This window comes from Erithacus rubecula, assembly GCF_903797595.1.
Source record: "Erithacus rubecula genome assembly, chromosome: 25".
NCBI lineage: Eukaryota > Metazoa > Chordata > Aves > Passeriformes > Muscicapidae > Erithacus > Erithacus rubecula.
The window spans coordinates 795739-1290238 of record NC_136677.1 but is presented as its reverse complement, the minus strand read 5'-3'; the positions used below and the strand labels follow the sequence as shown (position 1 = coordinate 1290238).

Sequence of the window (494500 nt, the reverse complement as noted above, 5' to 3'; positions counted from 1 at the left end):
AGCTGGTGCTTAAAGAACAAAGTCCACAATTTATTTTTATACTTTTCAGTCGAGTTTGAAATATGTAAAGCCTCATAAATAAGTTATAACTTCTGTTCACCTTGTATCTGGTCAGTATGCAAAGTGTCTGGAGCTCTTTGTGACTGAATCCTGCTCGCCACGTTAGACCTTTATTTGGGGTTTATTATTATCTGGTTTTTAGGAAGAATGCCAAAATTGCAGCTTCGGGGGATGTATTTCAATTTGCAGTATTCAGACTCTACGTTTCTTTTTCAATCCTACGTTCAAATTTTTTTTTTTTTTTTTTTTGCCAACTTCGGTTCTTTCCAGTGTTTACAATTGACAGATATTTTTTTAACTTTTGTTGTGTTGAAATGGATGTGTAAAATAGCTGCCTTTTTCTTTCTTTTATTTTTTTTTTTTTGTTTTGTTTTGTTTTGTTTTTTCAGTCCATCCAGTCCTGTAGACACTAGGGTAGCAGCATGCTTGCTTTGCAAAGGGAGACATTTTCAACCATGGATGTTTACAGTAGTCGTTTCCCCTTTTCTCTTTTCTTAATTATTGTTATTATTATTATTATTGTTATTATTATTATTATTATTTCTTACTGGAGTAAGAAGAAAAGCGATGCTGGGGTTCGGTTTGGGGTTTTTTTTGGGGGGGTGGGGGGTGCTCAAACCACTCACCACCAGTTCAAGGGTTTTGTCCAGCAAATCCCCAAATCTGCTTGGGGTGAGGGAATTGCTGGAGAAAATCCTTCTGTGCTTAAATTTAGTTTGAAGTCCCTTGCTGGACCTGGGCCTGACTGCATAAGAGAAATATCATCTCTGCTTTTTTAGGACATTCTCCCCTTTCCTTCACAGACCCTCCCTGGGCTCTGGGGAGCTCGAGGGAGGTTGGGCAGGTTGGGCTGGTCTGGGCTCAGGTGTGTGACCAAATGGATCCCTCCTGATTAGGGCAGGAAATTCCAGCTGCAGAAAATCCCAATTTCAGTAAATACCAATTTCAGCAAATTCCAGTATTGGAAAATACCAGTTGCAGAAAACACCAATTTCAGCAAATTTCAGTTTTGGGAAAATAGTTTCAGAAAATGACAGTTTTAATAAATTTCAATTTCAGCAAATAGCAATTTCAGCAAATTTCAGTTTGGGAAATAGCAGTTTTGGTAAATACCAATTTCAGAAAATATCAATTTCAGTAAACACCAATTTCAGAAAACTCCAACTTCAGAAAATTCCCGTTTCAGAAAACTCCAATTTCAGAAAAAAAACCAATTTCAGTAAATACCAATTTCAATAAATTCCAATTTCAGTAAATATCAATTTCGGTAAACACCAATTTCAGTAAATACCAATTTCAGTAAATACCATGTTCTATGACCCTTAAAATAAAAACCCCAAAAGCAAAGATTTTTTTTTCCAAAGGTGCTGGGCAGATTCCAGACCCTTCCTGCAGGTCCAGCTGCAGATCCTGGTCCATCCCAAACCTCTGGAACTGGGAGCAGGGGCTGGAATTCTGTGCCAGGGACATCCCTGGGCAGAGCTGGGGCAGCACCAGAGTTTAATTAAATTATGGATTGGGGAGCTGAGGAATGGGGTTTATTATCAGGAATCATGGAGCAACACTGAGATTTGGGGTAATGGGGTTTATTATCAGGAAACATGGAGCAACACTGAGATTTGGGGTGGGAGAGTTGATTAATGGGATTTTTTGTCAGGAATCATGGAGCAACACTGAGATTTGGGGGTGAAAAGGAGCTTTGAGCAGAAGGAAGGCAGAGGAGTGTAGGGAGAGACCAGCCCATTGTATAGAGATGTTCCTCCTGTTGGGGTTTTGGATATTATTTCTTTTTATTTTTTATTTTAATTTTATTTTCCCTTTTATTTTCTTTTTTGTTTTTTGTTTTGTTTTTTTATTTTAATTCTACTTTAGATCTGCAAGCTTGTGCACTGTGGGTGCGTGACTATTTTAGTGTGAACCGTGTTTTTTGTCATAGTATTGAAATAATAAAAGCTTCAACATAGTTTGGATGTGGAAGGTGTAGCGCTAGTTCAGACTTGAGAAACAAACAAACAGCAAATAAATAATTCAGGAACTGAAATAATTTAAAAAGAGAAAGAGAACAACTCTTACAAAGAGCAGAAGCCTTTAAATGGGAAGAGGTGACTGTGAAGGGTGAGGGGGGTGGGGCTGTGTCCGTGCATTCCTTGGGAATGTGCAGGTGGCCGTGGCATCACCCCGTGTCCAGCTGTGACAAACAATGGCCTTGGCATTTGTAACCCGTGGGGTTTCTTGCATTTTGTTGTCCTCAGCTCCTGGGGTGCAGGGGAGGGGGTGGGTGCAGGCTGAGGCTGCCCTGCCCATCCCGGGGGGTTTGGGGCAGGATGGGGTTTGTCCCCAAGCCCAGGGGGTGCCAAACCCGTCACAGAGCCCTGGGGGCCTCAGGCTCCTGGTCCCGTTTCTTTTTCCCAAAAAAGCAGCTGTGGCTGCAGCTGGGCAGCAGTGCTGCCTCCACCCCTCTGGGTGAGCAGTTTGTCCCTTTTTGTGCCCAATTCTGGCTGGTTTTGTCACCTGTGTGTGCTGTGACCCCAGAGCAGTAGGAAACATCATCCCCAAAAACCTGCCCAGGGAGCTCCACCAGCACCTGGAGCTGGGGGGGCTGCCCCACCTGGATTGGTTTTTGTCCCAAAAGGTGCCGAGCTCAGAGCCCAGCCCAGCACCCAGGGACACTCTGGGGTGGCACTGCCTGGGCTTTAAGGTCCTTCTGTCCCCAGCTCAGGTTTGGGGTGGATGGAGCAGGAGGGACCCTGAGCTCTGCCCAGCAGCTGCTCCAGTGACCCCTCCCCACACCTGGGGTGGCTTTACAGTGAATATTTAATATTGGATTTCCAACGCCCTGTTCCCAGCCAGCTGCAGCCTCACAGCTCCCTTCTGTCCCTGGGGGAGGGACCAGCCTGGGTTGGTGGCACTGCCATGGCTCTGTGTGTCCATCCCTGGGCTGGTGACACTGCTGTGGTTATTCCATGTGTCCATCCCAGGGTTGGTGACACTGCCATGGCTCTATGTGCCCATCCCAGGGCTGGTGGCACTGCCATGGCTCTGTGTGTCCATCCCAGGGTTGGTGGCACTGCCATGGCTCTGTGTGTCCATCCCAGGGCTGGTGGCACTGCCATGGCTCTGTGTGTCCATCCCAGGGTTGGTGGCACTGCCATGGCTCTGTGTGTCCATCCCTGGGCTTGGTGGCACTGCCATGGCTCTGTGTGTCCATCCCAGGGTTGGTGACACTGCCATGGCTCTGTGTGTCCATCCCTGGGTTGGTGACACTGCTGTGGCTGTTCCATGTGTCCATCCCTGGGTTGGTGACACTGCCATGGCTCTGTGTGTCCATCCCTGGGCTTGGTGGCACTGCCATGGCTCTGTGTGCCCATCCCAGGGTTGGTGGCACTGCCATGGCTCTGTGTGTCCATCCCTGGGCTTGGTGGCACTGCCATGGCTCTGTGTGTCCATCCCTGGGCTGGTGACACTGCCATGGCTCTGTGTGTCCATCCCAGGGTTGGTGGCACTGCCATGGCTCTGTGTGTCCATCCCTGGGTTGGCTGTGGCTGTTCCACGTGCCCATCCCAGGGCTGGTGGCCCTGCCATGGCCGTCCCACCTGTCCATGGCCCTGCCATGTCCCCAGCTGTCCCCAGTGCCACAGGAGTGCTGCCATCCCGTGCTGCACCATCCGTACAGTGACAGTTGTGCATCAGCCCGTCGGCCTCCCGAGAGCTTTTCTGTTCACACTTTTCTATGGAGCCTTCAAACCCCACGATTTTCACCACCAGGCTGTTTTGATAGTTGTTCTCAGCCCCTCCATGGCCATCCTTCCCCAGCATTCCCTACTTTTGGGGGCCTTCTATCTTGTTAAAAAAACAAAAAAACAAAAAATCTTTTTACCGAGTGAAACATCGACTCCACCTTTATCCCCATTCTCACTGGTGTAAATACTGATACTAACTGAGGATTTTGACTTTGCATTCTGTCAGAATACTGTGTTCAAATAAAAACTACAAAAAAAAAAAAAAAAAAAAAAGCTGATGCCTGCAGTCTGCCCTTCTTTAGCTGCTCTCATCCCCACTGAGTGGCACTAAAAGCCCTTTAAAGTTTCTTTCTTTGTCCCTCTGTATTTATTTACTTATTTCCTGGAGATAGCAAACACCAAAATGCAGTTTCACAGCTACTGTGAAACTTTTCTCCCCCCAAAAAGGCACTTTTGTGTTGCCAGGCTGTGGAAAGTGGGGCTGGAGTGTTGGGTTTAAGAGGTGACTTCTGCCCAGCCTGAATTGGGTGCCTGAACTTAATGAGGTTAGAATGGAATTAATTTTTTCAATTAATTAATTTTAAAACCTTGATCTTTTTTTCCCTAAATTCTAGCTAAAAATTGACCAATTGCCCAACTTTAATTTTTTTTACTCTGGGGATTACGGGCAGGGGAGGGTTATTTTATCTTCACGAATTCTGCTAAAACACAATTGATTTTCACACCGAAGTTTCCATTTAGCTGAAAAGGAGTTTTTTAAGTCACTCCCCGACCTTGTGATGTAAAAACCACCAGGTGCTTTCAGGGAAGCATCAGCTGGCCCAAATCCCTGGGGTTGAAGGGGGTGCTGGGGTTGCCCGTTCTGGGTTCAGAGGTGCCTCAATCCCCCAGTCCCTGTGCCAGCTGTGCCAGCTGTGCCAGCTGTGCCCTGTTCCTCTGCCTGGCTCCTGCTGCACCCCTGGGCTTCTCCCTTTTCTCCCAGAGGAGTGCAAAGGGATTTTCCTGCCCCTGGAGCCGGGCTGTGCTCGGTGACAAAACCACTGACGGATCCTCTGTTGGACTTTAGAGCTTCTTCAGCCCTTTTCTCACCCCTCAGACCTTTTAATTTCCGTTTAATTTTAATTGTCCCTCGTCTCTCCCTCTGTTAAGGCCATGGCACCCGACTGGCAGTGTCACCTTGGCTGAGTGTGGCTCCTTTTCCCCCGGGCTGAATTTGGGGTAAGTCTGAGTGGGGCAGGGGGACTGGAGGGAGGTGGAGGAAGATTTTTGTGCTGCCTCTTTCTCCCATCCCTTCTAGAAACCATAATTATCTTTTATCAGGTATCAGTATATGAATATCGTGCACGAGCTTCAGAGCATCACTTTAAGCGCTTTTTGAATTTTTCAGGTACTAAAGTTGTCTCTCCCCTCTGCACTTTATTGCCCAGGTTTTGTGGGATAACAAATAAACCCCAAATTTCTGAGCATCCCACTGCCCCAGTGGGTGTTTTTAATTGGACACTGGGCAGGGAACATCTTCATTAGAGCAAAAAAAAAAATCCCTTTGGGATGGAGGGAAGGGAAATGTTCGGGTTTGTGCCTGAAGGGGGAAAAGGGATTTCCTGGCTGTTCCTAGAGCCAAGGGGTGGAAGGGATGGCGCGGAGTTCGGGGCTCGGGATGTGCCGGGAATGGCAATTCCCGCATCCCTGGCGGCTCCGCGATGCTCTGGCTCCCTGCGGTGGCCGCCGGGCTCCATCGCCGCCGCCTCTGCCAGACCCGCAAAGCCTCTCAGAGGCTGTTAAATTAAACAAAAACAACCCGAATCTGGCATGACAATCAGCACAAGCTTCCCGTCGGAATTTCCCCGCGGAAAGGTTTAGAGGTTTGGAGTGCCCGTCCCCGGAGGTGGCCCGGGAAGGGCGGGCGTGGCTCGCAGAGCTGGGGACGGTCACACGCTGGGCTCGGGGGTACCCGAGCTCTTTTCCAGCCGGGATAACCCCGGGATGCTGTACCGGTTTCCCGCCAAATTTCCGCCTCTTTTTGCATAGCCCCGCCCATTCATTTACACACAACACACACCCTCCTTTTATTTGCATAGCCCCACCCATTCATTTGCACATTGCACACCCTCCTCATTTATGCAAATAAATATTATGCAACACCTCCCATTTTACACACCGCACCCTCCTTTATTTGCATAACCCCGCCCATTTTACACACGGTACCCTCCTCTATTTGCATAACCCCGCCCGTTTTGCACACTGCACTCTTATTTGCATAATCCCGCCCATTTTACACACCGCACCCTCCTTTATTTGCATAACCCCGCCTGTCTTGCACACCACAGTCTCCTTTATTTGCATAACCCCGCCCGTCTTGCACACCACACTCTCCTTTATTTGCATAACCCCGCCCGTCGTTTGCATAACCACGCCCGCCCCCGCTCGCCGCGTCAGGCGTGTCCCCTCGGCAACGGGGCCGCGGGTTCGAGTCCGGCCCTGGCGGGTCCCGCTGTCCCCTCACTGTCCCCTCATTGTCCCCTCATTGTCCCTCATTGTCCCCCCACTGTCCCCCGCTGTCCCCCGGCCATGCTGCGTGACCAGGACACCGAGGCGGATTTCCAGCGCTTCCTGCGCCGTGTGGACGATGTCAGTGAGTGGCCGGAGGGGCCCGGTGGCCGCGGAGGCCTCGCCCGGGGACAGCGGGGGGGTTGACTGAGGTCAAGGCAGCCAGAAAATGGAAAATCCCCTGTGTGCCCCTCTCCGGTTGGGTTTATTCCGAGTTTCCCTGTGGGGAGGCTCTGAGGGCCTCTTGTTTTTATTTGGGATGCTGAGAGCCGCTGGTTCCTGTTTGTTTTGGTGATACTGACAGAAGCTGCAGGTGGCTCCTGAAAGGGACAGCAGATCCAGCCTGTGAAAGTCCATTTCTGTTCATTTCCATTTATTTCTGTCCATTTCTGTTTTTTTCCTTTATTTATGTTCATTTCTATCCATTTCTGCCCGTTTCCATTTATTTCTGTTTATCTCCATTTATTTCTGTTCATTTCTGTTTATTTCAAGTGCCCAAGGCCGTGCTGGAGCATCCTGGTCCGTGGGAGAGGTCCCTTCCCATAGGGCTGGGTGGATTTTAAGTTTTTTTCCAACCCAAACCATTCTGGGATTTTATGGCAAAAACCATCCTGGTCACAGAGCCTTCAGAGCACTGAACTCCTGGTTGCTTTCACTTTTGAAATTCTGTATGTATGGATATATGGGGTTTTTTTGGTTTTTTTTTTTTCTTTGTGCCTTTTTAGCCAATTTGCTGCAAGGGCTGAGTTCCCCAGACTCAGCTGGCAGGGAAAAAGCAATTGCTGAGACAGAGAAAAAGCTGCAGGAGCAAGGAGGCAGCAGGGAGGATGAGGAGGAGGAGAGCAGGACCACGCTGAACAGAACCCTCATCAACACTTCTGTAAGGGCTTTTCCCTCTGAAATCAAAGCTGGGCTCAGTTCAGCTCTGGCCTCGCTAAAGACACAAATTGAAACTTTCCAGGAATGTCAGAGTTTATCAAACCTTTGTTTAACTGTCAAACTGCTGCTCCTTCTGTGTGTCAGTCTGGATATTTTGGATGCACCCAGCTATTCCCTGGTGCTTTGTGCAGCCAGGTCAAGTGTTGCTGTGCTGCTGTGGCTTTTCCCAAAATATTTGTGTTCTGTTTCTGCAGGGCTCAGCGAGGGCAGAGGCAGTGGATGCAGGTAGGATAGTGCTCCTCACAGTCTGTCACACCTCTAAAACCAGTTCTAGCAAGGACAGAGTTCATGCCAGAGCTGATTCCACCCCTGCCAGAGTCCAAGCTGACTTTTTCTGATGTCTTTAACCAAAATTCAGTCAGATCTAGGACCACACTCAAGGTCTTACCAGCATGGCTGTGTTTTTCACTTGTTCCATTCTGGCTCCTCACACTTTTTATTGTGAATTTAAAAGAAAACCTGTTTGCTTGCCCCTGGAGAGGAGCTGCAGCAAGGCAGGTGTGCAGATCCTCAGGGGTGGCATCATCACTGTCTGGGACACTGTCAGCCACTTTCCACTTTCATTGCTGAAATGTCCCCTTAGTATTTGCTTTTATTAAGAAATTACTCAGGAATACCCTAGGAACTATTGGTTTTTTCTGTATTTTAATGAAGTTTGCTCTATTTTTCCATCTCTCCTGGCTGGCAGGTGGCTTCCTGGCAGCTTTGGAAAAGGATGCCAAGGAGCGAGCCCAGCGCAGGAGGAGCAATGAGCAGCTGGCAAACGGTGATGGCTGAAAGCCCTGCAGGCTGCTGCCTTCAAAAACGACCTGTCAGGGGCTGAGGGGGCACAGCTGGGCTTGGCTGAGCCCTCAAATGTCCCCAGCACTGGGACAGGGTCAGGGTTTCCACAGATCCTGGGTTTCTCCATCATCTCCTCATGGTTTGGGAGGCAGGGAGGGAGTTTGGGCTGGGCAGAGAGGAAATCTCAGTTTTCCCTCTGGGAGAGGAATGATTGCACTGAAAGCCTTGGAAGTCACAGCTGGGCTGGAATTGTGGTGGCTGTTCCAGCAGGAGAGGTGGCTCTGTGTGCTCAGTCACATCTGGGGGAATGGAAGGGAAATGGATGTTTTCAATGCTCTGCAGCCCTGAAGGAGCAGGGGAACGAAGCCTTCAGGGCAGGAGACTTTGCCCTGGCCATCCAGAGATACTCCCAGGGGCTGGAGAAGCTGAGGGACAAGCAGGAGCTGTACACAAACAGGGCACAGGTCAGTGCCAGGGAAGGAGCCACCTGTGCCTGTGCCAGGATAAAACCCCAGAACATTGCTCTGGTGAACCCCTCCAGAACAAGTGGGGAAAAATCATTCCAATTCCCAGTTTTATTTAAATACTCTTATTTTTTATTAATGCTTTTTCAGGAATCACTTCTATAACTGTAGAGTGAAATATTTGCATTCTCTGTTTGCCTTGTTCACTCTGTGTGTCTGTGTAGAATTCCATTCAATTGATTCTAAATTAGAAAACCCAGGGAGATGACAAACAAGTTGAGAATGGAAATTACCCTGCAAAAATCAATGGCCAGAACAATCAGCAGCCTGAAATTATTCTTTTTAATTAGCCAGTGTTTGTACAATGGTGAGCAGAAATTGTTTGAAGGATTCTAATTCTTCTGCCTGGGGTTTTTTTTTGGGTTTATTTCAGGCCTACCTGAAGCTCCATGAGTATGAGAAAGCCATCAGTGACTGTGAGTGGGCATTAAAGGTACTTCCAGAATTGTCAGGTTGAAAAAAGCCTCTAAAATCAGCATTATTTACAGAAATCCATGTTTTTTACTCAAATGAGCAGGAAAATAATCACCTTTTGGAAGCCCTGCTTTCCACCCTCACCTCAAGCCTGTGTTTCCTGGGTCCCTGGGGGCAATAATTCAGCATAAAAACTTTATAGACACTTTTAAGAAATGGTTTAAATTCCCTAATCTTTGCTTTGGGCAGCTCTAATTACTAATCAGAATGCTGGGAAAAATATTAAAAGGCTGAAATTTTCTAAACACATAACTCATAATAATTTCTTTTTTTTAATCCAGTGCAATAAAAACTGCCTTAAAGCCTATTTCCTCATGGGGAAAGCTCACCTGGCACTGCAGCACTTCCCTGAGGTAAGCTGGCTGAATTTTGGGGCTTTGGGACAATGTTTTGTTCTGCTTTAATGGGTGAGAGGAAGAAAGTTTCATGCCAGGTCTCAGTTCCTGTTTTCTCACTGGAACTCGTTTTTGCTCCTTGGGTTTTACTGGAAAATTTCCTTTTAATTTGCAACCCAGTAGGGACTGAGGATATTTGATTTTTTGGTGAGTTTTGACACCTGTGTTTCCATAAATTTTGCTTTTCTTTACTTTATTAAGGACTGTGGCCCCAAAAACTTTTGAGGTCTGATATGGATATCATTGATACCATCTTCCTATTTCCAGCTGAAACTGAGAGCCCTTCTCTTCCCTCCCTTAAGTGCAGGCAGTGCTATGAGAAGATGCTGCAGATTGATCCCCAGAAGGAAAACCTGTTTAAAGGTAAGAAATGGAGATTTCCACACTGATTTTTCTGATAGAGGTGGAACAGAATTTCCCTGCCATGCTTGGTTTCCTTGTGATCTCCCAGATTGTGTGAACGAGGCCAGGCTGGAGGAGAAGAGGGTGAGAGATGAGGAGAGAGCAGAGAAGGAAGCCCAGGCTGGGAGTGTTGCTGCTTCATCCATCCAGGAATTGCTGCAGAGGATCAGCAGCCCTGGCCAGGACATCCTCTACTACACAGGGGGCATCAGGCTGCTGGCTGAAGCTGTGCACAGTTGTGAGTGTTTGCTGCCAACTTGTTCATTTTGGGAGCTGTAACCCAGGCAGAGGAGAGCGAGGGAGCACTTGTGAAAGGACCAGAATAACTGTTCTTCTATTTAAAACATAAAACTGGCAATGTTGGGTATTTCAGCATGGCCATGAGGTGTTTACAGCAGGGTTTAGAATCAGACTGATGTTGTGGCTGAGCTGCTGAGAGATCTGAGGGATTTGAGTCTCATTTGTTTATAAATATTTGTAATTCTCTGTTAAAGCCCATTGAGTTACAAAGTTTTGTGTTTCAGCCTTCAATTGTTTAACTTGAAGCCAACACCACAAGGCATGAATTAGAACAATTTTCAGCTTCAAAACCACTCCTCCCTCATTCATTCTTGATTTCCCCCCATTTTCAATGATGTTTTTCCCCAGAGCTGCTGCTGCAGTGACCTTTTCTTTTAGCACTGTGCAGGAAGAGCAGGAGCCTGCCTGGCTGTCACACACCTGAGCTGTTTGTCTCTTCCAGGCTCTGGGCAAACGTTCTTCAGGACAAACAATGGCTTCAGTATCCTCAGGAACGAGACTGTCAGAGGGTAAGAGCTCTCCAGAGGGGGATTCCAGCCTGGGGAAATGGGAATATTGTTTTCAAGAAACAGAATCACCTCTTGAAATGCAGATGAACTGATCAGAGGAGGATGTAATCCCAGATTTTAGTGAATGGAGGGACCTGTACCTGACTCTGACAGAAACAGTGCTCCCTTAGATGCAGGGAGGAGAATTCATGCTCTTTCTGGGCAGTTATCCTATCCCTCGTGCTGAGAGCAGCTTTGCAGAAAAGAATCTGAATGTGAAAGAACATCTGAAGGCTCTGGCTGCACCCCCTGGTGCTGTGATTGGGCACCAGTGAAGATTTGGGTCCTGCAGCACTGAGACTTTTTAGGCTTCATCCATATTTTAGTGGTGGCTGCAAACAGACCTGAGGCGTGAAGCACACAAAAATTTTCATTCCCTGGATGTTTCTCACTGGTTTGATCCATCCTTTGCTCTGCTCACAAGCTAATTTTCTCATTCAGGGCCTTCTGTGCAGAGAGCAAAGCCCTGCTGAGGTGGAGCTGTGTGTTTCCCTTCTCCTGCTGTTTCAAGCTGCCTGTGCTGGGAATGGTAAAGGCCTGGAATCCACACCCATCCCTGTCCATGTGTGATTCATGTGTGTCCTGGTTTGAAGGGCAGGTGTCTGCCAATAAAGGCAGAAGCTTCCCCTTGAAATGGAGAATGTAAATCCCCTCCCTCCGAATTATTATTATAATTTTGGAATTAAGGGGCTCTCAGGCAAAGATATGGGAATTAGGAATAACAGTTCTTTACTAGGAAAATTAAAATAGAAATACAGCATTACAAAAAAACAATCCCAACCCTGCCAGAGTCAGAATCCAAGCTGGCACAGTCAGTCAGTCAGGGTGGTGGCAGCAGTGCCATTCCATGGTGGCTGCATCCTCCTGCAGTGGCAGATGTGGTTCAGCTGGAGCAGTGCTCCTGGAGAAGGTGCAGGGATGATGTGGAAGGGTCTGGTTTTCCTCTGGAATCCAGTGGAAAAAAGGTTCCTTGCTGTTCAAAATGTCAGTTTTTATCTGGGTAGGAAAGGCTTGGCTCCTGCCCTGGCTGGAGCATCTCCCAGTGGGATGATGGAATTTTATCAGTCATGCACTGGGACTCAATGGCCATGAACAGGAGATATCTCCTGGAGGGAGGACGGGCTGTGGGAAGATAAAGATGATTGCCCAGCTGGATTAAAGATGGCCCATTAGCAGATAATGTGTGCCAGGAGATCAGGGTCACTGCCACACCCAGTTTTAAACAATGGCCCATTAACAGGTGATACCTCCTGGATGAAGGGTGGGGCATGGGAAAGGTAAAGTTGACTGCCCCACCTGGTTTTTAACACCTGACCCATTAACAGGTGATATCTCCTGGATGAAGGGTGGGGCATGGGAAAGATAAAGATGATTTCCCCAGCTGGTTTAAAGATGGCCCATTAGCAGAGAATATGTGCCAGGAGATCAGGAATCACTACCCTGCCCGGTTTTAACAGATGGGGCAGAATTCACATTTCTGTTCACATCAACCCAACACAATGTGCCATTGCTGGGGCTGCCACTGGCTCCATGCAGATGTGGTTGTCACCCAAGTTTTGCAGGTCTCAGGAGGGGTTGGATGCAGCCATGACTTCAGAAAATGAAATTTCCACTCTCTGAGCATTTCAAACCCAACCAAGGGGTGGGAAGTAAATTCCCTGTGATTATTGCTGCTCTTAAAATAATACCACTTGCACAATTTTCTCTGTTTTAAGCAGTTATACCTGCAAAAAGCAGGGTTTTATAGAAGAGAAGGCTGAATTATTTTAGAATTAACAATCAAGGGTGCTTGGGCAGGCACCTCCCTCTGTTTTTAGGGAATACCCACATGGATGAGCAATGGGCTGGGGTGGGTGCTAAAGTGGAAATGCAGAATATTGGTGTCTGTGTTCACTTGGGGGGGTTCAGCAAATAAAATATTCATGCTGGAAAAAAAAAAAAATAAAATGAGGATGCCAATGAGTGACCCTGCAGTGAGATTTCCTCTCCCTCTGCAGAAGAAAATCAGCGTCTGCTGCTGGCCCAGCCCCAAGTGAGTGCCCAGCTGGCAGAGCTGCTCTCCTCTGGCACAGCCCAGCTCCAGAGGGAGACCCTGGCACTGATCTCTCTCTACTCAGAGCACGAGAGTGGCCGGAGGCTCCTGCTCAGGCAGGACCTGAGCAGGTGAGCAGCACCTGCAAAATGTCCTGGAAGGGTGAGCTCAGTGCTCAGAGCTGCCCCAGCTCCAGGGAAACCTCCTGAGGGGACACAGGGACAGTGACAGGCCTGGCCTGGCAGGGGTCACACCTGGGTGTGTGGGGTGGAGCTGCAGGAAGTTTTGCTGCCTGAAACAAAGCAGGAGGGTGTTGCTGTGATTTGGAACCAGTGTTGAGCTCACCCAGGTGCTTCTAAAATCTCCTGAGTTCCAGCTCAGCGTCTCTCCTCATTTAAAAATTGGGATTGATGGTTATTCAGTGTTGCCATGGCTCACTGAGTGGGGAGAGTCACCATCCCATTGCCTTTGTCCCATTTTCCTGCTGCTTCCTCCCAGAGTTCTGCTGAGAAATGTCCATTGAGTAATCGTGGATGATCAGGAGAGATTGTTCATTTTTCCTGGGGAGGAAAGGTTAAAGGAATGAGACACATCTCAGAGGGTGCTTAAAAAAGGCAGATTTAATATGGCTTGAAATACCAACAACCTGAAAAACCAGAATTTTGATCTTTAATGATTAAACCAAAGCTGACACCAATTTTTGTTTGTGTTTTATTATTATTTTAACTCCAGATGGCTGCAGATTTTGATGGCATTTGTCAAGAGCACTGATGCAAGAGCTGACAGTGCCATGAACATCCTGTCTGACTTAATTGGGGAGGAAAGGTAATTTAAATTCCTCATTCATTTCTGTCAAATTGTGCTTTGAGTTGTATGAAACGAGCCAGGGTCAGGCTGTTGGCCACCTTTGCTGTGAGTTTAGTGATGATTCTCTTGCTCTTGTCTTGCCTTTAGCTCTGGGTTTTGACTCAAACTTTGGGGTTTTGACTCAAAGTTTGTTTTTTTGACTCAAACTTTGGGTTTTTATCCCCCAACAGGTTCCAAACCCAGTGTCGGGCAACGTTTTCCACAGGTGTTTTACCTTTATTCACCCAGCTGCTGGTAGGGAAGATCTGATTTTGTATTTCCAGTTTATTTTTGTCTAACATGTCCTGAGTCTGCTCTATGGGTGTAAGAGATTGACTTTTGTCAGGAAAATGTTCTTTTCCTCCAGTATTTTGTCCTACAAATCTCTGTTTTAATATTCAGTACAGACTCTGGCCTTAGTTGCAGATTCCCACTGATAATTTCACCTTCAGCTTTGAGTTTTGCTCTTCTTGATGTCATTTAATCCCCTGTCAAAAACCTGTTTTGTCTTGGATGGTGATTTTTGCCTTCTAATCTGAGGGATCAGGGTGAGGAGATAACATTGGGTCCCTTTCCTGAGTATCCTTTATTCCAACAGCAAATTGAAAATGTGTTGGCTTAAACAGCAAGTTGGAATGTGCAGAAACCTGTCCAGAGGGAGGGGAAAGATTGGTTCTGCTGCAGAGTGGGAGCTGGGCTGTAAAATCCTCCCATTTCTCCCAAAGAGCAGCAAGACAAAGATTTTAGCACTTCCCCATTGTTTGTGACTCTTGTCTGTGAACATTCCCTGCTGGAATTCCAGCTGCAGCAGCTGTTCTGTGCCCCCAGGGAATGACTGCAGGAAACAGGGATTAGGCAGCACAAAATCCAGAGCTCATAAAGCAGAGGAGCCACTGTGGAAATGAGAAATGTGCAAACCTGGGGCAGCTGGGGTGGAGCAGAGGGACCCTGGGGGGCTGTTGGCAGGGGTGACACACAGGGGTGTCACATAGGGGTGGCACACAGGGGGCTGTTGGCAGGGGTGACACACAGGGGTGGCACACAGGGGTGACACACAGGGGTGACACACAGGGGTGGCACACAGGGGTGGCACACAGGGGTGACACACAGGGGTGGCACACAGGGGTGACACACAGGGGTGACACACAGGGGTGGCACACAGGGGTGACACACAGGGGGCTGTTTGCAGGGGTGTCACACAGGGGTGGCACACAGGGGCTGTTTGCAGGGGTGTCACACAGGGGTCTCTGCTCTTTGCTGCTGACTTTGCCTTGCTGTGTTGCCAGGGGTGTGCCAGGCAGGTGGAGCAGGCAGCCCTGGCCCGTGCTGTGGGGGTGCTGGGCAGCCTGTGTGCAGATGTGGGGCTGAGGGCACAGCTGGCTCAGAGCAGGGAGTGCTGGCAGGCCTGCCTGCAGCTGCTGGTGAGGGAACCCCCAATTCCCAACCCTCTCCCCTGCTTGTCTGCTCCCCTTACAGCCGTTTGGGATTTTGGGGGCAGCCCCCCCCTCAGGTGTGTCCCTTAAGGTGACCCCTTCAGGTGAGGCTGCTGTGAGCACAGTCCCCAAAATCTGAAGGGTCAGGGGGGTGGGAAGGGATTTTTGTAACACCTCCAACATCCCAAATTTGGGGTGTGCAGCTCTGGGTACCAAACACATTTGGATTTGTGTCCCAAAGGTGTCCTCAGCTCTGCTTCTCCCAGAACTTCTCCTCCCCCTGGAAGAAGGGAAAGTTCTTCATCCTGGCCCTGGCAGCTGATTTGTTTGCCCTGCTCCCCCACAGGATGGGTGCCCTGATGCCAGCAGCCCTGGGTACCAGCTGTGTGTGTTTGCAGTGCTGGGGCTGATGATGAACCTGCTGCTGGAATCCAATGGCACCATCCAGGTGGGCAACAGATGGGAATTAAAAAAAAAAAAAAAAAAAAAATTACAGTGTTATAGGTTATTTTTAAAGGTAGTTGACAATTTAAGTAGGCTGGAAAGTAAAAACTCCCTGAGTTTCTCCCTGAGTTTCTCCCTGAGTTTCTCCCTGAGTTTCCCCCATGTTTTCCCTTTATTTTCCCTGAGTTTTCCCTGTGTTTTCCAGGATTTAGCTGTGCCCATCAGTGGCAGGTGCCTGGCTCTGCTCAGCCATCAGGATGGAAAGATTGTCACAGTGAGTCACCAACAAAAGCTGGGCTTGGCTCTCCTGAGCTCTTCAGAGCAAACTTCTGCCTTGTGCAGGAGGCTTTGAAGCCTGAAACATTCCTAATAGCAATAAAGAAATAATAAACCACTTTTAGATTCATTTTATGTGGTTTGATGCAAGAGGTTTTCAAGGTTCTCTTGAAATCTGCTTAACAGATGCTCTTACAAACCATTTCAATATGAAACCTTTTAAAAATCCGTGGAGAAGCAAAGGAGGAAAAGCAAAGGAATTGTTCTGAGCTGTTCTCCCTCTCTCAGTGCCAGCACTGCTGGGCTGGTCTCTACCAGCAATTTGTATTTTTATTTTTTTTAATGAATGAACACCCAGGGAGAAGTGCTGGTCCCAGTTTGGGCTCATGTCTCCCTGTGCTCAGTTTCCAAAAAACACCAAAAATGCCACATCCTAAAGATGTTCTTTGTTAGATTCTGTAATTCTGGGATTTCCTTATTTTCTGTGAATTTCTCCTTTTAGCACTTTAATTACTTCAGTCTTACTGTGCAAGAAACAGGATAATGAAGCTGCCTGGACCAATAAACATTTGTTTTTGCTTCTCTCTCCTTTTCCCCTCAGAGAGCCATTGGAGTGCTGAGCCGTGTCCTGCCAGCCTCTCCCTCTGCAGTGGAGGAGGTGGTGAAAGGAGGAGTGGTGAAGAAAATGGTCAAATTCTTGAAAGTAAATCCAAATTTCTTTATTTCTGCCTGCATTGTCCCCTGAGCAAATCCAGCTCCCCCTGTGTTTCTCCTCCTTTCCCTGTGTCTGCATCCTTGTCCACTGTAACAGCACTGCCAGGTTTCATTTTAAGCCTTTTGAATTTCTTTTTAAATTCTTATTCTAATTTTGGCTTTATCTCTGTGTCCAGCAGATGTGGATTATGTTAGTCTGGAAAAAAATCTGTGGCACTGGGTTCTTGTCAAGGGGAATTGATTTGAGAAGGGTTGGGCTGCAGAGATCCAGGGAATTTTGTGTGTTCATTACTGGAATTAAAAGAGTTTTGTGTGATTCTCAGCCTCTGTTCACCCTAAGTAAATGCCCTTTGATAAAGGTATTCATTTGATATTTGGGCTCAGGCCTGAGGAGCACCTGGGTGTCCCCATGGTCCCTGACAGTTGTTTGTTCATTCTGCTTTAATCCCCCAGGCTGGGGGACAGCTCACGTGCAGCTATGCCATAAAAACCCTTTCCATCTGCACCAAGAGCAGCAGGAGAGCTCAGGAGGAGCTGCTGAAGTGGGATAAAAGTAAGTGAAACTTGGATTTCCAGGGGTTGGGGCTGTTCATGGGGATATTGGGCTGGCACTAAAACCAGAGCAGGTTTTGGGTGTTCCTGCTCTGTTTGCTCTGCTCTGTGCTGCAGCCCTGCTTGGATTGCTTTAAAAACCAGTCCCAAATCAAAGAGAATACTGAGGTTTTATTGAAATGGCTGAACCTGTCAGGAAGCTGTCAGTGCCTGCAGTTCAGCTGCACCCCAAGGATTTCCTCTCCTGGAAAACCTCTCAGAGCATCTCCTCCCTTTTGTGCAGCCCAGATTCCTCCCCATCAGCTGCAGACAGAGCTGCCTCTCCTCAGCAGCCACACTTCCCCCCTGTTCTCTGCACCAAAACTCTGGGTGTTCACCTGGGAGAAGTCACTAATTCTTATTTTGTCAGCTCAGTTTGCCAGGGGGAACCTCATGGGGAGGAAGCCACAGCTGTGTGTCAGTGATCTCCAATTGTTCAGCATTCTGTGGCCTGAGATGCTGCTGCTGCTTTCAGGTGTCAGAGCCAAAACTCTGCTGTGCTTAGGGGCAGCTCCCAGATGAGCTGAGCTGCTTTGGAAGCTCTGGATGTACAAAAAGCTTTTTTTTTTTTTTTTTTTTCATGTTCCTTTTTCCAGCTGTTCTTTCCACAACAGCATTTCAGTTTTCAGGTATTTAACGTGGCACATGCAGCTCTTTGTGACAGAGACATCTGGGCACGTGGAGCTGAAATTGCCACAAAATTCCTTAGAAATTCCCATTTTTTTTAGGGGAACAGCACCTAGCTCCCATCTGAGCGTTCCTAACAGAGCTTTCCCCCTCCCAGGGCTGCAGGTGCTGCTGAAGCTGCTGCAGGCAGGGGATGAGCTGCTGGTGGGCAATGCAGCTTTCTGCCTCAGCCAGTGCCTGCTGCTGCCCGGGGCAGCCTCAGCCCTGCTGGGCTCCAGCGTGGTGCAGCTGCTGCTCAGGCAGGCAGGAGGGGATGCCCAGAGAACCTCAGTGCAGCAGAACTCAGCCATTGCCCTGGGCAGGCTCTGCGTGGCTGAGCCAAGGTAGGCACTAAAAATGCCTTTTTTTATGTTTTTTTTTTTTTTTTGTTACTAGGTGATAATCCCTGGAAAAAACTGACCAGCGTGAGTCAAATTTAGAATTATCAGGTTAATGTATAGAAATACTCCAGGAATTGTATTTCCTTCCTCCAAGCAGAATTGCCTGTTGAGATCCTGTCCCCAAATCCTGCTTTAGGGCTCCTGGGGTGTCAGTTCTGCCTCCACATCTTTCTAAGAGTTCACTGTCCTGCACTGGGAGAGCAGAAGTGATGGTAGGAGTCTGTAGATCCCAGAGGAGCAGCAGAAAAAGTATCAGCCCTGAGATAGAAGGAAAAATCTTGATTTTTCTTAATTTAGTTAATCTGAAATGCCACCTATTCAAAGAATATTATTTATGTGCCTTTCTGAGGGCAATAATAATCTAGAAACTGTATGAAGAACATCTGTATTAACTCTGTGTTATTATCTAGAAACTATTTTAACTATTACTTTATTTATTTCTTAAATATGGCATTAAACACCCCTGAAAGTTTGAGCAGAGCAGTGAAAGCTTAAAACTTTGATTTTGAGTCCCCCCCTGGTGCCCCTGTTGTCTCTGCAGGCACATTCAGCAGCTGAGGAAGCTCAATGGCTTGGCCATCCTGAACTCCTGCATGAAATACGTGCACAGCAGCTGAACTCTCCAGGAACTTCCACAAGTGCCCTGCATCTCACTTGCTGTTGAGTTTTCTTTGTTTTAATAAAGTTAATTCAAAGCACATCATTTTTTCAGTGGCTTTTTGGAGTGGTTTTGGTCCCCCACGAAAGGTTAATTTATTACCTCAGCCACCAACCAAAATCCCACCTTGCATCAGGCTGGCTTTGCTTTAGTAATTGACATAAATTTGATAAATGGCCATAAATACAGCTTGGCTTTTTTTTCCTTGGTTTTGACCACAGGAAGCAGAGGGATTTATTCCATTTCTGTGAGGAATAAGCAGAGGTCAGTCCAGTTTGGCTTTAAATGGTTCCTCAGCTCCTCTCTTTGACACTTGGGCTGTCAGTTCTGGGGGAACCTTTGTCCCCTCTGAGCAGGGGATGACTAATTTTTCCAAAGAGCTGAATCAGCTTCTCACTGGAGATTCTCTTGTTTTTGGGATGGAAAGCATGCAGTGAATCATTTCAGTTTGATAATTTGGGGGGGTTTGGGTCACAAATCCCACCTGGAGGGTTCAGGTGCTCCAGGAATTTCCCTTCCCAGGGAGGGGAGAAGCTGCAGTGCCCTGACCTTGGTTCTGCAGGGAGGTTCTGCCCTGGGCTCTGCCAGCCCCTGGTGCTGCTGGATCCTTCTCAGCCTGCAGAATGGGTGATTGTTGTCCCCAGGAGCCACCCTGGCTGTCCCTCTGTCCCCAGCTGTCACTCAGGGTTTTATCTGCCTCTTGCTCAGGTGTTCAGTGCCCTCACACAGGCAGGGCTGTTCTCTCCTGCAGCTTTGGCTCAGTGTTTGTGTGCCTGGCACTGAGAGATCCCTGCTGGCTGCTGGGGCAATATTTACAGTTATTTGGGGGCTTAATGGCTAAAAAAAAAAATATTAATAAAAAAAATAGCTGTGATTGTGCCCAAGAAGCCTCTGGGCTCTTCCTGGGCTCTTAGGAAGGTTTGAGCTCTGTGCTTGTTTCACTGTGGTTTCCATTCCATCCAGGCTGATCCCTGTGGATGTTTTTACTGGCACAAACTGGTAAAAATATCAGATTTATAGAATAGTTCAGTTAAAAAGGACCTGCAACATCAGCCTGAACAGAAGTTCAGGTGTGTTCAGGACACTGGACATCATCTCCAGGGTTTGACCACCTTGGCTAAAGGAGTCTCTTAACACCCAGATTGAGCCCAGCACCTCCCCTGGCACACCCTGCACCTCTCCCTGCCCCTGGGGAAGCTGCAGAGAGCCAGCAGGTCTCCCCTGAGCCTCCTTTGCCCCAAAGTGGGGACCCCCAGCCCTGTTCCCCTCCTCTGGGTGCATCCAAGCCCCTCCACATCCTCACCCAGCCCTCCTGGGAGGGTTTGGGCTGCACAAACACCTCTCATCTTCACAGTCCCATTTTGCACCTTTAGGACACAAAACCCACCTGACCACACTCCCTGTTCTTTTGTTAAATCCCATTGATTCCAATTGGTGCAGGGCTTTTTTTCCTGGGACAGGTTATTGGTTGGTGTCTGGCCTAAGCTCTTATAAAGTAACCCAATCCCAGTGCTGGAGGCAGCAGTGGCTCCTCAGGGAGCTGCTTCCAGCCAGGAATTCCTCACTGGGATGGCTCAGGAGCTGCTCCACCAGATGCAGGAGAAATTCCCCATCTTTGTCCTGCTGGCAGCAGCACTGTTGGATTTATCTGGTGAGTGATGGATTTTGTTCTGGTCTCAAAAATCTCTGTTCTCAGTGTTGGGCAGCTCTGGGATGAAGGAGCAGCTTCCCCCTGTTTGTGCAGCTCAGGGTTTGGGTGAAATGGTTTCATTTGGGGGATTGGCAAAAAAAAATTGGGGGAAATGGCAAAGAATTTTCGATCTGATTCTTTTTGTGAAGCTGCTGAATCTCTGGTTTGCCTTTGTCAAAAGCCACAATTTAAATTGATAACACTTGAGCTTTTAGATGGGTGTCTTTCCTGGCAGGTGCCTAAGGAAAAATGCCCAAAGTTTTTTGGGGAGGGAAAATCCATTTTAACCTGTGTTTTGGAAAGTGTAATTTGGAATATCAGCCTTCTGTTGTGAAGACAAAAAAAGTGAAACGTGTGGAGAAAAGCATAACCCTTTACAGCAAAGGTTGAGAAAGTGGCTGCTGTGGGTTTGAGGAGTTGCTGTGTCAGAACAAACCTGCCTGACACCCTGCAGGGACCAGGAGCCTCCGAGGGCACTGGGATGCAGGAAAGGGCTGAAGGGGAGCCAGGGCAGGGAGGGTGGTTGTTACCACTCAGGTTTATTTTAATCTTTGCTGGGGAAGAGCTCCCAGCCTGTCCCTGGCCAGCTGAGAGGTTCCCTGTCCCTGATCCTCAGGGGAGATCAGGGGCTCCTCCCTGGCCTTGGGTCCTTTGTGTCAGCAGAGGGGAATGGGATTGGGAATGTGGGAATATGGGGATGGGAATGGGATTGGGAATGTGGGAATATGGGGATGGGAATGGGAGTGGGAATATGGGAAGGGGATTGGGGATGGGGATGGGAATATGGGAATGGGAATATGAAATGGAACTGGGACTGGGACTGGCAGTGCCAGGGCTCCCTGGCTCTGCTGCAGGCAGTGCCTGCCCAGCTCTGCACTGTTCAGCTCAGGCTCCAGCTGAGCCCAGGCTGTTGTCCCCAGGTGTCCCCAGGAGTGGCTGTGCTGGCAGTGGGACGCTGGCCCTGAGCCCCGTGCCCGTCCCCCAGGGCCACTGGGGCCAGGGGACCCCTGCCCAGAGCCCAGGAGCTGGAAGTGCCTCTGTCCCCGTGTCCCCCAGCAGCAGAGCTGCCACCAGAGCAGCCTGGAGAGCCCAGCACGGACACACAACCCCTGGCAGCGCCCCTGGGGCTGCCCCCAGCCCTGGGCTGCCCCAGCCCCTTGCCAGGGCAGGGACACTGCAGGGCTCTGCCCAGCCCACGGCTCCCTCCTCCCCTGCTGCCACCAAGCACAGCGAGGTGACAGCTCCCAAAGCTTCTCTCCTGACTCCAGCGCTCGGATTTCCAACTCCAAGAAGAGAAATGGCAGCGTCTGCATCTCCCCCCCGAGCTGGGATTTCCATGGGAAAAGCAGGAATGCTTCCCACGGGGAAAAGGAGCCCTCTAGGGCTGACGCCTGCCCACCTGAGGAGCACTCACAGCCCGGATGCTGCAGCTCCAACCTCTGCAACCCCACCAGAGGCAGCTCCAGGGGACCTTGGCTCAGTCTATCCCAGAGCCACACAGGCCAGGCCCCTCCAGCTGTCCCCTCTTCCATCTCTGCAGCAGGAAAGCACAGGCAGGAATTCAGCCTCAGTTATAACAAACAGCTCTGAGCTGCCAGCCCAGCTGCCTGCTCCTCACACCCTCCCCCCTGGCAGCAGAAATTCTTCATTCCTGATGGAAGCTCCAGCTGCTGAAGGATTCCCTCCCTCTCCATTGCAGGCTGGCACAGCTGATGGGCAGCAGCCCCTCTCCCTGCACAGGGGTCTCAGCTGCACCAAGCCCCTTCCCCCAGAGAACAACAGGAGCTCCCAGGAAATGGCTCTGCAAGGAGATGCTGCTCCCTGGGCAGTGACAGGGACACCTGGAAAATCTCCCTCCCCTGAGAGCCCCCACCCTGCCCTGAGCCCACCCTCATCCATCCAGCTGGGCATTTCCACATTAAAACCCTCCCCAACTACCAAAGAGCTCAAAGCAGCAGCACCTGCCCTCTCTCCAGCCATGCCCACCCTTGGGAATGGTGATCTGCAGCCCTGGGATTCTGTCCCTGCAGGGCTCCAGCCTCCTGCTGCTGCTGCTGGGGTGCAGCCCATGGGCCCCCACACCCCAACCTCCTCCTCCCCAGCTCCTGCCTCTGGGTCCCAGCTCCAAGGGGCTTCTGCCCCTCCTGTGCCTCGGGGAGCTTTGCCTGGGATGCTGCAGGTGAGCACAGGGAGAAGAAGCAAACCTGGTTCTCCTCCCCTGTCCCCAGCAGCCAGCCCTGTCCCCAGCCCTGTCCCCAGCCCTGTCCCCAGCCCCTCTGGAGCACACAGCCACAGGGACCTTCCCCTTCCCAGCCCCACCACGCTGGGAGCTGCTGCTCCTCTCCTGCCCCCAGCCCCAGCCCAGGGGAGCCTCCCCAGCCCCAGCACAGCCCACCCTGCTCTGGGGGTGCCCAGCGAGCTCCCAGCACCCCTGGCCCAGGCTCTGGGCCCCCAGCTCAGGATGTCCCTGGATGCAGCTGCCAGGACCCTCAGCACAGCCACAGGCGACCCCCTGACCCTGCTGCCCTCGTCCCCACACTTGTCCTTTCTGCTGAAGAGCACTGATGGCATGATCTGCCTGCAGCCCATGCAGGATTCCCCTCTCCCCACAGAATTCCCAAATTCCAGCCTCGGGGGGCTGCTTTCCATCCAGCAAATCCTGGCAGCCCCCAATTCCTCAGCAAGCTTCCCCCTGAGCCCTCCCAGCCTGGTGCTGGTCAGGCCTGTGTTTGTGCTGCTGCCCAGTGCCAGGGACCTGCCCCAGCCCCTGTCCCCTCCCCAGGGCCACCACAGCAAGGTCACAGCTGTGGGGACCCCTGGGAGCAGCCAGGGTGTCCCAGAGAGAGCCAGACCCTCTGACCCCACTGGCAGCTCTGTGGCACCCCAAGCTGCTCCGTCCACTGCGCCCAAGCAGCAAGCAGAGGCAGAGCCAGCTCCTCCTGCTCCTCCAGCCCTCAGGGGACTGTCCCCAGCTGCCACCTCAGCCCCAGCTCCTGTGCTGGAGCCCAGGCTGAGCCCCACAGTGCATTCCCTGCCCAGGCTGCCCGGGGAGATGCAGGTTCCTGCTGCCCATCCCCAGCAGGCCACGGGCACTGCTTTGCTTTCCCAGCCTGGCACCTCCCCTGCGCCCACTCTGAGCCTCCAACCTTCCCCCAAGGTGCATTCCACCCCTGCAAGGCCACAGTCCCCCTCTGGAGCTCCTTCCCTGCCAGCCCAGAGCTCCCCAGAGCCCGGCAGCAGGGGCTCAGTGCCCACCCCGAGACCCCTGCCCAGGGCTCTGCCCAGCACCCAGCCCCTGCAGCCCGGCCCTCAGAGGCTGCCAGGCACCCCAGCTGTTCCCAGAGCATCCTCATCCTCATCCTCATCCTCATCCTCATCCTCATCCTCATCCTCATCCTCATCCTCATCCTCCTCCTCCTCCGTGCTTCCAGCCAGGACTGAGCCCAGCACAGCCAGCCTGGGGCTCCTTGTGCCTGCCACAGCTCAGACCCCCATCCCTGCTGCTCATCCTGGCCCCCCTGTGCCTGCCACAGCTCAGACCCCCATCCCTGCTGCTCATCCTGGCCCCCCTGTGCCTGCCACAGCTCAGACCCCCCTCCCTGCTGCTCATCCTGGCCCCCCTGTGCTTGCCACAGCTCAGACCCCCATCCCTGCAGGACATCCTGGCCCCCCTGTGCCTGCCACAGCTCAGACCCCCATCCCTGCTGCTCATCCTGGCCCCCCTGTGCCTGCCACAGCTCAGACCCCCATCCCTGCTGCTCATCCTGGATCCCCTGTGCCTGCCACAGCTCAGACCCCCATCCCTGCTGCTCATCCTGGATCCCCTGTGCCTGCCACAGCTCAGACCCCCATCCCTGCTGCTCATCCTGGATCCCCTGTGCCTGCCACAGCTCAGACCCCCATCCCTGCTGCTCATCCTGGATCCCCTGTGCCTGCCACAGCTCAGACCCCCATCCCTGCTGCTCATCCTGGATCCCCTGTGCCTGCCACAGCTCAGACCCCCATCACCACTGGAAATCCTCCTCTCCCCCAAGGTCTGGAGCTGGAGCTCAGCCCCACTGTGCCTCAGCCCTTCAGAGCCACACACAGACCAGCACCAGCACCAGCACCAGCACCAGCACCAGCACCAGCACCAGCACCAGCACCAGCTCTGTTTCCCACAGAGCTCCAAAGGGAAAAAGGGATTTTTGGGGAGGCTGTGGCTGTGCTGAGCCCTGCAGGGGTGGCTGCCAGCTCTGCCCCAGCTCCTGCTGAGCTGCTCTCCCAGCCCAGCACGGCACAAAGCACCAGCCCAAGCAAACCCAGCCCCAGTGCAGGACAAACAGCAGCTGGGGCATCCCTGGGGAGCAGCACAGCTCCATCAGCAACATCCAGCTCAAGGACACCACAGCCCCCCTCAGCAGCCCTGGGCAGCGAGCTGGGCTTCACTCCAGCCCAGCCAGCAGTGCCCACAGCCCCTGGCACTGCCCTGGGGCATCCCAAACCCACCCAGAGCACCACAGGCACTGCCCTGGGGCATCCCAAACCCACCCAGGGCACCACAGGCACTGCCCTGGGGCATCCCAAACACACCCAGAGCACCACAGGCACTGCCCTGGGGCATCCCAAACACACCCAGAGAACCACAGCCCCTGCCCTGGGGCATCCCAAACTCACCCAGGGCACCACAGGCACTGCCCTGGGGCATCCCAAACCCACCCAGAGCACCACAGGCACTGCCCTGGGGCATCCCAAACACACCCAGAGCACCACAGGCACTGCCCTGGGGCATCCCAAACACACCCAGAGCACAACAGGCACTGCCCTGGGGCATCCCAAACCCACCCAGGGCACCACAGACACTGCCCTGGGGCATCCCAAACCCACCCAGAGCACAACAGCCCCTGGCACTGCCCTGGGGCATCCCAAACACACCCAGAGCACCACAGCCCCTGGCACTGCCCTGGGGCATCCCAAACACACCCAGAGCACCACAGGCACTGCCCTGGGGCATCCCAAACCCACCCAGAGCACAACAGCCTCTGCCCTGGGGCATCCCAAACACACCCAGAGCACCACAGGCACTGCCCTGGGGCATCCCAAACACACCCAGAGCACCACAGCCCCTGGCACTGCCCTGGGGCATCCCAAACCCACCCAGAGCACCACAGGCACTGCCCTGGGGCATCCCAAACACACCCAGAGCACAACAGGCACTGCCCTGGGGCATCCCAAACCCACCCAGGGCACCACAGACACTGCCCTGGGGCATCCCAAACACACCCAGAGCACCACAGGCACTGCCCTGGGGCATCCCAAACTCACCCAGGGCACCACAACCCCTGGCACTGCCCTGGGGCATCCCAAACCCACCCAGGGCACCACAGGCACTGCCCTGGGGCATCCCAAACACACCCAGAGCACCACAGCCCCTGGCACTGTCCTGGGGCATCCCAAACACACCCAGAGCACCCCAGCCTCTGCCCTGGCACATCCCAAGCCCCCCCAGGGCACAGCCCAGGCTGCAGCTGTGGGCACTCCTGTCCCTGCAGCCAGGGGTGACGGTGTCACTGCTGTCCCCCAAGGCACAGAGCTGCTCCCCCCGCCAGCCCCAGCCCTGCAGCCCGAGCCTGGCGTGGTGCTGGAACCCTCAGGGGCGCTGCCTGCAGCTCTGGGGGATGGGGAGGGGGCAGGAGCAGCCCCCAGCAGGCAGCTGCTCACTCAGGCACTCGGGACTGCTGCACAGCCAGCATCACCCAGGCTCCTGCTGGACGTGTCCCACCCTCTGGAGAATGTATCCCACCCACTGGAGAACAGATCCCACCCTCTGGAGAACATATCCCAACCTCTGGAGAATGTATCCCACCCCCTGGATGAGGTATCCCACCTCCTGGAGAACATACCCCACCCTCTGGAGAACATATCCCAACCTCTGGAGAATGTATCCCACCCCCTGGATGAGGTATCCCACCTTCTAGAGAACACGTCCCACCCTCTGGAGAAGGTGTCCCACGATTTGGAAAATGTATCTCACCCTCTGGAGGAGGTGCCCCAACCACTGGAGAACATTTCCCACCGTTTGGAGAATGTATCCCACCCTCTGGAGAACATATCCCCTGCTCTGGAGAATGTATCCCACCCTCTGGAGGAGATGTTCCACCCTCTGGAGAATGTATCCCACCCTGTGGAAATATCTCACATTTTGGAGGAGGTGTTCCACCCTCTGGAGAAGATGTTCCTCCATTTGGAGAAAGTATCTCATCCTCTGGAGAACATATCCCACACTCTGGAGAAGGTATCTCACCCTCTGGATGAGCTGTTCCACCCTCTGGAGAACGTATCTCACCATTTGGAGAAGGTATCCCACCCTCTGGATGAGGTATCCCACCCTTTGGAGAATATAGCCCACCTGCTGGAAAATGTATCTCACCCTTTGGAGAATGTATCCCACCCTCTGGAGAACAAATCCCACAGTCTGGAGAATGTATTCCACCCTCTGGAAAATGTATCCTACCCTCTGGAGGTGTCCCATCTTCTGGAGAAGATGTTCCACCCTTTGGACGAAGTATCCCACCCTCTGGAGAACGTATCCCACCCTGTGGATGAAGTATCCCACCCTCTGGATGAAGTATCCCACCCTCTGGAGAACGTATCCCACCCTGTGGAGAACGTATCCCACCCTCTGGAGAACGTATCCCACCCTCTGGAGAATGTATCCCACCCTGTGGATGAAGTATCCCACCCTCTGGATGAAGTATCCCACCCTCTGGAGAATGTATCCCACCCTCTGGAAGTGTCCCCCCCTCTGGATGAGGATGCCCTGATACCGCAGGAGGATGCCCTGGATCTGGACCCCGGTCACTCCAGCCCTGGCCCCGCTGCCCGGCCCCCCACACCCCCAGCAGCTCCTGGCCCCGCTAATGAGCTCGTTAGTCCCGGCACTAATGAGCGGGCAGCCGATGGTCCCGAGCCGTTCCCGGCTGGGAGCCCGGAGCGCCCCTGGAGCATCGCCGGGAGCGCGGAGGCTGCGACAGCAGCGGGACCGGCCCGGCCGGGGGCTGCGGGCACTGCCCGGGCCCGGGGGCTGCTGCCGAGCACGGGGCAGGCGGAGGAGGAGCGCAGCACCAGGGAGGTGACAGACGGAGCAGCTGAAGCCTTGGGGACAGAGCTGGGGACAGCGGTGACACCGGCGCCCGGGGCGCGGCGGAGCGGCTCGCACCAGCGGAGCGCGGATGTCGCCGTGCTGGACGGGCAAGTACCCCTGGCTCCTGCTTCGGCTGCTGCTGCTGCAGCCTGCCTGCGTTCCACTTCATCATCCTGCTTTCATTTTATCCCTTTTTTCCCTTTTTTCCAGCCTCGCCATCGTGAGCGACTCCTGCGGCTGCGGGAACCACTCGGTGCGGCTGAGCCTGAGCCCTGCCGGGGACACGGAGCATTCCCGGGACACAGAGCATTCCCGGGACACGGAGCATTCCCGGGACACGGAGCCATCCCGGGACACCTTCCTGGCGCTGGTGGCCCTGCAGAGCAACAGCAGCCGGGCTGTGCTGCAGATCCACTCGTGCTGTGTGAGCCCCTCTGCCAGCCCCGGGGCTGCGGGGGCCCAGTGCTGCCTCTTCCGCAGGTGGGAATGGGGAAAACCTCCCTTCGCTGGGGGTTTGTGGAAATGAACCGTCCTGCTCCCCCCCGGGGTCTGTCATAGGTGTGCAGCATCCCCTTCCTGCTGGGGAGGCACGTCCCAGTACACCCAGGGAATCCCAGTACATCCCAGTACATCCCAGTACATCCCAGTACAAGCACATCCCAGCCAGGCTTCTCCACACCCCATTTCAGCTCTCAGCTGCCTGCCCGGGGCCAGGGGAATGGGAGGATTCATTACCCGGGGTTTGTGAACCTGCTGGGTGTGAAATGTGTGTTGATTGAGACACTGCAGCAAAACCAAACTCTCAAACCAGCTCTGCTGCTCTGGGGCTCCTGAGCAGGGCAGTGCTGATGTTTTGGGGGTTTTCCTGTGGCTCAGATCAGGGTGCAGGGCAGTGCTGATGTTTTGGGGGTTTTCCTGTGGCTCAGATCAGGGTGCAGGGCAGTGCTGATGTTTTGGGGGTTTTCCTGTGGCTCAGATCAGGGTGCAGGGCAGTGCTGATGTTTTGGGGGTTTTCCTGTGGCTCAGATCAGGTGCAGGGCAGTGCTGTGGGGTTTGTGCAGAGCTGTGCCAGCAGGTCAGCTCAGGGAGAGCTGGGATTTGGATCTGTTTTCTGTCTGTTCCTGCCAGGCTGCCCTTGGAGTGCAGACACATCCAGCTGCTGCAGGGGGGCAGCTCCAGAGCCACCAGCTTCTCCATCCAGCTGTTCCAGATGCTGAACCAGTCGGTGGCCTACCTGCACTGCGAGCTGAGGGTGTGCCAGCCAGGCTGTGAGCAGGTACTGGGGGCAGCACAGCACCCAGCAGGGATCTGGGGCTCCCAGAGTCTCCTCACCAAGGTCTGGGGGAGGAGTCAGTGGTGTGGAATCACTAATCCTTAAGAAAAGGAAATTGGGGAATGAACATTTACATTTGTGCTGGCCCAAGAACTGGCAATTCACCATTTGGAATGCAGCAGAGGTGGAAAGGACTGAGCAGCCCCAGGCCCTGGGGCAGCAGGTTCTGTCCAGGGCGCTTCCAGGTGTTTTCCATGTCCTTCCCAGGGCTGCTTGGAAAGTGTGGAGCCCCTTCCCCAGCCCAGTGACAGGAGCAGCCACAGGAACCTGCCCAGCCTGGTCTCCCTGGGGCCCCTTTGGAGGATGAACAACAGGCTCCTGTACAAAGCAGTGGAAGGTGGGGCTCTCTTCACTTCTCTTGCAGAGGTTTCTGCTCAGCTTTTCCTGCTGCAGGAAAACCAGCACATTTTTAACAACTTTGATTAGGTTATATCCCAATAACTCCTCACCTTTGTGTTGGCCTCCCTGAATCCCAGACATGGGGGTTCATCAGTGTCACATCCAACAGAGTTCCAGCCAGGAGACACAGCCACAGGCACCCTGTGGAGGAACTGAGGCTTTAGGAGGAGGAAAGGGTTGAAAAATGAGGCAGAATGTTCTGTCTGTAAGAATTGCAGCATTTTGGAGCAGAATGAGGTTGGCCATAGGTCAGGAGAGTTCATGGGTGAAATACAGAAGCTGGTTAATGTTAATTAAATGTTTATAATATTAGAAAAGAGTGACACTGAGCTGGTAAAGCATGAACAACTTCTCAAAACCCACAGGCACCACCCAAACTCCTTGTGCCTTGACTTGTTTGTGCCCAGAACGTTTCTCACTGCTGCATCCCCTCTCTCTGTGCCCAGGTGCTGCTCCTGCCACGCTGCTGCCCGTCCTGCTGGCATCCCTGGCTGCCTGTGCCATGCTGGGCACTGCTCTCATGGGGCTGTGGCTGCACCAGCGGCACAGAGCCAAGCCCAGCCCCTCTCCCCAGCCCAGAGAGCTCCAGGGGCTGTGATCCCGAGCAGCTGAAGGGCTCCTGCAGCTCCCCCAGCCACCAGAGGAGCAGCTGGATTGACTTTGCTTCTGTAGAGCTTCTGCTGAGGCAGGGAGCAGGAGATGCCACCTCTGCTCCCTCCTCTCCTTCCTTCCTTTCCTTGTGCATCAGCCACCCCACAAGCTGCAGGGTAGAGAAGGAATCCTTGTAGTGCTGCAGGGAGAGCAGAGCTGAGAGCCCAGCAGGGGCTGGGCACAGGAATGGGGCAGCAGAGAGGAGACCAGGGGGCAGGAGAGCCAGGTGAGCACAGCACTGTGCACTGGAGCCTCCAGCAGGAGAAACGGTGGGAAGTGATGGAGCTGGGTGTGGGGACAGGACCCAAGAGCTCCAGAGATGTTCCCCTCGGCTTCACAGCTTTTCCCATCTCTGAGGAGCCCTTCCCTGCAGTCCTGTTGCTGTTTTCTCCAACAAACCCCCACCAAAGGTCAGAGGACTCCAGCAGCAGACTGGAATCTGCTGGAATGAGCTGGGGAAAGGCCTCCAGAGGATGGGGGACACAAACTGGGGCACACTGGGGGTCAGGGGTGGCTGTGGGAGGGCAGAGGGGGGCTCCAGCCACACATCCCCCTGTCCCAGAGGAGCTGGGGCTGCTCCATCCTGCCCAGGACCTTCTGCTGGTGGAGAAGAACAGAGACCTCGGGAGCTGCAAGGAGAGAGAGCAAGGAAAGCATCTCTGGGGAGGAGGAGGATGATGATGAGGATGATGATGATGATGAGGATGATGATGGGAATGACCAGCAGGACTCCTCAGCTCCTGCTCCTGCCCTCAGAGCTGCAACACTCCCCAGCTGCTGGCCCAGAAATGCAGCTGGAAGGGCTGGGGAGGGAGAGAAGCAGCAGCTGCAGGGGGCTGAGTGTTCCCCCAGTGCCTCCCCTCCCCTGAGCTCCCAAATAAACCTGAGCACCGCAGTGTCTGTCTGGTCTGTGCCTCCACAGGGCCCCTGGTCCTTGTCCTGGTCCTTGTCCTTGTCCTCAGCTCCAGAGCTGTGCTGGCAGGAGGGCAGCAGGGCATCATCCAGGTGGGCATTTCCAGGGGAGTCCCAGGGAACAATCACCTTCTAATTGGGATTTTTCCTCCCTAAAATGCTGCAGAGCCTGGCTGCCTTTTTTTTTTTCCCCTTTTTTCCTTCTTTCCTCAAAAGAAGGGAGTCTGCTGACAGAACCCCTGGTGTCAGTGCAAAAGAAATAACTCACATTTCCACCTGGCTCAGGCTTCCTCCAAGGATTTCTTCAAGATTCTGCTACAGAAATAAAAATCCCAGATCAAGGCTTACTGGCAGTGAGACAATTAACCTGCAGCAGTGCTAATTATTATTTGTATTGTGGTAGCACTGAGGAAATCCGCACCACCTTGTATTTGACACTGAGCTACCTCCAGAGAGAGCTGAGGCATTAAAAACACAAATGCACAAGAGCCAGACAAGAGTTTTTAAAGCCCTTGTGAGCTGAAGGTGTGTGTGCTGCTCCTGGTGAGAGTCCAACTGCTCTGACCAGTCTTGGTTCCTCCAAACACCCATTTGACAGCAGGTTTTGTTTTATTTTATCCCTGAGGGAACTGCTCTGCTTCACCACATTTCTGGTATTTCTGCTGAGGTTTTTCTCTCAGGCTCATGAACTCATGTGCAAGTTCTGGTTGTTTGGAGGTTTGTCCTGTTCTTTATCATTCTGGGGTGTTTCCCACCTGTCTTTCTGGGGGGCTTTTTTAACACAATTTTTAATTTTTCTGGAGTGTTTTCTACCTCTCCTTCCAGCTACTTCTGGGGATTTTTAAAATTCAGTGTTTCATCTTTCTGGAGTGTTTTCCACCACTCCTTTCAGATACTTTTGGGGTTTTTTTAAATTCAGTTTTAAATCTTTCTGGCGTGTTTTCTACCTGTCCTTCCAGCTACTTCTGGGGGTTTTTTAAACTCAGTTTTAAATCTTTCTAGAGTGTTTTCTACCCATCCTTCCAGCTACTTCTGGGGTTTTTTTTAAACTCAGTTTTAAATCTTTCTGGAGTGTTTCCACCTCTCCTTCCAGCTACTTCTGGGGGTTTTTTCAAGTCAGTTTTAAATCTTTCTAGAGTGTTTTCCACCTCTCCTTCCAGCTACTTCTGGGTGTTTTTTTAACTCAGTTTTTAATCTTTCTGGAGTGTTTCCCACACCTCTCCCCCACGATTCTGCCTCGTGGATTTCTCTGTTCCCTTCGAGCATCACCCTGTCCCCCCTCCCCACCTCAGGTGAGGAATCCCTCTCTGCACCACTTCCCACTCGGAATTCCTGGAGGATTTGCTGATAGGAGACAGCAGAGTCAGGCTGGAGCTGAGCCTGACACTGAGGATCCACCTCTGGGATCCTGCCAGGTGAATCCCCACCTCCCGAGCAGGCAGGGCAGGGCAGGGCAGGGCAGGGCAGGAGGAGCTCTGTGCCTCCTCACAGAGAGGCAGCAGCAGGAGCTGTGCCAGCTGTGCCAGCTGTGCCATGGGTGCAGAGAGGCAGCTGGGCAGCCTGACCGTGTTCAGCAGGGAGGATTTTGAGGAGGACTGGCTGCGAGTGGCCAGCGGGGGCTTCGGCCACGTCTACCAGGTGAAGCACAGGAGGTGGAGGACGGTCTATGCAGTGAAGTGCTCCCCGTTCCTGCTGCAGGACTCCAGCACGGACAGGTAACCAACCCCTGGGCAGCACAGCTGGGTGGGGTGGGGGTAAAACTCTAAAATCGAGGGGTAGCCAAAGGGAGAGGGGGTTGGAGCTCTCTGTCTCGTGTGGGTGTGCAAAGGGACACAAGGGGATGGGACAGACCTCACACCTGGGCTCAGCACCTTAAAGCAGCCTGGTGGCTTTTTTGCAGCTTCCACTGGACTGATTTGGGCTGATGTGTATCAATCAAACTGAATTCATCACCAAAATCTCCAGGTTTAAAGATGGGGCAGAGGATTTACTGCTGGTTTTGCTGCCCTGCTCCTGTAGCCTCCAGACATCTCTTTCCTGGTGCAGCTGCAGCTCCTCTCTGCTCCTCACTCTGCAGAGACACTTCTGGTGCCCAGCTTGTGTCTGGGGATGGAGCAGGGCCAGGTAATCACAGCTCTGCTGATAACACATCCAATACAGGCAGAGCTGATGGGAAAACAGCTGAGTTGATGGAGTTATTTAATTTAAAATTTTATTCCTTTCAATTTGGGAGGATCCTGCCTGGATAAAAATCTCACTCTTGTTCCTGACAACAATTGATTTCAGGCTGAGCAGTGACAGTCCTCTGTATGCTCTGCAGATATTACTTTTGCATTTTGTTCTCATTTGGGTGGGGGGAAAAGAGTCAAATAATCAGTGTTAATAATTACTTCTGTGTCTTATCAATTGTAGTAAAATCCCTGAGGTTCCTCAACCTGAGGGTAAGTCTCACTGTGAGGAGCTTGCTAGAGGAAATCTGAAGAAGATTTTGCTTGGCTAACCATTTTTATCAATGGATGGCCTGGGCTAGTTGCTGGCAGCCCAGCCCTTTCCCAGGTGTGCTGTTTGCAGGCACTGCTGGCACTTTGCTGCTTGGCTGCTCCTGGAGCGCCCCGGGCACCCCAGACTCGTTCAGCAGGTCAGGAGAGGTGAAACTCCAGAGAATTTGGAGAAACAGGTCTGCCAGAGCTGGCAGGGAGGAGCAGACGTGGCTGGGTGCCCTGGGAGCAGAGTCAGTGCCCAGGGATGGAGCTGCAGGAGCTGTGCTGCCCCTGGCACCCAGGGAAACACTGGGAATGCCCTGGGATCACATGTGGCTGGGGAGGAGCCTTAAAGTTCATTTCATCCCATCCCTGCCATGGCCAGGGGCACATTCCCTTTCCCAAGCTGGCCTTGGACACTCCCAGGAATGGGGCAGCCTCTGGGAATTCCATCCCAGCCCCTCACAGGGAAGGATCCCACCCCAGGATCCCACCCTGCCCTGCCCTGTGGCAGCTCAAAGCCATTTCACCTGTGACAAGCACAGGCTGTGTCATCACTGCTAAGGATTGAAATTAGTGCCAGTTTTTCATCTCCTTTTGGGCTGATTTTGCCCAAATAAACCTCAGCTGATTTTGAGGAGTCACAACAAGTTCCATGTCAGATTTCTGTCTGCAGAAGTGTGGCAGCATAATCATCAGCTCAAGGGGGGATTTGGGATGAATCTTTTTGGGGCAGGCAGTGCTCAGAAAGGCTGGGTGTCACTAAATTACTGCAGGGTTCCTGAGCCTGTGAATCAATTGATAAAATTACTTACTCCAACTGTATTTTTAATTTTTTATTTTCAATTCTCCAGGACCAGCATGAACTGTCTAATGGAGGAGGCGAGCAAGATGGAGAAAATCAAATTCCAGCACATTGTCACCATCTATGGGGTGTGCAACAGCCCTCTGGGGATAGTGATGGAATACATGGCCAGGGGCTCCTTGGAGAGGATCCTCCCCACTCACAGGATGTCCTGGCAGCTGAAATTCCGGGTGATCCATGAGATGGGCTTGGCCATGAATTTCCTGCACAGCATGAGCCCCCCTCTGCTGCACCTGGATCTGAAGCCAGGGAATGTTCTCCTGGATGGGAACATGCACGTCAAGGTATGGCCTCGCTGCTGGGTTTGGCATTTCTCAAATCAGAGCCAGGTTATTTCTGCCAGACGAGTCCAGAATCACAGTAAATCAGGTTCTTCAGGAACACTCCAAGGAAGATTCACCTGTGGGGTGTTTAACAAGCAGCTGCTGAGCAAATTACATGGTGCTCTCAAGATCAGACAGGGAGTCTGGGCCAGCACTGGGAATTTCAGGCTCCAGCTGGACTGCAGGAACTTTCAAAGATATGTATGAAATGATAACCTTTATCAAGTTCCAGCTGCTCACACCTCCTCCTGTCCCTGACCCCCAAGGATGGGGGATGACCAGGTGTGAGCATTTTGGGACACTTTCCCTCTTTCTGCTTGCAGATCTCTGACTTTGGGCTGTCCAAGTGGATGGAGCAATCCAGCAGGATGCAGTACATCGAGAGCTCAGCCCTGAGGGGCACCCTGAGCTACATCCCCCCCGAAATGTTCCTGCAGAACAGCAAACCCCCGGGCATCAAGTACGACGTGTACAGGTGAGGGCTGGCCCAGGGGTGTCCCCAGGCCCAGTTGGTTTAAATTCTGATTTTCTGCCTTGTAGAACATAGGGAACACACTGGGGTGCCCAAGTGGAGGCTGGGAGGGAGGGGGATTCTCTGTGGATAATCATCATCCCAATCCTGCAGGCTGCATTGCCCCAGGTGCCATCACACCCTGTTCCTATAAAAACCTGTGAGCTCAGAGCCCAGAACAGCCAGTGCTGCTGAGATTGATTTTAGAACAATTCCAATATTGGTTTATCTGCCTCAGTGTTCATTCTCATCAGGAACAGGCAGAGATTTCAGCTTGGCTTTTGTCCTTTTGGGCAAGGAGCTTTGCAGCATGAACTCCATGTTCATGCCTGGGAATTCCTCAGCTCCTTGGCATTTACAGCAGATAGAAACCCAAGGCAAGAGGGAAAGGAGGATTTGCACAGCCACAGGAACTTGCAGGAGCCCTAAACCCCAATGGGAATAAAGTGGAAAAATGGCACTGAGAGCCTGATTTGACAGAAAACCTCCAAGTCCCTCATTCACTGCACTGACCCTTTGCAGAGTGGTGACCCCACTCTCAGGGGAGATGTGAGGCAGAATCTGAAGGCCTGATCCTTTTGGCCTGGGGGATGAAATCCCTCTGGTCTGGGGGAGAAATCCTCCCCTCCTGAAGAACTTCCTTCCTGATCTCCCCATTTCTCAAGGAGGCAGAAGCAATAAGTGCAATTCATGTCTGAGTGCTCACAGCCTCTCCCCTCCCGCAGCTTCGGGATCGTCATCTGGGAGGTCCTCATGCAGAAGAAACCCTACGCAGGTAAACACAAACCCTGCACCTGTGGAACGCTGATTCCAGCCCTTTTCCCAGAGCAAACACCCAGAAGGTGCTGGTTTCTCCCCTCCCAGGGGCCAACATGATGGCCATCATCGTGAAGGTGGCAGCAGGGAAGAGGCCGGGGCTGGAGCTGGTCAGGGACGACTGGCCCGGGGAGTGCCACCAGATGCTCGACCTGATGAAGAGGTGCTGGGACCAGGACCCCAAGCAGAGGCCAAGCTTTGCAGGTGTGCATTAGCCAAGGGCTGGCCAGCAGGGGATGAGTTTGTGCCCGAGATTGTGTCCCGTTTTGTGCCCAGTTTTCCCAGCTGTATCTCTGAGGTTTAACAGCTTGGTGCCCTGTGGCTGTAAGGGGAGGGAGGAAAAAATACAGCAGGCTTCATGCAGAGAGCAAAAGCAGTGATTTATTGTAGGAATAGACACATTTTTATAGACTGGTTCACAGAAGCTAGGGTAAAATTAAGCTCATGGGTCCAAGGAAGGCAACACCTTTGTAAACATGCTTTTACCAAAATATCATGTTCCTCACACACTCCTCCCTTGTTATTAACTCTTTCCCTTCTGTTTTCCTTTGAGAAAACTCAAACTGCTTCTTTCCCTGGCTCTCACCAGTACCCACATCCCCTCCATCCCTCTTCCCTCCCTCCCCACGTGGGTCCTGCCTGGCCCCTGAGCCGGGCTCAGCTAAGCTGCTCTGCCCTGGCAGATATCCCCGTGGAGACTGACGTGCTGCTGGCTCTGATCCAGAGCCTGGTGCAGGACCCCGAGAACGAGCGCCTGGTCAGGAAGATGTCCCACAAACCACCCATCTCCAGGAGCCAGCAGGTGAGGACAACCCTCTTGCAGAATGTAGAGATATTATTAAAAAAAAATTATAAAATATGGTTTAGACCCTGCTAGTCTAGCTAAGCCAGCAGTAGCTTGGAGTTCCTGTAAGAAAGAATCAGAGGAATATCAGAATTTGAATATGAGAATTATCAGAATCAGAGTTTGTTAACACTGCAACCTATTCTTGAAGAGAAAAATAAGTTTGCACCTGCATAAACAATGAATATGTCCCATGAGAATCAGTGAAGAAAATATGGAAACAACCCAAGAATACAAAGATTCAATGGAAAGGTAAAACGCCATTTAGCAGCAAGAAAACTACGAGCCAATCAGAGTTCAACAAAAGGTTTGTAAAAACTGTATAAAAATTAGTTATGTGAGTAAAGAATGGCCTTTCTGCATGAAAAAACTAAATCCCATCTGCTTATTATTGCAGCAGAAACCCCCTGGGCCACTCAGGAAATTCCACTGCTCTAGATCTTCTTGCCAGAACTTCAGGCTTTTTCCCTCCCAAAGGCAGCACCTTCACAGGTTGTGCCTCTGAAGTTCATTTATGGGGATAAGACACTTGTAAATCATTTATCACTAAATGATAAATAGCCTGAGAGGAAAACCCCCTTCAGGTTTATCATGGTGGCCTCAGTCACTAAAAGAAACTCAAGCAAACACAGAATCACAGGGTTCTGTTCATGGCACAAAACTGAGGATTTTAGTTTGAACAACCAAAAAAAAAAAAAAAAAGTTTTAAATCCCCATGTTTCTCTGCTAAGGAAAAAAGAAATCCCAGGTTTCTGAGTAGTCACAATATAATCCCAGCTACTGGAGTAATTACGCCTAGAAAACAGGGAGAGATAGGAGCTGGGAATTATTGGCATTTAGAGAGTTTTGCCAAGCAGTGCAAGGAACCAGAAGCCTGAAGAGATGGGGGCTTGGGGGTCCCTAAACAACAAAGGAAATAATTTGGGGGTGCTGCTGTGCAGGCAGGAAGCAGAACGTGTGTGTTTGAGAGCAAATGAGCACGAGGAGGAAAAGCTCAGGGATATCCAGAGATCATCTTCAGGATCCCCCATTTCTGCTGTGTCATGACTGGCTTAGCTGAGTTTTGGCTGCAAAAACAGGATTGGATTAAAAAAACCTCTCAAATGGTGGCACGAACCTGCAGAGCAGCAGCAAAGGGCTTTGTGCAAACATTACAGAATGCAAATAAACACTTTGTCTTATCCTTTTTCTTTCCTCCTTTCTGAAAACAAGGGTGACAAAGAGGAGTTCGCCTTCCCCCGAGACACCAGGAGTGGGGGTAAGTAGAGGGCTGGCTTTAGAATTAAAATTAAAGAAGAGGAAGCTATAAAAGTTGTTTATTTTGTTGTAGAAGGATGTGGCTCGCAAAATTTTCCGTGTGGTGACATTTTAAGTTGAAGAAAATGAACTATTCAGGAAATAGGTACTGTGAGAGAGAGAGACCAAATGTCCCAGTGAATGTAAAAGCCTCAGATGTGACTCGAGCTGTGGCTCCATGGCCTTTTAAATTGTTTTAAATTTTAAAATTTAAATTTTAAATCTCGTCAAATTGTGCTCCAAGGAAGCAAGAAGGAGGGGAAAGTCTTTTGCATAAAATAAAAGCGATTTATTACTTTGGGAAATAAAAATAGCAAAAGTGCAACAACTTAAATATGGGGAAAGTTCAAGGAGAAAGTACAAATTCTCAGCAAATTAGAGAAATTCTGGGGGAGGGTAAAGAATGAGGTTTATAAAGGCATTGTCCAAAAAGAAAAGTAAGAAAGAAAACTGAGTCACGTAGACTAATAAGATGTCGAGTTTTAAGGAATTTCCAAAGAAAAATTCCAAGCAAGAATCTGGCACAAAGCAAAATTGGCAAGTAAGTCAGAATAAATTGACAAAGGAAAAAAGTATAATTTTAAACTAAACCGTTAACTTGGGCAATAACAAAACATACCATTAATAAAAACCACACTGCAACGCTCTCCCTCCCTTCTGGGAGTTTCTCACTCGTTTTCCCTTGTTTTGTGTGTGTTGCTGACCTAGGGAAGGACGAGCAGCAGGTTCCTGCCCCAGCTCTGTGCAGGGAGCCCGAGGAGCTGGGCAGGGAGCGGGAGAACGGCCTGACCCTGCTGCACCTGATGGTCCTGCAGGGCAACGTGGGCAAGGTGAGACCCGACACGGGCACGGGGCTTTAGGTGGATCTTTAAAATGCTGCTTATTGTATTGAAATGATGCAGCAGTTCATGCTCCTGGGTGATAACAGCCCAGCCCACAGTTTTTTTAGCCACAGCTGTGGGTTTGTCTGAAGCCAACTTTAGTTCTGGTTACAATGCATTATAATCTTTCCATTGCAGAGCATTTTAAAACATGACAACCAATGAATACTTTTACTATTCCCTATAGCCTATCATAACTGCTAACATTACCGTATTTGTGTTACTATAGTTTAATCACAAATAGTTAGTGTGTTACAGTTTGAGCTAGAAGTTGTCTTTCAGTTTTTCCACAGCGGAAAATTCTGAGATCTTTTGTCTACTTTCAACATTGGCTTTTCTTGTTTGCCGGTGAAAACATCTTTTGTTTGAGGTGGATTTATCCTTTCCTCCATCATAAAAACCCTACTCACTCTCTCATTGCCTTCTAATCACCCAGCAAAATTACCTCAGCAACTTTTTCCTTCTGTACCAAAACTTGCCATCATTTCTATTCATTTTTACACACGCCACACTCACAGATCGTTGCGTTAGTGTGAGGCCCAACCCCGTCTGTTCCCCACCCAAGGTGCGCTCGCTGCTGGGCCGCAGGGCCGGCGTCAACGTGGCGGCGGGCGGCGGCTGCACCCCGCTGCTGGTGGCCGTGCAGCGCCGGCTCCCCGACATCTGCGGGCTGCTGCTGGAGCACGGCGCCCTGGCCAACGCGGCCGACGAGGACGGCTGGAGCCCGCTGCACTTCGCGGCCCAGCACGGCGACGACCGCACGGTGCGGCTGCTGCTGGACCACCAGGCCCGGGTGAACGCGCAGGAGCGCGACGGGTGGACGCCGCTGCACCTGGCGGCGCAGAACGACTTTGAGAACGTGGCCAGGGTGCTGCTGTCCCGCCAGGCCGACCCAACATGCAGGAGGTGGATGGTAAACAGCCCTGCACGTGGCTGCCTGCTTCGGGCACGTGGGCCTGGTTAAGCTGCTGGCCAGCCAGGGAGCCCGACCTGGAGAGGAAGCAGAAGAACCTCAGGACGCCGCTGCACGTGGCTGTGGAGAGGGGCAAGTTCAGGGTGGTGCAGTACCTGCTGAAGAACGGGATCTCCGTCAACAGCCTGGACCAGAACCTCTACAGCGCCCTGCACCTGGCCGTGGCCAAGGGGAAGTACCTGATCTGCGAGAAACTCATCAAGTACGGCGCCAACGTGGAGCTGAAGACGGACAAAGGCTGGACCCCGCTGCACCTGGCCTCCTTCAAGGGGCACCTGGAGATCATCCGGCTGCTGAAGGGCAGCCACGCCCGGCTGGACGCCAAGGGCAGCATGGACTGGACGCCCCTGCACCTGGCCACGCGCTACGGGGACGAGCCGGTGGTCAGCGAGCTGCTGCGCTGCGGCGCCGACCCCAACACGGCCGAGAGGTCCCAGTGGGCCCCCCTGCACTTCGCCGTGCTCAGGGGCTCCTTCCTCAGCGTCATCCACCTCCTGCAGGCCCAGGCCGACGTCAACGCCAGGAACAAGGTGGGCTGGACGCCGCTGCACCTGGCCGTGCTCAAGGGCAACATGGCCATCATCAAGACGCTGCTGAAGGCGGGGGCGCAGCTGGACGTGGAGGACAGCACGGGCTGCACGGCGCTGCAGCTGGCGGTGAGGCACCAGCGGGACAGCGTCATCGCCCTGCTCCAGCCCACCGAGGCCTCGGCGGGCAGAGCTGCCAGCAGGACCCTGAAGGAAGCCAAGGCTGCCAGGCTGGGCCCGGCAAGGACGGATCTGTGAGTTTGTAGCTCTGGGATTTGCGGATTGAGGTTTTCCGCATCAGGTTTAACGCGCCGTGTCCTGTCGCCTGCTGATTGCAGGAAATACGTCCCCGTTTTTAAATGGAAGTTGTTAAGCATGAGCACTAAGAGAGTGAAAGGAAATGGAGTTGTGTGATGACAAGTTCTTTTCCAAGCCTGTAGAATGTTTTGGCTTGGTGGTTCTTCAGGCAGTGCTTTCCTACAGAATCCTTCCTGAGCAGGGATTTATGCAGCCCCATTCCTGCAGGCAGTGCTGAAGCTGTGCACAGCACACACACATCTTCCACAGCTTTTATTGCTTTTATTCCATGTTTCCCTACAGAGAAAATTGGTGTAAAATGGCCCTGGCACAGGTGGGAATTGAATCGTGAGATTCTCACCTGCTGCTGGCACAGCAATGTGTCAGATTTTCTGACATCTCCTTTCTGTAACAAGGATCAATAAAGCAAGGCAGGAAGGAAAAATCACTGGTAGAGAGCATTAAAATGGATGCAGCACAGGGAACAGAAAATCCAGAATAATCACACACGAGATCTGGCTGCTCACAGGTCAGAGTTCGAGTCGTGTCTCTGGGGGAAAATAATCCCAGTTTCCTTCAGGAAGATGTCCCAGAGCTTGGTGCCTGCTGTGAAAAACATGGTGGTGGTGGATTTGCTGCTCCTGGGGCAGTGAGAAGTGCTGGTGAGCAGCTCTGCCAGCCCTGCTGTGGCTCCCGAGGGTCCCCAAACGTGCCTGCTGTGACTTGTCATGGCCTGGAGCTGGGAAGAGGCTGAAATAAAAACAAACAACCCCAGCTCTGCAGGGCAGCTGTTGTTGCCTGATAATGGGAAATTAAACAGGTTAAAAGGAGAGGTTAAAAAGCCCAAACTCTACTAATTTTGTTTTCATTTTATATTAACCTAAAGTATTGATGTGTTTTGTATTCAAACCCAGTTTTTCACGATGCTTTGGCAGCAAAGCCTTTAGATATCATTTAAAATAAATTGCAATGAAATGATTCATTTTTAACATTTGTCATTGGTGAAGTGGGGAGCTGGGCAGGTTATGAAATGAAATGCTGGTGACATTTTGGGTTGCAGGGAGTGTAAAAAATTGATCTTTTTATTGCAACCACAAAAAAACCCAAAAATTCTTGGCATTTACCTTCTCCTGCTATTCCCTAATTTTGTCCAGGAGGAAAAGCCTGGCTGGAAGGAATTCTTGGGATTCTCAGACCTTCCTGTGCAGCTCCTTCCCTCAGCTTCAGCTGTATTGATTCAGCAAATGTCTCCCCTGCTCAGTGTCATTTGAAATATTTACCCAGAAAAAAAAGAAATCCAACTGGCACACAATTCAGCAGAAAAACAAAACTCAGCTCGTGTGTCATGGAATGTTCTCTACCAGAGCTTAATTAAATTTATAATGAAAATAACAGGGGATTAAGAAGAACATGAGGGAAATACATTCTCTTGCAGAGCATTCCAGAGGTGATAGAAGCAATTTGCAGAGAAAATTACCTGTTTGCTGCTCAGTTTCTATAGAAATTAAATGAGTCTTTACAAACTCTGCAAAAGTGCATTCCAGCCTCCGCTTTGTGACTGTGCAACTTGCAGCTTATTTCTAAAATTATTCGTAGATCTCCATCCCCCCACTTTTTTTTTTTTCCTTTCCCCTTTTTCAACTCCATTTCAGTCTTTTGTCCCTGCTGATAAATCTGCTGCTGATTATCTCATGTTCAAAGTTCACAGCCAAGGCAGCTCCTGGCAGGGCATGGCAGCAGCAACCTCCTCAACAGCTCCTTTCCATTCAAAAAGATCAGAACTGCTGACCTTCATGCCTCAAAAATTATATTTTGAAGGTGCCCAGAGCTGCCTGAGTGCTGATTCTGCCAGGGAATTCTGTGAAATTCTGGAGTGCTGCCCTGTCCTGCAGCCATCCTGAACCAATTTCAATTGCTCCTCAAAACCCTCAGAGAATCCCAGGATGGTTTGGGTTGGTTAAGATGGAAAAGCAAAGGGGGAAAATTGAAGCTGATTTTGTCCCACCCCTGATTCCTGCTGGAGTCACCCTGAGCTCAGTAAATCCTGGGATGCTGTTTGTGCTGCCTGCATTCCCTCTCCATCATTTCTGCCCAGGACATAGGTGGGGAAATGGATGTGACTTCCAGGGCCTCATATTCTCCACAAAGAGCACACAGAGAAACTCAGAGTGAATAAACCAGCACGAGCTGGGATGGTTTCAGAGGGGTGAAAGCTGCAGTTGATTCCTAAGTGCTCTCCCAGTGCTGCATCTGACTATAATGTAAATTTTCTGATGAGAAATTCATTTGAAGGGGAGATGCTCGTTGTGATGAAAACGTGGACATTTCAGTGAGGAGTTGTGGCTCTTCTGTGAGGAAATGTTCACTGGAAAATGTTGGGGAATGAAGTTGTTGAATCCACGTTTTGCATTGCTCCTGCTTCCCAGAGACTGTGACTTGTTTGTTTGGCAGTGCTGCAATTATGCAGATACGGGATTAAATTAAAATTAAAATAATGCTGCGTTTTAGAGGAAAAGAGATCTGCATAAATACAGCTAGTGGGGGGGAGAAAAAAAACATATTTTTAGCAGAAATGCTTGTTTTTTTCCATAGCCCCTTAGGTGTGGAAAAATCAAGATGTTTCTGACAGCAATGATGTGAATGTAGGAGGCAGTGATTTTAATGTAAGAAGGAATAGTGAATTCTCAGTGTTTCTTTTCCTTGCAAGGAGGTGGTTGGAGGCTCTGAGCTGTGGCAGACGTCAGTGTGAGACGTGCCTGGCTCTGCTCAGCCTTCCCATGGCCTGGCAGAATTCCTCCTGCTCCCTTCTCTCTGCTCTCCTCACCTCCAGGGAGGGCTCTGGGCCCCTTCCTTTGCAATAATCCACATTATCAAATCAAAAAAAAGCAGCTCCATCAGTGCAGGTGTGAGCTCCACTTCCATTAGAATAATGGGAAAAGGGAAACATTTCCCTGACTGGGAATCAAGGAGCACTTGCTGTTTCCTCCTAGCAGGAATCTCATCCCCAGCAAGTTCAACATCTTTTGATCAGCTGCTGCTTCCCTCTCCTCTGGCTCAGAGCACAGCAGGGAACTCTTCTCTTGTGCAATTTGCTGCTGGCCTCGTTCTCTTATTTGGGGAAAAAAAAAAAAAGCCCCACAAAGCCGAGCCCAAAAGTGATTGTTTTTAAAGCCTGAGGCTCTTGGCAGTGGGAGGGGGAGTTCAGCTCTGTGGGGACAATTTGGGGAGAAGGTAGCACCATTCAGGCTCCCATTTTGGCAATTCGGTGTTCCTGGCACCCCCTGTGGTTTGGGAAACATCTTTTGCACCACAGAAAAGCCCAGAAAAATATTTATATCCCTCCTGCAAGAAGAACAGGGCACCTCAGAGGTTCAGAGCCATAAATCTGCTGCCCAGCCTGGGGCTGGGGGTCATGGCACCATGGAATCTGTGAGTTTAAAGAGCTCTTGTTGTGGCAAGGATGGAGTGTGCTGGGAGGAACAGAAAACCACCCCTGGAACATCCCTGCTCTGAATTTCCCTTAAAAAAATAAATCAGGTACAGAGATCACCTCCAAATCATGCAGGAGAAAAGCCAGAGAACACAACTGAACTCCCCATCCTGGAGGGAATTTCTTCTTCTGAATAAAAATAAAAATAAAGAAATAATCTCCAACAGCCTTGCTGGTTAGAAAATATCCTATTAAAGACTCAGAGTCCATCTGGAGCAATTACAGAGAGGAGCATTAGGCTGGGGTCAGCAATCAGGAGGTGCAATAATTAGCTGCAATAAAGCTAAAATCAGCCTGTGTTTGCTGCTGTGCTGCAAGGCCATCACTTTGGAAAGAAAAAGAAAACATTACAGGCACTGAGAAAATTCAGCTCGGACAGAATTGAGGTTTTGGGGCATTCCTGGCTCCTTCCATGGCACTTTCAGCACCTGCCTGCTCCTCAGCAAGGCAGAGCAATGTTCTTATCACCAGCAAGATTTTATTGCTGTTATTGGGCTAACCCTTAATATCTGCTCCAAGCAGGGGAAAAAAAAAAAAAAAAATCCTTACAAAGCATTCAGGGAATTAATTTTCTCTCCTCAGGAAAGACTGAAAAGGTTTTGCTGAGGCTGCCCTGCCTTTATTTGGTTTCAGTCTTTGTTTGGCCAGCCTGAGCAGGATTTGTCCCAAGAGAACTGAGCTGCCCAATGTGCTGCTCCTTTTGTGTTCTGCTCCAGGGAATGCTGGAAAATGCCACAGGACATTCAAATCCCACTCAGACATTTAAAAGTAGCAGGGAAAAATCAACAACTGCCATGAGAGAAAGAGACAAAAACACAGAAAAGGTGGAAATCACCTGAAATCTGGTGAGCTTGGAAAAATGCTGCTTTTGGGGTGGTTTTGGGAGGCTGGGAGCAGCTTGTGGGGCTTCCTGCTGCCTTTCCTTGGCCCCACAGAATCCCCAAAGGCTCCAAGATCATCTTTCCCAACCTTTTTTACATCCCAGTCAGGACAGCAGGGAAGGGCCAGCCCTGGAATCCACCTGGAAATTCTGAGCCAGGGCCTGGCCTCGCTGTGTTTGTAGGCTGAGGGGGAAATTCCAAACTGTGCCCCAAACATAAGCATGGATTTGGGGATTTTAGATGCTTAGACAGCTGGAGGATGAGCCTTGCTGCAAAAACAGCTTTTTGCAATGAGTTGGAGCTGTCAGTGAGCTGGTGCAGCTGCTCCTGCCTGAGCACACTCCTGCAGCAGGGATGAGCTGGGATGAACCCCTGGGATTCACCCTCGGGGGGACAGCTTCCCCCAGGGCTTTTTGGAGTTTAAATGCTGCTCCCAGCTCTGCCAGCCTGGCTGGGTGAAGGGAAGCATCTCAGTCATGGAACACCTCCTTTTGCTTTTATTTTTTTAATTAAGGAGGTAGAATTTACTGTGATTTTCCCTGCTCTCTCTGAATCACATCCCTACTATTCCACTGTCTGTAATCTTCCCCTGTGATTCTGGCCTCGGCTTTGAAGTGATTTAGGGCCTGTTTATCACAAAGGCAATCAGACATGTTCCCTCCCAGCCACCCTGGAACTGCCAGGGAGCTGAATATTCCCTTTGCTGGGGGGGCTCAGACACAAAGGCAGAGCTGAACAGGTTACCTGGCACCACCTGAGCCCCAGCAAATCCCTGCAGCAAGCTCCAGGTGAGCATTTCCATGTAAACATGATGGAGGAATGTGACCTGGAGCATCTGCCACCAGCTGGGAACATGCACAAACTCCATCACAAATTGCCAGCTGCAAGAATTCACTCATAAATCTGTGTCCCTGAGGTTAATTCTGACTCTGGCACTGCAGCCTCCAGAGCCCTGCACTGGCCCTTGGAGCAGAGCAGGGACACAAAGGCACCTGCAGCTCCCCCTTGGGTGGGTTTGGGGTCTGGGCCTCATCCCCAGCTCTGTTTTGGGTCAAACCCTCACATCCTGCACCCTGATCCCAGAGATTCCCTGGCAGGAGCTCAGCCCACAGCCCAGAGGGAGGCAGAGGCAGTTCAGCTCTTCAATGTCACAGAGTCATCCCAGATCTGTGTCATGGCATCATCTCACACCTGGATCTGATCCAGGCTGGGCTCATCCACTCCCCAGAGCTCTCACCCACACTCCTGCCAGCCCAGAGCCCCCTCTGCTCCCCAGAGCCCCCTCCATCCCCCAGAGCCCCCTCTGCTCCCCAGAGCCCCCTTCACCCCCCAGAGCCCCCTCCACCCCCCCAGAGCCCCCTCCATCCCCCAGAGCCCCCTCTGCTCCCCAGAGCCCCCTCTACCCCCCAGAGCCCCCTCCACTTCCCAGAGCCCCCTCCACCACCCCAGAGCCCCCATGCACTCCCCAGAGCCCCCCATGCACTCCCCAGAGCCCCCTGCACTCCCCAGAGCCCCCTCCATCCCCCAGAGCCCCCTCCGCCCCCCAGAGCCCCCCCTGCACTCCCCAGAGCCCCCCCTGCACTCCCTCCCGTGCCAAATCCCTCTGCAGCACCCACAGCAGCTGCTTTGCCACCTTTCTGTTTTTTGAATTTTTTTTGTTTTTTTTCCCCAGCAAACTGGAAGAATTCTGCCAGCTCAAAGTCACTTTTGTTTCTGACAGAGCTGTCCCAGGGGGAGGGAGGTGTTCAGAGGGAGATGTACATATTTGTTTAGACTGGCACTGGCTGCCCATTTCTTCACACAGCTCATAACCTGTCTTGTTCAATCAGATTTGCAGCTCCTGGGTTTCCCTCTGAAGCTTTGTACGTTTTCCAGCTGGTGATTTGACAGAGCTCTCTGAACTCACACTCAGGAGCTGCTCAGAGATTCTCTGTGTTGCTGTTAGCACTTGGAGAGCAGATTACATTTCTGGCTGATGGCAGTTTGGGCTTTTCTTGCTTTTTTTTCACACAGCCTGAATTTTTTAAAAAATCAGCTTTGTGGCTACACTATTAAATAAATAAAAATGGTTATAATTATATAATTATAAATAAATGTATAAATAATATGAATGATGGTTGTTACGAAACATTTGATGCAGTGACAAGGGCTGAGGTTATGACCTGGTTTTCTCTCAGGTGATGTTTGAAGCCCTGCACACATTTCAGAAGGATTTATGGAGCAGCTGGATACAGATAGGAAGCAGAAACAGCCATGAGGACACTTGGACTCTCCTGGTTTATTTCCTTCCCTTTTTACACCATTAAAACCCAACAGTATCAGCTGTGGGAAGAAGGATCTGGGCAGGGCTGGCTGCTCTGTCCTGCTGTCCTGAGGCCATGGTGTGGCTCCTGTCCCATTTACCTGGAGCAGCAGCTGTGGTCAGGAATTGGGCACCCTCAGTATCCTCAGGAATTCCCATCCCAGGCTGCAGGTGAGGGGGTGAGGATGAGCTGGGCTCTGGCACAGCCCCAGGCTGTTTACCCTGATTCACCCCTCTGATTCACCCTGATATCCCCTGATTTCCCCTGATTCACCCCTCTGATTCACCCTGATTTCCCCTGATTTCCCCTGATATCCCCTGATTTCCCCTGATTCACCCCTCTGATTCACCCTGATATCCCCTGATTTCCCTGACTGGCCCCTCTGTTGAACCCCATCCCTGCAGATCCCATTTTCCCAGCTCCCTGCTCCCTCGTGCCTGCTCTGCTGATGTTCATCACCTCATTTCTGTGCCACCAACTCCCCTGGCAGGCAGGGGCTTGGGTAAAACCAGGAAAAATCACTTTTCACAGAGAACAAGAACAAACCTGAGCTGTTCCCTTCCTTCCCTGAGCCTGGCAGCTGAGCTGGGGGTGCTGTGCCCCAGCAGGATCAGTGAGTCAGTGAGTCGGGGGTCTCTGAATTCTACAGGGAGAAATCAGAGTGCAGAGGTTGAATTAAAACCTGTGGATGGACTGAAGTACATTAAGCCACTCACACATAAGGTAAGTTTAAGTTTTAGGTTAAATCAGTGAGTTTTAGTGTGAGCCCTAATGCTTTTAGTGAGTGAAAGGTTTAGATACCAAAGTTGCAGTGGGAGTTCTAGTGAAGGCTGAAAAACATATTAATGTTTTCAGTGGAGGCTCCAGGACTGTAGCTGTAGACAGTGCTTAGGCATAACAGAGCTCCAGTAAGAATATTGTGACATTGTTCAGCTGGAGCAAGGCAGGTTGTGTGCCTGGTCTATACATAACCTGGAGTGTTAAAAACTGGAATTCTAACAGGTTAAGGAGTTTGTGTCTTGAAGATTCTATAGAAGAGTTGGATTGGGAGGAGTTGGTGCTTTTTGCCATCACTTCTCTGCTTTTCTGCCATTTCTTTTTGCTCCAAGGAGGCAGGAGCTGCTGCAGCAGCATCAGCCCCACCAGGAACTCCAGGAACAGCCTCTGCTTCTGTTTGGGACCTTAAACTAAAATTGAGCTGGACTTTGACCTCTGTGACTGTGCCTTTGAGGCTGGTGTGATCTGCAGCAAATAACCCTTCAGCAGTAGCAGCTGCTTCTCTCATTCCAGAAGCTCACCTGAGCAGGCTGGTGCTGAAGCTGTGAGCTGCCTGCTGTGATTGCTGCCAGGCAGGAGGCACAGCTCAAACCTGCCCACTCTTCTCCTTCTCCTTCTCCTTCTCCTTCTCCTTCTCCTTCTCCTTCTCCTTCTCCTTCTCCTTCTCCTTCTCTTTCTCCTTCTCCTTCTCCTTCTCCTCCTCCTCCTCCTCCTCTCCCCCAGGCCAGCCTGGCAGCTTGGGGAGCCACCATATTTTCCTCCCATTTAAAAGGGTTTTGCTTTGCTTCTTGAAGTCCCTTTAAAGGCATTTTCTAGCTCTGTTAATTATTCATGATGCCTTAATTATGTTTAGTCCACGGTGATCGCTCTTTCTTTGGTGAGGAAAGTTGTTGTTTGTGAGTCAAAAGCTCTTTATGAGGCAGTCAGGCTGGTATCATCAGAAAGACTTGGGGGAGCAGTTGGAATTATTAAAAGAAGCTTTGATTAAAGACAGGGAGTTAATTTAACAAGAGTAACTGGTTTTTTGTTTTTTTTTTTTTCCCCTGGGTGTGCAGAACAAATCACACCCATGGATGTGTCAGGCCTCACCTGGAGCAGCAGGACTCACTCAGATGCCCCAGGATGGGCAGATCATTCTTTTTATCTCTTTTGGATGCTGTGAAAGGCTTTTGTCCACAGGCTCAGAAATAAAATTTGGCTGTAAGGGTGAATCTCAGAGCAGCTGCCTTTGATCCTGCCAGGCTCAGGCCAGACAGGCTGTAAACAAGCTGTTTGATCTGAAAATATCATTTATTCTGCTGTGTTTGGGAGGGGAGGGGGGGCACTGGAGCTCCCCACTTTCCCTCAGTCACGGTGGCACTGAGGTGAATCATCCAACAAGGAGAATTCAGCCTCATTTGAACTCAGCAGCTCTGGACATTCTGGTTTCTGCTTTAACTGAGGGCTTCAGGGCAGGGATTATTCTGGGTTGGCTCAAAACTATGGAGAACTTTGGATCTGAAATGCCACTAAACTGAAATTTTAGTCCCTTGGTTCTTGGAGATGGACACCTTTCTAGCAGTAAGAAGGATTTCCTTTTTATTTTTTTTTCAATATGAAGAAAATAATCTTTCTTTGAAAAGTGCTGATTAAGCCTGGCTGAGGGCCCACCTGCACAAACACCAAACCTGAGGGTGTAGAAAACAGTGCAACATCAATTGAAATACTCCAAAGTGAAATCATTAAATTACTAATAAATAATATATAAATTCAGCTGGGCACCTTTGCCTTGCAGCCCTTCCTGCTCCCATCCTCCCCAGCCCATTTCTGCCTGGGACAGGACAGAAATCTCAGATATTTCCTTTCTGCCTCTGCCTTTCTGCATCTTTCCATCCCCACGTCTGATTCTCGTGGCTGCAGGCAAGACAAACACCACAATTCCCAAGGATGGATGGGGGTAAGGGAGGAAAAAGGGGAATAGTCTGAAAAGCAAGTGGGAAAAAAGGCAGATCTCAGGTGAGGGCAGATTTTCCTCTGTGTGTTTGCAGCTCCCTGGAGCCCTCAGAGCCGAGTGTGAAACAGAACAAAACAACCAGATGGACATCAGGGTGGCTTGTGCAAGTCTCTATTTAATTACAGTGCTGCATGAAGACATTGTTGGTGTCACATGTACCTGTGATGGGCGTTTTATACATTCCTGACTCCCCTGGGAGTCCTGTTTGCACTGGAGATTTTCACCACGAGAGGTAGTGGCTTCATTTTGTCTGTTTTCCTTCTTTTTTTTTTTTATTTTTATTTTTTTTTTTTTTTTTTTTATTTTTAATTTCAGCAGGGTTGGATAAGCTGGTTAGACCTACTGGAGTGAATTTACTCTTCAGCCAGGAAGATAAACAGTTCTGTGGAGTGGGAGCAAGCAGGCAAGCAGCAAACACAGTGCAGGCAGAATTCACTGGCTTTTAATTCAAACCTGTTTGGGGGTGCAGAGAGCCCCACCCAGGGCTGCAGCAAGCTGGGAATCACAGGGAGGGAAAGCAGGAACAGGAAGACTCAATAAGCAGAACTAAAGCTTCAATTATAAATCATGAATCACAAAAGAGGGGCTAGAGCAAGGCTCTGAAGTTCTCGAGGAACAAAGAAATGAAATTTTCTCGTTAAGGTGGTTTTAAAAACCAGCTCAGGACCCTTCCCATCACCAGCAGAAGTCTTTGGGGAAGCAGAGGTTTTGTTTTTTGTGTTTCCAGAGTGGAAGGAACAGTGAGGTCTGGATTTGCCAGGCTCAGGGCTGTGGGGAGTCCTGCAGGGTGCAGCTGATGGGCTCTGGGCAGCTCCTGCAAAAGGATCTCGTGGTGCCAGCTCACCCTGGCCCTGCTCTTGGCATTGCTTTATTCCTTGGAAAGCCAGGGCTGAGGATGAGGTTTGGTGCTGTCTCCAAAAGGAAAAGGAAAGGCTCAGTTCTGGGTTTCAAAGTGCTTCATTTGCTGCCTGCAAGTGCAGGAGTTTCATGGGGAAGGAAAACCTGCAGAGGTGGCCAGAGCTGGCACTGCCACCTTCCCAAGGACACTGGGGACATCCACATCCCCCAGTTCAGGAGTGTGAGGAAGGAGCAGCTTAAAATGTCCTGGGGATGAATGTTGGGCTGCAGGAAACTCCTCACAGCCAATACTGGAGCTCTGGGAAATCACACCTGCTCCACGTGAAGGACAGAGACCTTTTCCAGCAGCTTTTTTTCCTCCATGGCATTTTAGAAGAATTTTTCAGGTAGTGATTCAGCTGTAAGATTCTGCTTCTAAATTCAGGAAGAATATTTGGGAGCAAGGTACACAGATGAGGATTTTCCTTGGGTTAACACTGGACACAAAATAAAATTATGGCACAAAGTTCAGGTATTACCCACATTATCCTGAGGGATATTATTATTCCACTTATCCTGAGGGCTCACACCAGGCTTTAGTACAGGGCAAACATCACCTATGGCAATTTCCAAATGCTCTAAAGCTTTTTTGTCTATAAATGTAATACTTGATGTTTTTGTTCAGCTCTCCACCTGTTAATACCCCAAGTCAAAGGGATCTTTCTGCTTGTAAATACATTTTAAAATGGACCAGTAGCTTGGTGCTATTTTTCTGCCCAAAAAACCTCCTGCCTTTGCATCATTCTGAGAATATTGGGGTACGAGTCTGAGTTGATTCCCATCACTGAGTGAATTTGTTTGGTTTAAACTGTGGGGAAGAAATTACAGCTCATGTGTGCCTGAGGTCTCTCGAGCTGGCATTCCCAATTTTGCAGTTTTTGGCTCTGAAGAGCCAGGTTCAGATGTTACACAAGGCTGTGGGCTGAATATCAAACTCCAGCCCCTTCCAGGAATGCCAGGTTTAGAACAGAAACCTGTGGATTAAGGTGCTGATTCAATTTTAGAAAACAGGTGAGATTATGTGTTAGAGCTGCTTGGTGTAATCTCTTCCTGAAGCAGAGCTGGAACTCATCCTGCCAGCACAGGAAAGTGCTCTGTTAGCAACACAGGAAATCCAGGGAATTAAAGGAAACCTTGGCACATCTTCACCTCATCTGAAGCAGAAGCTGAGTGAACATTCCACAAACTGCATAGAGACAAAAAGGGATTCTATTGCTCTCCCAATTGTGGTTTTACTCCTTTAGAAAGCAGCAGGAAACTGCACCTGGGAGTCTGCCCCTGCTTATGGCTATTGCAACCCTCTGCTGCTCCACATCCTGCAGGAATTTCTAGCCAGACCTATTTCCAGGTTGTTTTATTCACCTTGCTGTGTTTTATTTACAGAGATATTGCAAAATACCGTGTGAACAAGTAGCAAGTACAGCGTGGGTTTGGCAGTGCCAGACTCAGCGTGGTGAAATGATGTTCTTCTGGGTGTCAGTTCTAGAATCCATGGGAAAATAGAGAGCAGAAGGTAAGGGATGCTGGGAATATCCAGACCTTTCCAGAGTCCAGCTTGGACACAGGAGCTGGTCCAGGTAGGGGCTTTCTTGGGTTTTTATTCTGGCTTTTTCCAAAATGCACAGTTTTGTCTCCTTGACTGTTGATTTAAATTAGGCACAATGTTATTCTGCACTCTCTGGGGAGAGACAGAGGCAAATCAGACCCGAGGTGCTCCTTGGGGCCCCTGATTTAGGTGAGAAGAGCCAGCCCTGGCCTGGCTGGCGTGCTCAGGGTGCCCTGGGGCTGTGCCTCCCCTGGCACAGTGTCCTCGTGTCTGTACATTCACCACGCTGCCACCCTCCCCTGGGGTCACCCTGCAGCCTGGAGATGAGATGCTGGTGGGCAGAAATCACTGATGGGAGATGAGGGGGTCCTGTTGGATGTACACCATGCAAGACAAGGTTCCACTCCTTCAGTTTCTCTCTCCATCTCTTTCTTTTTTTTTTTTTTTTTTCTTTTTGGCTTGAGCTCCAAAATCCATCCTATTTATTCCTATTTACACCGATGGTTTGAGGTGAGATTGATGCCCCCTCCTCCCTTCCACCCATGGCTTGTAGGCTCACACTGCTGCAGGCTCTGGGGGTGGCAGAACCTCCTCAACTCACCTGGGGACCTCTGAAAGTTTTTTTGGGGTTGTTTTTTATTTAATTTCTGAAGGCTTCAGCAGCTGAACAGTGGGTGAGGCTCGAGGTGAAGGCAAAGCTATTGCACAGAGCTCCCCCAGCCCTGCGTGGCTCCTGCTGCCCAGCGGGAAGGATGGCCTTGTCTTTGGTGAGAGTCGTGCCCACGACCCAGCGATTCCTCCTGGCGGCCCCGTGGCCACTCTGTGTCCAGCTCACTCTGGCCACGGGCCAGAACCGAGTGAGAGCGCCTCGATTCTCGCGCTTCCACCTCCAGCACAGCGCCAGGGTGGCTCCGGAAAGCGCCCTTGGGACTGGTCCAGAGGTCACCCAGCGGGGTGAGCCACCCTCCCACCTCCTCCATGCCCACGAGGTGCCGGCTCAAGAGCTGCATCCCTCCCCGCTGCCCCGCCGCGCACGGAGGCGCCGCTGCCGCTCCCCCTCCGCTCCTGACGACACGCGGGTGCTGCTGGTGGCTTCAGCAGTGGAGGATCTTCATGAAAGCCTTGCGGAACTCGATGTTGAAGGTGGTGTAGATAATCGGGTTGACAGCGCTGTTGACGTAGCCGAGCCATGTGAAGGCGCTGTACATGGCCGGGGGGATGTTGCAGTCGCAGTGCATGTTCAGGATGTGAGTGATGAAGAAGGGGAGCCAGCAGATGATGAAAACACCTGGGGGGAGGAAGGAGAGAGGAGGGTTTTGGTTGCTGGAAGCTGGGTGGGCTCTCAGGAGAGCTGTGAGGTTCTCTTTGGTGGGAGGGGAATGTGTTTCCCAGAGGAATGAGCTTTGTGTCCTGGTCTGTTCCACCCCGGTGCTAAAGAACTGCTCTGCCTGTGTAACACAGCAGGAGCTCTGCCCTTCAGAGCTGCCAGCTCTGCTGAGCTCTGCTGCCTTTTGCTCCAGAAAGCCCAGAAGTTCTTCCCCCATTTGGGAGCTCAGATGCCCCCAAAAGGAGAAGCTCTGGGCACCTTTAGTGCAGCACTGCCAGCTGTGCGTGGCTGGGGAGGAAGGACCCTCCCATCTGCAGCCCTTTGCCTGCCTGTTCTCCAATGGACAAGGGGAAATTAATCCTGAGGGGGGTTGGAAAATCAGCCAGCACTGGCCAGGGACTGGGATTCCTGCAGGGAGCCCAGGCAGGCAGGGCACACTCTCACCAAGCACGATGGCCAGCATCTGGGTGGCTTTCTTCTCCTTCTGCTGGGACAGTTTCCTCCTGATCACGGCCTTGAGCAAGTTCCTCGTCTTGCCGTTGGGCAGGGAGTGGATCTCGAAGACCCTGGCTGTGTGGTGGGATTCTTTGGCATGACCATTCTTCTCCACCTTCCCAGGGCTGCTCAGGGGTGCCTGCAGGGTAGAGTTGTTGCCCCGATTAGAAGCAACTGGCACAATCAACTGGTGGTTACTTGGTGCTGTGGGTTTGAGGGCCGTTTTCTCAGGGGGACTGGTACTGGACACCATCTCCATTTCCATCTCTTCTATGTGACTCTCTGCCTCCTGGACAAGAATCAAATGTCCACAACATAATGACAGGTAAATACACAGAGAGGAGCAACGAACATTCCTTACAGAGTGAAGCTGGATGATGTTGGAGAACAGTCAGTCCCTCTTGTCCCTCCCTGCCTGGAGAAAGGGGCTGTGGTGTGTTTGGATATTTTGGGTAGGTGGGATTGACAGAGCTGCACTGGAGGATTTTCCTTCTTGGCACAAAGAGGCTCAGAAATGGGGGAGACACTGTCTCCACTCTCCACAGATTTTATTCAGGTTTTCAGAATGAAAATAAATAAAAATGGAATCAACAACCAAAACCCAACAAAGCCAGTGAAGTCCAAGATTTAAATAACAGAGAGGAGAAGGAAATCAAAGGCTCAAAAATGTTCAAATGCCGTGGCTTTTAGAGCTGATCTTTAGCTGAGCTTTATCTGGCTTTTTGAGCTCTGTGAGCTTAAACCCTCTGCTTCACTCCAAGGAATGGGAAGACTATTTCAATTTTGAGATTGAATGGTAACCTTTGCTCTTAGGTTTATTTTTCTCCCACCCTACATAAATTAACCTCGTGTCCTGAGGGAGAAGGGGAAGGCTGAAGGCTCTGGAAAGCTCCCACTTCTCTTTAACACTCACCACTTTGCGCTTATTAACTTGGAAGCTCCCATTGGACTTCACAATAACTGTGCAGAGCTTGACGTCTTCTGGATGAGTGCATTTGTCCTAAGGGGCAAGCACCAGCTCAGAGGTTACACAGGCAGAGAGGGGTTGGGAAGGGAAGCTGGTAAGGGAGGCACGTGGGAATACAAAGGAATGAATCAGGAATTCATCAGCGTGACTGAGGTGCCGAGCAGGATGGAAAACTGGATGGGGAAGTGATGGAGGAGCAGTGATGGAGGCTGCTACCCCCTGTGCTGCTCAGCAGAGGAAAGAGGCCACAGAGCTCTGCTGGTGTTTGTTTGTGTGTCCCTGTCTCTCTGCCTCCTTTCCAGGCAGCAGAGGTTGGAGCTGGAGCCTCTGGGACTGCACATCCCCCTGGCTGTGCTGTGTGCTGCCAGAGCCGTGTTTTGACAAGTGGATTCACACCCAGCCCGCCCAGCTGGGCTCCCTCACACAGATCCCTGCAGAGCTGCCCTTGCCAGGCAGGAGCTGTGCACCCCAGGCACTGCCACCCAGCTTTGGGGACACTGGCAGCACCTGAAGGGGGCACAGGAGAGATGGAGAGGGGCTTGCAGAGACAGGGCACGAGGGAATGGCCTTAAGCTGAAGGAGGGTGGGTTTAGATTGGATATTAGAGAGAAACTCCTCCCCAGGAGGGTGGGGAGGCCCTGGCACTGGTGGGCCACAGCAGATGTGGCTGCCCCTGGATCCCTGCAAATGTCCAAATTTGGGCTGGACAGGGCTTGGGGCAGCCTGGGACAGTGGAAGGTGTCCCTGCCCTTGGTCATTAACATCTCTTCTGACCAAACCATTCCTCAACTCTGTGATTCTGCAGGACTGGCTCAGACCCTGGTGCAGCTCTGCTCTTGGGTGCCCCAGCCCAGCCCAAGGCACTGCTGAGGGTCAGTGCAGCAGCTCCTGGTGCAGATCTGCAGCTGGAACAGCCCCTGAGCCTCAGGGAGGGTCCCGAGGAGCGCCAGAACCCAGAGCGCGCAGCCGGGACCCCAAACCGCCCACAGCACCCACCTTTGGGAGGGTGGGCAGGGTGGTCTGGGGCAGGAGGAGCAGGGCAGGGGGCATGGGCAGGGCTGGCTACCTTGAGGGGTGCCTGCGTGTCCGAGTCCAGCACGTGGCTGCTGCGCTTGGTGCTGACGCGCTTCCTGCGGCGCCGCAGCACGATGTAGATCTGCACGTACACCAGCAGCGTCACCATGAAGGGCACGTAGAAGGACACGATGGACGAGTACACCACGAAGGCAGGGTTGCCAATGATGCACTCCTTCTCATCTGCAAGAGAGTTGGGACACAAACCCTGTGAGGAGCGGCCGAGGTGTTGTTTATCCTGGAGAAAAGGAGACTCAGAGTGACCTGATCACTCTTTACAAGGTGTTTGTAGTCAGGTGGGGTCGGTCTCTTTCACCAGGCAGCACTGACACAGTCTCAGGCTGCACCAGGGGAGATACAGGTTGGATATTAGGAGAAAGTTTGTCAGGAAAAGAGTGATAAAGTACTGGAATGGTCTGCCCAGGGAGGTGGTGGAGTCACCATCCCTGGATGTGTTTAAAAAAGGACTGGATGTGGCACTCGGTGTCACGGTTGGAGTATTAGGGCTGGGTTGGACAATGATCTTGAAGGACTCTTCCAATGTGGTCATTCTGTGCATTGTGCTCCCTGCTGAGGGGGCCATGGTGCCAGCTCCCCTCGGGCTGTGGGGTGTCACATCACCCCAAAATTCCTGGCTGCTCCTTGCCTTGCATCCCTTGCCCATCCCTTGCCCATCCCATGCTGCATTCCCAACCCAGTGTTCCCAGGAAACTGCTGCCTGAACCGCCAGTCCTTTTCTCTCCTGCCTCAGGGAAGGTTTTGTCCCTTGGCTTTCCTTTTTATGTGTTTTAATAGAAGAAGGATATTGAATTTGTAGTGGGCAAATGTTACGGTAACACAGGTTGATGTTGTGTGAACTTCTACATCAGCTCAGTTCTGGTGAGTGTGAAACTGCTCTGGAACAGCCAGGGATAAAACAGAGCCAGAATCAGCATGCAAACAGTGAGGGGGGGGGAGAGAACACTTCAGATGCACCTCAGAGCTGATCCCACCTTCATTCCTGGGGACCCAGGAAGAGGCCAGGAGCCATCTGCAGGTGGCAGAGCCCTCACCTGTGTTGTTGAGGCCGAAGAGGAGCGGGCAGGAGATGGCAAAGGAGAGCACCCAGACCACGGCGATCATGACGGTGACCCTGCGCTTGGAGCTGTAGCGGGTGTTGTAGAGCATGGGCATGGCCACAGCCGTGTACCTGCAGGGGACAAAGCCCTGCTGTCACCTGCCAGGGCTGCCAGGGCTGCCACAGCACCCAGACCCAGCACCAGCACCCAGCTCCTGCCTCGTGTGCCAAGGTGGCTGCAGCCACACCAGCAAGGTTCTCCTTCCACCCCTTCCCCCAGCTGCACCCCAGAACACAGCCAGAGGGACCAAACCCATGGGAACACAGAGACAGCTCCACCTGCACTCCCAGGAGCAGCGTTTCTGTGCCTCCTGATGGAATTCCCTGCTCATCTCATTGAGATCCTTTCAACTGCTCTTCAAAGAGCTCTCAGTGTTTCCAAGCCTCTGAGTCCCAGGTCAAACCACACAGAGGTGGCTGGGACTTGCCAGGCTGGGTTTGGCACAGTGTGGTGGCACAGAGCCCTCACCTGTCAATGCTGATGGCACAGAGGTTGAGGATGCTGGCAGTGCACATCATGACGTCCAGGGTGACAAAGATGTCGCAGTGGATGCGACTGAACCGCCACTCCCCGACCACCTGCAGAGAGACAACGGGGCTGGTGAGACACTCCTGGGGCTGGTGAGACATTCCTGGGACTGGTGAAAAATTCCTGGGGCTGGTGAGACACTCCTGGAGCTGGTGAGACACTCCTGGGGCTGGTGAGACATTCCTGGGACTGGTGAAAAATTCCTGGGGCTGGTGAGACACTCCTGGAGCTGGTGAGACACTCCTGGGGCTGGTGAGACATTCCTGGGACTGGTGAAAAATTCCTGGGGCTGGTGAGACACTCCTGGAGCTGGTGAGACACTCCTGGGGCAGGTGAGACATTCCTGGGGCTGGTGAGACATTCCTGGGGCTGGTGGCTAACTCCTGGGGCTGGTGAACAATTCCTGGGGTTGGTGAGACATTCCTGGGGCTGGTGAACAAATCTTTGGGCTGGTGAACAATTCTTTCGGCTGGTGAACAATTCCTGGGGCTGGTGAGCCATTCCTGGGGCTGGTGAGCCATTCCTGGGGCTGGGATGCTGGCAAGGCACAAAAGGAGAGTTTGGCACGAAGATGGAGAGGCTGGTGGGTGGTTTGGGGTGGTTTGTGCTGGTTCAGAGGCAGAGCTCTGTCTCTTCCAGGCCATTCCCCTGGGGCTGGTGTGGTTCCACATGAGCTTCCCCTCATTTCCCAGTTTAAAAAATCAGGTTAGGCATTCCTCACTTTTTTTATTTTATATTTTTTTAAACAAAATTAGTTTAATTCAGAGTGAAAAGCCTTCAACACTCCACACGATGTGCTAAAGACGAAGAACTAATGATAACACTTCCAGGCACCAGTAGCCTTTTTTCTCTTCACTTCTCTTGCTGTTGAAGCTGAACTTTGCCAATTAAGTTTAATAGCAATTATTCGGACTGCTGTGTTTGACATGTGATGAAAAAAAAGTCTATTTCCCTCTAACAAAAATAGAGCCCTACTGCATTTGAAAATAGAATGAATAAGATATCTATTCTTCAGTTATTTCTGCTCTGATATACATAACCATAGGCAGCATAAAGAAGGAAGAATGACTGCATTGAAGCCTGAGTGACAGATGAATACTCAGTGATTAAAGAAGCACTTAAGAGACAGTTACATCAGGAACTTTGAGGAGAATTTGCCCAAAGGCAAAGGTTTCCAGCCTGATCCAAACCTGTGTAAAACCAATTTCCTGAGGGCATGGTTTGGGAGAAGCTGGGAACTGCAGCTTTCTCTTGGTGTTTTCATTTCTGTTGGAGAAACCTCCAAAATTTGAGGGTAAAAGACCTGTTTGCACCAAGGCTGGGGTTTTTGAAAATGTTTCATTTTGAGTTTTAGACCAAGCTTATGACACAAAACCTGGAGAAAATTGTCCCAGCTGGTAGATCAAGGCGGCTGTGTCTCCTGGCCAACCCCTGCACGTAAGCCCAGAAAATGGAGAGAATTTTGTGTCATTTTTGGTTTATTCTTTTACTTTAAAATTCAAAGGGTCTGAGAGATTCTTCTGGCTGGACCTGAAGGAGCAGGAACTTCTCCCAGTATCAGCTTCTGCTTAAATGGGTGATAGCAAAAAAGGAGTGGAATGGAATGGAATGGAATGGAATGGAATGGAATGGAATGGAATGGAATGGAATGGAATGGAATGGAATGGAATGGAATGGAATGGAATAGAATGGAATGGAATGGAATGGAATGGAATGGAATGGAATGGAATGGAATGGAATGGAATGGAATGGAATGGAATGGAATGGAATGGAATGGAATGTAAATAGAATAGACTGAAATAGAATAGAATAGAATAGAATAGAATAGAATAGAATAGAATAGAATAGAATAGAATAGAATAGAATAGAATAGAATAGAATAGAATAGAACACCCAAGTCCCAGGGGCTCCCACCAACCTGGGGCCACGTTAATGAGCTTTGGCAGAGGCTGGGCTTCACATCCTCTCAGAGCAATGAAAACAATCATTAACTCCAGTGATAATTAGCGTTGTGTCACCAGTGGGTTTGTTTTGCTTTGCATCAGGACTCAGTGGGCTCATTGATGATGGCTCCTTCCCCTGCTCTCCTCTCTGTGTTATCATCTCCCAAAAGTGGAGCCTGGAAATGAGCTGGAAGCTCAGGATGGTTTTGTGCTGAAGGCTGAGGTGTGAAAAGTGATTTTCTCCCCTGTATTGGGAGATAAAAGCTGGATTCCCATCCTGCTTCCACAATTGCCTTCCTGCAGCCCTTCAGAAACAGGGCCTTGATTGCTATTTTTTGGTTTTGATTGCTGGATTCAATGATCCTTGTGGGTCCCTTCCACCTCCACAAATTTGATGTAGTTTCAGTGTGAAACCAAGATGGTATCACAAAACTCAAGGTGGAGTTTTGAACACAAAATTGGGGTCCTTTCCCTCTTGACCCCGAATTTCTGGTGCAATTGGCTGCCATTTAGTCCTCTGAGCAGCAGTGGGGTTTCAAGCTACCTGCTCTCACATGCATCTCCTGGAAGAAAATGGCAATTTTGGGAACAAAAAAGCTACAATTTCAGGAACAGGAAAAAAAAGAATTGCAATTTCAGGGAACGAAAAAACCTGTATTTAGGGAATGAAAAACACTTCTGGGGGAATTCAGGAGGCTGCTTTCCAAGTTGCTAAATCCTTCCTTAATGCAGTGTGAAAAACAATGTTCACTTTCCTGGTAAATTGTAAAATGTTTAATTAAAAAAAAAAAAAAAACAAATAGGAGACAAAGACAATAAAGCCAAGGGTTAATACAGTCGGGTGCTTGGCCTTCAGCCAAGAGCACACCCTAACTCAGAAAACACTCGGTTAAATGCATCAACATGTTGCATATTCATGGATCTCATGCATTATTCATGAACTCCTTTGAGTTTCCCAACCTGCTTCCCTTCCCCCCATCCTGTAAATCAACTTTTTAAAAAAAAAAATTCTCCTTTTGGCTCGGTCTTGTCAGCACTCCCTGATTACACAGATCAATAAATTCCTTCCCTGGGGGTCCTGGTGTCTGTCCCTATCCATATAGGATAATCCAAGATTGTGAAGAATTTCCTGATGGTCTTTTACCATTCTCTGAGTTAGTTACATGAACAAAAGCTTTTTGCATCACCGTGCTATAGTCCAAGAAAAATACATTTATCACACTACTATTTCTAAGTTTTGTTAATAGCAGAACTAAAAGAAGCTATATTAAAACAGCAATTTTTTTCCAACATTACACAGCATTCATTTTAGTATTTGCTAAAAGCCAGTAATAGAAATATGTGTGAGAGCCAAAACAAGGGGTGTGGGATCATTAAAATGCTGTTTATTGTATTTAAATGATACAGCAATTTATTTATTATTTTAAATTTATTGTACCCAGAGGATACAGCAATTTACAGGTCGTAGCTGTAGCCAACTCTGGTTCTGGTTACAATGCATTATTTACTTTTCTTTTAACACACAACAGCCAATCAATACCTTTGCTATTACCTATAGCCAATCATAACTACTAACATTACCATGTTCATGTTACTATTCCACAATTACAAAAAGTTAGTGCGTTACAGTTCAAGCTAGAAGTTGTTTTTCAGATTGCTTGCAGTGGAAAATTCTGAGACCTTTTTTCTACTTGCAATATTGAATTTCTTGTTTGCCTGTGAAATCTTTTTGCTTGGTAAAAACATCTTCTGTTTGAGGTGGGTTTATCCTTTGCTCTGAACTATAAAAACTCCAACTCCTTCCAACTCAGAGGCTCACATACCCTTTGGCTCCTTAGTTATCCACCAAGATTGGCTCAGCAATTCTTCTATATCAAAACTTGTTATCATTTCTATTCATCCTTCAGATTGCACATTCAAAGATCTTTCTGCTATGCATACACATCCGTGAGACTGTCCTGGGTTACAATGTAAAGATGTGCCCAAAGTCTGAATTCTGTCACCACCTGTTAAACCAGTGATCCTCATCTCTGTGGGAGATATCTCCTGTTAATGGGCCATCTTTAAACCAGCTGGGCAATCATCTTTATCCTTCCCACAGCCCATCCTCCCTCCAGGAGATATCTCTTGTTAATGGGTCAGGTATTAAAAACCAGGTGGGGCAGTCATCTTTAACTTTCCCATGACCCACCCTTCAGCCAGGAGGTATCACCTGTTAATGGGCCATTGTTTAAAACTGGGTGTGGCAGTGAATCTTATCTCTCTGGAGATATCACCTGTTAATGGGCCATTGTTTAAAACTGGGTGTGGCAGTGAATCTTATCTCTCTGGAGATATCTCCTGTTAATGGGCCAGTGTTAAAATCCAGCTGGGGCAATCATCTTTATCTTTCTACAGCCCATCCTCCCTCCAGGAGATATCTCCTGTTCATGGCCAGTGAGTCCCAGTACATGACTGATAAAATTCCATCATCCCACTGGGAGATGCTCCAGCCAGGGCAGGAGCCAAGCCTTTCCTACCCAGATAAAAACTGAGATTTGTAATATCAAAACAGCCTTTTCCACTGGATTCCAGAGGAAAAGAGCTACCAGACTTTTCTGCAGGATCACTGCTTCATCTGGACTGCTACCACCACCCAAACTAGCAGGGTGCCACGTTGTATTCTGACCCTGTCAGTGCTTTTCTTTTTGTACTATTGCACGTATTTCTTTTTTTCTCTTTTGTTACTATTAAACTGTATCTCTGACTTGGAGTCTGTCACTCGTTTTGCTTTCACACCAGCACAGAGACCTTCCTACCCAATCCTTATCCATCCCAAAAAAATATTTCAGGAATGGCAAGCTCTTACCTCCAGGTACACCACCCAGGGCATGCAGAGCGTGGCCACCAGCAGGTCGGCCACAGCCAGGCTGACAATCAGATAGTTGGTGGTGGTCTGCAGGGCTCTCTCCCTGGACACTGCCATGCACACCAGGACGTTGCCAAAGACGATGACGAAGATGAGGAGGGCGAGCAGCACGGCGTAGTAATTGTAGTGCGGCTTCTGCGCCGCCTCCGACGCGTTCAGGGCCCTGCTCCAGTTCCTGTCCCCGTCGTACCACGAGAGGTTGAGGGGATCCATGGGGGCCCAAGTGCCAGCTGACAGCTCCACCCTGGCACACGGGTGTTGGAGAGGCCATTGGGTCAGCGTGGAAAATAAAAATGGAAAATTAAAATGGAAAGTGAAAATGGAAAATCAGGCTTGTGCTGCCTCGCTCCCTGGAACCTCCTCTCCCTGCCCTGGGTGAAATGTTTGGCTGGAAATGGGTTGCAGAACTGATCCAGGAAGGGATTCCAGAAGTTGGGTTTTATTTCCAGCTCACCCCCAGATTTCTGTGTCAGTTTTGGGGATTTTTTTCTGACATTCCCTGCTCTTTGTTAAATGTGCACAATTCAGGGCAGAAGTGCCATGACCCATTTTGTTTATTTCCCATGTGCCTCATGGGGCTTTGGGCTGTATTCCTTTTACTTTTTTCTTTTGTCTTTTCCCTTTTTTTTTTTTTCCTCCAGCAGTGAAATAAATAAATTTTAAATCCCAAGACCTGAATAGTGACAATGATGGAACTTGGCAGCAGCAGCTTTGCAGTCGAGGGCTGTGCTGTCTCTGCCATTGCCCCAGTGAGGTGACAGTGAAGGGGGACACGGTGGGGACAGCTCTGCTGCCACCCCACAGCCCTTCCTGGTACTGGGAAGACCACACTGGGAAATGTGGCCATGCTCTCAAACCAGGGCTACTTAATTTCCTTAATAAAAGACAAAGTGCCTTCAGTTTATTAAACCACGTAAGTGATCAAAATAGCAAAACATTTGCAAATATCAAATTCACCTGGGAACAATGGTTTCTTTATGTTTCACTGAGCTTTTGTGTGCTTTTCTCATTCAGAGAACAATTTGGATAATAATCCTTGGAAATTTGTTGCATATGGGTCCTTAATAGCTGATAATTCAAAAAGTGTCTGTCTGACAGTGCTATCAGCAGCACTTGATAGCTCTACAAATGTCTTCTTAGGAGCTGTCAAAGTGTCAGAAATTAATTAAATGTTAGCTTCTGTGACTCAGAGTGAAGGGGAAAAATCAATGCTAAATACAGCAACAGTTTTTTCTCTTCTCCTGTTGCCCTTTCATAATGCAAAACTATCTCGAGGAGGCAGAACCATGCAGAAAATGCAGGGTGGGACAGGAAAAAAAAAAAAAAAAGCAGGGACATGGAGAAGAGTCTTTGAGGTGTAAAAGGGGTGGAAGGGTTTGAGATGGGCAGGATCAGCCCCTTGAGCCTGTGCTGGATTTTCTGAGCAGGGATAAATTTGCTTTGAAAAAGAAATGCCAAAAGAGGGAGATGGGCTCAGTAATTCCAGCCTTTTCCAGGTTCCTGCTGGAGCTGGAGGAGTCATTTATAGCTCATCTCTTGTGTCCATTCATCAGGAATTTATTCAGTGGTGCTTAGGGAGTGTGTAAAAATCCCTGGATAAAATAATCAAAATTTCCCTTCATTTCCCTCTCTATCTCCCTCAAGATTTTTTTTTTTCTTTAAATAGAGCTTTTTTCACAGTAATAATTTTTGTCTTTATAGGCGTCACACGGAAAGTTAAGAGTTCATGTTTGGATGTTGTACAAATGAAAAGATTTGGTGTTTCTATTAAAAAAAAAAAAAAGTTTTAATGTGGGAAAAAGAAACAGAAGAAAAGTTCCAAATGTTTTGTGTGAAACAGAGAAACTTAAACACCAAAACCTAGAAATTAAAACCGTGTGATCACCCAATTAAAGTACACATCCTTGTGGTACAAACTGCAACTACATGGACAACCCTGTTAATTCCCAACTTTGGAAACTTTGAGTTTTCAATCCTAAAAACAACCTTCTTTTCTCCAGCCCCACAGCTGGCATAATCTGGAAGCATTTTTGGTGGCCATTAAGGTGTTTTGTGAGTCTCTCAGTCCTTCTTTGAGGAGTAATTTTGATTTTAGTGCTGACAGTTCCTCAGCAGAGAAGAAAGAAGCACTTAAAGAGATGGCTGGAACAGGGAGGGCTTTTCCTGTGCTGAAAAAGCTGCATTTTCCTGGGAAAAAGGGAGAGGGAATGTATCAAAAACACACCCAAAAAAAGGCACAAACAGCACCTGGGTCTGGCCTTGTTGAGGTTCCTGCACTGAGGAAAAAGAGATTTTTGGTTTGAGGGAGAAAAAGCCCAAAAAGGACCAAATTCCCCTTGTGAATTAACAGCAGCAAAGCCACTCTAATTCCCATCAGAGCCCCCCCAGATTTCCAGGCTGGCTGAGCTAATCCAGGTGGATTTGCTGCAGGGTCAAGGGCAGGACAAGGCTGCAGGCTGGGCTGGGCTGGCAGCAGTGCAGCAGCAATGCAGCAGCAATGCAGCAGCAACAATGCAGCATCCTGCTGCTCATCCCCCTCTCACTGCCCTCCCTGAGGGGCTCTGCTCCCCCAAACCTGCCTGGCAGCAGTTTTTGTGCTGCCGGATCCTTGAATTATGATGGTGGCAAGCAAGCAGGAGAGGGATCTCCCCGGGAAATGTGGGATCCTCACAGCCCAAAAAAAATCTTTCATGTCCCTGAAACCATCTTTCTCTGAGCAGCAGCAGAGGTGTAACTCTCCTTTGGGTTTTTGCTCTTCTTGCAGTGATAAAACCCTCGCAGGGCTGATGCTGAGGAGGGTCAGGCACTGCCACTGGTAGAGATTTGGGGCCGAAACTTCAGCCAGCCTTTGCTCCTGCATGGAACCCCCAAGGCTTTGCCTGGACATGACACATGTGAGATGAAATTTGGAGTTCAGGGGGAGTTCCTCTGGACCCCAGACACAATTCTGGGGCTTAACTCAGTGATTCCCAACAAGGGAACAGCAGCCAAAGCCACCAGTGACAACAACCCTAAAGGAGATGTCCCAAACAGCCCCTACCTGCTGTCCCCAGGGGGTTTTGCCTGCAGGAGTTGCCAGATTGGTATTTCCTGCTGATTGCTGCTGCCCAGAGGTGCCCATCAGGCTGCTGAGGCTGATCACAGCCAGATCCTCTCCAAAGGCTCTGCACAGAAATCAATGTCTAAGTGGGATTTGTACAGAACACTGCCTCCCTGAACATTGCTGCTTTCTTCTGGAATTTTGGAATCAATGGGCCATGGGAAGCTGTCAGCCTGACATCCTTTCTGTCCTCAAGATGCTTGCTGGGCTCCTCTGAGAATGCAACAAAGATGCTGCAGTCAAAGGAAATAACATCATTTTTTTAGTATAGAAAGGAGGTGGAAGAGAAAGGGAAGGGGAAAAATGTGTTTGAGGAGGGGAGTGGTGGGGGGAAGTGTCTTCTGGAGTAGTTTCACTATTTTTTTTTTTTTTTTTAATGCCCAGAATTGCTGTGGATTCCTGGTCGTGGCTCCTGGAGAGCAGGGAAGGTGTGGAACAGCTGAGTGAGAACCTTTTCCTCTCCATTCCTGCTCAGGGTTCAATGTCTGCAGGCACTGAGGGAGAGGAGGAAAGGCTGGGGATGAGGAAAATATTGTAAATCCTGCCTTGACCTGGGAGCTGCTGAAAAAGCCCATCCCCTGCCCTGGGCTCCTGCAGGAGCAGCTGGCACAGAAATCACCCAGCAGAGCCCTGGTGGCTTTAAATAAACACAACTCCCCCAGGCACTGAGTAAATGCAGCAGGAGGTGACAGGGGAGGTGACAGCTGTGACTGAGGATGGCAGAAATTCCACCTGAGTGTTCCTGGCTGGGGCTTGGAGGGCTCAGCTCCTCTTTGCCCTCTCTGGTCTCCAGGAACCAGCAGCTGCACGAGCAGAGGTTTGGCCACCTCTGCACCCACAGGGGCAGAATTAGAGGCAAAAATCAAAAAATCCTGGCCAGGCTGGGAATTTTAGGGGGCTGAATCCTAATTTCAACACTGCAACCTTCATATCTGTCAAACCAGCAGTTCTGCCATCAGCTCCTGACAAAGCCTCTCAAAAATCTCCCCCTCTGCCTTTCTGCTGGTTCCCCATTCCCCACATCCTTTGCCAAAGGTAAATTAATTGCAGCTATTGCTTGCTTCTGATTCAGAAACATTCCTGGTTTTGCACAATACCTGACTGGATCCTCTGTCTGCAAAGTGCTCACAATGAGCACCTCACCCCAGTTTTCCCTCCTGCTCAGAGCAGCAGAGCTCTGGGCAGGGCTCTGGGTGACACCTGAGTCACCCAGCCGAGCTGTTCTTGCTTATGCCACGATATTTTCTGTTCCCAGCTCTTCCCTGCCTGACAACCACATTGCTCAGAGCTGCCTGCACCAATTCCAGGCTGTGATTCACCCCCTCCCCAGCAGCAGAGACCCTCAGCTCCTCCTCTGGAATGAGGGAGGGTTTCTGCCTCTGGGAGAGGGTGGCAGGACAATCCCAGTCCCTTGTGGCTCCAGAATTCCAAGGCTGAGCCCCGGGTTTAAGGCAGATTTCTCAGCTCTCCATTTGTGGTGTTGCTCCTTCAATCATCCCTCTTTCCCTATGGGATTTTTGCCTGAGTTTGAATTTGTGTTGCAGGGAAGAAGTTTTTTCCCAGAGTGTTTCTGCTCCATGCTGTGATGGACCAGAACCTTCCCCAGGACTGTGCTCCTGCCCTCCCTGATGAAATCCAGGGCACATAATGGGCTGGACTCTCTGCAGGATGAATTAATGCTGAATTTCTCCTGGAATTCACTGCTCTCTGAAAATCTCACCCTTCCAGATTTCTTAGCAATCCTCGTGGAAGGGAAGAATTTAGTGGTACTTTCCCTAGAGGGGAAGGAATGCTCCTCTCACTCCCTTTAACCTGTCCTTGTGCCAACAAAAAGCAGCTTCCATTTTTAAAGAAATATTTACAATTAATGATCAAGGCCTTGTCTTCATTCAAGACTTGCAACCAAATATGTTTTTACCAGAAATCTTCCAATTTTAACATTTTCTTACTTTAGTGAAACCCAGGAGCTTCAGCAAGGGGAGGTCATAGTGGGTTGGTTTGTGTGGTTTGGGGTTTTTGCCATGAATAATCATTTTAGGGCCAGTTTGGGGTGTATATAAATAATTCCCTTCAGCAGCAATCTCCTCCCAGAAAAGCCAGCACTGCCCCTGCCCACCTGGAATTCAGGAGGGGTTTGGCTCCTGCCTGGAGCCTCGGGTTCCTCCTGCTCTTTAAGAATCTGTGGGTGAATCAGGACAAGCTTTGATCTCTGCAACATTTGGCAGATGAATTTTTCAAGCTGGAGCTGCTCCAGACAGAGCCCACTTGAGCCTTTCTTATCTGGATGGGCACAAAAGGCTTTTTAAAAATCATTTGTGACTCTGTGTTTTCAGCTCTGGACACACAACCAGAAATATTGGGCACATTTTGATATTCAGTGGCTAAAGGGGGAGGATTTTTTCCAGGGATGGTCTCCGTCAGAGGCAGCTCTCCAGCCTGGAAGATATTGGTTCTTATTAAATATTGCATTACTATAGACCCAACATCCTGTTCTCTACAAAAGCCTTTTTTTTTTTTTTTTTCTCCTCATAATTCCTTTATCTGTATCCTAATGCCAAATCTCTCTGATGAGATCTGAGCCTCTGACTAATCTAATAAATTCCCAGCTTCATGAATGCTGGTGATCTGTATTCCTGTAGAATCTGTGCAGTGTTTGAGATCATCCAGCAATGTCTGCAAATAACCCTTAATCAGTCACAGAGCCAATTGTAATTTTTTTTTTTTTTTGAGGAATTGGAGAGGTTGAATCTTTTCATTTCCCACCACCTTAGTTATGTACAGAAGTGGCTGAAATTTGAACAAAATATTTACTTTTAGGTGCTGGATAAAACGTGGCAAATATTTAAGGTTTGTTGGTGGATTTTTTTTATTATTTGTTTTTGTCTGTTGAATGTTCACATTTTGGTACTTGGCATTTGAAGTGTAAAACAATTTAATTGCAGAAATAGATGGTGTTAATTCCTTGGCTGAATAAACCCTTTTTGCTTCCCCTCCAGCCAGATTTCCCATATTTATGCAGCACCTGGCACAGGGATACTGTAGCTCTTGAGTCCTTCAGCCACACTTTATTAAAAGTAAATAATAATAATTCAGATTGAAGCCATCAAATATTTGCCCTCCACTTATGTCACCAAGCACTCATTGAACATCTGCTCTTTCCATTGCCACTCCTCCCCCTGAGCTTGTTTGCAAAAATGTTTGCCAAAAGCAGCGAGTTCCAGAGAAGAGCTTTTTCTTCTTTTCTCCTTTCCTTTCCTTTCCTTTCCTTTCCTTTCCTTTCCTTTCCTTTCCTTTCCTTTCCTTTCCTTTCCTTTCCTTTCCTTTCCTTTCCTTTCCTTTCCTTTCCTTTCCTTTCCTTTCCTTTCCTTTCCTTTCCTTTCCTTTCCTTTCCTTTCCTTTCCTTTCCTTTCCCTTTTCCTTTCCTTTCCTTTCCTTCCTTTCCTTTCCTTTCCTTTCCTTTCCTTTCCTTTCCTTTCCTTTCCTCCTCTTTTCCTCAGATTTGGGGGGAGTTTGCCCCAAACCATCCCTGACTAAAAATCTGCATTTGCTCCCTGCATTTAAAACTCCAAGGAAACACAGAATTAATTATTATCCTCCAATCTCAGAGGGAAGGCTCCCAGTATTCCTCCATCCTCAGATTTCAAACCCTAATGACCTTTAATCATTTCATCCCTAAACCAGCTCAGCCATTCAAATCCTGACTCAAATCTCTGCAGGCAGGAGGAGAGGAGGAGAATCCACCTCTGGCTCTGGGTTTGTCCTTTTCCAGCTGCTGCCCTCAGTGGGCACTGAGGCAGGAATTGTGCTGGGGCAGCAGCTCTGGAGATCAGCATCTGTTATCTGGAGAGTCCTGCAGCTCCTGCTCTGCCCTGGGGCCTCTCCATGGCAAATGTTCCCCTGACCCCCTTGCTCTGACCTTCCTCAGAGGCTTCCAGATGCACAGAATGGTTCATTGCCTTTTATATCTGCAATATTTAATATAACTTTTATAGCTGTAATATTTAATATACCTTTATATCTGCAATATTTAATACCTTTTATATCTGTAATAATTAATATACCTTTTACATCTGTAATATTTAATACCTTTTATATCTGTAATATTTAATATACCTTTATATCTGTAATATTTTATACCTTTTACATCTGCAATATTTAATACCTTTTATATCTGTAATAGTTAATACATTTTGCATCTGCAATATTTAATATACCTTTTATATCTGCAATATTTAATTGTGGGAGGGCTTACAGCTGGTCTGTGAGCCAGAGGGAGTTAATAAAATTTATTTCTGAAAAGAATTTTACCAAGGCTCTTGGTATGAAGACCAAAAAGAAAAGAAGAAGGAGAAGGAGAAGGAAAAGGAAAAGGAAAAGGAAAAGGAAAAGGAAAAGGAAAAGGAAAAGGAAAAGGAAAAGGAAAAGGAAAAGAAGAAGAAACCTGCAGCTGAGAAAAGTATTTTTAGAAAAGTTTTGTAGAAAATAGTAGTGGAAACTGTTCTGCGCCAATAAATGTCATGTTAATCTATTGTAACCAATTAATAAATTCTAAACTTTATAAAAGGTACAAAAAGCAGATAATAAACACATATTATGTAATAAACAGGCGCTGGCCTTCTGAAATGTAGTGAGTCCCTTTAATACCTTTCACATCTGCAATATTCAATACTTTTCATATTTACAATATTTATTTCCACCCTGACCCTGCTGCATCATCGTATCCCTGCTCTGTTCTGCTTGTCCCACCCACAAATTCTCTTTTTTGCTGCTCCTTGTTTTGCCACAAAAACTCACATTTTTGGAGAATTATTGCTCCCAGGCACAGTGTTCAGTTTCCCTAAGGAATAAAAGCCCTGGGGGGTTTTTCTGGGTTTTGGGGAATGTTTTTCTCTGCCTGGCCTTGTTTGCCTGGACAATCAAAGTTCCCAGGAGCAGAGGGGTCCCACACAACATTTTAAATTCTTTCATGATTAGTGAATTCTGGTAGTGGGAGGGTTTTGCTGCCATCACGTGTGGTACCACCTGTTTTCCAGGTGAAATCATGGCTATTTTCTAGATTAAATAATGGATATTTTCTAGATTAAATAATGGATATTTTCTAGCTGAAATCAGGGTGAAATCATGACTAGTTCTAGATGAAATCATGGTTATTTTCTAGGTGAAATCACGACTACTTTGCCCGTGCCTGAGCCAAAATATTACAAAAGTGGTTTAAGGTTTTCTCTTGTCACCAAGCAGAAGCCACCAGACTGAACTTCTGTCATTGAATCTTCATTAAAATTCAGGCAAGCTCATTAAGGTGCTGCACTGGAACTGCAGCTCATGTGTGGAGCACAGCCCAAGAACAGATTGGATTTTCCAACTGGAAAACAATTGGATTTTCTTGCTCAGTTCATGATTTTGAGCTGATCCTGCATTAAAAAAAAAAAAAAAAAAAAAAAAAAAAAAAAAAAAAAAAAAAAAAAAAAAAAGACTTGGAAAGACAAATATTTTATTCCACAAAATTTTTTGGTAGCATCACTGACAAATCCCCAGCCAGGGGAAACGTTTGAGCCTTCAGTGCTCCATTTTCTGGCTGATTTGAGGAATTTCTCTTCTCTGCCCTAGCCCTGGCATCACTGCACACACTCAGCTGCTGCTCTCCTGAATTTTATTCGACTTTTACACAGTCAGCAAAATTTCCAGCCTGCTGGGAAGTGCACACTCCATCCATTATGAACCCAGTTCCTAAATCCAGTGACCAGAACAGTGAATTCCATGTGATTTCCATTTTCCTCTCATCCACAAAGTCATGAGCAGGGCTCCAGAAATCCATGAATATTTCCCCTGCTTGGCAAGGAACAGATTTTCTTTCAGATGAAGAGTTACAAGGAGCTCTAATGTTTTTAATTAAGGTGCTGGGCATGAGTTATTGTGAAAGTTCAGGCTGGACTAAACCTGGGGCTGTTTAATTCATCAACAATAAAAGTCACATAATACAGAGACCAAAATCATCATCTGAAACAGGTGCCCAACTTGCTGAAGGTGAGAGAGGCACAGAGACCCAAGAAAAGCCTCCTGCAGGCACTAAAATAATAAATAGTAAAATAAATAATCTCTTTTATAGGATCAGGCACTGCTTGAGCCTGTTGTTCTCCCCAGGAAAAAATCCCCAAGAAATCAGGGATGTGATTTCTCTGTAGTCGGGGCTTGCTGTTGTTCCTGGGATTTGTTTTTTTTCCCCTGGCACCAGGTGGTCACTGTGTTGTCCCACCTGACAAGTTAAAAACGTCTTGGAATAATATTTCTGTGGGAAGCTGAAAGCTGATGGACATGTTCAAGTTATTGAACTCTCTCTCTAGTAATTGCTTTGTCTGTTTTTTTCTTTACCATTCTTTTTTTCTAAAGTGTGTTTATTGTCTCCACAAACAATCTCTCTCAAACTAAATTTTGATGGTTGTGATTCTGAGGCCTCCTGAATCAGAAATTCAATGGTAAAAATTAAATTGCAAAGTGTAGTCCCAAAGAATCTTGATTTTGTTATTATTATTATCATTATTATCATTATCCCTCCTTGTCATTTTCTGTTAGGGTTGTAATTTCCTAATTGATTCTTCCTTCACACTGAGAGAGAGAGGAAAAAAAAATAAAATCTTGAGATAAATAAAAATAACACTTGGAAAGGATGACAAAGGCAAGTGCAGAGCAGCAGCCATCAGTTGTAGACAAACATCCTCCCACAGGATGGGCCCAGCACGTGGATTTCTCCTTCCAGCAGGGAAATATCAGCAGGAAATGCAGGGGGGACTGGCATGTGCTGGCAGAGGAAGCACTGAGTGTGTGGTGAGGGGGGAGGGAAGAGGACAAGCCGTGGGAAAAACAGGAACCTTGTGCAAATGTTAGTTTGGTTTGGTTGGGTTGGGTTGGTTGGGGTGGTTGGATTGGGTTGGGTTGGGTTGGTTTGGTTGAGTTGGTTTGGTTGCGTTCGGTTGGGTTGATTTAGTTGGGTTTGGTTGGGTTTGGTTTAGTTGGGTTTGGTTGGTTTGGTTTGGTTGGGCTTGGTTTGGTTTGGTTTGGTTGGGTTGGTTTGGTTTGGTTGGGTTGGTTTGGGTTTGGTTGGGTTGGTTTAGTTGGGTTTGGTTGGGTTGGTTTGGTTGGGTTGGGTTTGGTTGGTTTGGTTGGGTTGGATTGGGTTGGGTTTGGTTGGTTTGGTTAGGTTTGGTTGGGTTGGGTTGGGTTGGATTGGGTTGAGTTGGGTTGGTTGGGTTGGGTTGGTTAGGTTCGGTTGGGTTGGTTTGGTTGGGTTGGTTTGGGTTGGTTTGGTTGAGTTGGTTTGGGTTTGGTTGCGTTGGTTTAGTTGGGTTTGGTTGGGTTGGTTTGGTTGAGTTGGTTTGGTTGCGTTCGGTTGGGTTGATTTAGTTGGGTTTGGTTGGGTTTGGTTTGGTTGGGTTTGGTTGGTTTGGTTTGGTTGGGCTTGGTTTGGTTTGGTTTGGTTGGGTTGGTTTGGTTGAGTTGGGTTGGTTTGTTTGTTTGGTTGGGTTGGGTTGGGTTGGTTTGGTTGGTTTGGTTTGGTTTGGTTGAGTTTGGTTGGTGTTTGGTTTGGTTGGGGTTGGGTTGGTTTGGTTGGTTTGGTTTGGTTGAGTTTGGTTGGTGTTTGGTTTGGTTTGGTTTGGTTGGGTTGGATTGGGTTGAGTTGGGTTGGTTTGGTTTGGTTTGGTTGGGTTGGGTTGGTTTGGTTAGGTTTGGTTGGGTTTGGTTTGGTTGAGTTTGGTTGGGTTGGGTTGGTTTGGTGGGAGCAGTTTGGGAACTCTCAGCCAGCCCTGGCCCTTTCATCTCTCTAGAACCAACAAAAAAAGAGATATTTTTAAAGTGCTGCCTGATCCCACTCCCTTCCCTCTGTCTTTGGTGACAAGCACAGCAAAATCTGCCCAATTCCCTCGGATCTTGCCCCAAAGGTGTTTGTGCCTCCTGAGCTCTCGCTGAGCTGCAGCCTCTGGGATTCTCAGGGTCCTTTTTCCTCCAAAATCTTTTGCTCCAAGGCCCCAGCTGGGACATGAGGGGCCAGGACAGGTGTGGGAAAGGTTTTGTGTGGCTCCATCTGGGCCATGCCCAGCTCCAGGCTCTGTCCCTGCCCAGTTTAAATAAAACTGACCCCTCCAAGGATCCAGGCTGGGGAGCAGCAGCACACAGGGAGGGAGCCCTGCAGTTACTCAGGGATGGAAATCCCTGTGGGTGGCAGCTGCTTGTGAATAAAGGGCTGGAATTTACTCCCAGTCCTTGTCTTCAGTCTGGAAATAAATCCAGGATCCCCCTGAGCTGGCAGCTCTGTCCCCAGCAGTTCCCTTGGAAATACTGAACCCTGCTTTGCATCCAGTTGCTAAATTTGAGGACAAGGCTCCTCTTTCAGCCTGGATTTTAGAGAGGAAAGAGCACAAACCTGAATCCATTGGTACCTTATGTGCTGTTCCAAATAATAATAACAATAATAATAATGATGTTATGCTTTATAATAATAACTGTAATGCTTTAATAACCTCCTGTCTGACAGCACAGGCCCCAGGCATGGATCACAACCTGCCTGACAAATGAAAATAAACCAATATGTAGGACTCCACTCACATGGAAAATCTGACGTTGACTTTCTGACTCCCTTGTCAGTGAAATAAAGAAAACCCTCCAATTCTTACAGTTTTGCCATCAAAGTGCAAATGAGGAGCTTTACACATGCCTGGCCATGGTGGGCTGAAGTTTTGCTGTAGTATTTATTCTAATCACCATTTTAGCACTCACAAACACATTTTTAGAGCATCCATAACCTCATGGGGGTGATGAATGATTCATGTGCTGGGGCATGAGTGATTCTTCCTGTTCAACAATATGTATGTGAATGTGGGGGGGGGGTGGTGTTTCTATTTCTGAGGGCTTTGAAATTAGCAAGTTCTTTATAATTGTGGCTTTTCAAAGCCGGGTGACTAAAATTCACCTCCCAGATTTGTGTGGGGACGTCTCAAGGAGAGCAGGGGGCTGGAGGTGTCCTGTCCCCTCTCTGGGGTGGGTTCCAGGGATGGGGATAGGGCTGGAACTAAAAGGTGTTCAGAGAAAACAGATCAAATGTTTGGCATCTAATTCCAGACTCCAGTGATCCCAGAGATAATCACATTTTTCTCAGCTGTCATATAAATATGTAAAATCTTGAAATAAGCAGATACAAAGGGGCTGGGGGTCAGAAAGTGCTTGTTGCAGGGAATCTTAATTTTCTGCAGCTCCAGATTGCCTGAGATATCAAAATAGGATGGAGTTTAGGCAAGTAATTTGCAAGGTGCCATATTTTAGGTAATAGCTCAAAGTTCTCTGCTGGAGTGTGTCAGCTGCAGCATTCAGGGGAGCTGATTGAAAAACCTGAGCTGCTGCTGAAGGGTTCATTTCCCTCCCTGAAGCTGCAGATTGCACAGAGCACTCTCAATGCTGTTGATTTTTGCTGATCCATCCCCAGCACTGGCACTTGGCAACCTGGGGCAGCCAGCACCATCAGATATTTGTATTTATGTGTGTATTTATCAGCGAGGGCTTGCAGGCCCTGGGACAGCTCACAGAGAAATTGGGGATAAATGAAAGGAGTTACAAGTGCAAGAGGATGGCCAGCACAGAGGGTTTCTGTCACTCAGGTTGCTCTGTGATTTCCTTTCCCTAGGCAGCTCTGTGGGTTTATTTATTTAGCTGAAATGGGAAGTGTGGCCATCCCTGGGCTGGGCCAGCCCCGCAGGGCTCTGTGCTCACAGCTTTTATTGCTCCTTGTAGACTCTCCCTCTCTCCAGAACACATAAGGCTGCATTTACATTTTCTGAATGGACTAATCATGGCTCTCTGCTTTGATAAAGAAAGTGCAGCCTCCCACATAACCACATGGAAACCAACAGGGAAGAGTAAACCAGAAATAAACCCATTCTGGGGGGTTGAGAGAAAAATACCCACCAGGATAATTGGGAGGGATGTACAGAGAAGCAGCAACTGAACACATAGTCACATCTTCCAAAAAAAAAAAAAAAAAATTGCAAAGCTAAAAATACCCAGGTGAAGGACAGCGAGAGAAAACATGATTGAAGCAGAACAATTGGGAGAGGAGTTAATAGTTATTAGCAATCACTTCAGATTGAATATAGGTTGGTTTTGTAACAGCACCAGGGATGATGCATCTGACAGGACTTAAACAATTGCCTCCCCCTTCCCCAGAGGATCTCTGGCAGCACCCTGGCACTCACTGCTCACTCTGCCAGCTCCTCAGAGCTGCTCAAAGTTTCTGTTTGTAAAAGACAGCAAAGTTTGATCCCAGACAAAGTTTTCCAAACCTACACTCCAAGCTGAATGCATCTTAACCTTCATCCCACTCTATTTTCTCTTCTAGCCTTAAAAAAAAATAACCCTGGGAGACAAAACTTCCACCAGCCTGGGATCTTTTTATTTTCCAGTTTTGCCTTTGCCTGGGCAGCAGTGTGGGAATGGAGCAATGTTTGTGATGTTTCTGCAAACACTCCCCCATCACCCAACTGTTTGCTGTGCCAGCCTGGTTTCTGTGCATTTATTAACAATCTGTGGACTTCTTCCCTTGGAATTGCAATTCCCCAGTGCCCAGAGCATTTGGGAGGGTTTTGCATCCTGTGTAAGAGGTTTCTCAGCTCAGTGTGGTCCTGGCACTGCAATATCAGCTCTGGGCATGTGGGAAATCCAAAACCAGCCCCAGATTTCTCCCGTGTTCACAAGGAATTTGTGCACAGAGGGTGAAATTGGAAAGGAGTTATCCTGAAAGGATTGTGAGGGGTGTGAGCCAAATCCATCCTGCTCAGAACTGGAGAGCTACAAAACCTTGAAGATCAGTGTTTTTTAAAGGGTTTTTTTTGACTGTTGTTTTAGAGAAATTGTGTCTGGTCATTGCTACAGGATGAATCTTTGTGGGTCCCTCCAAGCCCAGGATATTCCATGGTTCCATCAGTAATGCAACTCCAGATGTGAATCAGCCAGAGGATGGGAGGGTGGAGATTTGCTGATTTAGAGTGGGTTTGAGGAGAACACCCAGGGAATGGCACTTTTTGTTCCAGGCCTGTGGCACAGGGGGGGAGCAGCCCTGTCACAGCTCCTCCCTGCTCTGAGCTGCACAGGGAGGCTCTGCTGCTGCTCCAGCTGCATTTCCCAGCCCTGCTGTGAGCCCTGCCCAGTGCTGGAGCAGCCAGGGCCAGGGGAGCAACCCCAGGCACACCCACAAGTGCCATTAAGGCAGAGCTGAGTGCCAGTGCCAGGCAGGAGTCTGGCTCTCCAGCAGGTGAAGTGCACTCTGTGTCCTGCTGCCTGGCACAGGGGCAGGCAGGGGTCACACTGTGCCTCTGCTGGCACCAGATGGGGACAAACACATCCACTCTAATCAGTCCATCCAAATCACTCCATACAAACCAATCCATACAAATAAATCTATACAAATCATCAATTCAAATCACTCCATCCAAATCACTCCATACAAACCAATCCATACAAATAAATCTATACAAATCACCAATTCAAATCACTCCATCCAAATCACTCCATACAAACCAATTCATACAAATAAATCCACTCAAACCAACCTATACAAATCACCAATTCAAATCACTCCATCCAAATCAGTCCATACAAACCAATCCATCCAAATCAATCTATACAAATCATCAATTCAAATCACTCCATCCAAATCAATCCACACAAATCAATCCATACAAACCATTCCATACAAATAATCAATTCAAATCACTCCATCCAAATCAGTCCATACAAACCAATCCATACAAAACAATCCATACAAATCAATCCATCCAAGTAATCAATTCAAACCAATCCATCCAAATCATCAATTCAAATCAATCCATACAAATCAACCCATACAAATTAATCCATCCAAATCAATCTATACAAATAATCAATTCAAATCAATCCATACAAACCAATACATCCAAATCAATCCATACAAATAAATCAGTCCAAATCAATCCATAAAAATCAATCCATACAAACCAATCCATACAAATCAATCCACCCAAATCAATCCATCCGAATCAATCCATCCAAATCATCCATCCAGATCCATCACCCCAGGGCCAGGCAGGCTCAGCTCAGGGTGATTTGGGGTGTGGGAGCAGCGTCAGGATGGGCACAGGGGGCACTTTGTGCCCACCCACCCCATCCAAACCCTGCCCAAGGCTCCCCTGCAGGGTGGAGTGACACAGGGGCAGAATGTCACAGGGAAGGAGCTCTTTAAAACCTCCTAAAATACACCACTGTGACTTTTGTGGGGAAATGAGCTTCTCTCCAAAGCACAGAACTTGCACATTTTCCTTTCCAGAGTGACAGTGAACCTCTGTTCCCCACCCAGTGTGTGTGTGCCATGGAAGTTAGGTGGAAACGTGGAAAACACGGCAGATTTTACACAGCAGTTCATAAATCAGTAGAAAATCCTTTTACAAAAGAAGTAAGGAAGGAGGGCTTGAACGTAACAGAATTTCTGCAGAATAGAAAAGAAGTTAAAGGGGGGGAATAACTAAAACTACAGCAGTCTTTACTTGATGGAGTCAGAAATATTGCCAAGAGATTGGGTTTTTCTAGATTACTACAAACAATTACTTCAAAAGAGACAAAAACCAGGATTGTGAGTTCTTTATATGCTGCGTGGGTAAAGAACAATAATTCCATGAAACCCTGAGCATGTAGGAAACCCAACCCACGCTGTTTTGCATGTGTAACCTATCTGACCAGCTCTGTTATAAACCTGGTTATTTATAAAACAACCCAAGCTGTTTTCCTTTTCAACTTGGAGCTCCACTCGAGGAGCAATGATTCATTCTCCACATGCTGGAAACTCTGCAGTTCCATGCCTGGCATGTGGGGAAGTCGGGATGAGAGAGAGACTTGAGAGTTACCGAGTGGGGATGTGTTATCTTGTGTAGAAACAACCCACAGACAACAACTTGGACCAAAAATACTCCAGCACTGAGCAGGACCCAGCACCATGCTGGGGTTGGATTCTCTGCCCTAAAGCCACACTTTCCACTGGTTTCAAAAAGCTGGATGGAACTTAGAACTGATAGGGCAATGGAAAAAAAATTTGAGACTGAGACAAAGGTGACTGTAAACCTCTCACAAAGTGTGCTTGCAGCATTCAGGGGAGAATTTCGAGAGGTTTCCTTCCAGGGGTTCTTCAAAAAAGAGTGACAGAGACTCTGTTCTCCACTGGGGATGGTTGTTCTACATCAGGACTGATGCTGAGCATGAAGTCTGGCAGGATTTCCAATTTTGCCTTACCAGATGCAAAAAAATGCGTGTGGTAAGAGAAGAAAAAGAGTGTTTTCCCTCAAATAATTTGACTGAATGATCTTGTTCCTTGGGGAGCTGGAATGTACCTACATTACATCCTCTCCACATCCTCCTCCACTTCTCCCTGTCACTCTCTCCATTGTGTCTATGTGAGAGCAGCGTTAAACATCAAACTTCTAGAAATGAGCCGAGCTTCTTAGCAGCTCCAAATGCCTCTTTAGCATACAATAACAATTGTTTGTTGCTTTGCAGTGAGTGGTTTAGATGGAGAAACGAGACAGCCTGAATTTCAGATTGAAAACCCGCTCTCACCGCTCCTCTTGCAGAAGGGAACAGTTTAATGGATCTTTCTGCTGTAGTGACAAATATTTTCCTTTTTCTCCTGTCTTTATTTACATCTCTAGGCAGTGGTGATCACAGCAGCCACTGCTGTCTGTGCTCCCTCACCGTGATATTCACAATATTTCTATTTCTGGAAGAAAAGCACAACACGAATCTCTTACCTTCAAGCCATACGAGTCCCTCGAGCAGAGGTGCGAGTACTTTGTGCCATTTGTATCCAAAACACCACAACTCTTCACCGTGGCTTTCCCCAAGCTCTCCCAGGCTTTCAGGCGGACTTTTTGGTAATCAGCATTCACGCACAGGCAGAGGAGCAAAAAGAAAGAGAATCACCTGCCAGCTGGGAGCGGCGCAGGTGGAAGTCGCCGTGGTTAAACCCCGGGGATGCCGGGGGCTGCTGCAAGTTCAGGGGCTCGGGCAGCTCCGGAGCTCCGGTCCCGGGGCCAGGAGGAATTCTCTGTCCATCTCCTTCAGCACAGTGCCGGCTGCCGAGGCAGCAGCTCCGTCTCCATTTCCCGGGGCCCAGGCTTGGCTAGCGGCCGAGCAGAGCCGCCCCTTCCTCCCACGGACACATCCCAACAACCTGTTTCCACTCCGGCTCCCCTGGCCGGCCGCGGGATGCGAATTCCCGCAGCGCTTCCCTCCCCGCCTCGCCCGCCGCTGCCTCCGCTGCTGCTGCGGGGAGGGAGGGGAGGAGAGGGGAGGGGAGGGGGCGAAGTTTCCTCCCCCGAATCCCACGGACTCACCCCGGCGGGGATGGGGATGGGGGCGGCTCCAGCCCCGGGGATGCGGGACAGCGGCGGGCGGAGGGGCCGGGGGGGCTGGAGGGGCTCTGCCGCTCCCGGAGCGGCCCCGAGAGAGGAGCGAGATGGGTTCCCACCCTCAGGAACCCCTCGGGGGGGGAGCAGCCCTTCCCTGAGGGCTGCCCTGCCCCGGGCAGCTCCCCCAGGTGAGCGCCGGGGATGCTCGGACAGAGATGCTCAGTCAGGGATGCTCAGACAGGAATTATCGGTCAGGAATGCTCGAGCAGGGATGTTCGGACAGGAATTATCGGTCAGGAGTGCTCGAGCAGGGATGCTCGGTCAGGATTGCTCTGCCAGGGATGCTCAGGAAGGAATTACCGGACAGGGATGCTCATGAAGGAATTACCGGGCAGGGATGCTCTGTCAGGAATGCTCAGCCGTGGTTTCTTGGCCGGGGATGCTCGGGCAGAGTTTCTCTGTCAGGATGCTCAGTCAGGGATGCTCGGTCAGGGTTTCTCAGTCAGGGATGTTCGGGCAGGGTTTCTCGGTCAGGGATGCTCGGGCAGGGTTTCTCGGGCAGGGATGCTCGGGCAGGGTTTCTCGGGCAGGGATGCTCAGTCAGGGATGCTCGGGCAGGGATGCTCAGTCAGGGATGCTCGGGCAGGGATGCTCGGGCAGGGTTTCTCGGGCAGGGATGCTCAGTCAGGGATGCTCGGGCAGCGTTTCTCCTCCAGGGATGTTCGGGCAGGGTTTCTCGGTCAGGGATGCTCGGGCAGGGATGTTCGGGCAGGGTTTCTCTGCCGGGGCTGCTCGGCGCTGTCACCCTCTGCGCTCCAAGGTCAGCGCTGTCCCCGCGTGTGCACAGCTGCTGGCACGGCAGGGAGGGCAGCGAGCGGCCCCCCAGCACCCAGCAGGGGTTTCTGCCTGAGGAGAAGGGCTGCAGGAGTTATCGCCGCTGTTAACAGCTCCTAAAGCTCCGCTGAGAGGGAGCGGGGCACCGCATCCCGCCCGGCCCCAGCACATCCTGGGGATCTGCTAAAAACCCCGCTGGAATTCTCAGCGGTGCTCCTTGTTTAAACACTCCCTGTGCTGCTAAAGAGATCGCTTTGCAATTCAAATACCGACAGAAACCATTTCCTGAAAGTGTGGCTGCTGTTGCAATATTTTAATATCTTCTTATAGTTTAATGTCCCTAACACCAGCTCACTTCCAGAGCATTAGCAGTCCCTGATTTGCAGGGTGTTTCCTAAGAAAGCTCCTCTCTTTTTTTTCCCCAGTAATGGCTCAAAACCTTTTCTGAATGTATTTTTCACATTACCAAACAGCCCAAGACAGGGTGAACCCCATCTCTGTACTGAGGCTTTAGAGAAATTCAGTTTCTGTGGGGATTTCTCCAAATGAGTGGATCTCAAATGCTGCTCTCAACCTCTCTGGATGGTGGAACCCTAAATCTCCTGGGATGTTGCATTTCTGAATCGCTGTGTGCACACTCTTGACTTTCTGAGTCATTCTCAGTCCAAAAAGCCAGACTGAATTCTTCTGAACTTTCCAAGTGTTACTGCAACAATTTCCTTTTTGTCTGATTTATGAGGGTTTTGCAATGCCAAGGGAGCCAAATGAGCTTAGCACAAAACAATTATTTCTTCTGGAAAGCAGGACATCAAAAGCTCTCATACACTTGGCTTACTTCAAAATAAATACATTTATTTAATGGATGGACAAGACTTCCTTGAGATGTTTACACTTTCTCTGAGGCCAAGAAGAACCTGTCCTCTCCTTGACTCCTTGGGCTTCCAGTTGTATCACAAGAATATTTTCTATCCAGCCATCCATAAGGAAATCAACTCCAATCTGAGTCAGGAAAAGAGCAATTTAATAACTGAGAATTGAGTGAGGTGTTTAATGGACGAGCTCTGAGTCTCACTGACTCTTTGCCATCTGCCTCAGCCTTTTGATTTACAGTGTTTAACTGCTTGTAGAACTCCTCTCTCTGTGGGATTTTTTCAGTCTTACTAAAGAAAAGAATCATTTATTCTTTCCCCTGGAAAACGATGGATTAAAATAATGGCTGGTCTGATGGGAGATGTGCCACAAATCACATCAGCCTTTGCCAGAAATGCACCTTGTCTCCGAGTCTGGGATGGGAAGAGCTGGAAAAACTGCAGGAGACTTTAATCAGGTGATGGAGATGTCCTTAGGAAGTTTAAAGTGAGATTCATTTCCCCTGCATTTGGTATCAAGGATTTCAGTAAATGCCCTCGAGTCAGATGAGTCACGGGAGAAAATAAAGCTCAATAACAAGAAAACTGATGGACAAAAGAAAACCAGCCCTGAACCCGAAGCCAAAACAAAATGAAACTTCAAACCCACGAGTGCAACCTTCTCATAAGCAGCAAAACCTTTTCTTTTCAGGGCCTTTCTGGTTTGTGGAGTGCTGTTCCTGGGGCAAATACTGGCAAATATCCTGAGTGTTCTGTATTTCCTTCCCATGTGCTCTGGTTTTGCTCCTGTAACAGACTCAGAGCAGCACGGGCAGAGGAAGGAGATCAGGTCCCTCCTGCACTGCACCACGGCACAGAAAAAGGGAAATGCCAGTGGAATATCAGCCCTGACAAAGAGATTGTTCCTTATTTTGCTGCCCTGTCACAGCTGCTGCTGTGGAGAGCTTTGAGGAGAGCACTGGGCTCCTGGTTTGATTTCTCTGATGTGAGGAGCAGTTGGACACAAATGCTGAAGAGGAAATGTTTCTGACACCTCTGGGATAAGGCAGAATTTTTTAGGACCAGTCCTGAACTGCAGAATGAACTTCCCTGCAAGTTTATCCCAACTTTGTTGCTTTCTGTGTCAGGCCTGTCTCTGTCACCAACATTCAATAAATACAAAAATGAGGAAGATTTTCAGAGCAAACCACTCCAGTTTGCACTCAGTTCCTCCTCCTGTACAAACAAACCCACCCAAAACCTCCAACAGTGATTAATTGGTACAAGTGCATCACACACAGCCCCAAATGTTGCTCAGGTATTATATAAAGTGAAAAAAGCCACAAAAACTAGCTCAGGATGGTGCAGAACTCTCCCTGTTTCACTGCAGGAGCAGGGTGCTTGTTAAATCACAGGAGATGAGTTCAACACCAGCTCTTCAGGCTCCCAAATCCAAGAGCCAGCACTGCAGCTGAGCAGGAGAGTGAGGAAAACTCAGCAACAAACCCCAGGCTGCTCAACCTTTCTCTGCAGCACCCACAGCCCACCCCAAACTGAACATCTGACGTGCTAAATCCCCCTCAGGGCTGAAAAATGCAAGTGCCAGTGAGAGCCCAGAGCCTCCCAAAGAGCCAGGCTGGTGCAGGGTGCAGCTGGATCCCTGTGCAGAGCTGCCCTCCCACCCTCTGCTCCCTCCCACCTGGCTGAAGGTTGTGCCACCTTCATTACAAAAATCGAAATTAGCATCCCTTGCAGATGTTCCTCCCAGGGCAGGCCTATATCTGACTCTGGAATAAAAGACCTGCAGCTCAGGAAGGCACATTAGTCATAAGGAGCTCCTGAACTCGAATGCTCTGTGCTTTTCTCATCTCTTCTGCTAAAACAGGCAGCACCCCCAGCCTGCTGTGCACACCCAGAGAGTGCAGGGAGCCTCTGCTTGGCTCAGCAGAACAGGCTCAGGGAATTTTGCTCCCAGTTGGTTTCTGGGGGTGATTCTCTGCCTGTACCCTGCACTGGGGTGTGACAGTTCAGGGGAAGCACCCAGGGCTTGGTTTTTAATTGCCTGGTTAAATCCAGCCCAGGCTCTGGGCACAGATGTGGTTTGAGCCCGTCGGGAAGTGTCCCAGCAAATGTGCTGAGTTTTAATGAAAAATAAACTCATCAGCTGGGAGAAGCAGGGGCTGCAGCAGGAGCTGATGGTCTGAGGGCATCAGCTTTTCACTCCAGTGAAATGGGTCCCCTCCAGAGAAGGAAAATGCCATTTTTGGGTCCCTGATTGCAGAGAGTGTCCTGCCCTGCTGGAGCCCCTGTGGGACAGCAGCTGGGGGGTAAATCGTGTTTTACCCCATTCCTGGGGGGCTCTGATGCTGCATCCCCACTGCCTGAGCCCAAATCTGTTCACACAGCTCTGGAATTGACTGAACCAGTTCATCTCAAGTGCAGGAAATCAATAGTCTTGGGGGTGAGAATTCTTCAGAAGCCAAGATGGGTATTGATATCTCTGGGAAGGAAATGAATTCTCCTCTCTTGCATATTCCCAAGGATGGGCCAGGAAGATGCTGTTACTCCCATGAATCAATTATGTCAATAGTGGGCTCAAAATATTTAGTTTTTTTCTGAAAGCAATCACCAGAATGTTCTAATCTGAGAGGGAGGGCTGGAAAAAGGATCTGAGCTGACCATGGCACTGATTTCCTGGGGAGCTTTGGGCACATTTTGGCCTTTTCTCTGTTTTACCCTAAAGTTGGGGCAGAGTTTTGGATTGTCATGGGCGTGGAGCTGGCACACATTTGCTATTTTTTAATCATTTGCTGTTGCTTTTATCCTCGAAATTGGTCTGTGCAATCCCCACAGGATCTGCCTGGGGAAATGCTCTCGGTGCAAATTCAAACAGAAGCAAATTTGCTGAGGTGCTGTTTGTAAAAATCCTTGGCTGAGCTCTCAGGAGAGCAAACCCAGACTGGGAGCAGAGTCAGGAGAGATTTGTGAAGGTGCAGAAGGATTTTTTTTTGGGGTGAAGGGTTGGGATGTGCATGTGGGGTGGCAGAGCACACACTCCCTTCTCTGAGCAGCTTTTTGGAGACTGAAAAACTCTTTTCATTTCCTTGCTGTGGACAAGGATAAAAGATGTGCTGCTGAAAGGGATTCCCTGGCAGGGCCTTTGTTTCTCACCCACAGCTCATCTCCCCAAATTCAATATTTTGCAGGACAGATAAGGACAAGAGGAGTGTGGCCAAACACAGGTTATTAATTCTGATTCAACTCCACAAAATCCAGCTCCTCTCTGCCCCAGCACCCTTGGATGTGCTCAGGTGCTGTCAGAACTGTCTCACTGAGGAAGCACAGAAATGTTAGTTAGGCTCTGATGACCCCCAAATATCTGAATGTCCCAAATTTTGGGTTCTGACCAGGTTACTTTAAAAGGCAGGAGGTGATGAGTGTTGCTGTTCTCTCCATCTCTTTGTCTGGTGTTTCTCTCTGCTCACCAAGGCCCTTGGGAAGCTAGAGTGTTGGCAATCAGCTTGGAAAAACTCACCTGGGTTGCAGGAGCCTCTCCTCTGCCTTTTCTGAGGTGGTTTTTTCTTTTTCTTGCTCCTTGTTACTGTGCAGAGCTCGGCAGCCAGCAAAGACGTGTAATTAGAGTTAATTGTGATTGCTCCATCACTGACTTCAGGGTGCTCCTGGCTCTGAGGGAATGGGAATATTTGTGAGAGGAATGTCAGATTTGTCTTTACAAATAAGGTGTAGATCACTGGTAGGTAAGGTTAGCACTGAGACAGAGAAAAGAAACAATGGGATGGATTCCACTGACTGATGAATGGGAAAAGAGATTTGCCTTTACAAACAAACTGTGGGTTTGCTGATAAATGAAACTGGATATTGGAAGATGAAAGAAGCAATGGGGGAAAAGCCATGAATTCTGTAAGAATTAAAAATGAAAAGGGAGGGTTGTACATTAGAGGGGAATCTCAGGTGTCAGGGGTTTGGGCAGTCTGTGCCTCTCAGGTACCTCAGCCCACGGGGAAAGAGAGGGGGAAATTGGGATAAAAGGAGACTGTGACCTCCAAAAATCGGAGAGATCCCAGGGCAATGCCCCATGGCCTCTCCCTTTATTGGAATAAAGCAAAAGGGATCCTCTGTCTCCTTTTTGGACATGAAACTCTTGTGTTTGTGGATTCATTTTGCTGACATTTGGGACAGAGTCCCCACAGCCCCAGAGCACTGGGGAGTTTCTCCTGCTCCTGTGCCGGGTCCCAGAGGGGGGTGGCAGTGTCACCTTCTCAGGTACATTCAGTTTTCTCTTTGTTTTTGAGGCTGAGATCTCTGGTGCTGATCAATGCTCCAGCTGTGATTTTTCCCTCCCCAAGGGAGAGGCTGACAACACTTTTGGAGATGATCAAAGCCACTCCTGGCACATCTCCCAGCCAAACACCCAGCCCAGAGCTGACTCCTGCTCTTTCTAGGATCCTCTGGGAATTTTGCCTCATTGTGCTGGGATTTCAGAAGGAGCTGCAATCAATCAATCAATCAATCAATCAATAGCTGGTTTTCTGGGGGAGAAAAAAAGGCATTTTAACAGCATCCAAAAATCCCTGATTGACATCACTCTGAGCCGGCAGTGGACACCCCATGAGGATTTAATTGCTGCATTTTTGGGCAGCACAAATCCCAAATTCCAGCCCCGCCCTCAAGAGGGGACTGTCCTGAGCTGGAATTTTTCTGTGAGGTGGAAAAGAGCAGAGAGGAGAGGAACAGATGGTGCCACACACACACACAGATTTACCAGAGTGCAGGGATGCCAAACACCCGTCTGGCAGCAGGAGAAATTCGGGATGTGGAGGCTCAGAACCCGGGGAAAGGCGGCTTCTGAATGAAGCTGCACTTGCTGAGGATTAGTGAAAACCCCAGGGACAGCCACCCACGGGCCACAGTCTGTGCTGGGAGCTGTGAGACAGAGCTGGGAATAGATCCCAGCAGAGAATTCACTGCAGCATCCCGGGGCAATCCGGGATTTGGGGGGTTCTGGGAGGGAATTTGCCCTGTTCACACCGTGAATATGGGTTGTAAAGGGAAATTTGGGCGTTGTGAGGGGGATGCTGCCTGGTGCACACCCTGAAAATGGGCTGCAAAGTGAATTTTTGGGGTTCTGAGAGGGATGCTGCCTGTTGCACACCCTGAAAATGGGATGCAAAGGGATTTTTTTGGGGTTCTCTGAAGGAATTTGCCTCTTGTGCTCCTTGAATTTGTCTTGTAAAGAGCATTTTTGGGGTTATCTGAAGCAATTTTACCTGTACACACCATGAATATGGGTTATAAAGGGAAATTTTGGGTTCTGAGAGGGATGTTCCCTGGTGTACACCATGAATTTCGGTTGCAAAGGGCATTTTTGGGGTTCTCTTAGGGAAGCTATCTGTTGCACACTCTGAATTTGGGCTGCAAAGGGCATTTTTGGGGTCCTGTGAAGGATGTTACCCGTTTCACACCATAAATTTAGGTTGCAAAGGGCATTTTTGGGGTCCTCTGAGAGCTCTCCACGCTGCTGCCATATCAAACACGAAGGATATTCCTCCTCACCCTGCCCAGCCCTCAATTATTATCGTTTATTTCCCCCAAAACGCCCCTTTAGCTCTTTCTCTCAGCCACAGCCAGCCTAAAGCTGCGTGTTAATCACCAAGATTAATGTTTATTGCTGCAGGAGCACTTTGGGAAGGAAACCAGCTCTTTTGGGATCAATGGTCAAGGCGTTGAAGGAACAGGCTGTTTTAGCAGGAACCTGCTCCCTTCCTGCCTGCTCCATTCCCAGACGTGCTCAGCTCACTAAATCGAGCAGAATCGATCTTTTTTTCACCACAAAACCCTTTCCCCAGCCCATATCTCTCCCATGGAGGGCTCTTTCCTGCCTCTTTTTCAGAAATGAGATTCACGAGCTACCTGGATCCTCTTTGCAGTTCGGGAAATAATTACTTTACGCAATATAATTTGCTTAAAACCATGACAGTTTTAACTATAGTTTAAGGCTAAATGACTGCTCAGCAAGACAGCTGGTAAAATTCACCCTGTAATAAGACTGCAGCAATGTAAACAAGCCCAGCCCATTTAGGGCTTTGAGTTAATATAGACGTCAAATACTCTCAATATCTCTAAATTTCCCAAACCATCAGGCGTTTCCCTCCTTTGTAAACGTGTTTGTAATTGATCTCATCCTTTATCACCTAAACGCACGGCGAATGTCTGTCCTAAATCCATATCATTGATTGTGTTTGGACATAAATTAAATTAACCTCGGAGGAAACATTGTCTGGTTTGTTTTAGCACCGGTGGCACAGGGAGTGAGCAGCTCCTGCTGCAGCACAGCTGGAAAAATTCCAGGGCTCTTTCTCCAAAGGAATGTGGCTTTTTCCAAAGAAAACGCAGCCAACAATGACAGTCTTTAAGTTTTATTATGAAACATGCCTTGGGGATTTTCCCTCTGTTCTGCAGAGCTCTTTGCAGGAGCTGTGCTTTGCTTAATTTTAAGGTTTTGTCTGAGTTTATTTTCATGCTCAGCCAGGTAAGACTCACCATCAAGCCAGGTTTAGGTGACAGACTGAGTTTTTCCTCTCAAGTGCTGACAATTTGAACAAAATCAAGCTCAGGACTTGCTAAAACTCTGCCAGTCACTCCATATGCTGAGCTGGAGTCCTTGTGAGAGTCAGAACCTGCCTAGTGGGCAGGTGAAAATTGTATTTATAGAGAAGCCGAGCCCTATTCCCAAAAATGACCCCTCTGCAGCTTCCCAAACCATCCCAGCTCCTCTCCCAAGCAGCAGGGAGGGATCTCTGGGGCCTGATGTCCTCTCTCCTGCTCAGTTAATAACCTCCATCCAGTCGCAATTACGGCGATAAAGCCTCAAATTCATTTGCAGCCGCTCGAGTCGGGTGATTTATTGTTGGTTAATTATCTTGCCGCAGTCTTGAGGATGGAATAATCGCCCTGGTTTGCATAATCAAGGCATCAGAGGCTTCAGAGCAGTGCTTGCTCTCAGCAGATGGCCCTGGTGTGTGTGGTGGGAGCTCTTGGATTTTATGGCTCGCCTTGCATCCCATCTTGTGTCTCTTTGCCTATAGCAAAAGTTGGCTGTCTTTTGCTAATTAAGTGTAATTTACATTAATATCCAGGGTTCTTTCTGCGCTGCTGTCAGCCTGCTGAAGGCAGAGGCAGTCCTGACCCACCTGTGTGGCTGAACAGGAGCTGGGAGAGGCAGGATTTCATAAAAAAATGGAATTCAGGATGATTTTGTTTGACATTAAAAATCATCTCATTCTAATTTTCCATTTCTGGGAAGTCTTCCACTGGCCCAGGCAGATCCAAGCAGAGCTGATAACAGAATGGTTTCCCCTTTAATCCAAATAATTCCCAAAACCTCCCTTAAATCAGATCTCTGGTGCCACTGGATGTGCCCATTGTGAAGAAGGACCAGGATCCATAAAACCCGAGAGCTTTCCTCTGGAAATGTGATTTCTCTGAGTGCAGGGCTGCAGCTTGTCATTAGATTCAAAACCACACATGTAAAAAAAAAAAAAAAAAAAAAAAGCTTGGAATTGTGTTTCAAACCGAAATTTTGACTTGACATTTCTGAGCCCTGTAACTCTGTGCCTTAAAAATGACACCAGCACTTTTCATCTGCCTTTAACGTCGGTTTTATACCAATAATTACCAGCACCGTGTAATTAGCTGAGTGTTCTGAAGCTCTGCCTGTCATCACAGAATTGGGGCTGCTCCTGTGAAAGGGTGAACGTTCATGGGCTCTTTTTTTTGCCTGAAATCTGAGTTTTCCACCCTTGGTTCAGATGCTTGTTGGTAAAACCATCACACACGAGGCAGAAATCAATAACAATTCCAAAGTCTCTCATCAGGGGTGTTTAATCTTCATGACTTTATGCAGGATGGACAGAAGGAAGGCTAGGTTTGAAAATCCAAGTTCCTCCACTTTAGATGTTTATCTACAGTGCAGGTTTTTTATTTCAGCTCCATTTCAGATGCCCTGCATGTGTTTCTGCCCATAACCTCCCTGTATTTACCTCTGACACCAACCCAGCCAGGTTCAGTGTCCTGATGCTCCAGAATTGCCAAAGAGCAGCAGAAATTGCCTCCTTCCTGCACTTTTGTGCCCTCACCATTGAATTTTTGAGTTTCTAATGAGGGCTCTGGGAGGGAATTACCATTGGACCTGGGTAATTCTGGGCAATAAATGGGGAGAGAGGACAAAAAAGGCAAACAAGGGCAGGGCTTGACATAGAATTGATGTCAATCCACTGCTTTCCAACCCAAATTGGGGTGAGGATTTAATTTCCAAGTGTTCAGCTCACTCAATCTTGCTTTTAGACCGATCCTCAAAAAAAAAAAAAAAAAGGTTTTTTTTTTCTGGGGGGGAAAAAACGCAAACTGCCATTTTTTTTTTTTTTTTTTCAAGTGTAATTTTTAATTATGCTTCTAATTAGGGAGAGAAACTGTCATGGAAATTACATCTTTTGAATTGTCACATGCAGGAAGGTGAACTTGGCACTTTGCTTCCTTTTGTTAGCTCCTCTCCTTGGAACTAGGATGACATTTTATCCAAGGGGCATTTTGTTGTGTCAATGCAGCCTGGGAAAAGTCTGTGCTCAGGATCAGGGGGTGCTCTGAGGGTGGGAAATTAAAGCAAATTCCACAAACTGTGCCCTTTTTTCCCCCCCCACCTTTTTCATCATTGAGGAGGGAAAAGCTACTGATTGTGGATTTGTGTTTGAAGGACCTTTTCCAGTGGAAATCTCCTCCCAGTAACCAGGGAGAACCAGCTGGGGTTGGATTTACAGTGTTTTCTTCTCGCCAGGGCATCCCCGAAGGGGTTACAGGGCTGGGATGCTCATCCCTGGCACTCTGCTCTGGGAATCTGTGCAAAGTTCAGGAGGAGCCTCACCTGTGTTTGCCCAGAGCTCACCTGCTGTGCTCAGCCCTCCCGGAGGAGCTTCTCCAATAAAAGCACCAAAGGTCAGCGCTGAATTCCTGATGAGCAGCTCCTGCCCAGGGGACAGCAGCTGACTCGGGGCTCTGACAGCCCCAGACCTGGCTTTTCCCCAAGTTTTGCAGCTAAACGTTAAAACCCGGCTTATTTAGGGGGATAAAACGTCCTCTCAAGGGCATTCCAGCTCAGTAATTCCTCCATTTCCAGCAAAGGGCTGTTTCAGGAGCTGGTAAATCGGGTTTAAAAGGCAAATTGACACTTGGAGATTATCTCCACTCTCGTTTTTCCCTTTCATTTTGAATTCATTTCAAGCTTGCCCCTGCAGCCTGCAGAATGTATCAGCGCTGCAATCAGAATCCTTATTAAAAAAGAGCGGGATTGAGCTGCTAATTCCACAGAGCCATTCTGCAGCTCGCAGCTCGCTTGTAATTCAGATTCAATCAGCAAATAAATATGATAACAGGCTGCTGTTTATTGAACCAACAGACAGGAAAGCTCTGTGTTTAGGAGCTGCTGGCAAAGCTGTGGGATTTGGCACGGCTCTGGTCTGGTGCTGGGCTGGAATTCGGGAAGCAGGAGATCCTTTAGCAGGGAATTTCCTGCCTGTCCCCTCCTCTGCTGCCTGACCTTCCCACTTCATGAACCCCTGCTTTCTTCTGTCACTGTCCTGTCACCCTGAGCCCATCCTGGCTGTCAGACATCATCGATTCCAGTATTGATCCCCATCCCAATATGATTTCCAAAGAGCATTCCCAGCGTGGCTGACCCAGGAACAGAAGAACTTTGGCAAACAGGGGTGTGTGGCCCGAGCAGGACCTGCCTGTTCCCAGCACCTCTGGAACGCCCCAGCACCATGTCCTGCCTCGAGTCTCTGCTCCTGCACCAAGGGACAACCTGGAGCATCCTCTGCTCCTGCTCCAAAAGACCCTGTACAAATGCTGGGCAGGGAGAGAGGAGCTGCAATTGCCTCAGTGATGCCACGATATGCACAAGATGCCCTATTCCCACTTTTCTTGCATTAAAATTTGCCAATTAAAATGTTTGAATTAAAATATTGCAGCAAGAAATCGCCAAGGGGCTGAACAATACAGATACTGGCTCCTTGGGTATGGGTGGCAGGTGCCAAGGAACTGAATTTGGTGTGGGAGAAACAGGACTTCTGGACATCTGTCCTAGTTTGAAGGACAGGTGTCTGCCAATAAAGGCAGAAGTTTCTCTTTGAAATGGAGAATGTAAACCCCCTTCCTACAAATTATTGTTATAATTTTGAAATTAAGGGGCTCTCAGGCAAAGATATGGGAATTAGGAATAACAGTTCTTTACTAGGAAAATTAAAATAGAAATGCAGCATTACAAAGAACAATCCCAAACCCTGCCAGAGTCAGAATCCAAGCTGACACCCGTCAGTCAGTCAGGGTGGTGGCAGCAGTGCCATTCCATGGTGCTGCATCCTCCTGCAGTGGCAGATGTGGTTCAGCTGGAGCAGTGCTCCTGGAGAAGGTGCAGTTTCCTCTGAGGGTCCAGGGATAATGTGGAAAGGTCTGGCTTTCCTCTGGAATCCAGTGGAAAGAAGGTCCCTTGGTGTCCAAAATCTCAGTTTTTCTCTGGGTAGGAAAGGCTTGGCTCCTCCCCTGGCTGGAGCATCTCCCAGTGGGATGATGGAATTTTATCAGTCATACACTGGGACTCACTGGCCATGAACAGGAGATATCTGCTGGAGGGAGGACGGGCTGTGGGAAGATAAAGATGATTGCCCCAGCTGGTTTAAAGATGGCCCATTAGCAGATAATGTGTGCAAGGAGATCAGGGTCACTGCCACACCCAGTTTTAAACAATGGCCAATTAACAGGAGATATCTCCCACAGGGATAAGAGTTGCTGCCACACCCAGTTTTAAACAATGACTCATTAACAGGTGATACCTCCTGGATGAAGGGTGGGTCATAGGTAGGATAAAGATGATTGCCCCAGCTGGTTTAAAGATGGCCCATTAGCAGAGAATATGTGTCAGGAGATCAGGGGCACTGTGATAGAAAACACATTTCTGGCCAGATCCTGTATTGCAACCCAAGACAACAGCAAATTAATATGATTATGTAGAATCTGATTTATTGTTTTTTTAGCTTTAATTATACATTCTAAGACTACTGCTCACACGATTACACATTTTTTGGTTGGTGCTTCTATGCTGTTTACGTGCTTTGTTGGAGCTTTTCAGGTGCAATGATTGGTGGTGGTTTAGAACTTCACCTCCCACCTTTATCTTGAGTCTTCTAATCTTTTGATTTAGCACAATTTATGTTTCAGTGGCCTTGAAGGGCCACAACAAGTTGTAGAAAAACATCTTAAAATGGCTCATCCCGTGCACCTGCTGTAAACATTGGTCTAAACTAAGAAATATACAGAAAAACAGCTAAACGTGTGAAGAAACAGTAAAATATGCAGAAAAACAATTAAAATATAACAGCTAAATATAGTTTGGCTGGTGTACACAATACAGAGCACAGCCTGGATTTGTTTAGATATATTACTGTGGCTTAAACTTCTTCAGTGTTACTACAATTTGGCACTTCCCTCTCAGACCAGGGCTCTAAAGCAGATTTTTATGAACCCCTCTCCCAGCACCCCGACTGAAGAGCCGCTCGTTAAGGCTGTTAATGGCACTGGGTTAATTAGGATTGCAGTGGGGCAGATGGAGCCGGGCTCATTTAAAGCCATTGCTGATGGCTAAGGGCGTTCTCCTGCAGATATTTGCCAAGCAAAGGCAAAAATGCCCAGAAAAAAACAGATTTAGCCAGGGGAAATGCTGTTCAATGGCTTGCTGAATTGTTGAAGCAGGGGAAGCTTTTTCTTCCTTTCTCAACTGGTGTATCTCAAAGCAGAGATGTTGTTATCTCTTCAAAATAATCCAATTTTCAAACCCATATCAGAGCAAAACTTTCGTGCAAAGTTCATCCCACAGCTTCCACAATTCCCATTTCCCACTTGCTCTGCTCCTCCTGGACATTTGCTCACATGTCAAATAAGAGTTGCAGATTGTTTCTTTTTCTCCAGTTGACTTTCCAACACCAGGAGGGGGAAAATACAGAGATTTAGGGCAGGATGGGAAGGGAACTAATCACTTAAGACCTAATTAGCAAGGGACTCTCACAGGGATGTCCTCCCCGGGTAATTGCTGCTCATTTCCAGCTGTGGATACAGAAAGACAAAATAGTTTTAGGGAGATTATTCAATTCCCTGCAAAATCCTGCACCAGTGTGTGAGTGGGGAGGGTGGAAAGGAGGGATTTACAAAGGGTTATTTAAAAGTATTTTCATCAAACAAATTTCCCCCAGTTTGGTTTTTGGGGCTCCTGAGGGATTTGCCTCCAGCACCTCCTGCTCTCTGTGCTCACGGTGCAGATTTGCAGAATTTCTGGTGTTGCAAACCCATTTTCTTCTGGGATATCCCAGAATTATCACCAGGACTGCTCCTGCAAAACGCCAAACAGAGGCAAATTTGAAGCTGTGCAATACCAGTTTAACTCAGCCACCAGCAGCACCCAAACCACTCCTGTTTATTCATCTCTCCAAGTCTAAAACATGAAATTTGTGCTTTTTTTCCCCCTGCAGAGCAGCCCAGCAGTGTGAGAGCTGCACAAGGCATGTGTGCTCCTGCAGCTCATGACTCTCACACTGTGAGTGACTTGTTCTGTTAGCATGATAAACACATGCTGGAGAGGAACAGCACTAATTATGACCCTGTCACCTTCATCAGCTCCCCACTAATTGTTTTGGCTTTTTTTAATCTCAGCGCTTGGAGATGAAACATGATGTTTGGTTCTGCAAAGGAGTTGAAAAGAAAAGAGAAGAAAGAATTGCATTTTAAAATAGAAGCATCAGGTAGATCTTTCTGTTGGATTTGAAATTCAAATGACAGAAATTATAACTTTTTTGTGTGTTATTAAAATAAGGCATGGGAGGTTTTTAGAGGACTTTTCTGGGACTGCCCAGATCGAGTCTCAGTCCACTGCTTCACCTTGGGTTGTTCTCTCATGATGCTCCCAGCCCAGGGTTCTCTGTGTCACAACACAATAAAACTTCCCTAAATCTCTCCAGGTGTTGCCAGACAGCTCAGAAACCTCCTCAGTGATAAATCTCTTCCTTGTTTTTTGAGGATAAATGGTGATATCTCCTTATTATGGGCTCTGTGGATCTTGGGAGAATTAGGATTAGGATTCAAGCCTGCAGAAAAAAAAAAAAAAAAAAAAAATAAAGCCAAACCCAAACACTTCTTTTGTCCCTCTAGCTCTCCAAAACAGCAAGTAAATGGAGCAGAATCTGGATTTTCTGCTGGGAATTGCTTGAGAGTGATGAACAGATTTGAAGGACTGCATCAAACCTACACTCAAAATACTAAATATTTCACAAAGTGAGAATCAGGTTTGGTTAGGGGAAAAAAAATCTTCCCAGGTGCTTCTTCCTCCCCTCACAAGGGGCAGATTGTGAGGCTGCACCAAGACCAGAATTAAACCTGCCAGTGGGAGCCACTACTGATTTCCATGGCTCAGAAATGTTCTGACAATTAAGATCTGTATCTCTGAGAACTCTCAGCCAAGCTTGCAGGATGTTGTTCCACCTGGGGAGAGCTCTTGAGATGGAGAAGCTTTTCAGCCACTTGAGAATGCTCTGTTTCCAATATTCCCAAAGGGGGAGTGAGGCACAGCTCAGTCTGTGACAGCTCAGCTCTCATCACAGACCATCACACAAATTGCTTTTAATTTTTGTTTTACACCAGTCTCTGGAGGAATATTGGAGAAAACCATGGATCTCACCCAGTGCTCCATCCTCTGTGTTACCTTTGGTAGCTGCTGAGTGTGTTTTAGTGTCCAGATGTGCATCCCCACATGCAAAGAGCAGCAAAAAAATATCAGTGCAAGGCCAGGCTCTGCCCACTCTGGGAGATTTAGTGTGGAAAACAACTTAATTGGGGTGTCCAGGCTTGGTACGAACACATTCATGATAAATCAGCTGAGGAAATGAAGCCAAATATATAAATATGAATGAAAGATAAAATTATGAACAGTCCAGGGTCGGATTTCCCACGGCTGCCCTGAGTAATTTCCACGAGCAGTTGTTTCAGCAGCCTGTGGAAGGAAATTGGCTGGGTGAGAGAGCTCAGGGCTGTTCCATTGTGCAGGTTTCTGTTCCACCACATGTTTATAACCAAGAGCAAATGTCCAGGTCTGCTGAGCTGAGCTGGGCAAGCAGCTCTTGCTGCCACTTCTGGAAACTTTCCCCTTTCAGAGGAGGATAAAGGGCAGTGGGTGTGGAGAACAGGAGAAGCTGAGTCCTTCCCCATCCATCCCATGCTCCACAGCCTGGGGAAGAGGGGCACAAAGAAGGTGGTGAGTGAAATGTGGAGTCAGAGGATGGTTTGGGATGGAAGGACTTTAAACAAATCAAATTCCACCCCTTCCACTGGCCCAGGCTGCTCCATCCAGCCAGCCTGGCTGTGCCAGACCAAGACTGTCTGGTGTGAGCTGCCCTGAGGAATCCCAAGCTGCTGGCCAGGAACTGGGAGCTGCTCTGGATGTGGAGGGAGCAGCAGCTCCCCCGAGCCGGGCGGGTGGGGAGGCAGAGTCATGAATAAACATGATTTGCTCTGCGACTGACGCACGGCAATCAAAGGCAAACTCGTTTAGAGTTTGAAATCCGGACTTTAATTGCCAGCCCACGTTTACCTGGCTGTGTAGGCAGGAGGGAGAACTCTTCACCCAGCTGCATGGGGATGCTGGCTCTTGGCAGGGGAGGGATTGCTGGGAGCTCTTCTGGGAGCTCTTCTTTTCATTTCCAGCTCAAAGCACCAGGACTGTCCTTCCTCTTGCTTGGCACACTGAGGTCATTAAATAAGAAAAGACCCTTTACATCTGCAAAGTAATTAAACAGCAGCCATCCCCATGCAGAGCTCAGCTCTCAGGCTTGTGGAGGAATGTTTATCTTGGTCATTTTATTTCTCAGCTTGAAAACATTCTGATTATCCAAGGTAATCCAGGAGTGGGGAAAGAAAACTCTCATTCATGGGTTTCTGGCTAATCCAGCCTGAACTGGTACAAACACCAAAAGCAAAGTTCCAGCAGGGCATTTTCCAGGGATCAGGGAGTTGTTTGCACACAGCCTGGCTGGATGCAGCTGCAGTAAATGAGAAAAATGCTTTTGCTCTGCAATATTTTTAGTAAAATCGATCCTCGCTCTCGACAAAGATCAAAGAAATCGAATCTGTACGGGGAGACCCGGAGCCCTGTGGGCTCGGATTAATTCCACTCCCCCATCCCTGTGGCACTGGCAGCACTCCATCCCATGGCAGAGCAGCCTGCTGAAGCCATTCTGTCACCTCATTAAGCAGCTGACAGCAGCCCAGTCCATATTTCCTATAACTTCTTTTTCATTGCCCTTGGCGGCCAGCGAGCCAAGCAAACCCACTGTCCCTGATTGATTTGCCAGGAATAATCCCATTATTGTGTCCCTGGCCAAACCCAGCACAGTGCCCTGGGCTGGGCAGCCATCTAGAGGAACAGGAGATATTCTGTGATTTCAGGCTGGGGGGCTCAGTGCTGTTTTCACACCCACACTGGCAGGGATCTTTGGGTTTTTGGCCAAACTTTCTGGGCATCCTATCCTGGTGTTCTCAGGTACCACTGACCTTCCTTCCCCCTCACTGGGCTTGGGCTGGCCAAGCTTTAGGACCAACATTAATTTTGAGGTCACAGATGAATGTCAGAGGTGCTGATAAAATAAAATAACTCCTAACAGCTACTACAGTGAGTAAAAAATCATCTTTAAAAAAAACTGATTAGTCACAACCTGGACTTCTTTTCTCTTTGGCTTCTTGCTGATGTTTAGACAAAACATCTGAGCTGCCTCTTCTCCCAGCTTGCCTCCCTCTCCCTGCTGGCTCCTGGCAGATTGCTGTGGATCAGTTCAGCACCATAGGCAGCCTTGGGGAGGAGAGGGGAAGATTAATTGAAGACTTTATTTCTTCTCTTTTCATTTGATCAGCCGAGTGGGAGAGGTGGGCTGTGAATCAGAGCCCCCAGGCTGGGTTTGTGTCAGGTCCAGGGTGATTTTGGAGCAGGCAGAGCCCATCCATCTCAGCTCCTCTGCCATCCTGACCCAGGCAGGAGCAGCACAGGGAAAAGCAGCTCTGAGAGCAGAGGGAAGGGTCAGGAGTGGCTCAGCAGGAGGGTGAGGATGGAATAGGTCTGGGGGAAATTCTCCAAGGGGCAGCAGCAGTTGGAGCCAGACAAGCCAAACTCAGTGCCCAGACTGTGCTGGGAGCAGTAAATCAGCCAGAGAGAGCATCAGAGAAATGAGCTGTGCCTGCAGGAAAGCTGGAAAATCCCAGAGCTGGGAGTGACCACACAGAGAAAGCTTTTCCTCCCCACCAGCCTGACACGGAGCTTCATGAAACCACAATCAACCACATCTCCATCCAGCTCTGCCCCCCAGGCTGCTGCAGACCCAAAATCCCTTTAGCAGCTCAGCACAGGGGCTGTGACCCCATCAGAGCCTCGAGCATCACTCCTGGGAGCAGCAAAACGCAAAATATTTGACAAAATAGAATCAGGTTTGGTTAGGGGAAAAAAATCATCATCCCTCACAAGGGGCAGATTGAGCATCACCCCTGGGTGCAGCAGAGGCCTCCAAAATCCAGGGCTTTGCCCAGTGGAGCCTGAAACCAGAAACCCCAAAATGTCCCCGTTCTGCCACAGGAGCCTCATTCTTCTCTCACAAAGTTGGTGTTGGTTTCTTTTCATTTCCACTGTTTTATCTCCATTCCAGAGCCTGGTGCAGCCCAGGAAACATCTCGTGGTGTTTGCCTGCAGATGGAGGGGCAGTGAGGAGCTGCCCTCTCCTTATTAATCTGCAATTATTCACCAGCTCTTAACAAACCCCTGCCTGGGGCTGGAGCTCTCCGAGGACACTTCCCTCAAATGGAGGATCTCCTGCCTCTGTGTCCATTCCAGTGGTGCTAAAGGTTTATTTGAAATGTTGATTTTTATTGCAGAGCCCAGACCAGCCAGGGTTAGCCCAGACTGACTGCAGCCCAGAGCAGACAACAATAAATTCTCCCCGTGGTGGTGAAGTGGCAGAGGACACAAGGAGGATGTGACACACACATCACAGATTTCTCTGATTTCCCTTTAATGTGTTGAGGAGTTTCATCTCTTTCCAAATGTGTCCCACTGCCATCATCCCATGAAATTTCTTTTTTAATCGGTGAAATCTTCGTGATTTTTTTTCCCCTCAGGTTTTCCTGCAAACACACAGATCCCTGTACAACAAGGCTTTAGTTTCCTGTGATAATGGCCCAGAAAATTCTGTTTATAAGCTGAGCAAATATCATTATCCCAGCTGAAATGATGCCAGGAAGGGTCAGGCTGGAAGGGACCACCTGGTGCCACCTCCCTGCTCATCCCAGAGCACAGGATGGAGTCCAGATGGCTCTGGAGTGTCTCCAGTGAGGGAGATTTGATGGAAGCACTCCCCATGGCTGTGTCTGCTGCAGGAATGTGCCTTTGGGACAGAACAACCCAGCCAAAGTCACGTTTGGAGCATCAGCAGCACCGTGAATCCCAAAGTGGCACAAAGTGAGGGTGCAGGTGGGACAGCAGGTTTGGTTTATTGGGAGGGGAGGGAGGGGCTGGGATGGGATCTGTATGTGCCAGGGGGGCTCTCAGAGGTGGCTTTGTGTGGAATAGAACATTCCTGTGTTTAATAGAACATTTGTGTATGGAATAGAACATTCCTGTGTTTAATAGAACACTTGTGTATGGAATAGAACATTCCTGTGTGGATAGAACATTCCTGTGTGGGATAAAATATTCGTGTGTTTAATAGAACATTTGTGTGTGAAATAGAACATTCCTATGTTTAATAGAACATTCCTGTGTTTAATAGAACACTTGTGTATGGAATAGAATATTCCTGTGTGGAATAGAACATTTCTGTGTTTAATAGAACATTTCTGTGTAGAATAGAACATTTGTGTTTTTATTAGAACATTTGTGTGTGGAATAGGACATTTTCTGTGTTCAATAGAACATTCCTAGGTAGAATAGAACATTTCTGTGTTTAATAGAACATTCCTGTGTTTAATAGAACATTCATGTGTTTAATAGAGCATTTGTATGTGGAATAGAATATTTCTGTGTGGAATAGAAGATTTGTGTGTTTAATAGAACATTTCTGTGTAGAATAGAATGTCCTGCAAGCAGAGGGGAGTTGGTGCCTCTGTCACAGCAGTTCCCCACTCAACCTCCTGGCCTGGCACAGCCCCTTCCCCATCCCCAGCCCTGATCAGGGCTTGTCCCTCTGCAAGGCTCAGTCAGGAGCTGCTCTGTGTCTCTCCCCTGGCAGTGAGTGGGGATTCTCCCAGGATTGTCTCTCTCCACATTTCCAGCTTTACCAACGGGACAAATTTGCTGTTCTGCCGTGTCCAGGCTGGGAGAAAACAAACCCAGGCCACCCAACCCGTGGAGAGGAGCCCAGAGGAGCTGAGGAGCTCCAGAAACACCAACCTAATGGGCTGGAAACTGCAGACAGACACTGCCAAGCTCCAGATAAAATCATTCCACATAAACAAGGGCTCTGCCACGAGGGCTCCAAACCCCACGCAGAGAGGACTTGAGAAGATTTTCTTTTTTAAATCCTTTTTTTGCTCAGCTGAACTCCTCCCCGGCGCTTTGGCAGCAGTGACATGGAGACAAGCAAGTGTTTTATATCTTGGAAAACACTCACATCCTCCCTCCTCTCCCTGCTCTGTCCACGGAGCTCCAGCCCCATTACACAGACAATTTATGTCTGTGCTTCTCAGCTTTAGGTTGCCAGCAACTTCGGGAGGGTTATTTGTCCTTAAGTACTTGTAATTCTTCCTCTGCAGGAGCATAATCAGTCATTATCAGCGGCAGTTTCAGACTCTAATCATAAAGCTGTTATTTCTGCTTAATCCTAACCTTGCTAAGTATTAATTTGATGTTTAATCCCTCTGGTATCTGGCAGTATTGGCCTGTTATTATTGTTGTTATTGCTGTTGTTTATGTGACAGTGAAAAATCAGCACTGTAGGAGTCATATCCTTAATTATTTACTATTTATTTGCCAGATCTCAGTTGCTCTCTTGCCACCCTGAGTGCTGCAGTGTCTCAGGGCAGTGTCACCCCCAAAGTGTGAAAGGCACAGGGGACACTTTCAAGGAGGAGGGGACAGGAACACCTCACTCTGTTCTTTTAGTCCCTCCACCACCCTTTAAAACAAACAAAAACCAAAATAACAGCGAACCTGTTAAGCCTTCAAACATGAGGTGACAACGGATCAAACTGCACAGCTCAGCTGGAGAGAAGTGACAGAGTGACAGAATGCAGGAATGATCAGCAATGCCACAATTAACCAGTAACGACCTGCTGGGATCAATGGAGCGATTTCACAAGTCCAGCCTGCAGGGAATTGCTGGGTTTGCCCTAAATCAGAGGCTCAAAGGCTCTTTTTTGGTGCAGCGATGCTCTGGAGATGCTGCCTGGTCTGCCCAGTTTGGGAAAGTGAGTGTGAGAGCAGAGCTGAGGCTGCAGAGGAACAAAAATCCATCCCCAGGGATTTTTTGGGAGCTGCTGCTCCATCCCTGCCCCTCAGCATCCCCTGTGCTCTGGAGCCTCTCTGCTGCTGCTCAGGAATCCCAGCCCTCAGTGCCAGCCTGGCTCTGGTTTTCACAGCTGCAAAAATAAAAATTAACCCAGGAAACACGCGCGGGGACCTTCACATTTATCTGTACAGTAAAACTGCACGTTTATTCCACTGTAAATTACCTGAGGCTGAGGGAGAGCAGCCAAGGCAGGCAGAGCTGGGCTCTGCTCTCCCTGCTGGCAGCAATTCCTGGTTTCTCTGGCACCAAGAGGTGACAATTTGATGCCACACGTGCCCAGCAGCACACCCGAGCTGGGCAGGAAAACCAGAAAGCACCAAGTCCCTTTGTGTGAATTATTGCAGCCTTTGTTCTGTGCCTTTCATGGGAGAGAAGAAAAAGCCCTCGCTGCCAGCACTGCCTAAATTTCCAATGTATAACTCTGAAAGCTTAATCATATTCTTTTCACAAAGCTTTATGGTTTATATATATTTGGGTTTTTGTTACTCTTTTGTATTCACCCTTTTCGCTGTCAATTTAAGCTTAATATTATTAAAATTGCTCTGGCTCGCTCTGCTTAAAATTCTGCAGTTGCAGGATTTTTTGGGAAGAAGAAGTGCTAAGTCAAACGCTCTCTCCTATTCCTTGTTTGTCTTTAATGACTCATTAGATCATCACCTCTGAAATGAGGAAGCAATAAAGCAGCTCTGAGGAAAGCCTGGCAGGCAGCTTTGGAGGCTCAGGGCTGTGCTTTTGGGAGTGGGCTTTTTTTTGGGACACTAATCCCCTCCTGAGGAGATGTCAAAGGGCACAGTGGGTCAAAAACATCATCCTGCTGCAGGAAAGGGGCAGAATTCTGCTTTATATTGCAGGGGTGAAGGGGATAAATCAGCACTAGAGCCTCTTCACCTTGCCCAGGAAGGAGGAAATTTGACTTTTAAAGGGAGAATTAGGGAGCAGCAAAGCGCTGCAGGCGCAGAAATCAGTGTGAGCTGCACCTTTGGGCCTCGTGGAAATACCTTTATTATTATTATTATTATTATTATTATTATTATTATTATTATTATTATTATTATTATTATTATTATTATTAATTTTATTTTTTTACCCAGAGGGTGGCCAGAGCAGCATCTCCAGAACTGCTGCTCTCTGCACGCCGGGCACGGAGAAACCGCAGGGCCAAAAGCCAAAAACCCCCAAAAAACCTTTTTTGGCTCCTCTCTGTGTTCCACAGCGATTGCCAAACCCTCTCCCGATGGAACACAGGCAGCCCCGGACCCAGCAGGGGTGCCCAAAGTTCCTCCTGCCCCCCAAAATCCCCGCGGGAAGAGCCGCTCCCCGCAGTTCGTGAGCGCGGATCGAGAGCGGTGTTTTTCTTCGCCTGCAAACACTGACTCATCACCTCGCATATGAGAAAATAAAAAAGAAATTTCCCCGGCGCTGGGGGAAATTGTGTTTTTGTTGCCACGGGCGAAGCGTCTCTTGTGATGCTAGGGCTGAGAAATCCGAGCTTCGGGTTCAAGCACAGGGACTTGGTCACAGCGCTGTGCTCGGGTGATTTGTTGGCAAATTAAAAAGAAATATTATTGCTTCTCAAAGGCTTGAGCGAGTGAGTGAGGATCGATATTGTTGATGTGGTGGGGATGTTCTGCTTGGGGAGTTTGAGCAGCCAAAAAAAAATATAAAAATAAAAAAAAAAAAATCCCCGTTCTGTGCTGCCGCGGGTTCATCGGCGTTTAATGAGGCAGATTCCGCTGGAGGGATCGGGCTGAGTCACTGCCCCGAAACGCTGCCGAGTCCAACTTGCTGGAAAAACCGAATTAATGAGTTAGAAACTTCAGCCAGTTCATTGTATGTGTGGTAGCGTGGCATCTTTGAGCTTACAGCTACACTGAGAATTAGAAAGAGGAGAAGAGAGAAGAGAGAGAGAGAGAGGAAGAGGAGAGAGAAGAGAGAAGAGAGAAGAGAGAAGAGAGAGAGAAGAGAAGAGAAGAGAAGAGAAGAGAAGAGAAGAGAAGAGAAGAGAAGAGAAGAGAAGAGAAGAGAAGAGAAGAGAAGAGAAGAGAAGAGAAGAGAAGAGAAGAGAAGAGAAGAGAAGAGAAAGAGAAGAGAAGAGAAGAGAAGAGAGAGAAGAGAAGAGAAGAGAAGAGAAGAGAAGAGAGAGAAGAGAAGAGAAGAGAAGAGAAGAGAAGAGAAGAGAAGAGAGAAGAGAAGAATATTTGGGTTTCCAGGACCTCCTAAAATATGTGGCTATTTTGGGGTCCCAGGTGACAGCTCTGTTAAGCCAAGCACCTTTTAGCACAGCACAAAAACTGCTGGGCCACAAGGACTGACACAATGCAGCAGGTCCCGAGGGCTCAGGATCCTGTTCTCCCATTCTGGCACTTTCTAAATGAAATCCCTTTTATTTTCATTTTTTCCCCTTTTCCAGTCAGCACGGGCTGCTTTGCAAAAACTGAGCATTTCTGAGCTGTAGGAAGCTGTGATTCCCAGAATCTGCTGCAGAAATGAAACAGAAAGTGGAATTTTTCTCTTTTTTTTTTTTAGGCTTTAGGTGATCCTTCAGGGAAATTATCAAGGCCGTTGCTTTTAAAGTGCTGAGGAACTCCCCCGTGTGAATTTATGGGAGGAAATAAATAAGGAATGTGGAGGAAATAAATAAGAAAGCTGAGGAAAGGCTGGTTTGGACCTTTAGTCCCCTGAACGTTGTGCCTTGCAGCATTGCTGCTGGCAAACCCTGGCACGAGGGGAGTTATTTCTCTGTCAAGATGAATTAAAGGTGTTTCATTTTTAGCCTGCAGAAATGCAGAGAATTCCAGGTGGGAAGGGAGCTCCTGGTGCTGAAGGAGGGTTCTGGCTGCTTGGGCCAGGCCGATCTCTGAAGTGATTTTCTCTTTAACCCAATCTATATTTTCTAATGGCTTTTCATAACTTTGTAATTGCAGGCAGCGTGTTTATTTCCATAAGTAGTGGCTGTAATTGCAGAGAATGAAAACGTGTAATTATTTAATTAGGATCCATAATGAGGCTGTGGGAGGGAGCTCGCAGGCAGATGTTTTTTGGTGAGCAGCACTGGCCAAGACTTTGTGGAGGGAAGTCAGGATACAGGAGGATGCTACAGGGGCTGAGCACAGGGAAAATGCTGCTGCTGCTGGGGAAACCTTTATTTCTGTGCCAAAGGAGGAGCTGGGTTTAGAAATGTCTCACTCGAATATCCCAGAGCAAAGACTGGCAGGAACATCCTGGAAACTTCTCCTTGCTGAGCTGAGCAATGACAGATTTGCAGGCAATGCTGGCAGCTTAACTGCCCGGGGACAGTGGAAGTTTTAATTTTATGGGGTGTTTTAGAAGCCTCTAAGGCCACCCAGAGACCCGCATTGATCTTCACAGTGGCTACTTTCTGGCAGGACCGTGATTGCAGCTCCATTTGATACCTGCAGAGCCAGAGCCCGGACAGGGATGAGTCCCCAGGGAAACAGAGAGTGAAAGAACCACACAGGAAAATCCTGCTGGCCCTGCAAGGATTTCAGTGAGCGGGGAGAGAAAAAAATCCAACACAGCAGCAGTTTATTGCTGGGGAGAAATCCGGGAGATACAGGAGGAGAGGAGAGGAGAGGAGAGGAGAGGAGAGGAGAGGAGAGGAGATGAGAGAGAGGAGAGGAGAGGGAGAGGAGAGGAGAGGGAAGGAGAGGAGAGGAGAGGAGAGAGAGGGAGGAGAGGGAGAGGAGAGGAGAGGAGAGGAGAGGGAGGAGAGGAGAGGAGAGGAGACGGAGAGGGAGGAGGATGAGGAGAGGACGAGGAGAGGAGGAGGAGAGGAGAGGAAGGGAGGAGAGGAGAGGAGAGGAGAGGAGAGGAGAGAGGAGAGGAGATGGAGAGGAGGAGGAGAGGAGAGGAGAGGAGAGGAGAGGGAGAGAGGAGAGGAGAGGAGAGGAAGGAGGAGAGGAGAGGAGAGGAGAGGAGGAGAGGAGAGGAGAGGAGGGAGGAGAGGAGAGGAGAGGATGAGGAGAGGAGAGGAGAGGAGAGGAGAGGAGCGGAGAGGAGAGGGAGAGGAGAGGAGAGGGAGAGGACGAGAGAGAGGAGAGGGAGAGGAGAGGGAGGAGGGAGAGGATGAGAGGGAGAGGAGAGGAGGGCGAGGAGAGGAGAGGAGAGGAGAGGAGAGGAGAGGAGAGGAGAGGAGAGGAGAGGAGAGGAGAGGAGGAGTTAATGGGGTGGAAGCTCTGTGCAGCAGGCTCAGGGCTCTGCAGGGACTGGATTTGCTGAGGCTGGAATGTTCCCTGCAGGGAGGTGGCACCTCGGGGCTGTGGCACATCTGGGCTCCCTCTCAGATCGCTGCATTTCCCCTCTGCGGCCGCTCAGTGCTGGGAAGCCGCGGGAGCTGCAGGGCTGGGGGCTCTGCTGGGTTTTTGGCTGTGGAGAGGAAGGGGCTGGGCAGGGCAGCCCCTGCGGGCGGGGATGCTGCAGGGACCCGCCAGCCCTGGTGACATCAGCTCTGATTTCATCGGGCCACCGTGTGTCACAGCCCGGAGCCCTGTCTGGGCTGGGTGTGAGGACAGACTCCTCCAGCTGCCGTGCCACCCGGCCTGACCCCCCTGCAGCTCAGAGCTCTGATTTCAAAGCAGGGAGGGAGGGAACAACAAAGAGAAATGGCACCCAGCCTCATGAAAAACTTTTTCCTTTTCCATCCCTGGGATTTGGGTCCTCAGCATCTTGCAAGGGCAAAGGTTCAGCTGACAAGTGACAAATAAACTGTTTGGAAACAGCAGAAAAAAGAGCATAAAATTAATTTCCCTTTAACAATTCTTTGATTCATCTCCAAGAATAAATCCCTCGGGATATCTTTGTGCTGGAACATGATACAGAGAATGGGAACATTTCATCACTGACATCCTTAAAATGGCTATTTATGGGGTGATGGATGAGAATCCAGGGCCCTCCTGGCCGTCCATGCTCTGCAGGAACAGGTACAGGGGGACATCAAACCCCTGTGACACAGGGAAGGTGACAGTGCCAGCTCAGGGAGAGCACTGGGGTGTCCCCATCACAGCCAGGGCATCAGTGGGGTCAGGACAGGAGCAATGTGCCCATCCCCTGGCTCTGGGGGATTGGCACCACCCCTGCAGGGAATTGCCTCGGGATTGTCTCTGCTCCACAAGGTTCCAGCTGCTTTTTACACAAATTATTGGATCAGGTTATAGCAGTACCTCCATCCAATTCCTTCCAGGGAGAAACGAGTTTTCCTGAAATTGCCTGCTCAGCTCCATAATCATTAGCCAGCAAATTGCCTCGGGAGGGAGGCTGGAGCAGGGCAGGGCTGGGGGCTGCTCTGCTCTGGGAGATGGAGCAGGAAAATCATCCCAAGCTGTGCCAGGATCCCAGGGATGTCCCAGTGCTGGGCTCACACCCCACACTGTCCATACCTGTTAAAGGCTGGGAACCCCCTTCCTCACGAGAGGAATGTTGCATTTGCCTTTACAAACAAACTGTGGGTTCTCTGATAAATGAAATTGGATATTGGAAGATGGAAGAAGCAACGGGGAAAAACTATGAATTGTATAAGAATTAAAAATTAAAAGGGAGGGTTGTACATTAGAGGGAAATCTCAGGTATCAGGTGTTTGGGAAGTCTGTGCCTCTCAGGTACCTCAGCCCATGGGGAAAGAGAAGGAAAAGCAGCCGGAAAATTGGGATAAAAGGAGGCTAAAATTGGAGAGATCCCAGAGGAATGCCCCATGGCCTCTCCCTTTATTGGAATAAAGCAAAAAGGATCCTCTGTCTCCTTTCTGGACACAAAGCTCTGGCGTTTGTGGGTTAATTTTCCCGGCACCCGCAGCAGGAGGGAGCTTTGCTGCTGCTCCCCCGTCCCGCCGCGCCCGTGCGGAATTCGGGAAGCGCTCTCCTCCCCAGCTCTCACTGGATGCACACCCTGATCTGCCCGGAATGGGTTTGGGAACCCGCGAGGCAGCACAGCCTGGGGGATGTGTCCTGGATTCTAACCCGCTCCTGATGAATCCTTTAGGATCTGTCCCGGTTCCTCGATTCCCCCGCAAGGACCCGTCCCCGCGTTTTGCTGCGGGGAAGGGGTTTGTGTTTTGCTGGCTGTGCTCACACCTCTGCTCTATTTTGCTCGACTCTGGAAAGGTTTTGTTTCTGGAGGTTCTGGGAGGGGGGAGCGGTCCAGCAGCGGCCCCGGGCTGGGAGGAGCAGCCTGGTGAGTCCGTCCCTGCTCCGTGCCCGTCAGAGGATGCTCGGGCTGCTCCTCCTTTCCCGCTGGTGCTCCAGCACCATCTACAGTCCTGCCCTGGATGCTCCGGAGCCACAGGGTGAAGAACAGGCACGGGAGAGGACCAGACGCTGAGCCAAGGTGTGATTTCGGGGATATTTCCAGATTTCTAAACTCTAAATGAGACAGGGGGCTTGGAGGAAAAAAATCCAAACCAACCCAAACCCCGCTGTTCTCATCCAGCCCAGGGTGGGTTTGTGCCACACCTGGTGTTGCTCAGAAAGAGCACAAACCCTCACCTGAACCTGCAGGTCAGGTCATGAAAATTTCATAGGAGTTTCTTTTGTTAAATAGTGTTAAAAATTCATCACTGCTTGGAGCATCAAGGCACCAGCTGTGTCTGTCAGGATGGAGAAGTTAAGGGAGAAAAGCCTTTATCCCATGGGACAGCTCTTCCAGTCTCTTCAGCTGCTGTTTTGGGGCTGGGGCAGAGGAGGATGAGGGGATGCAGCAGCCTGAGGGATTTCTGTTCCACCAGAACTCTGCACTGGCAAGAAAATCATCTCCTGCCCCAACACAGCCCAGCCAGGGGGTGGAAACTCCATTTTCAGCAACAAGAAACCACCTGGAGAATCGGGAGCAGGCTGAGCTGCTGCCTGACCTCTGCTGCTCCCTGTGTGCCCCAGGCAGGGGAAATCCATCCCCTGGCGAGGTGGGGCTGATTCCTGGGGGGATTCACTGAGCCACAGGCCCCAGCAGCCCTCACCTGCCCTTCACCTGTCACAGCTTGGGTAAAAAGCAGCTCCAGGCTTTTCTCTGATTTTTTTCTCCATTTTAGGAAGTCTGGATTCCCAAAGGGCTCGGAGGGCACTGCAGGCAGGGCCCCCTCAGCAGCTCCTGGGGCTTCTCATGTGGCAGGAACGGGAGGGGACAGGGGGGCAGCAGGTGGGAGATGGCCCTGGGGGCTGAGACAGCTCCACAGCTGCTGCCCTGGCTCGGTGCAGCCCCAGGGAGGGGCACAGGGACACCTGGAGCAGCAGGAGAAGGGGGGTTTGGGGACAGGGAGAGCCTTCAGCGCATGCACAGGAACCTGAGCTGGGCTCTGAGCTGCCCTGCTGAGCAGGGATCCCAAACAGGCAGCCCTGGCACCGAGCTCTGCTGGCTCTGCTGGCTCTGCTCCTGCCCCACAGCCACGCTGAGGATGCCCAGGAGGGGAGCAGCAGGCACTCAACCCTGCCCAGGGCACGGTGGGTGAGCTGTTGTGGCTTTGGGAGCTGGGGGGGCTCCGGGTGCTCTGGCAGAATCCTGGGCTGAGCTCAGCTCCTCCTGTGGGAAAGGAGAAAACGAGCTCTGGAAGCAGTGCAGAACCTGCCGGGGGCTTCCCCAGGGGTTTGGGAGAGCTGGGAGAGACACACAGAGCACGCTGAGCCTCTTTGCCTCCCTTGCAGGTGCTGCTGAGGTGAACTTTGGGGCTGTCTGCACCCTCAGGAGGCTGCTGCTGCTGCTGGGGGTGGCCGTGCTGCTGGCAGGGCTGGCAGCTGGGACGTGGCTGCTCGGTCAGTGTCCCCTCCAGGACAGCCCTGCTGCCTCTCAGACAGGGATTTTGGGGTGCCAGCAGTGGGGTGGGGGGACAGGGGTCCCTGCTCAGCCCTGCTCAGGGTGGGGCAGGGCTGTGCTCCCTGAGAGGCTCCTGCACCTCTTGCAGTGGGCAGGACTGTGCCCAGTTTGGGCATCTCTGGGCTGTGTGAGCCCACCCTCAGCAGCCTGCCTGTCTCCTGCAGTGAGGCACAGGAAGGAGCCCCAGGCAGAGCAGGATTTGGACGAGATCCCAGCGTGTGATGATGGTGAGGAGGAGGAGCCCGTGGTCCGGGGGGCTCCCAGCACAGGTTTGCACCTTTGATGGATGTCACAGTGGTGGGAGAGGGGAGCCAGGCCTGGCAAGGGCAGAAAAGAGGCTCTTTAAAATCACGGTCTGCTGCATTCTGCAGTTCTGCTTTTCTCTGAACCCCTCAGTGCTGCAGCCTCATTGCACTGAGGGATCCCCCAGCAAAAGCAACTTTTTCATGACTCCTTTGCCTGTGCCCCTCTGACTGGGTTCATTTAGAGTTTCTAACTCAAGTGGCTTTTTCCTGGGGTTTAGGGTGATTTTTTTCCTCTTTGGCTCAGAGGTTGGGAGCTCACAGATTTTCTGCTTTAGTGTCTTTCAGGATCGACAGGGAGAATTCCTTGCTGCAGGCACGGGTGGAGGCACATCCTGGCTGGCTGCTGGTGTGCCACAGGCACTGGGATCCTTCCCTGGGCACCCTGCTCTGCCAGCAGCTCGGGTTCCTCAGGTGGGCACAGCACTGTGGCTGTACAGAGAGAGCACTGAGTAACAGCAACAACAACTTCTTGGGCAAAAGAAGTGTTTTACTGAAAACTGAACCGTATTTATAGAGTGGTTCACAAATTTAAACAGGACAGTAATTCACTGGACAGTAGGAGAAAACATCTCCTGTCATGTACAACATGAACTGGGAGGAAAATCCTCCCAGGCCTGAGAAAGAGAAAAAGAACTCAGAACCTGAAAAAGGCCTGGCTAAAATCTGCCTGGGCCTTCAGCAGTGTCCACAGAGGGGTTTGTCAGGGCAGCAGAGCCAGGCCACACCATCCATCCCCTGGGGAAACTGGGCTTGGCACCTGCAGAAGGTCCTGGCAGCCAGAGAGGTCATTCCCAGCAGGACTGTGGCCCCCCCGGCAGGGTCACTCCCTGACCCTTCCCAGGACGTTTCCTGTCTCTCCCACAGTGTGACCCAGCAGGAGGGGGTGGAGCTGGCAGGTGTGCAGGTGAGTGCTGGGCAGCAGTTCCTGCAGGTGAGGCCCCGGCAGGAAGGCAGCCTGCAGGACATGTGGCAGGTCAGGTAAGGGCAGCTCTGGGGCCAGCAGGGTTTGCTGGAGCCTTTTGGAGGCTGAGCCCCAGGGTGGGCAGGGGCTGTGCAGCAAATCCCCCTCTGGGAGCTGCTGCAGCCCCCTGGAGCTCCCCAGGATTTTGGCTGCTGTTTGTTCTGACCTTGCTCCCCACAGGAGCAGCTGCCAGTCCGGCCGGATCGTGGCTCTGCAGTGCTCAGGTGAGCGATTCCCTCCTCTCCCGAGCCCCCAGGATCCTGCTGGATGCAGCAGCTTCTCTGCCCCATTTCCCCGCTGCCCTCGCCCTCCAGGAAGGGCTGGGGCTGGGGCTGGAGCCTCTCCCCCGTTCCTTGCAGAGTGTGGGCTGCAGGCGGGGGCTGCCAGGGTGGTGGGGGGCACAGACGTGTCCCCCGGGCGCTGGCCCTGGCAGGTCAGTGTGTGCCAGGGCTCCCAGCACCGCTGTGGGGGCTCCGTGCTGGCCCCCGAGTGGATCCTCACGGCAGCTCACTGCGTGCACAGGTACCCCGGGCTGTCTGTGCCCATCTTGGATCCCTGTCCCCATCCCCGTGTCCCTGTCCCCATCCCCGTGTCCCCTGTCCCCATCTGGGCTCCCTGTCCCCCCGCTAGCCCACCCTCGCTGCTGTTTGCCCCGCAGTCTCTCAGTCCCGCCCCGCTGTGTCCCAGGCAGCCGCCAGCCCCAGCCTGGCAGGTTTTTGCGGGAATTGTCGCCCGCAGCCCCCTGGGGCCCGGGGCCGGGGTGCGGGTCCGGCAGATCATCGCGCACCCGCTCTACAACGACAGCAGCCTCGACTACGACATCGCCCTGATGCGGCTCCAAGTGCCCCTCAACTTCTCAGGTCAGGGGCTGTCCGGGTGTTTGTCCTGCTGTTTGTCTCGGCGTTGTCCCCTCCGGGCTGTCACCGTGGGATGTTGTCCCCGCTGAGCTGTCCCCTCGGGCTGTCCCTTTGGGATGTTGTCCCCTCCGGGCTGTCCCTTTGGGATGTTGTCCCCTCTGAGCTGTCCCCTCGGGCTGTCCCTGTGGGATGTTGTCCCCGCTGAGCTGTCCCCTCGGGCTGTCCCTGTCACCAGGTGCCATCCGAGCCGCCTGCCTGCCGCCGCCCCCGCAGGACCTGCTGCAGGGCACTCAGTGCTGGGTGTCGGGCTGGGGCTCCACCACACCTGGCCAAGGTGAGCTCCCCCCTGAGCCTTTCCCCGCCCTGTCCATCCCTTCCATCCCAAATGCTCGCCCTGCCTCCATCCCATCCCTGCCATAGCTCATCCCTTAAGGCAGTGCCGCCTCCCCTGCTGTCCCCTGCTGTCCCCTGCTGTCCCTCCTGGCTCCTCGCTGTCCCTGTCCCCAGCACACGTGGCCGGCACGCTGAAGGAGGCGCTGGTGCCCCTGATCGGCACCCGAAGGTGCAACAGCTCCTGCGTGTACCAGGGAGAGCTGACAGGCAGGATGCTGTGTGCAGGACACCTGCAGGGACAGGTGGACGCCTGCCAGGTGGGGCTGGGGGTGGCTGGGGACAGCCCTGCTGAGGCACAGCCTGCCCTGCCCTTTGGGGCTCCCCAGGCCAGGCTGCACAGGGTTTGGGGTGCTGGCAGCTGGCAGGGCTGGCACTGGCTGAGCCCCAGCAGCCAGAGCAGAGGTGACTGTGCTGTCCCCACAGGGGGACAGTGGGGGGCCCCTGGTGTGCTGGGATGGATCCTCGTGGCGCCTGGTGGGAGTTGTGAGCTGGGGCCAGGGCTGTGCAGAGCCCAACCACCCCGGGGTCTACACCAACGTGGCTCAGCTGCTGCCCTGGATCCACCAGGTCACCCAGGTGAGCCCAGCTCTGTGCCCAGCCTCATCTGCTCTCAGACAAATCCCTGGATTTGTCCTCTTGAACTCCTGCCCTGCATGCACAATCCTCTTCCATTTATTTATTTTGTTTCCTTTTAAATTGATTTCATTAGATGCACTAGAATTGAGGCAAGGGCACACTCCACACAGCAATGCTCTGCCCTTCCCACCAGTGAAGAACAGCCCAGGACTGGCTCCTCCTGTCTCACTGTAACCCAAACAGACTCCCAAACATGCTCAGTATAAATAGTTTATTAAAGAAAATAGCAAATTACAGTTCTGTGAACAATCAAGAGGGGAGAAGGGTTTTTCAAAAGAGACATTTTTGGATCACTGTGTTTGAAGGGGCAGGGGATCCCATGAGATGCCAGTGTTCTGGGAACACTCAGAGGGGGGAAAATAAAAACAGAAGAGTTCTGCAAGGACTGGGGTGACATGAAAGCCTCAGGCCCTGCACAAATGCCTGGAAATGGGAACAGGAGTGGGACAAAAGTGCCAATGACAAGGAGACAACAGATTGAAACATTCAACTCTGACTGGAACTCTTCTAAGCACTACAGGGCAGGAAGGACTTTGATCCACATGTGCAGCACCTTGGTCTCTGGGCTAAGCTCAGTGAATGCTCTGAGGTTTTCAATTCAAAGAAATGTACAATAATCCAAATGTCAAACATAGCCTTTTGTGACTTAAAGCTGTGAGTGCACCTTTCATTCCCTTTTTATACTGGTTTACATTTCTCTCACCATTCCTGAAGCACAGAAAACACAACACCACAAAGACACCAGTTACACAACATAAAGGAATGAGCTGAACTGGCTTCTACAGACACTGAGGAGTTCTAAATCAGCCTGAAGATATTTTCCATGAGGAGTAAGAGAATTTTCCTGCTTGTGAGAAATCCTGTGCCCTGACACATTCAGCACAGGATCTCCCTTCCCCACATCTCCCTAAAGCATCTCCCCCTCGAGGTCAGGGGAAGTGAGGTGGGAAAGTTTGGCACTTCTGGAGGGATATCAAAAGCTCTCCAAGTGTGTGGGTTCCATGTGTGGTTTGAGGGACAGAGGAGGTCACAGAGGGGCTGCAGGTCCCCTGATGTAGAAGTGCATAGAGAAGTCCCAGCTGAGCACTGACAGTGCCCCTGCAGAGCTCTGAGCCCAGCCTGAGATGAGGTTACACAAACACTGAGCCAGGAAATGCTCCTTCCCCCAGCCAAGCTCCAGGAAGCTCTCACCTCTATTATAAATAAAAAAAGGGAAATTTGTGGGAGGACAGTACAGAAGGGAATCCCTCCTGATAAATTACAGCTGTGCTGATTATTGAGTGGAAATATCTGTGCCTGCCCAATGAGTTTGGGTGTTATAAAAGTGGGGGTTACAGTCTGAGTTAGAGCTCAAACTAGGCTGAGCCTGCTGCAATTTGGGATGGGGTGTGCTGTGAGGAGGAAGGGACATGTGTCCTGCAAGGGACAGACAGGGTTAGGCACTCAGGAAAGGGACAGCCAGTTATGCAGAAGAAGGAAACTTGAAGAGAGGAGAGAAGAAGCCAGAGCTGTGTGGAGCTGCCTGTAAGAAAAGGAGTCAGAGCTGTTAGAGAACTGAAAGAGGCATGAGAAGTTTCCAATCAAGGACTGGTGGTGAAGCCAGTCCAGCCCATCTCAACATAATTGCAACACTTACCCAACCCCAGAGTTTTTCAGACCAGTACAAATAAGAAAGGTGGAATTAAAAAAAAAATATTTGCGAGAGTCAGTTTACTCGTGCTGTGTCACAAAATGCAGGTGTGGAGTCACTTGATCTTGGCCAGTGCTGCTGCTCTCCTCTCTGTGTTCTGGAACAAGGCTCGGATCAGACCCTTCACCTCAGCTGCTGAAAACTCCTTGGCCAGAGGCCCCTTGCCATCTGCCCACCTGGAGGGAGACAGGAACAGCTTAATGTCACCAGCCTGCCCAGAAATGGCACCTCAAACATGCCAGCAGCTGATCTTGACCCCTGTTAGCAGCTCCTGCTCCTCCTCTGAGCTCCAGGAGCTGATCCTGACCCCTGTTAGCAGCTCCTGCTCCTTCTCTAGCTCCAGGAGCTGATCCTGACCCCTGTTAGCAGCTCCTGCTCCTTCTCTAGCTCCAGGAGCTGATCCTGACCCCTGTCAGCAGCTCCTGCTTCTCCTCTGAGCTCCAGGAGCTGATCCTGACCCCTGTTAGCAGCTCCTGCTCCTCCTCTGAGCTCCAGGAGCTGATCCTGACCCCTGTCAGCAGCTCCTGCTTCTCCTCTGAGCTCCAGGAGCTGATCCTGACCCCTGTTAGCTGCTCCTGCTCCTCCTCTGAGCTCCAGGAGCTGATCCTGACCCCTGTTAGCAGCTCCTGCTCCTCCTCTGAGCTCCAGGAGCTGATCCTGACCCCTGTTAGCAGCTCCTGCTCCTTCTCTAGCTCCAGGAGCTGATCCTGACCCCTGTTAGCAGCTCCTGCTCCTTCTCTAGCTCCAGGAGCTGATCCTGACCCCTGTCAGCAGCTCCTGCTTCTCCTCTGAGCTCCAGGAGCTGATCCTGACCCCTGTTAGCAGCTCCTGCTCCTCCTCTGAGCTCCAGGAGCTGATCCTGACCCCTGTCAGCAGCTCCTGCTTCTCCTCTGAGCTCCAGGAGCTGATCCTGACCCCTGTTAGCAGCTCCTGCTTCTCCTCTGAGCTCCAGGAGCTGATCCTGACCCCTGTTAGCAGCTCCTGCCAACTCCAGCTCCCTGGCCCAGGTCTGGATTAGCAGCTGGAAAGGAAAACACCTACTGATCCACAATTTCTTGGAGGTTGGCCTGCAGGATGATCATCAGCTCCTTGAATGTCATCCAGTTCTGCACATAGACTGGAACTTCCTCCTGGTACTTCTTATTTTTGTCTTCTTCAAGCAGAGGGGTGAAAACTTGGGGTCCCTCCTCCACCATGGTCCTGCAGAGCGAGTACAGCCTGTCTGCATCCTCTGCAGAGATATCCTGGGATGGCCAAAACATGAACAGAGCACAAGTGAGGTTTATTTTTGAAGTGCCAAGTGAAAGGATAAATTTGGATTGTGAACATTTTTTGTGGACACGATTGTGATTTTGGTGTGAATGAACCTCTCCCCTGAAATGTGATTTCGGGGAGAGTTCCTGGAGCTGACAGATGCTGTCCCCAGCACCCCCTATGGCTGTTACCTCCAGGGCCACAATCCTGGTGACAATCTCTGCCAGGGCAGTGCTCAGTAAGGTGCCCATGGCCTTGCAGTACACGTTCACAGGGAGCACATCCTGCCACACCATGCCCAGCCTCCTCAGCTGGTGCAGCACCTGCAAGGCAACACCTGAGTGTGACACCTGAGGCTGCCCAGGGCACCAGGAGAGCACCAATGGAGCAATCCTGCTGAGGGCACAGCCCAGGATAAAAACCCCAAACCATCACATCAGCACAGAGCTTTCTGGCAGCTGCCCCCTCCCCAGGATGCCTGCAGGCACTGGGCTGTTCTCTCTCCCTTCCTCACCTGCTTTATGGCTTTGTTTGCTGCACGGTAATTCTCCTCATCATCCATGTTGGAGAAATTCCTGGCACTGGAGAGCCTCTCCAGGATTTCTCCCTTCTGCACCCGCATCTGGGCCAGAAAACACTCCACCCCTTCAGCAGCAAAACAAACAACAGAAGCAATGAAGCAATTACTAAATTTGCTCTGCCTATTTATGACTGTAAGTGCTGCAGAATGAACTTGCTATCATGTTTTATTTTTAATCCAATTTCCAGTCTCCAAACCATCTCCCAGAGCCAGTTTAAGCAGTGAGCTCTTGTGCAGCTTGTATTGCTACAACACTGCTGGAACAAGAGAGCAGCAGGATGAATTATCAACTTATCTCTGAATTTACTTCTATAGAATAACTCATGAAAATATTAAAGGACTGAGCAGCAGATCCCAACACACAGAGCTACATCTTGCTGAATACTGAACTGTTCTTGGGAATAAAAAGGTTTCAAAGAGTCAAAACTTCCTAACCCAGAAAATGCCTTTGCCCCTTGTCCAAACCACACCAATCCAGCACTGGCACAGGGAGCAGGCACAGCTGCATGACACTGCCAGCAGCAAGTGCCAGGGTGAATTCCCAGTGCCCCAGAACCCAGAGCAGGGGAGGGGAGGGGAGGGGAGTTACCCAGCCTCCTGAAGGCAGGCACCAGGTCCACAAAGGTGACAGCCACGCTGCCCAGCACGCCCAGGCTGCTGGAGTGGAACTGGTGGCCCAGGGTCAGCAGGTGGTGGGCAATGTACATGCAGTTGTTGTGGTGGATGGCAGCCAGCTGGGGCAGCTTCTGCAGGTTCTCCCTGCAGAAAGGGAAAAGCAGAAATGGGTTTATTTAGAGCTGGTTCTGTGGAAGGAATGGTTGTGTCTATCCTGGAGAAATGCAGGTCTGTCAGCACATGGTGCTGCTGATATCTGAGTAAGAACATTTAACCTCTCCCCAGCCCACAGGAACTGGCAGGAAAAGAGTCTGGAATGGCACCTGTGTTATCCCACACTGTTCCCAGCCATGGACTTTCAAACAGGAATATGTACTGTGAGAGCAAAGTCACAGTGAGGGAAAGAAATTCTCTGGCAGGATTGTGAGTGTTCCATCCTCACTGCTGCTCTCTCTTTCACAGGAAAAACATCATGAAAACTCTGTGCATCAGATCTGAGGTCAAAGTTACATGGCTGGGAACAAATACAGCTGTGTGAGAACTGCACCCACACCCTGGATCATAAGGTTGACCTCAGAAAGTGCCAAGCAGCTGCTTTGCACAGGTGTGGTTTAATGACAGAGGGAACAGCTGATTTCTGCTGATGGAGCCCTGGCTGAAAGGGACAAGTGGGACTGTTCCCCCAGCAGAATTCCCCATCAGAACAGGAAATATGGACACACTCACCTGTGGTATGTGGGCACCACCTCACAGAAGAGCTGGAAGATGTCCCTGACACAGTTGAAGAGCTGCAAACAGCTACAAGAGAAAGAGGCCTCCTGTTAGCCTGGCATTGATGTCCTGCTCTCTGCTGCCCCTCAAGCTGTCCACAACAAGGTTTCATGAGCAATGAAGCACTGGCACAAAGAGGGGATTGTCAGGATCAATGACAGCACTGTCAGCACTCTGGAAAACTCCCAAAGGCTGTGGAGCCTTGAGGTTCAGTGTGGAAGGGAGGCACTGAAAGCCCAGAACAAAGGGGACACTGTCCCTGCCCCTCCAGGTGTGCAGGAACCCTCAGCCCCCTCTCTGCCCCTTCAGAGGAGCTGTTACCTGGGCAACTCTCCTGCTCCAGGGCTGTGGGCTCTGCCTGCTAAAGGGAAGTTTATGTGGATCCTGTTTGTTTTTCCCCTGCCAGCTGCAGTTCTTTGCTTCCCCCAGCACAAAGACAGCAAGAACTGTGCTCACAGCGAGGCCAGCACTTGGTTTTGGGAAAGAGAGCTGGGTTTGATTTTTCTAAACACCTGAACTCCAAGGGTAAACCTGAAGGAACAGCCTGCAGCAGTGTCAGTGTCCTGCCAAACCCAGGGCTACATCCTCCAGCCAAAACAAGAGCAATGACTGAGTCTAGTTTTGAGTATTTTCCATTCTTTAAATTCCTTTAAGTCCATTACCAGATGCTTGGTGCTGCTGGAGGCCAACACACAATTACTAAATAAATAAACACTGATTTGATAAATGATGCTGACTACTGAATGCCAAAGGATTCCTACCAGAGGTCTGTGCTGGCTGTGGCCTCCAGCAGGGTGTGATAAGCCAAGTCCATCAGCTGCTGCACTGAGGAGCTGATGTGGCACCTGGGCAGGGCCAGGGTCAGAGGGCTCAGCCTGCTGTCACTCCCCAAATTCACCACCCCACTGGGCAGCTCCAAGGCTCTCTGCATCTTCAGGTGGTCTCCTGAGCCAGGATCAGGGAGCTCTGGGAGGGTGACTCTGGAATCAGGTGTGATCTAAGGGAAAACAAGAGAGGGTAACAGAATTTGGAGCTCTGAAAGGAGAATCTGCAAGATCAAAAAGCATTGAATGGCAGAGATTTAAGACTCAAGACAAACACAACACTGCAGCACTATTAAAAAATATTTAGATTGTTTTCCAGATGGATAAACTGTGTGAGGCATCCCCAGCCACCTTCACAGTGTTGTGTATTTCTGAGGTCATCAGGTTCCTGGCTGCCATGATCACATCCTGGCACTTCTTGTTGGCAAAGTGGGAATTGACATTGCAGGCATATTTCAGCAAGGCAGTCGTGTCTTCCTTCAGCAACTGCATCTTCTTCAGGGCTTTCTCAAATTCCTCTGTGGATTTGATCACCTGAGGAGAGCAGATGTGTGCCATGTTAGCAGAGTCTCCTAAAACCAGGCAGCAAAGTGAAATTGGGTATCAAAGCCAAAAGCAAAGGATGAAGGAGGTTTGGGAGGTTTTTGGAGGTTTTGGGACCCACCTCTTTGTACTGCTCCAGTTTGCTGCTGTTGGTTGGGATGGATTTCACCAGGCAGTTGTGGATGAGGAACTCTGAGAGCTCCTCCCAGATGAGCTCCCCCAGCAGCTCTGCCAGGGTGACTCTGCCTTCCCCAGGCTGCTCCAGAGCCACACCTGCATTCCAGAGAAGAAAAATGGGATTTTCATACAGCTGCTTCCTGGGTTAGACCCTCCATCTGTTCAAAAGCTTTTCCTCCATTTTCCTTGCACATAATGCTGATTAACAATCAGATATTCTACAAATGAGCAAGGTACTGATCACAACTGATTCCACAAGAGAGGAACTACCTACTTAGCAGGTATTTTTGCAGAACTTCAAAAACCAGCTTGATCTTGTCAAACACCTCCATAGGAGAGGCCTCATCCAAGGCAAGCTGCTGGGACCTGAACCTCAGGATGAACACATCTGGCTGTTCCTCTGAGACTGGCTCCAGAGATGGGTGCAAGATCAGTGGCTTCAGGATGTACTGCAGCAGAAAGTGGCCTGAGAAAAGGAAAAAACAGAGGTTTTCCAACAGCAGATTGCTCCAGTGAGCTCCAGCCCTGACTGTTCTAGATTTAGAGACTGCAGGAAGGGGAAGGAACAATTCCTTGATCAGCTCTATCAGGGAATTACTGATGAGGTAAAACTCTTCAAGCATCAGGCTATGAACCCACACAGTCATAGATCAAAAGTGCACTGAAATGTCAGAAAGGAGAAATAATTTCAGGTATATAACAGGATAAATATTTCCCTATTAGTAAGAGCTACAGCCTTCACTTCAGTGGGAAACACAAGCCAGGAGAGGAAGAAGTTTTCCAGTGTCCTGCTGGAGTGAAGTGATCTCACTATCCCTGTTAAAACAAGCCTGAACAATCCCCCTGAGCTACTGGGGCTGGTTCTGGGGTCTGTCTTACCAAAATCTTTGAGTTTGCAGTGCAGCTCTCCCAGGACAGCCAAGGCCTGCAGCACAGCCTGCACAGGTGGCACAGCAGAGTCCTGCTCCTGGGCTGGCACCAGGTGCAAGTGCAGCTCTGACAGCACCACGTCCTCCAGGCTGCTGCTTCCTGCAGCAGAGCACAGCCAGGGCTGTCACAGGGCCACAGCAGCAGCCAAGACCCCCCCCCACCCCTGAGCAGGAGCTCATCCAGCCCCTCAGCCCAACAGCTGCACTGCATGTCCCACCCTGCAGGTGGAAACAGGCACCTCAGTGGGGCACAAAGGGTGGAACAAACCCTGGGAGCACCTTTGGAAGGGGGAAGCTTCCACACAATGAGCTTCTGCCACTCCTGCCAGAGATGGTAGATGATGTTCTGTGTCTGCACTATCAGCTCCTTGCCCAGGGCCTTCAGGATCTTCAGCTCAAAGCCCTTTCTGGACTCCAGGGCCCTGAGGCTGCTCCGTGCCTGGCAGGGGACAGCAAACACTGAAACTGGCCAGTGGGACCCTGGAACTCACTCAGGGCACTGGCCAAGGGCTCACTGGTACCTTCTCCAGCTGCTGGGCTGCTGTCACATACTGCTCCTCCAGCAGGGCAGAGTGGAACTCCTTGAGAGCTGTATCAAACTGCAAAGGCAAACACACAGAGCTGGCACTGCACCCAAATCTGTGAGCTGCACACACCCATCCAAACAGAATCCCACAGGAATGTCTCACTCTGAGCAGCAGGCTGGTTTTGCTCCCCCTCTGCAGCAATGTATTTGAATAGTTCAGGCCATAGTTTATAGCAGGTGCACCAGCCTATCAATTATTAGCTGTTTTATCAAACACTCTGGGATTCACCAAGGCTACTGAAACATAAACTGTGTTAAACTGGGAGAGAAGAAGCTGAAAACCAGAATGCCAAGATAAAGAAGGGCTGTGAAGCACAGGACTGTAATAATCATATTTCCTCCATGGTGCATGCAGAGCTCATGGACAAGATCAAGGCACCAAGCAAAAAATAGCATGGACAGTAGGTTTAGACTGTACAAGTAGGGTATAAGGTAAGCAATAAATGGATTTCTGCATAATCCCATTGATTTGTTAGAAGTCCTTTGTTCCTGCACTCCTCACCTCCTGCAGCTTTTTCAGGACACTCAGGACCAGTGTGTCCTTCTCCAGCTGCTGCTTCAGCTCTGTGAACTCAGCACCAGCAACGTTCAGATCCCTCTGGACCTGAAATGACAAACATGTCCCAGTTCATTTACAGCAGCTGTTAGCACACGCATTTTCCTCTTACTTGAAATTTCATTCATCATTTATTTCTGTTCATAGAATAATTTAGTGAGAAGGGAAAAAACCCCATTATTTCTATTCCTGTGTCCTACCTCCTGTCACAGCCAAGGCTGGTCCTTCTCTCTGAAGGACAGGAACACTTTTCCACCCACACAAGAGTGACAACCCTTAGTGACAGCTCTCAGTGCACACCCTGGTGTCACCTCAAGACATTCTTTAGAGATGATTTATTGAAAGGACACACTCTGGGCAGTGCAAGAGCCTGGCCAGGGCTACACCCAAATCAAATCCAAGATCCCACCTGGTCACGATTTTTACACTTTTATAAATTTTGGTTCATCAATATAATGGGGTCAATTATCCAACCACAGCCCCACACTATAAAGTCCCAGCCCCCTTTCCCTCACTGTTGTTTCTGCTTTTTGGGTACCAGTGTCCTAGATTCTCTATCCAGGAAGGGATTGTTTTGTCCAACCACCCCATGAAGAGCACTCACTAACACCTGACATGAAATTTCAAAGTTACACACTAAGCAGCAGAGATTCTGAGAAACATTAAAGCTAAAACCCAAGGCAACATTATCACCCAGGGATCTTAGTCACAAAATCACAGAATTTCCTGAGCTGGAGGGGACCCCCAGGACCATCAAGTCCTGCCACAAGCCCCAAATTCCCCCCAGTGTTGTCCAGACACTCCCTGAGCTCTGGCAGGTTTGGGGATGTGACCAAACAGCCCATGATGAGATTTGGGATGACATGGAGCAGAATGTCCCCCTGGAGTCACCTCGTTCTCGATGTGAGCCTTGAGCTGGTCGATGTTGCTGCTCAGCCCCTCCACCTGTGTCAGCAGCTCCTCTGCACCCCGCATGCTGGGCAGGAAATCCACGTACTTCTTGTTGATCATGGTGCACACCTCCCCCTGGGGCACAGGGACAGTGTCACTCGGGGAGGGGGACAGCGTCACCATGGGGAGGGGGACAGAGACACCATGGGGAGAGGGACAGTGTCACCATGGGGAGGGGGACAGAGACACCTCGGGGAGAGGGACAGGGCTGCTGGGAGGGGGCACAGAGCCTGGCAGGGCTGGGGAACCCGGGATGGAGCAGGGCTGGACACCGGGGCCGAACCAAGGCTGGGCACCGTGACCCAGCTGACCCAGGGCTGGACACCCGGGCTAACCCAGGGCTGGACACTGATTCCTGACCGGCTCCGCCGCAGCGCCGGCCCCGCGTCTCTCCCCGCGCCCCCTCCGCTCCTCGTCCCTTGCCTTGAGCTCCTCGACGCGGCGGGAGAGGCGCCCCACGCGGGCCCCCAGGTGCTCCTTGTCCAGCCGGCCCGAGTGCTCCAGCACGGCCGCCACCAGCGAGCCCTCCCGCGCCGCCATGGCTGCGCGCGCTACGGCGGCCGCGAGGGACACGGGACCGCGGCGCGCAGCGGGGCGGGCGGGCCGCGGGTTCGAGACTGCGCGGGGACAGCGCACACGCGGGGACGGGACCGCGGGTCTGGGGACACGGAGATGCTGAGGGGATCGGGGATCCCGCGGTTATAGGGACATGGAGATGCTGAGGGTCTCTGCGGCTGCTGCAGGGGTCCATGACTGCAGGGGGACAGGGTGATGGTGGGGGCTCAGTGGCTTCTGCAAGGTTTCGTGGATGCTGGGGGTCTCCATGGATGCTGGGATGCTCCGTGGATGCTGGGAGGCTCTGTGGATGCTCCATGGATGCTGTGGATGCTCCGTGGATGCTGGGGATGCTCCATGGATGCTGTGGATGCTCCGTGGATGCTGGAGGACCTGTGGATGCTGCTGGGTTCTGTGGCTGTGCAGGGATCGGTGGTCCTTGACTCCTGGGGGTCCCTGGCTGCTGGAATCCCTTGCTGCAGAGGGTCCCCGGCTGCTGCAGCACCCGAAGCTCAGCCCCCCACATCCTCACCGCGCATCTCAGCCATCCCCGGCTGCCGGGGAAGGGCGGATCAGCCCCCGGCATCCGGTAGCGCGGTGAGCTGCTCTCCCTCCCCACGTCCTGCGAGAGAGCGGGGGCAGAGGCAGCAGCGCCGAGCCATGGCCAGGGGACAGCTGCTGAGTGCCTGGGCACTGCTGGCCAGCCTGGCCCTGGCCAGCTGGGGGGTCCGAGGTGAGTCCGAGGTGGGGTGAGTGGCTGGTGATGATGGGGATAATGGAATCAGGGCACAAGGGTGGGGGAGGCTGCTTTGCCCCGAGTTTTTTTTTGGACAGCCTTTTGTGATGCTTCAACCCCACGAAGGAGCTCCAAACTCTGCTCTCTTTGGATGCAGACTCTGCATTCTGTAGAATCATGGCATGGTTTGAGTTGGAGGACCTTAAAGCCCATCTTGTCCCACACCCTGCCAAAAGCAGGGACACCTTCTGCTGTCCCAGGCTGCTGGTTGTCCATAACTCAGAGGTGAAGCCCTCTGCTCTCTCCTCCTCCCCCAGGGCAGGTGTTTGTGAAGGAGTTCAGTGGGAAGGTGTTCCTGGAATGTGTGCGGGGCCAAGGCAACAAGAACATCACGTGGTGGAAGGATGGGAGCGCTGTTGGACACGAGGCACAGCTGGACCTGAGCGGGGTTTATGACGACCCCAGAGGCCTCTACGTGTGTGAGACTGGGGGCCAAAGGAAAAGCCTCCAGGTGCACTATCGCAGTGAGTGTCACTCACCTGCTTTTCCACAGTTTGCACCCAAGCCAAGGCTTGGGGGAATTTCCCCTCATCTGGGAGTGTCTCTACTGGTTTGCTGGTGCTGGTTGTAAACAGGACTTTGATGTAATAGAGCTATAGTAAGATATTGCTTACATTTCTTAGGTAGAACAAAATAAATTATGTGTATAGTTTTATACATAATCTGGTGTGTTAAGAAACTAGAATTCTAGTAGGTTAAGGAGTGGTGCTCTGAGTTTGCATCTTATCTTGTTGGGAAAAATCCTATATAAGAGTTTGTATTGGGAGAGTTGTTGCTTTTAGCCATTCTGGCTGCTGCTTTGCCATTGCCTTTTGCTATTGTTTGTCTGCTCTGGCAGGGCTGGCTGGGCACCCTGGCTGTGCCCCTGCCCTCAGGGTGTGTCCTTTGTGCCCACAGTGTGCCAGAACTGCATCGAGGTGGACGCTCCCACCATCTCGGGCATCGTCCTGGCCGACGCGCTGGCCACGCTGTTCCTGGCCCTGGCCGTGTACTGCGTCAGTGGCCACCACAGGAGCCACACCTCACGAGGTGAGGGAGCCCTGAGAGCTGGGCCTGGAGCCTCTGGGGGCACCCAGGGAGCAGGCAGCTCTTGAGTTTGTTTGTAAATGTTCCCCACATTCTGCTGATACCTGACTTTCTTTTTTCCTTTAGCTTCTGACAGGCAGAACCTGATCGCCAATGAGCTCTACCAGGTGAGTTTGGGGGCATCTGCAGCACCCCTGGGTGTGTGGGGACACCTTCAGCACCCCTGTGTGTGTGTGAGCATCTTCAGCAGCCCTGGGTGTGTGTGTGAGCACCTTCAGCACCCCTGGGTGAGTGGGGACACCTTCAGCACCCCTGTGTGTGTGTGTGAGCACCTTCAGCACCCCTGGGTGTGTGTGTAAGCACCTGATTCAGCACCCCTGGGTGAGTGGGGACACCTTCAACACCTCGGTGTGGGGAGAGCCTTGCCAAGGCAGACCCAGCTCGCCCCCCCAGGTGCCGTTTTGGCTCATCTGTCCCTTTCCCCTGCCAGCCCCTGGGGGAGCGGGAGGATGGGCAGTACAGCCGGCTGGCCCCCGCCCGTGCCCGCAAGTGAAGACTGAGACTCTGACATTCCTTCATCAGCCTGCTGGTTTTAATTGGAGCTCCCTCCAGCATGGGCTGCTCGTAGCCCTGTGCTCATTCCTCTTGCACTCCTGTATTCCTGCTATTAAAGATGAGCCTGTCCCACAGCCTGCCTGCTCCATCTTTGTGTCCAGCTCCTGGGGAAGGCACACGCGGGGTGGGATTTGGTCTCTGGCAAGGCCAGGTCTCCACTCCCCACCCCCAAGGAGAAACAGCTCATGTGGTCTGAGTCCCCAAAATGGGACACAGACACCAGACCCTTGGAAGGACAAAGAAATATCCCCCTGGTGCAGGTAAGAACAGAAGCAGAGCTGTTGCCACTCTGTGCTGATGCTGCTGAGACAAGGAGAGTGTGGGATGGCACTGGCTGGGGCAAACTTGTACATTGGTGTACCCCAAAAATGGGGTGTAGCAGAATTTAGGGTGTTTTTTTTGAAGCAAAATTCAGTCCCTGTACACCCAGAGCACACCATGCTTCTCCCCACTGGGGAGCTGAGCAGTCCCTGCAGCAGCCCTGACTCACAGGAGGTGAGAACACAGCCCTGAGTGGTTTTGGAGCTGCTGGGGGCTGGTGCTGTGTGTATCTCACCATCTCTGCAGGGGCTGTTGTGGTAAATGAAGCCAGCTGTGCCTCTAAACCGCATCCTGGAGCTCTGGGTGCTCCCCTGCTGCAGCTGAGCCCCCCCAGCCCTGCTCTGCTGCTGCCTCTGCTCGGGGGCAGAACGGGGGCGGCTTGGAGCTGAAACGGGCACCAGAACAACCCACAGCCCTCCCTCACCTCTGCACTGCTGCTGGGCTGTTTGGGGCTTTACTGGTCAGGCTGTGAAGGTGAGAGCAGGACGAGGTCAGAGGCAAATCCCCCTGGGAAGGATCTGCTCTCAGCCCAGGGAGCCACCAGGAGCAAGGGGAGCACTCAGGGCAGGAATTAAACTGGAGGGGAAAGCAACAGGAGCAGAGAGAAGTGTGAGGGGAAAAAAACACCAAGAACCACCAGTGAGGCTGCAGTCCTTTAATGAGAAGGAAATCTCTTGCCAATGTGCCCATTTCTGTTCCCTGATGGCAAACCCAAGCACAGCCCAGGGTGTGCATCCTCATCCTGTGGCTTATCCCAAAAGGCCAGAGGCTCAGCAGAGCTGCAGAGAGCTGGGAACAAGCTGGGCAGAAGCGTTCAGCCCCGTGCTGCTGCTTCCAGCCCGTCATCCCCGGGATTTCAGAAGCCCCTGGGTTCCAGGCCTGCATACACCTCCCGCTGGCCTTTGCGGATGGGCTGTGGGAACAGCAGAGAGCTCAGGTCAGGAATCCTCACCTGAGCCCCACAGGCTCATCTGAGCCCACACCATACATGGAGAAAGCACAAGAGAGCAGGGCAGAGCACAGGGAGCTGCAGTTCTGCCCCAGGACAAACCCCTGTGCAGCGCCAGCAGCAGGGGCTGCACCCTCACCACCTTCTTCCATCACTACCAGGAAATCCTGGAGCTTCTTTGAGGATGAGTGGGCTGGCTGTGAGCCCCAGACCCACCCCAGCCCCAGCCCTCCCCAGCCTGCAGGGATGGGAGGCTCAGTCCTCACCTCATAGTCCGGGTTTGGCACGGGGGGAGGACGCTGCGTTTTCTGACCTGGAACAGAGGCACAGGCAGGGTGAATCCTTGGGGATTGCTGCCAGAGGCTCAGACAGGGTGAATCCTTGGGGATTGCTGGCAGAGACTGGTCCCAGAGCCAGGCACAGCATGGATCAACTCCCATGGGTTCATCCTGAGCTCTGGGAGAGGCTGCCAGGAGATGCAGCAGCCTGGGCACTGGGCACTACGTGCAGGAAGCTTTGGCACAGCAGCCACGGCCATCCCTGCACAAAGGCAGCCTGGAGGGCACAGGAGGGAAGCAGTAGCAGTGTTTGGATGGGGTGGGGAGCAGAGAGGAGCAGTGTTTGCAGGCGGTGGGAGCAGAGGGAAGCAGTGTTTGCAGGCGGTAGGAGCAGAGAGGAGCAGGAGCAGTGTTTGCAGGCGGTGGGAGCAGAGGGAGGCAGGAGCAGTGTTTGCAGGCGGTGGGAGCAGAGGGAAGCAGGAGCAGTGTTTGCAGGCGGTGGGAGCAGAGGGAGGCAGGAGCAGTGTTTGCAGGCGGTGGGAGCAGAGGGAAGCAGGAGCAGTGTTTGCAGGCGGTGGGAGCAGAGAGGAGTAGAGTTTGGAGGTTGTGGGGAGCAGAGGGAGGCAGGAGCAGTGTTTGGATGGGGTGGGGAGCAGAGAGGAGCAGTGTTTGCAGGCGGTGGGAGCAGAGGGAAGCAGTGTTTGCAGGCGGTGGGAGCAGAGAGGAGCAGTGTTTGCAGGCGGTGGAAGCAGAGGGAAGCAGAGAGGAGCAGTGTTTGCAGGCGGTGGGAGCAGAGGGAAGCAGGAGCAGTGTTTGCAGGCGGTGGGAGCAGAGGGAAGCAGGAGCAGTGTTTGCAGGCGGTGGAAGCAGAGGGAAGCAGTGTTTGCAGGCGGTGGGAGCAGAGAGAGGCAGGAGCAGTGTTTGCAGGCGGTGGGAGCAGAGGGAGGCAGGAGCAGTGTTTGCAGGCGGTGGGAGCAGAGGGAAGCAGTGTTTGCAGGCGGTGGGAGCAGAGAGGAGCAGTGTTTGCAGGCGGTGGAAGCAGAGGGAAGCAGAGAGGAGCAGTGTTTGCAGGCGGTGGGAGCAGAGGGAGGCAGGAGCAGTGTTTGCAGGCGGTGGGAGCAGAGGGAGGCAGGAGCAGTGTTTGCAGGCGGTGGGAGCAGAGGGAGGCAGGAGCAGTGTTTGCAGGCGGTGGGAGCAGAGGGAAGCAGTGTTTGCAGGCGGTGGGAGCACAGGATGCCCTCCCGGCGTGCGGCTGAGCCTTTCACCGGCTGCCCCCGTTCCTGCCGCTCTCACCTCGGGGCCGCCGCTCCCCGGCAGCGCTGGCCCGGGCCCTGCTGCCTCTGCTGCAGTAATAGACCAGGATCAGCACGCCCAGGGTGATGAGCAGGTCTGCAGTGATGATCCCTGCCACCGTCAGCGCGTCCAGCTCCTCGCAGTTGGCGCACACTGCAGGGTGAGCGCAGCGGGTGCTCAGAGCCCCAGGTGTGGCTCACCTGAGGGCTGGCACAGGGGAAAAGAGCAAACTGAGAGCAAAAGGGACATCCCAAAAATCAGCTCCAGGGCTCTGTCACTGCCCACACAGAGCAGGAGCAGCCTGGGCAGCACCACATCCACCCACGGCAGTGCAGGAGTTGAGAATGCAAGGAATTATCAAAACTAAAGCAAAGCCTGGAAAAGAACACAGGATTTGAACTGAGGCCTTGGGAAAAGCTTCCAAGCTTAGGTACTGGAAATAAGAATGTAAATTTAAAGTTTAAAGCAGTGACATGTCAAGTACAAAAAAGCTTAGTTATAAAGCTTAAGGTATAGAAAGAAAAAATAGTTGCAAAGGTGACAGAATAGGTTTGTGTGTCCCAACAGGATTGGCTGAGAAAAGTCACACTGTAATTAAACAAAATTTCTTGGTATTGGATTAAAAACATACATATATTGTTGGCAGTATTTTATTGGTTAATAAGTCCTTAAAAAAATCTTGTAACCATAAGTCTTGTGACTTCTGGTCATGCTCTCAGCACCTGTAACAAAAACTCACATTTTCTGTAGAAAACAAGAAAAACAAACCACGCTTTTTAAGCAACCACAAGTCCCATCTCTCTGCCTTATTCGGAATAAGAAAGAATCCCAAGGAATGTGATAACGTGGAAGCAAAGAGCCCATAAGGAGCACTGAAAACCAAGAATCAGTTCCCAAAATGTGTCAGTGGAGCGGGCAGGGTGAGGGGCTGCTCACCTCTGGCATTCAGGTAGAGCTGGCGCCTCTGGGTGCCCAAGGAGCAGCTCAGGTTGGCAGGAGTGCTGTCGTGGTCCTTTATAACCAACTTCCTCTCCTTGGTGTCCTCTGTTCTCCCTGACAGCTCCCATCGGATGTCCTCGTCCTCAAAGGGACAGGTGATTGTCACCGTGGTGCCAGAAATCTCCACCAGGAACTCCCCTTGGGAAGGCGCACCCATGAGAAAGGAAACCAAGGGCAAAAATCAAATATTTCTACCCATTTTTTAGTCAGCTACAGTCTTTATATCCTGCTAAATGCTAAAGAATGCTAAAGAAATTTTAATACTAAAATCCACTTACCCTCCAGCTCTTCATCTGCAAAAGAGAAAATAAGGAGTGTTAAAAAATTATCTCACCATTGCCTCACTGCTTGGTGCTGTTGGAAATTATCACATTTTTCCAATCAATAAGATCACTGTAAATAAATGAACACTAAATTTTTCCTATCATGCAATATTTAGAAAATTCAAACCTTTCTATTTGACTCTTAGTCCTCACTTTTGAGGCACATTTGGGGTTTTTAGCATGATAAATAATTAAGGATGGTGGTAAAATACACTTACCCTCCTGAGCTGTGATGCCAACTGCAAAAAAAAAAATGAATAAGAAATGTTAATTAATTGAGTTTCAGATATTTCACACCTTTCCTAGTCCCAGGACATCCTTTCTGAACTCAGTGCCTGAAAGAGTTTATAGTCCCACACTCGTGCTGAAGGCACCAGAAATGTTCTGGTGGTGAGACAGGATGTTGTTCTCAACTCAAAAGCCATTTTTAACCAGCCTAACTCAGAAAGGAAACTTGAATCATTTTCCAGCCCAGTTCAGATAAAAGGGTTGTTATTGTAAGATGCAAACCCCAAAATTCTGCTTTAGCATCATGCAGCAAACACTGCTGGAAAATCCTGGTAAGAACCTCTGACTTATGCAAGAGAACCCCTGGAGTTGATTTAATGAACTGGTGCTGATTTAATGCTGTAAAACAGTTTTTCTGTGAGGTTTTTCTGCCTGGTAGGAAACAACTTGCTCCATGAGAGGCTCTGGAGCTGGAATATTAAAGAAAGAGTTTTTAGGAGGTGTGAATCAGATTTGTGATTTCCTTTAAAGACATTTGTCTTTTCTGAAAAAAGGTAACATAAATAAGTGATTGCAGATTGAATTCTAGAGAGAGCAGACTTGGCTGGAGAGAAGGTGAGCTGATGCTTTTTTATTTTACATAGATAAATTTAAATCAGAAAAAAAAAATTAACAGGCCACTGATAAACCGCGTTTTCTATCTTGACAAAGACTGGTATTTGCAGCACTTTGGCAGAGTAGTTATTGTGTTAACAACTCTTAATGGATCATCTTGCACACTTCCCTCTCCTCGGTACCGGGTTCTTTAGAGCCTTTACAGCTGCTCTGCACTTCATCCTAAACCATGGGGGGATCCCACCACACCCCGATACCCCACCAAGCCTGAAGTGATTCACCCAGCACCACGAAACGCTTTCAGAAAAGTGCAGGGATGAAGGATAAAACCCAAATTAAGGGCGTGGAACCCCACAGCTCGCACTGAGCCCATTGCCGGAGGTTTGGGGACTCACCCGCACACAGCAGGAGCCCCAGCAGGGGCAGGGGCTGCTCCAGCCTCATCCTCGCGTTCCTCCTCCTGCTGCTCCTCGCCGCCGCATCAGACCTGCTGTGGCAGGAAAAACACACGGTGGCTTTTCTAGAAAGAGACCCGGGGTTGTTTTTCCCAGAATTGCTGCTGAGCCAAGCGGGGCTGGGGCACTCACTCTTTCCAGAGCAGCCAAGGCAGAGCCGTGAAATGAGCCCAGGTCAGGAAGTGCGGAGGCCCAAAAACTCTTCATGGGGCGTCACCGCCAGCGAGGGGTGGCTGCTGTGCTCTGCACAGCTCTGCAGGGCTCGGGACAGTCCTGGAGCTGCCCTGGGAGCAGCAGGAGAGAGAAACCAGCCGGAATCGGATTTGTCATCAGCACCTTCCCAGCAGCTTCTCGAAGGGAGAGCTCGAGGAGTTCCAACTGCGGCAAATGACTTCACGTGGAATCGCGGGAGGGTTTGGGTGGGAAGGGACCATAAAGCCCATCCCACCCCACCCCTGCCACGGCAGGGACACCTTCCAGCATCCCAGGATGCTCCAAACCCCATCCCACCCGGCCTTGGACACTTCCAGGGATGCAGGCCCTGTGCCAGGGCCTCATCACCTCCCAGGGAACAATTCCTCCCCAAATTCCCATCCAGCCCTGCTCTCTGGTAGTTTGAGCCCCTTCCCCATTGCTCTATTCCACAGCTGCTGATGAAGAGCCCCTCTCCATCTTCCCTGCAGGTCTGTTCAGGCACTCAGGTTGGGATCAAGAAACCAGAAGCCGCACCCAAAGCTCAGCACCCAGAGCCGAGCTGGGCGCAGAACCGAGCTTGGGCTTCCTGCCCATCCCCTGCCCTCATCCCCCCTCCAGGGCGCTCCTGGAGATGCCCCAGCAGCATTTTTGGGAGGTTTCCCCGCTCGGGCGCTCCCGTGGAAGTGTCCTGGTCCCACTAGAGGGGGCTCCTGGCCCGGCCAGCGCCGCTGGCCGCGCACGGACCCTCCCAGCCGGGGTTTGGGGCTGGCACAGAGCCCCGGGCACCGGGCCGGGGCATCCCGGGCTCTGCTGCCCGCGGGATGGACACAGAGGGGCTGTTGCTGTGCCCCCTTTCCTTTATTGGGGTGCTCTCTTCGGCATTCCTTTTCCTTATTTATATTCCCAGAGAATTCTGAGTTGTGAGCGAGCTAGGAACACACTCTGGTCTTTTCTTAAAAGTTGCAGTCCGGGTGTTTTGGAAGAAGATGAAGATTGAAAAATCTGCAGGCAAAGGTGGGAACGGGGTCTGTTCCCAGCCCAGCGCGGAAACAGGATTAGGAAGTGGCGGCAAATCGGCTGCTAAACTTTAAACACAGCCTGAACAAAGCCCCGGAGTGATAAATATTCACGGTGGCAAGGAAACAAAAGGGGGTGAGATGTCGGAACAGTAACTGAGTAGAAATGTGGGGAGAGGAAGCGATGAAGGGTTAACACGGGACCAAATCGTTCCCGGGAAATGGAAATGCTTGATGTCCCGGAGCTGCGAGCAGGGATGTGTTAGCACACACAGGGTTCCCTGCTCTGTTCTGGGGACAATCCAGGGAGCTGACGGCCCCAGTGCTGCTTTTCCACCCCCAAATCGCTGAAGGGAGCCCCCCAAACACCCAGAGGTTCGGGCACTCTCCCCTTGCACCTCTGCAAAGGAAATCAGCGCCAGCCACCACTGAAACGGTGACCTGGGATGACTTCTTGGGACGGGATCGTGAACCAGGCACCAACACAGCCACGGCCGCCGATTTATGGCCCTCGAATGCAAACATCCTCATTTTGCCAGCACACGGGCTCAGATTGATTTCACACTCTCGTATTTGCCACGTGCCTCCTGAGGAATATTTTGTGTCCCACGGAATTTCTCACCTGTGAAGCGCCCCGGTGTTTCCCCTGCTGTGCCGGGCTGGACCCATTTTCCACTTATTTTTTCCAAAAGCTTCCCAAGCACCAGGCTCCCAATCCTTGGCAACAACCATGGAATGTTGAAATCATTTTAGGGTTTTTTGTTGGGACGTTTCCATCCTCTGGATGAGGGCCCGCACTGCCAGTTTTGGGTAGTTCTTTTTAGGATCGTTCGCAGGTTTTGTGCCGAACAAATGGCCCTCATTCCTCGGAACCACCTATGAACACCTCCAGGCAAATATTCTATTACCTCCCACAAGAGGGGAGTGGTTTCTGGTGGCGGCTGGGAGGAGGAATGATTGCAACACAAAAGAGCAGGGGAATATGGGAGGACCAGAAATTAATCTCACTTTGGGAATCTCGCTGATTTACGCAGAACCGAGCAGGGCTGGGCACACCTTGGCAAGGAGCGAGCCTGACTCAGGCAGACCGGGCGAGGAATCTGCCCCGTTGGGCTGGGGAGACTTTGAGAAACTCATTTTTGACCCGGTCACCGAGAACCCGGAGCGGATTTGTGTCTGCAGCCCCGGATCCGTGTCCTCGATGCGCGGCCGCACCTGGCTGGGCGCTGCGCTCGTCCTTGGGGCGCAGCTCCGAGGTAAGGAAACCTGAACTCCCTTCCCTCTCCTGATCCCTGAAATTACCCCTAAAACACAGGTTTTTCCCCCGTCCTTGCTGCGATTTTATTCTGCTCGGGTTGGCTGGAAATGGCACGAAGTGGTTGAGTTTCTTCCCCAACAGGTTCGGGCGTATTCGAGCGAAGATCACCGATCTCCTGAACTCCTCAGCTCGGGTTTCAACGTCTTTTTCTCTCCTGCCAGCAATCCGAACTTTACTCCCAGCCTTTTTTATTTTGCTACCTTTGTTCCTAAACAGTCAGGGATTGTCCAGGAGCCCAGGCTTCAGATCCTTTGCACAGCGAAGTTTTCCAGACTGACACGGATCTCACTTGGATTTTCAGTGGTTTATATCAAAACACCTGGATTTTAAGAATAATATATCCTCATTTCCCAAATGCATCAACCCACGGTTGTAATATGCCTTGAAAAAAAAGATGTATTTTACTCTCATTTTTCATTTAGTTCCTTTCAAGGAGTTTAAAATGAAAAGATTTGGCACCGAATCCATGTATGAGCAACGTGATCTCTGCCAATGAGGTTTTTCACGTGTGAATACCTTCAATGTTTTGGCATTCCACGTGTTTTTCCCTTTGAGATAAGGAATTGTATGGAAGAAAGTATTTAGTCATAAATTACTTCCAAATACATCTTGATTATGAAGTTTACAATTTACAACCCGAGACAATCCTAGATAAGCTTTTTGTTTTGTTTTGTTTTCTTGAATCACACTGGGATGAATTAACTTCCTAAAGTGACAGGATATTGATATTTTCTATTTCCTTCACCAACAAACCATTCATTTTTCTAACTTTCCATTTTCCTCCTTTCTTTTCCTTGCTCTCCCTTCCTGCTGCTTGTCCCTCTTTCACAGGAGCATCAAGTGAGTGATGCTCACTTATTTTTATAAAGCAGCAGCCATGGTGGTTGTGGGGATGTTTCCTGGAAAAACAAATCCACATTTACCTGGAGGACTTTTTCTAGAATTCTTCAGCCTGACTGAATTTACCTGCCTCTAAAACTGGCTCTGGATTTACCAGTAAGAACAGTTTCACCGTGGCGTGCATGAGGCTGAGCGAAAAGCGCATAAAGGGAAGGTCTAGCATGGGAAATTGCAATTTTGGGGTGACTTTCAGCCCGGTTTGGAAGGTTTTTACTGTAAGAATATGCCCGAGACTCTCGGTTATCAGTTCCCGGCAGAGATAAGGCTGCAGCGCTAAGGAGCAGAGATGATCTGTGATTTTCCTGGTTTCCCCCGCAGCGCTGTGGCTGGCGGCAGCGGTGGAGGTTCACACCGCCAAGGAGGTGGTGGCCGTGAACGGGACCAACCAGCGGCTGAAATGCACCTTTTCCAGCAGCAGCCCCGTGAGCCAGCAGCTGTCCGTGAGCTGGAACTTCCAGCCCGAGGACCTGAGCTCCCATGAGCTGGTGAGTGAGATCGTTGTGCTCCGTTCCCCCCTGCCCAACACTCGGCACAGACACACCCCAAAGCCACAAGTACATTTGGGTTCTCGTCACTTGTAGTGATTAACCCGAGTCTTGTTTATAGACCCTGCCCAAAAAACACTCTTGTGTTTAGTCTTGGGTGATCTGAGTTAAAATATTTGTGGTTTTACAAAGTGGACCTGCTGACGTCACAGCCAAGGTGACATCCTGTACCTGACAAAACTTCAGGAATTTTTCAGCTCCCTTCTAGCTCAGCCATCCCTGTGATTTTTGTAGGTATTTTACTACCAGAAGGAGCCCTACAAGCCCCCCTCGGGGAGGTTTAAGGACCGAGTCACCTGGGATGGAAACATCGAGCGCAACGATGTTTCCATCATGATCTGGAACCTGCAGCCCAGTGACAACGGGACCTTCACCTGCCAGGTGACAAACTGGCCAGATGTCTACGGCACCATCGGGGAGGTGCGGCTGCGGGTCGTGCAGAAAGGTGAGAGGCCAAGCTCACCCCAGAACTGTGGATTTAACCAGTGGCTGGTCACGTCTGGAAAATGGGAAATCTGGGGGAAATTATGGGAGAAAAGCAGTTATAAGTAGAAAGCACGAGGGGAAAAAGAGGAGCCTGAGGAAAGGTTTTATTCACAGGCACAGGATGCTGCTGTGTGTCCCTCTGCTCCATCCCTGTGTCTCTCCCCACGCAGTGAACTTCTCAGAGATCCATTTCCTGGCCGTGGCCATCGGCTCTGCCTCTGTGCTGATGGTGATCGTGGTGACAGCTGTGTACATCTGCCGGCAGCGGCGCCGGGGGGCACGGGACAGGAGGCTGGAGGTGGCAGACACTGAGGGGTGAGGACAGCAGGGGCTCCTGGGGGGCTTGATGAGTTTATCTGCACGGCCTTCCTGAATTATTGGCTCGGACTCTGCATAGAGCATCTCCCATGCAACACTGCCAACCCAGTCAGAGATAATTGGCTGCGTGCAGGCAGAGCAGAGCCCAGGATGAACAAGCTCTGGAGTTCTCACCTGGCTCCTGCCCTTCTCTGCAGCTGCCGTGGTGGTGGAGGGCAGGTGACCACCCTGTCCCCTGAGCTGTGGTCACCACACGTGTGGCACGCTCACCATCCCCCCTTGGCTGTGCTGTGTGTGACTCTGCACCTCCTGCTGCTCAGCCTGATGCTGATTTGAACTTTTTTTTTTCTCTTTTTTCCCTCCCATTTTTATAACAGTAAAGAAAAGGAGAGCCTAAAGATGGGGGAAGAAAAGGAACCTGTTCCATTGGAAGATTAAAGGTTTTTGCTGGTGTGCACAATGCAGGTACCCATCCAAACCTTCTCTAATTAATGCCTCAGTGTTCTGTGGACTCTGCAAGACAGATTCCCTCAGGTATTTCCCTGCCATTCACAGCCAGAACTGAGGCCATGGTCACACTTTGTTGTTGAGGATCCTTCAGAGACAGCTGAACAATCCCTGAACAATCACAGCCTCTTAAATGTATGAGATTTCCCCACCCTGGTGTTGAGGAGCACTTGCAGGAAAGCCATTGTTGCTGCTTTCCATGTTATTCTTGCTTTGTAGATGAAGAGGAATGAATTGCTTTCCTTTTGTCAGTTTTGAATCTGCTTTTTGATTACTTTAACCTCTATTGTTTTAAAATTGCAGCAGGAAGACTGGCACTATTTCCATATTCACTGTCTTTGCTTAAACCTGTCAGCATAAATTTTACCCACAATTTCTGAGGTCAGCAGCTGCCCCTATTATTTTGGTTTTTGACAATAACCCTGAGTAATGGGTGTTTGTTTTTCTTCCAATCTTTCCTCTCAGGTGCTTCCAAAGCAGCTGGTGAGAGCTTGTAATTTGGGGTGTTAGAACAAAGCTGGATTACAGACGCCCCACGCTACCCGTGTGGTTCCTCTGCTCAACCTGAAAGTCTTGCACAGAAAGAGGGTGACTTTACATGAGTTGTGAATTCCCTTCAGTGGAGCAAAGCAAGAGGATCCTGCCCCGTGAACAAAGAACTTTCCTTCATCTTCTGACCTGTGAAATGTGAGCACGGCCTCTCTGGAAGATGGAAGTGCCAAGACTGACTGAACAGAGGTGTTGGAGCAGATGCACTCCTGCACCTTAGAAACCACAACGTGCCTTTGTGTTGGGTTTTATTCCCTGAGAATCCTCCCTGACATCCTGAGAAGGAAGATTGAGCAGTGAGGCCTCAGCTGCTCCAGCAAGGGCCCTTGGAATCCCTTTCTATGTTATATGGACAGTGTTAGAGCTGGGCAAGGTGTGCTGGTTGTTATTAGGGGTGACATTCAGCAGCCAGCGTGGTTTTCACATCCTTCTCTTGCAGCTTTGGAGGAATTTGGGGGCTGAGGAGACTTTTCTGTCTGGGTTCAGCAGCTCCCCCTGTTCCCATTCCCTCTCTCGCTATCCCAGGCTCCCCTCTGCTCCCCAAAACTGGAACCCACAGAGCTCTAACGGTGTCTAAGCACCCCAAACCAATCCTGTTACAGTATTTACAAATCAAAGTTTGTCTGTAGACTGTTTTTATGGCTTTACAACCTGTGATGTGCCAGCCACGCTCCCTGGCTGTTACCTGCCTGTGTGTTTTCATTTTCACTCTCCTGTGTTGTAAATAAAGGCACCTTGCTGAGAGCTGTGCTGGTGTGGAGGGGGGATGTGACCCTGGCACCTCAAAGAAGCAGATGTGCACTGTTTGTCCCCAAAATTGGATTTGTTACCCGGTCTGCAACAAACAATAATGAAACACTTCAGGGTGATGTTGGTTATCGATTTCAGAGGAGCCCAAGCCTGGGTGCTCAGTGGTGTCCCACAAATCCAGCACATCCTACTGGACTTTTACCACCATTATTTATGCATAGAAATTCAGAGTTAGTAACTTTCCAAGTACAGCCCCCCCTCTGACAGTGGGTTATTAATTCCCATTATGTCACCTCAGCCAACTTCTACCCCTGCTCAGGGGCAGGCTCTTCACCTGGCCACGGCCTTATTGATCTGTAGCTGTGATTTTTGCCATTATAACCAAAATAGTTCACCTCTAGTACATGTAAACCTCAGGTGTTTTTCCCAGTTAGCAATGTACACACAGACACACATCAACATCTTGATTTATTACATCCCTAAAACTTCCAGGGTGTCCTTGGCTAAGGGATGCAGCTGCTGTCTGTTCCCCTGATTAGGTTTCTCTTTTTTGCTGATTGTGCTTGAAAAATCTACAAAGATCTTACAGCGAGGAACATCCTGACTTAATACAATCCTGACACATTCCTCACTTTTTGGCAACACCCCCCCCCCAAAAAAATAAAAAATCAAAAAAAAGCGCAGCGAGCGGGTTGGTGTTGGGGCTTTGGGGACACCCGCGTTGGTCCCTCCGGACCTTTCGCTCGTCCCGGAGCCAGCACGGCGACCCAGGTGTGCCCAACTGCACCCAGGTGTGCCCACCCAGGCGCCGCGGCCATTTCGGGGCTGCCCCGCCCTCACCTGCGCCAGGTGAGCGCCATGTTCCGGGGCTGAGCCCGGCCGGGATGCGGCGCCGAGGGGCGGCGGGGGCCGGCGGCCGCCTCCCGCTCCTCCCGCGGGGGGCTCTGCTGCTGCTCGGTAACGGGGTGGGATGGGGTGGGATGGACGGGACGGGAGCGGCGCTGCCCGCGGTGCGTCCCGCGTGGGAACCGGGCCGGGAGCGCTCGGGATGCGGCTGCGGGAGCCGTGGATGGTCCCGGGGCGGTGGGAGGCTCGGGAAGGGGTCCCGCGGTGCTCTGTGTTCTGGGGGCGGTGGGAAGCTCGGGAAGGGGGTCCCGCGGTGCTCTGTGTTCTGGGGGCGGTGGGAGGCTCGGGAAGGGGGGTCCCGGCTCTGGGGGCGGTGGGAGGCTCGGGAAGGGGGGTTCCGCAGTGCTCAAAGCTCTGGGGGCAGTGGAAGGCTCGGGAAGGGGGGTTCCGCAGTGCTCGAAGCTCTGGGGGCAGTAGAAGGCTCGAGAAGGGGGGTCCCGGCTCTGGGGGCGGTGGGAAGCTCGGGAGGAGCCTTCCGGGGGCGCCGGGAGCTCGGAGCTCGGTCTCCCCGGTGCGGTGGATGTGCCCGGACGGGGATCGGGGCAGAAACGGCTGCCCACACACAGGAAACAAACACGGAGAGCTCTTGGCGCAGTCAAGAGACTGAGACTGCCGTGCGGAGACTTTTGACCCCGATGCGTGTGAAGTTCAGGCGCCGTGGCCAAAAACCAGAGCAGAATTGTTTTGAAGTGCCTCAAGCTGAATCTTCTCAACTCGTCAGGGACCCAGCTGATTCCATTTCTCAGCTCTTTGTCTCCATACCTAAATATCTGTGGTGGCTCTGCCCAAGTGCCTTATTTGGAGCTGGTTCCAGTCCCACGGAGGATTGATCAGGGAAGTTGGGGAGGGAGTCACTGCTTTAGTTTTTGAATTCTGGCTGTGCTACACGTCTCACTATTTTTGGAACAAATTTGCACCTCACAGATAACAAGAAATGAATCCCTGCCTTTTGTGCCTGCTCCATCAGGTGTCTGCAATGCTCTCTCCCTGGAAATTAAAGCCAGCCCTAAAGTCCGAGCGTTCGTGGGTGAGCAAGTGCTGCTGAAATGTTCCTTCAAATCCAGTTCCCCCATCACGGAGAACCTGCTGGTGGACTGGACCTACCGCCCCCTCCCTGGGGGCCCGATGGAGAGAGTAGGTGGAACAGGGCCAGGACTCTGAAAATGGGAATTTTCCATTTGCTTTGCTGGGCTCTTGCTTCACCTGGTTTGGGAGTCTCGTTGTTGCCTTCTTCCCCCTGTAAAATTCCTTTGCTGTTCTCTGGGTGAAAAAAATATTCTAGATAAATACAAAATAGCATAGTCGTGATAAAGTAGATAAATTTGGGGGTTTGTCACAAGCATTGTGTGCTGCACAGAACGACTGTAAAGATTCAGTTGGTATCTTTATTTCTCATAAATAGGAAATACTCTTCCTGACTTCTTAATGTGCCATTACTTCTTTATTTTCGCAATGCAAAAAACCCAGTTCACTCCGCTTTCTTCTGTGTGTTTTATTGTCACAATTATTGCCTTTCCCTCCTTGCAGATTTTTCATTACCAGTCCATCCCATACCCTACAGAAGCAGGGAAGTTCAAAGACAGGATAACCTGGGTTGGGAATGTTGCTAGAGGTGATGCTTCCATTGCTCTCCAAAGTCCAAGGCTCAGTGACAACGGGACCTTCATCTGCAGCGTGAAGAACCCTCCAGACGTTTATCACAACGTTCCCCAGACGGTGCTGCTGGTCACAGAGCGGGGTAAGGCTCCCTGCCCATACTTTGGCCTCACCCTGTGACTGAGCTGCTTTATGGGATCTTGGGATTCTGAGCATCACGTGGGAAACGCTCCCTGAACCTCCACGCTGGAGTTGGAGCAGAGGTTACCTCAGCCCTGCTCTCTGAGCTCAGTTCTTTGAGAGCTCCTGCATTGATCTGGGACAGGGGGAGCTGTGCTGATAACAGGAATCAAAAGTGTCCCTTTGTTCAGAAGTTTCAGCCTCCGCAAATTGCGGCAGAACAAGTTAAACATTGAGGAAACGCTGGCCTAAAAATAATCCGCACATCACAAGCTCTGATTGTCAGTAATAATTTCCTCATCTGCCCTGCGTGCCAGCCCTGCCCCAAATTCCCAGCTCAGCCGTGCTGTGGAACTGTGTCTGCAGCTGCCTCCCTCAGCCTGCCTGGGCTGGCTTTGGGGACAGAGCCCTGCAGCTTTGGGGACAGAGCCCTGCAACTTTGGGGACTGAGGTTTTGGGCACAGGAGCCCCACAGATATGGGGACTGAGATTTTGGGGACAGGAGCCCCACAGATTCAGTGCCTGCAGGTTTGGGGGACAGGAGCCCCATAGATTTAGGAACAGAAGCCCCACAGATTCAACACCTGCAGCTTTGGGGACAGGAGCCCCACAGATTTGGGGACTGAGATTTTGGGGACAGGAGCCCCACAGATTCAGGGACTGCAGCTTTGGGGACAGGAGCCCTGCAGCTTTGAGGACTGCAGAGGTTGGCACAAGCTGTTTCCAGTCTGTGTTTCAATGAAATCCCACCAGGCTGTGCCCAGGCTGAGCTCAGCCTAGCCCTGTTTCCCTGTGTTTCAGGCCTGGCCTTCCAGCTGAGCTCAGCAGCTCTGCTGTCCATCCTGGTGTTCCTCCCTTCCACCCTCGTGGTCGTTTTGCTGCTGGTGAGGATGGGGAGGAAATTCCGGGTGCTGAAGGAGAAAGGAAAATGTGGCTACAAGAAATCCTCCATTGAAGTGTCTGATGAGTAAGTCCTGGCTGCAGGCTGGAGCCTGTATTTCCACTTTGGGGTGTTGGCACAGGCATGAGGGATGATTTCCCCACTGTCCTTCAGTCACTGGTGTCACCCAGCAGGCAGAAAGCTTTGGAAAATCCCCATGCTGGAGACAAACCAAGTGCTGCACGTTCCATTTTTTCTGTCATTTGTGTGAGGAGCACCATGGAACTGAGAAGTTTAGGTCAGGCATGTTTCACTCCTGTAATGAGGTTTATTTGAGCTTGAGTCAGCAGGATGTTTTGCATGTGTGAGCTTTGTCTGCTGCATTTTGGGGTGAAGTCTCCATAAAAGCAAAATAAACCCAACAATGCTACTGAGCAGAGGTGCCAGGTACTGCAGGAGCCTTGGAGCCTGAACTCCCTTCTGCCCAATTCCTTGCAGAGTTATTTTTTTACTACTGAAATCTTTTAATGTTTTTGTTGATGTTAGAAGATTTGCCAGCCAAAAAGCAACTTTTGTCTCAATCTTTGTGAAGTGCCACCTTCAAAATGAGGTATCTGGCAGCTTTCAGTGTTTTTGGCTTTGCTGTGCAGACTTAAAGGCTTTTCCTCACAACAAAAAACCTTCAGATCCATGTGGGATAACCAGAACTCACAGTCCAGAGGAGGTTCTGGCATGTCTGGGGGGAAAAGTCCAACCTGATCTTGTGCTTTTCCTGCAGGCCTGAGCACACAGGCACCGCTGGCTGCGGGGGGAAAATCAAGGAGTGGTGCCTGAACTGTGTGGTGAGTAAAAGTTGGGATTTTCACCAATTTTGGGGTGCTAAGAGCAGCAGGTAGAGGGTCCAAACACCTCTGGCTGTCCAAGGTGTGCCCCCAAGGCTTCCCAGCTGTGGGGAGTGAGAGCTGCAGGCTGCACTGGTGGGAAATCTGCCATGAGATCAGAGTGATTTTCATTGTGCTTGATTAGAACCAAAGCCATCATTTTAAGATGATAAATCAAGGTTGAAATTGCTGCTGTGGGGTTTATCTGGGGCTCTGCATGAGCAGTTGGGGTTGGCAGTGACCCCCCAGCCCTCTGTTTTTGCAGAGATCTTCCTCCTCTGACCTCTCTTTCATCACCAAAGGACGTTGCTCAACCCTCGTGGTTGGTTTGTTTGTTTGTTTGTGCTTTTTGTTTGTGGTGCTCTCTGAAGTGGGTGGCTGCCTTCTAATTCTGCTGCTTCCCTTCCCACCCCAGCAGCAGCTCCTGCTCCACTCCTGAGTGCTCCTGTCCTGGTTTTGTGTGAGTGCACCACATTCCAGAGTAATGCCTCAATTCGAGAGGGGTTCCATTCCTTCAGTGCCCTGCAGAGCAGATTTACCTCAGGGGCACCTTTGCTCTCATGCTCACAGCCAGGACGTGAGTTAAGGAGGATTTAAATAAATACATGTTGCTTGATTCACTCTCCTAATACCAGTGATTCCAAATGTCCCAAACGGCCAAGCCTTCAGACAGGCGTGTGCTGATGGTTCCTATTAGATACAGGATGAAAAGCAGGCAATTACGTAAGTTGTACATAAAATATTTACAGTTCTGCATTAGGCAGAGCAGGCACAGAGCTGCAGGAGGTTTTGGAGAGGTGCAGGAAGCAGGAAATGCCTCGGGAGGTGCAAGGGCAGCTCCAGGTGACGTTCTGGGAATCAGGGAGGTGCCAGGAGGAGAGAAGGGGAAGGATGGAGCCCCAGTTCGGTGAGGAAATGCTGTCGAGACACGGGAGATCTTAAAAATTGAAAATTGTCCTCTCATCCTTTGGGAGGAGTCGAATTGGAATGATAAAATCCTGCTGCTTTCATGTGGAGTGTTTTGTCAGGTTTGATCCTCTGCTGTCTGATACTGAAATATTTATCTGATCAGGTCCCTGAGGACGCTGCCCTCTAACGAGTCTGCACTTTTGAGGTTTCTCTAATGTGCTTTTTCATGCTTCATATGTGACCAAACAACTAAAATGGCAAAGCCAATGGAAAATCACTTTAGACTCCAAATATCTGGAGTGTCAGTGTTTTCCCTTGCAGAGTTGAGGTGTTTGGGTGAGCTCCCAATGCAGAGATGCAGAACTGTGGCTACAGCAACCATGGACTTCTGAAGGTGGGAGTTTTTCAGGCTGAAAAAAAAAAAAAAAATTGTGCTGCCCAGGGCTGTCTCTGCAAATTCTGGTTCATCTTCAGCTGCTGTTCCTCTTAAAATATATTTCACGTGTGGTTTATAGTCTGGTGATTGTGTCTGGGAGAAGTCAAACAGGTGACATATTTATATTTATATATTTATATTTATATTATTTATATTTATGCCACTGTATAAATATATGTATAATATATTTGTTTTTGCAAGTCCCTGGCTTGTCCCAGCACAGCAGCAGTTTTTGGGAAGCATTTAGGCTCTTGCCAGAAGCCCAGCCAGGCTCAGGATTTGGCTGAGCTCATGACTTGATTCATCTCTTCACACATAATCTCAGTTTCTCTCCATGTTCCCTGTTTAGGACACGGATGAGGAAGATCCATACTGATGGAAGGCTGAAGCTGTGGAAAAAGACAAAAGTTGCAAAAAAATCCTGGTTAGATCCTTCCAGAGGCTGCTGGGCAGGGTGAAGGACGTTTCCTGCTCTTGGTGGATTGGAAGAATAATGCTGATGGGATAACTCACTTCTATTTAAGCACAAAATAACAGTTTTCTAACAATCTTTCTAATTTATTGGTGAAAAGAAAATCTCTTGCCCTCGGATCTGTGATCCAGAAGCTTCAGTGCCTGCAGTGCCAACGTGCCTTGGCTTTTCTGCAAACAGGTTTGGTTTATTGGTTTGATTTTTTGGTGATATCTCTCTTTTCCTGAGCCCTGGAAATCCAGCTTTTTGAAGGATAGGTTGCTCCAGCTCTCTGGGCACTGACAAGGTTTATTCTCAGGTTTTTTGGGACATACTGACTCTCACCAGTTTGATGAAGTGATATCTGGCATCCTCTGTCTTGGAGTGAAGAGAACCTACTGCTTTTGAAGTATTTTTTAATTCAGCTGCATCACTGGGTACCTCTCCTTCTGCTTGTAGAAGTGAAGCCCAATTCATATAAAACAATTTTTAAAAAAATATTTTTAATCAGAAATGTAAATGGGGACTCTGTTTCTGGGGACACACAACCCCATCTACCTCAGCCATGGACTCAAGCACTGCCCAAAGCAATGTTCTGTTTGCAGTAGTTGTTTTCTTCCTCCCTTCTTCTGGGACCCATTTTAGGGAAATGGTTAATTGTGCAGCATCACTTCCCCTTGATGAAGGTATTTCCTCTTTCACCAGCCTTATCCAACGAGTAGCAGTGGAATTAATCCACTCAATCCCTAAAAAGCTGCTTTCTTTCTGTATCAGTCAGATATTTTCCTTTTACTGATGTGCTCCAGGTTTGCTGTTGATTCTGCTGTGCAATTACCAATAAATTCCATTATTCCATTCTGGGCTGTGGCTCTCTTTATTTGGCTAAAACCAGCTGAACTCATAAAACTGCCATCCTGAGGTGTAAAAATCGTGGGTAAAGGTTTTTAGGGAGCAGATTTGACCCAAAGGGAGCAGGTACCAGGTGCCCCTTCAGCTGGGTGCAGCCTCCAGGTGTGGTGAAGCTCCCTCTGAGAGGCAGGGCAGATTTAGATCTGTGCCTCCAGATAAATACATTTCCCCCCCATTTACTATTTAAAATCTTGTGGTCCCTGGTGATGCAGCATCTCTGTCAGCCAGAACTTTCCTGGGAAAGGCTGGTGGTGGGATCATGCAGCCCAGGGGAAGTGGCTTTGCTGTTCCACACTCACACGACTTCCCCTGGGGAACCAAAGGCTCTTTTTTTGCTGCAAAAAGCTGAATTTCAGCTGTGGCTCCTTGGCCATGAGAGTGCTGGATCCTGGGCAAACATTCCTGGTGTGAAGCTGAGCTGCCTCCTTGGAGCTGTGAGTGGAGCTGAGCTTCCTCTGCCACCCATGTGGAAATTTCTTGGTGCACACCAAACCCACTGAGGCTGGATGGAGAACAGGGGGAGGCAGGGATGGAGAACAGGGGGATGCAGGGATGGAGAACAGTGAGATACTGGGATGGAGAACAGTGAGATACTGGGATGGAGAACAGGGGGATGCAGGGGTGGAGAACAGTGAAATACTGGGATGGAGAACAGGGGGATGCAGGGGTGGAGAACAGTGAGATACTGGGATGGAGAACAAGGGGATGCAGGGATGGAGAGCAGTGAAATACTGGGATGGAGAACAGTGAGATACTGGGATGGAGAACAGGGGGATGCTGGAATGAGAACAGGAGCTGCTCTGGTGTTTCGAGGAAAGAGGAAGGGTGAAAATTGCCTTTCAGCATGGCCAGGGGAGTTGCACCAGAGGAAGATCAGGGGCTGGAGTGTGTTTCAGAAGGAGGCAGCTGCCCACGCTGTGCCAGGCAGGTTCAGGAGCCCTGGCAGCACCAGGGGAAGGCACAGCCATGTCACTCAGTGCTGCTGCTGCCTCACTGGGACAGGATCTGGGGTGCAGCAGAGAGCTCTCTAAGCAGCTCTGCTCCCCTAAACCAAGGCAGGAGGGAGCACAGGGTGTGTGCCTGGAGCCTCTGTGTCCTGGACTGGGCACTGTGACTGGTCAGGCCAGAGCCCAGCTCATCCCTGTGAGGTGTCTGCTGAGGTGCCCCCTCACCCCTCTCATGCAGATGTTCCTGCAGCTGGTTTCCTCTCCCTGTTGTGCACCCAAATTTCATGTTCCGCTTTCTCTGGTGTGTGAAAATAACCAGAGATAGACTGAGAGAGGGAACCAGAGCTGCACAGGCAGCCTTGAGATGATTTAGCAAAGGATTCAGACCCCAATCAGTCCCTGAAGAGCCCTTCATGCAGACAGGCTGACTTCTCCAGCCACACTAGGTGAGTATTTTTTGCTGTGATATTTGTTTCTGGATGTTTTTCCCTTTGTTTTTGCCAGGAGAGCAGCAGTGCTGGTGGCTCACATGAAAAAGCAGGGAAATGTGAAGGCCATGCAGTGTCTGTGCCCCTTTTCCCCCAGTCAGTTTGGGAAAGGCAATTTGGATGTGTCAGCACTGGCAGAACAGCCTGGTGAGTGGGTGCTGGCTCCAGCTGGTGCCTCCCAGCCCCCTCTCACTGCTGTGTGCCACAGGGAGAGACCCTGCAAAAAATGTGTTCCCAGCCAGGACCTGAAATCTTGCTCAAAACCAGGGCAATAAATCCAAGGACTGGTGGCCAATAACGCTCAGAGCCCCAGCAGTGCAGCTTTTGGAGGTTCTGGGCATAGAAATGTCAGATTTCTGCACTCAGACAGGACAGGATTTTGAGCTGGCTGCTATTTTGGCTGCTGCATGGTCCTGGGAGGGTGCAGCTCTGCAGGTTTTGGCAGTGCCTCTGGCAGGGGTGCTGTGCCTGCTGCCCTGAGCTGTGCTGCCCTGGGGCTGAGCAGGAGCTGTTTGTAGGTCAGGCTGTGCAGAGAAGTGTGTCACAGCAGAGCTGCACAGAGCACAGCAAACCACACAAAACCCAACCCCAGAGGGGTTCTGTGCCTTACTTTGACAGGCAGATGGCAGAGAATTCCAGAAGGTTTGCAGCCACTTCTCAGGATGTTTTTTTTTTTGTGGGAAGGCAGGGTGATGAAGGTACAAAAGCTGTAGTGATTTTCTTGGCCTAAAACTGATCCAAGGGTCCCCAGCAGCTGATTCTGGGCCTGGAATCTCTGTCTGAGCCTCTCACTTGCACAGTGGAGTGAAAAGAGAGAGGCCACCAAAATGCCAGAGATGATTCAGCTCTTGCCTTTCTATTTCTCTTTTGTTTCTGCAGTGTTGGAAAATAAGTGCTGGCAATGGCAGCCTCCATTCCAGCTTCTCATGAGGGTTCTCTGGGCAGGAGAGCTGCTCTCAGGAACTATTTACCCTAAAATGAGTGAAAATCCTGGGTCAGGGACAGGGCAGCAGGGCACTGACTCCTGCATTCCTTTGAGCACTGTCTAGCACATTCCTGGTTTATCCTTAAACCTATGGAAGGATTTTCTACCCAGAAAATATCCATCCTTTCATAGGCAGAAAGGAGATGTCATCTTTATTCTGAGAGATGTGGAGCAGATCAAGCTGAATCCAGAGCCCAGACATGGCATCACTCCAGCAGAACCTCTCACCATGTGCAGCACCCCTGGGCAAAGGTTTAAATCTGGAGTAGAGGGTCTGTGCTTTAGCACCAGACTTCTCTGATTCTGTTTTATTAAAAACCTTCTGATTGCTTTGGGAGCAGAGTCAACACCTGCAAACATCTCAGGCAGGCTCGACCCCCAAACCACCGGAAAAAACGGTGACTTCGGTGGAAACACCAAGGGGTTCAGCCTTCACCCTCTCCCCCACGCTCACTCTTCTTTTCCAGGCTCAGATATCAAGGTGATTCGTGCCTTAGGGGAAAATGAAAAGGGGTTCAGTGTTCCTCTGACCTTTAGCTGGCTGCCAGCCCTTGGTGTCCTGCCTCAGGGGACGATGGAGCGTGTGTCACCTCTGCTGTTCTTTTCAGATGGAGATGAAGATGTTGCTGAGCCTGGTCCTGCTGACATGGCTGGGTAAGTTCTAAATTTTATTCCCCTCTGCCTTTGCTCTAAGACCCAGCAGTTTCTCCTCCTGTGAGAAGCCCGTGGAGCTGCTCCTCTCCTGGGTGCCAGTCCCTCTGGCCCTGGTGTGCTGCCTCTCCCCTATGTACAGGCTGCACTGGCATCCCTGGATGTGTCCTGTATTGAGGCTCCAAGGCTTTGAACAAAGCAGAACTGCTTCACCAAGTCTAAATACAGGGAGAGGTTTCCAAGGTATTGATTTTGGCTCTGCTCGAGGCAGGCAGCTCCCTTGGTCTTCTCCGCTGGCAAATATTTGTCATTTCCAGCTCCTCAGCTGGTCAAGACCAACAGAACTTGTTTGGGAAGCTGCAGCACTTTGCATTCATTATTCACAGGGTTTCAAACAAACACTTGGTGCTCGGCCAGGGCCCAGCCCTGCGTGGTTGTGGACGGGCTGAGCAGAGTGGCTCGGCCACGAGGACGAGCATACCTGTCTGAGCAGCTCCCCTCTGAATCAGCTCAGCAAACAGCAGCCAGAGCCTCAGGTCCCTTGCAGTGCCACTGCAGGCTGAGGCAGGTGGGGTTGACGAGCCCCAGTGAGGTTTTCTGCCCCACTCACTTCAGAGAATCTTTAGTTCGGAGAAGGCCTTGAACCCCCTTTCCGCCGCACGCTCTGCAGCTGCTTCGTGCAGGTTGCCAGCTCTGCACTCTTTGATCTTCCCCTGGTTTGCTTTTTTTCCCACTGTCCAGCTCCTCGAGAAACTCCAAGCTGTGGTTATGTGGCCAGACAAGTACAAGCTAAGTCTGGAGCCTATGAGCAAAGGGGAAGGAAGCCAAATGGGCAGTGAGGGAGGAACTGAAATTCGTGTGAAGCGCTCGAATTGCCCCTGGCCTGGTAGAGATGAGAGCAGCACAGGTTCTCCCAGGCAGTGAGTCACAGGCACAGCCCTGCAGGAGCTGCAGGCTCTGGCTCCGAGGCGTGGAGGGCAGGGGCTGTGCTTCCCAAGTCCCCTTCGGCTGGATCACAGGGCAGCAGCCCTTGGTGCGGCGGCGGGAGGATGTGCTGCCCCACACCCCGGGCACGCCACCAGCAGGGCTCTGCAGCGGTCAGCGGCCTTCCCTGGAGAGGACACAGCCATGGGGACAGGCTGGCTGGCCCTGGCCGTCCTCCCTGGGCTCATCCTGCTCTCCTTGTCCCCGGCAGAGCGGTGCAGCTGGGCTGCAGGGGTGTTCATGGAGCCCCAGCTCCGAGCTAGGACTGGTGACTCCGTGCTGCTGCGCTGCCTCTTCCTGGACCCCGACAGCAAGGGAGGGACCCTGCTCAAGGTGGACTGGCTGCACAAGGCAGGAGCTGGCACTCAGGTGGGTCGGGACAGGGGTGGCAGGGGAGGGGACACGGGGTTGGTGGCAGGGGAGGGAGGGCAAGGCAGCTGTGGGGAAGCAGCCATGGGGAGGATGTGGGGAAGCAGCCCCGGACAGGCTGTGGGGAAGCCCATCCGCCTGTGGCCAGGCCATGAGGAGAGGAAGTTTCCATGAGAGGACAAAGGTCACCGTGCAGGGGACCCGCAGCACTGCTGCTCTGGGTGCTGCATCCTGGGGCTCTCCCTGAGAGCTCTGGACTCTGTTCGAGCAGAACAACCCACGGAACAGGGAGAAGGTGTGAACTGAGAGCTCTTGAGCAGGGGCAGGCACCTGACATCCTCCAGCTGATGCTGTGTGTGCCCTGGCAGGAGGAGATGGTGTTTTATTACTACAGCAGCCACGGGGTCCCCGTGGGCCGCTTCAGGAGCCGGGTGCAGTGGCAGGGGGACGTGTCCCGCCGGGACGGCTCCATCCGCCTGCACGACCTGCGGCTCAACGACAGCGGCACCTACGAGTGCGAGCTGCGGCTGCTGGAGGACAGCAGCATCTTCAAGAGCCAGACCGAGCTGCTGGTCAGCTCGGGACCCCGAGGTGCGTGCCCTGCTCCCGTTGCCTCCCCCCGGCTCTGCGGGTCCCCGCGGTGCCATCCCTGCTCGGTGTGTCCCCAGCAGGAGGAGGAGGAGGAGCGGAGGGTGCCGAGGATGCCGCGCCCCTGAGAGACTCCGGGCTGTGGCCGGCCGTGGTGGGCTGTGGCTGCGTGGCCGTGGTGGTGGCGTTCTTGGCCGGGCTCTGCGTGAGGAAGAGGTGCTGACGCTGATTTTGGGTTTATGGGGGTGAGGGAGCAGCTCCCTGCCGCCCTCCTGCGCTGCTGTGCCTGGCCCAGCTTTGCCCCGGTGGGCTCAGGTGTGAGGGTTCAGCTCCGCAGGTGTTGGGGTGCCATCTAGTGTCACCCTGCCCTGGCCGGTGTCCCCTCGGCTCCCAAAATTCCTGGGCTGTGTCAGCAGCGGGGAGAGCCTGGCCCAGGCATTGCAGAGGGGTGTCAGTGTCCCGGGAGAGGCACGGGGGGACAGGAGGAGCAGGTGATGCTTCTCCCGGAGGTGACACTGCTGTGCTGCCTTCGCTCAAGGTTTGCAAGCGTCACAGCCCTGGAGAGGATGGGGAAGAGCAGCAGCAAGAGCAAAGCAGAGGTGAGAGCTGAGGCTGGAGGGGTCACTGGGGTTGGGTGTTGAGGGAGGGGATCCCACACCTGCCCAGGCACGAGGGGCCGTTCGCTGGCCAGCTCCAGCCACGGCTCTTGGGGCTGGCCCTGTGACTGGGCTCAGGCTGCCCCTGTGTGGGTTCCAAACACCCTGACCTGCCCCTCGCAGGAAGCAATTTACTCCTCAATCCCTGGAGCCGAGGTACCCAAGGCTGAGCAGGAAGCAAAGAAGAAGAGGAGAGCTGAGGAGACGTACATAACCATGGTGAGGAGCCGCAGCAGGAGTGGTGGGGCCCCCACATCACTTCACCAGAACCTCACTCCCTGTGCCAGACCCCAGCCCCCCGTGCCCCTTGCCCTCTTCAAACACACCCTGGTACCCTGGTGAGGCTCTCACCTTGTCCCTTGCTCCCTGCAGCACCCATCTCACTGCCGGGACAACGGCGTCTACGTGGAGCTGGGCAAGAGGGCGATCCCGACGGAATGGATGGCAGAGGGGACACAGGGGGATGGACAGGGCCAGGAGCCCCACAGCAGGCCAGAGGAGGCATTTCCCCCACCTCCAGAGCAGCAGAAATAGCTGTGCCACGGCATGGCAGCCCCTTGTGTCCAAGACACCTTTGTCCCTCTGAGGACTGAGAGCTGGTGACACAGCACTGTGAGCCTTGTGCCAGGGCACTGCTGGGGCACAGCCCACCCCAGCTGTCTGCAGGGGACCAGGGGACATCTGTCCCTCTGGCTCTTGCCCCCTGGACTCTGGAGAGAGCGAGCACAGCCTCACATTCCAGCTTTGATCCTGGCCCAGGATAAGAATCCCCAGGACAGGAGATGCAGCGAGAGCAAACACAGCATTTTTCTGTAGATAATAAAACTCAGGGAGTCTTCCCTGGTGCTATCTTCATTTCACCTCCTGCCTAAGCATGTGATGTGCAAGTGTTCCAAAATCCCCCTGGCCCGCAGCCTGGGATCCCCTGAACCCATGGGACACCCGCCAGCCCCAGGGCTCCAAAACCAAACGGGACAAACAGGGAGTGCCTTGGCAGCAGGGTGGGGACTGTGGGGAGCAGGGTGGGGAATGGGGGGAGCAGGGTGGGGACTGTGGGGAGCAGGGTGGGGACTGAGACCCCTGTGGGCTCTGTGTCCCCTGGCCATGGGTGACGGGGGAGCCCAGCCACCCCTCCCGGACCCCCTTTGGCAGCGCTGGGCGGGCGCTGGCGCTGCTCCCGCTCTGCCCCGGGGTGCGGGGTGCCCTCCCTGCTGCCAGGCTCTATCTATAGATGTTTGACAGCTGCAGGTGCGCAGGGAGCCGGGACCCTCCACCTCCCAGCGCTGCCGGCACTGCAGCGCCGCGCTGCGCTCCTTGGTTCTCGTTGACACCCTGCTCTCTTTTCCCGCAGGCAGCACAGGGATGGGATTCAGGATGAACCAGCCCCCGGAGCGGGGTGTGGGGGGTCGGGGGGTGGCACAGGGCCTTTGTAGGGTCGTGGCAGCCGTGATGAAACAGAGCAGAGCGGGTTTTGCCTGCCCAGGGTGGGTGGGAAAGTGCTGTGTGTGTGGTGAGTGCTGCTGAGCGGAGTTGGTGGAACACTCCTGTGCCTTCTCTCCCGGCTGTCCTGCCTCCCCTCCTGGCTCTGGCCAGGCAGAAGAGCCCCTCTGCGCCCCTGCTGCCTCCCCCGGGCTCTGCTGCACAGGAACCCAGCTGTGCCCTGCCTCTGGGGCACAGCATCCCTCACCTCTGCCCAGTGATGCTGTCCCAGCAAACGCCTCCACCCCGTGTCCTGGGGCCTGAGCTGCTCTGCCACTACCTCTCTGCTCTCAAGCAGGTCATGCCTTGTCTTTGCTGCACCCCTCTCTGCAGCTGGAATCCAGGTGTGGAGCCCAGGGCCCAAAGGCTTCCATGCCCGATGGTTCAAAGGGGACCAAAGACTTTCTCCAGCCCTGTAACTGCTGGGCAGAGCCTCCCCATCCCAAGGCTGGCTGAGGAAAGGTGTGATCTTGGGAGAGGATGCTGCTGGAGAAGGGGAATGAGCCTCCAGCAGTTTGGAATGACGGAGCTGTCTGGAAGCAGGCAGGTGACCAGGAGCACCTTTACCTGCAGCAGCCCACCTGGGGCATTCTGCCTGGGCTGCTGGGACCCCTCTGCTGCTCCCAGCCTGGAGCAGCCCCCCTGCTCTCTGCCTGGCTCTAGGAAGGCATTCCCAACCCTCCTGGGCCCCTCTGGTCTCTCCAGAACAGGAGTATGGTGTGAGCAGGGCTGGGCTCCAGCCTCCAGCAGGGCACAGGGGACACCCCTGCATGTCCCCAGCGAACCTGGGGGCTGTGGGGGCGGCAGACCCCACCGTGTGCCGCAGAGCAGGGAGCCAGCACTGCCAGGAGCTGTCGCCTGCAGTTCAGGGGAAAATTTTTCCGCCCTCCCACTCCGGCGGCTGCAATCCACCAACCACAGCATTTACTGCTTTTTTTCACCCCAGCACCGCTCCAGCCATATTGGGCTGTGGGGAGAAAGCGGCTCTAATGTTCTATGTCACCTGCAAATAACCCGGGCGTTCGAAAAAGCACCTCCACCACCTCCACAACCCACACCAACACCACGTCCTCTCCACACACAAAAGTCCGTCAAAATGAGCCCGGAAGCCTGGCTCCCGCAGCCCACCTTGTTCCTCACTGGCCTCACCTTGCTCCTCTCGCTGGGTAAGTGTCGGCTTGAGCCCCCCTTGCATGTGCCCAGCTGGGGACACACCCGTGTCGCTGGCCAGGAGCCCCCTGCCCGTGTGCCAGCCCTGGGGATGGGGACGGAGGGGGTCTGGCTCTGCAGAGAGCCACCAGCCAGGGTGACCTGCTTTCAGGCAGGATGGGGGGGCATGGTACCACTGCATCTCCTGCTAAAAACGCCCTGCATCCTGCTGGGTGTGGAGCACAGAGCCCTTTGCACGCCGGGCAGCTGGGGACAGGGCTGGCGTGGGGACGGTGCTGCCAGGTGGGCTGTGCTGGCTTGTGGCTGTCCTTTGGGGCGCTGGCAGGTGGGCTGCGCTGGCTTGTGGCTGTCCTGTGGGTGCTGGCAGGGGTGCTGTGGCTGTCCCCGTGGCTGTCCCCGGGCTGGTGGCCGTTTTGGGGGCCGTGCTCCATGTGTACTGCCCGGCTGCTGTGTCAGCAGCTCCGCGGCCGCATCGATCGCGGCCGGGATGGCAGCGCTCCTTTGAAGTGCTGTCCTGGAGCTCCTGATGGGCTGCTTTTCCCTGAGGAGAGAGCCTGGGAAAGGAGGGTACAAACCCTTGTCAGGGCTGCTGGAGAGGCTGCTGTAATTGTACCCCCCCAGCCTGGGTGCAGCGTGACGGAGCGTTTGGGAGCCTGCGCAGCGCCGCAGGACACGGCCTGGACGCTCCCTGGGCTTTTGGGGGTTTCTCCCCCCTCCTCCTTTGTCCCCCAGGGCTGAGTGCTCGGCCACTGGCAAAGTTTGGACCCCCACACATGGCAGCTCCTAGGCCGTGGTGTCCCTGCTTGGGTTTGCTGCTGGTGGCTTCATCTCAATGTAGAGCCCTGGGGAGCCCTGAGGACACAGGACAAGGCCATGTCACCCACCTGCAGGCACACAGGGCACCGTGTGAGGGGCACTCAGGCAATGATTCCCTGCAGGGATCCCCTCCAACCATTCATGGCTATTCTCTCCCATCCCTGCAAGGTTTTCTTGGAGGCATCAAAGGTGTTGGCTGCCACAGGGTAGCAAGGCTGTGACACTGGCTCAGGACACTTCTTCCTGCCTTGGGTTCTGTAACACGTCCCCATGCACCAGCTGTGCCCATCCCTGTGTCCCCCATCTCTGTGGGAGTCCTCCCTGCACTGGGTCTGGATGCAAATGGTTCCCCATGGCTGCCAGCACAGCAAGGAGCTGCCCCCAGAGCTTGGCCATACCAAGAGCTCCCCTCTGCCCCCAGGGAGCTGCAGGGCACTGCTGGTTCACACCTGGCAGTGGGACCTGGGCTCAGCACAGCTGTACCTGCAGCCTGGGAAAGGCTCTTGTCCCTGGCTGCAGAGCCTGGCCCCTTTCCTGCCCTGCTTGCAGGCGGACGCAGCGGCCAGCGGAGCAGCCCTGACATGCACCCAGCTTGGCCTCGGGAAGAAGGTTTGAGAGCAAAGAGCAGCAGCCCAAGGGGAGAGGTGAGGTGATCATAAAAGCACCTGGTGGCAGTGTCACTGTACCTGCCCTGTAGGGTGTCACGCCCCCAGGACACTCTGGTTCCTCCCAGGGCTCTCTGTCCCCGTGTCCCTGTGCTTCTCAGGGCTTTGCAGCCAGCTTGGCTGCACAGGAGCCTGTTCCTCTCTCCCAGCCTGGGGACAGTGCTGGATGCAGGCGCTGGGTTTAGGTGCTGCTGAGGAGAGCTGCAGGGAGGGAGTGGAGGAGGAAGCAGGGCACAGACACCCCATCCCTGCCCACTCCCCAGGTGAGCCCTGTGAGCTGCAGCAGGTAATGCCTCTCTTTCTCAGCGCGGCCAGGGAGCAGGGACTGCCCTTGTTCCCCCAGCAGCCATTGGAACCTTGCTCTGGTCATTCCCAGCTGGAATTCCTTGCGTGGGCACTGCTGGCAGGAAAAAGCATCTGCATTCCCCCCGGAGCCCCTGGGGCCATCCCAGCCCTCGCTGCCGTAGCTGTGTCCTGCTGGGGATGAAATGTGATGAGCTCAGCCTTCATCTGTGTGTGTGTGGCGCCGGCCCCGCGTGCTGATGCTGCAGCCCCGCACAGCCATCGATCCCGCAGCAGCACAGCCTCGGGGCACAGGCTGGCTGCAGCCTGCAGCCTGCAGCACCGGGGATGGCACAGGAGGGACACCAGCCCTGGCAGAGCAGGGACAATGCGCTTCCTGCCCGGCCAAGGGACAGTGCCAGGGATGGGGCTGCTCCTCTTGTTTCTGCTGGGCAGGGAAATTCCAGTCCTGGCTGCATGCAGAGTGTGTGGGTGTGCCTGGAAGGCGATGCCAGCCCTATGGAGAGCTCTGTGCAGGCAGGGCAGCGTGGGGACATGGGCTCAGCTGCCAGGGTGGCTGCCTGTGACACCCCCAAATTCCTCTGCATTCGGCAGCACCCCCGAGACTGGGCATGGAGGTCATGGCCCCTGCCACCATCAATGCCTTGAATGGCTCCTCTGTGAAGCTCTCCTGCACCTTCAACTCCTGCTACAAGGTGGAGAACAAGCAGTTTTCCCTCAACTGGACGTACCAGGAGTGCAGTAACTGCTCGGAGGAGCTGGTGAGTCTCGCTGGGGATCAGCTGGGGGACCTGGACCAGCTCAAAGGATCCTGCTCGGGGTTCCTTACAGGGCAGCATGCGCAGGGAGGGGGTGCCTGGCTGGGAAATGAGCCCGTGGGATGGCAATCACGGCCTCACCTGCTGTCCCCACGGCTGCCCAGTTCCTGCAGTTCCGCACCAAGATCATGAACAAGCAGCTGGATCGATTCGGGAACCGCGTGGAGTTCACCGGCAACCCCGCCAAGTACGACGTGTCCTTCACCCTCAAAAACGTGCAGCTGGAGGACGAGGGCACCTACAACTGCTATGTGCTGAACCCCCCCGACCGGCACCGGGGCCACGGCAAGATCAGCCTGAAGGTGCTCACCAAAGGTCAGTGGTCCCCTGCGCTGCGGGGCACCCACGGGTGCAGGGCTTGCTCCCAACTGTTCCCAGTGGACACTGAGCCCGTGCCCTGTGTCCCCAGAGCCCCCCAAGCACGACTCGACGGTGGCCGTGATCGTGGGCGCCTCCGTGGGCGGGTTCCTGGCCGTGGTGATCCTGGTGCTGATGGTGGTGAAATGCGTGCGCCGGAAAAAGCAGCAGAGGCTCAACACGGACGACCAGAAGACAGAGGAGGAAGGGAAGACGGACGGCGAAGGCAACCCGGAGGAGGGCACCAAGTAACGCCCCCTGCCCGCCCCTCCCTCCTGTCCCCTGTACAGCGTGACCCTCTTGATGTGCTTCCCAGAGCAAGGATTTCTGTCTCCCCAGAGCATCCCTCCTTCCATGCAAGCACCCAACCCAGCCTGAGCAGGGCGCAGAGAGAAGGTCCCCGGAGCCTGGCTGTGCTGGGCAGGGCTGGGGAGGGGGGCTGAGCTGGGACCAGCCTGTCTCCTGCTCTGAGTGCCAGAGTTGTGAGGAGGTGTGGGGACAGGCTGGGGAGGGTGAGGGGGGACCTGTGCAGTCCCCACCCATGGAGGGACTGGAGCAGGGGGTGCCAGGAGGGGCAGAGGGGTCTGGGCAGCCCCGTGCCCCATTGTCTGCTCTCTGTCCCAGTAGAAAATGAGAGCAGGGGCCAGCAGTGTGTCCTGGGGGTCACGGCTCATCCTGACGTGCTGCTGCTGTGCCTGGGCTACTGGCACTGGGATCCCCTGTGCTGCCAGTCCCCTCCTTGCAAGTTCCTGCTCCTCAGGGACTGTCCCAGGCTGCTCAGAGGTCAATGGCCAAGGCCATGAGCCCACCCAGTGTCTTGGAGCTTTGTGGTGTTTTGGAACCATTGACGGCTCTTGGTGTGCAAGGGTTGGACCCTTCTGCCTCTCAGGCTGTTTTTGGGTCTGGGCATCTCAGCCCAAGGTGCTGGGCTGACTGTTTTGTGCTTGTTTCCTTCCTGGGGAGGGTGATGGTGGTGGAAGATGCCCTGCTGATGTGTCAAACTGAGGTGCTGGGGAGTGCTTGGGGCAAAGAGCTGCTGAAAGGGAGAGGAGCTTTTGGGCACTTGCTGGGAAGGACTGGGCACAACAGCAGGCCCAGAGTTAGGACAGCTCTGTCAGCCTGGAGCTGCCCTGTGATGCTGAGACTGCCTCCTCCAGCCTCCCTGCAGAGCACTGCACACTGTAACTGCCATGGCAATGCACTGCCAGCCTGCCCAGCCCCGTGTGCCACCTGCCTCACCTGGCAGGTGAGCCAGGGGTGCAGGCAGGGAATGACTCAGGGCCGTGTCCCCTGTGGCACCAGACCTGAGCTCTTTTTCTCCCGTGGCTGCCAGGAGGGGGACAGTGCACAGAGCCACAGGGGACACTGCCCAGGGCCAGGTGATGGAGGTCCTGTCACCCATGAACTGGGGAGAGGGAACACCTTTGCAGTGTCCCTGTGCAGAGAAGGGACACCTTTGCCATGTCCCTGTGTGGGAGCCATCCTGACAATGCCATCAGGCCCCAGGGATGGCAGGACAGCTGTGCCCTCCCTGCTCTGCCCCATCGCTTTCCACCCCAGCCCCACGTGCCCTGTCCATCCCACAGGACCCCGCTGAGCCCCACGCTGCTCCCCTCCCATCTGCAGCAGGAATGTGCCGTGTCCCACCCTGGCTCCCCACAGGGGACAGCTGTCCCTGGCTGTCCCCACACCGCACAGTGCCAGAGCCTGGTGTCCCCAGCTCCTGGTGGGACTGAGCCAGCACCTTGGGGGCACAGAGGCCTCCGAGCATTGCACATGACCAGTCTTGCATCTGCCTTTCATTTCTTTTCGTGCACTACCCTTGGATTGCAACTTGCCAATGCACCTGTCTGTACATAGCTGTACACAGCAGAGAGCCGAAAATCCACAAATACAGATCTGTACACACAGGAGGGGCTGCTCTGGCTCGTGGTGTGGCCTTGGCTGCGCGCCTTCCCCCGGGCTTCTCGTGCCGAGCACTCTGCCGAGCGTGGGATGTTTTTATTGCTCTTTGTACAGTCAAACAAACAAAAGAACAACAAAACACCGACTTTGCCCTCGATGCTTTTGTGCCGCAGCGTGGAGGGGCAGGACAGGCCCCTCATTGCTCTGCCTGGGGGGATGAGCAGGCTCCAGAGTGGAGCTTGGTCCTGCTGGGGTGCTTTGGGTGCCAGGGGAGCCCAGGGCACCCCGTGTGTTCACAGCTCTGTCCCTGGGAGCTGCCACAGCCAGGGCAGTGCTGGGGGTGGGAGCGTGACCAGTGCTGCCCCAACCGTCCCACAGGGATGCTCCACACCCAGTGTGGGGCCTCCAGGAGCTGTGTCCTGTCAGCCTCTCCACCTGTGCCTCTCAGAGAGCTGGGATTGATGGCAGGTAAGGCTCAGCAGGCTCCAGCAGAGCCCGGACACATGCCGGGTGATGGACACCCGTAACCGGCTGTTCTCCCGCTCCAGCAACGCCGTGGGGGTGCTCCAGAGCAGCACGACACAACTGGGGCACAGTTAATGGGCACATCCATCAATTCACCCACCGTGGAGACACGAGGGAAGCTCTGACAGCCGCCCTCCACCGGGCTGCCCTTCACTCTGGGCTGCGAGCGCCGGTGCATCCCAATTCCTCACACAAGCAGGGTCTGGCCACATGCTGCCCCAGGGCACTGCCACCCCCTCTTTGCACCTTCCAGCCCTGCCTTGCCCCCTCCCCAGCCCAACAGCAGTGCCAGTGGGCTGAGCTCTCCCAGTGTCCCTGTGCCTGTGCCCTGGACACATCAGAGTGGGATCAGCGCTGCGGAAAACTTCCAGCTCCCCGTGGCACCTGTCCCTCCTGGAGGAAGGGCACCCAAATCACCTCCATGTCCTGCTGACACAGTCCTGCAGCTCTGGGTTGCTGCTGGGGGTGTAGCTGATTGATCCCTGGCCCGTGGCAGGGAACAACTTTGCCGTGCGGGAGGAGCAGCTCCCCGGAGGAGAAGGTGGGGTTATCCCCACCCAGCTTTGGGGGGTCAAATGCAGCTGGAGGTAAAGGGGGTGGGGGATCCCTTGGCACTTTCAGGATGCTTGTTAGAGTGTTGCTGGCAAAAAACTTGAGGAGAGCAGGGGGATCACAGAGGAGACCCCGTGGGACACAACAAGGGTGAGTTCTCCTCACTGCAGGGGAATGAGGGCAGTGACAGCCCCAGCACTGGTGCTTCACGGATTCTCCAGAAACATGGACATTCCTTGTTACAGAGCACAAGCATTTCCTTGGGCCAGGTGGGATTGCAGGTGTTAAAAAGCAAGAGAGGTGGTAGGAGGTTGGAGGGACCTCTGCCTGATCCTGTGCAGAGTCACGGGGGGCTGTGGGTGTCTCAGGGAGAGTGCAGAGCCACAGTCCCTGCAGTGCTGCCCTGCTGCCGGGGCTGGGAAGAGAGGGCACCTGGAAAGGGAAGAACCTGGGGCTGTGAGGTCCGGGGCAGTGAGGGGTGTGAAGGGCAGCTCTGGGGGATCAGAATTGGGAGGGTTCAGCAGAGGTAGCCTCGGGCTGTACCGGGTCGGGATCAAACTTTCTCCTGGGGTACAGCAGGGCTGCCTCGGCGGTTCTTGCAGATGCTCTGCAGTGGCTGCTGGGGACACGGCCGCTCTTCCCCTGCGTGTTTCAAGGGCCCGTGGAAGGGGGTGAGGAGCCTGTGCGCTCCGGAGGGCAGCAGCTCCGCGGGCGGGGGCGAGCGGGCAGCGGCAGCGCAGGGAGAGGGGAAAGCACCGCTCCGAGGGAGAGCTGCAGGCAGCCGAGAGCTGGAATGACAAAAGCAGCCAGGTACTCACCCGCAGTCTGTGCCCGAGACCTCTCGCTCAGCGTCCAGCCCGGCGAGCGCGTCCCAGCCCTGCAGAGCCTGATCCCTGCGGTGCCTCCTGCCCGCTGCCAGCTGCCGGGATGCCAGCCCACCTCGTCTTTTAAAGGTCACAGCCAGAGGACCTTGCAGTAAATAAAAGGTGCTGATGGGAGGCTCTGTTCCAGCGTTGCCACCTCCTCCTCCCCCTCCATCGGCAGGATGTGCTCGGGGTCCGGGAGCACAGCATCGTTTGGCTCGGGGAGGTTTGGGAGGAGGCTGGCACTGTCCTCTTGGGGCAGCCCCTGGCAGGATGCTCCAGGGCAGCCGGGGCCAGCGCTGCGCCTGCTGCGCTGAGCTGGGAACTGCAGCCCGACTGCTCTGCTCAGCCCTACCTGGTCCGCACCCACGTGGAGGGAGGCAGGCGCCCTGCTCGGACAGCAGCACCCGGCGTTTTAACCCTTCCTGCTGCGCCAGTGCAAGGTGAGAAGAACTGAGGGTTCACAGGCGGCCACTGTGCCCCCGGCAGGCTGTGAGCCAGCTGGCAGCACCCCTGAGCCCTCCTTCCTGTCCCCCAGGGAGGTGACAGTGTCCGAGCACAGGGTGCTCGCCTTCCCTGAAAGCAGACGCAGCAGCCTGGTGCTGGGCTCAGCAGAACAGGTTTCCGCTGAGCCGCAGGAATCCCGGATCTCTCGCCGGACACCCGTGTCCTGCCGAAATCCCCGGGCCAGCTGCTGCCAGTGCCCTTCCGTGCCCCGGGCTGGGGACAGCAGAGCCTGGGCAGTGGCAGATGTCTCACGGGATCAGCCGGCCGAGGAGAGTGGCCGGAGCTGCCAAGTGTGACAGCTCCATCAGGCGCTGGTGACAGCCAGCGTCCCGCTCCCAGCCCCGGGGCTGCGGGCACGGCTGTGCCGGGCAGCGGGCACGGGATGCCAGGCTGGCACCCCTGAGGGGATGCTCAGGGGGGAGAGGCGGCTGCAGGGCCGTGTCAGCACGGAAAAAGCTGGATGCTCACCTGCCCGTGCACCCCGTTAGTGCCGGTGCCCGCAGGAGCTCTGTCGTATTTACTGGCTAGGTATCCCAACTTTCCTGCCTCCAGAAGGATTTAAGGCTCTGCTGAGAAGATTCTCAGTGGCAGTTTAGCCAAATGAATCCCAACTTGAATCCCGAATATGAGCAAACTTGGCAGGAGCCTGAGCATCCCAGGAGGGGCTCCTCCACACCTTCCCCTGCACCAGGGTAGGGGTGCTGCTGCTCCAGGTCCCCACTGCTGCGGGTCCTGTGTCTGGATGCTCAAACTCACCTGCACCTGTGCCTCTGGCCCCAGCAGCCAGCAGACACCCCTGCAGGGGTGACGGGCGTCCCTGCAGCCCCTCGCATCTCTGCCTGAACCCTCACAATTAGCGATGCTCCAGCAAACGCTGCGCTCCTGCTCCTGTCTCCACCGAGCGCCTGCGGCTCTGCTCCCCTCGCTGTATCCATCCTCTGCCTGAATCCATCCTCTGCCTGAATCCATCCCCTCCCTGAATCCATCCCCTCCCTGAATCCATCCCTTCCCTGTATCCATCCCCTCCCTAAATCCCTCCCAGCCGCCCGCCAAGGCACCTTCTGCTGCATCAGCAGAGCCGCGCACGCCGCTCCCGCAGCGCCGGCTGCCAGCGCTGCCCTGCCCGCTCCTCCTGTATTTTTCCTGCCTCTCTTGCCAGCTCTGCAGCCCTAACACCTCAACCCACAGGCACTGCTGGCATCCTCTGAGGCTCCCCTGGGATGCCCCCGTGCCCTGCAAAGCCTCCTGCTTTCCCTCCTCTCTGCTGCTTCATGCTGCAAAAGGGGCTGGATGGGGATGGGGATCTTAAAGTGCCCTGAAGGTGACAGACTGTGGCACCTTAGACATGCAGGCAGCATCCCTGCAGGCGAGCTGCTCTCACACCCAAAAACCGATCAATCCAGTTCAGGGAAGCCGTGCCTGGTCCCTGGGGTGAGCTTTGCAGGACGTGTGCCCTGTGTCACTGCAGCCCAGAGAGAAAGTCAGCGCCGTTCGTGCCCCAGGAGTGTGGCAGCACCTCCTCCCCTTCCCGCCATGGCTGGTTTGGGATGCGTCACCTCCCGCAAGTGCTGCTTTCTAATGGACCCGGGCCCGGAGGTGAAGCTCTGCCTGCCCGCACCACGCCCCGGGGGCTTCCATTAGAGGAGCCCCCAGCGCCGCCTTTGGGATGCGGCGTGCCGAGGGCAGGCCTAATGGATGAGACGGCGAGGGAAAGGCTGCTGAGACAAGAACTTTAGTGCAGCCAATTATCCCGGAACAAGATCACAGTGAGAAAAATCGGTTCTCAGAATGTTCCCTTTGGCACCGGGAGGGTCCCTCTGCAGCCATCGGGGTCTGGCTTTGCATCCCACCCGTGTCTGCTGTCTGCCTCGGGGGTGGAGGGCAGGGACACTGGTGTCACAGTGCTGAGGAGCCCCGAACGAGAGCTCAGCCCCAGCCTTGTCCTGTTTTGTTGTCCTGAGAAGCCACCGGCCTTAGTGGCACCTTGGCCTCTTCCCAAGGTGGCCCAGGGCAACACCAGCCCAGTATTTCCAGGCCACCACAGAATCACTGAGCTTGGAAAAAACCTCTCACATCAAGTCCGACTATTAACCCAGCACTGCCATGTCCCCACAGCCATAAGTTTTTGAACTCTTCTAGGGTTGGTGACTCCACCACTGCCCTGGGCAGCCTGTGCCAGACCGGACAACCCTTTCAGTGAAGAAATCTTCTCTAATAATCAATCTAAACCTCCCCTGACACAGCTTGAGGCCGTTTCCTTTTGTCCTGTCATTTGTTACCTGGGAGAAAAGCCCGACCCCCACCTGGCTCCACCCTCCTGTCAGGGAGCTGACGAGAGCGACAAGGTCCCCTCGAGCCTCCTGTTGTCCAGTTTAAACCCACAGCTCCCTCGGCCTCTCCTCATCCTACTGATTCTCCAGCCTCTTCTCTGGACACACACCAGCATCTCAATGTCCTTCTTTCGAGGGGCTCAAAACTGCACCCAGGATTCGGGATGCGGCTTCATCAGTGCCGAACACAAAGGGACTGTCACCACCCTGGTGCAGGGAGCGCTCCCCGATCCCCGGGCGGGCGGATGAGAGGGACGGGGGGGATGAGCGCGGGGGGATGCGCGGGGGGATGCGGAGGAGCGCGGAGGAGCGCGGAGGAGGGCTCAGCGCAGCCCCGCCCGGCGCGGCCCCGCCCGGCGCCGCTCGCCCTCGGCGGGGGCGGCCAGAGCCGGGCGCTGCGGGCAGCAGGGACCGCTGCGGGCAGCAGGGACCGCTCCGCTCCGCGCCCGCTGGCCCCGCGCTGCAGCCATGGCCCCGGGCTCGCCCGCCGCTCGCCACCGCGCCGCGCCGCTCCTGCTGGCCGCGCTCCTGGGTAAGGGGCGCGGGGGGCTGCGGGGACCCCTCCGGGTACCGCCCGCGTCCTGTGTCCCCTCCACCCCGGCTCCCCCTGTCCCGGGGAGCCGCGGCAGCCCGAGGCGGGGGTCCCCGCTCCGCGCCCAGCCCCGCACCCCGCCCGCGGGCGCTAACGCCGCTCTCCGCTCTGCAGACGGACGGTCCGGAGCGCCGGGGATAAGTCACTTGGCCAAGGTGACTTCGCAGCCGAGCCCCAGCTCCGAAGTCCCGGCTCCAGCCCCTGCCCTGCCCGCACCGGCGCTCCCGTCGCTTCTCTCTCCTGCGAGCACTGCGGCTGCACCCCGCTTTGCCCCGCTCCTGCGCTGCCCGGCCAGCGGGGACCGCGCTGCCTGCCTGCCCGGGACCGGGGGAGGCCATGCACTGCTTCAGCGCCAGCACGCCCGCCGACAGGTCATTGTCTTCCAGTTGGTTCGGTACAAAACCGTTCGCTCGCATGTGCTTGTCCCTGCCGCGGGGGCCGACCCGCGCTGCAGGGCCGCTGCTTGGAGCATGATGCCCAGCCCTGTGTCCAGGGATGCCCGAGATCCCCGACACAGGGTGCAGGGAGGGGCTGGCAGCCGTTTTCCCTCCCCACTGCACACCTGGGGCAGGCTCCAGCCACCTGCATCAGCCTCACGCACCCGCTGCATTCCTGCTCCCGTGGGTCACCCTCGTGTCAGCCTGGAACCGAGGGCTGCCTGTGCAGCGCTTGCTGCTGGGGCACTCCCGTGGGAGGCGTTTTAGAGGGCAAAGTGCTTAAGTTAAAGGATGCTGGAGACACAAAAAAGCATGTAAGTACCTGAGCCCCTGCAAGATTTGGGTACCAGCACCTGAGCTGGCAGTGGGGTGGTAGGAGAGACTCGGAGATGCTTGATGCCACTCGGGAGTCTGGGTCAAGGCAGTGGAGGTGGGAACCTGTTCCCACAAGTCGCTCAGGTGGGCTGGGAGCTGGAGAGGGCGGCGGGCAGGGCAGTGCAGTGCAGGGCGGGTCTCTGTGTCCGTCGGTCCCGGGGATGCCGCGCTCCGCAGGGAGGGGCAGCGCTGTGCACGGAGCCACGCACAGCCCCCTCCTCAGCAGCGGTGAGCGCCGTGTGTCCTGTGCCACAGCACACCGCACCTGGCTGCGGGCTGGCCGAGGCTCCTCCTTTGAACCCCGCTGGAGAGGAGCCCGACCAGCCTGCCAGGCACGGCTTGCTGCCTGCGCCAGGATGTCGCGCTGACTCTTATGGGCAGTGAAAGTTTTTCTAGAGCAGCTTTCCCACATGTGGCAGTCCGGGGTGAGTGCAGTGCTCAGCGAGCCCCTGCTCTGTGGGGGGATCTCCCTTTGCAAGAGCAAAGCGCTGGCAGCCAAGGCTCTGGCAGTGGCTGCTCCCTGCCTCCCTGGGCTCCTCTTGGGGAACGCTAGTGCCTGCAGGCACGGGAGGGAGCTGGAGGAGTGGCCCTGAAGGTTGGGGGTCTGGTGGTGCAAAGTGCAGCCGCTTTTGGAGGGAATGGAAAAGCAGAGCTGAGAGCTGATCGTGGCAGGGTCAGCCAGCGCTCCCCCAGCATGCTTTCCTCGGTGCTTTATTTAGTGGTAAGGTATCAGTTTTGTCTTTCTGAGGATGACAGGAGCAAGGTCAGCCTCAATTTACCCCACACATTCAATCCAGGTTACATTCTAAGGGTGGCAGACAGGTTTTCAAGTGTTACAAGCTGCAAGGAATCATCTTTCCTGTGAGTGAGTGTCCGCTTGCAGCACGCTGCAGGCTCAGACATACCTGCAGAGCCAGGCATCTCTCTGCCAACTCCTGCTCCAGGGGGACAACTCCTGTCCCCTGGGACACTCCTGCATGTGAAGTCCCCCCTGTAGCACCCCCAGGGCTGCTCTAGGAGCCTGACAGGTCGGGAGATTCCATCTGCCGGGAACCACTCCCTGAGGTTAGCTCCGGCCTCTCGAGCAGAATGAGGATGCTTCTGTGTAAAGTTAAATAACTCCTCGCCTGCAGTGCTTGCAATGCAGCACTGCAGCAGGGCCCGGAGCCCAGGATGCAGGGCTCTCGGGCTTGGCTCCGGCTGCGACGTGCCTGGGGAGTTGTTAGCACCGGCTTGTGTGGGAGAATAAATCAGCAGCTGAGGCGGCTGCAGAGAGAGGAGAATCCCAGGCTGAGGGCAGCGTGTCCAAGTTAAGGTGTTGGGGCAGCTGGAGATTGGCTTGTAGCCATGGAAAAAGTTGTGTCCCCCGGATTTGGTGCCCAGGGAAAGCTCTGCAGGGGTGGCAGAGGTCTGGGAAGGGGGAGGATGGTGTTTTACTGGGCTGTGCCACATCTCAGCCATGCCACATCACACAAATGGGACGGGGCCATGGTGGGATGGGGATGGGGAGCAGGGCTGCTCCTCTGGCCACGACCAGAGCTGTCCCTGTGCTCCCAAAAAGGGTCTGTGGGGACAGTGGTGGCCCAACCCAGCACAATGCCAGTCCCTGCACCCCAGGAGTGTTCAGCTGCAGCTGGGCTCCTACCTGCTCCTCTCTCCCTGCTCACGGGGAGGTGAGGAGCAGGAGAGCTGCATCCTGCATTTTGAAGGTCATCTGGCAGCTCCTGGAGCAGGGCTGTCACTGCTGGGCGTGAGGGGGCTGCTCTGGAGGCTGGGCAGGGCTGGGAGGGCGAGCGGGTGGCAGGCGGCCAGGACAGCCACGCTAATTACTGCTCCAGCTCCCGCCTGAAGAACAGAGCTCCGCTTCGCCTTGGCTTTTTTCTCCCCCTTTAAGGTCCAGCTGGAGGCCTGTGGATAACATGCAAATCAGGGTTCTCATCTGCACGCTTTATTCCTGGGGATATTCTGGTTCCCTTTGAACCCGCGCTGTCTCTGTGGGTGACCCAGCCCCAGTTCCTGCAGGAGCAGGTCCCCTCTGTCACCGAGCTGTCCTAGGGCTGGGGACAGGCACTTTTGCTCCTGCCATGGTATGCCAGAGGGGACGAGGGATGACAAAGCCTTGGCCTCACTCTCTCCTCCCCACTCTCTGCCAGGTTTGCACATCTTTGCCATCACCTTCGCCTTGGAGGTGTCGGTGGGGAAGACCAACACGGTGACAGCTCTGAATAACTCCAATGTCCTGCTGCCCTGCACCTTCTCCACCTGCATAGGCTTCCAGGACCTGGTCTTCACATGGTATTTCAACTCGACAGAGCTGGTGGGTGGCTCTCTGGGCTCTGACTCTGCTTTCCTGGCAGGTCCTGCTGTGCTTCCCCAGCGCTGAGGTTCTTACAGTTCCCTTTCTCCTTGTTCCCTTCTCTCCAAGTGTCACCAGCTCTAGGGGGGACAAGACTGTGAAACGAGGTGACTCAAATACCCCAGAACACCATTCTTTTGGCACAAAGCTGTTCTAGATTTGCTGCTGCTCACAGGCTCATTTGTTTTCAGAAATTGGCTGTTCAGGTGCAAATCTGCACTTAGGGTAAAATACGGTTCATTTCCTCCTCCTTCGCTTGCTCTGCAATATGAAAGGTTCTGTATAGATTTGCTTCCTGCTGGGAATATTTGGCTCCTCAATTCCTCAGCAGGAGGGCTGGTTTGGAGCAGTTCTGGCCAGTAAAAGAGCTTGTTTTCTCTGGGGACTCCCATTCTTGGCATGGTCTTTTCCATCGCTTCAAGGCAGGTCGGATCTGCTGCTTCACAGCAAGATGTGCATTGGGTTCCCTTCCTGCTTTAATGGGGTATAATGGGACATTTGGTGGGAGTGCCTGTGTGTGCAGAGCTGAGTCTGGGCACCATCAGGAGAACGTGACCCCTTCCCTCACCCAGCTGCTCCTGCCCCCTGCCCCTGCAGATTTACCATGGCAAGATCAAGAACAAAGGCACGGAGCCCACCCGCATCTGGCACAACCCGCGGGTGGAGTTTGTGGGCTCCACCACCAAGAAGGACAACAACATCTCCATCGTGCTGAACAGCGTGGAGTTCAGCGATGCCGGCAAGTACACCTGCCACGTCAAGAACCCCAAGGAGAAGAACGCCCAGCACAACGCCACCATCTTCCTCACCGTGGTCCATAAGAGTGAGTGCTGGCCAGGGCTCTGCGGTGGCACTGGGCTGGTGGAAGTGCCAGCACAGGGTGACAAGCTCTGTGGTGGTGGGTGACATCCCTGAAGCCTCGGGTGGAGGAGGTTATGGGTTTTTGGGGTGGGATGTGCAGCTGCCTCCTGAACCCCCCTCAGCACCTTCTCTTCCACAGTGGAGAAGACAGACAACACCCTGACACTCATCATCGTGGGCGTGGTGGGGGGGCTCATCGGCCTCCTCATCCTCTTCATGCTCATCAAGAGGGTGGTCCTGTTCATCATCAAGAAGACACAGGATGGGAAGTGAGTGCGGGGGTGCTGCTGTGGGGTCGCAGGGAGCGGGGCCGGGGTCGGGGGGGCTGTCAGCTGCCCGTGCGCTCTCCCTGTGCAGGAAAGAGTGTCTGGTGAGCTCGTCAGGGAACGACAACACCGAGAACGGCCTGGCCGGCTCCAAGGCGGAACAAAAAGCACCACCAAAGGCATGAACGAAGCAGCGGCGCCCCGCGCCCGCCCCGCCGCGCCGCGGGAGCCCGGGCACGGGACGAGCCTTCTTCCCCTTTTGTTTTCTTTCCGAACTGCCAGCGCTTGAGACATGTTTCTATTACACACGTGCCTGCAACCTGCACTGCTTCTCGGACAGGGCTGCGGCTGCCGGGGGGACTGGGAGCTTCTGCGGACTCGGGCTGGGAGGCTGCTGGGGCAGGCAGGGCAGGGCCGGGGGTGGGTGGGTGGGTGCCTGGGGCCGGGTGCTGGGCACCGGGGGTCCCAGGGTGCCCGGAGGGTGGGGTGGCACGCTGGGTGCTGAGCTGAGGTGGCTGGGAGCCGCCTGCTGCACCTAGAAGGTTTCTGGAGCAGGGCGGGGATGCTGAGGGCTGGCCGTGCAGATGGGCGGCGCAGGAGAAGCAGGGCTGTGATAAGCACACTGGAGAACCCAGTCGGTGACGGGCCCCTGGCTGTGCCTCGGTGCCTCCCACAGCAGGGCTGGGGCGGCTGGCCGTGTCCCAGGGCCACTGCTGGCCCCTGATGGGGTGAGGTCCTGCATCTCACCCTGGGCCATCCCTGGGAGCAGGGGGGCTCCTCCCCGGGCAGCCACCCCGGGAGCGCTCCCTGGCTTTGTGCTGCCCCCTCCCCTCTCTCTGGAGCTCGGCACTCGGAGCAGCGATGCTTTTGATGTTGGTGCCAAGGCTGAACTCGTTCCGTGGATGATTTTTGTATGAGATTCCAGGGGAAAGCAGCCAATTGCACTTCCCTTGGCCGTGGTCACGCAGGGAGGGAGCACAGCCAAGCCCTGGCGAGGGGAGCAGGGCCAGGGCTGTGCCAGTGGCCAGCTGGGCAATCCTGGGCAAGTTGCTCTGCCTCTCCACGCCTCAGTTTCCCCACCTGTAAAATGGGGACAATAATACTGCGCTACCTCACGGGGTGGGTGTGAGGTTTTCTTGGCTTTGATGGTGAAGTGCTCGGGGACGAGGGGTGCTGCAGAAAGCCAGGGGGTCTTTGTGAGTGGAGTTGCAAAGATGTGAGACACAAAGTCAGACAGCTACAACTGAGGTTGACAATCTCCTCTAAAATGTCATTTGTTCCCTATTTCTTCAATTAGCAGGTGTCTGACAGTGAAGCTGCAGGACAGGCAGCTCCCCTGTCCCCACTGTGAATTGGGATTCACAGCTGAGCTATGACTTGCTGTGGGGGCTTTTGCCCTGGCAGAGGGGCTGGAGTGGGAAGTAGGTGAGGATTTGGTGGGCAAAGTGAACAAGGAAAGGCTGGGTGCTGCTTTGTCTGGAGATGCTGGTGCACAGCAGGCTGGTCAGCCCAGGCTGGGCTTGGGGGCACCCACTGGAGCTGGGCTGTGTGCTCAGGACAGGGACTGGCACCTGGCAGGTTCCCTTGGAAGTAGGAGTCAGGACCTTGATCTGCTCTCTGAGGGTCTGTGGGACCCTCAGCCCAATCACTTGACCTCTCTGTGCTTCAGTGTCCCCATCTGTGAGCTGGGGACACTGAATCTCTGGCAGTGGGAGGTGCCCTGCACGGCTCTGCCACAGCCCCGGGGTGGAAGGTGTGACACTGCCACCACCACCTGTGAGAGCCTGAGACCTCCCAGTCACCCCGAGAGACCCCAGCCCGTCCCTGGGGGAGGAAGGAGGCGAGGAAGGGAGTTTTTTAAAGAACTATTTTTAGCTGTCCTAACCTGTTGGCCTTTTTTAGCCGGCGTGGTGGATCGGCTCCACTTGCTGCCGGATATGCAATGCTGCACTATGCATGGATTACTCCTCTGGCTTGATGGAAAAGTCCACACAAGCAGTTTTAGGAATGTAACTCCGTGTGCACACAGCTGCTCCGGGGGAGCGGGGCTTGTGCCAGCACCAGCAGGGTCCCTGCTGTCACCGGGGCTTGGGGGGGCTGCAGAGGCTTTCTGGGGCTTTTTGGGGAGGGGGTGTGGGCTGCCACAGACACGTGGGTGTCCAAACAAATGTAAATCTGCGTGGGAGGGACCTGCGTGTAAGCACAGGGGCTGTGTGATGACTTACAGCACATCTTTGCACTGTAGAGGTTTAGTTAGCTTTGCCTTGAATGAAATAAAGTTTATGTTTACTAGAGAAACTCGCCGTGGTTTGGGGTTGCTGGGGGTCTGGGAGGGGCTGGGGGGGACTGGGTGAAAACAACTCTGTGAGGAAGCAGGACAAAGGGTCGGGAGGCTTTGTGAAAAACAAAATTCCTTTCCTTTAATGGGAATAGGGTAGGGGGAAAGCTCTAGAGCACAAACAGCTTTTCTCTCTGTACAACAGGAGTGAGCTGTCAGCAGCTTGGCCCCTCAAGAGCCATCTTGCCACAGCGGGGTCAGCACAGGGTAATAAGTTAATCTTTGTCCGGAAGGGAGCTTGAGCCAGCGAGATTCCTTCACTCTGAGTCACCCTTTGCCTCCTTGGCCGGGCTCTGGCTCCCTAAATCCCAGCTGCCAGCGAGAGTTTGGGAGCCTCTGCTCATCTCCCACGGCTGGAGATCCGTGTCCCTGCTGCTGCCAGAGCACGGGCAGAGGGATGGCAAGGGAGGCTCGGGGCGAGGAGCGACCTGTTCCGGCAGGTCTCAGAGCTCTGACTGCGGGGACAGAGAGGCACAGAGGGAATTGAAAGCTCTGAAAGTGCAGCCAAAAGTGAGAGGGAAGCAACTGTGTCCTTAAGGAGGCAGCCCAGTCCCCTCGGGCGCACGGCACTGACCCTGCGCACGGCTGAGATCCAGTCCAGGTAGGCTCGGACGCTGGTGTAGACTCCAGGTGTGCTGGGGGTGCCGCAGCCCTGGCCCCAGCTGACGATGCCCACGACCTGCCAGTGCCCACCTGAGTACAGCAGGGGCCCGCCGCTGTCCCCCTGCCAAGGACAGAGCCTCAGCATGGCCCCGCAGGGTGACAGCGCTCACAGCCCTTCCCAAAACAGCTCCTTCCTCAAAGGAGCCGTGCCACGGGTGGGTACAGACCCCCCCAGCCCTGGTGCAGCCCAGAGCCCACCTGGCAGGTGTCCACGCCGCCCTGGGGCAGGCCAGCACACAGCATCCTGTCGGTGACATCGCCGTGGTAGGCGGCCAGGTTGCAGCTCTGTTCGTCGATGAGCTCCACCTCGGCCTGCTGCAGGTGCTCTGACAGCTTCCCTGGGTGACACACGGCCTCTCAGAGGGACCCTGCTCCTGCCAGCAGTGCTGGGGGGCTCTGCCTTGTCCCTGTCACCTCCACTCACCGTGCTCCTCTGTGTAGCCCCAGCCGATCACCCACAGGGGTGTGCCCGGCACCAGCTCCTCATCAAAATAGGGCAGGCAGATGGGCTTGGTGCTGTCTGGAGAGGAGATGTGATGGGGGGCTCACAGAAAAGGGGCCCAGACTGGCTGGGGACAGCCACCAGCTGGGCACCCACTCCCCGCTCCAACACTGCCACAGCAAGCACCACCATCCCAAGGCTCAGTGTCACCAGGGGACACTTGTGACTGCCACCCCGAGCAGGGCTTGGCCAGCCTCACCTGAGTCGTGCACGGGCGAACGCAGCTTCACCAGGGCGATGTCGTTGTCCTTGGGGGACGCAGGTGTCACCTCTGCCAGGAACACCTTCTCCACGGCCAAGGTGGCAGCGCCCGACAGGAGGTCAGAGCCGGCTTTGACACGCCAGCTCTGGATGATGGGGTTGTTCCTGTGCCCAGACAGCACTGTCACCCCCTGTCCCCCCGCGGGGACAGGCACAGAGCTCTGTGCAAACCATAAATCCCAGGACACTGAAGCAGCACGCCTCAGAGGCAGCAGGGAGGTGCCACTCACTTGAAGCAGTGCGCGGCCGTCAGCACCCAGCCGGGCCCGATGATGCTGCCCCCGCAGATGTGCTCCTTCCTGTACTGCAGGCTGACCTGCCAGGGCCACGCCTCGATGGCAGCCGGGCTGCCCCCCAGCACCCGCGGCGTCCGCACGCTCTGCCCGCAGGCTGGGGGAGCAGGGAGAAATGGGAATGCCCTATGGATATGACTGCCTAGCACAAGATGCTAAGGATATAGAAACTGCAGGTGAGATTGGGATGAAAGCACTGCTCGACTGAGTGGCTGGAGAGCAGCAATGTGGATGCCTGAAGGTCTTCTCTCTTTGTTAAGATAATGCCAAAGAGCCAGCAGAGACCCTCTCCAGGCATGACAGGAAGGGTCCAAGATAAGGTTTAGAGATAAGAAAGCAGTAAAATATGGTAATGTAGTGATTCCTATAGGTTGTATGTAAATGTTAGAGAATTTGTACTAGATTGGTTAGTGAAAGAGTAGAATATTCAACATAGATGGAGATTTAAGACTTTGTAAAAGGAGACCACGCTCTCTTGCTCTTACAGCTTTGGACACGCTCTCTCTCCCTTGCTCTTGTCCCTGCACCCCTCACCCTTGCTTTACCCCCTTTGTTATCTCACTCCTCTGGGCCTCTTTGAGCTGCATCTGGCAGCTCCCAGCTGAGCCCTTTTCACCCATGGCTGATGTAATAAACTGCAAACTTCAACACCAGAATATAGAGAACACCTGAGTTTGTCCTGACCACCGTCCACCACCAGCTCCTGAAGGAGGGGACACGAGGAACAGAGCAAACCAAGCTCCCCAGGGACAGCAGTGTGGCCAGGGTGCCTCATCCCCACAGTGCTGCTGTCACCCCTCCAGCCATCCCCTGCCTGCTCCAGGCCCCCCAGGATAATTAGTTTATCAGGGTAATTCGGTGTTAAAAGTAAACTAAACCCACGCAGGCAGCTGGGTAAGCCTCCCTCAGGTGTTTCATTTCTGGGAGGTTTGTACTGGCTTAACAGTAATTAAATCCATCTTTCCCAGTGCAAACACTGTGGAATGGGCTTGGGATGGAGCCACACTCCCACGGGGCTGTGCCAGGAGCAAGCACCTGGAGCAGGACCAGCCCCCAGTGCCCACAAGGTACAGCCACCATCCCAGTACTTACTGGAACAGAAGAGTGACACAACCAACTCCGAGAGGCATTTCCTGCAAGAGGGAAGAAGAGAGCTGGATGTGTGCTCTGCCAGGCACCACAGGCAGCTCAGGGGGCACACAGCCCCCACTCACCTGCCTGGCTCGAGCACCTGGAGGCTCCCATTGCTCAGCACGAGCTCGCGGGGAGGCAGCGGCTGCCCCTCGCTCACCTCCACCCCCTGGAACGCCGGGGTGCTGCAAAAAATGGGGGGACACCTTCAGGTGTGGGAGGACAGGCACTGGTGCCTCAGCACCTCGAGCCTGGATCCCACAGGAAAAAGGGAGAGGGATGCCAAAGTGGGGATGTGACAGGACACAGCCCAGGAGCAGCTGAAGGAGGGGAGAGTGTTCCTGCTCTGCAGAGGAGTGGGCAGCTGGGTCTGGGAGAACTCAGGGGTTTCCTTGCTGTTGTGACATCTGGGACCCGTGTTCAAAGCCTCAGTCACTGACTTTTTGGGGCACAGAAAATGCCAGGTTTGACTCTGCCTGGGCTCCTACAGTGGCTCAAACACCAGAACCCATCTTAAAAGGGAAGTGAAGGGCCCTGACCCTCCCTCCCAGGTGAGCTGTGCTGGCAGGGAGACCCTGGGCTGCAGGTACAGGGGATGGAGGCAGGGCAGGAGCAGCCTGTGGGCTGTGGCAGAGCAGGGCACAGCACTCTGCTCTCACAGGAGGCTGCCAGGGCTCTGAGCCAGCTCCTGGGGACTCACAGAGTGCTCTGCCTGCTGGGCATGGACTGGAACCATTAGTGCAGAGCTCTGAGTGCCTCACAGATAAGCAGAGCACCACTCCAGAAGAGCTTTTAAGGAAGAGGGAAGGTGAAGCAGGGCGAAGCAGCCCAGTACCTGCTGTAGCCCATCTCCTCACAGGCAGCTCTGGCCAGTGCTGGGGTGAAGTGGTCGTGGCACACAGAGACCCAGGCTCCAGTGTGGCTGTTGAGCACCTGCAGGATGGATCTGTCTTTGGAAACACGGGCTGGGGGCACACACAAAGTCAGCTTTGGCGTGGGGTGGCCGCAGCAGCCCAGTCCCCAGAGCTCTGGGGGGTTTCCAGCACTCACCCCTGGCTGGTGGCCCCTCGGGGACCCACTGGGGACAGTTGGCCTCGTCCTCGCCCTGCAGACAGTCCAGCTGCCCATCACACACCTGCTTCAGCGGCACCAGCTTCAGGGGCTGCTTGCAGAACAGGTAGTGGTGGTCCAGGTAAATCTTCACTGCAGGGAGAGGGGGGCTCAGTGCAAAGCTCAGGGCTGGCACAGGGGGCTCAGCAAGGAGCTGGGGCTGTGTTTGCTGAGCCGTGGGAGAGAGAGAGATCAGGAGCTGTACCCAGGAACCCGATGGCAACCAGGCAGGCCAGGGTGAGCACCACGGCCAGGACGAGGATCCCAACACGCTTGAAGGACTCCTGAGCCCTGGAGGATTTGGGTCTCGTGCAGGGACCTGCAAGACAGAGGAGAGTGGCCCTGCATGGCCGGGCTCAGCTGGCACCACTCAGCTCCCCCAGCTCCCACCAGTGTTACCTCTGCCATTGAGCCGCTCCGAGGCAGAGTCCTGCAAACCAGAGAGGAAAACCAGCCGTGAGCTGAAACTGCAGGCAAAAGGCAGCTGGGAGGTAGGAGGGTCAGCTGTGGGAGGGTAGCTGGACCAGTGGTGAGCTCACAGCCCAGGGAGGGCAGCAGGGATGAGCAGGGAAAGTGCCCCCACCTTCACCTGAGGTGACTTTAGAGCTGCTGGGAATGGTCCTGTCGTGACAACACCCAGCTCTGGGGTCACCCAGGGTCACCTGCTGCCTTGTTCCCATAGGCACCCCCTGAGCAATTCCAGTGACCAGCTCTCAATGGCACAGAGTTACTGCCATTTACACACCAGAGGCTTAAAAACTCACAGGTGTTACAAAAGAGGCGCTTTCTGCAGTGCAGAGAAACCCTGAGTCAAAATCCACACACCGGCAGGGCTGTGGCAGAGGGAGGGGGCTGGCACGGGGGCTGTGCCCTCAGCAGGGTCAGGAGAGGGATGGCACAGCCCCAGAGCTGCAGGAGCACCGAGAGAACCAGCCCGAGCCAGGGGAAGCAGCGCTCCCAGGGCGGGGAGGGAGGGAGGGCTGTGCTGCTGCTAAGACACGGGGTAAACACAGCCAGGGCTGGAGTGGGGATGACTCAGGCATCGATCCGCTTGAGCGCCTCAAAATTATCCTGCTGTAATAATCTTGGTGGGAGAAACCCTCGGCGATGGGAGGGCAGGTGCTGTGAGCCTGTGCTGAAGCCCTGAGCCCCTCTGGGAGGGTTCAGGTGGGCACTGCAGGTGTCTGTTTTGTGTTCTCCAGCCGTGCCACGGAGCTGCTGTTTGGAAAGGTGCTCCTGCTCCACTGAGCCTGGTCCCTTCCATGCCCTGCCAGCCCCAGTGAGCTCTTCTCTTTTGTTGTTGCTTCTGGACCACAGGTAAGATGAGATTCTTGCATGAACAGAGATAAGGAAGGTTAAACCTGCTGTGATAAACCCTGTGCACAATCCAGGAGGGTTTGGGCTTTGGAAGCCTTTGCTCCAACTGCTGAATTCAAGAGCAGCAGAGATCTGGAGATGATGGTGTTTGTCACATCAGAGGAGAGCAGAGTCCCTGTGCCATCCCAGGGCTCAGTGACCAGGCAGAGCAGGGTGGGGGCACTGGGGATGGGGCACAGCTGAAGGGGGCTGTGTGCCAAGGTCAGGGGAGAGGTGAGCCCTCCCTGCCCGGGTCACTGTGCCAGGGCAAGTTTGGCCATGCACACACGCTCTTCCAGCAGGGTTTTACAGGAAGTGCCAAGCCATTATTCCCAGGTTAGCACACAAAGGCAGGCTGGTTCGTGAGGCAGGACGTGTTGCCTCCCTGCATGTCCCTGCAGCAGGGCTGGGGCTGCCAGTTTTGGGAACAAGAAGTGACCTGTGCAGGGGAGGACTGGATCCTGCCTGGTGCCATGTGGCTGTGTCCCAGCATGTTGGTGTCTGGCTCTCTGAGGAAATGCAGCAGCCTTTCTCCCAAAGCCAGGCTGGGCTGGCACCCATGCCAAGTGTGGGCAGCTTGTGCCAAATTCCCCACCCCTGGCTGGTCTCTGCTCAGCTCCTGGGGTGCAGAGCCTGTTTCCTGGTGGCAGGGAGCTGCTGGGAGCAGGAGGCAGGGTGGCAAGGGGAACCTGGGTCCTGCATCTCCCACCTCTCCTGAGCTGCTTCTCTGTGGAGAAGGGAAGAATTCCCGGAGGCCTGGGAGTTTTGTAACCAACATGCGCCAGCACAGGCAGCCCAGGGCGCGTGGGGCAGGTCCTTCCTCATGCTGACCTCCTGTGTCACCACGGGCACCAGCTGGATAATGGGATCCTAACGGTTCCCTGGGAACGGTCCCAGGTCCTGATGGATCCTCCAGGCCCCACTGCAGCAGCACTGCCACTCTGTCCCCACACTGGCCACGTTGTCCCCATCATGTCACCCACTGCTGGGCTCCTTGGTGGTGTGGATGCAGGTGAGATGGGTGATTATTGGGGGTTTTGGGGTTCTTTCTTCAGACCATCAACCTCTTCTCTTTCAAAGGGATTCAGAGCTTGGAGCTGCCTCTCCATGACTCCTCTCAAACCCACACTGCCAGCAAGAGTGTTCTGGTTAAATCCAAGGCCGTGGCTGCTCCTGAGTGGAGTGGAGGCACCTGATTTCCTGCAGAGCTCAGTGCTACCGTGACTAATTGAGCTCCCTTGCTGTGTTCTTCTCGGGGCACTTCATGTCACCATGGCCATTCCAGGCTCCTGCTGTGCCAGCACAAGGGCTGTGGAGCTCTGATGAACCTCTTCACCCCTTCCAACGGGGAATCCATGCTGGGTGTGCTGAGCTGGGCTTCATCCCTTCCTCAGGAGCAGGTGGGACATTCCTTCCCCAAACCAAACCAAAGCAAACCAAGCTTCACAGGGTGATCAGATTCCGAGGGTGACTCCTTGGCTGCGGGGATTTAACCATGGGTGTGTGTAGGCATGGCAGGGAGTGAGTTCCCCACCCTGGAGGGGTTCCTGTCCTGGTGTGCTGCTGCTGGGGGGTTTTGCAGTGCCTGGTGAGCTTGGTGATACGTGTCTGCCCTCCTGGGGAAGTGTCTCCCTCCCAGGGAGGGACTGCATGCCAGGCTGGGGTTTGGTGGCCGTGGCTTTTCCTGCACAGGGCGCTGCAGGTGTGTCCCCTGTGCTGAGCAGAGGCACCAGCAGTGCTGTGCTGGGGGCTGGGAGGGCCTGGCTCTCACCCAGGTGATGCCCAGGAGTGAGATAAGACCCTTCAGAAGTTCCTTTTCCCCTTGGCATGGGGACACTGCCTTGCTTGTCTGCTCCCAGGCCAGGAGAGGGAAAGGCAACCCCAGAAATGCAGGAGTGGGAGCTCACAGGGATACCCAAGCACCGTATCCAGCCAAGGAAGGATGTGAGGAACAGGGTGAAAACCCTTTCTGCGCTGCTGCCAGGCCGGGGAGCAGCAGCTCCTTGGGCCTGGGCTGCCCCATCCCCTCAGAGCCGCTCCGGGCTGGGGCGCAGCCGGGCACGGGGTGTGCGGGGGGCTGGAGCCCATCCCGCAGCGCTGCCAGTGACTCACCATGTCCATCCAGCTCCGGCGCCGTCCCTCCGCCTGCGGAAACGCTGCGAATGCCCCCGGTGCGGGACGGGGAGCCCGGAGCCGGCCGGCGATGCTCCCGCAGCCCGCTGCCTGCGCGCTGTGCCCACGCCGCGCCCGCACTGGGGCAGCACCGCCCCGGCCCTCCTTAAAACCCACGAGGGGAGTTGTGAAACAGGAATTATGGTTTGTATTGTAATACAACACCGGTCTATCAGCAGCACCATCACCTGCGGTAATCTCCCGAGCATCACTGGGGGTGACTCACCTGCGGGGCTGCTGTCACCAAATAGCTTATCAGAAGTGAACGGACTGATTTTTCCTGCTCCTCCTGATGATAAGAGGATCCACTGCCATCCCGCTCTTTGTCCGGCTCTTCCGCGTTGCGCTGGGGTGTTGTCAAACCGAGGTTCGAGTAGGTGGAGGAGGAAAGGAGAGTTTGTGCTCTGGGTCACTCGGTCTGTGTGTCCCCACCAGCCCCGGGTCACAGCGGGCAGTGCTGGGGGAAGCTCAAGGGAAGGCAAGTGGGTGCCATGGAAGGTTACCCCAGGGTGCAAGGGGGGCACCATGGGGTGACCTCTGGGATGCTGGGGGTCATGGATGTGTGATTATCCAGGAACAATCAGTCCCTGTGTGATGGAGGGGTTTGCCTTTGCGTGGCAGGATGAGAGGGAGGGAGGCGCAGGGAGCGGGCTGGGGTCGGGGAGGCTGCTGGCTGTCCTCTGCTCACTCATGCTGCAGCTGCTGGGTGTGCAGGATGTGCCGAGCAGTAATTACCCCCTTCTCCTGCCGTAATCCAGCTTTCCCAATGGTCCTGCTGCTGCCAGGTGTGTGGCTGTGCCAGCGGGACACTGCAGAGCACCCCCCTCAGGGAGCTGTGCCATCACTGAGCCAGCTCAGCCCTGCCAGCAGGGATCCTGCCCTCTCCCTCAGCCTGGCCAGGGATCCAGCTGTGGCTCTGCAGGTGAGGGGCACCCACCCCACACTCACACGGAGAATCCAACTCCCCTGGGAGGCATGGGCATCTCGTCTGACTGCATCCTCCACCCTTGTGGTCCATGTGATGCCCAGAGAATGTGGGATGCAGGGTCCAGCCAGAGGCTGTCTGTGTTACTGGGGCAGATTTCAGCCTGTAGAATGTTTTGTGGGCTGCAGCAGTGGGAGCTGGGCAGAGTTTGGTGCCCTGGTGCACCTGGCATGTCCTGGCAGCCTCCCCAGATCATCCCAGCACCAGCCCTGCTGCCGTGGAAGGGAGAGCAGCCCAGGAGCGCTGGCACGGCGGGAGCAGCTCCTTCTCCTTTGAGGATCCGAGGGCTCTGAGGAAGCAGCTCAGATTTGCAGATGTTGTGTCACAGCCCCGGGGCTTTGCTTCCTGGAGTGCAGCTGCATTTACAGCCAGTCGCCCTTCCCTGTTCTCAGAGCCTGGCATGACACAGGTTTCTGGGCATCTGGCTCCACTGGGGTCAGGCAGAGGTCAGGCCTGGCTGACCCAGGGCTCTGAGTGACCACCAGCACCCCTGGGCCGCCCGGACACACCCCCATCCATGTCCAAGGAGCGCTCCCAGCCACTGGGGGCTGCAATTCCCGCTGTGCCCTCGGTTCTCTGCTGGCTCTGCCCCCTGCAGCCCCCAGGCATCGCCCTGCCCTGCTCACCTGGCCCTGCCACCACTGTCACTGATGTGGGGCACGGCAGGGGGGGAGGCTGTGCCTGGCAGAGCAGCACGAAGCAGGGAGGAATTCTGCCCAGTTTTCAGCTGTGAAGGGTTGTACCTGCAGCCACAGGAGGTGGTTTTCCCTCTTTCTGTAAAGAGGAGTTGATTCCCAAGTGACACTCTGGTGTGGGGCTTTGAGAAGGTGATCCAAAAGTCTATTTATCTACATTCTAAAGGTCTAATTTACACTTTACTAATTTTGGTAGCTTGTTTCCATTCCCTCTGGGTTTGTAATTTCCCCCAGGGGTTAGAATTCAGCGCCTATGACACCAGGGTCTCACTCAGAGGTCTTTGAGACCCTCACCAGGGGGGTTTTGAGACCCCCAAGGAGGCCAGGGGTGCACCCTGGGCACCCACAGGGGTCCTGCCTGAGGTCCCAAGCCGGGGTTCTGCTTGGGCCTCTGCCACCTTCCTGGCTGCTGGTCTTTGCCGGGAGGTGGCAATCAGAAGAAATGGCCACTTGGGCACCTTGCCAGAGCTGGGCACACCTGTGTCCTGGCTGTCCCTGCCCCTCGGGCTCCCAGTACTCCCAGTTCAGCCTTTCCCAGCAGTGGGAGGGCAGAGCTGCCCACGCAGGCGGGCTGGGCACGGTGATGTGCCGTCTGTCGTGTCTGCTGCAGCTCCTCTGCTTTCTCCCTGTGAACCAGTTGGACCAGTGGGCCAGGACTGGTGCCCAGCCTTGCTGCTGTGTTACCAAGAGACAAGGGGACAGGCAGGACGTGCCAGGCTCCAGCACAGACAGGACTCTGCAGCTGCAGCTCCAGCCTGGGATAAGGAGAGCAGCTCCCGTGGCACAGCAGCGGGACATGGACCCCCGGACAGGTGAGTGGGTGGCTTTCCCCCCCTTCACAGGGCAGAGGCGAGATGTTCATGGCACGGGCAGTGCTTTGTTGACCTTCTTCTTCCCCTCTTCCCGGTGAGCTGGGGTTGGGGCTCACTGTTGTGCGGCTCTGCTGCTCGGGGCCATCCCTGGGATTTGGGCACCTCTGCTCCCGAGGGTGCCGGGGCAGGGGCAGGGCCTGGGCACGACGCCGTCACCTCCCACGGGCAGTGGGCGTGGGGATGGGGCAGTTTCGGCAGCCGGCTGATTCAGGGAGGCTGTTGCACCACGTTCCTCCGTTCCCGCAGCTCCTGCCGTGACTCACGGCTGCTGCAGCTCCCCGGCCTCGCCCACACCGGGGGTCCCGGAGCTCCTGCTCGCCCCTGCCCCAGCAGAAACTTTGGCCTCCCACGTATCCTGATCCGTGCCAGGAAGGGAAAGGAAGGGCAGGGCAGGGCAGGCGCTGTGCCGGTCCCCGGGAGCTGGCGCCGATGCGCTGCGGCCCCGGCTGTTTGCACATCCCAGCAGGTGGAGCGAGTGCCGCGGGCTGCAGGGCGCGCTGAGCCCTGCTCACTGTGTAAACACCGTGACCACAGGGGAAATGTTCTCACTCCGCCGGCATCTGCCTAAATTTAGCTGCTCTTAGGTCACCCCTTTCCGCTGTCTCCTCGCTCCCGGTGCCGCAGTGAATCCCGTCCCTGTGCGCCCCGCTGGCCGCGCTGCGGGGCAGAGCCCGAACCCCTGTGCCCTCCTGGCACAGCCCCAGCAGAGCTGCCAGCACGGGAATCGATGCTCAGTGGCTGTGCTGGGCACTTCGGCGTCCTGGCAATTCCAGGAGCATTGCTTGGTGCCGGGTTTTTCAGACCCCGGGGCACGGAGGGGAGGGATGGGGCGGTGAGAACCCGCACTGCCCCGTTCTGTCCCGAACACGCCTGAAGCTGGCTGCAGCAGCTGCTCGTGCTGACAAAAACATCCTCTAGAGGGAACTGCCAGCCCAGAGATGGTTCCAGTGCCGCCAGGAAAGGAGAATCGCCCCACGAGGGCGTGAGCGGGACCAGGAGTGGAGATACAGCATGGTCAGCGTGGCCACCTCCTTTCCCAGTGACCGTCCCACCTGCCAGCTCACCTGGGGACCGCCCTGGGCTGCGGCACGAGGTTTTGGGGGCACAAAACTCTGTGTGCCACAGTCCTGGCAGAGTCCGGGCACTCCCGGCAGCGCTGCTGGGCGCAGTCCCTCCCTGCCGTGGGGACAGCACAGCTGGAGAGCTGTACCCCGGCTCCCGGGTGTCCTGTCCCCTGCAGGGGACAATCGGGACCCCTCTGCAGAGCCCCTCGTCCCTCTGCTTTCCAGGAGAAGAGCCCATCAAGGTGATCGGGGTTGTCTTGGGCATCGGGCTGGCCCTGCTGATCCTGGCGAGTTTTGGCTACACCTTCCTCCGCTGGTACCGGAGGGGCCACTCCCGGCGCCGTGAGTGCGGGCAGGGGACAGGGGACAGGGGACAGGGGACAGGGGACAGGGTAGGGGGCCCTCAGAGCACGGGCCTGCAGGGACTGGGTGTGGGGAACCCTGGTGCAGGAGGCTCTGGGACAAGCTGGGGGCACTCAGAGGTGAGGAGGGGGTGTCTAGTGATGTCCTGGTGCTGTCCTGCTGCCTGTCCTGCCTGTTCCCACCCTGCCACACACTCTCACAGCAAGGCAAAGGTGGGTTCATGGCAACACCTGGCTCTGACACCTCTCCCTCCTCTTTCTCCTCCCTCCCCAGGGCCTGACTTTGTCTTCAACCTCTACCACTCACGGTGAGTGATGCCATGGGGGCACCAGGGCCCGGCTACAGCTCTCTGTGCAGTGCCAAGGTGTCACACCCCCTTCCCAGTCCCCAACACATCCAGTTCTGCTGTTGGCAGGGGCTGGAGGGGGACAGGGCAGCTTGGTGACCTCTCTGCTCTCCCTGCAGTGGGCTGGGCTCAGTGGCACTGGAGCTGGTGCCACCGTTCAGCATCAGTGGCTCGCTGGGCACCTCGGGCAGTGGCTACGAGCCCTTCCACAGCCAGGGGCCATGAGGTGAGAGTTGGGCTGCTGGGCAGGTAGGACATCCCCCTGTCCCCCCCTGCCCCCCAGTGCTGTGCCTCAGAACCTCTGTGCTGTCCCTGGGCACCACAGCTTTCCTCAGGACAGTCCCAAGGTTTTTCCAGCAAAAGTCCTGCCTGTGCCTGTGGGGCTTCAGAGGCTTTCCCTGAGCTCTGGTTTTGGTTTCTCCCCTCACAGGCTTTGGTTTGTTTCCTTCCCCACTGTCCCTGGGAATGGGCAGAGGGACGGGGCTGGAGCCTGGCTGCTCTTGCAGAGCTTCCTCTTGCTGCCTCTTACTCACAGCCCAGCACCAACAAAAAAAGCAACCAAAACTGGCCAGGGGGAATTCCTCCGTTTTCACTTCTGTAAGAAACAGCCCCTGAATTTGTTGGATTTCAACTGAAACGGCAAAGGTGCAGTTTCTGTTGCTAAAAAAATTTCACAGAATCACAGAACCGTTGGGGTTGGAAGGGGCCACTGGACACCATCTGGTCCAACCCCCCCTGCCCAAGGTCACCTGGAGCAGGAGACACAGGAACTCACCCAGGTGGTTTTGGAATGTCTCCAGAGAGGGAAACTCCACAAATTCCCTGCGCATCTCCTCCAGCTGCAGTTCTCCCTCTGCAGCCAGGGGTGCACAGGAGGTGCCTGGGCCAGCACTGGTGCAGCTCCCCCTTGCTTGGGATGGAGGGAGAGGATGGAGCCTTATCCCAGGATTCCTCAGCACTGCTCCTGGAGAAAACAGCCACAGGGCACAGAGACCTCCAGCCTCCTGCACAGCAGAGACCTGGCACCAGGCAGGGAGCCAGCTGAGGAGGAGGGCCAGGAGCCCCAGAACTGGGTGACTGGATTTGTGCAACTGTGGAAAACGCTGTGAGAAATGGGAAATCTTTCTCAGACCTCCTCCTCCTCCTCCTCCATTCAATATCTGAACCCACGTGGAGGTTGGTTTTCCACACTGCCAGCAAGGAAACTCCTCAGAAATCCCCTGTGGAGTTCCTCCTGGAATTTTTGTGCCAATTGCCTTTGGTCTCAGCAGAACAAGTGGCTGTGGAAGTGCCTGGAGCACAGAAGATTCTGTGGCCACAGAGAGGAGTCCTGCTTGGCCAGCAGGGGCTGGTGAGGCACAAGGAGCCTTGGGACAGTTTCTTTGAGAGTTTGTCTCAGGAAAAAAAAAAACCAAATTAAAACTCATGACAGCCACGTGCTGTGTGTAGGGAAAGCAGTGAGGACAGGGTGGGATTTCCAGAGAGTCAGAGGGACCATCTGTGCTCTGGGCTGTCAAAGCTGAACCCTCTGGTCTGTGGCTTTCTCCTGGCTGAAAGGAGATCTCTGCCTCTCATGGAGAGGGGGAAGTGTCACCTCTTGGGGCCTGGGAGCCCTCCAAGGTGGGCAGGATCCGGCAGAGCCCTGAGTGATGCAGGATCCGGCCGGGGGGCCTGACGTCAGTGGCGCTTAAAAGAAAAACAAGAAAAAAAAAAAAAAAGCCGTGCTTTTGATGACTCTGTTTTCCAGAGGAAGTTGAAAAAAAAATTAAAAAGCAAGCAAAATGTTCTAACCCCCAAAATACACAGAGGCAGAAGAGCAGGTAGAAGAGGAAGAAGAGCAGAAGGGATGGAGGAGGCTCCCAGTGCTCTGCACATCCCTGTGGGATGCAGGGATGGATCTCACGTGTGAGCAGTGCCATGTGAGATGTGAGAGAAGGAAACACAGCAAGGATCAGCCCCCTCCTGCTGCCTGCACTGGAAAAGCTGAAAATAAACCAAATAACCCTTCACCTGAAAACCACATTCCCCGAGGAGGGTTTCTATCACCATGAAGGTTCTTGGAAAAGGAGTGACTTTTGGGAAAACTTCCCTGGGGCCTGGACGGTGACCCAGGGTGAGCTGTTGGGTCTCATCCTGTTTCCATTCTGATGACAACTGTTCACAGCATCACAGAATCAATTAGCTTGGAAAAGACCTCTGAGATCATCGAGCCCAGCCTCTGACTGAACACCACGCTGCTGAGCAGAGCCCTGGCTGTTGTGTTTCCTCCAGCCCCGGGTCTGACCTGTCCTGCTCCTGGTGATGGCCCTGGGATGTGAATCCCTGTGGAATCACTGTGAGCAGCCCAGCTCCTTTTCCCTGCTGCGCTGATAGTTGCTCCCAAAACTTCCCCAGGAACTCAGGTGTGTGAGAAGCTCTTGGAGAGATCACTTGTTTCTCCTTTTTCCCAGCTGTGATGTGGAAACACTCTTCCCCATGTGAGGCAAAGGCACATTGCCTCTTGCTGATGGGGAATGTCCAAATCTGGAAAGAGAAAGCTCAGCTTGTCCTTAGGAGAGGATGAACAGACAAATGGACCAAACAAATAACACCACATCCTTTCTGTATTTACAAATGAAACACAATAAATAATGTCTGTGTCCAGCAGTGGCAGAACACAGACCATAGTGTGGGTCGGACTGCCCTGGCTCGTGCTGGGCTCCTGGGTGCGTCCCATATCCTGCCCTGGGGCTCTTCCAGAGGGGCTGGATGCTGAAGGGTCACTGCAGGGTCAGGAAGGTCTCAGGGCCCATCCCTGTGGGGTCAGGCAGGGCAGGAGCCCCGTGCTGCCAGCAGCAGGGTGCTGATGTCAGGCTGACGTCTGCTTTCGGTGTCCGTGTTGCGAAAGGCTGGGATGGCATCAGAGTGAGGACGTCAGCAGCAGGAGCCCAGCTGGCCCAGGAAAGGGGGAAGTGGAAGCACAGGAGTGCCCCAGACCCGGAGGGTGGCCCTGCACCCTGTGCTGGGCTGCTGAGGAGGGCAGACAAGGCAGAGGTGCCCTGTGTGTATCCTTGGTGGCCCGAGGAGGTCGGGATGAGCCCCTCCAGCACAGCACATCCCTGTCTCCCAACAAGGGGGGCTGCCCACAGCAGGATTGGGGCCAAAGCAGCCCCAGCAGTGGCTGAGCTGGCACCAGGAACACTCAGGGGTAGCTTATCCAGTGGCAGACGAGGTAGTTGGGTCAGAGCAGGGCTGGTGGCCGCAGGGGACGGTCACAGGCGGCTGTCCTTGCTGTCCCCACTGAGCTGGCTCAGGGGGTTGATGGGGGGTGTGATCCAGCTGCAGCTGAGGCTGGAGACGAGCGGCAGCGTCCCCAGGAAGGCAGTGCTGTTGAAGATGTTCAGGTCCAAGGGAGTCTTCAGATCAGGGCTGGCTTTGGAGGATAGTGGAGCACCTGGAGCTGCCCAGCTGAGCAGAGTGGGGGCTTGGGGCTGGCTGGAAAAGTCCCAGGCAGGGGCTCCCCACATAGCAAGGTCCTGTGTGAGGAGATGTTGGGGGAGGGATTGCTTCAAATAGCCCTTGGACACAGCCAGCTCGGAGCACTGCATGTCCAGCACAGTGTCAGTGCCCTGCACAGACCCTGCACAGCCCGAGAGGGACAGTCCCTGATCCAGAGCCTGCTCTGGCCCCACGGTGCCCTTAGACTGCTGCAGGTACCCCCTGAACTCCACATCCTCCTGGCTGGCAGCAGGGGAGAGCTCAGGCTGCCCTGGGCTGGCGTTGCTGCTGCCAGAGGAGCAGCCAGGGGCAGGGCAGGGGCTCTCCAAGCCCACCCCACTGTCCTCAGCCCTGGGCAGCTGCTGCCTGTAGCCCTGGGGCTCGGGGCACGTGGAGCAGCTCAGGGAGGAGGAGGAGGAGGAGGAGGGTATGTGCAGGCAGATGCCGCTGTCGGTGCTGGTGCCGCTGCTGTCTCTGCTCCCCGTGGGCTCCAGCAGGCACTGCTGCTCCTTGGGCTGTGCTGGGAGCTCCCAGTCCTGCTCCAGGGGCGCCTGGGCTGTGCTGGTGCTGCTGTCAGGGCTCCTATCCAGCCAGGGCTCCTTGTGGCACAGGAAGAGCTGCTGGATGGGGTCTGCGTCCAGACTGCTCGAGGATGGGGGGTCGTGCTCCACCCAGAGCGAGCTCTGCTTCATGAAGGACTTCTGGAGGGAGGGAAAGAGAGGAGTGAGCTGTGCTTCACTCCTGGTTGGTGCCTGCTGTAACAGTCAGTCCGAAGTTTCTCTGATCTGCCTCAGGACCATCATGACAGACTGAGACCCTGGACCCCACCGCTCGCTCTGGACCTGAGTTCTGGCCTGGCCCAGGTGGATGCTTGCCCAGGACTGTCTGTAGCTGTGCCTGGTGCTGCCATGGCTGCTCGAGCAGGGTACTGCTCATAGTGCCCTGTTCCAGCTCCTGTTCCTTGGAGCAATGATCTCCACACACAACAGTCCATAAATCTCCCTACCGTTTGGCCAGAGGCCACTCACTTTGGAAAAGGACTATAAAAAGTGACTTTCCTAAGGAGACTCTGAGATCTCTTTCTCCTGAATGGATTGAAGCCGTGTCTATCGTCGGACAACCACGAGGATGCTATATCCCATCCTTTCTCTCCTTCTCCCTCCCCTTTTACTTTGTTTCCTTTACCTCTCTCTCTCTTTTCTATCACAAAACCAAATTGTTGACACACAATTAACTGCTTTACTGCTTCCTGCTGAATAAAACCCGAGTCTCTCGCTTTTTGTCTTTTGCAGCCTGGGGTTGAACGAACCATCACAACTCCCTCTCGGGTTGAGAAATTGTGACATTTCTCTCCCAGTGCTCCCCAAGCCTGCATCTTTACTCTGGCCCAAAGGGTGGCATGGCACTGTCCCTGCCTTACCAGGACAGACGGTGTCCTCACAGGTTTCCTGATGTAGGTGTGTGCCCCCAGGAGGCCCAGCAACAAGAGGATGATGAAGGAGGAGCTGAGGATGGCGGGGAGAAGCTCTGCACTCCCTGCGAGAGAGGACGTGACCAGGTGAGGGGGGAGAGGGGGATTCCTCAATGCACACAGCACCAAGAGGCTGCCCTGGTGTGGACTCCCACACTGCCAGGGCTGGGAGGCTGGGGGGGTCTGCACTCCATGATTCCCCCTCCCCTGAGTGCCACTTACTGTCCCTGTGGCCGGTGGTGATGCACTGCTCGTCGCTGCGTGTGCTGGGGATGACCCTGTTGATCATGCTGGGCTCCACGCTCAGGCAGTACTCTGTGACCCAGAACAGCTCCCCAATGGTGAACTCTGTGCTGTTCTTCACCACTGTGATCTGCAACAAACAGCACAGGCTGGCACCTGAGAGCCCCCAGCTCCTGCTCCCCTCCCTCCTCCTCCTCCACTGTCCCCTGAGGAAAGTCCCCAGGGTATGCTGAGATAATGATCCAAAATCCCCACAAGAGCTGGAAAACTCTGCCATAAAACTTGCAGAGAAAGCTCTCAGTGCTGCTGTGGCTGTGGGAAAGCTCAGCATTCAATCCTACAGCAGGCTGTGCTTTAACAATCTGCTTTCCCACTCATGTGGGACAGGTGGGCACAGCACAGGAACAGGAGCTCATCTCACCGTCTGGTTGTCCCGTGTCCTCCTGATGTACACGTGGTACTGGGCCATCGCCTTCTGGAAGTCTCCGTACTCCAGGGAGACATTCCCAGGGAGGAGGAGCAGCTGCAGCCGCACCTGGATGGAGTTGCCCACCACAGAGAGGCTCTGGCCCGCCACGTGCACGCCAGCTGGAAGAAAATCAGTGCCAACAGCAGGTCAGGGCTGGCTCCTGCTCACAGCAATCACAGCTCTCACCCTCTGCAGCACCAGACTGAGCTGTGACTGTCCCACCCACCCTCAGCTTATCCCATCTCCCTGGGCAGCCTCCAGGAAGGTGTGGAGGGAAATTACCCCTGCTCTCATTCATCCCACAGCTCTTTCCAAGCAGTTTGGCACCCTGACCCCACCAGCGCAGGGTGGAGGCAGACCCCAACCCACCTTCCTGTGGGGAGAAGGTGCTGCTCCTTTGCCAGGGGGACGTGAGGTTGCCGGACACAGCCCTGACCTGCGCCACGTAGCGCCGCTCGGGGTCCGGGGTGTAGCGGGTGAGGTCGCAGGAGAGCTCCGAGGTGTTCCTGCACTCTGGGATGGCTCTCCAGGGAACACGCAGGCCATAGCTGAGGGGAGAAGCACAGGGGGTGAGCAGAGAGCTGGAATCAGCCAGGGCAGGGCAGGACCCGCGCGTTGCCCCTGCTGTTACTCACACTATGAGCTGCACGTCGTAGCTGGTGTTGCTGGGGCAGCCGTGCCCTGGCTCCCACCTGAGCAGGTGTTGTGCCAGCTCGGAGCTGAAGCGCACACGCCGGGGGCTCGCCAGCCCCTCCTCACCTGTGGGGCACACGGGGGGCTCAGCTGGGGCTGCTCAGCCCTGTCCTGCCAGCCCCGCAGCGATTTACCAAAATAAGAGTGTTGGTCTAATATCGATACTCAGCTGTGACAAAAGACTCTCTAACAATTTAAAGTTAGAAAATGTATGTTTATTCAGCGCTGGGGAATCCTCTAGTAGTGCCAAATCACAGGTGACAAAATCTATTTATTGGCAAAGGATTCAAACAAATACATATTCATAGTAACAGCCCCGCTTCCTATGGTAATTAGCTTGAATGGCTATTGAGCATGCATGATTGACTTCTTAAATTAAGTCTGGGGTCGTTTTTGTGGGGAGGGGTCTTAAAAGTAGGAAGTTAAGCGAGTCTTCCTCACCCTAAACTCTTGACCTTTTCTGTCAATGGCAATAGAAATTATTTCTGGGGCAGTCCAATTTTTCAAAGAATATGTTTCTGGTTTCATTGTCCATGTTTTTTTGGATCTCCTCACTAGTTTTGTCTTTTCCCATTGTAAGCGCACTGAGCAAACATAAAATGACAGACAATCAATTATTTAAGTTTTAGATAACTACTCCCTTCTAACTTCTAATTATTTTCAGCAAGGTAACTAAAATCCTAATTTTCTAAGATTCGTGTTTCAACAGCAGCCTGGGCACAGCCTCCTGCAGCATCACCCCAGGAGGGGTGACGTAACAGCACTGACCACCCGAAACCTGCAAGGTTTTGAAACCTGCCCAGATTTCTCTTCCCAACTTCTAGGATTTGCTCAGCCCCCTCTTCTCCTTCCTCTTTCTTTGAGGACAGCTCAGATGGAGCTTCTCAGTGCTTTTCTGCCCCAAGAACGGAGCTGTATTTGCATCTCCCATCCCCTGCAGTTTGCCACCAGCTCTGTTTGGACTCGGCTTTCCTGTTTTGCTCATCTGCCTGGGTGAAACCAGAGTTTTTCACACCTCCTGCCTGATCTCGGTGTTGTCACCTGGCAGAAAAGCCCCGCTGATAACATCTGCCACCTTTCCCTTGCAGGTTTCCCCGGCAGCTGCTGCCTGCTGGCAAACACCCAGCCCAGCACTGTGTCCCCAGCACCGTGTCCCCTCACCAGCGGGGACAAGCCAGGCTGGAGCCCCTGGCTGAGCCTTTGGGCTCCCAACCAGCAGTGAGAGGCAATCAGTGAGCCAGGAGCCCTGCTCCAAAACGTTGATCCCAGCGAAGCCATCCAGGCTGAGTCTCCACTCTCATCCCCCATCCCAAGGAGCCCACCCGGAGCAGCGAGGCTCAGCCCCATCGGCAGGGAGATGCAAACACAGCACAGACTCACCGTGTGCCAGGCAGGCGAGCAGCAGCGCCAGGCACAGCGCCGGGGCGGTGGCACAGGGGACCATGGCCACTCAGCATCCTCCGTGGCAGCAGGGCGAGCGCGGGGCCGGCTGTGCCCCGCCGGCAGCTCAGCTCTCGTTTTTCCCCCAGGGGTTGGCTCAGTGACGTCTCGGAGGCGTTTGAACTGCGCCAGGAAAGCCACTGAGCAGCCACTTCCACTTCTCTGCGCTGTCCACCCACTCACCCCCAGCCAAAGCCTCAGCCTGGGCTGGGCTTTTCCGACAGAGCTTGAAAGGAAGAATTCTGGGGGCTTTTCTGAGCAGAGCAGGGCCGTGCTGAGAAAGGCAAGAACGAGTAAATGATGTCTCTGCCTTGGCTGCTTTGTTGTGAAATGAGATGTTAAAAAGTGTAGCCCAGGTGAGCGTGAGCACCCAGGGTGACCTTTGCCCAGGTCACAGGGGTTTCCCTGAGCACCGTGCCAGCAGCTGAATGCAGGTTTTAACCAGCCCTGGAGCCTCAGCAGGGGCTTCTGGCTTTCCCTTCCTTCGAGCTCAGCCTCCTGCCTCAGCCTGCAATTCCCCTCTCTCCATTTCTGGGGCTGAGTGACAATCTGTGTCCTGGAAACACCTTCACACATTGGAAACACAGTGTGTGACACAAACACGGTGACATTGGGAATCCAGTGTGACACAGGGGCTGCCACTGTCCCCTGGCTCTGGTGGCCCCCAGATGTGTCTGTGACCCCATGGCTGTGGGGTCTGGCCCCATGGTGATGTCCTGCCTGTCTGGTGGTGCTGAATCACCATGCAGCAGACTGTGTGTGAGAGCTCTGCTCTGCCTCAGAGCTTGCTTGAGGGCTTTCCTGGAGCTCTCATGTGATGGAGAGTGATTTTCCTCAAAAAGAGGAATTTCCCACTGGGGAATTAGTGGAAAGAACACAGATAAAAAGAGTAAGGGAAACTGAAAATGCCATGCACAGACTCAGAGGGCATCATGATGGGCACAGACATGCAGGCTCCTATTTGAAGAGTCATCTGAAGTGGGAGATTTCTCCTGTTTTCCCTTACTTATCCTTCCTGACTAAGGCCAAGGGCTTCCACAAACTCACAGCCTGTCTGCAGATCCCCTCCCTGCCCTGGGTTTATTTCATCCAGGGTAGACCAGCTGATGTCCTGCCACTCTGCTCTTGGCCCTTGTGTCAGATCTGGCAGCCACTGAGCTCAGGAGTCCTGAGATGAAGCACAGCCAGTCCCACACAAAGCCACAGATTGTGTTTTGTGTCAGGTAATGACAATGAAAAGCAACGGGACCAAAACCCAGGGAAGTGGGAGTTCTGTGGAAAAGCCACCGTGGGGCTGTGGGTGAGGCAGTTCAGAACCTTGAGAGAAGTGGTTGGCAATTTAGAGGAAAGCAAAAGTGGCTGAGGAGGAACGAGAGTTCTGCAGAAAGCTGGGATGGTGAGAGGGACTTGAGGAACCTGAGCTCTGCAGGGACAGCACTGCCCCAGGAGAGGGGATAGGGTGAGCTGTGAGCCCTGAAATTCCTCCCTGTGCACACACCACAGAGAAACCCAGCCAGGAGCACCTGGCTCTGTGCATTTCCCTCCCTGCTGCCCTCAGGAAGCTTTCCTGGGGTGGCAGCAGGGTCAGGCAGGGGATGTGCAGTGAGCAGGGCAGGGCTGGGGCTGCAGGGCTGGTTCTGCACAGCCCCGCCGCAGGACAGAGCAGCACAGGGATCCTCATCCCCATTCCCTCTGCCTGGAGGTTGGAGCAGCTCTCCTGGGCTGGTGGAGCCAGCTCTGGCTGTGTGTTTAACTCCTTTTTAGTGGCTGGGAGGGCAGGAGGGTGCAGGGAGGCCTCACAGCAGTGTTAACAGCCTGGAAGGTGAGAATTTCACCCTGGAGCTGTGTGCATGCTGACATTTACCATCAGCCTGCTGGGGTCAAGCCACACACCCTGTACTCTGGAACTTGCTCTCTGTAGGTGGCTTTGTAGCAAGCAATGAACAGATCCTGAAGCTGTTTTCTGAGAATCCCTTTCTGAAGTGGACCCAGCAGTTTCAGAGGGCATGGCTGGCTCAGGGGAGTCTGGGGGTGCACTCAGTGCTTGGCCACCCCTGGCACCCAACAGACACAGCCTGCAGAGGCACAAAAAGCAAACAACCACCTCAGAAACCACTCTCTGCCTGTGAAAATGACAGAGGAGTGTGCTGTGGAGTGAGGGCTGGCTCAGAATCCCTCTGTGAGCGATCCTGAGAGCAGGAGGGGTCAGAGGGATCTAGCCTGACCTTTCCAGCTCTAAAGGAAGGAGTTTTGCAGCAGGGCTCCTCCAAGCTTGGATGCTTCTGCTCCTCTCCTGCCCTTCTGAAGAGCAGGTGTGTGTGGGGAGCTGGATGAACAAGGGACTTACACCAAGAGAAACGTGGGACTGAGGGTCATGGGCCTGGCTATCAGAAAGCACAGGATGAAGCTGGGCTTTTCTCCTTTAATCTGGGTATTTTCAGCTGTTTCTGCCTGAGTTCTTGGTTGTGCAGAGCATCCCTCAGGTTGGACCTGCTGCTGGTGCCTGGACAAAGCGTCGCTCCATCAGCAAAGGAATGAAAAGGCCTCTAGAGATTTAAAGGGAAACAGCATTTCATTTCCTTTGGAACTGAAAATTCTTGACTTCTGGGTCACACCAGCGAGGTTCTCCTGAGGCTGGGCATAGCTGTGCATCCTCTCCTCTGTGCTTGGCTGGGCAGGAGAGCTGAGGGTGAGGAGTGGAGGGCACAGAGGGCAGGAAGGGGAGCTTGGGTGGGCAGGCAGCCAGGAGAGCAGCGAGGAAACCCAGGATGCTGCCGTTCCCTGCGGGCTGCTCTCCCTGCTCGCCGATTCCCAGGGCTCCTCCGGCTGTGCCCCGCATCCCCGGGCCGGCACGGGGCAGGTGTTTGTGCAGGTTGGGAAACCGGCGGCGCTGGGGCCGGGCAGGTCGGACAGGTTTGCTCCTGGCGCTGGCACTGACGTACGAGCCCCGCTCGCCAAACAGCTCCTGGCCGGCCCCGCGGAGCTGCTGCGCTCGGCAGCCGCCGCTGCCATGCAGCTCTGAGCCCGGCCCAGCCCCGACCCCGGCCCATGGACGGCAAAACCTCCCCGGTAAGTGCGGGCGGCCCCGGCTCGGGCTGCGGGGCGCGGGGGATCCGCTCCCCGCGGGATTTGGTGGAGGGACGCGTCTCTCCCTCCTGCTCTCCGGGCTGTTCCTTCACAGTAGCCGGAGGGAAAAGGAGCTGCCTGAGGAGCAGGAGGCAGGCACATGGAGGGAGGGCAGCCAGCAGCATCCCTGGTGCCTGCCCGGTGCTGGAAGAGGCTGTCTCGTTGCCACACTGGAGCTGTGAGCTGAGGGGACCAGCTGATGCAGTCAGAGGGATCTGGTGCTGCCTGGCACCTTCCTGAGCCCTTTGGCACTTTCCAGCAGCCCTGCTGCTCTCCAGGCAGCTTTCCCTGCGCCCTTTTTGGGCTGAGCTGACCGGGACCTGCTCAGCCCTGGATGTGGGGCTTTGCTGAGCATCCTGTCATGAGGAAAACATCCATCCTGCCTGGGCACCGGGCGAGGCAGAGAGTAATTACCGTGCCGAGCAGCTCCGGCTGTGCCAGACATCCGGAGCAAAGGAGGCAGGGATGGGGCTCCAGGGGAGGCAGAGCCAGCTCTGACACTGTCCTCTTCCTGCCCCTTGGCCTGGGGGTGCCAGCCAGGAGCGGGGGGACACTGGGCTCATGCTGGGTGTTGACTGGCTCTGAGGAGATGCAGTGGTCCCAGCTCTGGGTGACCCCCAAAGCAGGGTGGCATCGCTGCATCCTGGTGACAGTGGGGCAGGAACTGGGACGGCCACATGCAGAGACAATTGCTCAATACTGGACAACCCCACTGGGCCACCTTGGCATTGTCACTTGGGTTAAATGGGCCATCAGGAGTACCAGGAGCCACCCTTGTCTCTGACACGGCAGCAGCTTCTCTTTGTCTTTCCAGGCCTCTGCCTGCCCCTCTGTGGAGTGAGGTGAGCAGTGTGGAGTGGTTATCCAGCCCCTGGAACATTTTGGGGTCTCACACTAGCACAGGGTGACCTGTCCCTGGCACATCGGGCTGGCTCAATACTCGGCCACCTGCACTTTCAAAGTGATGCTGGCTGCTTTGGGATCTCACTTTTCTGTGTATCAGGGCCTTGGCTCTGTCCTCTCACCCTGTTCTGGTGCTGGGGTTTGTCCCCTCCCAGGTAGGCCCCACTCAGCAGTGGCACTTGAGCAGGACGTTGTCCCCCAGAGGGACTAGGGGCTCTCCCAGGCGGGGGATGTCTTTGTCCTGGCGAGGACAATGTCTCCATTGTGTGCTGGCTGAGCTGCACTGTGCAGACAATCGGTGCCTCACAAATAGGTGAAGGAGCTCCCAGCCTGGACACAGGGCTGTGAGCAGCTGGAGCCATGCTGAGGGCAGGGCAGAGTTCAGCTGGAGAGCAGGATCTGGGGCACCACATTTAAGCCAGGCTGCCTCTCCCTCTCCCCTCTTAATGCTCCAGATTTTTGGGAGTTCCTGTGTCCTTTTACTCCTCCAAGACCTGGCTGGGCCCTGGGTCTGGTTGCAACACCCAGGTGTTCCCTGGCTTCCGCTTTCCCTCCCACTCCGAAACTGCAGGTGACTGCTGGCTGGCTTCCCTGAATGCTGAGCCTGCAGCCCAGCCTGGCTTCCCTTTCCCCTGCTGATTGTCCTCTGCTGCTGTGGGTTTGGGGGCTTTCCCTCCACACCAGGGTGTGGAGCTGCAGTCACAGCCCACAGTGCAAAGGGGGTGAGCACCTCAGTGCTGCTGTCCTTGGTTTGCATGCCTTGCCCAGCTCTGCTCTGAGCCTCAGAGCAGGGGCAGGGAGTGGGGTGTTTGCACTCCTGACAGCTTCAGCAGAGGGCTCATGCTGCAGACAGGCAGCATCACTGTCTGTGAGGTGAGCAAAGCTGCCCAGGAGTCCCTGAGTGTCCCCAGAGTCCCTCCTGGATGTCCTGGATGAAAGCAAGCCATCCTCCCCACAGCTGCTCCTGGCAGGGATCACTCTGGTGGCTGCTGGAGCTTTTGCAGAGAGGCCGTGGGGGAAAGGGCTCAAACCCACAGGTGCCTGTGATCCGGGCTCGGCTCTGCCTCTGGCTTTTACTCAAAAGCCAGCAAAGGATAAGTAAAGGTTTTGTGGGCAGGAGCTGTCGCTTGCTCACCGGGGTCACGCGCTCTCCTCAAGAAAAACATCTCTGCAAAAACCACCACTGCTCTCTCTGCTGCAGCATCCCTGCACTGCTCACCCATGGCAAGAGCTCTGTTACCTTCTCTGGCAGGCCCACAGAATTATTTAGACTTTAGACTTTTAAGGAAATAAGTAGCTGAAAATTCCCTGAGTGTAAGAAAGGGCATGTGCTTCCTGCTGAGGAGTGCTCAGAGCAGTCTGACCTATGGCAGGTTCTGGTGTTAATTTGATATATTTGCACACTGGAGGTGGGAGTGCTGTGGCATCCAGCACTGCTGGCTCCCTGGGGAAGCTGGGCTCTGATTTCCGTGTGTGATGGAGAGGTTTCTCCTCTGGTGAACTGTAGCTCTGCTGGTCTGATATGAAAAGGGTTACGGCTGCTGCAGGGTGAGATGTGACACATCAGATGTCTGGAGATAGCACAAAATGCCAGGGGGAAAGGGTATTTACAAAAACCTCATTTCTACACAGGCAGGAGAAATTCTTTTCCTAGGAAGGGTCCCTGGCATCCCCACATTGCTTTGCTCAGGACCTGCCCCAGCTCTGGCTGTCACCCACAGTGGGCACTGAAGGTGCCTGGGGATGCTCCACGGTGTGGGTGAGTGAGAACCGAAATGTCATCAGCATTGTGACTGCTTGGGCTCATTAGGGGAGGGCACTGCAGGCACTCCCCAACCCTCCCAACCTCGAGGAGAAAACTGGGGGGCTGTCTGGGCTCCCTGGAGAAGGCAAGGCTGCATCACTGCAGGAAAATCTGGATATAGGGAAACCTGGAGCAGACCCAGGCTTGTTCCTGTTCTCTGGCAGAGAGTGGGGCTGGTGCAGTGGAACAGAAAGTGCCTCTGCTCCAGAAAATGCCTCTCCCGGCTCCTCCCCGCACACAGGTGCCACACGAGCAGGGGAAGGCACAGCCCGAGCAGGGGCAGGTACAGCCCGAGCAGGGGCAGGTACAGCCTGAGCAGGGGCAGGTACAGCCCCAACAGGGCAGGTACAGCCCGAGCGGGGTAGGAACACCCCGAGCGGGGCAGGAACAGCCCGAACTGGGCAGGTACAGCCCGAGCGGAGCAGGCACAGCTCGATTCAGGGCAGGCACAGCCCGAGCAGGGCAGGCACAGCCCGAGCAGGGGCAGGCACAGCCCAAGCAGGGCAGGTACAGCCTGAGCAGGGGCAGGCACAGCCCGAGCGGGGCAGGTACAGCCCGAGCGGAGCAGGTACAGCCCGAGCGGAGCAGGCACAGCCCAAGCGGGGCAGACACAGCCCCAACAGGGCAGGCACAGCCCAAGCGGGGCAGGCACAGCTCGATTCAGGGCAGGCACAGCCCAAGCGGGGCAGGCACAGCCCAAGCGGGGCAGGCACAGCCCCAACAGGGCAGGCACAGCCCAAGCGGGGCAGGCACAGCCCCAACAGGGCAGGCACAGCCCGATTCAGGGGCAGGCACAGCCCAAGCGGGGCAGGCGTGTCGCGGTGCGCTGAGCTGCGCTCGGAGCCGCGCGGGACGCGTGACTCACGGATAATGCCCAGGAAGTTACACCAGAGCATCGCCACGGAGGCAGCGCCGCATTCACAAAGCACGAGCCTCGCACCGGCTCATTAGGGCTCCTGCTTCCCGGCAGGAAACATGAGGGGCGAGAAAACCCCGCTGGAAGGGCGAGGGGGGCTCCCAGCACTGCCCTTGTCCCGGTCCTGCCCGTCCCAGCACAAGCGCTCCTCTCTGGCTTGGCAGGGAAGGGGATGATTTCTGGTCATGGAGAAAGGTGCAGAGCCAAAAATCAGAGACAGGCAACCTAGAGAGATGTGTTAGAACCCATCTCGGGTGGTAAGTGCTCCCTGCTGGGTGGTGGCTCCCCTCCTCCCTGGGTTCCCCTTCAGGAGTGCTGCTACAGAATCCCAGAATTATCTGGATGGAAATGGACTGAACACTCAGACAGTTCCAGCCCCTTTCCATGGGCAAGGCCACCTTCCACCGGAACAGGCTGCTCCAAGCCCCATCCATCCTACAAATGGTAGAGAAAGCAGGATTTATTTAGGGATTTGTTCATAGGTCCTCTCTGGATGAAAATGACAGGCTCTGGATTCTGTCACCAAGGGAGCATTTGGAAGAGTGTATTTTGAGGAAAGGAAACAAATACATTTTCTTTTGTGAATTCATAGATCAGGAGTGACATAACTGCAGAGCAGCATTCCAGGGTGCAGGACGTTTCAGTGCATGGAAAACACCGATTATTAAGTATTACTAAATGACAGCTGGAAATTGCAGTGTATTTTTCAAATGGCTAATTAAGGATAGATGCATAAATTGGGGCACTGGCCTCGTGGAACTGGGCCACGGCGTGACTGTCCCGATGCCAAATACCCGGCTGATTGCTCGGCTCACAGCAATGGCTTTGGGAAGTTCAGCTGCCTGAAGGGGACAAACCCGGTGACAACGAGGTTTTTGGCCATCCTGGGTGGGATATGTCTGAGGTTGTGGTACAGAGAGAGGCACTGGGGTGGTGACTCTCCGTGAGGCTCGTGGGTCTGTGAGGAGCAGGCTGCCAGGAGGGCTCAGCTCCATCTCTGTGTTGCTTTCACCTTCACAGCTGGCAGGGGGGCAGCTGGGGGGATTCTGGTGGGCAGTAGCCACTGCTGGTGACAGTGCCCTCTGCCCACAGACCACTGCCTCGCCCAGCAGTGTCCCCCCCAGCCTCCTCCATGTCTCCAAGGTCAGCAGCATCTTCGGTGCCCGACCCCCGCAGCCCCGAGAGAACGTCCTGGGCATCAGCTTCAAACCCTACAGCCCCGAATCCGGCCCGACCCCGAGCCCCTGCTCGGCCTGTGAGAGCACACGTAAGGATGGGGAGATCCATGGATCCCTCTCAGCATGGGGAGGGATGGAGGGAGGCAGGGATGTACAGCCATGTGTTTCCCTGGGCTGTGAGGGGTGTGGGGGGCACTGGGCACAGGGAAGGTTGGGATGTGCATGGCCCACAGGCGGGCAGCAGGGTCTGGGTGCCCCGAGGAGGCAGCAGCCCCCTGACCCTGCCTCTGCCCTGCTGCCAGGATCCTCCATGTTCAGAGCTCCCTGCATGAGCCAGCGGCGGCTCGCGCTCATCTTCTGCGTCTCCGTCCTCATCGTGCTGCTCATCGCCCTCATCCTGCTGTGTGAGTGGGGTCCCAGCACGGGCTGGCTCCAGGCTCCTGGAGAGGAACACAGAGGAGCTGGGGGTCAGCAAAGCCTGGGGATACACACACTGGGAAGTGCCAGAGGGAAACCCCTGTCCCAGGGACAGGGATGTGCTCTTCCCATTCCCTGAGTGTTCCTGACCTCTGGTGGAGAAACGGGAGCTGGGGAGAGCAGAAAAGGAGATCTGCCCGGGCTGGTGGCAGTATCTGGGGGGGTTGGGGCTGCAGTATGTTTTCCTTCTGCTGGGCTTACTCTGGTGGGCAGCAGGGCACCCAGCACACCCACAGTGCCCTCCCCAAGACAAACCATGGTCCATAGGCAGAACAGGCACAGGGGAATCCCTTTAATCCTGGTGATATCAGCTCCACTCTCCAGCCAGTGGGCTTGAAGCACTCTCAGGCTGAATGCATTTGCTGTGGGTGAAGGGACAGGGGCTTGCAGCAGCTGGGCATTGATATATTGGAGGGTGCTCAGGGTGGCCAGTCCTCCCCCAGCCCTGTGACCAGCAGCTCCTCACTTTTGGCTCAAACACACCTCACGCTCACACCCAGTGACTGGGAGTGCTCCATGTCTCCAGATACCCACCCAGCTGGGTCACAGCCCTTCCCCATGGCCAGCCCTGGCCTCAGCATGTGTTCTCTGCCTGCAGTCATGTTCTGGCGGTCGCAGACGGGCATCGTGTACAAGGAACCGGCAGAGAGCTGCAAGGACAGCGCCGTGCGCTGCGACGGCGTCGTCGACTGCTCCCAGAGGAGCGACGAGCTGGGCTGTGGTGAGGCACCCAGAGCTGGGGTGGTGGGAAGGAGGGGAGCCCCGGGAGCACCCTGACACTCCTGCTCCATCCCACAGTTCGCTTCTTATCCGAGGAGTCGCTGCTCCACGTCTACTCCAGCGCCGAGAGCCAGTGGCTGCCGGTGTGCAGCAGTGACTGGGACGAGTCCCTCTCCAGGAAAACCTGCCGGCAGCTGGGATTTCAGAAGTAATTCTTGAAGGATGGGTTCTTCTGCTCATTGCTAGGGCCCTGCCAGACCCCTACCCTGACTAAGAGCAGGGTTGCTGTGCTGTTTCCCTCAGTGCTGTGTTTTCCCACTGAAAGGCGGCGTGTCCAGCACAGCTCTGGGCATAATGCAGGGGCCAAGTGGTCAGTGCTGGCAGAGGGGACCCTCACTGCCTGTCCTCTCCCCTCACAGTGCGTCACAGACAGAGTACATCCCCCTGCGTGTCTCTGGCAAGAGCCTCACGGTGACTGATGAGCGAGAGACCATCCAGCAGAGCCTCAACAGGTACCAGGGTCACCTCCTGCCCACCCCTGCCCTGTGCCACAGGAATGGGGCTGAGGATGGGTGTCCCTCCTCTCTCCTGCAGCTCCCAGTGTCTCACAGGAAAGTACGTCTCGCTGCGATGCACAAGTAAGGACTGGCTGGGACACAGACAAGGGTGGGCCCCTTTCCACAGGCTTGGGATCACTTCCCCCCTGCTCAGCACAGGGCTGGGCAAATGGGATGTCTTCCAGAGAATGTTCTGGGTGATAGAAAACAACCAACATTGCATTCCTTGCAATAAATGTGGTCCCTGTGGGTGGTGGGATGTTGTGTGTGTCCCCCTCCACGCTCCCCTTCCCCCGAGCCTTTCTCCCAGCCCTGCTCTCCCCTCCAGCCTGTGGGCAGAGGATTTCTGGCCGGATCATCGGTGGGAAGGAGACGTCTGTGAACAAATGGCCCTGGCAGGTCAGCGTGCAGTACGGGCCCATCCACATCTGCGGCGGCACCATCATCGACGCTCAGTGGGTGCTCACCGCTGCCCACTGCTTCTTCATGTGAGTGCTGCTGCCAGCCCGGGCACCCAGCCCAGCCCACAGCCCGGGTCTCACTCCCTCCTGCCCCTCTCGCCCTGCCAGGAACAGCGTGAAGATCCTGGATGACTGGAAGGTGTACGGAGGGGTGTCGGACCTGAAGCAGCCCATGGAGGGCATCCCTGTGTCCCAGGTCATCATCAACTCCAACTACAGCGACGACCACGACGACTACGACATCGCCCTCATGAAGCTCTCCAAGCCACTGACACTCTCAGGTGAGGTGTCTCGGCTTACCTGTTCTTGTCTGGGTGGTGTTTGGGGCACAGGGAGACAGACAGGACCGAGAAGCTGCTCTGGTGCCCTGGGAACCATGGGGTGTGTGGGGCTGCTGTCAGCTGCAGCATCCAACCCTGCTGCGGCCACCTTGCTTGTCCCACGGCCAGGAAGGGTCTGGCAGCTGCAGCCGTGGGCTCAGCTGTGCCACCAGGCCCCCTGTGAAGCCGGGGAGACCCTGCTGGGATGGGCAGAGAGGGGAGCCTTCCCTGCACCCCCACCCTGAGCGGGAGTTGTGATGGTTCGTTCAACCCCAGGCTGCAAAAGACAAAAACAAGAGAGTCAGGTTTTATTCAGCAGAAAGCAGTAAAGCAGTTTATTGTGTGTCAACAATTCAGTTTTGCGATAGGAGAGAGAGAGAGAAAAAGAGGTAAAGGAAACAAAGTGAAAGGGGAAAGAGAGAAAAAAGAGAGAGAGAGAGAGAGAGAGGAAGGATGGGATATAGCATTCTCGTGGTTGTCTGACTATAGACACGGCTTCAATCCATTCAGGAGAAAGAGATCTCAGAGTCTCCTTAGGAAAGTCACTTTTTATAGTCCTTTTCCAAAGTGAGTGGCCTCTGGCCAAAAGGTGGGGAGATTTACACACTATTGTGTGTGGAGATCATTGCTCCAAGGAACAGGAGCTGGAACAGGGCACTATGAGCAGTACCCTGCTTGAGCAGCCATGGCAGCACCAGGCACAGCTACAGACAGTCCTGGGCAAGCATCCACCTGGGCCAGGCCAGAACTCAGGTCCAGAGCAAGCGGTGGGGTCCAGGGTCTCAGTCTGTCATGATGGTCCTGAGGCAGATCAGAGAAACTTTGGCCCGACTCTTACACCCCTGGCTGTGGGGCTGTGAGGATTTCTCCCCAGGTGACTCACCCCTCGCTCCTCGCCCTGCTCCCGTCCCTCTCCTCCAGCCCAGGTGCGCCCTGCCTGCCTGCCCATGTACGGCCAGCGATTCCAGACCGGCAGGTCCTGCTTCATCACCGGCTTCGGCAAAACCAGGGAGAATGAAGGTGAGGGAGGAGAGCGGCTCCCCGCAGGCAGCTCCTGCCCACAGCACGGCCCTGCTGTGGCCCTCGAGGGCTTTCCCGCAGGGATGACTCTGGGGATTGCCCTCCCAGCAGAAATGACACCTGGGAAACACCTGCTTCCTCCCTCGCTGCAGAGGGGCCGGGGTGGTGGGGATGGCGAGGCCCCCCCCTGCCCCACAGCTCTTCCTGCCTTGCAGATAACACGTCCCCGAAGCTGCGGGAAGCCGAGGTGAAGCTGATCGACTACAAGATCTGCAACAGCGACAAGGTGTACGAGGGTTACCTGACCCCCCGCATGATGTGCGCCGGCTACCTGCAGGGGGGGAAAGATGCGTGTCAGGTGAGCTGGGGCACACCAGGGGAGAGCTGCCCCATTTTGGGGTGTCTCCTGCCCACCCTCCTCACTGCTGTGCCCCTCCGAGCCAGGGTGACAGCGGGGGGCCCCTGGTCTGCGAGGACGACGGTCGCTGGTATGTGGCTGGGGTGACGAGCTGGGGGACAGGATGTGGCCAGAAGAACAAGCCCGGAGTGTACACACGTGTGACAAAGCTCCTCAGCTGGATATACAGCAAAATGGAGGTGAGCTGGCAGGGCTGGGCCCTGCACAGGGGCTGTACCCCCAGCCCAGCCCCTGGCACCTCACCCTGCTCTCCTCTCTGTCCCTTGCAGAGCGAGAACGACTAAGGGCTCTAAGGGATGGACACTTGCCTGGGCTGTGCCAGGGCACGATGCCACCGGCCAAGCCCCACCTCTCTCCGGACTGTGCGTGCAGCCAGGGACCTGTGGCTGCCCCTGAACTCTGAGAACAGCACCTGCAGAGTGACCCTGCCCTCGCCAGGGGTGACACGGTGGTGGCTGGGCACAGCACCCAGCCAGGACACAGCCCATGCCAGCAGCTGGCCGTGCTGGCTGGGGCACAGCTGCTTGCCCTGTGTCTGGGCTCCCCTCTGTAAATAGACCTGTCTGGCCAGGGGGTGCGAGTGCTTCCTGGCAGGGCTGTGCACACTCAGCAGTGCCCGTGGAGAGGGAACCCTCTCCTTTTGCCAGGTCACAGCTGTGCCACCTTAGGGTGCAGGGTGTGGCAGCCGTGTCCACACTGCCCACACCCCCGGGGCCAGGCTGGCAGCTCTGGGGAGCCCCGAGGTGCGGATATTCCACCCCCTGGGAGGGGCGGTGGCTGCTCTCGTGTTTGCAGAGGGATTTCGGAAGTGCCTTTTAAGAGATGTCCCTCCCCTCCAGGGAAATGCCTCTTTGTTTATTTTTCCGTGCCGTGGCTCTGGTCTGAGCCAGCGCTCCCTCCCAGGACTGCAGCCGCTCTCAGGCTGCTCCGGGCAGCGTTTGGGGCACCCTGGGGGTGGCTGTGGGAGGTGTGACAGAAGCCAGCGGCAGCCAAAGGCCACTCTGGAGTGTGGCTCAGAGCAACCACCCAGTGTGAGCAGCCCTGGATCTCCCTGCTGAGAGCTCTGCAGTGCCCGAGTGCTGCCTCCTGCCTGCAGGAATGGCACAGCCAGCCTGTCCCCACTGCCCACGCCCCAGCAGGGACACATTTCCCTCGAGGAAACAAGCGCCTGGGTCTCCTGGTGGATGCTGGGGCACACGAGATGCCCGGGGTGAGCATTCCTGCTGCCCTCCCCAGCCCTGTGGGCAGCTGCAGGGGGGTCCTGTGGAGCCTGGCCACCCTGCACTCTTCTAATAAATGTTTTGGTAGTGCCCCATGTGGAGATGGCTCTTTGGGATGGGCTGGGAAGGAAGCAGCGATGTGCCAATGATTCCTGGGGCTTGTGATGGAGTGGCCCTTTCTGCCCACCACCCTCTGGGTTACTGCTCGTGGCTGGGAGAATAGGGAGGGGTTTTGGTTGCTCAGGTCCTGGGAACGTCCCCTGGGTTCCCAGCACTGACCACTCCCCCTGGAGAAGGTTATGGGCAGCTGTGGTTTGTGTTGGGATTTTGGGCCAGCAGGTCTGGTCCAGTTCTGGGTGTTCAGAAAGCCTCTCCCTGGCACTGGGGCTGCCACATGCCCACTGATGGGAAGGGCTGGGTGAATTCCTGGGTTTGCTTCACTTCTCGTGGATTTGGAGCAGTGCTGGGTGGCTGCCCTGGACCTGAACTGAAACAAAGAGAGTCAGTGCCTTTTGGGAAGCACCAAAGTCAGCCTGACCTCAAATCCCCCCTCAGAGCAGCAGCAGCCCAGAAACCTCCCACGGATGCAGGAGCTGCCCATGAAGAACAGTGTGCAGAGCCCAGGGGACCATTCCCACTTCCCAACCTGTGCCAAGGGCCTTGGGCAGCCCTGCTGGATGCCAGGGAGGAGTGGGGCTCTGCTCCCTGCACACTGGGGCTGGACATGCTGCACTGATTGCCCTGAGTGTACAGTGCAGCACAATTTTCCATAAACAGAAGCAGCTGATTTCGAGTTAGAGATGGGGCCCTGGCTTCCTTTTGTTTTGGTCTGGTTAAAGTGGGAATTCAGTGAGCCTTAAGTCACAGACCCAGCTCAGTCCAGAGGCGAGCTGGGAGTTTCTGTGGATAAATCAGAGAGGAGGAGCAGCTCATAGTGGTTTATTACTGGAGAAATTGATCTTTTGAGAAGGAATAACCCAAAAAATTGGAACCCAATAAGAGCTGCTCTTGCTGGAGCTGTGCTCCTGCTACCAGTAATGGTAACATTTCAGAATGTGTAGGACCTTCTCCTCTGTTGTGGATTTCTCCTCCTCAGGAGTGTCTCACAGCAGAGAAATGCTTTCAGCCCCTAATAAAAATTTAATTTATTTCTCCTAAACCTGCCATCCAGCAGTGTCTCCCCCAGGCTCACAGGCAGGTATGCTGTGTTTTCCCAAGGGATGAAGTTTTCTAAGCAGATTAGGAGTGATTATTTCCCCGTGAAGCCTGGCCATGGCTGTCGTGCTGTTCCCAAACGCTGTGCAGATGAAGCACACGCCTTGGCCACTGCTTTGGCTCCACTCCTGGGGGAGCAGAGTCGTGGTGGGCACCAGCCCAGCCCTGAGGAGCTCCTGGGACAGCCCAGGCCATCACCTGTGGCTCTTTAAATCCCTTTGCTTGCTCAATGTCGTGTTCCAGAGTGTCTTCCGAGACAGGGAGTGCTGAGCATCACCCCACATCTGGCTGGGCTGTTCCCAAGTTCCTCCATGCTCTGGAAATCATAGGCCAGCATCCCAAAGGGATACAAATTACAAAAATAATCCCAAAAATACAGCCTGGCAGGCACCACGTGAATTACCGCCCATTAGCGGTGGCTTTCCCGATCTCTCCTTTTATAGCTCTTTGTTCTGCTGTGTCAAAACAGATTTGTTTATAGGATTTCAGCGATGATGTTTCCCTGAAAAAATGCTTTTCCTCTAGTAGGGGATTGGTTCCCTTCCATGGTCAGTCACATCATCACTTGGCTGGACTTCAGCTGGGGCTGTGCTCGACGGGGCAGCGCAGCCTCTGCTCCGTCCCCGCTGCTGCAGGGATTTGGAGCACAGGGAATGGCTTGGACCTGATGGAAAATGATGGTATTGGGGTAAGCACAGCTTTATGGCTGCCCCTGATGGGGCTGCTCAACAGGCAATTTCCAGCTTGGTATCACGGAGAGAGACCTTAAAATGGGAGGGGAAAGCTCTGGAGAGCAAGCGGCTCCGTCCCTGCCCCAAGCTCAGGAGGAGGAGACGCCTGCTCAGGGTAAGGGGACACAGGCTCAGATGAAATCCTGCCCTGCTGGAGCTGCTGGCAATGCTCCTGTTCTCCCAGATATCTGAGGAGACCAGCCCAGCCCCCTTGTTAGCATAAATCAGTGTCTCCTGCCTGGTCTCCACATTTCTTTTGGCCCAGTTTCTCCAGAAGATAAGCTGGAGCTCGGTACAGCCTTTCCAGCAGCACAGCTCTGGGGAGCAGATGTTTACCATGAGCTGCTGGAGCTGCTTTTCCTCCTCCCCTCCTACATTCACATTGGGGTCTATTTTACCTGAGTTTGTACAGGGAGGAAAAATTACTCTGATTTTTTTTTTTAATTCTACTCACTTTAAGCAACTCCTTGGGAATTTGTAAATAAGGAACCAAGGGAAGGAGAGCATTGGGCACATCCAGCCACATCCAGCTGTGTCCTGGCTGCTGCTGCATGGGGCATCTGTGCTTAGGGCTCTGCAGAGCCCCACCATGCTCACTGGAGCCCCCAGGGCATGGTCACACCTGAGTGTTTTACTCTGTGCTGTGGATAATGACAGCTGAGAAGCAGATAAGGCCAAAGAAGCCCAAAACTTGATTATAATGGCTTGATCCCTGTCTCCCTCTCTGCAGGGTAACTGACAGCCTTATCCTGTTATCCTCCTGCATTAGAGGGACTTGATGTTTTCCAGCTCCTCAATGTTGGTCTGTATCTCTTGACCCTTTGAATAATTGCCTTGAAATGCCAGCGCTGGTTTATTTTCCTTTTATGTTTTACTGGAAGCAGGGAGATGGCTGTGCAACGGTGCCGTCACTGCCTGATTTCCATCTCAGATGTTGTTGTAGTTAACAGGGGATGAGCCAGCTCGGTGCTGACAGCATTGCTGAGGTGTTTTTCCAAGAAGAAATGGCTCTCCAGGGCAGCAGCAAGAGCCAGGCAGAGGTGTGCCAGTCTGGCTGGGACAGAGTGGTGCCCCTGGCTCTCAGCTGCTGCCCAGCAGTGCCCCCAGCACCCTGCTGCCATCTGACACCCTGCACTGAGCAAGGATCTCCCTGCCCGTCTTGCTCCTCCCAACACTGGCTGTCTGATGGGAACAAACTGGGGCTTTGCCACAGAGCTCTGTGCAGGGCTTTCAGAGCTCTCCACAGGGCAGTTGGTGCAGCCCTTGTGTCACACAGCGTTCTGTCCCTGTGAGGGGTTACAGAGGGTTAACACGGCCCTCTCTTGCATGGTGCAAGAACGAGCAAGGAAGAGCTATGTCACTGTGTCCTTTCGCCACTCCATAACCCCTCTACAGGAACATTTGGAGGTTCCACCGAGATCAACAGTTCTGCCCTGGCTGCCTGAAGTGTGTCCTGGCTCCTGCCCTGCTCTGGGTAACTCCCAACAGGGCTGCGTTCCTGCAGTTCCCAAATGCTGCTGGATTCAGGGCAGGCAATGCAGGTACCAGGTCCTGGCTGTGCCTGGAACTGAGCCAGGCAGTGGAAGTGGCCCTGCTGCCCACCCTGACCTGGGTGGACCCTGGGGTTGGCTGGGTGACGTGACTGAAGCCCTGTGAGCTGGGCCACCTGGCCTGGCAGCCTGACAGAGCCTTTCCAGGCTCTCAGGAGGCAGCAGGGCTTCTGTGCCGTGTTTGCCAATTCATCTGTGTGTTTTCTGCTGGCCCCAGTGTGTTCATTGCTCCCCCCACGGCTCAGGGCAGAGTCCAGGCCTGCTGTGCTGTGGGAAGGGATGTTTCACAGCCAGGTGAGCGCTTCCCCTCCATACCTGCCCTGCAGGCACCGTGACTTTTGTAGAACCACAGAATCACTGAATGGTTTGGGTTGGATATTCAATGACAACAAGTTCCAAATCCCTTGAACACCTTCCACTATCTCAGGTTGCTCCAAGCCCCTTCCAACCTGGCCTTGGACACTTCCAGGGACAGGGCAGCCACAGCTTCTCTGGGCACCCTGTGCCAGAGCCCCCCAACCACATAGTGAAGAATTTCTTCCCCATATCCCATCTGATCCTGCCCACTGGCTGTGGATCCCGCTCTCTCTCGTGTCTCCAATCCATCCCTTGTGCAAACTCCGTCTCCAGATCTCTTGGAGCCCCTTTATGTGCTCTCCCTGGAGCTTCTCTTCTCCAGGCTGGTGCCCAGAGCAGAGGGGCTCCATCCCCCTGAGCATCCCCGTGCCTTCCTCTGGGGGGATCTGGGAGCCGCCGGGGGCCGGGCCGTGCTGGCCGCGCCCCCGCCGCTGCCCGCGCCCCCCGCCCCGCAGGCGCCTCCCCCGCTCCGCCCGCCCGCTCCCCTTTGTGCGGCAGCCCCGCTCCGCGTTCCGCTCCGCTCCCCCGGCACCGCCCGGAGCCGCGGGGCCAGCCCGGCTCTACCCGGCTCCGCCCGGCCAGCTCAGGTGGGTCCGGCCGGAGAGGGGTCTGGGGGAGGGCTGGTGGGGAGGAAGGGAGGGATCGGGGGGTCGGGGGGCTCGGGGTCGGCCGGGCAGCGCGCAGGTTGGGGTGCGCGCTCGGGGCTCCGTGCTCCGGTACCGGGGTGCGGCACCGAGCCCCAGCCCCTCTCCGCCGGGGAGGTGTCCGGGACCCCGCCCCGCTGCCCCGGGGCATCGCCCCTCGCCCCGACCCGCTTGCATCCCGGTCCCGGCGGCTGCCATGGCAACGCCGGGTACCACAGTTTCCCGTATCTCGTATCCCTGGTTACCAGCCCCCCGTGCTGGGGAGGATGCTCCGGCGGACCCACCCGAGACCACCGCGGGCAGAGCCGGAGCACAGCCGGTGCTTCACAGGGAGCGGGGGGATCCCGAGGAGCCGGGGGGATCCCGAGGAGCCGGGGGATCCCTCTCTCGCAGCCCTTGGCAGCGCTCTGGCTCCTGTTGTTCAATATTGTAGTAACACCGTGCGTAAACAGCCGAGCGCCTCATCCCGGGAAGGCGTACGGAGGAAGGGAAGAGCGTGTCTCTCAGGGTGTGTAATTAATGCTTCCAAAGAAACGGATTTTGGAGTCCATGTGGTGGAACTTGGATCTTGCAGGGATATTTCTGTGGGAGGGAAAGTGACAGGTGGTTTGTGTGGATGTGAATAAGCAGCGTGAAGGAGCAGCCTCTCGGGGGAAGCCGTGTGTGGATCCGCATGGAGCACCCATTTTGGCAAGCCCACAGCGCTCCAAGATGCTGGTGGGTCCTGCTGGGATTTTCAGTCCCGCTGGGTGGTTTTGCTCCCAGTTTGAAGCAAAGACAAACCCGGAGAGTCCCTGCTCGTGCACAACTGGGCCATGGTTCCAAGGCAGAGTGAAGTGGAGAGCTGCCAGCATCAAGCGCCATGGCTGCCAAGCCAGGCCACCTGTTAGAGCATGTTTGGGACCTGCTGGAGGATATCCTGTGCCTGCAAGGTGTGAGTCTGCCTGCACCTCTCTCCCATCAGCCTCATGGCTCACGCTCACATGGAAATTTTATCGCTTTGTCTCCACGTACCCATTCAGGTAAAACATGGGGTGGGGAGCCACGGCTTTGCCAGGTGTGGGGGACACTCCCTGGCACAGCAAACCAGCAGCTCTGTGTCTGCTGTTCTCCCGTGTTTGCCTTTCAGGCTGTGTGTGTTTGCAAGGTGTAAAGAGGCTGCTGAGCTCTGCAGCTGTTGTGTCCCTGAGCATGGGGAAGGCACCACTGGTGCTGGCAGCAGGGAGGTGTCCTGTCCTGTCCCACCCAGGGCTGTGCCACCTGCCCATCACTCTGTGCCTGGGGCAGTGTTGGTGGGGACAACAGCCATGTTTCAGGGCACTGCTGTCTGCCTCCTGCTCGTGGTGGTCGTGGCTGATGGTGACAGCAGAGGAGAGAAGGGAGAAAATGTCTGCTCTGATGTGCTGCGGAGCGTGGCAGTGCTGTGGTACCCAGCACGCTCAGGAGGCTCAGACAGCTCCTTGCACGCTGCTCTGTCAGGGTGTTCTGATAATCTGGGGTGCTCTCACCACCAGGATCCTGCAGGGAACCTCTCCCTTGTCTCACCTGTGGGATTGTCATGGCTTATGTCCCTGCAGAGCCCCAGGCTCATTCAGCCAGTGTGTGGGCAAACAAGGGTGTGGTAGGAGGATGGGATGGTTCAGGCAGGTGCACGGTCAGGTTTACAGCTCCTGGTTATCTGTTCATTAAATAAGGAGGGATCAGGAGCAGCAGACTCCTGTGGGAGGTGCTGGTGATGTTTACTGCCTGCTGCAGCCCAGGCTGGGTTCCCTGGCCAGGCAGCCTTAAGCTCAGCAGGGTTTGCACTGCAGATTTGCCCCAGTGAAGGATTGGCCTTGTGGCCTCATTGGGGTGTCATCGATGGGCTGGGGACTGTGCTGAGCCACACAGGACCAGGCAGTTTTGGCTGAGGCTTCTCAATGATTTAGGGTGAGTTCCATGAGGTTGGAAGAAGCCCTGCAGTAGACAAGTGGAATTCTGGGGTACAGGTGCACTCAGAGACACCCCAAACCAGCAAAAGAAACAATTAGACTGTAGTAAAGGCAGGTTTGTGTCTCCCATCCAGTCAGCCTCTGAATCAGCACCGGATTTGGGAAGGGCCACCCATACCAGAATGGCGAGGGCTGGAAATCTCCTCTCCTCTCTCATTTAGAAGCACGAGGCACAACAACAGGCACATTAATAGGCAGATTGATGCTGACGTGAAATGGCAGAAGAGCACATCTATGCAGAGCTGGAAATGTCCATTCACACATGCACGCTCTTAAATGCCCCGGGCAACGGAGCGCTGCTGTCACGGTCTGGGGGGCTTTGCACAGGAACCAGAGATTTTAACTAGGTCTGATCTTCGGGAGATGCCCTGAGGACTCCTGGCGGAAGGCGGAGGCTGCCCGGAATTGCGCTGTGATGGCTGAGACTTGACAGGGCAGATCTATGCAAAATAATGAAAAGGAAAAGGAGACTTGGAGATCCAAGAGCATTGCAAATTCACCTGCCTTGCTCTGGCAGGGTTTGCTGTGCTGCAGAGAGCTGAGCCAGGCAGGAGGGACTGGGTCTGTTTGCCCGGATTTGCCCACTCCTCTCCCTCGCCCAGGCTCCAGGCACGCACACCCACTCAGTGTGGGAATGGCAAGGAGGGATGATCCAGGAGGGACGATCCAGGAGGGATGATCCAGGAGGGATGATCCAGGAGGGATGATCCAGGAGGAAGAGGCTGAGGAAGGGCTGTGGCTGTGCTCTGCATGGAGCTGTGCTGGCTGTGAGCGTGGCAGGGTGGTGGCAGGGCTGTGAATCATCCAGCCAGCTCGCCTGGGCGCGGGTGGCTGCTGGTGCCAGGGTGGCCCTGCCATTGTCACCCTGCCTTGTTGGTGTCACTGCACTGCCCTGGGAAGGGGGAACTGACCCTCACCATGGCAGCACTGGATTAATCCCCCAACCCACTCTCATCCACATCCTCTCAGAAAACAGCAAACTCTGCGTACTTCCTCAATCTGTGGCGCTGCTTCCACCCCCCTGAGCCTCACAAATTCCTGCTGCCTCCTCCTACCACCCAGCTCTTCTGTGGACACAGGGATGGTGGAAGATTTCTGGTTTCCCTCACAAAGCAGCAGGTTGATCTGGGATGAGAGGGAAGGGCAGTTCTGGACACTGCTGTGCTGCTGCACCTCTCTCCGTGTTTCGCTGGATCTCACAATATTTAACAGGAAATCCCATGTTTGGGTTCAAGTCACTGCCCGTGGTGTCCAGCGTGGTGACTCCAAACTTTGTGTCACCAATGGGGAGAAAGCAGGCAGAGATTTGTGCTGTGGGACGTGGCAGCTGCTGGTTTCCCTCTCCTTTCCTGTGCTGAGGCACAGCTGGATTCAGCACGGGGGAAGGCAGGAGCAGGGAGAACAGCAAACCCTTGGCAGTGCTCGCTCTTCTCACTTTATTTCAGCTTCAGGAAGAAGTGGGTGAGCCAGCTTGGAGCAACCTAAAAAACCTGTGGCTCTTTGCAAGGCATATGCTTCCTTGGAGGAGATCTGGGCTCGTTTTCGCTGCAGTGTTTGCCTTTGGAGCAGGGACACTGCCAATCCTGGCGGATCACTCGTGCAGAGATAAGTTTGAGAGCGCGGAAGTGTGTGAATTCTAGGAATTGAGATAGAAAAACAAAGAGCATATGTGTGCTGCGTGCTTGGCTCGGCCCAGCAGTGAACTCTGCCGTGCTACGTGCGAGGAGCCAAATGCTGAGCAAAGGGGTGGAGGGTGTGTGTGTGTGTGTGTGTGTGGCTGGGCAGGGCCCAGTGCCACTTGCAGGGGCTCAGGGCAGGGAAAAATGCAAAATTCCCTGAGTGTGTTCTTCAGGGAATGATCCAGTAGCAGGCAAATAGCAGCAAAACTGTGAAAATCTGATGAATGATTTGTTTGAGAAATACGGGAGCCAATGAATATTGATCATGGCACAAGACTGTGAGCTGGGAAAATGACTGGTTTTGCAGCGTTGTGGGGAAGAGAAAAAGAACGTGAGAGAAAGGAGATGTGCGTCTCCAAGTGACTGTGCCACCAGCTGTGGGCTCTTTGTGTGTGTTTCTAAGACCTGGTAATTACTCTGAAATCTGCACATCAGCAAACGAGGGGGTTTGTCTGGGCGCACTCCGGTGCAGCCCAGCAGCTGCAGCAGGGGGGATGAAACCCTCCAGTGTTCGGGTAAACACATCGCCTTTGGAATGGCAAATCGTGGGAGGGGAGGGAGGGAGGGATGGGAGTTACCATGGGATGCCGTTCGCTGTGATGAGCGAGGCGGGTTCTGGGAATGTTGGTGGGGCCGGGGCTGCCTCCTCTGTGGGGTGGGTGCAATGGGAACTCCCAAGGGCAGCACTGGGAAAGGCCACGGAGCCAAGCGCTGCTGGGGCCAGACTGGAGGGCATTGCGGAGCCTGCTCCGTGCCAGTCCTGGAGTGTGGGGCACAAACTGGGAAAAGGGACAGTGGCAGGGTCTGGGGGACCTCTGTGTCCCAGGGAGCCGGGCTGGGGCAGCTGAGCTGGCTGGGGCAGCAGGACTGGGCTGCGATGGAGGCTGCATTGGAATCAGGTCAGGCTCTGGAGGGGCTGAATAGCGGCACGCCGGGCTCTGCCTCCGTCAGCGAGCTGAATTCCTGCTGTGTCCAGGGCCCCTTCCTTATCGGCACTAATCCAGCGCAGCAGCTGCAGCAGCTCTGTAGCGCTCGGCGCTATCGGGGCCGCGCAGGGCTCTCGATAACCTTCCTTCCACTGCCGAGCCAGCAGCGAGCCCTCTCCGTGCTCCCGACCATGTATGGCCACCCAGCCCGGCGCCGGGGCACGGGGCCACCGCCTGGCACCGCTGTCACCAGCGGGCAGAGCCCCGGGGAGCTGCGGGGACAGCAGCCAGGCTGCCACCGCCTGCCCTCGGAGGGGCTGCATCAGCCAAACCCTCTGCTCCCGACACGAGGTGTGCCCTGCACGCAGCCAGCGCACCTTCGGGTCTGCAGTGCCCTGTGCCGGCTGGCAGGACAGGGAGCGGCTCCCCCTGTCCCCTGGATGTCCCCTGGGAGCTGGAGAAGGGATGCTGGCAGCAGGTTGTGGGTGGCAATGCGCTGCCTCGGCAGGGCGGTCCCAGCTGCGAAGGTGGCGTGTCCCAAATGCAGATTGGGACATGTTCCCCCTGCCCGAGCTGGCAGGGAGTGTCACAGCCCGGCCACAGCGACCTTCCACCCGCGGGGACAGCTCCGTGCTCCGTCCAGGTGTTCCCAGCAAAGGGACGGGGACAGGCTCTGCTGGGAGGGGACACCGAGATTATTTATGGTCTCTCCTTGCTGCTGCAGGGAGCCTGGAGGGCAAGTGTGTCTTTGAGCTCACGTCCCACCAGGGCCGCTGGCCTCATTGCGGGAGTGTAATTGCTATGCTAATTGGGACAAACCATCATCAGGGGCCGGGCTGGGGGCTCACGGCCGTGCCCTGCTGTGAGGAGCCCTGGGATGCTCAAAACCAATGAAGTTTTAAGAGCAGATGTGGAAAGAGCGAACTAAAATTGTTCTTCTTGGCTCTTCTTCCATGGTGTCTCTTAAATCTTCTTGAGAAAGTTTTTAATTGAAACGCACCACATTAAAAAATAATCCCAAGTGCGAATGGAGTCTGTCCCAGTTTAGGAGGCTGGAAATATTCAGCAAACTGGTTAAATTATGCCAACTTCACCCAAAGACAGCAGGATTTAGGCTTGAGTGTTATAGCAAACTAGGGTAACTGTAAATCCAGCCTCTTTTTTGTCTCTGTGGAGGTTTAGGTTGAATATTAGGAAAAGGATCTTTCCCCAGAGGGTGCTGGGCACTACCCAGGATCCCCAGGGAACGAGCACAGCCCCGAGGCTGCCAGAGCTCCAGGAGCATTTGGACACTGCTCACAGGGCTGCACAGGCTGGGATTGTTGGGATGTTGGCCCCATTGCCTGCAGAGCTAACTTGAGACTGCACTGAGATTTATGCCAAGTGGAGATGGTAAAAAATGCATCACAGAACCCCACAAAAAGAAGTCTGTCTGTCTGCTCAAACCCTTCCTGCCTTTGAACTGCTGGGCTGGGCACTGTGGGTGTTTCCTAGGACCAGCCTGGCTCCTTCTCCCGTGGTTTGTCTGAGTTCCCCCGTGCTCCCTGGCCTTGTCCCTGCCCTCCCTGAGGCATCTGGGTGCTGACAGCCTCTTCTCCCCTCTCTCACAGCAGCCATGGAGGCAGTGCTCATCTTCCTGTGCTCCCTGCTGGTACCAGCGGCCGTGGCGGACGGTAGGTGCCCAGTGCCTCCCACACACACCTCAGGAAAAGGCCGGGGAACCCCAGGGAACAGTCTCCACATGGATCCAAGGGGGCTGCAGGGGGTGTGGGGCAGCAGCCATGAGAGCCCAGAGCCCCAGAGTTTTTTGGGGGAGCAGCCAGGGGCTCTCTCATCTCACACCCCCTTGTCTGCTCATTTCCAGTGGCCACGCAGGAGAAGGAGGAGGAGGATCCCTTTAACTATGGTGAGTGAGCATGGCTGAGCCTGGGGGTGCGTGTGGATGTGCCATGGGCAGTGAAAGAGCCACCCCCTTCCCTGAGCCCAGCAGGATTGAGCCCTGTGTCTCCCCCTCCCAGATTACCAGAGCCTGAGGATCGGGGGGCTGGTGTTTGCTGTTGTCCTGTTCACCGTGGGCATTCTCCTCATCCTCAGTAAGTTGGGGATGTGGTGGGTGCTGGGCTGGCAGGCTGGGGCAGCAGGGGCTGTTCCCATGCTGGAGGGGCACTGGGAAAGGCCTCACCCCATTCCCCCTCTGGCCACACTCACAGTTTCTCTCCCCTTGCAGGCAGGAGGTGCAGGTGCAGTTTCAAGCAGAAGCCCAGGTGAGTGAGGGCAGCCTGGTGGGGGCTGCACTCTCTGGGTGTCCCTCTGGGGTGCCCAAAACTGGGGCAGCAGCTCTGCCTGCCCCCAGTGCACCTTCCTGGCCATCCCAGCACTCTGCCCCTGGGATGGGGCACAGACCCCAGCTGCCCTCACCGTGCTCCTCTCCTTGCAGGGCTCCAGGAGAAGAAGAGGCTCAGGCAGAGAACCTGATCACCTCAAATGGTAAGATCACTGTGCTGGGGTCACTGTGCCACTGCCCCATGCCACAGCACTGGGCAGGCACCACAAACCCCTCTGCTTTTCCCTTTGCAGCAACGGCGGCACAGAAAGCAGAGAACTGAGCAGGAGCCAACGCTGTGAGTGCCAGGCCAGGCGGGGTGGGGACATCAGGGTGGGAGGGACAGCTGGGGCTGTGTGTGGGGTGACTGCAGGGCTCTGAGCAGGCCAGTGGGACTGGGCAGCTCTGGAATGGGGTGGGGGCAAGGAAAGGAAAGGGGGCAAGGAAACTCAGTGCTGAGTGTCCCCAGGCAGCCCAGCAGCAAAAGGAAGCATCTGTCTGGATTTTCCCTTGTGTTTCCTTTTCCTGGTGCTCCTCCACCCCAAGTGGTTTTGCTTCTAGGGTGCTCAGAAAGCTGGGTGTGAACCCCTCAGGGTGTCTCTCTCTGAGCTCCCTGGGCTGTGCCCTGGTTTGGAGAAGGGCTGACCCACTGCTCTGCTCCCCGTGCAGACCCAGAGACCCGAGACAGACGCTCGGAGCGCAGATGCCCGCGGCCTGCAAGGAAACTGAGCCCCCAGCAGCAGGTCCCTCTCAGGAGACGCGGAGCTGCCCTGTCTGTGTCCCCTCCGTGCTCCAGCAGCCGTTCTCTGTCTCCTAACCCGACTAAACTCTGCTCACTCTGCCTCCCGTGGTGTGTAATGTTGCTGTGAGATGATCATTACCTCTAGGGCTAGTTGTTGCTGGTGTTGTAATTGTGACTTTCTCTTCACCTTTCTCGTGCTGTGCGTGTGATTGGGGCTCTGTAGGACTGGCAGGCTGCTGCCCTCTGGGCTGCCCTCCAAGCCTGGCAACAGGCAGTGTGGGCTGTGGGGCAGGGACCCCCATTCCCTGCCTGTGCCAGCAGCACAGCCCCCCTGGCTCTGGGCAGGGCTTGGGGACTGCAGTGCCCTGGAGACCTGCCCAGCCATTTCAGGGCTACCCGTCCCCATTTCAGCAATAACCTGCATGCCCCCAGCCTGAAAACAGCCATGGTGGGGGGTGAGTCAGGCAGGGGCATCCCATGGCTCAGCCCTCCTTGCTGGGGTCGTGGGGTGCTGGATTCAAGGCTGAAGGGAGCTCTCCTGCCTTTCCTGCTTGGCACTTCCCGTTTCTGTCCCTTGTTAAACCTGTGGGACACTCCTTTAAGTGTGAGGCAAGGCTATGGTGTCAGAGGAGCCCGTGAGGTCCCCAGCATGGTGACACTGTGGATGAGGGCAGCAGCACAGCAGTGACCCCATTAACCAGCACGAACCAGCTCCTGCCTGAGCCAGAGTTGGGTGGGTGACACAGGCTGAGGGCTGAAGAGAAACAGAAACCCTGTCTGTGCTTGTCTCTGTAGGGAAGGGGCAGCAGCGTCTCCTCCTGGTGCTCCCTGCCCCTCCTGACACCTTGTCACTCCCTGTGCCACCCCTGTCAGTGCTGTGTTGTCCCATGGTGGTTCTGTGTCACCCCCAGTGCCAGCTGTCCCCTCTCCCGGTGGAGCAGCAGCGAGTGGCACTGAGTGATTCTTGGATTTTGCACACCTGAGCTTGCACTGTGACAACATGCTGAGCCCAGGGGCCATCATCACACTGTGTCCTCTCATGGGTCAGAGGCAATCCTGTGATTTTTGGCTCTTCCCCAAGTTCATGGGCAGGCAAAACCTCAGCTGGGGCTGGGGATGGTCAGCTTGGGTGGGGGCAGCAGTGAGGGGTCCCCAGGGCTTCACTGAAACACCTCAGGGTGCCATCCCACATCAAGAAGGGTTTTTTTTCCTCCAGGATGGTTCTGAGAGGAGTTTCTGCTGTGTCCATTCCACTGTGGTGGCCCTGCCTTCAGTGTGGGCTGTGTCCCTGCATGCTTGGCATCACTTGGTGGCACTGGGAAGCTCTGTCCCATCTGTGCCAGGCAGAGGGGCCGTGTCTCTCGTGTTGTGTCCCTTCCCTGTGTCCTGGCTGTTGCAGAGAGCTCCTGGGCAGGGCAGACCCCCGAGTGTCACGGTGTGTGTCCCTCCAGTCGGAGTGCCGTGCTGTCCCCAGTGTGCCGTCGGTGTTACCACGAAACAAAGAGCTCCCTGTGGTGTGTAAAATGGCCAAACCCTGAGTGTTGTAAAATAAACTGAGCTATTGTGTCTCCTTTTAAATAGGCGAGTGTGCTGCTGTGCTGGAGGGCTGGTGTGCTCTGTGCTGTGACCTAAGGGGAAAGGAATAAAATATCGTTTCTATCGGTGCCTGCCTGCGTTGTCTCGAGGGCCGTGGCGTTCCCAGGGCAGCCTGGCAGCTTCCCACGCCGTCCCATTGTGGCCGGGCTGGGGCCAGGGGAGCAGGGGCAGCGCCCTGGGCAGCACAGCCGCGCTTTGTGCCGGCCGAGCCCCCTCCTGCTCCCTTGTGCAGCTCAGCAAGAGCCAGAGCCCGTGGGAAGGCAGCGCGGGGGCGCGGCCACGGCCACTTTTGTCCCTGGGCTTTTTGGGAGCCGCAGTGTCGGGCTGCTGGCGCGCCGGTGCGACGGATGCTGAGCGCTGCCAGGACACGGTGACAGCAGTGACAGAAGTGGCGGCCCCACGCAGCACCCTCCGGGGCTTGGCTGCACCCCGTGGCACCGCGACAGGGCTCCGGGTGTCTGCGCTCCTCGGCGCCGCCAAGGGGAGCGTCCCTCGGGGCCGGCTCCCCCCACGGCCACCCCCGGCGTTAATCGCCTTTGCGCGTGACTCCGGGCCGCTGATGGCCAGATTAGAGCAAACTGGATCGCACAGCCCCGCTGGCAGCTGGCCCGGCCGGGCCCGGGGCTGGCACCGCCCGGAGAGGGGCGCGGCATCCCGGTGCCCACCGCCGGCGGGGATGCGCCGCGGCATCGCGGTGCTGCTGGCGGCTCGGTGCTGGCACGGAGGTGCTGACCCGGCCCGGAACACCCTCGGTGTGTCCGTGATGCTCGCTGCTCTCCAGCAGTGTATTCGAGCCCATCCCTCGGCTCGTCACCGCCGCAGGAGGTGAAGCCCAGCACGGCTGACAATGGGAATGGGGAGGGGAGGGAGGGCTGGCACAAGGACACGCAGCTCCGGTGGCGCGGTGGGTGCTGCCCCTGCCCTCCCCTCCCTCTTTCCCAAAGGCAGGCGGGAGCCCTGTGCCTCCCCTCGTGACTGCGATAAACATTACACCGAGGCCATTAATGTTTAATGAGGTTTGTCTCCCAATTAATGCGCTTTCCCGTGGGTGCCCACTCGCAGAGCGAGGCGCCCGCCGGACGACACGCCGAGGCCATGGGTGACGGTAAGGACAGACACGGGGACATCTATCTCCATGCGAGGAGCAGCGCTGGTCCCTCCCACCACGGGGGCAGCGCTCGATGAGGATTTGGGTGGGCTGACGTGGGGATGGATCCTCAGAGCTCTAGAGTCCTGTGGCACGTCGGTGTTTGGCTTCTTGGGGTGATTTCTCCTTCCCAGCTGCTCCCGGCAGAGGGCTGTGCAGTCAGGTGAGGTGGCTGGAGCGGTGACACGGTGATGAGCCCGCTGACACGGAGGGGGGTTTTGGGGTGCATCTGGTGCGAGGCGTGGGACTGGGGTGTTGATGAGTCCCGTGCACGGAGGGGACAGAGCCATTGTTGGCGTCCTGCGGGCAGTGGCACTTCCGAGGGCAGTGGAACTGGGGCCCCGCCTGCAGCTTCACCTGGAGCATCCTGCAGATGCAGCCTGCAAGTGCATCCCGTGAATTTTCCATGGACCTTAAAGCTCCTGGGGTGAGACCCAGGAGTTTCCTGGCTCAGCTGCGTGCCAGGGCAGTCACAGCACTCCCACTTGCAGCCCTCGATTCTGCTCTCTCCCACCTCCACGTCGTGAGGACATGGCTCTCACTGTGGAATTTCTCCTCTTTTCAGAGCAAGTGCCCGAGCAGGGCCAGGACAGGTTCAGCTACGGTGAGTGTGTGCCCGGGCAGGCCGGGGGCTGCGGGCAGGGGGTCGGGCAGCCCCTTCCTGCCACTCTGCCAGGGGCTCTGTGCTGGGGCTCAGCCTAGCTCAGCCTGGGCTGACCTCTCCTCCTCCCCAGACTATGACACCATCCGCCACGGGGGGCTGATCTTCGCCGTCGTGGCTTTTGTCATCGGGCTCCTCATCATCCTCAGTAAGTGGATGCCTCTCGGCTCTGCTCCGTGCTCTGCTCAGCCTCCTCCTCTGGCCGGGAGGGGATTGGGGGCCACCAACCCTGCCCCCACAGCACCAGGGGTGGGCACAGCCTGCCCCTGGGGCTGCCTGGGAACTTTCCATCCAGGGCGAGTTGGGAGGGAGACCACGTAAATATTTAGTGTTTCCCTGCCAGCGCCAGGGCTTCAGAGGGAAGGTCACTCATTAAAAATAGCAGAGAAAACTCTGACATTTCCAGAGAGAGGAACCAGAGCTCCCAGAGCCCTCGAACCTCAGCAGCTCCCAGACTGACCCCGTGCTGAGTGTGCAGGACACCCTGTGACCCTGTCTGGGTGTTCTGGCACTGCTCTGAGCACTGTGACCACTTCATGCAGGGTGGCCGTGGTCACAGCTGCTGCAAGGATGGTGCCCGCTAATTTTAGGGAGAAAACCATGAAAACCAGCAGTATTTGCAATCTTGGGGCAGCTCGAGCAGGAGCAGTGCTGGGGCTGCAGGGGTGGGTGTGGTGGGGTGGGGGGAAGCTCAGCCTCAGTCACTCTTCTCATCCCCAGGCCAGCGCTTCCACTGCGGAGGGAGGAAGAAGAGGAGGTGGGTATTGCACGGTTTTCATCTCTCCTTCCTACTCCAGTCCTGCCAGCTGACAGGACCAGGGTTCAGCCCACATTCCCCCCTCTCTCAGCCACATTTCCCAGTGTAACCCTTTTCCCTTTGCTTTTTGCTCCACAGACAAGGGAACGAGGAGGAGCTGTAGGTGCAGGTAGGAGGCTGCAGCTGGCAGCCAGGCTCCCTGTTTGGGGTGCTCATGCTTCAGGGCAGCACTTCTGTGAGTCTGTCCCGGGAGGAGAGGGGCTGGGACATGCTGGCCGTGTCACCCTCCCTCTCTCAGAGCTGCAGTGCCATCATGGAAGGAGAGCTCCAGCCGAAGCCCAGGAGTCCTGGCCAGTGGCCACCCCTCACCCCGCTCCAGTGGATCCCTTACCCCGCAAGGCCAGAACGCAAATTACCCTCGTGCTTCTCCCTCTCTTAGACCCAGCAAGAATTTCTTGGCTAATAAAGTTCAAGAGAGGTTAAACTGTGTGCCCGAGGCGTTTGAATCGCCCACTCTCCTGGCCGGGTGCCAATCACTTTTCTGCCCTGCAGGCATCTTCCACCACAGACCCAGGAAAGGAAAGGTTCCCTCTGGCTCCTCCGCAGCCCGAGGCTCGGAGCAGGCAGCCCTGCGTTTGCTCCGGATGTTTCTTCTCCCAGTTGCGGGTCCTGGATCCTGCAGCACTTGCCTTTCCTTTCCCTTGGGATGCCCAGGCAGCGGCTGGCAGCACTGTGGGGCTCTTTGTGTGTCCTTCTCTGGATGGGATGGGGTTAATTCTTTCCCTCTCAGCCCTCACGGTGCTGGGCTGTGTGTTGGGAGCTGGAAAGGTGTTGGGAACACTCCAGTTCAGGCTCCTGCTGCTCCCAGCGCTGTCCCTTCAATAGCCCCCTCACCAGCACTCCAGGGTGGGAAGGGGACACGGCCAGGACAGCCCCAAACTGACCTAAGGGATATTCCAGACCAGGTGACACCTGCTCAGGTACAGAAGAAAAGGGAAAGGAGGAGGAAGGGAGGTGTGAGAAAGGGAGGTGTTCATGAGTTACAACATTCACCTTGCAGAGTGATCCTGCCTTCCCGGGAAGGGGCTGGGCATCACCTGCGGGCGCCACTGGAGAATTTCAGCCTTCTGGGTTTCTTCTTTTCCCTTTCCTTGTGCTCACGCTCCCTCTGCTTTCACTTTATAACTACCTTTTTCTTGACCCACGCGTTTGGGGGATTTTGCCTCTCTTTAATCCCTCCCTGCCCTGCTGGGGAGTGCTGGAGCAGCTCAGTGGGCAACTGGTGTCCAGCCGAGGTCAACCCAGCACAGCAGCACAGAGCACAGTCCGGGTGTGCTTCTCGGTCAGGAACGGGGCTGGGATGGATCTCAGCTTCCGATTCAGCCAAAAACTGCTCTTAAAATAAATAAATAAATAAATAAATAAAGCACAACTCTCCCGCAATTGGGCGGTGAGTGAGGAGGGAGGTTGGCCCTGTGTGCGCAGAGCTGGCCCGACACAGACACCTAGTGACGGGAGGGCACAGGGCTGCCTGTCCCCACCCTGCCCCAGCATCCCCACCTCTTTCTGGGGCAGGGTGGGAGCCAAGGGACACCCCAAATAAGCAGAGAAGGGGTTCAGGGAGGGATGCAGCAAGGAGTTCACTCCCAGTCGCTTTGGGAGTTGATTGAGCAGGGAATGGATTCTTCCCGTTTCCTCCCGCTCAGGGAGTTTCCTCTCCTCACCTGAAGCCACTGCGGTTGTTCAGGTGTGCAAGGGGCTGCCTCCAGTGACCCCAACCATTCCTGGGATGGAGAAACCAACTCGGTCTGTTTGGGCTCTGATCGAGGTCAGACATTGACAGAAAAATAGGATTAGCTGGGGGAAGGTTATTAGGCAAAATCCGTGCAATTTGTCTAATCTGAGGTGCTTATTTAACACAGTAAGGAGATTATTTTGGAATATAATTTTGACTTGACAGTGACCCACTAATAAAGACTCGTTGCAGCTTTGCACAGCTCAAGCACGGTCAGGACTCCTTCAACCGAAGGAGAAAATGGTTAATGGTTAAACTCGATAGTCTTAGAGGTGTTTTTCAAACTAAATGATCCTGAGATTCTAAGCAAAGTGCCTGTTTAACAGCACAGAAGGGTTTGGCCACACCAGAACTGCCCTGCCCACACCTCACTGAGTGCGGTGGGGCTGTGTCCCCCAAAAGCAGGAGCTGAAGGTGCCAGCAGGCAGGAAGGCAGCAGGATGTGAAATGAGCCCTGTAATCCCTCCTTCCCGGCCCCTGAGCGTGCCAGGGCTGCAGCCGTGCCCTTACTGCCGTGAGCCCCACAGAGCCCCCGTGGCTCTGGGGCCGGGGATTACAGGGAGAGAAAAGCCGTGTCTGGCTCCCGTGCGGGATCTCTGTCTCGGCAGCAGATGGCATTAATGGCATTATTCTGCACGGCTTGGGGACACCCACGTGTGCCCACACCTGCACAGCCCCCTGCCCAGCCTGGGGCGAGCCAGGGCTGGGGACACTGGCACTGAGACACTGGCACTGGGACACTGGCATTGGGACACTGGCACTGAGACACTGGCACTGGGGCACTGGCACTGGGAACATTGGCATTGGGGCAGTGGCACTGGGGCATTGGCACCGGGGACACTGGCACTGGGGACACTGGCCCTGGGGACACTAGCACTGGGGACATTGGCATTGGGGCAGTGGCACTGGGGACACTGGCACTGGGAACATTGGCATTGGGGCAGTGGCACTGGGGCATTGGCACCAGGGACACTGGGAACACTGGCACTGGGGCACTGGCACTGGGGCACTGGCACTGGGGCACACCCCAGCGCCCAAACCCCTGCACTGGGGGTGCCATGGGGAGGGCAGGGTGCTATCAGAGCTCAGCTGTGAGCAGCCCAGCCCTGAGCTCCTCCAGGATGGAGCCAGGAGCAGAGGACAGGCATTAACTCAGGGCAGGATGCACAGGCAGTGTGGCCTCTCTGAGCTGGGGTAGAGGGGCTGCCAGGGATTCATTTGTTTTGGGTGTTGAGCCCTGGAGCTTTGGGAGAGGGAATCTGGGGGCAACCCTGGAAAAGGCCACCATGTCTCCTTCCTCCTGCCACTGCCCTGTGAGAGGGACCTGCTGTCCCCAGGGTGAGTCACTGTCCCCATCAGAGGGTGTCCCATGGACAAGCCGAGCCCTCAGCCCTTTCCTCATTCTCCCTGTGCTCTGTGGTCTCAGTGAGGAGGTGTTTGCCTTCTCCCCTGAACCAGGCAATCTCAGAGGATTTCTCTCACAGCCCCTTGAGCCATTAATCTTCTCAGAGTAAATCTTTTCTGCAGCACAAAGGGGATTGGGTAAATAATACAGTGGACAACTGGAGTGCCCTTTTCCTCTGGGAAGGCTTCCAGATCCAAACAGCTTCCCCTCAGCACTGGGTATTCCCTGTTTGCTTTGCCAGTCTCTGGATGCACAGGTACAAGGCAGAGGGGCTCTGGCCAGCCCGTGCTTCATCCCCAGCTGAATGTGAGGGGATGAGGAAGGAACCAGAGCAGCAGCAGCCAGGCAGGAGCTGCCAGCACTGCTCTGTGGTGCCAGGGATGCATTTCGCCCATGAGGAAACACAAATGCAAAATGTCTCCTCGTTAGTTTAAAGAGGAGAGCAGCAAATGGTGACTCAGGGAGCCAGAGAGGAGCACTGGAGAGAAAAGAGATGGGCCAGGCTGGCGAGGAGCCAGCCACGTGCCTCAGCCTCCCTCTGCTCTGCTCCCAAAAAGGCAGCACATCCAGCAGCAGCAGCACCTCTGCAAAACAGCAGCGCTCCAGGGGCTGGAATTCTCCTCCAGCCCCAGGAAATGACATTCCAAACCCCATTTCCACGCTGCACGTGCCCCAAAGCAGAGGTGATTAGGGAGCAGCTGCTCACACAGCGATGCTGTGGGAGTGCAGCTCCGGGATGGACAGGCTGGGTCCTCCCGGTGGGATTCACAGTGGGATTCACAGTGGGATGTGCCTGGAAGCCGAGGAGGGTCCCCACGAACCCAGCCCATGTGTCTCAGAACCGTGCCTTGGAATCACAGAGGTTAGAAAACCCCTCTAAGACCATCCAAGTCCATTAAGCAACGCTGCCAAGGCCAGCACTAAACCATATCCCCAGGGGTCACATCTGTACACATCTGTCTTTTAAATCCCTGCTCTAAATCTGTCCACCGCTGTCCTGGGCAGCCTGTTTAGCCCCTGGAGCTTGATAAAACTGTGCAAAGCCCCCGGAGCTTTGGCGAGGACAGGGACCCCGCTCTCCTCCCCACGCGGGGCTCCCCTCGGTGAAGCCCCCTCGCCCCTGTCCCCACTCCCCTGGTCCCGGCTCAGCAGCGGAGCGCGGCGACACTAGAGGGAACCAAATCCCAGCTTCTTGCCGGGAAAGAAAGAGGCTTTTTCTTGGGAAGGCGGGAATCCCGGCTTGACCGGCAAGGAATTCGGGCTCCGGGCATCGGGGACGCGGAGCTTTTCGCAAAGAACAGAACCACAGGATGGTTTGGGCTGGAAGTCTTAAAGTGTTCCCCCTTTTTGTGTCACTCTTTGTCCATAGTTATAAGTGCCAGGGATCCCTTGTGGAAGCGCAGCTGTTCCTGCAGTGCACGACCCTGAGGGCTCAAGCAGGATGTCATTTTTGGGTATATTGACCTACTGGCACCTGTTTGTCCAGGGTTTGCAGCCCTTTACTGAGGCACAAGCCCCTCGTCACCTCCAGGCCGTTTATCCTCCCTCCACTCCATGTGGCAGCCGCTTGCTCCCTTCTGCTCTGGGGAAACTGAGGCACTGGGGGGCTGCAGCCACGGGCAAGGTGGGGTCCTTCCCCCCTCAGCACCCGCACAGGGCCAGCCTTGGGTAGGGGGCAACCAGGGAGGAGGGGCAGCAGATTTTGCTGGAAGGAATCTTACCCAGGCATGCCCAGCACTTTTCCACCCAGCTGCGGTCGGTAATCAGCTGAAGCCCATCCCGCGTTGCCCCCAGAGCCTGTTCGTGTCACTGGGACTGGGCTTTGTCCCTGCGCGCCAGGGCTGGCCCTGCTCCGAGAGGTGCTGCCAGGGCAAGTTGGCGACGCGTGGGAAGTGCTTTGTGGCAATCGGCTCGCGGCAGATAAGTAGCCCTGTTGTTTTAATGACCGCTTCCTCCGGGGATTTGTCTGCGAGGGCGGCCGAGGCCGCGGGGCCGGTGAGGGGTGCCCTGGCCGGGGGATGCGGGCTGCGGCGGCGGGGGCTGAGCCTGGCAGGTCTGGGGTGATGTGCGCATCCTCCTCTGGGATGTTGGTCCCTCTGTGCCTGCATGGAGAGTGGGGTTCTCGAGTATTAGCGGAAGAATTGCCTTTAGGGGGAAATACCTCACTGGCTAACGGGGTGTGTGAGCACGGGGCACTGCTGTAATCCCCAGAGATCTGGGGTAGCCTGGAGCTGAGTGTAATTCTGCCCAGAGGCAGAAAAAAATGCCAGGGAAGGGGGGATTGAAGGGGGGGGAATGTTTTCAAAGGGGTGTGGGATGACCCGTGCCCTCAGCAGAGGCAGCAAGACCTCCCTGTGCAATTCCTGCTGTGGTGAAGCACAGAGGGTCCCTCCTCCCGGAGCCTGTTGTGGCTCAGAGCTGTGCGTGGGCACGTGTTGCTATAATTTCTCCTGCGTCTTGTGCAGAGTTTGGGCCAGGGAATTAATTCCTCAGTGTGAGCTTCACCCTTGAACCGTGCAGCTGGGCTGGCTGCCGGCTCTGGCAGGCTGCTGGCTGCCTGTGAGCATGGCAGTGGCTACAGGGAGCGTGAGACGGGCTTCTCCCGGCGAGTCACTGCTGGCCCGGCTTCCTGCGAGCCGCCTGTGCCGCCAGAGCGCAGGTCAGCGCTGCCCAAATAATTACCGTGGCGTTTTCCTGCCTTTCCTCATCGCAGCCACACCAAGCACACGATGCAGTTCTGGCTGGTAGCAGGACACCTGCAGCTTTCCGGGCTGAACGAGCACGCAAAGGTGACACACGAACGCTTCCTGTGCGCATCCAGACGCGGAGCTGTGCAAAGGCTGATGTCCCCAAACGCTGGCCGGCAGCTGGGCAAGAGCTGAGCCCCAGGTGTGGGCTGGCAGGAGCTGCTGCTCCGGGAGCTCTGGCTGCCTGCCCAGTGCTGCCAGCCCCGCACGTGTGCCCGGGCTCAGCGAGCTGGCAAAGCGCCTGGGCTGGGCGATCCGTGGAGGAGCAAACAGGGCTGGAGCGAATGGTACAAGCGGCTCAAGGACTCGCCAGGGCTCCCCGAGTGTGACCCAGGCTGAGTGCTCGCCACGCCAGCTTTAAATTTTTACTCTGGGGCTGCTTCCTGCCTCGCCAGCAGCTCTGTCCTGGAGGAAGGAGCCCTCGATATGCTGGGCTGGTTCTCTGAGCTGGGGATGGTGAGGAACCTCACGAGAGCTGCGGAACAGCCAAGGGAGCTAAAAATGAGCGGATGAGCAGCATTTACTCCCCCTGCTCACGTGCCTCACACAGAGATCTGTGGGGCCCCGTGGGTGCCCTGCCAGCTCACGCTCCCCCGTTCCATTCACTCCCAAGTGTAGGAGGGTTCCAACCACACCTGAGTCCGACGCGTTCTGTGCTGGTTTGGAAAGTGCTGTAGCAGGTTCTGGGGCTGGCATCTCGCTGGGACAAGGCTGGGCTGGGCTGCGCTGCCATCCTACAGCAGCTGCCAGGGAGGGAAGGGGGCAGATGCCTCGCATGTGGCTGGGGCTCCCCAGAGCCCGGGCTTCGCTGCTTGCCTGGGTATGGGCCTGCATACCAATTTCCCGGCCAAGTATCGGCGAACATCTGCACGGCGATGTAGGTGGCGATTGAAATGCACCTCGGCTCCTGGAGGGATGGATGTGTGGGCACCGCGTGCGCATCAGCTGCTGCCTCGCCGCCTCTCGGGACTCTGGTGGCGCGGCCAGCGGCGCGGGCGAGGGGCTGGCGAGCGGCACGTGCCCGCGTGGGACGGCTGTGACACCCACGAGCCGCTGAGGTGGCCCGGGAACGGGCTGGGGAGGGGGTGGTGACAACGCTACCCAGATCGGCAGCGCTGAGGAAGAGGAAGCACATCCTTGGGGAGGAGGAGGAGGGAAGGCTGTGCTGTGTCAGACCCGCGCAGCACGGGCGCGGTGTTTGCGCCTGATTCTGCTGCTGGCACTGAGGGCTGGGCAGGGGTTAGGTGGTAGTGGCCTCACTGTGCTCATCACTAAAATGACAGCGTTTTTTGGTGAGGGTGGCCTGGAGCAAGGAGGCGACGGGGAGGATTCTGCGTCCTGGCAGCTTCCCGTGTCCTTTGGCCGTGTCCCCCCTCCGAAATGGGAACCTCCCTCCCACGGGTACCCCCTGGCTGAGCTCTACAGGCGACTTCTAGGTGGGAAGGCTTGCAGAGAATCCACGAGGGCTGGGAATGGCCAAGGGGCTGTTGTTTTCCCAATTTCCGTGACGATAGTTGCGTTCTCAATTGAATCTAAACAGCGCTTTTTAAAAAATCCGAACGTAATGTTTTTCCTGCTGGTTGTTTTGTTTGAAATCTGAATGCTTTAATCTTTCTTTCTGTTTATTTTCCAACAAATTGGGCTTGTAAAGGCTGTTTTGGAAAGCAAAGAAAACCTGCTATAATCACTTCAAGAAAAGACACTCTGAATGCTCTAACGGTCCAGACAAATTGGCTTTGGTGCGACTAAGTCTTGGGGAGTACAAGCCTCGGCTTGAGCTAAGCCTTGGATAAATACACCCCAAAGTAAAGCATTAGCTGGTATTTGTTTGTTATTTGCTGGCTGGAGGGATGAATGTGTAATGAATCTGCTGGCCCTGTCTTGCTTGTGTCCCCTCTCACGGGAGCAGCAGGGGCTGCCGAAACCCTGCTCTCCCATCCTCAGAAGTGTCCAAAGCCAGGCTGGGCAAGGCTTGGAGCAGGTGAAAAGTGTCCCTATGGTCTGTAAGGTCCCTTCCAACCCAAACCATCGTATTATTTTTTGTCCGCCGGATGCTGCACGAGCGTGCGGGTGGCCCGGGGAGCAGCTGCGAGTCCCGGGTGGCCCAGCCGTGCTGCCGGGCCAGGACAGAGCTCACCTAGGGCAAAGCTCCGCGGTGCCGCTTTGCGGGGATGCGGGAGCGAGACCCGCGCTCCGGCCGCACCGGGGCTGACGGCCCGGGGACGAGCGCAGCTCGGGGGCGGCCGGTGGGGGCCAGGAGGCTCTGCCAGCTTTGAGGAGGAGGAGGAAGGGGCTCGGGCGGCGGGGGCCGCGGCCGCCCCCAGCCCTGCGCGGCGCGGGGGGGGCGGGCGCGGGCGGGAGCCCGGCCCACGGGCGGGAGCGGAGCGGGGCGGAGCGGGAGCGGCGCTGGGCACCTCAGCCGGGCTGGCAGCGGCGGCAGGAGCGCGGCACGCCGGGGCACCGCACCTCCGCAATTGCGCCGCAGCCCGGGGCCAGAGCTGCTCTGTATGGCATGTGGCTGGTAACTTTTCTCCTGCTGTACTCTTTGCCGAAAGGTACGTGGGGACCGCGGAGGGGGCGACGGGGGGTCCCCGGCAGCGGGACCGGGTGGGCGGTACGGGCTGCGCCCTCCCCGGGGTTCTCGGTGCTCCGTTTCTTGCTCCCACATCTTTCTGCGCGCCCTTCCCGGCGTCCCGGGGCTCTCGGTGCGCCTTCCTGGGCTGTCGGTGCGCCCTCCCCGCGGTCCCGAGGGTCTCGATAAGCCCTGTTGGGATCTCGATAAGCCCTCCCCGGGACGCCCGCGCCCTCCCCGGCGTCCCGGGGCTCTTGGTGCGCCTTCCTGGGCTGTCGGTGCGCCGTGCCCGGGGTTCCGCGGCTCCCGGTGCCGCGCTCTCGCTGCGCCCTCCCCGAGTGCCCGGGATGTCGGTGCGCTCTGGCGGAGCGCTCGCCCCGGACGGCGCGGCGCAGCGCGGGGCTCGGTGTGCAGGGCTCGGTGTGCAGGGCTCGGTGCGCGGGGCTCGGTGTGCGGGGCTCGGTGCGCGGGGCTCGGTGCGCGGGGCTCGGTGTGCGGGGCTCGGTGCGCGGGGCTCGGTGTGCGGGGCTCGGTGTGCGGAGCTCTGTGTTCAGGGCTCGGTGTGCGGGGCTCTGTGTTCAGGGCTCGGTGCGCGGGGCTCGGTGTGCGGGGCTCGGTGTGCGGGGCTCGGTGCGCGGGGCTCGGTGCGCGGGGCTCGGTGTCGGCGCATCCCGGAGCGGCTCCCGCAGCCGCCGCCGGGACCCCGCACCGACGGGCGCTGCATCCTCCGGCGGGGCCGCGCCGGGACCGAGCGCTCCGTGTCCCCGGAGCGCTTCTCAGCCTGATCCCGCCAGCAGGCGAAATCCAGCGATGCCTTAAAATTCGCATCCTTTCCCCTAGGAATGCTGTGTGAAGTGTAACCCAACGGCTTGACATCAATCAGATTATAGATAAATCATATATGTGTGGGGGGATGGGGAGAATCATGGAACAAGCGTGTCAAGGAGACACACGCTGGAAGATTACAGATTAATTTAAAGTTGGGCATTAAGTGGATGCTGCCCACATCCAGAGAGGTGATACTCTAACCGAGTCTCTGCTCTAGATGCAATTAAAGAGAGGCAGGAGCTGCGTGGAGCACAGGCACTTAAATCCCACTGCGTTTGTTACAACAATCGATCCATGTTACATAAAGGAATTGCCCATTTCCGGATCTGCGGGAATTTTTAATTATGTATCTGTAATAAATTACCTCTTTGCCCACGACCCGACCTGTGGATGCGGTGCTGGAAGCGCCCACCTCTTGGAAAATTGTCTACTCGGAGGATGTAAAATGACATTTGCCCTAATTATCGTCTCTGACATTTGAGAACAGCAAGGGGGAAATTTTAGGAAATGAGGAAAGTGAAAGAAAGGGGACGGAGCTGCTTCCTTTCATGAGCCCTCTCTTGCTGCCCATTACATTACCCCGTTAGCTGAATGTTAATCCAATGAAAAATATTTACTGAGGTTTAATAGGGCACCCTGTCCAGTTGTGCGGTGATGATCAATTATTCCATCAATTATTAATTATGGAATAGCTGCTTTTTTCGAGCTGGGGTGAAGCTGCTTTTGGGAGCTTTACCCAAAATCGCTATTGTGCTTCAGATCTGCTGAGCTGAACGTGCCAGCGTCTGCTTTGCTTACATTTGCATTTTTTACTGTGCTAAAAGGAAAAATAACAAACCTGGAAACAAATAACCGTCGAGGATGCCATGATTCCTTCCGACCCCCAATAGTCAAAATAATAAAGAGTTGCACTGGTTTATTGCTTTTTGCATCTTTTCAGCCCCAGCTTCTTGGAAAAGGGATCTCTTCCCACAGAGCTATCTCGTCGGAGAAGAGCAAATTAAAAGCCTCCATTAGCACAACTCCTCGTGGCCTCATTTTACATTTTATTTCTTAAAAAAAAAAAAAAAATCTTCAGCATCGAACAGTCCTGGTTATGCAAAGTGTTAATGTGAAGCGGTTCCAGAGAGAGGACAGCAATACAATGGAAGTTTCATTAGAATAATAGGACAAAAAAAAAGAATTGCTTAATGCATGATAAACCTTTCAGATACTTAATATTTCTGGGCATCGAAGCACATCCTTTTAACGTGCTCCTGCTGTAGAACAAGAGCTCAAGTAGAAACTGAAAGCAGATAAACATTTGATCCAAGGAACCCCTGAAGTTTAGAAATCCCTTGATGGGCTGTAGCTGCTTATTTCTGCCCCTGTTTATAAAATAAACAGAAATAGGGGGTTGGCAGGCGGAGAGTTGAGCAGTGAGATGGTCTGGCAGTGCGAGGGAGAGCAGCCAGGCAGAGGGGAGGCGAGTGGTGAGATGAGGAACGGACTGGTCACAACTGAGAGGCTGGGAGCCAGGGAAGCGTCTCCCTGCGTGATGTTGCTGGATGGCTCTGCCACCTGATTTATATTGGCATTATATTTACATGATGTTCCCGCGTTGGGCGCAGCGAACGGTGCAGCTCGCGGTTTCTAATCTCTCCCATCTCGGCCCCCCAGTGTGGCACAGCGCTCGTTTGTCTCTGAAATGAAACATGGAAACCTCATTAAATGCACGGAGGAGAAGCCTGCAGTGCTCAGCTCCTCTCGCCGTGCCCGGCGCTTGTTTATCCTGCCAAAATTTCCCAGCACCAGGAGCCACCATGGCGGCCAGCCCAGAGCCTTCACCTGCGCCTGGGCTGCTCCTGCCTTGGGATGGGGAGTGGAAAAAGGCAACCCTGATGTTCCTGGGTGTTTGTCCTCTGCAGGAAGAGGCTGTGCCTGGTGCGAGGGGCGAGTGCCAGGGGTGTGCTGTGGAACAGCCCTTCCTGGAGCTGGGGGCTTGGGGCACAGCTCGGGGCAGCGCCTCGGTGTTGGGGTGCTGGATCTCTGCTGGTGTGGCCCCGTGCTGGGGGATGGATGGGCAGCACTCCATCCTTCTCTGGAGCAGCTGGCGAGCCGAGGGCAAGAGCAGAGCTGGAAGTGTTTGTGGCAGGAATTGTGACACGGCAGCACGCGAGGCTGATGGCATGGAGGCACCTCTCAGCCAGGCACGGGTGCCACGTCCATGGTGGGCACAAAGGAAGGCGCTCGGTCGCTGCAGTGGTGTCGATGCTGCTGTTCGGGGAGGATGTGCAGTGGCAGCTCGGGGTGCAGAGCATTCCTCTCCTCTCACGTCTCGGTTAGAGCCAGCTCTTGGTCTTTACATAACCATGGGTTTGGGAGTCACCCTTTCCCTGCTCGTGGATCCCGCAGAAACGGCCCCCAGTGCGCTCAGGCTGCGTGCCGCCGCCATCATCCGCCAGCAGAGCTCTACCAAACGTGGAGCAATTCCATTGCCAGGCTCGTGCTCCTGCCTGCTCCCAGCTGCGCCTGGCAGGGGCTGCGGCGGCTCCTGGCCCCGGGAGGGGAGTGAGCACGGCTAGGAGGGGACGGGGAGGAGGTGAGGACTGGCAGAGCTGGCCCATGGGTGTCCTGCTGTCGGTGGGAATCCTGGTCTCCACCTTGCAAAGCCACCCAGTGGGTTGTGGTGATGGGGAGCATGGCCTGGCCATTGTGGAGGGCATGGGTGGCCTCTGCTGTGTCCCCTTGCCCACCCCTCATGCCCACTCATCTGACCTCCCTGGGGACACAGGGCTGTCACTCTGGCTGGGTAATGTCACCAGATGTCCCTTGGGACCTCAGGCATTGTGTTCAGCGTGGCCAAGGCAGGGAGGTGGGCTCTGGGAGGGGAGGGAGAGGTCCCTGCCTGTGGCCCTGGGCTCGTTCCTCACCCCCAGAGCTGAGGCTCCCCAGGCTGGGGGGCTCGGGAGGTGGGGCAGGGCTGGGGGATGTCCACCCTGTGTGGATGGTGTGGTGGGGCTGGTACCTCTCAAGAGCTGCCACGGGAGGTTCAGGAAGCAGGAATCCAGCCAGGGGAGCTTTTTTTTCCCAGGCAAGGGTTACAGCCTCAGCCTGGGTGCTGTCGTAATCGCTGGAGGTGGTTCAGGCCTTAATTTCCATGCAGATGCATTAAGGAGCAGGCGCTTGGAGCACGTTTGAGCTGTGCCCTTACCCACAGAGGACCAGAGGCAGGCTCTCCTTGGCTCCCTCTTTGCTTTTTCAGCTCAGGAAGGGCCGTGGTGCTCCAGCCAGAGGGGCTGTGCCCGGGTGGGACTCGTGTGGCTGCCAAATTGCAGTGCCAGGGCAGGGAGGATGCTGTGGCAGGTACCTGCTGTGGCTGCTGCTGTGCTGAATGCCCCAGGCCCTGCTTGGCATTTCCTGACACAATTCCCACCCCTGAGATCTTTCCCTGAGGGGCACAGTGTGCAGGAGTCACGGCTTTAACCCTTTGGGATGGGACACGGTGGGGAGGTGACATCCCAGGAGGATGTGCTGCTCTCCCAGGGACCTCCGTGCTCCCCTTGGAAAGGACCAGCCTCGGGCACTTCCCTCTTCATCCCTTCCATGGTGTTTGGAGGTACCACTTCTTGCTCCACCAGCTCCAAGGTCACTCCCTTGGTTAGCACAGAGCTGGTGAGGGTGTCCTGGGGATGAGGGCTTGGAGGAAGCTCACTCCAGGGAAAGCTGGAGGCTCCTCCAGCATCCTGAATGTGCAGGCAGTGTGTGATGGAATTACTGTCCTCTCCTCAGCACAGAGGAACGACCAGGACTTGCCACCTCCCTGTAATTCCCAGCCTGATGCGTGCCAAGCTTTGGTTCCCTTTCTCCTTGAGCAGTGCAGGTGTCAAACACCCTTAATGAGGATAATAAATGAGCAGGGAGGTGGCCATTAGCCTGCTGCCCTCCTCAGCATGCCTGCAGCCCGGCTCAGGGAAACCCTGGTGTCCCCTCCAGACCCTTTGGGTGGGTTTTTCCTGGGGGGAGCCCCAGCAGGTCCCCACCTGCCTTGGAGGAGGGCAGGGTGGGCACCAGGGAGCTGACACCACCAGGATCAGGAAGGGTGTCAGAAGCTGCCCAGGGGATGGTGTGAACCCCCTTGAAACACCAAATATTCAGCATTTTCCCAGCTCTGTCAGGTCCTTTACCTGGGTAAAGGACAGTGCTCAGCTCTGAGGGACTTGCTGGCCTTGGGTGGGCTCGGGGCTGGCTGTGTGCTGCCAGCACAGGTGATGGACATGCAGGGAGAGCAGGAAAAGCCTCTTATCTCAGGAGGAAGAGCCCTGGCTGGCACAAAGCCGCTCCTTGTCTGAGACTGCTCCTAAATCTGCTTCTTAGAACAGGATGGGCTCTTCCCCAGGAGGTTTTGTGCTGCTGGGGAGGTGATGGCATTGCTGCACCTCTCCCAGAGATGGTGACAGATCCCGGGGACAGTTTGTGGCCCCTCTCTGGAGCAAACAGAACAGCCCAGTGCTTTGCTTTGCTGTGTCACTGAAGGTGCTGGAGTTTGGGAAGTCCAGCCATCAAGACCAGTAAATATTCTGAAGGGATGATAACAAAATGACTTGCTTCTCCCAGCTCGAATAGAGATATTAATATTTCAGCACCTCTAGGTTGTAATTTACCACAATTTAGGAAGATTGAGCTCTGATAACTTAAAACACCTGCCTTTCAGAGCCAGCCCCAGTGTCCAGCCCTGTGCTGGGCTCAGTGCAGCTCCCAGCTGGAGCCAGGCTGGGCTCCAGGCTGCAATCCCAGCAGAAACTGTTCCAGCTCAGCTCCCCCAGCCTCCTCTTTTCAGGTTCATGTGAATTAATGCCCTCGATATGTAGGTTAGGGTCAGCACATCTGACCAGATGTGAGCAGTGATTTCTGGTTTAAAAATATTGCTGTGCTATTTCTAAATTTTTAATCTCTCCCAGTGATTTGGAGACAGTTTTATGAAACATGGAATTAGGATGGTGCTCAATGCTAAATGGTAAAGGAGATTATGAGGATTTAACTCTATACGTCTGTCACATAACTATTGCCAATCCCATAACCTCCATTTTCTATTAAAAATCCCTTTCCCCCTTTGACCTGAAAAAGCTTTATGGGTAATCTGAATTTCTCTGTTTATGAGGTATTTTTCCACTCCTCTCCCCAGCCCCTCACCCGTCCAGCTCTGAGCCCTGCTGGTGCTGCTGAGGATGAGGATGTTTCCCTGGCAGGCTCTGGCTGCTCCAGGAGCCTTCCCAAGCTGTGCTGTGGGATCTGGGGCGAGATCCTGGATGGAGCACAGGGCACAGCCAGATGTCCTTGGTCCAAAGCCAGGCTCAAGGTGGCTTTTGCTGTGCCCTGGCTCCAGCCATCTTCTGCTCAGCTCAGGCTCAGCCACAAATAGCTCTGTGCTGCTCGTGCAGGCTTTGTTTCCCTTCCTCTGCCTGCAAATGTGCGTTTTTTTCCCTTTCATGTATTTGGGAGAAGCACCGCGCTGCTGGGATGAAGGGAAATGCTGATTCATGACGACAAACCAGCCTGGAGATGTCACAAAATGACATCTGCAGGGCCGAGCAGTGGCCCTGTGGCTCTGTGAGGGCTCGGCTGGAGCTTTGCTCCTCTGTCCGTCCAGGGAGGGAAAAATAAATGGCTTTGTCTCCTTCCACCCGTGTGTGGACACAGGGAGCTGGTGCATGGGAGCACAAGGAGATGATGTGGTGACCTCTAAATTGGTTGTCTCGTGTGGTGGCACAGCTGGACCTCACGATCAGCTCATCCCTTCTGTGGCACAGAGGGCTCTGAGCAGGCAGGGGAGGAAACCTGGTCATTTTTGGGGATGATTCTGTGCAGTGCACACAGAGAGCAAGAGTCAGGTGCTGAAAGAGGCTCCAGGTTGTACATCCAGCTGGGACAAGGGTGGAGAGGAGTCTGCTCTGAGCAGAGATGTCTCAGGGTGTCCCATCCTGAGCAGGTTGAGGATGGTTTGGGGGCTGGTGGCTCTGAGCAGGACAGGCACCTGGCTGGAGAAGCTTGGCACAGAGATGGAGCGGCAATGGCCACTCTGGAGCCGAGGGTGAGCCTTTCCTTCTCCCCCTGCTGCCATCCCCTCCTCCCCAAGTTAAGGAATCGAGGTCAGGGAGGGTCCCCCGTGGCTCCTTCTGAACGGGGCTGATCTGCTTATTGGCTCTGCGGCACCACGGGCGCGCTCAGCCGCTGCTATTAATACACCCGCCGAGGGCCCTTCCCAGATCCCTGTCCTTCCGCCCACTTGGAAAGAGTGCAGCTAAAAAAAGAAAGCGGATCTAAGTGACTGGGGGCCTCCTCATCCTTATTTATAGCCAACTGCACTGGCTTGGGTTGGGAAGGGGGAGCTCGTGGTCCTGGAGGGACCTGGAGAGAAGGAGGCACGGCAGGAGTTGGGTGCAGAGGTCCATTCCCGACTTCCCAAGAAGGGAAGTGTTCTCCAGCAGTGAGAGCTGCTCCTGGGTGTGCAGGTGGGACAAGCTCTGCCTGGACTGTGCCCATGAACACACCTCGTTTGGATGGTGCAGGGATGCCCAGGAGAGGCTCAGGCTGAGGGCAGGATGGGTCTGGGATTCCCTGCCTGTGGCTCTGGGTGAGAGGAGCAGCTCTGATCGTGGTTTTCCAGCCCCTCTCCTGGTTTGGAGGCAGTGGCAGGGTGGCAGGGGAGGTCTCTGCCCTGCCTGGCAGTGATGTGCACTGGGTGTGTTGGCACTGCTGTGCTGAGGGGTGCTGGATGGGGCTGCTCCAGGCTGGGGGATCACAGGAATGTCGGGGTTGGCAGGAGGAGCAGTGCTGATGCTTGTCACGGTGTCCCCGGGGCTGTGGGTGCTCAGAGCCAGCCGGGCACCCCTGGGCAAGCCTCGGGGGCTGCCCGGGGTGTCCATCCTCGCCTGCACAGCCCCTGGCTGTCCTGCCGAGGTGCCTGTGATCCCTGATCCGTGCTGGCAGCAGGAGCGCTGGCCTGTGAAGGTGGCCTGTGTGCTTCCAGCCGTGCGCGGATGCTCCCGCGCTCCCCTGCTCCGCACGCAGGGCCGGGCTGTGCCGGGGGTCTCTGTGCCAGGGAGGGCTCTGTGCCAGGGGGTCTCTGTGTCAAGGGATCTCTGTGCCGGGGGTCTCTGTGCCAGGGAGGGCTCTGTGCCAGGGGGTCTCTGTGTCAAGGGATCTCTGTGCCGGGGGTCTCTGTGCCAGGGAGGGCTCTGTGCCAGGGGGTCTCTGTGTCAAGGGGTCTCTGTATCAAGGGATCTCTGTGCCAGGGAGGGTCTCTGTGCCAGGGAGGGTCTCTGTGTCAAGGGATCTCCGTGCCGGGGGTCTCTGTGCCGGGGGTCTCTGTGCCAGGGGTCTCTGTGCCAGGGAGGGTCTCTGTGTCAGGGGGTCTCTGTGCCCCCCAGGGCTGGCGATCCCTGCAGTGACCCCTCTGCCCTCGTGGCCTCTGCTTTGTCCGCAGCACACGCTGAAGATGTTGGAACCAGCCTCTACTTTGTGAACGACTCCCTGCAGCAGGTCACCTTCTCCAGCACAGTGGGGGTGGTGATCCCCTGCCCGGCAGCAGGGTCACCCAGCGCCGTCCTTCGGTGGTACCTGGCCACAGGTGACGACATCTACGATGTGCCCCACATCCGGCATGTCCATGCCAATGGGACTTTGCAGCTCTACCCCTTCTCGCCATCAGCCTTCAATAGCTTTATCCACGACAACGACTACTTCTGCACCGCAGAGAACTCGGCTGGCAAAATCAGGAGCCCAAACATCCGTGTTAAAGCAGGTAGGAGCTCCCTGTGGGCGGTGGGTTTGCACGGGGGGCTGGAGTCTCCCTGCTCTGCTCCGTGGGCTCCCGGAGTGCAGAACCAGGGCTGCTGCCTTGGGTTCCTGCAAGAGGATGGAGCAGGGAGAGGGGCAGAGCGTTGGGTGGGATGAGCAGCTTGGAGGTCCCCATGTGCTGTGGCTGCAGCCTGGTGGCAGGAGAGTTCCTCTCCCCTTCAAAGGGATTGTCTCACCCAACTGCTCGCAGAGGCTTTTCCCAGCTGTGGGAGGGGCTGGGCCACATCTGTCCGTGCTGCTGGGGGCCCCCTCAGTGTCCCACAGCCCAGTTCCCACTGCAGCACCCAGCCTCAGCTTGTCAAGGCTTATTAGGAACAAAAAAAAAAAAAAAAAAAAAAAAAAAAGAAAGGAAAAAAAAAAAAAAAAAAAAGGAGGAATATGGCAAAGAGCTGATTCCAAAAGCCATTATAGTAAATTATTGACCAGGCTGAGGAGGGCTAATAGCCCAGGAATGGCTTCATTATGTTACCTATTAAAAGTGGGGCTAGCAGAGGGAACGTGACAGAAGTGACTACAGGGTTTTTTTATTTTAATACCTTGTACTGTGGAGTAAATTGGTATTAACCCCCTTCTGCAGAGTGAATTATTTACCAGCACTCTCAGGTTACCTATAAACCACAGCGTGGTGGAGGAGCAGATGGGGTGTAGTAAATGTGGAGCTGCTGCTCTCCCCATGTGGGCTCTGCTGGGATCCCAGAGCTGCCCTGGGATCACAGAGGGGGAATCCTGGCTCTCATCCCCCTCTCCATCCAGAAGCACCCCTGCTGTTGGGCTGGCAGCTCAGCCTCCCTCTGTGTTAGCAGGAGATGTGGATGCCCTGTGGGGCCAGCAGGATGCCTCCAGCTCCTGGAGCTGCTCTGCCTTTCTGGCAGTGGAAATGGTTGTGGAACCACAATTCCCCAGCTGCTGCTCCCTCCTGGCCATCCCACATCCCAGTCACTCTCCAGTGCTTTCTAATGGCAGTGCAGCACAGAGAGCCAATTACAGCTGGAGAAAGAAGGCAATTAAATCAAATGCGGTGGAAACTGAAAATATGAGGGGGAAAAAAAAATCTCTGGAAGTCTTGGGAAAGCTGTTGGTGAGCAGATGGAGCAAATTTCTCCAGCCAGGTCTGAGTGTGCTGGCTGTGGCTGTGTGCTGCCCTCCTGCTGCAGCCCTGGCTGTGGGGCTGGCACAGGTCAGGGATGCAGTGGGGCTGTGCCCAGCTGGGGTGCTCGTGGTGGCAGGGAGCACTCAGGATGCTCCTCGTGGTCCCTGCTGGCCTTTAAAGCCTGTGAATAAACCTCAGCTCCAGGTGATTAAGGAAGCTTTTGCTGGTTAATCTGCTTTGGCTCTGCAGCCCCTTTCCATGGCAGCCTCTCCCCGTGCCCTCGTGGCACATCTCTGAGCAGGGAGCCCTGAAATCCCGGGAAATCAGGGTGGAAAATGCTGTCACCGTCTCACTGCAGGCTTGGCTGTGCCAGGTGTGGGATGCAGTGCCCCCAGGGACTTCCCACTCAGGGAAAACTCCTTCCTTTTGGGGCTGCTGAGGGCTTTGGTGAGCTGCTCCTGCTCTGGCCAGTTGTTAGATGACAAAGTGACCGTGTATTTGTCATGATGGCAATCATGTCCACGTCCTACAGGGCACAATTACTGTCACAGTAAAGAGGGAGCTGCCCTCAAATGCATTTTGTACCCAAATTTCAGGAGTTAGTGGTGTCTTTGTTGCTGGGGTTGGTGGCATCTCTTTGTCTTGCTGGAGAGGCTGAGGAGGCTCCAGCTCACCCAGCAGGTGCTCCTGGAGCATTGCTGCTGGTCCAGGGAGCAGCACAGAGCTGTCAAAGGGATGTGCATCTCCCTGAGAAATAGGGCACATGCTGGGAACATGTGGCACAGCTCAGAAAATTGTCACCTGCTTCCCTCAAACATTCCTGAATGCCTTTAGGAGGGTCCCAGGCTCTGTGGCACAGGCTGTCTGTCCCAGGATGCATTTTCAGCATCTAGAAGTGAAATGCACATTACAGCTTGGAAATGTCATTGAGTCTGGCAAGCTCAGGTGACCCTGGCAGGTCCCAGCAGCAGGACCTGGGCCAGGTGTCCCTCTGTCCCCAGCAGAGAATCCCTCCCTTCCCCAGGAAGGTGTTTGGGATGGAAGCAGCGTGTGGCTGGGTGGGTTGGTTTGTTTGGGAAACGTGGGATTCTAGCAAAAGGAAGTGTGTTTTCCTCCTGCACTGTCATGCTACCAACCATCTGCTTCCCTGCACAGTTTTCAGGGAACCGTACACCGTTCGGGTGGAGGACCAAAGGTCGATGCGTGGAAACGTGGCTGTTTTCAAGTGCCTCATCCCCTCTTCAGTGCAGGAATATGTTAGTGTTGTATCCTGGGAGAAAGACACCGTTTCTATCATCCCAGGTAAGAGAGGAGCACCTGTTCTCTTGGAACTCTGACCTGCTTTACCATGTGTGACGTTTGCTGCCATGGAGGATCTGGTTTTTTGGCTTGTTGTCTGCACTTGTGCTGCCCAGCAAAGGATTTTGTTGGTGATTTTGCAGGCTGGGAAGTGCTGCTGGTGTGAGCAGAGGTGTGGTGTCCAGGCTCTCCTGGGTGCTCTGGCTGTGTCCCCCTCAGGTGAAGGATGCTCAGTGTAATTTTGGCAGCACTTGTGCCTTGTCCTGGTTTCTGCAGGATGTGTTGGGTACCTGGCACTGCTGCTTGGACAACAGGGACAGCACCTGCAGTCAGGGCTGGGGTTTGTCTTGTCAGGATGATGCTCCAGTCAAAACTCCACATTTTCTTGTGGATTTTCACAACTGATTCGACCACCGGGAGAGGAACTTGGTAAAAATGCCATCTCTCTTTTCCCTGTGATGGAACCTGCTTGGCCTGCCTGTCCCATGTCCCTGCCTCGTAGCCTGGGCTGTGTCCCACTCGGAGCTGAGTTCCATGTGTGGGGAAGGGGCTGTGGGAGGGACAGCAGCACTCACTCAGCTCTGCAGGTCCAGGGGGTTTTCCCCAGGTGTTTCCCTGTGGTTTTTTGGCAGGGGTTCCTGCCTGGCTGTGGCAGTTCTGGGCACAGCGTGGGGCCAGCTCCGTGTCCCCGTGTTCGGGGTGACCTCGTGGCTCCTGCTATTGATGGCAGCACTGGCAGCACTGTGTGTGAGCTGGTAGTAAAGCAATCAATAACTGCTTTCCCCGGGGGATCCAGAGGGAATTAAAGGATTTTGCCCAAAGTGAACGCTCTGCACTTGATATTTGCTCACCAAGTCAGAAAATCCCGGTGCTCTCCCACATCCCACCGCTGCCGTGGGGAGCAGAGGGCACTGAGAGCAGGGCTGGGACTGGCAGGAGGAGCTGAAGGGGCAAAGTGCTTCACCTGGAGGGGCTGCCCTGCTCTCCTGGGGACTCTGGTGGCTCCTGCTGGTGGGCTGTGCCCCCTGAGTGCAGCCAAGGTGCTGAGCTACCTGTGCTGGTGGTCCCTGGCAGGGGACAGACTGGCAGCGTGCCCTTGCCAGCCTTCATGTGGGTGTGGAGCACAGGGTGGATTTCTGAGTGGTGGGTGGGAAGGAGGAGCTGGTGGTGCCCATGCCCTGGGGCTCTGAGCTGCTCGGGTGGGGCTGTGATGCATTTTGGGCAATGCTGGCTGTGGGCTGTCCCGAGTGGGACACGAGGTCCATCAGGACGACAGGAGCTGCTGTTTCCTCCGTGGTTTGGGAATCCTTTGCTCTGGGATTCGGGAGGATGAGCCCGTGTGGCCAGCGGGCTCAGCAGCGGGTTTGCCAAGTGAGCATCCCTGCACTCGCGTGATCTTAACCAGACTTGTTCCCAAGTTTGCTGTGGCAGTGGATTTTTTAATATGATGATTTAATTAGGGTGGAACGATTTTAACATTCTAAAGCAATAATTACCCTAAAGACAGAACATATAAATTGTGTTACAGTGCAGAGTCAACACAAGCAAACATGTTTTGCCGTTGGATTACAAATATAGTATCTGCCTGAAGCTTATTTTTTTTGTTGCTGGTGTGTTAGAGCTAAAACTGGCTTTGCTGTTACCAAAAATATGTTTTTTCCTGACCTCTGCTGAACCTCTGCGTCTGCCCTGATTCTGAGTGAGGAAGATGAGGGGAGGGGATGGGGTGGAGGTGAGGAAGGCTGGATGTGGTGCTGGGGCTCCTGTGGGTCCCAGTGCTGGGTTCTCTCTGGTGAGACCCTGCAGTGCAGGAGGGCAGGGCTCCACCTGAGCTGAGCTCTGCTCTCTCCTGACTCCAGCCTGCCAAACCTGCTGCTTTCCCCAAAAGTTTGCTCTAGTGCTCCCTGTGGAAGGCTGGGCATCTTCCCAGCAGCTCGAGGAGCAGTCCTGATGTGCAGAGCAGGGAAAATCTCCATCCGCATTTCTTGGTGGCACAAAGCTCTTTTAAAGTGGCTGTTGTCCTAGTAAATGTCTTTTCCCCAAGCAAACCAAAATCCCTGCAGCTGAGAAATAGGGGCAGTGAGTGTTTCCCCTGGGGCTGTCCTTGTGAACTCAACCTTGTGTGGCTGGGGGAACCTTTTGTGAGCTTTCCCAGGTTCTGGGAAGAAATTCTGCTCTGGCACAGGGTGCCCAGAGAAGCTGTGGCTGCCCCATCCCTGGCAGGGTCCAAGGCCAGCCTGGATAGGGCTTGGAGCAACCTGGGACATTGGAAGGTGTCCCTGCCATGGCAGGGGAGAAACAAGGTGGGCTTTTAGGTGTCTTCCAAGACAAATGTTCTTTAATTCTATGACTGACTTTTTTTTTTTTTTTTAATTAATTGGGATTACAGGGCTCCCAACCTCTCACGTTTTTCCAGCCAAACCTTGTTGGTCTTTTGGTGGGTGCAGAGCCCTGGTGGTGCCTTGCTGGTGAGAGCCCAGCTGGAGAGCTGCTGTCTCCATCCCCAGGGTGTGGGTGATGAGTTGTGCTGTTTGGTTAACTTGGCAACACCGTAACCTACCCCGAAATCAAAGATAAACTCTTTATGGCAGGTTATCCCGCACGTAAATCATCATTAGTGCAGCTCATTTTTGTTTAGTGCCCACCTGACTGTGCTGCTGTGTGTTCAGAGAAGTCAAGGGTTGCAGAGAAATTACAGGGTTTTCAAAAACCCATTTGCCTTGCTGGTGCTCACATCAGAATCAATCTTGCCTCGTGTTCCAGCCTTGCCACAGCCACAGCCCCACTGCCAGGGACAGCCACACCTCAAACTCAGCTGCTCCTGCTGCATCTTGGTGTGTGTTTGAGGTGCTGGATGGACCTGAGCAGAGTTTTACACACCCTTCACCTCTTTTCCCTGGAGTGAGAGTGAGAAAATCCTGCTGCAAGGTGCTTTATGAACTCAGCATTGTAAACAGCTTTTCTTTCATTATTTTATGATTATTTCGTGTGGCAATGTGGAGCCCAGGTGTGTGGGCACTCCTGGGGTGCCTGTCCAGCTGCACTCTGCAAAAACAACACGAGGAGCTTTGTGACACCACAAAGAGGGGTTTGAGCATTTCCCCCCTCCTCAGCTGCTGCAAGGGGTTCATCTGGGCACTGCTTGGCTTTTGCAGCCCTCTGAGCACACAGGTGCTGTGGACTGGCACCCAAACCATCCCCCAGCTGCCTCAGGGGTGTCACTGTGTCCAGCTTTGCCTTGCTGGGCACCAATGTCACCTGTCCAGGCTGTGCCAGTGGGGAAAACAGCACAGGGGCTGGTGAGGGCAGTGGGATTTGGAGGCAGTGAGCATTACCAGCCTGGCAAAGCCAGAGCAGAGCTGTTATTTGCTGCTTCAGTGCTGTGTACTTGATAGGTTGTGTTGGAAAAAATCTAAATAGAGCACTTGTCAAGGTACCAGCGTTTCTAAGGGTGCTGCCTTTGTCACCAGCCTAATACAAATCCTCTGAGGGCTGTGCAGATGAGGATGTACTTAGTCACTGGTTATCCACAAAGCCTTTTCTCTGGAAAGCAAAACGTAAAGCTTGCCAGAAGGAAGGAGCTGGGAAAAAAAAGTAGTTCTGTGAAGTTTTAGAGGTGTTTTTGAGTGTGTTGTGGGCTGAGCCTTTTAGGAGTTTCCAAAATATCTCTGCCTGAGTTAATCTGTTTGTGGTGCTGCAGCTGTGAGCTTCACTTGACCTGTGTGGCTGTTTCTATCCCATCCTCAGATGTCCCCAAGGCTGGTTTTGGGGTCATTAAACTCCCTCAGGAGCTCTTTAGTGGTGTGGGCAATGAAAGGGCAGCAGCTTCCTCGAGGTTTTGTGTGGTCCATCCCCCCCCAAAAAAATGCTTGCTGTCCACTGCTACATATTCTTGTCTCTGAAATTGCAAAAGTGGGACTGCACACAAATTCCACTGTAATCCATTCCAGGACATGGTGAGTCCAGGGATGAGATTGGGATTTCTGTGATTTCTGGGATATTTTGGGATTTCTGGGCACAGCAATCCCCCCTGGACGAGTGTTGCCTGCCAAGGGGCACGGGGAGGATGGTCCAGGGGGCAGAAGAGCCAGGACCTGGATAATTCAGCATTGTCCTTGTGTCAATGGGCTCATTCTGGGGACATCAGGCTCCTGCTCCTGGGGAAAAGCTGGAAGCTGGGACAGAATAAAAACACGGTCATCCCTTGTTGGTGTGCCTGGTGAGGTCTGGGGCTGAAGGTTGGTGTTTGGGGTTGGTTTGGCCGAATTTGGGATGGAAGTTGTGCCAGGCTCGAGGCCACCCCGCTGCCCTGCTGTCCCTGAGAGGAGGGACCCAGGGAGTGCAGGGAGAAATCCCCACACAGCACTGAGAGGGAGCACTGGGCACAAGGCTTGGCCTTTTCACTTGAGTTTTGTCACTTTGTGCCCGGGCCGGGCAGAGCCCTGATGTGACAGCACTGTCCTGTCCTTCCCTGGCTGCAGGTGCCACAGAACCTTTTCCCCCTGTCGGCCTCGAGATCTCCAAAGGTGTCCCAGCTTCTCCCCCACCCCTTGCCACCCTCTCTGGCTGCGACATGTGCCCAGACCTGTTACAGAGGGAAGTAGCTCCAGGCGTTATTCTCACCAAGTGGGGTGAGATTCTGTCTGAAATCATTTCATCCTTCCCCAGAGACTTGGCGTGAATTTTATCTAATCGCCATGGCAACAGATAAAAAAAGGTGTGAGCACATCTCCTTTTGCTGTGATAATTCAGATTTATATATTCAGATCAGATTGGAGTTAGAGATTTTAAAAGGAGCAGATGCAGCAGAAGGTGTGACTGCAAATAATGTGGCGAGAACGTTTGATGATCCTGCCCTTTAAGAGGGGAGAGCGCTTTCCCGCAGGTTTTTTTGGAATATAATTATTCCATCAAATCCACTTTAACAAGGACTCATTATAGCCCTGATAATGCAGAGTCACGTTGGAGACAATCTCCACACGCATGCACACACGGCACACGCAGGGACCACAACAAGTAAACAGCAGCCTGCCAGCAGCCAGAGCCAAGGTGGCCACCCTGTCCCCCTGTCACCTCCTGGTGCCCCAATTCCACAGCTCCCAGCCTTCCCCAGCCCTGCAGCAGGACCCCAGTGGGGATTTGGTGACACTGAGCTCGGGCTGTCCCAAACCAAAGCTGTTGGCAGATTTTGCTGTGCTGTGGCAGCGACTGCAGGAAAAGGAAGCTGTGGCTGAGAGCGGAGAAAGGGATCACAGAATCACGGGGTGGTTTGGGCTAGAGGTGACCTCAGGTGATCCCATCCCACCCCTGCTGTGGGCAGGGACATCTTCCACTGTCCCAGGTGGCTCCGAGCCCATCCTGGACACTGCCAGGGATCCAGAGGCAGCCACAGCTGCTCTGGGCACCCTGTGCCATCCTTAGTGCCCCTCCAGCCACCCTGAGGAGCACAGGGAAGGGATGAATGGTGAGTAGAGAGGGTGGGATGCATGCCTGAGGGTCTGGAGATCCCACAGGAGGCATGGGGGCTGTAATTCTCTTCCTGGAGGGCAGAAAGCAGGAGGAGGAAGAGATCAGCTGGAGAGGATGCTCTCCTGAGTCCCAGGGTGACCCTGCATCCTTCCACTCACACTGAAAGGCACTCTGAGGTCTTTCAGGAAATGCCCAGGAAATTGGGGACAAGAGGGAATTCTGGAGCACCCCACTGGTGGCAGAGGGAAAAGGGGAGGGATGTGGGCAGGAGGGGATTGGGACTGATGAGCCTCAGAGGTGTCTGGAATTCCCCAGAGTCTCTCAGGGACTCTTGGAACATGCGCTGCACATCCCTGAGAGAGAAATCTGTGCTCTGCACCAGCCCCCAGAGAAGGTGCTGGGCACAGCTCTCAACAGCTTGAGGCCCTGCACAGGACAGCACTGAGAATCATCCCAGCAAAATGCCAGAGCCTGCTCTGAGGGATGGGTTTGCTGGTTCTCCACCCAATCTTTGTCCTGTTATACCTCTATTTAAATGTCATCTGTGAGAGAGGAGCTGCTGCTGGCTCCTGTCCTGCTGCCCCAGGTCTCCCCCGGGAGCCCAGCCTGCCCGGGCAGTAATTGCTGCAGCAAAGCCAAGTGATGTGAGAGCTGAGCAGGTCAAACCTCTTCCCAAACCACAAAACCGTGTTTGTGTGAGCCTGAGCCTCCTGCCCCTGGGGCTGCGAGGGACAGCAGCTGCAGCAGAGCTGGAGTCACCTCACCTTGTGGTGGGCAGCTCATCCCGGGGTCTGGGGGCTCCTGGGCAGGGCTGGGGGCGGTGGGGGTGTGAATCCTGCTCCCCCTCCTCCCCGTGCAGCCGTGCACATCCCCAGATGCAGAAACAATCACGGTCATTATTCCTGCCATGGTGACAGTGACAGTGGCAGAGATGCCAGCTTCCTCACACAGACGGCTTTATTTCATCTCCTCTGTTTTTCAAAGCCTCTTTCATTTTGTATGAGGAGACAGATGTGAAGGGCTGCAGGCTGATAAATTCTGCTGTCTTATGAAAAGAGAGGGTGGGTTTTTGTTGTGGTTGCTGCTCTTCCTCCTTCCCTCCCTCCCTCCCCAGCTCCCTCCCAGTCATCTCTTGCTGTCGAGGGTGCTCCCTGCTCTGGGCATGGGACACTGGTCACCTCTCTGGGGCAGCCAGGGCTGAGTTTTTGGGGCTAGAACATAGAGCTGTGGTGATGAGAGCTTGGTTGGAAAAAGAAGAGCCCCTGGTTGGAAGGAAAGCAGCCCAGTGGTGCAGGTGCCTCCCAAAACACCCCACCCATCAGGGAGGAGCTGATCCTGGCTGTGGAGCCAGAGGGTAGAACCCAAATCCTCGTCCTTGTGTGAGGTCAGGGATGGGCTGCTGTGGTCTGTGCAGTGAGGGGCAGCTGTGGCACGGGGAGGAAGCAGTCAGCGCTCCTTTGTGGGGCTGGTGGAAATCTCTGCTCTGTTCCTCTGCCTTCCTTCTTGCAGCAGTGTGGCTCCAGTGGCCAGTGGAACGTGCCCTGAGTGGCACCAGGGGTCCCAGTGCAGGCCCCCTTCCCCCCTCCTGCTCTGCTGACGATAGTTCAAGTTTAAAAATAAATTGCTCCATCTTTAATTGCGGTTTAAATAACTGCTTCATTTTTATTTAAATGTGGCTCTGCAAGGCTTGGAGAACAATTAGGAGAAAATACAGGGCATTGCTCTGGTGCATGTGTTCAAGCATATAATTAATTTTTTTTATTATACTGATGTTTGCCGAATCTGGAAAAAGATCTTATTGTTCCTCTTGATTCAGTCACGCAGAGGATCTACAAATACACCAGCCATTTCAGGACTCCATTTCATCAGCCCTGGGGCTGACACGCTCAGGGGAGGCTCCTTGGCTCCCTGGCCTTTGGGGTGACTCCAGTGGGGTCTGCAGCCCCAGGGAGGGGTGGGCTGCTCTGGGTCTGCTGTCTGCAGGGCCTGCCCAGTGCCAGGATGTGCCCTCAGCCCCTTCTGAAGGATTTTGGTGCTGCCTCACTGCCCAGAGCCCATCCCAGGGGCTCACTGGGTGAGGGTTTGTGCTTTTTGTCAGTGAGTGGTGTTCACTCCAACCCATGGCTGGGGATGTGGAGTGCAACCTCTGCGAGGCTCAGCCTGACCCAGGCACCTCTGCGGGTGGGGCTGGCCATTCAGGACTGTAAATCTCATTCAGAGTCAATAGGGATTATGTTCCCAAGTGCCCGACATTGCTAAAGTGCTTCTCCAAGTGCTGGGAGGAAGCTGCATGCGATCTGGCGGGCTCTGAGCTTATCAGTCAAAGGTGCTTTGCTCGGTGACAGAAGCCACTTGTGGTAAACAAGCTGCTGGCCCTTTGGACCCCTGACAATCTTTTAACCATTTATTAAAGCGGCTAGGAGCTCTTCTTGGAAATGAAATCTTAATAGCGAGCGTGGCAGAGATTTTTCACAGATGGCAGCACTGCCAAAAGCAGGCATTCAAGAAAACATTCATCAAAAACATTCATTTCTTTCAAAAAGAAATTGACGTTTATAGCGTAGACAAATTTGGGACTCATTTGCTTTGCCTTTCAGTTTCGGGATTTTTAGAGGTCACGTTTTTCTGCACCTTCGAGGGTTAGAAACTGGTGTTATTTTTAACTGGAAACTGAGATTCTCGTGTAACATGTCACCAGGAAATGGGGCATGTGGAGGGGCTGGGGTATGGCAGGACACGTACAGCGCTGGGGGATCAAATTGTGGAATATTCTGATTTGGAAGGGACCCACAAGGACCGTCAAAGTCCTGTCATCCACCCCAGCAATCCCACCCTGTGGCTGGGAGCATTGTCCAAATGCCCCTGAAACTCTGGCAGCCTTGGGGCTGTGGCCACCCTCCCCTGGCTGTGCTCCAGGGGCTCCAGGCTCTGCCCTGACTCCTGGTCTCTGGTTTTTATGGGGTGGGATGCTGCCCTGCAGGCTCCCCAGTGATGGAGAGGATGGCAGGGCCCAGTGGGAGCTGCATTCCCTGCCATGGTGAGGCAGGGAGCTGCCACATGCCCCGGAGAGCATCTCTGGACCCCACCCCACCCTCACCCTTGGCGAGGCCGGGAAGGACGGGTGTGCCCTCCCTCCTTAAAAAGCCAGAAATTCCCCTAAGAGGGAGCAATTCATTCGCAGCTCATCTCCATTTCATCTGAAGGCTGCACCACGCTGGGTTTCAGCCTTGTTATGTTTTCTCTTGAGCAATACCTTTTTATTTCTGCAGTGTTTAATATTCCTTTCCAGAGCCTCCGTTGCCTGTTCTGGGTCTTTCCACTGAAAGCAGCTTTAAAACTATAATTTTTCGTGGCTGAGCATGTCACAACCAGCTGGGTCCTCTTTGCTTGAGTGCTGTCGCCCCTCCCCATCCTCCCCGTGCCCGCTCTTCCCTCCGTGCCAGGCATCCCTAGTGAGGGGTACCCTTCACAGGCACACTCAGCTCGAGCAGAAGTGGTTTATCCTGCCCATGCCAGCCTGGTGCTTGGAGCTTGGCACTGTGGAGGGCTGTAAATGCTGTCACAGGGCTGGGGAAGCAAATGGTGGTGAAGGCACAGAGATCATCCCTGTGCTGGTCAAGGGGATGGATGGGATGTGTTTCCCCATCTTTGCAGAGTAAGAGGAAGGACAGGCCAGTGTTTCCCCATCCCTGGGGAGTTCTGGTGGTGGCTGAGATGAAAACTCCATGCTGGTCATGGCTTTGCATTCCCCAGACCTTTTTTCAGCTTTGAGCTGCCTCTCCCCATGAACCAGCTCTCCTTTGCAGTGGGGAGCAGCAGCGTGCTGCTGGAGCTGTGGCCAGCTCTGGCGACCCCCCTGGTGTGTCACTTGGTGTCCCTGTGCCCCCAGCCCGTGTGCTGTGCCTGCAGCTCCCCCTGCCAGCCCGGGCTGCCCGAGCTGTGTTCGCGGTTCCGCCGCCTCCCGAGCGCTGCGCTGATGTTTCTACAGCTTGTTTCACACTCCTGCAGATCCCGGGAGCAAAGCTGTGCCACGCTGCCAGGCTCACAGGCAGCAGGGCTTGGGAAGCACCCCTTGGGTTAGGGCTGGCCTGCTGTGGGTGCCTGGGTGGGATTTCCCAGGTTCAACCCACGCAGCTCCATCAGGGAGGTGATTGCTGCCTTCCTCAGGTGAACTCTGTCTGCACCTTGGACCGTTTCCATGTGCTTAGCACCGCTCCTTGTGCTGTTGTATCATCGATCCCACATCCTGGCACGTCCCTGTTTGAGCAGGAGCTTTGGCCATTGCACACGCTGGATGTACAGCACGCGCCCGGCGGTGTCAAGAATTAACTTCGTAATCATCTCCGTGATCTTTCTTGGCAGAGCTCTGGCATAACCTGTCGTGTCTTATCTGGGAATTGCCTGTGAGTTATTGTTGACTCTGGCCTGGCTCTCAGGGCGAGCCAGGTTTTGGCTCTTCCAGTGCTCTGGGCGCCCTGGGCTTTGGCTCCAGTTTGCAGCTGCAAAATCACAGCTGGAAATCTGGTGGGGGATCTCCTGCCTGAGGCTGGGGGAGGGTATGGCCCACACCCCTGTGTGCCCCCACTGAGCATTGTTTCTGCACCTCAGCTCTGCAGATCTGCTGGTCTCACTTCCTGAAGCTGTTAAAAACACACACGTTTCTCTTTCCTGCAGAATTCTTTGGAGATTACATTTTTGTTCTAGTCAAGAGCAGATTTAACCAAATGCCCATCTTGCAATGCCAGGTCCTATGAAATGGGAATGGCTGAGTTCCCCCTTTATTTATCCATATATACACAATGCCCAAAACAAGCTAAAAATGATGGATTGTGCTTAATGCTGCTGCGTGATGCAGATAAGACCGTAATTATTTGTTTGGGCAGCTTAAATCAACACCAAAAGCCTGATGGAAAACAAAGAGATAATTTCAATCTCTTTGTGTGTGTCTCGTGGGCTGTGTGACCAAGCGTGAACCTGCAGCAGGGGCTGTGTGAGTTTTGCATGGGTGCCTGGTTAAAGCAGGTCATTGTGGTGTCACGCTCCACGTGCCACCCTCTGAGTGTGCCAGGGCTGTGCCAGGGGACAGACACACCCTGGGCTCCTTGCTGGCAGGGTTAGCACCTCTGTGCTGCCTCAGTTTTGGCACTTTGCTCTTATTTGGAGTGTTATTTGTGCTGCAGGTAGGGGTACAGCTCATGCTGCCTGTTCCAGAGCAGGGTCTGGATCTCCCTCAAAAGCCCTGGCTTGTTAGGAGAAAAGATGGGTGTGTTGAGCTCCAGCTGCACCTGAACCCATGGCAGGGGCTGTAAATTTTTGCGTCCATTATGTTTATTTTGCCTGGGTTTAATTAACTGATCGATGAAAGCCTATCAAGCTCTGACCTCTCCTGCAGCTGCAGTAAATCAGCCCTGGCCATGCTGGCGTGGGATTTGTGCATGGTCCCAGCTCCTCAGCTGTGCTGTCCCATCCTCTGGGCAGGAATGGCCTTGGTGAAGGCCAGCACAGTCCACAGAGACACCTTCAACCATCCCAGGTGCTCCAAGCCCCAATGTCCAGCCTGGCCTTGGACACTCCCAGGGATCCAGGGGCAGCCACAGCTTCTCTGGGCACCCCATGCCCACCCTCAGGGAAGGATTTCCTCTGCCTGTTTTGTTTTCCTGGTGATCCTGGGGACACAACATTTCCTTGGAAGGGAGATCTGGAAGCCCCAGCCCCAGTTCCATTCTGCCCTGCCAAGTCTTGCCTCTCCAGCAAGTGTTCACCTCGTGCTTTTTTGATCCTCTTGGTTCCAACGCCCTCCCAGGGAGCTGGGCCAAGCTGAGCAAGGATGCTCCAAGGGTTATCTGTGATGGTTCCCAGTTGCAAGTGGGAGACAGTGGGACCCTGAGTCATATCCCTGTCATTAGACCCCTCCTCATCACTGTCCCTCTGCCAGGGCCACCTCAGCCTGCCCTGTGCCCTCTGTCCCTTGGGGCTTTCCTTCCCTGCTAAATTCCAGAATTCAGCACCCATGCTCTGGACCTTTCTCCTTTTTCAGAAATATTTTGTCAAAATCCGGAAAAATTGAACTATTTTGTCAGTAGAGTTATTTCCTTTTGATCCCAGCACTCATTATAATAACTTTTCCTGAAGAAAAGAGAGAGACAGTAAGGGTCAGATCAGAGGGTCTGAGCTGGATCACTGAAGAGGAGAAAGAGCTTTTGCATCTTGCCTTACCTCCATGTATTTATATTTCAGTGTAAAGGGGGAAAAAATGCACATATTACTGAATGATGCACTTTTTTATCTTCTTTATGGCTTCTAATGCTATAGCTGGTTTTTTCAAACCACTAAAAGCATAAGCATTAAAGCAATTTTCCAGAGTAATATAGCAAGAGGTCTGCAGCAGCTCTGCAACATTTGATAATAGTTGCCATCTTCAGCTGAAGATAATGATGTTAACAAATGTAATGGGAGTAATGAGTGGAGATTCAAAAAAGCAGCTTTTGTTTAATTTTTTTGTAATGCAAATGAGTTGGGGAATAAAGAAGGAGAGCAGAAAATAATGAAAACTTCATTGGAAATGAGTCTTAATCCTTGCAACCAAGCGCTGGAGGGAAGGAGAGGGATAGAAGTTGTGGATCCTCTTTCCCAGGGAGTGTTGGACAGGGCTTGGATCATCCTGGTCTAGTGGAAGGTGTCCCTGCCCATGCAGGGGGTGGAACTGGGTGATTTTTCAGGTCCTTTCTAACCCAAACCACTCTCTGAGTGTCTGGGGGTGGCTGGGCTCTGTGTCAGAGGGGAATAAGGTGAAATTTGCTGTCGTGGCAGGGCTGGCTCAGGTGAGCAGGAGTTCAGCCACGTGCCAGGCTTTGCTCTGCTCCCACCTCTGGCACATGGATGCTGTCCAGGGAGGTGGTGCCATCCCAGGAGGTGTCCAAGGAAGGGCTGGATGTGGCACTCAGTGGGTGACAAGGTGGGGATCAGGCACAGGTTGGACTCCATGATCTCAGAGGGCTTTTCCAGCCTCAGGGATTCTGTGACTCCACAGCCAGCTCCTCACAGCCTGATGGTTTCTCCTGGCTCAGCTGCTTTCAAGCAAACCAAAACTCCAGGCTGGAAACCCTCTGCTTTCTGCTCCTGCAGCACCTTCCACTTTAGAGTGATGCCAGCCGAGTTCAACCTTGTGACAGCCCAGCGACTCCCTCTCCCCCTCAGAACAAGTGAATTTGCTTTATTTAGATTGACTCCCAGCCCAAGTGATAGGTATGAGGCTGGCAAATGAGCATCCTTGTGATGAGGACTGGCACTTATGCATGTGCAGAAGATTCAGGTCTGTCAGCTTGTGTCAGCTCGCCTTCCACGGAGTGTTTAATCTCCTCACCCTTGGCCAAGAAATGCATTAAGAGATCTGCAGAGAGTGGGAGCTCGGCGAGGGGGGAATGCTGCTGCCTGCCCTGCTCCTCCAGGAGTGATGGGATGGGGGCAGCAGGAGGAGCACAGGCAAAGCAGCCTGCAGAGGAGCTGTGGGCAGCTGGAAAATGGGGGGAGAGGAGGAAACACTTCTTTGTTTTTTTGGTTTTTTGGTGGTTTGTTTTGGTTTGGTTTTTTTTTGTTTGTTTTTTGTTTGTTTGTTTGTTTGTTTGTTTTGTTTGCGTTTTTTGGGGGGTTTTTTTGGTTTTTTTTGAAGGGTGAAGATGGTAGTTATCGCATCTGGCTTTGCAATTTACAGCTTTTAATTAATCTGAAATTTCAACATAGAGTTTTACGATAAGCAGAGGCGTCTCTGCAAGCTGGGGGACGAACCTCAACGATGATCCGAGATGAATCTGCAGGATGAGATATCAGTGCAATAAACAGGGCTATATAAAACAGAATTGGGAAGTAAAAAATGCTGAGATATCAAGGCAGTGATCTACAAATGAGATTTCTTTTTGGATCCTTTCCCTGTTTCACGAGTGTTCTTTTCCTGTTGGCATTTGTCAGCTGTTCTTTGGTTGTTCCAGCACCTACTGATGATAAGTGGACATTCAGAGCACCTTTAGGCCAAGGGAGGAGGGGTTTTTTGAGTAAGGATGGTCTGGCATGGCTTGGTTGAGATGTTCCAGCCTGGAGAAACATCCAGCTGGAGCATCCCTGGTGTTTTGGGCCAGTCAAGGTGTCCGTGGCTGTTCTTTCTTGGCACAAAGCTCCAGAATGGCTCTTCCTCTCCTGCCCTGGATGCAGGAGCTGTGCTGGGTCTGCATGGTCAGTGCCCACACATGGTGTCACTGGGTTGCTTGGTCTTGCTTCTCTCCCAGTTTAACTTTCTGCAGCATTCTGAGTGGTGAATTATCCTGTGTTTTCCTTCTCCAGCCACCTAAAGCCTGGAAAATTGCAATAATGAAGGGTAATGATACGGTATGGGGAGCAGGCTTCCATTTGAAGTCTCTCAAAGTTGCATAAACACAAGCAGGAAGCATTTGTTTACAAATATTTTCTTGTGAATGAGTGGGGGAGAGAGCAAGCTCCTTTTGTCTCTGTCAGACACATCCTTTCATTCCCTGAGCCTTCCTCCCTGCTCCTCCCTGAATCCCTCAGGAGCAGGATGGGATGTTCCCCAGCCCTGGGGGTTTTTTGTCCCACCCTGACTGCAGAGCTCAGACCCGATGCCAGCACACCTCACTGGTGGCAGTGAAGGTCCCTGCACGTGTCCTTCCCCCCATGGCTCCTCAGGAACGTGGATCCTTGTGGCATGAAAATCCCTTTGGAGGTGCAGGCGAGGGGCAAGCCGGGAATTTGCTTTTAACATCAATATTCAGAAATAGTGCGTGTGAATAATTGATGGTCCTGCGAGCTGGGGCTTGTCTGTCTGTCACAGCAAAGCAGAGGTGACAGAGTGACAGCCTGGGCTGGGAGGGGTCTTCTGTCCCTCCTGGGGCACCACCAGAGTGGCTGCACAGGGTGGGGTTTGCCTGGGTCTTGGCAAGGACTGCTCTGGCTGCTGTTGGTGTGAGGGGGACCTCAGTGTGGGCAGGGGGCTGCTCATGGTCCTGGGAAGGGACAGGGACAGGGACAGGGACAGGGACAGGGACAGGGACAGGGACAGGGACAGGGACAGGGACAGGGCTGTCCTGTTCTCCAGCCTGAGCCAGGACACTTCCAGCAGCTTCTCCAGCTGCTCTCCAGGTCCTGCTGTGCTGTGGTGGCCAAGCCACCGATCTGAACGTTCTAGGTGAAAAATAATCTGTCAGCAGGATTTGCCTGACCTTAAATTAGCTCTCAAAAGAAGAGCTTAACCCTCATTGCTGGGTCAGTGTCTTCTCCCTCCCCAGGTCAGCCTGGCTGTGTGCTGCTGTCCCCTCTCTTGTTTAATGTCAGTTTTTACTCTTTCTTTCGGGCATCCTTTGTCTTTAGTGTGATCCTACGGTTCTGTTCCGAGCACAGACTGCCATGTTTGCTGTGAACCACTGGCAATTAGACCAGAATAGCTGTCTCCCTAATGATGCTGTGCTGTGCAGCATGGCTGCGGTGCCTGCCGCAGCAGGGACACCATCCTAGGGAATTTGGGTGCTGCAGGGCTGGTGGCCCACGTGGTGGCCCTGGGATGGTCAGTGTGGCATTGGAGGCAATGTGGGCCTGTGCTGCTGGTGCAGGTGGAACAGGCAGGTCACTGCCTGGGGCTCAGCCTCCCGCCAGCCTTGGGCTGTAGCAAAACCTCACAATTCCCCCTTCAAAGCCTCCAGCACTCACTGCACAGAGCAGGGGGGAAGAAAAGGCTTCCCCCAGCCGAAACTGCAAAGGAAAGCCAGAGCCAGAGCCTTTTCAGGCGGAACCCTGAGCGGGAGGGAGGAGCAGGGCTGAGCTCCTGCCGCTGCCTCTGAGCCGCTCTACAAAGCAGCTCCCAGCTTGGCGAGCGAGATACAGCGAGAGGTTCGCCAGTTGTGACCTCAGCAAATGTATTAGACGGGAGAAAAGAGCTCTTTTCCTTCCCCCTGCTCTGGTGTCAGCGTAGCCGTGGCTTTTAAACCACATTATACAGGCTTGTCATCCAAGATAAAATGTTATTAAGATAAAATGCTACACAGGGAGCAGTAGGGGACTTCCCACCGCCGTATTTCAGCGCTGCCGTAGGACCGCGCTCTGCCGCTGGCACCGAGCCGCCGCCTGAAGCTGGGGCTGACAGGGACGGAGCAGGACGGGCTTGTGGTGTCCCCCTGTGTGCCCAGGCCGGTGGGCATGGGGAGGTGCTCCCCAGAGCGTGCCACAGTGCCCGAGCCTTGCCCTCCATCCCGCGGGCAGCCTGGCGAGGGGGAGGCGAAGGCGTCAGGGCCGCGGCCTTTGTGGAGCTGACAGCGAGCATGTGGACGGCCCGGGGCCCTTCCCGGGGCTGCTCCTTCACGGGTCAGGGCACTGCGGGCTCCTCCCTCTCCTGTGGCCCCTCTGCCGTGTGTCCCCACAGCCCCGCTGCCAAAGCCACTGTCTTTGTGCGCCGCCACTGCTCCCCTGCTGCCCAGCACCCCACGGGCCAGACAGGGCACTCGCTGTCCTGTGTCCCCACACACTGTCCTGTGTCCCCACACACTGTCCTGTGTCCCACACCACTGTCCTGTGTCCCATACCACTGTCCTGTGTCCCACACCACCGTTGTGTGTCCCCACACCAGTGTCCTGTGTCCCCACACACTGTCCTGTGTCCCCACATCACTGTCCTGTGTCCCCACACACTGTCCTGTGTCCCCACACCGCTGTCCTGTGTCCCACACCACTGTCCTGTGTCCCACACCACTGTCCTGTGTCCCCACACACTGTCCTGTGTCCCCACACCGCTGTCCTGTGTCCCCACACACTGTCCTGTGTCCCCACACCGCTGTCCTGTGTCCCCACACACTGTCCTGTGTCCCCACACCACTGTCCTGTGTCCCCACACACTGTCCTGTTTCCCACACACTGTTGTGTGTCCCACACACTGTTGTGTGTCCCACACCACCGTTGGGTGTCCCCACATCACTTTCATGTGTCCCACACACTGTCCTGTGTCCCACACCGCTGTCCTGTGTCCCCACACCACTGTCCTGTGTCCCCACACACTGTCATGTGTCCCCACACCACCGTTGTGTGTCCCCACACACTGTCCTGTGTCCCCACACACTTTCATGTGTCCCCACACACTGTCCTGTGTCCCACACTGCTGTCCTGTGTCCCCACACACTATAATGTGTCCCCATGCCCCTGTCCTGTGTCCCCATGCCATTCCCATGCCTCCATCCCCTGCTCAGGGCTGGCACAGCCTCTTTAGCCTCGCTGACAGCCCGTTGATAATATTAATGTACTCCAGCCTCTGTTAATGTCCGTGCAAAGTCTCCTCCTGCCCTTTGCCATCACTTTTCCATCAGCAGACATTTGTGCAGCGTGGCAGTGACATTAATCTGCTGAGCTGTGCTGGCAGTGTCAGCACCAGTGGCTCTGGAGCGCAGGTGCAGGATTTTTGGGGAGCTTTCCTGGCCCATGTGGCAGTAACAGAAATGTTTAGGTAAATCTCTAAAAGGAGTTGAAAAGAGCGGGGATGCGCCCTGCTCCTCGGCAGCTACAAAAGGAGAGGGCAGGAGCATCTCACCTGGGGCAGGTGTGTGATCTGCAGGCAGAGCACACACCAAAACACGGAGAGGGAAGAGCTGTTTGACCTGACAGAGAGGCAGAACAGAGAGAGGGAAGAAAGGGGAGAGGAGTGAGCTGTAGCTACAAGGCTGGGTAATCCCTCGGTTGAGCCTGGCGAGTGCTGTAGCTGGAACATGAACTTGTCCTGGGCATGTTCATCTTGTAAGAGGGATGAATGTAAAAGCAATGCTGTTAGCTGCCTTATTAAAGGCTCGGGTCTGAGTCAATACGCACGTGTCCCAGGTGGCTCAGGGCTGTAATTCCTAAAGCTTCACACTTCTCTGCCTGCACTGTGTGCTTGGAGGTTCTCCCTGTCTGTTAAACCCTCCCACCTCTTTGCTGCGCTGGGTTTGCACCCCATGTGTGGGGACAGGGCTGACCTGGGGCTGGAGAGAGGCTGAGAAACTCCCCTTGAGCTGCCCTGAGCACGTCTGGCCCTTGCCCTGAGACTCACCCCAGCTCCAGGTGCTGCTGGAGGTGGCAGTGCCAGGTGCCCTGTGTTGCCACACCTGGTGACACATCTCGAGGTCCTGCCCACAGTGCCAGTGTCATTTCCAGCAGAGCTCCCTCCTGCTCTGCAGCGTGTGTGAAATGGGGCAGGCACTCGAGGTCCTGACCCTGGTGTGTGGCACCAGGGATGCTGTTGGATATTGGCCACAAACAGATGCCACAACCTCTGGTCATCACACGGCTCCTGGCGCCGCTGGAGTGCGTGAGATTGAAGGTGTAGGGCTGAACCTGTGAGCAGCTGCTGTGTCTGCTCTGCTGAGCAAATGTGTGCAGGCAGAAGGACACAGCCCCTGCTGGTACAGGTATTTTCACACCCAGTGCAGCTCCTCTCTGCCCCCCTGAGTGCCAGCCTGAGCAGGGACCCACCTGTGCTCCTGCTGCCAGGGAGGTCCCTAGATGAGGAGTCTCAGAACTGCCTCAGTCTGGGTGTTTCCCACACTTTCCTTCCCTCTCCTGTCCTCTTCCATCCCACTCCTCCACACAGTGGCACAGAGAAGCTGTGGCTGTCTCATCCTAGGAATTGTTCCAGGCCAGGTTGGACAGGGCTTGGAGCAACCTGGAATGGTGGAAGGTGCTCCTGCCCATGGCAGGGAGTGGAACTGGATGATATTTAAGGTCCAAACAATTCTGGGGTGACTCTGTGATGCTCTGTGTGGGTCTGCTCCACCCCTCCGAGCCCTGGGGACCCAGCAGTGGGGTCTGGAGGGGACAGATGAGCCTTGTCATGGGATATGTTGCCCCATTAATACCTCTGGGCACTCACAGCACAGGCAGCACCAGACACGCTGCTCTCCTAAGTAATGGGATTTGGTTTTAACCCAGGGACATCCCTTAAAGCCAATGAAAACCTGTGCTGGTGGAGATGCTTCCTTATCAGCGAGATCTGTGCTTGTCCTTGCGCCCAATTCACACGTGGGTGTCAAAGCCCTGCTCCCCAGCACCCCCTGCACTGGAGCTTTGGGGCTGGAGGCTCCGGGGCAGCTGGGGCGGATGCAGCCTGATGGCTCTTAGGGCTGATTGCACACAGGCACAGCTGGTGCCAGGGAGCTGAACAATAAAGTAGCCACTCTGGGCTGATTGGGCTAATCCGTGCTGCAGACCAGGGCCTGTTTTCATTAGTTTGCCTCCATCAAATTAGACTGCCAGACGACAGATCCTATTAAAGCAGGGGAGACCTCCAGCACGGCATGTCCTGCTGGTCCTGGGACGCCGGCCATCGCTGGCACCCGGGAGGGAGGAGGTGCTGAGGATGCTGATGGTGCAGCTCCTGGGCACAGGGACACCTTTGCCCTTGTCCTGGCAGTGCAGCAGGGACTGTCACTCGAGGGCACACAGCTCTGATCCTGCCTGGCACCACGGCACAGCCCCGTGCCCTTCAGGGGAGAGCTGACCTCTCTCACAGGTGCATCTTTCCCTACATCCCTCATTCTCAGCACTGTCCCCGAGCCTGCACTGAGCTGGCTCCTGGCCTGTATTAATCTAATTTCGTTTTTAACTCTGCTCCTCGCAGGCAGGGCAGGCCCAGCTGTGAGCTCTGTGCTGTGTGCCCCAAGGAGCAGATGACACTGCCCTTAATCCAGCACTGGGCTCTGACCCCAACACGAGGGGCATTTGCCCCTCCTTGGGCCATAGTTCCTGGCAGAGGTGACTGATTGACTATTGATGACCTGCTATTGATTAGCCTTACTCTGAGACAGTCAGGCTCCAGCCTGCCCATAACCCATCAGTGATTACTTCATCCTGCCCTGAAATCCTTGGCCACAAAAAGATGTTTGTGGGGCAGGGGGTGCAGCTGCTTGTACTGACAAGAGCATGGCAGTGCCACCAGGCTTTGCCAAGAGCCACTGACAGTTTTTCCTGCTCTTTGAGATGTCTTTGGAAAGGGTTGGGCTCAATGGGAAAAATCTTCCTTCCTGTCCTTGTGAACCAGCTCTGAGCCATGGCCCTACAAAGATTGAGAGTCTGGGGCTGGCTGGTTTGGGATGTGAACTTCTGGAACCTGATTGCTTTGACTTTGGAACTAATTTCTTGCCAGTGCTCAGGATGGGGTTTATTTTATGCAGCCAACGTTTCTTCTCCTTGATTGAAGAAAGAGGCAGTGCCGGGGCGGGACAGAGTTCCCAGCAAGCATAATTAATAGTGATTTTGCTGCCCTGCTTATTGATTCACTGTGGAGTTACCTCTTCCAGGAGGATTTCCATGGAGTTACCTCTTCCAGGAGGATTTCCACTGTTACCTTCCCCAGCACACTGGGTAGTTCGATGTAGGAATAAATGTTTCAGTTGCCCTATAAATAATGGAGAGAATAAAGATGTTGTGTAAGCGGCGCTCTGGGTTTTGCCAGGAGGGACGTAGTTTGTTGTGAGGGTTTTTTGTTTTGGTTTGTTGTGGGATTTTCTTGTGTTTTACCTTTTTCTCTCCCCGTTTCTTTTTTTTTTTTTTTTTTATCCCTGGAGCCCAACACAAGAATCTTCACAGGGGGGACTTGAGGGAAAGGAAGGAGATTAAACTGTTGAAACCAAGGGAATTCTTGTGGGTGTGCTGTGCAGAGGTGTGAAACCACTGGGAAGCACCCTGGAGCAGCTGGGCTGGAATGGCTGGAATCCCATGGATTCAGGGAATATCAGCTTTACTATCTGGAAGTGTTAAAGCTGTAAAGCTGTGCTTTAATCGTGGATTTGGAAGGAGCAGAGGCAGCAAGTCTGGAGCTTGTGTCAAGCCCAAGCTTTCAGGCTGATTCCCAAAACCCAGCGTGTTGAGAGCCCATTCTCACCTTGCCCAGGTGCAGGGCTGGTTTTGGCACCTCTAGGCTGGCACAGGCAGGAGGCCACACCAGGCACCGTGTGATTCTGGGTCTTTTTGTTCTGCTTTAACACAACTCAAGAGCATTAGTGAGGGAGAGGATGCCCTGCAGGGGTGATGTGTGTGCCCTGTGTGGGACCCCAGAGCTCTGAGCTCAGCGCTGGTGTGAGCAGCAGCTGCTTTGCAGGAGTCCAGGGAAAGAGGGGAGGGGATCTTCATTTGCTGTGCCTGAGGAGAGCCAGCAAATCCCTCATGAGGTTTGATTTCTATTTCACCTGCATCTCTATTTCTCCTGGTCTGGCAGCAGTGGTAACAGTCTCAGGGGTTCGTGTGGCAGCCTGAGGTGCCAGCCTAGTTTCCAGGGACTGAGCAGGACTGGTTCTCTTCCCTTTTTGTCTGGGCTAACCTGTTCAGCACTTTGTGATGCTCTGAGCAGCATCCAGACTTGGCAAAGTGCTGCTGGGCAGGAGCTGGCTGGAGGCAAAGGATGCTCAGGGCAGCTGGGGGAACTGAAGGTTTCAAAGGAAACCCAGCTGGATGAGAGGGGCTCCCAGCAGCTCCCACTGCTCCTCCCCTCTTCTGGGGACCAGCAGCTTCACAGACCACTCAGCAGCCCCACGTTCAGCAGGGGAGTGGATTAGGAAGGGGCTTTACTCCTCTGGTAGATGAGCGCTTTTAAACACCCGTGTGTTGTTGTGTGTCCTGCTGAGAAGAAGCCAAATGTTCCGACAGCTGGCCAGACCCTGGATCAGGGGGACTTGAGCTGTAGGTGTTGCAAACAAGGTCTTAATTGATTTATCTGGACACACGACTTTTAATTTTATGGTGGAGTTAAGAGCTTTGCCCCAAATCAGGGGGAAGGGGAGAGAAATGAGCTAGTGCAGTGTGTCTGCATTTGTAGGCTGGGATCTGTGTTTGTAGGGGACTGTGTATGGCAGGAATGCCCCAAATCCCCTGCTCAGCTGAGGTTTCCACTCTGCTTCAGAGTGGAGCTGAAAAGCCTCAAAGGACCTGGGACAGGTGGTGGCACCTGGATGGAAAGGGCACGGAGATGGCAGCGCTGCCTCCTTCCCTCCTTCCCTCCTTCTCTCCTTCCCTCCCCCCTTCCCTCCCTCCTTCCCTCCTTCCCTCCTTCTCTCCTTCCCTCCCCCCTTCCCTCCCTCCTTCCCTCCTTCCCTCCTTCCCTCCTTCCCTCCCTCCTTCCCTCCCTCCTTCCTTCTCTCCCTGCTTCTCCTCCACAGTGCAGGGGGGAGCAGGGGAAGCACTGAGGGGACTCTCTCCTGTGAGTGGCAGAAACATGAATATTTCACAGCTCTCCGCGGGCCCGGCGGGAGCCGATGGATGTGGGGATATAATTTTGCTTGACAAGTGCCACGATCCCAGGGCCTCCTGCTCCCTGCTGCCCTTGCTGAAATGCCCGGGGAGGGACAGCTGTGTCACCTGGGCATCCCCGGGCATCGAGCCGGGCTTTTCCCAGCGCTGGGCTTTTCACAGCATCCTGAGGATGCTCAGGATGCAGTGCAGGGAAGGAGGAGTGCAGGGAAAGTGTGTTTGCCCAGTTTTCTGATGTTTAGCTTGGATGCAGCTTTCCTGGAGGTTGTCCCGGGAGGTCCAGGGGCTGTGGCATCTCTGTCACCCGTGGTTCTGTGTCCCACCCGGGCACAGGGCGCTGGCCCCGCTGTCGGCTCGGGTGGCACAGCGGGCACGGGGTGGGCTGAGGGGCTCGTCAGGCGGAGACAGCCACGGCCCCGACTGGGGTCTGGCCTCCATCACTTCTTGTAGGAAATCACTTCACTTACCCAGATGTGAGCGTACAGCCGCGCTGCCCGCGGGCTGCCCCGCTCTCCCCCGCCAAGCCCCAGCCTCTTACGCAAATCGCTTTTCACGCTTCCTTAATTGAAACTGTCAGATGGGCTTTACCTTTTTTTTTTTTCTTTTTTCTTTTTTTTTTTTTTTTTTTTTGTGGTGATACAGACATATTAATTCCACTATGGATATCCCGGCAGCTAGGAGAGATCAATAAAATGAGGTTGCATCTGTGACATATATATTACAGGAGCAGCACCAGCAATATTTCATCGGGAAAGCCGAGCCAAGCACACGTGTGCAGAGCCCTGGAGAGCACATTTGGCCATGCAGAAGGCAGAGTTGTCACCTGGCTGCAGTGGCACTGCATTTCTGTGCCCTCTTGCCACCCACCCACGTGGGAAGGGGGTGAGGAGCAGCTCCCAAGCCCTCACTTTGCTCTGCTCATCTCTTGTCCAGGGTCACAGTGTGGGTTATTTTTTGTGCCCTGAGTTCCTGTCAGCCTGGACCTGTGGGTGCCCTGGCACCGTGTCTGGGTGCTGGTGGCACCAGCTCCTGCTGCCTCCTGCCCCCACTCACCTCCCTGCAGAAATCCCCACGGCGGGGATTTGCGCTTTGATTATTTTCAAATACCGGTTTGTGTAAAATTTGATTTGAGGAAACATTTTTCTCCCACATGCTGTAGGATTGAGGGCGTGTAATCCCTCCTAAATCGCCCGGACGAGGTTTGTATTGCAATGCCAGTATCAGAGCTAACAAAAGGGGATTAGACGGGAAAATTCTGCGTGAAAACCTGCCGCTCTTTGAGGGCTTTTAGTGCAAAGAAGATAAGATAGGTAGAGCAGAGCCATTTTTAACCCAGATTTTAATGCACTCACTGCCTCTCCTTCCAAGGCAAAGGAGAGGGGAGATGGCATCCCTTTTAACCCTTTCCCTTCCTCTGGCTCTGCGGGACAGCTGATGCTTCCTTGTAGATGCAGAACTGCAGGGTGAATGCTGAGCAGGGAAAGCTGCCAGGGAATGCCCAGGGTTGGGTTTTATTCCCTTTCCATGCAGATGTGGAAGTGTGGAGCTCCCTGGAGCCCCCTGTGCTGGGCTGCACCGACTGCTGCCTGCTGAGCTGCAAATCCTCACTGTACCACTCAGCCAGGGAGCAAAACCCATTCCCATCTCACCTGCCCAGAGCCAGGCACGGTGCCTGCGTGTCCTGGGGACAGCAGGGGTGGCTCTGTCCCGCAGGGATGGGTAACTGTCCTGTCTGGGACGTGTCACACTGCCTGTCACATCAGTGTCACTCAGGAGGCAGCATTGTAACGGAGACAGCTGTCAACCTTTGCGGGCTGCCAGCATCTTCCAGGAGCTCAGCAAGTGCCAAGGCGCATCAGGCCAGGGGAAGAGATGCTCCAGGGGGAGATGAAAGGATCCCTTCAGTGGAATTCATGTGGAATAAGCTTTCCACGGGAGATATTTCCCGCTAATCCTCCTTAGCGCTCAGCTGATGCCTTGAAGCATCAGGGGTTTATGTGCCTTTTAAAAATTCATTCTCTCTGCTCTAACAGCAGGTGTGTGTGTTATCAGCTGCCCTGCCGAGGCCCCTCCGATGCAGGGCTGCACCCTTAGACCTGCTGGGTGTCGTGTGACAGCGAGCTCCCCGTGTCACCTGAGCCAGCTGAAGGCAGCCTGTCTGCCGGCTCCCCTGGCAAGGTGCTGGGTGTCAGGTTACTGCAGCCACGGGGCTTTGATGGTGAATTCATGGGGGCAGCAAATGGAAAAGCATCGTGGACACCGAGCAGCTGGTGGGATGGGAAAACACCCGGACTGCTGCCTCAGCCCCCATCTGCCCCTGCTAATTGCAGCTGGACTTATAATATTCCACTTATCTGGTCAAGGGATCCATGTTAGTTATTACAATTGATTATCACTAAAACCCGTCTGATACCCAGATTTACAGCGTGGCTGGAGAGCTGGGCAGCCTCCAGTGCTGAGCAGCAGGATCTGGCACACTCCCCCAGCCAGAGCTGCTCTCCACAGGTGTTTGGCCAAGGAGAAGCTGCTTCTCCCTTGCCACTCCTTGGCTCCCAGGGAGCAGATCCCGCAGCTCCTGCACTGTGCAGTGTTTTACTGTCGTGTTTTACAGCCCTGGGCAGGGTGAGGATGATGAAGCTGCTAGAGCTGCTGGTGCCAGGTTGTTTTTATTGTGCTGTCTGTGTCTGGGAGGTGGTGGCTGCCCCTACCCCGAGCCCTGTGGAGCGGTGAGGTCCTGCAGATGTTCTGCTCCCAGGCTGAGCTCAGTAATGAGCACTGCACTGGGAGAACCATCATCAATCTGCTGCAGATTAATCATCACCAGCAGGTTGGAGGAGACTTTTCCAAGCAGCTGAACAGTTTTCCTACTGTCGATGAGGCTGTGCCCTCCTTGGCTGCTGGAAAGTCCCAATGGCTCTGGGAGGTGTGTGGCCTCTCCTGCATCCAGGAGGGGATGGAGCTGCAGGAAAGGTGTGTGATCTTGCTGGGATCTTCCCGTTGTGGCCAAGGAATGGTGCTGAGGGCCCGTTTGAGGCAGAGAGGTGGTTCTGCAGCACAGCCAGAGCTCTCGTGGTCCCTGTGGTGGGGTGGGAGACAAAGAGGAGCCCCTGCGCCTCCTCAGCTTCACAACAGCTCCGTGGCTGCATGATAAACAACTTGACAAAGTGTTGAAATCCTGAAGGCGGGGCTGGCAGGGGAAGGAGAGGGAGGTCATAATTGCACGGGAAAATAATGAACAGCACTCTTCTTGGAATATGCAGCGGCCTAACAAGAATCGGAAAATTAATTATCTTCTGTAATTAGTGTAATGACCTACACTATTAGAGGTTATTTACAGTAGGAATAAAACTTCCCCCTGTAAATGTCAGGCTTTGCTGTTGGAATACAAAGGCTGGATCAAACCTGTGCTGGATGCAGCCAGGGTCTGGAGGCAGGGCAGGGTGCTGGTCACTGCTCATTCAGCCCCTGACTCTCACAGAACCCACCTGCACCTGGCATGGGACCTGCTGGCAGTGTCCCTTCACCCCTGGCACTGGTCCTGTCACCCCCCTGCTTTGTGTCACCTGGGCTTGGCTCTGCTCCTTCGTGGGGACTCGCCCCCTGAGCTGGATCAGCACCTGTCTCAGGTGGGCTCTCCCACCCTGGGCTCCTGAGCTGCCCCTGCCAGTTGTGCCCATCTCTGCCCATGTTCAGATCTTTGCTATTCCCTTCCTGAGCACACCCTGCTCCCCCCAGAATCCCTCCTCTCTGGCTCTGGAGAGGCCCTTTCCCTCCCGAAGGCAGGCGCCAGCTGCGTGTGCACGGCTCAAAATGGAGACATTAGCCAGCTATTGTTCCTCAGCCTGGAGCCTTGGTGGCTCTGGAACTGTCCCTTTTGGTGGCCAGGCTGTGTGAAATGGCTCCATTTGCAGCGTGGGGCACAGGGCAGGGGTTTCCCTTCTGCAGGGGGGCATTTGGGGTTGGTTTTCAGAGGTGCCACGCTCTGCTCCCCCTTTCTCTCCCTTGGCCACCCCCTTCCTGCTGTCTGTCCCGCCAGCCAGGCTCCTGATCAGGGGGGGACAGGTCCCACAGGGAGGGCAGCGTGGCCAGGGTGCTGCTGTGCTGCCTGGTGGGAGCAGATGGGCAGCAATGAGGAAGGGCAGGATGGGGAAACATGGTCGGTGTGGCGAGGGCAACCTGAGAATTGGCTGACATTTCAGTGCCGGGGATCATGGCTCCTGCATTATTAAAGGCACGGTGATAAAATGCCTTACCTGTCACTGAGAACCGACATCAATTATTTAGTTTGGCACCTGGTGATTAAAATGAAATAAGCACTGGTCCAACTCCCTTCTTGGAGTGGTGTCCGTGCTGTGGCTTGTGCTGAAAGCCAAGGGGATGCTGTCCCTGGATCCTGGGTCTCACCACCCAGTTATCTGTGTGGGATCCATGTGTTTTGTCAAGTTTCGGATGAGGATGGGGACAGGGCTGCTGCTGCAACATCTGATGTAAGCTCATCGTATAAACAGAAGAGAGTGGGGCTCTTGAAACTTGAGAGTGTATTCCTTCCAACAGACCCTTAATGTAATTTGAATGTACAATTGAGGGTTTTTATAGCTTAATATTCCAGTGTTTGTGGTGCATCCTGGAATTTAAGTGTCTTAAACGTAATTATTGTTAATTGCTCGCACGATTCTATAAACTCATCCAATTAAAAAAAAGTTATTAACTTTATAAAATATCGCAGGCATCCCACAGTGCAATATATTTGCAGGAAATAACTGCTGCAGCAGGCAGAGCTGAGATGCAGCAAGGTAAATCGGTGGCACCTTGTATCCCTCCCTCTGCTGGAAGCCCTTTGGGAATGTGTTGTCTCCTTGGCTGGTGTTTGTGCAGGGATGTGAGGACAAGGCTGTGGCCAGCAGGACACCCAGGAGCTCTGGGGTTGGAAAGGGAATTCAGTGTCTTGGCTATGGGGCTGAGCAGAATTTCACTCACTATTTATGCTGAAACAACCCCAGTGAGCACCTGGGGATGTTTGGGGGGGTCTTTGAGTGGGGCACAAAGTGAGCAGCAGCCCCTGGGGAGGCTGAGTGGGGCTGGGGGGCTCTCAGTGGAGCAGACATTCCTCCCTCCCAGCCTGCTCCCCAAGCTCCTGCTCCCCGAGCCAGGACCAGTTGTGGCCGGCCAGGGATGATGATTTTCCTCTCAGTCTAGTGGCAGAATTTATAACCAGGGATTTATTGTTCCCTGATTGCTCTGTGCTGCCATTTAACTCATGCCCTGGAAGAGTTATTTAACACAGAGTGAGTGGAGTTGTGCTAACGGTGCCTTGTGCACATACATCTTCTCCAGCCTCCTCGTCCTGCTTTCCTCGTGGGATTGGAATCCTGGGTGCCCGTTTGTGTGGGTACAAGCTGAGTCTGGCTCAGCAGGATTTCAGCTGGAGCTGCCTGGCTTTGGGAGCATTGGCCAGCTCCATTCCTGGGTGCCCCCTGTGTCTCCATTGGCTCTGCCCAAAGCATTGCCCTGGTGGGAGCTGATGGAATCCTCCCGGGAAGGGGAAAGCTGAAGGTGTGCATTGGGCAGAATCTGCCTGATCCCAGTGTCTTTTTCCCTTTCCATCTCACTGCTTTTCCAGTAGAGAAACAAACAGTCTGTGGGCAGGGGAGGTTGGAAGAAAGGAAACTTTCTCTCAGATGGAGACAAAATTGAATTCAGTGCGTGACTGAAATGAGAAGTTTCCACAAAAGCTTCATTTTGGCAAAGAAGCATTTCCTATGGGATTGCTTCTATACAAAAGCCTTGGTAAGGAGCTATTACAGCTGGTCAAATGCTTTCTCTGAGAGCTGTTTGTGATACTTGCCTTCCCCATCTCCCCTGCTGGAGTCACTGTCCCCCGAGCAGGGGTCCCAGCCCCGGGGCAGGAGCAGCAGCCACCATCCAGGACAGCTCCAGCTGCCACGTGAGGATCAGCAGCAATTAATCCATCCTCTAAACAGCAGGGTTTGCAGGTAGATTTTCCATATGAAGTAGCTGCTGATCCAGTGGCTTCTGGGACAGTGACGGGCTGACAGAGAGCACGCATGAAGCGGCATTTGTCAAATTAATGAGGCATTATAAATTATATCCACAATTTTCTCTTCCATTTCCCGCCACCCCCTCCTGTCGCTGGCAGGGAGAGGGGACCTTGAGGAGCCACTCCCAAGGTCTGTGGGGGCCAGGGCTTTCTGGCAGAGAACCCCCCTGGGTCTGGGATTCAGGCTGGATCAGGAGGAGAAAAATGCCAGCAGTTCCCTGTTTTCAGGAGGAAACTCGATGTAACTAGTATTGATCTCTCTATTACCTCTGTGAAGGGCAGCTTCATTTTTCAAGCAAAACAACCTTTGTAACTGAAATATAGAAATTGATTTTGAACGAGGGCTGGCAGAAGGGGTTGGGTAGGGAGGATGAGGATGAGGATGAGGATGAGGATGAGGATGAGGATGAGGATGAGGACGAGGATGAGGAGCAGAAGCAGGAGAGAGTCCCTCCAAAGTCAGGAGACACTCCAGGCTTGTCTGATCCTGTTACCTTGATCCAGTGGAAATAAAGGGGTTTGAAAGTTACCAAATAAACTTTGCTGAAGATGCTGGAAATAGAGCGAGGAGGCAAGGAGCTGGAGGAAGGGTTTGGGGAGAGTCTCATCCCTGGCAGGGAGGCAGAAAACAGCTCCTGGCCGATAGCTCAGGTACTGGGGCTGTGTTCTGGGAGGGACTGGGGGCAGGTCTGGGCACTGTGGGCAGAGCACCCACACCAGCTCCACCAAACGAACCCAACGAGGCACGGCTTCGTTTTAGGGTTGTTACAGTCCTGCTTAATTGGCTCTCGGGCTCCCTGTGCAAGGCGTCCAGTGCATCTTAATGAGGGATTCTCAAAGACTGGCTTTTTTTCCCTGGGACTAGAACGCGGTGGTGTTTAATATTCATGTGTAGCTCTGCTCATTTGAAAGGTAACAAGGGAGTTGGATTCCCTGCTGGCAATGAATCGTAATGGGATCTGGGCTCCTAAATCACCTGCGCATCGCGGACCTGCCTCCTCCCGGAGTGGGCTGGGCTGGGCTGAGGTGGAGAGGTCTCCTCCAGTGACAGCACGGACAGGGCGATCCCAGGCCAGCACCAGCACCAGGAGATGCTTTTCCACAGCACTTGTGGTGAGGATCTGGAGTGTCTCGCCACAAGCAGTCACGGAGGTCGAGTTGTTAGCCAAAAGCAATTGGATGTTGACATGACAGGGAGACGCTGCGGAGCGAGAACAGTTCCTGACAGACGTTCTGACAGAGCTGTTAAAGCCTTGGCTACAGGCAGGGCTTGAGCTGATCTTTGACCATTCGGGCTGGTCCACGTCTGCCAAGGCTGGGATTTTTTGTGCTTTTGTGCCTGGTGTCGGGTGCTGGAGCGGGGAGAGGCGGGAGGTGTTGAGAGGCTGGGGGCTGGCACCGTCCGGGGCACAGATGGCCACAAATATCAGCGTGTGTGGGGGGGTCTGGAGCATTTGCTGATGAAGGGGCTGGGGGCTGGAGCTGCCTGGCAGTGTCCCCCACTGTCCCCCAGGCCTCTCCATGGTGTGTCAGCCATTCCATCCGTGTTCCCTGGCAGCCCTCCCCTCTGCAAAGGAGGGCACTGCCGCTCCCCACACACTGCAGCAGCGTGGCCTTGGAGAGGAAGCATTTGTGATCCCTGCTTGTTGGGAAGAGACAGCAAATAGCCATGGGGAGCAGAGCTTTCAAGGGGTTTTTGCTTTCCATCTGCTCGCCTGCCTTGACTGCCGCCCCCATCTCTCTGTGCTTGGGGGCTGCAGGGGGGAGCTGTGCTGGGCATGTGGCAGGGAGGACCCGTGGGCATGGCCACAGGGTGTTGTACAGCAAAATGGTGGCTCCTGGAGCCTTTCTGGGGGTTGTCCTGCCGAGGAGATTGCACCTGTGCAGAGGGGACTACACCAATGTCACCTGCATGCCCTGGCACTGGAGAAGCCCCTCGCTTTCAGCCCAGCCAGGAGCATCCCTGGACAAACCTTTGGAGCTCTGCTTGCAGTACCCACGCTTGGCTTGTCGGGGAATCGCTCCTGTTTGTGGGAACGATGCTTTCCCCTTCTTGTCTTCCTCCCTCCCTCCCTCTTGCTTTTCCTCATTGTCATTTTAGCCTAGATTAAAGAAAATAGGGTGCAGCGCTGTGCGCATGTTCCGAGCGGTGTCTTTTCACAGCACTGTACTGATGCCAAGCAATAATGACAGGTTCAAGCTTTTCTGCATCACAAATGAACTGCATGCAAATGGCTAGTCCTGAATGGAGAATAATTGTCAGCACAGAGAGTCCTGCCTCCGCCGAGCCTGCTCCACCTTGCTTGCGAGGGGAGAAGGCTTCAAACAGTTAACGGGGATGGAGACGTGGAAATCGCGGGGAGCTGCTGTTTCCACTCTGCTAGAGCCTAACCTGTTAGTGCAGAGCTGTGTGAAGAATGTCAGGGATTTGTTCCAAGCGTTATCGAGATGTGGCTTTACATCTGTAAATCCTTTTACGCATCGCAGCTCAGCCGTGAGGCCTCCCCACGTGATGGGCAGCGCTGGCTGCCTGGCCCGGCCACACTGGGCAAGGGTTGGGCCAGTGCTGGATGTGGCAGAGCTCTCAGGGCCTGTTTGGGGTGAAGCACCCACAAAACCTTGTGGTTTTCACCTCATTCTGGCTGCGGGTTGGCCACGATCTGCTTGTTCTCCTGTGCGGAAGTGTCTCTCTCTCTTTCTGAGCTTCTTCAGTGTTTTTACGTTGCCCATTTGTGCCATCGCCCCGTCTCGTGCACCTTGATTACCCTCAGGATGCTGTCTGTGGAAAGCCACGGGTGAGAGCCCCTCAGCTGCTTTTGGCTGACCCTTGGGGAGTTTTTTCCAGCTGAGGATTTGACTTAGCGCCACTTTGCTCTCCTGCCACAGTGTTAACGGCAGAACCGGATCTAGCAAATGATTGTGACAATCTCCAGCACCATCAGGAAAACATGCTCCATCATTCACTGTGATGTGCGCTGATGAGGGGAAAAAAAAAGGCTTGTTCATCCATCAGGAATTCACTGATGCTGTCTCTAGGTGAGCAATTTGCCAGCGTTACCTGGTGTCACTCATTAGACACAAGATGTAACAGTCTCATTTACTCTTCGGGCTTCCTGTCACTTACTTACTTTTGCATTTGACTTTGCACATGAAACTTAAGCTCGTTTTTAGCCTCTGTCGAAGTCGGCTTTCAAATTCCTGCTCATTAAGCCCAGTCCCAGTGTGTGGGCTGCTTGCACAGGAGAGGGGTTTTGGAAGCCAGAAAAGTCCCCTGGTGCCTGTTGCCATTAGGCTTTGCAGAACAGTGTGTGTGTGTTTCAAAAAGCCAGTAGAGGAAGCAGTTTCTGCCCTCCCATCACTAGGTCTGAACTTCCCAAAACGCCTGGGCTTTGGTTACATTTTAGTTGTATTTTTTTACAGACTTGTGGGCTTGTAACTTTTTAAGACATCTGCATTTTTACATCGGATTTGATTGATGCTTGTAGCTGGTTTAGGGTTTTTTGTACTTGGACATAAAAGCAGGGCAGAAAAGGCCAAAATTTGGTTTTCTCTGAGGAAGCAGAACCAGGGCTTGAGTGGGTGTTTCATGGCCAGAGCTTTGCTGGTGTCTGGAGCAGAGACACCAGAGATGTAGGTGGGGGATGTACCCAACCCAAGTTTTTTCCTTCTCTGTTTGTCTCTGCTGCTGGATTTATCCAGTTTTAGCTGCTCCTCTTGCTGACCAGAAGGTGTGAGAGCAGGGGGAAGGTGAAGCTGTGCGTTCTGCTGACTCAGGGACTCAGGACAGGCAGGGGTGGGACAGCTGCTCCCTTTCCCTGAGCTCCCAAAATTTCCTGCAGCCATCCAGGCCCGATGTGCAGCTATGGGGGGCACTGGGCTCGCCATCCCTCACAGCAGAGCCCCTTGGTGTCCGTCACTTCCCCCTGTTTCTGTGGATAGGAATGGCCCTCTTTGTTTTTAAGGGAGTCCCTCCCATTCGTCTGTGCCTCACTGCATCATCCAAACTTCATCCTATCCTCGTGGTTTGCACACACTGAATGAATTTAGGATGCATTTCAGCCTTGACACAGGCAAAGGACCAAGTAAATTGGGTGACGCTGAGCTGAGCTGTGGGATGTAGAAGCAAAGGATTGGGAGTGATTCTGGCTGGGAAACTGGCATTCGAGAGGGCTTGGTTTTGTGCTGAGACAAAAAATCCTTTTAGGAGCAGTGTTTAAATCTCTGCATCATTGCTTTAGTTGTCACAGCTCAGCTCTTCAAGAGGCAGAGGGTGAGGAGCAGTTGTCTACAGCCTGATGGGAGGGAAGGTGGTAATCCCTGGGATGTCTCTGCACCTGGTGCTGGGAAATCATTGTCTCAGGCACTGTGGAAGGGGCTGATTTCTTTGCTGGGGATGTTTAATGTGGTGTAGAGCTTGTGTGAACCACAGTGGAGGGACTGGTGTTGAGATATGCACTACAGTGATAATGCTGCAAATTCCAGAGCATTAGTGTTATTAAAATGTCAGGCTGATATCTTCCTCAGCATTAAAACTCCTAATGTACTTTATCCTTTCAAACTCGTGGTGCTCCAAGTGAAAGCATGAGAAAAAAAGGTGGTTGCAGAGCAGAGGATTAACAAGAAAGAAAAGGGGGATGCCCTGATGCAAGGCTGCTGTGCAAATTGCTTCCTTGAGCACTTGTGCCTTTCCAGTCGGGTTCAAATTCAGCAAGACGTGTTCACTTTTGTGACAACAGCCTGAAACTTGCTCGTGTTGCCCAAAGGGCATTAGCAGCAGTGCTGAGCTTCTAATGCGGTTGGAAAAGAGCTGATATGGTCACAGTGGGCAGGTAATCCCAGGTGCCTGCACGAGCTCAGTGCAGTGACAGGAGGGAAGGTTCTCTGTGCCTGCAGGTACAGAGCTTGTGGCCACTGTTGGGCTCTTGGAATCAAGGAATTGTTTCATTTGGAAGGGACATTTAAAGGCCATTTAGTCCAGCCCACCACAGTAATCAGGGACATCTTCAACTAGGCCAGGCTGCTTGGAGCCCTGTCCAATCTGACCTTAAACATTTCCAGGGATGAGGCATCTGCCACCTCTCCCTGGGCAACCTGTCCCAGTGTTCCACCACCCTCATTGCAAAAAACTCTCCCTTCCATCTACTCTAAATTGACCCTGCTGTGGTTTAAAACCATTTCTCCTTCTCCTTTAGTGTATATCCTGGTGACATCTCAGGGGAGAAGCAGTTTGGGGGAAATGAGAGGTATTGGTGGCATCCCCTCACCTCCACGTGCGCGTTCCGGGCGGTTGTACGCTTCCCCGGGCCACCCTGCATGGCACTGCCTACTCCTCGGAGCTTCCCGGGGAACTCACCAGATCTGTGGGTGGGAACACACGCCGGCAGCTGAAAGGTTTCTGCGGGAGGAGATGAGATGAGGAGATTGAGGAGATTGAGGAGATTGAGGAGATTGAGGAGCCGAATCCTTTCAGCACCGCGCCCGCACGCTCGGAGCCCACGGCGTGCCCAGAGTTTGGGGCACGGAGCACCAGCTCCTCGCCCTCTTGGAAAAAAAATAAGCCCAAACTAAATATTTAAGGTAAAATCCCGGTTTTTTAAGACTGGGGAGTGAAGGATGTCCCGGCGCTGTCCGCGGTGCTGAGCAGCCCGAGAGGAACCTCCTCACTCTGCACAAATCCCTGATAGAAGGGTGCAGCCCCGAAGGACAGGGACAGGAGGAAACGGACCTCAAATTGGGCCAAAATAGGCTTAGATGGGGCATTAGGGGAAATTTCCTCACCAGAAAGGTTGTCATTGGCACATCTGCCCGGGGCAGGGCTGGAGTCACCATCTCTGGGAGTGTTTAAAAATGTGGCACTTGGGGACGTGGTTTGAGCTTGGCAGCGCCGGTAATTCCAGATATATTTTCCAACCTCAACAACTCTGTGTTTCCACATTCTAAGCACAGTCCTAGGCTTTCTGCTGCCCTCAGTGCATGCACTTTACACCAGGTTACTCTTTTTCCCCTGTTTTTCCACAATGGAGCAGGCTCTTCCCCAGTATAACTCATTTCCTGCTCAGTGCTGCTTCCAGTGCCTCTCCTCAAATGGCAGCGGAGAGGAATCCAGTCCCCAGGCAGTGAATTAGGAGGTGGTAGCTGCTCATTTTTCATCTCTGTGATAAAAAAAAATAAAAAATCTAATGCAATCATCAAAAAATAAAGCTGCGTTTTTCATGTCTTCACCATTAGGAATGTCTCTTGCTACTGCTCTCTTTTCCCTCCTACTCCCAAATTATTGAGGTCTCAGCAGTGTTTAAAATCTCGTGGAAATTTACTTTTGGATGCCAGCAAAGGGGTGGGAGTTTGAGTAATCTCTAGGGCAATAACATTCCAGAAGTGTTGTGTTCCCTTAATAAAAACACTTTTGATTCAGAAACATAAATGTTATTTTTCCAAAGGCACCCTCCTGAATGGGGCTACTCTTTCTTATCCTCTCACTTAAGGCATTACAACTCTTGGGAGATGTTCTGCTGCTTCAGTGGCCATAACCTGACATTTATTGCATGTGTGGCCACAGCAGTCCCCTCTGATAATTTTGTTTAGGGCTGTGAAATTTGCCTTCAGCCCCGAAATTGAATCCATTCTCTGCTCTCAGCAGCATGATGGGTTCCTGCATGTCTCTCTTTCCCAAGGATGTTTGTGGTTATTGATGCTGAGTGTGGCTATTTATCACAGACAATACAGAACAAAGAAGAATTTATTAATAAGTCTCCTGGTCCCATATGCTTCCCCGAGGAACCTGAAGCGTGCTATTTTCTCCTTGCCCCATTTATATCGACATGGTTTTGCTGCTGTCCACTCAGATTAAATGCTGGCTGAGGAGAAGGAGTTGCTCTGTAGCATACGGCCAGGCTCGAGTCAGGGAAGGCTCCCTGGGCTATTGGATGGCAACACACAGGGAAATAATGTGGAATTCCATGAGAACCACACCAAGATGTGACCCAGGGCTGGGGGTCAGGATGCTGCTGGCTGCAAGGAGCTCCAAGGTTGCTCTATTCAGCTTTTGGTGTGGGTCAGTTTGTGTCAAATGGAGATGATATCCACAGGCAGGAGCTGTGCTGTGTCCTGCTGGTGGTGCTTGCCCCACATGGCCCCTGTGACCCTTCCCTTGCCTCACCTGCAATAGGATCACAGATTCACAGAATTGTTTTGTTTGGAAAAGACCTCCAAGCTGACATCCAAGCTGTGACCAGTCCTGAAGTTGTCACCCAGCCCAGAGCACTGAGTGCCACATCCAGTCATTCCTTGGACACCTCCAGGGATGGGGAATCCAAACCTCCCTGGGCAGCCCCCTGTTAAAGTGTTTAACAGCCCTTTCATTCTTCCTGATGTCCACCCTGAACCTCCCCAGTGCAGCTTGAGGCTGTGTCCTCTCCTCCTGTTGGTACCTGCCTGGGAGAAGAGGCTGACCCCAGGTTCCTGCAATGAGATCCACCCTGGTGGGAGCCTGGCACCTCTGTTTGCCCGTCCCTCACCCTCCTCTTGGCCCTCCTGGGACATTGGCTCAGCAGCAGAGCAGGCAGAGAGGGGGAGAATGTTCTGTGGGAGCTCCTGCCTGGAAAATCAGAGTCACTGCTGTGGGGACGCACTGATTCCTGCTGTGCTAGAGAAAGGCAAGGTGCCTAGGGAAGTTCTGGCTTTTCCCCATCTTGTGCCTCCTTATGCACTAATTAAAGGTCAGTCCCATTTGCATTCAGCGCGTTTCTCTCCTTCCCTGGGCATTTGCATTGGCAGAGGGCTGTTTTCCATTTGACCAAGCCGTGGCTGGAGCCATCGCCCGGGGCTGAGAGTCTCTGCTCCCACCTTTGGAAACCCAGCAGAGCCACTGTGGCTCAGCCAGCATCTGCAGGAGAGAGGAACAGAGCCCCTCTCGTGCTGCTCCCGCTCCCCAGCCCCACAAGATGAGCATTAGGCATTTATAGGTTTCTCTCCATGGATACATAGCCGGGCACGTTGGTAAAAATATACCCGTGCACGAGTATATTTCTGTGTAGTGCAGGGAATGCAGCACAGGCTGCGAGCTGATTCCCTCGGGTGAAACACCAGCCTTCTCTCGGAGCGCTTTCAAAGGGGAGCTGTGCTGATAATTAGTGCAAATATTTTGAATACAGAACTCATCACGGGCCTTTGTCGCAGTGACAGGCAGTGACCTGAGATACATTTCTCCTTTCTTAATGCACCCGGAATATGTAATTAAGAGGTGACTAAAAGATTCTTTATCACTCTTTGTTTTCTAACGTGGCAGGCTGTTATGAAATGCTGCCCCCTCCTTCCGTGGCGCTCGGTTCCCCTTGACAAACGCAGGGATGGAGATTTGTTCTGCTCTTCAAATCACTCCGAGTTCCTCCACTCCCAAGGTGTTGTGCCTGCCTTCTGCCTGGCCCAGGGTTCCAAGAGCCAGAATTTGGAAGGAAAGGCAGCTGGCAGAGTAGGAAGTTGCCTGAGATGGTGCAGGGGTGCTGCTGGAAGGGCACAATGAGGGTGGGCACTGTGCTGCCGTTACAAGTGCCCAGCAGCTTTGGTGCTGCTGAAGGAAATGCGTGGAAATAAGTGTGAAAACAGGACAGAGAACACCTCCAGCCCATCTTCTGCAGGCCCTGCCGCCCCGAGCCGAGGGTGTCAGAGCGCAGGGCTGGTGCCACATTCGCAGGGCTGTGACACGCTGCGGAAAATGCGGCGTGACAGCACCTGAGAGAGGCTACGTGCAGAGCAGCTGGCTGGGGCTGGGGCTGGGGCTGGGGCTGGGGCTGGGGCTGGGGCAGTGGCTCAGCCTCACCCATCAATTATAGATGCCTCCCTCGCCACCCAGAGCGGGACTGATAAAGGAGACATCCAAAGGGCTCAGAGCAGAACAGAACTTTGAGGGGACACCTTCATCTTTGGGTTTATTCCCCGTCTGGGAGGTGCTGGTGCTCCTTGTGTTCCCTGTGCTTGTCACCTCTGTGCCCTCAGAACCCACAGCATCTTCCCTCAGCCCTCACCTCAGCGATGGGAAGGGACCCTGGCTGCTCCTTCCTCTCTCCCTCCTCTCTGGAAAACTCCACTTGCTGTAGCAGCCTGAAAACCTCCCAACCCCACCAGCTTCCACTCGCCTGTTGACTTGTTTGTTTGTTTAATTGTTCCAGCTCGCCGCCTTTACCTGGCAATCCCGCTTCATTACAGGAAACACGGGCCTTTTATTAGGGCTGTGGAGTGTCATCCAGTGTTTTCACTGAACGTATAATTTGCCATGTATGAAAACCATTTCCAGAATTAATTTACCTACTGCAAACAGTTTGTATTAATGAAAATGCATTTTTCATGTGGGTTTGCTGGCAAAGCTGGCTGGAGCTCAAGAGCTCACTTTATCCATCCGGCGTGAGTAGGAGATGGAATTTGTTTAAAAAATTAAATAAATAACACACCCACCCCCCATTTTTTAATACAATATGGCCCAGCAATAATCTCCGAGGCAGACTGCAAAGGCTGCAGAAAGCTCCATCTGTGGCATTTTAATATGCAGCATTGTCTCCTGTTTTAATATCCCCCCTTGCCCGGCTCGTGTTTGTGTAAGTGAGACTCGAGATGCTGTCATCTTCCCGGGTCACATTTTGCTGCTCAAAATGAACAGAAGTGGAGATGGATGCAGCCATGGAGCCCTTCCCATATTAACACGCATATTTTAGAATAATTGATGCTGAATTCATTTTGCAGCCTCGTTTCTCCTCAGCCTTCCCCCACCCCCTCTTTCATATTTGCATGGAAAAAAAATCCTGTGATCCATCCAGATGGCAGCTGGAGGCTCTCAGCTGAGCTGGGCCGTGCGCTGGCTTTTGGAGGCTCCTCCTGGCCAGGGTGGGATCTGGGGCTGGATGCTGATGGCTGTGGCAGTGTCTGGAAGGCTCTTGCTTAGATGTCACCCCAAAGATTCTCAGCTGGATTTGGGGTGTCCTTCTCTGCTCCTTGGCCAGAGCTGCTAAAGCCAAGCTTTGTGTGTGGCCAGGCCTGACCTCTCTCTCAGTGGAGGGGAACATCAGGTAATAGAACCTGGGGCAACACCCAGGGAGCAGCGTCACCCTCTGTAGAAATGTGTTCATCAAACCTCTGGGGATGGGCATAATTAGTGTTCTACAGATATTTTAACATAAGAAGGTTTGAAGTATATTGCAAGGCTAGATTAGGAATATTTAAAACTTGGTCCTGATTGGAGATTGTCTTCAATTGCTGCATGCTACCAGAAAATCCACACCAAGCTCTTTTCTGTAAAAGTGAAAATTAATACAGGCTTGTGGAACTTTTCATAAGAAAATCAAGGAAAGCATATGAAAATGTGCAGGTGTGTTTGAGTAGAAGATGGTCTGCAGTGCCCACAGTGCTCTTGGCCTTTGTGAAGAGCTCTGGACCAGCTCAGTGTCCAGACTGTCCCTGTGCTGAGCTGGCTGGGCACCCCTGTCATTTCAGTCATTCCCCTTTGCAGGGTTTGTCTCTGCCCTTTGTCCCAGAAGGTGACACTGAGCATCCCAGCCCTGCTCCTGCTGAGCCCCTGGTGTGTGCAGCTGAGCCAGGAATAATCCTTTGGAGATCAGTGGACATTTCATGTGCTTAAAGCTAAGCCTGTACTTGAATTTAAGCCTGTGCTTAAGCACAAGCAGGACTCAGGCTGGCGAGCTGGGCGCCCATGGGTGATGGGGGTGCCAGGAAAGGGGGGACACCCCTGGTAGGGACACCTGGGTGAGGCTGACTGGAGCAGAGCCCGTTCTGGGTGTGCACTGCTGACTGAACCCTGCAGTGTGCAGCTTTTCAGACATTTCCTGGTGCTCTCCCTGTGTTTGGGGACTCCCTAATCAAGGACATTCCTGCGCACACGTGTCACCTGCCACTCAGCACACAGCTTAACCTCATGCCATGTGTTTATCTCATTCCAGGACTACTGTCAGCAATGCCACTCTAAGCATAAACTTAATTATATCTCCTCGGGTAGCAGCAGGGAAGTGATTTATTGCTGCTTTTTGTTTCCTCCCTCCCCTCACCTCTCTGTGATTACTCTCCCGTTTGCTGCTGTGGAGATGCTGATGCTCGACTGCAACTTTGCTGCAGTTGCAGAGCCCATGTCTAAATTCAGTGCTGGCCAAAAGAGGCCTCTCAGTGGCCACAGAGCTCCCCCTTGGTGGCCCTGTCTTTACACCCAACAAATCAACAGGGTGATGCAGCACATTGGGATTTTTGGATGAGCAAGTGGGAACTACCAGGGCTAATGCTCTATCATGCCTTTTCAGAGGATAATTTTATTTTAAAATAATTGCTGTGCCAAGGCAGGAGTCCCCTGGCTGAAGTGGCTCCTTGGGAGCAGATGTGCTGGCTCCTCAGTGCTCCTCCAGCTAAAAGCCTGAGATTTCCCAGGCAGCTCCCTGCTGCTGGCTGGTTTTCCCTGGCTCCATCCCCCATTTCTGGGGTGCTGACGGGAGCATCCCCGCTGGAGCCTCCTCGCTGCTCAGCTCCTGAGGAAAGCAGGGAAGTTTGGGAAATGGTTTCTCTTCCCTGTGCCATCCACTAAGGCTCCTGCTCTCCTTCTCCAGGGAAAGGGAAGGTGCTTTAATTATTCCTGCCTTCTGGAAAGCCGTGGTAATTAGCAGCGCTGCAGAGAGCAAGGCCTGGCTGGGCTTCCCAGCGCTCTGAGGATGCAGGAGCTCCTCGATGCTTCTTAAAGACAATTTCTCCTCTGAGGTGCAGCTGTGACAGCCCTGGAGCACCTGGAAATGCCCGTGGCTGTGTGGCACAGGATGGGATTTGGGATGCACGGGAGCACTGGTTACACTGGGTCCCTCCAGTGAGTGCCCCGGGTTTTTTACAGCATCACACCAGCCCCGGGTTTCAGTATGCAGAGCACAGCCCTGCCATAACACACTCGGAATTTCTCCATGTGGTTTTGAACAAATTGCTGATTATTTTTCCCCTCATTATTCACCTGACAGAGGAGCAGGTTGAGTAATTAGTGAACGCGCGTGAACTTTGCAGTGTTTTTATGAATAAAACATGTGTGAATTGGCTGGGTGCTGGCCCTGCTGCTTTAGCCTGTGCACTCGCTAATGTCTGTCGGCGAGGAGCACCCCTGCCCTGTGCCACTGTCCCCGTGTCACCCTCCCTGGGACAGCCCGGGTCTCGCAGTGAGAGCTCCGGCAGCGCTCAGCCCTGCGCTGGGCTCCTTGGGCAGATCGGGCCGTGCTCCTCAGCGCTGCTGGATGAGGAGCTCTTTGTGCGCTGTGATGGATGCTGCCCTCCCCTCCTCGCTCCCAAAATCTGCGCTGTGCCCGCCCCTCCCGCGCGTGTGTGTGCGAGGCAGCAGCTGCTCGGAGCGGTGGCCAGCAAGGCTTGAATAGCAGCTGAAAGGGAGGAATAATTTGCATCCCGTCAGTTTTGAGAGGCTCTCGGAGGCGGGATCTGGCTGCAGTGCTGCAGGGACAGAGGGACCCGGGCTGGGGAGAAGTGCTGAGCATTCCCAGGCTGGTGATGGGGAGGTCTGGGTGCCTGCCCTAGACAGAAGGGTCTGTCACCTTTGGAGTTGGCCAGGGAAAACCAGCCAGCAGCAGGGAGCTGCCTGGGAAATCTCAGGCTTTTAGCTGGAGCAGCACTGAGGAGCCAGCACATCTGCTCCCAAGGAGCCACTTCAGCCAGGGGACTCCTGCCTTGGCACAGCAATTATTTTAAAATAAAATTATCCTCTGAAAAGGCATGATAGAGTATTAGCCCTGGTAGTTCCCACTTGCCCATCCAAAAATCCCAATGTGCTGCATCACCCTGTTGGTTTGTTGGGTGTAAAGACAGGGCCACCAAGGGGGAATTCTGGAGCCTGGATGTTCCAGCCAGGGAGGCACTGCCCAGCCCATGGCACACTCTCCCTTTGCCCCTGCGTGTCCCCTGTCCCTTCTGTGCGTGCCCTCCGAGGGGGCCCGGCCGTGGTGGCTCCCTGGGCTGGGCTGCTGCCCGTCCCTGAGCCTGCTGAAGCTGGCACCGAGGCCTCGGGCTGTCCTGGCACAGCCAGTGCTGCAAAGGCACCACTGAACCGTGCAGAGCAGGAGGGAGCCCTGGGCAGGAGGCCAGGGGCTGAGGAGGTGTCCCCCAGGCAGTGTCCACACTGTCCTCACGTCCCTGAGCCATGCTCCGACCTGGCAGGGTCGGGGGGGCACCTCGAGAGCCCTTGGTGCTTGCACGAGATGAAGGGAATTCATCCTGAATGGCACTGCAGGGAAGCAGAGAGGAGGCAGGAGCAGCTCAAGCCTCACATGGAACTGTGAGGGAGCTGAGCGAGATGCAGGTCACACCGAGGCACGGGACAGTTCTGGGGCCCCAGCTCTCCCTGATCACCCCAAACTGGGTGGATTCCAGCCTGGGGGTGCAGGGGCTGTGTGCATGTCTGTCCCACTGTGGTGACAAATGAATATTCCCCCTCCAAAAATAATGGGCAACCTGCTAGTGATACCCAAGGGTGCCAAACCCTCGTGTTCTGCTCCGTGGCCATCCAGGCTAAACCTGAACGGGGTAAGAGCAGTGCTGGGAGCTGGGGCAGCCCCCTCGGTGCCCTGCACATCTGGAAGGGAGGTGAAAGCATGCTGTGACAAGATCTCATCTCATTTAAGGACTTGGAGTCATGTGGAGCCTGCTCTCCTGGTGAGCTGCCCCAGCTTCTTGTTGCTTGTTGCTAGGAAATCACATCTGATTGCAGGGCTGGGTGTGCCTGAGTCCAGCTCCTGGGCCAGGAATGTTGTGCCAGTGTCAGGAGGACACGGGATCTCTCTTTCCTGTGTCTGTGGTGTCCAGGGAGCTGCTCAGAGCTGGGTCCAGGGGGTTCTGCTGCATCCCACAGCACCCGACAAGTTCTTCTGGCCCAGAAAAATGTTTGTGGTCACATTGTGAACTATCAGAGTATTTCCCTGCCAGCTTTCAAGCCTAAACTGTTCCTCACAGGTGCCCCAGTGCTCACACACGAGGCTCCCCAGTGCTGGGAAGGATCATTCTGGTGGGAAGGGTCCGTGCCAGGCCTGCCTCCACCAGCACTGCCAGGTTGCTGAACAAAGCCACCGGGGCTGCCTCTCTTCTTGGACGTCTAACTAGGTCAACACACATTTGTCTTAATAATTATTGATAAGCTGCAGCGGATCATGTGTGGCGCAGGAAGGGGCTGCTCCTCCCCCAGCTGCCCCCGCCCGTGGCAGATGCTCTGGGCTGGATTTGTGCCTCTCATGGAACACCAGGATTGTTTCCCCCTGGGAACGTGTGCAGCTCCCCAGCCCCTCTCTGAACCTTTCCAGCACATTCCAGCTGAGTGGAGAAGGGCTCCTGGTGACACGCTGGTGGCTTTTGTGGCTGCAGGGACACAGATCCCTTCCCACCACTTCCCAAAGGGATGCTGAGTTTCACTCACATTTCAGTCCCTGTTTGCTGTTCACTGGTGGTGCTCAGGGTGGTGCAGGTGAGGTGGTGATGCCCTATCCCACCCCACACCCCCTCCTCTCCTACCACCAGTCCCCTGGCCACAGAAAAAATGAGAAGTGATTTTCTCCACCCCCTCTAGAAGGTGGGAGACAAGGAGGAAGGACCAGAGTGTCCTACAGGCTGGGGACACTCACTGTGAGCTGCCCCAGGCTGCCTCCAGCCTCCAAGCCAGGTGCTGATGGGGCTGTGCCCACACGTGTGGCAATCTGTGTGCCCCAGGGTGGCTGTGCAGAGCCAGCACTCGGGGTGGGTGGGTTTGGGGTCCCTTCCTCAGCGTGGGCTCGTCTCTGTGCCTCCGTAATCAAAGCATGCAGACCAACTCTGAGCGAGGTGAAAGGCAAAGAATAAACCCAACCACCCTCTCCAAGCCGCTCAGACTTCAGAGCTGAAGAGGAGGTTATGTCCTGGGGATTTTTTTTCTGTTGCTTTTCCAGCACTAATGAGCAGGGAGGAAGTTCTACGCTTTGTTCGAGTCGCGTTCACTGAATTTTTTTCCCCAGTGAGTAGCAGGGAGGGGAGGAGGGGATGGGAGGCACCGTGCGTGTCTCATGGACACGTGGGACCACGGCAGCAAACAGCAGCTCCACTTCACCCCTGACAGAGTTTTAGGTGGCAGAGTTTCTTTTGTGAGGCTTTTGGGTTTTCTCGACAGATCAAAACAAGGTCTTGGCATCAGCAGGATTGTTTCAGAGCTGGTGCAGGGCAGTGATGTGCAGCTCTCTTGCAGTTCTCCATGTTGCAGAGGGAGATTCTGGCCTCGACTTCTTCCCACAGTCTCTGGGTAGCTTTTTTCTGGGGAGCCTGCATCAGCCCTGCCCTTTACAGAGCTCTGTGCTGTCCTTGCCCTGCCAAGCAAACATCTGGCTGTAAAAACACAGACTGTGTGAGGATGAGGCCGTGGGCTTGGACTGTGCTCTCCCTTCCTTCCAATCCAGTGTTTTTAAAAACCAGTTCAGAGCTGGTGGGAGGGCAAGGGGCTGACTGGATGCCCTCGTTCAGGTGAAACTTCACCCAGCTCTTGCCTTCCTCCTGGGCCAGGGCTGGGACGTGGCTCAGCCCCTGAGCACAGGGACACTGTGCCTGGGGGTGACAGCCCGTGCCACTGACCCTCACCCATCCCAGCACCCACTGCCCCTCCACAAGGGCTGGGCACGATTTTTTCCTAATGCAGCACGAATTTCATTAGCTCGTTTGCCTCTGAGCCCGGAGATAATTTAATCCCGGCTTGGTTTACGAGGCAAAGCGCGGTTTGTTCTGCGGAGCCCCACGGCCCCTCTGGGCCAGCTGAGCTGGGCTCAGGGCTCAGGGCTAGCTGGGCACGTCCGTGGGCTGCACACAGAGAGGGGGATGTGGCACTCCACACCCTTCCCATCTCGTTAGCCAGATTTTATAGCGTGAAATAACGGCGAGCGCCGCGGCGCGAGGGCTGCGCTGACCGCGGCGCACAGAGAGGGGGTCCCTCTCACGTGCCTCTGATTTTCCTCCCATCTCATCACGGGAAGGTTTACTTAGCAAGCTGAAAAAAATCATTACATATGCTGCTAGTGGCCTGGTTAATTAAGATCTACAGTTCTCTGGGTAGGAAAAGACGACCTATATTTACTGTATGTAGGAAGACATCTGTCAGCTCCAAGCGCTAGATATCCCAGCGCAGGTTTGTCCTGCTTTTGCAGGCTCTGAATTGCAACTGTTTTAAGCTCTGATGCAGACCAAGTTAATTTTAAGATGACTGTTACTATTCTAAACATAAGGAAGGGCATATTTAGCCTCTCAGTACTCAAGAAGGCAAAACCCCCTGCATGTTTCTAGTAATTTTTCCCTAACAGTTTGCACAAAACAACAACAACAAATCCTATTTGGTTTCTGCAAAAGAATATGTTCGAGGGTGATCGTAAAATAGATTATTTTTAAATCTGCAGATGGTTTCCACATATTCCTCCTCAGCTCACTGCAGCTTTCCACCTCAGTAAACTGGTTTGTAATTTAGCCGAGGGCTGTGGAGCAAGCGTTCTGTCGTCTTGTTTTTCTTGTTCGCCTCCTTTAGCCCCCCGTGCCCCCCTCTGCTTTCTCTCCCCTTTCTCTCCTCTCTCCTTGCCTCTCCCCTGCTGAGGGGCTGTCAGTGTTGGGATGGGTGTGAGGGGACACTGAGCCATGACTGGCTTTGCCATGGCACTCCCCAAACCCCTGGGCAGTGTTTGTGGGGAGCTGCTGGCAGAGCTGGGGCTGGGATTTGGGCTGTGGGGTGATGCTACGGAGCCCAAACCACGCTCCCCACTTTATTCCTCAGTGGGGAAGCTCTTCCAGGCTGGGCATGGAGGTGGCTGCTCCCATCCACACAACCCCCTCCAGCTGAGCGAGTTATCGGGGGGCTCAGGCCGCGGGGAAAGGGTGAGGGATGCACAGCCCTGGAAAAGATAATTAGAGGAAAGATGCACTTTGAGTTCTGCAATGGCGGCTGCCCCCTCCCCCCGCTCCCTGGAAGAAAACACTGCTTTTTTTATTTCTTTGTTCTTTCACGGTTCGGCATTATAATTATTGAGATTTCACTGCAGGGCAAAATGATCATTTGACAATGTAAGTGGGGAAAATAATTCTCGTGTTATCCAGCAGCCTCACTCTTGTTATAATTATGGCGAAACTCCTGCAGACTGAAGTGGGGGCAAAGAATTTCCTCCTATGTGGTGTTTGGCTTTTCAAGATTTCTCAAGATTTGATTGCAGATGGGAGAATTTTTTCCCCTCCCATCAATAATCCGAGATTGGTGATGGATGGCGAAGGACCAGGGTACCTGTTGTTTTCCCCTTTGTTTTCATTAAGCATTTTCCATTTCTGTCATTCTCGGCACTGGTGATGGATTTTTATGAGCAAATATCTTGGTTCAAGCCATTCGGAATTGTTTGCACAGTAATGTCTGCAGCGGCAGCAAAACCCAATTAAAAAATCAGAGGAAAATTGATGCAAAACTGCAAATCAGCTCCTCTCAAGATGGGGGACAGCGATGGCTCGTTGTGTGCTGAGGCAGGCGGCAGTGGTGGGTTCACCCTGGGCACGAGGGGCTGGGCTGGGCTCGTGGGGTTTTCTTCCTCTGGCTGAGGGTGCTCCCATGGTGTTGGTGCTGCTGGAGAAACTGGAGATGTGACCCATCCTTCCCAGGGTGGGGCAGCCACCACATTCCCTGTTTAGCCTTTCATCTGTACCATTCTCCATCCTGTTCCATCCTCCGTCCCGTTCCATCCTCCATCCCATTCCATCCTCCATCATGTTCCATCCTCCATCATGTTCTACCCTCCATCCCATGTCATCCTCCATCAGGTTCCATCCTCCATCACATCCCATCCTCCATCCTGTTCCATCCTCCATCCCATTCCATCCTCCATCCCATTCCATCCTCCATCCTGTTCCATCCTCCATCCCATTCCATCCTTCCATCCCATTCCATCCTTCCATCCCATTCCATCCTCCATCAGGTTCCATCCTCCACCACATCCCATCCTCCATCCCGTGCCATCCTCCATCAGGTTCCATCCTCCACCACATCCCATCCTCCATCCCATGCTATCCCATTCTACCCTCCATCCCGTGCCATCCTCCATCCTGTTCTATCCTCCATCACATCCCATCCTCCATCCCATGCTATCCCATGCTATCCTCCATCCTGTGCCACCCTCCATCCCGCACATGGTGCCCAGAGTCCCTCACCACCCCTCTCCCGGGCTGGGAATGACACGTGGTGGAGGAGGTCTGCTGTCCCCTGCCACCCCGGGGCTGATGGAAACGAGCTGACAGAACACAGGCAGCATTAGCCTAATTATGGCCATACCCGCTACCTCTGCGTGGATTTTCCTTTCTTAGCGACTTCCTGTTTTCCTCTTTGAGATGCAAATTTTTGCACAGTCCTCGATCCAGATTTTCTCCTCATTAGCATGAAATCTGACTAGTTCCGCGGTTTTTTAAATAGCAAATTAAAAAAAAAAAAATTAAATGCTGTGCACAAAGTAGCGGCAAAGCCCACCCTTGATTCTCGGGGGCAGGAGGTGGAGGGGCTGGTGAGGATTTTTGGGAATCACTCAGCCACAGCCGCGTTTTTCCACGCCAGGCTGCTCAGCTTTGCTCGTGTGGCTGAGCGGGATGCTGGAATCAGCAGGAAGGGGCCGGGGGGCAGAACCCCTGCCCATCTCCCCAGCACCCCGGGCTGCCTTCCCAACCCACCCATCCTGTGTCAGAGCAGACACATCTTCAGCCTGTGGACAGCAGTATTTTGCTTTGCTTCCTCCAGGAAAACGAGACTCGTCGTAACAGGAGGTTAAAAAAAAAAAAAAAAATAGCGCCGCTCCAAAAATCCCTTTTTTTGAATGGGGTGTTCTCTTGGTGGATTTATACATTTTTATGCCTGCCGTAATCCCAGCGTGCTGCAGCTCAGAGCGGGGAGAGGGCTGGTGATAGAGCCGGAGCAGACGGCACTATTTTGTGGTAAATGTCACTCTAGTAATACTCAGCTCTGCTCGGAAATAGAAATACAACCCAGGCTGGCGTGCGGCGTGCTGAGCCGGGCTCGGAGCTGCCCTGCTCCTCTGCCAGCCCCGCGTCCCGATGCTCCGGGAATTCCTTTTCCCTGGCATCGCCCTCCCCCTCCCCAGCTTCCCTGCCCAGCCCCTCCTTCCCCCCTGCTTTCCGCCACATAATGAGTTTGATAAGAAATTGTCTCGTTAACAGGATTAGCCATGGAAATCTCTAGTCCCCTCCTATTCATTTTGTAATGCTCTTCATCCTGTTCTGTAATTTTCTGCTGGTATTAGGCGGCTCCGGACCACCCCGGGAGATTAATTCCTCCTCCTTTGGCAGTGCCAGCGTGGCTGGTGACAGGAGGCTGCTCCATGGGCAAACCCCGGCCCCGTGGCCCCCACCCAGGGGATTCCTCCTCCTCCTCCTCCTCCGTGCTCTGGTTCAGTGAAAGTGTGTCACTCCCAAAGTCGCTTACGCAAACAAACCGAAGTGTCCCCAAACACTGCTGGGTTTCACTGCCAAGCGCTCCGGTGACTCAGAGGTGGATTAAAACCCGGAGAGGCAAACTGTGCTCTCCCTCACACCCGTGTGAATCCATTTCCGTGGGCAGCATAATTCCGGATTTACTTCTAGGAACATGACTTGCAAGGCTGGCCCTTGGGTAAATAATGACTCTTGATTTAATAACTCCTGCCAGCCCTGCAGGATACCTCACTTCCGAGGGAGCTAATAGAGAGAGATCTTTCCTAACATCTGTTTTCCCAATTTTGCCGACTCGTGAGCCTGGATCTGGGAAGCAGAAACTGCCCAATGCCAGTGAGTCCAGTGAGGATGGAAAACATCTGGAATACACGGTGCTCCTGGTGCTCCTCTCGAGCCACGTGCTGGCTGCTCACACCTCGATGCAGGGAGCAGGATTGGCAGTGCCAGCTCCTGATTATGCCCATCCCATATTTCTTCTGGTGTGTTTTCCTAAGTCCTGACAAGAAAATCCCTGGTTTTGCTGGGAAACCTCTCCAGTACCACAGCAGTAGGTGCACAGTGTCCAGGGCAGGGTGACAGTGTGCAGTGACACATGACCCTGGTTGCCATCCTCTTGCAAAATTTCGATGCTCAGAAGTCCCCTCCAGTGTTCCCTTTTGGATTTTTTGGCTTGTCAGGAGTGGGGACCTGGCACAACAGCTGCTGGACAGGGAGGTGACAGTGACACCTTCGTTGTAAACCTTTCCTGCTTTTTGCTACTCTCTCTTGTTTCACATCTCCCTCTCAGAAAAGCCATTTAAATGTAATTCTGTTCTTAAGCCCTCTCCCTCATGCATGCCTAATGAGCAGCCGGCAGAGGTGCCGGAAACGGCCCGAGTAGGATTCAATCTCGCCGAGTGTCGACAAGTCATTTGGAAGGAGCCCTGGGAGAGCGCCCAGTTTTATTACAGCGTAATTAGAAATAAAATCTTGTTGCGAGAGGAGAATGAGAGATGGGTGTTAATCCTGTAACGGGAGGAGATGGAGCCATGCTTCTGAAGGGGATTAGGGAGGGGAGGTGGAAAGCCCGTCACGACTCCCCGATTTCCCCCCTCCTCTGATGTTCCCCCTGCTCTGAGGGAAACCGCAGAAACCACCAGGTCCTTCTTGTCGGGAAAAGGGCCACTGCTCCTGGAGGAGGAGGAGAGGAGGATGAGGAGGATGAGGAGCCCCTTGGTGCGGAGTCCGAGCTGCTGGCTCAGCTGGCAAAGCTCGTGTTGCAACTGCCCGTGACTGTTCCAGGTGGGAACCTTTGGCTGAGCTCGCAGCTCTGCTGCCTTTGGAAGGGCTGGGAGCAGCGACGGCCCTACAGCTCCCCCGGGATCCCCACGGCAGGAAAACACGTAAATAAATCTGTCAGATTTGTGCAGGTCCTATGAAATTTGCATTGGGCTCAGGTTACAGCTCCTCTTTAACATCTCCGCCAGGGAGGGTTGCAGGGAGCTTTAATCTCAGTGCCTGGCCCAGGCCCCCTCTGCTCTCAGCATTTGCTGTGGCACGAGCTGGGCTCAGCCTGCTGAGATAAAAGGCAGCTCTGGTGCATGGCCACTGATGCCAGCCTGCTGTATGCCCTGTGTCCCCTGCCCCGTGTCCCAGGGAGGGAGGGGGTGATCAGTGCTGTGGGGCAGGCAGGAATTGCCATCCTGGCTGGGTTTTCTGCGGATGTTCCTTGTCCCCAGGCGAGCTCCATACCGGGCAAATGGCATCCTGGAGCAGCAGCCACAGCAGAAAAGTGCCTCTGTGGCAGCGCTGGAAAATTACAGGCTTTGCTCTTTGGGGCTTCCCCCTCCGTGCCTTCCCCCTGGGAGGCGTTTGTCACTTTAAACGTGGCCAGAAATAGCAGCAAACAGTTATTGGATTTGTCCGGAATGCCTTGGGATGCACATGCTCCGAGTATGGGTAATTCATAAACGCTGGCACCTATTGATTCTCCAGCAGTACCAGGGGAAAGTTATCTCATTAGTCTTATGAACTATAAAACGTGCTCCCTCCTGAAGCCCTGACCCCGTTGTTTTGATAAATCTATATTGGATAGAGCAGGAGCTGGTAACCTGCATCGACTGTAATCTTTCTCATGGAATTGGGAGGCCCTTGGGAACAATGCTGGGGTCTCAGGGCCAGCACTGGCAGCTGGATGTGGGAGAGGTGTGTGTGTACTCAGTGAGACCGTGCAGGAGAGCCCCCCTCCCACCCTCATACTTTTCCTCAGGGGAGGTGCCATGTCCTGGAAATTTAGGTAGAATTTAGTTCATGGTGAGCTGTTGGCTGTGTTTGATCCAAGGGCTTTGGTGAGGTGTCTCCAAAGGCAGCAGCTCAGGTCTAGCTGGAAGAGTTATTAGAGGCACATTGCTCCAGCCTGGCCACGGATGTGCTTAATCCTCTGCTTCCTGTAAAGCCTTTCCACCTCCTGGCAGGCAGAAAGATCTGATTTTATTTGGCGACCTTCGACGTTAATCTGCCTGGCAAACTCTGCAATAAGTCACTTGGGTGAGGTCTGTCGGAGCTGCTCACATCACTTACAGCCCCGCATCTCCCCTGAACCAGCAGAACGTTCCTCGACAGAGCCGCTTGTCCCCTCCCAGAAAAAAAAAACAACAAAAAACAAACCAAAGGAAGCTGTGCTGTCAGCTTGGGTGGGTCTCACACGTGATGGAACAGTGTCACCACAGTGTCACCACACCTGTCATTCCACGACGGAGACGTGGATCCTACAGCTGCAGGATTTCTGCCCGTTCCTGTCCCCGGGGAGGTTGTCACGGCTGGAGCCCCATCCCAGAGCCTGGATCTCGGGGCTTTGTTCCCAGCCAGAGCATGGCAGCGCAGGGCTGTGGATCCGCGTGTGAGGGTGTGGGCTGGGGCTGCCAGCACTCCACAAAATACAGCCCCGTTACCATGGAGACCGGCTCCCCCCACCTCAAATTCCAGTGCAGCCAACGTTCTCCGCTTACTGGTTTGATGGGAGATGAAAAATTAATGTTTGATTTGCATGTTGTTGCGGTGCTGTGGGACCACTCCCCCTGCCCTTCCGCGGGGGTCGCTCAGATCCCGGGCGGCTCCCGCTGGGTGCCCCCGGTGCGGGGCAGGCGCTGCCATGCTGCTGCTGAGGGCCATAGCGTGGAGGTTCCGGCTGAGGTTTTGGCTGGTGAACCCCAAAACCCTGCAAGCAGGGATGGAATCACAGGGGTGTTGCTGGAGATGTGGGGATGGGGCTGCCAGCTCGTGCTCCTGCTGATCCGGGGAGCATCAGCAGGGGTGCCAGCCTGGAGGGTGCCTGTGCCTCTCTTAGCCACACTTGACTGGCATTATGATTAATTATTTGCAGTCTCTTTGCTGTTTGGAGTCCCTCACTGTCTTGTATCGAGCAGTTGGAGTCAAGCACGCACATCTGGCTGAGCCGCGGCTGGAATGGGTAATGCCGGCACAGCTCGGCGCTGCCGCTGCCTTGGCCCGTGCCGGGGACACTCCCTGCTCCCCTGGGGGAGCATCCCTGCTTTCTGCTGCTCTGTCACCTGCACTATTTGCAGGGAATTGAGCCTGCGGTCCTGCTTGGGGTGTGCTCTGGGAGCATCTGCCTCTTGTCCTCTCACTCGTGCTCATTCTGCACTCCTGAGTTTAATCCCGGAGCTTTCTTTTTGCCTAAATTGAGAATAACCGGGTGCTTCCAAAAGGTGCTGGAAGTAGAAACAGTTGTTTGGCTTCATCAGCTAGATCCTGCCTTAGCAGGAGCTGTGCAGGACTTGAGGGAGCCATTTGCAGATATTGCTGATTTACAGGCTGGGTTTAAAGGTTTTCACTCTGAGCATTCAGCTGCACTAAATTACCTTCTGCAGTCGTGGGGTTTGGTAGGGGGTGGTTTGGCTGGCAGCACGGTGCAGCCGAGCAGATGGAGCATCCCATCCCAGCTGAGACTGGCGCTGGAATAAACCCCAAAGCCCCGCAGAGCTGGGGGTGAAAGCCTTGCTTGGCACGGAGGGGCAGGGCAAAGCGCTTTCCAGGTGGGTAGGGAGCCTCTCCAGAGCCTCGGCTTATCCTGCTCCCCATGTAGCCACTACACAGGCCTTTCTATTCGTGTTAATTACTGTTATAATTCATGATGAATTACAGGGGTCAGGAGCCAGCCAAAGCCTCCTTTTCCCCGTGCCAGGCTCCAAAACCCGCTGGCCTGAGGGGGCTGCTCCAGCAGCGCTGCCGGGGCCGTGCTGCCCTGGCTGCTCTCCCGCCACCCTCCTCCCGGGGCTCAAACAGCAGCTCCAGCCCTTATTTGTTTTCACACGATTCTAAGTAAGTTAAGCTAATTATTAACTCAGCGGGACGGATTCACTTTTAATTGCGGCGTTGCCATGGAGCGCGTGGCACCGCGGCGGAGCGGCGTGTGCCGGAGCTTGGTGCCACACGCTCTGCTCCCCCTCTGCAGCCGGCATCCGAACCCTGCGAGTCCCGGTGGGTGCAAAGACACCCCAAACCCACCTTCACACCTGGCCAGGTGTGAGTGCTTGGCCAGGGTGAGTGCCGGAGGGAGGCGGTGCCCCACAAACGCCGGGGCTGCTGTTCACACCCAAGGTTTCTCTGTCTCACCCAACTTCACCAGCCTGCCTGAAACTTCAGCCAGAGCTGCACCCCGATGTGGTGGAGGTGCAGGGAGGTGGGGGAAGGTCCCTCCTTCCCAGCCACAGCTCCGGTGCCAGCTCGGAGTGCAGGGGCTCTGCCTGACCCGAGTGCTCAGCCTGGGGCCAGATGAGGCTCGCTCACTCTTCTCCTCCCTTTGTGTCTCCAGAAAATAGGTTTTTTATTACTTCTTATGGAGGTTTGTACATATCGGACGTGCAGAAGGAAGATGCCTTGTCCACCTACAGGTGTATCACCAAGCACAAATACAGCGGGGAGACGCGGCAGAGCAACGGCGCCCGGCTCTCCGTCTCAGGTGAGCCCAGGGGCTGCCAGGGTGGGCGAGGGACGGCCCCCCTGCTTGGGAAGGGTCCCAGCCCTGCCAGGGTGGGCGAGGGGCGACTCCCGTGCTTGGGAAGGGTCCCAGTCCTGCCCGATGCCCCCTTTCCTGCTCGCTTGCCCACAGCGCTGCCATCCCGCACTGGCAATGGCATCGCCACCTCGTGTCCCCGCAGCCAGGGGACATGCCGGTGCGGGGCGGGCGGTGCCGGGGGGCTGCGCAGGGGGCTGGCAGTGCCAGGGCTGCGCCCCCCAGCCCGCAGCCCCCCCGGGCCGGGCGCGGCGGTGCCAGTGCCGCGCGTCACCCCGAGCGGCGGGCGACGGGGCGCACGGCGATGCGATGTGACAGCCCGCGATGTGAGCAGCCTGACGCGATGTGACGAACATGCAAGCGATACTGCGGCGGAGGCAGTGCAGTCCGGAGTGCCGGGTGTCTCGGGGCGCTCCCGGCTCCGCTCACTGCCCAAATTACTCCGCTCGGGAGGGAGGGAGTTCGCCCGACTCGCAGCCGCGGCGCCGCTCCCTGCCATATGCTGTTCCCATCCTCGGGTGCTCCCGCACCGGCTCCTCCAATTAACCCCCCGGAGGGCAGGGAAGAGATGCAGGGCTTGCCTAATCTCCCCTCTCGGGGTCCCGGGTGCCGTGCCCGCCCTGCCCCGCGTCCCAGCGCTGCGTGGGCCTCACCGGGTGGATCATCCCCAATCCGCGAGTTTCGATCTGGCCCGGTCCCCTCCTGGTCGCTGTCATTATTTACACGTCACGGCGTTTTACTTCTGCTTGGGAGTAATGAAAGAGGTTTCTTTCCCCTGGAATTTAATTTCACGCCTGAGACTTAGTGATTAATTTTCTCCTTTCCCAGCTGCCTGATGGGCCCTTTTGCTTGTAAATTTTGAAATGTGCCACAAAATTTGTGTATTTTGCACCAATTAGGTGTCACCTTGAGTAATTCCTCCGGTGCTGAGTTTATTCCTCCCATCAGCTATTTAGGATGTGTTTTTCCTCCCACCTCCCCATGTGCCCGTTGTCCTGGCCGGGTGGGATAGGGCACCCCATGCTCGGCAAGGATAATGGGGTGCATCCTGCACTCCTGTATGGCAAAGCCACAAGCTCAGGGGATGGGGAGAGCCAGTCTATCATGGATGGCACTAACTGAGCGCAGTGTCACCATGCCAGGGGGTCTCCCAGTGTCACTGAGACACCTCAGCTCCTCCTCTTCCCCGGCTGAGCCCAATTCCTCTCCCTACCCAGACCCGGCAGAGTCCATCCCCACGATGTTAGACAGCTTCCAGTCCCGGGAGGTGAAGGCGGGCCGGCTGGTGGAGCTGCCCTGCATCGCCTCGGGCTACCCCAACCCGGCCGTGCGGTGGATCAAGGACGGGCGGCCGCTCCCCGCCGACAGCCGCTGGAGCAAGCGCATCACGGGGCTGACCATCAGCGACCTGCGCGTGGAGGACAGCGGCACCTACATCTGCGAGGTGACCAACACCTTCGGCTCCGCAGAGGTCACGGGGACCCTCACGGTCATAGGTGAGAGCCCGCGGGGAGGAGCGGTGCGGGATTCAGTCCTGCTGCTCTCTGACACGTAAAGCCTTTATCAATATGCAGCTTCGGGGGGTTATACAGCTGTATAAACAACAGCCTTGTGTTTTGGCACAGTGTTTGGCTCGCTGGAAGCCACTGTCTTGCACGTGTCCGACGTGTTGGGTGCTTCTGTGCTTTGCTTTGTTGATTTACATAAAATTTATGTCGATTTACATAAAATAAGCTCTAGCCAAACAGTAAATACCATCTGGGCAGGCCAAGTATTTATCACGTGCTGCTTTCCTGGGGGTTCCTCTCTGTCACCGGGATCCTGGCAGTACCAGAGCCACTGTGCCTGCCTTACCTGGAGCACGGTGCCAGCCAGGCACCGTCAGCCTGCTGGGAGCCAGCCTGGTGTGTCCCCAGCTCAGCACTGGCCCTGTCACACGGAGCATATCTTCTTCCAGCCATCCTGCCACCTCCCCACAGTACCCCCGCCGGGCGCCTGTTGATAAAAGCAGGGGCTGTCAGCAGCGAGGACGGCGGCAGGGCCACCTGCCTTGTTGTGCAGTGACATTTAACGCACGGCCAGGCTGGCGCTGCCAGGGCAGGAGGAGCAGAGGGAGCGCAGCGGGGATGAGCTGCCTCCCACTGCACCGCCAACGCCTCTCCCCTCTCTCACAGACCCTCTGCGTGTGACCCTCACACCAAAGAAGCTCAAAACAGGCATCGGCAGCACCGTCATCCTCTCTTGTGCCCTCAGCGGCTCCCCCGAGTACGTCATCCGCTGGTACCGCAACACGGACTTGGTGGCGGTGGATGATTACATCTCCATCCGCGGCATCAGCAACGAGACCCTCCTCATCACAGCCGCCCAGAAGAGCCACTCCGGCGCCTACCAGTGCTTCGCCACCCGCAAGTCCCAGACGGCACAGGACTTCTCCATCATCACGCTGGAGGGTGAGCTGGCTTCCCAGCTGGGGGCTTCTTCCTCTGCCCCTCTCTGAGGGGGTGCTTCGTGCATGGCTGTGGGGCAGGGAGACTCACTGGGGTGGGGTTCTGAGGCTGCTGCCAGCCTGCTCCTGGGCTTTGTGTGTTGCCTGCATGGCCAAGGGGAATGACCAAAATAAGTGTTGACTTGCCATTCCCAGCCCCTGGGCACCCCATTCACCAGGTATCCCTCCCTGATCCAGCCCACCAAGGGATGAGCTCTGCTGAGGGAGGTGTCCCCTCACGCTGGTATCAGCCACTGTGTTCCCTCACCCCTGCCTGCCACAGGGACTCCAGCACAGCCATGTGCGTGTCACCAGCCAGGCTCCTGTCCTGGCCGAGCCTGGGGTGGGAGCTCAGTGCCATCCTGCTGGCGGGTGACTGCTGCTGCCTGTGGCTGCCGCTCCCTGACCCCCATCCCGCTGGGTGCCCCCCAGATGGGACCCCCCGCATCGTCTCCTCCTTCAGCGAGAAGGTGGTCAACCCCGGGGAGCAGTTCTCCCTGATGTGCGCCGCCAAGGGGGCCCCTCCACCCACCGTCACCTGGGCGCTGGACGACGAGCCCATCCCGCGGGACAGCGGGCACCGCTCCAACCAGTACACCATGTCTGATGGCACCACCGTCAGCCACATGAACGTGACCGGCCCGCAGATCAAGGACGGCGGCGTGTACCGGTGCACCGCGCGGAACTCGGTGGGCAGCGCCGAATACCAAGCGCGAATAAACGTAAGAGGTGCCTGTCTACTTTTAAATATCAGAATAGGACTTTTACTGGGCTTTTTGGTTTTGGTTCTGTTCCCTCTTCTTCCCGGCCCTGTGGGTCTCCCTGGCTACCCCAGCCTCGCTCCCTGAGCCCTGCCCTGCTCCTCGCACACCGGCAGGGTTGAGCTTCTCTGGTGCTTAAAGCAGGGAGCTTAACGAAGAGGAAAGCAATTCCAGAGGCTTGGAGAGCTGGAGCTTGGCTTTGCAGGAGTCAAAGGGCAGCACTGCGGTCCACTCTCACCCTGCCAAGCCCTGCCTTGGGGTCTGCACAAGATGGGCAGTCACCCCCTGAGGGATCCCACTCATGGAGAAGGAGGTGGCAGGCCCAGAAGTGTCCCAGGTCCCCCCTGCTCTACCAGCTGCCCCCATTCCCTACAGGAGCCCCACTCCTTGGCAGCCACCGTGCCCGGCAGCACTGGGATCTCCATGACAAACAATGATGAGGCAGCACGTGAAATCGTGGAAAATGAGCTTTGATTTGTCATGTCTGTATTTTCTTTGTCTGCTAAAAGCCATGGCCGCGTTAATCACCGTGTTATTACGGCTGCAGCGCGTTGCTCGGTGTGTTCCGGGGAGCGCTCTCAGGCACGGGGTATGGTGTAAGCCCCTGCCCATTAATAATCCCCAATTAAAGCTCCCAGGCTTACAGGTGGGAGCGAGACAAGATAAGGGAGCGTTTATTTGTCTGCTGAGAATGAGGGTTGAAGGGCTGTGTTTGTCTGTGTCTCAGGTTTGAAATGGATCTAGTGGCTTTTTGGCTGGGATCCCAGGAGAGTCGGAATTTTGCTGCCACTTACTGCTGAATTTGGAGGAAGTTCATCCCTCAGCCAGGAGAAGCCAGAGCAGCGTTTTCAATGAGGATGTTCCCTTGTCTCCCTCTTTGCCCTCTCTCAGCCCTTGATGGGCTGTCACTAGATAAGATTCGGGTTTCTTTTTCAGTTGCACAGAACATGTCCCTCAGACAGCCCCATGACATGGTTACAGAGCGAGATGCTAATTCCTTTCTTCCTGCTCCTTCTCTTAACATGTCCTAGAATGAGAAACACCGTCCGTCAGCTGATCCTGAGTGCCTGTTAAGCTGTTACCCTGCTACACCCTCAGGATGAGGAGTCAAGACAGGGTTAATCTTTAGATTACTTCGCTATTTTATGCAGCGGCTGGGAGAACAATGTAATTATTGATGCATGAAACCTCTCGTTTAAAGGCTCACCTGCAGCGTTCTCCCAGTCCTCAGGCAGCTCCAAAGCCAGACAGAAAGTGGTGGCTGTCTGGCTTTTCAGTGACACACAGGATGGCAGTGGGGGGGTGCAGAAAGTTCGAGCAGGTGAAGTGCTTTTGCCAGTGGAAGTCAGGTTCCCATAGCAGCTCTTGCCAAGGATGTTTGGCACAATGCAGGCAGCTTCTTCCTGAGAGAGGCAGAGAGAGGTTGTGATGCTGGGGGAGCTCTCCTTCTCTCCCATTTCTCTGGTGCTAGGTGGAGGCACCCTGGGCAATCACAGTGCCCAGAGCAGAAACACAGACACATCCAACCTCCTGCAATGGGCAGCAGTGGTGTGTGTGGGCTCAGCTCCCCCAGCACGGGGCTGGGGCTTGCTGTTTGAAGTGTGGCTGTGCCCCAGGAGCACAGCCCTGTTGGTAGGTGAGGGACAGTCGCTGTTGCTGGAGGCTGCAGCCGAGAGCTGTCCCACACGAGCTGAGAGGAGCCCGTGCCGCCTCCTCACCCAAACCAGGCTGGCTCCCGGCTGTCCTGATCACCTCCTCTGCCTGTGAATCTCGCTCTGGAATAGCAGCAGATCTGCACGCAAGCAAGCAGCCCTTCGGAATTAACCTAGCCTGCCTCTTCCTTCCTCCCAAATATGTAGGGCCCCCGAGCATCCGCGCCATGAAGAACATTACAGCGGTCGCGGGTAGGGACACTTTCATCAACTGCAGGGTCATCGGGTACCCCTATTACTCCATCAAGTGGTACAAGGACTCTCTGCTGCTGCCCGATAACCACCGCCAAGTGGTCTTTGAGAACGGCACCCTGAAGCTGATGGATGTGCAGAAGGGCATGGATGAAGGAGAGTACCTGTGCAGCGTGCTGATCCAGCCCCAGCTCTCCATCAGCCAGAGCGTCCACGTCACCGTCAAAGGTGAGAGGGTGGGGACGTTGCTCTGCAAGGCAGGGAGAGCTCATCCACGTTGCTTTTGGGATCTCCCTGTGGTGGGATGGAGGCAGAGGAGCACCACGTGGGGAGCTGCATGTCCAGGTGTTGGCAATGCTCTGTAGTCACCAGCCCTTGGGGGCTAGCTTGGCTACCTGGTCCTGCCTGCGCTAGCAGCTGCCCCGAGCCACGATGTATCCATTTCCCCTTACAAGTGATGGAGCAAGGATTTATGGTGTAAACATAACGTATTAAAACATCTAACCTTTGCTTGGATCACCTTCGCCGATGTTTTTCTGTGTGTGCTAGCTTTTAAAAAAATAATATTCTCGGTCTTCTGAGCGCGCAGAACATCTTAAAAGCTTCTCCAGGCCATCAATTATTCAGCCCCATTGAGGGAGCTATCAGTCCTAATGAATTGAGCCGGATGCATTCCCTCCCAGTGCCTGGCTGAGATTGTGCTGGGAGCTCCCGAGTCTCCCGTCCTCAGGAGTTGTGGGGTCGCCTCCGCCCGTCGCCAGCTCGGTGTTTGCAGTAAATCATTCAGACAAACACGGCGGCGCTGGGGACGGAGACGGCCAATTGTCATCCTGCCTCTCACCCAGCGGGGGATTCGTGCACTGGATTTACTCTGATCCCCCTCCCTCCCCTCCCAGCCACCATTTTCTTATTAGGAATCAGGTTAGCGACAGAGCGCATCAAGCTGATTAGAGATGCTACCACTTGATTAGCTACTGCTCTTCTCCAAGGCTTCCAAAGGGCAGAGGAGGCTGTGGATAACCTAAGGGCAGTGTGGGGAGGTCTTCCTGCCCTTGGGGTCTGCAGGGTTTGGCCAGCCCTGCTTTCCTCACCTCACATGAATCCTTATCTCCATGTGGAGCCCCAGGGCTTGGAAAGAGGGCAGAGATGTTGGTCTTGTCTTGGGACAGCTGGGACACACAGGGCTGATGTGGGAAGATCATCTCAGGGTGCTTGTGAGCAGTTAAATAATGGGATTTGCTGGGAGGTGCCCCCAGAGGGTGCAGGATGCTGAAGTTCAGGTGAGGATTTGTATATCTTCTGCTGAAGCCTTCCCAGTGTGGATTTACTGCCACGATTAGTGGCTGGTGACGGGCTGAGGAAGGTGAGCAGGCTGGAGCATGGTGCAGCACGGGCCAGACATCTTCATTCCACTGCTGGAGATTTACACCCAGCCCCACTGGCTGAATTCCTCATTTCCTCTGGCCCTTGCATAAAAGGTCTGTGGAGAAGAATAGCAAAGGCCCTAGAAGAGAGTCAGAGAGTGAATAAACATAACTGTGTAGCACAAGGAGCACGGGGTGGCGTGGAGCACCATAAAGCTTTTACAGCCCCAAGTGCCTGGTGACCACATGAAATGGCACCTGTGAGTTATGCAGGTCCTTCTGATCTCACAGCAGTAAAAGCTTTACAATTCCCTCTGGCACTGCTCAGTCCCCCAGGAACTGGGATGTGCAGGCAGCCCCAGCCCTGCTCATGAGGCATCATCCCCATCTCCTGCTGAGGGAAACTCCTGCCCAAGTGTAGCTGCTGCTGCTTAGCCTGGGAGCCCAGGATCCCCATTTCAAACCTCCTGACTCTTTGCTGATTGAGGATGCAGCTGCTGAGGCCTCTTCCCTGCACTTCCCCAGCAGCACAATCCAAAATCCAACCTCCTCCAAGGTGCCTTGACAGCTCCTTACTCCTGCAGACATCTTTGAAGGTTTTAATTAATCCCATGTGAGTTGGTGCCATCCTGGGGCTCCCACACAGCTCTGCTCAGGTGGCTGCAGTGTTTTTGGGGAGCAGAGGGCTGACACAGTGCCAGGGGCACTGTGGGATGATGCTTGGGAAGGCAGAGGCTGCTCACAGGGACTCCTCTGGGCTGGAGCTGCTGGGATGGGCTCTGTGCTGGCACCGTGGGTGCTCCAGGCTGCAGCCAAGTGAGACCCTGGGAGCTCTGGAGAAAGGAGAATCACAGTGGGAAGGGAAGGGGAGTTGTGAGCTCTGTTTGTGGGAAGCTGGAGCAGGGAGAGCTTGTCTGTCGGCAGGAGGGGCGTTTGGAGAGGCGCGGATCCACACGCCCATCCCCGCTCTGCAATAGACTGCAGTGCATTCCCAATTAATTATTCATTAATTATGGAAAACAGGCAGCACTGGCTCCATGGCTCTGGCAGCTCGAGCCACGTTGCTGTTGCCAGCAGAGGGATGGGCCAGCCCTGCCTGTACCTGCCTGCCCTGCCTGTTCCTGCCTGCCCTGCCTGTACCTGCCTGGCCCATGGCAGTGGCTCCCACCTGGGGGACAGTCACAGCCTCTGCTTGCCGTGCAGCATCAGGCAGCAGTGCCAAGAGTGATGGGATGGTCACAGGGTGGAGGTGGGAGCCCAGGGGAGTGCGTGGGGGTTCAGGGAACTGTCCCCGTGCCTGCGTGAGAGGGCAGCTCCCTACTGCCAAAGGGACAATTGGCAGGCTGCTAATTTAATTATGGAGACTGCAGAACGAGGATCTCATCTACCAGGTGCTGAGCCTTGTTAAGCTAATTGTCTCCCTCTCTCCGTTTTCTTCCCCCTCCCACATTGCCAGAGATGCTGCAGTTGCCTAATTAAGTTATCAGAAAGATAATGGCTGGTTCTGAATCCAGCACCTTTAAGAAAAGCATCCATCTAATAATGGCTTTTCTGGGAATGGATAAATGCTGAGGTGGAATTTTGGGTGGCACGTGCTGGGGGTGGCCAGGGCTTTCCCCAGTGCAGGGTCAGCATTTCTTCATGCCACTCTCAGCAGGGTGGCCCTGACAGGTGGGAGAAATCTTCCTGCTGTTCTCTGCTTGATGGCACCTTCTGCTGTCCCCTGGCCTTGTTCCTGGTGGAATCAAAGCCTATCTTAGTTTCTGGCCTGCTTCTCCTGCCGGGATCTTCCCCAAGCCCCACTGCAGCCCATCCCCACTGAAGGAAGGCTTTCCTGGGATGGGCTCTCCAGCATTCTCTGCCTCTCCCCTTGGCAGTCCCTCCACTGATCCAGCCCTTCGAGTTCCCACCAGCCTCCATCGGACAGCTCCTCTACATCCCCTGCGTGGTCTCCTCCGGGGACATGCCCATCCACATCACCTGGAGGAAGGACGGGCACGTCATCCTCTCTGGCTCTGGGGTCACCATTGAGAGCAAGGAGTTCATGAGCTCCCTGCAGATCTCCAGCGTCTCCCTCAAGCACAACGGGAACTACACGTGCATCGCCAGCAACGACGCCGCCACCGTCAGCCGCGAGCGGCAGCTGATCGTGCGGGGTGAGCCTGGGGGTGCCCCAGCCCCCTGCATCCCACCCAGCCCTGGGGAGAGGGAGGGAATGTGGGAGGGTGAGGAGCAGGGCTGAGCCCCCACAGGGAGTGGGGAGTTGTAGGGGTCTGGTGGGGATTTTCCTGCAGTGACCGTCCTTTCTCCCAAACTCCTCAGTGCCTCCTCGTTTCGTGGTCCAACCCAACAACCAAGATGGCATTTATGGAAAAGCCGGGGTGCTGAACTGCTCTGTTGATGGGTACCCCCCTCCAAAAGTCATGTGGAAGCACGCTAAAGGTAGGGATGGGTCAGGACCGTGTGTGGGGATGTCTGAGCAGACTCGGGAGAGTCCCTTGGCACAGCCACCCCACGAGAGCTGCTCTGCCTCAGCTGAACTCTGTGTCTCTGTGTCCCCTCCTAGGAAGTGGCAACCCCCAGCAGTACCACCCCATCCCCCTGACAGGCCGCATCCAGATCCTGCCCAACAGCTCCCTGCTCATCCGGCACGTGCTGGAGGAGGACATCGGCTACTACCTCTGCCAGGCCAGCAACGGCGTGGGCACAGACATCAGCAAGTCCATGTTCCTCACTGTCAAGAGTAAGTGCCCAGGGCTGTGCCACGGGGCATTGTCACAGGGACCTGCTCACAGCAGCGACCCTTGGAGCAGAGCTGGGCACAGTGAGGGTGGCTGTGGGATTTGGGGCCACCAGCAGAGCCTGCTCTGCTGCTGCCTTCTCCTCTGTTCCAGCTGCAGCAGCCGTGCTCCAGCCTCAGCTCCACTCCTCCCCACGATCAATGCAGGGCACGGGAGGGCATTGATTCCTCCCCTCCAGGGACCCGCTTCCCTTTTGCTATTAAACACACTTTGTCTTTAATAAAACCAGGCAATCAATCTACATCATCCAGGAGGAAAGGAAATAGCTGGGCTGCTTTGACAGGGATGGGCTGGGAAGTGTTGTTAGACACCGTGTTTGAACTGTGTGTGTTATTGGATTGCTCTCCTGTTGCTATCAGCAGAATGTATAATTGCCAGCTCCGTGTTAGTTACTGGGCTCATGGCTGCAGGGAGCATTCAGACCTCCAGAAGGAGGTGGTGGAGGGGGTCCAGAGCCATCACCCTCACTCCTAGTGTCTCCAGGAGGGGCTGGACTCAGGACTGGGCTCAAGACTAAACTTTGCCTTGACCATGCTGGGAATGAGGCAGTGAGCATGCTGTGCCAGAGGGGATGGAGGCTGCTGGTGAAGCTGTGGGAGCCACCACCCCCTGATTGTGTACCCAGGATGCAGAGGGGACGTGCAGCCTTCTCTGGTCCCCACCATGCCCTGGCCTCCTCTCCCCTCCCCAGCCTGGTGCTTTCTTCCCTGACACCAGCAGCTGTTTCTCTCAGGAGCTTCTCCCCTCCCCACCCAGCTTCTGCCTTCCCAGGTTCCTGTTCCCCTCCCTGTCAGCTGTTTAATTTATCCCTCCAACTGATGAATCAAACCCAGCGACTTCAAACAAGGCACTTCAATGAGGTGCAGGTACAAAGTCGAGGCGATTAATCCCGAGTGAGCATGAGAAGTCTGGGAGCCCGAACTGGTGCCGTGTCCCTGCTATCTCCTGTAATTGCATCCCAGGACAGGTTGCTTGCTGACTTGAATAGCACATAACCTTATTATGCGAGTGCTTTTGCATCTCCTGGAGCCCTCGCTGCCTTTGAAAAGGTTTGGATGAATAGGTAGACGAAGCGCCACAGCCAATTAAGCATTAGATGGGTTCTTTGTTTTGTTTCATTTTGGGGTTTTTGTTTGTTTAGTGAAATGTCAGCCCAATTAAAGGGAGATCAGCACTGGCTTTCCCTGAAAGTCAGGCCACTGAGGACTGAGTTAAATGAGAGTTAATCAGAGCCCAAACAAAGCGTGCTGGTGGTCAGCAGGGCAGAGGGCAGTGCCACAGCCAGCTGGTGTCACACGTGCCCTGCCCTGGTAGCACAGCAAAGGGGGGCAGGGACAGGCAGGTAACACACTGGTGGCACACTGGACAGCGTGTGGTTGAATTCCATGGACTTGGCAGAGCCAGGAGCAGCTGGATGCTGCTTTTGTCAGGGAAAAGCCACCAGATTTGCTTGGGGAATGCTACCCATGGGGTTGAGGCTTTCCTGTCCCTGGGTGCCAGGTCACCTGGGCTCCCACAGCACAGCAGCCTGTCCTTCCCTGCTTTGGGAAGGAACTCCAGCGTCCAGCGGGCTGCAGCGTGGAGTGGAAGGTGAGGAGTGCTGGAGTATCTGAGCCTGTGCCCGAGGGGACAGCAGGCTGGGCTGGGCGCAGGTGAGGGGCCCAGCAGCCCGTGATAAATGGCATTTAGCACATGGCTGCACACCTGCCCGGGTGTCGGGAGCGTGTGGCATGGGGACAGTCATGTCCCCGAGGGTCCTGCCGGCTGTGCCGGAGCGGCAGCACCCTGGGCACTGGGGAGGGGGCTCCCTGCCAGCACCTCCACGCCAGGGGTCCAGCCAGGGGCAGGTAGAGGGGTCTCTGTGGTCGTGGCACAGCCCCCTTTGGAAGTTCGCTGCCACATAGCACGAGCATAACTGATTGCTTCCATGCAATTTGAATTAATCTCATGCTTCAGGTGAAACTCAAGCTAATCAGCGAAGAAAGGAAGCTGAGACGGGTGCAATCAAATTAACATCACAGAGCCAGCTCCAAACAAGAAAGAGGGGGGTGAGGGAGGCAGGCACAGCCCTTGTCACCCTTGTCACTGTTCTCATTCAGTTGTCACCAGCGCTCGTGCCCCAGCCGGCTGTGGGACCGCAGCGTGCTGGTGGCTGTCGGCTTCCTTTGTTCCCAGCCTTATCTGTGCCCAGACAGCAAAACCACCTCTGCTTGTGGCCTTGTTAACAAGGCCGTGGGCACAGGGAGAGGCTGGGTGGGTGGGCTGAGCCCTGGTGGGCACAGAATGGAGGGTACAGGAGGCGTTTCAGGTGAGCTTTCCTCGAAGGAATCCTGTCTGCCCAGAGTGCTGCTTGAGCTGTGGCTGATGCCACATTATCGATGTTTCTGCACCCAGGAAGGGATTATGGACTGGTCAGGAGCGGCCCCCTGCCACCTTTGGAAGTCCCTGCAGCCAGTGCCAAGCAATGTGGTCTCTCTGAAAGCTGCAGAGCTGCTCCAGAACAGGTGTTGGGCACCAATGCCCCAATCTGTGCTATCCTCACAGCTGCTCGGGGTTTTCTTGGGGTTTGTTGTGCTCTTTTCCTGCTCTGGACTACGTGCAGCTCCCTTGGGACCCTGGCAATTGAGAGAAGTTGATATGTTTACATCCAAGGAGCTGCTTTTAATCAAACATCAATAAGTGCATTTCAGTGAAGCAGAGCCTGAAACAGAGCTCCTCTCCTGGGGCCTCTGCTCTCTGGGAAGGGGCTGGTGTAGCCAAGGCTGCTGCAGCCCTGAGGGGCTGTCCTGCCCCTTCGGCCCCAGGCCACACACCCTGTGCTGCTGCACTATCCTCCAGCTGGGCAGAATAAGGGCTGAGTGCAGGGACCACATCCTCAGTTTGGCAAATAGCAGGGTGGCCCCTCGGTGTTTTCGATGGCAGGAACAGGGGACAGTGGGCAGGAGCCTGGAAAAGCCTGCCATCGTGGCAGGACTGTGTGCTGAGCCTGTCATGCAGCTGTGCTCTGCTGTGCACTCAGCCCTGCTTTGGGACAAGAGCAAGAGCTCCTGCTGTCCCTGTGCTCTGTCCTCACCCCGATGGGACATGGAATGCTGGGGCTGGGACTGTCCCAGTGTGTCCCTGACCCGGGGCGGAGGCAGGCAGAGGCGTTAGAGCACAGGCAGGCAGCTGGGGATGGGACAGGGCAGAGTTAGAAGTCTTGGGTTGCTTTTTCTCAGGTGTCCCCTTGGTGTCCCAGTGCCACAGCATCCCTGCTCTTTGCCATCCCCTGACAGCTCAGGGGTGCTGTGCTCCCCTTGGGGCAGGATTTGGCACCAGGCTGGGCACTGCATTGTCCTGCGCCCCACAAACTCCAGCAGCTCAGGAGGGAAGGTTTCCTTCTCTGTTAATTGAATTACATTGCCACAGAAAGCCGAGGAGTCGTAGCTCATTAGAGCCTCTTGTGTCCCATTAGAACAGTGTGTGTTGCCTTTGCGGATTGTCATTATCATACATTACTGCAGGACTCAGCACTGCTGTTTGTTTATGCATTACATTTTTTTCTGCTTACCCAGCCTGCCCTCGGTCCCCCAGCCCGTTCCTCCTGTGTGGTGCCTGCCACAGCCAGCCCACTGTGTGGCACTGGGGTGGCACAAAGGCCTTGGCTCTTGGAGCAGAGAACAGCCAGGCCAGGGATCAGTACAGCATCCTCACAGCACGGATCAGCCATCCCCATCTGTGCTGCACCCACTGCTCGAGCACCTCTGGGTTCTGCACCCCAGCCAGGAGGTGACCACAGCACAGGGTGTCCCCACTGGCCCCATTTGCATATTGGGGTGGCTATGCAAAAACAAAAGTAATCTCTGGCATCTGCAATTCAAAGGCGGCCTTGCTGATGGGAAATCACACTCTGTATTCTGCCCAGGTTTATACGAGTGAATTATGCAAATCCGTGATGGAAAACATTCTTCCTCTCATCCTCGGGAGTGTAAAACCTTAGTCAATAATTCATACCCGCACGTCTCAGACTGGAGGCTTTCTCTTCATTATAGTGTGCACTTGGTTATTTGTCTTTCACGTTTTATTGTCTACCCCGGTGTAATGCTATGCATTATAAAATTTATCTGCTTCATTATTTTATGATCCTGAGCTGTATAATGCAGCGAGACGGTTCCGCTTCGGGCGGCGGGGCCTCTCGGTGGGAGCCGCATGCGCCGTGTCCTCGGAGGGTCCGTGGGCTCTGGGGACCGGGCGGCCACAGGTGACACTTTGTAGGAGCAGGTGGTGGACGGTGGTCAGGACAAACTCAGGTGTTCTCTATATTCTGGTGTTGAAGTTTGCAGTTTATTACATCAGCCATGGGTGAAAAGGGCTCAGCTGGAAGCTGCCAAATGCTGCTCAAAGAGGCCCAGAGGAGTGAGATAACAAAGGGGGTAAAGCAAGGGTGAGGGGTGCAGGGACAAGAGCAAGGGAGAGAGAGCGTGTCCAAAGCTGTAAGAGCAAGAGAGCGTGGTCTCCTTTTACAAAGTCTTAAGTCTCCTTCTATGTTGGATATTCTACTCTTTCACAAACCAATCTAGTACAAGATATAAATTCTCTAACATTTACATACAACCTATAGGAATTGCTACATTACCATGTTTTACTGCTTTCTTATCTCTAAACCTCATCTTGGACCCTTCCTGTCATGCCAGGAGGGGATCTCTGCTGGCTCTTTGGTATGTTTGCAGCAACTGGCATTATCTTAACAAAGGAAGAAGACCTTCAGGCATCCACATTGCTGGTCTCCAGCCACTCAAGCGAACACTGCTTTGTTTTAACCTCACCTACAGTTTCTATATCCTTAGCATCTTTTGCTAGGCAATCATATCTATAGGGCATTCCTATTTCTTCCTGCCCTACAACACTTTGCCTCCCCGCAGTCCCAGCCATGATCACCTCCCACCCCAACACCACCATTGCCATCAAGGGCCAGACCAAGGAGCTGAACTGCACGGCGCGGGGCGAGCGGCCCATCATCATCCGCTGGGAGAAGGGGGACACCGTCATCGACCCCGACCGCAACATGCGCTACGCCATCACCACCAAGGACAATGGAGACGAGGTCATCTCCACACTCAAGGTGAGGGCAGCGGGTCCTGCACCTGCCTGGGGTCTCGTTGGGCGTTGGAGAGAAAAAGGGAAGGTGCAGGGAGGGTGTGGTGGTCCCCAGTGGGTGCCACAGAACCTGGCACTCACAAGCAGCAAAGCCAAGCCCAGAAGGGTGGGGTGCCTAATTATGGGAGGGATTGCAGCTCCTGTGAGTGGCGCTGTGGTGGGAGCAGGGATGGCAGGGAAAGGCAGGGCACAGTGCTGGGGGTAGCTCAGTCTGAATTGGCTCCTCTCCTTGGCACACTGGCAGCTGAAACCTGCCGACCGCGGGGACTCCGTCTTCTTCTCCTGTCACGCCATCAACTCCTACGGCGAGGACAGAGGCTTGATCCAGCTCACTGTCCAAGGTACTCCATCCCCCCACTGCAAACCCTGCAGTGCACATCCTTGCTGAGAGGGTCTCTCTGCTCCTGGGGACCTTCTCTGCCTGTGTCCCCAACCTGCCTGCATGTCCCCAAGAGCCCCCTGACCCGCCGGAGCTGGAGATCCGTGAGGTGAAAGCCCGGAGTATGAATTTGCGATGGACGCAGCGGTTCGACGGCAACAGCATCATCACCGGCTTCGATATCGAGTACAAGAACAAGTCAGGTAGGTGACAGTGATGTCCCCTCCCCGTGCCACAGTGGGGCTGGGGGCTGGCCTGCACAGGCAGGTGTGGGACTGCCCCACTGGTGCCTCCAAGGGAATATTCTGCATCCCAGTTCCTTTGATGAAGAAAGGATAGAGCAGCATTAATGAAATATGGTAATTTCTGTTGGATGGGAGCATTTGAAAGGGAATATTAAAAGAGACAATATTTGCAAGAAGTTGAACCCCAACGCACAACAGCAAGAGAGAGAAGCAGCGCCTCTCCAGAGGTGCAAAAGCTGGAGGTGCCTGGAGACCTCACCTGCCTGAGCATGGCCCCCTCAGCACTACAGATCCTGGACAGGATTCAGGCTCTTACCTTTCTGCGTGGCTCCTCTGCTCTTCCAGATTCCTGGGATTTTAAGCAGTCTACACGCAACATCTCCCCGACCATCAACCAGGCGAACATCGTGGACCTGCACCCCGCCTCGGTGTACAGCATCCGCATGTACTCCTTCAACAAGATCGGGCGCAGCGAGCCCAGCAAGGAGCTCACCATCAGCACCGAGGAAGCAGGTGCTGCTCTGGGTCCTGGTGGGGGTGGTGGGCAGGGGCTGCAGCCTGGGGGGAAGCTGGCTGAGCTCTCCTACAGCCAGAGGTTTTCCTTCTCAATGAACCTTCCCAATGTGCTTTTTGTGTTTGTGTCTCGGCAGCTCCCGATGGCCCTCCGATGGATGTCACCTTGCAGCCGATCACATCCCAGAGCATCCAGGTCACCTGGAAGGTGAGTGAGGCTGGGATGGTGTGTGAGCTTTTTCTGGCAGTGGGAGATTGGCCAAATGCTTGTCCTGACCCAGCATATCTTCAGTGTTACAAGGATCAGGAAGAACTGCCCAGGAAAAAAGAAAACCTGGAGGCTGTGCAAGCAGCTCACCTTAGTGCTCAGGGCTCTTATCAATCATGTTTTACAACAAGCTCATTATCTCATAGGGTATCCGTGAGGGACCATGGGGCAGAGAGGATAAATATGTAAAAACTGAGGTGCTGGGTTGCAAAGTGTTTGAGCAGAGATCAATAAAGCTTAGAATCGGATTTATTTTTCCAAAGCTGCCTAATGAAAAATAAAATTGATTGTAAAGTTAGGACTTGGGAATGAACTGCTAAGTCAATAAATTTAGGGTTCCAGCTTCTCCCCCCACCTCCCCTTAAGCACTGAAAAACAGATTAATGAAAAGTAAGATTCACTTGAAAGATAAGTCACTTCGTTTTAGGAGTATTTCAGCAAGATGGATCGCCCTGGCATTGTAACATAAATTTGCAATCAACCCTATTGATTTCTTAATGCTTCAGAGAAATATTGTTAAGATTGATCTCAATCTGGCCTTTCAGGCTGCCAGACTTGGGATTTCTCTGCTCCAGCTGGGGATTGGTGTGGTCCAGGCAGCACTTTCCTCTCTGGTGTCTCTGAGGACACACTGGACCTTTTTTATCACTATTTTGCCACTCAATGAAAAGTGGGGAGGGAAACAACTTGAAAGCCTTGAGAAAAGCCACTGAGGAGTGGTGTTTGGGAAATCACCCCTGTGACACTGCTCCATCCTGCCCTCATTGTCCCTCAGGCCCCAAAGAAGGAGCTGCAGAACGGGGTGATCCGTGGCTACCAGATTGGCTACCGGGAGAACAGCCCGGGCAGCAACGGGCAGTACAGCATCGTGGAGATGAAGGCCACGGGGGACAGCGAGGTCTACACGCTGGACAACCTCAAGAAGTTTGCACAGTACGGGGTGGTGGTGCAGGCGTTCAACCGCGCGGGCACAGGGCCCTCGTCCAGCGAGATCAACGCCACCACGCTGGAGGACGGTAAGGATGGCCCAGGGACCAAACCTGGCACCATGGTCACACCCAAGGGACCCTCAGCTCACCCCCACCCCGTCCCACACAGGTCTGTGTGTGCCCTCTCAGCTCCCTGGGAGGGAACTGGGAGCACAGGGACACCCGCAGCACAGGGTTTGTGGCACAAATAAAGGGTGCAAGGGAGATTTCAGTGCTGCCCAAGTGCCAGGCAGGTTTCCATCTGGGACACGGCTGCTGATGGTCTCAGTCGTTTTAAAAACAATAAGGAAAAAGTTTTGCAGTGCGTTTGCTCAGCAGTTTTTCATACTTAATTAAGGCTCTCGTTAGCCTGTCAAACCGCAATCGTTTCCTGGCTGCATTAGCACTCCTCCTGGGGTATTCAAGGGCCCCTGTTTTAGCAATAGTGTCTTTTCCATAATTATATTACCTTCATTTTGTTCAAACGGACTATCTGTATTAGTTTATTATACTCTGTCCCTAATTACATGGTGCTTATATTTTTGCACCTAAGTAATATGAAACAATAATCATTTTCAAAGAGGATCGTTACGGTGATGTATTATCATTTAAATGCTCATAAAAATTAGAGTTACCTCTTGCGGGGCAATGGGATCTAATTACCTCTCATCCAGCCAACTCTCCCACTCTCCCCTCGCTGGGAAGCATCCTCCCTGTCACCACCAGCACAGGGTTCACACCCACCTGGCTGGCCCAGGAGAAGGAAAAGTGCATGTTGGAGGCAGAGCACTGCTGGGCAGGGCTGAGGGCTTCCAGCAGCACAGCAGGGTCTGTGTGGGCAGGGTCAGGGTGGCTCCTTCAGCCTGGCATCTCCATCCTCCTGCTGATTGTCCTCCTCATCCCTCCCTGCCCAGTTCCCAGCCAGCCCCCCGAGAACGTGCGTGCCATCTCCATCACCTCGGATGTGGCCGTGATCTCGTGGTCGGAGCCCCCGCGCAGCACCCTCAACGGGGTGCTCAAGGGCTACCGGGTCATCTTCTGGTCCCTCTACATGGACGGAGGTGAGCACACGTGGGGAGCAGGTGGCATGGGGGCTGTGGGGGGCACAGGGGCTGACTGGCCACGTCTCCTGCAGAGTGGGGCGAGATGCAGAACATCACGACCACGCGGGAGCGGGTGGAGCTGCGGGGCATGGAGAAGTTCACCAACTACAGCGTGCAGGTGCTGGCCTACACCCAGGCGGGTGACGGCGTCCGCAGCAGCGTGCTCTACATCCAGACCAAGGAGGACAGTAAGTGGCTCTGCCACCAGCACGAGTGACTGAAGGGCACAGGGGAAACCCCCCGTGTGCAGCCATGGGCAGGGCATTTCCCTTTCCCTTTTTTCCCTTTTCCTTAAGTGCGGATATTTAAATATTTACACCCTGCCTGCCCTACTTTAATGCCATTAGCTCGCTAGTAGAGCATCCCTGGGCCTTTCCTAGGAAGTGCCAGATGCTGGGAGGGAGGCGCAGCTGGGCAGGGTATGGCTGACAGATTAAGGAGATGGCCATTAAAAGCCAATCATGATTTCTAAAGCAGAGCTCAGGCTGCAATTAACCCTCCTGCCTCTGCTCACATGGGGGCCAGGGCCACCCGTGGAGAGGTGTCCTGCAGGCAGACCTGTCCCTGCCTGTGTGTGACACAACCATTGCAGCTGCTTCCCAGGCTGTGGTTGGGGTGCCAGCCCCACAGCAGGATGCAGTCGCATCTCCCAGCTGGGCAGAGACCTTGGAGACCTCCTGGCAGCAGCTCTGCCATGCTCTCCCTCTTCAGTTCCAGGTCCCCCAGCTGGGATCAAGGCTGTGCCGTCCTCTGCCAGCAGCGTGGTGGTGTCCTGGCTGCCTCCAGCCAAGCCCAACGGCATCATTCGGAAATACACCATCTTCTGCTCCAGCCCCGGCTCGGGGCAGCCGGTACGTGATGGGAATGGGGCTGGGAATCACCACAGTGTGCCAGGAGCGGGAGGGAGAGCTGATGCCAGGCAGCAGCCGCAGCAAAGACCTCTTGGGGTGCACTGCGGAATTGTCCAAGGGCATCCATGGGCACTGTGCACCAGGGAATGGTCCCATCATCTCTCTGTTCCCATCCTCTGGCATCTACCCTCCTCAGCACTTGCTCCAGAGGGGAAAACATGCCAGCAGCTGACCAAAAATGAAATAGAAATCCAACCTGGCCCCTTCTCTCCTTGGTGAGGGAGAGGTTGATGGGAGGTCTGCAGACTAGTGCTTATCAAAAGCTCCTTCTCAAACTCATTTCACTATCTGAGCCTCTGGTTTCCAGGGCAACATAATCTTTTCATCAAAGCAACTGGTAAAACCGCTGGGATCCGATATTGTTTTCTTGGCATCTTGTCAAAACTGTCATTTGGGTAAAAAAAAAAAAATATGTATACTGTACAATATTCATATAGGTGTGTCTGCTTTGGTGTACACTCATATCCGTGTCCCTGCAAGGACAGTGAGTGCACGGGTACCTGCCAAGTCATGTTTAAATGCACCCATCCTGTGCCACGGGGGTCGTGGAGCCCCATCCCTGCCCGGTGCTGGCACGGTGGCACAGCCAGTGCTGTGCCAGGCAGTCCTTCCCCTCGTGGCGTGCTTGGGGCAGGGTGACTTTGTGCCTGCTGTGATGGGGACTGGCCCCGGTTCTTGTCCTGTCTGCAGGGCCACCGCAGGGCTGGGGCAGTTGCTGTGGGTGTTGCAGTGACCCCATGTGGGTTTTGGGGACCCCTTGGCCTGTCCCTGTGACTGCAGAGGGGTTGAACCAGCCCGGCTGGGGCTGTTGCAGGCTGGCCCTGCTGCAGCTCGGCGGTGCCAGGGCAGCGTCCTTTCCCTGGATCAGGGATGCTGGAGCAGCCATCTGTTCTCGGGCTGCAGCCCGGCTCCCTGGAGGAATCACGACACCAGCCGGCTCTGCCCGGCATTGAGCGGTGTGAGCGGAGCTGCTGCTGCTCGGGATAAACCCGAGGGGTTTATCGGAGGGGCTGGGGGTCTGCGCTGAGGGTGATGGGTGAGGGTCTCACAGAAACTTCCCGTGTCCCCTGCACAGGCTCCCAGCGAGTACGAGACCAGCCCAGACCAGCTCTTCTACCGCATTGCCCACCTGAACCGGGGCCAGCAGTACCTGCTCTGGGTGGCCGCTGTCACCTCCGCCGGCCGCGGCAACATCAGTGAGAAGGTGACCATCGAGCCTGCGGGCAAAGGTACGGGGGGTGCCAGCCTGGGGGCACCTCCGCTGCTGTGCCCTGCCCCATGGAAGTGACCCCCGGGCAGAGGAGGGGCAGCTCTGAGGTCCCAGCTCTCCTTACACCTCGGGGGGGCTGTGCACCGGGCCTGCCCCCCAGGCTGATCTTCTCCTTGTCCCCAAGCCCCCGCCAAGATCATCTCCTTCGGAGGCACCGTCACCACGCCGTGGATGAAGGACGTGCGGCTGCCGTGCAACTCCGTGGGGGAGCCGGTCCCTGCCATCAAGTGGACCAAGGACAGGTACGGAGGTGGCTGCCAGCCGTGCTGGGGGCTGGTGCCGGCCCTGGCTGTGCCACACACGGCTGATGTGCCCCCTCTCTCCCGGCAGCGAGGACTCTGCCATCCCGGTGACAGTGGACGGCCACCGCCTGATCCAGGCCAACGGGACGCTGGTGCTGCGCTCGGTGAAAGCCGAGGACTCCGGCTACTACACCTGCACTGCCACCAACACCTGGGGCTTCGACACCATCATCATCAACCTCCTGGTGCAAGGTGAGGTTTCCAGCCTGCACAGACACGTTCCATGCCCACTGACCAGTGCCCGGGCTCTGACCTGTACCAGGGGCTCGTGCTGGCCCAGGGATGGGTGCCGTGTCTCATTGGCACTTTTGGGGGCACTTTGTATGTGTAAGGGGCTCATGGGCTTTCCCTCCTCCCCAGTGCCCCCGGACCAGCCCCGCCTGACTGTCTCCAAGACCTCAGCATCATCCATCACGCTGGCCTGGATCCCTGGGGACAATGGGGGCAGCTCCATCCGAGGTAGGGCTGCTGTTGGTGACAGGGCTGGTGCCAGAAGCTCATACTGGTTCCATTCTCATGGAACATGTTTTCAGGCTCACTATGCCACGTTTCTGTATCTGCACCTCAGTTCCCTCTCTCCAAAATGTTTCAGAGTAAGGTTGATGTCTCTGAGCTCTTAGCAGGGGCTGGCAGCCCTGGTGAGGGGTTTGTGAGGTGTTTTGGACAAGCTGCAGGGACTGAAGTAGCTAATGAAGGGCATATCACTGGGTGCTGAGGTGGTGGTGGCCAGTGCCAGCCCCAATGCTGCTCTGTGTCTCCTGGCATTGATGCTACTCTGGAGCCACCAGAGCAGGAGTTGTCCCACATCCCTGACAGGCTGGGGGCTTTGGGAGGGCTCCAGGAGCATCCCAGCTTTCCCAAGTCTCCTTTCTGCTCTGATTCATCTCATGAATTATAGGTTGAAACAGCTGCGTGCAGAGGGGGGAGCGGGGAGCGAGGAAGGAGACCTCGCTTACAATTAATTAAAAGCATGAAAGTAATTACAAGCAAATCTCCCCAGCCAGCAGCCTTTCACTCCAGCGGACTCTGTTGATAAATTTGGTTATAATTGGATTAGAAATATTAAAAACAGACTGCATGTACAAAATAAATAAATAAGCAGTGGCAGGCACCAGGGTGGGTGGTGTGGGGGTGTCAGGGCTGGTGTTGACACTGCTGGGAATCACATGCCCATGGCCTTGGGAAGGTCCTGGTGTCACCATGCACAGGGAATCCTTGCAGTGGGAAGGTGTGGGAAGTGTCTCTGCTCTGCCCGAGCTGGAGCTGGGTGTTCACAGAGCTCCTTCACATGAACCTCTGGCATTGCCACGGTGGTACCTGGGTGGGGCTGGCACCAGGGCCATCCTGCCATGTCTGCCTTGTGCCACTCATTATGCACACAGCCTACTTTTCTATTAGAGAATTGGCTAAATATCCTGCAAAAACAGCCAAACCTCTCAGTGCCCCTGGGAAGTTTGGTTGGCACGGCCGGGCCAGCAGGGATGTGCTGTCCCAAGATGCCCCAATGCCCTTGGGACTGTCCCTGTGTCCCTGTGCTCTCTTGGGAAGCCCAGAGCAGCCATCCCCAAGCACCTTGTTGACGGCAGCGTAACAGGTTTGCTCATCTAGGACACAGTGTGCTTCCTAATACACTTCATCACGGAGAGGAGGCGGTGTGCAATGACAGGAGCAACTTCCCTGCAGCCTCCCGAGGGAGCTGCTTAATTCCAGCTTTCCCTTTATAGCCTCACACCAGTCAATCACAGCATGCACTCCCATGTGGAAATGAGCAGTGAGGCCATGCTGGGGCTGCTGGGGGCAGCTGAGGTGTGACCAGGGATGCTGGCAGAGATCTCAGGAGGTTCTGGGTGTGCCCACGCTCCTCTTGTCCGTGGCTCTGTGTGGTGGGAAGAGCAGGCAGTTGCCAGCACCGCTCATGAGTGCAGAATTGGTGTGTGATGAGTGCCGTGGCACTGCCAGGCTGTGCTGGACTTGGTGCCACCCAGAGGTGACCCCGTCGTGGCTCCCACAGGCTTCGTGCTCCAGTACTCGGTGGACAACAGCGAGGAGTGGAAGGATGTGTTCATCAGCTCCTCCGAGCGCTCCTTCAAGCTGGAGAGCCTCAAGTGTGGCACCTGGTACAAGGTGAAGCTGGCGGCCAAGAACAGCGTCGGCGCCGGCCGCATCAGCGAGATCATCGAGGCCAAGACCCACGGCAGGGGTGAGCCTGGCCTGCGGCGCCCCTGCCCCACCAGAGATCCCCTCCCCACCCTCCTGACAGCTCCTCTCCCGCAGAGCCCTCCTTCAGCAAGGACCAGCACCTCTTCACCCACATCAACTCCACGCACGCCAGGCTGAACCTGCAGGGCTGGAGCAGCGGGGGCTGCCCCATCACCGCCATCGTCCTGGAGTACCGGCCCAAGGGCAACTGGGTGTGGCAGAGCCTGCGCACCAACAGCTCCAGCGAGGTGTTCCTGACGGAGCTGCGCGAGGCCACCTGGTACGAGCTGCGCATGAAGGCCTGCAACAGCGCTGGCTGCGGCAACGAGACCACGCAGTTCGCCACGCTGGACTACGATGGCAGTGAGTGGGGACACGGGCTGGGGGAAATGCCACCACACCGAGGGGGTCCCGGCGTGCTGAGCGCCCACCCGCCCGTGCTCTGCCCTAGGCACCATCCCCCCGATCAAGTCTGCCCAAGGGGAAGGTGATGATGTGAAGAAGCTCTTCACCATCGCCTGCCCCGTGATCCTGGCCACGCTGGGAGTGGCCCTGCTCTTCATCATCCGCAAGAAGAGGAAGGAGAAGCGGCTGAAGAGGCTTCGAGGTGAGATGGGATTCAGGGGCACAGCACACGGGACCCCAGGTTGTGTTTGTGGACTGCCTCATTGTGCCCTAAACTACTCTCTTACAACAAATTCCTTGGTTTTTGTGTCTCCTGCACAGATGCAAAAAGTTTGGCAGAAATGTTGATCAGGTGAGTCTCACATCTGCCTGTGGCTGGGACTGGGTGGGCAGGCAGGGTAGTAGATGGTGCTGGGAGTGGTCGTGGCTGCTTTTAAGCCCAGGCACAGTCCTCACTCAATTTCAGAGCTTCTCACGCTCACACCTGTGAAGGTTGTGGCAGTGACTCTGCAGCACAGCAGCCCAGTGCTCCTGGCTGCTCCTGCCTTCCCAAGGGTCCCAGCACCCACACTGGAGCGTGCCTGGGCAGAGCTGAGCCCTGGGTGGGCTGGCTGGTGGCAATCCCCAGCCCGTGCCAGGCTGGAGCCGCCGGGGCTCTGTCCGGTAATGGGCGGGTCTGCGTCCCCTCTCACCTCACAGCAAGAATAACCGCAGCTTTGACACGCCGGTGAAGGGGCCCCCGCAGGGCCCCCGCCTACACATCGACATCCCACGGGTCCAGCTCCTCATCGAGGACAAGGAGGGCATCAAGCAGCTGGGTAAGCACAGGCAAAGCTCCCATCCCCTGCCGCACCAGAGTGCTGGGGTCCCATGGATGCACTGAGTGTGGGCCAGCAGGTGCCTGCAGTGCCTGGCCAGAGAGAGGTCTGAGCTGCAGGTCCCTCCCACAGGGGATGACAAAGCCACGATCCCAGTGACCGACACGGAGTTCAGCCAGGCAGTGAACCCCCAGAGCTTCTGCACGGGCGTGTCTCTGCATCACCCAGCCCTGATCCAGAACACGGGGCCCCTCATCGACATGTCCGACATCCGCCCCGGCACCAGTGAGTGATGGGGCTGGGCTGGCCGTGCTGGGGGCTGTACACACGGGGCAGGCAGGGGGAAACTGTCCTCCAGCACTGGCTGGGAGGGCAGAAGGGGTAGGCAGTGCTCCAGGGAGGGGACAGCATCCTGGCTGTGAGTGGAAGGGACCCACTGTGACTTTGTGCCGTAGACCCCGTGTCGAGGAAGAGTGTGAAATCTGCGCACAGCACCCGCAACCGCTACTCCAGCCAGTGGACACTCACCAAGTGCCAGGCGTCCACCCCCGCCAGGACACTCACCTCGGACTGGAGGACAGTGGGCTCCCAGCACGGCATCACAGTCACTGAGAGTGACAGCTACAGTGCCAGCCTCTCGCAGGACACAGGTATGCAGGGCCACAGCCTCCCTGGCACTGCTTGAACAGGAATCTGCTGCCTTGGGGTGCACAGACACCCCAAACTGTGAGTTCAGAACTTACCAGTGGGATTGTGGGCCCACAGCTCAGTGGCTGTGAGCAGCCAGGGCCATGCCCAGCTATGGGGACAGATAGAATCATTAAAAAGCAAAGTGGTTTGAGTTGGAAGGGACCTTATTGCTCATCCTGTTCCATCCTTCCACTAGACCAGGCTGCTCTATGTCCCATCCAACCTGGCCTTGAATGTGGCCAGGTGTATCCCAGCAGCGACAGCCCAAGCATTCCCAGGACATGGAAAAAGGCACTCCTGTGCCAGGGAGTGTCACAGGTAGGTGACACACCCTCTCCCCACAGACAAGGGGCGGAACAGCATGGTGTCCACGGAGAGCGCCTCGTCCACCTACGAGGAGCTGGCTCGCGCCTACGAGCACGCCAAGCTGGAGGAGCAGCTGCAGCACGCCAAGTTCGAGATCACCGAGTGCTTCATCTCCGACAGCTCCTCGGACCAGATGACCACGGGCACCACGGACAATGCCGACAGCATGACCTCCATGAGCACCCCGTCCGAGCCCGGCATCTGCCGCTTCACCGCCTCCCCGCCCAAGCCCCAGGACAGCGAGCGGGGCAAGGGCGTGGCCGTGCCCATCCCGCACCGCGCCAGCAAGAGTAGGTTCACACAGGCTCTGCGGGGGTCCTCAGCACCCCAGAGCTCCCCAAAATCCTCAGGAGGCCTTCCCAGTCCTGTATTCCTTGGCATTCTTGGTGTTTCTCCCCATGCTGTCATCTTCTTTCTCTGTTGATTAATGTTGTTCCCCATTTATTGGTATTCCATCCTTTCCTTGATATTCCATCCATTCCTTGGTGTTCCATCCTTTGTTTGGTATTCCCTCTCTTCCTTGATACTCCATCCATTCCCATGTCTTGGTATTCCATCCATTCCTTGGTATTCTACCCCTTCCCATTTCTTGGTATTCTATCCATTCCTTGATATTCCATCCTTTCCTCGGTATTCCATTCTTTCCTTGGTATTCCACCCAATCTTTGAGGGGTAGTTCCTTGGTATTTCTCCTCATTCTTGAGTATTCCTTCCCATTCCTTAGTATTTTCTCACTGTATTTTACTGTTCCTTCCCATTTTTCACTATTCCTTCCTATTCGTTAGCTTTCCTTCCTGTTCTTTCCCCATCCCATGATATTTCCCCACTTCTAATTATTCTTTCCCATTTTTTAGTATCCCTGGCTATTTTTTACTGTTCCTTATCATTCTTTAGGATTCCTTCTGATTTTTTAGCATTCCTTACTGTTCTTTCCTCATTCCTCGATATTTTTCATGGGGGTTTTGTTGGTTTTTAGTGTTCTTTTCCTTTCTTTAGTGTTCCATCCCCTTTTTCAGTATCCCTGGCTATTCTTTTCTATTCCTTCTCATTTTTTTTTAGTATTCCTGGCTATTTTTTGTTCTTACTTCCCTTTCCCTAGCATTCATTACTATTTTTTAATATCCATCAGTATTCCTTGTTATTCCCCCACATTTTTCAGTGTCTTCCCCGTTCTTTGGTGTTCTCAGTATTTCCCTGCTTTGTTTTTAGTATTCCTCAGTATTTATCAGTACAATTTCCCCCTGCTTTAGTGTTCATCAGTATTCCTTGGTATTCCTCAGGATTTCTTCCCTATCCTTAGTCCTAAAACCCAACAATCACCCAGCCCCCATGGGTTTTATTACCTCGAAATTGAACAATACCTGGAAGATATTTTAAAAATACATAGGTGGGAATTTGATAGTTAATTTATTTACTGATTGTATAACACACAATATAATGGGATCATCTTTCCATGATCAGAAAATTAGACCACATATTTTTACGACATAGTTTAACTAGAGTGTATTAGGTATAAGACCACTGTAACCTTAAAAAAAATGGAATTTACAGAGCTCATTATAAAGCACACAAGATTTAAAGCAATAGTGCTATAATAACACCAATATAACACCTGTAAGATATAATATAATAATGCAGAGCCTTATACAGATAAATATATAAAAATATACTTATATATTATGTTTTAAATTATATATTTAACTATATAATTTTAAAATATTTATATGCAGATATATACATTTATATTTCTACATAAATGTATATATTCTTATGTGTTCTAAATATAGATTTTTTAATATATTGATGTATAAATTTCTATATTTTATACAGCAATCCATATTTTCTACATTTATATATAGGTTTATATATACACTTATATGGAAAATTATATATATAGATTTATGTATCTATCTATACAGAAAAAAAATTGTATTTTAAGTTATATGTATTCATATAGAGATCTGTGTACATTATTTTATATAAATTTTTATATATATACACACATAACCATAACTCCTTAAATGAAGGTACTAATACATATAATCCTATATCTCTATGTGCTGTATCCTGTATTAACACCACAGATCCTTCAATAATTCACAGCCTGTGAAGAAGGAAACGTGCCCTTACAGAGCACTACACAATATATACAATTAAAGAAGTAAAGCTCTGTGTGGTGTTATATATTGCAAATATAAAAGACAAACTAATAACAGGGTTTTACATCTGCGGACATATAAATCCTTAAATGAAGGCCCTACAGCTAGAGGTGATGCTGTAGAACACAAAGGGAGCAGTGTAATAGAAGAGAAATAAAACGCCGATAACAGCCAATATAACAACACGGGCTCTTAGCCATACATGGACATAAAACCCTGAAATTAGGGCACTAACTATAGATGATGCCATAACACAAGACAGCAGGACCTGTTGTTTATGGCAGCACAGCCACTCACCTTGGCAGAGTAAAGCCAGGTGTAGGACACACCACAGCCCACTGCTGGGTGCTGGCGGGACATTTCCCACATTTACAGAATGGGATCTGTGCCTGTCACCTATCAGAATTTTAGCATCACATTATTGCCATTATAAAACTGTATTACACTGTACATTCAGTGTTACATCACATTATAATATTTATCACTGTACATTTAGCATTATATAATTAGCACTATTACATCATGATGCATCACAGGACACTGTGTGCAGCGTTGAATGCTAGAGCTTGGCGCATCCCAGGCGTTGCGTGGAGTGGGACAATTTTGGGATGAGGATGTGACACATTCCTTACAGCACAACTCATTCGCTAAGGCACAACATGTTCTCCCTGTAAAGCAGGACCTGTTCTGTATAGCACAACACGTTCTCTGTAGCCCAACATGTTGTCCACCGCCCAGGTTCTCGGTAGCCCAAACCATTCTCAGCACAGTTTCTTTGTAGCCAAACACATTCTCAGCACAGATTTTTTGTAGCCCAATGCCTTCTCAGCACAGGTTCTTTGTAGCCCAAACCATTCTCAGCACAGTTTCTTTGTAGCCCAACATGTTCTCTGTAGCCCGTGTTCTCCGTAGCTCAGGTTCTCTGTAGCCCAACGCATTCTCCATAACCCAACGCATTCTTCCATAGCCCAACATGTTCTCCATAGCTCAGGTTCTCTGTAGCCCAACGCATTCTTCCATAGCCCAACGTGTTCTCTGCAGCCCAGGTTCTCCATAGCCCAACACATTCTTCCATAGCCCAACATGTTCTCTGTAGCCCAACGCATTCTCCGTAGCCCAACACATTCTTCCATAGCCCAACGTGTTCTCTGCAGCCCAGGTTCTCCATAGCCCAACACATTCTCCCAACACCAACACGTCCAGAGGGTGGGGGATCAAGAGGGTCCCTGCAGAGCCTTACCTGCCTGCTCTTCCCTCGGCAGGTGACTACTGCAACCTCCCGCTGTACGTCAAGTCGGAGGCCTTCTTCCGCAAGCCCGACGCCCACGAGCCGTGCCCGGTGGTGCCGCCGCGGGAAGCCTCCATCCGCAACCTGGCCCGGGCGTACCACGCGCAGGCCCGGCACATGACGCTGGAGCCCGGCGCCAAACCCCTGGGGCTGCCTCCCCCGGCCTCCGCCGCAACCACCTTACCTCAGAGGACTCTCCCCATGCCCGGCCCGGCCGGCCCCGCACCCGCGCCCGCCGCCAGCGCCGCCCCGGCTCCCCCCGTGGCCGCCGAGCCCCCCGTGGCCGCCGCCGCCGCCGAGGCGCGGGTGCCCACGCACTCCAAAGTGGGGGGCTCCAGGGACTCACTGCTGGAGATGAGCACGTCGGGGGTAGGCAGGTCTCAAAAACAAGGTGCCGGAGCCTACTCCAAGTCCTACACGCTGGTGTAGGGCCGCCGCCGGATGCTGCTCGTTTCCCCGCGCCGTTTATATTTAATTAACAAACTTGTACACAACGGACTCTTTTGTATAAATGAAGCTATTTTCTTCTTCTCCGAACAGAAAAAGAAACCAGGGCACAAAGAATTTGATGTTACAGATTTAAAAATATAATATATATGTAAACATATATATATATTTCACATCATTTTGAAAGGGGCACAAGGAAAGACTCAGCGACTTTTTTTTTTTTTTTTCTCTCCCTGATCTTGTCGGTGGTTTTAAAAAAGGAACGTCTCCGAGACATTGCATGCTATTTTACTGTTCTGAAAACAGCAGGAGTTGCTTCAATTTGCAAATGCTTATGTGTTAATACCTTTTTCTATGAAAAAAAACCCAGCGCTGTGTGCAATAAAGGTTATGTTTATATGCGGGGTGTTTGTGAAGTGAGCAGGGAATTAGGCAGAGCAGGAGGATGGAAAGGGACAGCCCAGGGCAGCCAAAGTACAGAGATACTAAGACAAGGGGTTAAATACTAAAGAATAATAAGGCATGTAACCACCTGCAGAGCTGTGGGGCTGGTGGAGGGTCAGGAACTGGAGCAGGGTGCTGGGAATGGTTCCATGGAGCAGGACAGAGCAGTCATGACCAGACTGTGCCACAGAATTGAGAGAGAAGAACCAAGTCCAGCTCCAGCCCAGCACAAACCATGGTGCCAAACAGGAATCCAGCTCCTCCAGAGGGGTGATCGGCTGCCTGAGCCCTCGTGAGCCACAGCACAGCTCTGGCAGCTCATGGTAAGTGCAGGGTGGCTCCAGCATCAGATCCAGCATCCAGTGAGGCACAGAACTCCTCCAAGCAGGGTCTTGTTCCCTGGATGTGTCACAGCCCTGCCTGGAGCAGAAGGAGCATTGCTGTCCGTGATCACAGCTGGAATGTGTCATGGTGAATCCAGCCCAGCACAGAGCCCTGCCTCGTGGGGAACCCAGCACAGAGCCCTGCCTCATGAGGAATCATGGCTCAGGGGAGCCCAGCACTGCACAGGTACCCCAGGACATGGGGCAGCACAGAGAACCACAGTGAGACCCAGCACCGCCTCACCCCATCATTTGTTCTTATTTTCTCTTGGTTTTCACCACCAGCCACACCAGTATCAGAGACCAAAGAAATGCAGATTCCACTTTCCCCCTTTCATACAAGGCTGTGGAAGCCCCTTGAAGCCCAGGGGCTGCCAACCCTCCCTACCTGTTCCAAAGGCAAAAAACAGCTCAGGCCATTATTAACTCTTGTTTTAGTTACCCAAAATAGAACTTCACCTTTCTGAGGAGCTTCTGGTGCTGTCTGAGGTCTAATTAACTAACTGCACTTTCATTTCCTTTTTTCCTGTAATTTATAAGCTCAAGTTTTCATTACTTTCCCATCCACACTTGCTACCAACTGGTTCCAGCTCTTTCCTTACAAACAGATACATTTCCTATTTTAGCTCAAAGCAGTTGAACTATCTACACACAGATATGTACCATTTCCTTTTTTTTTTTTTTTTCTCCTCTTGACAGGGTTTAATTCATCAGCTGTAATCAAGCACTGCAGAGGTCATTTTCTCAACCTCTCTCTCTCTCTCTCCTTGATTTTTTTTTTTTTAATTGAAGTACCCAAATTAAAATGACATGCAAATACAGTGATGTTACTGCAGCTTGCACGTGCAGCTCTGCAGTGTCCTTCCCAGCCTGCTGGCACACTGGTCAGCAGATCCTCCTTTGCCATCTGGTTCCTCCTAACTAAGGTAACTCCTGGAATCCTGCAGAGCTGGAAGCGCCTTGGCCAGAGCCTGGCAGCTGTTCACTTCTGGGGCTTGAGAAACAAGCTGCTAAGACAATTTCTTGTGCCCATTTTTTATATTTTTTGGCCATTATTCAGGTGCCACTCAGAGCCAGCCCCTACCAAGGAACATCCCATATGGGGAGGGGCACCCTTCCCAACCAGGCTGGTGGGGAGGCATCAGAGCACTTATAACACACAGAACATTTACAAACCATTACAGAATACAGGTTTTAAAGAAAGCCAGGTGCCAAGCCCTTAAACCAGGGACACAGCCAGGCAGCACCTCCAAAATACCAACCCCAGGCCTAGAATAGAGATTGAAGGGGAAAACAGAATCAAAAATAGAAGAGGCAAGAAAAGGCAAGCGTGTTTAGCTGTGAGAGTAAGCAGATTAGCAAGATAAAAAGAGGAACAGATTAACAGAGATTAATACAACTTTATTGGAATTGGCTAGTACAGATTTCCTCCTACATCTCAGCAAGGATTCCCCCCTTCCCTTCCCCAGCAGGCACAAGGCCTGGCCTTGCACAGTTGAACACAGCTCAAGTTTGCAGCATAAACTGTCTCAGGGGAGGAAAGGGGGTCAGCCTCAGGACACAGAGTCCCACCCAGTGCCTGCTCTGGAACCAGGACATGCCAAGAACAGGTAAGAGCAGCTCCCAGCTCACCTCCTGCTCCCCTCAGTCCCTGCCGCACATTCCCTGGGCAATGTACCACTCCAGGCTGGTCCCTGGACACCATGCTGGCCACTCTGCTGGCCAGACACAGCAGGGGACAAAGGCAGCTTTTCTATCCAGCTCGAGGCAGAGTGGAGGAGGTGGAGGCACAGGGGAGGGTTCTTGGGATGAAACAAGCCCCAGCTGAACAGTGACCAGCTGGGCAGGACCCTCTCCCACCCACACATCTGCTGGGGCTCACAGCATCACCCAAGGGCTGGCCACAGCTCCCAAAAGTGCTGTCACACCTGTGCCCTGTCCCCAGCAGCCCCTCAGCAGCTGAAACCTGGCCCATGAAGTGATGCTGTCTGGGGAAGGACTGAGCAGGACAGAGAACTCCCTGTGAGCACCAACACAAGGGCAGAGAACCTACACCTGCACCAGGAGCTACATATTGGGGGCAGGTTCACAGTCACCACAGCCCCAAATGTCTCTGGGATACAGAACAGACGAACAGGAGAGACAGTGCAGGCAACAGGTGGCTGCTGTGGCTACTTCTTCTCCTGCTTCTGCTGCTGGTACCTCCTGAAGTGGGTCTGGATGGTGATGGCTGCCCTCTCAGAAGGGTCAGTGACCATGCTGTCATTGCTGGCATCAAGGCTCATGTCACCTGGAGGGGCAACAGAGCATCACAGTGAGCACAGAGAGTGCCAGCAGCCCTGAACAGGCTCCAAGGAACAGAGCAGGGCTCTGGCATCACCCCCACGGGCTCAGTGGCCCCCCATTCCTCAGACAGGACAACTGCCCTTGCTGCAGAGCTCTCAGCATGAAACCACCACTCCAGCAGCTCACAGGGACATCTCCAGGGCAGAAGGAGCAGGTAAAGCAAAGCCCAGCCTCCCTGGCAAAGCTAAGCCCTCTGTTTACACAGCTCCACTCCCCAAGGCTGCAGCTTCCCCACGTTTAATCAGCACGTTGGATGCTCACTTACTTTCGCACACACAAATAAGATTAGAAGCAAGCCCGGCCCCGTGCAGCAATAAAGCTCTCACGCTGACAAATGGGAGCCCTCCCCACTCCTGCTTAATGTGGCATTAGGGAAGTATTGTGAAATTCAACAGGAACTGCATCAAAGCCACTCAGCAGTGCTCCTCTAAGCCAGTGTGTCACTGCTAAGCACCCCCCGAGCAGCCATCAGCAATCCTGGGGCCAGATGCTGCTCTATAAACTCAGCACTGCCACCTGAACCCATTTCCCTTCACTGCCTGAAAGAAACTGCAGAGCAAAAAGATAAATAAAAGGAGGGAGTGGGCTCCCCCCTGCCCTGCTCCACGAGACAGTGCCAGCTGTGAATCCTGCCCAAGGGCAGAGGCTGAGCACAGGCACTGCTGGACACTGCCAGGGTGAGCACAGCCATGCAGCTCTGCCACAACCCCACCTGCCCGAGCAGCTCAGCCCCAAAGCTGCAGCTATTTGCAGTGAAACCCAGGCTGGGCAGAGCTCCTGGCACCCCCAGCCCCCACGGCCCCTGATCCGCTTGGCACCGAGAATAGAACGGCTCAAATCCTCTTTGGGAGCACAGCAGAGCCTTGGACAGGGAGCAGAGGGGGGAGTGCCAGGTGGGATTCCCAGAAGAAGGAGAAGGGGGCTGTTTTATGGGACAGCAGGACCCCACCTGTCCGTGGGGCAGGAAGAGGGGAGCACTGACACACGGGTGGGGTTGTACATTCAGCCCTGCAGCACTGGGACCTTCACTGGCTGATGCTACATATTAACAAACACCTCATCATCAAATATCCCTTAATAATGCCTATGGAAGGAGAAAGAGGCCAAGAAGGATGCAATGCTTGCTCTTCTGCATCCACAGTCCCAGCTGTGAGTTGCACTCATGACTTGTGTTGATTGGGGATTTTTACTGCCTCCCTGCCTGTTCCACACTCACCTTTCTCTCCAGAAAGTGAGTAGATGCTGTTGTTCCGGGAGCTCCTGCCTCTCTAGAAAGGTAGAGAAATAAAATAAAAATAAAAGTTAGCTGTATCCCAGGCAGAGGCAGTGAGGGCAGTCCCTTTCAGGCCAGCTGGGAACTTTTCCACTCTCCATTCCCTTTAGGAAGCTGGAACATGCTTACTGTTGTTCCCTCAAAGAGCATTGATTAATTAATATCTGCATTTATGAAAATACCTCCAAGGAGAGGCAGGAAATAGCTCTGCATCCAAACTCAGAGCTGTGAGATGCTCCAGCCCACAGATGGATGTTGGCACAGGCTATCCTCACTGGTCTGCATTTCAAACCAGTAAGGAGACAGCCCCTACACCATGAACCTGCAGTTCCTGAGCTGCCAGGAGATATTACCATTTCCAAAAATAAGCTTGAATTTGTCTCCAAATACCTCTCCAACATTTTCCTGCCCTCCTGGCATTACATTTCCCCCTTGCCTATACCTCCAGGCTGCCTGGCTCACAGCAGCAATGCCAGCTGCCCTCCCCTGCCTGTGCTGGCTCTGTAGCTGTCCCTGTCTGTGCTGTCCCTGCCTGTGCTGGCTCTGTAGCTGTCCCTGTCTGTGCTGTCCCTTCCTGTGCTGGCTCTGCAGCTGTCCCTGCCTGTGCTGGCTCTACAGCTGCCCTCACCTCGCTGTCCCGGCTGGTGCGGCGGCTCTGGGACACGCACTGGATCTGCCAGGGCAGGGGCTGGTACACCAGGTAAGGCAGGGGCTCCTCACGGAACAGGTTGGTCCCCAGCTGCACACAGGGAGGGTTTTCCAGCAGGGAAGAGGACAGGAGAGGAAGGGGAACAGGAAGAGCTGCTCAGCCACAATCATCAGCAGAGATCACAACCCTCCCCTGCCACCCCTCGTGGCAACAGCGAGCCCACAGAGCTCCCACCCTCCTGCCCAGGGGGGTTTAGGAGGCACAGAAGCCATTCCTAGCAGGGCAAGCAGAAACAGAGAGCAGCCCCAGGCAGGTGAGAACAGCAGTGCAGCAATAAATGTCCCCTGGGGCCCAGACTCACCTGTCTGACCACCCTCACCACAAAGAACAGCGCTGTCATCAGGGTGCCCAGCATGGCTCAGCTCTGGCAGCAGCACCTGGGATCTCCCCACTGCCAGGACTGAGATGTCCCTCCTTGGGCAGGCAGAGCCCAAGCCCCTTAATGAGCTTACAGCCCCTGCTCAGCTTGCTGAAGTAATCAGGCACTGCCCTTTTGCTCTTCTAATCACAGAGTTTCTCCAGCAGACTCTGCTGGCATTCCAGGAAAGGCAAAGGCTCTGCTCCAGCAGGGCAGGGACACACAGCACAGCTCAGTGGGGACCCACCTCAGCAGGGCCACAGCACACTCCAGCTGGGATTTGGGATGTCCCAGAACTGCTCAGCAGCAGGGTAGGAGACTTGTCCCCAGCAGTGCCTGCCTGGACAGCGTGTGCTGCCACCAGAGCTCCTCCAGCAGCTCCTATCCAGCTTTGCAGAGGGCAAAGACACACTGCTGCAGCTCAGGCACAGCAGGAACTGGGACCAAAAAAAATCCTGGTGGCTGTTTGTTTTCTTTTAAGGACAAAACTACCAGCCTCCACTTGTGCACAAGGCACACCCTGCTGTCCCTGTGCCTCTCCAGCCCCTCCAGCTCCCAGGCTGCTGGTAGGACAAGCAGGACATGGATCAAGCCATGGGAGGAGAAGAGCATGTCACCAACCCTCCCCAATTCCTGGTGAGAGTGTTACTGAGCCATCCCAGCAGCACCCAGCACACTGCTGGGGCAATTCCTGGCTGCTCCAAACCTGGGGGAATCAGCAGCCACAGCCAATCTACAGAGAGACATTTTTAACACATCCCAGGCTGCCTGAGCGACGCTTTGTTTCCATTTTGTAGTTCTGGTTTTTAGCTTTCTTCTGGCTGCCTCTGCATTTGCTACCCTGTCCAGATACTTAAAAGAACAATGGTAACAAAGCCACAGCGAGCTTAAGTGGTCTTGGGAACTGCCAGAAATGACCTTGACAAGACAAAACATGAGAGAGCCCAGAGTCAAGGGGAGATGTGAGAGGTAAGTACAGCTGGATATCCAGCTACAACAAAACACAGTGACAACCACCACCATCATACAAAACAGGCTCATGTTGATTTAATTTATACAAAACCAGATACAGCTGTTACCCTGGGTTTTAACAGGAAAAAGGAGCAGGCTTCAAACCAAGTTACTGTTAAAAAAACTGGCATTTCCCTGCACTGCTAATGCATGCTTCTCCCAAACACAGAATGGACTCAGTGATATGGCTTTGGCCACAGCAACCATAACTGTGGGGTCTCTTCTGAAACCCCTGACTGGGGTTGTGTCCTCTGAGTATCCAATAAACAATCCCTACAGGAAGGGGTTTGTGCAATCCAACAGCAGATGGGATACCCGTGTTTTGATCCCTCCTTTCCTAGGAAGGAGTAAGGCTGGTTGAGTATTACAAAAATCCTCGAGAAACAGCAAGGAAAAAAAAATACATACATTCTTAAGAGCTTTAAAATGATGTTCATCAAAAATATATTTCTATTTGGTTGTAAACAGCCCCGTGCCAGGCTCACAGCGTGTGCCAGCACACAGCACCCAGGGAGTTGAGCAGGGGGCTCTGCCCCCCTCCACTGCCCACCCCAGGGGCTCACACAGCACGGGGGGTGTGGGGCAGCAGCTTCACAGGCTGCCCCCAGCAGCTGCCTCAGGAGAATGGCTTTGAAGGTGGTTCCTCACAGATGGGATCCCTTGAAGAGCAGCGTCCTCGGCAGCCGGAGCAGCTCGGCAGCTCTTAAAGCATGAAATATTCAGAGTCAGCTCGCAGGAAATAGTGACAAAGAGAACCCAAAACCCACGTTCCATGAAAGCCTGACTCCTCCCTGCTGGGTAGAGTGAAACCCCTCCCAATTCCAAGCATCCCAGAGGACTGGGACACCCTCTGGATTTGGCCTGTCCAGAGGAACAGCACAGCACCTGGGAGCAAAGCCAGAGCCACAGCTGAGGTCCAGGAGCTCATCCCAGCTCTGCACCCTTCCCACAGCCCTGCTCTCCCAGGATCCCTGCAGGAGCAGCAGGACCAAGCTCCAGGATTTATGGCAGGGGCTCCCCAGCCCTGTGCATGGAAAAGAGATCCCAGCTGCTGAGGTAGGTGTGGATCCTGTCCCCAAGGCATGGGAGGATGCAGGTGGGGCTGTCTCAGCACTCACAGGAGCTCCTCAGCCCAGCCCTCCCTGCTCCCTCCTGCCATCCTGACAGGGGATGGAGCTGCAGCAGCTGCTCTGGCCAGCCTGGCATGACAGGAGCAGGGAGGGCTCATCCAGATCCACCACTCTTGGCTCAGCTCCTACTGCTTCCACCCCAAACAAGCACAACATTCCCCAAAGCCATTCCCTGATTTCATCCCCAGACTCTGCAGCCATTCTGCTGCTCCCACGTGCCAGAGGCCACCTGATATGGCCCAGCTGCCACCAAGCACTGCTGGGCATCAGGGCAGGCTCATTTCCTGACACATTTCCTCCAGCACAGCCTCAGCTGGATTCCCACCCTCCCCCTTGACCAGTTACTCAAAGTCCTCTGTGATTCACAGCTCTGCCTCGCCATCCCTGGAATACTAATGAGGGAAATGTTGATTTATTGAAGCCCTGATGTGTCACCGCTGGATTAAACAGTCTATAAAGTATATTTGGACACATTACAGGATTAGAAGAATCCACCTGGGAAGTTCTCTTCCTCCTTCCTCCACTCCCTTGCAAAAACACCCAGTTTCAAGGACGTGGCACAGGGACACAGTGGAGGTGCCTGGGTGGGCATCACCAAAACCTCATGGGGAGACTGCACAGGCCCCCCTGCCCACCAGCCCTGCAGAGGAAAATCCCACCTTTCAGTAGTGGTACACCTTGATCTCTCTGTTCTCATCCAGCCCCAGCTGCAGGAGGCTGGGGCTGCTGCCTGGGGGCTTCTGTGCCCGTGGGGAGGGAGGTCTGACAGCTGGGTGAAGGAAAAGCCTGGCTTACAGCAGGAATTAGCACAGACAGCACAGGTACCAGGTACTGAGCCAGCCCAGTGCACACAGGCTGCCTTTAGCCTGCTGCATCCCAGTCAAATGGAATTAGAGGGGGATTAGGGAATTCAGAGGCTCAGGACAGCACAGAGCCCACAGGGATTTGCTGCTAATATCAGTGTACACTGAGGAGGCACCAACAGCCCTGGCACAAGGCTGGCACCACACAGCCTGGGAGCAGCCCTGCCCACAGCACAGAGAGGTCTTGCTCTCTGGATCCACCCCCATGCTACAGGATTCCCCAGAACAGAGCTGGAGAGAGCTCTGGGGGGACCCCAGCCCTCCCTGCCCCTCCACGTGCCCTCCCACGTGCCCAGCCCACACACCTGCAGGTGCCCTCAGCTCCCCCCAGGCTGCTCAGCAGGGCCTGCCCGTGCCCAAGGGCTCCATCCACAGCACCAGCAGCATCCCTGCAAAGCCAGACCCCCTTCTTGCCCACCCCATCCTTCCTTCTGCACTATTTGGTCTGTACTTTTAAATCCTCACATTCCCAGCTCAAACTGCTCCTTCACAGCTGAGCAGCATCACAGCACAGCCAGGGAAAGGAAGGGAAACTTCCTCAGTCAAGTACAGCTCAGAGAGCAGCACACAGCTCACTCTGCTCCATCTGCTAAACATCACATTCCTCTGCAGAGCCCCTGGAATGGAGGCCAAGGCCTTGAAATCACTGCTCAGTTCCTCATTTCACACCCTTCCTGCCTCTCCTGCCTTCTGCAGGAAGCAGGAATGCAATCAAAGACCAGACCCAGGAAAAAGATACACTTTGAAATCCTTGAAGTCTTTCAGCCATTTCTTGCTGCTCTCAATCCTGCCCTCAATATTCCTCTTCTCTGACTCACTGACCTTGGAATACTGGAAGAGTCGGATTTGTTCACTGTGCAGGGAGAGAGAGAAAGGGTAAGTGGGAAAAAAAGAGATCTGGGAAGAAATTATCCCAGAGATGAGGAAGTGAAGAAAAAAACACCTCCTCAAATATATATACTGAGAAGGTGTGTGTATATATATATATATATATATGTATATAAACACACACACATCTTTTCTCCTTAATAAGTAGTTCATAGTAATTATCAAATTGTTATCTACTTATTACATGATAAGTGATCAAATACAATAAAAAGCAGCACAGTGAAACACCTAAAGGAAAAAGGCCCTTACTCTGCAGGGACATATCCCAGCTTGCTGTCCAGAGGCACAGGACTCCCACTGAGCGATGAGAGCCCACCTGGAAATGAATAAATAAAATCAAATACAGACCCCACAAAATCCTCTGGGGGTCTGGGTGTGTTTGCTTTGCTGCACACGGACACAGCAAACAGATGGAGATCCCTCCATGCCACTGGGAGGGGTTGGCTCCTCTCTTGCTGCTTCCTTGGGTGTGCATTAAAGAGCAGGATGACAGCATCAGCCATCTGCTGCACTTCTGGAATGAACTGCTCATCCCTGATCCCCTCAGCACCCCTCCCACAGCAGCACCAGAGCACCCACCCTCCCCAGCACGAGGCAAAGCAGGTGGAACAAAGGCAGGAGACTCACCTGGGAAATACCTGTGCCATTTCTCTGCCAGCATGCTGTCCACTGACTGCCCTGAGAGGGAGTGACTGGAGCTGAGCCTGCTGCTCCTGGCCCACTGCTCCAGGGGGGAGGCCCTGGGGGGGTTCCCCAGGGGTGGATATGTGGGCAGGGGGATGCCCTGGTGGGGTGTGGAGCTGAGCAGAGGGGGCTGCTGGTGGCTCAGGGAGTCCAGGAGCCCCAGGACCCCGTTCAGCTCGCTGGTGATGCTCTGCACAGAGTCCCTCAGGTGCTGGATCTTGTCCTGCTGCAGGGCAGGCCACAAATCTGTTCTCAAGTCAACTGAAGGAAGAAAGGGGAAGAAAGGGATCATGGACAAGCCCTGACAAGAGCAGCCTTTGTGCAAGCAACCCAACCCTGCTGTGTGCCTGCCCTCCTTCCCCAGCACAACTCCAGGTACAGGCTACCAGAGCCCAAGAAAAAGCATGAGAGAGAACCACAGCAGCTTCTCCTGCCATGGATGTGAGGAAGGGGAAGCCCAGACTCCTGCAGAAGAGCAACACAGCTCTGCAGGATCAGAGGGAAAGCAGAGAGATTTTATAATCCACAGAGATTTAAAAGGCAGGTTCACTCACAGATCCCATCCCTCTTATCTGCCACTGCAGGCAGGAGACAAGTTTTTGCAATCAGGTGTGGGACACAGAGCAGTCCCAGACCTGCCCTGGACACAGCTGAGCACAGATGGAAACAGAGACACCATAGAGGTGAGAGGGAAAGGCACAACAGGTCTGGAGCCTCACATGTTGGGCACTCACATCTAGACTGGCCCAGATTCACACTGGATGTGCTGCTTGTGTCCTCAGAGGTGCTCAGATCAAAAGTCACAACCTTCTTGCATGCAGAACTCTTCAGTGTATCCTCATCTGAGAGCTGGTCAGGAGGAGGAAAACAATGCCAGTAAAACCTGCTGCATCATCCCTGGAACTACTGGAAATCTGCCTACAGCTTGTCTACAGAGCTGGACTGCAGTCAGGCACAGGTCAAGTGAAGGCAAACTTGTCTTCAGCCCTGACAGCAAAGGCTGAATGTGCAGAGACTGCTTTGGCTCTGCAAGTGCAAGAGGCCAAAGGCAGCAGCCACGTGAAGCAGCCCTTCCAGCAGGATGGTTTGTGCTGTGAATACCTTCACAGCTCCTGCAGGGCTGGGTTCTCTGTGCCAAGGCCAAGAGCTTGACCACCAAAGGTCTGGTTCTCCTGCATCTGCTGCTGCCCTGCCTAAGGCCACGTGGCCCCAGGCAGAGCCAAAGGTTCCAAGGTTTGCCTTGCTCAGGAGAGCAGGCTCCATCCCAGCTCACATGAGGTGCCCTGCCCTTGTTTTCTTCAGGCTCCATCCATGCAGCTTCCCCAAGATGCTTTCTGCAGCCAGCAGTCTCTGGTGCTCTCTTTTGGTTCCAAAATCCAGCTCTGCTGGCAAACACCAGTCTTTGGCCACCAGTGAACAGCCCTGACAGGGACCACGAGCCACTCACAGGGGATCCCTGCTTGGCCTCAAAATCCTGGAATACTCAGGCCTGAAACCTGGGAATTCCAGCCCCAAAAACCCGGAAATTTCAGCCCCAAAAAAGTGGGCGTTTCAGCCCCAAAATCTGGGAATTCCAGCCCCAAAACTCTGGGACTTCCAAGCTTTGAAGTCTTACAATTCCAACCCAAAAATTCTGGGAATTTTAGCCCCAATACTCTGGGAATTTAAGCCCCCAAATCCTTGGGGCTTTAAGACCCAAAGCCTGCGGGAGGAGGGCAAGAGCTCTGGGCAGGGGGAATGCAGCTGGGCAGAGCTGCTGGAGTTACCTCCTCCAGCAGTGAGGACTCCAGCTGGCTGAGCTTCTCCTCCTTCTTCTTCAGCAGTACCTGTCCTTTCTGCATGGCCAACTTCATCTTGTCCAACTCCTTTGCCTCCTGCACAGCCATGCCAAGGAGGGAAATTAAGCAGGAACAACAGGAAATAATCTACATCAGCAGTTGGGGTGACTTTCATCCCCTCATCCTGCTCAGCATAGGAGGTGCTGCTGGAGTGAAATCACTCCCAAATCCTGTCAGCAGAGCACATGGAAAGGAGGCTTCACCTCTGTGTTGGGTTGCTGTGGCCAGCAATGTGTATTCTGTCCCATCTGTTGGAGCCAGTGCCCCTGATCTCCTGGCACATATTATCTGCTAATGGGCCATCTTTAAACCAGCTGGGGCAATCATCTTTATCTTTCCCATGACCCACCTTTCATCCAGGAGCTATCACCTGTTAATGGGCCATTGTTTAAAACTGGGTGTGGCAGTGAATCTTGTGACTGTGGGAGACACCTCCTGTTAATGGGCCAGTGTTTGAAACTGGGTGTGGCAGTGAATCTTACCACTGTGGGAGATATCTCCTGTTAATGGGCCATTGTTAAAAACCAGCTGGGCTATCATCTTTATCTTCCCACAGCCCATCCTCCTTCCAGGAGATATCTCCTGTTAATGGCCATTGAGTCCCAGTGCATGACTGATAAAATTCCATCATCCCACTGGGAGATGCTCCACCCAGGGGGAGGAGCCAAGCCTTTCCTACCCAGATAAAAACTGACATTTTGGACACTAAGGTACCTTCTTCCCACTGGATGCCAGAGGAAAACCAGACCCTTCCACATCATCCCTGGAGCTTCAGAGGAAAACTGCACCTTCTCCAGGAGCACTGCTCCAGCTGAGCCACATCTGCCACTGCAGGAGGATGCAGCCACCATTGAATGGGACTGCTGCCACCACCCTGACTGACTGACGGGTGTCAGCTTGGATTCTGACTCTGGCAGTGTTTTGGGATTGTTCTGTGTAATACTGTATTTCTATTTTAATTTTCCTGTAAAGAACTGTTATTCCTAATTCCCCTATCTTTGCCTAAGAGACCCTTAATTTCAAAATTATAATAATCTAGAGGGAGGAGGTTTACATTCTCCATTTTAAAGAGAAGCTTCTGCCTTTATTGGCAGACACCTGTCCTCCAAACCAGGACAACCTCCAAACCCAAGCCCACACCAACAGTACCAGGGCAGCTCTAGAGCCGGGGGTTGATACCACACCCAACACCTGAGCACAGGTAGCACCCAGGGCTCACCTGCTCCAGGTTCCTCTGCACTCCCTGCAGCAGCTGGGAGCTGTGGGGATCCTGCACAGCCTCCTGAGCCCTGCGCAGGTCCTGGTGCCAGCGCAGGCTGGCAGCCCGGAGCGCCGAGCGCCGCTGGCGCAGGGAGCGGCTCTGGCGCTGCAGGAACTCCTTGGCGCTCCTCAGAGACTGCCCCTCGGCTGACAGGTAGCTCTGCACCCTGCTGGGAACAGGCAGGGCTGTGCTGGCCCCCTGTGCTGCTGCACGCCTCGCACAGCACCCTCAAAAATGGGTGGGCACACCCAAGAGAAAACCAGGGAAAGAAGAGCAGGAATTTTTCTTGACACTCACCGATCGAACTGGAGCTCGCTCTCCTCGGGGCTCTGGGAGGCTGGAGAAGGATCTCTGGATGTGCGCTGAGAGGGTGACACATTGCATAAACAAAGATATGGGTGTGGGGGAACAGAAGCCTAGGGCCCCCTAAGAATCCAATTAGGAGCAAAAGCTTGGAATGATATCACCAAGTCACTGCCCAAATCCAAACACAGCACCAGGGAGTTCTTGGTGTGACTTTTGAAGGTAACAAAGATGTCTCTATCCCAACACAAGCCCTGCTTTAGATTTGAGTATCCTACACTCCTCTCCACTCACTAATAATAGGCAGACATCTGCAAATACTACTGAACACACCAATAAAGAGAAATCCATCTCTGCATCTCAAATGATTTCACACAGAAGGAACAAATGCTGGGATTTTCAAGGGAGTTTCAGCCTCAGATCTCACAAGGCAAACACCTTCACAGGCTGCTTTACTCACAGCTTGAGGAGTTTCTCTCAGGTCTTCAACACGGAGCTCGGCTTTCTTTCTTGGAGATTCCACACCTTCTTCTGCCTCCAGTTCTTTCAGTGCCTCCTGCTTGCTCCTGATTGCTTCCTCCAGCTCTCTGCCACAGGAATGAGCAAAAGCAGAGGCACTTGATTAGCCTGCAGTGGTGTCCAGAGTGACCCACAGAATCCAGCAGGAGAAGGGCTGCAGGTGTGCGAGACAACACCAGGGCTGGCTCTGTGGTGTTACAACAAGTGTAAGCCCTGGCTGGCAGGGAAATTGCTTCCCACCCTTCCTCAGCAGCTCAGCCACCTCAGGAAAACCTCTGAGCATTTCAGTGCCCCTCTCACAGCACCTCATTAACCTCCCAAGGCAGGAGTGGAAGAGACAAACGACCCTGACATGCAGAGGTGAAGGAGCAAATTCAAATTCACAACCTGAATGAATAAAAAATCTGGAACCAGCCCCCAGCAACTCTGTACCTCAGGATTCTGAAGGAATATGGTCCAACACAGAGCTCAGAGGTCAGGGAGAGGCCCAGGTTTGGTTAGAGAGGTTTGTCAGGGGCACAGGGCAGATTTTTTGGTATTACAGGAAATTTCTCACACACACCCAATGCGTTTCTGCAGCCTCTGGCTCCGGCTCTGCAGCAAATCCACCTGGGCCTCCAGCTCAGCCTTCTGGTCCTGCAGCTCCTCCAGGGTCTTCCTCAGCTGCCTGACAGACTCCAAGAGGCTGGAATGCTCCTTCCTGCTCTCCTCCAGGCGCAGCTGAGAGGCAACAGCAGCTTCCTAGGAGAAAACCCAGAAAATCCCTCACAGTCATTTCCCCAAGAGCCAAACAAGGGGCTCACAGCTCACAGGGTACCAATCCTGCACACACACCAACCTGCACAACCAGGGAGAACAGGGCTGCTTCTCCTCTTTGGGGAGCTCAGAACTAACCCACCTCCCAGCACTTGGTTTCTCTAAAGCCCCAGTTCTAGGGTGCTGCCCTCGGGTGTCCGTACATTTCTTTGGAGCTGCATCTGTTCCTCCTCATCCAGCAGCAGCTGCTTTCTCCTTTGCAGGGACTCCTCCTGTGACAGGAGAGAAGGCAGGGGAGTGTCAGAGCCAGGACTCAAGCCTGAGTCTCAAGACCATTCCAAAATGCACCAAGAGTTGCTTTATGACCCCTCTCACAGCCACTTGCTGCCCCCCAAAACACTGAGCAAACCCAGAGCTCAGCGACTTTCACAGCAAACCAGGAATGCTCAGCCCTGCTCTGACTTGTGACAAAGTTTTATCTCTAAGTGAGAGGGCAGCAGAAGCCCTGGCTGAGCCTTGCTTTGTTCCCCATGAGGAAGCTGAAGGATGGGCACGGATCAGGGAAGCTCTGAGCCCACCAGCTGACCCACCTGGCTGAGGAGATGCTCTGATCTGGCCTGGATGCTCTTCATGCGCACTTCAAGCTCCTTCTCTGAATCCTGGAGCTTCCTCTCCTGCACAGGGAGGAGTTAAGGAGAATGGCACAAGCCTCTCCCCCACCAGGAAAACACAACCTGGCGAGCATGACCTGCCCCTGTGTCTGTACCCCTGGGCTGTGCAGGGTGGCAGGGGGCAAGCTGGGGAGGCTCCAGGCCATCCCTCAGGGTCCCAGGGGCCAGAGACAGAGCCTGCTGCTCACCTTCTCCCTGTGCCTCTGCTGCAGGGTGCTCAGCCTCCCCTCCAGCTCTGCCTGCAGCTCCTTCACCTCGCTGTCGTGCAGCTGCCGCAGCCGCGCCGCCTCCGCCCGCAGCCCCTCCAGCAGCTCTGCCCTCTGCCTCTGCTCCTGCCCGGCCAGAAGCAGCTCTGTGAGGCACAGGCCCAGCAGCAATGCAGCACAGACATGCAGCACTCACTGCACTCACCTCCTGCTCGTACTGCTCCTGGATCCGCGCCAGCGCCTCCCGGTGCTGCTCCCTCATCCTCTCAATCCTGCCCTCGTGCTCCTTCTCCACCTCCCGCCGCTTGTCGCTCATGAGCTCGCTCAGCTGCAGGGGTCACGGGCACAGAGGATTCCCTGAGCTCCAGCACTGCACTGGAGTGGCCTCCCTAAAAATCAGCCTCCCACCAGGGCCCGAGCCCAGGGTGGGGTCAGGGGTTGTGTCCTGAGGAGGACAAAGCCTCCACCCTGCTGGGGTGAGGTGCTGAGGGATGTCCTCCCCCTAGGGCAGGGGATGGGGGTGCTCAGAGCTCACCCCACGTTGGAGGGCAGAGCCTGACGAGCCCTCAGCACAAAACCAGCGCTCACCTCACGCTCGTACTCCTTCACCTTCAGGGCTTTGTGCTGCACCTCCTGCTCTGCCCTCTGCAGCTCCTCACGCAGCTGGGCCTCCTGGCTGCTCTGTGCCTCTGCCAGTTGGGCCTGCAGCCTGGCAATCACCTGCCAGGAAAGCCACCCACAGAGCCTTTTCCACCAGGATCCATCCCCTGACCTCGGCAGAGCACGGCACAGCCTCACCACTCACACCCTGCCTGGAGCACGGCCAGACTGAGCCAGACCAGAACCACAGCTAGGCAGGAAAACCAAATTAATGCCACCCTCCCTTGCCACCTTCGGTGACAGCCTGAGGAAAAAAAAAACCAACAATTTACATTCTAAGGACACCATCCTCACCTCATGGTGCCTCTCTTCTGCTGTAGATTTCAGCTGCTGGAGCTCACTGGCAAACTGTTCTTCCAGCTCCTCTGCTGCCTGTGGAAACACAGCAAAACAGACTGCTGGGAAACCTCTGCGTGCAGAGGTGCATTTGCAATTAAATGCAAGGTGCATTTGCAATTAAATTCTATCCAAAAGCATCAAAAGGCACAGTACTAACTCCCCCTTCCAAAGGGGATCACCACAAGGTGCCTTTGCTCTCTCTGTGCTCTCCCTGGCAGGGATCTGGATGAATCCCTGTCATGCTGTGCAGGAGGGACTGGGAACTGCCCCACTGAGGGGCTCCCCAGCTCCCTGCAGCAGCCACAGAGGTGTTGGGAGCTGATAAAGTGGCTCAGTTTAGTTCAGATCTGATAACAGGGCCGGGTTTAGCTCAGCCAGACACACTGTGATCCTTATCTTGTCTTCAGAGGCAGGGTGGCCATTGAAATAATTGTTAGCTAATCACTGTAACAACAACTGGGGGAGTTCTCCTGCACAGCTCCCTGTGCTTCCATCTGCCCCAGGTGCTGTGAGCTGTCCTGAAGCACTGCACCTGTGAGTTCATCCCACACTTCCCATGGCAGCCAGGTGAGCAGCAACAGCCCTGCCTGGCACTAGAATCTCACCTTTTTCTTCTCCCTGTCCAGCCTCTCCCTGAGCTGGCTCAGGAACTGCTCCTTCTGTTCCTCCAGCTCGCTCATCTCCTTCTGCTGGGCTTCCTCTGCTGCCAGCCTCATCTCCTCCAAGGCAAGCTGCTGCTTCCTCTCCAGGTTCTCCTTCTCCACCAGCTGCTGGGATTCCCACTCTTCCCTCAGCTTCTGCAGCCTGGCCTCCTGCTCTGCCCTGGCAGGTTTGGGAGGAGAGCACAGCAATCAGGATCCTCACTGGTCAGTCAGGGCTCAGAACATCCCTCTGAGCACTGCTGGGGCTGTGCCTGACCCTCTCCTCCCAAACCAGCCCTTCATACCCCCAGGAATGGCAGCAGAGCCTCTCACCTCATCCTCTCCTCCTCTGCCTCCAGCTCTGAGGTGATCTGGGCTCGCAGCTTTCCCAGTCTCTCAGCTTTTTCCTCTCTGACAAGCAACTCTTCCTCTTCCTGCTCAGATTTTGCCAAATCTTCTTCTGAAGCACTGAGACAGAAAATAAAAAGGAAGAAAAGAGGTTCAGGAGGCTTCAGCATCTCCCAGTCCCCTCTCCAAGGGCTACAGCTCAGCTGGGGATCTCTGGCTGTGGTGACACATTCATTTCCCCACACCTGCAGGACCTGCTGCTGACACAGGAGATGCAGCCCCAGCATCAAATCTGAGAGTGTGGGCTTAAAACTTGCTATATCATCATAGTTTACACTTCTTTGGGGTTGTTTTTGTTCTTTTTTTTTTTTCTTTTTTTTGCAGTTAAGTGAAATCAACTCATTAAATGGATGCAGGCTCCCAGGCAGAGTACCTGGATGCATCAGCACATCTGGAAGCTCCTTTTTTCCATATTATACCTTTTCCTACACGTTTTTTTTTCCCCTTTCAGGTGCTATTTCTGCATCTTCCTTCACAAGACTGCATCCCCACATGTTTCATGTCAGGATGCTCTTTCTGGCTGCTCAGAACATAAGCAGCAAGTCCAGCAAGAAAACACAGAAGCCTCAAGAGAATTCCCCCAGGGAAAGGTCCCAGTGCTGTTCCACCCCTGCACTGCTCTCAGACCCTGCTTTCCCTGCCCTACTCTAGAAGCCTTGCCTGGAAGCCCCTCTGTAAAATATCCCCTAGCAGAACTCCAGAGAGCTCCTCTGGGGTAACCTCATCTCCTCTAATGCCCCATCTGCAGTCCTGTTCCCAGCATTTGAACATCTGCCAGGTGGGAGAGCTCCAAGCACTGAGCTGGAAACTTCTCCCAGGTTAACTATAGCTGACAGCTCTGTGTGTGGGGGGGATCACAGCTCATCCTGCAGGATGCTCTCCTGCCACTCCTGTCAGGGAGGGAGAGCCTTTCCTGAGCTGCCAGTGGGGCACTTCCCACCCCAGGTTTGCAGATCCCCACACACACCTGCCTGTGCCAAAGACTCTCCTTCCTCCTCATCTTCCTCCCTGAGAGCCCTGATCTTGCCCCTTTTCCCCAGCTCTGCAAAGCAGCATCACTTCCCAGCTGGTGGCCACAGCAACTCGAGTCTGTGGCCAGCAGCAATGAAATCCCACCTTGGAAAGGCTTGGAGGAGATGGAGTAAAAAAAGAAAGTACCTGAGGGGTTTTTCTTTATGCTGATGAAGCTTTTCAGCTTCCTCCTCCTCCTGCCTCATCTCCTCCTGGAATTGCTGAATTTTCTCCTCCTTTTCTTGAAATAAATGTATTTCCTCTTGCTCCAGCTCTGCCTCCACCTCCTGGACTATTTCCTCCAGGGATTCATCCTCAGGCTGGCCCAAGGACTGCTCGATTTCCTTCTCAGGGTGCCTACCAAAGAGAAAAAGCTCCTTTGGCAAAAGTGTGACAGAAAACAGAGTAACATAAAGGGAACAGGAACCTCCTCCACAGAGCATCAACTCCAAAAATCTCAGAGCCACCCACTCCAAAAGCTTCACTGCTGGACCCTCAGGACCACTGGTGGATCTTCTTGGTGACTCCCAGAAAACACTGAACCAATCCCCAGCTGCACTCCAGGCCTAAATAACCCCAGTTTTGACCCACCAGAGTTCACCTTGTGACATCAATAAGATCTCATCTGATGAAAAGCTCTGGCCAGGCTGCCAGGCACAGGAGCAGATGCCATCAGTACCTGCTCCCAGCCCAGGCATTGGTGCTTCTCATGGACCAGGTATTTTTCTGCAATTGCAACCTAAAGTGTGCTGGGAATTTGCCAGCTCCAGGCAACAGAAAGCCCTCAGCACTCCAAAAATTCAAACCCAATCTGGTTCTAATTAAGTTTTTTTTTTTTTTTTTTTCAGGCAGACAGCAGCAAAATTATAAGGTCTGAGAGAAGCTACAGGGGAGGGAGGGGAAAATTGGGATTAGACTAGGAAGAAAGATTTTTGTTCTTTGCTAGTGAAGGCTGGAGCAGGAAGGTCTCACCATGCTGTGAGACTGGCAGTGCAAGGCAGAGGGACTTGTGCCAGGAATCAGGGAAATAACAGCCCCAGTTATTCAGCCTCGAGTCAGGAGAGAAAAGGTCATTTCTGCAGCCATTAGCAAAAAGAGCAAGAGAGAGGAAGGTAGTGGGCTTCTGGAACAATCCCCCTTCCCTGGTGCCCCCCCAGGCGTCCCTTATCAGGCTGCTCTGCAGAGCAATTCAGCCACTTCCACCTGGTTATCACATTGTTCCTCTTGCCCCAGTTTCTGCTCCAAAAGAGCAGCACACACACATTTACACAGCACCACAGCTCCTCTCTGAACAGAGACTCCTTCCCCACCATCCTGTCCCCAGAGACTCACTGCCTAATTTCTGCAGCTGCATCTGCTGATGTGTCATTTGACAGGGAATGCAGAGTCAGCACACTCCCATCCACTGAGCTCCTGTCTCAGGTAGGAATCCACAACCAGCACCCCTGGAGCAGCACAGAGCAGCAGCTTGGGCAGCAGCTGAGCTCTGACCTCACTATTTCAATGCCTCCAAGGTGCCCAGTGGCTGTAGAATGGGGTGAATTGATGGGGTTTTGCCTTCTCCCCCCAGCTCAGCATCACTCAGCAAGTTCTGTGTGAATTGTTTCTCGGGGAGGGTGAGGCTGCAGCCTCAGCACAGGGAAGGCTTTCCCAAAGACAAAGCAAACAGCTCTCCCTCATCCCACAGTCCTGAGGCACAGAGCCCGAGGGCTGAGCTGCTGCTCTGGCCCTGCCCAGCCCAGCACAGGCTGTTCACTGGCACTCTGGCAGGGAACAGCTGCTGCCATGTGCACACGGAGCTGCTGGAGCAAAAACCTGCAGCTCGCGCTTCACACGCCAGCTCTGGCCACCACGGGGGGACAAAGGGACAAAAGCTGTCACAGCCACACCCCCCAGGCACTGACACAGAGCCCTTACACGTTCTGTGGGGCAGGAAGCTCCTCAGGATCCAGCAGGCTGTGCAGGGCTCCCTCCTCCAGCTCGGCATTTGCTAACCCAAAACGCTCCACTGGTGTCTCACAAGCACTGAGATCCCCCTCCCTTGGCAGCACAAAAGAGGGGACAGAAGGTCAGGTGAGCTCAGCTCAGAGTCCAGCAGCTGCCACAGGGGGACAAGGACGTGCAGGTGACGCAGGTGGGCACCCAGCCATGCCTGCCAACAGGAGCTGCCTGGCCAACACGGGGCTGCCAGCACCACAGGAGGCTCCACAGCATTCCCAGCATCTCCTGCCAGCCTGCCAGGCAGCTGAGGCTGCACTGGACATCAATGGACATCAATGGACATCAGTGGACATCAGCTCTGAGTGCTGCAGCTCTTCCCTGGGTTATCCCATCTTGAGAATGTCCCCAGGCTGCACCAGCCCTGTCAGCCATACTCACACTGCTGTCCAAATTACAGATGGAAGTGTTGGCAGGCATGCTTGTACCTACAGTCCTACTTCATCTCAGAAGCACAGAGAGGAGAGACAAGGCAAGCACGAGCAGCTTCACAGGCAGAGAGAAAGAGAGGATGCTCAGCTGGGAAACAGGAACCAAGTGATAAGGAGACAATTCCTGCGGGCAGAACACGTTTTTGGAGACCCTCAGACAAACAGCTCCTCCAAGAACAAGGCTGCAAATCCCACTAAGCCAGGCATCAGGCTGGGGTGCAGCTTCTGCTCACGAATTTCACTGGCAGGGGCAGCAGCTCCTTGGTTCCCAGTGCCCTGGAGAAGGTGTAACTGCGTGGAGCCAAGAGCTTTGACACAACTCATCTGTAAATGCCAGCCTGGGGCTCTCCTAGGAGCAGGAGAGCACAGAGCTCACTGCTCAGAACAGCATTCACACTGCTCCAAACAAATCCTCACAAAGAGGCTGAAAACAGCTGCCCTAGACCCCCCTCCTCATGGTACAGGGCTCTGGAAGCCAGCACTGCTCTTGGGCCAACAGCTGGTGATCTGTGCACACACCACGATATAAAACAGCTTAGTGCTCACACTGGCCAAGACCACCTCTGTGGAAGGAAGAGAACTGCTCCCATCACAGCTGGACTCTTCTGGCATCAGGAATAGACACCTGAGAGCCTCTAGCTGCAGGACCAGTGGACAGTGGCCACACCTCACCTGTTTGCCAGCCCAGGGCACACATCAGGCTCAGACCATCCTGGCAAGGGCAGTGGGAGCTGTGAGGGAGACAGAGGCCAGAGCCACAGCTGGGCAGCCCCAGGGGAAGGATGGGCAGGCACTTTCACTGCCCACCCAGGCAGAAGCTGAAGCCTGCTGAGACAGAGCTAAGGAGGCAGCAGGAGAAGGGAGAGGTTCAGTGGGAAAGGCCCTGGGAGAGGCTGCAGCACCTGGGGGTGCTGTGCAGTGCAGGGCACACCTGGAGAGGCTGCAGGGAGCTCAGCAGGGAGGGCAAGGCAGGAAAGGCAGGAGCTGGAGCTGCCCACACCTCCCCTGTGCCTCTGTTTGCACCATACCTCTCAGCAGCTTCTGCTCTTTCCCTTTGCTCCTCCTCTGCACTGGCTTTGCTTTGGTCTTTTTCCTCTTCTCCCAGCTCCTGCAGGTAAAAGCAAACAGGCTTTTAAGGAGTTTGTGGCTCCTTCACCAAATAGACCTCAAAGGAGTTCTGCTGAAGGTCCATGGAACCAGCATGGCACCCACAGGCTGCTCCAAAATGGATGTGCCAGGCTCCTCTCCTGAGGGCATCCAAGGGTCTCCAGCCACCCCAGGAATCCTTCCAGAAGCATGAGGGGAGGCCTGGGAGCTCAACTTTCTTGGGACAAAAGATGAACTCCATGCCAGCACTACCAGCTTGGGACACAGGTTTGGCTTTTCTTCCCTGAAGGTCATTTTAAATCCCAACACTGAACTCCCTGGAAAGCATAGGAGAGAAATCTCCCAGAAGTGAAATGTCTCACATACAAAGTGCTGTGGCAATGAAGCAAAGGATGCATCTGGGACCAAAAATCACAGCAGGTCTCAGTCCTGCCTTCCATCCAGCTTCTAGGGCAGGGTGTGATGGGCTGCAGAGTCACCAGTCCAGGGATTTCTGACTCCAGGATAAATCAGCAGCCCAGCCCCCTTGGCAGCACACTGAGCATTCAGTTGGCTCATTTATGGCATAGTAAATACTTGAAATATGAACTGAAAATATCTGCATGTGAAATAGTCAGCTGCTCCTTTCCCCACCTGCCAGCTCCCAGATCCCTCTGTCCCTGCAGCAGGGACACCTGAGGAGGGGAAGGACTTCACCCCTTACCTCCAGCCCCACAGGAAGCAGGTGGGGGACCCATTCATACATTTTTGGGGACCCCAGCAGGTGAGCTGTGCGTGGAGCAGGGCCAAAACAAGGCAGAATTAAACCCACAGTAATTTATGCAAATGTTCAGTGGAGCAAATGGCAGAAGGATTCCCTGCAAGTGCTGTCACCTTCCATCAGATCAGCCTGGGCAGGGCCCCCAGCCCCCTCCTGCCCCTGTAAGTGATGACTCCAATTCCCCAGAACCGAGGAGCTCAGCAAATGTTTCCTGCCTCCAAATGGGCTCTGTCAGCGCTGCCTGAACGGGAAGGAGCCAGACAAATGGGGAAGGAGCTCATCCTGGAGAGAGGGAAATGCTCACAGCTAACTCCTCTGAGCTCATGCACAGGGCTCCTGCTGCCCCTCTGCCCAGCAGGGCAGTCCCAACAAGGATCCATCCCTGCAGGAGCCTCTGGGCCCCTTGGGAGGGCGAACACAGCCCCCACCTGCAGGGAACAAGGGCAGGTTTTAAGCTTTGTCTGTGGAATTATCAGATCCTTGCCCCTCCTGCTGCCCCAGCAGCCCCAGAACCCCCAGCAGCTCTGTTTTCCACCCAGCTGCATCCCCTGAGGACACTTCACATGCTCAAGTCACAGAACCAGCTGTGTGAACACAGGGATGACAGATAATGGGCCACCTCCTCCCCCTGCACAGCCCAGACCCCAAGGGACCATCTCACATCAGCTCAGATCATGCTGCAAGGTGCCAGCACCGAGCACTTGGGACAGGTTTGCTGTCACTGCCCACCCAAGGACGCCAAATGTCCCAGTCTGAGGTTTCTCCTTTGCCCCAAGATCCCCCCAGAGGGACATGAGGTGGTTCAAACCCTGGTTTTCCCTGAAGCAGCTGAAGAGAGATTGCAGGAGATGGTTTTCTCTTGTTCCAAGGATTGTTTATTGTTTCTTATCTCAGGGACTTTTTGCCTGGCCAGCAGGGTCTGCTCAGCCTGGCATCCATGGTGGAATCTGCCTGGTGAGGGCAGGGCTTATCTTATATTGTTTGTACTACATATTACATGTTTACAAAATTTTCCCAATACAATACAATTTTATTAAATAGTCCAGCCCTGACCCCATCCAATCCAAGAGTGCCAACGTGTCACCCAACATGGATGACAGAGAGAAGAAGGAGGAAAAGGTGTCCACCCCCCAAATTCTCCATCTTGACCACATGTCCCTTATCATAAACATTCCAAAAAACCTATTTATCTACGTTCTAAAAGTCTAATTATACTTTACTAATTTTGGTGAATTGTTTCCATTCTCTTTGTGCTGAAAACTTCCCCCAGGGGTTGGAATTCAGCGCCTGAGACACCAGGGTCTCACTCAGGTGTCTTTGAGACCCTCACCAGGGGGGTTTTGAGACCCCCAAGGAGGCCAGGGGTATGCCCTGGGCTCCCACAGTTTGCCTTTTCAGAGGGGCAGGCACTGCTCAGGCTCCCCAGGGAATGGTCACAGCCCCAGGCTGCCAGAGGTGTCCTTTATTTTTATTTTTTTTAAACAACAGAATATTTTGCCAACACATTCAAAGCAAGGCGAGCTCCTCACATTCCTACAACCCTGAGCCATTTCAGCCTCTGTGCACTGACACAAAAGAGCAGCTGCAGTTCTGCAGGGAGCACCATTTCACACCCACCTCTCCCCAAACAAGGCTGTAATAAACCCAAACGTGGCTGCTCCAAGCAGCATTTGCATGCACAGTGCCTGTGCTGCAGGGAGGGAGAGGGGGAGCACAGCAGGCATATGTTTTGTTTTCCCTTCACATCTGATTATGCTCATTATTAGGCACAAGAGGACAGGTGTATTCTCCAGACACAACCCTGCAAACAGGATTGCTCCTCTCTGCTGGACAGGTGGGGGTTTTGCCACTCAAGGTCTCTCCTCCAGAGCAGTTGATCTGCTCACAATCAGGGCAAGGCTGAGTGACCCCAGCTGGATCCTGGACCCTGCTCCAACCAACACAGAGCTGGAGCAGGAGGGCTCCAGAGGAACGTGGGGCTGAGCAAGCCAGCTCAGAACCATGCTGAGAAGACAAGGATAAAGCAGAGATGCACAGCAATCTTCAGGCAGAGCTGCCTGACCAGTGCAGCATCCCAGGCTGACACAGACATGTGCACACTCCATGTGCCACAGACCCACTGAAAGGAGCCCCTTTCCCCCCTGCATTAAAGCAGGCAAGACAACCAAATGCTTCAAAATAAGCTTCCCTCTACCAAAATGTCAGAGGGAGTTAACCTCCTTTTCTTCCCATTGATTCTATCGTGTTCTGCCACACAAATCCTTCCCATCTGCTTAACAGAAAGAAAAGGACAAATACAGTCACAAAAGAAGAAAGGGAAATAGACTCTACTTCCTGCATTCCCCAGGAAAGCCATTTATTGTCTCTCCTATTGGGGCAGGGAGAGCAGCCAGGGGAGCCTGCCTGTGTACAGCCCTCCAGCCACCTCTGCTCTGGGTTTATGTTCTCTGTGTAGCCACCTGCACCTCCTCTCTGCAGAACAAACAATGCACTGGTGCTGCTGTGACCCCTGAGACTGCACACACATCAACCCCTGTTCACCTCTGCAAAGCCTTCAGACAGCATCACAGCACAGGATTCCCCCTGCCTGTTCACTGACCTTGCACTCAGGGCTGTCCAAATCAGGAGACACAGTCCCCACATCCAGAACCTCCTCAGAGAGCTGGCTCTTCAAGCCCTGAAACAGAAAGCAGGAAGGGTCAGTTCTGATGAACAACCAGAGATCCTGAGACCAATATCCCACCACAGCTCAGAATCCCCACTCACCACCCCACTTACAGCAGCTCAGCAGCATTTCCCTTTCCTGTGGGACCAAGGGACACCATGCCACACAGGGAGAGCACTGTCACCCTCACTCCTTAGCAGGAGAGGGTGGCACAAGGAGCCCCAAAGGGGGCACATCTCCCCCAGCCTCTCCTGCTCCCCTTTGTGATACTGCTGCACACTTCCAGGGATTCCTTCCCTCACAGCCAGCCCCACAAGTGTTTATTGCCCCTTGGGGACAGTCCCCCCCCCCAGCAGCCTGGGGGTCCTGCTCACACATGCCCACACCAGGCAGAGCCACTTGCCAGCAGAGGCCTGTAAATGATGATATTCTCAGCCATTTGCTGGCCACGCTGCCTCTGCTCCCACTGGCAGATGGCAGTGGCAGCTTCCTGTGGAGATGAAGAGATGCTGATGGGCATCTCCCCCCAAGCCAGGGCCGCCCTCCCCTCCTGCCTGGGGACCCTCCAGCCACACAGCCCCCCCTCAGCAAAAGCTGCTGAGCCCTGAAAGCACAGTTCTTATTCTGCTTGCTATTTGCCTTTTTGCAATTATCCAAGTACACTCTCAGCTCTATGTGACCTACTTTTCCATGGATATTAGCTCACCCCCAGCCCCAGTCTGAGGTGCAGGGTGGCACTGCTGCCCTGTGTCACACTCAGCTGTGAGGCTCTGCACCATCCCACAGGAACCTGAAGCCCACAGCCAAGGAAAAAGGAGCTTTTGGTGACTCACCCCAGGCTGAACCACATCCTGGTCAGAGCACCTGGAGACAGGCAAGTCCTGCTCACAGCCACTGGCCCTGGATGCCTTTGAAAGCTGAGAGGAAAAACACATTACAGCCTGTGATGTCCTACCCCTGCAGCCTCCCCTGGGCATTCCCAATACAGCAGCTGCTACTGGAAACACAGGTCTGGTCTCTCCCAGGGAAGAAAAGGTGACTGAACATCATGGGGAACACACCAAGGATGTGTGACCCACAGGACAAGCACAAAACACCACTTCACAGGAGGGCTGGGGAGGGCAAAGAAGTGCTCTTCAAACATCCCTGATAAAAGGCACTTGCTTCCTCTCCATCTGCAAGGATCTCTCAGAGCTCCCAGCCCACCACACAGGAGCCACAAAAGCACTTTAAAATTCCACTTTGCTCTGCCTAAGTGCAGCGAGGGCTCCTCCATTCCCAGCTGCAGGAACTGCTCAGTGAGAACACCCTGCTAACCTCAGCAGAACAACTCAGGTGCACAAAGCACACCCAAGAGTTTGGGAAAGCAACACCCACAGCTCCTCAGGACAGAGCGTGTTTTCCAGGCTGGTTTTTGTAGTTTATAATTTCTTACAGACATCACACAGCAGTGAGCTTGAGAAACCATCAGAATCAGCAGGAAGGCAGCCAGGCTGGGGAGAGATTGTCCATCAGAGCCCAGAGTGTGACACTCAGCCCAAGCCCCTGCTCCTCCCACACTGGGAGGCTCTGTGCTCCCAGCCCCAGCTCCAGCACCAGCCCTGGGGCTCTGTCCTTCCCCACTCCAAGCTCACACCTGGATCTTCCACGCCTGCCCCAGCTCTGAGCAGGGAGAGAAACAACAGGAGGAGAGAACAAAGCAGCACAGACAGCTGGGCTCAGCCTGAGCTGCATCAGCAGCCCTGCACACACAGGAGGCTGAGACTCCTCTGCCAGGCTCAGCCCCCGGCGCAGTCGTGCCTTTGCCTGTCGGTGGCTTTGGCAAATACCACACTTGGTGTGTGCAGGAGGGAATGAATGACTGCCCAGCTTGGCCTGAGATGCCCATCTGGGAATTCAGAGCACTCATGCCCCCCCAGGAATGAGTGCCCTGCTGAGCAGGAAAGCACTTGGGACTGCTCCACAGAAGAGCAGACAGTGCTCCAAGAGCTCTCCTGAGTCAGGGCTGACGAGACCACGGGAACAGCCAACACCAAAACCACACAGCTCTCTTACTTGGCCATCATCCTGTGATTCTGAATCAGCTGCTGCTTCTTGCCTGTCTTCATGCAGCCCCTCTTGAGCACAGGACACGGTGTCAGCAGTGGCAGCCAGGCTGGGCAGCAGATCCCCCTCTCTGAGAGGACAGCCGGGCACCTCCGGCCCTGCTGCGCCCCTGTCCCCCTCAGACTCAGGCAGCTCCTCAGCTGCAGAGGCATCTCCTTCCACCTCAGCATCTTCTTTGCCCACCACCTCATCCCCAGCAAGTTGCTGCTCCTCGTTGTGGGCAGACAGGCTGCTGTCAGCATCAGGGAGGATCTGCACCGGGGACGGAGGGCACGCGGCGCCAGAATCCAGGGAGGACTCTGGCACTTCTTCAGGGTGTCTCGATTTTACAGACTCCTTCTAGGCAGCAAGTCAAACACAATTACAGACCCAGCATTCTCTCTGGGGGATGCAGGAGGCAGGAACAGCACAGGCTCTCCTACAGAAAGCAGCAGAATCACAAATCTTTGGGTGACTTCAAGACCTGTTTGACTTCTTCTCACACTGTCCCGTTCCAAGGCAAGGGACTCCACTGACATAATCTCATTCATTTCTTGGGCTCTGACTTTTTTGATCTGTTGCTTTTTTTATTCACAGGGTCTCAGTTGATAAGAGTGGCTGTGCAAGGCCACCAGCCCCTGTGAGCACCCCACGAGCCACACAGCAGGGCCATTTATGCTTCCACATTGGATCTGTCCAGTGAGAGATGGAAATTTGTAAGAGACCATGACAGAACATGTCAAGCAGAGGAGAGCAGGCAGGATCACCATCCCACCTTCCAGTGGGACAGACTGGAGGGTGGGCACTGATTGAAGGCACCACTCAGAGCTCAGAAAGAGCCTGTGACTAATGCAGGAGGCTGAGAGATGGGGGGAAAAAATAATCCAGAATTAAAACTTAGTCACCCAAAGGTTCAAGAGCCTGTCCCAGCAGTGGGGAGGCCACATCACTGCCCCTGGAGAGGGGAATAGCCAGGAAAGGCTCCCTGATCAACATGCAAACAGAGCTGCACGTCCCACTTCCTCACTGTTTTATTAATGCCACGGTGTCTTGTCAAACATTCCCTGCATCCTGTGCACGGCGTGTTCTGTACACTGAGTGCATATTTTAGCAGTGTATTTTTATCAGAGTGCCTCTGGAATGCTGTCAGCTCCTGGAGCACGTTCTGAGTGTGGCACTGCTCTGCCAGCCCTGCCCAGGCTGGGCCAGCATCCAGCAGGATGGAGAGGACAGAGGAGTCCAACCTCTGGGCAATTCCCAAAAATCCTGCAGCTCTGGGCCTCACCTGCCATCCCTGGTACTGCCAGCTCACTGCCCCTGTCCAGAGAGGTTCCCAGAGTGACCAACCAGCCACAGGAGGCTCCTGGGGGACACCAGAGAGAGGTGGGCATGGGGAACTTCTTTAGTGACCCTCCTGCTACCCCCTTTCTGGGGATTAGGCTGGAAAGTTATGCTGCTTTTGGACAACTTGCTTCAGAGTTCTCCTGAGGACATCCCACCAGGAGAGCTGGCAGGGTCCAGGATATCCCAAATGAGGCCAAGCAAGATTTTGATGCTTGAACACAGGATCACACACACACTGAAATAAATCAATACACCAGCAGTGGTGTGCACACCAAAGGACTTCTCTCCAGCCCACTAAAACATCCCAGAATAATCTCTCTGGCTGGCAGAATCCTATTTTAATGGCAATTATAGGCAAACCTTTTGTTAGCATCACACTTTGATGATCACAAATGCAACTCTGCAGAAGAGGGAACCATGCCAGTCAGACACACAGGTGCAGGAGGAGGGAGGTTTTTCCTCCTGCAACAACAGACTACAGATTTCCTATGGATTTCAGAGCAGGACAAGTTATAACTTGGGTTATAACTGGCTTTGGCTGACCTTTTCACAAGCTGTAACATTCTACCTGCCCTGAGTGGCACTAAGTGATGGGAAATTCCTGCTCATCACATCACTACTTCAGTGATCAGCATAAAGTTTAACCAACAACAAAAACAAGCCAAGCAGCTGCACACACACACAGCACCAGAAGCTGCCTACTGCATGCAAAGCCTGGGTGGCACCATGCAAGCAGGACAGGGATGCCAGGGAGCCACTGTCACCTCTGCCAGGCTGGCAGCCTCCTCCTCAGGGCTCCTGTGGGGCTGGGGAGCAGCTTCAGCAGCTCCAGCTGATGGGCTGCCACGCTCCTCCTGCTCCTCCTGGCTGCTCTCCTAGGTGGGGGGACACAGCCACTTGCAGAATTCCCCACACCACCTTTCCAAGCTGGGTCAGCTCACCACCCACCACAGGCACCCCTAGAGCAGAAAGTTCTCCAGCTGAACAGCTTTCCTGGGAGCTCACAGGCCCAGATTCCCACACACCAAGCTGTTGGATCCTTCACTGCTGCTTGTCCTGCTGGCCAGCTCCTGAACTCACTGCTCCTCCAGACTCTGCCCTGTGAGCTGTGTCTGATGCTGATCCTGGCTCAGCAAGTCACTAAACCCTCCTATTTCCCTTGGGTACAACCATTCAACCCTGACCACAGGCTGCACAAAGCCAGTTTATTCATGATTTCACCCATTACTGCTCAGATTTCCCCCTCAGAACTCTGCACAAATCCTTGTCTCCAGTTTTGCTCAGGAGCAGGCTGAGGAATGCTTTTCTACTGCCACCTCATGGAACTAGGAAAGAATTCTGCTTTCCAGTGGGGGCACTACTGTTTTATCAGGACAGGCCATCACCCATCTGGGTTAACAGCCTGGCTGCTGGGCAGCAATTGCCATTCCATGACAGATTCCCAAAGCCCCATCCCTGCAGCACTGAAATGCCAAGACAGCTCTTTGTTCCTGCACACATTAACATTTCAGTGAGGAATTGGGCCCCCACAGGCTGCTTGTTGTCTGGAGATGAGAGAGTCAGGGCTCCCTTTGTCACATCCACTTTAGCATAAGCCTTTGCAGATCCTGCCCAGCACCCTGAATAGGTTCTCCAGCAAAGTACTTTACAGCTTAATTTTCGTGTGCTGTGAAAAGGATAAGGGAAATACTCTAAAACACTTTAAAAGAAATTAATTTGCCTTTCAGATACTGGAATAGGATTTTCAAAGCAGTGAGAAAGGATTAATGTCAGCACAAACAGTCGGGCCAAATCACCAGAGCTGCTTACAAGGCACTTCCCATTGTGCCCTTGTCATCTTAAGGCTGATCCCAGCTAAGCAAGTGCAGGGAAAGCACAGCTCTGCACAAGGCCTTGGCTGCACTGAATGCTCTGTGCCTCAGCCACAGGATTTGTCAGCAGGGCAAGAAGAAAGAGAAATGGGTTTTGTGTGGCCACAGAGGAGCAGCCACGTGCAGCCCACGTGGAGATTGCAGTGCCAGAGGCAGAGCACTCCCACAGGCCATGGGGACAGTCCCCCTGCTGTCCCCAAAGCCTGTGCAGGGACAAGGAGCCTTCCCTGCACACCCCCAGACACACACAGTGCAGAGGGAAGTGCCTCCTCCTCCTCCAGCCTTCCTCCCTGGCTTTATTTTTCCTATTTGAGGATGGAACAAACTCCAGCCTGTGCAAATCTGAATCCGCAAGTCCCAGGTACCAAACCACAACCACCCCAAGCAAAACTTCCCTTCAGTGCCCACCCCTCAGCCCCCAGTGTGCTGCTGTGCCTTCCTCCCCATCACCTGCTCCAGGCTGTTCCTGCTCCTTTGGGACACAGGAAATTCTTCCCTCTGGCACCATTCCTGCCCTCTCATCCCCTGGCAGTGCCACAGCTCCTCTCCCACCAGGGCAGCCTCCCCTGCCCATCCCATCACTGTGCTCTTACCTCAAAGTCAAAGCTGCCTGCCAGGGCTTCAACATCCAGGTACACATTTTTTAACAGTCTTGAGGACCCATGGAAACTCTGAAGGATATAAAAAAATAAGTAAATAAACGGCCAAGATTGAGTTCTGACCTCTGCAATGCCACAGGAGGGGTTTCTCAGCAGTGAAATTGGGCAGCAGAGCCATGGCCATGCACCCACAGCCAATTCATCTTGGAATGACACCGTGGCAGACATTGATTTATAGGGGTTACCCTGTGAAAATAGGATCAGATGCTTTTTGGGGACCAAACAGCACAAAGAAAAGAGAGCACAAATGAAAGCCCAGGGACAAATGGAACAGCCATTACCAGGGGAGCATCAGGAGGCTTCAGCACTCTGCTTGTAACAACAGAAACTGTGCCAGGGCACACAAATACCTCATTCTCACTTTCTTCCTCTTCGTTTTTCCATTTCTCTGGCACTGCCACGTTCAAGGAACTTTTCTCTTCACAGATCAAACCCAGCAGGTTCCTGGTGCAGCTGAGGGGCCTCGAGATCTCTGCAGGCTGTGAAGGCCACAGAAAAGGGAAGTGAGAGATCAGACAACAGGAAAGGGGAGATAGAGACCCACTGAGACATGGGGTAGCTGCTGGGTTATGGGAGGGAGGTCACTTTCCACCACTTAACATGTTTGTTTATTTTTCAAGGTGCTTATGTGTATTTTTTGCACATATTTTGCTTTTCTTCCCCTTTAAGGATCAATTTCTTGTCATTTAACAAGTCTTGTTGATACCCAGGTCACTTTCTAGTAATAAATAAAGCATTCAACATGGTTGTAAACCTTACATTCATCAGGACAATAGCTCTTTAAATTTTATTCTCAAATAGAAAATAGTTGATTAAGTTGTATAATCTGTATTGTTTGTCATGCTTCATTTGCACACCAAATTCCACTAAAACTTAACACACTTTTATTAACTCTGCAACAGTTATTGAAACAATTCTTTCAATCTGCTATAATGAGCAGAAGAAATCTCACTGCTAATTTAGCACTGGGCTCCCTAGAAATTGAAGGAGAAAAGAAATACAGTATTTTAATGTACAACAGTGTTTCAAAACTGACAGAAGATCACAAAATCATTGTCAGTGAAGTGTCCCCCACACCTTTGCAGTGCACTTCCCAAGGAAGAGGGAGCCTCACCAGAGTTCCTTCCTTGGGGATGAGGCTGGACTCCACCACAGTGCCCAGGTCCAGGTTCAGGGAGCCACGAAGGGCCAGGGATGAAGATGGGGGGAGGCCACGGAGAGGAGAGAGGGTGCCCAGGGGAGGCTGGATGGGGGCCAGCTGGGAGCCTGGGGGCTGGAGAAGCACAGGGAAGTCACTGGCAGGACAGCACAGCTCACACTCCTGACATGCAATGGGACAAGGAGCTCCCCTGGGCAAGCAGGGGCTGTGGGACCAACCCTGCTCAGAGCCCCACACCAGCACACAGCACAGGGAAGGAAACAGGGCTGGATTTACTCACACATTTTGACTCCCAAATGCCATCTGAATGGGTCCTGAACACTCCCAGACACACCAAGAGTGTGTGTTTACTACAGAGTGTCCTACAGCCAAAATTGGAGGTGATTCTGTACCCAGCTGATTCACTGCCCAGCACCCAGTTGGGGACACAAGGCACTTTGTCCATCCCCTGCCCAGCCCTCCCCAGCAGCACTGCAGCAGAGCCTACTCACAGGGAGCTGCTTCAGGAACTGCTTCTCCTTCTTGTCCTTCTTCTTCTCTTTCTTCTCCTTCTTTTCCTTCTTCTCCTTCTTCTCCTTTTTCTCCTTCTTTTCCTTCTTCATGCTGCCCCGTGCCAGCAGCTTCTCCCTCTCCCGGATGACCAGCTGCTTGTAGTGCTCATCACAGGGGTGCTCCCACGTGGAGAGGCCATTTTCAAAGTTGAAGAAATAGATGTCACCACCAGCAATATCTTGGCTGCACGGCAAAAACAGCAGGAAAAGGTGAAACAGTTAAAAACACAGCTGCACAGGCCACAGCATCTTTGCTGAGCACCTGAAGCTCAGGGAAAAGGAATGTGATGTCTCCATGAGGCCAAAATTGTGTCAGTGTGGGGAAGCAGCTCTCCCAGGATGCTCATATCAGCTTCCCAAACAGTTCTTCCCCTTCTTCTGCCACCCCAAAAAGCCCTGAGCTGTTGATACCCCATCTAACCCAATTCTCTGCCAGCTGCAAGCCCCTGCCCTTGTCCTGTCACTGGGAACGCCCAGCTGTTGCCAGACTCTCACCAGGCCTTCCACTGGGGGGGCAGGGGGGTCACCAGGCACTCTCTGGCCAGCCACAGCAGCTCCGGCTCCTTGTCGGGGTCAATCCCGATCGTTGGTGCAAAATCCCGGATTTCTGGGGAAACAGGAAAGGAACCTGTGAAGTTGGAATACCCTGTCCCTGCTCACCCAGGGACGTCAAATGTCACTGCCCACCCAGGGACGCCAAATGTCCCAGTCTGAGGTTTCTCCTTTGCCCCAAGATCACCCCAGAGGGACATGAGGTGGTTCAAACCCTGGTTCTCCCTGAAGCAGCCAATGAGAGATTGCAGGAGATGGTTTTCAGAGGCTTCCAGGATTGTTTATTGTTTCTTATCTCAGGGACTTTTTGCTTGGCCAGCAGGGTCTGCTCAGCCTGGCATCCATGGTGGAATCTGCCTGCTGAAGGCAGGGCTTATCTTATATAGTTTGTACTACCTATTACATGCTTACAAAATTTTCCCAATACAGCACAATTTTATTAAATGGTCCAGCCCTGACCCCATCCAATCTAAAATGCCAGTGTGTCACCTAACATGGATGACAGGGAGAAGAAGGAGGAAAAGGTGTCCACTCCCCAAATTCTCCATCTTGGCCATGTGTCCCTTATTATAAACATTCCCAAAAGTCTATTTATCTACATTCTAACAATCTAATTTACACTTTACTAATTTTGGTGGCTTGTTTCTTTTCCCTCTGTGTTGGTAATTTCCCCCAGGGGTTAGAATTCAATGCCTGAGACACCAGGGTCTCAGGAGTCTTTGAGACCCTCGCCAGGGGGTTTTGAGACTCCCAAGGAGGCCAGGGGTACGCCCTGGGCTCCCACAATACCCAACAGAGCCACCCTCCTCAGCTAAAGCTGTGGGCACACTGGGAAATCCCAAGCCATAAACAAAGCTGCCCAAAGCCTCCAGCAAAGTCCTGTGTGCCAGCAGAGCCCATCCTGCAGGCTGAGGACAGGGGAGTGACACTGCAAAGTGACATTCACTCTGCCTCTGCCAAAATCTGTGCATTCTCCCCTCTCTGGCCACTTCAGAAAACAATTCCTGCTTTCTGAATACACCTAGAAGAGACCTGCATGCCTGAATCCCTTCTTCCAGCTCCTGGGAAGATGGGCCATGCTCACCTTGCTCCTTAGGAACGTAGGATTCATTGTACTCCTCTTCCAAAATGAGCTGGTCCCCGATGCGCAGGGGTCCTGCCATGGATCCCACACCTGGCACTGGGGGGAACCAGCACAGTCACAACTACCCTCAGAAAAGAAAATTCCTCCTCCCCAGCACATGGCAGAGCCCTTCTATTGCAGCACACACAGCAAAAATGAACCAAAATGCTTCCACACACACCTCCAAGGGCTGGGGAAACAGGGAGCAGAGCTGAAGTGACACAAAGTTATAAACAGACCCCCCAGGCCTTCCAGTTTCTACAGGAAAGATGGTTCGGGCACATTTTAAACAGATAAAAAATAAGCTGAAATGAGAAAATGAAGAAAGGAAAGCAACTTTCCCAAAGCATTGCTTGGTGATTTAACTCATAGATCACACCAGTGATCTATGGCCTTTCCAACCCATCCAGCACCAGTCCATGCAGTTGGGATTCACCCACCTCACCCCAAACATCCCCAGCTGCAGCTCTGTGTAGCCACATTTAGCCAGCACAAGCACTGGGGGACCACGACTGCTGCTCAAACACACAATTCAATGCCAAGGTCAAACATTTCAGCCTAAACTTCCTAAATTCTCCATGCAAAAAGCATTCCTCTGCTTTCCTGGTGAGACCCAGGGGGCTGTGGTACCCAGTGATAACCAGCCAGGGCAGGATCACCACCTGTGACACGGCCACCACTGCCCTCCTCACCTCCCTGTGTCCTCAGCCCACCCTGTTTTATAACTCTTATGTAAAGTAAGTCTCAGAAGCAGCAACTAATCCTGGCAGCTTCCAGGAGAAGATATTCTCAGGACAGCCAAAGCAAACCAGCACCACAGAACTCACACCACTCCCCCTCCCAAATTTCCCCAGTTAGAGCATTTGGATGTGGGCAACTTGCTTGGGGCCTTCTGTTCCTATTTTCCTCTCCCAAAACTATCTCAGCCCCTTCTCCCATCCCTCGTGTTGGTACTGGGGGGTGAATTATGGGCTCACTCCTACCTTGGAGATTCTGCCTCACCACATATGCGGAGACAATGCAACCCTTCAGTGCTTGAGGGCAGCTATAACAGATGGGGGCAAGGGGGAACGGCTTTAAACTAAAAGAGGAGAATTTAGGTGAGATCTGTGGAGGGAATTCGTCCCTGTGAGGGTGGTGAGACCCTGGCACAGGGTGCCCAGAGAAGCGGTAGCTGCTCCATCCCTATAACAGTTCAAGGCCGGGTTGGATGGGGCTTGGAGCAAGCTGGGATAGTGGAAGGCGTCCGTGCCCATGGCATGGAGGAGGAACTGGATGATTTTCGGGTCCCTTCCAACCCCAAAACACGTCCTATAGCTCTGTGCAAAGAGAACAGAAGCCTCAGCGCAGCCGCGGCCGCGCCAGCCTGTATCCACGGAAAAAGCGCGGCTGGCAAGGAGGACAAACAGCTTTGTCAATAGGGTATTTTAAAAAACAGTAAAAAAAACCCTTTTCACCCTTACCACGACAGCACCCACGCAACCCACGCACAGCCAGGACCCGGCGGACCCCGCGTGGGGCGGGAGGCCGGAACCGCGCGGTGCGTGGCCGCTCCCCGCAGCCTCCGCTCAGCGAGAGGAGCCTCCCCGGGCCGGGCCCGGCTCGGTGCCGCCGTGGGGCCCGTCCCGCCGCCGCCGCCGTCCCGCGAGTGCCGCCGGTTGCGCGGAGCGCGGGAGCGGCCGAGCCAGGCCCCGCCCCCGCCCGCCATTGGCCGGAGGAGGGATGCGCGACATCCGATTGGCCGCCGGGGAGGAGGGATGCATGACGTCACCGCGGCGGGGCCGCCCGGGGGCTGTGGTTGCCATGACGACGCGTGGGTACCGCCCGCGGAGCATCCCGGTGCATCCCGGCGCGTCCCGGCGGGGCGGGCGGGGCAGCGGGACGGGGACGGGGCCTGGGGACCGGGGAAGGGCCGGGGGCAGCGGGCAGGGCCGGGGCGGGTCTCTCGGGAGCGCTTCCGCCGGCGGGCGGGCTTTCCGGGGCGGGTCCGTGCGCGCCGCCATGCCCGCCGCCGCCGCGCCGCCCGCCCGCCCCGGCGCGGCCGCCCCGCCGAGGCGCGGGGCGCTGCGGGCCCGCTGACCGCGTCCCCCGAGGGCTTCCCCGCGGCCATGGCGCCCGCCTGGCCCTGGCTGCTGCTGCTGTGGCTGGGGGCTCTGCGCGCCCTCCCGGCCCCGCCGCGCATCCGGCTGCCGCTGCGGGGCGGCGCGGCCCCGCCGTCGGGACTCCGGCAGCGCCGGGCGCCGCTGGACACCGAGCCCGACAGCACCGGCAGCTTCGTGGAGATGATCGACAACCTGCGGGGCAAGTCCGGGCAGGGGTACTACGTGGAGATGACGGTGGGCAGCCCCCCGCAGAAGGTGAGGTGGGAGGGGATCCGCGCATCTCTCGCATCCCCCGCATCTCCCTCATCCCTTGCATTCCCGGGGGCTGCGGGTGCTCCTCTGGCCCGCTGCGGGTGCCACCATGGCTTCCGCACGGCCCGGGCGGCATTCTTGCTTCTCATCGCTCCGGTGATGCTTTTCCTGCTGGATTTGGGCTAAAACTGGCCGCGGGCACCCGCCGAAGGTGACCGCAGCTGTCCCGGGGCTGCCCGGGCGCTCCGGGCGGTGCTGCGTGTGCGGGCGAGCCAGGCTGCATCCCTCCATCCCTCCCTTCCCTCTCCATCCCTCCCTCCCTCCCTCCCGCCTTCCCTCCCTCCCTGCCTCCATCCCCGCTCCGGGATGCGCGGGCTGTGGGCGGCAGGCGGGTGGGATGTGGCCGCGCAGCCCCGTGCCCGCCTGGAGCGGCACATGAGGCGCGGAGGAGCCCAGGCCGAGCCGTGCTCGGCTGTTCCTGCCAGCACAGCCCCGGGCGCAGCTGCTGCCGGGCTCCTCGTGCTGCTCCCGGCCCGGGGAAATTCTCCACAAATCCTGCGGAGCTCCGTTTTCCCCGGGACCTCGTGATGTTTGTGGCTGCGCAGGAGTTGGGGCAGCGTGGGGAGGCAAAATGCAGGAAAACGGGATGGCCTGGATGGAAAAGGAGCTCAGAGGGCAGGCACAGCAGGCGTTGGTGCGTCACCAGGCTCTGATCCTGCTCCATCTTTTTGTCAGCATCCCTCACACGCTGCCCAGCTCGTGTGGCACCGTGTGCCTGCTGAGGGCCAGGTGTCAGTCACACAGCTCAGGGTGACCAGCTCCTCCCCTCTTTTACTGATGAGATCAGGGAGGTTCCCGCTGCTAAATCCTTTTGTGCCCATCCCGATCCCCGCTGTCACCAGCAACAAGTCTGGGGATCCAGCTCTGTGATGGAGGCTCCAGGTTCCTCCCAGCACAGGGCCACATTCCCTCGTGCCTGCCATCACCACTTTTTGGGTGCTGCCAGCACAGCCAGCACCCACACAGGCTGTGAGATAAAGGCTGGCTTTTCCCCACCAGCTGGCTGTGCTCTGTGTGAAGGTGGGAGAGAGCAATGGGAGCAAGGTGTGGACAGAGCACTGATACCACTGCCATGGAAATTGGATCTCTGGGAGCACTGCTGTGTTATCCCTTTGTGCCTGGGACTTATTGCCTGCTCTGGCAGGGTGTGTTTAGAGGAATAAAAAAAAGGGAGGAGATTATTTCTAAAATCCAGTTTTAAATGTGATTTCATCATCTCCTGCCTGCCACGTGTCACAGCTGCCAGATAATTTCCGTGAGAACCACCTGTTCCCAGGCACTCGTGCATTCTCGAGCCAGCCACCCTTTTGGGCAGCATCTTCCAGCCTTGGATTGCTTCCAGTGCAAACGTGGTGCCTCTGTGTGTGTGTGTGTGTGTGTGTGTGTGTGTGTGCTGGAGCAAAATCCCTCCAGGCACTGCAGTGGAATGAGAGGATTCATTTGGAAGAGCTTGCAGGAAATTGGGAGCGTGTTTGCCCCGGGCAGGTGCGTGCATCCTTCCCAAAGGCTCTCACGCAGCAGGGGGATGGTGATCCATCTCCTCACCTTTCCTTTCACCTTCCCAATGCTGACAAGGAAGTTTCTGTATCCCCTTGTGCTTTAATTTTGGTTCTGAGCCGCGCTGGGCTGCCAAGTCACCGTCAGCAGCTGATTGCTCACACATTCCATGTGTCCAAGCATGTTGGTTTCCCTGGCTCCCCAGAACGGGCTGATTCATAAACACACAGGGGAGAGGGGTGAGCACAGCAGCAGGAACCAGTGTTTTGGGACAGATGGCACAGGCTTGGTGCCCCAGGAGCAGCACACAGCTCTAGGGACACGTGGCACAGAGCCAGAGCTGCTGCTGAGGTGCCTGGAGGGGCTGTCACTTCCAGGGACAGGTTTCAGGCAGTGTCCCTGCCACACATGTCTTGGCCTCACCAGTTCACGTGCCATGTCCTGGCCTGAATGGATGGCTGGGCTGAGTCTGAAGGATCTGGGTCCTCTCCACGTGGGTCCTGTGTGTGACCCCTGCAGCAGGATGGAGCCTGAGAGTAAAAGCCCTCCCTGCCTCCTCTCGCTGCAGCGTCAGCTCAGCAGGCCCTTCTCCAGGGAAACCAGGCTGCTCTGGATGCTCTGGGGATTGGAGATGAGCTGTGTGGAGCAGGTGGCCCCTAATGACCCACCCACAGAGCCAGGAACAGCTCTGCCCATGGTGCAGGTTGCCAGGAGAAGGTCAGGCTGTGTGGTGGGTGCTGAGCTGGCACCTGCCCAGGGTGGGTACTAGGGGGTGAACGTGCTGCTCTGATCTTTACCCAGGCCTGAAACGTTCCCCTTGGCAGGGAGATGGAGCTGGGGCACTCAGGACATGCCAGCCCCTGTCAGGGACAGCACTCTGCAGCTGCAGCCAGTGCTCCTGCGATTAACACAAGCGCATTAACCTCCTTCCTCTCCCTCTCACTGCGCAGATTAAGGGCTGAAGCCCCAGAGCTGCTGCCCAGGGTGATGCTGTGAAGCAGCTCCTGGCTCTGGGGTGAGGGCTCATCTCGAGCTCTGCTGCCCAGCACAGCCAAGAGGGTTAGACAGCCCCAATCCCACCCTGACAATCCCACCTGGGCACTCCCACCCCAGTAATCCCACCCTGGCACTCCCACCCCATCCATCCCATCCCATTCCCCGCCGGTGCTGCAGGCATGGTTCAGCTGAGGGCAGGATCTGGCTGGCCCACTCCTGGCCAGTGGGATGTTTGCCAGACCTGGTAATCCTGCCCAGGCAGGAATGAATCAGGAGCAGGGCTCAGCATATGGGTGGTGATTAGCGGGCGCAGGGATCCGTGGGGGCTGCCCGATCCTTCCCACCAGCTGTGCCAGCAAATCTGCTCTCCTGGCAAGGAGAACCTGCACCCTGTGCTGCTGCTGCTCTCCAGCCTCATGACACCTGCCTGTGGCTTTGGGGGCTGAGGCTGGGCCGTGCTGGGCGAGGAGCTCGTGCTCTGTTTGCACAGTGCTGGATGGTGTTTGCTTTTTATGCAACTCCCTGGTGTCACTGCCTCCTGCTCCACCACCTCCTTCTCTCCTCTCTGGGCATAACAAAAGAGGATCCCACTGTGCTCATGAGCCTTCCTGTGCTTTCTTCCTTCCCCAGCTGAATATCCTGGTGGACACAGGGAGCAGTAACTTTGCTGTGGGAGCTGCACCACACCCCTTCCTCCGGAGATACTACCAGCGGCAGCTGTGAGTGTTCTGGGGGGACACATTGCACAGGCACTCAGGCCCACTGCCTCTCCTTGCTGGAGACCCTGCCAGCTGTGGCCTGGCCTCTGGAGTGGCTGGACCCACACAGACCCTGCTGGTCTGACCCGTCCCTGTGCTGCCGTTGCAGGTCCAGCACCTACCGCGACCTGCGGAAGGGAGTGTACGTGCCCTACACCCAGGGCAAGTGGGAAGGGGAGCTGGGCACTGACCTTGTCACCATCCCCCACGGCCCCAACGTCACTGTCAGAGCCAACATTGCTGCCATCACAGAGTCAGACAAATTCTTCATCAACGGCTCCAACTGGGAAGGGATCCTGGGACTGGCGTATGCTGAGATTGCCCGGGTGAGTCCTGGCTGACAGGCCTGGGTGTGAGCACCAAAACGCTTCAGTTCCCTTTTTCCTTGTCCCTGTTTGTCCCCTGGGACAAGAGAAGCTCCCCTGGGCACAGAGAGCTCCTGGAGAAGGGACAGCACTGACACATCCCTGTCCTGCCTCTGCTTTCTCCCACCACCAGCCCGACGACAGCCTGGAGCCCTTCTTTGACTCGCTGGTGAAGCAGACACGGGTGCCCAACATCTTCTCCCTGCAGCTGTGCGGGACAGGCTTCTCTCCCAACGAGACAGAGGCCGTGGCCTCGGTGGGAGGCAGCATGGTGAGCACTCCAGGGGTGGCCGGGGGGCTCCCTGGTGGCACTGCCAGCGCGGGGTGGCAGCGCCGTGCTGTGTCCTGTGCAGATCATCGGTGGCATCGACCGCTCGCTCTACGTGGGTGACATCTGGTACACGCCCATCCGCAAGGAGTGGTACTACGAGGTCATCATCGTTAAGCTGGAGGTCAACGGGCAGGACCTGAACATGGACTGCAAAGAGGTGAGCTGCCAGTGGTGGAGCTGCCCCACGGGCACTGGAGGCACCACCATGGGTCAGGGGAGGCTGGGAGGGGAGAGGGCTGGGTTCACTCCTCCTTTTCTGCCTCCCAGTACAACTATGACAAGAGCATTGTGGACAGCGGCACCACCAACCTCAGGCTGCCCAAGAAGGTGTTTGAGGCTGCAGTGAAATCCATTAAAACAGCATCTTCGGTCAGTGGAGCCCATCCCTTCCTCACAGGCACAGCCCAGGGCCAGGGCAGGGCTGTGGGCACTGTGGCTGCCCCTCACCAGCCTGGCACTCTGCTGCCTGCCCAGCTTGGCCCCTCTCACCTTCCCTTTCCCTCTGGCAGACGGAGAAGTTCCCAGACGGTTTCTGGCTGGGGGAGCAGCTGGTTTGCTGGCAGGTCGGCACCACCCCCTGGCACATCTTCCCCGTGCTGTCCCTCTACCTGATGGGGGAGGCCACCAACCAATCCTTCCGAATCACCATCCTGCCCCAGGTGAGCCTGGCCCCGGGGAGCGCGGGCTGGGGAGGGCACAGCCTGCCCTGACTCTCCTCTCCTCTCCTCCCGCAGCAATACCTGCGCCCCGTGGAGGACGTGGCCACCTCTCAGGACGACTGCTATAAGTTTGCCATCTCCCAGTCCTCCACGGGCACCGTCATGGGCGCCGTGATCATGGAGGGTTTCTACGTGGTGTTCGACCGCGCCCGCAAGCGCATCGGCTTCGCCGTCAGCGCCTGCCACGGTCAGCTGGGGCACGAGCCTGGGGGATGGGACTCTGGGACGTGATCATGCAGAAGCTGATTTGTTGTTTGTTTTTTAGCTTTAATTATAAATTTTAAGATTGCGCCATTTTCGATCGGTGCTTTTATGTTGTTTACGCGTCTTGTGCGAGTTTTTTAGGTATGATGATTGGTGGTTGTTTAAACCTTTTTTGGTTACTTTTATTTTGGTTTTTATTTCGTGTTTTTGTGGGGGTTTTTTTGGTTTTTTTTTCTTTTTTTTCTTTATTTTGGTTTTTTGCTATTTTTCCTCTTGATTTAGCACGATTTACGTTTCAGTGGCTTTGAAGGGTCTCAAGTTGCGGAAAAACACTTAAAAATGGCTTATTTCGTGCACTTGTTTTAAACATTGGTCTAAACTAAGAAATTTACAGAAAAACAGCTAAAATATAACAGCTGAATGTAGTTTGGGTGGTGTGCACAATGCACACGCCTGGTTTGTTCAGATGCGTTTTTGTGCTCAGACTCGTTGAGTGTGCCAGAGGTGAGGGGTGGGCAGTGACAGAGGCTGCTCCCCTCCCGCAGCGCACGACGAGTTCCGCAGGGCGGCGGTGGACGGGCCCCACGCGCACTCCAACATGGAGGACTGCGGCTACAACATCCCGCAGACGGACGAGTCCACGCTGATGACCATCGCCTACGTCATGGCGGCCATCTGCGCCCTCTTCATGCTGCCCCTCTGCCTCATGGTGTTCCAGTGGCGCTGCTCCCGCTGCCTGCGGCGCCACCACGACGACTTCGCCGACGACATCTCCCTGCTGAAGTGACGGCGCAGGTGGGGCGGCGGGGCAGGGGGCTCGGGGGGCTCGGGCCTGGGGACAAGGTGTCTGTCAGGGGAGCCCCGGGCCCAGCCTCCATTTACCTGGACCTGCAGCTGGGGGAGTGCAGCATCCTCCTCCTGGGAGCTGGGGGAGTGCAGCATCCCCCTCCCAGGAGCTGGGGGAGTGCAGCATCCCCCTCCCGGGAGCTGGGGGAGTGCAGCATCCCCCTCCTGGGAGCTGGGGGAGTGCAGCATCCCCCTCCTGGGAGCTGGGGGAGTGCAGCATCCTCCTCCTGGGAGCTGGGGGAGTGCAGCACCCACCTCCTGGGAGCTGGGGGAGTGCAGCATCCCCCTCCTGGGAGCTGGGGGAGTGCAGCATCCCCATCCTGGGAGCTGGGGGAGTGCAGCATCCCCCTCCCCGGAGCTGGGGGAGTGCAGCATCCCCATCCTGGGAGCTGGGGGAGTGCAGCATCCCCATCCTGGGAGCTGGGGGAGTGCAGCATCCCCCTCCCCGGAGCTGGGGGCGGCTTCTGTGCTCCAGCAGCAGGACAGGACCAAGCTGTCCCAGCCAGCCTTGCCTGGCTTGGTGGAGTGACACTGATGAGCCATCCCCTGCCTGTCCCCTTCCATCCCTGTGTGTCCCTTTGCAGCTCACCCCGCTGGGAAGCTGCCAGCCCAGGCTCTCTGGTAGGGAGCTGTGCTGCAGCTGTGCCTCCCTGTGACTCCCTGCACTGAGCCAGACTCCAGGGTCATCCTGGAGCCATCCAGAGACAGCCCTGCAGGGCCAGCCTGGGCTGCCCGGACAGGGCTTTCCCTCCTGCCCTGCTGCCCATACATCACTCATTCTGACGTTTCCCCTGCATTTTCCTGCCTTCCTGAGCTGTGCTGCAGCTGCTGCCAGCCCCAGGACTCCCTGTGCCTCCTGGGACAGGTAGGAACAGGTACCCATCCTCTTCCAGGACAGGCAGGAGAAGGTACCCATCCTCTCCTGGGACAGGTAGGAACAGGTACCCATCCTCTCCTGGGACAGGCAGGAACAGGTACCCATCCTCTTACAGGACAGGCAGGAGCAGGTACCCATCCTCTCCTGGCACAGGCAGGAGCAGGTACCCATCCTCTTCCAGGACAGGCAGGAACAGGTACCCATCCTCTCCCCACGTTACATGGGAGGGGAAGCTCCCTGCCCTTGCTTCCAGCATCAGCAGTGGCTGCCACGCAGGAGCCAGTGCCAGGAGTGAAGTTCCCAGCCCTGGCCCTGGCTGCTCCCCAGCCCACCCAGCCCTTCAAAAGCCATAGGGGAGCCTGGGCCCCCCCTGCAGCCCCCCCACCTCCCTGCCAGCACATCCCATGGCACAGCAGCTCCTCTCTGCTCACTCCACACGTCCAGGCCCGGCTGTGGGACAGCCTGGCATCCTGGGGACAGGCAGCAGCTGTGGGAACTGCAGCAATTATTGTTTTTTTTAAACATGGTTGTATTTATTTTATTTTTTTTTTTACAAAGCGTGTCACTGGTAGTGCAGCTGCGTGTTGAGAGCGTGTACAGAGCACGGCTGCCTCTCACCTGTACAGTACATCCATATATCTCTATTTTTAATTCTAGCCCTGAAAGCCACTGTTCCAGCATTAGGGGTCCTGTTTTGTTTTGGGGTTTTTTTTAATCTCTTTAGCTTTGTGCTCAGTCCTTGGCCACTGTGGGCACCACGCAGGGCAGGGCTCGTGTGTTTGGTGAGAGCAGGTGATGGTGAGGGGGTCCCAGCTGGCTTGAGGAGGGTGCAGGGCTGGAGCACCCAGAGCAGTGGCTCATGAGCCCAAAGGACCCTGTGCACAGGAGGCACCTCTATCCTTGAGGATTTTCCAGTGTGTGAGGACAACTCCCCTTGCTGCAGGATCACCATCCTTTCCCCTGAGCAGACACCCCTGGCCTTGCAGGCAGTGCTAGTGCTGTATTCCCTTCCTTCTCTGCCTCCAGCCTGGATAGGAAGGAGCTCAGACACGTTGCCACAATTAAAAGGCATCACCCTCCATGAACAGAGGGGGTACCTGCAGTGCCAGGGCTGAGCTGGCAGCTGCCCTGCAGAGCCACAGGGTCAGGCAGGGACAGACTGAGGACCCAGAGCAATCAGAGCATAAATCCTGTTAACTAAACCCTGCAGCCACAGGTTTCTTCAGGAAAGCAAAGCAGCGAGGGAGCCAGGAAAGGCACATAGGAAACCAGCCAGCCCCCACGGGGCACTGCCACAACAGCCCCCACACTGCCCCTGCTGACTCACACCCAGCCCCCGGCCCCAGCCTCGCTCCAAACCCACACCCAGCACCCCCTGCAAGAGGGCACCCTCCTCCCCCACCCTCGTGCCTGCCCAGGACCCCCAGGACCCCCGACTCTGTTGTGCAGCACTGCCTTAATCGCGGAGGAGCCGCCCGGGGCGGGCTGGGCACACGCTGCTGCCCTGCCCACAGGGGCTGCCAGCAGTGCCCACCCAGCTCCTCCCCTGATCCTGAGCAAGGCCTGGGGGGGTTTAGAGCCGTTGGAAGATTTTCAGTGGTGCTGAGCACCTCGCAATCCCACGGGAATCCATGGAGAAAGGGTTGGGTGCCAGCCCGTGCTTTACAAGTACAGGAGAGGGAGGGCAGGTGGGACAGGTTGGTTCACCTGAGCTGCAGCGCAGCCGTGTCCATCCACTCCCTCCCCAGGGCCAGGACAGCACAGGGGATGGATGGATGGGATGGGATATATGGGATGGGATGGGATATATGGGATGGGATGGGATGGGACCACGGGCTGTCGCTGGAGGCTCCAGTACTCTGTAACCCAGTGTCTATGTAAGAGCAATGAATGTTAACACGGTAAATTATTATGACATTAAAAAAAAAATTAAAAAGACCACGAGAAATTGGCTCTTTATCTACAACTTGTTCATTGGCAAGAGGGGAAAGAACAGGTGATGGCTGGCAGGGATGTGGGGGTGAGGAAAGGAGCTGATGGGATCCAAGTGGGAAGAGGTGGCTGAGGCAGTTCCCACCAAACAGAGAACACTGACCCTCATTTGGAAGAATCCAGCAAGGCTGTGGACTAAAAAATGAGGAGCTGCAGGAAATCACTGCATAATATACACACTTTATTTATGAATTTGTATGTTTACAGACTTCCTATACACACATTACCTATATAATAAAAATGTACATGTGTATACATGATCGTATAAATATAGAACTGTAGAAATCTTAGAACTGATCCTGTCTATTCACAGCAACTCCTCCTGGGGGCCCACGTTGTCCCAGCAGCTGTCATTTGAGGCTTGGGCAAAAGGGGCAAGTGTCATTCGTGTTGGTTTGTGCCCAGAATTTGATGCACTGGAAGAGAGAGAATTAGTCAAGAGCCACTGGCCCAACCCAAAGGTGCCACCATTGTCCACAGCACTCGCTTCGGGGATGGTTTCCTTTGCTCCTTGCAGCCTCCATCACAAGGTCACCATGAGGAAGGAGCCCTTGTCACCCCTGCAGGATCCTCAGGCTCTCCTCAACATGAGTTTCCATTTCCTTGAGGGGCCACTGCTGGAGGTCCCAGAGCTGCTGGGATGGGGGGTTGCCCACACTGCCAGACCCATGGGATAGAAAAGTCTCCTCCTCTTCCCAAGAGCTCCTGTCTGGCATCCCCAGCCCAGACACCTGGGCAGCAGTGGCAGCTCTCCCTCACCCTGTGTTCCAGATCCTTCCAGACTGTCCTGCTCCAGCATCTAACCCTCACAGACACAGGCTCAGGGACACAAGGACAGCCTGTTCCTAAAGCCACCACTTGCCAGCCATGCAGAGTGGCCCAGCCAAGAGTACAGAAAGGATGGGATGACAGGATGCAGGGAAGCAGTTTATTGATTGTACCCTTCTCCTGGCAAGGTGTCAGGACAACAAGGACTCAGGAAGGGTCACTTGGAAGGACCAGGAGGAGGCCCTGAGCAGCAGAACACACTCACCTCCTTGTGCAGCACATGTGAGCAGGCCATGGGGTGAAGGTCACCGGGCTGCACGAGCTTCTGGCACATCAGACACAGCTTACAGGCAGCTGGGGTCTGGGATGGGCAGGAAGGGAAAGAAAGAAGGCAGGAAGTCAGACCCACAGCAATGGTCACAGATTCAGCTGCAGCCTGAGGCCACAGCCAGCACGCCCTGAGAGCCACCATCACATCTTGTGTCTCTCTGTTCCAATGTGGAACACAAAGGATCTGTGCCCCCAGTCCCCCCCTTCACCTCAGCAGCCCGGGGAGCTCCCAGCTGCAGGGGCTGATCCCTTCAGGCACATCCCAGGCAGGCTCCCCTCCCTCCCTCCCCACTCCCAGGGAAGCTGAGTCCTTACGTGTGACGCTGTTCCTGGGTAAGCGACCTGGGCCGGGGGCAGGAACATGCGTGTCCTGATCTGAGGCAGGGGAGCAGAGAACAGGGGGGCCCTGATCCGGCCCAGAGGCTGCAGCAAGGCAGGGGAGGCACATCAGAACACCCCAGGGAGGGAGGACAGAGGAGTCACCCGGGGAAAGGCATTCCCAAAGGGAAGCCAGGGGACGGCCCTGGGGCACAGCCCCAGCTCCGAGGGGCAGCAGGGAGCAGGGGCAGCTCTCCCTCTCCCCAAAGCCCTTCCAGCAGCCCCATGTCCCACCTGAGCCCCGGCCGCCGCCCGCTCCTGCTGCTCCGCCAGCTTGGCTGCCACCAGCTGGTTCAGCTCCTCCATGGTCAGCCCGGCCATGGTCCTCCGGGCAGTCTTGATCTGCTGCAGGATGTTGGTCAGCTGGGCCCTGCGTGGACAGCAGCCTGCTAAGAGTTCCCAGCCCCCACTGCCTGGGACCCCTCAGCCCCCACTGCCTGGGGGGAGCTGTGTGCTCACCCTCCCAGTGAAGTGAGCGCTGAGGAGCTTCTCTCCCCAAAACACTGGGGAAAGAGCAGGGAAGCCCCACAGACAGGTTGTGCCCAGACATCCCTGCAAAGCTCAGTGATCCACCCCCAGCACTACGGCAAACCTGCCATGTGGACACCACTCCCCTCCCCGCCTCGCTTCCCGCAGACCCCACCCCAAACAGCCCCCAGAGCCCCTCACTTGTTGCACTGTGGGAAGCGAGTCAGCAGCTTCTCCAGCAGCTTCTCCAGCTTGTCGGCCGGCTGGGGGGGCCTGTGGAACTCGGCAGCCACGCCGAGGGCGCCCAGGCCGGGCGGAGGAGGGATGGAGGCGGCGGGGGCCGCGTGGGGGCCCAGCAGCGAGGCCAGCACCGGGCTGCTCCTGCCCTGGGAGGCGGGCAGGGGCGGGGAGGGCTGGCTGGGCCGCGGCAGCGCGGGGTTCAGCAGGGGGAAGGACAGCGCCCGCGGGTCGGCGCTCGGCATCACCATGGGCACGGGCACGGGCCCCAGCGGGAAGGGCAGCCGGGGGGGCAGGGAGGGGCTGGGCTGGAATGCCGTCAGCATGAAATCTGTCTGAGAAAGAAAAACAGGGCGGGAGGGAAAGGCTGGTTAGAGTAAGATCACCTGCAAGCAGGGCTGAGTGCCCTCCTGTCCGGATAGCCAGGTGGGAACTGCAGCTGGAAAGGGAAGGAGATCGAGGAGACCCTTCCCCTGCTCTCCAGTAAGCCCAGACAGGGAATGTGCCAACCCACAAACACACAGCAGCAGGCAGGCTGTGCCAGGGCAGCACAGAATGCCCCTGCTGTGGGGCTGGAGAGGAACTCACCTCTGAAGGAGGAGGAGGCAGCGTGGGCGTCGGGATCTGGGGCAGGCTGCTCAGCTTTGTACCATTCCTCACCATCTGGATGTGGTCATTGAACTGGTCCTAGCAGAGAGGGAAGGAAATGGGCACATTTATCAAAGCTGAGCAAGTTCAGGGCATTCTAAACAGTGGAGTGGCAGGGCCTAAAGTGGCACTGTTTGGGTCCACAGAAGAATGGAAGAGGAGCTGAAGGGAGAAACACTGTGTGTGTGAAGAACTGCTCACTGTGTAAAGAAATGCTCATTGTGTGAAGAACTACTCTGTGTGTGTGTGCATTGCTCTCTGTGTGTGTGTGCACTGCTGTGTCTGTGTGCACTGCTTTCTGTGTGTGTGTGCACTGCTCTCTGTGTGTGTGTGCACTGCTCTGTGTGTGTGTGTGCACTGCTCTCTGTGTGTGTGTGCACTGCTCTGTGTGTGTGTGCACTGCTCTCTGTGTGTATGTGTGCACTGCTCTCTGTGTGTGTGCACTGCTCTCAGTGTGTGTGTGCACTGCTGCGTCTGTGTGCACTGCTTTCTGTGTGTGTGTGCACTGCTCTCTGTGTGTATGTGTGCACTGCTCTGTGTGTGTGTGTGCACTGCTCTCTGTGTGTGTGCACTGCTCTGTGTCTGTGTGCACTGCTTTCTGTGTGTGTGTGCACTGCTCTGTGTGTGTGTGCACTGCTCTCTGTGTGTATGTGTGCACTGCTCTCTGTGTGTGTGCACTGCTCTCAGTGTGTGTGTGCACTGCTGTGTCTGTGTGCACTGCTTTCTGTGTGTGTGTGCACTGCTCTCTGTGTGTATGTGTGCACTGCTCTCTGTGTGTGTGTGTGCACTGCTCTCAGTGTGTGTGCACTGCTCTGTGTGTGTGTGTGCACTGCTCTGTGTGTGTGTGCACTGCTCTCTGTGTGTGCACTGCTCTCAGTGTGTGTGTGCACTGCTGTGTCTGTGTGCACTGCTTTCTGTGTGTGTGTGCACTGCTCTCTGTGTGTATGTGTGCACTGCTCTCTGTGTGTGTGTGTGCACTGCTCTCAGTGTGTGTGCACTGCTCTGTGTGTGTGTGTGCACTGCTCTGTGTGTGTGTGCACTGCTCTGTGTGTGTGTGCACTGCTCTCTGTGTGTGTGCACTGCTCTCTGTGTGTGTGCACTGCTCTGTGTGTGTGTGCACTGCTCTCTGTGTGTGTGCACTGCTCTGTGTGTGTGTGCACTGCTCTGTGTGTGTGTGTGCACTGCTCTGTGTGTATGTGCACTGCTCTCTGTGTGTGTGTGTGCACTGCTCTCTGTGTGTGTGTGCACTGCTCTGTGTGTGTGTGTGTGTGCACTGCTCTGTGTGTGTGTGTGTGCACTGCTCTCTGTGTGTGTGCACTGCTCTGTGTGTGTGTGTGTGCACTGCTCTGTGTGTGTGTGTGCACTGCTCTGTGTGTGTGTGTGTGCACTGCTCTCTGTGTGTGTGCACTGCTCTGTGTGTGTGCACTGCTCTGTGTGTATGTGCACTGCTCTCTGTGTGTGTGTGTGCACTGCTCTGTGTGTGTGTGTGCACTGTTCTCTGTGTGTATGTGTGCACTGCTCTGTGTGTGTGTGTGCACTGCTCTCTGTGTGTGTGCACTGCTCTGTGTGTGTGTGCACTGCTCTGTGTGTGTGTGCACTGCTCTCTCTGTGTGTGTGTGTGCACTGCTCTCTGTGTGTGTGTGTGCACTGCTCTGTGTGTGTGTGTGTGCACTGCTCTGTGTGTGTGTGCACTGCTCTGTGTGTGTGTGCACTGCTCTGTGTGTGTGTGTGCACTGCTCTGTGTGTGTGTGTGCACTGCTCTGTGTGTGTGTGCACTGCTCTGTGTGTGTGTGCACTGCTCTGTGTGTGTGTGTGTGCACTGCTCTGTGTGTGTGTGCACTGCTCACTGCCAGGCTGGCAGAGGTCAGCAGGAACTTACTCGGACACTTTGCTTGGTCATTCGTATCCTGTTCAGCCTCATCTCCCACTCCTGCTTTGGCCTCATGGTCTCCAGCGTGGGTGGTGCAGACCTGCAAGCACAGCTGAACTTTCCCACTTGCAACTGTGCTCTCACTGGCAGCAAAGTGGGAGCAAGCAACCCCCCACACCCTCCTGAATTCCCCTCCTCCAGCAGGGTGGGAAGGGCTCACCCCCAGGTGAGGCACCCCCCAAAGGAGAGGGACTGATCTGGGGGACACACAGGGATACCACAGCCACAGCACTGACTGAGCCTGGCTGATGAACAGTGATGGGATAAGCACAGCCCCACACACCCTTGCTGTGTGACATTATTGAACCACATTGATCCAGTGAGAAAACCACAGGAAATCCTGAACTATTCTAGTCCAACCTCCAGCATACACAGAGCAAGAGGAGATGGGACACAGGGACACCTGAGTGACTCTCCCTGCCACTTCTGACAGGACACACTTACTTGAGGTAGGTGAGGTGTAGCTCTGCTTCTTTTTCTGCTTCTTCTAGTTTCAGCACCAGCAGCTCCTTCCGGCTCTCCAGGGACAGGATCTATGGAGAGAGGCTCAGTGCTTGTACTCCCCTGTTTCCTGCTGCCAGTGCTCCCCACTAGTGCTCACTGCACTGACACCTCTTCATCTTTCCTTCTATCCCACAAGTGGGACTTGACCTTGTCCTGCTCCTAATTTCACAGAACTGCCCATTAACCATTTGGAATCTCAAACCAAGCACTTTGCAGGGCAGAATTCAGCTGCTCACCTCTGCTTTCCAGGCCCGCTCTGTCTCCTCAAGAATGTTCCTGTTGATTTCATTGTGCTGGTTCTTCAGCTTGTCCAGCTCCATCTCCCACAGCTGCCTGCACACAGAACAGAACAGAACGAGGCCCCTCAGGCTCAGGCAGCGGGATGGCTGCACAGGGGTGGATCCCAGGAGCTGTGGATGGGCTGGAACCATGGCAGATCAGCAGCCTCCAGACTGTGACACCTGCCCCAGCTCCCTGGGCTGTCACTGTCCCAGCAGTGAGCTGGGACACACAAACAAGCAGAGTGCAAACACACTGGGCTAAACAAGGGGAATTCCCCTTGGCAAAATTCAGCCCAACCCCAGGGAAGATCTGAACTAGGAATCAATCTGAGCAGCAAGCAGAGCTATGCTGTTCTGATTCTGGAGAAGTTTAAAGCTGGGCATTTCCACCTGTGCTTTGGGAACACCTGGGTCTGGAGCATCCCTGCCCAGCTTTAAACACCTGAGCGTGCCAGAGTTTAGTGGAGCTGGACAGCTGTGGGGAACAGACAGGGACATCAGTCTGCCCTAATTCTGGGCAGCTGAAATTCAATCACAAGGAGCAGTTACAAGCTGAGGCAATCCACCAAGCACAAACTCTAATCTTATGGGATCTTTATGTCACAAGTATCTAGGAGTCTGCTTGTGAGGGGGATCAAAGATTTAATCCAGAGCCCTGATGCTGAAAGAGGAGATAAAACCTCTAGAGCACATAACTGGCCAGCACTGCTGCATCACTGTCTCTACTCTGCACCAAGCAAGATTCACTCAGACAACATGACAGGAAGGAACTGGGCAGCATTAATCAGGTGAAGGATAAGAGCCTTACTTCTCATCAGACTGCTCTGCAATCAGAGAGGCAATCTTGTTTTCCTTCTCCTCCTGCTCCTTCAGCAACCTGCACAGGAGAAAAGGGGCAGCACAGCTGGAATCCCCAACAGGGCAGGGCCCACATTCAAACCAAACCCCCTTCCAGCACATCCCTGGGCCCAGCCACACACCACGGGCTGGGGATGGCTCCCTGCAATGTGTGTGAGCTGCCAACAGCCCCTGGAGCACAAATCCTGCTGTCTCATGACACTGCACAAAGGCTGTGGCACAGAACCAGGCTCGCTGCAGGCAGCTGTGCTGCTCCCCCAGCACGTGCCCTGCCATGGTCACTTGGGGGAAAAGGGCTGAGCACCAGCCATCACTGGAGGAATTTTACCCAAAAACATGGCTGAGCACTCAGAATAAAAAACAGACCTCTATGATATGTCAGAATGGCTCCATGAAAGTGCCAACTCAAATACAGGGACTCATCCATATACAGGTCTGACCTAAATACTCACTGCTTCCTAAAAGTTTAAAGCTCTTTGCTCCATCAGGTTTATATCACAGTTAAGCAAAACCTTCTTCCCCCGAAATAAACACTCTTTTCCATGCAAATACCTTCTGCCTTTCTCACAGAGTTTCTCAATTTCAGCTTTGAGATCCTGCTCTTTCTGCAGGAATTCTTTCTTTTCTTTCTCCATCTTTTTCTTAGTCTCTTCTCGCTTGATCGTAACATCCTGAATCGCTTTCAGGATCTCCTGGAGTAAAAGAAGCATCACACAGACACAGAGCAAAATTACCAAGTAATGCCTTTGATTTAAAATCCATTATTTCTTTGGATTAATTGATTAATAAGATTACACAACAAACTCTTTCTTTTTAATAGACCCAGTCAAGATATAAATTGGTTATTATAAGGAAACTCAGGATACTGACGATCTGGATCACACAGTTCTCCTGCCTCTTCATAAAGACTTCAAAATTAATTACAGAGCAGGTTAAACAAAAACAGTGCTTCACCAAATACCTGATGGTTTTTCATCTCCTCCTCCCTCCGCTGCTGGAGCTGCTTAAGCTGGACCTGGAGCTGATTCTCCACCTGCCTCTGTTTGTCCAACACCTCCTGGTAGCGCTCCTTCAGCAAGGCCCGCTCGGACATCATCTTGTCCTGCAGGGGAGAGCAAAACCCCTCTGTAACAAGGACAGGAGGTCTTTTTCAAGTGTAATGATTCTATGATTCTATTTTGACAGGAAAAAAGTGGGAAGAACAGCTCCAGCTCCTTTGCCTAGAGGTAGAGCCCAGATCTGAGCACAGGGCTTCGATACCCACCAAGTTCTTCTCGATGTCCTGGTCCGTGTCCACATTGGCATCAGCTGCCTTGAAGTCAGTCTGTGAAGGGAGGGGATGGAGATCAGCCCCTGCAGTGCCCAGAGAGGGACTCAGGCCCTCCATGGGCACCTCTTCCAGTGCTCTGCCATCCTTCATGCAAAGAAGCTCTGTGTCATACTGAGATGAAACTTATCACTTCAGTTTATAGCCATTGTTCCTCATCCTATAGCTGGGCACCAACAGGAATAATTTGGCATCATCCTTTAACATGCCCTGGAGATACTTATATGCATTAATGGGATCCTCTCTCAGTCTTGTCCAGATAAACCAGGCCCAGCTCCTGCAGCCTCCCCTTATAAGAGAGATGCTCCAAACCCCTCATCATCCTCACAGCCTGCACTGGACCCTTCTTCAGCAGCTCCTTTCTTGTACTGAGGAGCCCAGAACTGCACACAGCACTCCAGGTAGGGCCTCATTAGGGTCGAATTTTAATTAAAGATTAATTGAAGACTGTTCAAAGCGGAGGAGCAGCGGCTGCAAAGCTGCAAGCAGGGATGTGTTTTACCCTCCAGTCACGACTTATCCAGTTCTTTGTCCTCCAGGGCCCTGGCCCCGCACGCCACGAACCCCGCCAGCCCCGGGGCGTTTGCACCCACCTGCACCGCGATGTTCTGCGAGGGTCGGGCCGGGGCCGCCTCCTCGTCGGGCTCCTGGGCGGCGGCTCCGCTCTGCCCCGGTGCTCCGCTCAGCCCCGGTGCTCCGCTCTGTCCCGCGGCTCCGCTCTGCCCCGGAGCTCCGCTCTGCCCCGGTGCTCCGCTCTGTCCCGCGGCTCCGCTCAGCCCCGGTGCTCCGCTCAGCCCCGGAGCTCCGCTCAGCCCCGGTGCTCCGCTCAGCCCCGCGGCTCCGCTCAGCCCCGGTGCTCCGCTCTGCCCCGGTGCTCCGCTCTGTCCCGCTGCTCCGCTCAGCCCCGCTGCTCCGCTCAGCCCCGCGGCTCCGCTCAGCCCCGGTGCTCCGCTCAGCCCCGGTGCTCCGCTCTGCCCCGGTGCTCCGCTCAGCCCCGGTGTTCCGCTCAGCCCCGGTGCTCCGCTCTGTCCCGCTGCTCCGCTCTGCCCCGCGGCCTCCGCGCCGCCCGCCGCAGACTCCGCGTCCCCGCCGGGCCCGGGCTCGCCGGGGCTCTCCGGGGCGGAGAGCGGGCTCCCGCTGCGAGGAACGGGGATATCGGTCAGAGTCGGCATCGCGGCTCCATCCCCATCCCCGCTCCATCCCCGCCGGGCCCCCCCATTACCTGCCGGGCGGCGCGGCGGGGCCGGGCTCGCAGAGGCGCGGCGGGTCGGGCCCCTCGACCTGCGCCTGTTCCAGCGCCATGGGGGCGGCCGCGGGGCTGGGCCGGGCGGCAGCGGGCGGCAGCGGCGGGGCACGGAGCGGCACCGGGCGGAGCGCACGACCCGCGCCCCCGCCGCGCCGCCCCTTCCGCCCCGCGCCCCGGCGGATGTGACGCGGCTGTCAGCGGCTCCGCGGTTCCGGCGGCGGCGGCGGCTCATGCCCGGTGAGCGCGGCGGGGCGGCAGCGGCGGGCTGCGGGCTGAGGGCAGCACCGGCCCCGCGGTCACGGGGGGCGGAGGGGAACGGGGGTGCCCTGCCCGTGGGTGGCCCCGCAGTGTCGCCGGTGCCGCTGCCCCGGGGCTGCCGCGGGGCGCACCGGAGCCCGGCTTTTCGGAGAGGAGCCTGGAGCTCGGTGTCCAAGCATGGGTTGTGTCAGAGGGGATGGAGCGGATCGAGGGGGGAAAGGTCCGGGGGTGTGGAGCTCCGATCTCGGAGGTGTTCGCCCCGCTCTGCGCTGCCGTGAATGCGGGCTGAACCGGGGCTCGCGGGTGATTCCGCCTGTGCCGGGGAAAAGCAGGTTCCTCCGGCCGTGGAGCAGGTGAGGAACGAGTTCGGTGGGGCTCCTGCAGGAGAGGAACCGGCTCTGGGCTGCCCACGGACCGTGGCGCTGCCCGTGGTGTTTGTTTTGGGGAGCTGCGCATCGAGAGTTTCTTATCAGTTCCTTATCGGAGGCGAGAGGGGGAAGCGGCTCCTCCTGCCAGCCCAGCGCCTGTTTCCCGGCCCGGGGCTGCACCCAGCAGGCAGGGCAGCCTTGGGATCGATCCCTGCCCCTGGGTGCGCCTCCAGCTCCGAGCCGATGGGAAGGAGCCGCCTGGGCTGGGCTTTCCCGGGACGGGGGTCTGTGCAGCGGCTTTGTGGCAAGACCCGTGGGGCTCCTTCTGGCCACCGTGTCCCCGGTCAGGACGGCTTCTCACCGGTTCCACCTGTGCTGTTTGCTGCAGCCCGCCTGTCTGATGCCGCATTGGAGGCGGGCAGCGCCGCTATGGAGCGCAGGGATGGAGGCCGCGCTCTGCATCCACACGTGCCTTTGGCTGAGCGCTGCCTGGATCCCCCTGGCCTGGCCGGCCGGGGCCGCCTGCGGACAGCGCGCTCCGGACACTGAGGGCGGCCACGGGAAGCTGACCTGGGCAGTCAGCTTGGATGCACCCGAGGAGGAGCTGGAGCAGCGGGCGGAGGAGCTGGCCCGGACTGCGGGGCTGGTGAACATGGGCCGGGTCGGGGAGCTCAAGGGCCATTACCTCTTTGCCTACCAGCCCGGCGGCCCCGCGGCCACTGAGCACGAAGCAATAAGGAGGTCGGTGGACACTTTGTTTGCACAGCACGACAGCGTGCGGTGGCACTCGGAACAGAAGCTGCTGAAGCGCTCCAAGCGCAGCCTGCACTTTAACGATCCCAAATACCCCCAGCAGTGGCATCTGGTGAGTGGTTTCCTGCTCCTGCTGTGCTGATTGTGTGGCCACAGGCGAGCTGCCGTGCAGAGGCAGAACAGCCTCTTTGTGCTCTTTGGTGAGGAGGGAGCTCGCTGAGAGCTCACCCTGCCTGCCTGTGGTAACGGGAGGAAGCAGCTCCTGCAGCTGGTTGTGCTCTGGGGTGGGCAGAGGGGTTTGGCTGGAGCACACTGTGTCCTCCACGTCATGGCTCAAGCAAGTGTTGCTCGCTGTCAGCCTCAAACCCCCTGACCGTCCTGTGAGTTCTTCCATGCTGGCCCCAGCCCCACACGTTATATCCAGTGCACTCAGCAGTCCCCTCAGCGCTGGCCTCTCCCCTCACTGTCCTCTCTGGTGCTTAGAACAACCGCAAGAGCCCCGGGAAGGACATCAACGTCACGGGCGTGTGGGAGCGGAACGTGACGGGGCACGGGGTGACGGTGGTGGTGGTGGACGACGGCGTGGAGCACACCATCAAGGACATCCAGCCAAACTACGTGAGTGCCCTCGGGCTGGAGGCCGGGCAGTGTGACAGGAGCGTGTGACAGCTCAGAGTCCAGCCCGCGCTGTCACCCGGGGCTCAGCCGGGGCAGCAGGTGCCAGCTGCAAACCTTGCCTGGGAGATTCTGCACGCGGGTTTTGGGGCTGCCTGCCTTTGTGCAGCCCTTGGGAGGCAGCTGGCGTCCCTCTGACCCACAGCAGTGCCTGGGGATGGATGGTTGGTCCCTTCCCCACAGCAGCAGATAGCAGTGGTGAGCTGCAGCCCTGTGAGGAAGCAGCCTCCAAGTTCCCCTGACTCCCAGCCCGTGTTTCAGCCCACGTCACATTCTCTTAACTCCCACCTTCCCCAAAGTGAGGAGAGCAGAGCCCCAGCGCTGACTGTGCCTCTGTTCCCAGAGCCCAGAAGGCAGCTATGACTTGAACTCCAACGACCCTGACCCAATGCCTCACCCCGACGAGGAGAACGGGAACCACCACGGGACGCGCTGCGCCGGCGAGATCGCAGCCGTGCCCAACAACAGCTTCTGCTCCGTGGGAGTCGCCTACGGGAGCCGCATCGCGGGTACTGTGGCCACGGGCTGCTGGGGAAGGGGCACGGGCTGCTGGGGAAGGGGCACGGGCTGCTGGGGAAGGGGCACAGGCTGCTGGGGAAAGGGCACGGGCTGCCAGGGAAAGGGCACAGGGCATGGGCTGCTGGGGAAAGGGCACGGACTGCTGGGGAAAGGGCACAGGCTGCTGGGGAAGGGGCACAGGCTGCTGGGGAAAGGGCACGGACTGCTGGGGAAAGGGCACAGGCTGCTGGGGAAAGGGCACAGGCTGCTGGGGAAGGGGCACAGGCTGCTGGGGAAAGGGCACGGGCTGCTAGGGAAAGGGCACGGGCTGCTGGGGAACAGGTACGGGCTGCTGGGGAAAGGGCACGGGCTGCTGGGGAAGGGGCACGGGCTGCTGGGGAAGGGCACGGACTGCTGGGGAAGGGGCACGGGCTGCTGGGGAAGGGGCACGGGCTGCTGGGGAAAGGGCACGGGCTGCCGGGGAAAGGGCACGGGCTGCCGGGGAAAGGGCACGGGCTGCCGGGGAAGGGGCACGAGCTGCTGGGGAAGGGGCACAGGCTGCCAGGGAAAGGGCACGGGGCACGGGCTGCTGGGGAAGGGCACGGGTGCTGGGGAAGGGGCACAGGCTGCTGGGGAAGGGGCACGGGCTGCTGGGGAAGGGGCACAGGCTGCCAGGGAAAGGGCACGGGGCACGGGCTGCTGGGGAAGGGCACGGGCTGCTGGGGAAGGGGCACAGGCTGCCAGGGAAGGGGCACAGGCTGCTGGGGAAAGGGCACGGGCTGCTGGGGAAGGGGCACGGGCTGCCAGGGAAAGGGCACAGGCTGCCAGGGAAAGGGCACGGGGCACGGGCTACCAGGCACAGGGCACCAGCCATAGGCTGCCAGGAGCCCCAGCCTCCCTCCCTGTGGTGGGACACCCTCCATGGGCTGCCAGGAGCCCCAGAGTGCCCCACTCAATCCCTGGGGTGGAACACTCTCCATGGGCTGCCAGGAACCCCAGCCTCCCTCCCTGGGGTGGGACACCTTCCATGGGCTGCCAGGAGCCCCAGAGTGCCCCACTCAATCCCTGGGGTGGGACACCTTCCATGGGCTGCCAGGAGCCCCAGAGTGCCCCACTCAATCCCTGGGGTGGGACACTTCCATGGGCTGCCAGGAGTCCCAAAGTGCCCCACTCAATCCCTGGGGTGGGACACTTCCATGGGCTGCCAGGAGTCCCAAAGTGCCCCACTCAGTCCCTGGGGTGGGACACTTCCATGGGCTGGAGCAGCTCTGAGTCAGCACTGCCGTGCCCTGGCTGGTTGGGTTGCTGCAGGAAGGATCCAATGCCTGCCTGAGCTTCTCTCCAGAGGAGCTGGCTCCTGGCAGCTTTTTCCTGGCCTCCCTGGGTGCCAGACTTCTGTGAGAGCAGCTGTGCCCTGCTGGTTGAGCCAGGCAGTTGTGTCACGACATGCCCAGGCTGTGTCTGAAGGTGCTGGGGCAGCAAATCTTGGCCAACCCCTCTGCCTGCCCTGGGCCCTGGTCTCAGCTTTGCCTTGTGGGATGGACAGGGCTGAAGGGCCAGGGCTGTGTCTCTCCCCAGGGAATGTGTGCTGTGCCCCAGCTGGAGGAGCTGAGGTCTCTGTGCCCTGCAGGATGTGTCCCTGGTGGGGCAGGGCACAGCAGCACTGGGACATGGATCTGTCCACACCTGGTCACACCAGTCCCAGGGGTGCCCAGGGTTTGCCCAGGGCACAGCAGGCAGAGGCTCCCAGCTGGCAGAAGCAGGGATGAGCTTGTGGTGTGCCCACAGCACAGGGAACAGGAGGCTTTGCCCAGGACCTGGCACTGCCTCAGGCCTGAGCTGGGCTGAGCACAGCAGGGCAGCCTGGAGGCAGGAGTTTGTTTGCAGTTTCTGCAGCTCTTGTGCCCCATGTTAGTCATGTTCTTGTGCTCTGTCCTGCAGGCATCCGAGTGCTGGACGGGCCCCTCACAGACAGCATGGAGGCCATTGCCTTCAACAAGCACTATCAGATCAATGACATCTACAGCTGCAGGTGAGCCCCCAGGGCACCCTGAGCTGGCTCCCTGCTCTGCCTGGGGACAGGGTCACAGCTCAGGGCTGTGCTCACACCAGCTCCCATCCCCTGTGGCTGCAGTTAGCCCTGAGGCACCAAAATCCTCTTCCTGGAGTCCTGTCCCAGGCTGTGCACAGCAGCTGCAGTTGTGAGATCTCCCTCTGTGTGCTGCTGCAGCACATCCCCTGGGCTGGCTGTGCTGGAGGGGACACTGTGCTCCCCACTGTGGCCAGGCTGGGCCGTGTGACAGGGACTGGAATGTGTCAGAAGCTGCTTGTTAAATAAAAATCAAATGTTTTGTCCCCTGGAATCTGACCCAGGGGCACAGTGCAAACACAGCAGCAATGTCCCAGCAGCCAGGGCCATCCTGATGGGTGGGAAAGTGCAGGGCTCTGCAGTCCCAGTGGTGGTGTGGGAGTAGCTGGTGGCTGCTGGGAGCTCACTGTGATGGCAGGAGGAGCCACCTGGGACTCTGGGGCTGTCACCTCACCGTGTCTCTCTCTGCAGCTGGGGTCCTGATGATGATGGGAAGACTGTGGATGGCCCCCATCAACTGGGCAAGGTAAAACTCAGCCCCAGCAGCCCTGGAGTGCACCTCCAGGGCTTGTGGCTTCTAGCTGGTCGTTCAGGCAGGGAGGGACGTTGTGTGACACTCTGTGTGTGTCCCTTGGTGCCAACAGAGGCTCCACTGTCCCTGTGGGTGGGAGAGGCAGTGCTGCAGAGGGAGGGCAGGGCTCAGGCAGGGCAGGATGAGCTTCCCTAGGAGAAGGAAAAGGCTCTTTCCCAGCCTGTGGTATTGCACTGAGAACTAGAGCAGCTCACAGGAGGAGTGAGCTCTCTGCTCAGGAGGAGCTTTCCCTGTGCTCAGGGTGGTTCTCAAGGCAGGGATGGTGCCTTTGGATCTTGAGACTAAATAACAGGAGTGGGAGGAAGAGTTTGAGCTGAGGCTGCTGCTCCTTCCCAGGGCATTAAGGTTTTCTCAGAGCTCCTGTGCTGCACAACTGCTGCAAATCCCACCCAGCCTGCCTGTGCTGCAGCAAGGGGTCACTGGGGGGCCCCCAAAGCAGCAGTGGGCTGTGGTTCTGCTCCAGTGCTCTTCTGCTGTGCTTTTGCAGCCACAGCTCAGCAGTTCCTGTGCTCTTCAGAGCAGCACTGACAGCTGAGCTGTTCGTTCACCATAACAAATGGTCTCCAGTTCTGCAAGTTAATTTGTTCCTTTCCTGCCTGCAGAGACAGCTGGAACAAGCTCTGGGACACAGAGCAGGGGCAGAGCTGGCTGTGCCACAGCAGTCAGGAGGGCAGAATGTGCCAGGGGGAGGGAGAGCAGGGCAGGCCCTTCCAGTGGGGCTGTGTTCTTGCTCATCCATCAGACGTGTTCCTTCCCTAGGTGGGCATGGGCTCTGGGCTGAGATGTGCTGCCCCAAGCTGTGCTGTGTCTCAGCAGGGCACAGCCCTGGTGTCTGTGGGCTCAGATGTGCTGTCCCAAGCTGTGCTGTGTCTCAGCAGGGCACAGCCCTGGTGTCTGTGGGGCTGAGATGTGCTGCCCCAAGCTGTGCTGTGTCCCAGCAGGGCACAGCCCTGGTGTCTGTGGGCTCAGATGTGCTGCCCCAAGCTGTGCTGTGTCTCAGCAGGGCACAGCCCTGGTGTCTGTGGGCTCAGATGTGCTGCCCCAAGCTGTGCTGTGTCTCAGCAGGGCACAGCCCTGGTGTCTGTGGGGCTGAGATGTGCTGCCCCAAGCTGTGCTGTGTCCCAGCAGGGCACAGCCCTGGTGTCTGTGGGGCTGGGCACTCCCAGAGGGGCAGTGGCTCGCAGTGGGGAGCTGTGGTCACCCCTGCTGGGCTGGCTGCTGTCAGAAGGCACTGGCAGCAGCCTGGAGCAGTGGCAGAGCCCTGCCCTGTCCCCTGCACAGGCTGCCCTGCAGCACGGGGTGATGGCGGGGCGCCGGGGCTTCGGCAGCATCTTCGTGGTGGCCAGTGGCAACGGGGGCCAGCACAGTGACAACTGCAACTACGATGGCTACGCCAACTCCATCTACACTGTCACCATAGGTGAGCCTGCCTCCTGTCCCCTCCCTGCCCAGCCTGCAGCACTGCCTGCCTGCTGGGGATCTGTGGGAAAGTGTCTGGGAGCAAGCGTGCCAGTGTCTAGGGTGTGCTGGGCTCCAGCCCCCAAACCTGCAGTTGGCTTCTGACCTACAGAGCAAGAGGAGCCCAGGGAAATTCCTGCCCATGTCCAGGCCTCTCTCCCTGCCTGGGACAGACACTGCCATGTTCAGGGAGTGTAGCAATCCCATCATTTGTGTTAGAGAAGTGTGCAACCCCCCTTCTCCAGAGCAGAAGCTGCAGGAGGGGCAGAAGATCTGTGTGATACTGAGGACAGTGAGGGATTAGTTATTGTGGCTGCCCTTCCTCTAGATCCTCCAGGTGGGGAAAACACAGGCTTGGTTCTGATTTCCCTGGCCAGCTCCCAGGCCCTGGAGGAGCACATCTGGCAGGCGAGGCTCTTGGGGGATCAACACCCTGAAATGGCAGCAGCTGAGGCAGAGCAGGTTTCACCCAGCTGGCTGTCCTCTGCTGCTGTCCCAGGAGCTGTGGATGAGACAGGCTCCATGCCCTTCTATGCTGAGGAGTGTGCCTCCATGCTGGCCGTGACCTTCAGCGGCGGGGACAAGATGATGAGGAGCATTGTGAGTACCTGTGTGCACAGCCAGGACGTGCCTCCATCCCCTCTGGTTCCCACACAGTTGCTCTGTCAGCCAGGGTGTGGATGTGCTTTCATCCCCCAGAGGGAGGGTCCTGTTTCCCAGCCCCCTCAGCCCTGCCCAGCCTGCCTCACTCTGCTCCCAAGGGATGCTGGAGCACAGAGGGCAGGGAGAGCTCTTTAAACCACTTGGCCCCAGCTTCTCCTCTGTTCTGGCACAGGGACTTCTCCCAGTCGAATTTTTAAGAATATTTTTATCAGCTTTTCCCTTCTTTTGCCAAAAAACCGACTTCTTGTCAACAGCACATCCTTTCTGCCTGAGCCAAGCAGCCAGGGCTGTTTTCCCTCCTGCTGCCTGGCCCAGCCTGTCCTTCCTTTGGTGCCAGGCTGCCCCATCCCACTGGAGTGACCCCCTCCTGTCCTGTGGGGCCAGCAGGGGCTGTAGAGCCCACTCACCCCAGGGCAGCTTGGGGGAAACATCACTGGCTCCTGATGTTTGGGGTTGGGTTGTCCACGTTTGGAGGATCTCCCACCGGCACAGGTACACAAAGGCACTTTCCTGTGGCTCTCCTTGCCACAGAGCAGCTGAATCCAGGCCTGTCAAACAGGATTCCCCACGTGCTGGGTAAGCCAGGGGGGAGCTGGGATCCTCAGGCACCTGGCTGGGACTCAGCAAGCTCCTCCTGCAGCCAGAGCCAGGGCAGGGATCTGTGCCTAGCCAGGCACAATCTGCCACAGGAGAGAAAAACCCAGAACAGGGCTGATTTTTGCTTGCAGAAATCTCTGCAGTTGTCCCAGGCTGGTTTGGAAAGTACTGACACTGGGAAACAAGGGAACCAGCTAGGTTCTGCTGCATTCCATCAGGAGCTGCAGACTCATGTCTTGGTCTGGCTTCCCCCAGGGTGCTGTGAGTGCTTTGGAGATCACAAATGCAGGTTTATTTAAAACAGTGGCTTTGTGGGACACTGACAGGGGAGCTGGCACTCCATGGGACAGCCAGGGAACAGCCTGTGGCTCCTTCAGCCAGCCTGTGCCTTGCTGAACACCACACAGCCTTTTCCAGGGCACACTCTGCTCCTGGGCACCCTGGAGCTCACTGCAGTGGTGCCAGAGTTAACTTCCCTGCAGCCATCTGCTTTTGTTTTTTTTTTTTCTTTTACCAGACCATAAACTTTGTGTGGTTTCCTTAATGGGAAGAATTTAATACAGCTTCTGGCACTGCATGTGCTTCCTACCGAAAGTTTGTGCTCCCAGGGTGCTCTGTGTGGGACACTCAGTGTCCCAGCATGTGCTGGAAGCACTCACTGCTAGAAAAACAGGGTGGAGTTAAGCAAAAACACAAGAAACCCTTCAGATTTTGGGCTTACTCCCCGTGGGGAGCAGAGGGAGATGGATGCATTTGCTTTGCAGTGAGGTGGCATCATTTGGGAGCCTCCTGATGCTCTTCAGAGCTCTGTGTGCTCTGCAGGCTGGTTGTGTCACTGGGATCAGCAGTGAAGGTGAGGAAGAACCCAGACTTTATCTGCCAGGAGTTTCCCACAGAGCTGCTTAGTTCTTGCTGGTTTCTCTCTCCCCAAAGGGAGCTGTCTCCATGCCTGGTGTCCCTGCAGTTGTGTCACAGCCTTGGGCCAGCCAGGGCCCAGCTCATGTCCCCGTGCAGCCACCCCAGCACAGCACAGTGAGCTGACAGAGCCTGTGTCCTCTCCCTGGGCAGGTGACGACAGACTGGGACCTGCAGAAGGGCACGGGCTGCACGGAGGGGCACACGGGCACCTCAGCGGCGGCGCCGCTGGCCGCGGGCATGATCGCGCTGATGCTGCAGGTGCGGCCCTGCCTCACCTGGCGGGACGTGCAGCACGTCATCGTCTTCACTGCCACCAAGGTGAGCAACTGGCCCTGCCCCCGGGGCTGCCTGCTGCCCACAGCCCCCTCAGGGCACTGCCTGGCCCTGCTGGGCACAGCCTTCTTTGTGTGGCTGCTCCCCCTCCATAGATCTCTCCCTCGGCAGGCTCCCGGTGCGGTGCTTGTGTTTTCCGCTCGCCCTGTGTTCCTTCCAGGAATGTGGCTGAGGAATTTTCTCCTGTCTTGATAATTAATGGGTTATTTGCCTCAGGAATGCTTCTATCTGCCAGTGGAGGGATCAGCAGGTTCCAGGGCTCAGCAGGTTCCAGGGGCTCAGCAGGTTCCAGGGGTTCAGCAGGTTCCAGGGGCTCAGCAGGTTCCAGGGGCTCAGCAGGTTCCAGGGGTTCAGCAGGTTCCAGGGCATAGCAGGTTCCAGGGGCTCAGCAGGTTCCAGGGGCTCAGCAGGTTCCAGGGGCTCAGCAGGTTCCAGGGGTTCAGCAGGTTCCAGGGCACAGCAGGTTCAGCCCTGTGTGTGGTGGGGCTGGCCCAACCCAAGGACTGACACCTCTGCAATGTCACCCCATGGTCCAGGCAGTGGGAAAGTGAGGAGCTCTGCCCTGCCCTGGCCTTTCCTGGGCTCTCCAGAGAACTGGGCTCCTGGAAACAGGCACAACAGAGAGCTGGGCAGCAAACCCAGAGCAGGAGTGGGAACTCACTGGAGGGATGGGGCTTCTTCCACCCCTCTCTGGGGAGCAGGAGTCTGTGTCCAGCTGATGCTGTGCTCTCTTTGGCATGGGACAGTGTTTTCCATAACTTCCAAGCCAACGTTGCCAGAGCAGTACAGCCCAGTAAGTGATGGGACCCAGATCTGTGCTGCCCCAGCTCTTGCTGATTTAAAGGACTCTGTTCCTTCTCTCCAAGGCTTCTGCCATGCCACATGCAGTGGTTTGGGCAGCAGGGAGCAGCTGGGATGTTTCAGAGCAGAGGCATTTGTGCCCTTTTGTGCTGCTGCATTTCCTTTCTGAGGAGCTGGGAAGCCACTTTGTCCTGGGGTTTGTTTCAAACAAAGGTCAACCTGTTCCTTTCCAATGAGGCCATGTGGGTTTGCTTCCCCAGCGCTGTGGGACGTGTCTGGGCCTCCTTCCCTTCAGGCCTGGGGGTTTCAGGCTGCTGCTGTGCCCCTTGTGAGCAGAGCCCCCTGTGTTCTTTGCAGTACGAGGACCGTCACGCCCGCTGGGACAGGAACCAGGCAGGCTTCAGCCACAGCCACCAGCATGGCTTTGGTCTGCTCAACGCCTGGAGGCTGGTCAATGCTGCCAAGGTGACTCCCTGCCCTCCCCTCCTGCCCTCTGGGCAGCCCAGCCCCATGGAGGGACCTGTCCTGTCCTGGTGACGCCGGGGGTGACACCGCTGCTGTTCAGGGCCAGCACTTTGGCCACCATCCTGCTGGCCCTGGCTCTGAGCTGCTTTTGCTGTGAGGTCATGAGGCTCCCAGCAGTGCCTGGAAGCTGCCCCAGCTGCTGCTCTCCAGCACTATATATAGCCATGGTGAGGGCCCTGATTCCCAGTGACAGGAGCTTCGTCAGCAGCCCCAGCACCTTCCTCCCTCCCAGTGGCTGCAGGAGGGTGTCCTGCCCCAACAACAGGCTGTTCTCAGCTGGCAGCTCCAGGGGAGTGGTGTTGTCACAGCAGCAGTGGCATCCCCATCTCTTCCTGCTCTGGTCACACGGAGCCCAGGGCACGTCCCTTTGGCACTGGGTCCCAGCTGGTGTGTGGAGTTCTGTGCAGCTGTGCTGGGTCACTGCTGCTGCCAGCCCTGCCCCCAGGGTCACAGGGGCTGCCAGTCTGCTCCCTCTTCCTGCAGGCAGCTGCTTCTGCTCTTCCCTGTGCCACTGTAGCAGGGCTTGGAGTGGAACAGCCTCAAGACACCGCTCAAAGCCACTGTGACAAACTCAAAGCTGGGCAATCCCAAACCTTGATCAGCCCTTCTGGCTCCCAGGCAGTGACTTGCCCTCCTTTCCTGGGCATGTGGCACTGCTGCCACCCCTGGGGTGTCTCAGCAGCCTGTGTGTCCCAGAGCATCATTGGGAGAGGCCCCTTTGCCTGGGCCCACATCCAGCACAGGAGCAGCTTGTGAGAGCTGTGGGAGATGGAGGGATGGGTGTGCAGGGAGGGTGCAGTCTGTGCTGAACCCTCTGTCCTTCCCCTGGCAGGTCTGGGAGTCTGTGCCATACCTGGCCTCATACATGAGCCCCGTGCTGAAGGAGGGCAGGAGCATCCCTGTGCTCCCTCAGGAGCTGGAGGTGGCCTGGAACGGTAAGAGCAGGTGTGCCATGGACAGGAGAGCTGTGCTGAGCCAGGAAGGGGTTAAGTGCTGGGCTGCCTGGACTTCCCCTCTGCCCATCCCCAGGGGTTGCCCTCCCCAGTGCCCCAGGGCTGCACTGTGTGTTTGGGGAGGCAGGCTGGGCTCAGAGCTCCTGGGCTGGGCTGGGCAGCGGCCAGAGGCGCTCGGCTGCCTTTGACCATTTTAGGCAATGCTGCAGCTCCCGACTTGGCCAGGCCTGGCCAGAGCAGAACAACTCTGGCTGCTACCAGTGGGAAGGAGAGCTCGGCCCCAGCCCCTCCAGCCCCAGCAGGGCCTGCACACTGGGGCTCTGCTGGCTCTGTGAGGTGCCTGTCCTGGTGTGTGCCCACGTCCCCCCTTAGCTGGTGCTGGGCTATGGTCACAGCTCTGGGGCTGTGAGCATTCCTGGAGCTGGGAGCAGTGTGAGATGGGATGGGCCAGCCTGGACCCCTGGCTTCTGCTCCCAGTGCCACACAGGGCAGTTGGGAAGAGGCAGAGACAGCCTGAGTGTCCTGTCAGTGACAGCACAGCGTGGCTGGCTGGGAGCGGGGACTCCATCCCAAAGCCACCAGCCTTGACCGACCCTCCCTTCCATTCCCAGTCACCCCAGCCGACCTGGAGCTGTCTGGCATGAGGACCCTGGAGCACGTGGCAGTCACTGTCACCATCACCCACCCTCGCCGTGGCAACCTGGAGCTGCGGCTGCTGTGCCCCAGCGGGATGGTGTCCGTGATCGGCACCGCGCGCACCATGGACTCGTGAGGGCAGGGCACTGTGCAGGCCAGCCACTGTGCAGCCAGGGCACTGGGGCCACGGGCACTGGTGGCCCAGGCTCTGTTGGCCCCTCATGGGCTGTTTCCCTCCCCCCTTGGCAGGGACCCCAATGGCTTCTCAGACTGGACCTTCTCCACGGTGCGCTGCTGGGGCGAGGAGGCGCAGGGCACGTACAGGCTGCTGGTCAGGGACATCGGTGAGTCCTGCTGCCTCAGCACTGCTGCCAGCTCTGGGCCATGTCCCAGCTCGTCACCTGGCTGGCTCAGAGAGTTCCTCACTGGAACCTGCTTCCTCCCCAGGAGATGAGAGCCTGAGGCCTGGCACCTTGAAGCACTGGCAGCTGACCCTGTACGGCTCCTCCTGGTCCCCAGCAGAGATAAAGGAGCGGCAGAGGTAGGACACCGTGTCCCCAGCTTGGAGGGAGCCAGGAGAGGGAGAATGAGGGGTTTATCTGCCATGAGCACTGGGTTGGAGCTGTGTTGCTGCTGCAGAACACAGCTCTGTGTGCTGAAGGAGACACTCCAGACCCCTGGTGGGCGTTTTGGAGCCTCCCTGGAGCCCTCCTACCCACGGGACCCTCACAGGGTGTCTCTGTCCCCAGGCTGCTGGAGGAAGCCATGAGTGGGCAGTACCTCAGGGGTGACTTCTCCCTGCCCTGTCCCCCAGGGCTGGACATCCCCGAGGAGCAGCGTTACACCATCACAGCCAACACCCTCAAGGTGAGCCTGCCTGCTGGCTGGGAGCCCTGCATCCCCCAGGATGAGCTGGAGGAGCAGGACCCTGGACCTGGACCTCAGTACTCTGCTGGGCAGTGGGCAGGGGGGTTGAGAGCTGTATTTTTCAAGGGCTTTCTCTTTGCAGACCCTCCTGCTCTTGGGATGCTTTGCCGTGTTCTGGACTTTCTACTACATGCTGGAGGTTTGCCTGAGCAGGAACGAGGTGGGGCTGGACCTGGCCTGCTCCAGCTGCAGCAGCTGCAGGTGGTACCAGCAGGGTGGGAAGCAGCGAGCCCTGGAGAACAGCCTGGAGATGGAGTCAGTGCCTCTGTACCGGGAGAAGGACGTGGAGGAGGCTGAGATGGAGTGTGAGCACCTGGAGTCTGCCCAGCACGGGGAGGAGGGATCCTGGACCCCCAGCCACCCCAAACTTCCCAGCAATGGCAGAGCTGTCAGCTTGCATGAGGCAGCCCCCACTGGGCCGGGGTTCCTGGGCCGGGAAGCATCGACTGAGCTCCTTGGGGAGCACAGGGAGCAGCAGCCCTGCTGAGGGGGGCTGGGCCCTCCCTGGTACGACCTGCCTGGGCTCAGGCAGCACAGACTCACTGCTGAGCCTCCACGGACCATTGCCACTGTGTCCTGCAGGAGGTGGCACTGGAAGTGGCTCAGAAACGAGAGAGGGCTGGTACTGGAAAGGGAGATTCTCTTCCCTCCTTCTGGAAAACAAAGCAAGCCTTAAACCCTTTCCTGGCAGAGCCTGCCCAGCGCTCCAGGCTCCCTGCTGTGTGTGGAGTGCCATTCCCACAGAGCCAGGCAGCTCCACACAGCCCCTTCCTGCCACTGCAGCAGGGCCAGGACTTGTCACTTGGTCCCTGATTTCTGCAGAGCAAGCCTGGAAAATGAGACAAAGCCCCAGCAGCCACCTCTGCAGGCAGGGACCCCACAGCACTGGCATTTTCCTGGGCTGGCAGCTGGCCCTTACCCACCAGTTATCCCAGTTTAGAAGCAGGGCGTTATTTCACTCATCTCCAACCAGCACTTCTCCCGGCCCCCCGTGCTCCAATCCTGCTGATTCCTCCTCTCCTGTGGGCACAGAGCAGCTGTGGGGTGGGGGAGGCAGGAGCCAGCGTGTTTGGGGCAGGATGGGGCTGTCCCTGTGTCACTGGGCACAGCAGCACCTCTGGTAGCAGGTAGGGCTGGTTTGGGCTGGGGAGGGGAGCTTGAGTTGCTCTGACAGTGGCTCGTCTGAGCAGGGTTGGCTTGTTCACATGTCTTTGGGTTCAGTGGTTTATTTTTTTAAAGCTGGGGTTTGTTTTTTAATCAGCAAAGCCCTTTTGTGTAGCTTTCCAAATAAAGCCTGAAAAACCCTCCTCTCCCCCTCCATCCATCACTACTGCCCTCCCAAAGCTGCCTCACTGTGGAAAAATGTGTCACACAGCATGTCCCACCCTGGGTGCTGCATCTGCGGGGGCTGCGTGCCCTGGGATGAAAGGGGGGAGGCAAAGGCTGGGCCAGGGAGTGGAGAGAGCAAGGACCAAAGTGGGTGTCAAGGTTCAGAAGGGAGAGGGCAGAGTTTTCCAAGCTGGGCAGGGAAAATCCAAGCTCCACCTTTGGAGGTTTGGAGCAGCTTTAGCCTTTCAGAAAGAAGGACTTTGGCTTTCCATGTGCAACAGGGCAGGCGGGATGAAACCTCGTCAGGCCACGCAAAATGAATATAACCTTTTAATTTTGACAAAAACCAAGTACAAAACCGAGGCCAATTCTCCCTTCTCCCCGATGGCAGGATCTCTGCGGCTGTGGCGTGCGGGCGGCGGGCGGGGCGGTGGCCCCGGGGGCCGGGGCGCTGGCCCGTGCCCCCCGAGGGCAGCACCGGCTGGGGCGGGGGTGCGAGGCCGGGGGCAGGGGCTGCCCGGGGCGGGGGATGCGGCGGGGCTGGTGCGGCCGCTGGCGGGGGCGCTGGGCTGGCGGGCGGATGGATGGATGGATGGATGGATGCTCCTCAATAAATACCAATGTTCTGGCGGCGGCGCTGGGCCGGGGGGAGCGCAGACGGAGGTCCCGGCTTGGGGAGGGCTGGGGGCGGCGGGGGCGAGCCTAGCTGATGATCTGCCGGGGCCGGCCGTAGCTCATGCCCGCCTGTGACGCGCCCTTGTTGGTGCCCATCTGTAGCCCGATGATGTTCTTGCCTTCCTTCAGCTGGCTCTCGGTGAACTCCCGCTTGTGCTCCTGAGCTTTCCTGCGGGGCACAGGGAGAGGCCATGGGGCACCCGCACCCCCAATCCCCAGGGATGTCCCAGCCCCGCTCCCTCCCTCCCCAGTTCGATATCCCAGTTCCGTGTGCCCCGGGACAGAGCAAGAGCCAGCTCTGAGCAGCCGCGGGACAGGGGAGTCCCCACGGCCAGCCCTGCACCCCCCCCCCACTTACTTCATGAACCAGTTGGGGTCCCCGTGGTAGTTCCCATCGTTCTTGGTGACTGCCAGGCTCCCCAGGGCCATCAGCGTCCTCTGCACCGCTGCCATGTCCTTGGCTGCCGGGGAGAGAGAGAAGGGCATGAGGGTGGGCACAGCACAGCAGCCCTGGGACCCCCAAGCCCGATTGTCTCCTCCTGCACCTTCAAACAGGTCCACGGTCTGGAAAATGTCTGTCTTGACCACGCCGTAGTCCTCGGCCGCCTTCAGGAACTGGGCGATCTGTTCCATCTGCTTGAAGACCATGGTGGGCGGCGCGTCGGGGATCTTGACGGGCTTGGAGCCGTCGGGGTAGAGGCTGTTCACCAGCCTGCTGAGCACCTGCCGCAGAGGGGAGCCTGGCTCTGTGTTCTTCTGCTGTGCTGCCCCCAGAGCTCCTGTGCTGTCCCCAGATCTCCTGTGCTGTCCCCAGAGCTCCTGTGCTGTCCTCGGAGCTCCTGTGCTGTTCCAGATTCCCCTGTGCTGCCCCCAGTTCTCCTGTGCTGTCCCAGAGCTCCTGTGATGCTCCCAGTTCTGCTGTGCTGTCCCAGATCTCCCTATGCTGCCCCCAGATCTCCCTGTGCTGCCCCCAGATCTCCTGTGCTGTCCCAGATCTCCTGTGCTGCCCCCAGATCTCCCTGTGATGCCCCCAGATCTCCTGTGCTGTCCCAGAGCTCCTGTGCTGCCCCCAGATCTCCCTGTGCTGCCCCCAGATCTCCTGTGCTGCCCCCAGTTCTCCTGTGCTGTCCCCAGAGCTCCTGTTCTGTCCCCAGTTCTCCTGTGCTGTCCCCAGATGTCCTGTGCTGTCCCCAGATGTCCTGTGCTGTCCCCAGTTCTCCTGTGCTGCCCCAGAGCTCCCCCCGCCCGCCCCCCCGGCCCCACTTACGATGCCGTTCTTCAGCCAGACCTGGAAGCCCAGGCGGCCGCGCTCCGGGCGCCCCACGGCGGCCCCGCACTGCGCCACGATCCACTCCACCAGCCGCTCCTCCAGCTCGTCATCGTACTTCTTCTCGATCTTGGACTGCACGTCCCTGCTCATGCCATAGGCTGGCCCTTTGTTTGCCATGGCTGCGGTGGTGGGAGACCTGGTGGCGCGACAGGGACAGTCAGGCTGTGGAGATGCTGTCTCCTATCAGACACCATTGTGGTGCAGTGAGGACAAACCCTTCCGGCTCTTCCCTCGCCCTTCAGCTCCATCCAGATGCGTTTGGAGGAAAATTCACCACCATGACCTCCAAAATCTGCCCAGACAGACGGTTCATGTCCTGGCAGAGATGCCTCATCCCCAGCTCAGACTGTGCACAGGAGCAGGCTCATCCCTGTCCCTTGCCAGCTCTTGGTTGGCACGGGTGTCCCCGGTGTGACTCATGGCAGGATCAGGTGGCAGGGTGACCACGCCGAGGCTGCCTGTGGTGGCCGTGGCACGGCGGCCGTGGCACAGCAGGGTGCCGGCGGTCCGGGAGCCGGGGACGAGGCGGCTGAGGCGGGAGCAGTGGGAGCCGTGCCCGTGCCCTTGTAAGGACATGCTGCGGGCAGTGGTGGCAGGTAGCCGGCTGCAGGCAGGCCCCGAGGGTGCCAGGGAGGATGCCAGGGAAGATGCCAGAGGCTCTAGGAGTGGCAGCCAAGCCTCTGGAGGAGCTGGCATCGCTCCTCCCTGCCTGGCTCCTTGCTTGGCATGAAGTCTCCGGGTGCCTCCAGGAGCCGTGTGGGTGTCCCACATCCACACCCGGCCTGCAGCGGGCTCATCCTGACTGCTGGGCACCCCAGATCCTGCAGGGTGGGCTGAGATCTGGCAGGGCTCAGTGTGGGAGAGGACACCGACCCCGCTTGCTGCCAGCAATGCAGGGGTGCCCCTCGAACCCCATGATTTATGTGGTGATGCCCCACGAGTCCTACGGGCAACCTGTGCCCAGCCCCCGAGCACTGCTGGGCACATCAGTGATGCTGGAGATGCCACAGCCAATCCCAAAGCACCTGGCATCGCCAGCCAGCCACCCCCATGAACACGGGGCAGAAACGGGCACTGGGGGCTGGCATTGCCCCTCCATCGCTGCCCTGAGCCCCTCACGGCCCCTCCGGCCACCGCGGGGACCCGCAGCTGCGCAGCCCCGCCGGGAACGCGGTGCTGAGGGGCAGCAGCAGGACAGAACCCCGGCAGTGACCCCAGCCCGAGCAGCGGAGCCTGAGCCTCCTCCGGGAGCAGCCGCGCACTCCGGGGAACAGCATCTCCATCCCGGGGAACAGCATCCCCATCCCGAGGAACAGCATTCCCATCCCGGGGAACAGCATCCCCATCCCGGGGGAACAGCATTCCCATCCCGAGGAACAGCATTCCCATCCCGAGGAACAGCATCGCCATCCCGGGGGAACAGCATCCCCATCCCGGGGGAACAGCATCCCCATCCCGGGGAACAGCATCCCCATCCCGAGGAACAGCATCCCCATCCCGGGGGAACAGCATTCCCATCCCGAGGAACAGCATCCCCATCCCGATGAACAGCATTCCCATCCCGGGGAGCCGCATTCCGCCCGGAGCAGGAGAACCCGCGTCATCCCGGGAACAGCAGATGGCAGTGCCAGAAGCGGCTCCGCTATCCCGGTACAGGATCCCCGTCCCGGGAACGGCAAATAGCAGTGCCAGAAGCGGCTCCGCTATCCCGGTACAGGATCCCCATCCCGGAGAGCAGCACCCCCGGCCGGGGGCTGGCGTTCCCACCCCGGGGACCCCCCCCGCCGCCCCCCTCCCGCGGCAGGACTTACAGGCGGCTGCGGACGGAGCGAGGGCGATGCTCGGCGAGGGACCAGCGCACTGACTGGCCCGCGGGGACCCCGACCTTGTGCTAAAAGGAGGGCGGCGGGACGGTGATGTCAGCGGGGCGCGGAGCCCGCCCCCCCCCCAAACCCTCCCTCCCGGGGCGCCCGGCCCCACAGCGCTCCATGACTCCATCCCAGGCACCATATTTGGGGAAAGACTCCGAAAACCAGCGACGAAAGCCCGTGCTCGAGCATTCCCCGCGTGCCTCCGCCCCAGCGGGGCCGGGGCCAGGGCGGAACCGGGCCGGGGGCTGATGGACTAAATCCTTTTATAGCCAGGCGGCAGCGCCGAGGGCTCCTGCCCTGACTTCGTGGCTGGTTTTCCCGTGCGCTCACCGCCGGGTCCCCCCCGCGGGGATGCTGCGGGGGCGCGGGTGACACCCACGGTGTGAGCTCAGGGCTGCCGGGGCAGCAGCGAACTGCGGCATCCCGCACATCCCGGGATTCCCTCTGCCCCGCGGGCACGGCTGGAGCGGCTCAGGGCACAGCGGGCACTGCCAGGATGCCACAGCGAGCCCCTGCCCACAGGGAACTTTGTGTCCGTGAAGTGGGACCTCCCTGAGCATCCCTACCCACCCGTGGGGCTGTCAGTCTCCCCCGACCCGCAGGACACCCGTGCTCTCCAGGGCAGCATCTCCCAGCCCCTGCTGCAGCTCCCCTCTCCCAAAATCCCGTGGGGAGAAGGAGCCAGGGTCACAGCAGGGCCTGGCTGACACCGGGTGCTGGCAGCTGCCCCGTGGGACCCCTGGCAGGCAGCAGCAGGCACGGGCAAAGTGCAGACACTTTAATGCGAGTCCCTTCCCAGCAGATCCACGCACGGGGAGCGCGGCACCTCCACGGGGAGCGGTGACAGGGGCCCACTGCGGCCACCCCCTCCTGGGAGGGGACACGAGCGGGGCCTCTCCTGCCACTGCCACCATCGTGCTGGCCCCACACCCCCCCATCTCCCACCCACTCGACTCAGGCACTGAAGAGAGACCCACACCCACGTGCTCAGGGGGCCACGGGGCTGTGGCACGGCGCTCACCCCAATCCCCCCTGTGCCCAGGGGCACACGGACACGGAGCAGCAGCAGCAGCAGCACCTTTTCCAGTGTCACTTGCCACCAAGGACGGATGCTCCGGTAGCCCCCCAGCCCCATTTTTGGCTGTGACGGGCCCAGAGATGGGCACAAAGTGCCTGGAAGGACCCGGCTGACGGGGAGGAGGCAAACCAGGGCCCCCGGGTTGTGTGGGGAGGGGGACAGAGTGGCTGGCAGGACCTGCAGCACAGACATCCCTCCCCAGGGGGTGCCCCCTCCCGGGGTGTTTGGCACAGTCCCAGGGCAGCGGGTGGCTGCAGGCTCCTAGAAGACGTAGATCTTGTCCCGCTGGACACAGTCCAGGTCATCGTCCAGCGTCAGCAGCACCTGCAGAGAGAGGGGAGAGATGGGAGAAAGGGGAGAGAGGGAAGAGAGGAGAGAGAGGGGAGAGAGGGGAGAGAGGGGAGTGAGGGGAGAGAGGGGAGAGAAGGGAGTGAGGGGAGAGAGGGGAGAGAGGGGAGAGAGGGGAGAGAAGGGAGTGAGGGGAGAGAGGGGAGTGAGGGGAGAGAGGGGAGAGAGGGGAGAGAGGGGAGAGAGGGGAGTGAGGAGAGTGAGGGGAATGAGGGGAGCAGGGTATGGTGACCTGGGCACAGAGCCTGCTGTGCCCCTGGAACCAGCACCTACCAGGAAGGAGCCGAACATGGCGATGGAGGAGAGGAAATGCCAGATGTCGTGGTCGTCAAAGAAGTCGAGCAGGATGCAGTCACGGTTGTGCTCCCGGGATTCGGCTGGCGTTTTCTGCCAGGCACAGGGCCAGCGTCACTGTGCCTGCCCGTGGCCACCCTGCCCACCCTGTGCCACCCTCCTGCTCACCTGCCAGGTGCTCAGGCCCTGGAAGAAGAAGAAGAGGGCGAAGCCCCAGACCACGGAGGTGCTGATGATGCAGAGCAGGGGGATGAGCTTGATGCGCTCGCCGCTGCGGAGCTGCGGGAGAGGCCGGGGTCACGGTGTGGGCAGGAGCTGGCAGCAGAGCCCAGCCCTGCCCTGCCCTCCCTGCTGGGCCTGCAGGGCCCAGGGCCCAAGTCCCACCTTCATGATAATGTAGAAGGCGAAGTAGAGGAGGAGGTTGCAGATGCCGATGGCCAGCAGGTAGGAAGCGAAGTCATTGGGGCGGACAATGAGGCCGTAGGCAGCGCTGGGGAGCAGGGACAGGCAGTGGGGTCAGCCTGGGGGTCCCCCTGCCCTGCCCACTGTCCCCAAAGCATGTCTGCAGCCCCCAGGAGATCAGGCACTGGGGATTCTGGGGTGCCACAGCCCCAGGGCTCACAGCTGCCAAGGCTGCCTGTCCTTGGCCCAGCCCCCTTGAGACAGCAGCACTGCAGGAGTCAGGTGAGGGTGGCAGCAGGGATGGGGAGAAGCAGGGTGGGATCTGGCACGTGCCCAGCTCTGCACTCACAGCGACCAGTTGATGATGTTCCCCATGACCAGGAGCACCATTCGGTCCTGCAAAAGAGGAGGGGCTGTGAGGGGCAGCAGGTGGCCGCTCTGTGGGGGCTGCCAGGGAGGGTCTCACAGGTCCAGGGGCCCCGGTGCCAGCACTCACCACGTACATGGGCCCGCTGCACTGCCGGACGCAGTCCGTGTACAGCACGTGCAGGATCCTGCGCAGGATGCCCGAGTCTGTGGGGACAGGAGGTGACACCAGGGGGCCACCACATTGTCCCCAGCCACCCAGCTGATGGTGCCCCCCTCACCCAGCTTCCAGCGGCCCATGTAGTACAGCTGGGTGCTCAGCAGCAGCGTGGCCACGATGTGGATGACGGAGAAGACGATCCAGAAGGCCGTGTTCCCCTTCCCAAAGACCTGCAGGGCGAGTGGGGGGCGGGCAGTGAGCTGTGGGGACAGCCAGCCCCGCTCCCTCAGCGCCCACCACACTCACCACGCCCACCACGGAGAAGAAGATGACGAGGGCCAGGCAGGCGTAGGCGCTGTAGGCGCTGGCGTTGATGTCGGGGTGACGCTTCTGGTAGAGCTTGAGCATGCACAGCCCCGCAATCATGTACATGAAGGAGGTGTCTGGGGGGGCACGGAGGTGAGGAGGTGTGGTGGCCCCGGTGTGGGTGTGAGGGGTGCTGGGGGGGCACTCACCAAACTGGAAGTTGGTGTAGTTGGGGCAGACGTGGTAGCAGGCGCTGAGCAGCCCCTCCATCATGAGGGCGGTGCCCATGGCATAGAAGAGCCCAAAGTGCTTGGGGATGCCACACTCCTGCAGGGCAGAGGAGAGGGAAGGAGGGGAAATGAGGGGTCCTGGAGGCTGAGCCCCAGAGGCAGCCCGAGCCCCCCTGTCCTCACCAGGGCGTGGGTGTCGTTGCGCAGCAGCGCGCGGTTGTAGTTGATCTCGCGCTGCAGGATGATCAGCAGGAAGAGCAGACCCAGCAGGACGTAGCCCAGGTTGCTGAGGATGTTGTTGAAGGCGCTGCGAGGGGCCGGTCCCGGTGTGGGTGCTGTGCACTCCCCCTCCCTCCCTGGGGTCCTGCTGCAGCCCAGCCCTGGGCACAGGGGACCCCCAGCCACCCCCCTCCAGCCCCCAACCCACCTGAGGTTCCCCAGAGGGTGGGCGCACAAGAAGTTGTAGTAGCAGATGTCCTGGTTGCCAGTGACATTCACCACCTGTGGGCACCAGCAGGGTGAGGGACACAGTGGGGTCCCAGGGATGTCCCCATAGTGCTGGGGAGCACGGTCTGGGACTGCAGCCCCCAAAATTCCCAAAAACCCCTCCCTGCTGCCCTGGCCACACTCACTGTCTGGTAGGTGATGACGAGCTGGATGACGGGGAGGGCGTAGAAGACAGCGATGGTGGCGATGTTCCTGGGAGAGGGTGGGGCTGTCAGGGGGTCCCTGCTGTGCACCCCAGGCTGGGGCACTGCTTGGTGCCCCCCTCCCCACTGCCTCCCACTCACCAGAAATAAATCTGGTACTTCTTCCGCAGCACCCGCTTGTCCTTGCGCGCCAGGTCGGCCACGCACAGGTATTGCTGGAAGGAGAGGGGGGTCAGGGGCTCCCCTGGCCAGCAGCTGGCGGGGGCAGGGCTGGGGGGACACCCACCTTGGTGCGGATGACATTCTTGTCGTAGTCGATGTCGGCCAGTGTGTCGTAGTCATCCTCCTCCACAGAGCTGAGCGAGTCCAGGCGCGGCCGGCCGGCCACGTTCTCCAGTGACCGCTCCCCTGGGCCAGCCCGGGCCATCAGCACAGCCCCGGGGCCAGCCCCCCTCAGCCCACCCAGAACCACAATCACCCCAATTAACCACGGGGCTGCCTCCCTGCCAACTCACACTGGGACGGGGTGCAGCTCCCTACAGCCCAGCCTGGGGACAGGTGGTGGCAAGCACTGCCCTGTGCCTGTTTCTCAGGGAACACCGAGGGCCAGGCGGACAGCATCCTGCTCTGCAGCCCCTCAGGTGCTGCCCTAGCTCTGAGGGAGGGGAGCAGGGGCTCTGTGCCCTGGGCACAGCTTGGGGCTGGGCAGATTTCGCCCTGATTGGCCCAACCCTGCCCGGTACCAGCATCTACCCATGGCAATGCTCAGTGGCCTCGTCAGGGCGGAGGGCGTGCGGCGCTTGAACTGCTCCTGCCCTTCAAAGGAAAGCCAGAGTTACTGGAGCAGAGCTCCCTGAGGTGTGTCACCCATGGAGACCCCTCTGGGGGCTGCACAGAGTGGCTGGCAGCCCCAGGACCCTTCCTGGAGATAGAGGGGGCAGAGCCAAGATGCCACAGGGCACGAGGCTCCACAGGGCTGTGAGACACCAGTGGCCCAAGAACTCACCCATGTAGCTGTAGGAGACTTCTGCTGAGGCCAGGCTGTCTGTGATGCCCTCGGTGCTGCTGGAGGAGCCGTTCCCTGCAAGGACAAGGACAGGCAGAGGGTGGGCACAGCCCAGAGGCAGGGGGTGAGGGACAGGGACAGTGCGTGGCACTCACCAAAGGAGCCGTAACCGTAGTTGTCATAGGGGCCGTGGTTCAGGAAGGAGTCAGGGATGCTGCGGGAGTGACCTGTGGGACAAGAGGGTCCCTGTCACCCCTTGGTGGCACCCCTGTCCCACTGGGCACAAAGCAGCTCCCACCAGCCCTGCCCTGGCACGGGGAGAGCTCAGAGCCAAGGACAGAGCTGGCACCTACCCAGGAGTGATGCTGCGAGTCCCCGGAAAGCCACGAGAAGAAAAAGATAGACCTGGTGAGATGCAAAGCCCCAGCACAGCCCTGCCAGCCCCACAGCAGAGAAGTCTGGGACCTCCCTGTCCCCCTGGCACTGGGATTTATCCCCAGGAACTCAGGGGGATACTCCTGCAGAGATGGAGGCTTTGCCACAGGCTCAAGAGGGCAGAACAACGAGGAATTCCCCAGGCAGACCCCTCCACGCTGCCTCCAGCCCTCACCTGTGTCCAGGCTGGGTGAATCCATGGCTGCCAGGAGCCCCTTCCTCTTGTGCTGCCTGCCAAGGGGAGCAGCTGTCAGCCCGTGTGTGCCACTGCAGGGGTGAGGGGCAGCCCCAGGACTGTGCCCAGGGCTCAGCACCCAGAGGGCAGCGGGCACTCACCGGCAGCTCTCCCAGCAGGCGATGAGCAGAGTCAGGATGTAGAAGGAGAGGAAGATGCCGAGGCAGAAGAGAACGCTGCGCACGTAGGCCTCAGCTGTGCAGAGCCAGGACAGGCCCTCAGCAGGGCTGGCACCTCGGGGGACCTGCCAGGGTCCCCACAGAGCCCAGCACCCCCAGCCCCTCCCAGACTCACAGGTTATGGCGGGTGACACCATCACCTCCAGCGTCTTCTGCCGGTCGTGCTGATCCACGGGTTCATCTGGGAGAAGGGAGGGACAGGGCTCAGCTCTGCCCTGTCCCCAGCTTGTCCCCACACAAGGTGGCAGCCCCACTGCAAACCTGGAGAGGCATCCTTGGACAGGGGGTAGTAGGGCAGAGGCCCCCCACACGCCTCGTCCTCCGTCTTCACCACCACCACCACATAGAAACTGTGGCTGGGGAAATCCTTCTTCTGCAGCAAGAGACGGGGGTCAGCAGAGCCCAGCAGGGCATCTCCCATGCCAGAGGCTATCCCAGGGACATCCCTGTGGACTCTGGCAGCACCAGGAGCAGCTCCCGTGGCACAGCCCCGTGGAACAGCCCTGAGCCCACCTGCACGGTGATGGCCGCCTTCTTTGTCATGGTCTGGTACATCCCAATGAAGGCCACGTTGTTGTCCAGGTCGTAGACGGGGCACTGAGGGGGCAGAGGGGCCGTCAGCCCCGGGCACCACGGGTCACCCAGAGAGGAGACCCACTGCCCACACCTACCAGGATGTCCTGGATGGAGATGACGGAGCAGGGGAAGGCCATGGCTGAGGTCACCTTCACGATCACCGAGTCCACTTCCTCGGGGAACTCGTACTTGAAGTACTGTGGGGAGAAAGGGCCCATTGCTGCCATGGTGGACACGCTCCCCTCCTGGGCACAGAGCCCTCCGTGCCACGCCGTGCTGGCTGCCCTCACCTGCGGCTGGGCAGCCGTAGCATTGAAGCTGAACCTCTCGTTGGTCCTGCAGAGAGCACGGGAAAGGTGATGGGTGGCGAGGGGACCCAGAGCCCCTGCAGCCCCCACAGGGAAGGGGACAAGGGCAGGGGGCTCCCCTCACCGCAGCACGAAGTTCTCCACGCGGGTGACCCGCAGCTGGTAGGAAGTGTTGAAGGACAGTGTGGAGACATCCACGTAGAAGTGCTGGGTCTCCACCTCAGCCTTGGTCTGCGGCTGGCAGAGCGTGCGGCTCACCTCCTTGTAGGCGTATTTGCGCTGGTACCTGGGCAGGGAGAGGCGAGTGTGCCCTCCGGGGGGGATGCACGGGGGTCCCAGCCTGGGGAACTCCTGGGCGGGACATCCCAGCCTGGGGAACTCCTGGGGCACGGGGGAATCAGAGCTTGGGGAACTCCTGGGTGGGACATCCCTGCATGGGGAACTCCTGCATGGGGAACTCCTGCATGGCGCATCCCTGCCGGTCCCCTGGTACTCACAGGCCCCGGAGGATGAGCGGCACCTGGAAGGAGACCACCGCCTCCTTCTGCCTCACCACGAAGAGCACGGTCCGGTTCTTGTAGTCCGACAGGACGTGCACCGACACCCGCACACCCTCGGTCTGCGGGGCAGGGGCGGGTGAGCCGCTGGCCGGGCGGGTCGGGCCGCGGCGGCTCGCACCGAAGGCTGGACTTTGCTCGGCCGCCGTGGCAGAGGCTGCCGTGCCCTGCGCACCCCAAAACCCGCGCACCCCAAAACCCGCGCACCCCAAAACCCCCGCACCCCAAAACCCCCGCACCCCGGGCACAGGCATGGGGGGACGCGGCGGTGGCGACCACCCCGGCTCACCGTGTTCCTGCGGACGCTGTGGTTGAAGGCGTAGATGTTGAGCAGGTTGGCGTCCACCCAGTCGATGTAGGTGGTGTTGAACTGCGCTTCCTTCTGGTGCACGTCGCGGTCGCCGTGGGGCAGGGGCTGCGGGCGGACGGGCGGCGGGGGCAGCAGGGCCCCGGCCAGCAGCGCCCAGCCCAGCACGGCCGCCCCGGCGCCCGGCATCCCGCCAGCATCCCCGGCCAAGGTCCGCGGGGCGGGACGGCACGGGCGGCACGGGAAGGGACGGGTCGGGTCGGGTCGGGTCGGGACGGGACCGGAGCTCAGCCGGGGCGCGGCCGGGAGCGCTGCCCCATGGCCGGTGCGGGCGGGCGCGGAGCCGCTGCCGGTGCCGGTTCCCGGTCCCGGTTCGCTCTCCCCTTCCCGTTCCGCACCGCGGTAAACACGGACCGGCGGTGACGTCAGGCCCGGCGCGCGCCGAGTGCCCGGCCGGGGAAGTGACGCGGCGGGCGGGGCGGGGGGACCGGCCCGGGCCGGGGGCACCGGGGCCCGTGCGGGGAGCCCGGCTCCATGGGGAACCGCACGGGGGATGCCCTGTGCCTTGGAAGACGCCATAAGGGAGCCCTGATCCATGTGGGAGCCTGCAGGGGAAGCCCCGCTCCATAGCGGAGCCCCGAGCCCGCATAGGGCTGCAAAGGAGAGTCGCTGCTCCATATGGATCCTGCGCGGGAAGCTCAGTTCCCCGTGTAACCCCACCGAAAAAGCGCTGGTCTGTAGGGCGGATCCTGCTGGAGAGCGCTGTCCTGTATAGCACCCCCAAGGGAGCCCCTGCTCCATAGGACACCCCATATGGAGTTCCTGCCCCAACAGGGGGGCCCCGGTGCCCGCAGCACCGCAGGCACCCCCAGACCCCCTGCCCCCAAAGCAGGGGGCAGGCAGCCTGCCTTCCCTCAACGTCCATAAGGACATGGAAGAATCCTGCCCCATTCCTTTCTCCTGCCGGGGTTCCTGCAGCCTCTCCCGTTTGTTGCACCCTTCACCACCAGAGATTGAATAACTTAAAAGTAACTTGGGAGTTTTCCCAAGCTTGGGGGAAGCGGGAGTGATGCCACACTGCATTTTTGGTGTGTTTCCCAAAACACCCCCCAATCCCAGCTGTTGCCCAGCCTCCCGCTTCCAGGCCTCACTCCAACAACTCTATGGCCTTTATATCATATTTTATTTGCCTGCAATTTGAGGTTTTGATTTAAAATCCCCCTCGGAAGGGGCTCAGCCTCACTCAGAGCCACTTTCCTGGGCTGGCTCTGACACCCAGGGCAGCTTCCTGCTCTGCCCCACGGGACAAACGCCACAGACAAGGCACTGCTGCTATTGTGCACTTTATTTCTCCGGGCCCTCCTGTCCCTGAGGATCCCACAGTTTGGAGTCTGCCCCAGGTTTCCAGGTGCAGGTGGCGGCGCTGGCGGCAGATGGGACAACCTCAGGGACAGACATGCGGGAAGAGAAGCAGAATTCCGGCCGGCTCCGGTGGAACTGGAGTCGCCTCTTGCAGGATGGCTGTGGGCGGGACTGCGTGGGGATGTGCGCTCCCTGTTTGCTCCAGGGCATCGAGAGAATCACTCGGGAATCCAACACAAGCCGGTGTCCTGTCCAGGGCCAGAATAAACCAGTTCCCTTCACCTGCAGCGCCGTGCTCACAGGTTTGGGTGCAGCACCCAGATCTGCACGGGGAAAGGAGGGAAAACAGACAAAAACAGCCCCAAACGGAGTGGGGGGAAGCAGGAATTAAAGGAGGAGCAAGGATCTGGCTGAGCACAAGTGCCAGAGGCGGGGAGGAGCCGCAGGGGGAGGTTTGCCCGTCCCCACGGAGACTCCAGAGCGGCGGGGACAGGGCAGGAGACGCTGGGCACACACACACACACAGGCTGCGACACGCTGGGTGAAACATTGACATTTATATCGAAATATGCACTAACAGTGACTTCTACCAGCCGATGCATTTTTGCCAAAGCTGAATCACAATGGTTGTGTCCCGGGGAAGGCTCGGGGCAGTGAGGGGAGGTACAGGAGCCTCCCTGCTCCTGCCTCACCCTCCCCCAGCACCTCACAAGACTCTGTCATTTCACATCTTTTGTTTGTTTTCCTCTCTGCTGCATAAACATGAAACTGGACATGCTCACTCAGAGGCCACAGCTCCAGCCCAGCCCCGTCCCGAGGGCCATCCAGAGCTGGAACTGAAGTTTTCTCACAGGAGGCACTGGGATTTCAGCAGTGGGTGAGAGGAGGCAGGAGCCCTCTCGCCCACCACACCTCTCAGGTGAGCAGGGCACTTTCCTGCCAGGCAGCAACGAGCAGAGCCGAGAGCACTGAACCAGCACAGAGCGTGGCAGCTCAGCAAGCCAAGCCTAAGCAGAGCCAGCAGAGCCTCCCTGGTGAGGCAGAGCTGCCAATTGCCCTCGGCACCCTGCCCACGGGGCTGGCTCACAGCGAGCACAGGCTGCACAGCCAGAGCTGTGCTGCTGAGCACATTCCTGGTTAGCATCTTTTCAGCCAAAGGCAGCAGCAGCAGGGAGGGAGGGAAGCAGGGATGCAGAGATTAAACTAGCACACGGCCTTTTCTTGCAAGCCTGGAGATGGAAAACTCTCAGGGAGCAAAAATGGGTTTTATCCCAGCTCCCTGAGGGGGCTGGGGATGGGATTAGCCCTTCCCCAGGAACTCTCCACTGCACTGTACTTTCAACATTTAATTTTCCACTTGCCCTTCCCGAATATTTCCAGCCAGAAGCTTCTGGGAAGTGTGAGCAGTGCTCCCTCAAAGCCTGCCCTGCAAGGCCATCAAGCTCCAGGGAGCAGCACCCCAGGATCACAGGGGGAGGGTGCAATCCCTCCTCTCCCATGGCACTCTGCAACTCCCTGCATCTGATCCTGGCCAGGGGAATGCTTCACCTTTCCTTCATCTGTGTGTAGATCACATATACTGGAAACAAAACACACACTATGCATGCAATCCAGGCAGGAATCCTGCTATGATCAAAGCTACAGGAGGAGGGGATGAGTGGGACGTTAGGGGATTCCTCAACGCTAGCTCAGAGTTACACACCAGCCCCTTGGCTACAGCAAAGGGCAGACAGACTATGTACAGTACCTATGGGCTTCAGCAAAGCCACCTGACACCTGAACAGCCCTCCCTTGGAGCATGGAGTGAAGCTCTCTGTTCCTCCCAGCTTTACCTGCCTGGAATCCCGTGGGAAGCACAAACCCAGCGTGGCACCACTGAGCAAGTAAGGCAGGGAGGAACAGACTTGGTTTAAAACAGGCTATCTGCAAGTTATCAATTCATCTAGGGCTCTGCCTCTCAGGTCCAAATAATTTCTTTCTGGAAGAGAAGCTCTCAGTTTTAAATGAAAAGTCATTTTGCTACAAGCAGCCCTGTGAACTACAAACCAAGCCAAAACCCCACTGTGTGAGGCACAGCCCTTCAGGAGGGCACCTGCCCCTCTGGCTCCCTTGCTGGAGGTGAGGAGCAGTGTCCAGGGCAGGAGAAGCTACGTCTCAACTTCACCTTTTACTCTAAGAGGCTGTAGTTGCTCAAATAAACTGTTTATACAAGTAAACCAGTAGTGATAAGGAAATATACACCTTGGGATCTGTAAAGCTTCAGAGTGATTTAGGCTTTGCAGCCAGGGGCTCTTCATGTGGGCTTGCTTTAGAAAAAAGGATGTAACAGTCATACTTAATAAAAAAATAGAAAAAAAAAACTGCAAAGAGCCTGGGCACCTCTGAGGGATGTCTGTCAGTTCCAGAGGAGTGAGGAAGTGACTACCAATTACTGGATCATTAAAATCCTACAGTGAGCAACTGCTAAAAGCCAGCAACATCACGGGCAGCAGGAGCAGGGGCCAGCAGCAGCACCCAAATGGGAGCGTTCCCAGGGGAGCTGTGTGGGAGGAAGGGAAGTGCCCCCACTAGCAGGACTGGGGACACAGCACGAGACAAGCACTGGGGAGTGCTACACCACTTCAGGTAACTGTTTGCTTCTTTAAATTTCTGAATTCCAGTTTCAAGCTGCTTCAGAAAGGAGTGAGAAAGCAACACTTGTCATTTAACACCCCCTCAGTAAACAAACAAACAAACAAAAACCCCAAACAAACAAACAAAAAAAAAAAAAAAAGAAAAAAAACCCGCCTAAATGGTGGAACCGAGCTTGGAAAAATGCATCTGTTCTGGCTTTTGCAGGTGGAATGTGATTCTTGTTCCCAGGCAAATACACAGAGCATGATGGCTGCAGCCAGGACCGGTGAGCCAGGAGCGGGGCTGTCGGACAGGCTACAAGGGGTCTAGGACAACCACAGGGCAACAAGACATGAGAGGGGCACAGAGTGACACTCCTGTTCTGCTTTTAAATGAGGAATGGGAATGATTTAAAAGTAAAACTCTTCTCCAGCTAATTTGCTCCTGCAATAAAAGCAACCCAGCCGGCCCTGGTACGTACAAGAGCAGTTAAACACGAGCCTTCCCCCTCAAAACACTAGGTACGGACATCCGGCAACATTCTAAATGGAAAGTGCTTTAAGAAAGAAGGATTCTGTAGTGCCAGTGACAGAACTGATCTGATGGGCTGGATGATGCTCTCCACGCTGACTGCAGCGACTCAGGCCAGGGCAGCTCGTTTCTCCTCGGGGGTCTCCTCCAGCAGCTGCATGATCAGTTCGTGGAGGGGCTTGCAGACCTTGGCGTAGCCCCCGCCCGTCAGGTGCAGGAAGTCGAACATGTCGTGGTAGGAGATGGTGCCATCCGAGTGCACGAAGCCCACGTCCACGTCCAGCAGCTGCACGTTGGGCAGTTTGGGCAGAGAGCCCTTCAGCAGATGGTTCACCTTGGCGTTCTTCTGCCGCAGAGGGTTTGGCTTCTCTCCACGAGGTAGCAGGCCCTGGCAGAGAGGAGGCAGAAAAGAGCTTTGTGTCACTGATGGCACTGATTTCCCTTCCAATTCGGGCTGCCTGGCAGGATTTAGGATGTCTGTGACAAGAGGAACTCATTCCTCAAATGAGAATTTGTCCATTCAGGCCTAATGTGAAATGCAAGTAAAGGAGTCAGATGAGCTACCAGCACTGACTGCCAGGAAAACTGCTTTCTTTTATTTTTTAAATGTATCAGCTTGTGCTCTTTCCATCCACTTTCAGCTCCTCAGCAGGACAGGCAGCAGCTTCCTAAGGACGAGGACACCAACAAGGATTCCCAATGCCAGCTGGAATTTGGGAACCCTCACAGGACTTCCTCAGTAACATTAAGAAGTGGGATTGTTACAGGGAATGAGCCCACCCAGCTCTGGAAGGGCTTAAGCAGAGCTCCTGCAAAGCCAAGCCAGTGAGGGGAGGCACAAAGCAGAGGAGAGATCAAGGGAATGCCCTCCCAGCACCAGCCAGTAGGGGTGGCTCCCTCCCAGTGCCCTCCCAGTGCCCTCCCAGTGTGCAGAGCACAGCCCAGGGATTGGGCCCTACCAGCACAATCACTTTGGCCTGTGGCTGCTGGGTGTTTATCAGGCGCACGATGGCCTCGATCCCCCCTGCCACTTCTTCTGCTGTGTTTTCATGGTTATTTGTTCCAACCCAAACAACAATGACCTGCAAGGAGAGAAAAACGTTTCCAGCTTTTCCAGGGCAAGTGGTAACAGGGCTGATGACCCTGAAATCTCTGCATAAACATCATCTGTAGCCAAAGAGCTGCAGGGAGAGTCAGGCTTGAGCTCGGCCCTGGCGCTGGCACTGCTCACTGCTCCCAGAGAAGGCACTTGTGCCAGGCCTGCAGCTGCAGGTGACCTTCACCTGGATACCCTCACAAACTCTGCAGCTCGTACCTTGGGTTTGATGTTCTCCAGTTCACCGTTCTTCAGTCTCCATAGAACATGGCCCGTGGTGTCCCCACCAATCCCAAAGTTCAGTGCATGGAGTGGGGAGAAGAGCTCTCGCCATATCTGCAAGCAGAGAGCACCGTGCTGCTTCAGAGCTGACACCACACAGTGTCCCCAAGGCCACTGAGAGCCACCAGCCCTTCTCTGAAAACTCACTCCACAAAGGAAGGAGGTTTTATATGCAGTCAGAAGAGATGGAGGTGCTGAGGGAAGATCTCTGGAGCAGTGATTTGCTGAACTCATCAGAGCCCCAGAGTGCTGATCTATTGCAGTGTCCCCAAGCACAAGGCCTTGGAAGAAGGAATCTATGACCTTATTAAATCCTTCTCATCCCCAGGTAACAAAACTAGAACAAAGGGAAGCAGCTTGTGAACAAAGCTGCACAGCTGCCACCATGGCAGAAGAGAACTGTTCTTTCCCTCAATAACTTTAGCGAAGAACCAGTGGACCAATGCCTCTGGCACCCTGAACTCCACAGGGCTGAGTGTGTTCTGGCCATGGCAGGTACAGCCACAGGGAATTCCATGGCCCTCAGGAGGCTGGAATCTCAGAGGGCTGTGTACATGTGCCAAAATGCAGGCAGCTGATCGTGGCCTCAGAGAAGGAGGCAAAAGCAGCCAGGTAAAGCAGTGTCCAGGCACTGGGGAGTTCAGGAAGCAGGGCAGGGATGTCTCAGGAGACAGCAGTGAAAATGAGGGCAGTGGAAGTCATCAGTGTTACATGTGATCAGCCTCTAGTGGGTCAAAGAGATGCTCCAATTGCTCTGACCCCTCCCTCCCTCCCACCATCCCTCCCTCCTCCCTCCCTCCATCCCTACCTCATACTGCTGTAGCAACTGCACCATGGAGTCCCCCACGAAGAGCACATCGGGCTCCTTGTCTTTGCAGTCCAGGACAAACCGATTGTGCTGTCAAAGAGAGCAGCAGGGTGAGCTGCAGGTCACAACTGCTCCTGGGCACCCATCTCTGCTGCAGGACAGGGACAGCTGCCCAACCAGTTTCCCTTGCTGCCATGCCCTCCAGCACCCCTGCCTGCATTAACCCCTGAGCTGCTGGACACTGCTCTCACTCCACAAGCCCGTGAGGATCCTGGGTTGGATGAAACTTTGGTGTGGTTTAGTTTACGGCCATTGCTCCTTGTCCTGTCACTGAGCATCACTGAGCAGAGCCAGGCTCCATCTTCTGACACCCCTTGGAGATTTTGTATGGATTGATGGGGACCCCTTTCAGCCTTTTCAGGACTAACCCTGCCCAGCTCCTGCAGTCACTCCTCATCAGAGAGGTGCTCCAGACCCCCCTTCCTTTGCTCCATCACAGCAGGACACACAGGAGTGACAGCTGCCAGCTGTTGTGACCTCAGGCTGCCAAGAGTGGCCTGGGCAGCACTGGCCCAACATCCCCCCAGTAATGAGGATCCACCTGCCAGCCTTACCTGTGACATCCACCTGTCATCCCCCTGAATGTCCTCGGCGGCGTGTGGGACTGCTGCTGGGTTGGAGTCCCCCATGCCCATTCTGTTCCTGTGGAAAGAACAGCTCACACCCACTGCTTCCAGCAGCTCCCACAGCAGCAGGGCTGGGAAAGGGCAGCTGGAATCTGCTGCACCCCAGCTCCTGCCTGCTCCTGGCCGTGCTGGCAGTTGGCTGAGAACCACAACACGGGTGCTGCTCCATGGCAGAGTGAGTCTGCAGCAGGCATTGCCCTGGAGGCAGGCACAGAGAGCAAAGCACAGCTCTGAGGATGCTCTGCAGCCCCACACCTGAGCCATGCAGGGCTTTAACAACTCAGCAGCAAGCGCTGAGACTGAGGATAAGTCCCTATTAGTGCCCAGAGATCCAGCTTACAGCTGCTGAGCTCCACAGCCCAGGTGGATAATCTGCCTTCGGGAGCACAGCATCGTGGTGGGATTGATCCCACAATCCCAGGACCGTTAGGAACTGGGAGGGATCTCTGGAGATCATCCAGTCCAACCCCCCCGGGGTCACCTGGAGCAGGTGACACAGGAATGCATCCAGGTGGGTTTGGAATGTGTGCAGAGAGGGAAATCCCACGATCTCCCTGGGGAGCTGCTCCAGGGCTCTGCCACCCATGAAAGAAGATCTTCCCCACCTTGAGGAGGAATTTGTATTTTAGTTTCTGGCCACTGCTCCTTCTCCTGATACCGGGCATCACTAAAGGGAATCTGGAACGGAGCTCGGACACTCCTTGGAGATATTTGTATGGATTGATGGGACTCCTTTCTCCAGGCTGGCCAGGCCCAGCTCCCAGATGTCCCCATCAGAGAGATGCTCTAGCCCTTCGCCATCCTTGCAGACCCCGAAGGATGTGCAGCGGGAAGAGCAGCGGGATGATGCTCCCGGCGGCCGCCGCCTGCAGCGCGCTGGGCGCGCACGGCTCCCGAGCCCATGGCGGCGGGCAGGGCTCAGCGGGGCGGCTTCCCCCGCGCCCCCTCCCCTCCCGTCCTTCCTCCCGCCGCCCCCCGCCCCTCCGCGGTGCCCCCGGGCCGGCGCCGCCCCGCGCCCCGCTCCCCCCGCACTCACGGCGGCTGCGGCTCCTTCCCCCGCGACTCCATGGCGGGCGCGTCCCCTCCGCTCGGCCCCGCGCCTGCGCCGCTTCCGCTTCCGCCTCGCCGCGCGCGCCCCGGCCGCCGCTTCCGCCCCGCGCCCGCGGAAATCCCGCCTCGCGCCGCTCCCGTGACGTCATGCGATGGGGGGGATGGAGTCACTCCCTGAACGCGTGATGTCATGAGGAATCCTCTTGCTGTTTACCGTGGGTTTCACCCTGAAACCACAGCACCTCCCGCCCCTCGCCATGACGTCATTCTACCACCCATGACGTCATTCTGCCCCCAAGATGAGGCGTGGCCTGCATGTGGGGGTTTCCTGATGTCCCAGAGAGGAGTGATGTCGCAAGAACAAGTTTCCAGTTTCCCGTGGGTTTCGCCCCAAAACTGAAGCAGCTCCCCAGCCCCGGGGGGCACCAGATGGGGCGGTCTCACCATGACATCATTCAGCTATCCCCGCTGGGGTCTGACGTCAGACTCATCTTCCATATCTCACTGGTTTCACCCGAAAACCGCAGCACCAACCACCCTCTGCCGCACCTCTCCGTGACGTCATTCTACCGCCATGTGACGTCATTATCCTCCCGAAGCGAGGCGTGACCCAGGTGTATGTGGGCGGGGGGGTCCCTGATGTCGTGACATCACGATTATCACGTTTCCCATTTCCCTCGGGTTTCTCCCCAAAGCCACAGCGCGCCTCCCTCCCCACGCGCCCGCCGCGCGAGGGCGCCCGGCGCGGGCCGCGCGCCGTGACGCGCGCAGTGACGTCAGAGCGCCGCCCCCGTCGCCATGGCAGCCGCCCGCCCCCCGGCGCCCCCCCGCGGATGAGCTCACGCGGTGCCGCAGCCCCGCGGGGGGGTTCGCTCCGCGCGACAAGATGGCGGCGGCGGCTGCGGCGGGAGGAGGCGGCGGAGCGGGGGCTCCCCCCGCGGCCCCCCGGCTCTCCCCGGCCCCGCCGCCCCCGCGGCCCCCCGGGCCCGCCCGCATCGGCTACTACGAGATCGAGCGCACCATCGGCAAGGGCAACTTCGCCGTGGTGAAGCTCGCCACGCACCTGGTGACCCGCGCCAAGGTGAGTCCCCCGCGGGGGTCGCGGCGCCGTCCCGGCGAGGGGGGACGGAGCGGGGAGCGGCCCCGAGCGCGCCCGGCCCCGAGCGGGCGCTGCCGGGGAGCGGGGCCGCTGTCACGGGTGACACGGGTGTCCCCGCCGGTCCCGTGGCACCGGGATAACGTGGAGGTGGAGCGGGGGGGATGCGCCCGTGGTACCCGGGGATGCTCCCGGCGTGCCGGCGGGGACGCGGAGGGCAGGCGGGGGACAGGTCAGTTCTTACCGGAACGGTGGGAATCGGTCGTGGCCGGGTCTCCAGGGCCGTGGGAAAGCGCAGGGAATAGCGCGAGGGCCTCCCGAGGGAGCGAGTGCAGGTAGATCCAGGTCCGGCCGCGCTGCCAGGTGAGCCCCGGAGCATGGCAGGAGATCGGGGTGGGTGCAGGCACGGCGAGCCCTGGAGCACGGCAGCAGATCCGCGAGGAACGGCACTAGCGCTGCTGTAGCGCCGTGACACCGGGGCTGCCGTGCTGCGTGCACCGGCGCTGCTCCGGGATCGCCCCGGAGTGCGGCAGCAGCGGGGCTGGCATGGGCAGGCAGCAGACAGGCCTGAACCAGAGCCCTGCGCCTGCTCTTGGCTCCGTGCTGGCTCCTGGGAAGCGCTGCAGAGGGAGGATGGAGCTGGCTGGGCTTGTGCCTCTGTCAGTTCCCGGGCTTGTCCCTCTGTCACTCTCTGGGATTGCCCCTTTGTCAATTCCCAGGGTTGTCCCTCTGTCACTCTCTGGGATTGCCCCTTTGTCAATTCCCAGGGTTGTCCCTCTGTCACTCTCTGGGATTGCCCCTTTGTCAATTCCCAGGGTTGTCCCTCTGTCACTCTCTGGGATTGCCCCTTTGTCAATTCCCAGGGTTGTCCCTCTGTCACTCTCTGGGATTGCCCCCCTGTCAATTCCCGGGGTTGTCCCTCTATCAATTCCCGGGGTTGTCCCTCTATCACTCTCTGGGATGGCCCCTCTTGTCAGTTTAAGGAGCAGCATTGTTTTGAAACAGGAGGAGAAATCCACCATCGCCTTGGTTTGTTGGAGCTCTGGCTCTTTGCCCAGATAATAAAGTGAAATTAATTTCAGGGGCTATTTAAACATCAGTTATAACACCTCCTGGACAGTTTTTTTCAGAGCTGGGCTCTATTTGCCTGCCCTGACAGCTGTTTTGTGCCTGCAAGTGCTTGATGCCACAATTTAACACTTGAGGTGTTCTGTGCTGCTGTTCTCCCCATGATGAACCTGAACCTTGCTGGGAGAAATGGGTGATGAGTTCAGGACACTGCCCCTCTGAGTGGAGACCACTCCTGGAAAAGGAGGGATCTAGCTCCAAGTTGCTTTCCTGTTCCTGTTTCCAGATTTCTTCTCAGTGGTGCTGACTCTGAAGTTTGCAAAATACCCAAGCAGAGACCATCATTTGTGCAGGAATAGTTGACTTTGTCCAAAGAATGGCAGAATATGCACACAAATTTTATCTGGAAATTGTGTTCCACGTTTACAGGAGCAAGGCTGGATTTTGCACGTTGGCTTTGGGTGATGGAAGGGGACACTGGGCTTGGAAAGCTTTGCTTTATAACAGTGTACACTCATTCCTACTGCCCTGGAGTGACCAAGGGTGGGTTTTGGACTTCAATAATTGGCTTTCTGGTGGGAAGGTGAGGTGCTGGGGGCTCTGGAGCAGGAGTTTCGACCTGTAGCACATTCATTCCCTGCATGGAGGAGATCCAGTCCCTGTCCCTCTGAGCTCTGGGGGCTCCCCAAGCCTGGGGAAATACCTGTGCTGGAACAACTGCCATCTGCTCAGCTGAGCTGGGATAGCTTGGAGCTGAAACTTGACCTGGAAGCTTTCTCAACTCCGAGGTCAGGTTTCCTTTCAAATCCCAGCCTCTGGAGAGGAGTGTGAGTGAATGGATTGGGTTCTGCTTGCAGACCCTGAGCACTGTGGGCTCAGTACTTTTCCTTCGCTGACAGGACTGTTGCTGTTGGCTCTGGGAGAGGAGTGAGGAAGGAGAAAGGAGCTGCTTGGTTCAGGCTCTGGGACTCCTGAGGTTAGAAGGGAGGTGTTGATGTGAATGCGTTGCAAAGGGCAAATCCTTATGGGGAATTGTTTTTGACTGGCAGGAGAAGTGCAAAATAATGCTACTGCAAACTTGTCTTCATCACAGTTACACTTTTAACACTTTGACTTAATGGAAACAACTTGGAAGCGAGTAAAACCTTGGCAAAATGGGCGCGTTTAGGGATGTGAAAGAATTCTTTGATCACGAAACGCAAGCGCAGCCCGGTTGCTGCCTGTGCTGGCAGCCCCTTCCTGAGGTGATCCTGATCTCCCAGCAGTAGCTGCGTAAGAGAACCGGGCAGTTCAAATATAGCCACCAAATCCCTGCACAAACTTGACCCCATGTCACATTCTCTTAGAGAAAAGCGGGTTTGCTTGTCACAGCCCCTCCTTGGGAACCGCGCTGCTCCGCCGTCTCAGACGGAACTGCACTCCGAGTGTCCGTGTCAGCTTGGAAATACATGTACCCTGTGATTTTGGGCCTTTTCCAGAAGGTGAAGTTAATGACTGGTATGCATTGCTGAGCCTGGAATTTGAGGTGGTCTGTGGATCAGTGTTGGATCCTGTTTTCCTTTCCGGTGGACATTTACCAGGTCAAGTGGACTTTGACATGACAGCTCGAGATAACATTCCTGGCTTGTGTCCCCTTTTCCCTAAAAAGAGAAGTGGAGGGTAGTTGGATGCCTGGTCAGATCAGAAAGGACAGGGATTTTCCTGGCCCTTGGGAAGTTGAGCACTGCATTTATTTAGGGAGAGGAGCAGGGAGCCTGGCCCTGCTGGGCTGGCACGTTCTGCTGACACCCAACGTTGCAGTTTACACAGAACTGCATTTCAGGAGCTGAATGTGGGTCAGCAGTGCTGGGGACACTGAGGAAGGGGAATGTTAATCATCCCAAAGGGCAGGAGGCCTGTATTCATAATTGTCTCTGCTGGAGCTGATGGAATAGAAGGGAACAGTCGGCAATTTACGTATTAACCAAGGCAGCAATTTACATTCAGTCCCTGCCCATGCAAAGTTGGACTCTTGTGCTCTGTCAGAGCTGCTCTGATGGCTGGGCAGGAGCTGGAGCCACTGCTCTGACTGGGATGAATTGGGCACCTGTGGGGAATTTTGCTGCATCCTTCCTTCTGTCTCCCTTCCTTTTGTCTCTTCTCATCTTTTATGAGAAACCCTTGTTTCTGTGCTAAAAATCCTCAGAGTGACCTGCTGAATGAATTGTTTTCCACAGAATTTCCATTTATAAATCATCCAAGTGACTTCATTAGAATTCCAGCTCTGTTCAGGCGGTGGGGTTGTTTTTAATGCCACGTTTTTTCATGAGGGCTGGTCAGGGAATGTTCCTGAGCGTGCCAAGGAGCACATAGCCTATGTTCCCGTGCCCTTTGGCTGTTGTGTTTGAGTCTTCAGGGGCTGTTGGGGCTGAGGAGGACAGAGAGGGACACTCTGGTCACTGGGCACTGCTAGAGCTCTCTGCTGTGCTGGCTGCATCCCTTCCCTCAGCTCCATGTGATGGGAGTGCAGCTGGAGCACGAGCAGGGTGTACCTGCCGTGGCTGCACTGCTCTCATGACTGGAGTCACTTTCACATCCATCTTTCCCTTGAAATGGAATTGACAGTCCTGGGAGAGCACAGCTCCTTCCCGAGTGCAGTGATCTTCCTGCTGTGCTGCCTTAGCTTCTTGCAGGCTGGTTGTCAACTTAGGTTTGAGTTAAATTTCTGTTGTATCTGGATGGGCAAAGCTTGGAGCAAGTTTCCCTGGCTGTCTGTCGTGAGATCCTGTTTAAGGGGTACCTGGAGTTGTTTTGCTGGATAGTAACCCAAATCCACAATGCTTTCATCCTTGGCAGAACACAGCCCTTCTACCAGCACAAGCACAACTGGAGGAAGGCTAGAATTGAGCTGATTTTTCTTTCTAAGGAGCTAAGCCTTTTCTGGAGAACGGGAGAGGACGTTCTCTTCCATGAGAGAACAGGCTTAATTTCTGTGGTTTGTCTTTGGCTGAGTTGGAATCATCAGTGGAACACATTTTTCACCAGAGTTGTTGGAGGTGGGCACTGTGGCACTGGAAACAGGATGAAAAGCTGTCAGACTCCATGGATGGAGAGCTGGGCTTTGCTGAGTCTGAGCACGGGGGGCTGGGCCGGGTTCTCTGCTCAGGTGCAAAGCGCTCTCAGCTCCGAGGGTGAAGGTGGAGAAGCCCTGGTGGCTGCAGTGTGCTGCAGCCAGGCACGTGGCTCTGGTGCTGAGGTGCCTGCAGCAGCTGCCCCTGGCTCTGATAAGCCCTGACTCACCGGCCTCGTGTGCGTGGAATTGTTCAATACAGCCGCACGTTTTGGAATCGCCTGCTCGCCTTTCAGCACTTCTTTGCCTTTTCTTTCGCAGTGTTTGGTGGTGCTTCACCTGCTTCTTGTTTCTCCTGGCCATAAGGGAAGCTGATGGCTGTGGATGGCCAGTTCTACAGGCAGCATTATCCTGCTGCTCACAGGGCCTTTGTTCTCCTCGCTGGTGTGCTGCAGGAGAGTTGTATTTTAGTTCTCATTTGGTGGGGAGATTTAGCAAAAGCCTAAAAGCTAGAAATGAACTTTGGCTAAGCAGAGTTGCTACAGTGGGGATAAGAGGGAATATTTCCTTAAAACCTGAGAGCTATTGCCTGTATCAACTGTGGGCTGAAGTACTGACATTTATGCTTCGTTGCAATGTTTTTCTTGCTGTAGCAAATAACATTTGATTACCAAGATGTTAATGCCAGAGCATGATTGAATTAGAGACCAGGCTGCTTCTTGAGATGCTAACAGGTGGAAACAGTAGAGCCAGCTGACAGTGGGCAGGTGAGCTAGGGGGCTGTGGCATGTGTCCTGAGCCTTCCTGGGCAGGGAGAATATTGTAAGAGAGCAGGATAATTAATATCTACTTCTCAGCTGTGTGCCTCTTAGCTTATTTGGGGGGTAAGGTAGGTGCACCTTCTGTACCTCTTCAACCTGCTTCCCACTCCTGTGTGGTGTCCCTTCCTCCCAAATATTTGCTGTAGCAGAGCTTTGGGGCTGCTGCAGCAGGAGGAAATCAACACTTGCAGGAGGTTTGGGCAGGGACAGCTCTGCCCCTTGAGGAACAGCCACTGACAGGAGCAGGAGGAGGCAGGGCTGTGGGTGTCTCTGCCAGGAGGGTCTCCCAGAGGTTTGGTGAATGCTGCAGAGCCCTAATGAGGGTTTCTAGAAGCTGTCTCCTCATTTGTGTTTGAAGGAGGAATTACGTGAGAGGGAAATAAGGAAATGGCAGTGTGTTGCTGGGAGACTGGGCTCCTTGGGTATTAGACATTTTCACAGAGAAGCAGCTCTAAGCTCCTTTTTCCCACGTCCTCTTGCTGGCTCCTGTATCAGCCCTGTGCAGTGGTGCTGCCCCTTCTTGCTCTCACCAAGCTGATTGCATAACAACTCTGTTTTTCCCCATGAAAGTAAAGCTTTGGGAAGTTGCTCCAGCATTGCCAGCAGAGTAGAATTCACAGTTTGTGGTGGAAGTTCTCCCTGGCTGAAAAGATTCTTACAAGAGTTGTGATTTCCCTGTGTGACCGTGGTGGGTCTCGTGCTCTGCACACCCCCAGCAAGATGCTGCATTTAGCTGAACCTGCACGAGCAAAGGTTGAAATGGCTTGGAGCTTGCACAGGTTTAAATACAGCAGTTTGGAGATTCTCTGGTTAAACCATTGTGCTCATTTAATGCATTCAGGGCCTTACTCCTGATCCCAGGCCAGGGGTTTAATGAGCTGTGTTAACACTTAAATGAAGAAACCACTGAAGGCTGATTCATTATTAGTCATTATGTGTCTTTTTCTAGTAATTCTGACCCCAAGTCTCTCTAGTTGAGGGTAAACCTCGCCCTCTCTGCTAAATGGCCATCAAAAGGGTTCCATGAAAAGGGAATTCTGTGGCTTCAGCCAAGTTTCAAAGTATGGGATCGTGCTATCCCACACAAACAAACTCCCACAGCCAGTGGAACTGACACGTTGGGCTCAAAAATAGCCCAGTGTGTGTGGGGGGAGCTGAGCTGAGCTCTGCCATCAGAGGATGGGCAGGAGATCCTGGGACAGCACAGCAGCAGCAGAGCTGCATCTCACTGGAGCCTGTCAGACCTGGCCAGGTGTTATTTTGAAGCTTTGGGTCCTTTCAGAGCGCGTGGTCTGACCCCAGAAAAATGTTGCTGGTGTTTCTGGTTTATTCTCTGTGTGCAGTGTTGGGGACAATTTCCAGCCAGGGCAGCTGCAGCTTGGAAGAGCTGTAGGAAAGAGCTGGTCCCTGTGCAGTGCAGGTATATTGGGAGAGACTCCAGCATCCCTCTGTGCAAGATGTGGAACTTTTTCCTGGGATGGGGGCCTAGGCCTGCACTTTGTGGCTATAACTCAGTGGCAAGAGTGCAGATGCTCTTCTTGAAAGCACTTTGGCCATGGGAGGTTTGAAACGAAGGCACAAATAAGAGTATTGGCTCGTGCCCCTCAGCTGCAGTGAGTGCAGGGGTGGCTGCCTGTGCAGGGTGTGTGATGGCTGTCAGAGGTGAATGCAGTTCTGACAGAGGAGCTGCAGTTCCTGAGGACGTGTCTGAAGGGAGGATGGATGCAGACACAGAACCTGGCACAGTGCAGGGTGCAGCAGCAGCGGGCTGGGGCTCACCTGGCCTGGCAGGGCAGGGCTGGGCTCAGCCTGTCCAGGGGCTGATTCAGCACAGCCACAGGGATAAACTGCCCTTGTCCTCCCAGGGGCTGGAGTGGGAGCTACCCAGCTTCCCAAACCCTGCCTGACTGGGGCCTGCTGGCAGGAGGGCTCTGTGCTGGGTGCCTCCATCAGGTGGGTGCAGGGACTGGCCTGAGCACTGGTGCTGTGCAGGGCAGGAGGTGGCTGTTCCTGACTGCCCACTTGGGTGCTGCCATCGCAGCTGGGGATCTCCTGCCACTCTCCTGTATGGTTTGGCTCTGCCTTCGGCTCCTGAAAGCCTCGGCTGCACTTATAGGACATTAATTACAGTGCATTTGGAAGATGGGTTAGAAGCAAAGGAGTCTGTGGGGTATCAGCGTGCTGGAGCTGGAGGCCAGCGTGGTTTGACAGGGAGCCAGGCCCAGGACGACTGTCAGAGCTCCATTAGCTGAGCACACGCCTCGGCACTACTGGGAATACAGAGAATGCGGGGCCGCGGCAGCAGATTAAAGTGTTTCAATTAAAGTCTGGATTTGGAGGCTGTGTGCGTCTGCTGCCTTTCAGCAAGCAGATGGATGTTTCTTGTCTCCTTCCAATAACTTTTAAAATGTGGTTGGTCCTGTTGGAAGGAGTTCTGAATGAGAGGGATGCAGCGAGGTGTTTTCGGGGCTGGGGAAGTGCGTGTGCATTTCTGCAGCAGAAGGGAAGACACATTTTCTCCAGGTTTTTCCTTACCTACACAAGTCAGTCTCAGCTCGTCCTGGCTCTTTGGCTGTCTTGGGCTTTCAGCTGTGCCTTTTGCTGCATAAGCTCTGTCCGTGCAGAGAGTGTTAATTGCAGGAATACCTTTGGAATGTGTATGGAGGATAGCAGGGATGGGTGTGTGACAGACCCATGACCGTCACACTGTGGGCACAAGGGTTTTTTTAAGGCTCTGGGATCTGTCATGTAACCTAAAGTGCTTCTGAATTGTTTGCCTGTGTTCAGGCTCATCAGGTACTTCCAGGTGTGTTTCTGGCCCCTCTCAGGGGACAGTATCTTTGGAGCCCTGAGGCTTCTTGCAGTTGGGTGAAGGCAGCTGCATTGAAGCTGATGCCTAAAAACTAATTGTGGCATTTCGCAACGCCAAGTGTTCCTAATGCAAGGAGTACGTTTATGAGCTGTGTGTCATTGTGTGTCAAGTGTGATCAGATAACACCCTGAATTGCAGCACTGAGCCTAATTGGAGCTGGTTCCTGTCTGTGGAATGGAAGGATACAGTCTGTTCAGGTGTCGTGCTGCTCCTGCAGGCTCGCAGGAGTCTGGAGCAGTGATGATGCTCAGGGTACCCTTGCCAGGTAGGCAGAGCCAGTTGGATTTTCTGTGATACAGTCTTCAGACAGTGACAGTGAATAAATTCGGGGAAAAAATGCCTCTTGTCACATGGATATCTAAATTCTTAAAGCTGTTTGTCTGTGCCCCTTTCAGCTGAAATAATTAGTGCTACAGGAAAGGGTTTTGCTTTTGTCAGTCACTGTGACAGCGTGATCACGTCTCTGCGTGCCCCAAATTTTCATTTAAGCTCACAGCACCGCCAGCAACCAAAGATGAAAAGTATTAGTGTGGGTACTTAGTCCTTCCTCTCTGGATGTGCTTGTAGGAAATCCTTGGGCTGTAACCTCGCCAGTGGCTCTGTCAAGGTTGTGGGGCTGGCTGGAGCGCCGGGCTTTGGGCAGCTCCCCCCGAGCCGCCGCCGCTGCCGGGAATTGTCCCGGCCTCTCCCCTGCCTTGGACAGAGCAGGGATCATGTGCTGCCTGATTTATGGCAGGTTTGTTGGGTCCCAGGTGGCCAGCAGACAATGGGGCTCTTTTTTGGGAAGCTCCTGCTGTAGCTCCTGCTCTGCACCCCGAGGCTGGGGCAGCTGTGGCTGCTTTCAGCACTTTTGGAGGTCAGAGGACTCTGCCAGCAAAGTGATGGTGATACAGCTTAGCTTGTGCTCTATTTCTTTGCACATGTGGATGTACCATTAATGAAATCGAACTGCTCCCCAGCAGCCATGGAGGAGCATGTTCTCAGCTCTACAAAGCCCATCTATGTTCTCCCATCTCTCTGACACAGTGAGGGGGTTGTCAGTCGTACAGCAACTGTTTGTTTTCAAGCACAATCTCATTGGAAACCAATAAAAATCATTCTGATTCATTCTCTGAACAAGGATTTTAATACTTGGCTACCACAGAGGCTGTTTTTCCCCTGAGCCGCTCTGGGAAGTGTAAGATTAAAAAAAAAATCCAGAGACTTTTCCTTTCTGCTGGTTAATTCAGCCGGTTTATGTTAGAAACAAAGTGCAGAGTTGGTGGAGAAGGAAATCACGGTCGCTCCCTCCCCCTTGCTGCAGCGTGGGTGTTGTGTGCCCACTGCCCTGGCAGAGCTGAGGTACATGGGGAAACCTGTGCTTAGTCAGAACAAAATATTCATGTGTTTTTCTTCCAAGCTGAGACTCCCATTACACAGTAAAATGACAAGTGAAGGCTGACTATAGGTATTTTCCCACTCAGTGGGCGCTTGTGCAGTTTCTGAGTCATCAGCTGACAGTGTGGGCCTCAGTCTCTGCTTTTCCTCGTGTGCTGCTGGTCCCAGTTTGGTTCCACAGACACAACTGGATCCTTGTTTTCACTTATCATTGACACAGTTGGGAATGAACTCAGTCCCTTCATGTGAACCCAAAGGAAAATGGTGGTTTGGTGTCTGGGATTTGAAATGCACCACCTTCTTTTAAGGTAAGGTGGGATACAGCCCCTAATTATGAGATCACAATTGTCCAGCTCCATATTGAGTGATGGTCAGATCTCTTGAACTTTTGTAGGGCTTAAGGCAGATGGGTTTGGGGTATTGAGGAGGTGTAGCTAAAGCTGCCTGGAGCAGTGCTGTTGGCAGTGACCAGCACGTGGCTGGATCTGTTCCCTGTTTCTGGGGGTGTTGGGGCTCCTTGTTGTGTGCCATGGCAGTGAGGTGCAGAGCAGCAGCAGCTTTAGTGCAGCAGGAAATTAGTGGGAAAACTAAACGTGTCAGAGCTTTCACCATGGCAACAAAGCCCGGCTGGCTGGCAGCACAGAGACAAAAGCGGGTCAGGTCTGCACGGAGCAAGGTGGGAGCCTTCTCCAGGCTGAGTGTCTCCAAACCTGCCCCTTTTCCTGGGGACAGGGCTGCTGAGGTGACCCACGTCAGGATTGCAGTCAGGGGTTAGAGGTGTGCTCCACTCATCTCATTCTTATGTCATCAAAGCACCTGACTTGGGAAGCGCCCACGTCCCCAAGGCTGCAGGAGCTCAGGGGGTGTTTGGGCAGCACTCTCAGTGTATAGTGGGGTTCTTGGGGCTGTCCCATGCCCCAGGGACAGGAGTTCGACTTCATGGGTCACTTCTGACTCAGGATACTCTGTATGATTCTGTGCTTTTTGCAGTGGATGGGAATGTTTTCTAAATGCCACGCAGTCGCTCAGATTGTTTCCCTTCCCCTGAAACTGTTTGTAAATAACAGAGGTTGTAAGTCCGCCTTGTGTGACAGTGCCCAGACACAGTTGCTTAATTCCTCGGCTCTTTCTCTTGGATTTGTGAGCATCCCAGAGGCTGCACGAGCACTAGGTCATGTTCTGATGGCGCACCATCAGTTTGCTTATCTGTCCTCTCATTCCGTGTGTTCCAGCATTTTCAGCCCTTTGGTGAGGTCAGCACAAAAGGGTTGAGAGCACCAACATTGCCAGTGACACGTGGAAGGGCTGGCTGTGCTCTGTCCCCCTGACAGTGTCTCAGTGTGGTTTGGCCATCCCCAGCCAGGCTCAGCAGCAGGCCCTGACTGATGCTGCTGCTCAGGAGTTGTTTTCCTCATAATTGAGCGGGATATTAAAAGGTTTATGGTTTACAGTTACAGGCATTGCTCCAGCCGGAGGAGCGTCGAAATCGATACGGCAATTACTGCCCGGCTCGTCACGGGTTGTGACTCTCACATGTTTGGGGAGACAAAAGTGGAAGTGGCTGGAGGAGTGCCACCAGCAGGGTGGCCACGGGCTCGCCTCCAAGCCAGGGATGGGGTGCTGGGCAGCATTCCTGAACCAGGGACAGGGTGCTGGACAGGCACCCAGAGCCCACCTGCCCCGCGTCCCTCGGAGGCACACAGGGGACTCGCAGTTGGGCTCTCAGATTTGCAGAGCACGAATATTAAAAGAAGAAAAAAGCAACTTTAGAAGTGCTCTAAGAGCAAGAGTATTTAATACAATTTTTTTGTTCTTGTCATCTTCTATTAGAATTTGTCATCCAGGCTGGGAGGAGGGTAGTGGCAGCAGTGACCAGGCCTGGGTGGCCCTGGTCGGGAAGCGCTGCTTCCTGCCGGATTTGCATCCCAAGCCCTAAGTCAGCACTTCGGGGCTGTGTGTGGTAGGGTGCCCTGGCTTGTTGGAGTGAGTCATCATTCAAATAGACACCAGTGCAAACGTGCTTGTCCAAACAAGAGCAGCTCTGCAGAGGTGAGAGCAGAACTCTGCTGGTTTCCCCACCTGCAGTCTCCCAAGTGCCGAGGCTTGCGCAGTGTCGGTGTGGCAGCACCGCCTTCCTTCCCTGCTGCCTGAACAAAGCTTTGCTTCCTGTGCTCCGAGGTCAGATCCTATCGCCTTGCAGGGAGCTGTGCTTTGGGCCTGGCAGATCTTTCCTCTGGGTCCCAGAACAAAGGCTGCTCTGCACAGTCTGCAGTGCTGCCTCCTGCCCCTCGCTGCTGGAGACCTCAGCCTGCACCTGAGCGTTGGAATCAGCGCTAGGATGGATGCTCCAGTGGTTTTGTTAGAATAGGAGTATCAACTCCCAATTAAAATGGTGATTAAGATAGCTTTTTGGTTTTTACTAGGCTTTTTCTTCTTATCTTAAATGCGTTTGAAGATCTCAAATGGCAATTCCAGCCCTGTATTTGCTTTGATCCTTTGGTTTCAGGAGAGGCTTCGAGCGGCTCTGCAGGAATGGCATGTGTCACAGGAGCTTTGTTTGAGTTCTCTGTGCTCCTAATTCAGGGCTGGAGTAAGAAGTGTTTATGATGTGTGACTTGAGTGAGTCACCTCGAGCTGGAGGCAGCTGTCAGCCAGAGGGACCTGCAGAGCCCAGCCCGTGTGCACTACACCTGGCTGGGTTATCCCGAGCAGGGCAGCTCAGCTGGGCAGGCTGGGGCTCACCTGTCCCACACAAACCCTGAGAGCCGTGCAAAGCACTGTCACCTCCGCTGTGCTCTGCCTCCTGCCATGCTCCTACCTTGTCATCTTTGGGGTCATTCCTCCCCCAGATGCCCTCCCAAGGGCCAGGAGGAGTTGTGCCCTACACAGAGGTGCAAATCAGCTCCTGCAGGCACAGTCCTGCTGCTCTGGCCCTGTCATCCATTTCGGGTGACAGCACCGAGCTCCCAGTGTGGGAATCCTTCCGTGGAGTTCATTTTCCTCGTTGTTGGCAAATTGTGAGCCAAATGTGTACACAGTTTAGAGCAACAACTTCCTATTGACAGTGCTTTCAGAGGATCTGTTGTTTATAAAGTGAGGGATTTCCAGCTTTGTTTTTTCTCTCTCTCCAGTGCAGAGTAAACTCTTGAAATTGAATGTTTCATTTTTCAGCTGCTTGATAATAGTTGTTGGATTCTGCTGCTGTTGGTGAAACCCACAGGCTGAGGGGAAGGCTCAGCTCTGTATTTTGGATGTTTCTAGATCTATATGCAGTTTAAGTCCTCTGAGGATGGATGGATCTGGGTAACAAAAAGTGTGCATTACTCCTTGGCTCTGTGTGGTATCAGTAGAAAGGTCTTGAGATAGGCTCTGTCTGTGTTCTAGCTGGAAGAGAAATGGGAACAAGAGGAAGAAAGGCAGGAGAATAGGTGTATCCCTGCAGTTTGGTCTGTGTGTGCAGCACAGCGGGCCTGAGCAGTGCTGCTGTCCCGTTGTGCTCACACTCACTGCTCGGTTCCTTAGTGCAGGCACTGCAAGAGCATTGCCAAAAGCTCTGAGGGCAGTGAAGGAGCTGGGATCCATTTAGCTCCTATCAAGCTGATGTGTACAAAGTACCTTTTCATGCCATTGCCCAGCCAGTTCCATCTGGGTGAGCGGGGTGAGTTCCTCTCTTCCACTTGGGCTTCACGCCAGGGTGTTCCATCTCACACACACACAGGAGAATGTTGTAAAAACATAAATCCCTAAGCCTCTCCTGGTGATACTGCTGTCATTACTCTGCCAGTAGTTTTCAGAAGTTAGGGTTTAAGTGGTTCCTTGATTCTGTCCTCCCTGGAATTAGTGCCAGGCAGTGGTTGGGAGGCAGGTTGAGTGACGCCTTGGGCAACCAGCTCAAGATCAGCAGGAGGAGATACAAGATACTCGGGTGCTGTTCGAGCTGATAGTGCCAGAGAAATATTTAGCACATAGGTGACACTTCTAATCTTTAAAGCACTTCATAAACATTGGCTAATCCCACAGTGCAGTCTTGGTTGGCAACCTATCTGTCTTCCCTGGAGAGAACAAACGGCTGGAGGACTCTGGGAAGCTGCAGTGCAAGGCTGTGATAGAGCCTGAATTTCAATTGGATTTTTTAAAGAATAATTCAAGCTACAAGATCCGCTGCTTCTGTGCCATGAAGCACATGAACTGCCTGCCTTCACTCATACCTGGGGTGGGGATTCCCTGTGCTCCTTCTCAGGACACTGGACTGAGCCAGGCAAGGGAGGATGAGGAGAGCAGGCAGGTGCAGGAGGTGCTGTGTGAGTACCAGCTGTACAGGAGAGTCATGGGTGAGAGTCCTGGAAAAAACCAAACCTGTGGCATAATGCTGTTGTACAGCTGTGGTTTTCTGGGGTCTCCAGTGGTCTTCTGCAGCCGTGTCCTCAGTGCCAGATGAGCACTGTACCCTGTGGGTGAGTGAAAGGGAGCTGGGAAAGGGCACTTAGTGTGATACCAGGTGAGGCATCTCCTGGAGCCTTGGGGCATCCCTGACTGCAGTTCTGAGAGTGCCTAAATCCTCAAGCTACCGGTTGAGGAGGGAGGAGAGGCTCTGCCTCTCATGTTGAAACCAGGGCACTGTGTAGGAAGGAACGTAAGATTTGTATCATCAAAGGGCTGAAAGCAAGAGGGAACATGATTTTGTAGCCTAGTGATGAGGGAACTCCCCTGGGAGGGGATAGGGATCAGCTTCCATCTGTGCTCCAGGGACTGTTTATGTATTTTGTGTTGAGAATTGCTGGATGGAGCACATCCCGAGCAGCAGCGAGTTGCTGAGGAATAACTGGCGGCTGTGCTGGGCTGGCTGACTCTGCCTCACCACCCCTGGGGCTCCTGCTCTCACCTTGTCTCTTTTACACTCCTTTTAGCACAGGGACCGTGGTTATTTACAGCTGAGTTACCAGAACTTAGGGAAATAATAGACCTCATCCCACTGCAGGTATTAACCAGCCACAGGAGTACTGCCAGTCTTCTCAAGGAAGCTGAAGTGTGTTTGTTTGACCTCCTTCAGACACCTGAAGGTGCAAAGATAATACAGTGTGTGAGACACCTTGCACCAGAACCTGGTGGTTATCAGGAGTTACGAGTGATGAAAACCAGTGTTGTTTAGATCTGGTGATTAAGAACTTTCCTTTCACTTCTGATTCCCTACTTGAGCATCTAAATTGCTTAATGAGAGAGAGTAATATGGAAAACTAGCAAGGTAGGAAGCCTGATTTCCAGTAAAGCTTAAACCCCAGGAGTTTATCAGAACCTGGCAGGGGGCAGCCCTGCTGTGTATTAATAAAGCAAAAAGGGTGTCTTTGCCTCTCAGCTCAGAAGACACAATATATTTTTAAATTTTTTCAGGCCATGGTTCGTAAACTATGGCAAAAGGTGAGGTGCACAGAACTAACTGCTCACTCGCTAGCAGGAGCAGAAGCTACAAGGGCGTTGTTGCACCAAAAACAAGCCTGGTCCTGTAGCATTTTGTTTAGATAAAAGATACAGAGAACCCTGGGCTGTAACCTGCAGTTATTTCCAAGTGCTTGTGAGTTAATGAGCCGGTTCCACGGGGCTGCCGGGTCAGGCAGCACAGCTGGGAAGGTGCTGGGGCAGGGAATGGTGTGACCCCAGTGCCAGGAGAGGGTCACACCATTCCCTGCCCCAGGGTTTGGGGTAAATAAACCCTGATCTCTGCAGATTTTCTCTGCAGGATCAATAGTAGAGTGGTAGAATTCACCGTGAGCTGGCAGTGAGCGCTGGCAGCCCAGAAAGCCAAGGGTGCCCTGGCCACATCCCAGGGAGTGTGGGCAGCAGGACTGGGGAGGGGATTCTGCCCCTCTGCTCCCTGCCTGGAGTCCTGCACACAGCTCTGGGATCTCCAGCATAGGCAGGACACAGCTGTTGGAGCAGGTCCTGAGGGGCCATGCAGTGAATAAGAATACGAGCTGAGATTTGGGGCTGTTCAGCCTGGAGAAGGGAAGGCTGTGTGGAGACCTCACAGCACCTTGCAGGACCTGGAAGGGGGCTGAGATCCTGCACAGGTTGCCAGAGAAGCTGTGGCTGCCCATCCCTGGAGATGGGAGATCCCTTATCCCAGGAGATCTGGGATGGGGACAGTGCCCCTGCCCACGGCAGGAGCTGGGTGGTGTTTAAGGGTCCCTTCAGCCCAAACCATTCTGGGTTCTGTGCTCGGTGCTCCTGTCCTGGGTGGCAGCTGGCAGGCAGCTCTGGCTGCAGCACACCGCCTGTTGGCCAGGGAAGTTGTTTTGATTAGCTGCATCATCCTCGAGTGTGCAGGGATGAGTGTTTTCCTCTCCAACACCCCGTGAGGAGACTATCAGCTCGTGTGGAAGAGGAAGGGGCTGAGCTTTATATAATCTGTTGGCTCAAAGACTTTTCAGAAACAAATCTTGCGACTGAGCTAGAGGCTAATGACAGCAATATGTCTGCTGGCAGCCAGCAGTGATTCAGAATAGCTTTGGATCCTTCCATATGCTCTTTTCCTTGTGTTACTGCTCAGCAGAGCCGAGTGCACTTGAGGAGGGGTTTGAGGAGGGTGTGTGGCATGGGAGAGATTCCAGCTCACCTCCTGTCGGGGTGAATCCACTGCCTGTCTCCCAGACTTCCAGCAGAACGGGCTGTGTGAAGGAGTCATCTGCTTGTGTGCTCTTACCTCTTACATCACAGCGTGTCATGGCCTTGGAAATAAACCCCTGCCTGGTGATGAATGGGCTGTATTTAGAATTGCTGGGGTGCTTCATCTCTGTAAATTAATGTCCTTAAGCAGCCACTGCAAAAACTCTGATCTGTGACTGGATGCTCTTTTGGAATGCAGCTTTAGGAGCTCAGGAAAGGCTGCGTGTAATGCAGAATTCCTGCTGGTTCCAACCAAGACTTGCATTCTTCTCTTCTTTCGCCTTAGGTAAATACCTACAACGCTCAGCAAACCCTGTCAGCTCTTTGAGACAGGGAGCTTCTCACAATGCTTGTGGAAGGGCGAGTCCCACCATGCCATGAATGTCTTGGGATAAGAGTGGGGTAGAGCTCGTGTCAGCTGCTCAGAGCTGCAGGGCTGAGGAGGTGGCCCTGCTGCACAAAGACTCCTCCTTTTAGGGCTGGTTTAGGTCTTGCTTTTTGCTTTTTATGGCTCTTACCTGGTGGTTCAGTACTGCAGCTGATAAGTTACTGCTGCTGCTCATCCTCCTTCCTGCACACCTCTGCAGGGACGTGCAGCCGAGGCAGGGATGAGTAATGCCTTTGGAAGAAGTGTTACCCTAACCTTTTATTCTGGATGCCTACATCCAACACTCCAATCTCTACATTTTCCATTGCATTGGATGACTGTACATTCCAATCAAATGATTCATTGGATTATCATAACTTTTCTGTGAACCAAAATACCTCCTCAGACCCTCAGAGCTGAAGGGATCTGTAGCAGATGCACTGCTGGATGCTGCATGTGTGCCTTCCCCAGCCCAGTGCTGTGTGCTCACAGGCTGGAGTGTGAGGCTGTCCTTCCTCTCCCCCTACAAGTGCACTTGGTTCCCTCACATTCCATTTCAGTGACGTTGGAAAGCTTTTTTCTCTCTTTTTCCCCAGAGGGACTGAGCAGAGCTGTTTACCCTCACTCTCCAGCTTCCCCTCTGAGAGCAGGGCTGCTGAACACGAGGGGAAGGACAGGAGAGCACAGCCAGAGGCTGGGGGTGGGAGCAGGGAGATCCTCACCTGCTCAGGTGCTGTGCTGCTGCTCTTTCTGCTCCAGCAGCTGTTGTGCAGCTCTCTTTGGGCTGTGGGACTGTGCTGGGGGCTCTGTGTGTGATGGAGTGCCATCCCTGCTTCATCCCTCCAGAGCTGCTCCCTGGAGAGCTGCAGGCTGCAAAGCTGCAGCCCAGAAATGAGCTGTGTTCTGTGACAGCAGCACAGCTCAGCCAAATCACAGCCTGGGTGCCTGTGGTGCCTCTGTGCACACCAGTGGATCCCAGAAGGTTTGCAGGGAGATAATTCCACGCTGTTCCTCAAGACTTGCCCGTGTGGGGTTGATTTTTATTTTTTTCTTGGCTGTTGTGAAACTGCCCTCGGTGTGCTCCTTGTCTCAGAGCTGCTTGCCTGTCCTGCAGCCGTGTGCTGCTCCTCCTGGAGCTTTCCAGGGCTGTTTATCTGTGGCTGCTGAGCCTCAGTCCTGGACGGGTTGTTCCTGAGAGTGGGCTGGGAATGGTTTCAGCTGGGCAGTGCTGGAATGCTCTGTGCCCATGGGGACATGGACTGTGCACCACTGGCTGTTACGTGTGCAGTGGCCTCATGTCCTGCTCTCCTGGTGACATTCAGTACCTCGATGTCCCCTGGCTCAGGTCACCTCTGTGGGCATTGAACCTTTGGAACACCACCCCTGTGGGCTGGCCCTGCAACTGTACTCACCTGTGTTAGGCTGTGAAATTATTATTTGAACATTTATCTCCTCTTAATGCGACGGGTTTTTTTTTCAATTTTAAGCATTTCCAAGTTGTTAATCCTGCAGGAATGATGGCCCTGTCTCTTGCAGCTCCCTGGGATGCACGGGCTGTGTGATCTGAGGGTGCAGCTAATGACTTTATAGCAGCTTTTATAGTTTGACCTCGGAGCCTGCCAGTTGTGTCTGGGAATGAGCAGAGGAATGTGGTGCATAGAAGCTGTGGCTTGTAGGAAATATGTTTTTGTGGAGCCTTGCTGATGGCACTGACTTGCTCCCCAGCCTTGTGGGCTCTTTACAAGGTGCACATACTGGTCCTGGACCATTGTAGTTATCTCAGATATCACATTTATTGTCTGAGACTCTACCGCATTCTGCGACCAGGAAAAATTCTTGTTTCTCCTGAGGCAGCTGTTGCGTTTATGGAATTTTTGGTACGTGCTAGAATAGAAACTCATTTTCATTTTGTACCTGAATCATAGAAAGTCAGGCTAACACGACAGAGCTGGTTGCTGCAGAGACAAAAGTTCTCCTGCACCACACAAAGCTCTGGCTGTGCTGGCTCCACTCAACTCTCCCCTCTCCTCACCACCCCAGCTCAGCACAGCTGTGACTGCACAGGGCAGACACCAGAGCAGATGACTTGCTGAGGGTGATTTTGCTGGGAAAGTGACAGCACACGCTGTGGTTTGGGGAGCAGCACCCCCTGACCCAGTGGGCTAGAGCAGGAGCAAGACTCTGCATGTTCCATGCAGGCTGTGGAGAGCAGTGCTGGCCTGAGAGTTCCTCTTGCACACTGAGCAAATAAAAAGCAATCCCTGGGCATGCAGGATCTCCTCTCTTCTGCTGGCTGACATCTTCCTGCATCCTGCTGCTGGGATTGAACTGAAATAAGCTGATCTGGTTGCTGGCACCAAGAGCAGCCATCAGTTAGTGTGGTCAGTCCTGCAGTTGGTAAATAAGCCTTTGTTTTTATCTGCATTTAAAGAGAGACAAAATACTAATCAGCCTGGTGAGACTGCACCTTTAGTTTCTTGCTGCTATCTTTCAAATTAATAGAAATCTCATTTATCTCCTTCTGGTGATATATGTCCCTGGAGAGCAAGGTCATGGCAAATGATCCAAATGAATGAATAGGGGAGATGGGAAATATGATCTGAAATTCCTGCAGGCTCGCTCATCTCGCACCCTCCGTGTGTCAAGGGAGCCTGGATTTACGTCACTGTGCCTTACATAAGGATCCATAATGTGATAGCTCCGAGGTTGTGTGGGTCTTGGGAGGCTCCTGTGTAATTGGTTCAGTATGTGCTCAGCAGAGCTGCACAGCTCTCGTGGTCGGCTCTGCAGCTGCTTGCAAGCCCTGATGCTCAGGAGCCTTTATCCAGCCCTAATGTCTTTTTTTTACCCCCATAACATCACCATTTTCTTTGGTGTTTCAGCTGTTGCAGGTATCTTAAAAGGTTAAAAATGCTTAAAGGGGAAAGAATGCAGTTAAGGTGTAAGTCAGCTCTCTAAAGCTGTGCACTCAGTATTTCACAGAATCCCTGAGGCTGGAGAAAACCTCCAGGACCAGCCAGTCCAAGCTGTGACCAATCCCCACCTTGTCCCCAGCCCAGTGAGTGCCACCTCCAGGGATGGGCACTCCAACCCTCCCTGGGCAGTGCCAATCCCTGACCACCTTTTCCAGGGGAAATTCCTCCTGCTCTCCACCCTGAGCCTCCCCTGCCCAGCCTGGGGCTGTTCCCTCTCCTGGTGTCCCTGTTCCTGGGAGAAATCCCAATTCCCTCCTTTCTGTGCAGAGCCAGAAATGCCCCCTGAGCCTCCTTTTGTCCAGCTGAGCCCCTTTCCAGCTCCCTCAGCCTCTCCTGGGGCTCCAGCCCCTTCCCAGCTCCATTCCCTTCCCTGGACATGAAGGCAAGGAAATATTTGGGTAAATGTTGATACCAAGTGTGGATAAGCAAGGCAGTGGTTTTGGATTGCTGCACTTTTCTGTGCTTTCTTGTACAGCTGCAATAAATCCCTTGCCCAGGTCAGTCACTTGTTAAATCAACTTCTCACCTCTCCTACTCCAGGCACTCCAGATGTGCTCTGGACGTGCCCTGACCAATGTGCATGTCCCCAAAAAAGCAGAATTGCAGATGAAGCCTGAGTGCAGAGGCCTGTGCTCAGTCCCTTGCAGCTCCTGGGGCACACTCTGTGTTTTGGCTGCAGGGCTGTGGGCGCTGCTGGCTCTGACATTTATGTAGTGGTCTTGTGATAGTCCAGGTTTAGAAGGCAGGCAGCTGGTTTTACTGGGCACGTCACACGAGGGCTGTACAGTGTGAGCTGCTGGCTGAGTCCCCTCTGATGTACAGTGAGGGCTGTAAAGAACTCCAGCTCTGGGGCTGTGTGAAAACCTGGCTGTGAAAACCTGTCCATGCTTTGTGTTCACAGGCATGGAGCAGGTTCATTCCCTCAAGATGGGACTCTCATCATCCTTATGATAAGAAAGAGACACTTCAGGTTGCATCTGGACTTTGAATTTTGTTGTGGTTTTGTGTGGATGTGCAGAAAAACAAAAAAACTGAGTGACACTGAGATGCTGGGGCATGTCCAGAGAAAGGCAGTGGAGCTGGGGAAGGGAGCCCCAGGAGTGGCCAAGGCTCAGCCTGGAGAAAAGGAAACTCAACTCCCTGACAGGAAGGGACAGCCCCAGGTCAGGCTCTGCTCCCAGGGAACAGGGACCAAGTTGTGCCAAGGGAGATTTGGGTACTAATGAAAATTTCCTTATTGAAGGCATTGTCCAGCCCTGGACCAGCTGCCCAGGGCAGTGGTGGAGTCCCCATCTCTGGGGCTGTTTTAAAGCCACGTGGATGTTGCACTTGGGGACATGGGCTGGTGGTGGCCTTGGCAGTGTCATTGGACTGATCTTCGAGGGCTTTTCCAGCCCAGACAATTCTGTGATTCCGAGGCAGCAGGACAGACTGAGACCTTTGTTTGCTGAGGCAGGGGAGATGGTGCTCTGTTCATGCACTGCACCTTTCTGGGCTGCCATTTGCAGTTAAGAGTCCTTAAACAAAGTCCTGTAAGGGAAATGAAGCCCTGCCTTCTGTCTGATCTCTGCTAAGTGCAGATGTGCATCTTGGAACAATTTACTCCTGGTTGTGTTTAGGGCTACCAGAATGACTGTTCATTCCCACATATGGAGCATGATTTCAGAAGGTAATTTAAACAAATGCAGCGCCACTTCCAATTTTTCAGGCTTCTAGTTTAGGAGCCAAAATTGTTCTCCTGGCTCCAGCTTGCCCACCCTGGCTGTATCAGTTCCCACATGGCCTGCCAAATTTGCAGAGATCTGTCTGTGGTCCCTTTTCCTTTCTGAGGAGGCGAAGAATCCCTTGGCTGAGAGTGGTTTGGGCTTTGTTGGGACACTGAGCAGGGGGGAAAGCCCTGCCTGGGAGTGACCCGTGCTGTTCCTGAAGCCCCAGGGCTTTTGTGAGCCCCAGCTGTGCCTTTGAGGGGCTTGTCAGGAGCCCCGATGTGCTCGAAGCTCTGTGCTCCTGGCTCTGTGGATGCTGCCAGGCAGAGTTAGCTCCTGCTGCTGCACTTTGGGAAGGGCATCTGGGATCTGGGATCAGAAAGTGCCCAGGGCTGTGTGGACAAGGCAAACATACCTCTGTTTTGTGGCTCTTGGCACTGGGGAGTTGCCTTAATACGTAATTCTCTCGCTGTTCCATGGCTCTCGCTGGACTATTAGGTCTAGGCTAAGTGAAATGATTTAGTAGCACATCAGCTTGTGCTTGTGAAAGTAAATATTTTTGTTCTACTGAAAGCAAATGGAAACGTGTGGTCAGTGTCCTGGTGCAGTAAGTCCTGACCTGCTGCTTGGAAGAGGCAGGAAACACTGTGATGAGGGAAGAGCGATGTGTTTAGAGCTTGGTGTGTGTGTGTGCTGGTCAGAGGCACTGGTGCACCCCCAGACATGCTTAGCAGTTCCCCAGGTGTTTGCAGATCTCCTCTGTGTGCAGTTCTCTGTGGCCCCATGAGCTGTGAGCACTCACTGCCTGACCTGGGCTTCATGCCTGTGCAACGGCTCAAATACCCAAAATTCAGGCACGCCAAGCTGTGTGTGCTGCAGACTTGGTTTAAGACCCCCAAACGGATCTGTGGGCTGGCTGTATTTGTTTGGTTTTTGTTTTCTTGCAGTTTCTGCACATATAAAAGAGGCTTTGTCCTCTGTGGGCCCTGAATTTCCCATGCACAAGGAGAGGCATTGAGAGAATTCCAGGCTGCGGCTTTGCTTCCACGTGCCCCTGCTGCATTTACCTGTATTTAGTGCATGTCTCTGACTCAGTGTTTACTCTTCAGTATTTAAACATTCCCTAGAAATTAAATCTTTTAAGAACATTATTCTTCACACCAAGTGCTTGTAGAAGCCCAGTTGTGCAATGCCTACGCTCATGTATTGGCTGCTGTCTTACTCCCTCGGAACAGGATTTATGGTGGCAAAGCAAAGCAGCAGCCACAATTAGAATTTGGGTACTACAGCGCTGAAGTGCTTTCAAAATAGCAGTGTCTGAGCTCCAAAAATACTCCATTGTCCCCTGCTTGGAGAGCTGGTGACAGCCATGGCTCCTTGTCCCTTGTGAGGGCTGTGGTGGCAGCGAGGGCAGGATCTGAGCCCTCGGTGCTCCTGCTGGCACCAGCAGCAGTTTGCTTTCCATGGAGCAGCAGGGATCACAGTGACACCCAGTGCTGCTGGATCTTTGGCCCTTTGCCACGTGCTGTCACCAGCCTGGGGCTAATGGCCCTGTGTGACATTTGGGAGCCTCTCTGGGGTGATTAGTGGGATGCTCTGGTTGCCCAGACTTGAACTCACTCCTGGCAGTGCAGCTTGCACAGAAAGTGACTCAGGAGCCCGAGGTGCATCCTGTGCCGTGGAGGAACACCAGCCTGTGTCCCTGGGCTGTGCTTGAGCCAGGCTTTGGGGTGGCTTTGGGGTGGCTTTGGCAGCCCTGGCACGGGGCAGTGTCTGGGTGCCCTTTTGCTCACACCGTGCTGTGCCACGCGGCCGAGAGCCCGGGGCTGGATCACACTTGGGCTTTGAAGTTGGTTTTCAGCTCCTGAGTGCGTAATCTGTGGGTTTAAGGCATTTCTGCTGATAAGGGAAATCAGATACTCTTGTTGGAAGTGGCTTGTAGGCTTCTCTAGTGTTGTAATTCAGTTCTGTGCCCAAGTGAAAGGTGATTCTTTAACAACTTGCTCCGTGCAGTTACTGCTGTGGAAGATTCTTCTGTCAAGCTTGCTTTGTTATGAAACAAATTCAAATTTCAAGCAAATCTTTGTGGTTTTGGGGGAGCAGAAACTTCCTGAAGTTCCAAGAGGCATCTCCTGTGTTCTGACATCACTGGGAGGTCGTAGTGGGAATGACTGCAAAGGTGTTTTGTCCTCAGCAAGCTGCAATGAGATTCCCTGATTCTCCCTTGCTAAAAGTGGGAGGATTTCTGCCTTCACTCAGGTAATACTGCTGTGGAACATGAGTTTACTTTAAGCCAGACATTATGATCAGATCCAGGATACCAACCTTTCATCATCCTTTGTACTGTTATAAACTCTGCTGAGGGTTGGGGGCTCCCAGTGCTTCTCCCACCTACCTGGGGGTAAATCCAGGGTACAAAAGCTGGCACCATTTGTTTTGCTTCTCCTGCAAAGCCTGACCAAGATCAGGGTGAAGAAGGGACTCTCCATGGCTTGGATGTGGTTTGTCTTGGTTGTTCAGGGTTAATGTGTTGAAGCCTGCATTCCTCACAGTTTCACTTTTGGCTTCTCTTTCTAAAAATTTCCACTCCATTTCATAACAGTTCTGGAGTGAGGGGTGGTGATACTCGGGAACCTTTGAGTCTGTGACTGTTCTGTGTAATGGGGGGCTGGAGGCAGCCACAGTTGTTTTCAGGCCCAGGGGAACCGGTCTTCCTGACAATAACATTAACCCTCCCTAAATCAGCTAATTGAAGGATTTTTAATTAACTTAAGGGGTGGGGATGGTAAATAGAAGCAGTGGTTTTGAGAAGAAAATTGCTTTCTGCTGTAGTCTTGTGACTGATGAAAATTCTGATGTTTGAAGCTGAAAAATAGTGTCTCTCTAGTTTGATCATTTCTATTTCTTTTGGAGCCAAACACAGACTCCAGTGACTGGGTTTTGTGGCACGTAACAAACATCATTATTGATGGAGGAGTGTCTGAGAGGCAAACTACAGCCTTCCAAAGCTTTATGTGCACACAAAGGCTGGATTCAAAATTTCGAGTGTAACAACTGCACTGACTTTGTACTGAAAATCCTTTGGGTGTATCCTGCTAGTTCTGCCTCCCGAGCTGGAGTGTCTGTGCCAGGCTGCACTGCAGCAGCAGAAACTTTGCTGAGACTCAGTGCCTTCATCAGTGTCTCTACAAGACATCTTGTGACAGGGCCACTGCTTGTTTGTTCCCATAGAAACTGCCATCTGATCGTGGCAAACTGCACAAAGGCTCCTGCTGCAAGCACAGCCTCTAAAAATTCCTCAGTGTATCATCCAGATCTGGTGGTGCTTTATTCCTCCCTTCCCTGGCAGCACCCCGGCCCCTCCAGGGCCCGTAGTGTTAATGCAATTGGCACCTTGAAAATGATCCTAGAAATAAAGGTGATGGTGTCACCTCCTGATTGTGATCTCAGAGGTGCTGGCAGAGGAGCAGTGTTTGCATACTCTGCCAGCAGCAGGGTGATGCACAGGGAAATCATAAATACTGAAAAAAAGGCATTTGGTGCATTTGAAATCTTCAACATTGGGAAAAAATTCCTCTTCTGCAAGTGTGTGGCTGTTGCTTTTGATTTGTTTGAATCTCCAGTTCGTTTTACTTTGGTATGGAAGACCCAATGCTTACAGGGTTAGGAAAATACCTGTGCAAGCCTTTTTCAGAGCCCAGAATCCCATATTCCCAAAAGGACCTGATGGCATACGCAGAGGAGCAGTGACTCCTCCCGTCTTACCTGTCACTTCAGATATTGTGTGGTGCTCCCAGTGTGATATTTAACACTCCTGCAGCCTCCTGGTGTAACCAGGGTGTAGCTGCACTCAGAGGGTGCATGCACACTGCAGCTCCTGTGCATGCTGCAGAGCTGCATTGCTGCCTGCATGGGGGCAGGAGCTGGAGCAGGAGCCCAGCACGGAGCCAGGAGCGGGGCACGGGCTGCTGGGGCTGAGTGAAAGGGATTGTTATACGGGATGACAGATTCCTCTGGAGCTTGTTGCTGTTTGCAGAAGGGAAGCCAAGACATTGGTGCTTAATATCTTCCAGAAGTCCTTGGCTTTAACCCTTACAGAGCCTCAGGAAATCAACTGGAAGCCGGTGCAAGGGCTCCCTGTGGCCCTGGCAGCTTCTCCCAGCAACAGGGTGAGAGGATTTGAAAGCCCCAAGCTGTGCCAGGGGAGGGGCAGGTTGGACATCAGCAGGAATTTCTTCACAGAAGGGGTTGTTCAACTCTGGAAGGGGCTGCCCAGGGAGGTTTGGAGTCCCAGGAGTGACTGGATGTGACACTCAGTGATCTGGGCTGGGTGACAAGGTGGGGATCAGGCACAGGCTGGGCTCGATGGTCCTGGAGGTCTTTTCCAGCCCAGATGACTCTGTGGATGTGCTGCAGGTCCTGGTGCAGTGCCAGGTGTTTTCCCAGGATGCAGTTTATGGCAGGAGGATTTCTGTGGTGCTCAGCAGGCTGAGGAGCCCAGCCAAGGGCGCTCCTGCTGCGTGTGTGGGTTTTGCCATTAAAAAATAGCCATTTTCTGTCATTAAAAAATAGCTGCTCTTAACTTGTGCTACATCACTGCTGGGTGCTGCTCTTAGATAGGAGTGAGGTGAGGTATTCCCTCTCTTCTCAGAAGATCTCTTGGTCTTTGCAGGATAAGCATTGCTTAAAAAATCCCAAACCCTAACGTGCAGTGTGTTCTCAACACATCACCTCATGCACAGCAGCTTCTACATTTCCTTATTTCCAAGCTTTATTTTATAATCCAATAATTCAAACCTGCACACTCTGTACCTGAAATGCACTATTTCCCCCGTCACTTGCATTTTCAGGTCACGACTGAATTGGAGCAAAATGACAATCCAGGAGACTTTGTATAACACTTTTCTTGCCTGCTGTAGTATCCTGGCAGCTTTTTAAAGACTTGTCTTGGTATTTGAGCCAGGCCTTTCCCATGAAGCTGGCAGGTGGACTCTGTGTCTCGTGGCCCCTCTGCTCTCAGGGCTGGTCTCTGCTGGGGCTCTGTTCCACAGCAGCATTCCTGATGCATCTCCTGCTGTCACAGATTTCTTCCTGCTGCAAATACATTTCCAAAACTCTGCTGCTAAGCAACTCTCTCCAAAGCTGGGGAGTAAAGCATGAGGAGCAGCTGAGGGAGCTCGGGGGGCTCAGCCTGGAGAAAAGGAGGCTCAGGGGGAACCCTCTTGTTCTCCACAAATTGCTGACAGGTCCTGGAAGGGCCACCTTGGGAAGGGGAATCCCTGGAGATGTCCAAGGAAGGTCTGGAGGTGGCACTCAGTGCTCTGGGCTGGTGACAAGGTGGGGATCAGGCACAGCTGGGACTGGATGATCTCAGAGGGCTTTTCCAGCCTCAGGGATTCTTTAAATGGTTCAGGCAATCTCAGGTAGAATCCTGCATGGAGGTCAGTTGCAGTGTTCAGCCAACATCTCCTGAAATAATAGTGGCAGATGGATATTCAGGGTGCTGCTAAATTGCCCTGTATTTGTTCAGTGCCTGAATAGAGGGGAGAGCAATGGAGCAAGTGGTTTGAACGGGTGACCTGGGCTGGAAGAGCACCAAGGTGGGCGAGTGTCCTCCCAGAATTTGATTCATCTCCTGGCTTTGGTTGGCTGCAGGTGGCTGGGGCTGAGCTGTAGCTGAGCAGGACTCCAGGCAGGACTGCAGGGCTCCCATCTGCTGCAGCTCAGCCTGCTTGGCCATCGGCTTTACGTGACCAGGCTCTGCTTCTTCACATCACATTTGTTAGTTAACCACTTTGCATCAATTTAAATGCACCTCCATGGGCTTCTGCACTAGTTTAAGTGCATTTAAAAACCGGTTTTAATTATCAAGTGCAGTCTTTGTGTAGTAAGTGCCAAGAGTGCTTTTAATTTGCATGGAAGCCGTGGAGGTAGTGCAGCAGACTGGCAGCAGATCGTGGGGCTGCACCACAGCATGTTCAGGGCTCAGCCTTCATTCCTTCCCCTCAGCATTGTCCTGCTACATCCCACTAGAATTCCTGCTAATGCTACAAGCAGGAGCTTTTAAACCTGCCTTTTACCTCAGCCCCTTTTTCTTTGGCTTAAGCTGATTTTTAATACTCACTCTTAGGTATTCTGCATTTCTGGTCCAGGTATGTTGGAGTTTGATGAACTGGCCCCCCAGGCACGCAGCTCTTGGTGCCTGCTGTCTGTGGATGGACATGTGGACGTGTTGCAGGGTGGCAGTTCTCACTGCAGGCTGGCATTTGTCCATGTGGTTTGCTCTCTTCTCTCACCAGGATAAATAATTTTCCATACCACCTCTAATTCACATTCTGACTCCTGTGAAGTTTTCAGCCTCGCATCTGGGAAGCATTACAGAAATTTTACAAGGCTTCTGAACTAAAAACAAATTACTGGCATCAATGTCAGCTGAAGCTGTTGGGGCTGGAGGGGTTTTCTGCTGTAACAGAGTGTGAAATATAGAGGCAGGTCAGTGGGAATGCAGGCACAGCACGGTGTGGAGCTGGAGGCATCCAGCAGACAGGAGTGGTGTGGCTGTCCCGTGCTGTTTGGTGTGGTTAGGTGTGGCTACCTGCAGTCTGCCCTGCTCAGACTTGCTCTGCCTTCACCTCAGTCCCCTGCACTCTCTTGCTGCAGCCCAGGAGAAAAAGGCAGTGCTGGCAGCAATCAGGAGATTCAGTGTCTGACCAGAACTTTAAAAAGCTCTGGAAATCCCATCATTAAGAAGGATAAGGGCTAGAAGTAGATGTGATGTAGCTTAAGGGATTCCTTTGCTTAAGCTGTGGGTGGCTGATGTCCCTGGTTGCTGCTTGGTCCCCTGAGTCCTGGTCAGCCCAAAGCCCAGGGAACTTGCTGAGCAGCTGTTTGTGGGGATGTGTGGTAATTCCTGCATCCTGGATAGGCTCTGCCCAGCCCTCTGTGGGGCATGTGGCCAGTGCTTGTGCTCAGCCTCTTGCCAGGACTGTGTTTGCAGCCCCAGGTGATGATTCCCGGAGCTCGCCCTCGCACACCTCCCGTTTGCAGCGGGAGGTTCTCCGTGCACCAGATGGTTTGTTTATCTAATTGGCATCTCCAGCTCCCTTTCCCGTGCCTTCTCTGCAATCCCAAAGCCCTTGATGCTGTTCAGCATGCTCTGATGTAGTGTCTGTCAGCCAGGGCAGGTAGCTCCAAGTCTCTGTTGTTTCCCGCTGTTGCCCCAGGTGGTGAAATAATGAGGAGAAGCTCTCCAGGAGGGTTTGGGACCTGACATCCAGGTGAGTGGGACAAGTGTCACACTCTTGCAATGTGACCAAGCTTTCTCGTGGCTTGCAGGACATTATTTCCCCCTCACTGTGGCTGAAGGTGACAGAATTTACCTGTCATCCCTTCCAGCTTCCAGAATGGGAAAGAGTTTGCATTTGGAACTGAGTCACCATTGAACTGGCACTGAGGCTGCTGCTGGGATGCAGCAAGTGTCAGGTGGTGGGCACTCGCCTCTTGGAACCTTTTTGATAGCTTCTGTTGGAAAAGAGAAGCTGCAGCTGCTGGCATAGGAAAGGAGGAGTGCAGCAGGGATCCTTGGGGCTGCTGTGGATGGGCTTCCTGTCCTGTCACATTTGTAAGCTGCTGTACATGCCCTGAAATGGTGAGAATTTGTTACCTGGGTGTAGCTGGTTCTCTGAGGTGTGGATGTGAATGTGGGGTTTGTGCTTTGGCCACTGAAATCCCAGCTGTGTTCCCTCTGGGACGAGGAAAGGTCACGGCAGAGCACAGTGCTCACACAAGCCGGGTATTAACATTGCAGCCGGCCAAGAGGATTTGGATGTATTGACTTTTCTGGTAACACCATCAGTATTTTCTTCACCTTGTGCAAGACACAAGTCCCTGCATTGATTGTGCAGAGGGATGTGGACAAGGTGAGAACTTCCTTCCTGAGCAAATGCAGCTTCTCTGTGCTCATCTTCGTCCACAGTTTCCTGCTTTCAGTTGCTGCCAATATTTGCATTTGTGCCACCTCCAAAAGCCACGGATGTTGCTGCAGACTGGCCTAGTTTTATTTGCTGTATCACTTTATTTGCTGTATCACTTTGACTTAGGTTCTGCTGGTTAGTTAATTCCGAGGAGGAGATGCCCCTGCTTACCCATGAGCTTGCCAAGAGAAGTCTGGGAATCGGCAGCGTCAGTTCTTCGTTTTTGTCGAGCGCTTTCCTATGACTAAGAACTGTACAAATTGCCTATTTGCGTGGAGAGGGCTCTCTTTGGGTGACCCCCAGCACACCAGCAGGCTTGTGCTGACAGCTTGCCTGAGCAGCATGTGCCTCTGCCACGCGAGTGTCCATACGGAAGCTGTGGAGTGACACCCACCCAGCTGAGCTCGCGAGAAGGACACGACCTGCACTAGCCTGGGCTTCACGCTGTGTTTTTATCACAGCCCTGTGTCCATATGCCAGTTGAGTGCCTCTGTGTGTGGCTCATGTACATATCTGCAGTGTGTGCTTCCTTATCCCTGCGTTTTTCCCCCCTTTTTTTGCTGTAATTCTGTCTCTGCTGCTGGAGCACTCCTGTGCAGCTCCAGGATCTGCTTACAGGGGTGATTTTTACCCCTGCAGCAGCTGCTTAATCCAAACAGGCTGTGTTCCCGAGCTTCCCAAGTGTTTGTGGCAGGCAGGAGCAGCTGGGGAGAGTTGTTCCTGTCAGCCCCTCTGACAGCTCACGGTGTCTGCCCAGGAAGGCTGCACTGGGCAGAGAGGAGGGGGCTCCTTTGCTAACTGCACATGTGGGAGCAATGGGGGTGGCTGAGCCCTCTCCAGGTTTATTGCTTTATTCCAGAGACTCTCTCATGGCAGCTCTGCCCAAGCTGCAGGGACACCTCCATCCATGGCAGAGGACACCCAGGGACTGTTTACTGAGCCTTTTCCAGGAGGAATCTGGAGCAGGAGGACTCCCCGGGACAGTTCTAGGAAATGTCTTGCTCCCAGATAAACATGTTGATTTTCTCAATGCAGTCGGTTTGCCGGTGCCATCTGTTGGCTCCCGTTCCATGGAGCAGATCTGTGCTGACTTACAGGAATGCCACTGCCGTAATTACACTTCTGCAGTGATCACTGAGCACACGGGCTCCTTTTGGAAGAGGTGGGGTTATCTGATTTTTCACTCAGGCCACTGCAGAAACAACTGAACTGAGAGGAGAAAAGGTGATTACTTTATGGAATGATCACTCATGCAAGAACTTTTATTTTTCATTGAATGATAATTAGATCCAAGTAGATGCATGGCATGAAGGAGGAGATTTTAGCCCAGGCCAGAGTCTCTGGCTTTTTCCTTTGTTCACAGCACAGAAATGGAAGGAAGCAGTGTCCCATGGCTCCTTTCCACTGAAAACAGACTGTGCTTCCACCTCTCTCTGTCTCAGAGCCTTTCCAAGCAGCTGGAGCCGTGCAGGGCACAGTGGTGTCCCCTCCCTGCCCATCCCCCTGGGCACCCAGCAGTTCATTTCCCTTCCTGCTGGCAGGGCCCTGTGGATTCAAGGAAGTCTGTCTGGATTATTGTCCACACTCAGCTGAGAAACAAGACATTCATATAAATTTTAACTCCTGCAAGTCGATTTCTCCTCTCTCCTATTCCAAGCTCATTTCAGAGCCTCTCACCTTGGCATATCTAGCTCTGGTGGCTGCCAGATTTGAAAATCAGGTATCTCAGAGCAAAATAGGAATTTATGATGTTGTTTGTGTTACAGCTTGGAAGTTTTAGGAGAATCCTGTGAGTTTGAGAGGCAGGATTGTCAAGGCTTCGTGTGCTGGGCTGAAGGAAGTGGTCAGTGCTCAGGACAGGGGCAGCCTGGGCTCGTCCCCAGGAGCTCAGATCTGAGCATTTTGGGGTGCACTGCAGCCAACTTCTGCCCTCTGTCCCTCCTGACCTCCGTGGGGTGCAGGGGGTGTTCTGCTGTCAGGGTAACTCTGTGCTCCCTTTTGGCCTTCCAGAGTTTCGGTGCCTCTCCTTCCATTTGCCAACTACCCCTTCTGCTTTCATGTGGTTGAAATTTCCACTCCTCCCCACAAGGCTTTTGCCTGTCGTGCACATACGCTCAGCACAGCTGTAGGGTCAGGGAGTCACAGAGCAGTGTTTGGCTGGGGTGCACCAGGAGAAGAAAAATCTGGAAAAGTAATGGATGAGCCCACCTGGCTTTGGAGAGCAGTGACCTGCAGGTGTCAGTTTGAGCACCCTGACTGCTCTCCACCAATTTTTTTTAGCAACTTGTCATTTCTCCCAAATAACTACTCCTTCCTCAAATTACTAGTGCAAGTTTTACTTGGATGCAAGAAGGAATAAATGAACTGTTTACAAGTGGCAGGAACATTTTGTTAATTGGTAGCAGCATGCATGCTCCAGGCTTGGCATTTATCCTCCTGCCTCTAAGCTTCATTAACTTCTGATAAAAGAATAGTTAATTTCTCAGACTCCTTTTTTAGAGCATTTCATTGTTTGAGAATTTAGATCATGGTTTTCTTCCTCTTCTACTTGTGCCTGAATTTATGCTTCACTTAATGATGTTTAGTCTTCCTCTCTATTTTATGTAGTGTTTGTAAGCATGAAGGAATGCACTGGATTTTGGGGTTTATTTTAGTTACCTGAAACTGATTCTTTTTGCATACATAGTAAAAGGTAGATAGGTAGGTAGATAGATAGATAGATAGATAGATAGATAGATAGATAGATAGATAGATAGATAGATAGATAGATAGATAGATAGATAGATAGATAGATATGTGAGACAGGGCAGTTATCACCTTGGCAAGGATTCTGTCATAAGGTATGAAGGTTAGTTTTCATGTGCTTTAGATTATTCCTTTAAAGATCCTAAATATCCTTGTTTGGTTGTTTTTCTCCAATTTATAATCTCCAATAAATAATGAAATAAAGGGCTGAATTCTTTGTGGCCATCCCTTGAGCTTTAGATGGAGTCAGTGTGGCTGCTGCCCAGCCAGTCCCTTTTCTGTTGAAATCCCAAATTATCTTTCGAGGGAAGGGAGAATATTAGCCAGCTAGGAAATGCAGGAATGGAGAAACCAACCTGCTCTGTTCTGGAAAGCCTTTAAACCAATCCTGCCCTCTGGAAAAACAGTGATTCTCCAAAAGAACCCAAAGTGCAAAGCTCTGGAACAAAGCAGCTGCAGCTCCCTGCAGAGCCCCAGGTGGAACATCAGCCCCCATCCCTGGAATTCCCTGCTTGTTCCTGCTGCCCAGAGCAGAGGGGATTTCCTACTTCCACCCTCGCATGGTCCTGAGGAAACTCTGCATTTCCTGAAACTGGAGCATGAGGTGGTTTCCCCAGGATTTTCCAGGAGATTTTTGCCTTTCATGTTGCATCAGTTGCTGGAGGCATTTGTGTGGAATGAAAACATTTGGAAGAAACCCCGTCAGGTTTCTGCTCCCCATAACTCCTGAGGGTGGGTTTGGATTTGGGCTGCTTGCTGAGCTCAGGGCGAGATCCTTCTCAAGAAGAACATCTCCTGAGCGCTGTTTGTGTCGCTCTGCTCCCAGTCCAGGTATTGTGTGTCTTGTGGGTGTGGAGTTTCACTCACCACGTGTAAACCCCACAGCGTCACTAGGGGACAGGGGAGGTGGCAGCCTGGTCCTCCCTGCCTGGGGTTATCAGGGGAAACCAGAGGAATTCAGTTCTGTTGTGTCTGGCCCTGCTGACCAAGTTGGGCGCAATCAGATGCTCTACATACCTTGAACTTGGCCGAGAGTGTCAGCTCAAGCCATATAATTAAGCTGGGAAATGAGAGTTCCTTAGAGCAAATACAGAGCTGGGAATGAGTAAGGAGCTTAGGAATACTCCAGATCTGTGGATTTTCATTTACGTCTTCGGGCCTGAAAATGACTCATGTCTCTGGGTAGACATCTTGGCTTTGCTCTCGGAGGAAGCGCCTCTTCGCGTTTATGTACGTTTCTGCTCAAGCTTTACAAAAGCCCCTTCCTGCAGGAAAACCTTGGGGTGACAAGCATGTGGAGAGTGCTTCCCAAGCCCCCCCAGCTCTCTGAGCTCTCCAGCCCGTGCTGAGCGCTGTGCTGGGTCCCTGGGGTGCAGAGCCCCAGCTCTGCCCCCGTTAATCCCAGCCCCGGTTTCACCTCGTGCCTGGGCTCCAGCCCCGCTGTGCCAGCAGCTCCCAGCGCCCAGTGCCAGACCTGGCTGCCCTTCAGCTCCTGCTCCTGCTGGAGGAAGCATGCTCAGTCACTTGGAAGGCTGGAAGCGTTCCTGCGCTCTGAATTCAAGGTTTCAAATGAAAGAAACAGTTTATTGTGCTTGGGTGCCTTTTCGGGATTCTGCTGGGTTCTGCTCACATGCAGGGCGGTTATTGCTCTGGCAGGGATTTGATCATAAAATATGGGGCTTAATTTTCATGTGCTTCAGATTGTTCCCTTAAAGAAAGATTCCCTTAAAGGATCCAAAGCTGCTTTTGTTCGGCTGTGTGTGTGCCTGTGAGAGCAGAGCATCCCTTAGCCCTGCCCTTGGGGCTGGCACCAGGAGAGGGTCATGTGTTTGGGTCGTGTGTCCCTGTGGGTTGGTGCCCATGGTCCTGGCACATGCACAGAGCACTTGTCCTTGTCCCCACTGGGGTCTGGGACGAGCTGAGCATTTGTGTGTCAGGTCTTCCTGGCTGTGCATCCTCAGTGGTTTTCGTGGCAGTGCTGCTTTGCATGCCCTTCCCCAGGCCTTTGCATGGGCAGGACTTGTGTAAATTAGGCTCTCCAGCAAAGCAACCAGGAGATTTGTAAAAGCTGTTCTTTTCCCAGGGAGAGGCATCTCCGAGAGAGAAAACCTGCTGGGGGATGGGAATTCATTCCACAAATCCTGGGACTGGAGCTGCTCGCTCTCAGGGGTGTTTCGTGGTGGGGAGGGAGATACTTAAGGCTGAAATTTGATTTAGAAGCAGCAGGGCAGATGTTCCTCTGCCAGGCAGAGCAGCTTTTTCTCTCAGCTGTTTTCTCCATCAGGGTTTCGCTCTGCCTTTTCTCTGCTGTTCATCCCAGCATTCCAGAAAGGATTCCCTTCCTTATTGTCTGTGTGTGGATGAAACTGGGTGCTCGGTGGACTTGAGGACAGGTGGTTCTTAGCACAGGAGTCTGGTGGTTCTACAGTCCATACCCAAAGGAACTGGGAGCTGCCGGCTCCAGGGAGGTGAAGGGAAAATCTTAGAGCCTGGAGAGCAGCTGACTGGAAGCACTTAGACTTGTTTAAACTGCATTAGTGCAGCGTTACTTCTGGCTTAAAACAGATAAATAAATACCTCAATTGTTAGTAGCCTGACACTGCCCCCCATTCCCACCCCTGCTGGGGTTTATCAGCCCTGCTGTGTGGATCATGCAGCTGTGGCACTGACTTCTCTTCTGTTTCCTCTCTGCCAGGTTGCAATAAAGATCATTGATAAGACTCAGCTGGATGAAGAGAACCTGAAGAAGATATTCAGAGAAGTTCAGATCATGAAGATGCTGTGCCACCCACATATCATCAGGCTGTACCAGGTAGGAGCTCTCTGCCATGGATTTCCATCCCTTGGCTCTACATGTGCAGCAGCAGAGTTATCCCTCCACTCCTTCTACGTGGAACTGGGAAAGCCCTTCATGTTTTCAAGGTCTCAAAGTGCTTTGATTGGAGGGGCAGGGGGAAAGTGGAGCTAATCCTTCTCTTTTCTGGGCCATGGTGCTTCCGCTGTGGGCTGGCCTCCTGCCCCTTGTTTATGGCCATTGTGTGCTTCTCAGTTTCCCTCTTGAAACCGGATGCAGGTTCCCCTTCTCACTTTAAGGGAGGGAGCAAATCTCACCCGGGAGCAGGACTGAGCCCTCCCCTCCCTGCCCAGCTCCCTGTGGCCCCCAGGCCAGGTCTGCTCAGCCCTTTCCTGGAAGGGGATCAATACTAGCAGCAGACTTGCTTTGGAATATTGTTTGCAGACTTTTTTTTCCAGCTTGTTTGACTTTATTTTGTCTGCAAACAAAATCCCCAGGGGGAGAAGCCACGTGGTGTGTCCTTTGCACAGGTTGTGCCCCTCTGTGAGGAGGGTGCAGCACAGTGATGGGAGCAGAGGAATAAAGGACTCTGTTTCTCATCTGTGCTTGAGAGATACAGATATTTATTTGGACTCCAAAGAGTTAAAACTGAGTAGAAGTGACAGAGGTGAATGTTCAGCTCCTTTGGGCAAGCCATGTGTGAGATGCTTACAGATACTCAGGGAGTGCTTCTTTGCAAACTTACTCCTTAAACCATTTTTCTTTCTTTTCATTAAAAACCTTTTTAAGCCTGTTTCATTCCACCTAAAGCTTCTGATGTGATACTGAAGAGGTGACACACTTGTGACTTGGCTTTGTTTAGGGTGGGAGAAGAGCAGGGTAGCAGCCCTGAGAAGCAGATGCTGAAGGGAGGGGAGATGGAGCAGGAGGAGGATGCAGGTGAAGGTTTGTGTGTAGTCACAGATTTAGTGTTTGAAAGTTGCTGTTTCATCCTTACTGGCCCCAGTTCCTGTCCATTCCTACACATGGCTCTGGAAAGCAGGGGAAGGTTTAGTTTTTGTTTGATGAAAGCAGTTGTGTGTTACAGAAGGAATAAGGTGGTTTTAGGCTGTTCCTCACTGCACTCAGCAGTCTCCTTATGTGTCACTCCTGTGTCCTTGTGTGCAGGTTATGGAGACGGAGCGGATGATTTATCTGGTGACAGAGTATGCCAGTGGAGGGGAAATATTTGGTAAGTACATTTATTGCATTCTTTAATCAGATAATGCACTTGGTCAACTACAGTAAACTGAAAATAGCCACCACACTCTCTTGTTTCAGCCAAGAGGTGCCCTTCAGCCTGCAAACTTTCCATTGACAAGAGGACTAAAGGAATAAATGAGAACAACTCGATGGAAAAATAACCCCCATAACCTCTGTTTCTTCTTTGGGTTTCATTGACAGGTGGTGCTGCTCCTCTTTCGTGCTCACTTTGGGATTGAAGATGTTGGAAATAGTCATGCAGTTGGATTTTAGTGTTGCTGAATGCTTTGCTTCCCAGCAATTTATATGAACCTTGTTGGTGATAGTGGAACTCTTAGTGTGTGTCAGTAGCTTTCAAAGAAACAGGCAGTCCTGCAGTTCTGGAGTGTTTTGTGATCAAAACCATGCCTTGTATTTTCTTTTTGATATCTGATGTTATCTTAGCAAGCATTGGTTACATCCCTTCCAAGCACCATTGTCCCAGAGAGTTTTGGCTGAGTGTTCTTGACCGCAGGAGCTTTTCTTGAAAGGGAAAAAAGTATCTGTGCAGCACAGCTGAAAGAACTGTGGCCTGATTTATTGATTTGTTTGGTGAACAATAGCAAAACTTACAGAAATAGGAATTTACTTACACACTGGAATTTTGTGCTGGGTGACAGAGTCGGGATTTCACAATATTGGTCTGTACTGGCTTTGCCAATATGAGCCTCCAAAAGGGGGGAAAATCCTGGGTGCTTGAATTAGCTTCATTCAGGGAAGTGAGGACAGTCACACGTGGCCTGGCAGCTCCTGGAAGCACTCCCCCTGTCCTCCTCAGTCATTGCTGAAGATTCACTTTTGATTTCACTTCTCACTTCTCTGGAGGAGAAGCTGAGTTGTAATAAAAAGACAAAGCTTTTAGTGAAGCGAGAGAAGCCCCAAATTAAGGCAAATAAAAGCTGAAAAGTGCTGGTTTCCAGCCACTACAAACTGCCACCAGTTCCTCAGCACCTCTGTGGATGGTTGCCATGGTTCCTGTCAATATTGTCCTTGTCCTTTGGATTTCTCCCTGAGAAGGTGACAGCCAGTGTTTGGGAAGTGTGGATTGCCTAGTGAAAAACTGACTTGCTGAGCCTTCCAGTTGTTTATTCAAATGTGAATCCTGGTGCTGGACACACTCAGCAGTTCCAAAGGTTTGTGAAATTCACCTTCCCATGCACAGTAGAATCACCTGCACATGTCCTGGAGTTGGCTTGGGTGTGTATCACCACAGAAAAGTACAAATCTCTTTTTACTTTTTCTCCCTCTTCTGTTGAATTTGGCAGAGATGGGTTCATCTTTTTTTAAATCCAGAGCTATGTGCAAGCTCATATACAAACTTGGAATGAATTCTTTGGTTACAAAAATAGCCTTCTGCGTGAGTCGAAGTGAAAACCTAATTGCTTTCTGAAAGATTTTCTGCTGTAGTAAATTCAGCTCATTAGCATGGCTAATTTCCATGTTGCTGCCCAGCATTTTATCCTCCCTGATAGCTGGGAGCAGCCAGCTCTGTAACAGTGTGAGGCTTCTCCAGACCCAAGCCAGCAGGTCGTGCCCCTCCACCCAGTTTCGAGGATTTTTGTGCCTTGCCCTCAGTTCAAGAGCAGAGAGGGGAAAACTCAGGTTTCAGCTTTTTGTATTCAGAGTTTCCTGGGGAGCCATTAAGACTTTGTTCTGGCAGAGGAAGCAATTTGCAGGGAGGAAACAGGAGCTGGTTCTGGGGTGGTTTCCTTGCAGTCCTTGCATCTCCAGCTGCAGGGTCTCACATCCTCGTGGGCAGCTGGGCTCTCCTGTGGGATAAAACCTCATCTACATGGTGAAAACCTCAGTGCCTGTCCCTGCTAGGGCAGGTGGGCTTTGGGAATGTGCTGTGTGTGTGAGGGGTGTGTGGGCAGTGCAGCCACTCTCACCCTGCCTCTTACTGGGCACTGGGGATTCTCTGGGAAATGAGCCTGTACCTCTTTCTTTTCTTTGGTCATGTTTTAACACCTGCATGACATAGAGTTTAAAATGCAGTGCTGGAGGGTAAGGGAGGCTGACAGCTGTAGTTTTCTGGATGCCAAATGCTCAGGATGAGGCTGAGTGCAGCCCTATGGAGCCAGAGTTAAGCACTGAGCTCTTGTGAGCTGCAAGTTTTCCTAAAGAACACACCATAAGTTGCTTCCCTGATGCTTTCACAACTTCCCAAGGCTTTAACAGTACCAAGGATCTGTCAAGGTTTCACAGGCAGGGCTGGGGGTCAGAATTTCCAGCTGGAAGAATGCAGGTTTCTCTAGATGGCCACAGTCAGTGAGTGCTGCCTGCCCCTGTCTGGGCTGTGCAGGGGTCCTGGGTCAGCACCTGGGAGGGCTGCACCACCTGTTTATCCAAACTTCCAGTAAAAGGGCAGCCAGGCTGTGCCGTCAGAGCCTTTGATTCATCCCTTACTGGAAATGGTTTGATAATTCACTTTGTTTGCGTAGCAGAGACCAGGGACAGGCCTTGGGTTTGCTGTGGGCTTGAGCAGCCAAATGTAAATTGTTATTTTTGTCCCTGTCCGTGTTTTGCGTGTGGTTGGGTCGCTGGTTTGACATTATGGAGAAATGAATGTCTCTTTTTAAACATAGGGTGGTCTCTGTTCCAGGTCCCTTGAGTGTCCTTTTTTGAGGTCAGATGGAATATAGGCTAAAAATCTGGTTTGATTTCAGCTGTTTACTATGAAAACTCTAAATAATCCTCAGTCCTCACTGAATAAGGGCTCTTGGTTGATTAACAAAAAAAAAAAAAAAAAAAAAAGAAATCACAGGAAATTTAGAAAATGATCATCTGGTTGATGTGGTTCCCACGTCTGCCCTGTCTCCCCACCGCCCGCCCGCTTGTCCTGAGCTCTGCGAGCATGAACTAGGCAGGCACACTGAACAATGTTGTGATGCCCATCTCTAGAAGGTCAGACTGCTTCTGACATCACAAGGTCACCAAATTCGCTGGAAATGTGACTTAATCCACCACAGAGAGGAGACGTGAAGCTTCATCAGCGTTTGTTTTCCAGACAGAAAGCAGCTTAAAAGCACGAGGCATCTGTCCAGAGGCGGGAGTGGAAACTTGTGTGTCAGTGCTCTCTGAACCAAAGGTGCTTTTTCCTCACTGGAGGACTGGGTTGTTTTCTTAGCAGGGAGAGCAGCGTCAGGTGCTCCATGTAAGCACAGAGAGCAGGAGTGATGTCTGCAGGGAATGATGTGCTCCTTCCCCAGCCACAGCTCTGGGTGCTCAACGCTCAGGTCAGCTCTGTAACTAACCTCCACTGCATGGGAGGTTTGTGCAGGCTAAGCTCTCAATGGTTAATTTTGGCATACAGTTGCCCTTGGTGGTATGTGAAGTATTCTGTAGGCTCATTGTTTCTGTCCTTCCTCTGGAGCTGGTGCAGAAATGTCAGTGGGCTCTGAGGCTGTGCCTACGTGCAGAGCCTGGGCCTCCCCTCCCAGCTCCTCATCAAAAGTGAAATTTCACGCCTAACCTAAACAGGGCTTTTTGCAGCCTAAGCAGGACTGGCTGGGCAGAGGGGCAGCAGAGTTTTCTGGGTGAGAGGCACAGGGCAGGGGCTGCCCCAGGTGCCAACACTGAATGTGGGTGTCACTGGCTGTGCCAGGAGTGGTGAACTCAGTTTGGGCAAAAAATACATGTAGAGGAGCCTTGCACAAAGATACCTGCTGCAGTAGTTGGGTTTGCTTTCATGCCTGCAGGAGAATTGCTGAAATATTTTGGAAATGGTTGAGAGTTTGGAGCCTTGTGCTTTGTTTCTAGGGTGCTTGCTGTATGGCCAGGCTGGCTCCCAAATCCCAGCGAGCGGAAGGTGTGAATGACCTTGTTTAGGAGCTGAGCTATTACCTGTTGATCAGTGGCTTAAATTGGAGCAGCCCTTGCTGTGCTCTGCTGTCAGTCTCCTTAGAGTCACAAATTTATGACCCTGCAAATGCCTTAATGAAATATGACAGGGCAATTTGAGATGGTCACTTTGCTCTGCCCAGCCAGCCAGCTGAGGGTCACATTTGACTTGGTGATGGTTTTCCTTCTCCAGCCCTGCTTCAGATTTGCTTATGGAATAAGTTTATGTGATGAATAAGAGTTAATTGACAAGTTCTTTGAAAAACACCTCGAGTCTGTTGCACAAGGTGAGTGGGCAAAGGCAGAAGTAGGTTGCTGTGCAGTCAGGAGCAGCACAACTGCTTTGATGGATCTTGGTAATTAGTATTTACTGCGAGTCAATTATGTCACAGGTATTTTAATGAATGGGTGACTGGGGAAAAACACAACCACCCGATGAGAAACCTGCACAAGTGATTTATTGTTATTATTTTCAAGAACAGATATCTGCATTGAGCCCCCAGTTTAAAGGAGTTTAGGGAGGGAAGTGAATCATTTCAGCCTAATTTTGGCCAGAGATGTTTTGAGGCCAAGTCAATGGCTCCACCAAGGAGTTACAACCTCCTGAAGTGAGGCTTCCTTTCTCTGCCTTTGCTGCTGCCTGTCTCCTGCCTGCCCATCCCTGCTCCTGGGACAGTGACAAGTGGCTTTGTGAGCCTGGTGCTTCCAGGTTTGAAGTGGATTGACTTCAGCTGGGTCACTGCTGTGTGCCTGCCTTTGTGATCCCTTGGAGAGGCTTTTCCTGTCCGTGTGTGCAGTGCTGGCTTCCAAGGAAAGCCCAGCTGGCAACAAGCACTACCTTTGAGCTGAGTACAGGCTTTCAGCAAAATATTTGGGAGTGCTCAGATTTCCGTAGAGGAGGCCAGCTCCATTTTTATAATGAAATGCTTTCTTGGATTTCGCAAGGATGTTGTTGCATGGATGCACAGGGAGGGAGGATGTTAAATCCCTCCTGCAGCTGCTGCTGGCTGTGCTGGCTGCAGAGCTGAGGTGAGCAGCTGCTTGTGGCTGCCACTACCTGGGACCTTGCTGCTTCCAGCAGGAGTTATCTTTGAGGCATGTTAGACCAAAGGTTTCACATTTCCTGTGAAAAACCAGGGGGAAGGAAGGATGGCACGTGGCCAGGAAGCTGCACCTCTCGGGGTGATGTGCTACCAGGCTTGGGGTCTGACTGAAGGCAAAGCCTGGAAAAGCTTCATTTTTATTTTGATGTAGAAAAATATTTTAAAACCTTTGCACCTGTGCACAAAACAGTTCTGATTTTCCAGGCATCCCCTCATCCTCTATATAAAGTTAATTTCAGAGCCTTTCACTCATATCCAGCCCAGCCTGGCTGGTTGGCAGCAGTGTGCTGATCCCTGCTCGTGTCCCTTCCATGTCTGCTGGAGCTGGGAGCCACGCTGCTCCCACCTCCCCAGCTCCCTCCAGGAGCTCAGGAAGCCCCTGTGTCCATAACCCTGTGTTCTCCTTCCCCTCCCAGATCACCTCGTGGCCCACGGGCGCATGGCCGAGAAGGAAGCCCGGAGAAAGTTCAAGCAAATTGTGGCTGCTGTCAACTTCTGTCACTGCCGTAACATAGTGCACAGGGACCTGAAGGCAGAAAATCTCCTCCTGGATGCAAACCTGAACATCAAAATAGCAGGTGAGCTGAGCTGAGCGGTGGGGGAGGAAGGCAGCTGCTTTCAGGAGTTAATAAATGTAGGCACTGGCTGCTTCCAGGTATTCAGGGAGAAGGAAACGTGGTGCAGCTAGAGGAAGCTTTGGATTTCTGTGTGGCCTCCTGCCCAGAGCTGAAACTGCCAGGTTGCAGCCAGGAGATTTATACCTCCCTTCAAGCAGTGCAAAGTAAAAGAAGGAGGGAAAAAAGGCAGGTTTGGCTTCCCAGGCTGCAGACACTGGGGCGTTCACTGCTCTGCTGATGGGTGAGACAGAGAGAATCACCAAACTGACCTTGTTCTGAGTCCTGCTGCTGGTTCAGGCCTTCTTCAGAGCAGGTCAGGCTGGGTGAGGAGCAGGAATGGCAAAGCAGGGATGACAAGGTGGATGGTGGATCAGTGAAGGGGAAACTCTGCTGGAGTCATTCTCGATGTGGTGTGACAGAGCCAGAGTGGCCTCAGTGCTTTGGGGCTGTGTTCCCTGCAGGGAGAGGAGCTGAAGCAGCTGAACACACAGCTCCTCACTGCCTGCTCCCACAGTTCTGCAGAGCAGTGGGGGCTTTTTGTCACTAGCTGCCCTCAGAACTGCATGTCTGTGATCCTCTGACCATGAGACTGAGCCTTGGCTCATCTCTGGACACACTGACTAGGCTTGACTTTATGGGGCTTGGTGGGATTATGACCTATTGAACCAACAGGATTTAACACTTAAGAGTTGACCTCAATCCTCGTGGGTCCTTATTCTATGGTTCTGCCCTGGTCATCTCATTTCATGGGCTTTGGAAGTGGTAGATCTTGTACTCAGCATTTAGTTCTGTCAGAGCCTAGAGCACAGCAGGGCACCTTTGGAAAGCACTTGGTTGCCCCCTCTCCCAGCAAACTCCCTGGGTGAGCTTGTTGTCTTTTGCAAAGGTTTGTAACTTGAGGCTTTTTTTGTTTTTGGTTTTTTTTGGTAAGTGCTGAGAGCTACAAAACTTTTCAGTCTGAGCAATTTAATTCTGGGAAGTGGGAGATACTCCTCTGTCTTGATAGCATCTTGAAGGAAGGAAACAGCCTGGCTCATTGTCACTGTTCTCTCGTGTACCATCCAGAGGTGTTAGATTCGAGTTCAACACTTGGCTTGTGGTAAAATCATCAGTAACTTTTGCTTCCCTCACACCCTGTCTGTGAGGAGGGAGGAATAGCAAGGAGAGATGGACTTCATGGACTTCTCTGTGGTGCTTAACAGTGTGAGCCATGTCCTCCTTGGCACAGGGATGATAACCTGCCCCTCGCTGTCCTGGGAGCAGCAGATAAGGGGGGACACAGCTGATGGAGGAGTGCAGCTCCTTGGGGTGGGAGTGCAGGGGTTGTGGAGCTCAGGGCTGGAGTTCTGTGCAAAGGCTGCACTAATGGTTTGAGGCCATCTTGTGTTCACGGGGAAAATCCTCTCTGTGTGAGGGGGAGGGTGTCTGGCAAACAGCAGAAGTTAAAAACTAACCCAGGTGGAAACTGGAATTCAGCTGGAATTGCTGGGGAAATGTCCACATGAGCAGGCTGAGAAGCTCTGGAAATTGTGGAAATCTTTTTTAATCGAAGGGAGTTGGAAACTATTTTCTTTCCAAATCTGTGCTCCCAGAATGACTCCAGGAGACTGTCCCCACCCTGGTGGTGGCACTGTTTGCCTTGGCAGGAAGGTGCTGTAGGGCTTTGAAAAGTAGCCTGGAAAAGCTGATTTATGGTATAGGATTTTCCAAGTATTAAGTTTTCTCCCTGTAACTCATCAAATACAACTTGACACCGATTCTTCCATTGTTTCAAGAGGATAAAAAAAAAAAAACCCAAAGTGATAGCAAGAGATCTTCACACCAGACCTCCCAGGAGAAATGTACAGAAATGCACACACCAGTTACAGTGGTGGGGAACCAGCTGAACCTTCACTGCCAAACCCATGAACTGTGTCTACCTCAAACTTGGGAGCTTTTCAGACTCTCAGCACTGCAGGTTTTCTGGAACTTTCCATCTGATGTCCCTTTGCAGCTTTAAATCCCTTGCCTGGCAGGTCCCAGCTCTGAGCCTGCAGCCCTGGGGTGGGCAGTGCTGCTGGTCTCACTGGTGCTCCCTATTGGGTTTGGGTTGTTTCTTGGGTTTTGGTTGTTTTTTAGGGTTTTGGTTGGTTTTTGGGTTTGGATTGCTTTTTTGGGTTTGGATTGTTTTTCGGGTTTGGATTGTTTTTTGGGTTTGCATTGTTTTTTGGGTTTTGGCTGTTTTTTGGGTTTGGATTGTTTTTTGGGTTTTGGCTGTTTTTTGGGTTTGCATTGTTTTTTTGGGTTTTGGCTGTTTTTTGGGGTTTGGCTGTTTTTTGGGTTTGCATTGTTTTTTGGGTTTTGGTTGTTTTTTGGGTTTGCATTGTTTTTTGGGTTTTGGCTGTTTTTTGGGTTTGGATTGTTTTTTGGGTTTTGGCTGTTTTTTGGGGTTTTGGCTGGTTTTTTGGGGTTGCATTGTTTTTTGGGTTTTGGCTGTTTTTTGGGTTTTGGTTGTTTTTTGGGTTTGGATTGTTTTTTGGGTTTTGGCTGTTTTTTTGGGGTTGCATTGTTTTTTGGGTTTTGGTTGTTTTTTGGGTTTGGATTGTTTTTTTGGGTTTTGGCTGTTTTTTTGGGTTTTGGCTGGTTTTTTGGGTTTGCATTGTTTTTTGGGTTTTGGCTGTTTTTTGGGGTTGCATTGTTTTTTGGGTTTTGGCTGTTTTTTTGGGTTTTGGCTGTTTTTTGGGTTTTGGCTGTTTTTTTGGGGTTGTATTGTTTTTTGGGTTTTGGCTGTTTTTTGGGGTTGCATTGTTTTTTGGGTTTTGGCTGTTTTTTTGGGTTTTGGCTGTTTTTTGGGTTTTGGCTGTTTTTTTGGGGTTGTATTGTTTTTTGGGTTTTGGCTGTTTTTTGGGTTTGCATTGTTTTTTGGGTTTTGGCTGTTTTTTGGGGTTGCATTGTTTTTTGGGTTTTGGCTGTTTTTTTGGGTTTTGGCTGTTTTTTTGGGGTTGCATTGTTTTTTGGGTTTTGGCTGTTTTTTGGGTTTGGATTGATCGCCGTTCCGCTGTTTTCCGCAAGCAGCGAGATCCCGATGCTGTGACCCTCGCTCTCATTTTTCCCATGGATGCTTTTTCTCCAGTGTACCTTCTGAGAGTCTGAGTCAGTAGCTGCTGGCACTGTGCTCCCTGTGCTCGCAGCTGGAGAGTTCAGCCAGGAGTTGCTGATTGCTGAGCAGCCCGTCCTCCCCGGCTATGGTTCGGAGAGGAATCCCATCTATGCATCGCTTTGCATTCATCTGCTCTTCCCCTCCTGAGGATGAGATCCCTGAAGCCACTCCCAGAGCTCCACACCAAGGAAACTTGAGGGACTGGACCCACTGTTTTGTAGCAGAGATGTTTGTTTTTAGTGTTTTCCCTGTATCACATCATTGTGACCCACCTTGCTGTTCAGAAATGCCTCTTTCCCTTTGCATCTGTTTGTGGAATGAGACCCGATTGCTCCCTGAGGATTTGGATTTATGCATCTCCTTGGCCATAGATTTTAAGAAAGTTTATTTAAGTTGTAGTTTGTGTTTTTGTTCGGTTTAGATTTTGTGCTTAGTTGCTCCAGGGTTTTCGAATCCTCCCGTGAACTTTCTTTGGGTTTTTAAAGCCCTGCTGTTTTCCCCAGCCTTGGCCTCAGTCCCACAGAGCAGGTGGGATCTGGAAGCCGTTTCCAGCCTGGAGCAGTGTCCCTGTACAGGATCTGCCTGGCTGCAGCTCCCCACAGAGCCCAGGAGTGCCCTGAGCCCGGGAGGGGCTAGGCAGAGCAGCATCTGCACGGGGGGAGCTTCCACCCCGAGCTCTGGGACCCACTGGCCCCGTTCCCTAAGGACAGACTCTGCACTTTCCCTTCTCCCCACCTCCTCTCCCTGTCCAAAGGAGCTGTGAATCCCTGGAGGAATTTCAACACCATGGGGAAGGGGTGAAGTTTCCCAGCTGGCCAATCTGCAGGAAGCAGAGCAGGGTGCAGGAGGCAGCTGTTGCATGTCTGTTCTGAGGCTGCAGTGCTGCCAGATGGGATGGCACAGCCCTGGCATGGCACAGCCCTGGCATGGCACAGCCCTGGCATGGCACAGCACAGGAATGGCACAGCCCTGGGAATGGCACAGCCCTGGGAATGGCACAGCACAGGAATGGCACAGCACAGGAATGGCACAGCCCTGGCATGGCACAGCCCTGGCATTGCACAGCCCTGGAATGGCACAGCACAGGAATGGCACAGCCCTGGGAATGGCACAGCCCTGGCATTGCACAGCCCTGGAATGGCACAGCACAGGAATGGCACAGCCCTGGGAATGGCACAGCCCTGGGAATGGCACAGTACAGGAATGGCACAGCCCTGGCATGGCACAGCCCTGGCATGGCACAGCCCTGGCATGGCACAGCACAGGAATGGCACAGCCCTGGGAATGGCACAGCCCTGGGAATGGCACAGCACAGGAATGGCACAGCACAGGAATGGCACAGCACAGGAATGGCACAGCCCTGGCATGGCACAGCCCTGGCATGGCACAGCCCTGGCATGGCACAGCCCTGGCATTGCACAGCCCTGGAATGGCACAGCACAGGAATGGCACAGCCCTGGGAATGGCACAGCACAGGAATGGCACAGCCCTGGCATGGCACAGCACAGGGAATGGCACAGCCCTGGCATGGCACAGCCCAGGGAATGGTACAGCCCTGGCATGGCACAGCCCTGGCATTGCACAGCCCTGGCATGGCACAGCACAGGAATGGCACAGCACAGGAATGGCACAGCCCTGGCATGGCACAGCCCTGCCCCTGCTGCTGGCACTCGCTGTGACCTGTGCAGCACAGTGGGGACACCTCAGGGCTCTCACCTGTGCAGGGCTGCAGCTGCTCCCAGCTGTGCACTCCTTGGAAAATCCAGGTGTTCCCCAGCTGCTCAAAGCCCACTCGTATACTTACAAGGACAAACAAAACTAACTAAACCAGGATAACTTGCTCAATATATGGGAAGTGTCAAAATTCCACAGTTGTCAGGAGTTTATGTCTAAAGCTGGTACAAGTGCTGTGTGTTGGGAAATACATCCAGGGCTGCAGCTTTTAGTGCTGGCTCCAGTGGCCATAACTCAGGCACTTGTTACACATCCTGCTTTGAACGGGAGACACAGCTCAGAAGCTTGCAGAGCTGGAAAAAATTGTGCAGCTGTGTGATATTTCCCTGGAATTGTCCTCCACAGGCTGACTGGAGGTTTAGATGACTTTACTGCCAACACTAAAAACCCAGCAGGTGTGTGAATGCCTTGTTTTGATGCCACAGTGCCTTTAAAGAACATTTTCCTTCTCTGCTGAGTTTTGAGGTGGGGTTGGAGCAGCCTGATGTACTGCAGGTGTTTCCACAGGAACAGGCTGCATTAGGCATTCTCCACATGCATAAATCATCTCCACAGTGAGAACTCCCTCCCTGCTAAGGGACAGGGAGAAGGAATTCAGCTGTGCCCCTCTGGAGCTGAGCTGGCAGGAGCAGTGCCAGGTGCTCTGTGCAAAGGAGGAGAGGAGTCACCTGGAATTAGGTCATGGAAAATCCTGTGAGGGGAGCATCAAGAGGCAGCACAGAGTCACCAGTTGGTGCATTCTGGGAAGTGCTGGTGGCATTTGCCTCCCTCTGGCATGGAGCTGTTGGCATCACTGGTGATCCTCACTTGGAATTTGGTGTGACACCGCTAATTAATTGGTAATCAACTGGTAATATTGGGTAATCTTCATTGTGTTAGAAAAAACATGTGAACACCTCAGAACTCCTCTCTGGGACTGTGATTGCTTCAATTCAGTTGAGGAGAAAAAAAGAAAGGAAATTTAATGTAGATTCTTTCTTTTTACAAGAACCAGCTCCTTTGTCTTGGATCCAGACTGGTTTTCTTGCCCTTTGCAGTACAGGTCCCAGCTGTGAGCTAGGTGGAGGCAGGTTAATTAACAGAGAATGCCATTAGTGCCCACATCAGCTGATGGCTGGCTGCCTGTGAGGTGAAGACCTTTCTCTTTCAGGATTTGTTATTTACTCTTGGTGAAAGATTTGACTCTTTGTAGAGCTGCCCACTATAACCCAAGTTTGCAGCCCCTGTAGTGCTTTCTGGAAAAATCAGAATTCCCATTTTTTTTTCCCTTTTCACTCTGTCCTTGTTGGCACAGCCCAGAGCTCAGGGCACCAGGGAAGTTTGGAATCACCACCCCTGGAGGTGTCCATGGAAAGACTGGATGTGGCACTCAGTGCTCTGGGCTGGTGACAAGGTGGGCATTGGGCACAGGTTGAACTCAATGACCCTGGAGGTGTTTTCTAAGCTCAGTGATTCCATTTCCAGTGTCTGTGTGCCAGTCACCCATTACAGGATTGTATGTGACTTTACCAGACTCAGCAAGTTACTGAAATACCATTTGTTCAGGACAGCTGCAGTGAATCACATTCCTCTCATTGTTTCTCTTTGTTCTTTCAGATTTTGGGTTCAGCAACATTTTCACCCCTGGCCAGCTCCTTAAAACCTGGTGTGGGAGTCCTCCCTATGCTGCCCCAGAGCTCTTTGAAGGCAAGGAGTACGATGGGCCAAAGGTTGATATTTGGGTATGTGATGAGCCTCTTTCCCCCTGACTTTGATCTGATTTTCTCTCTGTTTGTTTGGCTTTGCTTCCTGAGTGCTCAGTGCACGTCTTGGAGAAAAGCCCTGACGCAGCAAAAAGCGTTTTCCAAAGAAACCTTTCCAAAAGTGCGTCCTGGCTGCTGGGGCTGCATTTCCCAGCGGGGAGGCGCCAGGAGCTGCACTGGCCAGGGCTGGTTTGAGCAGTGTGTGTTGTTTTGGGTGCAGAGCCTGGGCGTGGTGCTGTACGTGCTGGTGTGCGGGGCCCTGCCCTTCGACGGGAGCACCCTGCAGAACCTGCGCGCGCGCGTGCTCAGCGGCAAATTCCGCATCCCCTTCTTCATGTCCACAGGTAAGGGCAGGGCAGGGCTGGAGATTGCACTGCACCTCTCTCAGTTTTAGCTTTTTACACCGTTATGGGTCTGCGTGGTGCTATTGATTTCCAGCAACTGCCCTGTCAGACATGAGCGTTCGTGTCCTGCTGCTGCAAAACACTTTAATAATAAACCCTGGGTGTGGAAAATGTGATTAATTTTCATATAAAATCAGCTCAACAAATAGTCGTGTGTAGGTATTCAGTTGCCTGCTGTCAGGTTAAGGAAAAATTTACTTGGAGTTTCCCAGCTGCAAACTTCCTTGCGTGTTGTCTCTGCTGGTGAAGAGGTTCTCTCCATGCAAAAAATTCTGCTAAAACTTGGAGTTTTCAAAGCAAACTCAGATCCCAGCCTTAATGGGAGAGCCTCAGCAGTCCATTTTGGTGACAGCAGTGTTACATGATGGAGAAATCAGTCACAGGGAGCTGTGGGGTGCACAACATTCTGAGGGTGCTTTGCTCTCGGCCTGCAAAAGCCACTCACAACAGGATGGGGACAGGGTGACAGGGCTGAGTGTAGCAAGGGTGGCTTCCCTCCTTCCTAGCACTGCAGCAGTGTGGCACACTGGGGGCCCTGCAGGTGTGAAGTGCAGAAGAGAAGCAGTGTTTTTGTGAGGTGACTTCCCAGAGGGGAGCTTGGGAAGGGAACTGCAGCAGCCATGTCCCTCCCACGGGTGACCCGACCTCTCTTCCTGGCAGAGTGTGAACACCTGATCCGCCACATGCTGGTGCTGGACCCGAGCAAGAGGCTCTCCATGGAGCAGATCTGCAAACACAAGTGGATGAAGCTGGGGGAGGCTGATGCAGAGTTTGACAGGGTGAGCAGCAGCGAGCAGGGTCTGCCCAGTGACTCAAGCAGGCTGCGGGTACCCGCAGTGTTGGTTCTGCTCTTCGGGCACACTCATTCCCAGGCGTGGCCTTTCCCTTTCCTGTGTCTCCTGACCTTGCTTTCCACTCCACTCCTTATCTACGTGCATTTTTGTATCTCCCCCCGTGGCACTGGGAGCTCGGGGCAATGGGTTTGGGACGGGCTGCCACCAGAGCTCACGCCAGCTGCAGCCAGGGCCCGGCGCTCGCGGGAGCGCTGTGAGTCATCGGGGAGCCTTTGGGAATGCCAGCTCTGACCGTGCCGTGCCCTCGCAGCTGATCGCAGAGTGCCAGCACCTGAAGACAGAGCGGCAGCTGGAGCCGCTGAACGAGGACGTGCTGCTGGCCATGGCGGACATGGGGCTGGACAAGGAGCGCACGGTGCAGGTGAGGCCCGGCCGCCGCTCCTGCCGCTGGGCGGCCGCGCTCGGGGCAGCGCAGTGTCCAATGCTCCGCTCGCTTTGCCCCGCAGTCGCTGCGAGCCGACGCCTACGATCACTACAGCGCGATCTACAGCCTGCTGTGCGAGCGGCTGCGGAGGCACAAGAACCTGCGCATCGCGCCCTCGCCCGGCGTGCCCCGCGCCCTCGCCTTCCCCGCCTCCGCCAACATCCAGGTGCGCCCCTGTCCGTGCTGCCCAGGGCCAGCCCGCCCCTCCTGCTCAGCCCAGGGCTCTGGCTGGAGGGGCCAAACGTTCCCTGTCTGAGAATTTGTGTGTGCTTTGGGTGCCCTGGTGCTGAGGTCAGGAGCAGTTTGTGCATTGGCTGAGCGTCCTTCAGACAGTCTCCTGCTCGCTTAGTGACAGAGGGAAGGGAGCTGAGGGAGTTGTTGGGAGTTGGAGTTCCCAGCCCAAGGCTGCTGTGTGATGCTTCTTCCCCACCTTGTGCTGCTCTTGGAGCAGTGAGCACTTGCTTTGGGAGGGGCCAGATCATAAGGGAAGCAGAGGAGATGCTGACCCTGCCTGAACAGAAGGAAGGGGAGTAAACAAGGCAACCTCTTGAGAATAAACAGCCCTTCACTGGCTCCAGGGTCACCTCCCTGTTCCAGGTGCTGCTTAGGGCTGGTGTTAATTCAGCAGTGTTTGTGTCTTCTGATCCTGATCTCTCTGCTCAGCAGACAGAACAGACAGGCAACACCATGAACATCAACGTGCCCCAAGTCCAGCTCATCAACCCCGAGAACCAAATTGTGGAGGTGAGGAACGTCCCCATGACCCCTGACAGCTCTTTCTGGCTCACATTGAAGCCTTTCCTTTGATCCTCGTGTTGCATTTCAACATCTCCAATGTTTGTCCTGCCCAGACTGATGGAACCATGAACTTGGACAGTGATGAAGGGGAGGAACCATCACCCGAGGCTCTGGTCCGCTACCTCTCCATGAGGAGGCACACAGTGGGAGTAGCTGACCCACGGTGAGTGCTGCACTCTAGCCTGGACACCCACTCCCACCATGTGACTTTGGTCCTTCTGGATGTTCATTTAAAAGTCCCAGTCCCCCTGCACAGCTTGGTCAGTATTTTAGGTGGAGATGAGGTACTTTCCTCCTGCTCTTCCTGATCAGCTCTGGGTGAGCTGTGCTTTTGGTCAAGGCAAGTGTCTCACCTGAGCTGCACTGCTGTTGTGTCCAAAGTGAAGTTTTTGTGATAAATGCCATCGAGGTTAATGCCAAGAGTTAATTCTCAGCATGGAGGGGGAAAAAGGGACAGATAAAACCAAAGAGTGGCTTGGCTGCTCTATGTGACCATTTCCCAGAGCAGTAAGAAGCTTTTTGTGAAGTGAAGCTGTGTGTGCTGGGTCTGTGAGGGGTTTCCTCAATCCTGGCTAATTCCCCTCTCCAAATGTGGTTGTACAGGACGGAAGTCATGGAAGACCTGCAGAAGCTCCTGCCTGGCTTCCCCCGTGTCACTCCCCAGGCTCCGTTCCTGCAGGTGACCCCGAATGTGAACTTCATGCACAATGTGCTGCCCAGGCAGAACCTGCAGCCCACGGGGCAGCTGGAGTACAAGGTACTGCCCAGGGTCCCTGCTGTGCTCTGTGCCCTGCAGCTGGGAGGGCTGGTGGTGCTCACACTTGCTCCCTCTGTTTGTCACTCCTTGGACTGCATAAGCCTCAAGAATTACTCTCTCTGTGTATGATTCCAATTGGTTCTCTAAAGCAGGTTTAGATCAAATATTAGGAAAATGTTCTTTAGTGTGAGAGTGGTGAGACACTGGAATAGGTTGCCCAGAAAAGCCTCAGATACCCCATCCCTGGTAGTGTCCAAAGCCAGGATGGATGGAGCTCTGAGCAACCTGGGACAGTGGAAGGTGTCCCTGCCCATGGCAGGAGGTTGGAACGAGATGGTCTTTAAAGCTCTTTCCAACCCACACTACTCTGTGATTCTGTGAAACAACTAAAGAATGAAAGAGCAGTGCAATATGAAATGTATAAATGGGCTGGTCAGAAGTAGGCCTGTGCTGCCTGGCTTTGAGCTGCAGGTTCAGGGAGCTGCAGAGTTTAACCCTGCTCATCCCGTGCCCGTCCCCATCACTCCGCGATGCCGGTGACATCCCCGCAGCCCCCAGGGCTCGTCCCCTCCCGCCGCGTGACGGGGCTGGTGAGGGTGCTGTGTGTGTGTTGCAGGAGCAGTCCCTGCTGCAGCCCCCCACGCTGCAGCTGCTGAACGGGATGGGCCCTCTGGGGCGGCGCGCGTCGGACGGCGGCGCCAACATCCAGCTGCACGCGCAGCAGCTGCTGAAGCGGCCGCGGGGCCCCTCGCCGCTGGTCACCATGACGCCGGTGAGTAGCACAGGGTGCTCCCTGCAGCCCCTGCTCCTGCCACAGCTGCCCTGCTGCCCCGCGCAGGTGCTGCAGCCCCTGCTCCTGCCACAGCTGCCCTGCTGCCCCGCGCAGGTGCTGCAGCCCCTGCTCCTGCCACAGCTGCCCTGCTGCCCCGCGCAGGTGCTGCAGCCCCTGCTCCTGCCACAGCTGCCCTGCTGCCCCGCGCAGGCGCTGCAGCCCCTGCTCCTGCCACAGCTGCCCTGCTGCCCTGTGCAGGCGCTGCAGCCCCTGCTCCTGCCACAGCTGCCCTGCTGCCCCACACAGGCGCTGCAGCCCCTGCTCCTGCCACAGCTGCCCTGCTGCCCCGCGCAGGTGCTGCAGCCCCTGCTCCTGCCACAGCTGCCCTGCTGCCCCGCGCAGGCGCTGCAGCCCCTGCTCCTGCCACAGCTGCCCTGCTGCCCCGCGCAGGTGCTGCAGCCCCTGCTCCTGCCACAGCTGCCCTGCTGCCCCGCGCAGGTGCTGCAGCCCCTGCTCCTGCCACAGCTGCCCTGCTGCCCCGCGCAGGTGCTGCAGCCCCTGCTCCTGCCACAGCTGCCCTGCTGCCCCGCGCAGGTGCTGCAGCCCCTGCTCCTGCCACAGCTGCCCTGCTGCCCTGTGCAGGTGCTGCAGTGCCAGCTGGGGCTCTGCGCTCTGCTCCTCAGCACTTTGCTGTGGTTGCTTTTGTGCTTTGCTGATCCTGTGTTGGAAAGTCAAGTGTCCGTCTCGGGGCGTGTTCTGGGTGCATCTCTATCAATGGATTCTCCAAGCAGCAGCAGTCCCGCCCAGGCAGTTGGACTGGGGAAGGAATGTTGGAAGGGGCTCTTGGCCAGGTTTCCTTGGTGCTGCACAGGAGCCAACACACACTCCTGTGGAAGCCTGTTTGGGAAGATCAGGTGTCCCCTGTGTGGAAGGGACCGTGCTGGGTGTCCTCCTGAGCTGTGGCTCCTCTCTCTGCAGGCTGTCCCAGCTGTCACCCCTGTGGACGAGGAGAGCTCCGATGGGGAGCCGGATCAGGAAGCTGTGCAGAGGTAACTCCCACTCTGTTAACATTTGCCCTTCCTACCTCCACCAGGCTCAGCTTGGGCTGTTCAGAGCTGATTCAAACACAGCCACCTCATCAGGGCACCACTGTTGATTTTACAGCGAAGGTTCAACACTTCTCCTGTTCCTTGGGTGTTGATTAGTGTAGGCAGTCACTCCTCTGGCACTACTGGGTGCTTGCAAAGCTGGATTCCCCTGAAATGGGTAGCTGGTTGAGCAGTAGGTTCTCCAGAAACTCTTGGAACTGCTAAATTCCTTTGCTTAGTGTGCACCAGCATGCAATCCACACTAACCTGCCAAGTGAGTGCCGAGGGATTCCCCTCCCTGCTGGCTGCTGGAGGTGGGAGAACTCCTCTGTGGCCTTGGGTGCCAGTGCAGCAGCTTTGGTATCAAGACATGCAGTAAACATCCAACTCTGATGCCTCAAACAAAGTGAGCTTGCTGGAATTACGGGTACCTCTAGCTGCTAATTTTAGCATCAGACCTTAAAATAGTCTGCTCCAATAAGGAAAGCATTATTAGCTCTCAGGCTGGGAACTTCTGTTCTCTGTGTCTGCTCTAAACACACTCTAGAAAGTGGGTAGAATGTGCTTGTACTTTCTCAGTCCATGAACACACTAACCATGGCCTTGCTAACATTTTCTTAGGAGCTTTTGCATAGTTTCTTCTCTGCTAACCAGCTGGGCACTACGTGTGGTGGGTGCTCCTGCTTCTTACCTCAAACTGGAAGAGCTTTCTGGATCCCCCCTTTGTACAGGTCATCACCTGGGTAAGGGAGTGGCTCCTCAGGGGCTCACAAGGGTTCAGCCTGGGGGTTGTTGCAGGCAGGGTGACACTGGGGTGGGTGCAGATCATGCTCCAGAGCCTTGGCCAGCTGTGCTCCTCTCAGTGTGGGTGTGAGCAGTGACAGGCTGTGCATTGCAACTCCTTTTACCTGCCTCAGCCCAGAAAATCTGCCTGTAGCCTCAATAATGGCTTCAGCAGCCATTAGCAGTTTTAATGTAGGGCCAGGAATGTTCTCTGACAGCACCTCAAACAGCAGGTGGTCTTTTTGGCTGTGCAAGCATGATAAGTCTCAATCTTGGCAAGGGGATGCCTGGACATCTTACCTGGGCAAATTTTCACTATTCTAAACCTGAAGGTTTCAGTTGAGCCTTTAAAGCATTAGCTCAGCTGGAAACATTCTGAAACCCCTGTGCAGTGTTTTGCAAGGCACTGAAATGTTCAGATCCCACTGAAAACCAAGTCCCCTTGGACTCAGAGGTCACTTCACTGCTCTCAGCAGTGCTGCCCTTAGTTCTTTCACAGCACATGTTCTTCTTCCACCAGATGGCCTTGAAAAAGCACCGTGCAGGTTGTGTGTTAACTTGTTCTCCACCCCCTTGTGTTGCGACATGTCAGTAGTCATCAGAGGAGAAGGGTAAATAGCATTAACATCAGGGACAGATGCAAATATTTAGCTTCTCAGAACACTGCCCCAAATACTCTGTTTGCAGCCATCAGTGAGCAGCTTTTGCCCTCCTTAATCTGACCTTGAAAGCAGAGCACAGTCTTCCCTGTTCCAGGGAACAGTCACATCTCCTTTGAGCTTTGGGAAACTTTCTTCCACCCGAAACGCTGTTAGAGCTCGTGATTGGATTGTTCCCTGGAGGGCTGAAATAAAATGATCTGAGCAAACCACAACAGTAAAGCTCTTTGGGAACCTTTCCCTGTCTGCATCAAATGATTCTTAAACAGCTAATGGCACGGGCTTTGGCGGGGCACCACGGCACTGTTAACCTGCTTCTTCTGCTTAAGTGGCTTCAGGGTTTGGGCAAGTCTGCATCGCTTGCTGCTCCTTCTGCTTCCCAGGGGCAGTTGCAGGGGAAGAGAGCAAAGGTGAGGATTTCAAAGGCAGGTGTCAGTGGCCGAGTGGTGCTTGGCCTGGTTACCAGAGCTGGCTCCCAGCTGGAGGGGCTGAGTTCACACACGGCGTTCATCCCAGTGCCCTTGAGCGGGCACACCTGGCTGCAGTGCCAGCCTGGGCAGGGGCTCAGCCCCTCTCTGCCAGCCCTCTGCCCTGGGCTCTGCTGGGCAGGAGCAGCAGCAGGCAGCAGCTCTCAGCCCTGCCAACCCTTCCCCACATCCTCGCTGGAGCAGAGGCTCCAGATCCCCTCCCGGCTCTTTGGGGGTTTGCAGGGACCTGCAGCCCTTTTCCAGTGCAGAGTGAGCTTTTGTCTGAGCTGTTGCCTCCCAGCTCTGGCAGGAGAGGCAAGCCCAGCCTCGGTGCTGGTGGCTGCAGAGGGAGGGACCCCGTTGCTCTCAGCGCCGTTGCCTGTGCATCCCGGGCCGTTCCCGGCTTTCCCGGAGCGCAGCAGGGGCTAGATGGCGCCCTTGGACCGGTGGGCACAGCCCTGCCCCAGCCCAGCCCCTGCTGCTCCCGGCGCCTTCCCCTGTCTGGTGGGCAGGGTGCCCCAGGGTGCTCCCTCTGTGCTGGGAGAGAGGGACAGACCTGCTCTAGAGAGGGAATCCACGCCCAGGGCAGGTGGGTATTCCCAACGGGACATACCAGCACTCCCCTGCAGGTGGAACCTGGCTTTCCTGCCGGGAAGAGCAAACGGCTCCTCTTTCCTTCCAAGGCTGGCAGTGAGCACCAGCAGCTGGAGCTGGTCCCCAGAGCACTGGTGAGGCAGTGCTGTGACAGGGCAGCGTGTCCACGGCGTGTTCTGAGCACTGCACAAGCTTCTTCCTTCCCGCTCTCTCTGGGTTGTCTAACACTCCCTGTTTTCGGAGTACTCCCATCAGTCTCTTATAAAATGTGCTCCTGCTTGTTGCAGATACTTGGCAAATAGGTCAAAAAGGCACACTCTGGCCATGACCAACCCTACAGCTGAAATCCCTCCAGACTTGCAGAGGCAGCTAGGACAGCAATCCTTCCGACCCCGGGCTTGGGCTCCACACCTGGGACCCGACCAGCACCGGTGAGTAGCGGCACCGGCCGGGCAGCTCGTGCCAGAACCCTGCCCAGGTGGCCCTGGATGGAGCACTGAGGACACCCCGCTGGCAGGGAGGGGTGAGGAGGAGGAGCAGGGACAAAGAGCAGACCCACAGAGCAGAGGGTGCTGACCCCTGCCTGCAGGGACCAGCAGGACTCAGCTGGCCCTTCCCTCCAGCCCCACTTTGTGGCTGGGGATGATTTGCTGGAATGGCTGCCATCACAGAAATACTGGGAATAAGCTTATTTTTTTTTAATAGAGGAAAGCTTTTCCCTGTGTAATGGTAGGCATCAAAGTAGCAGATTTGCTACAGAACATTTTTGGAGGCAGGTGCAGGCAAAATATTCATCCACAGCAGAGCTTAAAACCCTCACTGTTCTGCACCAGAGTTGTGTGTTCTGACTGCAAAGTCTCTTTGCAAAGCTCCTCGAAAGTAATTTCATTTCTCACCTGAACCCTTGATGGAAATGATGTGAGAAAAGGAAGCTGGGTGGGGAAGGAAAAAAGTAAACAAATAAACACAATGTCTGGAAAGAGGGAACCTTTGGATTGGATCTGAACACACTCAGGATGTGTGGGAGGGACAGTCCTGATGGAGGTGTTAATGTGACAGAGTCCTTGTCACAGCAGCCAACAGGAGATGCTAATGCCACAGAGGGGAGCTTAAATTCCTCTTAATGAAAAAAATACCCTCCTAACAAATGCTTTAAAGTGCTGTGACCCCTCAGTGGTAGGAGCAAAGCAGCTGCACACTGGAGTTTGCTGCCCCTTGGGAAAGCAGTGGCTGCCAGGCCAGGCTGCTGCTGGTGTTCAGCCCCTCAGGCAGCTCACACTGGCAGGTTTGACAAAGCCCTTTTTATTGTAGCCAGAGACCTGCTGAGCTGAGCACTGATGTAATCAGCAGGGACAGGTGAACTCTGAGCACTGAGACAGTGCTAGTGCCACGCTGGAGCTCCAGAAAACCAAGATAAGCACCTCTCTGCCCTCAAGTTACTCCCCCAGAGGTGCTTGGGGGATGGGAAGAGCAGGAGGGGAAACATTTTTAGGGCCACAGCTTGATAGGAAGAGGAGTGCAGCTTGCAAAACAAGCAGAATGTGCTGTGTCCTGCTTTCAGGATTGATGCAAATCCTAAAGGTAAGCCAAGTCCCTCACACACAGCAGGAATGGAATTTTTACAAGACTTTAAACACACTTACTCTGTAAATAACGTTGCTGTCACCTCTGTCTCTTGAGTCCTGAAGCTGTTGCATCATGAGCAGGGTGGTATCTGCTCGTTCCACTCTTGGCATTGTAACGTGCTCTGAGCCTGTTCTGTGTTTTTGCTGTGAAATCACGGAAATTTCATCTGACCATGGTCTAAACAGAGTGTTCCACAGTGAGTTCATGACATACCTGGCACAGAAATTAGCAGTCATTGTGTAAATAAACCACATGATTGAATGGCAGATGGGTTTTATTTTAGCCCTTAACCTATTTTAAGCCATGTTATGTATCTTCCTATGTAGCCCCTGGTTTTGTCACGTTAAATATCTGAAAGCAGAATTGAGGTACAGCTGTGCAGGGAAGTGCAGCTGTTTGCCTTGCCCACACGGGTTTCAAAAACACAGCATGATTTTATCTGTAGCTTCTGCTTTCCATCAATGCAACAGGAGAACAAATGGATCAGGATGATGGATGGGATGGTTCAAAAGGCAGGAGCACAGCTCTTTCCTTGGAAGGAGACTGAACTATGTCCTCCTAAGGCAGAGACAGTGACAAAACAGAACCCAGCCTGCTGGAAGTGGTCCAGCATCAGTCACCTTGTGACAAGAGGAGCCTGGGACAGGCCCTCAGAGTGACCTCTGGAGCTCAGCACTGCCCCAGCTGCAGCCAGGTGGGCTCTTGCTGGGTTTGGTGTCAGAGGAGCTGCAAAGACCACAGCTCCATGACCTTCTCACACACAAAGGCTACTGTGAGCCTGTGCATTAAGTGGTGCTTGCTGGGTTCTGGAGATGGTGTTAGCAGAATCTTTATAAAAGAAATCCTTTATTGATGGGGGAAATTCCTCCCTGTGAGGGTGGGCAGGCCCTGGCACAGCTTGCCCAGAGCAGCTGTGTCTGCCCCATCCCTGGGGGTGTCCAAGGCCAGGTTGGACAGGGCTTGGAGCAATCTGGGATAGTGGAAGATGTCCCTCCCAGCCCAAACCACTCAGTGATTCTGTGATTTGCACAGAAATGAGGTTGCACAGATAGCACTTGCCCGGAAGCTGTGAGGACAGGCAGGGAGCCCCAGCTGTTTGTTGTGAGGCACATTGTGATGAGTGTATGCCAGGTTATCTCTGCTCCTGATAGCATAGCTGGCACCTAAAGGCAGGGCAGGAGCTCGGTGATAATGAGGAGGAAGCCTCAACTTTGGGAGAAAACAGCTCCTGAAAAAAATCTGGCTCCCTCTGATGGCAAAGGAACCTCACTGTGAAGGGAAGTGCTTGTGGTGCCTTGGGCACAGCTTGGCTGAGATGTGCCCGCTCTGATTGCCCAGTGTGCAGCTGGGAGGCTGCTGGAAATGGAATGTCTGTACTGGAGTCTGTGTTTTGGCTGCTGTCACATCACTCACCCCCTTCTCCCTGTGTTCAGTTCTATTTACAAGGATTCCAACACTCTGCACCTCCCCACCGAGCGCTTCTCCCCGGTGCGGCGCTTCTCCGACGGGGCTGCCAGCATCCAGGCTTTCAAAGCCCACCTGGAGAAGATGGGCAATAACAGCAGCATCAAACAGCTCCAGCAGGTGAGAGAGGGGCCTCCACGAGGAATTCCTGGTGCCTCACTCTTGCTGCTTCAGGAAGCAAAAGAGGAATCTTTACATGAAGGGCGGAGGGACACAGTGGGGATTTCAGTGGGGTTTGTTCCTGCCCTGTGTGATGCACCAAATGCTGAGTGCACTTGGGCACCTGGGGGCATTCCTGCCCCCTCTCCCCTGGGGAGAACTATCGTGTTGTGCCCACCCAGGGGTGTCCTCACTGTCAGACTGCAGCTCCTGCTCTCCCACATTTCCTCTGGCAGCACTTTTGGGGCTGTTCCAGGGTATCCCAGGAAAGGGCAGCTCACCAGAGTTTGGAGTGTATTGTGGGATATTCCCTGCACAGCCAGGCACAACTTGCCAGTGGCTGGAGCAGGATTTGGCCCCAGGACAGGCCTTTTCCCCTTGCAGCACATCACAAGCGAGATGCTCTGCTCTCCTTGAAGTGTTGTTTGCAGAGCTTGCTGCCTGTGTTGAGGGAGCACAGTGGTGCCAGCTCGGTGTCACCTGCACCCATTGCTCTCCTGCTTTCTGCCATCACTGCACACCTGGTCCTGTCTCAGGGAGTGGATTTGGCTCCCTTTGCCAGCTTTTCTCAGAGGGGTGGGCTGCAGAGCCTGCCATTGCACACAGCAGGGTGCTGTGCAGCAGAAGGTCATTGAGGGGATGTGCTGGATTCCTTGCAGGAGTGTGAGCAGCTCCAGAAGATGTACGGTGGGCACATGGATGAGAGGACGCTGGAGAAGACGCAGCAGCAGCACATGTTGTACCAGCAGGAGCAGCACCATCAGATTCTTCATCAGCAGATTCAGGTAGTGCAGCCAGAGCCAGAGCTGCTGAAGGCTGAGCTCTGTTTTCCTGTGTTGCTGCAGACACAACTCGTGAGCAGGTCCCGGGGGGATTGAGGGAGGGGAGTTTGCTGGGCTTGCTGTAGCAGGAAGGCTGAAGGATTTCAGCAGAGATGTTTGCACAGCTGCTGTGGTAGCTGTGGCAGCCAGGGCTGCAGTCAGGGACTGACACTCGGTGAATCTGGATATGTCCTGCTTCACCCAGCAGTGTTTCTAAATTTACTGACTGAGACATTGACTGCAAACACTTCTTGTTTTCTTGTGGTGCCTGGTTCAGGACTGTATCCGGCCTCCCCAGCCATCTCCACCCTTGCAAGCTCCATGTGAAAACCAGCCAGCTCTGCTCACTCACCAGCTCCAGAGGTAAAGAAATGGCTTTAGGACAGCTCTGGGTTTTACTCTTCCTGAAGCCCAGGGATGAGCTGACACACTCAGGAGAGGCCAGGCTGAGTTGGAGGTTTATGGAGTCAGAATGACACAGCCAGTTTGCAGGTGAATGTGCCTGGTCCTTTGAGCTGGATTCTGTCTGAAGGACTTTAGAATCAGAAAAACTTGATTCAAAGGCACAGACCTGCTTTGAGCAGAGGACTGACAGTCTGCCTTTTGAGTGGCTTGAAGCTGCCACTTCAGATCTCTCATGCTTCCTTGGGCATCTCACACCTTTCCAGGCCCTTGGTGAGCTCAGCCTCCTTGCCCTCAGCACCCTGACTTGTAGATGAGGCAGGCTGAGTTATAGGAAATGAGAGCAAGGTGTCTCACCAGTGAGTCAGGAGGTGAGCCTGCAGTGTCCTTGTCCCCAGGTTTCTGTGGTAGCCACCAGGTCATGCTCACTCTCTGCGTGACTTGGACAAGTGGGGTGGCTCTCAGAAGAGAAGCCAAGCTGCAGAGACCTTGGGATCCCCATCAAGGGCTTAATGGTGTTTATTTTGAACAAGACACGCAGCGTTGGCATCAGTTCTCACAGCTGGGACAGCATCTTGACAAGGAGCAGGCATGGTGAGAAGGTGCTTGTTTCCCTGCCTAGGTTACGGATCCAGCCCTCCAGCCCACCCCCCAACCACCCCAACAATCATCTCTTCAGGCAGCCCAACAGCAGCCCACCCCCCGTGAGCAGCAGCGTGCTCCAGCCCCATGGTAAGCACTTCTGTGATCCCAAAGCAGCCTGGGGTTGCCAGGGCTCTGTTCCCCACCCAGCCCAGGCCCTGCACAGTTTGCTGATGATGTAAAAGATTCTCCATCTGGCAGCAAGGGCTGCTGTTATCGAGAGCTGGCGAGAAGCTGCCAGCTGGAATGTGCTGTTGGGTTCCTTGTCACAAGATCCTTACTTATCTCTCCCGGGGGTGGGGAGGAAGGGCTGATATTCTGGGGTTTATGCAAATCACTGTCAGCCCCGCCGAGTTTCTGTTTTGGTGCAAGGGGCTCTGGCTGTGACCTTTGCACGCTGGCACAGCATGACAGAGCACCCATACGGACATGTACCGGGCTCCCAGCCTGGCCCAGAGTCAGGGAATGAATCACAGCATCATAGCCTGCTTTGGGCTGAAAGGGACCCTAAGATCATCCCTTTGCAGGGGACAGGGACACCTTTCACAGACCAGGTTAACCCAAGCCCTGTCCAGCACTTTGGGGAATGGAGCAGTTCTCACTCCCAGGCCTCACCCTGGGCTGGCAGGGACGCTGAAGGTTTTTGTTCCTTGTAGGTGCTGCCTCCCAGTCCCAGTTCCAAGGGATGCCATCCCACAGCACGATCTTCCCGCAGTCGGGTAACTGCTCCCCTCCCCCGGCCATGGGGCTGACGTGCCTGGCCCTGCAGCAGCAGCAGCAGCAGCCCCAGCAGGTCACCATCCAGGTGCAGGAGCCCGGGGACATGGTCAGCAGCAGCCTCCTGCCCGGGGCCTCGGTGGGCGGCCAGGGCCTGGCGTCGCACGCGCGGGGGATGGCGCTGGGCCCCGGCGCCAGCCAGATGCAGATGCAGCAGCGCGCCAGCCTGATGGCCTCGCTCAGCTACGGCCACCGGCAGCTGTCCAAGCAGCTGAGCGCCGACAGCGCCGAGTCGCACAGGTGAGGGGCCAGCGGGATCCCAGCCCGACGCGGGTCCGTGCCAGCCTGCCTTGTGCTCGCTCCCTGCCCGGCCCTGGGGAGAGCTGCTGAGCCAGCCCAGGGCTGCTGGGGCGGCCCCTCCCGTGCAGGAGCAGCTCTGGCTCCCGCCGAGCAGTGCGGTCACTTGTCCTTTCTCCTTGTCCTTGCAGTCTGAACGTGAACAGGTATCCCCCCGCCAACTACGACCAGGTGCACTTACACCCCCACCTGTTCCCGGAGCAGCCCCGCGTTTCCCCCAGCAACTACAGCCCGCCGGGAGGGGTGGGGTTCCCTGCAGCCCAGCAAGCTCTGAAGGTCCCGCAGCTCGACCAGTACCCCAGTTTCCCTCCGAACGCACATCAGCAGCAGCAGCACTACACGGCATCGGCACTACAGCAGGCACTGTTGTCCCCGACTCCTCCCGACTACAGCCGACACCAGCAGGTACCGCACATCCTCCAGGGACTGCTTTCCCCCCGGCACTCGCTCACGGGGCACACGGACATGCGGCTGCCCCAGGCAGAATTTGCACAGCTCATCAAACGGCGGCAGCAGCAGCAGCAGCAGCAAGAATTCCAAGAGTTGTTCAGGCATATGAGTCAAGGGGATGCTGGGAATATGGGCACCAGCCTGGGACAGAACCTCTCGGAGCGCCAGTCGTTGTCTTTGCCTTATCAGAGTGCTGACACTTACCACCCCCAGAACAGCCCCCAACATCTCTTAAAAATCAGGGCTCAAGAATGTATCCAGCAGGTCCCTGCGTCCGTGCCCCCGCCGCAGGGATACGGACACCAGCCAGCCCTGTTCCACTCGGAGAGCATGGAGGAGGACTGCGCCTGCGAGGGAAACAGGGACAGCTTTCCTGACAGTAAGAGTTCAAACACATTGACCAAAGGTTGCCACGATAGCCCTCTGCTTGTAAACGCAGGAGGGCACGGGGACCCCGAATCTTTGCTAGGAACTGCTAATCCTGCGCAGGAGCTGGGAACGCACCAGTACAGGCATCAGCCCGCGCCTGGATTCAGGAATAAGGTGCCCAGCAGAGGTAAGGCTCCCTGCTGCCCATCAGTGCAGGCAGCTCTCCCTCAGTGCAGGCAGCTCTCCCTCAGTGCAGGCAGCTCTCCCTCAGTGCAGGCAGCTGTCCATCAGTGCAGGCAGCTGTCCATCAGTGCAGGCAGCTGTCCCTCAGTGCAGGCAGCTGTCCATCCGTGCAGGCAGCTGTCCATCCATGCAGGCAGCTGTCCATCCATGCAGGCAGCTGTCCATCAGTGCATCCAGCTGTCCATCCATGCAGGCAGCTGTCCCTCAGTGCAGGCAGCTGTCCATCTGTGCCAGCTGCTCACCTTCGTGCCCAGGACACCGTCCTACCCGGCACGCCAAGGGTTTCCTGACATACTCTGCATAGCACAGAATTACTGAGATTCTTTCTGGCTTTTGTGGCCTGAAGTAAATTGCAGGCACAGCCTCTGTAATAAACAAGGTTGAATAAGGAAGGAGCCCGATGGGCTGCTCCCCTTGGGAATTTGACCTACTTCTGCAGGCAGGTAAAGCTTGCTGCCATCTTTTTGGGGATGCTGCACGGTGACCATAGATTTATTCTTGTTGGCAATGTTCCCCAACATGTTTACAGGCTCATCATTATGTTTACAGGCTCATCCCCCTGTAAACAAGGGATAGGAGCAGCTCAGCTGCCAGCACACCCCAGCAGTGTAGCCATTTATTCCTGTTCTTAAGCACAGACCCTCAAGTCCTGGCACTGCCAAAGCTCCCACAAACACACATAGTAACAGTGTTGGTCAGTGTCCTGTGGTCCAGCCACTCTGGCACTTTGGGAAGCAGCAGCAAGACTCTATCCCTGCTTAAACTAGGAAGGGTGGATACTGGAGAGAGTAAGTTTAAAGTTGCCATTAGGGTCTGAAGATCTTTCCTGCTCCTTGGAAGCAGCTGCACCTTTGCTCTTCAGTGGCTGCTCTGGCAGTGCTGAACTGTCAGAGAATTCCTGCCTGAGCTGTAATTACAGGCTCCTCTGCAGGAAAAACACCCTCTGAGCCCCTCTCTAAGAGGGCTTTGAGGAGAGGCTGAGCAGGCAGATCAGTATTCCCTGCAGGACTCGGGGTGCTGGGCTGGAGCCACCAGCTGGCCCTTGGCACTCAGGGCCCTATTGCAGAGGAGCTGTGTCCAGGGCACAGGAGGCCCAGCTTTGTTCAGGGACACAGCACGGGTTTGTTGGGAAAGTACTGAGCGGGAATAGGCTGGCTCAGAGGGCTGAGTGGGGCTGCCAAGCCCTGGCCCCCCAGAGCGTGGGCAGGGGGCAGGGACGAGGCTGGGCTGTGCTGAAATCCTCCTAAACTCAGAATTCTCTTTGCTCTCAGAGCTCCACTTTCCTGCTGTGCCTGGAGTGGGTGGAATCGCCCCAGACTCAGCTGAGGTTGGAAGCTCTGGAGGCGCATTTGGTGTGAAATCATGAGTTTGAATCTTGTCACTGAAGCCTGTTAGATGGACAGTGAGGTTTGGGGAAGTCAGAAGCCAAATTTCGGCCCCCGCACTGCTGATGCAAGGGCTGCTTACACAAAAGAGAAGGACTTTAGACTGCAAGGCCTTGTAAATGAGTAAAAGCAAATAAATGTTTACAAATAGGCTTGTGTAAGCCCTTCTGACAGGGCTGTTTGTAGTAAACTGTGTCCTGGGATGCAGCTGTTTGTACCTTTTTCCCTATGGCCTCCATAACCCACTTGGACTCAGGCCTGCACTGCTTTGGGTCCAGGCAGAGTCACCTCAGAGCTTCCCAGGTACTTTTACCTACAGCAAATCCTACACCTGGGCTTTCCCATTTTTGACCTACACCAAATCTTACATCACTCAGTTTTCCCACTACTGACCTACACCAAATCCTGTATCCCTGGCTTTTCCCACTCCTTTCCTTAGACTGTGATGAGGGTGCAGTTTGAGGGGTTTGTTCCCTCCCTGTTCTCTCCTCAGCTCCCCAGATGTCTTTTCCCTGGAGCACAGTGTAACTTCCAGTGTCAGTGCTCCAGGGGCGCGTGCTGACACTGATCACAGAGCTCTGGATGTGTCTGGAGCATCTGCCAGGGATGGCAGCCGGGGACCTTGAGAGCCAACCAGCTCTGTTGGGATGTGGCTGAGCTGCCTGTGAACAGCCCTGCTCCAGTTTTGCTCCAGTGCAGCCATCCCGGGGCCGGGAGCTGCCCGTGGGAAACCTGCCTGGGCTGGGCGAGCTGTGCCAGCGTCACATGCCACAGCCACACAAAGGATGTGCCCTGAAAGGCTCTCCTCTGCAGGGCTGTGAATTCGGGGTGTCTGTCCCTGAGCAGCATCCCCAGAGGTGCACTGGGAAGCAGCTGTTCCTTGGGTCCTGGCTCGGGAGAACTGAGGGAACTCGTCACCCGCAGCGCAGGGAGCGGGGCCGGGGCTGTTTGTGGAGCTGGAGCAGCAGGCTGCTGGCCCCAAGCACTGTTCCCACAGTTGGAGCAGCATCCCAAGCAGTGTGTGGGTGGCACTGATCCTCTAACATCTGTTACCTCATGTTTTCCTTCTCATTTTCCGGGAAGGCTGGCTGCTAACCGCACGTAACCCCACGGTTGTGAAAGGCAGGGGGAGGCTGCAGCTCTGACAGAGATTCCTGCCTGGGATGGGGCTCCAGCAGGAATGCCACATTCCTGATGGAGGAAGGGCAGGGACAGCAGTGTGCTGGCTGTGCTGTCCTTGCTCACCTGAGAGCAGCGTGGGGAGCACACGGGATGGGGTTGCACTTGAATTCTGCTGAATTTGTGGACAGATTTTGGGACTGCCCTGTGTAGGGCCAGGAGTGGGACTTGGATGATCCTTGTGTGTCCAAGTGGGGATATTGTAGGATTCTATGAGATCATTTGGGGAGCAGTTTAGTGGCAGTTGCAGCACTAGCTGGGCTGTGCAGTGTCCCAGCACAGCAGGACATCACTTCCCACTGGCCAAAGCCCTGGGAAAGCTCTGGCTGTGTGAGGGATGTACCTGCAGCTGTGTCAGCGAGCTCAGCCCTGATGACAGGCTCTTCCATGGCTCAGGACTTTATCCAAAACATCGTGTACTTGATGATGGGAGGCTTTGCCTGATAGGAATGTGGCCTTTGCCCTCAGTCACAAGAGCTTGCAGTGCAGATGGACTTTGCCAGGCAGAACACTGATGTGCTCTCGCAGCCAGACTGTGGGAGGGCAGGGAGAAGTCATCTGATAAAAGTGAAGATCCTGGCCAGCTCTTCAGCAGGATTATGTTGCTTGCAATTGCCAAGGGGCCCTGCTAGAACATCCTGGGTTGGAGGCTCCCCCAGCTCTTGTGTAACAATGTGGGCAGGCTGGGGGTCGAGCTCAGGCTCGAGGGGAAGGCAGAAGTGGGAAAGGGTCTGGTTCCTGTGCTCCTGCCCCAGTACCAACAGCTTTAGGCTGCTTTTGTGGACCTGATGGAACACAGCTAGCTCTGGGATCTTTCGGGATATTAATGCTGGAGGGTGAAGCCTGTGTGACTGCAAGTGGGGGCAGTGGTGCTGCACCAGTGGAGCAGCTGGGGATCCTGTCCTTGCCCCCAAGAGCGTTTGTGTGTGGCCCCACATCTCACTTCTGCACAGGCAGCTGGGATCTGCAGGTTCCTTGTACTAACCTGTCCTTTTTCTGTCTGGTTTCAAGAGTCCATCGTAGGGAACTGCATGGACAGGAGCTCCCCTGGCCAAGCCATGCAGGTGCCTGACCACAACGGGCTGGGCTACCCCGTGCGCCCCTCGTCTGGCGAGCAGCGGCCCCGCAGCCTGCAGAGACATCACACCATCCAGAACAGTGATGATGCCTACGTAGGTGCCTCTGCCTCCCAGGTCCCTCCTCTGAGACAGCCCGGCCTGGCTGGGGCCACCCAGGGCTCTGCAGGCACATCCAGCCCAGCTGTGGGTCCTGCAGGGCTGGGAAGGAGCTGGTCATGGTAGCCCAGACTCAGTGCTCTGTGCCCTGTGGGGTTTGGGGTGCTGGGAGCTGTCCTGCCCAATTCTTGATGTGTGCTTTGTGCAGCTCCCTTCTGCTGTAGGTGAGAATGTCACCTTCACTGGTTCAGTGGTGCCCAGTGGCAGGATGAGGAGCAATGGCCAGAAACTAAAACACAAGTTCCACCTCAGCATTAGGAAGAACTTTCTGTGGAGGGTGGCAGAGCACTGGAGCAGCTGCCCAAGGGAGGGCCTGCAGTCTCCCTCTCTGGAGACATCCCAAAACCACCCAGATGTGTTTCTCTCACCTTCTCCAGGTGTCCCTGGAGCAGGGGTTTGTGCTGTATGATCTCCCTTCCTACCCCAGCTATGCTCTGATTCTGTTAGTTCAGAGGGATTTGGACATTGTGTCCATCCTCCTGTTGAAGGGACAGGCTGCACCCAAGCCGTGCCTGATGCAGTTCTTGTCTTTCCAAACCCTTGCTGGAGGTTTGCAGAGGCTCCATGGGCAGGTGGGGAGCAGCAGGATCCTCTCCTGGGCTCCCCTTGAGCGTGTCCTGCCGTGCCCACAGGTGCAGTTGGATAACTTGCCCGGGATGAGTCTGATGGCAGGGAAGGCGCTCAGCTCGGCGCGGATGTCAGACGCCGTGCTCAGCCAGTCGTCGCTGATGTCCAGCCAGCAGCTGGACAGGGACGGCGAGGGTGAGCTGCCAGGGGCAGGGGGTGGGCAGCTCCTCGGGGAGCTCCCTCACAGCCACGGCTGCTGAGTCACCTCCTGGCCCTTGCAGATTGTGGGGAGAGTTTGGAAGGTCAAGAGCACGCGACCCTGGGCGATGGCAGCCAGCACCTCAACAGCTCCTGCTACCCCTCGACGTGTATCACGGACGTCCTGCTGAGCTACAAGCACCCCGAGGTGCCCTTTGGGATGGAGCAGGCAGGGGTGTAACCAGGAGGGAGTGAGTATCCCTGTGTCCTCCTCTCTTCCATGGGTCACCTTCTCTGCTCATGGCTCCAGGCTGGGGTTGGGACCATCCTCTCAGGGCTCCTGTGCTGGAGCTGTTTGCTATCCCATGGGCAGCTTCCCTCCTTCCAGGCTGGTGCCTGGCAGGGTCTGTCTCCTGGGGCAGGGTCAGGAATGGCCTGGGAATGCTGGAGGGCTGTGGGGGAGATGTGCCATTCTGGTGTCCCCTAACATCTCTCTCTCTCTTGCAGGGTTTGTGTACAGCTTTGAAATGAAAAGGTCCATTTTAAACCAACAGTATCTAGCAGCATTGCGCCAAATTGCCGTAGTATTTCTGACTAACTGGAATACCATGGCCCCTTTCCTCATCCTCACTTCATCCAGTGTGTCGTTCCTTTGGGTTCTTTAATTTCTGCCACACTTGCCTGTAACTCCAGCTACACCCAGAGCCCTGAGCCCGACACGGGGGATCAGCCTGGGCGCCGGGGCTGCTCTGGGGGCTGAGCCTCCCTGGAGCCTGCCCTGAGCAGCTCTGAGGGGGCTGGAGCCACTCCTGGATGGAGGCCACGCTCTCCTTCCATCTGTCCCTCTGCAGGGGTCTGGGCCTGGCAGCGCTGGCGGGGCCCCCCCACCCCGGTGCAATCCACTTCTTGTCTCCCCTCTGTCTGCTCTGTTCCCTCTCGTGTGTCGGGGTGCTGACAGGATCACCCCTGCCCTGCCCTCCCTTCCCTTCTCTTTCCAAATCTGCCACGACTTGGGGTTTTTCTTTTCCTGGCTAACGTAGGGCAGACGGATTTTTCTTTGTTTCCTTTGCTTTTCCTCCTGATCACGTAGGAATTTTTTTTTTTTTTTTTTTTGGTAAATGTTGTTTTATTATTATTGTTATTAATAAAAGGCAAAAGGAATTTCTGTTTGAGAGAAATTTTTAACTAGATTCTGTTCTATATGAATTGTGACTTGCACCTTTTGTTCAAAGTATTTTATTTCTTTTAATGACATTGTACTTGTGACTGGTTTTCTCTCGTGCCAGTGACGACAGTGGTAATTCTCCTTATAGAGATGGGGCGTGCAGAGGTCTCTTCTTTGTCCCTTTTCCATCCTTTCCGTGGTGGATAGAGCAGGAGGCCCCCCCTCCACTGGGGCTCAGGAGGACGTGGTGTCACCCTTGCCTTTGGGACTTACCAAGCTCCAGCTCAGATCCTTCTTACTGACGTTTTTTCTGGAATACTTTTTTAAAACGCAAGGAAACATCGCCCCAGCCCTCCTGACTTTGCACAGAAGGAAGTGTGAAACCAGCACGGCAGAGGTGACTTTGCAATCCTTCCCCCGTGCCTCTTGCCAGCCTCCCCTTCTGCGGGAGAGCACCGCCGACAGCTCCGCGACGCGAGAATCCCCGGCGGGGCGGCTCCGCAGCCCGCGGAGCCCGCGGCTGGGGCGGGAAGGGTGGGACACGCCGAAAGCCTTTTGCTCTGTCCCTTTGGTTCATTTTCCTTTTGTTTACATGACACTGTATCGTGGGAGAGTCGCCGGGCCCCCCCCCAGCAGCCGCTGCCCCGCAGGGCCGCGTCACCGTGCCATCTGCAGTATCACACTTTTTTTATCATGGCTTTGTATTGTAGTAATCAATACGCGCAGTATATGTTGAATGTATATTAATATACTTTGCTATTATTTCTGTTTTTTGGAAATGTCAGAAGTATTTTTTTTTTCTTCCTCATTTATGTTGGACTAAAAACGAACAGGAAAAAAAAAAAGTTTCAGTAAATCTTCAGTCCATTTTTTTGTGGGTCACTTGCAACTAGTCAATTAGTTGGACAGTGGGATCATAACAAATAAAACCATGATTATGATCTTCCCTGGGCTCTTGTTTGCCTTGTTGCTCAACGCCACAGTTCAAGGGGCAGCAGCTGCTGTGTCCCCAGTGCATCCCTGGCACTGTCACTTCCCCCAGCTCCAGCAGCCCCCCTGGCTGGGGTTCCCAACGCCCCCCGGCACTCGCAGCCCCCCTGCAGCCGGAGCCCAGCAGTGCTGCAGATCAGCCCCTGCCCGGCCATTGCTGCAGTGGGGCTTTTCCAGCTGTGGGCAGAGTCTGGGAGCTGTGCCTGTGCCTGGGGTGGCAATACCCGTGCCATGCCTTGAGGTGCCCAGCGGGCTGGCACGGGCCGGGGCTGCAGGGAGCTGCAGAGTGCCACAGAGAAACTGGAGCATCATTCCCCAATAGCAGCTCGCCCTGGCACTGCCAGCCCTGCACACCCCCTGCAGCCCCGTCTGGGGCCGTGGCCCCTCTCTCACCGTCCCCTCTCTCTCCCCTTGCCAGGCCGGGCTCAGCCCTGTGCGCTTGATTCCTGTGCATCCCTGGCCTGTGACAGTGGGACAGGGAGCACCTGGGGGTGACTCGGCTTCAGGGGAGTTTTGGGGTGGCCGTGCCAGTGCTGGTGCCTGCTCTGAGCAGAGCCTTCGCTTTGCCCGGGTCCCCAGCGAGGGCTGGCGTGGGCGGGCAGGGGCGCAGTCCCTGGGGGACCTCTGAGCCGGGGACACAGCGGGAGAAGGGGGTGACGTGGGCGGCCCGGTGAAGGACGGGGCACGGACCCGCGGGCGAGGCGAGGGGTCCGGGTACGGCAGGCCAAATCCCTGCGGGAATAAACCTTGTCCCCGGGCCGGCGGCCAATCCCTGGGGGCTGCGAGGGGCCCCGGCAAGGCCGCGGGGCCAGCGGGAATCTGGGTCACCGGGAGCGTAAACAGCTCCTTGGCCGGCGAGGCGCGTCCCGCGGGGAGCTCCTGTTTGCTCGCCGCCCCTGCCAAGCCCGCGCTCCTCGGCGATGCTGCGCGATCCTTGAACCCTGCGCGCCACATCGCCCGCCGGGAGCGCGTCCCGGGGCCGCCGCGCTGGCTTATCTCCGCGGAACTGCCCCTCCGGCATAAATAGCGGCGCCGGAGCCCCGGCCGCTCAGACGGGACGAGCAGCAGCGCTAGCGAGAGCTGGTAAGAGCCCGGGCTGCTCCGCAGGACCCGCAGGACCGGAGCGGTGCCGCTCGCCCGGCGCCCCGGCGGGAGCCCCGAGCCGGGCTGGGGCTCAGCCCCGCCGGGTTGGGTTTGCCGGAGCTCCCCGCGCCCAACTCTCTTGCTCTGCCCGCAGGTCCAGCGTCAAGATGAGAGCCGTGGTGTTGACCCTCGCCCTGCTCTGCCTGACGGGTAGGTCCGGAGGGGCTGCGGATCCCCGCGGGATGGAGCAGCACGGGCGGGACGCGGCGGCTGCGCCCGGCGCGGGCGCTGCTGGAAGCCGCCGGTTTCCGAAGCGCTGTGCGAGCCGGGCTGCGGCCAAGGGGCTCCCTGGTCCCATCCCGAGCCGGGCAGGTCCCCGGCAGGGCTGGAGCCGTTCGCGGGCAGCGCGTCCTGAGCACAGCCGGCTCTCTCCGCAGGCACCCAGGCCCGCTCCTTCTGGCAGCACGATGAGCCCCAGGCACCCCTGGACCGCCTCAAGGACATGCTCGATGTGTACCTGGAGACAGTGAAGGCCAGCGGCAAGGAAGCCATCGCCCAGTTCGAGGCCTCCACCGTGGGCAAACAGCTGGAGTAAGTGGGAGCTGTGTGACGGGGGGCTGGAGGGGGGCTCCGGGCACAGTGTGTGACCTCCCTCCCCTCCCGCAGCCTGAAGCTGGGCGAGAACCTCGACACTCTGGGTGCTGCTGCCGCCAAACTGAGAGAGGATGTGGCCCCCTACTACAAAGAGGTGCGGGAGATGTGGCTGAAAGACACCGAGGCCCTGCGCAAGGAGCTGAGCAAGGACCTGGAGGAGGTGAAGGAGAAGATCAAGCCCTTCCTGGACCAGTTCTCTGCCAAGTGGACGGAGGATCTGGAGCAGTACCGCCAGCGCCTGGCACCCCTGGCCCAGGAGCTGAAGGAGCTCAGCAAGCAGAAGGTGGAGCTGCTGCAGCAGAAGCTGACCCCGGTGGCCGAGGAGGCGCGGGACCGTCTGCGCGGGCACGTCGAGGAGCTGCGCAAGAACGTGGCCCCATTCAGCGATGAGCTGCGGCAGAAGCTGAGCCAGAAGCTGGAGGAGATCCGGGAGAAGGGCATCCCCCAGGCCGCTGAATACCAGGCCAAGGTGGTGGAGCAGCTCAGCAACCTGCGGGAGAAGATGACCCCCCTGGTGCAGGACTTCAAGGAGCGCCTCACCCCCTACACCGAGACCCTCAAGGCTCGTTTCCTCAGCTTGCTGGAGGAGCTCCAGAAGACCGTGGCCTGAGCTGAGGGACTGACCCCAGCCCCGCTCCGCAGCAGGGAGCTCCCTGCCCTGCCCCGGGCGCTTCTTCTCAGGGGGCTCTGGGGACAGGCTGCAGGAGCCCGGGCCAGCCCAGCCCTCGGGTGTCCTCCCCGGAGAACCCCTCCTACCCTAGAATTCCCTCCCCAACCCGGCGTTTCTCTCAGCTTTGCCTCCCTTTTGACAAATAAACTTGACTTAAGTTATTGGAGCTCGCTCAGTCTTTGCAGTGGATGCTGGAGGGGGCAAGGGGTGCTCTGAGATGGGGGTACTGGGGGACCCAGAGGGATTGGGGGGACAGGGAGCTGGTGAGGTGCCCTGGGCTCGCCCAGTACCGAGTCCAGCCCTGCCCGTGTGCTCAGCCCCGCGCAGGGCACTGGAGTATGGTGGCACTGAATTTGCAGAGACGTGTGGAAGCAGTACCCGGTTCCGCCACCCCGGGCACCCCGGCACGGCCGTGTGTACCCCAGTGCTGGTGTCCCAGCCCTGCCTCTCCCCGCGGGTCACACTCCTCCTTTGCAGTCCCCCCGTCCCCAATGATGCCACCGCAGAGTTTGCATCAACCCCACTTTATTGAGAGCACCACGACAGCGGGTGGGAGCCGGGGGGTCCCCAGCCCCGAGAGTCCCCGGGCAGCCCCTGGAGAAGCTACGCGGCCGGAGTCTTCTTCCAGAGCTCCGCCAGCTGCTCCTTGAGCCAGACCAGCCGCTGCTTCGCCAGCTCCGCGTTGTCCGACAGCCACTGCCTGCAGGGGAGGGGGTCAGCGCGGGGCCCTGGCCGGGCTCCCCGCCGGCACCGGGGGACGGGGACAGGGACAGGGACAGGGACAGGGACAGGGACAGAGCTGGCGGGGTTCGGGACCACCTGGCCTGCCGCACCGCCTCGGACTCCCTTGCCCTGGTGTAGGCGTCCTTGGCCATGGCCGTGGCTTTCTGGGCCAGCTCCTGCACCTTCTGCACCAGCGCCTTCGGCTCCTCGGCCCCTGCAAGCACCAGCCTGGTGGGACTGGGGGCTCGGGGCCCGCGGCTGCGCCCCCCCCCGTGTGCGCTCCCAGCGCCCCGACCCCCTCCTCCTGCGCAGCCCCCGGCCCTTACTTGCTCCCACCGCCAGGACGGCCGTGCAGGCGAGCAGGAACAGCAGGGACGCCTTCATGGCTGGGGAGAGAGCAGAGCGCAGGATGTGGGGCAGCACGGGGGGCACGGGGGTCCCGACCCCGTCCTCTTCCCAGCACGACACTCACCAGGAATGTCCCCACTCACCTGCGCCGGGCTCTGTGAGGCGGGGGCAGCCCTGGGCTCCCTCTTTATACCTTCCCCACGGCCCCCCTGGGGGATTTGTGCAAAGGTCAGGGCAGGGCGCGGGGGGGCTGCAGGGGCGCTGCGTCCAGCCAGGAGTTGGGAAATCGCGCGGGGACGGAGCCTGCGGCGCCCCGCGTGTCTGTGTGCGCACACTGCTGTTCACACCTGGCTGTGTGCACACGCGTGTGCGCAGCCAGCCCGATGCCCGCGCCAGGGGACAGGCCCGGGCACACACGGCACAAGGGTGACATCCAGCGGCCCTGTCCCCGGGCACAACGGCCCCGGGCACCGCGAGGCGCTTCGGACCTTGCCACTGCCACTGCCTGGCTGGTCCCTGCCCCTGCCCGCCGTGCCCTTTGCCCGCTGTGACACATCGCCGCTGCTCCGCTGCCCCCGGGGCGCGGGTGGGCTGGGCCGGGGGCTGCTCCCCGCCAGGTGTGTGCCGAGAGCCCGATGCCCACGGGCAGGGACACGCAGGGTCCCAGCTCCATTCCCAGGCACCGTGTGGCTGCGGTGCCCTGCAGTGCCCTGCCCCTTCCTGTGCCAGGGCTTCCTCCAGGAGCCTGGAGCGGGAAAAAACGATGCCATCCTGCCTGTGTACAGCCTCGTGTGCCCCCCAGCTCCATCAAAGCATCCCCCTGAGCCTGTGTCCTGCCCTGCTGCCCAGCCCAGGCACAGCACTGCCAGTGGCACAGTTGGGAGGTCCCTGCAGCATCCCCAGACCCCGTGGCCTGTCCCACTGCCACCCATCCTACAGCCATGCATCCCATATACTGCACTGCCAGTGCTGTGGGGCCATTCCTGCATCCACAGAGCAGGGAGGTGTCCCCTCAGCCCAGGGGAGGGGCTCACTGTGTCCTGAGTACCCCCAGCCCCCGTCTGTCCCTGTCACCCCCGTGGGGCTGGTGGTGACGTCAGGGCTGGGGGTGATGTCAGGGCTGGGGGTGATGTCAGGCCTGCCTGCACGTCAGGCACTTCCACGTTGTGACTGTGCTAAAGTCCAAGCCCTTGCTGTGTCACAGCCGCGTGGAAGCTGCAGGAGCTCTCAGGCTGCATAAATAGCGCCGGGAGCTGCCGGCTCCACAGGTACAGCAGCAGTGGCAGCACAGGTGAGCAGCTGCAGGGGCTGGAGGGAGCCAGGAGGGAGCCAGGGTCTCCAGCACCTCTGGCACGGGGCTGGGGAGCTGCTGGTCCCTGGGGCTCCCTTCACCTCTGCTCTGTGCTCCCACAGGAGTTGCTAGCACTCAGGATGGCGCCCAAGGTGGCCGCCCTCGTCCTGGTTCTCCTTGCGATCTCAGGTGAGGTGGTGTGAGGGTCCTGCAGGGCGGTCCTGCCCTGGGGCAGGGATGGGGAATGTCCCTGCTGTCCTGGGGCAGTGGGGCTGTGTGGGCGCTGATCCCAGCACCCCTTGCAGGGTCACGGGCTGATGTGAACCCCGACGACGTGGCCAGTGTGATCTGGAAGTACTTCACGGAGCTGGGCAGCAATGCCAAGGACACGGTGGGACAGCTGCAGCAGACCGAGATCAGCAAGCAGCTCAAGTGAGCCGAGCCACAGTGCTGGGGGGCTAGGGGGGCTGGGGGGCTCAGGGGGTGCCAGCAGGGCCTGGGCATGCGGGCACACACCTGACAAGTCCCCTGTCCCCAGCACCCTGCTGAAGAGCAACCTGCAGACTGTCAGCGCCTACGCCGAGGACCTGCAGGAGCGGCTGGTGCCCTTTGCCACGGAGCTGCAGGCGCGGCTGGCGAAGGACTCGCAGCGGATGAAGGAGCAGATCCAGCAGGAGCTGCGGGAGCTGCAGGCCAAGCTGGCGCCCTACGCCGACGAGGTGCACCAGCAGATCGGCACCAACATCCGCGAGCTGCAGGCCAAGCTGAGCCCCTACGCGGAGGAGCTGCGCTCGCAGGTGGACCGCAGCGCCGGGGAGCTGCAGCGGGCGCTGGAGCCCTTGGCGGCCGAGCTGCGGGAGCGCCTGCAGGGCAACACCGACAGCATCAAGGCCTCCCTCAGCCCCTACGCGGACCGGCTGCAGCAGCAGATCGACGGCGGCGTGGAGAGCCTGAAGGAGCGGCTGTCGCCCATGGCGGACGAGCTGAAGGCGCAGGTGGAGCAGAGCGTGGCCGAGCTGCGGCGCGGGCTCAGCCCCTACGCCCAGGAGGTGCAGGACGGCCTGAACCGGCAGCTGGAGAGCCTGACCCTGCAGATGGAGCGGGCGGCCGAGGAGCTGCGCGGCCGCCTGGCCACCAGCTCCGAGGAGCTGCGCGCCCAGCTGAGCCCGCTGGCCCAGGAACTGCGGGAGGCGGCGAGCGGGGACACCGAGAACCTGCGGCAGCGCCTGGCTCCCCTGGCCCAGCAGCTGGAGCAGCGCGTGGGGCAGACCCTGGAGAGCTTCCGGCAGCAGGCAGCTCCCTTCGGAGAGACCTTCGGCAAGCAGCTGGTGCAGCGGCTGGAGGAGATGCGCGGCAAGCTGGAGACGGGCACTGCCGGCGTGGAGGATCACCTGGAGCTGCTGGAGAAGGAGGTGCGGGAGAAGGTGGCTGCTTTCCTCAGCACCGTCCCACCCCCACAGAATTAAGCCGGCCGTTCACAAACATTACAAACATTCCTGGCCCCTTCCAGTGATTGAAATAAATCTGCTTGTGATGCACGTGCTGATCCGTGTCCTTCCTTCTCATAGCATCCTGCTGTTCTAGCCTGGGGATACCTGGGGCACTCTCAGCTACTCTGAGGAGGGAGCATCACCCCGAATTTGGGTCCTGGGGCACCAGGGAGAGGGAGCAGAGGTGGGGTCAGGTGGGTGGGAGGTCTCTGTGGTGGCTGGAGATGGTGGCAGCCAGGTGAGCCCAGGGAGCAGCACAAGGCCGGGGTCTCCTATCCCCTCATCACAGCTGGGAGCTGCGGAGGAGCAGAGCCCGGGATGCGGCCAAACATCCCCGCTGTGGTGGGGCAGCAACTGGGGTCTGCGGGTGGGTGACAGACACCGCAGCGGGGCTTGGACAGGAGGGGAGTTCCGCGGATCAGTGAGACAGAAAGGGGCAGAGGCGCTCTGCCGGCAGGAGCCCGGGGTGGGACGGGACAGGACGAGGTGAAGCACGGCCAACGCTGCCTGGAGCGACCTCACGTGTCGGCCCAGGCGAGGGAGCCGCGCGGACTTTGGTGCCCGAGCAGCGCTGGCGACTGCTCGGCGTTTCACCCCGGGAGCGCCGGACTTTGCCCCCCGCCCCAGGGCGCCCGGGTTTACTCCCGGCAAAGATCAGCGTGCACAGGGAAGGACACGAGCGCGGCGGGCTGGGCTGGAAGCTGCGCTCCCGACCCGCTCATCCCAGCTCCTCCCGCACAGCCGGAGCCGGGCTCGCCCTCCCGGACCCATCCCGGGCTCCAGGTTCCCTTTTCGTCCCGACAGGAGCTGCAGCCGGTGCCGGTGCCGGTGTCCCCATCCCCATCTCCATCCCGCCGCCTCGCACCGCCCCGGCAGCTCCATCCAGCATTCCCTCCGGGATGCAGAGACCGGCGGCGGCCCAGGGCCAGCCGCGTCCCCCGAGCCCGGGGGGCGGCGGGCTGTCAGGTGGCCGGCCCCCAGGTCACCTCCCCGGAACGTGCTCGGACCTCCACGTTGTGTTTACACGGAGTGAGGTCCAAAAAGCCTTCCCGTACCAAAGCCGCCTTATCGCCCGCTCCTCGGCCGCCCCCCGAGCCTATATAAGGGCGGCCACCGGCGGCGGGAGGGACACGGGAGGCGACCAGAGCCAGGTGAGGGGCGGGGGGCTTTAAGTTTGTGCGGCAGGAGGAGCTGGGTGTGACTCCAGGTGCACAGCAGCAGTGCTGCGGGGCACCCGAGGTGTTTCGGAGACACATGGGTGTTACGGGGAACCCCAGGTGTTTTTAGGGGAGGTCTGGGCGTCAAAGGGAACCCGCCAGGGAGCAGGTGCAGCAGTGACACCAGCACCCCGTGAGCACCCGGACAGCTCCTGTCCTGCAGCCGAACCATGCTGCTGAAGGCTGCGCTGCTCCTCTCGCTGCTGGCCGGCTGCCCAGGTGCGTGCGGGCGGGTGCGGGGGCTCTGCGGGCAGCGGGGCTGCCCGGGCAGCAGCACAAGCCCCGCTGCCGCCCGCAGTGTCCCCGGCCAAGCCGGAGCAGAGCGGCCTCTGGGAGTACCTGAGCCAGCTGACGGGGGACAAGGACGGCCTGGAGCAGGGCCAGAGCAAGCTGGGCACGGACATCACGTGAGTCCAGCACCGCAAGAGCCACCAGCACAGCCGGGCCCTGCTCTTCCCCCGGGGACACGGGGGAAGGGTGTGGGCAGCTTTTATTAGGGGTGTGTGGGGCACAGAGGGGCTGCGGCCATTCGGGGGTGTTGGTGACTGTCCCGTGCAGGAACCTGAAGGAGAGCATTCAGGATGGGGTCAGCTACGTGGGGGATTTCCTGGAGAAGCTGTCGCCCCTGAGCAGGCGCCTGCAGCCGCGGCTCCCCGAGGACTCGGCCGGCCTGCGCAGGGCCCTGCGCAGGGAGCTGGACAGCCTCCGGGACAAGCTGTCCCCGTACGTGGACGAGGTGCACCAGCAGGTCGGGAAGCAGCTGGACGATCTGCGGCAGCAGCTGCAGCCGGTGACGGAGGAGCTCCTGGAGCAGGTGTCCCTGCGGGCCCGGCAGCTCCGGCGGCACCTGGTGCCCAGCCGGGAGGTGACAGCGCAGCTGCTGGGCGGCGCCGACGAGCTCCAGCGCTTCATGGCTCACTACGCCGACAAGATCGCCTTCCACACGGAGCAGGTGAAGGACATCTTCCACCCGTACACGGACCGGCTGCTGAGCGAGATCCACCGCAACGTGGAGGAGCTGCACCGCAGCGTGGCCCCGCACGCCCGCGCCAGCCCCGAGCAGCTCAACCAGCACATCCAGGAGCTGTCCGCCAAGCTGGCCCGCAACGCGCGGGACCTGCACCAGCAGATCCAGAAGAACCTGGAGCAGCTGAAGGCCAAGCTGAGCGTGCTGCCCCGCAGCCTCGGGGCGCCGCCGGGCCGCTCGCGGGAGGCGCTGGCGCGGGAGGTGCAGCGGCGCGTGGAGGAGTTCCGGCGGGACACGTACGCCCAGATCCAGGCGTTCACCCGCGCGCTGGACCAGGAGACGGAGGGAGATGCGGCTGAAGCTCAGCGCCCGCCCGGGCCCGCCCGAGGAGCCGCTGGACGCGCCGCCGCCGCCGCCGCTGGACGAGCTGCGGGCGCGGCTGGACGCGCTGTGGCGGGACCTGGCGCTGAGCCTGAGCGAGCGCGGCGGGGCGGAGCGCGGGGAGGCGCGGGCGGGGCCGGGCGGGGCGGCGGCGCCGGGGCGGCTCCGCGGCTGAACGCGAACAATAAAGGCGCCGCCATCGCGGCCCCCGCGCGCGTCACATGATCCGCCCAGCACGTGACCCGTACGTCATCGGCCCGCGCAGCCACGTGACCCGCCACCAGCATGTCGGCGCTGGGGGCCATGGAGGCGGCGGCGGGGCCCGCCGAGGCCCTGTTCCGGCCCCTCAGCGCCGAGGACGGCGAGCAGCAGCCGGCAGAGATCGAGTCCCTGTGCATGAATTGCTTCCGCAACGTGAGGGGCCCGGGCGGCAGCGGCCTACGGGGACCGGGGGGCACAGAGGCGGGGAGAGCAGGGCAGGGGTGTGCGGGGGACAGGGAGGGTGCAGGGGCTGTGGGGGCCCAGGAGGGTGTGCGGGGGACAGGGGACACCCCCCTGCGTGGGTCGGGCTCAGCGTTCAGGGCTCTCCAGTGCTCGTGGGGAGGAGAGGGCAGGGCTCGGTGTGCGTTCCAGAGGGCTGGGGGGCCATGGGGGGCAGGAGCGAGGAAGGACCTGCCGGGGGCCACAGCTGGTCTCGGGTAGGGGGCACTGGTGGGGTCGGAAGGGCGTTTGCAGGAGCTCCTGGGGGCGAGAGGAGCTCTGGGGCAGGGACGGGGCCGTGTTGGTGGCGCCGCCAGGGCCCGTCGCCCCCAGGACTGGTTCCCACGAGGCGCCTCGCTGCCGCAGGGAGTGACACGGCTCCTGCTCACCAGGATCCCCTTCTTCAAAGAGATCATCGTCAGCTCCTTCTCCTGCGCCAGCTGCTCCTGGTCCAACACGGAGATCCAGTCTGCAGGCAGGATCCAGGAGCAGGGTGTGCGCTACACCCTGGCCGTCACCTCCCGCCAGGTGAGCAGGGCCTCGGCTCTGCTCCGGCCCCAGACCTGCCTTTGCTAGAGGAAAGGGGGCTGGGGCAGCAGCTCTCTGTATCCCAGTGGGTGGGAGCCCCTGGGTCTCTTGGGGATGCTCAGGCTGCTCCCCGGCTCTGTGTGCAGGACATGAACAGGGAGGTGGTGAAGACCGACTGTGCCTCAGCTCGAATTCCAGAACTGGACTTTGAGATCCCTGCCTTCAGCCAGAAGGGAGGTGGGTAAATGGGGGCAGTTCTTGGGGGGCTCCTGGGCACCCCTGGGGTGTGTTAATGGTGCCATCACCTCTGCTTCCCTTGCCAAGTGCTCACCACCATCGAGGGGATCATTGACAGAGCTGTGGCAGGCCTGGAGCAGGACCAGCCCGCCCGCAGGGTAAGGGGCTGGGAAGGGGGGGAGGCTCCTCAGGGATGCAGAATGCTTGGGATGTCCATCCCCTGCCCGGTGGTGTCACACAGGGCTGGTGGAGACAGCACTGGGGCTCTGGTCTCTGCCATGGTCACCTTTGTCAGCAGCTCTGAGCTCCCCCTGCAGCAGCTGGATCCCATCCTGGGGGTCTTTCCATTTTAAAGGATTCTGTGATCCCGTGTCCTCTTGCAGGCGATGGACAAAGAGGTGGCGAGGAAAATAGACGAGTTCATTGGCAAACTGAGGCAGCTGAAGGAAGTCAATTCCCCCTTCACCTTTGTGAGTGCTAACAGAAGGGCAGCTCTGCTTGGCTGAGGGTGCAGGGCTCCTCCCTCAGGCGCCCTTGTCCTGCAGATCCTGGATGATCCCTCCGGGAACAGCTTTGTGGAGAACCCCCATGCACCGCAGAGGGACGAGGCCCTGGTGGTCACTCACTACAGGAGGAGCCCCCAGCAGGCTGCTGTGCTGGGGCTGGAGGTGACTGATCAGCCCCTGGCCCCTGGGGACCCCACAGCAGGGAGCAGCAGTTAACCCTTCCCTTGCAGGGAGAGGAGGTGGATGCAAAGCTGCCGGACGCTGCCGAGGACCTGAGGGATGAGGTGGGTGATGCTGCAGAGCTCAGGGACACTCAGGACAGCTGCCCTAGGCTGGCTGGCACATTCTGGCTGCCCTTCCTCTCCCTCAGGTGCTTCAGTTCAACACCAACTGCCCCGAGTGCAACGCCCCAGCCAGCACCAACATGAAGTTAGTGCGTATCCTTTGAGGCTGGGCTCTGCACTGGGGGCTGGGGGACACTGCATGGCCCTGGGCTCTCCCTGCTGCACCACAGGCCTGAATCACTTCTCTCAGGTGGGGCCTGGTGGAGTGCAGAGCTGTCTCAGGGCTGCTCACAACTCCCAGTGGGGTCCTGCCATCCCTCGGCTGCTGCTTTGATGTTTCCCTTGACTCCCTGCTCCAGAAATCCCACACTTTAAGGAAGTGATTATCATGGCCACCAACTGTGACTCCTGTGGGCACAGGACCAATGAGGTGAGCTGGAAGGAGGGCAGTGGGGGAGGGAGTGCAGCTCTGTGCCTTTGTCCCAGAGCTCTGCTTCCCAGTGGGGCTGTTGGGGAGGGAAACTGGATTTGGGGGCATTGTTGGGAGCTGCTTTATGCTGGGTGGTGAGGCCACTGGCCCAGGTTTGGAGTGGCCTGTGGGCTGCTGGGATGAGCCCTGTTGAAGCACTGGGGTGTGAGCTGAGTGGGAGTTGTGGAGCTCACTGCCAGGTGTTCCCAGGTGAAGTCTGGAGGAGCCATCGAGCCGCAAGGCACCAGGATCACCCTCCGGATTACAGACCCTTCTGACATGACCAGGGATATCCTGAAGGTGCAGTGCCCTGGGATACCTGCCCTGGCCTCCTGTGGGCTGGGGGAGTCCAGGGGGGCCCAGCCCTCCTCTGTGGGGCTCACAGGGTGCTGACCTTTGCAGTCAGAGACGTGCAGCGTGGAGATCCCTGAGCTGGAGTTTGAGCTGGGCATGGGAGCGCTGGGGGGGAAGTTCACCACGTTAGAGGGGCTGCTGAAGGACATCCGTGACCTGGTGAGTGGTCCTGGGCCAGCCTGGGGGGCTCAGCCCCCTCCCTGCCCCTCTTGGGGTTGACTGGGGGGGACTGGCTGCCTCACACTGCCTCACCTGCCTTGCAGGTGGAGAAGAACCCCTTCACTCTGGGAGACAGCTCCACGCCCAGCAGGACAGGGAAGCTGCAGGAGTTCATTGGGAAGCTGCAGGACGTGAGTTTACTCTGGATTTTCTGTGCTCTGCACTTCAGAGGTGCTGAAGGATTAGGAAGAGCCTTAATGGCTGGACATGCTCTGTTCCTGCAGATCATAGAGGGGAAGGCCCAGGCTCACTTCATCATGGATGACCCTGCAGGCAACAGTTACCTTCAGGTACAGCCTTGTGTCCTCGGGGCGGGCTCCCTGAGCAGTCTGGGGGGTTTATTTCCCTTGCACGTGGTGGGAATGGGTTCCCATTGGAGCTCTGGGCTTGCTGCCTTTGGGGTGCTGAGCTTGGCTGCTGCCCAGAGCCCGGTGCCTGGACTGTGTGCAGAGGGGAGTGCAGGAGCTTTGCCCTGTCCCACAGAACGTGTACGCCCCAGAAGAGGACCCAGAGCTGCGCGTGCAGCGCTACGAGCGCTCCTTTGAGCAGAATGAGGAGCTGGGGCTCAACGACATGAGAACAGAGGGCTACGAGCCAGGGCCAGCCTCGGGCCGGTAGCGGGGCCACCCCTGCCCTCCCACCCCCTTCCCCAACCGCTCCAGGGACCAGGGCTCGTGTGGGGCCAGGGGAGCTGTGCCTCGGGGCCTCCCCGCGGGCAGCGGTGAGCGAGGGGCTGATGTGCGGGGGCACGGGGGTGCCACTGGAGGCGACTCCCCAATAAAGGGATTGATGAAAGCTGATGTGCTCGTGTCCTGCTGCTCTGCTCCATTCATAACCCGTGTTTGTACACACACCTGTGTGACCACGCCCATAGCCCCGCCCATAGCCCGCCCAGCTCCATTTATGGCATCTCTGCGGCCTGACTGCGCCCATCTCCTGGTACAGCTCCATTTGTGGTAGTGACCGTACCCATTTTTCCAGTACAACTCCATGTATGGCAATGGTCACGCCCATTTTACCTGTTGTAACTCCATGTATGGCAATGGTCACGCCCATTTTTCCAGTACAACTCCATGTATGGCAATGGTCACGCCCATTTTACCTGTTGTAACTCCATGTATGGCAATGGTCACGCCCATTTTTCCAGTACAACTCCATGTATGGCAATGGCCACGCCCATTTCCTCAGTACAACTCCATGTATGGCAATGGTCACGCCCATTTTTCCAGTACAACTCCATGTATGGCAATGATCACGCCTATTTTTCCAGTACAACTCCATGTATGGCAATGGTCACGCCCATTTTTCCAGTACAACTCCATGTATGGCAATGGCCACGCCCATTTCCCCAGTACAACTCCATGTATGGCAATGGTCACGCCCATTTTTCCAGTACAACTCCATGTATGGCAATGATCATGCCCATTTTTCCAGTACAAATCCATTAATGGCATTGATCACGCCCATTTTACCTGGTGTAACTCCATTTATGGCAATGACCACGCCCATCTTACCTGTTGTAACTCCATTTATGGCAATGACCACGCCTATTTCCAGGCAAACTCCATGTATGGAGATGACCACGCCCCTTTCCCCAGCGCTTCACGCTCAGGCCCCGCCCCTTCCTGCCGGCGCCGGAGTTTTGCGTCAGAGCGCGATGGCGGCGCCGGGGGTGTCGAAGGCCGAGTACCTGCGGCGGTACCTGAGCGGCCCCGCCGAGCCCGCCCAGCCCCGCCGCCGCCGCAAGAAGAAGCCGCCGGGCGGCACCGCCAGAGGCGGGTGAGTCCGGGGGAAGGGGCGGCAGGAGCGACCCTGTGCGGGAGCCCCCGAGCCCGCTGGCCCGGAATCCCCTCTCCGAACCCTCCTCCGAGCCCCGCGGGGCCGGGGCGCTCCCCGGGCCCCCGGGCCAGAGCCCCGCTGCTGACGGCAGCGCCTGTCCCCGCTCAGGATGCGCATCGTGGATGACGATGTGAGCTGGAACAGCATCGCCGCCGCCCCGGAGAAGGAGGAGGAGGAGGACGAGGGGGACATGCCTGTGGTGAGCGGGGAGTCCCGTCAGACGCGGTCTCACACCCTCAGTCCCTGCTTGGGGCCACCTCGCGTTTCCCTCTGGCAGGAACTTGCTCAGGCAGCTCTCCCTGCCCTGCCTTTTGGTGCGTCCTGCCGCAGCACGGGTGGGATTCCTGCTCGGATGGGATGAGTGGGATCCCTGCAGATCAAAGCTGCCCGTTCTGTGTGTACCCAGCACGGTGGTTCTGTGCTCCAGGGCAGCTGCTGGAATGAGGCAGCGCATTGCTGGGCTGCAGTGCTTGTGTCAGGAGCTCTGCCTGTGGGTGAGCCCCTGGTGTGCTGTGTGCAGGTGGCAGAGTTCATTGATGAGCGTCCTGAGGAGGTGAAACTCATGGAGGAATTCCGGACAAACTCCAAGTGGAAGCTTCTAGGAGGTGAGAGCAGCCTTCTCCAAACAATGATGCAAGTTAAAAATAATTGTGGCTAAAAAAAGGCAACCAGTAATCCTTGAGATGCTGGAGGGCTGCTGAGCTGTGCAGAGCTCTAACGATGGTGATTCCAATTGTTTTCCTTCAGATGAGGACTCGCAGAGTTCGGATATTTCGGGATCTGCCAAGTCTGCCACGAGGTATGGGGGCTGCAACCAGCAGTTCTGCTCTGGGGTCACTCTGCCTTTCTGGGCTTGTCTGTCTGGTTCTATCCAGGTGCTTTGCTGGGAAATGTGGCCACTTCTGGATACCTTTCCCTGCTGCCTGGGGTAGGGGACTGGCAGCTCTGGGTGTTTGTGACACTGCCAGGGAGATTGGGGTGATGATCCCTGTAAGTTTGAGTGATGGTGGTGGTGGAGACTTTCAAATTCCAGCTCTGCTGGGATCCAGGCTGCTTCTGGGAGGGCTGGGGCTCAGGATGTGGAATCCACGTTCTCAAAGCTGTTCCAGCCTTGGCTGAACAAACTGAACACAAAGAGAGCTCATTGTCACCTCCTCTGCCCTCGCAGGCGGCGCCACGACTCCCCAGAGCCAGCAGGGAAACACAACGGCTCCTTGGACCCCTGTGCTCCGAGACGGCAGCGCCACGACACCCCCGACCCATCCCCTCCCAGGAGACACCGTCACGACACCCCCGACCCGTCCCCTCCCAGGAGGCACCGTCACGACACCCCCGACCCATCCCCTCCCAGGAGACACCGTCACGACACCCCCGACCCATCCCCTCCCAGGAGGCACCGTCACGACACCCCTGACCCATCCCCTCCCAGGAGGCACCGTCACGACACCCCCGACCCATCCCCTCCCAGGAGACACCGTCACGACACCCCCGACCCATCCCCTCCTAGGAAACAGCGTCATGACACACCAGACTCCTCACCTCCCAAAAGGCAGCGTCGTGACACCCCAGATCTGTCACCTCCCCGGCGGCGGCAGCGCCATGACACCCCTGACCCGTCCCTCCAGGACGACACCGTCACGACACCCCCGACCCGTCCCCTCCAGGAGACACCGTCACGACACCCCCGACCCGTCCCCTCCCAGGAGACACCGTCATGACACCCCTGACCCATCCCCTCCCAGGAGGCACCGTCACGACACCCCTGACCCATCCCCTCCTAGGAAACAGCGTCGTGACACCCCAGATCTGTCACCTCCCCGGCGGCGGCAGCGCCA

The 494500-nt window shown here is 54.9% G+C and overlaps 34 protein-coding genes and 2 long non-coding RNA genes across 60 annotated transcripts in view; 22 read left to right on the top strand and 14 right to left on the bottom strand.

Moving 5' to 3' along the window:
• Positions 1–6269: 6269 nt before the first annotated feature.
• On the top strand, positions 6270–18815 carry TTC12 (tetratricopeptide repeat domain 12). Its single transcript, XM_079326899.1, is given in 22 exon segments — positions 6270–6432; positions 7073–7227; positions 7481–7511; positions 7975–8052; positions 8412–8533; positions 8967–9026; positions 9349–9420; positions 9765–9825; positions 9914–10102; positions 10607–10673; positions 11154–11176; positions 11179–11241; positions 12710–12875; positions 13477–13569; positions 13782–13845; positions 14877–15011; positions 15370–15471; positions 15673–15741; positions 16345–16446; positions 16911–17010; positions 17833–18058; positions 18657–18815. Coding segments are annotated over 22 exon segments (2118 nt in total). The 5' UTR covers positions 6270–6368; the 3' UTR covers positions 18733–18815.
• A 13599-nt stretch (positions 18816–32414) lies between these two features.
• On the top strand, positions 32415–40655 carry ANKK1 (ankyrin repeat and kinase domain containing 1; the record flags this gene model as incomplete). The annotated part of the gene is given in 12 exon segments (XM_079326796.1): positions 32415–32596; positions 34216–34510; positions 34873–35024; positions 35786–35835; positions 35925–36080; positions 36560–36678; positions 37933–37978; positions 38725–38846; positions 39463–39787; positions 39790–39810; positions 39813–39883; positions 39885–40655. Coding segments are annotated over 12 exon segments (2310 nt in total).
• A 13020-nt stretch (positions 40656–53675) lies between these two features.
• Positions 53676–80601, bottom strand: DRD2 (dopamine receptor D2; the record flags this gene model as incomplete). 3 transcript variants are annotated; one of them, XM_079326916.1, is made up of 8 exons in its annotated part: positions 79856–80601; positions 62882–63185; positions 58031–58140; positions 57497–57633; positions 56437–56627; positions 55317–55403; positions 54353–54692; positions 53676–53869 (listed from the first exon to the last, which is right to left on the bottom strand). In XM_079326916.1, the coding sequence occupies exons 2-8, from the start codon at positions 63152–63154 to the stop codon at positions 53676–53678; spliced, it is 1332 nt and encodes a 443-aa protein (XP_079183042.1). In that variant the 5' UTR covers positions 63155–63185; positions 79856–80601. The 3 variants fall into 3 exon arrangements, with proteins under 3 accessions (XP_079183042.1, XP_079183043.1, XP_079183044.1); XM_079326917.1 differs by having other exon boundaries at positions 54353–54542; positions 79856–80600; XM_079326918.1 differs by lacking the exon at positions 55317–55403 and having other exon boundaries at positions 54353–54542; positions 79856–80600.
• A 26117-nt stretch (positions 80602–106718) lies between these two features.
• Positions 106719–113102, top strand: TMPRSS5 (transmembrane serine protease 5; the record flags this gene model as incomplete). The annotated part of the gene is made up of 10 exons (XM_079326795.1): positions 106719–106735; positions 110201–110326; positions 110793–110819; positions 111057–111100; positions 111236–111398; positions 111564–111736; positions 111969–112067; positions 112241–112383; positions 112550–112702; positions 112836–113102. The coding sequence occupies 10 exons, from the start codon at positions 106719–106721 to the stop codon at positions 112842–112844; spliced, it is 954 nt and encodes a 317-aa protein (XP_079182921.1). The 3' UTR covers positions 112845–113102.
• On the bottom strand, positions 112957–122805 carry ZW10 (zw10 kinetochore protein). 2 transcript variants are annotated; one of them, XM_079326782.1, is made up of 16 exons: positions 122662–122805; positions 122179–122313; positions 121234–121335; positions 120667–120744; positions 120425–120584; positions 120096–120245; positions 119491–119682; positions 119161–119312; positions 118848–119030; positions 118434–118669; positions 117628–117699; positions 116876–117045; positions 116221–116351; positions 115898–116029; positions 115494–115696; positions 112957–114628 (listed from the first exon to the last, which is right to left on the bottom strand). In XM_079326782.1, the coding sequence occupies exons 1-16, from the start codon at positions 122776–122778 to the stop codon at positions 114508–114510; spliced, it is 2334 nt and encodes a 777-aa protein (XP_079182908.1). In that variant the 5' UTR covers positions 122779–122805; the 3' UTR covers positions 112957–114507. The 2 variants fall into 2 exon arrangements, with proteins under 2 accessions (XP_079182908.1, XP_079182909.1); XM_079326783.1 differs by lacking the exon at positions 120096–120245.
• Positions 122806–123392: 587 nt separating this feature from the next.
• Positions 123393–125301, top strand: LOC306812337 (T-cell surface glycoprotein CD3 gamma chain-like). Its single transcript, XM_079326845.1, has 5 exons — positions 123393–123526; positions 123847–124053; positions 124487–124618; positions 124742–124782; positions 125106–125301. The coding sequence occupies exons 1-5, from the start codon at positions 123454–123456 to the stop codon at positions 125166–125168; spliced, it is 516 nt and encodes a 171-aa protein (XP_079182971.1). The 5' UTR covers positions 123393–123453; the 3' UTR covers positions 125169–125301.
• An 890-nt stretch (positions 125302–126191) lies between these two features.
• Positions 126192–131075, bottom strand: CD3E (CD3 epsilon subunit of T-cell receptor complex). The gene is made up of 7 exons (XM_079326836.1): positions 130632–131075; positions 129612–129632; positions 129349–129363; positions 129008–129208; positions 128072–128224; positions 126767–126813; positions 126192–126464 (listed from the first exon to the last, which is right to left on the bottom strand). The coding sequence occupies exons 1-7, from the start codon at positions 130678–130680 to the stop codon at positions 126408–126410; spliced, it is 543 nt and encodes a 180-aa protein (XP_079182962.1). The 5' UTR covers positions 130681–131075; the 3' UTR covers positions 126192–126407.
• A 1636-nt stretch (positions 131076–132711) lies between these two features.
• MPZL2 (myelin protein zero like 2) lies at positions 132712–137269 on the top strand. Its single transcript, XM_079326926.1, has 6 exons — positions 132712–133158; positions 134439–134605; positions 134900–135110; positions 135322–135466; positions 135847–135934; positions 136442–137269. Exons 1-5 carry the CDS (start codon positions 132885–132887, stop codon positions 135905–135907), a joined length of 858 nt encoding a protein of 285 aa, XP_079183052.1. The 5' UTR covers positions 132712–132884; the 3' UTR covers positions 135908–135934; positions 136442–137269.
• Positions 137270–138084: 815 nt separating this feature from the next.
• MPZL3 (myelin protein zero like 3) lies at positions 138085–144369 on the top strand. Its single transcript, XM_079326930.1, has 6 exons — positions 138085–138232; positions 139149–139315; positions 139709–139919; positions 140759–140924; positions 141616–141679; positions 143413–144369. Exons 1-6 carry the CDS (start codon positions 138160–138162, stop codon positions 143437–143439), a joined length of 708 nt encoding a protein of 235 aa, XP_079183056.1. The 5' UTR covers positions 138085–138159; the 3' UTR covers positions 143440–144369.
• A 2890-nt stretch (positions 144370–147259) lies between these two features.
• On the top strand, positions 147260–150951 carry LOC306812368 (uncharacterized protein). 6 transcript variants are annotated; one of them, XM_079326923.1, is made up of 7 exons: positions 147260–147497; positions 148690–148847; positions 149216–149438; positions 149516–149651; positions 149974–150034; positions 150215–150310; positions 150464–150951. In XM_079326923.1, exons 1-7 carry the CDS (start codon positions 147452–147454, stop codon positions 150623–150625), a joined length of 882 nt encoding a protein of 293 aa, XP_079183049.1. In that variant the 5' UTR covers positions 147260–147451; the 3' UTR covers positions 150626–150951. The 6 variants fall into 6 exon arrangements, with proteins under 6 accessions (XP_079183049.1, XP_079183047.1, XP_079183046.1 ...); XM_079326921.1 differs by lacking the exon at positions 147260–147497 and adding an exon at positions 147621–147737 and having other exon boundaries at positions 149522–149651; XM_079326920.1 differs by lacking the exon at positions 147260–147497 and adding an exon at positions 147621–147737 and having other exon boundaries at positions 149519–149651.
• Positions 150952–152110: 1159 nt separating this feature from the next.
• On the top strand, positions 152111–157746 carry SCN2B (sodium voltage-gated channel beta subunit 2). Of its 2 annotated transcripts, none has more exons than XM_079326912.1 (4): positions 152111–152736; positions 155119–155285; positions 155447–155657; positions 155752–157746. In XM_079326912.1, exons 1-4 carry the CDS (start codon positions 152667–152669, stop codon positions 155949–155951), a joined length of 648 nt encoding a protein of 215 aa, XP_079183038.1. In that variant the 5' UTR covers positions 152111–152666; the 3' UTR covers positions 155952–157746. The 2 variants fall into 2 exon arrangements, with proteins under 2 accessions (XP_079183038.1, XP_079183039.1); XM_079326913.1 differs by lacking the exon at positions 152111–152736 and adding an exon at positions 153289–154200.
• A 4982-nt stretch (positions 157747–162728) lies between these two features.
• Positions 162729–169566, top strand: SCN4B (sodium voltage-gated channel beta subunit 4). The gene is made up of 5 exons (XM_079326934.1): positions 162729–162913; positions 165939–166102; positions 166739–166964; positions 167142–167271; positions 167360–169566. The coding sequence occupies exons 1-5, from the start codon at positions 162850–162852 to the stop codon at positions 167451–167453; spliced, it is 678 nt and encodes a 225-aa protein (XP_079183060.1). The 5' UTR covers positions 162729–162849; the 3' UTR covers positions 167454–169566.
• Positions 169567–169637: 71 nt separating this feature from the next.
• Positions 169638–178596, bottom strand: LOC306812314 (transmembrane protease serine 4-like). Its single transcript, XM_079326811.1, has 14 exons — positions 177321–178596; positions 177035–177199; positions 173966–173996; positions 173772–173908; positions 173507–173659; positions 173292–173421; positions 172540–172641; positions 172418–172458; positions 171263–171422; positions 170971–171137; positions 170694–170789; positions 170468–170607; positions 170181–170330; positions 169638–170061 (listed from the first exon to the last, which is right to left on the bottom strand). Exons 1-14 carry the CDS (start codon positions 177619–177621, stop codon positions 170050–170052), a joined length of 1785 nt encoding a protein of 594 aa, XP_079182937.1. The 5' UTR covers positions 177622–178596; the 3' UTR covers positions 169638–170049.
• A 549-nt stretch (positions 178597–179145) lies between these two features.
• On the top strand, positions 179146–186452 carry SMIM35 (small integral membrane protein 35). 2 transcript variants are annotated; one of them, XM_079326938.1, is made up of 5 exons: positions 179146–179586; positions 180936–181052; positions 181347–181380; positions 181539–181668; positions 186354–186452. In XM_079326938.1, the coding sequence occupies exons 1-4, from the start codon at positions 179217–179219 to the stop codon at positions 181642–181644; spliced, it is 627 nt and encodes a 208-aa protein (XP_079183064.1). In that variant the 5' UTR covers positions 179146–179216; the 3' UTR covers positions 181645–181668; positions 186354–186452. The 2 variants fall into 2 exon arrangements, with proteins under 2 accessions (XP_079183064.1, XP_079183063.1); XM_079326937.1 differs by lacking the exon at positions 186354–186452 and adding an exon at positions 182279–182378.
• LOC306812369 (uncharacterized protein) lies at positions 184005–185949 on the bottom strand. The gene has a single exon (XM_079326925.1). The coding sequence runs from the start codon at positions 185586–185588 to the stop codon at positions 184671–184673; it is 918 nt and encodes a 305-aa protein (XP_079183051.1). The 5' UTR covers positions 185589–185949; the 3' UTR covers positions 184005–184670.
• Positions 186239–202310, top strand: TMPRSS13 (transmembrane serine protease 13). Of its 3 annotated transcripts, none has more exons than XM_079326907.1 (13): positions 186239–186454; positions 197054–197228; positions 197442–197543; positions 198215–198337; positions 198415–198544; positions 198756–198848; positions 198931–198974; positions 199222–199381; positions 199463–199635; positions 200596–200694; positions 200910–201052; positions 201139–201291; positions 201382–202310. In XM_079326907.1, the coding sequence occupies exons 1-13, from the start codon at positions 186296–186298 to the stop codon at positions 201394–201396; spliced, it is 1569 nt and encodes a 522-aa protein (XP_079183033.1). In that variant the 5' UTR covers positions 186239–186295; the 3' UTR covers positions 201397–202310. The 3 variants fall into 3 exon arrangements, with proteins under 3 accessions (XP_079183033.1, XP_079183035.1, XP_079183034.1); XM_079326909.1 differs by lacking the exon at positions 186239–186454 and adding an exon at positions 191602–192281 and having other exon boundaries at positions 197105–197228; XM_079326908.1 differs by lacking the exon at positions 186239–186454 and adding an exon at positions 191602–192281.
• On the bottom strand, positions 187075–189501 carry IL10RA (interleukin 10 receptor subunit alpha). Its single transcript, XM_079326939.1, has 3 exons — positions 189153–189501; positions 187715–187838; positions 187075–187627 (listed from the first exon to the last, which is right to left on the bottom strand). Exons 1-3 carry the CDS (start codon positions 189214–189216, stop codon positions 187210–187212), a joined length of 606 nt encoding a protein of 201 aa, XP_079183065.1. The 5' UTR covers positions 189217–189501; the 3' UTR covers positions 187075–187209.
• Positions 202311–206653: 4343 nt separating the features above from the next.
• On the top strand, positions 206654–216149 carry LOC306812265 (FXYD domain-containing ion transport regulator 6-like). Of its 3 annotated transcripts, none has more exons than XM_079326721.1 (8): positions 206654–206772; positions 213036–213098; positions 213290–213331; positions 213444–213518; positions 213653–213689; positions 213863–213912; positions 214003–214046; positions 214418–216149. In XM_079326721.1, exons 2-7 carry the CDS (start codon positions 213041–213043, stop codon positions 214029–214031), a joined length of 291 nt encoding a protein of 96 aa, XP_079182847.1. In that variant the 5' UTR covers positions 206654–206772; positions 213036–213040; the 3' UTR covers positions 214032–214046; positions 214418–216149. The 3 variants fall into 3 exon arrangements, with proteins under 3 accessions (XP_079182847.1, XP_079182848.1, XP_079182849.1); XM_079326722.1 differs by having other exon boundaries at positions 206663–206772; positions 213039–213098; XM_079326723.1 differs by lacking the exon at positions 206654–206772 and adding an exon at positions 212910–212948 and having other exon boundaries at positions 213039–213098.
• Positions 216150–216917: 768 nt separating this feature from the next.
• FXYD2 (FXYD domain containing ion transport regulator 2) lies at positions 216918–219409 on the top strand. The gene is made up of 6 exons (XM_079326724.1): positions 216918–217191; positions 217799–217837; positions 217968–218042; positions 218615–218651; positions 218790–218820; positions 218950–219409. The coding sequence occupies exons 1-5, from the start codon at positions 217098–217100 to the stop codon at positions 218812–218814; spliced, it is 270 nt and encodes an 89-aa protein (XP_079182850.1). The 5' UTR covers positions 216918–217097; the 3' UTR covers positions 218815–218820; positions 218950–219409.
• Positions 219410–227014: 7605 nt separating this feature from the next.
• DSCAML1 (DS cell adhesion molecule like 1) lies at positions 227015–319462 on the top strand. 2 transcript variants are annotated; one of them, XM_079326717.1, is made up of 33 exons: positions 227015–227153; positions 235464–235781; positions 238083–238229; positions 290320–290466; positions 291738–292016; positions 292695–292970; positions 293438–293734; positions 295626–295898; positions 298912–299190; positions 299357–299476; positions 299601–299777; positions 304737–304936; positions 305216–305312; positions 305425–305553; positions 305941–306108; positions 306246–306316; positions 307152–307392; positions 308259–308405; positions 308480–308635; positions 309159–309298; positions 310434–310587; positions 310753–310870; positions 310959–311122; positions 311291–311389; positions 312942–313130; positions 313205–313492; positions 313581–313736; positions 313856–313886; positions 314234–314352; positions 314485–314637; positions 314808–315002; positions 315387–315698; positions 318830–319462. In XM_079326717.1, the coding sequence occupies exons 1-33, from the start codon at positions 227111–227113 to the stop codon at positions 319282–319284; spliced, it is 6138 nt and encodes a 2045-aa protein (XP_079182843.1). In that variant the 5' UTR covers positions 227015–227110; the 3' UTR covers positions 319285–319462. The 2 variants fall into 2 exon arrangements, with proteins under 2 accessions (XP_079182843.1, XP_079182844.1); XM_079326718.1 differs by lacking the exons at positions 298912–299190; positions 299357–299476; positions 299601–299777; ... (20 more) ...; positions 315387–315698; positions 318830–319462 and having other exon boundaries at positions 293438–293727; positions 295626–295797.
• Positions 319463–320337: 875 nt separating this feature from the next.
• LOC306812388 lies at positions 320338–325028 on the bottom strand. Its single transcript, XR_013776851.1, has 3 exons — positions 324377–325028; positions 323692–323743; positions 320338–322419 (listed from the first exon to the last, which is right to left on the bottom strand). It is a non-coding gene; the product is annotated as an uncharacterized lncRNA (long non-coding RNA).
• Positions 325029–325840: 812 nt separating this feature from the next.
• CEP164 (centrosomal protein 164) lies at positions 325841–355898 on the bottom strand. Of its 2 annotated transcripts, XM_079326719.1 has the most exons (33): positions 355773–355898; positions 354271–354360; positions 353130–353241; positions 352575–352818; positions 352039–352197; positions 351275–351403; positions 350859–350936; positions 349159–349269; positions 347021–347407; positions 345799–345882; positions 344900–344977; positions 341462–341541; positions 339922–340044; positions 338152–338361; positions 336919–337053; positions 336550–336766; positions 335900–335977; positions 335534–335665; positions 335151–335273; positions 334928–335071; positions 334659–334742; positions 334272–334340; positions 333875–334053; positions 333254–333380; positions 332788–332852; positions 332449–332656; positions 331158–331265; positions 330126–330240; positions 329335–329652; positions 328957–329023; positions 328559–328672; positions 327616–327718; positions 325841–326526 (listed from the first exon to the last, which is right to left on the bottom strand). In XM_079326719.1, the coding sequence occupies exons 2-32, from the start codon at positions 354347–354349 to the stop codon at positions 327619–327621; spliced, it is 4257 nt and encodes a 1418-aa protein (XP_079182845.1). In that variant the 5' UTR covers positions 354350–354360; positions 355773–355898; the 3' UTR covers positions 325841–326526; positions 327616–327618. The 2 variants fall into 2 exon arrangements, with proteins under 2 accessions (XP_079182845.1, XP_079182846.1); XM_079326720.1 differs by lacking the exons at positions 347021–347407; positions 349159–349269 and having other exon boundaries at positions 332449–332659.
• A 393-nt stretch (positions 355899–356291) lies between these two features.
• On the top strand, positions 356292–363655 carry BACE1 (beta-secretase 1). 2 transcript variants are annotated; one of them, XM_079326547.1, is made up of 11 exons: positions 356292–356666; positions 359847–359935; positions 360084–360300; positions 360473–360610; positions 360693–360827; positions 360938–361039; positions 361180–361329; positions 361405–361576; positions 362139–362495; positions 362860–363304; positions 363447–363655. In XM_079326547.1, the coding sequence occupies exons 1-9, from the start codon at positions 356418–356420 to the stop codon at positions 362378–362380; spliced, it is 1494 nt and encodes a 497-aa protein (XP_079182673.1). In that variant the 5' UTR covers positions 356292–356417; the 3' UTR covers positions 362381–362495; positions 362860–363304; positions 363447–363655. The 2 variants fall into 2 exon arrangements, with proteins under 2 accessions (XP_079182673.1, XP_079182672.1); XM_079326546.1 differs by having other exon boundaries at positions 362139–362526; positions 362843–363304; positions 363414–363655.
• Positions 363139–363488, bottom strand: LOC306812207. Its single transcript, XR_013776820.1, has 2 exons — positions 363352–363488; positions 363139–363286 (listed from the first exon to the last, which is right to left on the bottom strand). It is a non-coding gene; the product is annotated as an uncharacterized lncRNA (long non-coding RNA).
• Positions 363656–365468: 1813 nt separating the features above from the next.
• Positions 365469–374473, bottom strand: RNF214 (ring finger protein 214). Of its 4 annotated transcripts, none has more exons than XM_079326542.1 (16): positions 374260–374472; positions 374089–374174; positions 373631–373710; positions 372975–373034; positions 372672–372812; positions 372263–372402; positions 371661–371729; positions 370808–370904; positions 370512–370600; positions 370017–370119; positions 368078–368176; positions 367454–367824; positions 367019–367154; positions 366722–366829; positions 366342–366437; positions 365469–365724 (listed from the first exon to the last, which is right to left on the bottom strand). In XM_079326542.1, the coding sequence occupies exons 1-16, from the start codon at positions 374337–374339 to the stop codon at positions 365659–365661; spliced, it is 1821 nt and encodes a 606-aa protein (XP_079182668.1). In that variant the 5' UTR covers positions 374340–374472; the 3' UTR covers positions 365469–365658. The 4 variants fall into 4 exon arrangements, with proteins under 4 accessions (XP_079182668.1, XP_079182669.1, XP_079182670.1 ...); XM_079326543.1 differs by having other exon boundaries at positions 370017–370107; XM_079326544.1 differs by lacking the exon at positions 371661–371729 and having other exon boundaries at positions 374260–374473.
• On the top strand, positions 374397–388634 carry PCSK7 (proprotein convertase subtilisin/kexin type 7). Its single transcript, XM_079326541.1, has 16 exons — positions 374397–374520; positions 375298–375774; positions 376146–376280; positions 376681–376846; positions 378777–378867; positions 379396–379450; positions 380798–380936; positions 381474–381574; positions 383303–383470; positions 384644–384751; positions 385644–385746; positions 386376–386532; positions 386650–386744; positions 386848–386941; positions 387150–387267; positions 387410–388634. Exons 2-16 carry the CDS (start codon positions 375310–375312, stop codon positions 387812–387814), a joined length of 2400 nt encoding a protein of 799 aa, XP_079182667.1. The 5' UTR covers positions 374397–374520; positions 375298–375309; the 3' UTR covers positions 387815–388634.
• A 338-nt stretch (positions 388635–388972) lies between these two features.
• On the bottom strand, positions 388973–392617 carry TAGLN (transgelin). Its single transcript, XM_079326551.1, has 5 exons — positions 392473–392617; positions 390599–390797; positions 389877–390054; positions 389690–389792; positions 388973–389500 (listed from the first exon to the last, which is right to left on the bottom strand). The coding sequence occupies exons 2-5, from the start codon at positions 390776–390778 to the stop codon at positions 389359–389361; spliced, it is 603 nt and encodes a 200-aa protein (XP_079182677.1). The 5' UTR covers positions 390779–390797; positions 392473–392617; the 3' UTR covers positions 388973–389358.
• A 678-nt stretch (positions 392618–393295) lies between these two features.
• Positions 393296–400393, bottom strand: SIDT2 (SID1 transmembrane family member 2). Of its 2 annotated transcripts, XM_079326540.1 has the most exons (27): positions 399952–400381; positions 399603–399724; positions 399230–399391; positions 399088–399133; positions 398893–398994; positions 398735–398818; positions 398483–398594; positions 398337–398402; positions 398144–398237; positions 397983–398038; positions 397528–397599; positions 397373–397447; positions 397120–397182; positions 396653–396774; positions 396508–396581; positions 396349–396415; positions 396144–396217; positions 395900–396023; positions 395696–395813; positions 395487–395623; positions 395302–395410; positions 395151–395227; positions 395004–395050; positions 394637–394742; positions 394421–394531; positions 394232–394345; positions 393296–393934 (listed from the first exon to the last, which is right to left on the bottom strand). In XM_079326540.1, exons 1-27 carry the CDS (start codon positions 400156–400158, stop codon positions 393872–393874), a joined length of 2604 nt encoding a protein of 867 aa, XP_079182666.1. In that variant the 5' UTR covers positions 400159–400381; the 3' UTR covers positions 393296–393871. The 2 variants fall into 2 exon arrangements, with proteins under 2 accessions (XP_079182666.1, XP_079182665.1); XM_079326539.1 differs by lacking the exon at positions 397120–397182 and having other exon boundaries at positions 399952–400393.
• A 1475-nt stretch (positions 400394–401868) lies between these two features.
• On the bottom strand, positions 401869–408525 carry PAFAH1B2 (platelet activating factor acetylhydrolase 1b catalytic subunit 2). The gene is made up of 6 exons (XM_079326549.1): positions 408384–408525; positions 407276–407363; positions 406662–406751; positions 405791–405907; positions 405435–405557; positions 401869–404863 (listed from the first exon to the last, which is right to left on the bottom strand). The coding sequence occupies exons 1-6, from the start codon at positions 408413–408415 to the stop codon at positions 404585–404587; spliced, it is 729 nt and encodes a 242-aa protein (XP_079182675.1). The 5' UTR covers positions 408416–408525; the 3' UTR covers positions 401869–404584.
• A 696-nt stretch (positions 408526–409221) lies between these two features.
• Positions 409222–478881, top strand: SIK3 (SIK family kinase 3). 4 transcript variants are annotated; one of them, XM_079326535.1, is made up of 25 exons: positions 409222–409478; positions 443802–443918; positions 445068–445131; positions 450541–450702; positions 457211–457335; positions 457577–457700; positions 458421–458539; positions 458865–458975; positions 459061–459204; positions 459702–459782; positions 459890–459999; positions 460440–460593; positions 461210–461365; positions 462344–462414; positions 465244–465387; positions 468016–468166; positions 468865–468990; positions 469304–469389; positions 470051–470160; positions 470727–471087; positions 471276–472150; positions 475782–475942; positions 476638–476767; positions 476854–477021; positions 477278–478881. In XM_079326535.1, exons 1-24 carry the CDS (start codon positions 409284–409286, stop codon positions 477009–477011), a joined length of 4035 nt encoding a protein of 1344 aa, XP_079182661.1. In that variant the 5' UTR covers positions 409222–409283; the 3' UTR covers positions 477012–477021; positions 477278–478881. The 4 variants fall into 4 exon arrangements, with proteins under 4 accessions (XP_079182661.1, XP_079182664.1, XP_079182663.1 ...); XM_079326536.1 differs by having other exon boundaries at positions 409223–409478; positions 459705–459782; XM_079326538.1 differs by lacking the exon at positions 465244–465387 and having other exon boundaries at positions 459705–459782.
• Positions 478882–479612: 731 nt separating this feature from the next.
• Positions 479613–481498, top strand: APOA1 (apolipoprotein A1). Its single transcript, XM_079326957.1, has 4 exons — positions 479613–480008; positions 480163–480218; positions 480446–480599; positions 480675–481498. The coding sequence occupies exons 2-4, from the start codon at positions 480176–480178 to the stop codon at positions 481270–481272; spliced, it is 795 nt and encodes a 264-aa protein (XP_079183083.1). The 5' UTR covers positions 479613–480008; positions 480163–480175; the 3' UTR covers positions 481273–481498.
• Positions 481499–481840: 342 nt separating this feature from the next.
• On the bottom strand, positions 481841–482535 carry APOC3 (apolipoprotein C3). Its single transcript, XM_079326552.1, has 3 exons — positions 482382–482535; positions 482152–482269; positions 481841–482032 (listed from the first exon to the last, which is right to left on the bottom strand). Exons 1-3 carry the CDS (start codon positions 482437–482439, stop codon positions 481936–481938), a joined length of 273 nt encoding a protein of 90 aa, XP_079182678.1. The 5' UTR covers positions 482440–482535; the 3' UTR covers positions 481841–481935.
• A 1151-nt stretch (positions 482536–483686) lies between these two features.
• On the top strand, positions 483687–485230 carry APOA4 (apolipoprotein A4). The gene is made up of 3 exons (XM_079326548.1): positions 483687–483883; positions 484000–484126; positions 484233–485230. The coding sequence occupies exons 1-3, from the start codon at positions 483835–483837 to the stop codon at positions 485158–485160; spliced, it is 1104 nt and encodes a 367-aa protein (XP_079182674.1). The 5' UTR covers positions 483687–483834; the 3' UTR covers positions 485161–485230.
• Positions 485231–486203: 973 nt separating this feature from the next.
• On the top strand, positions 486204–487969 carry APOA5 (apolipoprotein A5). The gene is given in 5 exon segments (XM_079326881.1): positions 486204–486335; positions 486462–486620; positions 486700–486808; positions 486960–487713; positions 487715–487969. Coding segments are annotated over 4 exon segments (1122 nt in total). The 5' UTR covers positions 486204–486335; positions 486462–486571; the 3' UTR covers positions 487925–487969.
• On the top strand, positions 487937–491609 carry ZPR1 (ZPR1 zinc finger). Its single transcript, XM_079326880.1, has 14 exons — positions 487937–488163; positions 488596–488757; positions 488904–488994; positions 489082–489152; positions 489378–489464; positions 489540–489662; positions 489731–489784; positions 489871–489937; positions 490144–490214; positions 490464–490553; positions 490656–490766; positions 490871–490957; positions 491051–491116; positions 491310–491609. Exons 1-14 carry the CDS (start codon positions 488035–488037, stop codon positions 491442–491444), a joined length of 1344 nt encoding a protein of 447 aa, XP_079183006.1. The 5' UTR covers positions 487937–488034; the 3' UTR covers positions 491445–491609.
• Positions 491610–492447: 838 nt separating this feature from the next.
• The window catches only part of BUD13 (BUD13 homolog), a 6263-nt gene continuing 4210 nt past the window's right edge, over positions 492448–494500 (top strand). Inside the window, 6 exon segments of the mRNA XM_079326841.1 lie at positions 492448–492605; positions 492774–492864; positions 493186–493270; positions 493413–493464; positions 493834–494262; positions 494301–494323. Coding sequence (XP_079182967.1) covers positions 492484–492605; positions 492774–492864; positions 493186–493270; positions 493413–493464; positions 493834–494262; positions 494301–494323 — 802 coding nt within the window. The 5' untranslated portion in view covers positions 492448–492483.

Excerpts from the sequence above, each read along its gene's own strand:
- APOA1 (XM_079326957.1), top strand. The coding sequence starts at position 480,176 with ATGAGAGCCGTGGTGTTGACCCTCGCCCTGCTCTGCCTGACGG. Across the intron at positions 480,219-480,445 it reads CGCCCTGCTCTGCCTGACGG|GCACCCAGGCCCGCTCCTTC; the intron begins GTAGGTCCGGAG and ends CTCTCTCCGCAG. Across the intron at positions 480,600-480,674 it reads ACCGTGGGCAAACAGCTGGA|CCTGAAGCTGGGCGAGAACC; the intron begins GTAAGTGGGAGC and ends CCCCTCCCGCAG.
- ZW10 (XM_079326782.1), bottom strand. The coding sequence starts at position 122,778 with ATGGCGGCGCGGGAGGGCTCGCTGGTGGCGGCCGTGCTGGAGCACTCG. Across the intron at positions 119,683-120,095 it reads CTGCAAACTCAAAGATTTTG|GCCACTTTCTGCTGCAGTAC; the intron begins GTAAGACAGACC and ends TCCTTTTCTCAG. Across the intron at positions 117,046-117,627 it reads GTGGTGCCCACATACCACAG|GGAGAACCTGCAGAAGCTGC; the intron begins GTGAGTGTGTCC and ends CCCTTTCTGCAG.
- SIK3 (XM_079326535.1), top strand. The coding sequence starts at position 409,284 with ATGGCGGCGGCGGCTGCGGCGGGAGGAGGCGGCGGAGCGGGGGCTCCC. Across the intron at positions 470,161-470,726 it reads CAGCGTGCTCCAGCCCCATG|GTGCTGCCTCCCAGTCCCAG; the intron begins GTAAGCACTTCT and ends TGTTCCTTGTAG. Across the intron at positions 472,151-475,781 it reads GAATAAGGTGCCCAGCAGAG|AGTCCATCGTAGGGAACTGC; the intron begins GTAAGGCTCCCT and ends TCTGGTTTCAAG.
- ZPR1 (XM_079326880.1), top strand. The coding sequence starts at position 488,035 with ATGTCGGCGCTGGGGGCCATGGAGGCGGCGGCGGGGCCCGCCGAGGCC. Across the intron at positions 489,938-490,143 it reads CACCAACATGAAGTTAGTGC|AAATCCCACACTTTAAGGAA; the intron begins GTATCCTTTGAG and ends TCCCTGCTCCAG. Across the intron at positions 490,215-490,463 it reads GTGGGCACAGGACCAATGAG|GTGAAGTCTGGAGGAGCCAT; the intron begins GTGAGCTGGAAG and ends AGGTGTTCCCAG.
- CD3E (XM_079326836.1), bottom strand. The coding sequence starts at position 130,680 with ATGAGGCTGGAGCAGCCCCTGCCCCTGCTGGGGCTCCTGCTGTGTGCG. Across the intron at positions 126,814-128,071 it reads CGGGGAGCGGCGGCCCCGAG|GTCAGAAAACGCAGCGTCCT; the intron begins GTGAGAGCGGCA and ends CCTCTGTTCCAG. Across the intron at positions 126,465-126,766 it reads TGCCAAACCCGGACTATGAG|CCCATCCGCAAAGGCCAGCG; the intron begins GTGAGGACTGAG and ends CTGTTCCCACAG.
- TMPRSS13 (XM_079326907.1), top strand. The coding sequence starts at position 186,296 with ATGGCACTGTCCCTGCCTTACCAGGACAGACGGTGTCCTCACAGGTTT. Across the intron at positions 198,975-199,221 it reads CGTCTCGCTGCGATGCACAA|CCTGTGGGCAGAGGATTTCT; the intron begins GTAAGGACTGGC and ends TCTCCCCTCCAG. Across the intron at positions 201,053-201,138 it reads GGGGGAAAGATGCGTGTCAG|GGTGACAGCGGGGGGCCCCT; the intron begins GTGAGCTGGGGC and ends CCTCCGAGCCAG.
- FXYD2 (XM_079326724.1), top strand. The coding sequence starts at position 217,098 with ATGAGGTTTGTCTCCCAATTAATGCGCTTTCCCGTGGGTGCCCACTCG. Across the intron at positions 217,192-217,798 it reads CGCCGAGGCCATGGGTGACG|AGCAAGTGCCCGAGCAGGGC; the intron begins GTAAGGACAGAC and ends TCCTCTTTTCAG. Across the intron at positions 217,838-217,967 it reads CCAGGACAGGTTCAGCTACG|ACTATGACACCATCCGCCAC; the intron begins GTGAGTGTGTGC and ends CCTCCTCCCCAG.
- LOC306812337 (XM_079326845.1), top strand. The coding sequence starts at position 123,454 with ATGGCCAGGGGACAGCTGCTGAGTGCCTGGGCACTGCTGGCCAGCCTG. Across the intron at positions 123,527-123,846 it reads GGCCAGCTGGGGGGTCCGAG|GGCAGGTGTTTGTGAAGGAG; the intron begins GTGAGTCCGAGG and ends CTCCTCCCCCAG. Across the intron at positions 124,054-124,486 it reads CCTCCAGGTGCACTATCGCA|TGTGCCAGAACTGCATCGAG; the intron begins GTGAGTGTCACT and ends TTGTGCCCACAG.
- BACE1 (XM_079326547.1), top strand. The coding sequence starts at position 356,418 with ATGGCGCCCGCCTGGCCCTGGCTGCTGCTGCTGTGGCTGGGGGCTCTG. Across the intron at positions 356,667-359,846 it reads TGGGCAGCCCCCCGCAGAAG|CTGAATATCCTGGTGGACAC; the intron begins GTGAGGTGGGAG and ends TTCCTTCCCCAG. Across the intron at positions 360,828-360,937 it reads TGAACATGGACTGCAAAGAG|TACAACTATGACAAGAGCAT; the intron begins GTGAGCTGCCAG and ends TCTGCCTCCCAG.
- MPZL3 (XM_079326930.1), top strand. The coding sequence starts at position 138,160 with ATGCGGCGCCGAGGGGCGGCGGGGGCCGGCGGCCGCCTCCCGCTCCTC. Across the intron at positions 139,316-139,708 it reads CTGGGGGCCCGATGGAGAGA|ATTTTTCATTACCAGTCCAT; the intron begins GTAGGTGGAACA and ends CCCTCCTTGCAG. Across the intron at positions 140,925-141,615 it reads TCCATTGAAGTGTCTGATGA|GCCTGAGCACACAGGCACCG; the intron begins GTAAGTCCTGGC and ends CTTTTCCTGCAG.
- LOC306812368 (XM_079326919.1), top strand. The coding sequence starts at position 147,629 with ATGTACAGGCTGCACTGGCATCCCTGGATGTGTCCTGTATTGAGGCTC. Across the intron at positions 148,848-149,215 it reads AGGCAGGAGCTGGCACTCAG|GAGGAGATGGTGTTTTATTA; the intron begins GTGGGTCGGGAC and ends GTGCCCTGGCAG. Across the intron at positions 149,439-149,515 it reads GGTCAGCTCGGGACCCCGAG|CAGGAGGAGGAGGAGGAGCG; the intron begins GTGCGTGCCCTG and ends GTGTGTCCCCAG.
- APOA4 (XM_079326548.1), top strand. The coding sequence starts at position 483,835 with ATGGCGCCCAAGGTGGCCGCCCTCGTCCTGGTTCTCCTTGCGATCTCA. Across the intron at positions 483,884-483,999 it reads GGTTCTCCTTGCGATCTCAG|GGTCACGGGCTGATGTGAAC; the intron begins GTGAGGTGGTGT and ends CACCCCTTGCAG. Across the intron at positions 484,127-484,232 it reads GAGATCAGCAAGCAGCTCAA|CACCCTGCTGAAGAGCAACC; the intron begins GTGAGCCGAGCC and ends CCCTGTCCCCAG.
- PAFAH1B2 (XM_079326549.1), bottom strand. The coding sequence starts at position 408,415 with ATGGAGTCGCGGGGGAAGGAGCCGCAGCCGCC. Across the intron at positions 406,752-407,275 it reads ATGACAGGTGGATGTCACAG|CACAATCGGTTTGTCCTGGA; the intron begins GTAAGGCTGGCA and ends TCTCTTTGACAG. Across the intron at positions 405,558-405,790 it reads TGGAGAACATCAAACCCAAG|GTCATTGTTGTTTGGGTTGG; the intron begins GTACGAGCTGCA and ends CTCTCCTTGCAG.
- MPZL2 (XM_079326926.1), top strand. The coding sequence starts at position 132,885 with ATGGGAGGACCAGAAATTAATCTCACTTTGGGAATCTCGCTGATTTAC. Across the intron at positions 133,159-134,438 it reads CCTTGGGGCGCAGCTCCGAG|CGCTGTGGCTGGCGGCAGCG; the intron begins GTAAGGAAACCT and ends TTTCCCCCGCAG. Across the intron at positions 134,606-134,899 it reads ACCTGAGCTCCCATGAGCTG|GTATTTTACTACCAGAAGGA; the intron begins GTGAGTGAGATC and ends TGATTTTTGTAG.
- SMIM35 (XM_079326938.1), top strand. The coding sequence starts at position 179,217 with ATGGCCACTTGGGCACCTTGCCAGAGCTGGGCACACCTGTGTCCTGGC. Across the intron at positions 179,587-180,935 it reads GGACATGGACCCCCGGACAG|GAGAAGAGCCCATCAAGGTG; the intron begins GTGAGTGGGTGG and ends TCTGCTTTCCAG. Across the intron at positions 181,381-181,538 it reads TTCAACCTCTACCACTCACG|TGGGCTGGGCTCAGTGGCAC; the intron begins GTGAGTGATGCC and ends CTCTCCCTGCAG.
- DSCAML1 (XM_079326717.1), top strand. The coding sequence starts at position 227,111 with ATGTGGCTGGTAACTTTTCTCCTGCTGTACTCTTTGCCGAAAG. Across the intron at positions 305,313-305,424 it reads GATCCAGCTCACTGTCCAAG|AGCCCCCTGACCCGCCGGAG; the intron begins GTACTCCATCCC and ends CATGTCCCCAAG. Across the intron at positions 307,393-308,258 it reads CGCCACCACGCTGGAGGACG|TTCCCAGCCAGCCCCCCGAG; the intron begins GTAAGGATGGCC and ends CTCCCTGCCCAG.
- SCN4B (XM_079326934.1), top strand. The coding sequence starts at position 162,850 with ATGGCCCCGGGCTCGCCCGCCGCTCGCCACCGCGCCGCGCCGCTCCTG. Across the intron at positions 166,103-166,738 it reads ATTTCAACTCGACAGAGCTG|ATTTACCATGGCAAGATCAA; the intron begins GTGGGTGGCTCT and ends CTGCCCCTGCAG. Across the intron at positions 167,272-167,359 it reads AAGAAGACACAGGATGGGAA|GAAAGAGTGTCTGGTGAGCT; the intron begins GTGAGTGCGGGG and ends CTCCCTGTGCAG.
- APOC3 (XM_079326552.1), bottom strand. The coding sequence starts at position 482,439 with ATGAAGGCGTCCCTGCTGTTCCTGCTCGCCTGCACGGCCGTCCTGGCG. Across the intron at positions 482,270-482,381 it reads CGTCCTGGCGGTGGGAGCAA|GGGCCGAGGAGCCGAAGGCG; the intron begins GTAAGGGCCGGG and ends TGGTGCTTGCAG. Across the intron at positions 482,033-482,151 it reads GAGGCGGTGCGGCAGGCCAG|GCAGTGGCTGTCGGACAACG; the intron begins GTGGTCCCGAAC and ends CCTCCCCTGCAG.
- LOC306812265 (XM_079326721.1), top strand. The coding sequence starts at position 213,041 with ATGGAGGCAGTGCTCATCTTCCTGTGCTCCCTGCTGGTACCAGCGGCC. Across the intron at positions 213,332-213,443 it reads GGAGGATCCCTTTAACTATG|ATTACCAGAGCCTGAGGATC; the intron begins GTGAGTGAGCAT and ends TCCCCCTCCCAG. Across the intron at positions 213,519-213,652 it reads GGGCATTCTCCTCATCCTCA|GCAGGAGGTGCAGGTGCAGT; the intron begins GTAAGTTGGGGA and ends CTCCCCTTGCAG.
- SIDT2 (XM_079326540.1), bottom strand. The coding sequence starts at position 400,158 with ATGCCGGGCGCCGGGGCGGCCGTGCTGGGCTGGGCGCTGCTGGCCGGG. Across the intron at positions 399,392-399,602 it reads CCGCTCATCCTCCGGGGCCT|GTACCAGCGCAAATACGCCT; the intron begins GTGAGTACCAGG and ends CTCCCTGCCCAG. Across the intron at positions 396,218-396,348 it reads TCGTCATCACCTACCAGACA|GTGGTGAATGTCACTGGCAA; the intron begins GTGAGTGTGGCC and ends TGGTGCCCACAG.
- IL10RA (XM_079326939.1), bottom strand. The coding sequence starts at position 189,216 with ATGGTCCCCTGTGCCACCGCCCCGGCGCTGTGCCTGGCGCTGCTGCTC. Across the intron at positions 187,839-189,152 it reads GCTCGCCTGCCTGGCACACG|GTGAGGAGGGGCTGGCGAGC; the intron begins GTGAGTCTGTGC and ends TGTGCCCCACAG. Across the intron at positions 187,628-187,714 it reads TACGACGTGCAGCTCATAGT|CTATGGCCTGCGTGTTCCCT; the intron begins GTGAGTAACAGC and ends TTCTCCCCTCAG.
- SCN2B (XM_079326912.1), top strand. The coding sequence starts at position 152,667 with ATGAGCCCGGAAGCCTGGCTCCCGCAGCCCACCTTGTTCCTCACTGGC. Across the intron at positions 155,286-155,446 it reads GTAACTGCTCGGAGGAGCTG|TTCCTGCAGTTCCGCACCAA; the intron begins GTGAGTCTCGCT and ends ACGGCTGCCCAG. Across the intron at positions 155,658-155,751 it reads CCTGAAGGTGCTCACCAAAG|AGCCCCCCAAGCACGACTCG; the intron begins GTCAGTGGTCCC and ends CTGTGTCCCCAG.
- RNF214 (XM_079326542.1), bottom strand. The coding sequence starts at position 374,339 with ATGGCGCTGGAACAGGCGCAGGTCGAGGGGCCCGACCCGCCGCGCCTC. Across the intron at positions 371,730-372,262 it reads CTCTGTGAGAAAGGCAGAAG|GTTGCTGAAGGAGCAGGAGG; the intron begins GTATTTGCATGG and ends TCTCCTGTGCAG. Across the intron at positions 368,177-370,016 it reads TGACCAAGCAAAGTGTCCGA|GACCAGTTCAATGACCACAT; the intron begins GTAAGTTCCTGC and ends CCTCTCTGCTAG.
- PCSK7 (XM_079326541.1), top strand. The coding sequence starts at position 375,310 with ATGCCGCATTGGAGGCGGGCAGCGCCGCTATGGAGCGCAGGGATGGAG. Across the intron at positions 376,847-378,776 it reads CTACGGGAGCCGCATCGCGG|GCATCCGAGTGCTGGACGGG; the intron begins GTACTGTGGCCA and ends TCTGTCCTGCAG. Across the intron at positions 386,942-387,149 it reads GAGATAAAGGAGCGGCAGAG|GCTGCTGGAGGAAGCCATGA; the intron begins GTAGGACACCGT and ends CTCTGTCCCCAG.
- LOC306812314 (XM_079326811.1), bottom strand. The coding sequence starts at position 177,621 with ATGGTGCCCCCCTTGCACCCTGGGGTAACCTTCCATGGCACCCACTTG. Across the intron at positions 171,138-171,262 it reads ACGGCCGCGCACTGCTTCAA|GAACAACCCCATCATCCAGA; the intron begins GTGAGTGGCACC and ends GTCTGGGCACAG. Across the intron at positions 170,608-170,693 it reads GGGCTACACAGAGGAGCACG|GGAAGCTGTCAGAGCACCTG; the intron begins GTGAGTGGAGGT and ends TGTGTCACCCAG.
- LOC306812369 (XM_079326925.1), bottom strand. The coding sequence starts at position 185,588 with ATGAAGCAGAGCTCGCTCTGGGTGGAGCACGACCCCCCATCCTCGAGC.
- TAGLN (XM_079326551.1), bottom strand. The coding sequence starts at position 390,778 with ATGGCAAACAAAGGGCCAGCCTATGGCATGAGCAGGGACGTGCAGTCC. Across the intron at positions 390,055-390,598 it reads TCTGGCTGAAGAACGGCATC|GTGCTCAGCAGGCTGGTGAA; the intron begins GTAAGTGGGGCC and ends CCTCTGCGGCAG. Across the intron at positions 389,501-389,689 it reads GACCCCAACTGGTTCATGAA|GAAAGCTCAGGAGCACAAGC; the intron begins GTAAGTGGGGGG and ends TGTGCCCCGCAG.
- CEP164 (XM_079326719.1), bottom strand. The coding sequence starts at position 354,349 with ATGGCAGGACCCCTGCGCATCGGGGACCAGCTCATTTTGGAAGAGGAG. Across the intron at positions 350,937-351,274 it reads AGGAAGAAAGTGAGAATGAG|AGTTTCCATGGGTCCTCAAG; the intron begins GTATTTGTGTGC and ends TATATCCTTCAG. Across the intron at positions 340,045-341,461 it reads AGAGCAGAAGCTGCTGAGAG|GGAGGGGGATCTCAGTGCTT; the intron begins GTATGGTGCAAA and ends TGTGCTGCCAAG.